Below are 568,861 nucleotides of genomic sequence, written 5' to 3'. Positions count from 1 at the left end.
AGACTCGGTCTGTCTTCTGTCTACGCTGAGCAGTGAGGATAAAAGCTTGGCCATGGCTGAGTTGTTTCTCACAGTGTTGGCTGGAGACTTTGGCTTTCTGTCTGCCAGGGACATATCAACCAGGAAACCTGAGAATACAAACTAAAAAAGGATCACAGTAAGCAGTGCACACAGAGAGCTTGAGTACGCGAATCATTGTCACAGAGCTAGTAGACATCAAGCCTTTAGTCTGTGTCATTGGCACTCCTTGCCTCTCTGGGATTCCCTCGTCCCTAGGTGCACCAGGAGGCTAAGGCACCCACTATGAATTCCAGCAACACATTTGCGGCTGAGAGTCCTCAGTTGGCCGAGAAGAGAACCTCCTGGCTCCTCCTGATACTCCTTTCCTGGCTGCCTTTGAGAAGACTCCACCCATGCTTGGGATTCCATGTGCCTGGAAGACCATTTCCTCCTCCAGCTTTGAAGGCACTTCCTGTGGTTGACCTTGACTTCTTGACAACGGATTGAAATTGCATTTGCAAGATGTGCAAAGACAGCCTATATAGGACCCGTTCAGGTCCCTCGTGGGGTGAACACTGTTAAAAACTGGTTAATTAAAAGTTATGTAAGAATCATCACCTGTGGGACAAGTCAACTTGTGCCTAACTTCCTGTCAGTTAGGTTAAAGAATGCATTGGTAACTTCGCTGAGGCTAACTAGTATTCAATCACCAACTTGCAATCAGAATTCACCACATTGGCACTTGTTCTAGAGAAGTGTAGCAAATGTTGTTTACATAATCTTAGAACCTCCGAGTGGACTTTAAACAGTGAGGTAGTTTTGAATGGCATTTCATTAAGGCATCTATGGGCATTATGAGCTAAAAGCTGTGGTATGTTAGCTTTAAAAGAGTATTTATGTTGGAATAATTTTTTAAATAATGTTTACATAACCGTAAGTCCTGTTTGGTTGGTATTGAACACAGGACCGCACACGAGAGTGTTTTCCGTGAGACCTGACGTAGCTTCCAAGTGCCAGAATTCCTTTGGGATGAAGCGCTGTCATTTTAAACAAATTGTTTGTAAACGCTTAAAAGTTATATTTTTTAAAGATCGGAATATGTCCCCAGAGGACTATGTCTAATTAAAATGATTGCTGGGAGTAAAACAAACAAAGGATAATACAAAAAAAGGCAGAAGAAATGCATGGAAATATTTTTTCCCTTAAAACAAAAAATTCAAAGTATTATTAATAATAATATATGTCTGTATATATGTATGTATGTAAAGGATCAGCTGTCAGAGCCTTAATCAACGCAGTGTGACAAATGCCAACCCACTGATCGTAGCTTTACTGAGCGGGCCCTCCTGGACCAGCCCTGCATGTTCGGTCTCCTTTGCCACACCCTCTCTTGGCCCCCAGATAGAGATTCGGTGTGCGTTCTCATGCCCTGGTACATCACAGACCCCGCCCGGGGTGGGGTGGAACTTGACTTAGCACCCGAAGCACCTTGATTCGTGGTTCAGCCTGCCTGGTAGGGTGGATCCCATCTCTCAGATTTTTGTATTTTCTGGGAGGTTACCATGTCTCGTCTCATCTATCAACGCTGAGGCAGAAGTCAGAATACATAAGGTGGCTGTTATAGAGGTTGCTTTCCAACGACATGAGCGTTCTGTAGTGTCGACCTTTAGAAGCCTAAATACGATCAACGAATTCCAACGAAGAGTGGGAGCAAGTGAGAAACAGAGTTGGCTGTGCCTCAGCATTTGCCTCCTGACACAATGGCACTTATTTTTATCTCCTTAGTATGAATATTTTAAAAAACATGCAACTTGACCAACTTGGAACAATGGGTCTCTTATGAAAACCTTTATTTAGGCCTTCTGTGAGTGACGTCGTCCCAGACAAGACAAGCCCTGATTCAGCCAGGGCCGGCCAGACCACCCCTCTGGAAGCTCACAAGGGGATTGACACACTGTCTTGGAGAGAAGGTCCACTCGGCAGGAAGACCCAGGGCCCGTGCTGAAGGGGGACATTGCTCACAGGGGACATTGCTAACAGCCTGCTTTGTCCTTTAGTTGGGTGCTTGGCCTTGGGGGTGTCTCAGAGATCCGGGATTAGCTTCCTTCTGTTCACAGAATTCCCTTGATGATCTGATGAAATATGTGGGGTTTGGGTCATCAACCTGGTCCAATTCTAGTGTGATCTAGAACCTGAATCCCAGGGCAAGGAAAAGGTCTGGAATTCACTTTAGCCTGTGGAGTTTCTCCAAACAGAGAAAACGAGGCTGTGCATTGATTCACTGTAAGACCGTTTTCCTCTAAAGCAAAGTTTCATCTTATTCATGAAATGCTCAGCCTGTTTAAATCATTTGTGAAACCCTGTTACCTAGCAGATTCACACTGGGATTTGCCGTTGATCTGGTCCATTTGATGAGTCTCAAATAATTCGTGGTATTGTTGTTCAGGTTGCAAACAAATGTTCCCGTGGCTTCCACTCCCTTGTTTTCCAAGTTTCCTTGATAGACAGAACCTCTGAAAAATAATCCCAAACACCTAAAAGGTTTCTTTTTAAAAAAGAAAAACTGTGTAGAGTGCTATCTATAAATATATTGTATTTTTTATTTTGTGTAATTTTACATTTCACGAAATGTTAGTTTCAAAGAGAAAAGTGGAAGGGGAGCTAACATGTCTGTCTAGGAAGAATTGTTTCATTAAAGAATGTGGCTTTATTGATGTGTCCTGGATTTGTATGACTAGTTCAGACAAGCGTGGTCCTCTTGAGGACATTTTCTCCAATGTCACAGGACTTGAACATACGAAAAGGGGGATCATCTCAGCGCCCTTCTATTCTCAGGTGAGTACCCAGTGCCTGGTTAAGAACAGAGCTCCCTGTTGGACCCAGAAAGTCATGAGCAGAGCTTAAGATGGCTTCAAAGTTGCCACCTTTCTTGAACCCAGACAGGCTGGAAATGTGACGCCATACTTGTTGTGGAGCCGGGGGCCGTGATGACCATGCTAGATGTGGAGACAGACGCCTTCCGTTTGTCCCTCAGCACCTCTCTCTACTTTGTGTGCCTGAGGACCACATCTGGCATCTACAGCTGAAAGTCACAGCTCCTTTAAGGTGGCTCTCTCTGGGCTCTGGTAGCTCTCCTCCCTTCAGGCCCAGGAGTGATGGTGACACTCGCAGGTGTAATCTTGGGGTACTGTGTTTTCCCCCAAGGGGTACCTTTATAAATGGTCCTTTGAATAAGCCCGCTTCAAATAGAGCAAATTGAGTATCTCATTTCCTATGATACAGCGCCATTTTTAACCCAAGGACAGAGGTTCCATGCAGTCGAGGACAGTCTTCTCGGGATGACCAGAGGAGGGGACTTTGGGGTATATTTGGAATTTTGTGGATCATATCAGTGAAGGGTCATAAGGAACCATTTTTTTTAAGATGCTAAGGTTGGTCTTAATGCAAAATGGCTTAAATGCCAAACTACTTATACAACTGTCTTGTGCTGCATGTGAAGTGTCAGGGTTTTAGGACACTTCTATCTATTGCAGTCACCAGCACCGAAAGGTGCTCATTGCTCACTTGCACTCTGCCAGCTAGTCTCCAGGTTCATACTCTTCCACTGTAATCCAGGCTTCCCAGAGAAGAGGGTCACTGTCAACATGACTTAGCTCATGCTCCTCTCCCACTTAAACTCCTCACCCCATCTGTCCCCTTACTCTTTCTGTCCTTTGTTGTTGCTGTTGTTAAGACATCTCATTCATTCATTCATTCATTTCCAGTATGGTTAACACACAGTGTTATATTAGTTTGAAGAGTACACTACAGTGATTCAACAGTTCTATACATTACTCAGTGTTCATCGTGATAAAGGTACTCTTAATCCCCTTCACCTGTATTACCCATCCCCCAGTCTCTTCTCTATATTTAAGAGTCTGGTATTTTGTCTGTCTCTTTTTTCTTTGTTTCTTTGGTTTCTCATACTCCACCTATGTGATTCACTGTGTCTTACTTCTTCTGAGGTCACTGCCTCAGAAGTTTATGTTGCTTTAGGCACACAGACCTCCTTCCGGGCTGTGCCCACTTCAGCTCCAGAACTTTGCATATGCTGTTCCCTCTGCCTGCAATCGTCTTCTCCTCTTTCACATGCATCCTAAGTGTCACCTCTCAGGGACATCTAAAGCAACTGTTTAGTCATGCCGATCACTTCGTCTGCTCCTCTCCTAGCGGGTCTCACTTGTTCTGGTTGGGGGTCCGCCTGCTCTTGTGGGAACATACATTCCTCAAGAGTTGGGGCCTTGCCAAGCCCTGAACCATACCCAGAAAACCACCTGACCTACAGAAGCTGTCAAAAAGATTTGTTGAATCATGATGAATGCATTTGTTTAAGTGACCAAATGTATTGGTCATAATTCTATAGTTTCGTTGGCATGGGACTCCAATTCCCTCAGTGATTTAAAGAAGCAAACTCTTAACAAAGAACTCATAAAAAATATAAAGCAGCCATGTCAGTGGCTTCCTCCAGCTCTAGGAGGGTCCCCACTCAAAATGTGAGAGCAGAAGGGAGGCGAGGCCTCTCATTGACCAGGGAGTGTGCTCACTGTGGCAGCCTCCCGTGGTCCCTCGAATACAGAGCAGACTCCAACCCCGTCACACGGGCATCATCTGTGTTGATACCAGTGGGTGTCATCATTGCTGGGACAGCGGTCAACACCGAAGCCTGCAGCGGGGGAGGGTGCAGCCAGCCTCAGCCTGTGTAACCCATTGTTTCTAAAGAGTCCCTGGCTGCAAAGCCACCAAGCTCTCAAGCCAACTGCGGGTTCTTTGCTGAGCTGGAGGTGTAGCTGAGGAACGAGCCTGGAAAGTAAGGAGAGAAAATGAAAACAAAGAGGGTGGATAACCCGGGCCATACACAGTGACCGTGAAGCAGGATGCCATCTCCCGAGGGGTGGGCAGAGGACTTGGCTACTCCCCTGACCATACAAGGCTTGGCCAGAGCTCTCACGAGCCACCCCTTGTGTCACCCTCGCTCGCCCAGCTGGATTCTCCTGCAGATGTGAGTCACAGGCCAATAACACCAGCAAGTAAGGAGCTTGCCGCGGGCAGCATCTGGAGAAGGTTCTTGGGAGGCCGTCAGAAATGGTGAGTACGGGTAGTAGCTTTTCTCACCCCTTCTTCTTTCCTCACTGTAAAACACATCTCCCAGGCATTTAAAGCTCACATCTCTTAATGCAAACGTGACTCTACTCTGGGTACTGTGACTTCAAGGGACTTGGTATTTTATTATTTTCCTCTAAGCAAAATACTAATCATTAAATCAATTCTCCTCTAATATTTGATGATCTCATCTTTCATTTTAATATTAACGTTTTGGTTTTAAAACCCCACACACAACAAGGGTGCAAAGTAGACGTTTCAGCTAAATTCATTTCCCTGTTGAAGCAGCAGTTTGATCCACGCCTTTAACCTCACTTGCGGAGTCACCTTCCTTTGCGCGATCTGCAACGTACTTGTGAGTTGCTTTGGAAACATTCTGATTTTTTTTACTGACTTGTGACACATATTTGGGTATGACTCAATCAAAAGAAGTTTGTTAAGTTAGAAGAGGCTTCTGTGGTTCTGTTATTAAAGAGATTATTAAAAGGAGTTGAATTCTGGCTTTGGAGTTAGGAAGATCCGTGATCTAACCAGACTCAGACCACTTACCAGCAACCTCTCTTGCTCTCGGTCCGCACACTCACGATGTAGGGATTATAGCCTTCCCCTTATGGGGTGCTTATGCATGCGGTGTCTGACACACAACGTCCCCTCAATAACAGTGAGTAATTATCCCATCTCTCCCTTCTTCCCCTCACAAATGGCAAACTTATCATGAGTGACATTTGGCCAGTGAGCTCCTAATGTGCCTTCATCTGAAGATATCGTATGGTGCTTAGGCCAGCAATGAATGTATTGTGGCAAATTCCAGTACTTGGAATGTTGCTGATCTGTGCATGCCATTCCACCCAGTAAGAACTTCCCAAGTGGCTTCCCTGTGCCTTGCTCGGTGCTGGCCAGGTCTTAAAAAAACATGACACCGTGTGACTCCCCACCCCCACACGCCTAGAGTATTTTACAGTTTGGAAGGAGCTGTTACAGATGTTGTTTCCTTTGGGCTTATCCTGTGAGACAGGCAGGGCGAGTTAACATTATCCCTTTTTTAAGGATGGAAAAACTGAGCCTGGGAGAATAGAGTTGCTGGGAGGAAGTGGAGACCAGAGAGTTTGAGTCACTCTTCCAAGGTCACATAGCTCCCAAGTGGCTGAGTCTGGACTGGAATCCAGATCAGGCGACTTGAAGCTTCAGCCCACCCAGCTGCCTCTCTGAAGGATACTGTGTCAGATTCCCCCCACCCAAATTTATGTGATGTTTTCCTTTCCATGGGAGCACTGTACCATGTCTTTACAAAATATGAATGTCTTTCTGAAACTGGCCAAAATCTTCGTCATCCAGATATTGATAAACAGCACATGCTGCTTGTTTGCTGCCCCACCTGTTGCTGCTCCCCCTCTTCTCTGTCCCCCCAAAGGAAGCTTTGTCTTGGGTCTGCTGACATCAGTACCCAGTATCCACTGATGAGATAAGGCTCTGGGCAGCTGTGTTCAATACCATGGCCACCGAGTGTCCTTGCAGCATCTCTGGGCTTGGTTGGTGTTGGCCCGAAGGGCAGTGGTTAGGAACCTTGAGCAAGAAGACCCTGACCTGGGCGCCTGGGTGGCTCAGTTGGTTAAGCATCCGACTTCGGCTCAGGTCAGATCTCATGGTTCGTGGATTCGAGCCCCGCATCAGGCTCTGTGCTGACAGCTCAGAGCCTGGAGCCTGCTTCCGATTCTGTGTCTCCCTCTCTCTCTGCCCCTTCCCCCGCTCATGCTCTGTCCCTCTCTGTCTCAAAAATAAATAAAAAACTACAAAAAAAATTAAAAAAAAAAAAAGAAGACCCTGACCTAAGGTGGCCCAGATATTCATTTTGCTCTAACATTGTCCTTGAAGAGTATCTATCTTGGTCTCAGTAAAGAGCAGCCTGGAAAGAGTGGCATTGGCTGGCCCAAACTGCAGTGACGGAAGATGGGGACAGGGAGGAGGAGCACAGTTTGGTGCCCCATGGAGCTCACAGTCCTTCAATACTGACTCCATATTTGGGGGAGAGGTGAGGCTGGGTGTGGGGTGAGGGGAGGGTACAGAGGGTCACCCTCTCCTCTGTTGTCCTGAGCAGCTGCGCTCCAGCTGGGAACCTGTGCCTCAGACTCAGCACAGACTAAAGCTTTGTCTTTCTCAGGTTCTCTCTCCCGGGAAGGGGAAGGGGGTTAAGGAGCAGGTGTTCTTGTTGGAGCACGATCCTTGTGGGTCTTACGTCCTACCCCCAGCAGAAGGTACCAGATACTTTTAAGCTCACACAATCCCTTAGGGCGCCTGGGTGGCTCAGTTGGTTGAGCATCTGACTCTTGATTTCAGCTCAGGTGATGATCCCAGGGTCATGGGATCAAGTCCCACCTTGGGCTTTGTGCTCAGCATGGAGCCTACTTGAGATTCTCACTCTGTCTCCCTCCCTTTTCCCCTTCTCTCTTTCTCTCTCTCTCTCAAATAAAAAAATAAAAACTCACACAATTCCCTCCCTAAAAGGAGTTCTGGTGAAAAACAACTTTGAGCATTTTGCTGAATGTTTAGTACTATCTTTGCTGCCCTCTGGGTTGGGACCCGTCAGGCAATTACTGGCTGGCCCCTTAATCTGGCCTTGGCTGGGGATCTGAGGAGGGGAGAAGGGGGTGAAGTTGACATGATACTGAGGGAGGAACTCCTGATCCCAGCCTCCTGTGCACCCTTTCCTTCTTTGGGGGCTGAGATCAGGAGCAGAAATTGGGAGATGACCGAGCTTGTGGAATTAGTAGGGTTTCTTGTGAGCCACTGGGTGGGTGACAGTCGGTAGAGGGGTCAGGAGCCTGACTGACCCTTCCTGGAGTGTTAATGTTTCCTTCTCTCCTCCAGAGTTTCTCACTGAACTTCACTCTGCCGGCCAACACGGTAAGTGCAGCAGGCCCCGGGCACCAGGCAGGTCAGCACCCCTGACTTGGCGGGGGGGGGGGAGGGGGCGCAGAGCACATCACACAGAGCCCCTGCCAGGGCATGAGTTGCAGGCTGTCAAAGGCACTTATGAATAGTTGGAGGAGGGAGGGCGGGGTGCCGCTGAGACAAATGCCTTCAATTATAAAAATTGTAAATAAACACTTTGTTTCAGAGAGAGAGAGAGTATGTGTAAGCAGGGGGGTGGGGAGAGGGAGAGGGAGAGAGAGAGAGAGTATCTTAAGCAGGTTCCACACTCAACACAGAGCCTCATGCAGGGCTCGATCCCGTGACTCTGGGATCATGACCTGAGCTCAAATCAAGAGTCAGACACTCAATCAACTGAGCCACCCAGGTGCCCCGAAATAAACATTTTAAAAGGAAAATAGAAAAAATTCAAAACACCTAAATTCCCATCAGCAGAAAACATTGGTGTTGCCCCTTCTAGTCCTGTTTGACTTTATATATATTTTGACTTTTGTTGTCTCTGTACCACTGTGTTCTTACTCTATGTATGATTTTATATAGTTTTATGATAAAAAACTTTCCATCAGGCTTTATAACCATACCTGAGGATAGTCATATGGTATTCCTTCAAGTGAATTATTTCTTTAATTGATTAACCACAATTAAGAATAATTTTGTAATACAAATTGTTATAGCTAAATCCCTGTCTGCACGGGAAGATGATTTCCTTAGTATATGTTCTAGAAGGGCATTGTTGGGGAGACAGGAATGAACAGTTGATGGCTCTTGAATATGGCATGGAGTTGCAAGCCAAATGGAGATCATCAGCTGATGATGGCACAGTCTCAGTCCATAGCTGCTCTTCTGTCTTCTTCCCCCTTGTGTGGAGGTAACACAGCCAGGGCTGTTTTCTAACCAGTACAGCGCTGCTGTGACTGAGCTAGGCACTTTCTTGGCCCAGATTTTTAGTGGTTTGGCTGTGGCAAATTTTTCTGATAAGTGACATGGTGATTCAAAGAGAATAAACTGAATCTACTGGTAGGAGGATGCCTAAGCCAGTGTTCATTTTTTTAAAAAACTTTTTAATGTTTACTTATTTTTGAGAGAGAGACAGAATGTGAGGAGGGGAGGGGCAGAGAGAGGGAGACAAAGAATCTGAAGCAAGCTCCAGGCTCTGAGCTGTCAGCACAGAGCCCAAAATGGGGCTTGAACTCATGAACTGTGACATCATGACTTGAGCCAAAGTTGGACGCTTAACTGCCTGAGCCACCCAGGCACCCCAGCCAGTGTTCATTTTTACTGTAACTTGGGGGCATAGCCCTGGAGAGCAGCAGAAAGGTGCCACCTGTGACTCACGGCCTGCCTTCTGGTGCCTGCTCCTGGCCACCCTGGATTTCTCTGTCCTTCACCTCCCCGGGCACCCACTATGTCCTCCTGGCAGAGCCATGACTTGCTCTGCTTCCTGTTCAGCCTCTGCCTGTTGTCTTCACACAAACTTCCCCATCCCTCTTTTCACCTGTCAAAATCTTATAATCTTATAATATGATCACTGCTGGAACATTCCCCCCAGCTGCTTGAACTCAGCAAATGTATAGAGATCCCAGGTTCTGTCTAATCCTGGCTTGGCTTAGCCTATGAAGGTGACTCGGAGAAACGAGAAGCCATTGCTCGGGGCAGTGGAGGTGAGTTGGGGTAAGTGGGAAGCTTTTATGATGCTGCTCATCACCTTTTGTAGTACTTTCTTTGTTAGTAGCCCATTTCTCTGAGGACTGTCCCCTCCTCCTATGTAGGGCAAACAGTCATCCCGGTTAGTCTGCGGCCTTCTGGTTTTAGCACTGATGACCTACATCCTGGGCAAGTTCTCTGGGTGGTTGGTCATACTGCCCGGCAGTTACCTTCTACTGCATGACCCTCCCCTTCGTGGTGCAGCTGAATGACCCGGAGTGCCAGGGCCCCAGGAGGTAGGGGAGAGGTGAACACCTGACTCATCAGAGCCTGTCTGCAGGGGGGTTGGAACAGGGGCACACATGCGAGTCTGTCTATGCTGAGCTGTACTGAACTGTCAATTTCAAACACTGGGTTGGGGTGCTGCATTTGGTCATGGAAGGCAGTGTAGCACAGTGGTTAAGGGCATAGACCCTGGGGCCAGACCACTTGGCACCCACCACTTAGGGCTGTGTGACCTCACACAAGTTACTTCACTTCTCTGTGTGTCACTCTTATCTGTAAACCGGGAGTCATTATTGTCCTTCTTCACGAGCTGCTGTGAAGAACAAATGAGCAAATATAGGAAAAGTTCTTGAACAGGCACTCAGTAAGTTCTTCTTAATTGTTAGTTGGCACAATTTTAGCAGGGCAGAAAAATCCACCTGGAGAGTGAAAGAAGGAAGCAAACAGGCAGAGAAGAGCACGTGTGCCCAGGAGAGATGAGCAGAGGGAGAGGTGCCTAGAGGGCTGGTTCCAGTCCCCGGAGAAGCCAGACTCCCGCCGGCCTTTGGCTCCACGCGGCATCCCTGCATCTTTAGAGTTAACTCCCCTTTTCTCCCCAAAGCCAGCCCAAGTGAATTTCTAAAATCTAATGACAGAACATCTTACCTGAAACAATATTGGACTCTTTCCGCCACCCTGAGAAATGGAACACTTTAGGTAGATAGCATTAAAGTAGTACCGGGGGACGGCGTGAGTCTGCGTTTAGGTAAAAGTATAACCATTTAAGTATAAATCCCTCCTCTGATGGCAGCTCTTTGAGAAAGAGACCCGGGCTCGGAATCAAACACTCAAGGGCAGATTAGATTTATAGTTACCCTTGGAACCTTGGAAAAGACCTGTAACTTCTCTAAGATCTACTATTTCATTTTCTGGAAGATAGAGACCATAAGTAAAAGCCCAGGCCCCAGGGACGCCAGCGTGCTCGCTGAGGTTGATGATGAAGTAAATAACAGGTCTGATCAGAACTTTGCCAAGTTCAAGAGAAAGACAAAAGTGTATACTTCTGGTACTCGTTGGACCCTCATAACAGTCCTAGAGGTAGGTACTAATATCCTTAGTTTATAGATGAAGAAATGAGGCCCCTTTGCTTGAGTTGAGAAATCACCATTTAACTCTGGGCGAGTGTGAGCCAGGGACATATGCTTTTAACCTCAAAGGGCACAACTTAGTGTAGTTTATGCCAGTTAGTGGCTAATGTGGAGCTCTGTCCCTTGAGATTTATTGATCTGGGCAAGACTCTCACCTGAACAATCTCCTAAATGGGTGAAATCTGGTTCCCCCACTTGGGCAGAGGTATGAACTGGACACATGTACTCATAGATATTCACAACTTCAGATATCTCCCAAAGCCATTTGCTTCGTTGTATATTTGAAAATAAGTAAGGCTTCCATAAAGAAACTTTGTCCACCAGTAGTAGTATCTCTTTCCTTTCTAGCAATGTGAACAAGTGGTCCAAAGCATGCTGGGAAGGGTGTGGGGACTAGGGACAGAAGAAAGCCTTTGTGAGTTGTAAAGTGTCTTATTGCAAATCCACAGGGTCAATAACAAAGCACCTGAATTTCTGAATTCTCTCTCCTTATAGCCAGATTTTATTCCTTCTTACCTAGAAAGCAATCATGTAAGGTTCTTTTTGGCATGTATTGCCACATGTTGTTTTCAATAGAAAGTTTAGCAAAGGGGTGAACTTTGGGCATGATCGCTTAACCTTAGATGGACTTCTTATATGATATGCAGATTTTGTTTCTTCAAGATGCGTGTTCTTTTTTCACACAGACTTCCTCCTCAGTTGTAACAGGTGGGAAAGAAACAGTAAGTATATCCCTAAATTATGGAGCCTTGGTTTGGTCACTTATAAAATGGGAATGACAATGCTCTAGCCATTTCCTACCTTTGCTTTAAAGATTAAAGTTTGATGCGTGAACTGTCACCGAGCACAGAGTGCAGCTCAACAATTATTCTTATGACCAGCTCAACTTAAAAATTAAGGAGAGCATGCAAAAATCACAGATTTAACAAAGCGTTAAACAGAAAACACTGGACACAAAAGAGTACATACATTTCATGTGCATCTAGATGATGTTGGCAAACAAACAAAGCTAATGTATGATGATGGATTTCAGAGTAGTGGTTACACATGCTGTTAGAGGAAGGGAGTACAGGGTGGCTTCAAGGATTCCGGCAATGTTTTGTGTTTTCATCTGCATGCTGATCACCTGTGTGAGTTCATCACGTGAAAAGTGATCCAGCTATATATTTATTATTTATATAGTTTTTGAAATGATTCTCAGCTTTTGCTGTGTTGATGAGATGTGTGTACCTCTGTTCATAGAAATGGCCTGTTCATATCCTTTGCCCATTTTCCTACCTGATTATCACCCTTTCTCCATTGGTTTAAACTATGTAAATTAAGTCCTAAGACATGAGTCATTTGTGGTGGATGTTGCAATCATTTTTTCACTGTATTTTATTACCTTTTGATTTTGTATATGACACTTAAGAGGCCATGTGGGGTTTTGCTTTGTTTTATTTGTAATCAATGGAACTTTTCCTATATTCTTCGAGGACCTGACTCTGCCCTTCTCTCTCTGTGCCAGGACTGTGGGCCTTCTCTTGGATTAGCAGCAGGCATCCCGTCCCTGGTGGCCGCAGCCCTGCTGGTGGCTTTACTATCTATACTGATTCGCCGAAGAAGCAGAAGCAAGGAGTCCACTGAGGTGACTAGAAGCTTCTTTGGGTCTAGATGTATCAGCAGGAATCAGGACTTCAGTGAACTGGATTTGGGCTGAGGGTGTCAGAATCCGAATCTTTTCTGGAGACACAATGGTGGACATTCCTGCCTCCCAATTTCTATCTCAGACTCAAGATAGTATGCTCCAGGCAGAGCCGATTTGTCACACAACCTTTGCTTCAGGAAATCTGTAGCAACAAGGATGGTATTTGGGGTGGCAAAAAGTGGCAGTGGAGAGGGACATGGGTTGCCATGGCAAACGCACGTCTGTACTAGGGGTGTGTTCTCTAAAGTCAAGAAACAAAAGGGCGCAGTCTTCATAAAGAGAGTGGAGATAATCTCAGGAAAGATAGGAGATGAACAGGTGCTGAGGTGTCTATGGTGAGGGCATGTCCACAAGTAGGTGGCTCTGTTGCTCTTTGCCCTTTTTCTACATCTGAGCACACACCAATCACAAGGGAATCTACCAACCCCACCCCTGCAAATGCCGGATTACTCTGGAGACCATGCTCAGAACTCAAAGGGCACCCAGACCAATATCCAAGAGGCTTCCGTGGTTGTAATACAACAATGTTGTGTGGACTCTGGGTTCTAATGCTATCCTCTATTTATGAACAATCCTGCTTTTTCTCATATTGATAAGCGTTAACGTGAGATAGACAAACAAGGCTCTACCCCGGGCTCTGCCATTTAATGAGTTATATGATCCTGAACAAGTGAGTCCACATTTTCATGCCTTGGTTCACTCCACTCCAAAACAGGAGTCATGCAAACTGCCCTCCCTATTTTAAGAGGTAGGCAAGGTTGTCAAGATGGATTGAGATTATGGTTGTAAAGATGTGTTGACAACCTGTAAACTTTAAACATATTGAGATGTATTGTGGTTGTTGTTGGTGTTGTTAATATTTAAGTCATAGTTACTTAACCTTCAATGCACTTTGAAATCATCTAGGAGGCTACAAAAATACCAATCACCAAAACGAATTAAATGAGCACTTCTGGACAATAGAGTTAGAGCATGGAGAATTTTAAATATATACTAAAGAGAATAGTGTAGTGAACTCAATTATCAAAACGTGGCCAGCCTTGTTTGATCTCTACTGCCACCCACTTCTCCCCACTGTCAACCCTGGTTTATTTTTGCAGTAACTTAGAATGATATTTCTCATGTATGGAATTTTTGAGGAGGTAGTTATCACCTGTTTGCTTACTTTGCTTTGTTTTTGAAGCTTTCTGATGATTCTTATGTGCATGCAGGTTTAAGAACCATTGATTTTAATCATGGTCATGGGCAATTGCTGGGATCCTTCATTTATTCTTTCCTTTTAAATGTATTTTTACCAACTTAGGAAAGTGAGAGGCCATGTGAAATTTCAGAAATCTATGACAATCCCAAGATTGCTGAGGTAAGAATTCTTGTTTAAAATCACTGTAGATCACTAATACAGTAAGCAAGCTAAGGGCTTTTAAGCCTTCCATGTACAGGCAAAGTCCAGTGTGAACACGTGTGGAAAAGAGTCGGCCCAGAGAAGCTCAGGCACAAAGGAAGTTCTCACTGTGTTTTTATTGGCTGGACAGGAATTTAGGGTTGATTTAATATTAGAAAGTCAATTTAGGGGCACCTGGGTGGTTCAGTTAGTTAAGTGTCTGATTCTTGATCTCAGCTCAGGTCATGATCTCACAGTTTGTGAGACCGAGCCCTGCGGTGGGCACTGTGCTGACAGCACGGAGCCTACGTGGGATTCTCTCTCCCTCTTTCTTAGCTGCTCCCCCACTCATGCTCATGCTCATGCTCTCTCTCAAAACAAATCAATACACTTTAAAAAAAGAAAATCAGGGGCACCTGGGTGGCTCCGTCAGTTAAGCGTCTGACTTCGGCTCAGGTCATGATCTCATGGCTCATGAATCCAACCTCCGTGTTGGGCTCTGTGCTGACAGCTCGGAGCCTGGAGACTGCTTCGGATTCTGTGTCTCCCTCTCTCTCTGCCCCTCCCCTGCTCATACTCTGTCTCTCTCTCCTTCTCTTGAAAATAAATAAACCTTAGGGGCGCTGGGGTGGCTCAGTTGGTTAAGCGTTCGACTTCAGCTCAGGTCATGATCTCACAGTTGGTTGGTTTGAGCCTCACATCAGGCTCTGTGCTGACAGCTCAGAGCCTGGAGCCTGCTTTGGATTCTGTGTCTCCATCTCTCTCTGCACCTCCCCTGCTCATACTCTGTCTCTTTCTCTCTCCTTCAAAATAAATAAGCATTAAAAAATTTTTAATTTTAAAAAATCAATATTATTTATTTCGCTGACAAATTAAAAGAGAAAAATTGTGTGGTCATCTCAACAGAAGACAGTCCAAGAAAATTAAACAGCCATTTGTGATGTGAACTTTTACCAAACTGAAAATAAAATAGGAACTTCCTTAACCTATAAGAAGACATCGTTATTTTACAAATCTGCAGCACACATCATATCTAAAGGTAAAATGTTAATGAACTCTCTCTAAGATCGGAAACAAAACAAGGATGCTCTATTCAATACTGACTTCTATTCAGTACTGTACTTTAGATCCTAGTCAATGCAGTAGGATAAGAAAAAGAAGTAGAAATTAACTTGATTGGGGGGAATTCCTTCACAATGTATACATATATCAAATAATTACATCATACTCCTTAAGCATCTTATAATTTTGTTTGTCAGTTATACCTCAATAAAGATTAAAAAAGAAATAGGATAAAGAAGAAAAAGAAGTAGAAAATATAAGATTGGAAAAGAAGAAAGAGAATGTCATGATTTCCAGATGATATGATTATCTACATAGAAAAGCCAAATTATCTACAGATAAATTATTAGAATTAAGCAAAGACTCTAACAAGCTACCTGGATATGAAATCAATATACAAAAGTAATTTGCCTTTCTAAAAATCACTAGGAATCAATTAGAAAAAGTCATTTTTAAAAATCCCATTTTGTAGTGGTATTAAAAATATGTAGAATGCTAAGGAATAAATCTAACAAAAACTGTAACCCCTTTATGGAGACTAATGAAACTTCAGTAAAAGATATTAAATGAGACCTGAACAATGGGAGTTACATCAAGCTTCTGGATAGGAAGACTCAAAAGCTGAAGATGTTGAACAACCTCAAATCATTCTATATGATAAATATAGATTCCAATATAAATCCCAACAGATTTTTGTTTCATGGAACTCAGTAAGAGGCTCCTAAAATCTGTATGGAAGAAGGCAGGAAAACATTTTTTTAAATAGCAAGGAACAGACAGAACAGAGAGGAAACAAATACGAAGATGGTGCATTTAAACTCAACCACATCAGTAACTTTATCAAATGTAAATGGTCTAGGGACACCTGGGTGGCTCAGTTGGTTGACTCTTGATTTTGGTCCAGGTCATTGGGCTCTGTACTGAGCATGGAGCCTGCTTGGGATTCTCTCTCTCTCCCTCTACCCATTTCTCCTGCTCGCACTCTGTCTCTCTCTCTAAAAAGAAAAATCTGCAAAATGTTTTTAAAAATGTAAACGGTCTAAATATCCCAATTAAAAGGCAGAGATATAAAAATCAAAATTTATATCAGATTGGATATAAAAACAAGATCCAACTATATACTGCCCACAAAAACTCACTTTAAATATAAAGACGCTGATAAATCAAAGGTAAAAGGAATGAGAAAGAAATACCATGCTAACATTAATCAAAAGAGATTGGCCTGAAAGAACCTGCCAAGGCACTAAACTTGGCTGTATAGGCCTCTCCTCATTTGTTTTCTGTCTCTCAAGGGTCATATCCTTTCTTGCCTGATGTCCAGTGTCTTGAAAACTATTGTTTTAAATGTTTTTCCGGACTTTTGGTTGTTTCAGGTGGGAGGGTAAATCTGGTTGCTGTTACTTTTCTCTATTTTTGAAACACCTGTTTGTTTTCCCAAGAATCCTAGGCGATCACCCGCACGGGAGAAGGATATCACGGGAGTGGAAGAAGCCCACATATATGTGAGGACTGTAGCGGGAAATGAAGAGCCCGTGCATGACACGTACCGTCCCGCTGTTGAAATGGAGAGAAGACGGGGACTGTGGTGGCTTGTGCCCAGATTGAGTCTGGAATGACGCCGTTTAGTCAAGGAGCAGGTATGGAGCTGGAACAGAGCTGAACACCCGTGGCTTTGTGCTCGGAGTGAGGAGAGACGCCAAGCTGCTCCTTAAACCGATCTAAATTTCATGTGTAGACCTGGAAAACTTTCGGGTTGGTTTGTCTCTGTAGGTGACAGAGCCAAAGGTTCACTCCGATACTCAGATCTTCTTGTTTAATATGCAGTGAAGCACCAAATGAGGTCCAGAAGGAGCCCTTTGATCCTATTCTTGACTCCTGCCTTTCTTTTCTTTATGATTTTGGGAAGGGACTTGATTTCTGAGTGTTTTGCCTTATCATTTTTTTTCCCATCTCTTTTCTCAAAAAGAAAAAAAAACAAAAACAAAGTCTTCAGACCTGGCTTCTGTGGGAAGATTGGCCAAGGCCAGCAGGGTGCAAGTTGGGATATAAATAAAACTTAAAGAGGATTGTGAGGGGAAGCAATTTCTTATTTCTGAACATTTTGAGATAGAAATCCTGAGGAGCCATATGGTCCCTGACTACAGGGGGAGCACAGAGCGGAATCATTCACTGCTCCCATTTGCTCAAAGAGTATTTAAGGAAGGCAATTCTGCAGGCGAGTGTGTGTGTGTGTGTGTGTGTGTGTGTGTGTGTGTGTGTGTGTGTTGAGGGTAAATAGGGTGGAATGAAGGCAAAGGTTGTTCCAAGAGATTATTAGAAATGAGGGCTATATCCATTTTGTGGGAATGGAGAGAAAGGCCCCCGTCCTTGGACTATTGTGGGGAAAAACTCACTGGCAAGGAGAGTGGGCAAGAGGACTCTGAGTGGATGAACACAGGACCAAAGGGCGGGGCTAAGTAGCAGTTTGCCTGCGGACCCATCAGCTGGCTCGGGCCAGGCCTTCACCGTTGCTTCTGTGATGGGGCTCCCAGGAGTCCTGGTTCCGCCATGCAGGGCCATTGCTGGGGAACAGGCAGGGTCTCCCGGTGAGAGAGCCTGGGTCCGTGGTATCTCAGGATCCACCCACCAGCTCCACTCTGATAATGTTGTAGAGACATTCCTTTCTCACCCAAAGACCTCTGATTGCCCAGAAACATGCCCTTCTTCTTCCAGCAACTAAGAACAGGTTCTACAAACCCAGTTACTGCCAATGCCAACATGTGCTTTCAAAGCTGCCTTCCTTAAGCAGGGAGTGGGGTTCCCCAAGATGAAAGGACCAAGAGACAGTGTCTCCCTGAGAGGGAAGGGCCACTGAGATCCAGAGAGAGACTCAGAGATAGCTGGGTGCCCAGGGAAGCAGCTCTGGTGAGAGGAGGAGCAGACAATGGCCTGAGCAAAGTGGGTCAAGAGTTAGTACCCCCTCCTCCAGAAGCTTCAGAAGGGACCCAGAACCCCCTCCAGAATCTCTGATCTTCTAGTCAAACCTGTTTCTCTCAAGATAAATCTTGAACTCTTCATTGTTTCATTTTGTCACATTTTTGTTTAGAATATTTTATAGTATTTGAGTGAAAAAGAAGACCCCACCATCTTGTTTCCTCCTATTTTTATTGCAAATGTATAGTATTTCAGCTACACTTTGGGCAAAGTGGGCTTTGACGAGCCCCCTTGGAAACGAGCCATCAACACAACAATGTTTCTGTGGAAAAATGCATTGTGAAGTCTAAGCAACTGTCATACTAATGGCCTGTTAGAGCAAAACCCATTACCAGGGGGTGGTGCCTTATCATGTTTCCAAAACTATTTCTAAAAGCAGTCTGCATTTCAATAGGGCTTAAAAAATCTCATGTTTTCCTAAGGCATCTTTAGTATAATATGGAGCATAATTTACTTAACCTGAAAAGAAAATCTGAAAAAAGTTGACAACTTTTTCTAGGCATTTCTTTCCCATGGTTCAATGTAATCCAATCCCAGATGTGCAAAAATTTCTTCTTCGCTTTCTGCTCTGAGGAATTTTTTCTGAAAGCATAAAAAGAAATATGTGCGTTCAGATACTTTTAAATATCTTCATGCTGACATAGTGAAAGTCTTACTTTGTAAATTATCTTGGCAGAATGGATTATTGCTAAAGCATAATTCCCTGCTTCTGAGTATAAAAAGTCATCTTGATTTCTCATTTTTAAATATTAACTGACTTCTGTAATTTTAATATTTTCCCACCCCAAAATATGGTATTTTATAAATTAAGGTAAAATTGGGGCGCCTGGGTGGCTTAGTCGGTTAAGCGTCCGACTTTCGCTTAGGTCATGATCTCGCGGTTCGTGGGTTCGAGCCCCGCGTCGGGCTCTGTGCTGACTGCCAGCTCAGAACCTGGAGCCTGTTTCAGTCTGTGACTCCCTCTCTCTCTGACCCTCCCCTGCTCATGCTGTCTCTCTCTCTCGATCCTAGAAATAAAATAAATAAATAAATAAATAAATAAAGGTAAAATTATGACAGCCTTACATATTTAGCTAAAGGTATTTAGTATTTTTCCAATGGGTCTGTTGTTCTTAACCACAGTTGTTTATTAGAATCCCTAAAGGAACTTTAAAAAAAAAACACTGACGCCTGAGCTACACTCCAGTTCAATGAAATCAGAATCTCAGGAGAGGTCCTGTGGCCAGTCTGTGTAAAGGCTCTGGGTAAGTCTCACACGCAGCCAGGATTATGTACTCCTGCTCCAGGGAATGAGGAGAGGCAATTATAGGATACTGTTTTAAATGAATTATTTTTAATGTTTAGTTTTTTGAGAGAGAGAGAGAGACAGAGCTCAAGCAGGGGAAGGGGCAGAGAGAGAGGCAGACACAGAATCCGAGCAGGCTGGTCCAGGTTCTGAGCTGTCAGCACAGAGAACAATGTGGGGCTTGAACTCACACACCGCGAGATCGGGACCTGGGCCGAAGTCAGTCGCTTAACCGACTAAGCCACCCAGGTGCCCCAATCATAGGATACTTGCATATGCTGGGTTCTCCTTCTGGCCTTCCTCATCTGCCCGCCCCCACCCCCCTGGCTCCTACCCCATGATCTCTTTTAGATGAAAACACCACTTTGCCCTCATCCCTTCTTGCCTATAGCAGTGTTGGACATTTAAGATGCACGCCGTTATGAAGCATTTAGTCTGTGTTAATTTGCAAGCATTCCTACACTGCGTTACATGAATCTGCCTCCACTCACATGCTTGACAGCTGAGGCTTTCCTGCCAACATCTATGGCCCTTTTGTCTGACAGCAGCACCTTGATTTTTCTTTGAGAAACCACCCTTCCCGACTCTCGGTCTGAGAGGATCAGGAGGGGCTAATTCCATCTCCAAGGAGGGCCATGCGATCAAAGCCTGGCCAATCAGAGCCATGGTGAAGGGATAAGGGATGGCCACCCGACCCAGGCCTGGCCAACGAATATCATCTAGGACTCTTTCCAGAACTATTAGGAAAGAGTCTCTTCTCTGTTAAGTTGGAAGGATGGGAATCATGGGAAAACATGCCCGAGGCTGAAACCAACACCGAGGAGAACCTGCATCAGCACCTGGATACAGACAGACCTGAGGTGAGTATTACCCCCAGATGCTGCAGCATACAAGCCAAGTATACTTTTTTCATCCCACCTTGGACTGGGTTTCTAACACTTGTAACTGAGACAGCTCAAACTAAATTACAGCTCCTGTAGGCTGTCAGCACCTAGAGGGTAAAGATAACTTCTAGTTATTTCGTGTCTTATTCCCCCTCAGAGTTTAGTTTAGCGTCCTTGGCCACTGTAAGAACAGTAGACCCTGGCGTGTAGATTTAACAGATGAATATTTAACTCTTCATAATTCATGCAGTAATTTATCATTTTGCCGAGGCACGAATTTGGATCCTGCCCAGTGCAAGTCTAGCACACCAAGTGAGTTACATAGCTGGGGAGGGAGACTTACTGACTGCTCATCTACATCTCAGGGCAGCTCTGTGGCTCTCCCTCTTGCCAAATGCTCTCATTAATGATCCAGTGGTCACTCAAAACGCTACTGCCCAGTGCATTTAAGGGTACTTGAGTGGTATTTGTGATTTGGGGGAACCCTTGGTTTTCTTTGGAGTTATTCATTGCAAACACCAAAGATATATCCAACACAATTAACGTTCACTGCTGGACTGGTTCTAAGCACCCAACATGCTCATCATCTTTGAGCCCAAAGACCTTGAGGTATATTCTGGGCCAGGGGGGGACCATGCTTCCATCAGAACCTCTCCAGCTGCCTTCAACTGTGATCTGTGGGAATAGGACACTCAGGGCAAACATCAGTTCAGGAAAAGTGCTCAGGGAGCCAGCCACAGGGATGAGGATCAAAGCAGCCCATCCTGGGGAGGTGACTCTACCTTGGTCTTGTCATATAAAGCATGGTTATCCAGGATCATCTTGCGCTCGTGCGTGGCATACCGCCGGATGTCTCTCTCAAACTGCTGGACAAGATATAAGTAAAATAAATTACTATTAAGTTTAGAATGTCTTCGGTATTATGTGTTTAGAGATATCAAAATCCCTATAATGAAATATCTATTTATCTCCAGGGAACATTCTGAAAGCAATTTTCTCTCCAAGGGCAAAGCTCTGTGACGACACACTAGAATGTAAGCTCCTTGAAAACGGGAGCCTGACTGGCTTTGTTCATAACCATGTTCCCTTCTCTGATAGTGGCTGGCACACAGAAGATGGACAGCAAGTGTTTGATGAATGAATAAATAAATGCTGTGAGGACTGTGTCCAGGATAATACCTGGTCCCAAGCAAATGCTGGATAAATAATAGTTGTTTTTTATTTGGAGCATCATCATGGTAAAAGAGAATGAGGAGTGAGGAGACCCAAATTCCAGCCTGGATTTTGTCCCTATTTGGCTCCGTCTCTTTTGGCAAGTCACCCAGCTTCTCTGAATCTTGACTGGTCAGCAGGAGGATGAAGAAAGTACATTAGTAGGGTCCCTTCTGGCTCTAACAGCCTCTTGGATGAGATTCTGTAAAACCGATGATTTGAGCCACCTGTCCCAGAATAGCATGTCCTATCATCAAGGCAGGCTCTGAGGGTGCAGGGAGTGAAAACTGAAGCCTAAGATAGAGGATAGTGAATAAAGCTGCTGTTGAGGTTAAGCACAGATCCAGAAATGTTGATCTTTCCTTGCGATATTCAGAGGAAAGCACGGGATAGTTGCGCCCTCTAGTGGCAAAGAGCCTTTCCTAGTTTAGGAAAGTTGGCTGAGGCTGGGACCCCCTCCCCACCACCGCTGGTGTGTAAGAAAACAGAGCCAAGTGGACTCTGCGGGGAGAGCTCCAGGCAGACGAACAGCTAGAACACAGCCTTAGCGTGGAGCGAATCTTAGTGTGGAGCGAGCCTGGCCTGTTTAGGAAGAGAGCAGTAGGAGAGGAGTTCAGAGGGATGAGGGGGTGAGATCATGCAGAGTCTCATGAGACACTGTAGTTTACTCTGAGTTAAATGAGGGAGTCTCTGCAAGGCTTTGATCAGGGGAGGAACCTGATCTGACTTATGTTACAGGGGGATCACTCAGCTGTACCAGACAAGGCCTGAAACAGGCAATGACATCCTTCTTAATATCTATGGAGAGTGTACCTTATGCCAGGCGCTGGGCTCACTTCTTGCTTTATATTAATTTTCTGATCTGCTCTATCACCACTAATATTTAACAGCTTCTAAAAGAGTCTAAAAGACTCTTTAATTACCTTGAAGGGAACATATTTTTTAACAGACTTTTTTAAATGTTTATTATTTTTTAAAGTTTTAAATATTTTTTTTATTTTTGAGAGAGAGAAACAGAGCATGAATGGGGGAGGGGCAGAAAGAGAGAGAGAGAGAAAGAGAGAGGAGAGAGGCAGAATCCAAAGCAGGCTCCAGGCTCTGGGCTGTCAGCACAGAGGCCAAGGCGTGGCTCGAACCCACAAACTGTGAAATCATGACCTTAGCCGAAGTCAGATGCTTAACCGACTGAGCCACACAGGGACCCCTAATGTTTATTTATTTTTGAAAGAAAGAGAGGGAGAAAGAGACAGAGGATCCAAAATGGGCTCTGCGCTGACAGCTGAGAGCCTGATGTGGGGCTCGAACTCACAAACCATGAGATCATGACCTGAACCAAAGTCAAATGCTTAACTGACTGAGCCACCCAAGTGCCCCTCGAAGAGAACAGTTTTAAGTATGTAGTTGGACTCAAAATTGTGCTGGGATGCTCATTACAATCCTGTGAAGTGGGGCTGCTGTTAGTCCATTTTTCAGAGGAAGAAAGCATGCCCAGAGAGCCTAAGTCATTTACCTGAGGCCATACAACCTATGGTAGAGCTGGTCCCCAGAATCCTGAATCCCAAAGCTCAGGCACTTTACCCAAGACGGTTTAAAATCCTCTGCTTTAGGCGTGCCTGGGTGGCTCAGTCAGTTAAGCATCTGGCTTTGGCTCAGGTCATGATCTCATGGTTTATGGGTTCAAGCCTCGCTTCGGGCTCTGTGCTGATAGCTAGCTCAGAGCCTGGAGCCTGTTTCGGATTCTGTGTCTCCCTCTCTTTCTGCCCCTCTCCTGCTCACACTGTCTCTCTCTCTCTCTCAAAAATAAATAAAACATTAAAAAAAATAAAATCCTCTGCTTTAAAACCTCTTTAGTGGGGTACCACTAGAGCGTCCAACTTCAGCCCAGGTGATGATCTTATTGCTCGTGAGTTTGAGCCCCGCATCGGGCTCTATGCTGACGGCTCAGAGCCTAAAGCCTGCTTCAGATTCTGTCTCCATCTCTCTGCACTTCCCCTGCTTGCTCTCTGTCTGTCTCTCTCAAATATAAAATAAAATAAAATAAAATAAAATAAAATAAAATAAAATAAAATAAAATAAAATAAATAAATAAATAAAACCTCTCTAGTTTCTCACAACGACCCTGCAAAATAGGCAGGGCTAGGACGAGGTCTTATGTTTCAAATGAAGGAAGCTGAACATTGAGCAGGGGCTTTGGCGCTACAGTCTGACTGTATCATTGGTCACAACAGACTTCAGATTGGCCAAGGGCTGCTGCATACAGTTGTGCAAGTTGTGCACTGCAGAACTCTAGAGGGCACCATTCACATTTGTAATCCCCAAGTTGAGGTGAGGTTCATAGATGACTTGAATTGTCTTGAGAACACTTCCCAGGCCCTGAAATCTTTGGGTAAAAAGGTGAAGTTGAATTTCTCACCTGCAGAATTTTAGACTAAACCTAATTCTGGTCATCCACCAACAGGTACCCACTTGGAGACAAAACCCACCGTATTCAGTGGTTGCATAAGCAGGGCATAAAGATAATAACACAAATGGGGCGCCTGGGTGGCTTAGTCGGTTGAGCGTCCGACTTTCGCTTAGGTCATGATCTCGCGGTTCGTGGGTTCGAGCCCCGCGTCGGGCTCTGTGCTGACTGCCAGCTCGGAGCCTGGAGCCTGTTTCTGAGTCTGTGTCTCCCTCTCTCTCTGACCCTCCCCTGCTCACGCTGTCTCTCTCTCTCCTAGAAATAAAAAAAAAATAAAAAAATAAAAATAAAAAGATAATAACACAAGTAGCTACCATATGCTGAGCACGCACCATATTCGAACACATGCAGCCTCTCATTTAACCCAAACGGCGACAATAAGAAGCGGGTACCACGATTATCCACAACAAAGATGGGGCAACGGGGGCTCAAAGAGGTTAAATAATTTCAAGTCACTGGGCAAAACGCTTAGTGTTCTATCAGCGCCTGCGGAACCAATAGCAGCAATGTCCAAGAACTGAGAGAAGAGACTAAAATGGGCTGAAAACATGCCTGTCTTTAAACAAAATGGACAAAAGGCAACCGTTTCTACCAGTGACGCCTAACTGGCCTGACCTTGTATAACTTGGGACTTGTTTTTGGAACCCTCCTCTGTCTCACCAGACTCTGGCCCCCAGAGTCACGTCTGTTGAACAAGCTGCATTCACGATATATTATTTTACCAGGTTTTCCAACTTTTATGCATGAAAAATGTCAGCCAACATTTTTGATGAGGGTGAGAAATTCTAGGGCCAAGACCCTCTGCTGAAATAATTGCACTCTCAGGCAAAGACACCAGGCATTTAGCTCAAGGTTGAGGACAATTACTTTTATGTCATTCATCCATGTGAAACCCTCTAACGACTCACGTCACTCAAGTAACAGCTAGCTGACTGGGGACACTGATGAAAGCAGGCAGTGCTTACATCAGGCGGGGGAAGCTCACGCTAATGAGATTCAAATCTGGGCACCATCGCTGTGAATGTAACAGGATGGGAGTGAGAGCTGCCACTTGGCAAGCACCGATCACATGCACGGAGTGGCGCTGGGGACTTTGCCAGCTTCATCTCACCCATCCCTGCAGCCCAGGGAGGTGACCCAGGTCCTTGACCTCACTTCCCTGGTGGGAAAGATAAGTCTTCGAGGACACAGGGATCACCCAGCCTGGGAGAGGCAGAGCAGGGGCTAATGACAGGTCAGGGAAAGGCCACACCTATGTCCTCAGCCACCTTGATGCTTTCTCTGTTTCAGTGGTCGTCGCTCTCCAGCTATCCAAAATACCTGCCGGGCTTTTTACAATTGCTAGGCTCTAACCCCAGAGTTTCTGATTCAGGAGGTCTTGGGGGAGGGGGGGGGCAGGTAGGGTGGATAATTTACATGTCTAACCTGCTCCCAGGTGATCTGATGCTGCCAGCCTGGGACCACACTGAGAATAATTGTTTAAATTAATCTGTCTCACTTGACCGCGTGCAGGGACAATGCCCAGATTTGGAGTTTTCTGGGCACTCCTCTCTGTCTCCACAGTACCACTGCCATTGTCTCTCTCCTGGGCCCGGCTTGACCCCAGCCTACCTCTTTTGGATCTGTGTAGCACTTACCCGCGAGCCAGTCCAGCCCAGCAGGGCAAAGGCACGGCGCTCGTAGGGGCACATGACCAGGTCCACACGGATGGCCTTCCAGGTCTTCCCTTCCTGCTGGCTGCATCTGCCACTGTCCACTGTCTGATGGTGCAATTTTAAAATCAGAAAGCATTTTTGAAAATGATCTAAAGCATCCACATTCCTGCTGGGCAACTTTAACTTTTCAAACGTCGACTCCACAAGGTCGTAGTATAAAACTAATCCCTGAAAGCAAACAGAAAGACATCAGGAAGAGCCCCCAGTGGACACAGTCTGTAGTTTGATACTGGGCTGTTAATGAATGCTCTTAGCAGAAGCTTTACAGATTTGAGCAGAACGTGGGCATGTTGTGCCCTTGCTATGTGAGCCCACCTGGTACCACGGGGAGAGGGAGCCAGGAAGTGGGTGTATTATCCTATGTAGCAGAGGAGCTTAGCAATTAGAGGTGTCAAGGCCACTTTGTGGCAAAGCTGCCTGACAATCCCTCTCCTTACTCCTGAATCGCTAGTCAGGGCTCAGAAACTTGCCTCACCACTTTGAGAACAAACCCATCATGAACAAAAGCCTGCTGTTTTTATGCAGTTGCTCTGAGTCAGTGTCTGTCTATATTATATGGTTGACCCAGTTTACTTGGCCCAAAGGGTTGTGGCCCGAGTCTCAGCCTCACTTTTGAGCAGGACGACTCACGACTTCTAGGTTGCATTTGGAGATTGTCACTCTGTCCGCCTCGGAGACTGGGATACAGTTAGTGACACAGATCTACCCCCCGTGTTGCTGAGTCAGACCGATAAGAAGGGATGCTGAGTCGTGCTCAGCGACCCTCCGATTTGTCTGCTCCGTGGGAATTCCTCACAGCACAGGGCAGATGTGGGGCAGGGAGAGGCAGAAATGTGTAATCAACCGCCAAATCTTGAGTGCCAGCTAACAAAGCAAATAACCTCACCATAATTCAGTCATAGCTCTGAGGCTACGTGATCTGTTACCATGCATTCCTCAGGTCAGACGTTCTCCAATTTTATCATCAGAAGCATTTGGAAGGTTTGTCACAGCACAGTCTGTGGGGGCGTCTCCCCAGAGTGATTCAGTGGAAGGAAGAAGGGTGAGGATTTGCATTTCTAGTGAGTTCCCAGGAGATGCTGGTGCTCCTGGTCCAGGGAGCACACGTGAGCATCACACTGGCTCAGATAATCTTGTTATTAGGAATGCTTTGCATTTCTTCTGTAGCCCTCCGGGAGACCTTGTTCAATTCAGCCGGATTTTGAGGGGATACTTTTCCTTTTGCTGATCTCTAGCCCTTCAGTGCCTCCCCCAGGGAAAGGTATTAGAAAAAACACATACCATTTGAGGGGGGTGGAGCACTGACGCCGGGATGACTCTCTGGGGGAGACTCCAAATATTACTATAGAATAATCTAATAACCAGCTCAAGAAAACACAATTCTGCTTGTTAATGCAACTTACAAAAATGAGTACAGTGTAGCAGCCTTTCTTGTGAACTTGCATTATGTACATTTGAAAAGTGAGTTATTAAAATATTAACAAGTCTTTCTCTGAAGTTAAATTTGCAATAACACCCACCTTCCCCCCAAATCCTCAAAGTTGTCTTCCTAGGAATCATAGCTGTGTTTATACTATCGCCACAGGGTGGTGACATTGGCTGGTCATAGACAACGGGCCATCCTTTGTAGGGGTTTGCTTGGACTTTTGCAAGGTGTTTGGGAATGCACATTTTGAATAAAAAGCTCCCGTCTGCATATTCAGACACTTTAGTCTGCAGCAGAGCACAGCTGTTAAACACACGCACAACTCCTGACATTGCCTCCTGCTGTCTGGCCTGGGCTGTTTAGGGGACATCTTTATTTTCTACCGTTCCCTTCCTCGTTGCTCCCCATTTTCCCTTGGGTAGGTTCTCTCCTTCTTTAAAAACTCGTTTAGTTTTGGGCACTGGTGGCCCATCAATAGCCAGAGGGTTCCATTTCCCAGCCACATGTTCTTCCTACTGGAAACTAAGGTACTCCTCCTAACCCGGAGGGAGGCCTTTCCCTGTTCCTTCCTCCCCCCTTCCCGGGGAGCTGAGCACATGACTCTCAGGTCTATGACACAGGGTGGGAGAGAAGTGTTTAGCCCTCAGCTTTGCCTCTCGCATAGAAGGAGGCACCATCGCCGCATGTTTAGTCACCCCCAGCCAAGCAGGGAAGGTTGCAAGGCCAGAGGGTGACGCCTCCCCCTTTTTGACAGCCAGGATCCATCCAGCTTCTGTTTCAATTCGTGCCAACCCCTTCTCAGGAGACTCCGCATCCCCTATTCAAAGTCAAGCCTGTTTCTCAGTGGGAATGAATATGTTCTCTACTCTAAAGTAGTAATACTTTGTCTGTCAGCCTTCCACAAACTGAGGATGCAGCCTGGTGGACAGTGAGCGGCCCTGAGCAAGGTCCCAGCCACCAGGGGTGAACCCCACCCCAGTGAGCCCTCCCCGCTTTGGGTTGAGCTGTGATGGCAGGAAGAGTTCAGGCTGAAGGGATGTTTGAAATGGGGACCTCTGCCAACGATCAGTATTTCCAAGCTCCTTTTCCTCCTTTTCTTCCCACTGACCAAGGGGTCTTCTCCAAGGTGCGCATTTCGTTCATCAGATGGGCAGCCCAAACCGACGCCTCCTGGCTGTTCATCATGCTCACGTAATACATGTGTGCTGTGTGAGTGTATTCATGCCTGTGCCCACGTGGGATATCATCCGTATAATCTGGAACATGCGAGTTCTGGTAAGAATGTCAGGGCTGAGGAGTGAGGTAGAAATGGAAGTTCCCCATGAGGACTTCACAGCCAAGGTGGTGGAGGCAGGTCCGGGGCTCTGCAGGGGTGCAGGCAGAGCTGGGACACCCAACTGCCACTCGGTGTCTCTTCCCTGAGGTCCTGTTTGTCTGCAAGCTCAGAGGAGGAGCTGGTGCACCTGCTGGCTCCTGGGTGCCCTCACTTGGCACGGGGCCCAGCTCTCCAGCAGAGCTCAGTAAGTACCTGTGCAGGAGCAATTACACTAACAGCCACTGGTTATTAGGTATTTACTATTACTGGGCATGGCTTCAAGTGCTTTATCTCATTCTCTCAGTTAATCCTCTCCGTTAATGAAGCAAGAGAGCCTTGCTGTCCCTGTTTTATAGATGAGGAAGGATTAAGCGAAGCAGCCCAGGTCATGCAGCCAGTAAGCTGCAGGGTTGTGCTTTTAAAGTCCCAAATAAAACCCACGGGCTTAATGTCGGCCTCCATCGGCGCCTGCCCATCTCTTTGCTTGGAGGCCAGAGGTCTGGTTGCCTCAAACTGAGGAAAGACGAAAAGAAAAGGGGCTCCTTGTTTCCATGTCCCCACATCACCATCTCCATCTTAGTCTGGAACAGTCCAGAGCATGGAGAGTGCAGTCCCTAAACACTAAGGTCAGACAGGAGTCCTAGGTCTTGCTGTCCCCACCCAGGCCTTGGCGAGCAGGCCTATGAACTGTGCTGTGTACCCATGAGAAATGACCACCTTTCCTGCTTGAGCCGAGCAGAGGGGCCTGTGCAGGTGGGGCTGACTCCTCCTCCACCTGCCTTCCTCTGGCTTGGCCGATGAGGTTCATTCTCAGGGTCCCTGGCAGCCCGGGGGCCACTCTCCTGAGAAGGACAGAGGGGGCTTGGTATGGCCTCGCAGGTGAATCTGGATCTGGTTCCAGTGCTGGGTCCTCACTTCTGGTGCTCCTGGCTCCAGGGTCGTGTGTTTCTCGCTCTTATTTTCATTTATCTGAGGCTTTTCTCCCTCTGGCAGAGCAGGGAGGCTGGCCCACACCCTGCAGAGGCTAGGTCACTCCGGAAGGATGAAGCTGGGCCAGAACACACCAGCGCCAGCATCTTCAGCTCGCCAGGCCTACGGGTCCCTGGAGTGTGGCCCTCTGGGCTCTTTGGGAAGTGGAGGTCTCCCTGGAGTGAGGCGCGGGCCAGGGCCCTGTGGGCGGCTCTGGCTGCTGGCGGTCCTTCGCTTCCCCTGCTGGGCAACAGGTCCCCCGGGGCAAGTCTGATCCCCTCACTGCGTGGGGGCTTCTAAGCTCAGCTGGTCCTCTTTGGTTTCCTTCTTCCCATCTCAGCACAAAGTTTAGGTGGTTGTTGACCCGCAGAGAGTTCAAGGCAGCAGCGACATCTCCTGGCCGATTGTATCTCAGTCCGGGTGGTCCCGCCCCACCCCTAAGCCTGCTGCCTCCCATCTCACACCGCCCAGGTCTCTACCGCGCATGCGCCCTATTCGTTTAGGGGCTGCGCCGCTTCCTCTGGTCGGACACAGAGACGTGGGGTCCTCGGCCCGTTTGGACACAGGACAGGTGTGTATAAACAAGATAGATATCCACAACACGGACTCTAGGACCCCAGGCGGGTAAGTCTCACTGTGTGTCACGTGGCATCGTGCAAGCTGTTGCAAATCGCTGAGAATCAAGTATATGGTCACGACACAAAGACGAGGTAAATAGTGTGCAAAATTCAGTGGTATTAATGGAATGCTTGAGTGTCCACACATCTACTTGTGATCCTTCTTCTTACCTTCCTTTGCCATAAGTTCATCACTTTAGGTAAAAGTTGTTCCTCATCTTCGTCTGTTGGTCCAGGGCTGGTAATTAAAAAATCTACATCATGCCCAATCTTCTTACCCCTGACCAAAAAAAAAAAAAAAAAAGTATAAAATGGAAATGAATTCGGTTTTTAGCTCTCAATTTTTCAAAGTCACCTTTGTTTCTATGCCCTATGCTCAAGGTTTGCAACACAAAAAGCTCGTGACATTCTGTTTTAAACAAACAAAATATCCTGGATTGTACAACTCTGCTCCTTGCAAGATAAATTTATGACATAGAAAAACGTCACACATGGTATGTATATGATTATATATGCGTGGGTAAAAAGTAACACAGGAAGCAATTTCTTCTGTACACTCACATGTGCACCCCCACCCCCACACATACATTCAGCGACAAGCATGGGGACCAGCAAACCAAGAACTGTATGCACACGATACAAGCAAAAGCTCTCAGAATCATGGCATTGACTGAAGGCATTTTCTTAGACATTTGATCTTCTTCTCCCACTTGCTCCCTCACTTCAAACGTGGCTTCCTAGAGTGGCCAACAGCTAACAGGTAAGAGGGCCACAGGGAGAGCTGGAGGAAGAGGTGGGAAGGAAGTAATTTCTTTCCAAAAAGGAGGCCTCAACATCCAACAACTGCACATATCTCTGCAAAGAGTTCATTCATTCATTCAGTGACTCAGCCGGTATTTTTTGAGCACCTATTTTGTGCCAGCCACCAGGTTCTCACAGAGCACTAGTTTCTACAAACTGTTTGAGGAAAGCATGCATACAAACAAATTACTTAACAGATAGCACCGGGGAGGGGTGCTCGGCTGAGCATGGTACCTGAACTGAGTCTTAAAAGTTGAGGAAAAGTCAGCCAGGTGACAATTTGAGGAAAGCACGTCCAAACACGGAAGGGTCTGACTCAGCAAGTCACAGAGGCATGAAATAGCTCCACGTGTGCAAAGAGAGACAAGCCATTTGGGGTTGCTGGAGTGGAAACATGACCTGCAGTAGATGAGGCCACAGAGAGAGGCTGGCCCCAGATCACCAAAGGCATTTGTGCCATTTAAAAGCCTGAACTTCTGAATGTGGGGAGGAATTGAAGGTGTTAGAACAGGGGTGGCAAAAGCAGCCCTCATTATCTACCTCCGGAATCCTCCTGTCATGGTGACGAAGGCATCAGGCAGAAATGCCCAGACGGCCTCTTTAACCAGCACACCGACTGCCTCTGCTTCTGCCCTGGTCACACAGCTGACGAGGTCTTCATAATAGAGGAATCCTGAGGGGCCATTGGACAGGTCAATGAAGAGAGTGACACGTGATATGACCAGCCCTCTGTGAGAGGGGATTCCGCCCCCAAATAGAGTGAACATGACCACAGGCATCAACAAACTGTTTCCACAGAGATGAGTAATCACTATTCTCTTGCTTGTGAATTTTTCATGGTAATGATGACTCTTCACTTTCTGACTTGTAAGAGTCTTACAATTTCCTGACTAAGAAAGAGACTATATTTCATATCCGTCTAGAAACCAAGGTGTTCAAATATGGCTTCTTACTAAAGAACCAGCCTTCTTAATCAATAAACTGTGCCCTGTAATTATTTAAAGATAATACCTAGAGATTTAGGATGGAAGCTCAGACCCCTTTGTTATAATGACTTGGTTATTCCCACAGACCCATGGAGGGAGCTTCCTCCAAAAATTATAAATGGAACTACTATGTGTTCCAGCAAGCCTGCTTCTGGGAATATATCTGAAGGAAATGAAAACACCATCAAAGGAATATATACACCGCCATGTTCATAGCAGCATTATTCACAATAGCCAAGGCATGGAAACTACGTAAATGTACATCAGTGGATAAAGAAGTTGTAGTGTGTGTGTGTGTGTGTGCGCGCGCGCGCGTGCGCACGCACACACACGCTTGTAAACAGGTATTATTCAGCCACTAAAATGAGGAAATCCTGCCATTTCCAGCAACACAGATGGACCTTGAGGGCATTATGTTAAGTGAAATAAGTCCACAAAAGACAAATACAGTATGGCCTCACTTATGTGTGAAATCTAAAAACAAAAACTCATAGAAGAGAAATCAGATTTGTGATTATCAGAGGCCAGTGTGGGTGGAAGAAAGTGATCAAAAGAAGGTACCAGCTTCCAGTTACAAGATAAATAAGTACCAGGGATGTAATGCACATCCTGTATGCACAACGAGGTGGCTGTAGTCAACACTGCTGGATGTGCCTTGCTCTTTTGAGTCCCAATTATATTGTATGTCTATTGCATGTTAAAAAATAAATTTTAAAACATGTACAATTTTTGACCCTTTATTGGCATTTCTTCATTAAAAAGACATTTTACTGAGCCTCCCATAAATGGAAGTGTCTAAGCCACCACCTTCAACCTGCGAGTTATCCTGCCAGGCTTTCAGCTGCCTGTCTCAACATAGTCTTCTCTTCCCAGACTGGTGGGTCATGAGCGAGTAGGTCAGCCCTGTGTCTAGATTTTTATACTTTCCCTCCTATTTTCTGGTGTCTTACAGTTTCTAAAGCAGATCCACATTTATGCTAGCAATGACTCTAATTCATTCAAATATTTTTTACTCCTCAATCTTCACGTCCATTTTCTGCCCTTGACTCCTCACCCATGCCTTTCACCCACGGGAGACAGTCAGGACCCAAACGTCTAGAGCCAGTTCAGTAAGAACCAGATCAACAGCACAACCCGATTTGACATCTGGACACGGGAATGACAACAGCCACCATGCAGAGTGTTTTTGCTCCATGCCACGCACGGTGCTATGGACTTTGCCTGCATTATTTGATTTATCCCTCATTAACTACCAATGTTACCCCCTTCTTAGGCTCAAACACTTGAATGAGCTTGCTCGAGATCACGCAGCCACAGTGTTGGAGCCAGGATTTGGATCCAGGTCTGTCTGATTCCAAAATCTTGTGCTTTTAACCATAGTACAAGAGGACAAGCAAGGCACCCAGCTCGCCGAGATTGGAGTTGAAATTCAGCTAACTCAGAGCCCTCCCACAACCTGAACAGCCTGTGGCAACACCAGGAGATCTGTAGGAGAGACGATTTACCTGCTTTTTGCATTGGTGTGAATTTCAGGGTTTTGTCTGACATTATTTTACTCAGAGTTCTGAAACCCATCCTGAACCATTTCTCAGATGTCTTCAATCCCACTCCAAACACAGAAGTAAAGAGCTGAAACAGGGAAAGGCATGCCTTTAGTTTCTGAAATGATCATTATGACAATGAAGTGATACTTTTTAAGGTCATGAGATTAGGAAAACAGTGTAAGCAAACTTCTGACCCAGTTTCTCCTGAATACGACAAGTGGGTGGATCTTGGCACACAGCTTTTTGTCAGGGGGTCCTTTCCTGACCTACGGTATTAGAAGCAGGGGCTGGCATCTGCACAGGCTTCAATGTAATCTCACCGCCAATTGCCTGTGGCATCCATGTATGACAACAGCTTTCCCTACCGGATGGTCCCCTTGGCCAAGGGTTCCTTATGCACACTCATGCTCTGCAGTTTTAAGAGGGATGATCAGGGATGCACATGTAGGTTGTATGAATTCCCCACCAGCACTCAGCTGGTAGATGGCACTGCCCAAACTCAAATCCAGGCTGTCTGTCCTCCAAGCCTGGGCTCTTGCCCACAACCACCTTTTAGGCCTGCACATCACTCCAGAACCAAAGGGATGGGCAGAAATCTCTGCCACCCGCAACTCCAAGGCGGGAACATTCAGAGGTACCAGCCCCTGCTTCAAAGCAGGAAGGAATGGGGCGCCTGGGTGGCTTAGTCGGTTAAGTGTCTGACTTTCGCTTAGGTCACGATCTCGCGGTTCGTGGGTTCGAGCCCCGCGTCGGGCTCTGTGCTGACTGCCAGCTCAGAGCCCGGAGCCTGTTTCAGTCTGTGACTCCCTCTCTCTCTGACCTCCCTTGCTCATGCTGTCTCTCTCTCTCTCCTAGAAATAAATAAAACATTAAAAAATTAAAAAAAAAAAACAAAATAAAGTAGGGAAGGAAGCAGTGGGGAGCTTTGAACACAGGTTTGCTCTTTAAAGCAGGTTTCTTTTGTACCATGGTCCCAGTGTCCCCAAGATATTTGTGCCCATCAGTGACAGATCCTAGAATATAAGGTAATTTGTATCTCACCATAACATGGCAATAAGCTCGCGCACCCATATTTATTTTGGCATCTGCTTCCTAGACCACTATTATGGACTGATTGTGCCCCCCTTCCACTCGGATGTTGAAGCCCTAACCCCCATTGTGATGGTGTTTGGAGATGAGGCTTTTGGAGAGAATTAGGTTTAGATGAGGTCATGACTGTAGGGCCCTTGTGATGGGGTTTGTGCCTTACTAAGAAGAGGCACCATGGAAATTATTCTCTCTCTCTGTGTCATGTGAAGGCCCATTGAAAAGGTATAAGAAAATAAATATTTGTTGTTTAACCCACCCAGTCTGTGGCATTTTGTTACAGCAGCCCAAGCTGGTAAACCACTTAGAGTAAGTAATAGGATTAACTGAAAAACTATCTTCAATAAATACATGTAAAATTGCTTACTTTGAAGGACTGATATCGTTCATCATTTAATACAGCTTTAACTTCAGAACTCTCTCCATCTTCAATAATTTCCTGCATGGACAGTTGAAAACATTATTAGAGGGGATGCCTGGGTGGCTCAGTTGGTTAAGCATCCAACTTCAGCTCAGGTCATGATCTCACTGTCCGTGAGTTCAAGCCCCACATCGGGCTCTGTGCTGATAGGCCAGAGCCTGGAGCCTGCTTTGGATTCTGTGTCTCCCTCTCTCTGCCACTCCCCTGCTTGCACTCATGTCTTTCTCTCTCTCTCTCTCTCTCTGTCTCAAATATAACTTTAAAACCGTTAAAAAAAATTATTAGGGGCACCTGGAGTGGCTCAGCCAGTTAAGTGTCTGACTCTTGATTTCAGCTCAGGTCATGATCTCATGGGACGTAGCCCCACATCAGGCTCTGCACTGGTAGTGTGGAGTCTGCTTGAGATTCTCTCCCTGTCTCCCTGCCCCTTCCATACACACACATAGACACACACACACACACACACACACACATATGTATGTGTGTATGTATATAGGATCTATCCATCTACCTGTCTCTATATCTATCCCACATCTGTATATGAACTGCATTCCCTTCCCCCTCTTGCCTCCTATTAGGAAGTAAGACAAATCACATTTCACCCTTACCTCGATGACACACTTCACTTTGTCCCCCAAGCAGGGAATCCCTTCTGTATCCTTCATACTGATGATCGTGAATGGCAGAGATTTAAGCACAGAAGCTGCTCTCATAAATGCCAAACAGGAGGCTTCATTTTCTCTAAATTCATAGTTTTCAGCCAGCACCTCGAAGGCGTCCTGAAGAATGAAACCGGGTGAGCAAAACTCGGTCTGTTCTGAGCACCTGACCTAGCAGTCACTTGCAAACACCTCTTGCTCTTTTTGAGTGTTGAAACACCTCCTGACAGTTTCCTTGAAGGGTGGGATTGGGTCTCCCATATCTTTGCACCCCTCCCTTGTTATGAGAAGAGCTGAACTGAAAAGACGGTCACAGAGTGCTTCATAAGAAACTTTGAGATTGCCGCCATTAGATTTTCAGGAGTGATTTAACCAACACCTGATCTCATGCCCACTGCATCCTACTAGTCATTGCTCAGCATGACCCTGCCCTCTTCCTCGCAGCCTTCCCCACCAGCTTGTGTCCAGGATTCTGCCTGCTCACTGGGCACCTTCATCTCTCAGCTCGTATGTAAAACACAGTCAGCACTTAACATGGGCTTGTTGAATGAACAAACGGGGGTGGTCACAGTGACACAGACCCAAGGTGGGTTGCTTAAGGTAGGGCACGTTTGCATTTCTAGCAGAGCAGGAAGTAGCTACAGCTGGGTGGCATCACGCTTCTGCACCCAGTACTTCAGTTTCCTGTTCTTCCTTGCACATGTGGGGCTGGGAGTCTAGAAATGAGAAGTTTTGTATTTGATATGCTACCACATGTTTTAACAACCTGACTACTTTCTCCAGGCGCAAGCAGCTGTGGACTTGTTAGGGTCGTTTGCAACACAATTGCCAAACGTCAGGCCTGGGTGGGGCCTTAGAGACCATCTAGCTAGTTTCTAGTTGAATGGGGGATGAAACCTAGGCTCAAAGAGAGGAAATGACTTGCCCAAGCTAGTTAAGGTCAGAGAGGTGGGAATCCAGGTCCGCCATCTCTCAGTTGTCTGGTTACCCAGGAAAGACTGTTTACCCATTATTGCTGTTTCTTTGTAACTTGCTCTTACTATGTTTTGGACTAATTATAGTATTTGGTTTTTCCAAACATTTGCCTTTGACAAGTGTTATGCTTCAAAGTGACAATTCTCATTAAATGGTAGTTTACCATCTCTAAAGAATATAAATATATTTCTGACTGTATTTGTCCATTTCTATGACAGAAATAGATCCATTCTTGGCCAAAATAAGAACCAGAGATCAGGCTCGGGGGGTGAATGAGTGTGGGGAAATTTTTCCCAGATTTTCAGAAAATTTCATAATTGAGTTTGCAGATCGATGGGAAGATGCTGCAAGCCCTTCATTTGCTCTGGGGAGTGTTGTAAAGCCCCTTACCGTGAATATGTGGTTAAAGTTGTTTAAAGTGGTTCTTCTCTGACATGCGTACTGCGAGATCTTTTTTACAAGTGGTGAAGTCATCTGGGGTTCTGGGTTCGGGCTAGCTGAATAGTCTTTTTTCACCTAAACAAATGCAGGAGAATCAGTTTTTAATAGCAATCAATAGTAATAATAATAGATATTATGAAGAAAAAAGTTGTAGATAGTTTGATGACAATTGTCCCTGGAGAGGATAAAATTATAGGAGAGCCAAATTTTATGTTATATGCATCTCTAATATTTGAATTGGCTATAGTTAACATGTATTGTATTTTTTTAAGTTTCTTTATTTATTTTGAGTTGGGGAGGAACAGAGAGAGGGAGAGAGAGAATCCCAAGCAAGCTGTACGCGGTCAGTGCAGAGTCTGCCATGGGGCTCAATCCCACAAACTGTGAGATCATGACCTGAGCTGAAATCAGGAGTTGGAGGCTTAACCAGCTGAGCCACCCAGGTACCCCAACATGTATTATTTTTGCAATGAGAAAAATAAACGTGCAAATGAACCATCAGTTAAGTACCATTTTCCTTTTCCACGAACTTATGTACTCATGATCTGAACCTTCTCCCTGAAGGTTTTAGCATCAATGGTGAAGGACTTGGAATTAAGAGTTTAATTTTCTTTAGTTTTTCTTTATGGATGATCATAGTCAGAAAAAAAAAACAAAAACGGAAGCCTCTACTTTTCTAGCTACCAGAACATCAGGGTGTCCACATTTTGAAACATTTGTGCATAGTGTTGTCCATAAAAATAGCTAAATTTATTAGATGCCTTCCATAGATCGGGCCCAGTGGTAAGTGCTTTACACGTATGCTACTCTAATTCTCAAACCATGTTGTGAGGTAGTTTCTATTGCTACCTTCTATCATAGAGGAGGAATCTGAAGCTCAGAAAAGCTGAGTGACTTGTCCAGGGTCATCAGGGAGTAAGCAGACCACCGGGGTTTAGGCTCAGGTCTGTTGATTCTATAGCCCATGTGCCTAGTCATCAAGCAAAGGGCAAAGATTAACCATAGGACTTACGAGCTGGTGTTTTACTGTCATCTCCACTGGTTTCCCTGCTCCCATGGATTCTATCAGCCAGGAAACGTCGAGGAGTTCTAGCTGTGAGCCAGCTTTGACATTCTGTACCTGCAGCCACTCTAGGACATCTGAGCCAGAGTTGTTTTCTGCTACAATGTGGGTAACGGAATCACTGCAGGAGGCAAGACAAAGTTACCAGCTGAAGGGATTTCTTTTTTTTTATTTTTAATTTTTTTTACTGTTGTATTTATTTTTGAGAGAGAGAGAGAGAGAGAGAGAAAGACAAGGTGAACAGGGGAGGGTCAGAGAGAGAGGGAGACACAGAATCCGAAACAGGCTCCAGGCTCTGAGCTAGCTGTCAGCACAGAGCCCAACACAGGCTCATGAGCCCAAGCATGAGATCATGCCCTGAGCCAAAGTCGGACGCTTAACTGACTAAGCCACCCAGGTGCCCCTGAAGGGGATTTCAAAATGAGAAGGGCTCCTCTTTCTCTGAAGTGTTCAGAACATTCCATCTGATGAAGAAAGATGCATAGTATACCCGACCATAGGCACAGATAATTTAGGCCTCCATGAAAGGGAAATCTGTATGAATTCGCGTAGCGATAGTGGTCTATGTTACATGTCAGACACAAGGAAAATTAAGAAAACATTAACAGAATTGTGGTGTCAATGGAAAACCAAAGTCCAGAGATGACGGAAGATGAAATTGTTCTTAAAGTAGCACCAAGCACTCTACATGAGGCTTCGGTGTGCCATTTCATTTTTATTTGTAGAGAACTTTAGTCCAGTGTCTTTCAAACTGTCTATGACCCAGAGTTAGAAGTACATTTTATATCATGACCTAAAATAAAAATAGAGATACACATAGATATGCTTCTAACATCCCATTAAATTGATCTCACAGCCCATTAGTAGATGGTGATCAGCTTTGGGGAAGTGTTACTTTACATGTTTTTCAAAGCGCAGCCTTGTGATGGAGGATAGGCAGGAAGCTTTCCTCTAATCACTGAGCGCTTACCATGTTTCAGCACCATCCAAGTACCTGGCAGCCATCATCTCATTTAATACTCACAAAGCTCCTCAGGTATGTGTTATGTTATTCACACTTCAAAAATGAGGAAACAGAAGAACAGAGTTTAAGTGACATTCTGAAAGTCACACAGCTAGTAAATGGTATTCATCCTTTCTGATTATCTTTTTTTTGGGTCAAGTAGGTTATTTCTAGTTTTTAATAAGTCTTCCCAGCCAGCGTCATATCATTGGGACCAATGTGTTTTCAGGCTCTTTTCAGTTCAAATAATCTATGAATCTGGGAGACAGCAAGATGCATATTTAGACATCCAAGAGAAAAGTAGAATTCTTTTCTCTTTTCTACTGCCCTTCCTTGACTTCCTCTTGCTCCCTCTCCTTTTTTGGTTGACTCTGGGATTCATTGGGTGATTTTTGGTTGACTGTCATATTCACAGCCCAGGTTTTTTGTGGTGGTAGAGGTAGCAGTGGTGGTAGTGGTAGGAAGTCGGGCAGCAAAGAAGAAAAGGGAAGTTTGTGGATATTAGTATCTTATGTGAAACAGATGGTTAACAGTATGTTATGACAAGACATGGGGCATGGACAAGATCTGCAGGTGGTGTGCAGAGAAGGAAAAGAGCTGGTGTGAGCTGAAAGAGGCTGGGTGGCTTTGTGGAAGGAGGGTTTTGTGTCCAGTCTTGATGGATGGGGAAGAATAGAACTTTGGGCCCTCCTGGAAGAAAAGGTTCAGAGACCAGAAGAAAAGTAGGTGAATGGCCTGGATCAGAGTGAAGAGTTTATGTTGGAAAGTAGTTATAGACATGGCTGTGTTGGTTGGAGCAACCATGTTATACAACCATGTTAAATATATAACCATGCTATAGAAGGTCTTAGAAGCCTGGTTGAGGAGGTTGGATCTTATTTACTGGGGTTGTGGAACCATGAAGGGTTTTGTGAGCAGGACACAGTGATGGCATCACTGTGATATTTAAAAACACCAATCTGGTCCATGCAGTGGTTTGGAGGGGGGAGTGATGGGTGGGAGGGCTGGGAGCTGGATAATTCTAACCCAGTTCAGCTCCTGTAGCACCAGGAAGGAAGGCAAAAGAGACATGAGCAGGGCCTCTGGCTTTAGATCACCTGCAAAAGCTGAAGTGGAGAACAGACAACTATCACTCTCCCATATCTATCACAATAAGGTAAGAGCACTCTGGGTAGACATAGTGGTTTCGGAAGGTGTATCTCTTTGGGGGACAGTGGAAATGAAATTTATTTCAGGCATGCTGCATCTGAAGGATGGCAAGAGGTCCAAGTGAGAATGTCCGGTGGACAGGTGGGATCTGAGTCTGGCGCGGGGAGACAGTTGGGGGCTGGAGGCCAGAGCTGAGACCATCTGGACGGCAGGATGTGCAGCGAGCCAAGCAGAAGTGCATCGTGGTGAAACCACATCTGACAACAGTTGGGAGAAGGCAGCTCTCTGAGTCCCTATTCTAGGTCCACATCATTCCAAAAATTCCTTATAACAAGCTTCTTGAAAGGTTGTTTATGTGAAGACTTTAAGAAGACAACGAAAGGATTAATAAAGCTACAAAGGAAGCGTTATTCCATCTAGACTTCTGCCCTTTGGTGGGAAACTTCATTATTATATTATTATTAATTATAATATGATATTTATCATTATTATTAAGGCCCTGTCTCAACTTCAGGCGGAGAAGGGTGTGCTGAGGAGGAGCCCTGGGGCTCAACTTCCAAATTCAGGCCCCTCACCATCCACTCTCCTATCATCCCCACCGCCACTATTGCTTTACTTGGGGCCGTGTGGTGCTGTCTGAGCTCACACTATTGGGTGAGAGCCACATGCATTTCTCACAGAGCTAATATAAGCATATTTGCAAATGACAGGCCAAACATCCCAAGGAAGAAGACTCTATTTTAAACTACCAACTCCTGCTCATTAAGCAATTAGCAAACAAAACGACAACAACAATAATAAAAGAATACAAACACGGCATCAAACAGGACCTCTTCAGCCACTCACACAGAGCTACTCAGAGTTCCAGACTCCTGGCCACAAGGTAAGCACTCTGTGCTCACAAGATAAGCACAGAAGTTGAAAGTCACCATTTAGAACCTTGAATGGTAATTCCGCACCATCACAGTAGCTTACTGTGGTTTGAAAATTTTTTTGATAAAAACATTGATCTGAATTTTTTGAAAACTGGTCCTTCACTACAAATCACTCAGGAAACACTAAGGTCTGTTCTAGCCCGGTCTACAGCCCCCATCTCTTTGTGTTGCCTGAGTCCGGTCGATGGACTCCTCATGGCCACCTGGCTCTGGACTACAACGTGCTTCCTGTGTCGGGCTTGTCACGCGCCCTTTGCAGACTGTTCACTGTCTCTATGCATCTGTTCACTCTCCAGCCACTGCATCCCATGTGTTCTGCTGACAGTCTCTCTGCGTTGTGCTGTGACAGCTCTTTGTGTATTTGTTGGTAGAGTAATTTCCTATCTGCTCTGAGTATGCCGATGTTGGAAATATTAATAATATGGGAATATTACTGAGTGCCAGACACTATGGTGGGCACATTTCATGCATTCCCTCATTTAATTGTCAGTAATTCTCTGAGATAGGTAATGTCACCCCCATCTAAAATGAGAAGAGACCTTGGAGATGTTAAAAAATTCACCCAGCTGATAATTGGTGGAGTCAGATTAGATCCTTGTTCTATTTTTATCCAAAACCTGTGTGCAGGGCTAAACAGAACTACCCCCTGTGACTTTGTGCTTATCCCATGGCTGTCAAGAGTGCTGCTTCTTTTCACAGAAGGAAGAACACCTGGAAGGGTATCATCATAATAACAAACCCCGATCCCCTCCAAAGGGCAGAAACAGAGATGCAATAGCACTTTCTATAGGCCACTTCCTATCGGTCACGCTGTCCCTGCTGCTGCATAGAATTGTGTTTGGTATTTTATGTCCAACAGCATATGGACCACAATAAAACTGCAAGGCGTGCAAACTGCCCCAGAAAATCTGAAAGAGCAGTTGCCACAACTAGAAGCCACAGGAAGGCCGTCAGGCTCTCTGAGCTCTGAGTTTTTCTTAACCCCCGCAGAGAGGCGGATGTGCTGAGGTCGAGCCTCGCCTCGGTGCTCATCTTCCAGTTCAGTACCCTCGCCACCCGCCCCTACCATCCCTGCTCCACCACCGCCGTCTCTCCAACCAGGGACATCTCTGGACATGGCCCCGCCTCTAGCAGAGACAGCCAGCATGCCTGGGTATGCCGGGGAGGGGAGCGGTGTAAGGATCTACAAACAATGTACTGTACAGGCACACCCACAAGAAAAGGCCAGAGAGAAATATGCCAGACTGTTAGAAAACACACACACACACACACACACACACACACACACACACATTCTTGCTTAATCCACACAAGAGTCTTACGAAGTGGGTGATACATAATTTCAGAAGAGAAAACCAATACTTGTGGAGGTTCTGTGAAACCAGGATTGAAACCCAGCTGTGCATGACTGAAGCAATCTCTTAACGTTCCACTAGACTGTGGTTAGACCCCTGAGTGAGGTGCTGTTTAAGTTTTTTTTTTTTTCTGTATTTTCCCATTTTCTGTCCTGAACCCTCTATCATCACTTTCTACGCAGGGGAAAAAAATACACATGAATGTCATTTTCAAGGGCAAAACCTGGTGCTGGGGCTGAGATGGTACCTGCCTTAGCCCCAGAGTCCTGGGCTTTCTCCTTCTACTAAAAGGTGACAGAAGGGGGCGCCTGGGTGGCTCAGTCGGTTAAGCGACTAACTCTTGGTTTCAGCTCAGGTCATGATCTTGTGGTTCATGAGTTATGGCCACACATCAGGCTCTGCGCTGGCAATGCAGAGGCTGCTTGGGATCCTCTCTCTCCCTTTCTGCCCCTCCCCTGCTTGTGCTCTCACTGTCAGAATAACTGAACTTAAAATAAATACATACATATATACATACATACATACATACATACATAAAATAAAGGTGACAGAAGCCTCAGGCAGTGACCCCCAGCTTCTTCCAAAGGTTCTAAGGTTCTGTTGAGATGGCTGTTCCTGAAAAGTCAGTGAAATCAGTTCTTCAAGTGCACCTAGTTTCATAGCCAGGGCCAGTCACTAATGCCTTGGACTAGGTTTGGGAGAGCATGGACCAATTATAACAATTCTGAATGAGGAATGGTCCCTCAGCTTCCCACAGGGAAAAAGATTCAGGGTCTTCTCCTTCAACTAGTGCTGAACTGAAATGTGCTTGGCTTGGTCCTTGACATCCCTAAAGGTAGGGACAGTGTTATCACCTGCCTGATTATAATCTGGTTGATAAGCATGCCTGGTGCCCAGCACATGGCCAGATTCATAGCAACAGTCAATAGATAAACCATTGGTGGAATGAATAAATGAATGATTAATCAGTAGCTCTAAAGGAACTGAATGCTAGTGTCCACCAGAGACATCCAAGAAGGGGGGTTAAAATTCAGATGCCTGGGCCCTTTGAACAAAGATTCAGATTCAGTAAATCTTACCTAGAGCCCAGGACTATGCACCCTTGGTAACTCTGTCATAGTCAGCTCTGGTTATTCATCAGTGCATAACAAACTATCCCAAACTGGAAGACTTTTAAAAAAGCAACAATTTTATTATAACTCACAATGTGTGGGTCACGAACTCAGAATTCAGGCAGCTGTTGGGTATGGTGCCAGTGGAAGTGTGATGCTCCATACGGCTCGGCACATCTGGCATTTGGTTAGGATGGCGGGGAGGATGGGCTCAGCTGCCGCTACCCACCTGAGCACCCTCATGTGGCCTCTCTCAGCAGGGACTCCAGCTTCTTACATGAGGTCATGTAGCAGATCCAGGGAGCAAGAGAAGCCTCAGGGCTCCTTATGACCCAGCATGCATCAAAAGTCATGTGTTTGTCACCATGTTGAAGAAATCCCAAGCCCTCCCAGATGCAAGCAAAGGGAAAATCAACCCTGTTTCTCTTTGGAACGACTGTAGTTTAAGACCACCCCAGAGCCCAAGAGCTGCATTTTGAGAAACGGTGCTGTAGAGAAAAGTCTCTGTTTGTCTTTAAAATTGTTTTCTTTCCCCAGAGAGGTCATTCCTGATTCTTCTCGCCTGATGTAGGATTTATCTTATACATTACGACTTTAAATAGTGATTTACAGTTAAACTGAGCTGAATACCATTTAAAAACCCTCCCACCAATTTCTCTTAGCAACTGATTTGTTTCAGAATCCCTGAAACAGAAAAATCAAAGCAGTTTTATTTGGTTTTAACTCACACTCATACTATTACTAGTAGATAGGTTACTATTTCCAGCCCTGATATACTGAAGCCTGAAGGGGTTCTGCCTTGTGGGGGTTTTTTGGTCCAACCTTAAATGAGATTATGAACATGAATTAAAAAAAATTTTGTTTAACATTTATTTATTTTTGAGAGACAGAGACAGATCATGAGCAGGGGAGGGACAGAATCTGAAGCAGGCTCCAGGCTCTGAGCTGTCAGCACAGAACCAGACGTGGGGCTCAAAACCAAGGACTGGGAGATCATGACCTGAGCCGAAGTCGGACCTTCAACCGACTGAGGCACCCAGGCGCCCCTGAACATGAATTTAAAATCCACAGATTTTGAAACATGGATTTTGTAACCTGGACCAGAAAGGGACTGGAGCTTACAGTGCATGTCCTTGAATTTATAAAGTTTTTATCATTTTGCTGATTGCAGAAGTAATACTGGTGCATCATTGGAAAAAAAATTTAATTACAAAAATTAATCTTGGTAATCACAAGTTCCTTTGGCTGGTTATATATTCATCAGTTAAATTATTCCTTGAGCAAGTATTTCTTTTTTAAATGTTTTTATTCTTTATCTTTGAGAGAGAGACAGGGCATAAGCAGGGGAGGGGCAGAGGGAGAGGGAGACACAGAATCAGAAATAGGCTCCAGGCTCTGAGCTGTCAGCATAGAGCCCAAAGTGGGGCTCGAACTCACAAGCTGTGAGATCATGACCTGAGCCAAAGACAGACACTTAACCCGCCAAAGCACCCAGGAGCCCCTGAGCAAATATTTCTTGAAGCTACTATGTATAAGAAAAATGTCAAAGGTCTAAGAATGAGGTCTACAAGATGGCCCCCAAGGTGCCCTTGCCCTTGTGGAGACAGAGAGGAGTAATTGGATGAGGTAAGATGTAAAGCCAAGTGGCAGAGCTGGGACCAACCCTACCCCATGGATCCCACCCATGTTGTAGAGAGGAAGTTCTGTCCTCTAGGAGGGCTTCCAGGGGTCTTTGGTCTTGGATGCAGAGAGGTGTAGGGAGGAGGAATTCAAGGTCGGGGTGCATCTTGCTTTCATCAGACAATACTTCCCAAAGATAACTTTGTGGAAAAATTAAGGATGTTTAAGCAGGACAAAAGTGCCATCCAGTGGGATTCTACTGCTCCAAAAGCAGAACTCCGCAAGTGTGAAACTGCTGGATGGTGTCACCCTGGAGAGCGACCCTTCCTAGCCACAGCCCTGTCTTCTTCAACATCAGTGATTTAGGTCAAGACATAGTAAGCTTAAGTAACAAGTTCATAGAGTAGGGTTGAAGACAGAGTTTTAAAATAGCTCAAACTATTAGAACCACGGGGGTGAAATAAAAACATGAAAGCACTGGATTCTCATTCTTCTCTGGCTTGTCCTAGTTAATTTGAGGATTATGAGGTTGCTCTAAAATTTAGGATATTGACCATGGAATAAAACTCAGTATCTGTTTCATGAATGTGCGATGTGTCAGATGACTTGACATCCCCCCTGATTTCTATTTTAAGACCCAACTTCCTACGGTTGTTGAATAGCATGTCTTCTGAAATATAATGTTAATATAATGTATAATATTAGTGAAACTCATTCCAAATATAAGGATACAGTGCACATATCCTGCGGAATGAAATAGCTCCAGATAGTTCAATGGATCGAGGCACACCATTTCTAAGCTATGTGTTCAGGTCCAGGTAAAGTAGGAATCAGATATTTCTCCAAATGTAATCCTCCTGGCAGCCAAAGAATGTGCTAGAAACTATGGAGATTGCTCCTTATTTTCAGAATATATTATATATATTCTCCTTCTTGGAATCTTATATACTAGAAAAGGAAGCGATAGTCTTCATTAATAAGAAGTATCCTTTCTTATAGAAACTAACTTTATTTTTAAAATATATGCTTATTGTAAAGAATTTGGAAAACACAGAAAATAAAAGCAACCATAATCCCTTCCTACTACCCCCTTCCTCACAAAATAATCACTAACAACATTTTGATGGTTTTCCTTCCTGTCTTTGTTCTGTTTGTTTATATCATTTGACCCAGTTCATATTGTGGAGAGAGAATTCCTCTCCTTAGGGTTATACTGTCAATGGATCCAGCTAATTACCAAGAAAGCAATCACACTTTACATCTGTATAACTGTTTTCTTTCACCGAAGCACATTGACATCCATCATCACAGTTGGTGCTTTCTTCAGATAGAACAAACTATTTTCCAGGAAACCAAGGTCAGAGAGGAGAGAGGGGGTCTTGCCTCCCCTACATGGCTGGAAAAGGTCAGAGCCAGAATTGGAGGGCTCCAGATTTCTTATCTAGAGATTTTCCCCTGCAGTAATTTATGTTGTCTCTCCCAATTAAAGTCTATGTATCTCTGTACAGAAATTCCGTTTGAGAGCTAGGACTTCTACTTCCTGTGGTTTATTTTTGTGCCATAGAACACGTTTGTACTTAATGTGTCTTCTAGGCTGTCAGCCTGGGAGATTGGCCACCATCACACGCCTGGCAGTAGTTAGCCCACCATGCACGGTTTCCTCTGTTGTCTGAGCAGCCGGGCTGGGTCCTTCACAGCAAGCATCCGGGGCACAGAACTGCCTCTCTGGTTCTGTTGCCAAAAGAAGAAACTTGCCTCTTGTGTCTCCCCAAGTACCTGCCTGAGCCACCATGTCTGTATTCGTAGCTGCGCCCATGACTAGTCAGCCCTTGCTGGAAGTATGGCCATTTCAACCGAGAGCTTTCTATGTAAGTGGTACCTTGACCATCTGGCTGTTGCCTTCCTGCCTGGCTCTTGCCAGATTTCTTTACCACAAAAAGCAGTTCCATATTTGCTAAGGCTTTTCATTTCTGCTTTTTCAATTTCCTTTTTTTTAAATTTCTGGGTTTTAACCTCTTTACCTATGTCATCTTTTCTTCCCCTAATTCGAACATTTAATGTAAGTCTGTAAGAATAGGTAGACTTAACAATTAGATGAAATCTACAATTTCATGGAAGAGATGTTGAGATTTGGGGCTTAACATCCCAAATGAAATAGGGGGCTAAAAAAAAAAAAAAGAGGCAGAGAAGGGGGAAAGGAGAAGATATAAAGAGAAATCAGATGGGAGGGAGACTCAGGAATTTCCGAAAAGGACATTTCAGTAAAAAAAAAAAAAGAAATAAAATGTTTCTGTGACATTGACTCTTCATATGAATTATAAGTATTTTGGAAATTATCATATTACTGACTTTTGACATGTATTTCTCTAGCAATATGAAGCTAACATTTCTTCAGCAGGAAATGCTTGTTAGTTTTATTTTTAAATATCAAAGACTATTTTTAAAATAAAACATTTATTTTCACTTAGAATTCTTACAGTTTTTCCCTGGGAAAGTTGTGGTCAATCTATTCCTCGGACAAACAAGGCCAACCAACTGTGTTGGTCATTCTTTACTCACTGCAAGCCCCCTGACCATTCTGTTTGGAGCTACTTAGGTGAAGGTTTTAATACCATTTGTTTCTGGATTTTGTTTTGTCTTCTCTTCCATCCAGTGGAAACCAGTTAGAAGAACTGCAAAGCTAATTGCTGGGATGAGTGGGGTTGTGAGCAAACAAGTGTAGGTGACCCAAAGAGTTGCCCTTTTGTCAGGGCTCTCAACTTATCACTCAGCATCATATCTAGCAGCTCTGCACAGGTCTGTCCTTGAACTTTTAACCAGAACCCCTAGCTCTGCGAACCCCACTGGGACTGCTCTTTGGAAAAGCATGATCAAGGCCACATTTGGGTGCCAGTGGAGAGCCAGCTCCAGTCACCCATCCTACCCCATCACAGACACTGGTTACCTCACCACAGCCAGGGTTTTAGCTTAATTGTCAAAGAACAAAACCGTTCTTTCTGCCACAGAGTAGCTGGAAAAAAAAATTTTTTTTAAGTTTACTTATTTATTTTGAGAGAGAGAGAGCACAAGCAGAGGAGGGACAGAGAGAGGGAGAGAGAAGAGAGAATCCTAAGCAGGCTCTGCACTGTCAGTGCGTAGCCCTATGTGGAGCTTGAACCCATGAACTATGAGATCACGACCTGAGCCGAAACCAAGAGTCAGACGTTTAACTGACTGAGCCACCCAGGCACCCTGAATAGCTGAATTTTTTGAATGAACTCAATAGTGTTTTGTTCAATTTGATCAGAAACAAAATTGAGTAGTTTCTGCATTAAATTTTCCAATTAGGCTTCTGTTATGATCCCTGGATACCTCATCTCATAATGGTGAAAAACAAAAACAAAGAACAGAAAAATAAAAAAAATCACCTTATTTTTTGGTGCCAACTAGTTTCAACATAATTGTATCAGTCCCCACTCATCTTATTTCCTTTACTTAGTTGGCTTGAATGTGTTCTTTGATTTCAAACCTATTTTCCCAGTAGAAATATCACTTCTTGTGTATGTGAGGAAGACATAAGTTCTTTGGGTTCCAAAGAAACTGTTCATAAAAGCCCTGCTTATTCACAAAATGAAATCAGTGATGTCCTACCTGAGCTCATTTTCAACTCTGAATCCTTTCTTTCGTGCCAGCTCCATGAGGAAGGCTCTGCGGGTGCTTCCCATTTTCTTCTCCAAAATATAGAGAACCAAATCCTGAAACTTGATGTCATGTGGAGGAAAGGGCATTGAGGCACCCATCTGCCTGGGCCTCTTCTTCCGAGGGCCTGAGTGGGCCATTTGCAAAGGATCCATGGGAAGAGGCTTCTGATGCTTCTGCCTGTGCCATCAATCGGTGTCTCCAGAAGTGAGGGAGAGCCTGCCCTCCTTCATGAAGAGCTCTGATGTCATCTTACTGGCAGACTCTGATGTCAGGGAAGGGTTTCCTGGGCCCTGCCCTGGTGATGGCCTCCTGCTGAAGAGCAATGGAGAATTTTTATCTCTATTCAGCTCATTTGTTCCATGTGGAGATCAAAATGGAAACAGTAAATTATCTTTGCTTTCCTATGTATAATCTTACCAGATCGTCAGAATAACCCTGTGAAGAAGGTAGAGAAGCATCACTATTCTCATGTTAGCATCTATCTATCTATCTATTGTTAATTTATTCACTCAGGCCCCTCTTGCTTTTATTTTTTATCCCTTTTTAACCTTTCAACTTGATTGTGTTCTCTTCCTCTCTCAGGCAATCATTATAATACATTGGATTTCTATAGGTTGTGTGGGTGTTATACGTTGTGTGCAGTTGTTTTGATTTTACATAAATGGCACTGCTAAATTTCTCATTCTGCTGATCACTTTTTCATTCAAAACTGTGTTTTCAGATTTCTCCATGTTGCTCTATGTGCTAATCTGTTCACGATGGACATTTTAGCTATGTTGGTGCATTTCATAAGTGAGGAAACCAAGGTTCAGAAAATTTACTCAACATCACAGAGTAAGGGGCAAAACCAGGTCTTGAACTCAGGTCTTCAGACTCCAAATGTTATATATCTCAGCTTTTTTGATGAATTAAGTTTGCCTGGAGAATAGTCAATTATGTAACTCTAAACTTGATCTTTTGGGATGGAATGGGATGATCTTTAGATGGGAATTACTGCCATAAAAAGATATTTTCATAACTTTATATGCAAAATAAAAATTAGTATCTCTCATCAACATACTTTATAATTCTCATTTCTTGACCATCTACCAAGTGGTTAAGGCAAGCACCTATAAGCCTTAGCTGACCAATCTTCGTAATACCACTGTCTGGTAGGTGCTAGCATCTTCTCTGAGGTAAACAACTTGCTGAAGATCGCAAAGCTAATAAATGGTTATAGGTAGGAAATGATCAAGGTAGGACTTGAACTCAAATCTGTCTGCTTGGCACAGAGGAAGCACTTCAAATAAATGTCATTTGGTAGTAATATGATGTTTTGTTTTTAGAGAAGAGCCAGTTTGATCTGAAATCAGATCTATATGTTTTAGAAAACTGTTAAATCAACAAAATATGATGTTAACCAATGTCTTATTTAATCTGCTTTGAATCACTGGTATTGCAAAGATTGCCAGCAAAAATTTAAAATGTGGTGATGGCTGTCTGGTTATCAGGCTATTGTCTATCAGCCCCAAGTCTACCTTTCTGTGATGGGCTCTATGAGGTTGGGGCTGGGACTGTGTAAATACCATTTCTCAAGGTCAGCTGGCTCCCTGCTCGGCTCTACCAGTAGGGAGCACTACAGGGACCAAGTCCAAGGCTGGACCCTAACTGATACACTGTCCAATTAAATGAGGCATAGGAAATGAGGACCCACCTACACTGTGGGAGGTATACTCCTTCTGAAAGGAGCTCTAACAACAACAAAAAAATCTTTTAAGGCATCCAAATCCCCTGAACCAGCATTTCCATTTTTTAAGAAAGACACATAAATATGAATGAACGAAGATGTTCATCACAACATTGCAGAGAAGACTTAAAAAAATCATAAATGCCCAATTACAGCAGGAGGTGATAAAGTATGACAGGACATTTTGCAGCCACTAAAACCAAGTCTTAAGGAAATACCGTAAAACATGGGCAAACATTCACAATCTAATAATTGTAAAATCAGTGTACAAAACGTAGTTACAGTATGACATCAATTTTGACAGAGAAGACTAGAAAAATATGTGGCAAACCTAATATAATAGTAAATATCGCTGGTTGTAGGGTTTATGCATGATTTCTATTTTTGTCTTTGTGCTTTTCTGTATTTTACAAATTCTCTATAATAAACATGAATCAGGTTTGCTACCACAAACACAGACAACTTACAAAAATTACCTTGAGTTGACACCATGTGGCCTTAGTGAAAGCTATGATTCAAAGGTAGGAGGTTACTCAGAGTAAGCTAAATAGCAGTGGATTGTGTTTTCTGATCCTTACATGCAGGGCTGAGGGATAAACACTTTTATATTTTGTGTAAAATCCTATCTCACTACCAGGCAAGTCTCTGCTAGGGAATGGACGGGGCTGTGTAATTCTGCTTGGTTTAGATAATTTACTGAAGCTGATTCTAGGGAGGGAATCTGTGGCTTCTATATCCTTTTTCCTGCCTCTGAGGGTCCTTTCTGGTGGTGTCATGTACCCTGTGCTAGGGTGACAGCTATGAGAGCTGAGGCCATTGTCATGGCTTGGGGAAGGGAGGTGTGAACCCCTTAGCCTCACCTTAAAACAGGTCTGAGTATACCAAAGTCTCATTGTCATTTCAGGAATTAAATTAAATCATGCTCATGAAAGTGCCTGGAAAATCATGAACCACTGTACAAAGGTCAATTGTTATTGTTATTCTCACTGGCATTGCTGCTAATGGCAGGAATTAATGAAATTTCTTCTTGCTGAACCATCATTTTCTGGAGTTACTTGCACCAGGTGTTGAGCACATGTTGGTCCATTATATGGGTCAATCAGCTCCAAATCTCAGTGGCTTAACACAACAAAAGTTTATTTTCTCCCATGATACTTTTTGGTAGAGGGCTCTCCTTCACTCAAGACTCAGACTGATGGAAACTTCACATTTTTGTACCTGGACCACCTGGACTACGAGGTTGCCTTGGTGACCGTGGCAGAGAAGAGGGCACTGGGGGTCATGGATTAGCAATTAAATGCTCTGTCTCAAAAATGATACACATGACTGCTGGTCATAGCCCTGGTCAGAACTAGTCACATGGCCCCACCTAAGTGCATCAGGGCTTGGAAATGCAGGGGAGCACAGGGGAATTGAGGGGAGCTTTCCTTTCCTGCTATGCCCAGGATCAAGCTGTTGATTAATTTTGGAGACTCCCTGTCAATGGGATGTTACTGCCTCTGCACTAAAGCCACGGAAGAGTTTATGGAGGACCAGAGCCCTGCCCTTCCTACACGAGAAGCTCAAGAGAAGAACTATACTGTACAGTGGTAAGGCCATTCTAGGGCCTTCCTTGAATTCCAAGCTGTTGGTGTGGTCCTGGGGATGAGAAGATCTGATCTCTCTAAAACACCTCCATACCAGTTGTTCCTCCTTTCAACTGGCATATAGGGGGGAAAGTCCTGTATAAAGCGTCAAAGGCTGTCCTAAATTTGGGTCAGGTGCCTCCCTGCTTGCACAGTCTTCTGGGTCTCTTTTCCCATAAGAGCACGTGTCATTCTGTATTGTACTGCTCTAATCCCCTGTGTGTACCTCCCACCAGACTGTAAGTTCAGCGGGGGCAGGAGTCATGTAGGTTGCATTCAGGTCTGAGCCCCCAGCACCTAACACAACACCTTGTTCAGCAGGTACCAGTTACTGTAGAATAAGCTAGAAACCAAATGTAAGTTGATGTGGTTATTAGTATTATTAAGCTTCTGTGTTGTTTGGGTAACTATGATGTAAATCTTCTGCCATGACTGCCCTTCTCTACCCTAGAAGTTCCCAACTAAATGACTCTCCAAAATGAGCAACTACAATATAGTTGTTAGGGAACCAGACTACCTGAGTTCAACACCCAGATATTTATGAGCTGTGTGACTTTGGACAAGTTACCAAACCTCTCTGTCCCTCATTCCCTCATCTGTGCAATGGGGATTATAATGATTTTTATTTTACTGGTGGTTATGAGGACTAAATAAGCACTTCAAAGGGTATTGGCATGCAACAAGTCCTCAGAAGTGTCACTGTGATCACAACAGCTCAGCCTTCTTGTTCCCCTTCCCTCCGCTGTCCTTCCCTGTCCTTTTCCTGGGTCCCCACACACTTGAGAGGTATCCTCTCAGTACTTCCCACTGCCCTTTTGATTTTCCTTGACTCTTCCAAAAGTGGTGTCGGGCCCACTCAAGAACAGACTCAGGATCTCAAAGAGACCAAAGGAATGCCCTGCAATGATTCCCAACATGGGTTCCCAGGAACACTAGTCTCCTGAATGTTCTAGGCAAAACAAAAAGTTCTGTAGTGAATTAGGGGTGCCTGGGTGGCTCGGTCGGTTGAGTGCCCAACTTCGGCTCGGGTCACGATCTCACAGTTCATGAGTTTGAGCCCCGCATTGAGCTGGCTGCTGTCACGTGGTCAGGGCTCTGCTGCTGCCAGATTGTCAGCACAGAGCCTGCTTCCGATCTCTGTTCCCCTCCCTCTGTCCCTCTCCCACTTGCACTCTCCCAAAAATAAGTAAATATTAAGAAAAAGTTCCGTAGTGAATGAAGTTTAGGAAAGCCAGACAAACTGTATACAATTTGTTTAGAACATTAAGGTTTTCGAGAAGACTTGCTGTCAAGAAGCCTCTTAAATTTTGTTTAGCCCAATGTATTCCCAGTTTGCTTGTATTTTTGTTTGTTTGCTCTCCAGAACACCTGTGGCACCTTGTCGAGTACAAGTGTTGATGGCTACATTCGCACTAAGCCTGGGGGCCTGGAGTTAGGCCTGGTAACCACCTGCCACTCAGCAGGTATGTGACCTTGGGTAAGTCACTCAACCCATGAGATTAATTGTGAAATGGCAATTGTGGTGCCAACTTCATCACATTGTAAGGAAGGAACAAGAGAACATAAACATACATCTGGCCCAGAGGGGTGCTTGGCCCTGTTCTACCTTCACCTTCACCTTGCCACTCCCAGGTGCTGGAGGATACACCTGGGGCTCTGGGCTTGAGTAGTTAGTTAGTGCCAGCCGGCCTGAAGGAACACATCTAGTCATTGACTGCCACTGTTACACTCCCATGCAATGGCTGCCCTTCCTAGCTTAATGTTGATTTGTTCTTCCATTATGGGCGATACTTGGTATCCTTATGATCGTTCTTAGACACCTTTCTGAGTGGAGGGAGGAGGAGAGGGTTGCACGTTTTCCCTGGTTTGATAGAGAAGTGAGTCTCTTCCCATCAACAACATTATTTTTATCCGTAGGAGTCCCGTTGCTCTGTTTTTGTGCTTTAGAAGAATTCCGTTTGAGAGAGAACACTTCTGCTTCCGGTAGTTTTATTTTCTTTTCTATATCAAATATCTTGTATCATGTACTCATTTCAAGCTGTAGATCTGGGAACTCTGCCATCCCCAAATGTGCGGGCAGGGTTTTGTTTTGGTTTGGTTTTTTACCGAGCACCGGCTTCCTCTGCTGCCTAAACAGCTGTGTTTGGTTTTGGGGCAGCAAATGTTTTCTGGAGCCTAGAAGTACCTCCTTGGGAAAACCTATAAGAGTTTCCTGTTGACAAAAATCTTGGAAACTTTGTTTCTTGCCACTGAGAAGCAACCTGTAGCTTCATGCTAATAAATATAAGAAAATATAAGAAAACCCTACATTTTAGTTATGAGGGGGTTTTGCCTTTCTCTACAAAGTGAGAAAGGATGGCAAGAACAAGGAAATTGATGGAAACAGCCACTTATCTGTAACTTTATCTGTATTCAAAACTATTTATTAAACTCCAGCTGTGCACAAACTGGTGGCTGAAAACATGCATATCAGGCATGGAGGGGAGAAAGCACAGGTACTTGCCTCAATGGAGAGTTTGAAAAGAGAATTGGGATTTTCTTTTCAAAGAATTGGGAGCTGTTTGAGCAAAGTCAGAATGTGATTAAACGGTGCCTTAGGAAAATGAATCAGGCAGTCATGAATGGGATGAGTGGAAGGGAAGAAATTAGGAGACAATGGTGATAATCTAGGTGGAGGTAATCGAAGACTGAACTGGGGTAGCCAAAGGAAGCCTGAATGAAGTGAGAGCGACAGGAGCTGATGATTGTGCTAGATGGCCACTGGATGGGGCCCCAGTTATGGCCCCTGGACACCTGGTGGGAGAGTCCTCCAGCACTGCCAGTAGCCGATGATCTCCAGATCTTTATCTCCAACCCAATCCTCTCTCGAGTGCCAGGCCCATTCAGGTTCCTCTTATGGGTCTTAATCAAAATGCCTAACACAGAACCTACTTGCTCACACTCCCCAAACCGCTCCTTCATCTCTCTCCCCAGACTCTTAAAATTCTCTCCTTGTCAACCTTGATGGTGTTTGTGAGATAACTAGTAACCTCTCTGTCCCCTCTAGATGACACACCACAAATAAGCCCTGGGGTCAGACAGGCGGCCGGGAGAATGTGAATGTTAGACACTGGAAGGCAAAGTTCCAGAACATTTAGCCTTTGTTTTTTGTCAGCGGGCGCTAGCGGCCTCCACCATGCCACGTGGTCTGTCACTAGATGAGCTTCATTTCTAGTAAATAGGAAAATTTAGCTTGATTCTTTAGCTCCTACCTTCAGGACATCAAGAAGTTTATGATATGAGCACAGTATGCTGGATAGAATATGCTGTGATAGAATAGCCATCACGGCCATCTGTGAGGGTGTCAGGCTTTATGAAGTCCTCAACAGCTATTCTCATGCACTCTTTGGAGCACCTGGAGGGTATTCAACCTGCACCTCTTACGATCCCTGCTGGCAGAATTAGAAGGAGAGAGGGGAGAGGAGGGGCAAGAATGATGCTCACAGAGGAGGGGGCTCACTGCACCAGGGTGAAGGGGGAGGGAGGGAGAGGGAGGAGTGGGCCAGGTCTCTGAGAATGCCCAGCGCGTGAGCTGACACTGGGTTGGCACTGGGAAGAGCTTCTGAGTGGGACAGTAGCAGGATCAAGTCAGCCCGGTGGGGAAGGGTAGAGTGGTCAGAGAGGGGCACCTCGCACATGTGCAGATCCAAAGCCATGACTCCAGCTGGGAGACCATTGTGATCAGCGGGGGGAGAAGCTGACAAAAGTTTAAACTGGAGCCATCCATTCATTCATTCACTCACCAATATTTATCATGTGGCTAGGATGTTCCAAGCACTCTTACACTCAATAAGAAAACAGAGTGTGGGGCACCTGGGTGGCTCAGTCAGTTGAATGTTCGACTTTGACTCAGGTCATGATCTCACAATTTGTGATTTCAAGCCCCATGTTGAACTCGCTACTGTCAATGCAGAACCTGTTTCCAATCCTTCGTTCTCCTCTCTCTCTCTGCCCTTCCCCCACTTCCACGTGCTCTCTCTCAAAAACAAATACACATTTAAGAAAACAGAGTGAATAAAACAGACTATCCCTGCTCTCATGGAATTTACACTCTATTAAAGGGAAACAGACAATACGTACAATTAATAATGAACTAGAGTAGACCAGATGATGGTAAGTGCTATGGAAAGAAAGTGAATGGATGGGGTGGGGGTGACAATTTTACTGGAGATGATCAGAAGTCCTCACTGAGGAGGTGACATTTGGTCAAAGGCCTGAAAGAAGCTACTGGCCGTGGGGATGGAGACTGGCAGTAAGCGGGACAAGGCAAAGAGGCAAATCGTGAAGAAACAATGTTGAAAAGAATCTCACAGTTATTTAGACAGTGAATCGGAGAACAATAGGATCACAACCAAAACTGTAAAACTGCAGAATTAAACCAAATTTGAAATGTGTTTGGCCTTTATGGTTTGAAAAGAGTCAGTTGAATTGTTCAGTTATTTTTTTATGTTTATTTTACCTTTTTGTTTTGTTTTTTGAGAGAGAGAGAGACAGCTAGTGTGGGAGGGACAGAGGATCCAAAGCGGGCTTTGAGCGGGCAGAGAGCCCAATGTGGGGCACGGACTCACGAGCCATGAGATCATGACCTGAGCTGAAGTCAGAGATTCAACCAACTGAGCCGCCCAGGTGCCCCGCAGTTATTCTTTTTATTTTTGGGGGGGCATTTCTATGCTGTTGTAGTGTTTGTAACTCTAGGGGTTTGAGATGGTCTGAGGTTAGAGGGGTAGGAACAGCAGAGGCTGATGACAGCAACATGCTTCTTGTTCCCTGATGCTCCTTGTCCCTTAGGAATGGACTGTTGCCCCCTCCTGCTACCAGCAGTACCGGAGCAGATGTCCCCCCTGCTGTGGCTGCCTGCTGTGCTGCCTACAGCCCCCTAATTTCAGAGGCACACATTTCCTCTGTTGCAGGGAGTGCTGTGACCTGATGGCTCACTGCCAAAGGGAGCCACCTGGCCTGCGGGCGGGACCCTCCCTGGAGACAGCCGCTTGGGGGGGTGGTCATGAAAGCCGGACCATCTTGTTTCAAGGGGTGACAACTCTGAAGCACCCCCAGCTCCAGCACATCTTGTGGGATTGGCTAAGGCCTGTGTTGTGTCTGCAATGGGGAACAACTAGTCTCTTGACGTGTTCATTTCCTTCATCCCCAACATATGTGGACCCCACGGGCATCCCCGATCAGCTTCCTGCATGCATTTCAGGATCAGCTTCCCAGGAACTCGGCCTAAGAACACACCTTAGACACTTAAGTATTTTGACTGTCTTCTAACTACCTACCTACCTACCTAGGTCATAACCTTCTTGATGATCAAAGAGATCATCCTTGACCTCTTTGTATACCCTTGGGGCATAGAACTCATCCTTGAACACAGGTGATTGTCCTTAATTACAGACTTATGAAGCTTTCTGCTTCCATCCAGAGAGGCCAGTGGGAATCTAGAGGATAAGACACAGAAGAGAACAGCTCAGGCCCACAAGTGTTTGTGCCAAACCATTTCTCTAAGGCTGGTTTTGCTGGGGATGCGGCCACAACCCTTTTATTCCCTGCCAGGAAGTGAAAGTCTTTTATCACCACCTGGGAGGAAAAAGGGGTTCAACCGCTCAGCTCTATAGAAACAACCTCACATTGGTGAATGTGGTATGAAACTCAGTTCTGAGGTGGATGCAACAACTCGGAGAAATTTATATGGAATGTGTGCTTCTCAAAGAGAATAATTTAAGGGGAGGGGAGCAGGCCCTCACTTTTGACATAGTAATCTTTTTTCATAAGGGTTTGTGAGCAATTTTTACTTTCTAAAAATAACAAAAGTTCATATTCAGTGTTTTAAAATTACAGAGACAATCATTTAGTTTCTCCTCATGTGCTAAATGGTGTGATTATATTTCACCAAGATATTTTAACTTGTACAAACTTTATGCTGTTATGGTGGTTCATTTCAAAAGTTTTCTGAGGTGGTGGGTCACTTAGTCTCAGAGGAAATAAACCTATGTCTGAGCTCTATCAGAAAAGGCAGAAGAGGCTCCAGCATAAAGAATTACAGCTGGAGTTTGCTTCAGAAAGCTTGGGGGAGAAAACACGAGGAGAGAAGAGGGAGAATTCCAGAAAAACCCAAGAAGAGCCCAACAGCTCTGGAAGGAAGCTTCACTAAATTCTAGAGGTTAGAGTCTCCTGGGACACAGTGGATGCTTTCGTCAGTTGGGCTGCTTATAATAAAAATACCATAGACTGGGCAGCTTAAAAAACAGAAATTAATTTCTCACAGTTCGGAAGCTAGAAAGCCCAAGATCAAGGTGCTGGCCAGTATAGTTCCTGGTAGAAACCCCCTTCTTGTTTTGCAGCTGGCTGCCTTCTCACTATGTCTCCATGTGGCAGAGAGATCCTGTGTCTCTGTTGTCTCTCTTACAGGGGTACAAATCCCATTCGTGAGGGCTCCATCTTCATGTCTAATGGCCTCCCAAATACCTCACCTCCAAATACCACCACATTGGTGTTTAGGGCTTCAGCATGTGAGTTTTGGGGAGACACAATAATGGGTAAAAAACAAAAGCAAAACCAAGAAATACTGTTTACTTGTTACATGGAAACATTGCTATGTAAATATTTGTTCTCTACTGAGAACTTTAGTTCACATCCCTGCCGACATAGCACAACTACCTGAGTTTGAAATCAGGGACCCGCCTCTGTCCCAGGCAAGCAGAGGCTGATGCAACTACTGGTTTAAGATTTCACTGTGGATGGTCACTGTGGACGGCTGCCATCACTAACTCCAGTTTGTCTTCCTTCATATAAAGTTCAAAAGATATGGAACCATAGATTCCTTTCTTACTCCCTTTTGATATTTGGATTTGTTAAATGAAACCACTACTTTTAACTTGTGTAATGTTTTCCCTCAACATGCTGGATAACTCAAACTCTCTCTGGCCAGCACTTACCAGGTGGCATCAAGCAGGTCTTTGGGAGAAGGCACTGTCACCTTTTGAGTAATAGCTCCACTTTGTCACCACCATGCGAGACAGTGCTCCCCAGTGCCGCAAAGGCACATGACCGCATGCTTTTCTCCTATATCCAGGAGCCACCTTGGAAGTAGTACATTTCCTGGAGTTACCTGAGCAAAAAGTGGGTTAACTAATCGGAAAATTTCAGTTGGGCTCAAATGGCTAGACGGGACTAAATAGTTCTTGTCCCACCTTGCAACAAGAAGAAAGAAAATCAGGTCTTCTATAGACAAAGTTACAAAGCTCACATTTTCTCTGTAAACATAAGGTAAGTGATGCTGCACCCTGATACATGAACTTATGCCTATGTACGTACACACATCCACACAGTAGGGCAAGGAAAGGCAAGGCAGTGTAAATAAGAAACTAAAAGTACAGACCAGCAGTGGGCAGCCCCTGGCATGGATGTGAGATTCCTCAGAAAAGGAATACCAGCTTCTTGGGGGCGAATCCTGACACACACGTATGTGAAATGCTGCAAAGTAAAACCCATCAGTGGTGTGGTTAACAAGCCAATTTCCCTGGGAACCACTGTAGTTCAGTGAACTGGCCGGACAGGGGAGCTTCATTTCCAATGATGGTTGCCCCATACGTGGAAGTCCTAGTTGTCACCATTTGGTGTCAGTATTTTCTATCTTAAAAGGTCTCTTAGTAAAAATTTAAGCAAAGTTCCTGTTGAAGCATTTGGTCGTGAATAAATTACTTAATGGAAAAAATGGAATATGGAAATGGAAATGGAATATGGAAATATTCTTCCTGTGGTTTTTCAACCTTGGCAGCACAGGAGAGGAATGGTGGTGCTGGGGGGGTGCAGGGAGATGGCAGGGGGTGTGGGGGGGGTAGGAATCACAGATGCTCAGCCCCACCACCGCCCTCTGAGATGCAGCGTCCTTTTGCCTGGGATGCATACTGGTCCCTGATATTTAAAAAACTCAGGTAGTTGTACTGTGTAGCTGGGGATATGAACCAGAGTTCTCAGTGGAGAACAAATATTTATGTATTTTTTTATTTGTTAATGTTTATTTTGAGAGAGAGAGAGAGCAGGGGAGGGGCAGAGACAGAGGGAGATACAGAGTCTGAAACAGGCTCCAGGCTCTGAGCTGTCAGCACAGAACCCCATGCGGGGCTCTAACTCGTAAGCTATGAGACCATGACCTGAGCCGAAGTCAGATGTTAACTGAATGAGCCACCCAGGAGCCCAGAAAACAAACATTTATGTAGCAATGTTTGCATGTACCAAACAAATAGTGTTTTTGGTTTTGCTTTTGTTTTTTGCCCATTGGTATGGACTGAATATTTGTATTTTCCTGAAATTCACCCCTTCATTTCCTGCTTTGTAATTTTTTTCCCCTCTGTGCACAGAAAGGGCAGCATCTTCTTTATTTGCAAAGGCCAGATAGGATTAGACCATTCATTCATTGGATCAATAGATTTTTTTTAAGGATCAACATTGCGTAACATGGGTCCCTCTTTTTCCAGAGCTTAGGGATTCTCGACGGCAGCATAAAGGGACAGAGGGGGCTGCTGGAGGCAGAAGTTCTGTAAGGAAAGAGGCAGGTTCTGGCTTTGAGCCTGGCTTTGCCACTTAGTAGTTGTATGGCCTTTGGCAAGAAACTTAATGTCTCTGAGCCACAGTCTCCTTATACATAAAAGAGGCATGTTATATAATTTCTTCCAGTTTACCGTGAAAGTTAAGTGTTACTTGTACTCATGGGTATTAACTGAATGTCTGTTTAGCGTGTAGACAGGGGCTTCTCTGGCCTTGGCCCTGGCCTCCTCCAGCTCCAGGGTTGTGCAACAGCATGGGGTTTGGAGCCAAGTTTAGGTTCACTCTCCACCCCCCGGTGACAAGTACTTGGCTGAAACCCTCCAAATGTGTATTTAAATTTGTATAAATGTTGCCCAACTGCAAATTGCTCTCCATTGAGGATATGCTAATTCACGCTTAGATTATACAACAGAGAGGTGGGAATGAACCCGCTTCATCACCCTCTTAACACCCAGTACCTTATCAGATTTTGGGATCTTTGTCGATCTGACATGTGGAAAAAGCTGAAGTTTTCATTTGCATTTCCCTTTATATGAGTGAGTTTGTGCATCTTTTCCATCTCTTTAAGGGCTCTATTTCTGCCAACCATCCATTTACATCTTTTGCCTATTTTCCCACTGGGTCTGTTGTGTTTTTCTTAGTGGTTTCTTGGATTTGGTTACCTATTACAAAATTAGCCCTTTTTCTGCATATAGGTTGTAAGTACTTGCCCCAATTTGATCTCTGACTTTTGATTTGGTAAATGGTGGTGATGGTGATGTTTTTATTTTTTTATTTTTATTTTTATTTAAAAAAACCCAGATCATTATTTTATTTTATTTTATTTTATTTTATTCTATTTACAAATAGTTTATTGTCAAGTTGGTTTCCATACAACACCCAGTGCTCATCCCCACAAGTGCCCCCCTCCATGCCCATCTCCCCCCTCCCCCCCAACATCCATCAGTCCTCAGTTTGTTCTCAGCATTCAAGAGTCTCTCGTGGTTTGCCTCTCTCCCTCTCCCCAACTATTTCCCCCCTTCTTCTCCCCCACGGTCCTCTGTTAAGTTGATGGTGGTGTTTTTAAACATACGTGTGTGTGTGTGTGTTTATGTAGCCAATAGATTGATCATCTCTTTTATGACTTCCATGCTTTGTGTCAGACTTATAAAACCCCTTCCCATTCTGAGACTCTGAAATGAGAACAAAATCTGTGTCCTCCTTTAGTTTTCTTTAATGATTTTGTTTTCATGGTTACATCTTGAATCTGCTTGGAATTTATTTTTGTGTACAAAATGAGGTACTGGATCCAAGTTTCTTTCCCCACAAGTAGCTTCCCAGTTGTCCTAGATTCTTTTATTAAATAATCCATATTTTCTCCACTGATTTCAAACCTACTTAAGTTTTGAAAGAAGGTCAGAGACTTCTAAATTTGGCAGCAGGAGGATATCCAAGCTGCAAAACTTCAGACGAGGCTTGTAGCTCTTTCTGAGTTGTGCCTCTCGTCATTTGGAAAAAGAGGAAATACAGGTGCATTGTTCTGAAAGTGTAGTTCAACAACAAACTGTGTGGGAGAGTGGAAAGAACATGGCTCCCAGGTCAGAAAACCTGACTTGACTTCTTCTGTTGAGTAATTGTGGGCCAGTCACTTAACTGCTCTGTGTCTCAGTTTTCTCCTCTGTAAAATGGACCTAATAATAGCATCTATGTCATACTGTATTGTGAAGTTCAAGTGCATGAATATATGTGAAAGAGCTTTATAAACTATAAAGGTCTGTGGGCACATTTTTGAAGTTTTGCAAGTTGGTACAGCACTACTGGTTAACTTAGGCAACACAATTCTATATTTTTAAATTTCTTAACTTTCTGGAAATCCTTCCAACTTTGGAGATTAGCTTCTTTCTCCTTGCTGGTGAGTATTCTGAATTTTGCTGATTTTTTGCTTATGTGTCTGTGTTCAGACAGCATCTTACTGGAGGAAGGAAGAGAAGACTAGGAAGTTAGATCATCCATTGGGTTTTGAGGGAGAAGGAGGTGAATCAGCAAGTGCGGAGCGGAGAGGGATTTGGTGGAGGGAGGAGAAACCAGAGGGAGAGTGAATGAGCTTATTTACAATCTTATAAATATAATTATTCCTTAGAAAATGTTAAAATTTGCTGTTTTTTAATTTGCAGCAAAAAGTTTTGTGGATGGTACAGAATAAAGGCTGAATGTTAGGCAGTGCAATGCTTGGTCACAGTCCCTTGTCTTCTTAATGACCCCAGCTTCCTCATCTCTGAAGCAGCAACAATCATAAATGCAGTCCCTATGCTCACATAAGACTAAATTGGGGACTGGAGTAGGTAACCGAGGAGAAAGCATAAATCTCATGATGGTGACTGGTGTGCCCCCAGAGAATGCAGTCTGCCTCCTCTGCACGCAATCCTGCTGGAGACAGGTGTACCTGGAGTCCCAGCAATCAACCTTCCCTGTCCCTGTCCCCACTTTGAAGCCAGCAGAAATCTGTCCAGAGAAAGATGCCACTGTTATCCTGCCAAGTTGGCAAGAAAGGACATGGGACTATGACTTCATTGTCACAAGGGGAAGAGAGACTGCCCAGGAGGTCAAGGGGTGGGGACTTACTGGGGGTTTCGGGGGGATTGTCCATGAGACCAGCAGCAGAAGGACCAGGAGAGAATGAAACTACCATTTGGGCTGCAGGTGCGGGGCACTTCGTGGAGAGCAATGTGGCTGTGATTTGATTTGTTAGAACCTGAGAAACCTGTTCTACAGACTTCTCTCAGCTGTAAACCCGGCTTGACCTGCTCTGATGATCACTTCCTGGAGACCAAGGCGGCTCCCAGTCTCCAGCTCTCCCACATACAAACGCTTGTTACAAACGCTTCCAGCCCCAGGAGAAACATGACTTCAAAATTCCTTCCATGTTTAGCACACTTTAAATGTATTTTGTTAAGTTCTAAAACTTTGAAAACAGGCCCCCAACACACCCCCTTCATCAGTTGGCCCAGGTGCTGTAAGGAATTACAATGTTTTCTCTGTGTCAGTCCTTGGAAATGAGTGAATGAAGTATACTGGAAACCACCACAGGAGGGTTGCACTTTTTTGTGAGGTCACATTATTAAATTTTCACCTTAAGTTTTCTGGTTAATTCTACACCGGCCTATAGAGTGTGTCTGTGTATGTGCTCTCATTAATAAAAACCCTCTAGTAGGGCAAGGTCCATGGGCACACACGTGGCTGGTGCAGTCACCAAGGGCTCCACCCTCAGAAGAGCCCTATCCTGTTCAATGTTCCACCACCACTGTCTTGAAATTCTTTTTTCTTTTTTAATGTTTATTTTTTTTTGAGAGAGGCAGAGCATGAGCAGGGGAGGGGCAGAGAGAGAGGGAGACACAGAATCTGAAGCAGGCTCCAGGCTCCGAGCTGTCAGCACAGAGCCCGACGTGGGGCATTGATTCATGAACCTTGAGATCATGATCTGAGCCAAAGTCAGACGCTTAACTGATGCAACCACCTAAGTGCTGCAGTATGTTGAAAATATGAATAAGTTTTGAACAAGGAGCCTCATGTTTTCATTTTGCACTGGATCCCACAAAATATATAGCTAATCCTGCTCACTTGGAGATATTGGACTTTGTTCAAAATAGCAAGGAAGTTTTTGTTGTTTTTTTTTAATGTTTAGTTTGGTAGTTATCAGTATTTTATTGTTTTTTTTAATGTCTGCCTTTCAGATATATAGATATATAGAAGATTACATGTCAATGTTTATAGGGAAAAATACTTCCTCATGCCAATGAGATATGAATCTCAAATAAGCAGAAATAAATAAAGTTTTGAAAGGGAAAAAGAGCTATAGCTTAATTAATTCCTTTGATTCAGGAGCATTAATTCTCACCACGTCATCCCCTCTACTTAGAGGAAGTGAGAGAGAAATAAAGAGGCTGAACAGAAAAGGTCAAAGGTATAGCAAAGACAGCGGAAACAAGGGTGGGAGAGTGAAGTGAATCAAGTATTGAGCCCAAGAGTCTTCTTGCGATGCAAAAAAGCAATTTGCATGGTCACCCCTTCTGATGTGTGCATTATCTGATGATATTGACTTCTCAGGGACACAGACTGTGTGCTGTCTTCACTGTGTGGCTTAGAAATTTTGGCGTGTCTGGATTTGCTTTGCAGCAGATGAGCAACTTCGTCTTGGCGATCTCTGAACCCAAAGTAAAACAGCTGTTCGGTGGCTTTGACACTTATCTATGTGCTTGGAGGTGCCCTTCTGTTTGGCCTGAACCTGTAATCATAAAGTTAAAAAATAAATTGACCTCTTTTCTTATACTCTGCAAATACATACGTTCCTCCCTCAACTCTCAGCATTGCTATATTATTTTTTTGGTCCTAGCCATTTCTTTCACCAAGTTTCCTCTTAAATGGGTATGTGTTCACCCAAGAAATGATTCTGTTGCTTTAAGAGAGAAAAAAATGTCACACTTGGTTGGTCTGAAAATGTAACACCTGGAGCCCATATTTAGAAATGTTAAGACATACACACACACATACACACACACACATACACACTCACCAGCCTTTAGCACTGAAGTGTGCAAAACATCACAGGAAGCTCTCGTTGAGTTCAGTCATTTATTTGTAAGTTGGTTATTTGGAACTTGAAAGCATTTTTTTCCCATAGAAGCAAAGCTATAAATGGGGCTTTGGTCCCCAGGCTCGAAAGACTGTTGCAGAAATGTCTACTGTTGCGATGAAAACAGAAAACGATTTTGTGGCAATACAGAAATTGAGCCGGAGAGAAAAGCTAAACTTGTTTCCTTTGAGTGCTTACACTTGAAGAGGAGTGGCCTTCCTCTAAGGAGGTGTTAGGGCAGCTGGAGGTTTCCGAGGTGGCTGTGGGGCATTCTGATGGCCCAGATCCTGTGTATATTCACTTAAAGCCTGGGTGTTCTTCACTCCCCATGCAAAGGTGTACCACACAGTGATCTGGCATGACTCCTATGTTTGAGTTCTATTTGGGGCTCAGAATAGAAAGGAAAGCAAGAGAGGAGGGGAAATCTTCTTCAGGTCTCTGGAGTTTTGGAAAAAGAAGGCAAATGAAACTGGGTGGTCTTGTGGCGCCATAGCTCACGTTGTTCCCTTGGGAGAGAAAGTCCCTGTGTGCTCCTCTCCCTACAAGCTTCCTATGTGTATGGAAAGCTCCAGCTCACAGGTCCTCTTCTCTAGGGAGTTGCCCCTGTTTTCCTAACTCCCCATTAGTGCAGCTTACCCTTCTCTCTGTCCCTGTGTCTGTCACTCTGTCTCTCTGTGAAACCACACTTCACATCGTTTGTAATTATTTGTCTGTATGTCTCACCCATTGATTAGGAACACTTCAAAGAAAAAATAATTTAAATTTCTTTAAGAAAATCTCAGGAACATACACAACAATGTATGTTTCATTCATATATGTTGGAAGCAAGCTGTGAACAGTAAAAAATGGGACTAGGGAAAGATAGTGGGGACATCATGCCACCAAAGGGGAAGATTGAAGACTGTGGGGAAGAAGTCTCAGGTCAGAACCTACCCATCTCTCCCCACTTACCCGGAGTTTCACTAGTCCAGAACCACTTGCCTCTTGTCCAAGATGAATAGAAGAAGGAGGCCTTGAGGTGGGACACAGATACTAAGAGTAAGCTACTGCTTTACAAGCTATGGTGGCTATATTTTGAGGGTTCTCTGGTAGCCCTTCTCCCTTCTTCCAATGACATCTCCTGACTTTCATGTGGGGATCAGGGGTGGGTCTTTGAGCCAACTCCAAGATAGAGGACAGGGTGGCACTTTCCCCTGGCCTTGGTGTTGGCTCCAAGGATGGAGATGTGACCAAAATATCCAATCAGGATGGATCTCACATTTCTGAGGATGTTGTGCCACCCTGTTGTACTTGAACCTGAGGTTGGGGCAGCCAGAGTGTTGGTGTGTGGGTGACTGTTTAATAATTAGCTTCCAAACAAAAGCTCAACCAGCCTTGGTTTGTAGTGTTTGCCAACTCTTGTGGTGTAAATACTTCCACCATGGCTGATTTCAAGCTCCAACATAGTGTCACTGAACATGGACCTGGGAATGGATGTACAGTAGCAGAAAGAAAGAAAGAAAGAAAGGAAGGAAGGAAGGAAGGAAGGAAGGAAGGAAGGAAGGAAGAAACCATAAATGTGAATAAACTCAAGAGCACAGATATTAGCAAAATGTAGTAAAATAACCAGGAAGAGATGAATTTTGAATATCTATTATCTTGGTTTTATATATAACTTATTTAATTATAGGCTTATATAATTTGTTTTTCAAATAATGGCTGTACTAACAATAGGTTCACAACATTTCTGAAAATTTAATGGTCTTCCAAGAGCTGGTACAAGCTAGATCCCGCAACCCACTGAGCTAGAGTCACCAGCCACCTTGGGAGAAGGAATTAGGCAAGAGGGTCAGAGAGTGTGACTACTAGTCCTAACCACAGTATTTGGGTCCTGAACTCTGTAGCTTGCTTAGACTAGGACAGTGGGTAAATCAACAATTTCCTTTCTGACTTAATCCAGCCTGAGTTGGGTTTCTGTTACTTGTAATTGAAATAGTCCTAAGTGAGACACAAATATTTTTTCATATTTGTGTACTTAACATTTATAATTCAAGTAAGACTGACTTACAGTATGTAGTGGATTGAATGGTAGCCTTCTAAAAGGTAGGTATGTCTATACCCTAACCCTTGGAACCTGTGAACCTTTTCCCAAAAAGGTCTTTGCAGTTGAAATTAAATTAAAGATCTTGACATGAGATCATCTCGGGTTAACTGGATGGGCCCCCAAACCAATGACAAGTGTTTTTATAAGGGACACACAGAGGAGAGACCCAGCAAGAAGAAAGAATGCCACATGAAGGCAGAGATTTGTGTTATGCAACCACAAACCAGAGAATGCCTGGAGCCATGAGGAGCTGGAAGAAGCAAATAAAGACACACCCCTAGAGACTCCAGAGGAAACATGGCCCTGCTCACACCTTGCTTTTGACCTTTGGCCTCCAGAACGAGAGAGAATAAATTTTTGTTGCTTTAAGCCACCAAATGTGTGACCACTTGTTATGGCAGCTCTAGGGAACTAATACAAGGAAACAATATTTTACCTGTTCAACAAACATCTTTTCCATCTTTACCCTAATTCTAAGTTGAACAAAAGATCCATTGGAGAATTTAGGAACATTTTTGAAGTGAACGTGATGATCACCAGAGATAGTCATTCTTTATATGCCAGTCTGTTATCTTGTATGTGTGTAATTATAAAACCCGAATCATGCTCTATGGACAGTTTCAGGTCATATTTTTTATCTTTTGCCAATGTATTATGAAGATTTTCTCCTATCATTGTAACTTTCTTGAAAATACTGCTTTTAGTGACCGCAGAGCATCCTGTTTTACGGAAATAACATAATTTATGATGTGACTACATTATTGTTAGATGATTATATGATTTCTAGTCCTGAACTATTATAAATAAGTCTCCACTTGGGAAAATGTTCTGAAATTTTATTTTATTCTGTTGAGCATGTTAACATTTTACGAATCCTGATGCACATGACCAAATTGTCTTCTGGGAGGCTTCTTTCCATTTGGAGCCCTGTCAGTCACAAGAGTACCCATTTAACAATGCCTTTGACAAACTTGAAGCTAATCACTTCTTCTTTTTTTAATGTTTATTTATTTTTGAGAGACAGAGACAGAGCATGAGCAGGGGACGGGCAGAGAAAGAGAGAGACACAGAATCTGAAGCAGGCTCCAGGCTGTCAGCACAGAACCCCTTGCTGGGCTCTAACCCACGAACTGTGAGATCATAACCAGAGCCAAAGTTGGACGTTCAACCGACTGAGCCACTCAGGCACCCCAAAACTGATCACTTCTTTTTTTTTTTTAATTTTTAATGTTTTATTTATTCCTGAGAGAGAGAGAGAGAGAGAGAGAGAGAGACAGCATGAGTAGTGGAGAGTCAGAGAGAGAGGGAGACACAGAATCTGAAACAGGCTCCAGGCTCTGAGCTGGCTGTCAGCACAGAGCCTGACGCAGGGCTTGAACCCACGAACTGGGAGATAAGTCGGGCGCTTAACCAACTGAGCCACCCAGGCACCCCCCGAAGCTGATCACTTCTTAAAAACTGAACCAATCTGAAAGGTTTAAATAAAAACGGTACTTATACTTACTTTAATTTGTTTCCTTGCTTTAGTGAGATGGCGAGCTTCCTCATCAGCCATTTGCACCCCTTCCTTTATGAGTTAACTTTTTGTGCTCTCTGCTCACTTTTCTATTGGGGGATTAGCCATTTACTTATTGATTGGAAAGATCTCTTTAGATGGTGCTGTTATAGAACATTTATGAAGATTTCTTTACAGAACGTGGCTTTCTATAAATATTTGTTACATTTCACACGAGGGTCCTTTGACTTACAAAAGAGCCAAATGTTGAAAACACGAGACAGGAAGTCACGCTCTGGAAGGGTGATAGTGATCTATTGCACTTTCTCATTATGGCTCTCAGGCTGGCACATGCATGCTTGGATGTTTCCAGGCAGCCAATCCTTAGTATTCCATTTCTTAAAAGGGAATTTGAATTCTTCCATTCAGGTAACCTGAGGTTGGAGTTTTAAGCCATTTCGCTCTGCAGACAAAATTATTAGGTTAAATAAATAGAATAAATAGAAAAGCATGTACATTTTTCCGTAAGCAATCTGATTCCTTGCTCTGATTCAACATCTCTTGACCACAGACATTGTTGACTTTGCAAAACAGAACACCGTACACTGGTTGGAAGTAAGGAAATCTTAGTTCTTTCTGCTATTGCTTTTTTTCTGGTTTGGGGTCTTTCTCTAAAATAGACTTTTGAAAGTCATTTCACCCTCTGGGCCTTGATTTCCTCATTGTAGGGTTGCTAGATAAAATATAGGACATGATGCAATATTTGGGACATGCTTTTACTAAAAGTGTATCTGTTAGTTACCTAAAATGTGTCTGGGCATTCTATAGTTTTACTTGCTAAATCTGGTAACTCACTGTGTAATGCCTATTCCAGACCTGACAAATTATGGTTCAATGTTAGGCTGCGAAATGTTATCCAATTTCAAGGCACTTTGCAGTCTGGGTAATCTGGGTCCTACCCTTCAGTGGGATACTGTTGTCCAGGGGAACCATTCCAGGGATAGCAGTAAAGGAAATGTTGGTGAGACATGGGGAAGCCAGGGATCTATTTAGAGATAGATAAGACTTGAAACTGGGATCAGAGAAATAATATGGAAGAGGCTGTAGAACTGGCAACTGCTGATTTTTTTTGCTCTCTCCATTAATTTGCCTTTTCCAGAATGTTATATGGTTACAATCATACAGGGTGTAGCCTTTTCAGATTGGCTTCTTTCACTTGGTAATCTAAGGTGTATTTAAAGTCCTTCCATGTCTTTTCATAGCTTAGTATCATTTCAAAATTCATAATACATGTTTTATTACTAAAAGTAAAAGCAGTGACTGGAATTTGAAATTTCTTTGCCGTTATTTCCATAGAATATATTTTATTGAGGATGTACAGAGGACTGTGTTCAGAAGTCAAGGTAATCCTCTTCTCTGTGATATATTACCTTTCATTCATTTCCATTTATTTTCATATATAAGGTTTGCCTTTTTTTTTTTTAAATTGCCTTAATTTTGTTTTTAAGAAATGTCAAGCCTAGTTTAAAAGTCAAAAACAGAAAACTGTAATCAATCAGAGCATCTGCTGCCAAGGACTTCTGGCCTCCACGACCTCAACTCCTAGAGACTGTGAGCCTTATCTTGGCTCTCTACACTCCCATTCCTTGGACAGAGCACTCTGCACCCCTTGCCCTTGCCTGTTGTCTAGCTTCTTCATGGTCCTGACTGATGGGAACAACCTGGCCTCCTAATTGCCTCAGACTCCACGTATCTGCTTCCCACCCTGCTCCTGGCTGGTGGTTGGGCTGTGTGACTGATGTAGAGAAAAGAGTTTGAAAACTCCCAAAGGGATGCTCACCTGCCCAGAAGTAGTGAAGAATAAGATGGATCCTAAGGTGAGACTCAGCCACAGTCTTGCCATACTTGGTTCTTGAAGAAAGGGAAAGCCTCTGAAGTCCTTAAGAAAAGTCATCAGCTGGGAACGTGGGCTGGGATGAGAATGAGGGTGGATCTGGCTACCAAGAAGTAGGAGGAGGCTGAGTGGTTACCCAACTGAGGGCCCAGGCTGGCATGAGAGCAGGGTGACAGTGCACATGCTACAAAAGAGAACCTGGTCAGCAGATTGGCTCTGAGAGCTGGAGGCAAGGGAGGAGGTGACAGCACATTGGTCAAGAGTTGTCCATCCTGACAATAGGCTACTGTAATGTTCCTTCTAACCAGAGACTTGGACTGATACAAGGGTAAAGGCTGTTATCATCCAGGCTATTCTCCCAGTAATATAGATGTTGCATTCTAGGCCGATCTGACATACAGAATATTGACTTTACTGAATAGGTAAAATAGGGAGCAGATTGGTCTCACCGAAAGTGAGTGAGCCTTGGGCTGAAAAGAGCCTTTGCCCATTCGCTCAAGTCACAGATGTGTTGTCTTCTTCCTTCCTGTCCCTGCTTCCCGCAAAGGAGAACAGACTGTCAGCATCTGCCACACTTCCTTTTCTCTCTGCCTTTTCTGGCCCCTTTTGCTATTTTCCTCCACTTGCTTTCTGTGTGCCAGCCTTCCTCCCTTAGCTTCCTCCCAAATTTTCTTCCATCTGGGCCCTTAACTAACAATGGCAAGTTAATTAGGCATAAGCCTGACCAACAGCTACTTTGGCCTGCAGTGTCAGAAAGCTGCCAGGGCCACTATTCCTACAAGACACCCACCCAACTTCAGCCCAAGAGAAAGGACCAGCACAAGAGGGGGAAAAAGACTGAATAGTTTGGGTGTTAAGGGGCCTGGCTTAGGGGGCAGGAAGACCAGATGGCCCTAGGTAGTTATGTCACCTTTCTGAGGCTCAGACTTCACATCATAAATGGGGATGATAAATAGTAGCCCCCTCATAGTTGCTGTGAGGCGACCATCATGGGGGTAGGTTATGGCTAGAACCACAGAACCATAGGGCATAGTGCCAACAGCACCCCTTGCCTACTTTGGCAGTGTGTCTAAACCAACCCTGGCAAGGGAAAAGCCATCAGCAGGTGGGGGGCAGAGCAGAGGGGCTTACCTTTAAGTTCCAGTGAAGACTTGGATGACTTCCAAAGCTCTGTAAACCGCCACAACCACCTAGTCTGTCCTTGGGAAGCAATCTAGTAAAGACCACCAGAAGCTTCTCTTCTGGAAACCATAAGGGTATTGCCACTGGTGTAATCTAATTTCTGTGCGCGTGGGCCAGTGTTCAGATACCAAGTCAGAAGGAGCCTGAGCTCTCCTTGGATCCTCTTTCTGTCCTCTGAAGACAAGTTGAGGTCAGAGAGACTAAGTGATTCACCCAAGGTCAAGGATAAATTGGTGCCTCTATGTCAGAGCAGGCCCTGTGAATCACACATCTCATCTCACAGATGGCAAAGCCCTGTGATTCTCAGGTTAGAGTATGGAAATAGACTTGGGTTTGAGTCCCAGCTCTTCCATGAGTGAATGGTGGAACTTTGAGCCAGGTACTTAGCCACTCTATAAATCAGTTTCTTCACAAATGAAATGAATGTTGTAATATAGAAATATGGAAAGCTTTCAGTAGCATGTTGTTGTTTTTGTCACTAGTAGATGCAAGGAAAGACCCCAGAGAAACCAAGGTTGGTTGGGTCTCATCCCCAAGTTCCAATATAATCTGTCTTTTTGTTCTCAAGCCCCAACATTTCACAAAGCTAACTGAAACTTAAGCAGGCTGTCCTGGCTTTGCCTCATAATTCTAGACCATATCTTTTATTTATTTCTGTTAAATATTTAATACCTATAGTAGGTACTTGTATACCTACCACACGACTCCAGAAGTAGGACACCACCATTGCTTTTGAACCCCTGTATGCCCCTTCACTGCAACCCCACTCCCTGGTAACCATTCACCTGAATTTTACATTTATCATTCCCTCCCTCTGTTTGACCTATAGGTATATGTCTTAAATAATATATTAGTTTTACATGTCTTTAACATTACTATACTGGAATCATGATGTGTGATCTTCTTTAACTTGCCTTTCTTGCCCAAATTATTTTGTTATTTATCCATACTTATGCAATTGACTTGACTCATTTTCATTGTTGATTAATACTCATTTGCATTAATAGGCCACAATTAATTTATTAATTCTCCTGTTGATCAGCAATGGCAATTATTTCCAATGTTTTTGAATTTTCTGTTAGAAATGGTGCTTCTGTAACAATTCTTGCACATGACCTTGGTGTACATGGTATATTCATACTATTATACCATTCTATGACTCAAATTACTTTGGTGATGCCAGAGTGTTTCCAGAGTGATTGCACTTACTTGTATTTTTATCAACAATGTATAGAGTTCCAAATTTTCTTTAAGGTAAGTTGGGATTATCCATTTTTCCTCTGCTCATCTAATGATTAATTTTCATGTCCACTGTGCTATGCAAATTGAGACTGTTTATTACGCTGTGCTGTTCTCCATGTGCTGTGGAAACCACATGTGGCCCCATTCTTTTTACAGGTCCTCAGCTAGGATGTTTGCACTGATTCCCATGTTTGCACTGATCTTCTGGGTAAGCCAGTTACAGCTACAGACCAGTCATGGCAGCCTGGAACAATATGGCTGTCACACGACACACCACATGGGGCAAAATGTCCAGTCTGGAAAAGCAGACTCTCATTTTTATTATGTCAGACTAAATACAGTAAAAAAAGAAGAAAGACGAGTGGCTGTAAAAAGAAAAAGCAGAAGTGTAACTCTTGCCCCTGCTTTTTTTCTCTGGGGAAATAAGAAGTTGCTAGTCCAGGTGCTAAACGGAGTTGTTGGTTGAGAGAAAAGTCAAGTGGCAGATGAGGTGCACTTTACAGTAATTTAGAAGAAACAGGCTGACTATCATCATCCCATTCAGTGAAGCTTGATTTTCTTAATCCTTGATGACGTTGTAACAGCCTTCACCATCCTGCACTACTAGTTTCTTTCAGTTAAGAACTATGGAGCGAGGATGGTGGGGGTCTAGAGCTCCTTCAGGATCCACTGCAAGCAAATTGAGCTCTTGTTTGGGGAAAATAAACAACTGGAAGATGCAAGTGCTTGCATTTTTCTTGTGAAAGATTGTCTGCCCCCTTGCCAGCCCTGCCAATTCAGTGGCTTGGCCAAGCAGAAGGGCCCCACCTTTAAAAGCTCTGAGGATTCTGCTCCTAATCATCTGGTCAAACTAGAAATTCAGAGGTCGTACATGAACAATCAGGATTTCTGTTTGTACAAAGAAGTAGAGAAGGGAAGAAATCCATCTGACTTCCGCCTCTGCCAGTGCCACTGCTGCCTCTCCTCTCTTCCTCCCCTCCCCTCCCTCTTCCTCCCTCCCTCCTCCATCTCCGTTCCCTTCTCCTCCTCCCCTCTTTCTTCCTCCCTTTCCTCCTCCTCCTCCTCCCCTCTTCCTCCTCCTCTTTGCCCTTCTCCTCTTCACTCCCCCCACACCACCTCCTTCAGTTCTCTCTTTTTGTCTTTTCCTCCCCTTCCTCCTCTGTCTTTAGCCAGACCTGTGGTCTGTAACAGAAGAGGTAACTTGGAACCTCTACTCTGTCCTTTCTCTGTATTCTTCAGACCCAGGAAGGACTGGTCACGTGGGTAAATGTGGTAAATGCGCACCTTCCTCACCAAGGTGAGCGGGTGTTCTTGCTGGCTACAGAGAAGTGTGTCAGGCATAAAGGGAACTGTCCCTCTCATTTTCTTCTTTCCTGAACTTAAACTGCCTTCTGCTCTCTAAATGACAGTACAGAAATGCTATTTTCATATCATGGTTCTTTAAGTGGAAAAGTTTATCCATGAATTTATGCAAATGAGCAGAAAGTCCCAAAGACCTGAGAAATGGTTATTCTGCTTTTCCTTGAGCCCAGGAAGCTACTGGGAACAGAATGACACCCGCTGAAAACAGGGACTATATGTGTTTGGGACAACTGGAAGTAGTGACCAGCCAGAAGCCCATCCTGACCTGATTACAAATCTGGTTATAAAAGAAAGCAGCTGGAAAGAAATTTGCATGTCCAATAGGTTTCACTATTAAAGTTTACACAACGTGGAGTAATCAGCCAAGCTGGCTGGCTACCCAGATCACATGATTATGTAGAAACATGAAACTTGACTATGTGCTCGAGCAAGTTTTACTTCTCCCTAGTGTAGGGTGTTTGCCAGCAACCTGCACTCTCGGAAATCAGACTCAAGTGACTGGGACCCTTGAGATCAAAGGCTTACCATGCTACTCCCTAGGAGGGCCAGGGACTGCTGACCTTACCGCTGACAGTTATTCGTGGCTCTTATAATTAACAAAAAGAATGGACAAGCTTAATAAAATAACTGTCCCTGCCAGTCAGAAGTTGAGGTAAGATTTTCCCCATCTAATACTTCTCCTTCCTCTTCTTCTTCTTCTTCTTTTTTTAATGATCTACTGCATCTGAGAAATACTGAAATCCTGGAATACTTTGCTAGTTGTAAGGCAGTGGGTGGCAATTGCTCTAGGGGAGCACCCTGAGTTTTTAGAGAAATATGTAGGAACAAGTAGGCTTATTCTAGCTGGCTTTTGCCACTGAAAGATGAAGGTAGAAAGCTCTGGAGAGACGGTAAAAAATAAAAGCCAAAGGCTTAGATTCTACCAAAGGTCAGTTTCAGAGCCTGAATACAACAAACTATTCTAAGGAAGGGTTTGTCTGCTCTGAATCCTCAACCATTTCATTGTGGATTACTATTTAATGTCTAATGTTAAAGATGGTTGTAATCATTTGTATTCATTGTAGTTGTCTCTTATTCATTTTGTGGGTGCCTATCACAAGTGTCTGGGGACATGAGATCTGTTTTTCCAGTGTTCTTTTGTCAGTATAACAATTATCTAATAAAATGCCATTTAGAAATTAAAAACCAAAAGTGGCCCAAGGGGCAAGAATCAAAAACCTCCTCTGAGCTGTGGAAAAGACAATATCCCAACTTTTTATTTTGAAGATCTTTTTACCTCATTGTAACAGCATCCTGGTTTTTGGAGATTGGAACTTTTAAATGTTCAGTGAGTGTTTTATATTCCAACTACCACTTGACCTTCAGTTTTTCATGGGTGATGTGACACGTGGAGCAAGAAAGGTATCACAAATAATAAAGACTAGAGAATTAGAGCTTTTGAGACAAAATTTAGGAGAAATGAGTCTGTAATTTGCAGAGTGACTGCCCTTCACAGTGATAGTTTGGATCTTATACCTGGTAGGTGTTTGGTAAATGGTGGTCTGAAATGAACTGCTGATGTGGGAGCGGTAGGCTCCATCGGCGCGGTCAGCCATTTCAAGGGTGTGTTGTTGGGTGCTGTGGTATGTGACCTGCAGTGACAGGAACAAGAAGGTACCTCAGTCTTTTCCTTGCTCTTGAGTCCCTGCACTCTCATGGCAAAGGGGCAGATGAATCAATGAGAGTAGTAAGAGACTAAATGAGTATAAGAAAAGAATTGGAATAGCTGGAAAGGTTTCATGGAGAAGATGCTTCAAGAGCTAGGTTTGAGAGGCGAGTAAGACAAAAGTAGTGTGAGAATTGGAGGAAAAGCAATGAGCTGGGAGGGAGGAAATAGAGAAACTGTTGCTTGGAGTTGGACTTGAACACAGTCCATTGGTGGGATGATAAGGAGAGTGTTCTGTCCAACAGAGACTATGGAGTAGGGTGTATAGGACCAGAAGGTTCTGATAAATTGGGATGTGTAGAGTGGGGCCAGCTCACAAAGGACAGTGAGGGCTCTAACCACAGCAGGGTAGAGAATGGTTTACAGGGATAGAAATGTCATGCCAGCAAGCATGTAATAGGAGACAGGGATACTCTGTAATAGGGCCAGTTAAGGAGATCAAGCATCTAGTGCCATAAGCCTGGACTTGAGGCACAGCAGTAAGAAGTGAAAGGAAAAGAGTGGTAGGAAAACATGCCAAAGAAACTAACAAGACATGGATATTAGGTCTTCTCTCAAATGAGTAAGAGAGTTTTAAAAAGTCCTTTCCAATCATTTCATAACCTGGAGCTATGCTAAACCTTAGAACCTCTTTTAAGAAATCCAGATGGGAATTTAAATAAGGAAAGGGAATAGAACCTGAATCATCATATGATCTCCACCGACTACTCCCTGGGACAAAGTCCAGCTTAATCACAGAGTGAGTGGTCAATAGGCAATATAAAACCATAGATTATAGGGTAGGAAACCAAAACTATATTGTGGATAATCATACACTACACTCATCCTCTTAGGCAGAAGTAAATTTTTTTTCCACTTGGTTACTCAGTTGTCTTTACAAAATTGGCCTGTTTTGGTAAAATGTGCACTGTTGACGTGGAACTTTTCAAAGACAGGAAATTGTATACATGATGGACTTGAAGCACCGTCTTAAATTTTTTCTGTAATTAGGTGGGATGTCAAGGAATAAGGAAATGAAGTACTTGATCCCTGTGATTTGTGTCCTCTGTCCTGCCTAACACCAATTCAGAAGGTTGCCTAACTGCAATGATTTGGTACCAGATGATAGTATAAGTAAAGAGCTGTGTTTATATTCTTAGGTTTATCAAAATTTACATGAGACTTTGCCTAAATGCTTAACCACAAAAATAAAGAGATGGTGAGTATCCATCAAGGGCACATAGTGATCCTGGAATATAATAACTGTTAGATTAAAACTGGCAGTCATTAATATCCTTGTTATTCTTTCTTCTTAATTCCGTAGTTGTACAGCTGATTTCCTGAACATACAGAATTTTGCATTGATCCTTGGTAAAGTTTATATTCATTTCAGTTCTTCTTTTTGGCCATTTTGGTTACTTTACCTGATGACTGTGACACTTGTGGCATTTAGTCTTGCAAGGACTGTAGATGTGACAAACACCCTTCCTCTGCCTTAACCTAAGTGGCTAAAAATCTGTCAAACACAGCAGCACCCTGTCTTGGGTGTCTGCACCTCACTGCCAGGACTCTCACTTGGAGATCTAATTGCACAGGTTCTGGGACATGACTTCCCTCCTCAGGTCTTAGAATCTTCAATTGGAATTTCCAGTTACTTGATTTTCAAGTTCACTTCTTCAGAAATAAATTCACCAGGGCATCTGCATGGCTCAGTAGGTAGAACATGTGACCCCATCATCTTGGGGTCATGAGTTCAAGTCCACATTTAGGTGTAGAAATTACTTTTTAAAAAAAGAAAGAAATTCACCTTATTTTCACCTTTCTGCCACTACCTCCATCTCTGAGCCTCCCTATTTCTGTCAGTGGCATCATCATCAGCCCCCTCTGTACCTGCATTCACCTACCACACCCTTTTATCTTTCTTTTATGAGGCTTTCATATATTCTATGCGTGGCTTTTCTACAACACCACTCTGGATAAGCCCTCCCCTCCCCTGTGTCCCCCATCTACAAAGGCTGAGTTTGGACAAGCCACTGCCCAAAGCCCCTATGCTGTGTGACCCTTTAGGCATGGAGACCATTCTCTGACCCTACTGTTTAAAGATAGGCAGCTTTCAAAGATTTTATCCCAAGGCCCTCAGGAGATGTTTCCTGATTGAATCATCCATCTTTGAAAGCTGCCCATCCCTAAACAGTGGGGTCAGAAAACACAACTATACAGCATCCAATGAGGTCACCTAGAAGGTTCCTATGACATGTTTAGAAGGACAATGCAATTGGAGCCCAAAAGGGCTGAATTTCAATTGCCAATTACTAGCATATGGGTCCTGAGGAAGTCACTCAACTCTGTAAGCGTCAGTTTTCTCAACTGTCAAATATAACTCGAGATGCCTTCCCCACAGCCTCTTTGCGAAGACAGAGTTAGACAACATGGGCTGAAGTATCAAGAATGGTATTTACTTCATGGTCAATATAACAAGTAAATAAAAAGTAAACACAATAGCCAGTACTTCAACCCACACATCATGAGTGACCATTTGCTGTCTATCTTCCTCCTCATGGTAATGGACCCAACCGCCTTTAACTAGAATGGAAAGCAGAGCAGGAAGCTGCCCAGGGCCTCATGATGGATAGAGCAACTCTTGAATATATATGTGACCAGGAGCATCTCTCTTCTCATTCTTTGTAAGCTTAGGGCAGAGGCCTGTGCTGATGTGGGAAGGCAAAAAGAAGGCACAGCATCTAATGGTAGAGACAAGATAGACTTCCCAGGAAGTATTTCTCTTCACACGGCCCACCTGCATTATGTCTGCTGAGACCCTGCTCAATGGAACTTCTTGTGTCACACCAATGGATGAAATCCTCAGACAAGGCCTCTTTCTCCTTGTGGGCAAGCTACACTGGGGTCACATTACTAGAATTTGCTTAGTGTTTATAGCTTTCAGGATCATCGGCTAAGGAAACTTAAGGCACTATTTCTCACCCACTGTGGGCATGATTGAGCCAGGAAAACCCTAAATCAGAGTCCATATGTCCAAGGCACCCTCTGTCCTGGATCCAGTGATCACCAGTGTACCATAGCTGAACAACTCCCTTCTCTTCGTGCATCTGGTCTCCCTGTGGGCTGTTATACACTTAATTAGGTTTGCGAGAACGGAGCCACAGTTACATTCCAGCCAGGACTCCTACATCACCCGACTGGAGGAGACTGGGCTGGTACCAGACACTTCAGACACACATTGACAGACAGTCTCTTGCTTTCCGCCCACAGATGACTAACCTCATTTGTTCAGTGGAGATTTTACTGTTTGGTTCATTTTCAAAGAGGATCTTACTACTGCCCTCATGCAGTGGCATCAAGGAATTCAGGCTGGTTAAAGAATATGAATAAGAGGGGCGCCTGGGGGGCTCAGTCAGTTGAGTGTGGACTCTTGATTTTGGCTCAGGTCATGGTCTCACAGTTTGTGAGATGGAGCCTCACGTCAGGCTTTGCACTGACAGCAGAGTCTGCTAGGGATTCTCTCTCCCCCTCTCTGTCCCTCGCCCCGCTCATGCTTGCTCCTCTCTCTCTCTCTCTCTTTGTCAAAATAAATAAATAAACTTAAAAAAAAAAGAATATGAATAAGGAAAAAAAATGAATGATAGCTTGTAGCAGGGAAATGGAAAGGTCCCTCTGGATTTTTAGAGTCTCCATAGAAGTCTTCTGCTGCCCTCTGCGAAGGCCTGGTTGCATCATTTAGATAGTGCTTCTCGACCAGGGGCACTTTCGCCCCCAGGGGACATTTGATTGTCACAAATGTAGGGGGTACTGCTGACACCAAGTAGGTAGATGCCAGGGGTGCTGGTAAACACCCTACATTTACAGAGCAGTACTCACAGCAAAGAATTACCTGGCCCCAAATTTCAGTAGTGCTGCTGTTGATTTAGGCCAAGTAAATGAATTCTGTTTGGAACAGGAAGCCCCTCTTTATTTGTATGTTCTTACAGTGATGGTTTGTATTTAAAGTTTAGAATACGTATTTTTGCAGTTGATGGGCCTCTGCTCACTGGGCTGATATTCCTCTATCTGGGATGGTTTGGGTAAGGGGTTGCCAAGGAGAAGGGCTAGAGGTGCTTGGGCCTGTATTTCAGTGAGTTACTTAAAAAACAATTAGAGTCAAATAAAACTAGATTCCACAAACTATATGCACCAATGGGGTATACGTTGTTTTCTCCTGAGTAGAGAAATGAGAGCAGGAAAGATCTCCGAGCAGGAAAGATCTCCAGGCATAAGATCATCTTGGAATAGTCTCTGTTTCTACTTCTATAAGCAGACTGGGTAAACCATGAGTGGAAATCCTTAGAGTTCAGATAAAAAGCAAATTAAGTGGTAACATGGCTATGAGGAAGTCCAAGGGCTTATAGATATGATCCTTTGGCTAAACTCTGGACAGAGGTGATACGCTGTTGTGTCCTAGAGCAGAATTTGTTGCCCTGAGGTCCACGGGTAGAATGTTATGGGATAAAAGACAGCTTGAGGGGTGGAGGGGAGATGATATGTATCTGTCCACCCTTTAATGTCCACCCTTCACAGTCCCATGTGAAGATGCTGCAGCACTGACTGTGAGGCACGGATCTGAATAACATCTCCTCATATAGTTTCTGCAGCACAAGTCACTCTTTCTTTCCTGTGGCCACTGGTGTATATTTTGTGAAACTGATGGATGGGTTTTGAGGATGTAACTTTGTTTTAAAAAAGTTTATTCCAGCTTTATTATGAAGGAATCCTCTACCCAGCCTCCTATGACTCTTTAAGTTGGTGTTAATCTTATCCAGAGGTGAGCAGTTGGTGTGATCGTCTTATACTATTGGGAAGGGTGAGAGCGTACGCATGCGAGGGGTCCTGGCTGGTGTGGGCTGCTATACGTTGTGGTGTCAGATGCTCAAGGCTCATGGGTGACCCCAGATCCTGCTTCCAAGCTAAAGGGCTACAATGCTCTTGCCCACTATGGACATGACCTTGCCAAGGAAACCATCTGAGTCCACTTAACCAGATTCTGTCTCTGTTGGGTAGTGGTCAGGGGCTGCCACTCTCTCCCCGTCAAACACATTGTGTCTCTTGCTTTGTGATTCCCCCTGTAAGCCCCCTTAAATCTCACTAACCTGGGACCTTTCTGCTTCTTTAAGATGTGTCTCTCTATTTCCTCAGGGTTGTTGATGTCTCAGCCTTAGAGACAGCGTTAGTGTTCTCACTGCACACACTTGCTGGACTTCCTGGGCCCCAGAAATAACATAGCCAGTGCTGGCCACAGGCTCCCTGAGCCATGCCAGCTGAGCCCGCTCCCCCTGCTCTGTGTAAGGACACAGCCAGCAGCAGAGAAGCCTCCACCCAGCTCACACAGGTCTCCTGGTGAGGACCTGAGAGGCCATCTCTTTAGCAACTTTATTTCTTTTTTTTCTTTTTTAAAATATTTTTATTTATTTCTAGGAGAGAGAGAGAGCGTGAGCAGGGGAGGGTCAGAGAGAGAGGGAGACACAGACTCTGAAATAGGCTCCAGGCTCTGAGCTGGCAGTCAGCACAGAGCCCGACGCGGGGCCCGAACCCACGAACCGNTGAAATAGGCTCCAGGCTCTGAGCTGGCAGTCAGCACAGAGCCCGACGCGGGGCCCGAACCCACGAACCGCAAGATCATGACCTAAGCGAAAGTCGGACACTTAACCGACTAAGCCACCCAGGCGCCCCTTTAGCAACTTTATTTCTGAGGCAAGAAGCCTCAGGCCCAGAGAGGTGAAATCACTGTCGGAGCTCACATTAGCAGAGGCTGCCCCAAGACCCCGTCTCCCTGTTTGCCTGTGAGGCGAAGGGAGTACTAAGCCACTCCTCTCTTTTTTTTTTTTTTAACCCTGTGTAATATACTGGCCAATAGAGCTTAGTCCAGTTTAGCCTGTATTCTGTATTTGCCCTAGACATTTTTTTTAACTAAAAGAACTGATTTACTAGTGAGAAACCCAGTGAAGCCCTACAGAACATGCTCGTCAGTATTTCAGGCTCTTACAGGTTTCCTGGTCCGCCCTTGAATTCTGTGCTGACCCAGCACGTTTGATATCTACAGATACATATTTTTCCAAGAACATTCCCACAATCATTTGTGTAGTCTGAGAGTGAGCTGTAATTATCAAGAGACGAGATGGTGTCATGCATAGACCGAGCATACAGGACCAACATGGTATAATTTAAGAAGTGCTCAGAAAGGTGTTTTGGCTAGAAAGAATAGGATCTTCGAAATCAGGCAGGCCTGGATTTGAATACTTCTCTGTACTTACTAGTTCATGGTCTCTGAGAAGGTCACGTAATCCCTTTTTGCTTCAGCTTTTTCATCTGGAAAGTAATATCATATATTATTATAATAATATATGACATAATAGGGGTGTCGTAGCGTGAATATGTTAAACAGAGAGGAAGAGATCAGTGGATGCTTCCTTCCCCCAAATCCCTTCTGGCCGGGACTTTCCCAAATTGTGTCATTAAAGAGGCATCCGTGTGGAATAAGGCAATGTCTCAGAGTCCTGGATCGAAATGAAAGCTCATGGAGGGTAACAGGTTAAGGCATTAAAGCACTATCCATCACCAACACCCCTGCGGCTGGAGGGCAGAGAGCTGGGCCCTTCTGTCCCGAACAGAGGTGGCTCAGTCCACAGCTGTTAGCTGAAAGAATGGAACATTGTTCAGGAAAGAACAGGTGCTAAGAAGAAGAGAAAGGTGGGAGGAGGGAGACCACACCTAAGCAAAGGGAGTTGGGGGTGAGGGGGCTATGGCTGAGGGTGCTCCCTAGAAGGTTAGAGACCCCTCCCCATTCAATTTGTTGTTGTTGTTTAAAACTTCACTGGGTTCAAAGTGTAAAGTGCTGAAGGATGAAGAATAATCTCTTAAGCACGCAAAGCCCCTGACCTGAAGGAAAGTCATTTTATTTTAGTGCAAACAGCTATGGTTGGATAAAATACAAACCTGGGAAATATACTTTCAAAAAGAAAACGGCAAATGAAATATCAAATCCTTGGAAAACCAGATCCTCAGCGTTATCTGTGACTATTTTGCCTTTTAAGTGATCTTTACAGCCTGCTCCGGGTCAAAGTCCCCCCTCCCCCCCCCCTTTTTTTTAACAATAGAAGGACTTTTCATTTCATGTCATTCTCCACATTCAAAAATTGTCACATTTGCAAACCAGTCACAGATGATTGGCCTAATAGCCCTGATGCATGCCAAAAACAACCTCTTAACATGATTAAAACAAAAGCTATTTGTGAAAATACCTTCAAATAAAATGGGGGGAAATCTGCTTTAAAACTGCTAATGACCTCTGTGGGTAAGAGGTTTCCTTTTGCGGTGATGTAAAACTTCTGCAGCTAGATAGTGGTGGTGGCCACACCGCAATGTGAAGTTACTGAACACGACTCATTTGGACGCTTTGAAATGGTTGAAATGGGGGCACCTGGGTGGCTCAGTTGGTTAAGCGTCAGGCTTCAACTCAGGTCATGATCTCATAGTTTGTGGGTTCCAGCCCCGCATCGGGCTCTGTGCTGATAGCTAGCTCAGAGCCTGGAGCCTATTTCAGAGTCTGTGTCTCCCTCTCTCTCTGACCCTCCCCTGCTCACACTATCTCTCTCTCAGAAATAAATAAAACATTAAAAATTTTTTTAAAAAGAAATGGTTGAAATGGTGAATTTTATATGATGTATATTTCACCCCAATAAAAAAAAACTGACAATGAAACTATTTTCTGTACTTATCATAAAATATTATATTTTGGTGACCTGTGCTATTTTTTTGACCAATTAGATGTTGCCTCAAAGTGTTTTTTAATGTATTATTAATAAGCATTTCTGGATGGTTTTTAAATTACAAGGCTTCTTTCCACTTTAATCCCTGCACGTGATATTCCCCGACAGTGTTTTTACTTAGATCCCAGTGAAATGAGCTTAACTGAGTCAAATTTTTCAGCCCACTGGAAATATCGTTCCTCAAAATCGCTCTTCACTCTCTGAAAATATCTTTGCTTTTAGCTATTGAAATGGATGCCAGATAAGTGGGTGACGATATTATATTGTGCCATATACACATGGGCAAGATTCCTTTCTTTCCCATCAAGGTTAATCTCTAAAAGGACGTGCATGCTCAGGTCACCTGGGTGGCTCAGTTGGTTAGGCTTCCAACTCTTGGTTTCAGCTCAGGTCATGATCTCACATGGGTTCAAGCCCTGCATCGGGCTCTGTGGTGACAGCGTGGAACCTGCTTGGGATTCTTTCTCTCTGCCTCTCTCTCTCTCTGCCCTGCTCGCTATCTTTCTCAAAATAGAGAAATTAACTTAAAAACAATTTTTTAAATTTAAAAGAACATGCTCAGGTTGCCTGGCTGACTCAGTCAGTTAAGCATCCAACTCTTGATTTCAGCTCAAGTCTTGATCTCGTGGTCGTGAGATCAAGCCCTGTGTCAAGTCCCCTGCGCTGAGCACAGAGCCTGTTTGGGATTCTCATTCTCTTCGCCCCTCCCCAACTCACGTGCTCTCTCTCTCAAAATAAACAAGTAAATGTTAAAATAAATAAAAGAACATGTTAAATTCTTAAAAACACATTCTTTTTCTAGAATTTCACAGGATTATGTTTTCAGAAGTTTCTGAAACGTGATTAGAATTATATGTCACATAATCTTACAGATTTGTTGTTTGGGAATCATCAGTTCTCTGGGGCAATTTCCATGCCAGTAGAGGAGAGGCCGTGAACATAGCAAAATGTCAGCTGTCTGCACCTTCTTAGAAAAAAGCATGTCAAAGCTGAGCGCAGTGACAGGATTAAATAACATGACCTCTGGGGACTCTTCCAAACCAACAGTCTGTGTCATCTGTGGATACAGGAGCCTCCTGTAACTTTTTTGCATTTTACAACCTGCTTATGTATGGTTTTTTGGAAGAGATTTCCCTCCCCCATCCCCACCCCCAGCCAGCCTGTCCTGTCCCTCCATATTGTGTGAGTGGCTGAGCTCGGAGACCAGCAAGGCTGCCCCTGTGCTGGGAGGAAGGAAAGTGTGTCCCCGTAGGTCCTGCAAATCAGTAGAAACTATCACAGCAAGTGGCAAATCATCTAAGAACTCCTTGAACGTAGTTTAGCCTATTCTCTTTGTCACCTCCTCAGCCTCAGGGTGCTGTGTCCCAGGCCTAACTGATGGGGGGGGGGGGCGGGGGGGCAAAGCGGATTTTTAAAATGTGCCAAGATTTTTAAAAAGGATTCAGGGTGTCTGGAGGATCATCCCTACCCCTGCTTGTGCAAGTCAGCCCAGTTTTATAACCCAGGTCAGCACTTCAGACACGCCAAAGACGACCACAAAGTATTTGCAGATCGCGGTAGGAAAAAAGAAAGAAAGAAATGGTAGGGTGTCTGGAGAAACTTGCAAGTTACTTTCTCTGGTTAATGGGTGGTTAAGAACCGCAGAAGCGAGTTCCTCGCAGGTAGGCCGCTTGCGTCCCTCCACACCAGGATGCCTGGGCCACCTTTCTCACTAGGGTGCTGAGAAAGGACGCATGGGCACATGGTGCTGGTCTCCCTCTGTGAGTCCAGCCACCCTGCTCCTCAGCAGGCCCCAGACCCCAGAGGGCGTTCCTGCGGCTCCCCACCTGCCTGCACTACCCTCTCCTCCCCCTCCTATCATCTGTCCCTACCTCTTTGTTCTCTGCTCCTCCTTAAAGACAGAGACAGGCCCCTAGGAGCGAGCGCTTCCCTCTGGCAGCAAGTCAGCTCTTGGGGACCAGCAGCGGGGAGGTGGGGGGGGGGGCACATGCGGCCCCAGTAAAAACTGCTTGCTTGGTTAGAAGGATTGGACACCTTCCCCACGGACAGAGATGAAGGTGCCCAAAGAGGTCCCCTCCTGCCTGCGCAAGGGGTCAGACTGAAACAAGCGAGCACAGGTTACCCACGGGTGGTTTGGAACTGGCTGAATCCCAGCTGTCCTTGCCTGCGTGTAGGACGTGGGGCAAACTACTTCACTCGTCTGAGCAAATGTTTTCTCATCTATTAAAACTGGGATAATCACAACACTATGAATATACAATGTATATGTGAATACACCACTGATCCAGGTGCTTAGAGGTAGATGATAAACCTGTTGCTGTGTGGTTATTTTTAATCACAATAAAAAATGAGGTTAATAGGACCTGCCTCAGAGGGTCGTGGGGGTCAAATGAGGTAATGTGTGCAAAGCACCTGGCACAAAATACAGGCTCCCTAAGCGCCCGCTTTTACTATTGAACCGTCGATCATCAGAGTCTGACCGCTGGCCTGGCCTCCTGGGCTTGGACTGTGACCATGGCTCTGGGCTGTGGCACAAGAAGGCGGAAGGCACAGTCACTGCCACGGAAAAGCTGAGCCTTTGGCAGGAGACCTGAGCCATGTGTGGAAAGGGAAGAACAGGGTGTGATGGAAAGAGCTAGGGGAATCTTTAGCTAATCAATCTTTTTTTTTTTTTTTAAGTTTTTTAAATTTATTTTGGGAGAGAAAGAATGAGCAAGCAGGGGAGGGGGAGAGAGGGGGTTAAGAGAAGGGGAGAGAGAGAATCCCAAGCGGGCTCTGCACTGTCAGTGCACAGCCTGATGCGGGGCCTGAACTCACAAACCTTGAGATTATGACCTGAGCTGAAGTCGGATGCTCAACTGACCGAGCCACCCAGGTGCCCCTTTAGCTGATCAATCTTGGGGCAATGGCAACATTTCTCTAGAACTTCGTTTCCTCCCTTACAGCAAGAGGGGATTGACCCAGGACATTCCTAAAGTCTCTCTCACTGTGACTACCTTAATGACAGGCAAACCTAGGAGTCAGGATTTCCTGGCTGTGTGGTTCAAGACAAGACAAGCATCATGATCTCTCTGGGCCTTGGTATCTGCATCTGTGAAATGGGGCAAGGGTGCTAACTCAGCCTTGGGGGGCTTCCTCCACCATGGAAGGGACTGTCAAAATTTCTGTGCCATCTCCAGCACGGACTCACTTTCTAGAAGGAAGAAGCACCCCCACACACACACCGCCCCTGCTGCTGCTGAATTTGCAAATCTAAATATAGCACTGATGATGCCACAGGAAGGAGGGACATGAGGAAGCTGGGCCAGGACTGGAAGAGGACTAGGCAGAGAAGGGGAGCCCTCCAGCCAATGGGATGGGACAGGCTCTGCCACATGCAAATATCAGAATAATCACTAAAAAATGGCATTCTGTTTCAAGATTACAGTTCGTAACCAGAGACTTCAGCTTTGAGACAGAAATTATCCAAAAGGAGGATATTTTGTGCGAATCAGAGAATCCCCCCAGTCTCTGTGTCTGTCCTCTGGTTTCCCATAAGCCAGAAGGTTTTTGTCATGCAGTTAGCGGGTGGAAGCTCTTTCCTGCATTCCCAGCGGGAAGGATTTGTGCTCAAGTTAGTCAGCTCCGTGTCCGGCATGTGACTTTCTCAGCATGCACCCATCCAGTGTTTGTAGACTAAAGAAGACAAATACCTGTTCATGTAAAAAAATAATAATAACATTAAACTTTAAGGGAAACCCCCTCCCCATCAGCAAGTTAAATAGTATTTCAAGATGATACTTTTGTTCATGAGGAACAAAAAATTGAAATTTTATTGTTTATTTGTTTACTTATTTATTTTGTTTTGTTTTAAGTTTATTTATTTTGAGAGAGAGGGAGAGAGAGAGAATCTTAAGTAGGCTCAACACCGATGCAGGCCTGGAACTCACAAGCCATGAGATCATGTCAGACGCCCAAGTCAGATGCTTAACTGAATGAACAATCCAGATGTCCCCAAATATTGACATTTTAAATGAAGACAGGACCAGTACTGCAAATTTATTTTGCCTCAGACCCCAGTATGGGCCACCATGCAGACATCAGTTCTTCCTCCTGCCCAGCCAAGGCCCTAAAGGGCATCTTGATGTTATCCCTCTGGTATCTGGGGGCTTGGGCTGGGGCCCAAGAGGGTTGCTCTCATACCCATCTCCCAGCCACCAGTGTCCCCACGCTGAAGCCCTCCTCCCTTCTTCCACCTGAGTCAGGGCGCACCTCTGAGGAAAGGTTTTCAGGGGCCTCCTGCTGCCTATAACCCATCTCCTTGACCTGACCGACAAAGCCCTTGGCTCCCTGACCCGACCCGCCAGCCTCATCTTTGACTACACCCTTCCCCCAACACCCCACATCCTGCTGCTGTCAGCTTCTCACCAGACCCCAAACATCCCAGCCGGTTTCACCTCTCAGCCTTGGCACTTGCTGTTCCTGCCACCTGGCTCCTGTCCCTCGCGCATGTGCCTGCTGAATTTCCATTTCCCACCAGGACCAAGCTCCCAGGACACTTCATCTTAAAACCTCGAATCAGCCACTCCCTTCTCTGGGGCCCTCCCAGCTCTCTGATCCTCCCTGTGCCCAGCAAAGAGGAGTGTTCCCTTTTAGATGTCTGTATCATAGGAATTTTTAGAGATTAGCATGTATTAACTTTCATAAAACGAAGAAACAAAACTACTTTGAGTTCAGGAAAGAAAATTTAAGATAGAGCATACAAAAGCCATCACATGAACCAAATAATAGTTCAAAAATTGATATTAGCACTGGAGATTAAATGACCAATTAGGAGTCCTGCCTGAAGTTCTATAAATCCAGGATATACAGAAATAAAATGTAGAGCTGCAGAAGACCTGAGCGCCCCTGTAATCCAATCTTCTCATTTTACAAGAGAAAATGAGGCACTGAGTGATGATGGGAATTGCTCAGGAAACAGCAGAGATAAGAGCAGAATCCACCTCTCTGGACTCCAGTGCTCTTTCCCTAAGTGACTTCCTTCCTGTCCAGAATAATCTGGGAGGGGAAAGAAACCACTTAAGCTGGGCCTTGGGCTGAGGGAATGGAGTGGGAACAATTGTGGGTTTGTAACAGTGGGCATCATCATAATTATGTCTAAAATGTTTGGTTGGATCCATATTGTTCAGGCCTTTGAATGCCAAGCAAATGAGTCTGTACTTTATCGTGCACGAAGCAGGGAGACATTGACGACGATTCTGTGTGGGGTGACATGAATCGGAGCAATTTAAGAAAACGAATTGGGGGGAAGGGAGGGACTGAAGTAGGGAGATCAAGATGGAAGGCCATTATAGTCCATTGTCCATGAGATCATAATGGCTGTGGCTGAAGGAGTGGGCATGAGGAAACAGAGTTAGGAAAGATCGTCTGGAGGTGAACTGACTGAACTGGTGGTAGGAGATGAAGAGTCAAAGGGAAAGAAAGGGTCAAAAAAAAAGCCCAGAAGTTTCAAGCCTGAGCATCCAAGGGTACCAGATTATAAATTCCATTGTCTTCTTGTTCTCTTTCTTTTTTTTTTTTTTTTAATGTTTTATTTATTTCTAGGAGAGAGAGACAGCGTGAGCAGGGGAGGGTCAGAGAGAGAGGGAGTCACAGACTCTGAAACAGGCTCCAGGCTCTGGGCTGGCAGTCAGCACAGAGCCCGACGTGGGGCTCGAACTCATGAACCGCGAGATCATGACCTAAGCGAAAGTCGGACGCTTAACTGACTAAGCCACCCAGGCGCCCCTTCTTGTTCTCTTTCTTATCAGGAGCTTTTAACTTTCTATCATACAATTCTTGTATTGAAATTTAAAACAAAAATAAAATATACTATAAAAATGATGAGTAGCATCTTAAAAAGAAACCCAGACTCAATAACTGAAGATGATTTAAATACCTCAGAAAGGAGGAAGTCAGATGAAGGACAGGCAGACCCGGTGATGGGTGATGATCATTACATTTTTAAAATTCCATTCACCGTGGAAAGGAAGTAAGAAAATAGATGTCTTCTTCACTTCTCTGTATATACCAAGGAAAATGTTAGAGAGGTTGCTGCTCCAGAATGATCTTAGGAACATATATGTTGGAGGAAACAGCCGGATGTGAGGAGAGCACAGATGTTCTAAGGTACCCAGCCAAGTAGATGTCAATAATTCACAGGTCCAAGCCGGCTGTCAGCGGGGTTCCAGGAACTCAGGGCAAGAGTGAATAACTCTCAGCCAAGAGGAAGAGTCAGGATTATTCAGGAGGCAGGAGGAGCTGCTGCAAGCTCTTAAGGAGGGCGTGGCCTGGCGGAAAGCTGGGGTTTAGGAACAGTAGCTGAGGAAGGCCCGGACAAAACCCCTCACACACAGAGGACCAGCCCCACGGATACTGACAAAATAAAACTCCAGACCCGGATTGGACCTTCGTTAAGATGTGGGGGTGAAGAAGAAGGAAGGATTTATCTGCTCTTTTTGCTTGCAAAGAGTCGCTTTCATCCGAGACCCTCTTTAATCCATTCCTAAATCCAAATTAAACAGGGATTTTCTCTGATTAACTTGCTTTGCATTCCACCTTTCCCGGAAAAGACCAAAGTGCAAAAGCCTGCTAAAACCCGCCTTTCATGGTCCTCTGTGAGTGCATTTAGGAGCTGAAAGGAAAGATGTTTTCTGATCCTTCTATTTGTTTCTACTAAAGATAATACCAGATAATACCGTCTTTGAAATCATCTCCTGTATTTGGCAAAATTATTGGAAAGATATTTTGTAAAAGATACAAAGTATTTTGGACTACTTTTTGATGATGGGACCAAACTATCCTCACGTGCTGCCTTCCCAGTGCTCCCTTGGTCCCGGAGGAGCCCTGTGGTCACCAGTCCACCCTTCTGGATTTGTTCTGTCCCTCTACCTACCAGGGCTGCTCTCAGCCTGTAGACAATTTTCTGAAAGGTGGGCAGCATCTAAGGATTCCTCTCCCGTGCTTTCTTAGGCCGTGGGTCTTCCCTACAAGTGGTCCTCAACCTTGGCCACGCATTAGACTCACCTGGGAGCCAATGGTCTGGCGGGGAGCCATGGGTGGGAGGATTATGAAAAGCACCCTGGGGGCACCTAGGTGGTGGCTCAGTCAGTTAAGCCTCCGACTTCAACTCAGGTCATGATCTCACCATCCACGATCCTTAAATTCAAGCCCTGTGTGGGGCCTGGAGCCTGCTTCAGATTCTGTGTCTCCCTTTTTCTCTGTCCCTCCCCCACTCACTCTGGCTCTCAAAAATGAATAAATGTTAAAAAAAAATTTTTAAAGCAGCCAAAGTAACTCTAATGTGTAGCCAAAATCAAGACTACCTCCTCTAAAAAGATGTATAGAGACTGCCCATTGATGTAAGCTCTTAACTTCAATTAAAAAAGAATACTCCCTGAATAAAGCTGGGTTGTTTGGGTTCAGCTCCCAGAGCTGGGAGCCCTCCTCTGGTGCCAGGTTGCCAGGGAACAGAGAGCAGGCAGATGAAAAGTATCTCTGCGTCAAATTTGTATTGATCTGAGCAGAGGTGAAGGCAAAAGCCTGGTCACTGGCACCCACAGCTGACTCTATCTTTTCCCCTATTGAGAGCAGACATCATACTATTGACTAAAGCTCCTATGTTCCTTTCCTGGGAAGAGAGTGTCTGGGCGAGCCTTCACCATCCCATTATGGAGTAAGGCTTTCTGTTCAAGATATTTCAGGCAATGGAGGCAAGTGGGAAAATACTCTGGAAGTTGAGGGTCTTCTCTTGTGTTCTGTGCAGTTAAGCCTGGACTAGAAGCAGATAAACCTGCCTTGTTTCTTTTAATAAAGGTTCTTAGCTTTCTGTGTGCATAAGAGTCACTGGTCCCAAGATGTTTGTTAAAACGCAGATGTCTGAGCCCCACCTGGGATTTTTATTCCACTGAGATGGTTGCAGGCCCAGAAATCTGAATTTTTGTTTTTGATTGAATTCTATGTTTTGGCAAGCACATTATTTTGACTTGTACTAAACTTGGTGTTGATTAAAATGCTCTTTTCTTACACTTGGATTCAGCTGACCCTACAGAAGCATTTGTTGGGACTAAAGGCAGCCTAAGGACCCAAAATAATTCCTCTTTTTGCAAAGGTATTGCTGTAGATTAGAGATCAAAATGCCACTCAGGTCAGAACACAGAATGCCCAGTTTTATGCAGAACTGTGGTTAGTAGATGTAGTTAGTAGTACCAATCAGCCATGCCAGGTTGGGGGTGTTCTCTCTACAACCACCCATCACCCTCCCCCCTCCAGAAAAAACACTAACAAAACAACAACAACAACCACAACCAAACCCAGTTCTGGAGCACCTCCTGACCTGGAGGAAATCAACCCAGGTGGGAACGCCCTCCCACCCTACTTCCTGTCTCTAGCAGAGGGCACTGATTTTGAGTTTTGTTCCTGGTCTAAACTAGTCCCCAGGGTCTTCAGCAAGAAGAGCCATTACGAGGGACTAAAAATTCCTGTGTGGGCAGGCACTTTACATCCACTGTCTATTATCTTCACAGCAACCCTGCAAGGTAGATATCTTCATTTTACAGATGCTAGCATTCAAAAACATTGTTTTAGAGTGATCTGGGTTTTAACCTGAGATGGGCTCTTTCCTGCCCCTCGGGCCTCACCCCCAGAAACAAGGCATCCAGGACTTTTCAACAGCTCTTACTCCTGCTCTGCTCAGGCTTGGTCTGGTCTTTTCTCCACTGCCTCGAGCACAGGGGTCCTGACATTTCACTGCTCTCTGTCACACCCACCCAGATCAGAGTTTCAGCTAATTAAAAGCCCTTTCAGTTTGAAGGAGGAGAAAAGGTGCAGATAAAAACTGGGTCCTACTCACTTGTGAAAATATTTGAGATAGAAGTGGAAAATGCAGACTACAAAATATCAAGTATTATCTTAATTATGTAAAATCTATACATAACATACATGTGTATTAAAACATTAGAAGGCTGTTTAAATTTTTTTAATGTTTAGACACAGAGCTCGAGTTGGGGAAGGGCTGAGAGAGAGGGAGACAGAGAATCTGAAACAGGCTTCAGGCTCTGAGCTGTCAGCACAGAGCCTGATGCGGGGCTCAAACCCACGAACCACGAGATCATGACCAGAGCCGAAGTCAGACGCTTAACCTACTGAGCCACCTAGGAGCCCCTAGATGGCTGTTTAATTAAATGTTAACAGTGGGGATTGGAATTAAGAGTGACATTTCAAGTATTATTTGCAAATTTTGATACAATGAACATCTGCTACATGTGGCCACCATTACAGTAACACACAAAAATAGTTTCACTGCCCTAAAACTCCCATTCCACCTATTCATCCTTCCCTTCCTCCTCCTGAAATCAACAACCACTGATCATTTTACTGTTTCCATAGTTTTGCCTTTTCCAAATTCTAGTTGGAATCATACAGTATGTAGCCTTTTCAGGCTTTCAGTGATTGTTTCACTGAGCATGGATAACATTTTTTTAAATCAGAAATGAAGTTATAAAATTAAAAACTGTATAAACCTATGTGACCTTACCTGTGACTCCAAAGAGAAAAAGTCATAGTGTTTTTTGCCATTCAAATTACAGTACCCCTAACCAACTTTTACCAGATTTCCACCCTGGCATTCTGGGAGTCCCAGAGCTGCTTCCACCTCCCACACTGCTCCACACTGGCTCTTGTTGGTCTCCAGATCCATGAGCCCATCTTCTTGGAGCCATTCCCACTCCCCCACCCCCAGTGTGGAGCAGATGGCACCCTCTAGGCACCATGTGAATTTATCAGGCCCTTTCACTTTTGGCCACAGACCCTTTCCTCATCCCCCCACAATCCTAACAGATTTATTAATACGTAGTAAGACTTTGCTGAAATTTGGGGAATGATAGAAGGAGGCACAACACAGAGAACGATTTCTATTTGCTACTAGACAAGGTTATGTTCAGTGTCCTGGATCCTTCTTCAGGTCTTCCATGTTTGGGTCCCAGCCATGGACTATTTCAAGTGCCAGCTCATCTCTGCACTATGAAATCCTTGGAGAGGTCAGCCTGTCGAGGGACCAACAACCAGAAGGCCCCAGAAGACAGGAAACATCCAGTAGCAAAGCCCAAGGCCTGTGTAGCGTATCCTCATTTTCCTCATTTCCTAGATTAGAGTCTTTGCAGGCTGAGGAGCAGCAAGGACAGCCGGTTTTCCAGGAATGGGGACTCAGTCTTGTCCCAGCGTCACCAAATGGTCCTGGCCATGTGGCTCTCTGCCAAGGAGATCCAGTCCCTTTTTACGTTGCTGCAAATGTGAGGGCATGTGCCTCCTGCCCCCCTCCCCTTCACTGACACTCTGCAGCTTTAGCAAACTATAGCTCAAGAAGAAAGCACATCAGAGGTGCCTGGGGGGCTCAGCCGGTTAAGCATCTGACTTCGGCTCAGGTCACGATCTCACGGGTCTGTGAGTTCCAGCCCCCCGTGGGGCTCTGTGCTGACAGCTAGCTCAGAGCCTGGAGCCGGCTTCAGATTCTGTGCCTCCCTCTCGCTCCCTGCCCCTCCCCTGCTTGTGCTCTGTCTCTCGTGCTCCCAAAAATAAATAAAACATTTAAAAAATTAAAAGAAGAAAGCACATGACTATAAAACAAAAATACACTGGCATAGGGTAGTCTAAATCCATACAAAGTCCAGAGTTCCACAAAAGAGGGACAGTCTAGTAAAACCCACGCCCAAATTAGGTTATTGAACTGACCACTCAGTTTATTTGTCTGAAACTTCACCATTGGATTCTTGAGAACTTTTCTCAAGAATCTATTTGCTTAACTTAGACACAACTAAAAGGTCCATGGTGGGGGAGGGGATGTGTGCAGAGGGTGGTCTCCTGATCAGTAAAGTCAGCACCAAGGAAATTGTTAGAAATGCAAATTATCTGACCCACTACAAACTTCCAAAATCAGAAACTCTGGGTGTGGGGTCCACAGTTTCCAGAGCCCACCTTTCAAATAATGATTTTTTTTTTCCAACTCAGTACACTGTGGGATCTAAATCTTTTGAGATCCAGGCTCAGCCTGGGTCACACTACTTCAGGGTGTTGTTAAATAACTAAGATTGTTGACATTAATTCAAAAACTTGGGAAAAAATTTTAAATCAATGACAAAGGAGAAAATGTATAATTTGATTTGCTTATATGAGTAATGATAATGATAATTATTTATATAATCTACTCACCATTGTAAAATGCTGAAATACCACGCTACTTAAAAAATACATTATTGGGTGCCTGAGTGGCTCAGTCAGTTGAACACCCAACTTCACCTCAGGTCATGAGCCCCGCGATGGTGAGTTCAAGGCCTGAGTTGGGGCCCCCTTCAGATCATCCGGCCTCCTCTCCCTGCCCACCTCCCCCCCACTCTCTCTGTCTCTCTCTCAAAATAAATGCACTTAAAAAAAAGACATTATTGACATCTTTTAAAAATATATTAGATGAGCTTTATTCTTCATTTTATTTTGTTACCTGTACATGGCTGTCTCATCACAATTTTAAAGGTTAGGACATCGTGAGCCTATTATCCTTCCGATCCGTGGAAGGATATCGCTGAAAGGGCTCATCAAAGAGAAGCTTTTTTTCTTTTTTTTCTTTTCCTATTTTCACCTACACGCAACTTATCACAGTGAGACAGCTGGTATTTAAATCTGGGAACAGTGCAGCTGCACATTCCTTTGCATGTGCTTTATGTTGTAGTAGAAGGGGAAGAAGTGCCCCAAAGAGGAACAGATGATCCCAGAGTGCAGGAAAGCTGTGCATCATGCAGTGTGTGGATAGTTGATAAAACAAGATGAGAGCATCGCGACATCTTCCTGGTTTGGCAGACGCTGTGTTTTTCCAGGTAACAGAAACTTGGCTGCTGAAAACTGAGCAGAGCAGTCTGTGAGCATCAAGATTCGTGCGAACGAGAGGCAGAGGGAGAGGAAAACTTTTGAGCACAAAATGTATAGTTTATGAAGCAATTCGACCATGTACTCTAATTATATATTAAATTATAATTATTTTAATAATCTGTAATGAAAATAAATTAGGAAAGGCCAAGAAGTATCAAAACCCAAGTTGAGCAAATGACAGAATTACACGAAACTTTATTGCAACAATTTCCACCTGTTTGTCGACACTGGCAGCAAAGTTTATCTACACCTGCTTATACAAATCAGCCCCTGGCTCCCTCTTAACTCTGTCTGTGTCTCACAGCTGGCAAACTCTGGAGAGCATCCTTCGCTCTGGCTCATTTTGTCCTTGGGCCTGGTCAAGGTTTAATTTAGTCTAAAGGCATTCTGTTCAGTTACATCGCTTACGGCGGGAGTTGCCCTCTGCTCTGCACTGGAAATTATTACATTGCTTCCCAATCAAACCATTCCAACTTCTCTCTCTTAGTCTCCCCTTCTCTCGTGCCCAGACCTCTTAGCTCCCGCTTTCCCTCATTCCTCTGTCTCGGAAATTCTCTGTAGTTCTGCAGGAAAAGGAGACAGGGTGGTGGTGGTTGGCACAGGTGAATCCCGCAGAGTTCTGAGGCAGCTCAAAGGTCGAGCTCTAGGGACCCTCTTTGTGTCTCTGGTGGGAGGTGGTCCCCCTTCACCCTCATCCATTCTCTCCTCTCTGCTGCTGAGCCTGGCGCTTTGCTGAGTTGTCATATGAGTGGAATCTGTGAACACAGCCTCCCTAACCGGGGATATAAAATGTGATCTCATTTCCCTTGTTACCCAAATGACTGCTTGGCTCTGACCCCTCTCCATATCCCTCAGTGGGTCCCCCAGTTCAGAAGACAATTCCCCAAGATGCAGCCTAAAGGATGGCCTGAAAGAAGTTTCTCTTACCCTGCTCCTCCAGGCTCCAGCCTGCGTTCCCTGGGCACTCCGCTCCTCAGGCCATGGAGCACACCCTTCCCCACAGCCCAGCGGAGGCCCGGCTGGAACGAGAAACCACTGGACGCTCAAGGGCAACGGAGAGGAATCATCTTGTTGCAAATGGCTTGTGAGCCTCGGGTCCCAGCCAACACTCCATCTACCCTTGGATCCCTCCTCTCCTCCCCACCATCAAATACCCCCCAGGTTTGTCTGGGCTCTTCAGTATTAGCGCCTACAATCATTAGACCTAGAAGGGGAGGGAGCTCCCTAAGATCCCCAGGATGAGTTCCCATTCCTTGTTTGAGAACTTTTTTTTTCCCAGAATGGTTGAGGGTAGGAGGGTCTATCCCTACCCGGTAAATCTCACCCCTCCCCTTAGTGCCCAAGGGCACCTCAGTAGAACAGCAGCCTAGATGGGTCACTTAGCCTTGAATTAACACTTAGTGGCAGATGCCAACGCCAATCGGCTGGGCAAGGCAGAGCCCCTCCACCAAGCCTCCTCCCTGCTCTAAACTCCTCCGCCCTCACTGAAGAGCTTTGCAACCTGTGTGTCCTGAATCCGTGCAGAGCCTGATTATATTTCTCCAGATTCCACCACCCCCCAAAGTCAACAGGGTTTCGGGGTCCTCTGCCAAGCTTAGTTGTGCACCACAGTTCATATTACCTAATGCAAGGCCGGGCTCCCAGAGCAAGAGAAATGTGCGTGCAGGTTTGCAGGAAATCACAATTTTCTCCAACAATGAGGGCTATGGACAAGATTTACATTTTGTTAACATTGGGCCCAATTAAAAGCTTTCCTCAGAACAAAAGAAAGGCTTGCCTGAAGGGTGAATTGAACTATCCTACTCCTTCAGGCCAGAACCGTGTGACATTTTATATATATAATTTACATTTATACATAAATAGAAATAATAAATATACATTTTATATATTTATACACACTGTTACTTACATATACAACATAATCTATAAATGTGTATTACACATAATATATGAACATATTTACTAGATATATTTACATGTAAATATAAATACATATAACATATTTACATATATATTTTTTTAAGTCAGAGAGTTATTATGAAGAAAAAACCATGGCCCAGGATTCCAACTTTTAGCGTTTTCCTCTACATATGTATATAAAACAGGTAATAAAAATGATTATGTGCGCAAGCTGTGAACATTCAAATAATACAGAAAAACCTTCGTTGTAACATGAAAGTCTTCTTTTTATAAAGCAGTAGCTCTCACCCCTACTCAAGCTGCCAGCCCTCACTTTGCCATTGGTACAAAGGCACCCAGCTATGACGGTACAGGTTGAGATCTGTCCTTCACTATTTGCCAAGCTCTGTGCCAAGCCACCAAGCAATGTCTACCCAGAAAAAAGAGTACCTCTTCCTAATTTGTATGAGGACACTGTATTGACTTTGAAAACATTCTTTGAATAACTCCATGCCTATCTTTCTAAAAAGTTAGGCACCTACCAGCACATATGAATGTACGTGTCCTTTGTAATCAATCACACAAAAAAACGCAATACACATTCTGAACTTCCCTTCCTTTCTTTTTTCTTTTTCTCTTTCACTGTATTTGTTTAACTTAATATGTATTAGGGATTTCAATGCATCAGCAATACAAATGTGTGCTTCTTTTTCTTTTTCTTTATTTTTTAAGGGTCTATGGCATTCATCGTATGGCTTTATCAAAGTTTATATAACTAGTTCCCTTTTAATGACTGATGGGCATTTAGGTTGTTTCCAGGTTTTATTTAGTGGGGAGGCAGGAAGGATTAGGGTTATTACACACAATGCTTATGTGTACACAGTGGTATAGTTTTATGACCATGTTCAGGACAGCAAATCCCTAGCAGTAGAATTTCTGGGTCAAAAGGCATGGAAGTTTTAAAATTTAACAGATACTGATCATCCCAATTTGCATTCCCAAGAATATTCATATTCTGGTCCTCCCCCCAGGGGATTATCACATTAAGTTTTGCCAATTTGATAAGCGGAACGCATCTCCTCATTGTTTAGATGCAAATTCCTTTAAAGATAAGTCATGTTGTCTGTTAGCCACCCATTCTTTTCTGTTAGCTATATGTTCACATCTTTTGCCCATTTCCTATTGAATTTTAATCTTTTTTTACTGAGTCATAGAGTCATAAGCTTTCTTTGTAAATCAAAACATGTAGTCCTTATTATTCTTGTGTTGCAAATATTTCTTCCATGTATGTCATTCATCTTTTGTTCTTGTGTATATTCCTTTTTGTTCTACAGAATTTCCAGTCAGATTCATTAATCATTTTCTTTATGGCTTTTCTGTATGTACAACTTTCTGGTGACAGTTTTTCCAGATTCAACCTAGTAAAGTTAACCAAAAAAATCTTGGGCCTGATTTCAGCCCACCTGTCCTTCAAGGTAGCTCGATCCTGGCAATGTGAATGCTCTAAGGGCAGTAAGTTGATGAACAGTGAGATTTATCAGAGGGCTTTTGCCTACCATGTCTCCTAAGAATGAATACATCTGGAAACCAGAATTTCTCTTCAGATCCCAGACATCTAGGGGACAGGGACATGCATGGCCCAATGACCACATTCCTTCCATTATCAGTCACCCTTTGCCTTTATTTGAGTAGCAGATGGTCAATTAAATATGATACAATTCTCACTAGGGGTTTATTATAGGGTTTTCCCCCTCTTTTTGTATTCCCTTTTGACTTTTTTTTTTAAATCAACCTAGCTTTTAATATTTTATGTTTGATTTTATTTTTTGCAGGCAACTTCAAAAGATGGTCCATGACATCAAGAACAATGAAGGTGGAATAATGAACAAGATCAAAAAGTAAGTGAAACTCCAGAGCACTATAGAAGTGCTCATTTATGTAATCAACACATTATTCCAGCCTGCGCTAAGTGGAAGGAGACAAAGTTCTCTGTTACCGGAGTGAGGAGTTGCAAACTTTTTAGCATGTAACCTTTTCTAACTTGTGGCCAGAGTCCATGGCGGTGCTTTTCCCTCTCACTGCAGTAAAAGTGAGCTATGCCACTTAAGATGGCAAATGTCAACAAAGACCTTTCTAGAAATAGGAACATCAGCTTCTTTAACTACTTAGTTAAGGTCCACAAGAACACACATGGAGAAATCCAAAAGAGAAGTTACAAGAACACATCCGAGCGTCTTTAGGATGCCATTCCTGTTTTCCATGTTTCAATTTTTGCCTTTTCAATGATAGCCTTAAAATGGAATTAAAATTTTTTTAATGTTTATTTTTGAGAGAGAGAGAGAGAGAATATGATCACGGGAGGGGTAGAGAGAGAGAAGGAGACAGAGAATCCCAAGCAGGCTCCATACTGTCAGTGCAAAGTCTGATGTGGGGCTTGAACCCAGGAACCATGAGATCATGACCTGAGCCTAAGTCAGACACTCAACTGATTGAGTCACCCAGGCACACCAAAATAGCATTTTCAGCTGGCATTTGGAGAAGGAAACTAAAATTCCAAATCTTCCTGCACATCAGAAACTCTTAAGCTTTTTTTTTAAAGATAATAAAAACTGTGCATATCTATATTTGCCACACAAAATCTAAGTTAAAAGGAAAGGGAAGATGGTATTCCATTAAGTTTTTGTTTAAGTTCTTTTTTTCAGAAAATGAAAGTAGCAGTGATTCACCAGGAAAGAAAAAAAAATCAAAGAATTCAGAATTGCATAAAGTCAAAATCTCCTACTTCCCCGTAACCCCACATCAGCCCATTCCCGGGAAATGGACATTGTCATGAGTGAGTTTGGTATAGATATCTATATGTATGTGTTTGCACATGCACATACACATGTTGACATAGATGTAGCACTTACCTATATATACATACATTTTCATCACGAATGGTGCCATACTTCATAAACCATTCTACCAACTTGACTTTGCTTAGTGGTTTTACTTAATGCTATATCATGGACATCTTTGTTGGTATGTAAAAATAAACCATATTCCTTTTTGAATAGCTGATTAATAGTCTCCTATAAATCTATTATCATTCATTTAACCAGCTGTGTATTGGTGGATGCTTTTTTTTTAAGTTTTATTTATTTATTTTGTGTGTGAGAGAGAGAGAGAGTGGGCACACACACATGAGCAGAGGAGGGGAAGAGAGAGAGGGACAGAGAGAATCCCAAGCAGATTCTGTGCTGTTAGCACAGAGCCTGACATGGGGCTCAGTCTCACAAGCTGTGAGATCCTGACCTGAGCCAAGATCAAGAGTTGGCCACTTAACTGACTGAGCCACCCAGGCGCCCCTGGTGGACACTTTTTAAAGAGAAGGAGATGTGGGAGTTTAAACAGGCATATTCTTGGAGGCCAATTTGGTAAGATCAATCAAAATCTTGTGGCCATTTCTTTCAGTTTAACTGCCATAAATAACATTTCAATAAATAGTTTTTGTAGACTTTGAGTATAGAAGAAAGCTAAATTCCTGAAATGAAATTTCTAGATCGAAGAATTTTTGCCCCTGACATTTTTGTTGATATTACCAACTTGCTTTCCAAAAATTTTGTACCATTGATAGTGTATAAAAGTCCATTTACCTATACCTTCAGAACAGAGTATGTTCAGGGGCGTCTGGGTGCCTCGGTTGGTTAAACGACCGACTCTTGATTTCAGCTTTCACATGTCGTGATCTTGGGGTTCCTGTGTTCATGCCCCACACTGAGCTCTGTACTGACAGTGAGGAGCCTGCTTGCGACTCTCTGTCTCCCTCTTTCCCTGCCCCTTCGCTGTTTGTGCTCTCTCTCTTTCAAAATAGATAAATAAACATTAAAAAAATATATACATATAAAAAGAACAGAATTTCTTCATTCTTTGTGGTCTTTGCTAAACTCAAAAGAAATCATGTTCTATGGTGTTTTTAGACTATAAAATGTAAAAGAGTCTCAATGCGTATAAGTGATTATCATAAAATTGTTAAAACGATCTGCTTGTGCAGAACTGGTCATCTCCCAGAGGAGGAGACCTTGTCTCCATGTTCTGTCCCTGTGGCAGGGAGAGGCATGCGATTGTTTTCATTTAATATTTCTGACACAAACAGAATCTCATTGAAATGAGAGAACCCTGCGAGCCATTGTTTTAATCACTAGCAATTCTAGATTAATTATCCCACAGCTGCTAGTTTTATAATACACCAGTTTTCTCCATAGTATGAAGCCTCTGTATAAAATGTCTCCTTAGTCCATGGTCGGTCATACTTCCAGTAACCATGGAGCTCACATTTTTTCAGACAGTTTCTATTTTTTTTATGCCCATTGTTCCCCAAATGCACTTGTACTTGACAAACTATGTTTCTTTTCAGCTTGGAAAATCTGGCTGCCATAGTCATCACCCTGGGTGAAGTCAGTGGCCCTTTGGTTCTAAGGGACCTGCAGTTAAGCTCTTACTCGTTGCCAGGCAACAGGTGCTACCTTGAAAGGAGGAAGCACGGTTGAACACACTGGTTTCCTAACACAAGACCGTGACAGAGTTGTCACTGGTTCATGGCCAAATGAGAAAATAAGGACCTTGAAGCGTTGGGGGTTGGCATGCAGCTGCCGGCTGCTAAGTGAGGCTCAAACCACAGCTTTTATTCCTGGTAGGTGTTCAGGGACCAGCAGCCCTTTCCTGAGTCTGTCCTTTATTCGGACATGATAACCTTCATACATTTGGGGATACTAAAATACCCTTCCTTTTCTTTCATGAAACGATGGCAATAATGAGAAATGGCTTCTCTTCAAAATTTTCCTCATTCAAGAATAAACGTGGTATCATTCCTTGTTTGTTTTTGAGGGTTATTATTTTTCCCCCTATAACACTGCGGATAATCTCTGTCTCTGGACCTCATCATACATCTAATGATAATATCTTCCCAGCACACCCTGTCTTGCTATGGGAATTGAATTAAGTAATTGATTTGAGAGCCTTGGGGCAGACAAAAAGCAGAATTTCTATGCAAATATAAATACTGTTATTTTTGAAACATTACAATTCTGGTTTGTCAGGCTTATTTTTTGATTAAACATGAATTTCCGTTTTTTGATTAAACATGTTCGATTAAACATGAATTTCCGTACTGCTTTTTTCCCCCCAAGAAATAAACTATGTTTTGCATGTAATGGTTACCTTATATCCTGCCTCTGTAAAAGGATGTGGTGCTTTAGTAAATAAAGGCTACTGGATATAGGTTCTATTTATATATATTTTAAACTTCGTGAAGCAAATCATTCTTAAATAAAATGGGCAATTATTATTAAGAATAATAATTTATTAGAAAACTTACTCATTTCAAATAATAGAATGGGAGGTATTGTCATAACTTATGAAAAGCTTAAAAATTGGGATACATTTTTAAAACGTAATTTTAAGTTTCTTCTTGTAATGAGCAAGGAAGGATTGTGAATATTCAAACATTCTATATATGCCTAAAGATACTAAAGTAGTTTTGAGAGTGCTTGAAACAGTCCAACTTCTAAATAAGCTAAATATCACATCCCCAACCTGGAGACACTCACTGCTCTTATTTGGCATTTATTTTAATAGTGCAAAAACAATCTCAGTCCAACCTACAACCAAAGTGCTCATTATAAGTAATATTTTTCTTAGTGTTTAAAGAAATGAGATATTTATTTATTTTAAGTTCATTTTTGAGAGCGACAGAGGCAACAAGAGTCGGGGAAGGGCAGAGAGAAACAGAAAGAGAGAATCCCAAGCAGGCTCCACATTGCCAGCACAGAGCTCGATGTGGAGCTCGAACTCACAAAACCGTGAGATCATGACCAGAGCAGAAACCAAGAGTCAGATGCTTAACTGACTGAGCCACCCAGGTACCCTGCATTGAGTTATTTATTAAAATAGAGATTATCTTCTCTTACCATCTTCTCAACCAGTCAACAATCTTCTTTCTTGAAGCTCTGAACTCTGTGCTTGTGAATATTCCATCGCTTGGTTTCACCTTTGCCAAGTCACAGCCCCATTGTATGCTGGGGAGATGAGGGAAGCAGGAGACCTCTGATGAATGGCTTCACTACATTTACAATACATTAGTCTTTCAATGTGTTGGGTCCAAAAGAAGCCATTATTCTATTAGTTATCTGTCTGTTATCTCTATATCTGCTTATATTATGGACCTTGACAACAGGTGTCCTACCCACTGACCATTTGTCTGATGGTTTTTATCTATAGGCTCAAAGTCAAAGCACCTCCAAGTGTTCCTCAAAGGGACTATGCCTCAGGTAAGAGCATTTCTAAGATATTTGGACTCTTGACTAATTTCACGTTCATATTTAATTCTTGAAAAGGGAAGTATATTCTACTCATTTGAAAATAAAAGGTGCCCATCCTAACACCCAAATCTATTAAACATTTGACTGTAGTGGAGATGTAGTACTCCATCCATCCATCCATCCATGCACGTTATCAGAGATTTATTAAGTATTGTCCATGTGCCAGATACATAGAAGGTTTTAGGTAGAGATACAGTGCTAAACAAGAAAGATCTAGTCTCCATACTCACAGAATTCATAGTGAAGAAGAGTAGATATATGATGTAAAATCAATTAGAGTTCAGGGTGATGAGGAAGCATAAATTTTTATAAATGTCCTTACAGCAATATCTAATCTAATCTGAGGTGGAGGGTGTGTAGGACCCAAGTCACCCAAGTCTGATGAATCGTCTGTTGAACCACCTTCCAGATCTCACTGGGTCACAGAGTGATACATACATACAGATACATACATATCCTGTCCTGTCCTTTAAAATCTACCTGATCAAAAGCCAAGGGAGCTGCTTAGTTAACAAATGAGAACAAATTCATTCTTCTCTCCCAAGTTCTAAACAAGAAAAGAAAACAAAGCAGACTACGCCTGCCAAGTAACCCAAGTTTTGGTAGGAAAGTTACAGAATCATGGAATCTCAGGTTTAAAAAGAGCCCCAGAAATCCTACAGCTTACATTCAGTCCAGTGCTTATTCCTGCCCCACCACCATGCACCACAAGTGAGGTCTACCTTCTGTTTGGACGTTTCCTGTGATGACCTCCCATGCCTATCTGGTCCTGTCAAGGGCAGACAGCCCTATCAGGACACAGATACAATCCATTTCCTAGAAGCATCCTAAGTGTGCCCTAACCGCCACACAGCACAAGTCTTTAAACATTAAAGAAAAGAGAAGTAGAGTGATTCTGCGCAACATCAAGGATAGAATTAGGAAATTAGGTCATTTGAAGGGTTTCTTCTCCAGACTCAGTATCTCCAGGTGCTTTGCTGTTGCACACATTCTTTGACTCATTCAACAAACATTACACAAGTGTGCTCACGCTAGTAGATATGGAGTGGGGAACAAAATATAGCTCCTGACCTTAAAATGCGTAATGAGTCATGGGGAGGAGATAATAAATAAGAAAGGCAACAGGCAGATATTTGCCTAAGGTCGCACTCCACAAACCCCTGAGTGATCAGAACTGAACCAGACCTCGTTCCCCCTCCCCTCGGGTCCTGATACCAAGGGCTGTTGTAATCATTCTCCTCCCACCACTGAGGTCATTCAGAGAGATCTGAGCAACTGCAAAGGGGAAAGATCTCGGGACAGAGGAAGGTAGTCAGACAGAGATTCTTGGGTAAATGTCCACCACAGAAGCACAGGTGTGCATAACAACCCTCTGTCCACCAAAGAAGGGAAATGTAACACTGCTTTGCCCTTGCCCTGCTGTTCTTATTGAAGCCAGCATTCACTCGATTTTTCATCTCCCTGGCTACACTCTGACTGGTGGAACCCGCAAGGCTGACATGGGGAGAACTTCGTGCGCCATCAGTCCTGCCTCATGGAACTAAGAATAGAGGAATAAGACTTGGTCTTGAAAGTATTTTAAGCCTGGAAAGCCCTGAAAGACCACCCAATCTTAGCTTCTCACAGTTAGGGAAAACTGGAGCCCAGACAGGCCAACTGGCTACCCGAGGTCCTACAGCCAGGTGATGGCTAAGCTGGGAAAGCCCTCCATTTCTGCACACCCACCCCTGTTAACAGGGCTCTGGGAAGGGTGACGGGATATTCAGACAAAGGGACTTTCTATGATGTTAAGTATTTAGATGCAAATCACCTCTCCTAGCCAGCCCAAATCCATTCCCCACATGGTCACATCCCTTTCTCCCCTTGGGGTATATCCAGTGGGACTGGTCTGTCCACTGGCCACCTCCCCCACAGCTTCTGTAGTTCTGCTTTCTGTTCCTTCCCTGTGTCCGCCTCCACCACCACATCTAGTCCAGCCTCCTTCCCTCTTCCCTTCCTGCGTGCCACTGCGGTCTTCCCACTGGTTCCCTGCATCTCACCACCGGCTCTGCAGGAGGAGAAGCCGGCAGGCCCAGTGGCCCAGAGCATGGCCTCCAGAGCTGAATCAGGGCCACAACTGAGCACGTGTCGGACACACAGCTTGGAGTGGGCGTCTCTCAATGCTCAGGGTCTCTGGTGCTGCTGATGACCTGGAATAGAAAGGCCCAATTCACACCCCTGCCTTCACCTTCTTCACTCAAGCTCTTGCCACAGAGTCCCTCGCCTTCCTTCCAGCCATCCTTTCCCATTCCCAGGACCCCCCAGGCTGGTTCAACCTCCTCTTCACGCCTGAGCTGCTCACATACCAACCTTGTCAGCCTCCCCGCCTCCAGCTTGTCACTGGGAACTACATTGGCTTCTGTGGCCCTCTTGGCCGGTGATGAACCTGGTTTTGTTTTCTCCCCTGAATCTCCAGTGCAGCTCGTTCATTCCAGACACCTCTGTGCCTTATGGATGCCCCTTCCAGCAGTCAGCTAAGCCCTGCTTCTGGGGCTGACACACAGGCCCCCCAGCCTTGAGGGATGGAAGGAGATGCCCCCCTTCATCTTCATTCTCTCACTCAAGTCCCACGTGTCCTTCAAGGCCCAGTTCAATCCCACTGCCACCACACAGCCTCATGCAACCTCTCAGCCCTTGCTGAGCGCACCCTTCTCGGAACTTTCCCAGCACCTTGCCATGATTCCAGTGTACTGGGACATTTGTCAGGAAAGCTTACAGTGCCCTGGGTTGTCAGCAGTGTGATACATGGCTGTTCTTCTAGACTCCGTCTATTACTATGGCTCAGTGAGAAGATCTTGGACTTTTGGGTCCTTTAGTCCTGGGTTAGAATCCTGGTTTTGGCCCCTAAACACTGTGAACCTAGAACAGTTTAAAACTTCCCTGAGCCTCAATTTCTTGCTTGGAGATGAGAGTGCTGGCCCATCCTTCAGGTTATTATGGTCATTAAAGTAGATTGATAGTAACACATAGGGCCCATTGAGCCCTTACTCCTATCAGGCAGCCTTCTGTGCACTTTCCCCGGACTATTGCATTCTCTCAAAGTCCCATAATATAGGCACTTCTAATCATGTTCATTTCAGTGATGAGAAAACCAATACCCAAAGGTTAAGCAACTTGCCTGTTCACACTGCTAGCAAATGGCAGAATCAAAATTTTGATCAGGACAGCCTGACCCTAGAGCCCAAGCTCAAAACCCCAGAGTGCACACTGAGGTAGGGTCATCATGGCATTCTCACATGTCACATAGTGCAGTGCCCATGTGGGGTGGGGCATGTGAATCACAGAGCCTGGGCCAGGCAAGGGGAGGAGTCCCTCTATTGTGTGGCATGGGATTGTGACACCGTAAATGGAACATAAGCCCGAAACCAGCTACACAACACAATAGAAAAGGCTTTCCCTAATAAGGAAGCCCAATCAGCATCTCAGCTTCCTGCCAGGGGCATGCAAACTTACATCTCAAGATAAATCACCCGGCCCATATTACACTTGAGCTTTCCCTCCTGAAAACATCATCCTTTATACTTGAGGCTTTCTGGGGTCCATTTCTTTATGGTAACTATACTATGTGGTTGCCATTAGAGTGAAACAGAATTGGTTTTGTTTTGAGGATTTATTAAGACATTATCAATACCAGAGAAAACAATAAGTAACATGAATACAGCATTTACTGTATGCCAGGCTTCCTGAAGCACTTCATATATATTAATTACTTGATTCTCATAAAAACATGAGGCAGGCACGATTCCTACCCTTGTTGCACTGGTTAGAAATTAAGCTTTTAACAAAGTACTGGTCCACTGCCAAGCAGGTAGTAAAGAGCAGAGCCAGGATTTGGAGCCAGGGAGCCTGGTTCTAAAACCACAACCAACCACATTAGAAAGCTCGTAGAGATTGTGAACAACCACCCAGTACTTTGGACCTTGTTCTTCGGACTCTCATGCTTTTTAGTCTGGGAAATAGCATGGACTGCGGTGGCTTTGAGTAGGATGTTGCAAGCCGCCTTGTAGGACCAGAAGATGGGTGGAGCTGGGGGAGGGCGGGGCACCATCAGGTAACCTCTGGCACATGATGATGCTTCTCTCTCTTTTCTGCCTCAGTGCCCCATGATACCTGCAATGGGCCATTCCTGTTTCTCCTAGGTTTTATCTGAAGCCTCAGTAGAGGGCTAGGCAATTTACATGAGATTTCGGCTGCAGGAGCCAACACAGGTACCCTGGCCTCCAGTCCATCACCCACATTCACCAGCCATGTGGCCTCAGACAGGTTTTTCAGCCTCTGTTAGCCCCCATTTCCTCGACTGCAAAAGTGAGATCCTAATGACACCTATGACAAAGCTCTATTTTGAAGATAATTGAGAAAGTACACTTATCCTAGCACTGGGCACAGAGGAAGTGTTCGATAAATGGAATCTATTATTATTATTGTGATTTTCATTCATTCAACTCATTTATTGGTTTATACTTTTATTACTGCATAGGATTACAAATGCCAAATGTCATCCAGATACAAAGAACGAATTAAATAGGCCTTGCTTTTCAGTACAGAGAGACACGAGCAAATGAATCCTAGCATGGGCAGAACTCGGTACCTGTGTTGTCAAAGTGCTAGCAGCAACTAAGAGGGCCCAGAGGAAGGAGTGGTGGTTTATAAGCTAAGGGACTGGGGGAGATTGTATGGCAGAGGTATGACAGGGATTTCCCGGGAACAGGGACTGGGGGATTAGCATGAGCCAGGAGGAACATGCTTCCAGTATCACTGTGAGTGAACGTGGAAGGCTCTGCAAGAGACGTCTAGGGAGGGACAGGAGATGGAGGCATTTGATGTCTTGACACAGAGCCTTGACTTCACTCCATAGGGAGCCATTGATGATTCTTGAGGAAAGGAGCAGCATGATCCAAACTTTATTTTAAGAAAATAACTAGAAACAGTACAAAGTATGTGTTGGAGAGGAAGATAATGGAGACAGGAAAAGGAGTTAGACAGCTGCTGTGAGTACTTTGAGCAGTGTCTGACCATGAAGGGGACCCTGGCTCCCTGAGAAAAGGTACGGGAAACACAGCTGATCAAGGCAGGGAAGTGTGCTTTATAAAGTTGTCTTATTAAGGTTTCTATTTTAAAGGTTGAAACAAAAACATCGTGGCCCCCTTAAGTGCTGATCTTCAATTATCCCCAAACTTAAGGTATTAGAAACTTACTCCCCCTCCATGCCAGGTAATATTGTGTCAGGCATATTAGGAAGAAGACTTATTCATCTCTTCTTAAGTTTCTTGGAAAGCTCCAGTGGTTGCAATATACTCTAATTTGGTATACATTAGCACAAATCATAATTTAATTAAAAAGTTGTCTTCTGTTCATGTCAAAGTTTGACCCATTATTTGACTCCTAGAATAAATCTCTGCCTTAGTGCCTATCATGTTTTTCCCAGGAGAGGGTGCTCTTGCTGCCATAGTTTAAAATCTGGCCACTCTGCTCTAAATACCTCCTTCAGGGCCCCCATTTTCAATCGGCAATTCCTTTCCTTGTGCCTCTTGGGAGTCCACCTAGAGCTGGAGTCAGTGGCTTGCCATAGCAGAGGCTAGAAATGGCAAGAAAAGGGTCTATAGAGGCTCTGGGGGATTCAGGGACCACCCTCTGGGCCCTCAAGAGGTGGCTGCTGGGTGGGATGAGAGGAGAGCTGGGAGCCTCTATGAGATAGTCACTGGAGCCACTCTGCCATCTGGACTTGTGCCTGGTTGATCTCCTACGTAGCTGAATAAATTGTATTTAACCTCCAATGTCAGCTTAGCCTATGTGATGGGATGAATGCTAAGCTTCTCATACTCTAAATGTGTTTTGGAGAAAAAGGGGTCAAATATTCTCCTTGGCTGTCATAATTCAGATCAGTTTTATTCTTCAGATCCTCAGCCACTTGAGACCTGTGATATCCATTTTTATACTGCCTGCGGAGCCAAGAACAGTGCTTGAACCCTGGGGCTCAAAGACAGTGAAGCAGTGTGACATCGGAGTTCAGAGCATGCACTTGGAAGTCTGCTTATGGGGTTCAAGTCCTGGCTCTATGATTTACTATCTGACTTTGGACAAATGACTTAGTTTCTCTAGGCCTCAGTTTCTTTGTAAGGTTCTGAGAGAGCTAACTGATTGCAAAACTCTGATAATATTGCCCGGCATGTAGTAGAGCACTGGATCAATGCTTTTCAATAAGAAAGTCAAAGTTAGAGCTACAGAGAATCACAGAAGTGAGCCCATAGATCTTAAAGCTGAGGCCCAGAGATGTTAGTTGTCTTGCCCACCCTCCAACTAGTTAGGAACAGAGCCTGCATGAGAGTTTTGGTCTATCTGATTCCCTGTCCAGTGTTCTTCCTACTATACCATCCATATATTGATTCAAAGAAATCCTTAAAAGCAGTATGGTATGGATTGCAGGTGCCTCCTGGGTTATTCTGAAATCCCAAAAATGTTCCTTGACAAAACCAGACATGGTTCAGATGTACCATTTCTCTGCCTCAGTGGAACATCCCTTTATGCTTTGAGAATCGATTTTTTTTTTTTTTTCAAAAAAGAGGAATCGAAAGTGGATGAACACGAGATATGTGTAATAACTGTTCAAGGCCAAGTTAACAGGACCAGGACACCCGAGGGCAAAGAAGGGGGGCGCAGGGTGCTTGGGGACAGGGTGGAGCTGGCCAGCTGAGATTTACACTTGTGCCTTCTGCTTCCCACATGCCTTTGCAGAGAACCTTGCTGACGAAGAGGAGCAGTGGTCAGATGACTTTGTAAGTATTTGCTCCTGGGACGAGAAGACTGTCCTTTCCACCAGGGTCCGTGAGAGGCCTTTTGAAGGGCTTGTTTCTGAATTACATGCTTGTGGTCAGCTGTACATCCCAGCAGGGAGATGGCTGGGCAGGAAAGGCCACCTACAGACAAGGCAGCACGAACCTCATGATGGCTTACGTGATCCGCACCCCATGTGCCAGGCTAAGCGCTTCATCGGCATCATCTCGTGTACCCTCCCCACGGCCCTGTGTGCAGGCATTCTTACCCTGTCTTCAGTGCTGGTATTCAGAGTACTCAGCAGCCCAGCCAAAACAAATGTTAAAATGTTTTTAAATATTTCCTTATCAGTTGACAAATGCCTCTGTCCTGAATTCCTCGGTGTCTCCTCTGCTGCCTGGGCCTTAGCCAGGAGCCCCAAAAAAACCAACGTCAAAGAGCGAATGCCTGGCACATTATGAGGCCTCTGGGACACTCTTTAGGGCCAAATCAGGACCTGAGCCATGCTAGCTGTCAAACATTGTGAATATCAGCCCTGCTCATTTTACAGGTAAAGAAACCAAGACATGGAGAGTTTAAGTAACTTGCAGTTCCAAAATTCAAACCCAAGCCCTCAGATCTCAAAGCCTGGCTTTTAAACTCTAAGCTGCTTGCAGTGACCAAGAGGACAGTAGCAGATGCTGGGGGCCATAGACTGAGCAAGGGGACCTGGCCACGGTGACACGGAAGGTGATGTGTCAGAGTTAACTGTCAACCTCTCCAAGGTGGCTCTGTAGCCCACAGGGCCCCAGTAGTCACTGCTCTCTTGGGTGAAGTCTTGTAGGGACAAGACATCCTAAAAACTTTTTTGTAACAATTATTCCTCATTCGTATCAAATTCATCCAGAATGTTAGCCTGCTCCACTCTACGTGTGTTTTATCTGGACAGGATCCAAGAGGACCTCCACACAACCACACACCCATTTTACAGATAAGGAAGCCAAGGCTAAGAGAAGGAAAAGGACCTGCACACTGAAATTCAGTCACTTAGTGGCCCAGTGGAATGAGAGTCCAGGACCCCAGTCCAGTGCCCAGAACTGAGCTTCAGCCCAGCTACACACCGTGTACACCACCTGGGGTTTATTCAACGTATCATAAGACAGGAGTATGTCCCTTCTCAACTGCAGAGAGAAGAGTTGTAAAAAGAGGGGATGACATGGGCTCTCTGCCGGTCAGCTGGCTGTGGTGTTCCTCCCAGGGTCCCTCTGGTCCCTCAGAAGCGCTGCAGCTGCGCCCCCTGCTGGCCCCACGCGCCCAGCCCCGTCGGAAGCAAAGTTGAGAGCTGGTCCACAACCACAGGGAAGCCAAGACAAGTGAGCTCGCAGGCTGGATAAAAAGAGCACATGGTAGGGACTTAGAAAATACAAATAAAGTCAGTCTGGAGAGAAGGGCATGACTTGGGTCCCAAAGCCAAATGACCAACATTAAGATACCAGCTGTAATAAGGATTGAGTAAACATTCACTCACAATTATTTTGACGTTATTGGATTCTCATTGTACACAGAATGAAATCCAGGCTTGTAGCCTCCAGGCCAGATGAAATCCAGCCCCCGCGGACCTGTCCAGCCTTCCTAGCACACATCCCCACCCCCACCCTGCCCAACAAAGCCTTGTCCATTATGGCTCAGGAGCACAAGTCTGCCCTCAGTCCTACAACAGGTCAAGGTCATGCCTACTCAGCAATTTCAAATTCATGGACCTTGGGCAGGCGAAGGAAGAAGGAAGAGAGGAGAAACCAAAGAGCATCCCCATTCTTCCTCACTTGCTCTGCTCCTTCTTGTCCTTCAAGGTTGGCTTAGATGTCTCCTTCTCAGGAAGGCCTTTCCGGTCCCCAAGGTAGAACCTCTCCTTCCCATTGTTCTCAGTCTCAGGACCCTGAGGTCACAGCCCAGTCCTCATGAGGCTTATAGTCTGATGGGCAGCAAGGAGCAGCTGACGTGGGGGCGCCCTTCCTATATCCTCTCTGCCTCTTCAGCCAGCCTGGTCCTCTCAGTCAGGCTGCTCTGCCCAAGGGGCTGTGAAGAGCTCTGTGTCCTCTCCCAGGATGCACCCTGCCCCCCGCCCCCAGCCTCCAGGTGGCCAAGTCTGGGAAGCCCCATGCCTGCTCTATGAACTGAGACAAAGTGGGCCGCCGGAACTATCTCCCCCTCCCAGGCACAGGCATCTGGGCGCCTACGGATTCTTTCACTTTCAGATGGTTATTAAAGCACCCGGTTCTTAGCACATTCACTGCTGTCTCCCTGCGCTGCTGCAACCCAGAGATAGGCCCTTTCTCTGGCCAGGATGAGGAGGGTCCCAACCACTCCAGGCTGGCTAGATGAGACTTTCAGAGCCAGGCTTTTGCCCGGGGGCTGCCCTTTCGCTCCCACACCACCTCCCAGGCCACCTGTTTGACAACAGCCATGGCTTCTTCAGAACACAGATCACAGCCCCAAATTACCCAACTCCTCACGCCTCAGTTTCTCCATTGTAAAATGGGATTAAAAAAACTCTCATATGAAAAAAAACCCATCTCATATGATAACGGTAAGGGGTACCTGAGGTATACAGTGCATAGAAATGTTAAAAAGATCATTATCATTCCCATTATTCTATTCAGCCTAATTTCATATTCACAGTCAGGAAGGTTTATCAAACCTCCTTGTCTGCTGTTATGGAGATAGGGGTTTGGGAAAATTCCCCTGCAAGACTTCTCTTTCCTCACCCCTCCCTGTCCCTTCCCGACTCTTCCCTTTAGGGTAAGGACAAGTATCCTCCTTGAATTCCTCCTTCCTTCTGTTCTCTCCCAGTTCTCCTCCACCAGCTCAGGAAAAGCTCTCTTTTCAGCCACGTTTCTCTCTCCCTCTCCTGCTATTCACCATCTTCCTCTCCTGTTCTCTCCCCCATCTCCCTAGAGACTGAGGAGGAGAGCAGTCCTCACTCACTCCCTCATCCATTCGTTGCAAACATACTGTGCCCCTGTCTTGCGCTGGCCCCTGCTACAGGCCCTGAGGAGACAGCAAGGAAGGAACCACTGTGTTTGCATCGCACTGTACCTGCGCCCGTGTTGTACGATTGCAGGTGGAAAGAGGCAGGCCGAAAGGCAGTTGCACCATGCATCCACTGGAAGCTCATGTATGAATCGTGCGGTGTGTCGGGTGGCGTGGGCAGATGACCTCTTAAGTCCTGGATCAAATATTTCCTGCACGGGAATATACTTACGTGTGGAGTATACCTAAGTGATCTCTGAACAAGATGCACAAAAACCTAGGAACTGCACCTCTGGAGAGAAGAACTGAGAGCCTGGGAAGGAGACCTGACATCCTTTTGAATCATTACTGTGTCGATGTATTTTCCATACACATTGAATATTCAATATTCGATCTTTTCAATAGAGGCGTAACTAAAATGTATCTTTACAAGAAAAACAAAAAGGAAGAGAATGGACTCTGGGTCAGGTTGAAGCCTAGCCCCTGTAGCTTATCAGCTCTGTTAAAAAGCAAACAAACAAACCTCATCTCCTCAAAGGTATCTGTATGTTCTGTGCAACCCCATCCCCTCTCCATATTAATCTTTTTCCTCAACCATCAGCATTCGTGGTAAACAAAACCTATTGGGTATTCTATTTTATTGCATCCTTTTTCTGTCTTCTAAAGATGTATTTTTTTCTCCGACTGTTCTTCTTTGCAGACACACAGAGTTTCAGCCACCCTTCCTGTTAAATGGTCCACATGCTCCCCCAGGATAGTGGTTCAGGTGATAAATTCTGGAGGCAGAAAGGCCCAGCTTCAACCCCAGCTTTGCCTCTGATGGCTGCCCAACCTCGCTTAGCCAACCCTTCCAAGCCTTGCTCTCTGGTCCCTGCGCTGGGGGAGCAGCTCCCGCCTCCTAACGCCGGAGCTGCCTGACCGAGCACAGACGCGGCACTGAGCATGCCATCTGCACTTGCAGGACAGCGACTATGAACACCCGGACGAGCACTCGGACTCAGAGATGTACGTGCTCCCCGCAGAAGAGACCGGGGACGACAGTTACGAGCCGCCGCCCGCGGAGCAGGAGACGAGAACCGTTCACCCAGCCCTGCCCTTCGCCAGGGGCGAGTACGTAGGTGAGGCAGCCCCCCCAGACCCTGGGCGCCCATCCTGCTGGGCAGGGGGGGAAGGAGGCGAGCACGGCTAGCAGGATGCCTCCCACTTTCGCCACCTCCACGCTGGTCACCTGCTCAGTCACAAGCCACGGAGCCCCAGACGGAAAGCTTGTCCGGGCAAGGGGAAAAGGTATCCTTCCTAAATCTTGAGGGTTGAAAACAGACAAAGGATAAAAGGCCCGCACCCTGATGGTTGCCCCCACCCCACCGTACTCCACCTCAACTCCAGATAGTCCCATGAGGAACCAGCCCTGAGATTAGTCCCTGCTTCTTTTGGGGTTTCCTGTACACAGAGTTCTGGAATTTCTTTTGAGACACCTGTGCAGAACAAAGAGAATCTTCAAGGATCCCAGTATCTGCTAATGCCCCCCCCCTTCCTTCAGGCCCACCCCTACACAAGCAGCTCACACTCTGGATTTTCAGCTGGGAGTAGAGGTGGGGGTGAGGATCTCTAAGCCTGGAATAGCTGTAAGTTAAATGGGCACAGCTCAGCTGTGGTCTCCAGACCTGACTGTGTCCCTCAAGAAGAAGCCTGTTGCAGGTGACTAAGTCCCCGAGGAGGAGAGTGTGTCTGTGATGATCACAGCGATGCTAGCATCTGTGCAGAGAGCCCTTACATGTAAAGGACTCTGGCATTATCACTGCCATTAACGGCCTCCTCACGGGGCACCGATCATTGCCCCTTGCTCCATGCCACAGCTAACCTGTTGAGCACCTACTATGTGCCACAGCTGTGCTGAGCACAGAGCTTTCAACAGCAAGCAAGACAGACTCCAAGAGTGTTTGTAGCTCTCAGTGTAGTGCTTCATAGTCACAGCCTACTTCACCATCTCGAGAATCGTATGGAAGACATATCCATCCTCACTTTACAAAGGAAGAAAGTGAGGTTCGAGGAGCGAATTAACTGGGCCCAGCTTTTGGAAGTGGCAGCGCTGGGACGCACCCTGGGCTTCTCAGCCCCCACAGCCCAGGCTCACCAGGTTTGGGACCTTGTTCAAGTAGCAGAACCTGGGAAGGAAGGGGCTGTGTAGGCTCGTGTTAGAGGCCAGCAAACTGTGGTTAAGGCAGGGGGCGCAGCGGCTCACTCATGGCCACGCTCTTGGAAGCCTGTCTTGTGTATTTTGCTACTTCTGATGGGCTTAAATCTTACATTAAGAAATCCCAATAAACTCTAAGAGCTGCAAATGAAACCAGAAAAGCTGAGAGTTGTAGGCACAGCAAAGCGGATGCCCTGGAGCCCGAGCACAGCTACACGGCCCAGAAGGAGGCTCCAAGGAGGCATCCAGTGTGAAGTGAACTGCACACCTTCAGCACGGGCCAGGAGGAGGCACCGGGGGAGAGCAGGCGGGCTCAGCGGGGAGGGGGAAGCCGCATGAAGCTAAAGGTGCGGCAGATGCCAGTGTGAGCGCCTGGGCTGCTCCCAAGATGGGAACACACCAGGTTCCTCCTGTGCTAAGCTTTTCCTACAATGTATCAGTCTGCAACAGATTCCACTGGGCAGACTCCCTGCTGCCTAACGCCTGGGTCATGTCACATCGGCATATTAGTCCTATTGATTAGACATGCACTCTGCCAGACACTGTCACACTGCTTTCTTCCCAGTCCCTACAGTAGCCCTCCCCACTCTCAAGTGGATACTATGATCCTCACTTTCCAACTGAGGAATGTGGGGGCACCTGAGTGGCTCAGTCTTTTAAGCAGTGAGTGAGAGCAGAGGACCCAACTCAGGGCCATTTGGCCTTGGCCTTGTGTTCCTTCCCTGACACGTGCTGAGGACAGTTCCTGACAAGGGGTAACTCAGGGGCCCTCTGTGATTGAAGAAAAATCATTGAGAGGAAGAATGTTTGGGTTAGTTCAGAATAGTAGTCACAATGCTGAAACACCTTAGAATAACCTGGGAGGGGGCACCAGAGTGGCTTAGCCGGCTAAGCGTCCAACTTCAGCTCAGGTCATGATCTCCTGGTTTGTGAGTTCGAGCCCCACATTGGGCTCTGTGCTGACAGCTCAGAGCCTGGAGCCTGCTTCAGATTCTGTGTACCCCCCCTTCATTCTCTCTTTCTCTCTCTCTCTCTCTCTCTTAAAAATAAGTAAACATAAAAAAAAAAAAAAATCTTAAGAAAAAAAAAAAGAAAAAGAACCTGGGAGACTTTTGAAACCTACTAACGCCAAGACCTTCCTCACAAGTTCCAGCCAGTATGTCTGAGGTGGGGCCTGGGCCTTAGCATTTTCTTAAAGTTCCCCAGGTGGTTTTTCCTTGTAAGGAGGATTGAGAGTCACTACCCTTAAGGGTTCGTAGAGCAAAGTGAACCTTTGAGGAACACACCCTTCTCAGGCCTTCCTGCTGCCCAGGTCATCCATCTACTCTGTTTGGCGGAGTGCTGGGCTGTCGGCTCTCCTGAGTCCGCCTCTGTTATTCTTGGGAAGAGCGTAATGTAAGTGACAGGCAGTTGAAATTTTTTGCCTAACATGTCATTTTACGCTTTTAAGGACTGCTGGATTCATTGTTTGTGACTATGTAGATGCCGGTGGTTTTACACTTAGGTCCAGGGAATGATCCAGAGCCCCTCTCATCTTAGGCTTTTGTTGTTTTTCTTTTCAAGACAATCGATCAAGCCAGAGGCAAACTCCGCCCTTCAGCAAGACACTTCCCAGTAAGCCCGACTGGCCTCCTTCGGCAAAGGCAAGGCTAACCTCCACTCTGCCGGCCCTGACTTCTCTTCAGAAACCTCAAGTCCCACCCAAACCCAAAGACCTTGAGGATGAGGTAACCTAAATCCTGCAGGCTTCCCAGTCCAAGTGGAAAGCCAGATGCAGGGGGAAGGGGGACAGGCCAGGACAGTGTGGCCTCTGACATGCTTTCCTCCTCTGCGCCCTGTTCTCCAGCACCACTAACCGTTAAACCCAAAGCTTTTCCCCTCTAAGAAGGGCATGTAAGGCCTTTTGTCACCATAATTTTACTGCAGCTTTTGAAGAAATGACTTGTTTCTAAATGCCTACAGGTGATAAAACCTATAGTGTATAAATATGTTGTAAAACCACCTTCATTTCCATCTTGATCTAATTTGTAGCCCAGCAGGAGAGGGAAAAGAGAAACTTTTAAATAAAATAGAGGCAGCATTTAGGCCCAAATTCCTGCTTTGACCCTTACTAGCTGTGTGACTTTGGACAAGTCAGATAACCTCCCTAATCCTCGGTTTTTAATCTCTTCAGGTTATTTTAAGGATTTAGTCAGAGAACATATATACAGCACTAACTACAGTGCCTCAACCATAGAAGGATTCCACCTGTCATATGTTCCTTTCTAGCATATGCTAGATTCTTTACAAAATCCAATTTTCTAGTTTCTCCTGAAAACTGAAAACCTGGCAACACTGGGCTAGTCATGGCCTCAAAACCACGGAGCCTCATGGCAGCCCTGGGGCTCAGCTGCGAATCCCTGACCTTATTCCCATTGGTCATAGTCCCCACCACTGGTACAAGGCATGAACGTGCCCATCCTCTGCACACGGCCACACGTCTCCCTGCCTGCTTCTGGATGTGTTTTACTTTATGACTTTACTCTGGGACAGTTTAAGTCAGAAAGTTAGCTGACAGAGAGAGAAAGGATGGTCTGCCAGTCCTCCGTCTGTCTGTCTGTCTGTCTGAGAGGTGATGCTGACCTGGTGGGGTGAGAAGAAGGTGTCAGGAAGAAGCCGAGCAGGGAATGGGATGCAGAGACCAGCTGTGAGGGGCTCACTGCAAATTCTTTCAGCACTTGGCAAATCTATATGAAGATATAAATTCAGACACAGAATACAAATGAATAACGAGTGTTATATAAGGCTCTACATTTCTGTGAATAGCTGAGAGCAGACCCCCGTGGGGAGAGGCAGAGTTTTGCTAATAGTAGCCTTGTGGAGGTGGCTCAGGCAAGTCTGAACCAGTGGGAAAAGGAGAAGTATGGAGGCGGCTGCATTCTGGAATGGGCAGATGGACAGTCAAGATAAGAAAGAGGTTAAAAAAGAAAAAAATAGGCCAACATTAAGATCTGGCTGAACCATTAGATAGGAAAAGAAGAAGTCAAGTACAAACATAAATAACTAAAAGTATTTAGTTCTGCTGTACATGTTATGGGGAAAGTATGGGGTATAGGCTAACCAGAGAGCCGGGGAGGGAGCAAAACATGGGATGAGGAAGCATCTGTGCCCTAATGACAAGAGTGGCCTTCACTTAATGAGCCCTAGGTGTCATTTGGGGTTCTGAGCACTTTGTATATCCCATTAAACCCTCCCAAGAACCCTATGAAATGTGTACTATTATCATCCCCATTTTGCAGATAAGGAAATGGTACAGATGAGATGCAAAGGGGTTAAAGAACTTGTCTGAGGTCACAGAGGCCAGGTTTGGAGGTGAAGAAAGAGATGAGAAATAACAGTTATGAAGAGAGAGTAGAAATAAGACAGAAAGAGAAGGGGAAGACAGGAAGGTCCTCGAATGTAGTGGATGAGAGTATAGGCACTCTATCCTTGAACCGATACTTGCATCCCAGCCTTTCTACTTTTTACCTATGAGGACGTGAGCAAGCTACTTCACTTCTCTGTGCCTCAGTTTCTTCAAGTTCCTTCATCTTGAAATGGAGCTGATAGTAGCACCTATATTATTGGGTTGCTATAAGGATTAAGTGAAATAACACATGCAAAGTACTCAGATGAGTTCCTGGCAGTAAGTGTTCAATAAATGTTTGGTTTTTGTTTCTCCTAGTATCCTCCTTGGCTACCCACCAAGATGGGTTGTAAAAACCACATTTGAGATCTGACTATCTCATTTGCTTCATATCAGTATAAAATCACTTCATCCCCTCATTTCTGGTCAATTGATCTTTGACAAAGTTGCCAAGACCATTCAGTGGGGAAAGAATTGTTGTTTTTTTTTTTAAATTGTGCTAGGAGAGAACTATATCCACATACGAAAACATAAGAGTGGACCCCTGTCACATGACAGACAAAAACTAACCAAAAATAGATCATAGACTTAAAGGTAAGAGCTAAAACTAGAACATTCTTAGTAGAGAACAAAGGTATAAATCTCTACGACCTTGCATTAGGCAGCAGTATCTTAGATACGGCACCAAAAGCACAGGCAACAACAGAAAACACAGCTAAAGTGGGCTTCAGAATGTAAAGCTTTTGTGCTGCAAGCAACACCGCCAAGAAAGTAAGAAGACAACGTAGAAAATGGGAGAAGAATTTTGCAAATTATATATCGGATAAGAGGCTTCTATCTAGAGCAATTAAAGAACACTTACAACCCAATAATAAAAAAGACAAACAACCCAATTAAGAAGAGGCAAAGGTGGTGAGTAGACTTTTGCCTAAACAAGCTATAAAAAGGGACACTAAGCACTCAAAAAGAGGCTCAACATCATTAAGCATCAGGAAAATGCAAATCAAAACCATAACTAGATACCGCTTCACATCTCAGGATAGTTCTGTTCCAAAAGGCGGACAATAGCAAGAGTCGGTGAGGGTGTGGAGAAGTTGGAGCCCTCACACACTGCTGATGGGCATGCAAAGGGTACAGGCACTTTGGAAAACAGTCTGGCGGTTCCTCAGACTTAAACACAGAGCTGCCGTGTGGCCCAGCAATCCCACCACTAGGTATATTCCCAAGGGAAATGTATATCAACACAAAGACATGTGCCACAATGTCCATAGCACCGTTATTCATAAAAACCAGAAAGTGAAAACAACCCAAAGGTCCACCACCTGAAGAGATAGACAAAATGTGTTATATTCACATAACGGACTGTTACTTGGTCATACAAGTGAGTGATGTACTGGCGCATGATATGTGGTTGAAACTGGAAATTAATATGCTGTATGAAAGAAGTCACAAAAGACTATATATTGTGTGACTCCAATTCTAGGCAGTGCCCAGAATAGGCAGCTCTGAGAGACAGAAGGTGGATTCATGGTTGACTAGGTCGGGGAAGGGGTAGATGAGAAGTGACTAATGAGTACAGGGCTCCTTTTCGGGGTGATGAAAATGTTCTAAAATTAGATTACGGAGCTTCTTGCACACTCTGTGAATATACTAAAAACCACCCGATTATACACTTTACAAAGGGGAATTTAATGGTGCATGAATTCTATCTCAGCAAAGGTATTTTAAAAATCCCTCCTCCCCAGACAATGAACCCGGAATGTAGAGCATCCTTGTCACTCACTTCCTCACTTCTTCCAGGTTGATTATGTGGTCCCTCTGGAGGATGAAGACGAAAACTACATTCATCCCACAGAAAGCAGTTCACTCCCAGCTGAAAAAGGTAAGCGTCTGTAGTTTTAGGCACCCTTTGAGCAGTGGATGGGAGCATGTGAGGCTGTCTGGTAACAAGCATCAAGCGGAGGGGGTGAGGACAGAAAGTCCGGGCCCAGGCCTTTCTCCTCTGTGGTCACGGCATCTGCCTTCCGTGGCAGGCTGAGCAGGGGCACCAGGGAGGGACCCATGTCTGTCACACCCTTCTTCCCATCCCCTTCCACACTGTCATACTGCCATCTCCAATTATGAAGGCAGCTATGTGCTTATTTAACTGCCCTCACGTAGAATGGATTTCGCGTAACACTGAATCCGCACAAAGCCACAGGCCACCGCATTGGCCTTACGAACGTAGCACCAGAACTATTTCTGCAGAGGATGGAAGAAATGAAGGGATGAAATAAGCTCTGCATCCCGACTCTTTAAATGTAGCACTTTCTCAGGCGATGAGAAACACTTGGCTTATAAGCCTTTGTGGCATAACAAATGCAATTATACGGAGGATCTTTAGAAGCCAGGGCCACGTACCCTTAGAGCAAGAGCAGAGCAGGGCATGTGGACTCTGGGTCTAGTCGCCATGGAGAACATGATCCTGTAGACATGAGGTCTCCTCAAGTAACATTACTCACTTAATAAACTCGAGTCCAAAGTAGTCATTCTCTATTTTTACTCTGCCGTTCTGTAGCAACCCCCTCCTGCACCCCCCAAATATCACAAGCAGCTTCAAGGCCCTCTTAAATTCCTGAGCTACCCGTCACCATGAAACCATAAATAGATATTAAATTGCCCCCCACAAACCCCACAGAATCCAAGAGAAATGTGCAAGAGGAGGTGGAGGGGGAGCTACTAATTTGGTCCCTAGACCACCAGTTTGGCAAATGAAATTCCAAGCCAGAATTCACTCTAACAAAATCTCTCTCATAAAATAATAGCTTGATTATGCCCTTAATCATTAATACATGTATTCTAAAGATGTTTCTTCTGAGAAAGTTTCCTCTCATGGCTTATGTGTTTAACAATTGTGTTTCCCATTCTTTACAAATTCCCTGGCCTGACCCATCATTCCCACGATGCATTTTTCCATAAGTGTGAATCTCCCTCAACAAATCAATAATTGTTATATGTATGTATGTATTTGTGTGTTTAAGCTCCCATGGTGAATAGATCCACCAAGCCAAACAGCTCCTCGAAGCCAGCCTCTCCTCCTGGGACAGCTTCAGGTAAAGTATATGCATGATTTGATGTTGTTTTGTGTGTGTGAAATGATTGCATTTGTGGGGTTGGTTTTTAAGTCTAGTCCGAATAAGCCAAAAATCTGAGATCAAATATTAAGAAATAATCACTTGTATTTCCAAATTTCTTAATAAATTATGACATCCTCATCCACTGTCTGGTAGTACCTATGTTGAGGGGGCCCTCCCTCCCACCCCCATACCCTGAGGCCTCTGTTAGGCAGTCCGGGTTGTCATCCTACTTCTATGGGCTCGTTGCTGGCTCCTCCTTTCTCCTCCCCTGACTGAGGGTGTCTGTACCATTTGGTCCTCAGCCCCCCACTCTTCTTCTGGAAGAAGAGTGGTTAAAAGCCTGGGTTTTGGACCAGACAGATGTGGGTTGGAATCCTAGTGCTCCCAGTTGCCAGATGTGCCACTTTGGGCCTGTCCTTTGCATCTCCAGTCTTCAGACTTCTTCCTCTGTAAGCAGAGATAATAGCCCCTGCCCTGTGACAGGAGACTTATGGAATTGTGCACAGGAAAGCATTAATACAGTGCCTGGCACATGGCAAATGCTTGGGAAAGAATATTCTCTTTCACTTCTTTGGGGTCCATCCATTCCTCTGGCTTCAATTCTCTTGTCTAAGCCAATAATTCCCTGGTGTGCAACTTTTTAACTATAAAAATCTTTTTAAAAAATATTTATTTATTTTTGAGAGAGAGAGAGAGGGAGGGAGAGAGGGACAGAGAGAGGGAGACAGAGGATCCAAAATGGGCTCTGTGCTGACAGCAGAGAGCCTGATGCAGGGCTCAAACCCACAAACTGTGAGACCACGTCCTGAGCCAAAGTCAGATGCTTAACCGACTAAGCCACCCCGGCCCCTATGGTATGCAACTTTGACCTATTTCTCTTCTGAACAACTTGACATACCCAGGGCCTCAAGTTCTATGAATTCATCACTTAGGGCAGCCCTATTCCTCTGTGCGTGTCAGCCTCTAGGTCACATGTCTGAGGGCCTGTGTTCTTTCCAAAGTCTGCTCTTTCTTTTTCTTGAATTTGCTCTTCCATTTTAGTTGCCACTACCCTAATCTAGGCTTCCTTTCCTTTGTCACTTCATACTTCTGTCTCCTGTCTTCGAGAGTCCACTTAGCCATACCCTTGCATCTTGGCTCTCTCCTCAGTCACTGAGATGAGTTTCTGAATGCCTCCAAATGTTGCCAGTTTTATTCATTTTTTTTCTATTAATCTAGTATAGCTATATTTTAATACTAGAGGCATCAGAAGAAACGAAACCTGAACAAAAAAATGATTTCCTGGTTATGTGATCGTTGGATACAAACGAGAGGAAATACAGGAAGGGTAGGAAGTAAGATAATTTGGGAGAGATAAACCTGAACAGTTAGAATGAGTTTCTGAGTGTGCAAACAGCAGAGTTTTCAGAGATGATTTCTATAAAAGGAATGTTCAGGCTACTTGCCTGTGTCAGACTACAGATAATGCCGAGGTAGGCATCATGAAAGTGCTAAGGCACCTGGTGTTTCTGTCCGCACCAGGGTAGTTGCCTGTAGTCAATGGATGTTGCTTTTGGCTCTTTGATGGCTTAAAAGGTACTTGGTGAGGATTACACAGTGAATCAGTGCAGGGGCAATCTCTCCCTCTGCTCCATGGTCCATACAGAGAAGCACAGTTTCAGGACAGCACAGACTCCAAAGCCAGAGGGCTCGGATCTTGACGCTGACTTGTGCTAGGTGCCAGACTTTAAACAAGTGAAGCAATCTGTATGTTTCTTAGTTTCCTCATCTGAAAACATGGAGGAGAAGATGGCACCTATGCCTAGGGGGGTGCGAAGATTAAGTTGTGTAAACGTAGATGAATCCCCCCCATAAAGTGATAGCTCTTTGTTACTATTATTACCATTATTTGGAATACTTTGTTTAGCGTGCCTTGACTCATGACCAGTCCGGCAGAGTGCCTTGTACACAGGGAACAGTTGTTTCTTTCTTTCTGCATAAAGTTTTACCCTAAATCAGGGTGTCTCGACCTCCACACAGTTGGCATTTGGGGCTAGATCATTCTTTGTTTTCCTAGCTGCCCTGCGCATGTGAGATGTTTAGTGGCATCCTTGGCTGCCTCTGCCCAAAATAGGTGCCCGTAGTCCCCTTTCCCCAATAGTGAAAAGCAAAGGTGTCTGCAGACATCGCCAAATGTCCCAGGGGCAGGAAGGCGGAGGGGACAAAGTATTCCCAATTAAGAACCACTGGTCTAAACAAACTGAAAGACTCACATTTTTTTTAGTGATTTATTTCTAAATGTGATTTACAAGAAAGCCCGGCACCCCCTGGATGATTTGCAGCTTTTGTCAGGAGAGGGTAGACAGGGGGTGCACTTCTGAACTTCCTCTAAGTAAGGAGCATTTAAAAAGAGATCTGTCCTCATGGTCTGTGAGTTTGAGCCCCACATTGAGCTCTGTGCTGACAGTTTGGAGCCCGCTTCGGATTGTGTCCCCCTCTCTGCCCCTCCTACGCTCATGCCTCTGTCTCTTTCTCTCAAAAGTAAATAAACAGGGGCGCCTGGGTGGCTTAGTCGGTTAAGCGTCCGACTTTCGCTTAGGTCATGATCTCGCGGTTCGTGGGTTCGAGCCCCGCGTCGGGCTCTGTGCTGACTGCCAGCTCAGAGCCTGGAGCCTGTTTCAGTCTGTGACTCCCTCTCTCTCTGACCCTCCCCTGCTCATGCTGTCTCTCTCTCTCTCTCCTAGAAATAAATAAAACATAAAAAAAAAAAAATTTAAAAAAAAAAAGTAAATAAACATTAAAATTAAAAAAAAAAAAAAAGAAATCTACCTGCTAATTTCCTAAAACAGGAGAAGAGTTTGGGAATTTACAATCCCCTGCAAATATGCAAGTTGAATTTTGCCTGTAAGCCAAACTGTTCTGAAATTGTTAACTTAAATTTCTTTATTCAGTAAGAGCTCATGCAGCGCCTGAGAGTAAGTGGTGCTCCAGCTGGTGTGCAAGCCCCGCTAGTAATTCCAGGGTTTCCAGAAGAGCTAGAAGACAGTGAAATTCCAAGGGCTTACCATGCCAATATTGGGATTGTTAAGAATAAGGAAACTTACCAACATTGTATGTAGAATCGAAGAGAGGATGATACATAAAATATATGTGCTAGAAGGAAAAACTGAGAGGAAGTCATTTTCCTAGTCAAGAAACTTTGATAAGCACCAGCTGTGCAAACATTAACATCACTTTTTGCTCAATATAATTAAAACAAAGCTGATTTTTTTCTCTTATTATTATGCTTTTGGACACATCTCCCTTTATCGCATTTCCAATTTCTCCTCTGGAGTATTCCAGCCAAGAATTTGGCTTCACCAGAAAGCAAGGATCCTGGTCACAAAGAGGGGACCAGGTTGGCCTACCCCAGCAGGCCCCTAGGTCTGATTCCAGGCCCAGAGCAGCAGAGAAGGTCACCGGCCTATGAAATAGGAGAGTCATTCTCCATCTTCCCATGGGCATCCACAAAAGCACCCCTCTGTTTCACCAATCTTTCCCCAAGTAAGGGAAAAACAGCAAGTAAATCTGACCTGCCAAATCACAGCCCACAATAACACTCGGAGGCATTGGCTAGAGAGAAAAAAATGCCCACCTGGTTTTAAACTCAGATAGCCTTGCTTTTCAAGCCCCACGCTGCTACTTAACCTCTTAGAGCCTCTGTTTTCTCTATGTGATGTAATGTAATGCTTAGAGATGATACATTGAAAGTAGACACTGTGGTGATTGATAACAAGGTGCTAAAACAAAAATGGCAGTAATCGTGTTTACAGAGATCCCCTTTACGAGTTATAATTTACATATTATAAACCTCACTTCTTTTACATGTATACCCCAATATTTTTTTCTATTTTCAGCCACTTTATTTATTTTTTTAAATATAATTTATTGTCAAATTGGCTAACATACAGTGTATACAGTGTGCTCTTGGTCTTAGGGGTAGATTCCCATGATTCATCGCTTCCATACAACACCCAGTGCTCATCCCAACAAGTGCCCTCCTCAGTGCCCATCACCCATTTTCCCCTCTCCCTTGCCCCTTCATCAATCCTCAGTTTGTTCTCTGTATTTAAGAGTCTCTTATGGTTTGCCTCCCCCTCTGTTTGAAACTATTTTTTCCCTTCCCTTCCCCTTAACTTCTGTTAAGTTTCTCAAGTTCCACATATGAGTGAAAACATATGATGTCTGTCTTTCTCTGACTGACTTATTTCACTTAGCATAATACCCTCCAGTTTCATACACATTGCTGCAAATGGCAGGATTCCATTCTTTCTCATTGCCAAGTAGTATTCCATTGTATATATAAACCACATCTTCTTTATCCATTCATCAGTCAGTGGACATTTGGGCTGTTCTCATAATTTGGCTATTGTTGATAGCACTACTATAAACATTGGGGTACATGTGCCCCTATGATCAGCACTCCTTTATCCTTTGGATGAATTCCTAGTAGTACAACTGCTGGGTCATAGGGTAGTCCTATTTTTAATTGTTTGAGGAACCTCCACACTGTTTTCCAGAGTGGCTGAACCGGTTTGCATTCCCAACAACAGTGTACTGCAGTATATTTTATAAATCATTACATTTACAGAGTTTTTTAAACCATCACTACAATCCAGTTGTAGAAAGTTTCCATGCACACACCAACTCCAAAAGATCCTTTATGCCCATTTTTGGTGAATGTTCTTCCCACCCCCAGCTCTAGGCAACCACTGATCTGCTTCCTGTTGCTATAGATTGGCCTTTTCTAGACATCTCATATAGCTGGAGTCATACAGTAGGAAGCCTTCTCCATCTGGCTCTTTTCACTTAACATGTTTTTAACCTCAAATACTTTCAGTCCCTTTCCAGCAATATTAGTTTATATTTGCCATTTCTTTACATTTTCAAGGTTTCCCTCTGGTCTTACCACAATAACTGTGAGGTAGGTACGGTAGTGATTGTGTCCCCAGTTCACAGTGGGGGAGACTGAAACACAGTAACTTCTTTTTTTTTTTTTTTTTTAAATGTTTTTATTTATTTCTAGGAGAGAGAGAGAGAGAGAGAGAGAGACAGCATGAGCAGGGGAGGGTCAGAGAGAGAGAGAGTCACAGACTGAAACAGGCTCCAGGCTCTGAGCTGGCAGTCAGCACAGAGCCCGACGCGGGGCTCGAACCCACGAACTGTGAGATCATGACCCAAGCGAAAGTTGGACGCTTAACCGACTAAGCCACCCAGGCGCCCCTGAAACACAGTAACTTCTAAGAGGTCACCCAGCCCACTGGGTGGCAAAAAAATAACTAGAACCCTGTCCTCCGGGTGTGAGAGTGTGGGTTTCCCACCGGCACTGATGGTAGCACTACAGGGGAAGGCAGCCTGCCCCTCCCTCTCTGATAGCAGAAGTTATTTATGTGCAAGGATGGGGGAAGGAACATGTTGGCAGACTGCTTGAAGATATGAAGGGAAGGGAAGCTTAGTAGAGAAGCCAGGCTGTAAAAATATGACAACCATGTACCCCAGGCCAGATGAACCCTTGGCATTGAAAAAGAGAGAACACCCCCAGGAGGAAATTCTGACTCAGACTTTCTTTCTATTTCCTTATTTTTCAGACAAGTGTGTTTTCCTCTCCTTCCCTGAAATCCTCCATCAAAATCTATGAGTAGCCAAGGGCAAACCAGCCAATGAAACACAGTTGGACTCATACTTCATATTCAGATGACATTTCAGTTTATTGTCACATGAAATGTTAAAAATTCTGAATGTAGTCTCTTTTGCAAATGATTTTAAAAGTCACATCAAGGTCAGGTTAGCATCTAAGTGAGAGTCCTGTAAGGGGGGCGGGGGGGGGGACTTTCCCTTGGCTGTTCCATGGAGTCAATGCCACACACTCTTGGCTGTTCTTCTCATTTGTGGGCATGCGTGGAAAGTAGACTGTGTAAGAACTGTGTGTAGAAGAGGAGTGGATGGGCTCTGAGCGAAAGCCTGAAGGCCTCTCTCTCTCTCGTGGAGTACATGAGAATGAGCTTTGTGATCTCTATTTTTAATATCTTTGAGGCCTTTTTCTTTTTTGTGTTTGACATAGGTTGTCCTGTGAGATGAAGCGGCATGGCGTGTGCACATCCTCGTGTTATAAATTCCGAGTCAGCAGAGGCCTATCTCTGTGCCTTCACCTCTTCCATACACCCTAACACAGTGCTCTTCACATACCAAGTTCTCAGTAATTCTCAGGAATCCATTATTGCCTCAGCGCTCACTTATGTGTGCTTTATCTCGCAAACTAAAATAATATAGACTGAGGGTAGGTCCAGCCTATATCTCCAGAGTATCCCCTGTGGGTCCAATAGTAATTGTGGGCTTAGAAATGTAGTCTTTTCTTAATAAAATACTTAGTTCACTTTAATCCAATAAAGAGCTTTTGTCTCCCTGAGCCATAACGCCCAAGCAGGTGAGCATTGGCCTGAGGGAAGGCAGCCAGGAGACACTGAGGCAACTGGCTTGGTATCCAGCTCTCTCCCTCCAGGCCTGCTCTGTCCTCCAAGACAGCTCTGGCTATCTCAGTTCCTCCCTCATGACCGTCTGCCCTTCATCTTAGGTAGCAAGAGGGCAATGTGGTGTAGCAGACAGGGCCCTCAGGGTCCCTTCTGTGACTTTGGAAGATGAAATTCGGGCAGTAGCTCGTTACTTGTCTCAATCTGTCTGTCTATGCAATGGGCAAAGGCCTGAGAGTTCAGAGATGAATGAACAGCCTCTGAATGTGAGGTTAGGTGTATATAGTATATGTCAGTGTGGTTGCAAATGAACAGTGCATATGGGCAGGTAGGAGGAGTGGCGGGTCTGCATCTCTCTGTCCCTAAGCATTGCTGGTGTGCGTGTCTGTGCAGTGTATGTAGATGCGCTCTTGGCTCCTTCCTGTAGGAACACTGTGGGGCTTTTGTTGCACCCACAGAATCAGAGCGCTCTGTACTTGTCCCATAGAGGAAAAGAGAAGTCATTTAGAAATATTAAGATGGAGTCCCTAATTCTCACTCTGGTTCTGAGCTTATAAACTGCCATTATTTAAATATTTCATCACCTTTGCCTATTGTCTCCCCCAGTAGCTTCTATGTAACCACCTATACATGCTTAACTGAAAGAAACCAAACATTTACCTCTATTTCTGAGCCTGCTGGAAAGGCCAGCTTCACTGTGACCATCAGCCCCAGGTTCAGGACTCGGAGACTAACCTATGTATATGTTTGTGCAGGTCGTAACAGTGGGGCCTGGGACACTAAGTCACCTTCTCCTGCTGCGCCGTGCCCAATGCCCCGGGCCGGGTGAGTACGTGCTGGGGAGAGCCAGCTCTGTGAGATGTGAGCCCACTGCTGTGGGCAGGGCCTCCTGGAATCCACGAAGGGGTCCTGCCTGAGAATCTGGGGGGACGCGGGTGCTTTTCCTGCTGTTTGCATCCTGAAGAGCGCACCAGCCCAGGCTCATATACAGGTGCACCTCACACTCCAGTAGGTGTGTTCCTAAAGGGTGTGGAAATGAAGCCCCACTGCCCTGTTCTCCTCCACTCCCGGGGCGTGCTTCAAGTCAGACTATTTCCTGCTGAAATAGAGAACTAGCAGTCTTTCCTCCCCTAAATTCTTAGTTAAATCTTGAGCTCATTGACTTGTATTCCAAAAGACAGAAGCTCCTGCACCTGAATAATTTTGAGGCCCACTGGCAGTTTTCATCTTTACTTTCTACTCCTCCGCCTCTCTTCCAAGTAGTTCACAATATGTAGACAAACCTATGTACACCCAACAGCACACTGGATTGTTCAATCAAAGGCCACACTGCCGAGGTTCCTTTCAAAGGTGAGATAAGAGAGTCATACTTTCTTACTGAATGTAAAAGAGCTTTGTAGGGGCGCCTGGGTGGCATAGTCGGTTAAGCATCCGACTTTCTCTTAGGTCATGATCTCGTGGTTCGTGGGTTCAAGCCCCGCGTCGGGCTCTGTGCTGACTGCCAGCTCAGAGCCTGGAGCCTGTTTCAGTCTGTGACTCCCTCTCTCTCTGACCCTCCCCTGCTCACGCTGTCTCTCTCTCTCTCTCTCTCTCTCTCCTAGAAATAAGTAAAACATTAAAATTTTTTTTTAAAAAAAGGAGCTTTGTAAACTGTTAGGTGCTGTAACATATTAATATCACAAGCAATGACCCCATAATTTTATATTGATTCAATAGGTTATTTTGAAAGTCCACTTAAATATGTGCAAAGCTAGCCTGCATGATTATAATCTTGATTCTGTCTCTATAAAGCAAAGAAATTCTTGGTTCAAAGGTTTATTGACCAAAATTTCTCCTTGCCTGAGTTTTATCACTTTGGGCAAGTTACTTAATCTCTCTGAACCTCGGCTTCCTAATCTCTAAAATGCAACAATAATATCCATTATATTTTTTTTAATGTTTTATTTATTTCTAGGAGAGAGAGAGAGACAGCGTGAGCAGGGGAGGGTCAGAGAGAGAGGGAGTCACAGACTGAAACAGGCTCCAGGCTCTGAGCTGGCAGTCAGCACAGAGCCCGACGCAGGGCCCGAACCCACGAACCATGAGATCATGACCTAAGCGAAAGTCGGACGCTTAACCAACTAAGCCACCCAGGCGCCCCTAATAACATCCATTTTAAAAGGTCACCGAAAGGTTTAAGTAACATGAAAAGCTTAACTCAGTGACAGGCACTTGGGAATTGTTAGTGTTCTTCCCATCTTCCAGTTCTCAGCCAAAAACAAAGTGAAAGAGAGACAGAGAAGGAGAGAGAGAGATGGAGAGAGAGAAAGAGGAGGTGAGAGAGAGTCTTTAAACACAGAAAAGAAGCATACACCCTTACAATATTCGATTATAATCTCTACCAGAACTGAGCTCGGGCACCACACATCAGTGTTTTTCACACTTGTGTTGGTCTTGGATTTCTCTGTTCGGGATGAAATCCTAGGCAGGTGTCTACCAGAGAATAGTCCCCTGAGGCAGGACAGCAGTGGTGGGGGGTGGAGGGGTGCTGTCTGCAGCTGCACCTGCTGGGCCATCCTCCTATCTCTGCTCATGCCTGCAGGCTATAGCCCAAGGTTACCCTTGGAAGATGGGAGGTCTCTGTGTCCACACTTTGAAAATACTGATTCTAGTCCTCATTTTACGGACAAGGAAACTAAAGCTCCAACCAGCCTCACAGGCAGGAGAGAGAGGCCCGAGGTCACAGAGTAATCAGCAGCAGAACTGGAACAAGAACTCTGTTATCCTGATTCCCTGGCAACTGGCGCTCCGGTTTATCCGCAGTTAACTCTTAACCATCTGTCAGTGGACTCTATCTGAAGCCGGGAGGATCAGGACTAAATCCTCATTCCATCCCCGCTTCTGCCCTTCAAGGACAGTCTTCCAACACACTCATATCATATTTATTATTCTAATTTAAATTTGAGAGTGAAATGATAAGCAGTCAGCTCCACTTTATCTTTGTTATGTTTTAACAAGGCCCAATCTCATTTTATCCTCCAGGAAAAAACCAGCTACACCACTGAAGACAGTAAGTTAATTTTGCATTTAAATGTGTTTCATGTTTCCTGCAATGCTTATTCTTATTCCCTTATTTAAAGTTGACAATGCTTCCAGCTAAGGTGAACGCAGCAATTTTAGCAACTGAAGTTGCCGCCCAGGCGCTCCAAGAGAAAGTTAGCATCCTCGGTCAGCCGCAGAAGATGCTACACGAGGGGAGTTCATCCTCACTCAGCCCCGGGGGCTTCACTGAGTGTGAGCTGCGGATCCAAGGTGGAAGCCAGGCTCCCTGCCTCCCCTGACAGCTGCCTTCTCTGTGGGGAGTCCCTGTATCTACTTCCCATCTGCTGGCCTGGGAGCTAATGGTGTATCGGGCACACACAGGCCTGAAAAAACTCAGATTCTGGCCAGTTTACAGGGAACCTGGGCTGGCCCACTGTCTGAGGAAGCCCCCCCTTGACCTAGTGCCTACTCTGTAGCCTGACATTTACAATCAGCTTAGCATACACTAAGGGGGGGCCCTAAGACCAAAGCCAGATGCCATATTCCCTCGGCGCAAGAGCTGCTGGCCAGCAGCTACTGCGGGTCATGCAAGGCATCCGTGAGCCTTGTTGACAGAGCACAGAAGTCCCTACATTGGGATGACACTGTCCCTTCCATGATACACTTGAGGTCCATTGCTGCTTAATAGATGTTGGGCTGGGAACTGTGTGTTTTTTATTGTTGTTCTTGTGATTGAAAGAATAGCCATGCATCAAAGAAATGTCCTCCCCAAATAATTTATTTTAATAATATTGCTTTGACATTTATGTCCACATTCTACTGTAGTGAATATCCTTGCCTGTTTTTTTTAATAGACTCCACTTGCCCCTCAACAGAACGCTTCAACTGTTTGTGAAGGTAAACTTGTATTATTCTGAAGGTTGAGTATGTCCTCTTAAAGTTATTTTAATTAAGGATCTGTATATAAGTGTATTTCTAAATTGCTTTAACTACTTATAAGGCAATTGTAAATATGAAGCTTGGTTTTCTGAATGAAGTGGCCTTGGCTTTGCAACGAGTAGTATGGACCTGAGTGAGCTTTTGAGCCAGTGTCTTTGGGAGGAGGCCATAGGCTCCAGGCCCCCTGCCTGGTTAGAGGCACTGACTTACCAGGCACAGTGCTGCAGCTTTACACGGCGATGAAGACTTACTTGGAGGCATTCATGTATCTTAGAAATAATAGCTTAGTTAAGGTAATGAAATCTATAAAAATCTGCTTATTTGAACAAGTTCTTTTGCTAAGTGTCCAAAGCAAGTTTTTCTGAATTCAAATATCTGTTTTAGTACATCTTCAAATGCTTTTCTTCATCTTATCCTGTCCTAAAAACCTCACAAGTACTTTTAATCGGAATTTTCCATTTAAAAAACTATTTGTATTTGAAAAATAGTGGAGGAAGTAAATAAAAAGAAAGAAGTAAGAATTATTCATAATCTCTACACTTAGAACACTACATAGAGTTAAAGCCCGAACCCCATCTAATTCCACAACTGAAGCTACCCGATCTTAAGGCTGAGTATTCTCACCATTTCCTGAGTTAAAGTGGGCACATCCATATAACATGCTCTGGCTTCTTTGACAATGGATGGTGGACATTTTCTGAATTGTCCTACAACCTGCCTGTCTGCTTCAACTGCTCCACTGGTTGTGTGTGTGTGTGTGTGTGTGTGTGTGTGTGTGTGTGTGTTACAGCTGTTTCCCACATCTTTTTTCCTCCAGGCTATTTCTAAGATATCACTCCCTTTCTGCTGTCTTGCTTTCATCTGCCTTTCCTTTTTCATCCGCCATGCTTTTGCCTCCTTGTCCTTCCATACCTTACAGTCTTCTGTGCCTTTTGAGCAGGGAGCTGAAATTATAGTGGAGCCCTAGGGTGAGCCTCTGCAGGAAGTAAACTCAACCCTGTGCAAATTCCATTGACTTCAGGAGCCTTTGAAAACCAGCCGAGAAGGGGCTCTTGGCATGCGCCACGTAGCTCTGGTGTCCTCATTCCCAAAGGGCTCCTAGTACAAAAGCTTGGCATGCTGTCTCTTTTGTGACTTATCTCAAGAACAGAGGCAATGATCTTCCAAACCCAGTGCAGGTGAACAGCCTCTTCTTGCCTAGGGAGGAAACCACCAGGACTGCAGAGACAACGCAGGACGGTCAAAGTTTATCAGGCTGTGGGAACCAAGTGTGTTCATTGTTTCTCCTGAAATTACCAAGTTGCAAAGTCATGAACAAAACACCTCACATGGCAGCTCAAAGTAGCTTGTCACAGACTTAAAACATTCTTCAGGGGTTCAAGGCTTCTGAATTTTGCTTCATTACATGAAACCCTTGAAGTCTATTTTATCATTTATCTGAATCTCTGAGTTCATACTACTTTTATTCCTTTGGGTTCCTGTAATAGAAGACCAATAGTTCACCTTTCTTCCATGTAGGACATACACTCATTGACATACTCAGATTCTAACACACCCTAGACCAAAATTGAGGGAGAATGAAGCATTAGAATAATTTATAATCACATTTATTGATGGTTCAGCAGTAAATTTCAACATAAATTCAGCATAAATTTCTTACATTTCAGGTTTGCCCATTTCCCTGTGTACCACTCATATTCTTCTCCCGCTCAGGAAACACAATGAAATGCAAATGAGATTAACATTATTATAGGGATGAACCTTGAATTTGTTCAGTTAATTTTTCAAAAAGTGTAGATTATTTGCAAACTCTGATATATTACCTCTTATCAGTAAAAAATTACTTATACCACCTCTTATGATTAACGAAGATACACTAAGGGTGTGTGAAGGATACAGGTGTGGGTCAAACTTGTTTATCTCTGGCTTCCACCTGTACTCACACATTTAAAGGTCCAGGCTCCATGGCTCAGTCCCCATATATACTCCCACAGAGCGGTAAGCTGTGCCTGCTGGGTAGCATGCCTGGTTGAACAGTGCAAACATGTCACCAGACTGACAGGTGCATAAACAGATGACATCCTGGTGAAAGATGTGTTCATGGGAAGACATCAGACCAAATCTGGTTCTTCTCGGTTGATGTTGCTGAGTTTGGACATGGCACAGACATTTCACTCTAGTCTGATATGAGAACTTTCTTAATGCAGAAAAACCCATACCTGCTGAACGCCACCGAGCTTCTAGTCACAGACAAGAAAATATGCAGTCATCGGTGTTTCCTCCTGCCCAGAAGTAAGAATCCTTTCCTTTAAAAATGTTTCTCTAACACCTGTATTGTTACACTGAATAGTGACCCTGGCTTGTAGTGCTTGGTAAAAATCTGACATTCATTGTATTGCAATTAAATTTTAAAAGGTGTTAAGTAGGAAAAAACTTTAAAAGAATTTCTTAGAATCACAAAGACCTAATAGTTGGGTTTATTGGTTTTCACTAAAATCTAACACTTAAGTCAAGGCCCTTTCTTTTTAAAACTGAAAGGGACAGTTTTATTTACCTTAAAGTTTTAGTGCCTTTTCTGTCCTTAGATATGTTTTATTGGCCATTTGTGTTGACGCCTTTGTGATGCCTCTGCTCAGAGCATCTTCAGGGCAAGCAAATGTCAAACTTGTTCATCTTGTGCTTTGCCCTTTAATTAATCTGAAATTCTTCCTTGCAGACAAATCCATCACAAACCTGTACCTCTGCCAAGTAAGTACAGTGAAACATGAAAAGCAATATCAGGTTGTGGGTAAGGCTGGATCTTCATGTCTGAGCAACGCTTCTAGCTGGAGGATCTCAGTACCCTCTCTGGCTTGTTTCCTTTTCTGTCAAATGGAGCCAACGATATTTATTTCAGGGTCGCCTGGGTGGCTCAGCTGGTTAAGCATCCAGCTACTGATTTTGGCTCAGGTCTTGGTCTCCTAGTTTGTGAGATCAAACCCCGCATACGACTGTGTGCAGACAGCACAGACTCTGCTTGGGATTCTCTGTCTCTTCCTTTCTTTCTGCTCCTCCCCCGCTCACACTTGCACGCACTCACACACATGCACTCTCTCTCTCTCTCAAAACAAACACTTAAAAAAATATTTATTTCATGGAGTAATTGTCAAAAGTAAGTAAATTTGAGATAATTTTTACTTTTCTACTTTTTTAGTATTGATTGAATATTTTACTGATCAGCTTTTATACTTAACTTTTTAATAAAAATAGTACAGCTGTTTTCAAAATAAGATTAAGTACCTGGTATAGTGCTTTGTATATACAAGGTCTTCAATAAATGATAGCTATTGAAATTAAATCTAAAATACATTTTGATGCTCATAAAATATACCCATAAAACCTACCCTAGAAAGATTTGGCAAATCACTGGATAATTTTCCCAAGGCAAACAGTACATCACCCTAAAAATATATGAAGGCAGGCTTGTAGAACAGAACTGCCCAAACTTTGATTTGCCCTCTACTCAATGTAGGAAAAAATGAAGACACAAAACAAAACCCTACCGCACATGGGTAATTTGGAAAATATACCAAAATAAGCAAGAGTTGGTAAATTTAAATACCTAAAATAGTTGTTATAAATGAAAAATTTATGTGCATTATTATTAATCAGTTTTTAGGTTTTAATCAGATTTTTGATTTATCTTAAATAAATGAAATTTAAACATACATATATAAAATTAAATTCTGAACACAAAGTGCAAATGGCTTGGCTATAGAAATTTTATTTTTCACTATGTAAAGCTTTATTACACTTTTTATTATTTTTCAACCGAAGTCATTCTTTCAATTGGCAAATCCTTGTTACCCATCTGTCACATGCCAGGCACTGTTCTAGACACAGGGTATACAGCACTGGATAAAACAAATGAATCCCTGCCCTTCTGGAGCTTCTATTCTACTCGGGAAGATAAACAAAAAACAGAATCAACTAGATAAATCATATGCTATCAGGTAAATGCTAAAGTGCTATAAAGAAAAAGAAAGCAAGTTGGCCGGGGTGGGGTCACAGAGTAACGGAGGTGGTAGAGTCTGCTGTTTTGGATGGGGCAGTCAGGCAAGGCCTCATCTGGAAAATGGGGTCTAATAGCTCCTCCCACAATGGGTCCATGTGAGGACAGATGAACTAAGATGTGGAAAATGAATCCATTTTGAAATGGATTGGCATTTATCCAAGGATCAGAAAATGGCAGTCTTGAATTCTCCCAACTACCCAAGCTGCAGAAACCACTGATCACCTTATACTGTGTGGCCTGGGAGAGCCTGACCTCCCATGCTCTGTTGCTGCGCCCACCCACCCGGAAGTACTATCCTGAACTATTAGAACTCACCCTTCCTTCACGCCCAGCCTTGCTGGGCCTACCAAGCCATCACTGTTCCATCCTGTTACAATGAGGTGGCTATCGCTTTTGAATATCCAGGACAAAACATCTAAGCCTGTTTCTCCTGCATGCTTCCCTTTCTAATAAAGGACAATTCTGGTTGCTGTAGTCAAAACCTTAAGAGTTCCCCATGACTGCTTGCTTGCTTGATTGCTTTTTAAAAAATTTTTTAAATGTGTATTTATTTTTGAAAGAGACAGAGAGTGTGAATGGGGGAGGGGCAGAGAGAGAGAGAGAGATGCAGAATCTGAAGCAGGCTCCAGGCTCTAAGCTGTCTGCACAGAGCCTGATGTGTGGCTCAAACTCATGAACCGTGAGATCATGACCTGAGCCAAAGTTGGAGGCTTAACCCACTGAGTCCCTCACTTGCTTTCATCACACACCTTGCAACTATTCTTTCAAAATATAATTGATCCCCAACCATCCACTGGCAGCATCTGTTCTGAGCCACCATCTCCCACCAAACTGGCCTCTTCTCTCTGCCCTTGCTTTCTTGGATCTATTTCCAGCCCTGCAGCCAGAGTGACCTTGCTGAAAGACAGGTAGATTACCTTACTACTCTTCAAAACCCTTCAAAAGCTTCCCATACCATGTTTGTTAAGGCTCAAGTCATGCTAACAGGTCCACCAGTTCCTACACCGCTGGTCCCTTCATTAGCCAGCCCCCAACCGCCTTCCCTGCTTAATTTTCTCCTTGCACTAATGACTTTGTAATATTGTATATATATTTCTTATGTCTTTATTGCCTGTCTCAATCACTCCATTAAAACTTAAGCTCCACGAGGGAAGAGCATTTTGCTGTTTTATTTGACCGCTATATATATATCTATCCCCAATGCCTTGATCCATGGCAGGCACACTATGATGAATGAATAAATGAATGAATGAATGAAAGCAGTATTTTCTTTATTTCATGTGTGTCCACAGTTAGACCATAAACTCCTTGAAGAAGTTTATGCCTTGAGGCAGCAATTCTCACATGTCTTGGTCTCCAATGATCCAAAGACCTTTGGTTCACATGTTTTTCTATTGATACTTAACGTATTAATTAAAACAGACATTTAAAAGATATTTATTAATCCATTTTTATTAAAACTTTTGTTTTTCCTTTAAAAATATTAAACCCATTACATGTTAACATAAATAAAATACTTTTATGAAAAACTATTATATTTTCCAAACAAAAACAACTGAGTGGAAAGAGTGGCATTGTTTTGCATTTTTAAAATCTCTTTGATGTCCAGACTAACAAGGACAGCTGGATTCTCATATCTGCCTCTACATTCAATCTGTTGCAATGTTTTTCTGACTGAAATGTATGAAGAACTTTGGGTCTCACAGAGATATGGATTTGGAAAAGACCTCAAAACTTTCCTGAAGGAATCCTGGGGACTCCTGAGGTCCTCAGACCATGCTTTAAGAACCACTGCAGTTAAGGATTTTTCTGGTGTGTGAATGATTTTCCAGTGTGTGTGTTCCCTACAGCACCTGGCACAGTGTTAGAGTGTAGGCATAGTAACTGCTCAAGATACAATGAAGACCCATTGATTTTTCAAATCCTTTCCAGGATTTCCAGAAGGGGGAAGCCCAGCTGTTGATGGCCAATTTTCATCTAACCCCCATTTGTCAGAACAGGTATGAATGAACTCCTATCGTTACCATTAAAATGCAGGAAAGGGCATGTCGTCTTGTAAGGAGTTTGGGGTAAAGCTTGAGGACGTGAAGCTTGAAACCATATTTTAAGTCAGCTTGTGAGTTATCACTTGCTGATGGGTACAGACTACATTTTCCCCCCAGGGATTGAGTACTTGCTCCATGTATTCTGATTTGTATTTTAGATGCCCTAAATAACAATCGCATTTCTTCAAAACTAGCAAAGAAGTATGTTGTTTTTATTGTTCTTCCTCTCACATAGGTTTTATTTAAACTGTGTAATTTTCTCAGAATAGATCTGTGGAGGCATATGATATTAAAACACATAAAGCAGCACAGTTTTTTTTTTTTAATGTTTTTTTATTTATTTTTAGGAGAGAGAGAGACAGCGCGAGCAGGGGAGGGTCAGAGAGAGAGGGAGTCACAGACTGAAACAGGCTCCAGGCTCTGAGCTGGCAGTCAGCACAGAGCCCGACGCGGGGCTCGAACCCACGAACCGCGAGATCATGACCCAAGTGAAAGTCAGACGCTTAACCGACTAAGCCACCCAGGCGCCCCATAAGCAGCACAGTTTTTAAAAAGACAGAGAAAGGACTCTGTGTGCCCTTCAGCAAGTCTCCCCAAGCTTTCTCAGATGTAAAATCGGGATGATATTATGTATCCTTCTTGACTTCAAAGTAGTTAAAAGAATCAAATAAAATAATATTTGGTAAACACACTTTGGAAATTAAGAAGCACTCCACAAAGCAACAACAATAAGATCATAATAGAAAGGGAGATTGTAACTTACTTAGGAGGAAGGAATAAATGGCTCAGGAATCTAGCAGGACTGATTGATCGATGATGCTCAAGCACTAAGGCCAAATGAGGAAAAAAAGTTAATTATATAATCCTGTGATTGATCAAAGGAAGCAGAAAACTCATTTTCAAATTACTGGTCCAAACATAGATCTGCCTTGGTAATGCAAAGTGGAACTTTGTTTTCAGTGCACAGAAGGTACTGTTCTTGAAGGGCCATCTCATGTTTACCGATGCCCTCCACTTCACAGGAAGCTGACATTCACTGCAAGCCATGGTATGCTGGTGCCTGCGATCGAAAGTCTGCTGAAGAGGCTTTATACAGATCAAACAAGGTTTGACCATTAAAAAATATTTTTTAATGCTTATTTATTTTTGAGAGAGAGACAGACAGACAGAGCATGAGCAGAGGAAGGTCAGAGAGAGAGGAAGACACAGAAATCTGAAGCAGGCTCATAGAGCCCGACACAGGGCTCCAATTCACGAACCACGAGATCATGACCTAAGTCAGACACTCAACCGACTGAGCCACCCAGGTGCCCCAGGTTTGACCATTTTTAAATCCTCTATCCTGTTCTCAGTCTACTATAGACACAGCTGTCATCCCAGTAATTCTCTGACCAGTAATTGAAGCAACTATGGATGCAGGGATCTTTTTTATTTACTTATTTGAGAGCAACTGCCATCCCCACCTGTCTTTCAAACATCTCCCTCTTTGTTCCTACATCTTGTTTCTATTTGTCCTTCCTTTGCAAGGATCCATAGACCCCACTGCTCTCCAAACAGTGGGAGAGAAGGCTGCAGGGGCAGATCTCTGTAAGGCTTGCTGCTCCATGAGATTTATTCAGGAAGGGAAGTAACAGGTAACTGGTTCAGTGCATGGGTTAAAAGATCACGGTCAAAATGGCAAAAAGTACCTAGAAGTAAATTTTTTGAGAGTTCAAGCCAAATCATGTAGGAAACACTAGGAGCAGTTAGTTTAGAAAATCGAAAATTAAATGCCACTTTGCTCTATCTTGCTCTTTCCTCCTCACCCCCCCTTTTTTTCACTTGCACTTTACTTTGTCAGAATATATAACATTTACATACTGGTTTTTGCTACCTTTGCTTTAGTCCTAGCTCTACAATTAAATATATTGAATGCTTCCCATTAATCCCCTTGCTGGCTGGCTTTCTGGTTATCTCTTTTTGCTTGACAAACCTCACCTTGTAGTAGATTCTCAGGAAGGACTATGTTTACATTAGTCTCTGAATTCTTGTACATTCAAAGCTGTTTTTCATAACCTGATAACCTGAAGGATATCTTGGCTGCTTATAAAACCCTTATCTTGGTTTTAAAAGTGTTGCTCCACTGTATTGCCTTGTTGTTGTTTGTTTAAGTTTCTTTCTTTCTTTCTTTCTTTCTTTCTTTCTTTCTTTCTTTCTTTCGAGAGAAAGTACACACACACACACACACACACACACACACACACACAGGGAAGGAGCAAAGAGAGAGACAGAATCCCAAATAGGTTCTGTACCATCAGCACAAGGCCCAATGTGGAGCTCGAACTCATGAACCATGAGATCATGACCTGAGCTGAGACCAAAAGTCAGACGCTTAACCAACAGAGCCACCCAGGTGCCCCGCCTTGTTTTACAGGGTGCTTTTAAGAAGTCCAATGCTATTATTTTCTTGCCCTTATGTGTAATTTCATATTTTAGTCTGAAGGCTCTACAGATGTTTTGTTTTTAAAGTCTAATAGTTTTCTAGAAGATGTCTCTGAGTTGATTTTCAGGTCAATTGTTTTCAGATAGATGGAACCTCTTTCTATATGTAGATTTAAGTTTTCTCTTATTTCCAATAAATTTATTTTCCAATAAAATTCCACTCTTAAATAGTAGTTCTGTTCTGTTTTGTTTTTCTTCTTCAATGACTCAAATTACATGCGTTTTGGACCTTTTTTGTCTTTCTTCCATTTTAACCACTCTGACCCTATTGTATTTCTTTCTTTTTTTTTTTTTTTTTAATCTCCTTTTTTATTGTTTTCTGTCTTGGTTGCTTCCATTCCTTCCTTTGGTTGTTTATCATATCTTCATTTAAAGGTACTGTCCCTTGAGGATCTTGTAATTTCTTCATTTCCGACCCAGGTCTGCCTTTCTCTTCAGTTTCCTTCCTGAGTTTGATCAACCCTTGTTGTATTTCTTCCTTCTTCTTTTTGTCCATTTTTTTGTTCATATTTTTTGGATTTATGATTTAGAATATTTAGTTTATTTTTTAAGGCTGTAAATTATTTATTCATTTTAAGTAATCTCTACACCCAACATGGGGCTCAAACTCCCTACCCCTATATCAAGAGTCTCATGCTCTACTGCCAGCCATCCCAGACGCCTAGAATATTTTATAAAATATTTAATTAACTTGATATGTTGTGTTTTTTTCTGTTCCAATATAAATTTGGGGGAAGAGAATTCTTATCACATGAAATGTTTCGATTCCCAATTTCTGCTTTCTTCTCATAGTACTTTTGAATGGAATTTGTTTCATATTTATTTTAGTCATAGGTAACTTGTGGATGTGGTTCCTAGTTCAAGAGTGCCCTGTTTATTTAATCTTAAGTGTCTCTTCACACATTTCTAAATCTATAAATATAACATCTTATTTCATGCATAAAAAACCTGGCATTGACCTCACCCTGGATTTTCTATAAGTATATATTTTACTGAAGTATTTTCTTGGAAACAATAAACTATAATCAATGTTGAAAATCACATAGCTCAATAATTATCTTTTGAATATAATATAGGTATCAAGTGATTAATAGCCTATGAAAACATAAGTAATACCATAATTATGTTTTTCTTTTAATAAACAGGATGGATCATTTCTTATTCGGAAAAGCTCTGGCCATGATTCCAAACAGCCATATACTCTAGTTGTATTCTTTAATAAACGAGTATATAATATCCCTGTGCGATTTATTGAAGCAACAAAGCAGTATGCTTTGGGCAGGAAGAAAAATGGTGAAGAGGTCAGTAACTTCTCTTTTAATCCAACTCTATAACTACGTATTGAGCACAATGATATCATAGTGTACTAGGTGCTAGAAATGAGGAGAAAGGATATAATAGTACTTGGTGCAAGGCTTGCCTACATGTCAGAAAAAGAGTACAAGATAAAATACTGTGTTCAGGCAGCATAATCTAGAGAAAATAGAAAGGAGGATAGACTTGCATGATGTAAAAGTTGCACTTAGTCCCTTTATCCTGTTAGTGGACTCAGTCTGATTCAGTATTTTGATTCAGAGAAACAAAGAAATCAAAGTTGAAATGTCAAGTAGAATTAATGTTGTAAAGATGAAGGTCAGTGTCCAGAGCTCCTAAGTCAAGAAGTAAGATCTCAACTCAAGTACCAAAGTAGATGACCAAAGAAGAATCAGAAGAGATGCAGAAACTTGTGTTAAAAACATTATACTGTATGTAGCCAATGGACCAGGATGAGCTTTGGGGCCCGCAGCAAGAGAAAAGCATTATTTGGTCTTGAATACTAACCAAAATTAAGTCCAACTCCTCTTTAATCTGGACCAAATTCAACACTTACCATATCTCTCTTTAGCCAGCTTGTTTTCGTAAGTGAGCCCAGAAATATGGGCTGGAATAATCCATGAATGGTCAGAAAAAAAACCAAACTTGTACTGGCCTTGAGTGATGGGTTCAATTTGAGTAGGTAGAATGAAGGTTAAAGATGAGAAGGAGAAAAGTGGAAAGAACAACCTAAGCAGAGAAAATATCATTTAAAAATTCAAGTTAAGAAATACTTATTTTCAGTACTCCTTCAGAAAGAACTACACCCATTCCAAACCCAGCACATGTTGTAAAGTGTCTGAATTGTTAGAAAATGTCATAATTGCTGAAGTGTTTGTCTTCTCCATTGAATGAGGCCATGGGCTAAACTAAGTCTTGCTCAGCTTTGTATTTCCAGAACCATAGCAGAATAGCTGACTTTAGTGGATATATGATAAATACTTATTAAAGGAATGAATTTATTTGTTGATTGATTACAGGCAGGAGAGTAGCATTTGTAAAAACAAAACAAAACTGATAAGGTCTTCTGTAAATAAATGTGTTCTTTATTTTACCTTTTAAATATTGTGGTAAAAAGATCATATCTTAAAATTTACCATATTAGCCATTTTAAGTGTATAGTTTAGTATTGTAATATACTAAATATATTTACAATGTTGTAAAGCAGATCTCCATAACTGCATCTATGAAATTCTATGTTCATTGAAAACAACTCCCCTTTTCCACTCTCCCCCAGTCCTTGGCAGTCACCATTATACTTCTTATTTCTATGATTTTGACTACTTCAGATACGTAATATAAGCAGGATCACACAATATTTGTCCTTTTGTGACTGGCTTATTCCATGTAGCATTATATCCTCAAGGTTTATCCACGCTTTGTAGTATGTGACAAGATTTCTTTCCTTTTTGAGGCTGCATAGTATTCCATTATATTATACACCACATGCTGTTTATTCATTCATCTCTCGTTGGACATTTGGCTATTGTTGATGGCTATTGTAAATAGTGCTTCTATGAACATGGGTGTTGAAATCTCTATGAGATGCTGCTTTCAGTTCTTCTGAGTATATATCCAGAAGTGGAATTGCTGGAGTATAAGGTAGTTCTATTTTAGAATTTTTGAGGAGCCTCCATATGGTTTTCTGTAATGATTACCTCATTTTACAATCCTACCAACAGTGCATAAAGGCTCCAAATTTTCCACATGCCCCCCAGACATGTGACATTTTCTGGGATTTTTATTTATTTATTTATTTATTTTTTTAATATTTTTATTTATTTCTATGAGAGAGAGAGACAGCGTGAGCAGGGGAGGGTCAGAGAGAGAGGGAGTCACAGACTGAAACAGGCTCCAGGCTCTGAGCTGGCAGTCAGCACAGAGCCCGACGCGGGGCCCGAACCCACGAACTGCGAGATCGTGACCTAAGTGAAAGTCGGACGCTTAACCGACTAAGCTACCCAGGCGCCTCTCTGGGATTTTTAAATAGTAGCTATCTTAGTGGGTGAGAGGTGATATCTCATTGTGGTTTTGATTTGAATTTCTCTGATGATTAGTGATTTTGAGCATCTTTTCATATGCTTGTTGGCCATTTGTCTATCATCTCTAGAGAAATGCCTATTCAAGTTCTTTGCCCATTTTAAATTAGGTTATTTGATCTTTTGGTTTCGTGTTGTAAGAGTTCTTTATATATAATAAGTATTAAGCCATTATCAGATAGGTGATTTGCAAATGTTTTCCCCCATTCCGTAGACTGCCTTTTCACTCTATTGATTATGACCACTGATGAACAGAAGTTTTTAAACTTAATGTAGTCATATTTGTCTATTTTTGGTTTTGTTGCCTGTGTTTTTTGGTGTCATATCCAAGAAATCATTGCCAAATACAATCTCATGAAAAATTTCCCCTGTTTTCTTGTAGGAATTTTATAGTTTGGGGGTTTATTTTGCTTTTAATAAAGTCTCCGATCATTAGAAAATGCAAAAACTCTTGAATCTGAAAACATAAAACATAGATCAAGACCAAACTTGGGTTTTAAAATATAGATTGCATTCTCATTTAAATCCAGTTAAATTTTAACAGAACTGTCTGCTTTTCCTTACCCAGAAAAAAACTTCATTCTCCCTGAAACCTTTATCTGACAAATCTTTCAAAATAGATGCTCTTCAGTAGTAATCACTGGTAGCAGATAGTGGTGATCCTAGTAGGAGGACAGAGTGACATTGAATGGATGGTTTTATTCTTTTTTTTTTTTTTACAAATAGTTTATTGTCAGATTAGTTTCCACGTAACACTCAGTGCTCATCCCCACAAGTGCCCTCCTCCATGCCCATCCCTCCTCCCCCCCACATCCATCAGTCCTCAGTTTTTGTCAGCATTCAAGAGTCTCTCATGGTTTGCCTCTCTCCCTTTCACCCACCATTTCCTCCCTTCTTCTCCCCCTTGTTCCTCCATCAAGTTCCTCCTAATCCTATACGTGCAAACATGTGATATTTGTCCTTCTCTGCCTGACTTATTTCGCTCAGCATAACACCCTCAAGGTCCATCCATGTTGCTACACATGGCCAGATTTCATTGTTTCTCATTGCCATGTAGTATTCCATGGTATAGATAAACCACATCTTCCTGATCCATTCATCTGTTGATGGACACTTAGGCTCTTTCCATGTTTTATTCTAAAGCCTCCCCAGGCCATGGTCCAATACTTCTATAAGAGGGTTAAAGGTAGGTGAGGGAGCTGTCCTGTTTAGAGGTCCTGAAATTCTCATAAATTTTGAGCTCTCAGAGGGACTCTGGACTCTCTTGTTCTGCTAAGGAAACTCTGGTAAGTAGTGATTCCTTTGGCCAAAAAAGTCTTTATCACTATCACTACCTACATATCCACCATATAGATACCAAAAAAAAAAAAAAGAAGAGCATATTATTATAATGGTATTTGGAAGTGCTGACAGAGTCCATTAAAACTCTTAAGTTATCTATAAGGAAAAGGTTGTTTCTCCCATATACTGAACATCTTAATGGAAAATTAAAACTTTTGTTACGTGATGTCAATCATGTGGATATTGTGAAAAGTCTATTTTCCTGTATTTGAGTAGAAAAAGAAACCAATTGATTAACTGTTCAACTATTTTATGCAGTTGTTTTGGCATTATGTAGATACAGTATTGGGTAATTTTATAGCTTTGGTATCTATTTACTTTATTTTATGAACAATGGGATTTTCAGTTATCAAACAGGTTTTTTTCTTTCCATGTATGAATATCTCAAATACAATGAATTATTGTAGACTTTTTTAAAAAAAGCACTTAAGGGAAATTGCAACTAAGTTATGCTCAATTCTACATCCAATATGCTTCAACTTCAACCTGCTCCCTACTTCACACATTTCAACTCAGCTCAACTCTGTATTTCAAACCTTTCAGTGCCCAAACACTCCAACAAAGAAATACTCAAAAATATTCAGGGACTTGAATGACAGACCGAAATGTTTGTTTGTGTAGGTATAGCAACTCTCTCCTATGTTTACTGTGTTCAGAACACACTTTTTTCATTTGGCATCCACTTCAAAGAGATTGTGTGCTATTCCATTTCCTGGTTCTTTAGTCCATCAACTTAACTTCCAACTGCATTCAGTTTAACAACGTGCTGTGCCAAATAAACAGAATGAATGTCTTTTTGAATGTCATTGAATTTCATTGGCAGTTGCAAAAGAGTTGAATGATTGAAGAGAAAGCTAAGAAATAAAAACTGAAGATATTTGAAGGTCCTGTCTCTGTCTCTTACCTCTCCTCCCTGACCTAATATTCAGATAACCAATTATCTAAAAGACAACTAGTATTTCATTTGAAAAAATTGACCAGTATTCTGAATACTTTATTCAATATATATTTAGAAGGTATTCAAATCATTAAAAAAATTTTAATTCAGGATGTTTGTCTTTATATGAAAAATTAAAATACAATAAAATCAGTTGGTAATAATTACTAAATTTATGGCAGTGTGACAAAACAATAACTACTTTTTTTAAATGACTCTAAATGCATTTATTTATGATTGTGAGCTCATAGCACTTTTGTATAATCAATGCATTTCATTTCCTGTTCTGTTAAATTTATTTTATGTTCCTTTAAACTACTGATAATTTTTCAGAGGATTAGTTTAAAATCCATAGACAATAGGAATTAACATTTAGGAAAATAAATATGTGTGGTAAGAGCCTGGCATGGATTACATTAGTAATTACCTCTAAACTAGTTATTAATTAGCTCTAGGAACTAGAACAAAGCTGGAAATACGAGAGTTTATAAAGTTTTCTTTATTCAAAAAGGAGAACAAAAACAAAACAAACATGAATTAATCTGGGAAATAACTCTTCTAACACCAAATTCTAGGGTTAATTTATTACATCAGTCCTTGTATCTAAGATTTATAAAACATAACAGATAATCTATGCTTTGTAAAGAATGTAGAGAAATTCGGTGTGTGACAGCTTTACACTTGTTACTCAATAAAAAACTATTAAAATATTGCATCATAACCCAATGAAGTAATTTCTCTAAGGGGTTACACTAATTTAGGCTGCCAATGTTTTTAGTGTTACCGAATATAAGAAAGGCCAGAGTCTGCCACTTCAAGGGTTACACCCTTTTGGTAAATTAGACTTTTGGGGTAGAATGTCAGCTGAGACCTAGTAACTTTGACTAACCTTGAGAAAGTGGGAGATGGGAGGAGCAGAGCTCAAAGTAAAACATAAATTCCAGTGTTTAATTCATCTATGTTTTCTTACTCTAGTACTTCGGAAGTGTTGCTGAAATTATCAAGAATCATCAACATAGCCCGTTGGTTCTTATCGACAGTCAGAATAATACAAAAGATTCGACAAGACTGAAATATGCAGTTAAAGTTTCATAAATTTCTTGAAAACAAGGTCAACATCATTGCTTCAGACATTTTCCTATTTCTACTTTTGAAAAAAAGCCCCAGAACTTCATTATTTTGGATTATGAATCATCCAGTAATAAGACAGAAGATTGGAGGCAGCTATTGAGGTGGTCATCCATTTCTTTATAAGAAGCTCATGCAGACTTGTTCTATTGTCTGATCCGATGAACTGTGAATATTTGGTGAGGTTGCATTATCATGCTATTAAAATTCTCCAAATAAATGTCTTTATTTAAAAGAAACAGGTGTAAAGTCTTTTTAGTCATATAAGAAAATAATATTCTATTTTCAAAATAAGAAAATAATACTCTCAGATTAAAACAAAGCTGCTGGAAATTTGGGCCATCACAATGGTCACTGGTACACTGCTGTAATGTCTACTGCCAGTGCTTGACAATTATGCCTTGGTTGAACTTTTAATGTGTAGAAAATACAATATAGATAATGTACAATATTTATTTATAAGTACAGGTTAAGGGGATGTAATATTCCTTTTTCTGAGTGTTCCCAGCCACGGGAAATGTATACAGATATGAACTTTCTAGAAGTTCTTGTCCATGATTAGGTTGTTAGCTTTGCTATACCCTCTTTGATTATACCTCTTTGATCTGCATGTCTATTAAGTGGACCCTAAGCTTGATTTGAGGTTCAAAGTAGGATGAGAGCAAAACTAGATTAAAAGCCTAGGGAAACAACCCACAGAACAAGGGCAGAAAAGCAGATATTGATGAACACTAAGGAATAAAATAGATACCATTATGAACAGTCACATCCAAGGCCTTAGATCATCCCAGAAATGTAATATATCTTGTCATATCAAAGCTTTTTATTCTACTGTGTACTTTTTAGACAGCACTTAAATGATAAGGTAGCTAATTAAGATAAATCTAATAATTAAGTGAGGAATACACTTGATCACTGAATAAGATAGCAATCTCTGAAAAGATTTTGAAAGGCTAGATGGCAATATTTCAGAGTAACACACAGACCCACTTGTAAATATAACTGTATTTTTGGGGCGCCTGGGTAGCTTAGTCGGTTAAGCGTCCGACTTTCGCTTAGGTCATGATCTCGCGGTTCTCGAGCCCCGCGTCGGGCTCTGTGCTGACTGCCAGCTCAGAGCCTGGAGCCTGTTTCAGAGTCTGTGACACCCTCTCTCTCTGACCCTCCCCTGCTCACGGCTGTTTCTCTCTCTCTCCTAGAAATAAATAAAAATATTTAAAAATATATATACATAACTGTATTTTTAAAATGTCGTATGCTTTCATATAATAGCATTTTTAGATATTATGATGGGTTGAATTGTGTCCCTCCCTCCAAAAAATATGTTGAAATCCTAACCCTAAATATACCTCAAAATGTGACCTAATGGGGTATTTACAGATGTAGTCAAATTAAAATGAGGCTATTAGGCTCCAATCCACCTGTCCTGATCCAAAGGTGGAATTCACAGACACAGACATGCACGGAAAGAAGACTATGTTAAGAGATGCCCAGGGAGAATGCCATGTGAAGACAGAGGACTGGAGTGATACATCTGCAAGCGTAGGAGTGCTGAAGATTGCCACTACACCCCCAGAAGCTGGAAAGAGGCAAGGAAAGATTCCCCTACAGGTTTCAGAGGGAACATGGCCAAGCTGACACCTTTATTTAAGATTTCTAGCCTCCAGAACTGGGAGATACTGAATTTCTGGTTGTTGTGTTGTTAAGTCACCCAATTGTAGTACTTTCTTATGGTAGTCCTAGGGAACAATCTATATACATTTTGACAATAAAATAAAATATAAATGGTCTTTGGAAAAAGTTTTTTTTTTCCTTTTAGGAAAACAATAGAATCATTTAGAATGTTAGAAGAGATAACTCACAATTTAAAGAAAACTGGATTTATCTTTTGTAAAGCAAAGCATCCATTTGTAGTGTGAAGTATGAGGTTTCTGTTTCAGTTTTCCTCAGTGTTATATGGAATGATTTTCTACTTAAGACAAATCCTCACTAATTCCTTCTGCTACCACAGTGATCCTGGCTCCAAACATCCTCTTCTGATCTATCTCCACTCTCGTCCCCCGGGGAGCCTGTTCCAGCTAGATGAAGGAAAATAGCCATGAGATCATCCTAATCCAGTCAATGGATATTCAGCACTGCTAGAGTAGGTTTCTTGGAGCAGAGGCTGTGAGAATTTCCGGGAGCTAAGCCAGCCTCTACTGAGGATCCACTTCTCCCCAAAGCTGGAGAAACACTCCATCCAAGCAGTCTTTCCCCCGACCCTGTTACAAGAGTACACTGGAGGATGGCCGTATCTACTTCTCTATAACCCTGCTGAGCAGGTGGTATAGGCTACTCTATGAGACCAGAAAAGCTTTCAAGAGATCTCAAAGCCCCATCTGTGACTTGTGGTGCTGGACCAGCAAGTGGTTTTGCATAGGGAGATTTTCAGGCAAGCTGGGTGGTGGAATGAAAGTCACCAGTCAAGGAGAAAAACATTGCGTAGCAGATCAAGGAAACAAACCACCACAGTTCCTGTTTTGTGTTTCAAGGATGTTGCAAACTCCATTGCAGCTGCAGTAGGAGGAGGACTGTTCATTTATTCAAATGGACAACAGAGATGGGAAGAGTAGGTGAGTGGCCATGAGAAGCCTGAAGTGTGCTGTAACCAGTCAGCCAGGGCAGTGGTTCAGACACCCTGCAGCTGTGGCAGACTTGCCTACACGGGAGCCCCAGAGAACAGAAATGTAGGGATGTGAATGACACGTGAGACCACATGAGACATGATCCTAAAGCCAGACTGAACTCCTGTCCTTCAAAATGGACTTAAGACACCATAAAACAGACTCTATTTCTAGGCAGGGTTGCAAGGAAACCACTAAAAAGACCTCCTCCAGCAAGGTTAGTTGTACCAAATGCCCTTCGCATTTAGCAGCTATGTCTAACCACAAAGTGAGGTGATATTGGCTTCAGAGTTAGGTCTGCATGCTCCAGTCCTACCATTTATCAGTATATGTTATCAGGCATGTGTCTTACCATTTCTAAGCTTCAGTTTCTACTTTTGTAAAACAGTATCTTTTTGGTAAGGGTACAAGAATTAAGATATGCTAGTGTATGTTTAATACCTGGCAGTTAGTTGTGTCTAATATAAATTTATACTCCCCTAACCAAAATTTCCTTTGCAGAGATAAAATGTAGACAATCCTTCAAATAAACTGACCTGCAAGTATCTTTGAGCATTTAATAATTTTAATTTTGTCTCAAGAAAATCCCAAATATTTCTTTATGTCCATGGTTATTAATCTTTTAGATATTACAAAATTCTTCAAGAATTTGATGAGAGGTATGGGTCTTTGCCCCCAGGGAAATATGCATTTCTGGGGACACACAAACTTTAATCAAATTTCATGGGCCCCTAAGGCCTGTCCATGGACCACGGGTCCAAACATCCAAGGCAAAGGAGGACCCTTGCCTTACCTCTTAAAATGTGAACCATCAAGATGCATATACTATTCTACTAACAACCTGAATGATGTAGCTCTTCCATGAGCCAAGAAGCAGGATACTAATATGTTTTTTTGTTGTTGTTTTTTGGGTTTTTTTAAAAATATTTTTTATTTATTTCTGAGAGAGAGAGAGAGAGAGAGAGAAACAGCATGAACAGGCGAGGGTCAGAGACAGAGGGAGACACAGAATCGGAAGCAGGCTCCAGGCTCTGAGCTAGCTGTCAGCACAGAGCCCGACGCGGGGCTCGAACCCACAAACCATGTGATCATGACCTGAGCCGAAGTCGGACGCTTAACCAACTGAGCCACCCAGGCGCCCCAGGATACTAATATGTTTTAATGCAGGGACTTGAGAGTGAGTTGCCTCAATCTCTGCTTGTAATCCATGCTCCACCAGTAATAGAGTATGTGAACTTGGGCAAGTAGTGTGTCTTGGTGTCCTCATTGTAAAATGGACATGATAATGCAACCTACTTTATGAGTTTGTTAAATGAGTGCACATTTAATTGTAAAAGTTGAAAGTGCTCATTGTTATTCGTTCACTCAACCAGCCAACAGTTACTGAGTCTGCTTTGTCTGTCAGTATGTATGTCAGGCACATGAAATGAACAAATAATCTTCAAGACCTTAAAGGCAACCAAAGAGCCACTCAAGTATCTTTTAAAATTGGAGTCATCATTTTATAAATATAGCAAACAGAACTTTAATCCAAGATGATAAATGTACTTAAAATAATGACAATTAGAATAGCCGTGAAAAGAAAATAATGCAAGTACAATAAAAGTCCCTAAGTATTTAAAAGCATTTGCCTGTTATCTCAAATGTTGTAATGTCTCCCTCTTTTTTTCCCTAGACAAATGCAGAACTTTAAAATTTTATCTGGTATGGGGCGTCTGGATGGCTCAGTCAGTTGAGCGTCCGACTTCAGCTCAGGTCATGATCTCACAGTTTGTGAATTTGAGCTCCTTGTCAGGTTCTGTGCTGACAGCTCAGAACCTGAAGCCTGCTTCGGATTCTGTGTCTCCCTCTTTCTCTGCCCCTCCCCAACTCACGCTCTGTCTCTCTCTCCCTCTCTCAAAAATAATAAATGTGAAAAAAATTAAATTTTATCTGTTATCTTTTTCGTACTTATAAATGGGCCACTTAGGCCTAGGTCTTAATCTTGCTGGTTCTGTCCTTCACTAGCTGTATAATCTTGAACAGAGTATTCAGTGAACTTATTTTTCTTATTTCCCTTGTAGGGGTTTTTATGAGAATAATATATACAAATATCTAGGACAGAGTAGGTCTCAGCAAATGCTGTCACCACAGCTGAAGACTCAAATACCACACTTGTAAGTCTAAAGGCAAAAGACACAATTTGAAGGTTACTGCGGTAAAGCCATTGTGAGAAGACATGGGCCTAAAGTGTGATAGGGACCAGGGCCCTATAAACAGATATAAGGGAATTGTCTAAGGATTAACACAGGAAAGTTAACTGACTACATAGAGAGAAGAGGGTGAAATATGAGTCCCCACTGACTCCATTGTTTCAAGCCTGGATAACTGGAAGACTGGAACTTCCTCTGACTAAGAGACAAAAGTCTAGAGGGAGAGCTGACCTGTGTGACATTCTTGACCACATAGCTCTAAGATAAGAGTCTCAAAGGCAATTCATTGAATGGAATATCAGAACAAGTCAGAAGACTTACATTCACGTATGTACTCAAACTTTAGGAAAATTTATTGTATTTGTCTGGTAAAAAGTCTTAGAAAGTATTCTGGAGGCTGGGGTATTAGAAGAACATGTTAAATGATAACATGACACTAGTTGTTTTACATTTTTGTTTAGTTTTCATGATGACATTAGGAAGTGGTGTTTTATGAAGACTGTTCTGACAAGGTGCAATTGAAAATTGAAAGGCTGGAGGTGAGCAGAGTGGCCATTGGGCTAACCTAGGCCTTGAAATTGCTGAGGTTCCAGCCTAGTATGAATGGACCAAGAAGGGAAAGGGAGGAAAATCTAGAAAATGATACTCCAGGACTTGAAAGTCGGCACAATGTTTTTGAGATTCATCCATATTGTTATGTGTATCACCAGTTGTTTCTTTCTATGGCTGAGTAGTGTGCCAATATGTGGATATATATCAATTTGCTCTTGTATTCATTCATTGATGGAATTTGATTGTTTCTGGTTTTGAAATGAATGAAGGTGCTATGAACATTTGTGTGGAAGACTTTATGTGAAACGTTTTCGTTCCTCTTAGGTAAATGCCTCGGAATAGTAATCCTGAGTCACATGGAAAGTGCATGTTTAACTTTGTAAGAAACTGCCTAAATGTTTTCCAAAGTGGATGTACCATTTTACAGTGACATCAACAATATATAAAAATTCTGTTGCTCCACACTCTAAACAGCACTTAACATTATAGGTATTTTAAGTTTAATCATTCTAGTAGGTATATAATAGTGTTTCACTATGGCTTTAATTTGAATTTCCTTGATGATTAGTGATATTGAACATCTTTTCATGTGTATATATTTTCTTTTTTTAAATGTCTGTTCAAATCTTTTGCCCATTAAAAAAATTGGGTTGCAAAAAATAAACAAAAGGGGTGCCTGGTAGCTCAGTTAGTTAAGCATCCGACTTTTGATTTCAGCTCAGGTCATGTTCCTAGGATAATGGGATCAAGCCCCATATCAGGCTCCGTGCTTGGCATAAAGCCTGCTTAAGATTTTTCCTCCCTCTTTCTCTGCCACTCCCCTACTCACACACACACTCTCTCCTAAATAAATAAATAGGTTGTTTGTCTTCTTTTTATTAAATTATATGAATACATCATATATTTTGGATGTAAGTCCCTTGACAAATACATGTACTGTAAATAAATTATTTTGCTTCCCTGGAGTAAACCCTACTTAATCATGATATATTTTACATTTTATATATTTTTGGATTTGACTTGCTAATATTCTGTGCTAAGTGCTAAGTATTTTTGCATATACACTAATAAAGGACATTGGTCTGTAGTGTTCTTTTCTTATAATGTTTTTGTCAGGTTTTAGTATTAGGGGAATGATTGCCTTATAAAATTTCGGAAAGAATTTGTATAGCACTGATATTATTGCTTCCTAATATGTTTGATAGATTTCACCAACAAGGCATTTGGGCTGGTGTTCTCTTTGTGTGAAGGTTTTTAATTATTTTTTAAATTGTTTTGTTTTATTTACTGATTTTGAGAGAGAGAACATGAGCAGGGAGGGGCAGAGAAAGGGAGAGAGGGAATCCCCAAGCAGGCTTCACGCTGTCAGCACAGAGCCTACTCCCGGGCCCAAACCCATTAACTGCAAGATGATGACCAGAGCAGAAATCAAGGGCCAGACGCTTAACCAACTGAACCACCCAGCCACCACCCCGAAGGTTTTGAATTATGAATGCAATTTCTTGAATAGATACAGGCTATTGAGATTTTCTATTAATTCTGTGTTTTGTTAATTCATGTCTTCAAAAGACTTTAATTCAAATAGAATGCCAAATTTACATAAAGCTGATACAAATATTCTCATATAATCCTTTTAAAGTCTGTGGGGACTGTAATAATATTCCCTCTTTCAGTCCAGATGTTGGTAATATACATCTTCTTATTTTCTTCAGTCCAACTAAAGGTTTATCATTTTTATATTCTTTCCAAAGAACCAAGTTTTGTTTTCATTAATCTTCTCTATTTGTCTGTTTTCTATTCATTTCCACAGATACCTTTATTATTTCCTTCCTTCTACTTATTGGGTTTACTTATTCCTTCTACTTTTGAGTTTAATTTGCTCTTCTTTACATGCTTTCTTAAGATGGAAGCTTACATAATTGAGTTTAAACCTTTATTATTTTCTAATATAAGTATTTAAAGCTGAAAAGTTCCCTCCAAGCACAGCTTTAGAACATCCCACAAATTTTAATATAGATTTCTCAGTTTCATTCACTTCAAAACATTTTCAAATTTCCATTGTGATTTTTTTTCTTTAAATTATTGGTTGATCAGGAAAATGCTATTTGATTTCTGAATATCTGGTGACTTTTCAAACCTTTTTCTGAGATTGATTTCTGATTTAATTCTGTTGTAGACAGAAAATACAATCTGCATGAATTCAATTCTGAAAATTAGAATTATCTAGTGTCCCATATATACTTGTAAAAAAGGTACAGGATGGAGTGTTCTATAAATGTCATTTAGCTCAAGTTGATTGGTATTGTTGCTCAAGTCTTTTACGTCCTTAGTGATCTGATCTTTTTTCTTTTTGTTTTTGCCCAGCTGTTCTATCAGTTACTAAGGGAGAGAGTTGTAATGTCTAACTATAATTGTGGATTTGAGGATTTCTCTTTGTAATTCTGTAAGTTTTGGTTCATATATTTTGAAGCTTTTGTATTATATGCATAGACCTTTAGAACTGTTGTATCTTCTTAATTAACAGATCTTTTTATCCCTAAGTTTTATTTTTTTGCTCTCAAGTCCACATATTTTTTCCTAATAATTTCTGACTTTTAATGGGAATGCTTATATCATTTATATTTAATGTAATTATTGTTATGATTGGGCTTCAATCTACGATCTCTGTTTCCTATATTATCCCACCTATTTCTCCTCTCCCATTTTTCTTGCCTTCTGGTGGGTTGAACTTCTTTTTAAATCCATTCTATCTTCACTATGACTTATTAGCTATATTTCTTTGTTCTTTTTAATGGTTGTTCTAGTGTTTACAATATACATCTTTTACTTATAATCTATCTTCAAGTACAATAGTGTATCTCCTCTTCCTCTTCCCTGCCTTTGTGCTACTATTATACATTTTACTTCAGCACATTATAAACACAATGTTTTTTGCCTTAAATGTTTAATTCTCCTTAAAAGAACCTAAACAAAGAAGGGAAAGTCTTTTATATGTACTCATTTATTCACCATTTCCAGTGCTCTTAATTTCTTTGTATAGATCAAATATCCATCTGGCATCATTTTTCTTTCACCTAAAGAGTTTGTAACATTTAAGATAGTGCGATTTTGCTGGTGATGACTTAGTTTAGATTTGTCTTCTGTGAAATTGTCTTTGTTTTATCTTCATTTTTGAAGAATAATTTTGCTAAAGAATTCAAGGATGACTTCTTTTTTTCTCTTCAGTACCTTGTATATATCATTCCACTGTCTTCTGGCTTATGTAGCTTCTAATAATAAGTCTGCAGTAATTCTGATCTTTGATTCTTAACATGTAAGGTGTGTTTTTTCTTCTCTGGCCACTCTTAACATTTGCTTTTTGTCACTTGTGATTATGAGAATGTGATTATGATGTGTTCTGGTATAGTTTTCTTTGTTCTTTTCCTGCTTGAGCTTCATGTTGCTTCTTGGATATTGAGGTTTATAGTTTTTATCAAATTTAGAAAAAAATCAATCATTACTCCTTCAAATATTTTGCCTGTCCTTCTTCTCTTTCCCTTCTGGGACTCCAGGGATATGAATGTCACACTTCTTGACATTACCCCAGTGTGGCAATCTGGAGTTGTACTGCTTGGATCTCCCATTAAGAAAAAACTTGGCATTCAGCTGTGAAAAATGCAATTTGCTGACAACCTTCAGCTGTTAATTCCTTTAAAAGCTGCCTTGGGTTTTGAGCCAAGTCTCTGCTCTCCCTAGGCATCTTCAGTCTGGACATTTCTGCCCAATGTAGAACTCCTCTAATAGAAAGTCTTTGACCTAAAACATTCACTGAGTTGGCTGACTTTATCAGCAATGCATGGCAGTCTGAGGCTTTCTATACTCAATCCTGCTTCCACTCACAAACCCTTTTCTTTCACCAGTGTCTGTACTATGGTTTCAAGGCTTTTCTTACCCAGTCTTGCTCTCTCCCCTTTAATTTTTCCCAGGCATCACTGCTCATAAACCTCTTGCACTCCAAACTCAGCATCTTCTCCCCAGAAAACACAACTGACAGAATTAGTACTAGTAGTCCAAGAAAACAGGCAGTAAGATTACTCACCACTAGATTACTCACCACCCAGCTGGCAGTGAGGACCCCATCTTGGGGATTTTGGGGGCATGGACTATGCCTGGTGCAAAGTAGCAGCCCAGTTGCTAATCTCCTGCAGTGAGAGAGAAGAAAAAGCTGAAAACTAAACTCAAGATTTAATAAAGTTGCTGAACTTCAAAGATAATTTAATTCTAAACCAAGACAGATATGTTATGCCAGTGTCAGAGTCCTAGCTCAGAAAACTTGGGCCCCTGACAGATGGGTGAGTATATTTGGTGATGAATGGTAGTGAATTCATTGCTGGTTGTGAATGCCAACAATTATTTAGTTTTCCAGAATCTTCTAAACCTTCAGAGTCTGCAGAGGTGCCCCTCTCATTAAGAACTATGACTTTGTCTGTGTAGGAAGGCATTGCAGAGACCTCTCCCCTGTAAGACAATAGGAATTTCCTTTAGGATATGCTCCGTCTCCTGTCCTGGCTGCTAGATCAATAATTAAAGTTATATTGCAGCATGAACCAGCTATAGATGTGCTAGGCCTGCTGAAGGAAGACTAAACTCAGAAGGAGATTAGAGAATTAGGCACCACATACTGGCAGGAGCTGAGGGAGTACCATAGGACTAGATTTTGAGAATTCTTGAGCAAAGGAGCCAGAATATAAGATAAGATAAGGACTAATTTATTAACTTAAGGGCACTTCTCAGGATACAGAATTTAACACCCTGGCAAGACTCCTAAGAGGTGGGGCAAATTCACTGGGTGGCTCCTGCAAGACTAGGGAAAGTGATGGCCTTCACTGATTGGGGCTGAAATGTCTGAATTGCTATGAAAAATAGTGGAGACAAAAGTTAAGACTCAGGGACATAAGCATGCCAGGGCAGAAGACCCACCAGAAAATTATGTTCCAGGGAACAAGTATGTTCATCAAGGCCATCAGAAATGCACTGGTAAGGGGTGCTTGGGTGGCTCAGTCGGTTAAGCGTCTAACTGTCTCAGGTCATGAGCTTGTGGTTCATGAGTTCCAGCCCTGTGTTGGGCTTTGTGCTGACAGCTCAGGGCCTGGAGCCTGCTTTGGATTCTGTGTCTCCCTCTCTCTCTGCCCATTCCCTGCTTATTCTCTCTCTCTCCTTAAAAAATAAATAAACATGAAAGAAGAAAGGAAGGAAGGAAGGAAGGAAGAAGGAAGGAAGGAAGGAAGGAAGGAAGGAAGGAAGGAAGGGAGGGAGGGAGGGAGGGAGGGACGGAGGGAGGGAGGGAGGGAGGGAGGGAGGAAGGGAGGAAAGAAAAGAAACTGCTGCCCCACAGGCCAGCTTCTGCTAACTCGCTCTAGCCCACCAGTGCTCACTAGCAAATTTCTCTCAGCCACCTAGTAGAATGCACCTTGGCCACACCCTCTAGGGAGTTTCTCTGCCGCTCAATGGGGCAAATTCCTGTGGACCAGCACAATGCTGCCAGCATCTACCAGTGAGTTTCTATAACACTCAGCAGGTTGTTTACAACAGAGGACTCTAGCTGACCAGCACCCTTCAATGAGTTTCACAGCTACTGAATTGACCACTCCTACAGACCCACTAAGGTCTGCACCATCTTTATCATCAGCCAGCTGAATGTACCTGTGGTAGCTACAACCTCTTCAGAAAGGTCTGAATCTCAGTACAGGTTGAGAAGCCCTAGTCTAAGTGCTTAGTTTCTTCCTTGCTTATTCTTTCTCAGTCCTAAAAATAATAGTAATTTCTATATTTGCCATTTCTGTGCCATTAGAAAGCATCAAATTCCCCCTTTCTAATGGTTAACCAACTGTTACTAGTTGATAATTTTAATGGCATTATTGAGATACAATTCACATGCTATAAACCCACCCACTTAAAATTATATGATTCAGTGGGTTTTACTATATTCAGAGTTGTGCAACCATTACCACAATCTGTTTAGCACATTCTCACATCAAAAAGAAATTCCAGGGGCACCTGGGTGGCCCAGTCAGTTTGGCATCCAACTCTTGATTTCAGCTCAGGTCATGATCCCAGGATCCTGGGATCGAACCCCATACCAGGCTCTGTGCTGAGGGTAGAGCCCGCTTGGGACTCTCTCTCTCCCGCCTGCCCCCTCTCGCACTTGCTCTCTAAGAACAAAGTAAAACCAAACAAAAAGCAAAACAAAAGAAACGAAAAAAAAACCCTATACCTATAAGCAGACACTTTCTGTTCTCCTTAAATCCCAGTCATGGCTCACTTCTAATCTATTATGTCTCTATAAACTTGGATACTCTTAACATTTCATAGAATGGAATCATAATATGTGGTCCTTTTAGACTGGCTCCTTTCATGTACCATGTTTTCAAGGTTCATCCATGCTATAGTATGTACCAGTACTCCATTTCTTTTTATCTCTAGATAATATATAATACAGATATACCATATTTTGTTCTTCATTCATCATTTGAGGACATTTGAGTTGTTTTCCACTTTTTGGCTATTATGGATTATACCACTCTAAACACTTATGTAAGTTTTTGAGTGAATGTCTTCATTTCTTTTGGATATTTATCTAGAAATGGAATTGCTCTGTCATACTATAACGATATTTAACCATTTTGGGAATGCCCAACTATTTTCCTAAGCACCATTTTAAGTTGTGACCAACAATGTATGAGAGTTTCAGTTTTGCCAAATAGTCACCAGCACTTGTTATTGTCTTTTTAATTATTCCCATTTTAAAGAGTGTGAAGTACTATCTCATTGTGGCTTTGATTTGCATTTCCCTAATGACTAAAGAGGTTAAGCATATATTCATGTGGTTATTAGTTACTTGTGTACCTTCTTTGAAGAAATAGCTGTTCAAATCCTTTGATCATTTTTAAATGAGTTGTCTTTCTATTGAATTACAATTATTTTAATATATTTTGGGTACATTTCCCATATTAGATATGTGATTTGAAAATATTTTCTTCCATTCTGTGTTTTCTTTTCATTTTCTTGAATTCTTTGAAACTCAAATTTTTCATTTTAATTAATTCCAACTTATCTACTTTTTCTTTGATTGCTGTGTTTTTGGTGTCTTATTTAAAAAACTATAACCCAAGGTCACAGAGATTTATAGCTATGTTTCTAATCATTTTCATAGTTTTATTTCTAACATGTAGGCCTTTGATCCATTTTGAGTTAACTTTAAAGTATGATGTGAGGTAGATTTACAAATGCATTCTTTTGCACATGGATATCCAGTTGTCCCAGGAACATTTGTTAAAAGACTATTCCTTCCACCTTGAAATGTCTTGGCTCTCTTGTCAAAAATCAATTGACTGTAAATATATGAATTTATTTCTGGACTCTCACTTCTATTCCATTGACCTGTATGTTTATTATGTCAGTACTAAACAGTCTTGATTACAGTAGCTTTGTAGAAGTTTTGAAATGGAAAAATAAGTTTTCCAATTTTATTCTTCTCTCACAATTGTTTTAGCTGTTGGTTATTCTGAATGCCCTGCATTTTCACATGAATTTTAGAATCAGTTTGTCAATTTTTGTAAAGACTGGCACCTGGAATTGTGACAGGGATTGCGTTGAATCTGTGGATCAATTTGGGGAATCTTCCCATCTTAACAATACTAAGTCTTCCAATTCACGAACACAGGCTGTTTCTACATTTATTTAGGTCTTCTTTAATTTCTTTCAACAATGACTTACAGTTTCAGTATAAAAGTCTTGCATCTTTTTTTGCCAAATCTATTTTTATTCCTTTAGATGACACTATAAATGGGATCTTTTTTCCCCAATTTGTTTTAGGATTGTTCATTGCTAACAATATGGAAGTAGAATTGATTTTTCTGTAGATCTTGTGTTCTGCACCCTTGCTGATCTCATGTATTGATTATAAAATTTTTAGTGGATTCCTTAGGATTTCTCATATGTAAAATCATGCCATCTAAAATTACAGATATTTTTAATTCTCCCTTTCCAATCTGGATTTTTTTTTCTTTTATTTGCCTAATTGCCCTGATTAGAACAACCAGCATGTTTAATAGAAACTGTGAGAGTGGACATCCTTTCTTGTTCCTGATGTTAAGGGGAAAGTTTTTGGTCTTTCACTTTTAAATATGACGTTAGCGGTGGCCCTGAAGATAAAAGTCCCATTTCTGGCAATATACAGGACAGAACAGATGTCAATCACAAAGAATTATAATCATTTGTTGTGACTAGTCTGGTGGTTTCCTGGAAGACTGGTTTTTGTCTGACTTGAAGCTTGCCTGGAGCTAAAGCTGCTACCTAGGGGCACTGTTGAAACATTAACAGGCCAATGTTTTGGTTACTACTGCCTGAGGTGATAGATAACATTTGAGACAATCAACAGACTGATCAAAAAGCTAGGGAGGACAAGCTGGGAAATGAGAGGTCCATAAGGCTTCCGTAAAGTTACAACATATTCCCAGGAATCTAGAAGACAAACATGCATGGTCAGGGCTGTGTGTGTACTAACAAAAGCCCTGAGAAGCCCCAAAGCTGTCATCTCTGACTAACCTGGAGGCTGTGTCAAAGTAGTAGAGGCTAAAGCCCAAAGTTGAAAACTGTCTGGCTGACTGTTGGAGATGCACCACAAAAACAGAGTCCCTGGAAAACACTCTAGGTGCTTTTCCATTCTGTGTGTTTAAGGAAATCTGTGTCCAATCATTGACCATTAAGCTAACATAACAGATACTTCAGTGGCCACACATGACAAAGAATACAGACTTTACAAAATTAATTCTGAAAAGTTACTGGACAAACAACAACTATAATTAGCAGCAACAAAAACAAACCCTGGGATGGAAGAGGGGGTGGACAATCTGATTTTCAGAGTTGCCACATTATAATATTTTAAATGTGTTTTCAACAAAACATTACAAGGTTATGAAAAGAAAGAAAAAAATATGGCCCATACACAGGGGAAAAAGCAATCAACAGAAATCCTGAGAAAACCCAGGCATTGGATTTTCTAAGCAAAGACTTTAATAAAACCATGTTTAAAGACTAAAAGGAAAGTAAGTCTCAACCAAACAGAGAACCTGAATAGACAGAAGTTGTGAAAAGCACTTTTAATTCTAGAACTTTCAATTGTAGAGTTGAAAAGTAATAACTGAAATGAAGACGTCACTTGAGAGGCTCAGCAACAAATTTGGGCTGACAAAAGAGAGAATCCATAAACTTAAAGATAGATCAATTGACACTGAACAATAGTTCAATAGATCAATCAATAGATCAATTGACAGTCTGAAGAACAGGAAAAAAAATGAAGAAAAACGAAGACCTCCTAAGAAACAGAGCCAACAAGCATAATGCATATACCTAATGTGAGTCTCAGAAGAAGAGAAGACAAAGAAAGCATAGAAAAGAATATTTGAAGAAAACTCCCCAAATCTGTTGAAAAATATTAATCTACAAATCCATGAAACTCCAGGAACTCCACATTTTCAAACATATGTATACCAAGACATAGTGTAATCAAACTATTTTTAAAAAAGCAAACAAGGGAGAATCTTGAAAGCAGCAAGAGAGAAGTGACTCCTCATATACAAGAGCCTCAATAAGATTAACAGCTGACTTCTCTACAGAAACCATGGAAGCCAGAAGCAGTGAGATGATATAGTCAAGGTGCTGAACGGAAAACTGCAAACCAGTTCCATAGGGAGCAAAACTACCCTTCAAAGGGGAAGAAAAAAATGAAGACATTCCCAGATTAACATTGCTAGCAGACCTGTCCTACAAAAAAATACCAAAGGGAGTCCTTCAGGCTGAAAGGACACCAGATAGTAACTCAAACCCATACAAAGACATGCAGAACTGATAATGGTAATTATAAAACACAGTAAATGAATAAAGCAATAACTGATGGGCACCCAACTCATAAAGATATAATTTGTGATAATAATAGCATGAGGGAAGGAATGATGTAGAACAAAGTTTTTATTATTGAAATTGATACTAGCCAAACTAGATGAAATAGATCAGCTCATAACCTCTTCTAATAAAAATTCTATACAGTTTTAAATTGCCTATTTGTTATTTTTTCATTTCTGATTTTGGTGTCATATTTAAGAAGACTGACTAAACAAAGGTCACAGTATTTACTTCCATGAGTTTTCTACTTTTTGCTTACATTTTGGTTTATGATCTTTTTTTTTTTTTTTGAGAGAGAGAGGCAGAGTGCAAGTTGGGGAGGGGCACAGAGAGAGAGAGACAGAATCCAAAGCAGACTCCAAGCTCTGAGCTGTCAGCACAGAGCCCAACATGGGGCTCGAACTCACAAGTGTGAGATCATGACTTGAGCCAAAGGCAGACACTCAACCAACTGAGCCACCCAGGTGCCCCTATGATCTATTTTGGGTATGTAGTGTGAGGAAGACTGTTTTTATTTATCTATTTTTCCCATCTGTGCTTCAGATTTCATAATCTCTCTCCATCTATCTTCAGATTTGTGCATTCTTCTGACAGTGAAAATCTATTGTTGAGTCCCCTCCCCTAGAAAAAAGTCTCACTTTGGCTACTGAACTTCTCAGCTCCATAAATTTTCATTTAGTTCTTTAATTTCCTATCTTTTTATTTCCATTTTCTATTTGATGAGTCACTGTCAGCATTTCTTTTAGTTCTTTAAACCTGGTTTCCTTTAGGTCTTTTAACATGTTTATAATTGCTGCCTAAGACTTACTCTACATCTGGTATCCCTCAAAGGAAGTTTCTATTGCCTGCTTTTGCCCATGTGTCACACTTTCCCGTTTCTTTGAATGTCTCATAATGTTGTGTTGAAAACAGGACTTTTTAGGTAACATGCTGTAGGTTCTCTGCATAGTAGTTCTCTCCACTCCAGGCCTAGTTTTATGTAGTGACTAAGTTGGACTAATTCATGAAGTTTATATCCCTTCACAGCGTTTTATCTTTAAGCCGGACTTCCTAGGGGTTGCTTCTGAGTCAGCATCATTTTATGATCAGCCATTAATTAATAAGAGGTTGTGCATAAGCCCCTTGAGTTAGGGAGATTTAAACTCCTTACCACTGGGTCTGTATGGGGCCTGGGATCTCCTTTGACTATCTAGGTAGTTTATAAGATTGCCCTACATTCTGTCAGGGACTTGTAGCCCACATGTTCTCCCTCTGGTTGCTCCTAAGTGGTTGCAGCCTTGAACATAAACACCAGTAACTCTTAGCCTCCATTTATTGCTAGCTATTGTTCTATTGTTTTCAACATTTTGTTTTTAACATCAGCAGTTTGTACCTGCTCCAATCTATTCGAGATAAAGTTAGGGCTCTGGTAATGGGAAGTGTCTCAAACCTCCCTTGAACAGAACCCCTGTACCTTGGTGCTATGGAGCATGTTGGGTTGGGGGTGGGGTGGAGTATGGGAAACTGGCTCTTTGTTCAATGTCTCCTAGTTCCTCCTTGCAGAGTAGCTGTGTCAGGGGCTACAGAAGGACGTGGGAGACCATCTTCTATCACCTCTCAGTATGGACCTTCTATAGCCCAGAACCTGGGAGGATGGAATCTGCTAATGTTCACCAGCTGCTGAATGTACGCAGAATAGCTCTGCTGCTCCCAGGAAGCTAGGGGAGACAGGAGCTGCCGTTTGGATGCCAACCCCACCAGAGCAGATCTCTTGCAACACAGCTGTATGGGAAACGGGGACTTGCACAGTAAGAGTAGCTGCCTGCTCTGATTCTCCTTACACTGCAGGATTTGAGACTGGTACAATGGGCGCCACTAACTAACTGGCTGCCGTCTCCACTTGATATAAGCCTCTTGTGGGACACCTGTGTGGAAAATGGGACGTACCAAACAGGAATATATTTAAACACATCCCCAGAGATACTGTGTATCTCCCAGTTAGGTTTTGTGGGTTTTCCTTCAGCAACCTCACACAGCTTTTAAATTTATTATTTTGTGGCTCTTACCATAAATGGGTCTTTTAATTTTTTTAAATGTTTTATTTATTTCTGAGAGAGAGAGACAGCGTGAGCAGGGGAGGGTCAGAGAGAGAGGGAGATAAAGAATCTGAAACAGCCTCCAGGATCTGAGCTAGTTGTCAGCACAGTGCCCAATGCGGGGCTCAAACCCACGAACAGTGAGATCATGACCTGAGCCGAAGTCGGACACTTAACCAACTGAGCCACCCAGGCGCCCCTAAATGGGTCTTTTGTTATTTTGCAATTGATTACTATTAAGTGTTCAAAAAAGCTAATTTCCAGTGCACTCCTTCGGATTTTCAAAATATTGAAATGAAGTCATTTGTAAATAGTATTTTGGTCTCTATCCAAGTTTTTCATTTTGCTTGCATGTCTTTTTACATTAGCAATAATCTATGAAATAACTGATAACAGGCACCTTAACTGAAAGAAGCAGTTTCAGTCACAAACTGAACATTATCTTCACTTTTGGTTAAAGGACTCTGAAGTATTTTAAGGAAGATAGTATTTTAAGGAAAATACTAAAAATGACTTTACTAGGAATCAGCATTTTTATGTAAGTACATTCTTGGCATTGACTAAAACAAAATCATGATTTCTGAAACTGATGTACATATTAACATTCTTCCTACACTTTTTACTCAAATGTTTACAACGTCATAATAATGATATGTATTTTTTTAAAGAAGATTCTTAAATTGGGGACACTTATTAACAGAAGCTCAAAAGACGGAACTAAAAGCAAATAATTCAAGGAAAACTTTGTCAAACACCTCTTCCAAGATACTACTTCTCAATTGTACAATTAGGAACATACTTAAATCAACGAACACTAAAATCAACAAAGCTGATCCTATTTCAACTCTGCATTATTGGGAAATTTTTCTGCTAATGCTATTTTTTTTTTTTTAAAGATGAGGAAGCTTTTTTTAAAAAATATTTTTATTTACTTCTAGGAGAGAGAGAGAGAGAGACAGCGTGAGCAGGGGAGGGTCAGAGAGAGAGGGAGTCACAGACTGAAACAGGCTCTAGGCTCTGAGCTGGCAGTCAGCACAGAGCCTGACGCGGGGCTCGAACCCACGAACGGCAAGATTATGACCTAAGGGATTAACCGACTAAGCCACCCAGGCGCCCCTGCTAATGCTATTCTTAACTAGCAACAAATAATGCCCTGAAAACTCCCCCAGTAAGTTTCACCAGATAAGATCCAAAATGGAGTCAAGGCACTTTGTTGAAAATAAGAATGCTAGCAAATTGCTAAAGTAAGGAACAGAGTCAATACCCCGACGGAAATGGGACCAATCCCAAGATAAATAAGCAGATGTCAATGGTGAAAAATAAAAACCAAAACAAAAATGGAAAAAAATCAGTAATTCAGCTGTATGTAATAGTTTTCACCTCACCTCCATTCTCTCCCACCCCAAGAATCTTAATACTTTTCTTAACCGCTATTTCAAATCACTTAAAGAACTAGTATTTCTCACCTAACCTGAACATAAATTCTCACAGCAACTGTTTGATCTCATTAAACCCTCCATAAATTACAGTACCCTTTATGCACAGATGACCCGTCTATTTTACCCACCAATTCTCTTCATTTACATTTTCTTCACTTTTAAACACATCTACATTGGTAACTTTATATGTATATTTTAGTTTTTATATTTTGTAACTTTTATACAGCTGGTGTACATCACAAAAAAACTGCACCAAATTTGTTTTTAACTTTAAAAATCCCACTCTATGGCTAAAATGAGCAAATCAGAAGACTCTAGATGCTAGTGAGGATGTGGAGAAACGGGCACCCTCCTACACTGCTGGTGGGAATGTAAACTGGTGCAGCCCCTCTGGAAAACAGTGTGGAGGTTCCTCAAAAAGTTAACAACAGAACTCCCCTATGACCCAGCAATAGCACTGCTAGGAATTTACCCAAGGGATACAGGAGTGCTGATGCACAGGGGCACATGTAGCCCAATGTTCATAGCAGCACTCTCAACAATAGCCAAAACATGGAAAGAGCCTAAGTGTCCATCATTTGACGAATGGATCAAGAAGATGTGGTTTATCTGTACGATGGAATACTACATGGCAATGAGAAAGAATGAAATCTGGCCATGCGTAGCAACATGGATGGACCTTAAGGGTGTTATGCTGAGTGAAATAAGTCAGGCAGAGAAGGACAAATACCATGTTTGCAAGTATAGTAGGATTAGGAGGAACTTAACAGATGACCAAGGGGGAGAAAAAGGAGGGAAACAGTGGCGGAGGGGGAGAGAGGCAAACCATGAAAGACTCTTGAATACTGAGAACAAACTGAGGACGGATAGGTGTGTGGGGGGAGGGGGGAGATGGGCACAGAGGAGGGCACTTGGGGGGATGAGCACTGGGTGTTATATGGAAACCACCTTGACAATAAACTATTTGTAAAAAAAAATAATAATAATAAAATAAAAATCCCACTCTAAGATTTGAGAGAACTATAGCAAGGGTTAGTAAACAGTTTGGCAGCCAGATTTAGCTCATGGCTCTTTAAGAAGTTATGACAGAGACTAAATGGACTACAAAGCAAGCCTAAGTTATTTGCTAGCTTAACTTACCCTTTACTGATCAACTTTGCTGACCCCGTAACAAAACCACATTTTTCATTTATATATATATATATATATTCACATTTCAATACACTGAGTGCTTAGTAAGATAGAAAGGTAAACTCTTTGAAAGTTAAACTATTTTTTCAATCGAATACCAGAGAGGCTCATTTCCATGGAGATGGACAAGTAGGAAAAAATGAAACAATTTCCTGACCAAGAAGTTGGACTGCAAAAATAAAACCCTTCCAGTTGTAGTCACAACCTCAAAGTACTGGATATTCCTATTTTAGGGAACAATCTTTAGTTCAGTTTCAGCTAGGAGAAAAGAAAGGATGGAGGGTTTTGATTTGGATTTTCCACTCTGGCAATAGAGAGGTTCCAAGAAAGTGTGCCTTCTTCAGAATAACCTAGCAAATCAGAAAAGGAGCTAACTAGAGTATCTGGGACATGAAGCTTTTTAAAATGACTTTTAAAATGTTAAGGCAAAAAGCATGTATCACAATATTAGATAGATTTTTACTGGCATGGCTATTCCAAAGTTTTTATAATTCTGCAAACACTGGCATGATAGTTGCTGCTCTCTTTTCTATTCATGGAAGGCAATGAGTTATAATACATCTACCCATAACAGCAGAGCATTTCAATTTTATTGCTGTTAGGGTACTAAAGAGCATAAGCCTCCTTATGATTTTTGCATTCAGCATATCTATAGTAACTTTATGGTAAATGTCACCCCCTTCTCAAACAAAATTTCAAAATTTCATCTATGATTCTGGGGGAAAAAATCCACACTTTATTTGACATAGTTCCCTAGCATATAAGGAAGCAAACCATTCTGAAATAGAACTATCTCCCATTAGAATAAAATTCCCATTTGACTTCAGTACAGTAAAAAAAGTTACTGTGTAAACACAAACTTAAGATAAATTTAATTGAAGAAAATGCTCATTACAGAAATTAACAATGCTTATCATTCTTTAAACACCATATACATTATTAATATATACTGTATATTTCCAATCAACTCCATTCTGAGGCTCAATTTAAGAAACACAATTATAACAGGTTTATACAAAAAATACTTCACTAGGAAAGTAGACAAACTGCACAAAAAAAGTACATGTATAATGTGCATAGCAAGATAGCTTGAAGCATCTATGTATGGCTTTCTTTAAAATAAAACTTTTGGGGAAATGGGCCCATTTGGGACCTACTGTTACAGTTGACATATGTAAACTGTTTCACATCTTTTAGGCACTTGCTAACAATAGTGTTCAATCCCTGAAAAATGAATTTACCCAAAAAAAAAATTCTACATCTGAAATAAAAACCAAGAAAATAACATGGGTAAAGTCTTACATATTCCTTTTAAATTAAACAACCAGTTTTATTAGTGCATGCACAGAACTAAATGGAAAGAAAATAAACTTTTTATGTCAAAAATTTTCTGTGCAAAATTTACATAACAAACTGAAAGGTACAAAAATATGTACAGGTTTAAATTCTTTCTTATATACAGAAAAGAAGCCCTGAAATTTTCAGTCAATGAAAATGTTGTAACACTTGTAGTAACAATATAACAAAAAATTATACAGTAATTTAACACAAGAACTCCATTAGCCAATGATCCAATAAAACTTGATCCAAACTTACATGGTGAAGTTTCAGTCAATTATTCTGTTGTTGTCATGAAAATATCCACTTTAACACCCTACCTGCTGGGTACATCCCCTAGGAATCTGTCCTGAAATTTTATGCACTGTCACTGAATCCACTATTAATGTTTCTTAATTTCAACTGCCAACAAGCAGTAGATAATCTGCTTTGGGTTGTCAATCATACTGAAAAGGTGCTAATACCAAAAATGGTTTGTCTCAAAGTGTACATGTTCAGACACCTAGCAGTAATTAAATAGCAAAAGTCTGATTTGCTTTGCTAATCTTGTTTCAAAATACGGTTTCTGTAGAATAATTTTTAATTTTCAAGAAAAGCCATTCCCTTGGAAGTGCTTCTATGGTCCACTTTTCAAATGGATGGCAACCAAGTCAAAAATGGGCCATTTGGTTTATGAGGGACAAACAATTTAAATCAAATAAGCATAGTTCTGTGCAAGAGAATCACTGGAGATTATCATTAAATTCAGAAAAATGTTCAAGTTCTTTCACTAGACTTCAAACTAGACCAAGAGAGTTTAATTCTTCTTTTAAGGCTTCCCATCTACTGCAGTGCTTGACACAGCCATTTAGAAAAAGAAAATCACCTTGGGAGGGTATTCCAATCCTTGATGTGGGACACAGCATAAAAGAAAAAAAGATTTACTTGTCACAAACTCTTTTCAAGCATCAAGAGGTGTAACTGTAGTTAGCTACTCAAAGGAACCTAATACCCTTCAAATCAGCTCTATTTAGCAGATGTAAAGTTAAATTCTTTACTCAAGTTCTCTTAGTATATCTTCACAAATGACGAGGAACTCCTTCAGCTCCTTGGTAAAAGAGCTCTCTCCATCTTCAGAGGAGCTACACTTACCAGACTCCTAAGGCTGGTGGAAGAATAGAGGGAATGGAGTTGTCAGCTGTTACCCTCTACTAAGAGTCCCTAAATAACTAAATTGGGAAAACTGCTTTATCAAAATTTTCTTTAGCCCTAACTTCCCAAGAACACATTAAAAAAAAAAAAAAAACTAAATCAAGGTACACCTGTGCTGTGATTAGTTTCTTTCAAAACTTATGTGTGCAGTGACAGCATTTGCAAATATCACACATAAAACTTTTTTAGTCTCCCATGGAAATATAGCCTACTTTCCAATGTCCAATTTTAGGTATATACTAAAGTAGAAAATGTCTGCCTTAAGGTAATTTGTCCCACTGTTTTCTTCTAAGATGATTTTACTTCTCTTTTCCTTGGGAACTACAGTAAATTATTCTAACATATTCCAATCACGAGTAGCTTCCATTAAATGTCTCTGCCCATGACCAGCCCAAGCATCCTGATTGTCAAATACTCTACCACAAAACCAACAGTTAAACTTAGCTTTTGGAACATTTTCAGAGGTAGATTTCACGATCTGATAATTGTTTTTGCTTGTCTTTTTGAGTGTTAATTTTAGCACAAATCTTTCTTTCACAGAACTAACAGGTTTAAATGTTTTATGCCTCTTGGAAAAATCATCATAAATTGATTGTGAAGCGTTACCACAAACTGGTTTCAGTAAAGCATCAATAGTTCTTTTTGACAATGAAACCTTAAGCACACGGCCATTAAATTTAGCAATAGTTTTCATCACACTTACTACTTCTGGGGCATCTGCATCAGGATGATTCAAAACTACAACTGGCTGGTTCCTCCTAGGACATTTCACAAGCTGTTTGGAACTAAATGGGAAAAGCCGCAAAGTTCTGACTGCATCTTTTGAAAGCCTCGGTCTGCTAAATCCAAACGATTCACGGACAGCTTCAGGTTTTGCCTTTTCTTTACACTTTCTATGTAATGTTGCTTTTTTTCTTGGAGGTTCTTGGTAACTATTCCTACACTTTCGTTTACAGTTCCTGTTTCTAGGTACAAAGGCAGTTTCAGAATCTTTACTTCTTACATGAGTTTTTATTTTGGAAGTTTTTTTTCTATTGAAGCTTCTCTCAATTGTACAATTCGTTTTACACCTTAACACCCTGGTGTCTGAACGGTCAGTGAAACACACAGGTTCCTCAGAAGATTCTGGGCATGTCGCAGTAGAAGTTATCACAATTTCATTTGCTGGCATCATATCATCTAGTAAGAAGGGTAAGGCATCTCTAGAAGATTCTGGCTCTCTCTGCTCTCCTCCTGTAGTCTGATTAGATGATACCTTGTCTTTCTGCAATGAGGATGCAGAGTTGTTTACAGACAGATTGTTAGCAGCACTCACATTTAAAACAGGGTTAAAAATTTTCAGCAATATTTTTTGTGGTGTTCCTTCAGGTTTCTTTGGCTGTATGTTTTGATAATACATACTATTTTGGATTAATTTAGGCTTAAGCAGCTCAGTCTTATTTGGCATCACACATTTTAAAAAAACAGCTTGTTTGCCATCAGGCAAGAGGGTATAAAGAGGTGGTTTGGGAAAAATCTCGTTCTGCTGTTTTACTGATTCCAAGATATTCAGCTTGGTGCCCTGGTGCTCAGAAGCTACATTAGGAGTAGGAACAGCTTTCACTGAAGAACTTGCTGACGTCTTAATAACGTAAGGGCCTTTTAATGGCAAAGTATTTTCGGAGCTACTTTTCATGCTCAAACAACTGCCAATGCTGGAACAAAGTGCAGGTGTCAGACAATTACTGTTGGGTTCCACCTTTAAGAAAGGTGTTCTGCAAGGTTCCTTAGCTGTAGTTCCACAAGCTTGAGCGCTCTCAGTTTTGACAGCGGAAACACCTTCAAGTTTCCCATGATTAAACGTTAAAATCATCCCAGGTTTCTTGTTTAAAAGAAAAGAAGCAGGTACACCTTGTGTATTAACCAATGGAAGTGGTCTTCCTGAAACAACATGTAATCCAGGCTTGTTAGCAATGTGCAGTGGTACAAAAACACCTTTTGGAGTCTGAACAAATATAGCTTTTCTTGGTTCTGAATTTAGAAGTGGACTCTGCCTATATAAAGAACCTAAATTTTGTGTAGTGGCTCGCAGTTTATCTTTTACGAGCTGCTGTGTTATTATTGCATCTGACTGAGTCTTAAGTAATGTGCCAATACCTGAAATTCTAGGTGTCTTTTCTGAATCTCTCACATCTTGTGATATTGACAGGTTTTGTTTTTCTTTTCCACTGCACTTTAAATTCAGATCATTTATAGGGACATTAATCCCTATACTACCAGACGGAATTGGGAAGATGCCTTGTACTTTGAAGTCTTTTGAAGATTCAACTATTTTGCCTTCTCCCTCAGGTCTCTGAAATGGTTGGTCACAATGAAGTGGGAGGACTTTATCTGGAGTCTTACTAGAGTCCTGTTTTACTTCAGATTTTGTTTTTAATCCATCCTGGAGTAACTGGTTTACTTCAGGTGGCAAAAATTCTGATGCCTGTTGGCTGTGGAGAGAGAAAACAGATGTGATCCTAGGCATCATAGGTGAGTCAACATTAGAAATGCCATCCCACTTAGATTTTTCAGTCATGTTCTCTAAATTTTGATTTTCATTGGAGTATAAGTTCTGTCCATCAATGTTTTGTCCTTTTTCTAACACACATTGTTCTTCAATTTCAGCTTGCATTTTTAAAGTTCCATCTTTACTATTTAAAAGGCTTATAGATGCTAACATGCTATCTGGATTTGAGCTCTCCTTCCTCACCAGTGATAAAACTGATTCACTTATTGGCTGTTGGACAACTGTCTTGCTCGATGAAGGTTCCTTCTGAGGGTTTTCACACATTGCTGTTCCTGAAAACCTACGACGTTTATTAGGATTATTTACTTTTGAGTAATTATGAAAGGGTAATGATCCTTGGTTGGAAGATTCAACAGGTAACTCAGAGCTGACATAATTAATGCAATAGTTATGCATATCTCCACTGCCATGTGCATTTTGTTTGGTAGTAGAGTTGACTGTATCTGGACTTTTAATGGTAGCACCTGGTATCTCAGGGTGACTCTCAGGAATATAACTTCCCCATAGATCAATATTATCTTTTGTTTCAACTTTTGTGGTCAAATTCACTGATGCTGTAACCAATTCTGATGCTGACAAAGACGACACACCTTTTTCATCATCCACCATTTGAAGCATATTACCTGTTTGAGACACCAAAGCCATTTCTTTTTCTGATGTTACTTTCCCTGAAAGTATAGGAGATGAGCACGAAAACGGAGTAGCTGCTTTCATATAAATGGTGTCATTTAACTCAGTTGTTACTCCTGCTAAAAATCCAGTAGTGTCCAGAGTCTGGGGCTGCAAACTGGCAGTACCATCCTTTGTAGCATCTGACTGTGAGCCTGGTGAATATAAATTTTGTTTATTGGTAGGCAACAATTTTATTACAATATGTTGTTTTCCATCCACCATCTTAAAACCCATAAAATCAGCACTATAGTTAGCAGGAATTGTTATTCTATTATTTTTCACCATTAACACTGTAGGTCCTTGTACAGCAGTCTTTAAGAAACCTAGAGTAGAATTTGATCCCTCTTCAGCTCTATTACATTGCCCAGTGGACAGAAGAGTTGGCTTCTCTGACTCTAACTCAGCAGGTTTATCATTATTCGCACAGTGTGGTCTTTCATCCTTTTCTTCATTTAAATGCTCTTGAACAAGATGGCTCTGGTCTTCAGATTTAGCTTGTGTTCTGTTCAGTTTTTTTAGCATTTGAGGGTTTTTTTCTATACTTCTGTCGCTTCCATTGTTGATCTTCTTGCGTTTCCAGAATGTCTTCCTTGATGCATCTATTCTGTATCTTTTCAGTATCAGCTTAAGTCCTGCTGAAGTCTTTGTCATCCTTTTATCATATTTGTCTTTTTCCAGTTTTTCTTTCGCATATAAGTGTTCTTTGTGCAAAGTTATAACATGTCTCACGAGGTGCTCTCTCTTAGTGGCACCATAGCTACAATATTGACAAGTGAAGGGAAATGTACCAGAATGAACGTGAAGGTGCTTCTGAAGCTCTCCTTTGGTAAAACATATATGATGGCATTTACCACATTTATAATGGATTTCATTATGTCTATGAATGTGCTGAACAAATGTGCCAACATCCTGGGTGGAGAATTTGCACTTTTCACACTGAAAATGACCATTAACACAATGTGTGGATGTAAAATGCTTTGTCAAGTCTAATAAAGTATACACACTCTCATTGTTACAAATGTCACATTTTACTAAAGTGCTTCTGTGTGTCCGTCTGTGTTGTTTAAATATCTGGAAGTCATTTGCTGAAAAACTGCACATTTCACAAGGATATGAAGGTAATTCACCATGGTGCCACATCTGAAAGTGTTTCTGCAAATCATTTGGGCTATATCGAGTGCTATCTCGGCATTTTAAACAGTTGAAATTGAGTATTTTTGCTGACATTTTTAAACCTTCTTCTTCAATTCTCTCAGACTTATGGAGCAGCATACACTCTTCTACACAACTTATACTCCTTATACTGATAGATTTTCTTGCAGTCTGTGGTTGACGCTGAAATAACTTTCTGTATTTGTCAACTTCATGTTTCAAAAAGACTTCATTTGGAATATTTATCTTCGGCAAATCAATTTTCACATTTTTTAGTTCATAATGAAAACTACTTTCTGAAATTTTTGGCCTAAGCATTGATCTGATACTATCAACTATCTCATTTTTCACATCATAATCTTTTCTTAAAATAGTTTGTTTTTCATCAAAAAATAACTGTTTCTGTTCAGATGGCATGATTTAACAAAAACCCCAATTTCTATTTTCTCTAAACACTGAAGCTACTTGTAATTTAAACAGGAAACAATACTGTGGCGAGACATCTTCAAAACACGAGGATTTTTCCCACATTAACTCACCTGAAATCAAACAGAGAATTGAATTTTCATCACATTAGCATCAGTAAATTTCATTAATTTTAAAGTTCATTTTGATATAAAATGGCAATGCTGATCAAACACATAAAAAAAAGAGATAGAAGACTGGAGTACTATCATGACAGCTTACCAAAAAGTAAGATTTGGAAGTAGAGATGGTGCTAATCGGGAAGTCAGCAGCTACGCACTATACCTGCAGCTGCTCTGTGGGGCACCAGGCAAGCTTCAACTTCTATGCACCTCAGTTTTGTAATCTAAAGAAAACCACAACTGGATAAGCACCTTTAAGCTCTAAGATTGTTATATGAAATTGACATTACAATCTTTAAACAGGATTTTAAAAATCTTAATGAGAGCCATGAAAATTTAAGTTCCCATTATACACATGTACTATTAACTTTCTCACTTCCTTAGCTGACCCTATAGCTACCACCCTGGGAGATATTCAACATACTTCCTTCCAGATTTCCTATTTCCTACATGCCTCAGGGATAACTTATGTTTAAAATAAATTTCATTTATCTAACAACAACAACAACAAAAAGACATTACGTGCTCTTTCAAGTTATTACTACTAAATGGTAAAGAATAATAAAAGGAAATTAAAAGGGGTAGCACATTTTGCTGGGGTACGACTAAAGTCTATCTACTACCTTTTTGTTTCCTGACCACCTTGGCTCTTTGTCCCTAGAACCCAGGTAGATGGCAGCAAGGAAAGCCCCTGGCATACGAAAATGCACCCATTACTACCTGCCTCCATTAATTCCAACACTTACTGGTTTGTGTTACTCTAGACAAGTCTCAATCTCTGTCTTCGTTTCTTCATCTATAAAGTGAAAAAAAAAAATGAGTTACTTCACCTTTCACAGGGTTGTTGTAAAGATTAAATAAGAAAATATATGTAACAGTATCCTATAAAGTGCTATACAAATTGTAGCTATCATTACTGTGATTACCATGGAATGACACATTATGAGTCAAACTGCAAAGGTATAAAAAATAGTAAAGTAATAAGACATGATAATATATTGCTGAGATTGGATGGAATCTGAATACTGAAGGTTCAGTAAAATATCAAAATGTATATTAGAAAAATTGTATTTTCTTACTTTTGTGATCTTATATATTATGAATAATAGAGAAGATTAGATAAGCTAAAGAAAATAAAGTATAAATCACACTGAGTTTCACCCATAATGTCTATTAAAGGTCTCAGCTTTAAATTTCAATTCATTTAGGGGCACCTGGCTGGTTTAGTTGCAAGAGCATTCAACTCTTGATCTCGAGGTTGTGAGTTCAACCCTCATGTTGGACAAAGAGATCAAATAAATGAAAACATAAAAAAATGTTTTCAATTAATCTAAGTAACAAGAAACATTACTATTTCAGAAGTCCTTTATTAAGAAAACATAAATAAAAGAAATTACTTTACATATTAAGAGACTCTTTTAATATTTCTCACACTTAATTTTGGTTGGGTCTAAAAAGTACATTCTTTAATAGTCTCCAAATATATAAATACTAAGGTGATAATAAATTCATGAACAGGATACCAATTTACTGAATTTTTTTTAATAGTGAAAAATCATAATTTCATTATTCAGTACCACATGCTGTCTTCTGACTCGTATCATTTCCTTGGAGTTAATCTGCATTGGTTGGTAGGACACTTAGGAATGCACAAACTACGGAATGCTTCATGACTCTGTGTATCATCCTTGTGCACGGACCACACTGATCTTCTCTGTTTTGTTCCAATTTTAGTGTGAGTGCTGCCAAAGCACACACTGGTTTCCTAAATGTGTTTACGTACTGTGTCTAACTCAGTAAATTATTAAAATTTTTGCTAAAAACTTACTATATTATTTAAAGCTCAATGTAAAAACTTTTCCTTCAAAAATAAAAAAAACTAATAAATGGCCAGAAGAAAGTTAATAACACCTGGTGGATATTCTATACCAACTGAGACTTCCTACAGAGTCACAGTCTCAACAGTGACCAGCATTATAATCACCCATGGAGTTTTCACCATACTAGAATCTGAGGGTGAGATTCAAACATGTGCAACTTTCAAGAACACCTTTATGAGCGCCTGGGTGGCCGACTTCAGCTCAGGTTATGATCTCACGGTTCGTGGGTTTGAGCCCTGTAATGGGCTCTGGGCTGACAGCTAGCTCAGAGCCTGGAGCCTGTTTCAGATTCTGTGTCTCCCTCTTTCTCTGACCCTCCCCTTCTCACGCTGTCTTTCTCTCTCTCTCTCAAAAATAAATAAAAACCACTTTAAAAAAATAAGAACACCTATAATAATTCTTCTCCATTTGCCTAAATACCATATTATGGTCACTCTGGATTATCCATACTCAAGCCTTTCTATTATAAATATAATCAATGAGACTATATCGTGGGTTTTATTACAAAAGGCAAATTGTTTCTTGCAGTAATAAGTACGTGCATCCAAAATTATATATGTAATGCTAAAAATTGATAATATTTCTAAATATCATCAATTATATTTCAAAATATCTACACAACTTAAAATTTTTCTTATAACACATACCCCAGACTCTGACCAGTTTAAAAATAAAATTTTAAATAACTCAATCAACCAACACTTACTAAAAATACCAACTACGATTGTGAGGCATTTTGATGGGTGCTGTGGAAAGATTCAAAAACATGGTCCCTACCCTACTACAGCTTACAATCTGAAGGAAGAGGCAAGACACATACATTAATACACTGCTTGTTCAGAGTTGACCATTCAGCAACCTCATCGGTCCAGGACACAAAGAAAAGGAAACAATTAAGTGGTATACATGGCAGCCAAAATAGAGTTCACAAAGTTCATCCATTAAAGTGCATGTCCTTTCCTCACAGGCAAAATGTTAATAAAAGGGACCATCTTATTAAGAAATCCACTTAACGGGGCCCCTGGGTGGCTCATTCAGTTAAGCATCCGACTTCAGCTCGGGTCACAATCTCACGGTTCATGGGTTCAAGCCCCATGTCGGGCTCTGTACTGCCAGCTTGGAGCCTGAGGTCTGCTTCGGATTCTGTATCTCCCTCTCTCTCTGCCCTTCCCCCACTCATGCTCTGTCTCTCTCTCTCTCAAAAATTAAATAAAACATTTTTAAAAAATTAGAAAAAAAAAAAGAAATCCACTTAGCTTTTACTGAAGTTTAGTAACTGTTAAGTAATTAATACTAAATATCAATATTTTTTATATTTAACGTATGGCATATATAAAAGTGTACTAGGGGAGTTTGTATATTTTAGGTAATTTGGGATTTTTCACCTTTGAATTTGAAATGCAGAAAATCTATTTGTCTTCAACTATGTTCAACCTAAGTATGTGGAAGCAATCAAAGATGGCACCTGGTAGCAAATTACAATATGGTTACCACTTATTGGCGAAAATGTATTGTGTGTTGGGAACATCTCAGATAACATAAAAAAAAGAATGAGGAATTTTATTATCATTTTAATCTTCCAACCTACTAGGTTAATGCTCTTTTCATTACAGTTCAAGCTTTACCTTACCAACAAAGATTACTGATTTTAAATTTCCCCTTTAAACTACTGTCCTCTCTCTACATATTAATACCTCATAAGACTTAGCCAACATCCCATCAAGCCTTGAAATAATACTATTTGCATAAAGTGTGCCTGGCCCTTTCAAGTAACCTGGAGAGTTTCCTGTATCAGGGTGGCAACTTATGCCATTTGATTTCCTTCTTCCAATTGCTCACTAGAACACAAACTGAAAAATATAATAAAGAAAGTCCTACAAAATGACAAGAAACTAGAAAAACATTCCATACGCATATTGCAAGGTGTTTGCTAAGATAGAGTCCAGAGAGGAGAGTGAAAACAAATGTTAATTCACTGCCAACCACCACTCTCAAAGAGGAATTTCACTAGGGAACATGCATTTAATGAACATATAATAAGCATCTACTATGTCCTAAGTAGGAAAGTAAAGGAGAGAATTCGGCCTACTCCTTCCCTACATACCTTGGGATTCGAAGAAGTGAGAACTTGAGAGGAAGATCATGTGGTACCCTTTGGGGAGACAGAAAGCTCAGGCTGAGGTATGGGAAGGAAGAGAATGAATCCGGAGTTTTGAGCGGAGTCCAGGGGCCGAGTTGGGAGTTGCTAGCACCAGCTGTTGGGAAAGTTATAAAGAGAAAATTATTTCTGAACAAAGATAAATCTTCCTCTATCCATGCCTAGCTTTCTCTGTTTAACAGTTCTGTCCTTTATTCACATAAGTAAATTATCTCTAAGCTGTCAGGAAAAAAATTCATTAACTTTCCACCTCCTTACAACTAAAAAAACTGAAAAAAAATTGGTTCATTCCTAAAGAATTCATCTCTAGGCACTTGGGTGCTTAAGGTGGGTACGCATCTGACTCTTGATTTCGGCTCAGGTCATGGTCCCAGGGTTGTGGGATCAGGCCCCGCGTCAGGCTCTACACTGAGTGTGGAGCCTGCTTAAGGTTCTCTCTCTCTCAAAAAAATGGGGACTAGGCACAAACATCACTATGCAGCAGCTCAAAATAGAGAAAATAATCTGAACACTGAGAAACCCTTCCTCATTGCCCCATTTAGCAATGAAAAATAGTAACTACATGAAAGCCACTACTTCAGGAAAAAGGAGAAGGCTTAAAGAGGAAGAATCAAGTGGCAATTAGCAATTTTAGTAAGACTTGAAATAATATACCAAAAAAAGAAAACTAAGAACATACTGTCATAAAAGAGAGAACAAAGTAGTATATAGGAGAGAAATAATTTTGAAAACAAGAAAATAATTTTTTGAGTTTTTGGGTTTTTTTTTTAAAGGCCTGAATTTTCAAAATCAAAGGTTCCTCAAATGCCAAAGATTATCAGTGAGAAGAGAATATAAAACTCAATGAGGGAAAAGCACAATTTTAGATGTGCAAAATTATTTAGAGAATATACTACATATATACTCTTTCTGGAACGAAGTTTCAAGTAAATACTTCAACAAAATCAAATTTCAACCAGAAAAAAAGGACTAAAAAAAAGAAATAATGTGTTATAGAAGAAATATCTGTCAACAAAATCTACAAAATAGAAATAAAAGTAAATATTTTGTTAATATAGTTAAGTAAAGCAAAAAAGACTGGAGGAGGAGAACATTTATAACATGACAAATATTTAAGGAGTCCTTAAAGAAAAATTAATAGGAAACTGGAGACATGATGATAGCAACAAATTCCTAGATGCTGGAAAGCAGAAAAATTAGTAAATGATCCTGCAGACCCAAGAAAACTGAATCTGAGATAGACCGTGAGGAAAGCTAAGAACTAACCTATTTTACACTCTGAATCTTTGAAAGGCTTAGGAACTGGCAGTACCAAGTAACTATGAAATGGGTAGAGGGAGGAGAAAACTACAATGAACAGAAATGTGGAGAAAGCTGCTTGAGTCCTCGTTAGATGCCAAGATTCCCTTTCTCACTCCAGGCTAGGTAACTGCTATTCCCCACCACAGCAGCAGTTTACTCTCTACAAAACGTAAACACAATCTCTTAAATAGGGAACATCAGACACAGGTAAGAGAGTGGGTACCATTCCAAAAGCAATGACCATATATGGATGAAATACAAACCCCACCCCATGCAAACCCCAGCCACATTTTCCTCCTTCTACGTTGGCCGCTAGGCTAAAATAAAATTGTGCTATTAAAAAAATGGTCTATGAAACACCTGTCACTAGTCCATGATGACATATGTATGGAAACTGAGAGTAAACATTTAGAAACTACTGTAGCAACTTTACAGAGTTAGGTTCATATCTATTGAATCTAAAATTTGGACTTGTATTTTGTACGTCTTCATTTTTAAAATTTCATTTTCTATTAAAAGAGTCACTATGATATACTAATGATACAATCTTTACAAAGAACAGTTTGCTATGTATATATTAATTCACAATTATTATAAACATAATAATTCAGTTATATTACATATATAGTTATATACACAATAGTATATATATTTAACATACAAGAAAATATAAATCTATACGCAACTGGAAAGAAAGTATAGAACTACTGATTCACTTCTGGAAATGTACCTTTAAAGGTAATAATCATGTTCACTGCAGCATCACTTACAAAATCACAAAATCAAAAATAACAAAATGTCCACCAGTAAATAAATTATGGTATTTTCACGGGGTACCCAGGTGGCTCGGTTGCTTAAGTGTCCAATTCTTGATTTTGGCTCAGGTCACGATCTCATGGTTTGTGGGATCAAGCCCCACATCAGGCTCTGTGCTGACGGCGTGGAGCCTGCTTGGGATTCTCTCTCCCTCTCTCTGTCCCTCCCTGAGTTGTGTGTGTACATATGCTCTCTCAAAATAAATAACTTAAAAAAAGATTATAAATATAATAAATCATAATATTTTCATTCAATGGAATATTATTCAATTCTAAAAACAATATTGTAAACCTACAATTATTAATAGGAAGAGATCAAAGATGCATTCAATAAAAAAAAAGAAAAACAATAGACATATTGGGATTTAATTTGTTCAAAAATTGATACGTATATAGAGAACAGACATGGACCCACACAAACTCATAGTAAAAAAGTCAAGAATACACACATAAGGGGCGCCTGGGTGGCTCAGTCATTTGGACGGCCGACTTCAGCTCAGGTCATGATCTCACGGTTCGTGGGTTCAAGTCCCGTGTCAGGCTTTGTGCTGACAGCTAGCTCAGAGCCTGGAGCCTGTTTCGGATTCTGTGTCTCCCTCTCTCTGACCCTCCCATGCTCGCACTGTCTCTCTCTCTCTCAGAAATAAATAAGAAACATTAGAAAAAAAAAAAAAAAGAATACACACATAAAAATGTTTATAGTGATTACCAGTCATCCTTAAGTCACTGTTTCTTTTTATTTATTTTTTTTATTTCTAGGAGAGAGAGAGACACAGAGAGAGACAGCATGAGCGGGGGAGGGTCAGAGACAGAGGGAGATACAGACTCTGAAATAGGCTCCAGGCTCTGAGCTGGCAGTCAGCACAGAGCCCGACGCGGGGCTCGAACCCACGAACCGCGAGATCATGACCTAAGCAAAAGTCAGACGCTTATCTAAGCCACCCAGGCACCCCCTTAAGTCACTGTTTCTTAAAATGTCGTCCTTGGATCACTGTGGCCTCCACACTGGCATACTTCCTTATGACAGCACAAGCAAACAGCTTACATTTAGATGTAAAGAAAATGGCCTCTTTGCTTCTAGACCACACTGTTATGAAACGTTATCAAAAAGTAGCATGAAGCCACGAAACTTTTGAAATTCTCAAAGCAAGTGATTCTGCAGTAAACCAACTGAGTTTTTTCTGAACAAACCTGATGCCAGCACAAAATTGAGGAATGTGGACAGTAAAGGGTGGAAATCAAAACAAAATAGGTATCATTCAACACCATACTCCTCACATCAGTACACAAGTACCGACTCACACCTCTACAGAAAAGACTGTAGAATAGTCATAAAGTTAGAGGCGAACATAATGCTCAAGAAATAAAAAATTATGCTATTAGAGGTCACTCAGGGTATATAAATTCATGCTATCGAAGTAATTTTTTGCTTATTTAACAGTTAATTTGTGAGCCATGTTACCTAAAAAAGTAAGTAAAAAAGCCGGCACTACCAGATTAACAGTTATTAATGCAGTGTTGTTATACAAATTAAAAGTTTTATGTACTGTATATAGAAAACAAATGGTGATCAACTAATATGCTTCCTGACCTCAGTACACTATTAAAAAAAAAAAGACAGAAAAATAACAAATTCAAACATTTTAAAAAGAAAAAAATAAATAGGAAAAATTATAATGATCTAAATTTGACTTTTTTTCTATACAGGTATCACCTGCTTTCTGAAAGTTCACTTTTCAGAAGTGTGCATTATGCCACTTCACTTACAAGACCTACGTTAGTACGTTTTTGCTAACCAAGACATCCAAAGAGGATTTCTGGTTTTACAAAACAAGGTGAAGAGCAGAAACAGTGTTCAGCCTTAGTTCTGCAGCAATCTGTTACAGAGGCAGCACACACCCCAGCAGTGAGTGGACCACCAAGCAAGCTCCTTCCCCAGGAACTACAATTCAACATGTCAGCACCAAGTGGCCACAGCTTTGAACTGTGTCCTGAGTATCTGTGCTTTTATCTCAATTATTCTGTGCCTCCACCAACAAGATATGCCCTAAGATATCAGAAAAGCCTAAGACTAAGGCTATTCTTTGGGTCTGAGAACACTGAAGCTTTTCCACATAAATGAATGGCACAGGAACACACTTTTTTCAGACAGTGAAGGAAACCTGTATACTATACAATGAAATGAACAGGCAGTATAATGTTGAACTGTTTTTACATTAGTTAGGCAAATTATTCTTTAATAAAGTACTGTCTTTAATCTGTCAAAATTTTATTCAGAATTTTCTTTTCTGCTATCTTTAATAGTTTTGATGCTGGCATTATGGAGAATATGTAAAATCTCCTCTGAGATTACTTCACTAAACATGAAAACTGCCTACTCCTTAAAATTACATGACTGCACCAAAAATACCATGTGGGCCTGGTACCTCTTTAGATCTTAGGTCTTCTAATCTTTGCAAGCTCTTCTACAGTTTCTGGGCTCTTCAGGGTTTCCACTGCTTGTGTCACTTTAGGCAATTTATATTTTCCTTGAAAATAATAAACTTCCTACACATTATCTAAGTATACTCCCATAAACTTCACTTTTAACAATCTATCCTACATAAATAAAAGTACAACATATATATCAGTATCACTTAAATGTTCATTTGTAGGAAAATGATTAATTATGGAATATCCATCCACATGAAAACATTATAAACAAAAAGGTTTATGTACTGAATTGATTTCATTGTGATTTTTTTTTTCATTTTTAAAAAAGGAAGTTGCAGATGAAGGCATATAGTATATTTTTAAATTAGGAGGAAAGATCCCCATTTTCATGTCAGGAGGAAAGATAGTATGAGGGTATGTTTGTATAAGCATAGACAATCTATAGAAAGATACCTCCCAAACTACTGACAACAGGTTAATTTCTTTTAGGGAATGACAGCATGGCATAGGAAAAGGCAGATCTACCCAAACAGCAAGCAGAGAATCATCAGCTTTCATAAGTACTCCTGAGTGAAACCAAGAGAGCAATGTTACTACCACAAGTCTTTACTGCAGCCTGCATCTATTCCTGCCCTTGAATTCTAGGAAATCTTGTATCCTTCAAATAATTCCTCCTTTTCAGCTTACCCTAGTTTTATTACTTGTAACTAAAGACTCTTAAGGCATTAAGTTGATAGATCAATGTTGACTGCATTTAATTCACAGAAAGGTAGGTTTTGTAAAGATCCTTTAAAGAGGAAAGGACTTAAACTTGCAAGAAAGGAGCAAAGGCTATCCAGACCAGAAAAATGGAGTAGCACTGGAAGAAAAGCGTTTTTCTCTCATTTCACTGCAGGATCTAGATCACAGGAAAAATGTATAATAGGGAGGTTAAGTGAGAACAGACTACAGAGGACAGATTTGAACTTGAAATGAAAGGTAACCAAGAGCTATGGCTAGCCCATGAGCAGAGAGAAGTTATAAAAGCACTATTTTAGAAATATTATTAGAATGCTACTAGAAAGCAAGATATACTGGAGACAGTAAAAATAGAAGCTGGAAAATTAGAGGACTAAGAGACAATCCACATAAAGAGTAAGGAACCAGAGAACTAGCAATGTTAGCATAGGTTAAGAATCACACAGAGATATTTATAAAAAGATGATTCCCAAAGTAAGATGCCAAAGATAAAGAACATCTGAATAGAGTAAATCAAAAAGCATCATTCTTAAGAGCTTTGTTTGCTGTCTACGACAGATTAAAAAGCAAAGACATTTTACAGTCTTTGGCTTTATTGAAATGGTATAAAAAGGAAGAATCTGTATGCTCTTCATTACATTCAAGTTGCTTAAACAGCAAACAAAGAACTAAAAAATTCTGATTTTAGCTTTGCCCCATTTGTAACTTAACATATAACTGTAACCAGCTTGTCATATTACACAAATAGAAAAACTAATGTAATTAGTCATTATTTTGTTTAATAATTTCATTCCCTGAGTCATCAAATTTTTTCTACAGAGATAACTGAATTCAAAACAGTCAAATGAATATATAACAAGAGGTAAAACAAAAGCATCATGCATCAGCAGACCTTACTGAAAAAATGTAAAGTTCAGCCTAAAAGGGATCTAGAAGAAAATACAAAAAAAACCCTAAAACTTATTTTCAAAGCAGAACCATAGAGTGCCTCAAAATAATAATCTACTCATGACTTGAAACATACATTTTGGGCTTACTTTTTTTGTAGCTGTTTTAAGTTTTTAAAAGGTTTACCTACAGGGCTAATACCTATCATATTTTAAACAAGTGAAAGAATAAATTTTGTAGAATATATATGGTACACATATACACACATAATAAAAGCCAGCTCCTTCCAAATCATTGTGGCCTAATAAACAACTTAAATAGAGATGAAAAATGAAGAGTTAAATATGCAAATGTAATGAAGTACAGATTTAGAAATGTTCAAAATGCTAATATACAGGTGAGCCATGTACCACTCAGGCAGGCTAGTGACACTGAAACAATTATGAAGGAGTGCAAAATGGAAAAATTAAAATACAGAAGCAGTTCAAGTTAATCTTTATTTTTAAAGCTTATTTATTTTGAGAGACAGAGAGACAGAGAGTGTGAGCAGGGGACGGGTAGACAGTGGGGGGAGAGAGAATCCCAAGCAGGCTCCACACTGTCAGTGCATTCCACAAACCTCAAGTTCATGACCTGAGCTGAAATCAAGAGTGGACACTTAACGGACTGAGCCACCAAGCGCCCCTTAATCTTATTTCTTATTACTGACAAGATGACTGCTTGTTATATATGATGTACAGTGCCAAATATCTAAGATGCTATCCACTCCCTACACATACACTTTTATTTATCTTTGTTCATCCTGCTTCCTCTCATTAGGCTTGTCATCCCCTTCTCACTACCTTCATTCCATACTAGTCAAACTTCCGTTCTCATTCTACCTCCTACAGGCACATGAAACCTTCTGCAATACACACTAATCTCTCCCTTCTCTGAATATCCCTTTAAATGACAGCCATTGCTCACCACTTCATCTACAGTGGTGAGCTTTATAGTTACATCATTTCATTTTTTAAGTTTTACCTCCCTTAAAGAAAAGTTCTATTTTATATTTTTCATTTATCCCTCACAAAAATCAAGGCAATTGGTATACAGGGTCCTAACACACTCACTTATTCTTTTATTTGCAACCCAAATATCTGACTTCCTGGGATTTCAGATTAAATTACTTTGTAGCAAATAGCAAATGCTACAGATCATGTAAACTTTTTTGCTGCAACAGAATTTGATTTAAAACACACACGGGCACACGCACTCTCTCTCTCACATGGTCAGAAATCACATTTTCTATATGTAGGAATTGGGAGGAAAATCAGAAGTAATGTATCTAAAGTGAAATAAAGACCACTGAATTTAATATGGGAAGGAGAAAGATTATTTCATGTCTCGTCTTTTCTTCACTGTCATTTTGTTGTGGCAGTGATTTAGAGTAGGCAGATTTTACTTAAGATTTTGGAACACATGGTGGGAGGGATCAAAAGATTTATGGCTATTTGATTGGGAGAACACATATCAACATGTAATCCATTTCCCCTCGGCTTCCCCAAATAATGTAAACTAAATTTTTCTCTGGTATATAAAGCACCTATCTCGAGGACAGAAACCAATTCCACTTCCCAGGCTTCCCCACCATAGTAACATGGCACTGCAATCCCTCCATCCAGTTACTCATCCAAGAAATGAAGGAATCATTCTGCACCTTTTTTCCCTTACTCCCACACTAATCCATAAGCAAGTCCTGTCAATTCTATCTCCAAAATACATCTTGAATTCTCTCCACCGCCACCACCATCTTCTCAGTCCACTGCCATCTATAACTTGGATTAAAATAACCTAACTGGCATTCATGCTTCTCTCTTGCCCACCACCTTCCCCTGAATCCATTCGCCACACAGGAGCAAACGTGATCTTAATATAAAATAGATCACAATGCTCCCTGCTTTAAAATCTACAGTGGTTTCCCAAAGCACTTAAAATAAAATTTCATCTCAGTCAAGGCTTACAAGAAGAAGTGACATCTGGTCCTGAACCTCTCTCCTAAACTTCACCTCATACCAATTTCCTCAACTTTAAATGTACTCCAGCAAGCTACGACAGTCTCTCAGTTCCTCAAATACTCCTTTTCTATCTCGGGCCTTTGCACCTCCTGTTCCCTACTTGAATTCAATTGGTCTTTTTCATATTCTTCAAATGGCTAGATCTTTCTCATCTTTTAGGTCTCAGCTCAGATGTCATCACCTCAAGAAAGGTCTCTCCAATGTTTAAAGGTTCTCAACCAGAAAAAAAATTATTCTCTATTTAAATCCCTTGTATTTCTTTCTTATAACACTTTTGTTCTACAGCAATATTTTATATATTTGGCAATTTATTTTTTATCTGTCTCTACCACTGAAATAAAAACTGCATAAGCATAAGAAACACATCTGTCATGTTTTTTGCTGTATCACCAGCATCTGGCATAGTGCTCAGCATGAAGCTAGAACCAAATCTGTGCCAGTCTTTGTTCTAAGTATTGAGAATACACCATTAGACAAAACAGACAAAAATCCCTCCCCTCATGGACATAACACTCTACTAGCTCTTTAGATAATAAACAAGATTAAGTAAATTATCTGACATATTCAAAGGTGACAAATACTGTGGAGAAAAACAGATTGGAGAAAAATAGGCAGAACCAGAGTTGCAATTTTATTTTTTTTTAAATTATGTTTATTTTTGAGAAAAAGACAAGAATGTGAGCTGGGGAAAGGCAGAGAGAGAGGGAAACACAGAATACAAAGCAAGCTTCAGGCTCTGAGCACGCTGAGCTGTCAGCACACAGCCTGACATAGGGCTCGAGCTCATGAACCACAAAATCATGACCTGAGCTGAAGTTGGACGCTTAACTAACTGAGCCACCCAGGTGCCCCGAAAGTTACAATTTTAAACATGAAGTCAGGTATCCCTCATTTGAAAAAGTCTTATTTAAGCCAAGATCTTAAGAAGTTGAGGCAGAAAGCATTCCAAGAAAAGAAATAATAAGTACTAACACCTTGAGTATGGATTATGCCTAACATGTTCAGAGAAGAGCAAGATCAGTAGGCCTGGAACAAGAAAACAGCAAAGGGAAAGAAAGCAGTATGAGGTCAAAGTAATGAGAGAACTGAAACAAGGCCTGAGGGAACACTACAAGGACTTTGGTTTTTACTATAAACAAGATGAGAAGCTACTGGAACATTTGGGGTAAAGAAGTAATGTAAGCTGAATTATTTTTTAGTGATCACTTTGGCTACAATGTTAAGAACAAAGTATTTGGGAAGGAAATAAGAGTGAAGGCAAGAAGACCAGTTTGGAGATAATTGTACTCCAAATGCCAGGTGAGAGATGATGGCGGCTTGGAGGAGACAATGCGATATGGTTAGACCGTGGATATGCTGTGAAGATAGAGCCAAAGGATATGCTGGCAGACTCCATTTACACTGTGAGAGAAAAGGACGTGTCAAGGATAACTCTTATAGTTCCAACCTCAACAAATGAAGAAATGAATTGAGAGAAGTCCAAGGCCTGAGCCTCGAGATGCTACAACATTTAGAGGAAAAAGAGGAGAAGGAATCAGCTGGTAAAGATGAAAGGAATGACCAGTGAGGTAAGTTAGGAGAGTGGTGTCCTGAAAGCAAAATGAAGAAAGTGTTCCCAGGATCAGGTATTGATCAATTCTCTCAAGTAAGATGACCACTGGACCTAATGTCAAGACCACTGGTAACATGGATTAGAACAGTTTCAGTATATAGTAGAACTGACTAGCATGGACTTAGGAGAAAATGGGAGGAAGAAAAGTGAAGATATAGATGGAGTACAGACAACTCTTTTTTTTAAATGTTTGTTTATTTTGACAGAAAGAGAGCATGCGCAAGCAGGGGAGGGGCAGAGAGGGAGAGAGAGAATCCCCAGAAGGTTCTGCATCACCAGCAGGGACACGTCAAGGAGAATTTGTGGGTTCAATCCCATGAACTGTGAGATTATGATTTGAGCTGAAATCAAGAGTCAGACACCCAGGCAGCTGAGGCACCCCAGGTGACCCCAGACAACTCTTCTAAAGAGTTTTACTATAAAAGACCAAGAGACAAAAAATTGAAATGGAGTTATTTTTTGCTTGTTTTGTTTGTTTTTTAAAACTGGGAGAAATTACAGTATGATTACATGCTTATTAAAATGATCTAACAAAAAGAAAAAGTGATGATGAAGGAGGAAAAAAAGGAGATGAAGTGAACAAGTGGAAGAGGTAAGCTCAGAAAATAATACATAACTGATCCATAGTTACTAGAGAGGAGGATAATGGGAAGAGGTGATTATAAGAAGCTGTGGCATAAAATGTCTCATTAAATCTATGATAGGTGGTCCACACCAGCAACCTGTGGACCAAATGTGGTCTGCTGCTTTCTGTAAATTATAGTTTCATTAGAACATAGCCATACTTGTTCATTTACGTATTGTCTATGGCTGCTATCGTGTTCCAACAACAGCAGATAGGTATAAAGAAATCATATTACCAACAAAGCCTAAAACATCTACTACCTGGCCATTTATGGCAAAGGTTGCCAACCCTGGTATATAGGATTGTTTCAAATGCTAATTCTCTTGAGTTGAATATCAGCTAACTGGTTATTGAAAAAAGGAGGCTAAGTTAACAAAAGCATTTAATGAAAGAATGACACATTAACCTATATGTCATTCCTAGTATCTGGAGCTCAAAACAATTATTATGTGAGTAATCAAACATTAATTTTATTCTTTATCTCTTTCAGAATGCTTTTACATCTACTGCAACATAAGTTTTGAACTGGCTGTATCTCTAGAGGAAGGGTATGGTTATGCCACTGTTACCAGGGGATCTCCCAAAAAGGGGGTGGTAAGAAGAAAGAAACTAATTGTGTGTGTGTGTGTATATATATATATATATGTATATATATATATATATACACACACACACACATATTATGTGTATATATATTGTATGTATATACATATATATATATGTATATATATATATATGTATAAAACAGAACAGCACTGCAAATTAATGACTGTTTTAAAATCTGCGCTGACACCTCAGAGCCTGGAGCCTGCTTTGGATTCTGTCTCTTCCTCTCTTTCTGCCCCTCCCCTGCTTTCTCTCTTTCAAAAATGAATAAATGTTGGGGCACCCGGGTGGCTTAGTCGGTTAAGCGTCCGACTTTCGCTCAGGTCATGATCTCGCGGTTCGTGGGTTCGAGCCCCGGGTCAGGCTCTGTGCTGACTGCCAGCTCAGAGCCTGTAGCCTATTTCAGTCTGTGACTCCCTCTTTCTCTGACCCTCCCCTGCTCACGCTGTCTCTCTCTCTCTCTCTCCTAGAAATAAATAAAAAACATTAAAAAAAATTTTTTTTAATAAAAAATGAATAAATGTTAAAAAAAAATTTTTTAAATAAAAACTGTCCAAGGTGTAGAATATAACAAGATGCTTTCCATAACAAGTAAATTTACATCACTTGATTACACTTATTTTCCATCTTAGTATCACAAAAGTGGCATCACACTGAAAGAAATATAAACATTTTATTCAAAGCAATCTCTACCTTAGCAGAAAATAAAATTCGTTTGGCTTTCCAAATGCCTCACACATGGATTTACCTAAAATAGTCAACCTTATTATCACTACTTCTCATTTCTCCAAAATACAAACTGTTACAGTCAAACCAATCTCCTATCTTGGATCAGTCCTTAGTCATTTTCAACTCCATCCTTTCCTCAATTTTCTGTGCCTATCAAAATGACTCATAAGTTAAAACCTATTTGCAGTCACACCTCCTTCAAGAAAACTTCTAGCCCTCACTAATTTCCTTTCTATCAGAACTCAGACCACATTATACATTATACAAATCCACATTATACAAATGTATATTCATTTATCTGTTGCTTGTGTTATTTCACACACATTCATCTGGATTCCTTACCTAAACTATAAGCACTTTGAAGGCAAACAATTCCTTTTTTTTTTTCATATTACTAAAATGCTGAGCACAGCACTGATTATTCTCAATACACTCATGTTATCTGTGTAACCTAAGTATATAAAAATGTGCTACATTAAAGGAAGTCCATCATCCTCAGCAAGTAGGTATAACCCTTGACTATCCAGGCAGCTGCCCATACTTGTACATAGTAGACCTCAACAAGTGTTTGTAGGCTGAACGAAGGACTAAATGTATACATGAGCAATGAATAAATAATGGACATCCTTCATAAGGTGGAAGAAAAAGGCAAATTGTAGATGGATGTGATCAACTTGAAGCTACAGCTCTTAAATTCATATGGGCAAAATATTCATCAGAACATTTTCTGCTTCAATCCAATTCAAACTAATTTATATACACAATTTTGGCTCATGGGACTGGGAAGGACACCAGGGTAGCTGAAGAATCAAAAGAACACCAGATACCTCATACCATGGTCTCTGGGACTGAAAGTGGCATGCTACCTCCCATCTCCTATTTATTTATGGCTTTGCTTTCTGCTACTATAGATAAGGTTCTCAGACACGTGGGAAAGAATGTACTAACACTCTACCAGATCAAAAACTTGAGGAAAGAAGGAGCATCGGGGTGCCTGGATGGCACAGTCAGTTAAGCATCTGACTTCAGCTCAGGTCATGATCTCACAGTTTGTGAGTTCGAGCCCTGCGTTGAGCTCTGTGCTGACAGCTCAGAGCCTGGAGCCTGCTTCAGATTCTGTATCTCCCATTCTCTCTGACGTGCTCCCACTCATGCTCTCTCTCCCTCAAAAAGAAAAAATTATATATATTGAAAAAAGAAAAAAGGGAGCATCTTTCTCTTGGAATTCATACACCAATGTCAAAGGATTCTAATTGGCTCTGCTTGATTAATGGACAATCACTGTTGCAATAGGGATGACTAGGCTTGGGTTATAAGACTATACAACTTATAGACAGCATACCAACCACACATAATAGGTGAGAGATGATTCCTCAAATGAGGAGATATTCACTTGACAAAATTAGCACACAGCTGACCCTTGAACAGCACAGCTTGGAACTGCACAGGTCCACTTATACACAGATTTTTTTCGATACAGTACAGTACTACAAATGTATTTTTCTCTTCCTTATGATGTTCTTAATAACACTTTCTGTTCACTAGCTTACTTTATTCTCATTTAAGAACACAGGCTCTAATACATATAACACACCAAGTATGTGTTAACCAACTGTTCATGCTATCAGTAAGGCTTCCAATCAACAGAAGGCTTATAGTAGTTAAGTGTTAGGGGAGTCAAAAGAATACACACAGATTTGGGATGCCTGGGTGGCTCAGTCGGTTGGGCGTCCGACTTCGGCTCAGGTCATAATCTCACGGTTCGTGGGTTTGAGTCCTACATCAGGCTCTGTGCTGACAGCTAGCTCAGAGCCTGGAGCCTGTTTCAGATTCTGTATCTCTCTCTCTGACCCTCCCCTGTTCATGCTCTCTCTCTCAGAAATAAATAAAACATTAAAAAAAAAATTTAAAGAATACACACAGATTTCCAATTGCATGGGGGGGGGGGTAGTTTCCCCACCCCCACTTTGTTCAAGGTCAACAAAAACATATAATTTTTTCCTACCAGCTCTAAACTCTAACAACCCAATTTTAATTAGGAATTGGTGATGATTTTAACACATTTTGTACTTACATGACTTTCCATAAAACCAATATTTGCTTTCAGCTATTACCATTTCTTAAAATAAGATCCATGTGAGTGAGACCTACTTAATTATCCTAAGCTTCAAGTCATGCAACTTAATTCTGACATTCTAATACCTATTTTATAAAGTCATACCAATCATGATTCTAAAATTTAGTCAGGGACACATGGATGTCTCAGTTAGTTAAAGCCTGACTCTTGGTTTAGGCTGAGGTCATAGTCTCATGGTTTGTAAGTTTGAGACCTATAGCAGGCTCCTTACTGACGGTGCAGAGTCAGTAAGGATTGGGATTCTCTCTCTCCCTGTCTGTCTGTCCCTCCCATTTGCACTCTCTCTTTCTCTCTCTCTCGTTTTCTCAAAATAAATAAACTTAAAAAATAAATAAATTTAAAATTTAGTCAGGCTTTGCTCACAATATTTCAAGATGGAATAATCCAAATCACTGTGGTAAGGCATCATACAGCGGCCTCTTGTTTACTTCATAACATTTGAAGTTTTCACTCTTCATTGTGTAACTTTTTCTGAGAATTTTGGATCAAACACAGTAAAGAAAATTCTTTACTGTGCACTCAGCATTTACTTTGTTCAAAAACAACACAGTACCCATACAATCCTAATTCAGTAAGAAGTCAAACAATTGTTATATAGGAAGAAATAAAACATATAAATGAACATAAATAATAACCTGGTATCTAAGCTTTGTTGCTTTGTACTCACTGTAGTTGTGAGATTAACTTCTAATAAAACATTTCTGCCTTTGTGAAAAATGACCTTGAAAAGAAAACCATCTGCTAGTAAAACTCATGGCAAAACATGGTTATGATTACTAAAGTAATCCTTTAAGTTGGTATAGTCTACTTCTACTTTTTTAGTAGTTATATACCTAATCTTTTTTTTTTTTAATGTTTGTTTATTTTTCAGAGAGAAAAAGCGCACGTGTGTGTGAGCGGGGGAAAGGCAGAGAGAGAGGGAAACACAGAACTTGAAGCAGGTTCCAGGCTCTGAGCTGTCAGCACAGAGCCCGATAAGGGGCTCAGACTCAGGAACTGTGAGATCATGACCTGAACTGAAGTCGAGCACTCAACCAACTGAGCTACCTGGGTGCCCCATACATAATCTTATTTCTAACTTAGGTTATATTTATGGGTATACTTATTGCATTTGGTGAGGGTAATTATGATACTGTGGTATCCCAGTACCTAACCCAAAACAAATAGCATGAGAAACTTGTGTTTCAACGGTAGATAAACTATATTTTTGTACAAGGGTACAATATTTCCCATTGAGTTTGCAAAGCTTTCCTTAGAATACTGTGGATTCGATGGCAGATTTTTTTTCCCCTTCTTTTTGTTCACACCAAGATATTCAGATGATTGCCTTCAGGAAACAAGTCATAACTCCACAGTGATTCCCAAGTACCTTTCCTGATTCATAATGTAGATGCCATTAATCATGATACAAATATCTACCAGTTTTTCTTAAAGAGCATTACTTTACACTTACCAGAGCAAAACACAAACACTCTTTCTGGTCATTTATATAGCTTCAAAACGTCATCCTACCATATATATCTCCATCGTTCATTACACAGAAGCCCTTAATGTTGTCTTTACGTTTAGAAGAATACAGCTTAAATTATCTTTAGCTCTCTAATGAAATGTTAAATAATAAACTATGAAACCAAAACTACCTTTTCTGCCAACATTAAAAGGAAACCTGTAAGAATTTTTTATTTAAGCCAAGCAAAACTATAACTTATGAAAATTTATAAGTATTTTTGTCCAATATCAAAATATATTAACTTACTGCTTAATAGACTACATGTTGTAATACTTCAATCTTTACCATACCTCCTTCTTCAAGGAACAAAAGGCACGCAATTTAATGCTTGGACAAAGCCACAATCAGGAACAGTGATCAAAAGAAGAGACGATATCTGGAAATGAAGACCAAGAGTTTAAAACTGACTGCATAAACTGTTAGTAAAATGTTTTTTATGCTCTTGATTCAATCATGCTTCACATTCAACTTATGTGTTTAAATTTAAAAGGAACAAAAAAAAAAACCCTCTCTGCATTTAGGCAAATAACCCAACATTGCTACTTCATGATAACATCATAAATTTATAAAATTCAGAAAACTCAAAGCTTGGGAGCTTAGATGCAATCCAATTCAATTTGTTTATTACTAGATCAGGAAAATGAATCTTGCCCCAAATCACAATCTTAGAACAATCTAGCTCTAATTCTACCCCAGATATCCTACTACCACCCCAGATATCCTACATCTTAATACTCACTTGTGCTAATATCCCATGAAAATTGCTGACCATGTGAAGCCAATACCCCACAGAGAACTGAAACATTCATAGCCTACCCACTTGGGATCAGATGATTAATAACAACTTCAACTTTATTACAATTCTTTTCTTCTGCTTATAGTGCTTTATCACAAAAATTTTATTAGTAGAGTACCTGAAGGAACTGAGCAAAACTCAAGTCTTTTAACATAAATTTAAAAATAGGCTGTATTAAATGATCTAAAGCAAACAATGCTTCAGTAAGAACAATTCCAAACAGAAAACTAAACAATAAAAGTACTTTAAATGACATGTTGAAAGTCATGACATTTTAAAGTCAAATTGTATATTTATGCTAAAATACATCCTCTGGAATGCTTCAAGATATAAAAACTTGGGACCAGAGTATACTACTATGAAAGAACAGGATAGGATCTGAAGTGTGATAATAAAAAAATCTCAACCATTTCAAAGCTCATACTTTATCAATGTACATAGTAGGTAAATATTCATCATTGGTTCTTAATCCTTTTACCCTTCCATAAAACCAGACCTAAAATGTTTTGAATTGGTATTTATACTTACTTTCACTGCAAAAATAAGGAAAATTTTGGATGTGCAAAATAGGTTAGATACCTTTATTTTATTCCTCCTTTCCCTTTTGTTAACAATTTTCTAAACCTGGGGATCATCTTATTTATGAGAATTTTAACAAAAATCAACGGGGTCTACTATGCTTACCATCCTCATGAAATGCTAATGCCCTGAAAAATCTTAATACAATGCAATGCCTTTCTTCATGAATATCAGAAACATACAGTTTTGCTGAGAGATAATGAATCCATTTTCTATGGACCTGCAGTTAAAACTTTGAAAGACGTCAGGGTATTCCACTACATCAGCTTAAATGGTCTCTATCTCTTCAACTTGAGGATACTAATTTTAGAGTACACTCACATCAGATCCCTTGTTACATTAAAAAAAAAAAAAGCAAAAAAACAAAACAAAACAAAAAAAACCCACCACAGTAAACTAGGCCTGTCACACAGAGGCTCTAGTTAATGAAATTCCTACTCTGATGTACAGTTTGGTGTCTCGTTTCACCACTGCTGCAACCACACAAAGTTCAGGAATTCTTACGAATTTCTCAAATATTGACTTACTTTATTTTTATGGTGGCTTTTTTTTTTAGACTTTTGATATCCAAACATACTGAACTAATGTTTTCGCTAAAATAGCTCACATATACTAAACATCCCCAAATGTAAACCTAAAAAGAAACCTGAACCTAAACTTTTGTATTCTGAACCTTAAAGGTACATTTGTTTGGTTGATCTACTTAAGTTACAACATTTCACTTCATACACATTCACCCTACATATATTCCATTACCCATATCCATCTAGAAGAAGCTGTCTACTTGACAATGAGGACACCATGTTAAGAAGACTCAAAATGGACCCTACAAGTGAGAAAGCCAGTTACAAAGAAATCCATCTGCCACTGGGTGTGGTTGGGGTCTGCAAGGAAGGGCGCCTTTGGCCAACTCTGGAGGAGGGAGCGCGCGCCACAGAACGGTGGGTATCTGCAAGAAAAGACCTCCAATGACCACAAACTGGACCCACAATGGGGACGCCGTCGAGTCGGGCTGCCGTGGGCCTGCGAATCTACAGCTCGAGGGGTGCGGCCGCAGGACTGCCCATGCTGTCTCCACCAGCCCGGGAATGCGCCGAGTGGGTGCTTCGAGCGCCGCGCGCCCCGCTCCGTCCCAAACACCGCGCCCGATCCGCCCCTTCCTCCGGGGTTCGGCTCCCCTCGGGCGCGCGGAGGCACACTGTCGCCGCGCTCCCGCTCCCAAGCTGTGGGAGAGTGTGGAGTTCAAAGAGCCCGAACGTAGTGCAAACGCATCTAAGAAACAGGAGGTTAGCTCTAGCAGCCTGCAGGAGCGCCGAGTAAAAGAGCCCACTTCTCTAGAAAAACTTTGCGGCAAGTTAGGCGGAAGCGCTGAATAGCCGGGACTATTTAGCAGGCGCTTCCTATCACAAGAGGCGGATCCCTGAGCCGGTTCAGGGGACCCGAACACCCCCACAAACTCGCACTTTGCCCCCTGGCTGGCCATCTCGAAGTCCCGGCATCCTAACAAGTCTGGGCGGCCCCATTCATAGGGAATACCTGTCCTGGTCCCCATTGCCTGCGAGTCCCCGATGGCGGCCATTACGCTTCCATCCGGGTATTGCCGAAAAGCCGATCGCGGCGCTACCGGGAGCGCACGCTGCGGCGGAGGGATCCGCCAGGCAGTACCTGAGGCGAGCGGAAGAGGACGGAGGCCGGCAGGGTTCGCGCCTTAGCCTGGCGAGACTAGGCCATTGAGCTGGACTCGCCGCTGACCTCTCAAATTAGCGCGCTTCCCCGATGCCTGCCACGCCAGTGACTCACCCTCTCCTTGTGTTCTACAGCAGCTGCAGAGATCCTACTGCCAATGTTGTGGTAGACAAACCTCTACTCTATGCTCTTCAGAGTAGACACTAGAAGCAGGAACTGTGGTCTTGGCAAGCCCTTACTGACTGGGAATGGTCTCAACCCTGAGATTTTAATCATTTCCGGCTTTGCAAATGGCGTCTCCCCCTCGTTGCTTTTGACTCCTAGGTTTTAGCAGCCATTGCAGCCCACATCAATGAAGGGAGACACCCAAGACCCTCAGGAAGATATACTGAACTCCAAACGTGCACATATATAATAAATGATCTGAAAACTGTCATTGCAACAAGGGACCTTTCATTCCCATCAAAAGAATCCTTCCAAAACATCGCACAACTTAGTATTATGATTGGGATTCTCCCAAAGGCCAGAATGGCTCCCCTTGTCTCTTGTAGAGCATTTCTGAAAGCCAACCTATTAATTTCACATTTTACACTAAACTTATATGTATATATATGTATACATATATATAGCAAAAATTGTTAAGAAAGAAAGAGAAAGAAAGAGAAAGAAAAGATCCCGATTGGGGTGGAGGAATACATCAAAATATTAAAAATGAAACTGGAATCGAGTTGTTGTCTTCAGTTTTTTTATGGCTCCATATTTTCTTAGGAAGCATATGTGGTGTTTGTAATTGAAAAGAAATGTTAATGTTTATCATAAACATTTTATATTGTCTTAGAGTATGCTTTTGAAAATGTCAACCTGTAGCCAGTCACAAGATTTTCTGCATCCTTTAATAAAAAGCATACTGAGAAATCCTCCTTGTTCTTCAGGAACTTTCTTATCACTGTGTCTATTGGTCTGCATCATGGCCCCAGGAAAAGGCAAATGAGCAGTAATCCACTTTAGATGTACTTATATATCTTGTATTCATATGTCTGTATAAAATACACCAGGAGAAATCTTCTGTAAATACCAAAAGGGAGGCCATTATCAGATAAAGAACATGTTTACAAAATGGATTTCATTTTGCATTAAACATCATCCCCTTCTCTCTGGTCTTCATTTGCATGCAAGTCACACAGGCACATACATCACAGAGTAAAGAAAGGACTCATAATTTTTTATTTTTAATAGCAAAAGATGATAGCTGGGAATGTGACAGTTGTTTGTTTTGTGTTTTGATATAATTGTTGCTTTTTTGTTTTTCAAATTAAGAAATTGCACGCCTCTCCTCCTCCACTTTTGCATTATAACTTCATTTTTAATTATACATATATATTCACCTAAAAAAACATTGCAAACCTGTATATATGATATGGAAGAATTGGAATATGTGTGGGTTTTTTTTTTTTTAAGCAAGTAAGGTATTATTCAGCCACAAACTTCTCTCTTCCCCTTTTTCTTCCTCCATCCATATCATACAACCTCCACCCACTTTCTTGCCCCTTTTTGGATTTTGAGCACTGGGTTAGCACAGAAAAAAGGAGTAAAACAGAAAAGAAGGAAGATGTTAAAAGTGAGAGAGAAAATGCAATCATAGCTTAAGAAAATATTTTGTACTTGAGAAGGATAGTTATTGGGGATAGGGTACCTAGTTTAATGCTGTAAATTGTTGATTTCTCTGAACACCTGAATCTATTGTTTACTAGCTGAGGGCATTTAATCTCTGAGATTCACAGTATTATGAAATACATAACAGTTGGTAGATTGAAGAGAGAAATCAACTCAATGGCACCCATAGTACACATGGTAGAAGTGATGTTGGAGGTGATAGTCACAAAGTTTCCATCTTGATTACAAACCTCTTTCACATTTTCAATATATAAATAATGGCCATTGTGTCAGGAAGCAGATCACTGCAAGACAGCAAAATTTTCTTTTAAAAATAATGTGTAAGTGAGAATTACATTTCACTTTAAGGATTCACACCACTGAATCATAGGTAACACCATATCGTAATAAAATTACAACAAACTTACATCTATGTATATTTATATAAATATATACAGTATATTTACAAAAAGAGCATGCTTTTAGTCATAGATAGCTTGGTATGTCATAAGTATTATAGAATATTATATAAAGGATAGCTGTTACAATTGTAATTAAAGAATTAAGTGATATTTAAAGAATAAGAGTCTCTGAAAAAGGCTCTCTCCTTTTTGCTGATCTCTCAACTCAAGTCCAGACTCCCTACTTCCAATAATATAATCAAGTATAACCAGAATTGGAAAAGTAAAGATACCAAGAACCTGGTATCTAGCTTAAAATGGTCCCACTCTTTGGTCAAAAATTCCATACGTTGATTATTTTCTTCAAGACATCAAACAAATGTTAGTTGAGCATGAGCTTCAAGTATTATCCTTCCCAAAGTCCTCTGCATGGTTGTTATTTAATATTCATTCAGCAGATATGTTCTTGAACCCCTTACCATGTGTTAGAAACTGTGCTACTAATAAATTAGATGCGATCCCTCAAGGAATAACTCCTTCAATAGGAGACTCTTAATATCTAAAAGATTTAATGATTCAACAGAGCAATTCCAAAAATGGGATTTCGAATATAACAGGTGATGATCTTTTTAGGACAGGTATCCTGCCAGTTTCCTCTCAACTCATACTTCCTAGATGATTAAGACTTTCGATATGCTGCTATTTTTATTAAATTGTTAATAAAGATATAGTCACTCTTTCTTAGTTCTTTCAGTGGATACGATATTCACCAATGAATAACATTAAACTATATAAACTATACTGGCCTTCCCTAAATATTTTAGGGCATTTCTCCTTATCCCCAATCACATCAAATTCTTTCTAAGAATCCCTGTGTCCTGCGGGCAAGAGAACAGGTGGCACAGATAATTCAAATCCTTAATGGAATAAAAAGAGGAAATGTAATGCTTGTTAATTATCTTTCTTTTAAGAACAAATCTGGTATACATATATGTTATATATGCTATTTTGTATACACTTTCATATGTATAGTACATTTCACTATTTGTTGTTTTAAAAGAATAAAAAAGTATAAGGCTTTTTTTGGAGTGTGTATGTGTATGTGTGTGTGTGCATGCTGTTTGGGAGAGATTACTATGTAAATTAGCTTGATTGTTTTGGAAAGTTTTTTAAGGGTAGCTCTAATTTCTGTGAGACCTGTGACACTGGACCATGTTAATATCAATAAATTACACTTGAGAGCTTGTAAGAATAAATCATATGGCTCATTACTCTAAAATTTCCAAGTTTCCACCTGCAAAGTTTTCTTACTTCCCCCTTCAAACAAAAACAAAAATCCAGATTTTCTTGTTTTAAATAAAACATATTCCTTAATACTGCTACATATAGTGCCTCAGTGGTCCTGAATTTGTATTAATGTTGATGTTTATGTTTTGTTAATGTTGTTTGTTGGGTGAGTGGGAGGTCAGGGGATTTATAAATTCTTGCAGTATATCCTAAAATGCCTGATGGAGTAAACGAGAAACAATTATAAAGTGGAAAAGAACCAATAACTCATTTAAATTAGTTTTCCATGCCTTGTTCCTGTTGATATCAGGAACTCCAAGGCAATGAGGAAATCATGGAGAGCCAGGATACAGTAGGACTTAAGAGTATAATGCAGCAATAGGAAGAACATAACTTAAGAGAGAAGTACTAAATGCAAGGAAGAAGGAAAAGCTCTATTTGAAAACTTTATAGATATATATGAAAAGGTATCAGTTGGAAGTGGAAAACACAGAAGACAGCATGTGGATGAATATATAGGTACACAAAAACAGAGCCAGGATTGATATGAGAATAGATTCAGAATGCCTCTGACAGATGGAGGAGATAGATGATACTATCACAATATAAATTACTGAAGTGGCCCAGAGTTCAATAAATATTTCAGAATGTCTTCCTAGTGCCAGAGGATACAAATACCTGCCTCTGTCTTCAGGCATGAGGTTGAATAGATTTTTCCTCCCCCCAAAAAAGCCCTGATTTATACCTGTTTTCCCTAGCTCTTATTTTTTTGGTCAAAAATATCTCAATTTAGTGAAAATTGAATTAGCACTGTAATGATAAAAGAAAAATGATAGAAATCTTACCTGTTAAGAGCAAATCATCTCAGAAATGCCTTGCTGTTGCTCAGAGAAACTAAATAATTTTTTCATAGTAAGAAAGAAAGGCAGTAGCAAGAATTATTGTGGTGAACTGAAGGCTAATCAACAAAAAGGAAAACGTTGCTCATGATGTAATGGGCTGAGTGGGTTGGCAAGAGTGCTCGGCAGTGGCTTTGGGCATGTGGTCTCTCATCTCCAGGGTTCTTTCTTTCCTCTCACATCAATTCACATACCAAGGGACACATACTAATGGGCACACCTTAACTAGGGCTTGGTTTTCAATCTGACCCAAATTCACATCACCTGAGAGAGGAACACAAGCTCCCAAGACTCATAAGAAAAATTAACAGAAAGAAAGGTATCAAACCAAATAACATATATCATCTGAAAAAGAATAATTAAAGCAGATTCAACTTTAAAATAAACATGGTAACTATATTTAGACTTACGAGGGAAGATAGAATATAAAGCAAGAACAAGAAATCATTGAAAAATGTAGAAATACTAAAAGACAGAAGCAAAAAAGTTCTGTCTTCTCTTATCTGGAAGAAAAATCTCTTCCGAAAAACTTCTTATGTTTCATTGGCCAAGACTGAGTCACAAAATCCCCTTTAGAACAAAGGGAATGGCAAAGCCAAATAGGGTTGTTGTGATTGATTTAAGCCAATCATGATTTATACTTTGGGATTAAGTAAATTACCGCCTGGGAAATAACAGTAGAATTCTATAAATTTAATACTTACAATGTTTATATATTTAAAATTGCTTACTGAATTATATTTCTACATTTTCCAGAGTAAAGTATTTTTAAAGTTGGCAAAAAGTGAAGAGAGAAGCTGAAGGAGACCCCCATAACAAGCTATTTTTTATTTCATAGATTTCCTAACAGGGGAGGAAACCTGGACCACAATAGAAAGGGAAGAGGTTTTCCTGACAGTTTTGCATTTACCAAATAAGTCAACTGAGAGTAAGAAATGTGTCCATAGAGCATAGGTCTTCACTTCAACTAATCCTACCTCCAAGATGGACAATGTTTCTCAAACTCAAGAAATTGGGGATATGCAAATTGGCTCTCAGGACAATGGCAAAGATCTGAAAGATTTAAATGAAAAAGATGCCAATATGAAATTACACCACTGTATTTTTCCCCTCTGGTGAAATGAGAGAATTCAAGAAAAATACTCCTAAAGATTACCATTTAGGGTTCTGCCAATAAAACTCAGACTCCACAATAAACCCCATCAGTTAATAACTAATCCAGTAAATGTTTAATTAAGCACGTCACTTTTGTTTATTTTTTAAGTAGGCACCACACCTAGTGTGGAGCCCTACTCAGGGCTTGAATTCAAGACTCTGAGATCAAGATCTGAGCTGAGATTAAGAGTCAAATGCTTAGCTGACTGAGCCACCCAAATTGCCTGAGTCCCTAATTGCCTCACTTTTAAATATAAACTTTAAGGAGGCAAGGATAAGCAGAAATTCAAAAAAAGGCTCTAAAAATATAGATTGTTTTTTTGTAAAAAAACGAAAGCAGGAAAGTAACTCTGAAGGAAGAGCATTGGTGCAGCAAGGAGAAGAAAGCAAAATGAAACTAAAGTAACTATACCATCCCCAGATAAATAAGAAAAAATATTGCATCTATGAAAGAGCACAAATACTATGAAAAAGGGATATCCTGAAGCTACGAAAGAGCTCTTGAAAATTTATAAAATATACTGTAAAATAATAAATAGTTTTGAAAATAAAATTGTAAAAACTCTCTCCAAAATAGAAAATATTTTCAGAATTAAAAAAAAGAAAATATAAAAAATTAAAGTCCGACATTCAAATAATAATAGACATAGAAAATGAAAAAATGAGAAAGAATTATTAAATAAATAATACAAGAATCTTGTCCCAGAACTGAAGGACATGAATTCCCATCCTGAATTGACTCAATGAATGCCCACCACAATGACCACACCAAGATATATCATTGTAAAATTCAGGATGTAAAAAGCCTAACTTCTTTCAGAGAGGAAAAGCAGATCACGTGCAAAAGATTGTGAATAAAAATAGAATCAGATTTCTCAACAAGGACACAAATAGCTAGATCACAATGGAGTAACACCTCCAAATTCTAAATACTTTAAAAAATGTTTTTCCAACACAGGGTTCTATAATCAGTCAAACTATCAATTAAACATGAGTGTGTATTCAAGACATTTTCAGAAAGGAAATTCTCCAAAATTTACCTCTCTTGTGCTCTTTCCCCAAAAAGCTAATGCTTCTCTAAAATACTGCTTCCTCATGAGAAAGAGGAAGGTATGGAAACTAGGAAATAGGAAATTTAAGTCAGGAGAAAGAACAAGAAAGTCCAGACATCCCAGGAACAAAACAAAATCATCCATTGGCTCTATGGGGATTGTGATAGCCCCAATTGACTGCGGTACAGAAAGCCTACAATCTGTACTATAAAATCTTGTTTGCTTCATGAGCTGGGATAGGCTGAGAAAAACACCCTCAAAATAACTAGACAGGGAAGAGAGAGAGAAGAGACGGAAGGGGAATAACAAACAAGATAAACTTTCCACTGAACTAAATTAACTTCCAAATTGCATAAAGTAATCTAATGCTATGACAATAACCTATAACATCAAACTTCAGAATGTAAATTCACTCTGGAGGGAAATAAACTGCCTCACAAAGGTAAAGAAAAGAAATAATGTTATTAAAAAGAACAGGCAAGGGGTACCTGGGTGGCTCAACTTATTAAATGACCAACTTTGGTTCAGGTCATGACCTTGTGGTTTGAGAGTTCTAGCCCCACATGAGGCAGTCTACTGTTAGCGCAGAGCCTGCCTTGGATCCTCTGTCTTCTCTCTCTGCTCCCACCCCCACTCGCTCTCTGTCTCTCTCTCAGAAGTAAATAAAAACATTTTTAAAAAAAGAACAGGCAAAGAATTATGAAGCAGGAAGAAATGAAACTCAAATAGATTGAGGTCTTTAAAAAGAACCAATTAGGGGAGCGCCTGGGCGGCTTAGTCAGTTAAGGGTCTGACTTTCGCTTAGGTCATGATCTCGTGTTTCGTGGGTTCGAGCCCGGCATCAGGCTCTGTGCTGACAGCTCAGAACCTGGAGTCTGCTTTGGATTCTGTGTCTCCCTCCCTCTTTCTGTCCTTCCCCTGCTCACTCTCACTTGCACTCTCTCTCTCAAAATAATAAACATTTTTAAAAATTTAATGAATAAATTAAAGTAACCAATTAAAAATACAATAAGAAAGTCCTGGAATAGCCATTGAAATAATATGTAACAGCCTGGGTAAAGTCTGCAGTGGCTACAATAGAAAAGAGAATGTGAAGAGAATGTGAAGATAGCACTGAGGAATTGTCCCAAAATGCAGCAAAGGGAGATAAGTACATTAAGTTATATGAAAGAGCAGTTAATACACACGGAGAAAGATTGTCTCTAACATATATCTATTAGAAAAGTACCAGAAGTATCCAAATGTGTTAATGGTGGAAAAGCAGCATTTGAACTGATCAAAGTTGACCATTTTTTTGACTTGAAGAAATATAAGAGTTCTTGATTTTAAAATGTACAACAAGCACTAAGTAGGATAAATAAAAAAACATACCTGGGTACATCTTAATGAAATTTAAGAACGTCAAAATTACAGAGAAAATTGTTTAAAATTTTCAGCTACAAAAGAGAGGTTAGATATGAATGAATGACAGACTAAAGATAAAATTTTCAATACTATAGTAGATGCTGTAAGACAATAGCTTAATATTTTGAAATATTAAGAGACATTGGGGCGCCCGGGTGGCTTAGTCGGTTAAGCGTCCGACTTTCACTTGGGTCATGATCTCGCGGTTCGTGGGTTCGAGCCCCGCGTCGGGCTCTGTGCTGACTGCCAGCTCAGAGCCTGGAGCCTGTTTCAGAGTCTGTGACTCCCTCTCTCTCTGACTCTCCCCTGCTCAAGCTGTCTCTCTCTCTCTCTCTCTCTCTCCTAGAAATAAATAAAACAATAAAAAAAAATTTTTTTTAAATATTAAGAGACATTACTATCAAACTAGGACTTCATAACCAGGTAAACTATTATAATGAGGGCAAAATAAAGATATTTGCCATCATATGAAGATTGAGCTAATATACTCCCCATATATCCTCCACAAAAGTACTATTAAAAGAATGAACTTTAACCAGAAGATAAATAAACCTAGTGGGAAGGTATGAGATTTAACAAAAATGATAAGTTCTGAAACTTAAAAAATATGTCTGTAAATTAATGAACTCTTCAAAAACACATTTTCTTATCTTTGACAAAAGTTGAAGCTGGAAATTTATACAATTACAGGGTTTGGAGTTAGGCTTGGTATTCAGTGAATATGGTCATGTTATGTTCAGAAGATAGAAATACTGAGTAATTACAGACATTATCAGAAAACTTTATACATATACTTTAAATGAAGGGCTACTATTAAAAGAACAGACATATATTCAACAGTTTCCAAGCCAAAAGAGGAATCAAAAGGCAGTAATTTTTTTCAATCCAACATAAAAAAAGATACAATGGTAAAAGTTGACAAATAGAAAATGCAAGTACTATGGTAAACAAAAATAAATCCAAATATATCAACAATCATTTCAATAGATTAAGCTTAGATATTAGAAGGTAGATTTTCAGAATGCATCACAAAAATTAATACCGTCTCTATGCTGCTTATGAGAGAAAACTTAAAACCATACAGAATGTTTGAAAGTAAAAAATAGAAAGATAAACTAAAAAAATACTAAAGGAAGATAGGTTTAAAATAGTAATCAGTCTGAAATAGAATTTAAAGACAGAAGCTATATAGAAATTTAAAAGAATCACTACATGTTAATAGTAAAAGGAAAAATCCGCCAAGAAGGCAACACAATCCTGAACTTATACATAACAACAGAAGATTGGAATTTGTGAAGCAAAACTAGCAATTAAAAGAAAAACACTGAGAAATCCACAATCATAGAGGGAGATTTTAATATATCTCTATCAGAAACTGATAGGGCAAACAGAAAAAAAATTAGTAAGGATACAGATTTGAATAGTGAAATCAGCAAGCTTGGTCTAATTTTACATTCCAGCATTTAAAAGCTAAGAAGAGACAAATGGAATGTTTACAAAACTTGAACACAAATTAAGACATAAAGAATGTCTTAACATATTTCCTAGAATCAATACCATACAACCTAATGATTCCAAAACCAGGACAAAATGACACTACAAACAGGATTGCATTTCACTAAACATAATACTGAAATATGGATAGTAGGGTGAGTATTTTCTTTAAAACTTTCAAAATCAATGAAATTTTGAAAACAGGAAAACTAAATATTAAACATATTTCATCTGTTATGAAACAGCATGCAAAACACAATTTTAAAATATAATAATATTAAACCTACCTATGATTTGAATATACATTTTTGAGCAATAACTACTAATAAGATAATGAAAAATACCTAAACTCTACCTCAAGAGGGATAAAATTTGATTTAAAATGAAAAATAGAAAATCAAGTAACATTTAATAATTTTTGGAAAGCGAAATCTTAAAAACCGTGTGTCATTGGTGACATCATTAGGTTATAGGTACATTTTGTGTACATTTTTTCCAGCTGTTTAGATATCTCTGACTTTATATGAGGATGAGGAAATAGTGAGAAGGTAGTTATAAGTCATGTCAAATCCTTTCTTCTGTCCTCCTATATGGCCAAGTAATTCTGTCTCTATTTGATGACTCTGAGGCTATATTTTTCAGTAGTAGTAACCATCTTGTTTCCAAGAGAACACTTGCAGTAAGTTTTAATATTCTTTAATTTATCCCAAGTAAATAAGAGTACCACAGAAAACTATCTATATCCATTTTAATGTTGTCTTGTTCATATTCCAGTTGTTAGGAAAAGTCTTTGACCTGGACTAATAAATAATCTTAAAATAGAAATTTTCCTTTCTCATCAGGAGGAATATGGAGATTACACAAACATTTGTTTAATTCAATATCTTAACGCAGCATCTATGTCTGGAAAGAGGATTTTTGCAGGGCTAGTGTTTTCACCGTAAGCTCCATAGTCACATTTGTAGTAAGAGTTGTATCTTGATCCAATCATATTTCAATGGCTGGCTTTTCTAGAAGAAATACCAACACTTTCAAAAAAGTAATATTGAATCTGCCTTCAGGGAAAATAGATTTCTGAATTGAAATGATTTAACATCTTCTGAATATTTTTGTGTGAATTATATGTGTAAAGAAATATCTCCCAGTCCTGAAAAATGCTCTCAATTTCAAAAACACTTAAGAAATATTGCTGATCTGGTGGAAAAGTAAGAAATTCAACTGGAGACCAGGGAAAACATGATTCCCCAGGGATAGGCAAGTGGCAGAGCCAGCAATTGTCGTCAGGGCATCTGCCATAACATGGCTGCCAAGAACTGGTGTCTTTCTGTAGTTATTGTCTTAGGAAGAGTGAGTCCATTCAAATGTTTTAATGAAATGCTTTTTCTAATATAGAGAAGTAGAAAAATCACAGATGTATAGTGCAATGAATTTTCTCAAAGCAAAAACACCTATATAATCTCCATAGATGTAAAAAAATTGCCCCAGAAACCCCCCTCATACCCTCTTTCAATCTCTATACACTCTTCTCTACCAAGAGCTAATCACTTTCCTGACTTATTTTCACCATAAATTAGCTCAGTTTGTTTTTTAACTTTACATAAAAGATATCACACAGTATGATATGTACTTATTCATTCAACATGTCATCCATTTTCTTGCACAGTAATAGATAGCATTTTTTAAATAATTGTGAAGTATTATAGCATATGAAGATATCACAGTGTATTTATCCTTCTTGCTGATGGTCAGTCACCTTCCAATATGGGATAATCACAAATAACGTAGCTATAAACATTCTTAAACATGCCTTTTGTTGCACAAGTGCACACGTTTATGTTGTATATATACCTAGGAGTGGACCTGCTACATCATATGATTGTGTGTGTGTGTGTGTTTTTTTTTAAGAGCAAGAGAGAGCACAAGCAGTGGAAGGCCAAAGGGAGAGGGAGAGAGAGAATCTTAAGCAGGCTCCACACTCAGGCCAGAGCCCAACTGGGGGTTGATCTCACAACTGTGAGATCATGACTTGAGCTGAAATCCAGAGTCAGACACTTAACCAACTGAGCTACCCAGTTACCCCTGTGTATATTTATTTTTAGCACACTTTGCCAAATCGTCACTAAAGTGATTATACTAATTTGTATTCTGACCAGAAATGTTTGAAAGTACTAGTGGTTTCATATGTTCACTAATACTTGTCATTGTGGTTGGGTTTGTATTCTACTCCTTCATAACGATATTGAGCACCTTTATATATATATAGGCTAGCTGGATTCTCTTTTGTGAGGTGTCTAAGTCTTTGCCCATTTTTCTATTTGGTTGTATGTCTTATTGATTTAAAGGAGTTCCTTAGACACAATATTTTGGATATGAATTCTTTGTAGATTGAATGTGTCATGAATATATTCTCATCCTTCATGGATTGTTTTCAATCTCCCTTTTCCCACAGCTTTATTAAAGTATAACTGCTACACAAAAAACTACACTCAATATATAAAATTTGGTGAGTTTGGACATATGTATACACTCATGTTACTATCTCCACAATCAAAGTAATAAGCATATCCATAACCTTAAAAGGTTTCTTTGTGTTTCTTTTGTGGTTTGTTTTGTTTTGTTGTAAGAACACTTTGTATGATACCCACTCCCAACACATTTTTAATACCATACTGTTAACTATAGACACTATGTTGTACAGCAGTCTCTGGAATTTACACATCTTGAACAACTGCAACTTTATAGTCATTGAACAATTTCCCAAAACTCATGGTAACCACCATTCTATTCTCTGCTTCTATATGTCTGTTTTAGATGTCTCACATAAGAGGAACCATGCAGTATTTGTCTACTGTGACTGATTTATTTCACTTAGCATAATGTCTTTCAGGTTCATTCATGTTGTTACAAACGGTAGGATTTCCTTTAGTGCTATCTTTAATGAACGGAATTTTTAAATTTTAATGTAGTCCAATTTTAGAGTTAAGGTCTTTTTATGTTGCTTAAGGATTATGTGAGGATGTGGAGAAAGAGGAGAACTTATGCACTGTTGTTAAGAGTATAGATTGGTGTAGGCACTATAGAAAGCAGTATGGAGGTTCTCCCCAAGATGAAATACAGAACTACCATATGATCCAGCAGTTCCTCTTCTGAGAATTTATCTGAAAGAAATGAAAACATTAACTCAAAAAGATATCTTCACCCTCATGTTCATTGCAGCATTAATTACAATAACCAAGACATGGAAACAACCAAAGTGGCCATTAATGGATGAATGATTAAAGAAAGTGTGGTATACATATACAATGCAATATTATTCAGCCATAAAAAAGAAGGAAATATTGTTATTTGTGACAACATGGATGGACTTTGAGGACATTATGCTAAGTTAAGTAAGTCAGGCAAAGAAAGACAAATACTGCATGATCTCACTTATATGTGGAACTAAAAAAAAAAAATTCACCAATCTCACAGATACAGACAATGTATTGTGGTTATCAGAGATGGGGGTCAGGGATTGAGTGAAATAGATGAAAGTGGTCAAAGGATACAAACTTCCAGTTAAAAGAGGCAAATAAGTCCTGGGGGTATAATATACAGCACGGCAACTGTAGTTTAAATAATATTGTATTGTATATTTGAAAGTTTACAAGAGTGTAGTTCTTAACAGTTTTCATCAAAAGAAAAAAATTGTAATTATGTGTAGTAATAAATGTTAGTTAGACTTATTGTGGTGATTGTTTTGCAGTATATACACATATCAAGTTATTATGGTGTACACCTAAAACTAACATAATGTTATATATCAATTATATCTCAATTTTTTAAAAAAGAATTGTATCCCTGCTCCAGGAAAGAAGAGTTTTACATATATTACTTTCTAGTAGTGTTATTGCTTACTTTGTACTTCTACAAGTAGTTGCTTCATTTGTTTGCCATCGAGGGTCATGATTCTTTTTTTTTTTTTTTAAGTAGGCTTCACATCTAAAATATGAGGCTTGAACTCACAACCTTGAGATCAAGAGTTGCATGTTCTACCCATCAAGCCAGCCAGGCGCCCCACGTTTCCCACTGAGATATTCAACATTATTTACTGAAAAAACAGACCTTTTAGTGCTGTTCTACAGAACATTTTTTTCCCCCTTAGTCAAGTATCCACATGGATGTGTTCTATTTCCAGGCTATCTTCTGGCCGATTGTTCTATTTCTCTATACTTACATCAATAAAATACTCTCTTATACTGTGTATAAGCCTTGATACATGATGAGAAATTCTTTCTACCTTTCCCTTATTATTCTTTCAAATTCTTGTGTATTCTCATGGTACTTTGTGAGTTTAAATCTACTGTGTATTTGTTTTTATGTGTCCTACCTTTTCTGTGTTCTCTTTTCTCCTTTTGAATTGATTGTTTTATTATTTTTTCTGTCTTTTAACAGCTTGGTATTAATTTATTCTTTATCCTTCTTTAAGTGCTTTATCTATAGCTTATTTTATTCACTCTTGACTTATTAGTGTCTACTGTATATTAGTACTTTATTATTATTCTGGACAATGAATAGAGAACATTTTATCTCAATTCAATCCCATCTCTCCTGACTTATGTGCTATTTTTGTTCATGTATTTTAATTCTCCTTATATTTTAAACACCCAAATACATTGCCATTAGGTTTTTTATCATTGATTCAAATTTCTTGCTTTATAATGTCCTACAACTCCAAGCTTCCATCTGGGAAGCTTCCGTCTGGGATCCTTTTCCTTCTGTCTAAAAGAAATACACTTTATTATGGCTTTTTTTTAAATATATATTTTTTTAATATTTTTATTTATTTCTAGGAGACAGAGAGAGAGAGAGAGCGTGAGCAGGGGAGGGTCAGAGAGAGAGGGAGACACAGACTCTGAAATAGGCTCCAGGCTCTGAGCTGGCAGTCAGCACAGAGCCCGACGCGGGGCTCGAATCCACGAACCACGAGATCATGACCTAAGCGAAAGTCGGACGCTTAACCGACTAAGCCATCCAGGCGCCCTTATTATGGCTTTTAAGTGGATTTGCTGAAGATATAGTTATTTCACTCTATTTTTGTTTGGTATGGAATTCTAGATTGGCGATTACTTTCTTGCACTATGTTGAAGTTATCTTTTTAAAAAAATTTTAATGTTTATTTTTATTTTTGAAAGAGAGAGACAGAGTAGGAGTAAGGAGGGGCAGAGAGAAGGAGACACAGAATCTGAAGCAGACTTCAGGCTCCAAGCTGTCAGCACAGAGCCAGACGCGGGACTCGAACCCACAAACGGTGAGATTGTGACCTGAGCTGAAGTCGGACGCTTAACCGACTGAGCCACCCAAGCGCCCCCAAAATTATCTTTGTTGTCTCTGGCTGCCATTGTTCCTATTGCAAAGTCACAGCTACCTATCCAATATTTTTTTCATTGAAGTTAACGTGTCTTAAAATCTTTGTAAGGAGATAATTTTCCTTTGTCTTGGACTTCAGCTGTTCTTACGTGTTTAGTATGATTTTTCTTTCTTACATTTATCCTGCTTGTGTTTTTTTTTTAAATATAAAAACCCTCAGTTTTAGAAATGTTTCATGTATTAGCTTTATATAAATGTAAGAAATTACCCAATGTTTAGCAGACAAAACCAAAATACATTTATTATTTCATACTGTGTGTGTAGATGAGGTATCCAGGAGCAATTTAGCTAGATGTTTCTGGCATAAAGTCTCATATGAGATAGCAGTCAGGAGGCTTACCAGTATTGCAGTCATTTGAAGGCTTGAGTAAGATTAAGGATCTATTCCCAGGGTGTCTTACTCAAATGGTTGGTAAGTAAAAAAATACTGGTTATTAGCAGACGATATCAATGCAATGTCACGTGGACCTCTTTATAGGGCTAGCTAAGTGCCCTTGCTGCTTGGCAGCTGGTTTCCACTAAAGCAAGTAATTCACAAGGCTACAAGATGGAAGTCATAGTGTGTTTCATGACATAGTCTCATAAGCCATACTCCCTTATTTCTATAATATCCTATTGGTTATATATTCAACTGCATTCATTGTGGTAAGGGACTACACAAGTGTGTTAATACTGAGAGACAAGAATCACTGGAGGCCCTCTTGGTGGCAGGCCACCACCTTCTACCCTCTGTCACTCTCATATGCAAAACACACTCATTCTCAAAAGATTCATCTCATTACACCATGAGCTCAAAGTCCAAAAGTCTATATCTAAACCAGGTCTAAGTGTGCATAAGCCTCCTTGAGTTTAGTTCCTTAATACAATCACCTTGAGTACTGCTCCTTTTCATTTGAAGTCATGTGAACTAAAGAGACAAGCTATCTTCCCCTTCCATGATGAACATAGAATGGTTGGTATAGTAGAGGCTAACTGCTATACATGCTCTTGTTCAGAAAGGAGAAAATGAACAGAACACATGGTCCACAGCAATTCTGAAATCTGACTGGGCAAAGTTTAGAAGTTCTCTGATTAGAATTCATTTCCACTCTTGCACAGACAAGATTCACCATATTTCATGGTTCCTCCATCTGGGTTCTTGGTTCTTCTATTTGAGTTATCTTTTCTTTATTATGAAACACACCACTATTTTTGGTTGCATGATTTCCTCAGTTTGCTTCCTGCTTATAAAACTTTCAGAATCCAAAGCCTCTTTTCCTTGTTACTGTCTAATTCTTTAAGTCCAAGTTAATGGTGTTTCTGCCAATACAAATATCTTTATAACTTCGTGGCTATGCTGTGGATGCTATTGGAATTTACTCCATCAGACAGAAGACACACTACAAATCTCTTTGAGGTCAGCCCTTCTTTACCTTCGGCTTCTGCTGATATTGTTGAGGGAAACACACTTAAGCTTCATATAACACTGGTTGCAGGCAGGGGACCTCAGTTCCTTGCCACAGGGGTCTTTCCATAGAGCTGCTTGAGTATCTTCAAGACAAGGCAGTTTCCCTGAGAAAATGATACGAGAAAGCAAGAGAGAATGCTCATGACTTTTATGGTCTTGCCTCGGAAGTCACACTCCCTCATTTCCACAATCTCATGGTTTTGCAGCTAAGCCCTCTATATTGTGAGAGGAAGCTAAACATGGGAGGAGAATACCAGAAGGTGGAAATCGGTGAAGATTGCCCTGAGGCTGGGGAGCACTTTTCACCTTCGGAAAATCTCAGCTGTGATCTCTACAAGCACTGTTTCTATCCTATTCTCTCTTGCCTCTCTTTCCAGAAATACAACCACAATTACACATATATTAGACAATATGTAAAACTTTTTCCCTTTATTTACTATGTCTCCTATACTCTTCTATACATTTGCACCTTTTTGCCTTTCTGTACCTTATTCTTTTTGGCAAAGATTTTATTTTTAAGTAATCTCCACACCCAATGTGGGGCTCTAACTTATGATCCTAAGATCAAGTGTCACACACTCTATCGACTGAGCCAGCCAGGCACCCCTCTGTACTTCATTCTTGATGCTTTCCTCTGACTTATTTCACAGTTTACTAATGCATTTACTAATTCTTTTTTTCCTTTTAAATGACTCAAGTATTTTATTCTTTATTTTTTTCTTATTGCTTTCCTGATTATGCAGCTTTTCCTCAGTCATTTAGTGTTTACCAAAGGGATTACATTATGCACTTGACTGATTACACTCTGAAATTAGTAATTTTACCTCATCACAAACAATGAAAGAACTTTACACATTTTAAATCATTTTGATGCCATAGTTTTCATTCTCTATTTTAAACCCAAAGAATTATTATTATCATTTTGTAAAGGCAACATTCACTTTTATATAGCCACATATTTATCTTTCTCAGCACTATTATTCCTTTCTGCATTTCTGTTCTTCCATCTGGGCCATTTTTCTTTTCTCTAAAGAACCACCTTAAGTTTTTCTTTTAGTGAAAGTCTGCCCACAATACATTCTCTCACCTTTTTTGGTGAGGGAGCAGAGCTGCTGAAAATGTCCTTATTTTGGTAACTTAGTTACTTTGCTTTACTTTTGTTTTTGTTTTTGTTTTTTTAATTTTTTAATGTTTTATTTATTTCTAGGAGAGAGAGAGAGAGAGAGAGAGAGACAGCGTGAGCAGGGGAGGGTCAGAGAGAGAGGGAGTCACAGACTGAAACAGGCTCCAGGCTCTGAGCTGGCAGTGAGCACAGAGCCCGACGCGGGGCCCGAGCCCACGAACCGCCCGCGAGATCTTGACCTAAGCGAAAGTCGGACGCTTAACCTACTAAGCCACCCAGGCGCCCCGTACTTTGCTTTACTTTTGAAGGATATTTTTGCTGGTTATAGAATTCTAGCATAATCTTTTTAATGTTTTTAATTAATTAATTAATTTTGAGAGAGAGAGAAAGTGAAAGGGGGAGAGGCAGAAAGAGAGGGAGAAAATCCTAAGCAGGCGCTGTGCTAATAACATGGAGCTTGATGCTAGGCTCAAACTCACGAACCCACGAGATCATGACCTGAGCCAAAATCAAGAGTTAGTCACTGAACCGACTGAGCCACCCAGGTGCTTCTAGAATTCAAGCATAATTTATAGATAGTTTCAACAACTTAAAGATATTAGTCTATTACCTGCTGACTTCCATTGATTCCATTGAAAAGTTATTTCCTGCTCTTTTGAAAATAACATCTTATTTTTCTCAGTTTGTTTTTATGATTCTTTTGGTGAGGGGACTGCAGGAGGGCCTTTGACTATGATAATCCCAAGCATTATATTCTTTGTGACTATTCTACCTAGGATTCTTACACCTTCTTATATGTGATTTGATACCTTATACAGGTTTTGAAAAAAATCTCATCCAATATGTTCTGAAATATTGCTACTATTCTATTCTCTCCTTCCCTTCTTTTAAAAAAAAATTTTTTTTTGCGTTTATTTATTTTTGAGAGACAGAGTGAGACAGAGCATGAGCAGGGGAGGGGCAGAGAGAGAAAGAGACACAGAATCCAAAGCAGGCTCCAGGCTCTGAGCAAGAGTTCAGCACAGAGCCTGATGCGGGGCTCAAACCCATGTACCGTGAGATCATGACCTGAGCCAAAATCGGACACCCAACTGACTGAGCCACCCAGGCACCCCTCTCCTTCCCTTCCGAGATCTACACACAGTTAGAACCCTCACCGTGTTCTATATATTCTTATCCTTGTTCTGTATTCTTCATTCTTTTCTCTTTGTACTTTAATCTTGATACTTTCTACTTATACATCTTCTAGGTAACCTGTTTTGATGTGTTTAATCTCTTATTAAAGGCATGCATTTTTTATTTTTAGTTATAATTTGTTACAGTTCCAGATCATCAAGTGATCTTTTCAGTAGGCTTTAAGTATCAGTTGAAAGTCTCCAAATTTTTCACCATTTTCTTGACTATATTAATTATTGTTATTTTAAGTTATCTGTCTGATAACTCCAATATATGAATCATCTGTGGGGATATTTCTGCCATCTGCTTTTAATATGTGTTTTGGTTATGTGGACCTTTTTGTAGCATTCCTAATATTTTTTACCAGATGCCAGACATTGTGTATTAAAAATGTAAAGGTTTTGAATGGCACTATCTCTTTCTTGAGCCAGTTAAGTTGTTTTCTGGCAGACAGATATAGTGCAAGTAGATCATCTTAATCCTGTTGAGGCATGCTTTTAGGCTTTACTAAAGATGAGTTACTTTTTTGCCATTGCTTCTTCGATATGGCTTTTCTGTGATTTCTTCTAAAGGTCCATTGTATTTAGACAGTTTCTCCACCTTTACCACTTTCTAACTCCATCCTGCCTCCTCATCCTCTTATCCACCCTGCAGCTGCTGAATCTCTGTTCAGTTTTTTAGCCTCAAGGATGCTTACAACTTTCACAACTACAACCCAAAATGGATAATAGATCTAAATGTAAATTCCAAAAGTATAAAAACCCTATAAGATGACACAGGAGAAAATCTAGTTTACATTGTGTTTGGCAATGACCTTTTAGATACAACACCAAAAGCATGATCCATACAAGAAAAAATTGATTAAGTTGGACTTCATTAAAATGTAAAACTTCTACTCTGCAAAATATCCTGTTAAAAGAATGAAAAAACAATCCACAGTCTAGGAGAAATTATTTGCAAAATATTTGCCAAAAAATGTTTATAGAAGTTGGATAAAAGACTTTCATTTAAGATGCAAAGAAGTCTTAAAACTCAACAATAAGAAAACAAACAAGGAAAAATTGAGCTAAAATATGAACAAATAAATACCTCGCCCAAGCAGATATGCCAATGACAAATAAGCACATGAAAAGATTTTCAACATCATCTATCATTAGGGAAATGCAAATTAAAACAAAATAAGATACCACTACACACCTATTAGAATGCCTCAAATCCAAAAACTGACAGCACCAAAACTGAGGAGGGTGTGGAGCGACAGGGACTCTCATTTATTGCTGATAGGAAGACAAATAGCACTGCACTGTACAAGACCATTGGCAGTTATTTACAAAGCTAAACACAGTCTCACAACATGATCTGGGAATTGTTCTCCTAAGGTATTTACCCAAATGAATTGAAGAATTATGGTCGCACAAAGTCTACACATGAATGTCTATAAAGCAGCTTTACTTATTTATGATTGCCAAAAACTAGAAACAACCAATATGTCTTTCAAAAGGTGAATACGCTGATGAACAAACTATAGCATATTCATGCAGTCGAATATTATTTAGCAATAAAAAGAAATGAGTTATCAGGCCAGAAAGACCTGGAAGAATCTTAAATGCATATGAAGGCAATCTAGAGAGGGCTAAGGTCTCCAGTAGAATCTTGAGTAGTACTAGTAAAAAAATATCCATACATCCATACTGTGTCTTAACTTTGATGAAAATACTCCTAAATGTAACCATTAATATGTTTTTGGGGAGTTTGCATTGACATCAGTTACAACATTAGTGAGTTACTTTTTTTTCTAAATTTGAGAGAGAGAGAACAGGGAAGAGGGGCAGAGGGAGAGAGAGAGGATCTTAACCAGACTCCAAGTTCAGTGTGGAGCCTGATGCAGGGTTCATTCCTACAACCCTGGGATTGTGACCTGAGCTGAAATGAGGATCAACCAACTGAGTCACCCAGGTGCCCCAAAGAGTTACCTCTTTATTCTAGTTTGCTGAAGGGTTATTATTTTTTTTAAATCATGAATAGATTTTTAATATCATCAAACAATTTCCCTCATTTTTTGACTGGTCATATTTTTAATTTGATATGTTAGTATGGTGAGTTACACTGATAGAATTTTTATTTGTTGAACCACTGTTGAATTTCTGACATAAACTTGGTCTGCATGTATTTTTTTGCTATGTAGTTTGATTCAGTATGTTGATATAGTGTGTTTACATCCATGCTCTAAAGTGAAATTTGCCTATAATTTTTTCATTGACTTCATATGGCTTCACGAGTATTGAGTAGTTTCTCTTTTTTTAAGTAATGTTTTCAACAGATTGTATAAAATAGTGACTAGTTGTTCTTTGAAAGTTTATCAGAGATAGCATCTTTATTGTAGGGAGTAGAAATTTTAATACTGAATATGATTTTTGAATGATTATTTGACCAGGTTTTTAAAACTTTCTTTTTTAATTTTTTTAACATTTATTTAACATTTTTTAACATTTAACAGAAAGAGACAGAGCACAAGTGGGAGGGGGCAGAGCTAGAGGGAGATACAGAATCTGAAGAAGGCTCCAGGCTCCAAGCTGTCAGCACAGAGCCCAGTGTGGGGCTTGAACTCACAAAGTGCAAAATCATGACCTGACCCAAAGCCGGACACTTAACCTACTGAGCCACCCAGATGCCCCTTAATCTTTTTTGATTTACAATTTCCTTGAAGATAATATATTTTGGGTAAGTTTTATAAGTTTATTGAATATAGCCATTCAAATTACTCTCCTAGGGATTAATCCCTTATGTTTGCCTTCTCTCTCTTTCTCTATCTTTTTATACTGATCTATTTGATATTTTTAAAAAAACCTTCTAGTGACGTTATTTGTTTCTCTTATTGTTTTGTTTATTAAATAATTAAATTCCACTTTCATGTTATTGTTTTCTTCTATATTCCCTGGGTTAATTCTAAATTATTTTTAGCTTTGTGAATTAAGTGCTCACTCTATTTATTTTTCATATTTCTTGTGTTCAAATATATAAAGAGTATAAATTTCCCTCTAAGCTCCACTTTAGCTAGTTGCATCCCAGTACTCATTTATAAGTAGTGATTTCAATGGCTTTCACTTGTAAAAACTTCATAATTTCCATTTTGATTTCTTATTTGGACCTTGAGTTGTTTAGAAGTGAAGGTTTTGTTTTCCAAATTAATTTTTTTAAGTTTGTTTATTTATTTGGAGAGAGAGAGCAGGGGAAGGGCAGAGAGGGAGGGAGAAAATCCCAAGCAGGCTCCGCACTGTCAGTGAAGAGCAGGACATTGGACTCGATCTCACAGTGAGATCACAACCTGAGCTGAGATCAAGAGTTGAAGGCTTATCTGACTGAGCCACCCAGGAACCCTTCCAAATTAAGTTTTAAACTATCTTTTTTGTATGGATTTTTATTTTTATTTCATGTTGGTCAGAAAACACTGTCTCTGTATTATCAGTTTTTAAAGTGTTTGTTGAAGATTTTGTTGTGTCTCAATATATAATTTTTTTAATGTTTTATTTATTTCTGAGAGAGAGAAACAGCATGAGCAGGGGAGGGTCAGAGAGAAAGGGAGACACAGAATCTGAAGTAGGCTCCAGGCTCTGAGCTAGCTGTCAGCATAGAGCCTGACTCAGGGCTCGAACCCACAAACCGTGAGATCATGACCTGAGCCGAAGTCAGATGCTTAACCAACTGAGCCACCCAGGTACCCCAATATATAATTTTTGTAAATACTCTGTGCATGCTTGAAAAGAATATATTTTCTATGTTGGATGCAAAGTATTACATATATTTATTTAAATTTACATATAAATTCAGATAGGCATTTTTATAACCTTTTTTCTGGTTGAGCAGTCTCTGAAACACAGTTTCTGTTTAGATCTTTATCTGTGGTTTGAAATTGCCTATTCTTCCTCTTAATTATATTCGTTTTTCTACATTCCTGTTGAATTATGAAGTTGGACAAAGCAAAGGTCATGATTTTGATGATGGATTCTTACTTTTATCATTAGGAAATTGTCTCTTTTGTTGTTAATAATATCACATTAAACTCTACTTTGTCTGATATGATCTTTGCTAGATTAGGTCTCCTGGTATATTTATTTATTTATTCACTTTTAACCTTTCATTATGACATTTTTTAGACATCTCTTATAAACAGAATAAAACTGATTAAAAAAATTAAATCTAGAAGTGCCTGGTGGTTCAGTCAGTTAAGCATCGGCCTCTTGATTTCAGCTCAGGTCATGATCTCACGGTTCATGAGATCAAGCCCCACATCGATCAGCGCAGAGCCTGTTTGGGATTCTCTCAATCCGTCTGTCTCTGCCCCTTCCCCGCATTCTCTCTCTCTCTCCCCTCCTCTCTGTTTCAAAATAAATAAATAAACTCAAAAAAATTAAATCTGCATCTTTTCATTTAATAACTATCCTTTTATCAGATACTTCATTAAATTTATTCCTTTTTCTATCATGTCTAGATTTCATCAATATTTGATGAAAATGACAAAATGCTTTTACATCCCTTGCATCCTTTCCTGTATATACTATATACCATACTGATATGTTTCAGTTGCTATGACTGAAAAAGTTACTCCAGAATGTAATGTTATAAAAACACGAATTTTTATGTTTATGGATTTTCTTGTTCACAAGTTCAGACAGGGCACAGAGGGGATGGCTTGTCTCTACTCTAGAATGTCTGGTATCTCAGTTGGAAGACTCACAGGCTGGGCACTAGCATCATGTGCTGATTAACTTACTCAGAAGTCGGGTGGTGGATGCTGGCTGAGAGGTGCATTCCCTTTCCATAGACACCTCTCCATACAACCTCTCTTTGTAAACTAGTTTGGGCTTCTGTGCTACATGGTGGCTGGTTTTGACAAAGTCAACTTCCCATAAGAGACAGCTAGGATGAAGCTCTATCCTTATGACCTACCCTCAGAAGTCACTTAGTGTTACTTCTGTGCACTCTACTGATCGGAGCTGTCACAAACCTGCCCACCTTCAAAGGGAGGAGAAATATGTTATATCTCATGATGAAGAATGACAAGTTGCTTGTAAGCATGGGGAGCTGAAAGCATTCCTTTCCTATGGACATAGGAATGTGTTTGGAAAACACAATCTTGATAACAGTATTATTTAGAGTATATACGCCACACTAACATTAAGAAGTTCTTTACAAACAATGGGGCACCTGGGTGGCTCAGTAGGTTAAGATCTGACTTCAGATCAGGTCATGATCTCACCGTTTGTGAGTTCCAGCCCTGTGTCAGGCTCTGTGCTGACTGCTCAGAGCCTGCAACCTGTTTCAGAATCTGTCTCCCTCTCTCTCTGCCCTTCTCTGATTCACACTTTGTCTTTCTTTCAAAAATAAATAAGCATTAAAAAAAATCTTAAGTTCATTAGAAACAATACTTAATAACAAATTTTACTAATTATATGTCCACCTTTTTTTCTTATATTTCACTGTGGTTTTATTGCAAAAGTGCTCCTTTGGCAGTTTGCTCAGAGAGGATCTGTGGGTGATGAATTCCCGAGTTGTTGAGATATCATAAAATATATTTTCACCACTGAATTTGGAAGATTCTTTAGCTAACTTAGAATTCTGGGTTTGAAATTTTTTTTCTTACCATTTTGAAGACATTGATTCATTTTTTTTTTTCTTGATTTTAGTATTGCTGATGAGAATCTGACTTCAATGATCCTCATTCCTTTTGCAGGTGAGCTGTGATAACTTTTTGGAGTGCCTCTTCTCCAGGGTTTACTGAGGTGTAATTGACAAGTCAAATTGTATGGAGTTAAGGTGTACACCATGGTGTTTTGATATATGTATCCATTGTGAGTTGTTGACCACAAAGAAGGTAATTGACATCTCTATTATCTCAAATAGTAGTTACTTTTTTTTTTTTCCTTCACTAGCACAATTAAGATCTCCTCTCTTAGGATTGTTTTTTTCATTCTTGATTCTCTAAAATTTCACTATAATTTGTCCAAGCTTCACCATACTATGTTCAATATGTCTTATTTATTCTACTAGGAAGGTTCCTTTCATCTAAGGATTTGTATCTTTTATTTGTTATTTCTTTCCCTCTATTCCCTGTATTCTCTCCTCCTGAAATTCTTCATGGATATTAATGTTTTTCGATTGATCTTTTATATGTCTCACTATTTCATTTAAACATTCCATCATCCTAGTATAGCCTAGAGTTTAAAAGATGGGCTCTGGAAATTAGAACCCTGGATTCAAATCTTGGCTCTCCTACTTACTAGATGTGTTACCTTGGGTGAGTTATAGTCCTTTTGTGCCATATGCTTCTCATCAGTACAATGGGAATAATCCTACCACATTCCTGACAGGCTTATTATGACAATTATATGAATTTTAGATCTGCAAATAGCTTAGAACAATGCTTTCAAGACGGTAAGCCCTATATATATGTAGTAAGCTATTCTTCTTATCTTTCTTATCATTCCTTCCTGTTGCCCAATGGGCCAACTTACTCTCCCAGTCTTCAGCTATGTCTACTCTGTTGTTCAACCCATATACTGAGCTTTTATTCTCAGCAATTATATTTTTCATTTCTAAAAATCTTTAAATACTTTTTGAAAAATCCATTTGTTCTTGCTTTATGTATCAAATACTCTATTATTTAAGAATATTGACTTTATTTATTAGTTATTAGTTCTTTCACTGAGTGTGAGTTTTCCTATTTGGTTTTTCTTTCAGAGTTTACAATCCTTAAGTAGCTCGTGATAATTCTGAACTCATTCTTGCAGTGTGATTTCCTGCTAGTCCTCAGTGCAGCCTTCTTTTTTTTTTTTTTTAAAGATTTTTTTTTAATGTTTTATTTATTTCTAGGAGAGAGAGAGAGAGATAGCGTGAGCAGGGGAGGGTCAGAGAGACAGGGAGTCACCAACTGAGCCACCCAGGTACCCCTCAACTGCTACTGTTTTTTTTTTTTTTTAAATGTTTTATTTATTTCTAGGAGAGAGAGAGAGACCGCGTGAGCAGGGGCGGGTCAGAGAGAGAGGGAGTCACAGGCTGAAACAGGCTCCAGTCTCTGAGCTGGCAGTCAGCACAGAGCCCGATGCGGGGCTCGAACCCACGAACCCCGAGATCATGACCCGAGCGAAAGTCGGACGCTTAACCAACTACGCCACCCGGGCGCCCCAACTGCTACTGTTTTTAAACAAAATTGTGTAATATACTTGTCTCTTAGTTCTTGATAATAATTACTCAAAGTCATATCTTGNCGCGGGGCTCGAACCCACGAAACGTGAGATCATGACCTAAGCGAAAGTCGGACGCTTAACCGACTAAGCCACCCAGGCGCCCCCACAGTGCAGCCTTCTTGGTGGGAGAGATGAAAGAAAGTTGCTCAGGGTTATTGCCTGTGGAAAGGAAGTAGGGTGAGGATGGGCTGCGAGTTTGGGTATCTGAATTTCTTCTGTCTGGTTGCTTCTCCTGGTTACTCCTACCCAGTAACATCAGACATATTCCTTCATCTCAAGACCTGCTCCTGGAGAGTAAACACCTATACTGTAGCACCTGGCTTTTCATTGAATTTTATTACTATATATTATTATATCTGTTCTCCATTCTGTATCCAGAGTCAGACACAGTAGTAAATTCTCAGTGTTTATTGAATGCACAAAGAAAGGAAAAACAGAAGTTTAATTAAATTTTAAAACCTGCCATGGCTTGTTTTGAGACTTTAAGACAAATTACTTGAGCACACATTCATTACATGCCTCTACTAAGTATTTTATATACATTATCTAATTTAATAATATTCACCACAATTCAATTAAGTGAACTATATTCATTAGGGTATAAGTTCAGCTCCTATTACAGGAATCCAAGATACTGTGGCCTATACTTGCTAGAAATTTATTTCTCTCTTATATAACAATGTAGATTTAAGCAACCTAGGATTGGTATGGTAACTTACAGTGTCTGGGAACTAAACTCCTTCTGTCTCACTGCTCAGTCATTTCGAGTTTGCTACCCTTGGTTCATGCCCTAATGTGATTCATCACTATATCTTGATTCTTAGCAGTAAGGATGGAAGAGGGAGAAGGAAAAGGCACAACTTTTCCTTTTCTTTTTCTTTTCAAGTTTTTATTTAAATTCTAGCTAGTTAACACAATGGTAAAATTGGTTTCAGGTTACAATATGGTGATTCATCGCTTACATATAACACCAGTGTTCCTCACAAGTGCCCTCCTTAATACCCATCACCCATTTATCCCATCCTCCCACCTACCTTCCTCCATCAACCCTCAGTTTGTTCTCTGTCATTAAAAGTCTTGGGGAGCCTGGGTGGCTTAGTCAGTTAAGCGTTCGACTTCAGCTCATGTCATGATCTCATGGTTTGTAGGTTCAAGCCCTGCATCAGGTTCTGTGCTGACAGCCAGCTCAGAGTCTGGAGCCTGTTTCAGATTCTGTATCTCCCTCTCTCTCTGACCCTCCCTTGCTTATGCTGTCTCTCAGAAATACATAAAACATTAAAAAAAAAACTTTAAAAAAGTCTCTTATGGTTTGCTTCCCTTTCTCATTTTTCTTTCCCCTAAATTCATCTGTTTCATTTCTTAAATTCCACACATGAGTGAAATCATGTGGTATTTGTCTTTCTCTGACTGACTTATTTTGCTTAGCATAATACATTCTAGCTCCATCCATGTTGTTGCAAATGGCAAGATTTCATTCTTTGTAATGGCTGAGTAATATTGCATTGTATATATTCAACCTCTTCTTCATCTATTCATCAGTTGATGGACATTTGGGCTCATTCCATAGTTTGGCTATTGTTGATAGCACGGCTATAAGCATGTGCCCCTTCGAATCAGCATTTTTGTATCCTTTGGATAAATTCTAGTAGTGCAATTGGTGGGTCATGGGGTTGTTCTGTTTTTAACTTTTTGGGGAACCTCCATACTGTTTTGCAGAGTGGTTGCACCAGTTTGCATTTCAAACAAGAGTGTAAGAGGGTTCCCCTATCTCTGCATCTTGCCAACATCTGTTTTTCTTGTGTTGTTAATTTTAGCCATTCAGACAGGTATGAGGTGGTATCTCATAGTGGTTTTTACTTGCATTTCCCTGATGATGAGTGATGTTGAGTATCTTTTCATGTGTCTGTTAGCCATCTAGATGTCTTCTTTGGAAAAATGTCTGTTCATGTCTTTTGCCCATTTCTTAACTGGATTACTTGTTTTGGGGGGTGTTAAATTTGGTAAGTTCTTTATAGATTTTGGATACTAACCCTTTATCAGCGATGTCATTTACAAATATCTTCCCCCATTCTGTAGGCTGCTTTTTAGTTTTGTTGATTGTTTCCTTCACTGGAAGAAGCTTTTTATCTTGATGAAGTCCCAATAGTTCATTTTTGTTTTGATTTCCCTTGCCTCCAGAGATGTGTCTATTAAGAAATTGCTATAGCCAGGGTCAAAGACATTGCTGCCTGTGTTTTCCTCTAGGATTTTGATGGTTTCCTGTCTCACACTTCAGTCTTTCATCCATTTTGAATTTATTTTTGTGTATGGTGCAAGAAAATGGTCCAGTTTCATTCTTCTGCATGTTGCTGTCCAGTTTTCCCAACACCATTTGTTGAAGAGACTGTCTTTTTTCCATTGGATATTCTTTCTTGCTTTGTCCAAGATTAGTTGACCATATAATTGTGGGTCCATTCTGGGTTTTCTATTCCGTTCCATTGATCTATGTGTCTGTTTTTGTGCCAGTACCATACTGTCTTGACTTGAGATCTGCACACATCTCTTATGCTCATGTCTCATTGGCCAGACTAAATCACAGGATCTAACTGCAATGGAGCCTGAATCTTTATTTTTGGCAGTCTTATGTCCTACTAAATTTTAGAGTTTTGTTACTATACAAGAAAGAAAGAATGAACATTTGAGACCATTACTGTTTATATTTTAATGGAAACTAAGAATACAAAAAATTTTTCAATTAAATTATAACAATGCTTTCTTATCACTTAGAATTTTTATTATGTATTTATTGAAATAGAACTTTTTGGTTCATTTAGACATGAATTGAATTATATACCACTTCTGTCCACATATAAAACTATATGTAAATGGGATATGTAAGCAAAATAAATCATTTAAGATATTTAAAATTTTTCTTTACATTCAGAGTCTGACTATTCTCAAACCACTTAACTCAGAAGCATATATGAGTTTTCTATACAGTGTTATCTTCTGTATCATAAAGAATGCTTGTAACATATAATTTCTTTAAAAAGTGCCTCAGTGGGGTGCCTGGGTGGCTCAATCAGTTGAGCGTCCAACTTTGGTTCAGGTCATGATCTTGCAGTTCGTGAGCCCCGCGTTGGGCTCTGTGCAGACAGCTCAGAGCCTGGAGCCTGCTTTAGATTCTGTCTCCCTCTCTGCTCCTCCCCAACTCGTGCTCTGTCTCTCTCTCTCTCTCTCTCTCAAAAATAAAATAAAATATAAAACAAATTTTTTAAATAAATAAGTAAATAAAAAGTCCCTCATTATTGGGGCACCTGGGTGACTCAGTAAGTTAAGCGTCCAACTCTTGATTTAAGCTCAGATTATGATCTCACGGTTTGTAAGATTTAGTCCTACATAGGGCTCTGCACTGTCAGCACAGAGACTGCTTGGGATTCTCTCTCTCCCTATTGCCCTGCCCCTCCCCTGCTTGTACTCTCTCTGAAAATAAACAAACAAAACAAATTTTTTAAATGTCTATTATTTCCAGTATTTTCTTATAAACAGCTGTCAATGATTCTGCAGATTTTGATCCTGGCTATGACTGAGAAAAGCTAGTAACTTAGTACTGATTCTGGACATCTCTGGATCTAACTAAAAATTGGGGTCTTAAGAATACCAAAGGAGAGAATGAATATTAGGGGACAACTAACAGTCTTAGCAACATGGTTATCATTTGCATACTATACATACAAGGAAAAAAAAATAAAACCCAGAGAATGGACAAATTTGCCCAATAACACACAATTACTAAGTCATGGAGCCAGAATCAAGTACACGTGTGTCCAGCTTTACAAAACTACTCTAAAACACAAATGTGGAATTGACAAGGCTTTGAGGAAACTGGCATACTCATATCCTGCTTGTGGGCGTGTTAATTACTATCATATTTTAGGGAATACAATTTAGTAGAAAAAAATTGATGTGCGTCTGTTTAAATCCAATACTTCTATAAATTTAGTCTATAGAGTGTAAGTGTGCAAAAATACACATATAAGCTCTACATTAGTGAGTCACTTCTTCAGGCTTTAAATTAGACACGTACTGCAAATAAGGGTAGGGGGATGGTGGCAAGTAGGTTTGAACTTCAGAGACAGCAGTGGTAATATTGTCGTTTGTGCAAGCCATAGCATCTACAACCGGTAGTCACACCAGCAACGTCCCCACTGCACTAGTTCTGTGATGGGGTTTTGAGAGTTTGTCTTCTCAGTACCCAAGATAGGTTCTCTGGCCATCTCAGAGATTCTGTGAGTTGTCCAGTATTTTTCAGTGAATTCTTTTTCTTCTTAAACTGTTACATTGGTTTCTACTGATTGTAACTAACAATTGTGACTGATAAACTGACCTCGTTTGTTTTCCTCTAAATTGCCAAACCCTTACTGCCTTAGGACATTTGCTCTTGATGCTGCTTCTGCCTTGATCTCACCAGGCTGGTTCCTTTGTATCATTCAGGATTTAGGTCAAAGGTCATCCTTTAGTAACAGCCGAGATCAGCTGAGAAACAGCTGAGATGTAAAGAAGTGCTACATCCACATTTTTCATTCTTTACCAAATATCCACGTTTTCTTTTCTTCGCAGAACTTCCTGGTAGATGAAATTATTTAGTTCATATTTATTTGTTTATTTGTTTATGTCTTTTCCTCTGCACAAAAAAGGAACAGCAGACATTACCTTGCCTGGCAAAGAGGCACATAGTGTGGGCACAATAATATTTGCTGAATTAATAAATGATGAAAAAATTATATATCTTTGTCTTGTAATACTTATGAAATTGGGAATATCCTTTGAATATTCATCAATTACTTAGTTAAATAAACTGGGGCACACCATGCAATGGAATATTATGCATCTATTAAAAAGATGGGTTATGGGGTGCCTGGGTTGCTCAGTCAGTTGAGTGTCCGACTTTGGTTCAGATCATGATCTCACAGTTTGTGGGTTCGAGTCCCACATTAAGGTTGTGCTGACAGCACAGAGCCTCCTTCGATTCTCTATCTCCCTCTCTTTCTGTTCCTCTCCTACTCATGATCTCTCTCAGGAATGAATAAACATTTAAAAAATTTTTTTAAAAAGATGGGGCATATTTTGTATATCTTAACATAGAAAGAATTCCACAACACTGCCAAATAAAACAGTCACATGTAAATGAAAGTAAATATAAAGTGATATTTCATATGTGTAAGATGCCTAGAAATAATATGGGAAGATATTAAATTGTTAACAAAGAGAAGCCTCCTACTTCTTACCATATATATATGGCAATAATCATGCATGCATTGAGTCTTTTGGTTACAAACAAACAAACTAGTCTGGAAAATATAGATTTATTAGAAAAATATTAAAGTCTGATATCCTTTGTAATGGAAGGAAAAGTTGGACACAGAACTATTGAAAGGGCGGAAAGGATACTGGGCCTCAGAAACTCCCAGAAACAAAGATTTAAATTTTTCAGATCTCTTTCCACCAGTCTCTTACCCCAGCTTCTCTATGCATGTCAGCTTCACTCTGTCTCACTGCTATGCTTGTGCTTCCCAAGTCTCAGACTGGGGATGCTGGCTACACACTAGAGAAATCTTCCCCCTTAGCTTCATCGAAGACTTCTTAGACCCATCTGTAGAGGCTGTGCACTTACCAGTAGTTTGTCCCAGGTGAAGGAGGAAGTAGTAATGGAGACAGTTTGTTAAAAAAAAAAAAAAAAAAAAAGCACATATATGACATTCAGACTGGTGCCCTGAATTCTCTCAACAGAATACATTTATAATAATGTAAATGATGTAAGATTCCAGTGTTGGACATACATAATGAAAACTTTTACATTGTCATTAGGGTAATTGACTCTGTCTTCTAGAACACCCATCCATGTCTTTATGTTCACATAGTCTGTAGGCAACAGCTTATCTTTAAGCATTGTTGAAAAGCCTTCCACAAACACTTTGGGAGCTGTATGTAACTCTGAATACGGACTGGCAACAGCTGTAGTACCACAACATTTCTCATAAACCTTGGTTAAATCTTAATCACATTTATTTAGATCGTCAATATTTTTACACAGTATTTTTGCCCAAGTCAGTCAGTCCCATCAAAATCCATAAGGTAATGTTTTAAAACTGTTGATATATTGGAGTAGACTACCTGCCAGTTTGTGTTATTTCAGTTTTAACAGAATAAAAGACTATTGCCTCTTCAAACCAGCTCAAATGTCCATCAAGTGATGAATGGATAAACAATATGGGGCATAGCCATACAATGGAATATTATTTGGCCATAAAAAGAAATGAAGTATGAATGAAGTACTAATATATGCTACAAATAGAATAACCTTGAAAACATTATGCAAAGTGAAAGAAGCCAGGCACAAAGGACCACATATTGTATGAGTCCACTGATATGAAAAGTCTGGAATAGGTAAATCTATAGAGACACAAAGTAATTACTAGTTGCCTAGGTCTTGGGTGGGGGGAAGAAATGGGAAATTCAAGGACAATGGCTAAGTTGTGTGGGGTTTCTTTTCATGGCAATAAAAATGTTCTAAATTGATTTGAGTGCTAGATGCATGATTCTGTGAAGATACTAAAAACCAATGAATTGTACAGATTAAATGACTGAATTTTATAGCATGTGAATTATATATTAACATGGCTGTTTTTAAAAATGTATCCATACAAAATATATAAAGATTTGGGTGTTATAAAACTCAACACCCAAAAATCAAACAATCCAATTAAAAAATGGGCAGAAGACATGAACTGACATTTCTCCAAAGAAGATATCCAGATAGTATACAACCACATGAAAAGATGCTCATCACTTAACATCAGGGAAATGCAAATCAAAACTGCAGTGAGATATCAGTTCAGACCTGTCAGAATGGCTGATATCAACAACACAAGAACCAACAGGTGTTGGTGAAGATGTGAAGAAAAAGGAACACTCCTGTGCCGTTGGTGGGAATGCAAACTGGTGCAACCACTCTGGAAAACAGTATGGAGGCTTCTCAAAAAGTTAAAAATAGAAGTACCTTATGATCCAGCAATCACAGTACTGCACTTCTGGGTATTTACCCAAAGAATATAAGAACACTAGTTCAAAAGGATAATGTATCCCTATTTTTATAGCAGCATTATTTATAATAGCCAAGATATGGAAGCAGCACAAGCATCCATCAATTGATGAATAGATAAGAAAGATACATACACTGAAATATTACTCAGCCTTTAAAAAAAATGAAATTCGCCATTTGCAATGACATGAATAAAGCTAGAAAGTATAATGCTAAGCAAAATAAGTCAGTCAGAGAAAGATAAATACCATATGATTTTACTCATATGTGGAATTTAAGAAACAAAACAAATGATTATATGGATGATGTGGAGAAAGAGAGAGGCAAACCAAGAAACAGACTCTTGACTAGAGAACAAACTGATGGTTACCAGAAGGGAGGTTGGTGGGGGGATGGGTGAAAGGTGAAAGGGACTAAGAATACACTTATTTTGATGAGCACTGAGTAATATATTGAATTTTTGAATCACTATATTGTACACCTGAAACTAATAAAACACTGTATGTTAACTTCCCTGAAATTAAAATTTAAAAATATAAAGAGTGTTTAAACAAACAAAAAAACATGTATCTATTGACAATAGGTAAAATTGACAGGGCTGTATTTCAATAAAATTTTATTTATAAAAACACATGACTGGCCCGTGGGCCATAGTTTGCTGATCTCTGTTCTAGAGTAATAAAATCTCATAACTGTGGGGTGGGTACTGAGGAAAAATAGTATTGCCATTAGGAATTACTATAGGAAAAAAAGTGTTACCACTCCCAGCCTCTCTTGTAGAAGCTTGTGTACAACTTTTGGGACTTGTCCTTAAATGGAAGAGGCATGCTAGTCTTTTATAGGTCTCCATCCTTCCTGTTCAGTAGAATGACTGGAGCTCTTGCAGCCATCTTAGACCAGGAAATTACTTTGAAAAATTGAAGTCACACACAGTGAGGCAACAAGGTAGGAGGAGCCTAGAATCCTCACCCCATGAATCACCGTACTAACCCCAAGCTAATTTCACCAAATTTCTTGAAAGAAAAAAATTAACTTGTCATATTAAAAACATAATGACTTTTATTTTGGTGCTTTCTATTACTTTGAGCTCACAGTTGAACCTAGTTCCAACTACTAAAGGCTTAAAGAGTTAGAAACTACCTCTGCTTCCTAAAAGGATTCAGATAGATGTTAGGGACATCCAATATCCAACTCTATGGACATCATCATCCAAATCTGTGTGTGTGTGTGTGTGTGTGGTGTGTGTGTGTGTGTGTGTGTGTGTGAGATTAATAGCATTTCATTACTATATTTGATCTTAGCCTAAAGGCTGAATACTGATTATAGCACTTCATCTAATTTAATTGGCCTTTTGATCTAGAGTCTACAACTACTGGAGTTCATATCTATAAGAAAGATACAGGAAGATACATTCCCTGATTAATCAATCCTTTGTAACTTTTAAAAAATATCAAATATCATAAACATAGGCAGTACCATATAGAACTGTTTATTAAATCCCTGTTTTGTCCAAGTCCTGATCAGTGTATACACAGTCTGTTGTGGGTTTCTCTATGGGTCCAGTAAGGAGAAGATTAGCTGGTGACTTCCTCTGCTCTACAGGACAGAAAAACAAAAACAAAAACAAAAACACACACACAAAACAGGCCCCTGGTGGGGTTCAGCTTTACCTTGACATGATTAGAATAATGTCTAAAGAGTTCTAAAAGTGTCACAAATGATCTCTAAATATTATGATTACTTTTGTTCTTGAAAAGACACAGGGTTACAGAGTCAGTATAGCATATCTTCTCCATAAGAGTACCAGGCATGAAGCAGGCCTAATATTTTCATGACTCCCTGCCCCAAAGTATCTCTGTGTTCTAGAGTCACACTGGTATGTATTGAATATTTGTGTTCCCTTAAAATTCATATGTTGATGCCCTAACCCCAAATGTTGCTGTATTTGGAGATGAGGCCTCTGAAGACTTAAAGTTAAATAAGATAACAAGGGTGGGGCCCTGATCCTATAAAATTAGTATCTTTATAAGAAGAAACGCCAGAGATATTCCCATTCCCTCCCCTCTCCTCACACAGGCACTGAGGAAAGGTCATGTGAGGACATAGCAAGAAGGTGGCCATCGGCAAGCTGGGAAGGGAGTTCTCACCAGAAATTCAATTGGCCACACTTTGATCTTGGACTTCCAGCCACTAGAACTGTGAGAAAATAAAGTTTTTTAGTTTAAGCCATGTAGTCTGTGGTATCTTGTTATGGCAGCCTGAGCAGCCTATACACACTCCAAAAGGGTGGTGTGGAAAAGAAGGTCCTGCTTCAGCATCATCTTCCAATTACCCTCTGATAATATCCACTTCAACACTGACATAATCGTAAGCTGGTTTCTCATATTCAGGACCTGCTTGAAATTTCAACTTAACCTCTTGCTCTTATGGGTGATTTGGAGATTCTGTGCTGGGGTGCCTTCTGACTGCAACTCCTATGACATGCAGAATGACCAACCATCCTGAGTTGCCTGGGACTGAGGGATTCTCAAAACTCAGGACTTTTGGTACTAAAGCATGGAGAGTTCCAGGCAAACTTGGACAAGCTGGCCATCCTAGATGGGCAATGCTTTCTATTTCCCCCAGTATTGCTCCTTCTATAGCTCCAGACTTTCTGATAATCCACACCACATAAACCCTCTCAGTTGGGAGTCCCATTTTCCTTCAAGGAAGGGAAGTCAAGGAAGTCCTCTTGGGCAAGAGTCAAAACAGCCCCAGGCCAGCTCTCTCATTCTTGCATGTGGTACACATTTGGTGCACGAGAAACACTCGAACATCATTTGCCCTGACAGACTATAGGTGTGACAGCTGATCCCAACATAGCAACTCTTCTTTATTCCTCTGTCCAAACTTCTCACTGACCTATTTCTCCTACCTCAGGATTTCTCAGATGTGAGTCAGGCACTACTGTACTTCTCAAAACCCAAAGAGGACATAGTAAGTTCTCTAAGTAGTGCCATTGGAGCCCCACTCGGTAGACTTCATGGGTAGTGAGGAAGCATAACAATGGCTCTCTCCAAAACTTCTCCTCATGAAATCACCTCTTTTATAATCTTCTAAGCCTTGAAATGGGTGACAATCTCCAATAATTGAAAAGCCAATTTTTGGACTGTGGCTACCAAATGGAGCAAAACTGACCAAGAGCCCCAGAGGCTACACTCTGAAATCTTCTGCTGCGTTTGCACCAAGGGCCAAGTTTTCCATAGGCTGTTCCAGCTAGTGACTGAACGCAGCAGAGATAATGAGGCAGGTACCCTCCTAGGAGGACTCCTCTGACGGCAACTTCAGCTTGAGCATTCCCAAAAAGCCTTGCCAAATCTTCCTTAGACTGTTCAGCAGTCTGAGACACTTCCACCAACCTCCTCCTACCTCCTTCACTGAGTTTCAGACCCACACCAGTGTGATGGCTCTCTCGGCCTTCCATGGCTCCCTCTCCTTTCTCTCTCACAACTGTTTTCTCTAACAAAATTCTTGCACATAAGATGTTAATCTCATCTTAACAACTGCTTCCCAGAGGGCCCAGACTAACATAAAGATATTTCTATTGAGGGGCACCTGGGTGGCTCAGTCGGTTAAGCATCTGACTTCGGCTCAGGTCATGATCTCACAGTTTGTGGGTTCAAGCCCCGCATGGAGCTCTGCACTGGCAGCTTAGAGCCTAGAGCCTGTTTCAGATTCTGTGTCTCCCTCTCTCTCTCTGCCCTCCCCCACTCACACTCTGTCTCTTTCCCTCTCTCAAAAATAAATAAACATTTAAAAAAATTTTTTTAAAAGGTACTTCCTTTGAAAACATGCACCTTGTCAGAACTTCACTTAGTGTTTCGTAGTTGTTGTATTATAATGCTGCAGGCAACACTCCCAGTCCAGTGTCCAGTTATGCTACTAATCACAGGATGAACAAATGACACGGTAAGAGGGAAATCTATGGGATTTTACATTTCTTGTTGTTCAGAACACTCTCGGTTTTGTCAAAACACATGTCTAATTTGTAGGAGGATAAAGCTGAAATTTTGGTAAGAATTATCATAGTGGGTGCTCAATGCGTGAGTGGGAACATTGTATATGCAAATCCATTTGAGTGGGCAACTGGTCTCATGCCAGGACTTAGGTGAAAAAGTTGTTACCTGCTATTTTGGAACTTCAAGGAAACTTCAACCCCAATATCCCCCAATGTCAGCATTTTCCCTTATTCCCCTATATTTTACATTTTCTTCCTCCCCAAACCCTTCATTCTTCTCTTCTATGTTTTCACTGTATTTCTTGTGCCACTGCTTAAGAGGTCACTAAAAAGCAACAGTGGGAAGTAGAATACAGAAATAGAGAATGAAACCTTTATTTTGCACAGTCTAAACCTGATAAATAGCTTAAAGCTGGACCCCAAAGAAAGCAGAATAAAAATAGCTTTTTATATTTGTTCTCCAGAATTTCAAGTGCCCCAAATCCTTCTCTCCTCTTTCTCTTAGAAGAAAAAGTTCTGATTGTAGTATATTTTTATACAAAGGTGTGTGAAAAACATCAATACCAAAACTGTATTTTGATAATATCCTGACAAAAACCAATGCTTTTCCAAACAGAATTCCTGTAATTTGTGTCAAGGACTGTCATTTGTCAAAATGTGGCAATATGCCTTTGTCTTCATTATTGCAAGCAATTAAAAAAGGTTTGCTATGGTAAATCTGTTTATTCCCTACAATAAGAGGTTTTGTAGCAGATATGGAAAATAAAAAGAGAAGAAAATAAAAGAATTAAATGGCCACTCTTCAAATATTATCATTCTTAATTCTGATATATTTGTTTAGTCCTTTTTTTTTCTATACATAATTTATTTTTACAAAAATATTGCCTCGCCCCCATGATATCCAGCACTGGGCTCTGACCTTCACTGAGGACACAGTGACCCTGGGACCTTTGACACCCAGGGGTCTCTTAATTCCTATTCTAGGGAGGTGTTGGCATGTGTGTGGCTATTTCCCCATCTGGTGGCTCTCTGTAAAAAAAGAAAAACAAAACAGAAAACAGAAAAAGACCTCAGTGGCTACTCACACTTTAGTATTTGAAGGCTGGTTATAGTTAAGGTCGACATAAGATAAAAGTACTGGTTCTGAGTCATATTCTAAAGAAATGGAAACCAGGAGAAACAACTGATTTAGTGGAAAATCCAAGATAATAGTTGTCAGTCCTTTATTAAGGCCAGAGCGATTTGACGATGGTGACAGTCCTCGAGTGGTCTGAACAGTCTTGATTTTACAAGTGCCTGACAGGAGTTAAAATATTTCCCAGCGCCAACAGTCAGTGCCAATCCCCACAGTAAATCTGCAGTCGAGGTCAGCAAGAAGCCTCCATGTGCAGACTCAAGGGGTAGGAGTCCAAGTGAGATCCAGGACACTGGGTTAGCTTAGGTGATCCTAGCACATGGTTCGGTCTGTGTCCACTGCAAAGACCATGATGGCTTGGTACTAATCCCTGGGCAACAATGCCAAGCTGAAGGTGAACGCCCTTGCCAAAGTGGCCTGCCAGGATGCAAGCACCAGAGATTTTGCTAAAAGGAAGCATTACAGAGATTTAAAAGACAGGCTTCGCAGCCAAAATGAGGGGGTCAGACCAGTTCTAATACAAGCTGTATGATCTTTGACAAATCATTTGCCCTCTGCTACCCTTAATCTCTGTGATGGAAACTATAAAATTTCTTCCCTCTCGGCCTGTTGGGAAGAAACGATTCAAATGGGACGGCAATGCTGATGTTGAGCACAACACATGACATTTAATTCGCGTTACAAGAACGCGGTAGTGAATAAAACCCAACCTTTCCCCGCCACCGTCTCTATCGCACTCGCTTCCGGATCCCCTTCACCTCAGCCGAACACGAATCCCTCCGCGCTAACGTCATTTCCGGGAGACTTCGGTCGGAACTCCTCGAAATACCCGGATGCAATAACATGGCTGCCATCAGTGAAGGACCGCAATGGACTTCGAGTCAAGAGCTGCCTGGAAAGCGCTCAGAATTGGGGCTTTAAAAAGGCTTGTCAAAGTAAAAAAGATGAGATTACTGGGCGTCAGGGCACTACAAAAGATCTAAGATATGTGCCTCCGCGCTTCATGTTAACTTGCCGCCAAGTTTTTCTAAATGAGCCGCTCCTCTTGGCAGGGTGGGGCATCGTTTCTTACCCAGGCCTTCCTTGTGTGCCTTGTGTGCCGGGTTTTGGTTTCTGTCACTCAGCGTAGTCTGGAGATGGGCGGGCAATGCGGGAGCTAGCCCGGAAGGAAGGGGTGGGCGGGAGGCGAGGACGGAGAGTGTCGGGGCACGCTGGGAAATTGCGGGCCGCAGAGGTTTGCGGCGCCCCACTAAGTGCAGGAGTCCTCCAGCTGCCGTTGCCCATTGGAGTCTGGCTCCTGGTCGTTTTGCCCGACATGCATCTTGGCCGTGGGACTCTCACATTTGGCCGTCGGGCTGTTCCCTGCAGACCCAACCATTCTGAGCTTTAGACTTTGACCCTCAGTATCCACGATGTGTATAGTGCAGCATGTGATTGGTTTTTAAAAATCCCAAACATAAGCAAACTAATAATCTTAGTTTAAAGTTTCAGAATTAATGGGGGGACCTAACATGTTGAATATTGGTTTATTTTTCTTTTAAGGCTTAAATTTGGATAACATGTTAGGGCTTGTGAAATTTTTTAACAAAAGCATTCTTACACTAATGAGTATGAGAAAATTAATATTTAAAATATTCAGAAAATTGTTGCACTTTGCTACTGCAGTTCTCATGATGAAACAGAAAGACACCAGAATTGTACCTCATGATAAGACTTTAATTGCGAGAGGCTTCTGCAAATACAATTATTCTAAATATAGATATATTCGTTTAAATTAGTTCTCCCCAGTTTTTTGTCTTCAAGTGAAACTGGAACAAATGTGAGTTGATTGGTTAACATTTTCTAGTAATTAAAATGACTTTGTAACTGTTTAACTATATCTGTTGCATTCAGAATCTCAGTTGAAACTATTTTCACTTCTCTGAAATATGTAATGAACTCATGATGTAAAATATACATATAGAATGTTACTGTTTTTATAAAAAAATATAGAAACTAATATGTAAAGCAGGTTGACTATATAACACAGTGTGTTATAATTTAGATTTTCACTTAAACTCCCCAAATTAGAAGAGCTGACCAGAAAGGCTTAAAAAAGAAATGTAGACATTTATCCAATCTCTAAACATGCCATTGTTTGAATAGAGTACAAATGACATTAGAAAGCATCTGGGAGGGGTGCCTGGGTGGCTCAGTCGGTTAAGCTTTTGACTTCGCTCAGGTCATGATCTCACGGTTCCTGGGTTCCAACCCTGTATCGGGTTCTGTGCTGACAGCTCAGAGCCTGGAGCCTGTTTCAGATTCTGTGTCTCCCTCTCTCTCTGCCCCCCCTCCCCTCGTGCTCTGTCTCTCTCTGTCTCAAAAATAAATACCCCCCCCCAAAAAAAAGCACCTGGGATTTACTTTTACAATTATATACTATATTCAAGGCACTGAGATGATAATGAATGAGAAGGTGCTTTACAACATATAAAGGAATATATTGATCATGAACAATTAGTACAGAGGAGTACTCTCACTCTTCTGACCAAATGTCTTCCTATGGTAGGTACATTTTAACCTCCAAAACTTATGGTTCTTATACAAGTATTAATATACATGGTTGTAATAGTATTTTATAGAAAGCAAGAATAAATGAATTGTTTATTCATTTTGAATATTTTTTCCTTGCTTATATATATGTTGTTTCAAGCTGTATTTATAAATGCATTTGTACACATCAGAGTCCTTAGTAACTTGATAATCATAGTTGGTGTCAATTATTTTTTTGTTTGTTTTTTTGCAGGTAGGTCTACTGGGTTCTTAGCACAGTACCATATGGACCTGGACAAAGCGTTGTTGAGGTGGAAATTTTTATTGCAATAATCAGCTCAAATATTTGACCGGTCTATTTATTTTCCAGTATTTTAGTTAAATAACTAGATGTGAACTTCATATAGTGAGCAATATTTGTAGGATATTGGTCACTTTAAATTTCCTATCAAATGTAAAGTTTGATCTCAAATAGTTTTTGGCACTTATCCATATGCCAAACTCTGTGTTAAGTCCTATACATATATTATCTTACTTAGTACAGTATCATGAATTAGGTTTGTTAAACTGTTTTTTAAAGATGGAGAAACTGAGTCAAAGAGGGATAAAGTTCCTTGTCTGTGGTTCCAAAACTAGAACCATATTCTAGAGCCTTTCTTTGCAAATACCTGAAGACTTTGGTAGAAGAATAAGAATAGAACTCAGAACCTGGACTCATACTACCTACCCTGCTTTGTAAATTAGGGCAAGTCATTTAACCTCTCTGAATTTCATTTTCCTCCCCTATAAGAAATGAACACTTTCAACTATTATATTTTATTGAATTTTGCATCATCAAGAATCCTTAAGAATGCCTTCACCATTGTCTTCCATATTTTTTCCAAGCTTCTGACACCTGTTCCTTGAGTTTTGACGCACATGTGCAGGCAGTGACAGCTCTCCCTTGAGCACAGCTTGGTCTGACCATGTTGTGAGATGTGGCTGATTTCACAGCGTCAAAATGTAAGATAAGGTGCATCTTGGAATTGATAATATATACATAGTAGATGATCTCTGAGTTCCTTTCACCCCCATTTCTGTGACATCTGTGAGCATCTAACATTTTATTGCTGGTTTATGTATTTTTTAATGTGAATGATCCAACGTAAAACAAGCTTCTTGGTAGTGGAAAAGTAGGAACCATTCCTGTCTTTTTCATTTCTAAATCTTTGCTTCCCAGAACAATGCCTGGCAGGTAGTAAATGCCCAATAAATACTTGCTGAACAAATTAAGCAAATCTTCATTTCACATTACAAATGCAACTTTTTAAAAAATTGTGTTTGACTTGAATTTGACATAATATAGAGTGGTATCAACAGTGCAAAAATACTTCGCATTTTTTGCGAATTTTGGCGAATACTTGCGAATTTTGGCGAATACTTGGCATTTTTTGGCATTCAGGAGTATACTATTATAAATAACAGTGGTCATTATTTCCAAACATCTTTTCTGTGCATTGCTATTGGTTGTCATCAAATGTGGTACATTTTGTTCCTTGAAGAAGTATCGTAAAAACTGAAATGCTGGCATGTAGACAAGGAATCAAAAAGATTTTTTTTAGTTAGCAAAAGTATAGGGACATTGGTTAATATGTAGAGATTTTTATTTTAACAAAAGTTGGAAAAATGTTGTCTGATATCTTCATTAAATTTTTATGAGTGTTCTGGAGATGATTAAGCATACCATCCTTCTAAATATACAAATAGTATTAAATGTGTCTGAGTTATGAATGCTAAAAGTAAACTATAATTGAAAGACATTTTGAAACTGTGTGAACGGGCAGAAAAGTGTTCCAGTTATGAGATGGCTAAGTGTAAGATAATGTAACTAAAGAGATTATCCCAACTATATTTATAGTATGTCTGATGAGGTCTGTACTTTCAGTTAGAACCATGAAGGAGACACAGTAATCATTATAGAGTTGTAGACTATTCTTGGCAGATAATCAGCTAAGTGTTCTCCTGTGGCCAGAAAAACCAACAGCATGTGAAATATCATCAGAAAGGGATTTGAGAAAATTAACCCAAAATATCTTACCCTGAAGCAACACAGTGTTCTATCTAAAATGAGATATAGGCAGTTATTTTATATTCATGATGGATAGATCTAGAACATTCAAAATCTTTAATTCTATAACTATAATGACTATAGCTACAGTTTTCTTCACCTAATTCTGGAAAGCCTAGATGCCTGCATACCCAACTTTTAAAGACCATATGCATATAGGTAGTCAAATTTATATAACTACTAAAACCTCTGCCATTAAAATGAAACTCTGTATCACATCACAGCATATTATTACTGAATGAACATTAGCCACTAACTTCTCTGAATTTCCAACATCAGTTTGCTTTTCTCAGGGCATCTTTTCATAGAAAATACAGTTTTTATTCATTTATGAGTTAGAGCCTGTGCAGTAATGAGGAGGGAATAGTGTTCACTTAATTCATTGCACAGGCCATATAAATGTATACTTTCCTGAATCCCATAACTCAAAGCCCAAGGGCCCACAGGACATTATGAGTTCAAATAAAGTAATTAATTTTATGAGGTTTTTCTAGAAATTTATGTATATTGATTAAATACTTATTCCTCTACATTTTGAAGAACTGAAGGAGGGCTGATATTTATCATTAACTTTGAAGCAAATATATTCTTTGAGCTCAATACCTAAAGAATTTTTTAAAATACCTAATGCTAGTGACTTGTATCACCTCAAAAGAATGTTTTTCTTGAAAATTTCTATTATTTTCTTTTTGTTTTTAAAAAATTTTTTTGTTACCCTATAAATAAATCATAGTAGGCCTCTTATCCCTTTCCTGGGCTGCCAACTAGGTTGACCTGCCAACTATGACTTCATATGACTTCATCTAGAATAAGTCCTAGGATACATTCATCTTGTTTTGTATATTTTCTCCACATATTTAAGAATTTATGTCAAATATATATGACTTAGAAAATTTGACATTTGGTAAAATCTCAGTGAATCAAAGTAATAAAATCAGAAAGGCATGGGACACTTGAAAGTAACCCAAAAACAAAATTTTAAAACCTTCTCGGGTTGGGGTTCCCCAGGGTGGCTCAGTTGGTTTAGCATCCCACCTTGATTTCTGCTCAGGTCATGATTTCATGGTTCATGGGATCTAGCCCTGCGCTGTTAGTGCAGAGCCTGCTTGGGATTCTGTCCCTCCCTCACTCCTGCCCCTCCCCTGTTTGTGCACACACTCTCCCTCTCCCTCTCTCTCTCAAAATAAATAAGTAAACTAAAAAAAATACATTCTCAAGTTATTTACCTATAGCAAAAGTGGCTCTATAAGCATCACATTTAACCTGTACAACAAGTAAATTCTTTAAAAGTTTTTAGAAAATGAATATAAATGAAATGTTGTTAATTCATTATTGGTTTTAGTTTGCTTTATTGAAGGTAAAGAATTTTACAAATTCACGTAGCAAACTTATTTTTCAGATCCTGATTTTTTTCTCTTTGAGTTCTCATCCATGAGTTCTGCTAATACAGGGTATTCAGAAATGTTATCCTGCAAGTTGTTGAAGAAATATTACACCTCCTTTCTTATCTTTACTAGAAAATCATTTTTAAAAGTAATCTCTACACCATTGCAAAGCTTGAACTCACAGCCCTGAGATCTAGAGTCAGATTCTCCACCAGCTGAGCCAGCCAGGTGTGCCAGAAAATCATTCTTTATACTCAAAAGCTTAAGTCTTGATGACCCATTTTAATAGGCAGAAAATTCTTCTTATGCTCTGCCTCCCAATTTGGTGACTGTGAGAAGTCTCTTATTTAACAAATGACATTTATGAATGCCTGCCCAGGGTTGAGAGACAGACATGAAAAGATCACTGTATCTTGCAACAACCCTGAAAGTATCTATATGAGAGGGACATTTAAACATTTAAGTGTGATGAAGGATGGTCTGTACTGTGAGGAAAGTGTGTACAGGGTAGAGAGACACAGGTGATCCTTCCTGAGGTCTAGAGAGCATGCTAAAAGAGGGGAGAGTGTCTTCATAGAGTTGTGATACCTTGGATAGCCAAGCTCCTTTGAGGAAGCAGTCCAAACACTTTGGTGGCTGTGTTCCTCAACAGAGACAGTGTTAACATAGGATAGGACCGTTTATCACTGGACTAGACTCTCCTAAGTGATGTAAAATATTTAGGATTCTTGGCTCTATAGTCTTTTCCCACCAACTAGCCTCAGTCAGTATCATAAGGAGCAATTGGCTTCCTCACTCCTGGACACTAATCTTTATGCATGCTCAACACAGTCAGACTGTACCACTTTTAGACCCTTTCTATCCATGTGTGTCATTCTTATTCATTTCCTTTCATTCTCTGAAGACTTTGGTACCTGACTTGCAGTTTCTCTCCCTTTCCCATGTCCCACCTTTATGCCAGGTAATATAAAATTCCATGTGGATAACCCAGCCAGTATTCTGGCCTCTTGATTGCTTGACATCCTCAAATTCAGCGTCCTTTACATTTTCTATAAAGCTACCCACTCCGTGGACCTTGTCATCACTTATGTCAACTTCACCCTTAAAAGCTTAAAATAGGGGCACCTAGGTGGCTCCATCGGTTGAGTGTGTGACTCTTGATTTTGGCTCAGGTCATGATCTCACAGTTTCTGGGATCAAGCCCCATGTCGGACTCTGCACTGATAGCAAAAAAAAACCTGCTTGGGATTCTTTCTTCCTCTTTCTCTGCCCCTTCCCTGCTCACATTATCTGTCTCTCTCAAAATACACATTAAAAAAAAATCCTTAAACTCTTCAATATCTCTCTCTCCCTCCCTCTTTCTCTGCCATTTCCCCACTCACACTCTCTCTTTCAAAATAAACATTTAAAAAAAATCCTTAGGGGCGCCTGGGTGGCTCAGTCAGTTAAGCATCCGACTTTGGCTTAGGTCATGATCTCACAGTTTGTGGGTTCAAGCCCCACGTTGGCTCTGTGTTGACAGCTCAGAGCCTGGAACCTGCTTCAGATTCTGTGTCTCCCTCTCTCTCAGCTCTTCCCCCACTCATGCTCTGTCTTTCTCTCCTTCAAAGATAAATAAACATTTTAAAAAATGTTTTTAATCCTTAAGCTCTTCTACTTTCTGCTAATTTCCTCTAACGGAATGACTTCCAATGCATTTGTACTTCAACTTCAATAACTCCAGGCCCTTGACCGTGATACTCTATCAATTTCTTCTGCTTTTCACTTCCCATCATTTCAACCATGGCACTCTTGTAGTCTTGTCTTTCTGTTTTAAGCCTACTCAGCAAAACCCAGCCCTAGGTCAGAGATAATAATAGCTAACATATGCTGTATGCTTCTTGTATTCCAGACACTTCTCCAGGCTTAACAGTATTGTCTCCTGTAATCTGCATAGCAGCTCAGCCAGATGGGTGTTATTATTATTTACATTTTGCTAATGAGGAAACTAAAACACAGTTTCTATCCTCTAAGTAGTGCCTCTAGAATATGAACCCAAGCAGTTTGCTCCTAGAAACCATGCTCTTAATGACCACTTTAGACTTTCTTCCAAACCAGTTGTCTTCTCTGCTTCCATGTTTGGACTGCTGAACTGTTTTAGGGACAGAGTGGGTTTGGCTAGATGGGGAGTGTTGAAAGTACTCGTCCTAGCCCTTGGTTCAGTAACTACCCATGATGGTAAGTTTCAAGCCAAGGCAGGAAGCATTGAGGGAAGTAACAATGATTAGGTGTTTAATGCCACCAGCTACTTCTGGATGTCTGTAGCCAAAGGGAGAGGAAAACTAGAGAGAGAATATGCATCACTTTGGTGATATGATATGTCATATCACCTCTGTTTGATAACCGGGTAACTACTGGACTTGAGAGACTGGACTTGGCTTTATCTGCAGTGGAGTAGACAGGAGAGAGTCCTCCATCTGTTTTGAGAACAATCACTCTCACTAGTTATTCCTCTGGGATTTCTTTCTCTAGATGTCCCTCTTTTTGTCATGGATTTGTTGACCCTGACATTATCATTTAAGTGGTAGGATAAAGCTCTTGAGAGCTGATTGCTCCAGTTAATGGGCCTACCAATGTGGCCTTCTAGTAGTTATTTTAGGGCTTTGGTTTTGACAGTGATTTTTGGTTACCTGTACCAAAACAAAACAAAACAAAACAAAACAAAACAAAACAAAAAAATCTTTCCTGTTGCCATCTTAAGTACTTAAAAGGCAAAGTTTTGTATTCTGTGTATTTAAAATAGTATCAGTGTGGGGCGTTTGGGTGGCTCAGTAGGGTTAAGCATCCAACTTCAGCTCAAGTCATGATCTTGTGCGGTTCGTGGGTTCGAGCCTCGAGTCGGGCTCTGTGCTGACAGCTAGCTCAGAGCCTAGAGCCTGTTTCGGATTCTGTGTCTCCCTCTCTCTGACCCTCCCGTTCATGCTGTCTCACTCTCTCAGAAATAAATTTAAAACACTAAAAAAAAATAGTATCAGTGAGGTGCCTGGGTGGCTCAGTCGGTTAAGTGTCCAACTTCGGCTCAGGTCATGATCTTACGGTTCGTGGGTTCAAGCCCCACATCCGGCTCTGTGCTGACAGCTAGCTCAGAGCCTGGAGCCTGCTTCAGATTCTGTATCTCCTTCTCTTTTTGATCCTCCCCTGCTCACACTGTCTCTCTCTTTCAGAAATAAATAAAAACATTTAAACAATTTAAAATAGGATCAATGACTTCTTACCTTTACTAACAAATCCACCATACTTTCTGTATGTAATACAGAAATGGTATCTTCACAATTCTGAACCTGAATTTAAGTTACTCAGTCTCAAGAGAGAAGGTAGCCTCTAGTGACTAGGGATTCTTTTTAGAAATCCCTTTCTGCTTAAAAGACTTCTTATAGAAAAAGCAGCCATTAGAGAATACTAGTAGCACAACAAATATATGTATATGATTTTGCCTGGCAATTCTTCCCTGTTTTCCATTCTCCACAAGAGCTATCTTAAATTTCTGCTCACTTAAGACCTTCCCCTTGTATCCACTCACCCCTCCACCCCTTCATTCTCAGTAGATTATTTTATCTCTCATTTTCTTGGAGAAAATGGAACCCATAAGATACAATCTTTCTCAAATTAGTAACACCAAACCTTCCAACTTACTTAATTGGTACCCATTCTTTGTTCTTCCCTCCTTTCATAATGGAAAAGATGACCCTCTTCTGATAAAAAGCTCTGGATCCCTTCCCAGTCCTGTTTCTTCAGACCTTTTTTCCTTTACTTATTGGCTCTCTCCCATTGGAATTTAGGTATTTTCAAGTCTTTTCTATCTTAAAAAACTAAAAGCTTCCTATAGCAACTCATCATTCTCTATGGTTTATGAAAGAGTTGTCTCTCTATCCACTTTGTATTCCTGTATATTCACCAACAAACTACAACTATTTTACCCCAACTGAAACTATCAGTTTTAAAAGTCTCCAACTACCACTCTGTTTCTAAATCTACGGAGAACTTTTCAGACCTCATCTGAGTTGACTATTCTTCAACAGATGACAGTTTAACCACTGTCTTTTCATGAAATCTTTTCTTCCTTGGCCTCTCTGACACTCTCTTTTCCTTGTATCAGATAAATTCTTCTGTAGCCATTCCTTCTCATTGTCTTTAAGGGGGTCTCATTCATTTTCTCATTCCTTACTCATATATTTATTAAGCATCTGTTGCATGCCAGGCACTGTACTAGGTGCTAGAGACAGAATCTGGCATAAAATCCAGAGTCTTTCTCCAGAAGAATGTACTCCCAAACATATACTCAAAATTTAGCATATGTTTTCAAGGGTTTCACGATTGCTAAATGCTTATCACTCTAGATTAAGAGACCTTGCTTTGGAACTTCCAATCTACCTTAGTAGAATCTTTTATGAAAACATTAAAAAACAAAACAACCTGCCTCAAGAAACTTACATTTAAAAGGGGTGGGGGCAGGGAGAGGGAGGGCACAAAAAGTGAAAATGAAGGTGGCTTTTCCCAGAAGATAGATTTTGTAACCATTGTATACTTCCTCTAAGATGTTAATATTAAATCAGTTCCTTCAACCTAACATTTGTGGAGAAGGTACTATTTCCCTACCCTCCAACCCCCACTTCTATGTGCCTCGATTGGTGTCACAAGAATAAAATTCAGGAAAGAGACTTAACACAGCGTTTAAAAGGAGAAAATGAAGTGATAGAGCTGGTATCATTATTTTGAAATTAGATTGAATAGGATTCTAACTTCTACTAGGGTTCAAATGATGAGTAGGATGTCAGCTTCAGAAAAGGGGATAAGCAGGAGGCTGAGTAATTCTTCACTTGATGAAGCGGTTTCTAGTGACAAGAGAAGAAAGTGGTCCTGGTGTTGATATCTTGTGGTCATAAGCAATAGGACATTTGCATTATGGGTACTATCTTTTTATGCCATCCACAGTCTACCACCAACCTCCAAAACAGATGGGTGCTAAGAAGATCCAGCTGTGTCTTCTCATTACATGTTTTTAAAGGAAAAATCTTTAGCAAAGGAATCCATATTGAGTTCCTTTGATCACTGAAAACAACCAGGGAAAACAAACAAACAAATGTAAGATTCACGTTTGTTCTGAGACTATTGTGTATGAAAGAAAATGTTTGCCAAAATTATTTTTTCATCCAACAAATATGTTGAGCATCCACTGCTGTGTTCAACCTTGGGCATGTAATGGTGAGTAAAAACAGATAAACCCTGCTCATAAAGCTTACAGTTTAGTGTAACATGACCAGTAACCAGATAACCACAGAGAAATATAAAAATACAAATTTAACAGGTAGTAGGAAGAAGCATGAGGTTATATGAGAGTCTAGGACGAGATTTTGACTGTTAGGGAAGTCTTAAAATGGTGCTCAGCCTGAAGACTGACTAATATGTAGGTGAAGAAGGAAGGAAAGTGTTCCCCAGGTAAAAGGGCTAGAATGTGCAATAATCTGTGATAGGAAAGAACATTCAGGAAAGAGGTATGAGAAGAAAGCTTGGGTGGCTGTACAGGGGAAAGAGGAGATGAGGCTTGAGGTCAGACTTGAGTTTGGAGAGAATCACCTTGTTTGAGCTTGAAGAAAGAACAAGAGTAGGGTGGAGTGGAGGTGAGAAGTTCAGTCACCCAGGTATGAGGTAATGGTGGCTCAGGCCACAGTGGTAGTGATGGAAACACAAGGGAAGAAGTTGATTGTACGTGGTATTTATCTTGAATATGAATACCGGATTAGATTAGATATAAATTTTGCTAGTTAATTTAGCAGAAACTGAATTTTGTTTATTTGTTTTGGCAGTGAAATAAGAATTACTGGTTAAAAAAATATATATATGGTTTTAAAACATTATGGAGGACCACACTGGGACATAGAAGATTAGGCCCTCCTTGAAGCTTATTATATACACAGAATATGAACAACTAAAGCCTCAAGTTTGAGAAAATTGAGTCAAGGACCTTTGAGACTTAGCCTCCAGATTGAAAAGTACCTCTATAATTTTAAGAGTAAAACTAATTTTTATAACCAAGTTTGGGATTGTTTAACTTGTTTGGATGGCCGATGGAGCATTCTTTTGTTAATATTCTAAGTGATTTTTTTTAACCCCCATCCCTTCTGTAACTGTACTCAGCTCTAATTTAATGCATTTAATTTAAATACAAATTTAGACACAATTCACAAAAGATAAATACCTGTAGTAAAATTGCTGGGAAAGGGTGTTTATCTTCTCCAGCACATTTTCTGTGACCGTGAAGGTTTGCTGCACTTGAAGGCAACCAGCAAGCTTTGAATAACAGGGACACTTACTGGGTCTACACATCTGAGCTTGTAAGATGTACAGTTGCTTCATATTAATTGGTTTAGGACATTCATAGATTACAGCACGACATGGGTGGGTATAATTAGCTGAAATTTTATTTTGTTTCAAAAATTATGGTTCAGTAGCATTCGTAACCTTAACAGCACCAGCAACTGTAGGAGTAGGAGCCATGAATATAACATATCTCTTCCAAAATATATGGTAAATATAAACATCTTAACCTTCAGAAAAATGAGTGGGGAGTGTGTGTGTGTGTGTGTGTGTGTGTGTGTATGCACAAGTGCGTAAAAAAATATTTTACCTGAGATTACTCAGAAGTCTAAAAGATGGCATATCAAAGAGAACACAAGAAAATGTATAAATATCTGGCCATATGAAGGAGAGTACAGGAAGTAGTACAGAGGAATCTATATCTGTTATTATGCTTTTGGCTGCAAGTAACAAACCCAAACTCAAAGATTAAAACAGTGGAATTAGCTCTTATAACAGAAACTCCAACTTTAGGGCAGACTTCAGGGTTGGTTGCCTCTGTTCATCAGCACAGTGGTATTGTAGCAGGATTCTCGCTCAGAGAGTCATGACACCAAGGGTTTTCTTTTTTTTTTTCCAAATTTCTGATTTTTTTTTTATTTTTATTATTTTTATTATTTTTTATTTTTTTATTTATTTTTTTTACAAATAGTTTATTGTCAAATTATTTTCCACATAACACTCAGTGTATTTTTATTTATTTATTTATTTATTTATTTATTTATTTATTTATTTATTTTTACAAATAGTTTATTGTCAACACCAAGGGTTTTCTTTCCAGGAAGCAACTTTATTTGTGCCAGCACCGCTCACATGAATTGGGTTCATACCCAAAGAATCGAGTGGCCCACATCACATGGCATAGTTTCTTTTTTTTTTTTTTTTTAATACATTTTCTATTTCCTTGTCTCCCATATCTGGTAACGCACATAAACATGCAGTCTGATTAAGTTGTCTCAGTTTACTAGGTCATGGGGGATGTAGGCACCTGGGGGCATATCTAGGTGACCTTGAAGTCTTCTCTCCTCTTTTTCTCTCTCCTTAGGGAGGGGTCCCTACCACAGTATCATCAACGACACAGGTTCTTTCCAACTCTTTCTGCCATCTTTTGTGTTGTGTTTTAGGAGAAAGTGTCATTATGATGTTAATTTCAAGCTGAACAAGATGGCTGCAGTAGCTCCAGGCATCACATCCAGAGCCACACCTCTGCTTCCTCCATAATTCGCAACATTCTGAAAATAGATCTTACAAGCTTTGCACTCTCTCCTTTGAAATGATCTCTAAAACTGCTTTTGAGGTTCCCACTCTGGCACTGCCCGTTGCTACTGCCAGGGGTCTTCATAGCCTCTTTTGATTGTGGACTAATTCTTTATACTTTGTTGGCTACTTTTGAGAACTTGCCCCAGGACCTGAAACCCTCACTCTAGTTGAATTCTAGATTGAATAGATTAAATTTATAGCTTTATAAAATCCATTCTCTTCTGCAATTGTGTCTCCTGAGAAGACTTACATTAAGCCTTTTTTCCTCTTTGCTTCCACCCACCACACATCACTGATAAGGGTCTCACCCTTTATCGTGGACTTGCACAATTGGTTCAAAGAACCTAGATCAAACAAATTTCTCTATTTGTTCCCATCTTCCCAAGCACCATTCTTTGAAGGCGTTTCCCTTACCTGTCTCATTGTCTTAGGACTAGAGTCATTATATTCTATCGTGATTTCTCTCAGGGATTTATCTTGGTTGTTATTTGAAACTGGTATTTAAATATTTAAAAAAAATTTTTTTTAATTCTAACTCAATTGAGAGGCAAAATGAAGTGGCCTTCCCTCTCTCTACTCTGGAAAGGTTTGCAAATACAGATCACTTTGTTACCTGACTCCCTCCTTGGCTCCCTTAACAACCCTCATCTCCTGGGTATTGCTTCAGGCTTCCTGTGGAAGGAGGCTCAGAGAAGATTTTCTGTTATTCCTCAAGAACTGTCTGCTCCATCTGGCCATCCCCAGATAAAACCATTCTTCCTCCATCTCTCTCTAATTTCACTGGCCAGGGCGCACAGCCTTCCCCAACATCCAAATTTTACCCAAAAGGAGAAATCAGATGCTGATTTTGTTGAACTTTGTTCCTACACCTCAGACTGGCTGGAATGTTACTCTTTCAACTCGGAGCAGCCAGTATGTTTCTTATGAGGAAGGACGACTACTTTAATTGAGCTGAGACTAAAGCAGACTTAATTGCCAACAACTACATCCTGAACTTCCAGCTGATTAGGTCCAGTTACCTTGGTGGATCAAGTTTTCCATAGGGACTTAGGTCAAACTAACTGACTTCATTTTTAGTGCAGGTAATGTGTTTCGTTTGCCAGTTGAAGAATCCAAGTGGGTAACTTGCTGATTGGTATCTTCAGAGAAACTGAATAAGAGTATTCATGATCTTTATTCAGTTTAGAGAAATCCACAGGCCTCATTTCCAGGATCTTTGCAACCCTTGATATAGGATAAAAATTGGGCTTTTCCTGGCTCAAAGATGCCCTATGGGAAGGAGCCTACAAAGAGGACTTTGTTTGGGGCCACTTCCTTGTAGGATCAGAAAAAACTCTGTCTGGAAAGTAATCTTTGTATCATTGTTCTTCTGTTCCATGTGGATTTCTCATGACTGCATGGATTCATGGTGATGCTCAGCATCAATGCTCCTCCTGTTACTGGGTTCTGAAGATGTGGGCCCTTTTTAAAAATCACATTTATAAATATATATGACAAAATGCACAAATACATACACCTGTGTAACCACCACCACAATCCAGATCTAGAACATTAGCATTACCCTAAAAGGTCTCTGCGTGCCCTTTCCCACTAAACCTCCCCAACCCAAGTCTCACCCAAGCAACCATTGAAAGTAACAACCATGAGACAAGGATCTAGTAGAGTGGAATAAACCCATCTTTCCTAGAGTTCCAAACAAACACAAGTGCAGATTTCCCCCACTATCTGAAAATAGAGCACTCTATGAAAGCTTTCATAAGCGAAATGTTGTAAAGCTTTTACCATTTACCATTACCATTACCATTTACCATTAATAAATATGGAAGATTGTTTGAGTGTTCCCAGACCCAAGAAGGACACATCTTGCTAATGGATGCACAGTATAAATTGAGATGAAGCACAGATGATCATAGATACAATTTGAAGCTGTGACAGCTTGATGAAGAGATGCTGAGGGTAGTTCCTGGGGAGGGAGTTTGGTGGGGCCACTTTCGCTACTTGGAGTATGTGCTGCCTCTCTATAACAACTTGCTGCAAAATCAGCATTGAATGCAATTTACTTTTTACTTTTTCCATCAAAGTGAATATCCTCTTTGGATTTCTTTTTGTTAGTGAAAACACGTATTGATGTAGATCTTCCGTAAAAGCAAAGTAGTATAACAGAAACCTTCAAAAAGTGGGGAACCTGTATATAATGTGTTCTCTTTGGAGTCTGGCTTCTTTCATTCGGCATTATGTATTTGAGGTCCATCCATGTTGTTTATGTATTTGTGGTTTGTCTCTGTTTATTGCTGAGTATTATTCCACTGTATGGATGTGCCATAATTGGTCTATCCATTCAACTGCTGGTGGGCATTTGGAATGTTTCCAGTTTGGGGCTAGCTTTTGTTTGGATATATGTTTTCATTTCTTGTGGGGAAATATCTAGGAGTGGAATGGCTGGGTCATACGGTAAGTAGATTCTTAAATTTATAATAAGCTGCCAAACTGTTTTCCCGGAGTGTTTGCACCATTGTGTATTTGCACCAGCAATACCTGAGAGTTTCTGTTACTCTACATTCTCACCAATATGTAGTCATTTTAATTATAGCCATTCTAGTGTGGGTGTGTATGTAGAACTATCTCCTTGTGGTTTTAATTTGCATTTCTTCGATGATTACTGGTACTATGAATCTTTATTAATGTGCTTGTTGGCCATACTTACATCTTTTGTCACGTGAACAAATATTTGTGAACACCTGATTTTACTAGGCAGTGTTCATTTTTGGCCCACTTGAACTTCTAGAATGGTTACCAGAGTTGCACTGTCCCTACCTAGCTGCACATCCTATTGGCTCCGTATCTCCTTTTTTCTCTGGGTCAGAGTCAGTAAACTTTTTATTTTTATTTTATTTATTTGTGTGTGTGTGTATGTGTATGTGTGTGTGTCAAGGGCTGGATAATAAATATTTTAGGCTTTGTAGGTCATGGCAACTTTGTCACAGCTATTCAGCTCTGTCATTGTAAAAGGTTCCACAGGCAACATGTAAGTGAATGAATGAGGCTGTGTTCCAATGAAACTTTACTTATAGACCCTGAAATTGCCAAAAAGTATTCTTTAGATTGTTTCTCAACCATTTAAAAAGGTAAAAATTATTCTTATTTTGCAGATCTAAGCTTGCCAAACTCTGCTCTAGATGGTTCACAAGATGTCACCATGTCCTTAGGATGCAGTAGAATCACACAGGGGAGTTCAAGTCCAGCTCCTCCACCTACTGGGTGTGTGTCCTTGGGCATATTGCTCCCTCTCGCTTTTAGAGGAGACTTTCCAGCGGTGCCTGGGTGGCTCAGTTGATTGAGTCTCTGACTTCCACTGAGATCATGATCTCACAGCTCCTGAGTTCGAGCCATGCTGACAGCTCAGAGCCTGAAGCCTGCTTTGAATTCAATGTCTCCATCTCTCTCTGCCCTTCCCCCGCTCATGCTCTCTGTCTCTCTCCCTCAAAAATATATAAGCATTAAAAAATAGTAATAATAAAAACAAAGGAGGGGCGCCTGGGTGGCTTAGTCGGTTAAGCGTCCGACTTTCGCTTAGGTCATGATCTCGCGGTTCGTGGGTTCGAGCCCCGCGTCGGGCTCTGTGCTGACTGCCAGCTCGGAGCCTGGAGCCTGTTTCAGAGTCTGTGTCTCCCTCTCTCTCTGACCCTCCCCTGCTCATGCTGTCTCTCTCTCTCTCTCCTAGAAATAAAAAATAAAAAAAAAAAACAAAAAAAAAAAAACAAAGGAGACTTTCTGGAAGTCCCAAACAATGCTTACACTTATATTTCATTGGCTGAAACTTAGTCACATGGCCATACCTAACTGAAAAGGAGGCTGGGAGAGTCATTTTTGCTTCATGACCATGTGTGCAGCTAAAATTTTGGGTTCTGTTACTGAGGCCAAATGGGCTTTGAGGCAAGTAACTCAGTCTGTGTCCACAGTCCTATCCAGATATTCTCTGAGCCCTGGAAGAGGCTCTTGAATTAAATTAGACACTAACCTCAGTCACAGCTACCTGCTTGGGAGTTCCTTTGCGGAGCAATGATATTTATTAAGTTACCATGAGAAAAACAAACAAACAAACAAACAAACAAATTTTAAAGTCCAATGATTCTCAGTACAATCAGTGAAAACTCCTGTTAGTGTTGACAAAAATACCATCGCCCAAATCTTTAGAATGTTACCATTTCAGATCTCTTTTGTGATGTTCTATTTTCCATACTTTTCCAAAGTTCTGGATCAGGTTATGAGGTTTCTTCTATTTTTGGTGATGAGAATGCTTTGGTGAACAAAACGTCAGCATAGACTTTTTCTACCCTGCTAATCAGTAAAAATTCAAAATAAATAGGCTTAATTATTTTAAATATTTTGCTTTTTTTTTTTTTTTTTTTCTCTCCTAAATGCTTGTCTCCACAGCACCTGAGCTTTAGAAAAAAAAATTGATAGTGGTAACATTTGAGTGGAGCCTTGGTTGACCATCTCCAAACAATTCCATGATAGACTTAATCTTATTCCAGATCTTTGACTCATTGTCTATTATTTAGATAATATTTATCTACATACATGGGAAACTCTTGCAAGGTCAGAAGAGGGCATCCCAAAAGTTTAGGCACACCACATCAAAAATATTAGGGTGGCAATGGGGGCCTTAGATTATTTGGATTTAGAGTGTTAAGCCTTTCTATTTAGATAAAACTTAACATGATTTTGTACTGTTATGGAACAAATAGAACATGTTTTGTTTACACAATTTATATGCTATGATTTTATCATGTTTCTAACAGTTGGCAAAACTGCTTTGCTTTTGTGGGAACAGTAGGAGCACATGTTTGCCTGTTGGACTCCCGTCCTCCAAAGCTGTTTTATGCTGAAAATGTGTTCTCTCCAAAGTGGAAAGACATCACCATCTTCGCAAAAGCTTTGAGGGTGTTATTGTTATGTTAGCCAGAGACCTCTGGGTTGTAATATAAGTTTGGGGTCACCTAGAGTGTCTATAGTTAGAGAATGAATTGATGTATTGTGAAGTAGATATATTAGAATGTTTGAATAAATAAATGGCCATTCTGGAAAGCCTTTAGGCTCTTTATTTGCTGTTAAATAATACATCTTTGGGCATTGAGAATGGGATCTTATTAAAAAGAAACCTGCATGAATACTTACTAAGTCTTTCATCTAGGACCTCTTTGAAGCATGGTAAAGAAATCAGTCTACCTGATCTGAGAAGCTTTTTATGATCTTTAAAAAGATGAATTAAATGCATTTTTCTCAATTGTAAAAGTAACCCATATTTACTATAGAAAAAGAACACAAAGTTATAAAGGAAAAAATTAAAATCATTGAGTCCCACTACCCAGCAATAACTATGTTAATTAAACCCTTTGACAAACATCCTTTAAGATGATCTAATTAAGTTGTCTTTGAACCAGCTAGACGTACCCAGTGTCCTGCCCTAAAGTGATTTTTAAAATATTTTTATTATTTATTTCTGAGAGACAGAGAGAGAGAGAGAGAGCAAGCAGAGGAGGGGTAGAGAGATAGAGGGAGACATAGAATCCAAAGCAGGCTCCAGACTCTGAGTTGTCAGCACAGAGCCTGATGCAGGGCTCAAACCCACGAGCCAGGAGATCATGATCTGAACTGAAGTCAGACATTCAACGGACTGAGCCACCCAGGCGCCCTTACTCTAAAGCGATTTGTGAATAAGGGAGGGCTTTGAGCCTCTCTATAATCCAAAGTCTGCTTTTATTTAGCACCTCACTGGGAGGAATATCGGTAAAACATGAGTCTTCCTAAATGTACTAATTGCTGATACTTCAGCGCACACCCAAACATTCGTTTCATTATGTATTTCTCAAAACCTTTTGGAGACCATGGTTTCTAGGATGACATATTACTTTGTGATGTCTTGATAATAGGACCAGTAGAGGATATATGTCCTTAAAGACATGATCGATATTTCCCTTGGGTGTGTGAAAGAAGGAAGAAAATGTGAAATTGGAGGATGTAATCCAATCATCTCAGACTATAACAAGCTTCTTCCCTGGTATCAGAAACCGATGAGGCACTGCTGCAGAAAGCAAAGACAAACTATTTGCTGAGCCACTTTCTTGCTTTCTGTGTGTTGGGATGGGGTAGTGTGGTGGTGGATGGCTATGAAGACTTCCAGGGCCGTCACCTTTGTATTCCCGCTAATGCCAAGCACAAATCCCAAGGCCTAGTAGTGTAGTAGTATTTAGTAAAAGTATTAGCAATTAGGAATAATCAAGGTCAAAGAGCACTTAAGGACACATTATTGACACCAGCTCCTTTCATATGCCACTTAATCATGTAAGAGATCCCAATCTTAGTCATGGTTGTCACCCTTCTCAGACATGTTGCTGGCCTAGTAATTAATATCTAAGACAGGGGGGAGGTACAGGAATAATCCGCAGACCAGTGCAAGAACATAGCTGTAATTAGTGGGCACACGCCCCACTGAGCCCTGCACTTTTGTACTGAGGTGGTTTTCTGCGGCAAAAGAATGTCTTCTGCTGTCTTGGGAACCTTTTGGAGAAGACACGCATGTACAGTAAAAGCGCTTGTTTCTGCATTATATGGGGCATAGTTTTTCAAAGTACAACCTCAAGACCATCTGCACTGGAATGTCCTGTAGTGCCTTCTGAACATGCAGGTTCCCATTCCAGATTTACTGAATCAGAATCTTTTGGACTTGAGGTCTAGATGATTCTTAGGCGCTCTGTTGTTTGAAACATGGGATTAAGCAGTGTTCTCAAGTTTTTTTTGTTTTTTTCTGTGACTTAGAAATGTTTAATACAACAATCCTTACTTCTACTAGGGCAGTGCATTCATGTATTCTATTCTATTCTTTCCTATTCAGTTTGCTGACTGTGATCCACTAAGTTGATTTCATGATCCACTAATGCTGAATTTGAAAATTGGATTCAATGACTTCCAATGTTTCAAACATTAAACATTCTACAACTAGGAGGAACTGAACAACACACAGAAAATAAACAATTTCATCCTTTTTTTCCCCTTCCTTTTAGATTGTAGCCAATATGAAGATTGTCAAAATTCCTAGGAGGAGAAGAGCTGACATACCTGGGCTTTAATCTGCTGTGACTTTAAACAATCAAAATCTTTGGGCTTCGGTTTTCATCATCTATGACATGAAGCGAGTATTTCCCTTTACATTTCTTAAAAATTCTCAAACGAGATTAAAACTGAGGAAGCTCTGTGAACTCTAAATGCATACATTGAGGGGCTCCTGGGTGGCTCAGTCAGTTAGGAATTCAACTTCAGCTCAGGTCATGATCTCAGTTTGTGAGTTCAAGCCCCACGTCAGGTTCTGTGGTGACAGAGCTCAGCCTAGAGCTCACTTTGAGTTTTGTATCTCCCTCTCTCTTTGTCCTTCCCCAGCTCATACTCTGTCTCTCTCAAAAACAAACATTAAAAAAATCATAAATGCATACATTAATATAGACATTAATAAAGTGTAATACATTAATGGATTCCAATTACTGTAATTATGTCCTTTCACACTAATTGTACTTGAAAACATTTGGACATTGGGGTACCTTTACTCATAATACCTGTTGCTTTCTGGTCATAAGTACACTCCTTGATCCCCAGCGGATGGGCTTTAGAGGGAAAGGTACTGCAGAAATCATGTGAATGTTTTTGCAAATATTTGGTTCTTCCTCTTATATTCTATCTTAGTTGCTTTCATACAAGAGAAATAACACTCCTTTCTTTCTAGATCTAGGGCAATCTAGATCTTTGGTCTCTGAGATATGTTCTTAAGCCTTGTAAACAACACCCCCTGGTCATTTAGGGAAAGTGGTAAAATACATGTTCATTAGAGAGTTTATTAATCTTTTCAAAGCATTGGAAAATGATTAAAATATATTGTATTCATGTAATTTAATACTAACAACCCTTCTAACATACATTTGAATATACTTTAATTTGGGTGTATTTTAATTTCATGCAAAATATTGTTGATGTAGAGTACAAAGTTACATATTCACTATGCCAATTATATAAATATATATGTATACATATATACATTATATATAAACAGGAAAAGTGCCAAGAGAAATTATACCATTTGGCTTTATATTTTTCATTTTCCAAGTTTTCCATATTGACCAATGAGAAAAAAACAGTGAACATTTATAGACAAAAAAGCCTTACTTACTTACTCTGTAAGTATGGTAGCAGTACCTTTGCTTTGATGTATCTTGGAGATTGCCCATATCAGCTTATATAAATACTTCGCTCTTTTACATGCCACCATAATAGTAAAACAAAGTCCCCTATTGATGAACATTTAAGTTTTTTATAATCTTCTATTCTTTTTTTTTAAAATGTTTTATTTATTTCTAGAGAGAGAGACACCGTAAGAAGGGAAGGGCCAGAGAGAGTGGGAGATACAGAATCTGAAACAGGCTCCAGGCTCTGAGCTGTCACCACAGAGCCTGATGCAGAACTCGAACTCAGGAACCATGAGATCACGACCCAAGCCGAAGGCAAACGCTTAACTAACTGGGCCACTGAGGTACCCCCACCAATTGCTGTTTGCTTATGGTTTAATAATCAAGTTCTGTTAAAGTTCACATTAGAGTTTAATATTATCAAACAAAACTTAGATACAGTAATTATTAGTACACTATTTAGTTGTGCACAAAGGAAACCAGTGATGGGTTAATTTCATCTAATGAAAGCAAAAATGGGAATATTTTTGCAGTTTGGAAACCATGGATTTTCTTCTCTTTGGGTGAACTGCAGATTAGTTGGCAGCTGGCAAAGAGGCCAGTCAAGACATTCTGATCTTGGGCACCTAGATGGGTCACCAAAGAAAGCAATTCCAGTTGTTAAAAACTTTTGGGAAGACAGAGTTTTGCTATTGGCATGGGTGACACTCTGTCGGTGTCTTCTGTTATCTCGTCCACTAGGTCTGGACCATCTCCCTTCTCAGAATCTCTCCATATATGTCAGTTAGATCAACCAAAATGTTATTAAGATCTTCTATAGCTTTACTCATTTTTTATTAAAAATTTTTTTAACATTTATTTTTTTTAAAAAATTTTTTATCTTTGAGAGAGAGAGAGAGAGAGAGAGACACAGCGTGAGCAGGGGAGGGTCAGAGAGAGAGGGAGACACAGAATCCGAAACAGGCTCCAGGCTCTGAGCTGTCAGCACAGAGCCCGACATGGGGCTCGAACCCACAAACTGTGAGATCATGACCTGAGCCCAAGTCAGACGGTTAAACAACTGAGCCACCCAAGCACCCCAACATTTATTTCTGAGACAGAGACAGAGCTCAAGTGCGTGAAAGGCAGAGAGGGAAATACAGAATCCAAAGTGGACTCCAGGCTCCGAGCTCTCAGCACTGAGCCCAATGTGGGGCTTGAACTCATGAACTGTGAGTCCATGATCTGAGTCAAAATTGGACACTTAACCGACTGAGCCATCGAGTCGAGCTGGTCTGCCATGGACCATAAGAGATTGGTTTCCTACTACCTATGTTTTTCTTCTATTTCTCCTTATATCCTCTATTGTTTTAACATAATATTATTGCAAGGTTGTTTGATACACAGATATTCGTAACCTATTCATCTTTACCATGAATTATAACCTTTAGCATTATATAGCGCCCTTTTCTTTCCTGGTTGGCTGAATACATTTGAGCATGAATTCAGCTTGTCTATTAAGATGTTGCTTTTGTTTTGAGGTTTTTTTTTTAGTATCTCTTTACTCATCCTGTGTCTTTAACCCTTCATTTTATTGTAGGTCTGTTCTGTAGCATAGATCTGAGCTTTGCTTTGTGACTAAATTTAAAATTCTTTTCCTCTTAAGAGTTGAGGATAGCCCTTTAGATTTGTTGATTTGATATGTTTGGTCTTAGTTCTGTCATATTATTACACTTTCTGTATTTATACCTTCTAAAAATATTTTACTATACAGACTGCTTACTGTTTTTCTATTTCGATAATTAGGAAGGTTCATATTTTTGTCCCTGTAGTTACCTTTATAATATCCTGATTGCATAATACCCTCAATTTTGTATTGATTCAGCCAGACTTTTAGTATTTGTCATTCCTGGAATGATAAGTGATAAGCTGGATGTCATTAAAATAAAAAACTTATGCTCCGTGAAAGACAATGTCAAGAGAATGAGGACACAAGCCACAGACTGGCAGAAATATTTGCAAAAGACACATCTAAGAAAGGATTATTATCCAAAATATAGAGGGGCACCTGGCTGGCTCAGTCCACAGAGCATGCAACTCTTAATCTCAGGGTTGTGAGTTTGAGCCCCACATTGGGCACAGAGACTACTTTAAAAAAAAAAAAAAGGGAAATACCCAAAATATACAAAGAACTCTTAAATAAACCAGCAAGAAAATAACCTGATTAAAAACTGGGCTTAAAGACCTTAATGGATACCTCACCAGATATACAGATGACAAATAAACATATGAAAAGTTGCTCCACATCATTTGTCATCAGGGAAATGTAAATCAAGACAATGAGATACCACTGTATACCTATGGAATGGCCCAAATCCACCACCAAATGCTGATAAGGATGTGAAACAGTAGGAACTCTCATGCATTGCTGGTAGAAATGCAAATGATTAAGATCAGTTGGCAGTTTCTTACAAAATTAAACATACTCTTAACCATACATCCCAGCAACCTCACTTCTTTGGTATTTACCCCAAAGAGCTGAAAACTTACATCCACAGTAAAACCTGGATACATGTTGATAGCAGTTTTATTCTTAATTGCTGAAACTTGGAAACAGTCAAGATGTCCTTCAGTAGCTGAATGGGTAAATAACTTGTGGTCCACCCAGACAATGGAATATTATTCAGTACTAAAAACAGGTTATCAGGGAAACCGGGTGGGTCAGTTGGTTGAGTGTCTGACTCTTGATATAGGCTCAGGTCATGATCTAGTGGTCACGGGATAGAGCCCTGGGTCAGGCTGTGTGTGGAGTGTGGAGCCTACTTGGGATTCTCTCTCGCTCTCTCTCTTCCCCTCCTCCACTTGTGCTCATCTGTGTTCTCAAAATGAATAAACTTTAAAAAAAAAACAGAAAAAATAAAAAGAGCTACGAAAAGACCTGATGGAAATCTATGCATATCACTAAGTGAAAGAAACTACTCTGAAAAGTGTATGTACTGTTTGGTCCTAACTACATGGCATTCTGAGAAAGGAAAAACTATGAAAACAATAAAAAGATTAGTGGTTGCCGAGGGGGTGGAGGTGGGGAAAAGGGACAACATGAGGAGGGATGAATAAGATTTTTATCAGTGAAAATACTTGGTATGATACCATAGTGATAAATACATGCCATTCTACATTTGCCTAAACCCACAGAATATGTACTAACAATAGTGAGCCCTAATGTAAACTACGGATTATGACTGTGTCCAGGTAGATTCAACAGTTTTAACAAATGTGCCACTCCGGTGGAGGATGCTGATAGTGGGGGGAGACTGTGCGTCCGTGGGGGTAGTGGGTACATGGGAAATTTCTGCAATTTCCTCTTCATTGTGCTCTAATAATTCCAAAATGGCTCTAAAAGTCTTTTTTTTTTTTTTTTTACTGTTTTATTTCTGAGAGAGAGAGAGAGAGAGAGGGCAAGGAAGGGTCAGAGGGAGGCAGACACAGAATCTGAAACAGGCTCCAGGCTCTGAGCTGGCTGTCAGCACAGAGCCCGACGCGAACCCACAAACTGTGAGATCATGACCTGAGCCCAAGTCGGACGCCCAACTAACTGAACCACCCAGATGCCCCTAAAAGTCTTTAAATAAATATTTAAGAAAAGAATGGCAGTGGGGTAGGGATAGGGTACCAGCTTAGCCCTGCTTTCCCATAGAAAGCTGGAACTTGGTCTCGCTCCTTTCTACTGGCTGTATGTTATGTATGTATGTATGTATGTATGTATGTATTTAAATCTAAGGGATTTTAAAATTGATGTTGAGTGATCCCTAAATGAAAATAATATTGAATTGGGTTCCAGAGTATACCATTCTAATTGCTTCAATGTTATAGTCATATCAAGCTAATGTAAGCTGCTTGAGGCTAGGGAGGTTAAGCCTTTCACCATGTGCTTGAGGACAGTTGATGGATATAAACTTGTTACATGGAGTTCAGAATTGCCACCACATAAAGAAAGCTACCTGCCCTGGTTTGGAATGCTTGTTGTTTTCTTAAATTTAGCTTTAAAAAGAACACTGTATATTATACTCATGAGGTCTGTTGCTAAACCCTGGCACTGTGCCAGAGCAAATGACAATACAGAGGACTAAAACTGGACTAAACTGCTTTTTAGGAGTGGAAATTCTTAACCCACACACACAAACCTGTTAAAATTGTACTCTTCAAAAACAATTTCTATCTGACAGGTTTTAAGTTTAATTAAGTGGCAAAAGATACATATACTTAGGTGAACAGACCATTATCACTCACTGTTGACCCTGCTCTCTCTCACGCCCTTGACCATTTTGTGTGCCTGCTTTTCTGAGATCAGACTTCAAATTTTCTGAAGTATGTATTGTTATTCAATAAATTAGAAGCTGTGATTGCTAATACACTGACTGATTTTAAGCTCAAAAGGCCAAAACCCGTGTGCAATGTACTTTTGTGTATACTCAGTATGGAAGACATAATCAATGGGCAAATGTTTCCTACCACTTTGGTTATACTCTATGTCTGGATGGCTTTGAGTAAATATAATTAGGATTCCAAGTGTGAGTAACATGATGACGTGGCTCACTGACACTACGAACACATATCAAATTTATATTTAAAACAAAACACTAAAGCCATTTTACTGAAAACTAGTTTTATTTTAAAATTAAGTGCATAGCACTCATCTAATTCCATTGGTGTAGAATTTAGCACCATACTCACTATTTGCAATTAATGTCACAACACAGATACATTTTGGTTTGCAGTCTGTACTTGAGTAGTGTTTATTTAGTGGACTTTGGTAAAGCCCTTTATACATATCATTAATCTCTTCACAGTACATATTTAATGATGGTCCAGTAATCAAAAAAAAAAAAAAAAAAAGACCTACTTTAAAGACTAACCAATAAATTAAACAAAACAAAACCCACACAACTCCCCCCACCCCCATTCCCCAAGGCTAGCAGTTGTGAGTTGTATTTATATTGAAACCTAATGTTTTAAAAATAGTTCTGATTCTCCAACCACCCCACCCCACCCCGGGTATGCAGCAATATAACCAATTAATTATTTTATTCTACCCCCCCAAATTAATCCAGTGTTCTTTAGCTTTTTTAAATATAAACTGGGAAAGTGATTATAAGCTTTTTTAAAAGGCATATTCTTCTATAACAAGAATGACATTTAAACCAATCAATAAAAGCATTTGACAAGACATTAAGTTACCATAGGCACCGGCTGTTGTTTCAAGTTGGGATCTCTATCCCAGTATCTTACATTCATAGCATTATTGAGGTAGTTAAAATACTGAAAACTGGGCTCCAGGTGCTGGGTTCTGAATGTGAATGTGAAAGATATATTCTCTTTTGAACCCACTTTCCCCCAAATAATTCAAGCTCTCTTGAGGTAAGAACTACCAAAATCCAATTAGCAGCCTTCTAAGAGGAAAAGTGATGATACTTTCAGAAAACAATTTTCATGCTTGAAAACTGCCATGAGTGACTGTTCTTACCTGAGTGGTTTTTAATCTACCAGACTAATAAATCCACATCATGCTGTATGTACTCTAATTATACAAGTTACCATTCTTTGAAGGAAAGGACATAAGAATTCACGCTGGCAGAAGCCACCCACCCACATTTACCCACGGGAGCTATCGGGGTCAGTCCACTACTGCATTGAGTCCCTTCCCTTCCTACCAAAAGCCATTGGCTTGATTACTGAGACTCCTGCTGCATACCCACACCGTCTTTATAATATTGTCTTCAATGCATATTGTGGCAGTCACATACCTGCCATGCAAGTTCCCTTCTATTCAAGTGCTATCTTTAAAAAAAAAAAAAGAACACACAAACAAAAAGACACACCTTACTAATCTTTAAATCAGAAAGCTTCCCTCCACCAAATCTCTCTTCTCTCACAGATAAGAGCACAATGTATACAGTTTCAGTTATTACAATGCTTTCATTCTTTTTACCTTTTTATTCCCTCTGAATTCTTTCCCCCTAAATTGCCTTTGCTGTAATGACTTATTATTGCTGTTTTCACTCGTGACCAACACAGCAAAATGTCCCAGGGCAGTTCTGTGGCCAACGTAATGAAAGTGGCTACTGAAATTTAGTAATCAGTTCTTTTACCTGCTTACACTGACTGGCTGGATGGAAAGGCTGCTTATAAAACTTGTCTTCCATGTAACAAAGTGCTGCTCTAGCACAACCTGAGAACTACCCTGGGCCACATTCCATTTCAAAATAAACCTACAGGACTTCATTCTAGTACTGACAGTTTACAGTTATGTCTTCCCTTGAAAAAACTTCTAGAGTAACATCAATTCTGAGTATAAGTCATTGATTGCACCGAGAAATGCAAAACCTCTATATGTATTATGAATGATAGGAACCACTTCATTCATTCAAGCTACAATTATGTTCTCATGTGAAAACATCCTAGCAAGAGTATTTTAACCTATGTTATAAAGGTAGTTCATTCTATAACATTCCCAAAGTGTGTTGCATTACAGTTAAGTGTTTCCAAGTAGTACAAATTCCCTGAGTTAAATGTGTTTTAATTCTAAAGATCTGACTGAGGTTGATTACTTCGGGGAAAAAAATAAGAAAAACTTATGAGCATGATTTTAAGAGAGTTAATCCACCCTTAATTTTAGTACATAAATCCAGATACTTATATTGTGATAGGATTATATAGAATCATCTAAAAAAATTTTTTTTACTGCACAGATTGGTATAGCATAGCAATTCAGAAGTTTAAACTTAGTAAAAAATTCATTTGTGGATCAAAAATATAACTCAAAACTGCAGAATAAAAAAAAAGGACCTCTTCAAAACTTAATACTGTAACTTTCCTTCATAAAAAGACCATTTGGCAAGTCCACAGATAAACATTAGTCTCTGACCTCTAAGCCAACACTGGCCCAGAGCCTACCACAGGCCAATCTCAAAATGGCGATCTGGAGTCTGTCCAAATTTTCTGTTGTAGTGAGTATTTTTGAAATATTTGGACCGTCAGCCAGGGCTTGAGAATTTTTGTCATATAGGGATGTGTTTCAACAGGATTCGATATACATACTGTTACAGTGTTTGTGGTGTTTATTCGGTCCTCCCAGGTACTCGTGGTGCGCTGAAAGGGGTTTTCAGTCTTCCTGGCAGATGCTGGTATCTGAAGAGTTCTGATGCAATCTGGATCCCTTTCCTTTTGAAGAGAAGTTTACAAAAAGCTTGCCCCAGAACTTCGAGTCACAAACAGTCTGGGTCAGGTATTACCTTCCCATAAAATCACCTTTCAAAGCACGGAGTAATACAAGGGTAATGTTCATTTATCTGATAACTCCGGTTATAAGAAACATTCAGACAGGGCTTAACCTCTACTGGTATTGCCAGGGACATCCCAACACCAGTTTGCACATGCCCAAGGCCCTGAACACTAGTTTGGAAGCCAGCAGGACACGTCTGTAGTGTGTAAGATGAGGTGTGTGTGGTAGATACAATCTGCTGACAGCTTGGTTGTTCCGATACAGGATGCCGATACTGCAGCGAGGGCTGATGCGTCTGATGGAGATACTGAGGCTGCTGAAAGTGAACTGGCCGCGAGGGCTGGGAGGCTGACTGGAACACACTCAGCTGTGCTGGCTGGGATCCTGCCTGTCCTCTCTGTTTGTTTGCCTCTTTCACATCATTATCGTGAGCACTGCATGGAGAGAAAGAAAACTGTTAATAATATTACTTTAACTCGGGGCGCCTGGGTGGGTCAGTCAGTTAAACAGCCGACTTCGGCTCAGGTCATGATTTTGCAGTCGTGGAGCTCGAGCCCTGCGCTGGGCTTTTTGCTGACAGCTCAGAGCCTGGAGCCTGCTTTGGATTCTGTGTCTCCTTCTCTCTCTGCCCCTTACCCTGCTCATGCTTGGTCTCTCAAAAATAAATAAACATTAAAAAAATTACAATGTTACTTCAACTCTTCAACAGTTTACTCCATGGACTGCCCCACTGAGCAGGTAGCAGTAATTGTAACCATAATTTAAACAACAGTGAGATTTTACTCTCATCCTTCTAAAAGCTCCTTCCCTTAGCACAAACCTTGGGAACTGGCTGCTGGTAGCTCTGAGGCCTATTTCCAGCTTGGGAAACTTTTCCACGATAAGCACTTAAACATGGCTGCCACTTTGGTGACATCCTGGTGGTCCCACAATTTAAAGATGTGGAAATGGGGAAAAGGGCAAGATTTGCCTGGACTGATGAGTTGTGGTCTCATGTAAGAGCAACTCCTTTCCTTATCATGTACCCCAAATCACGAGAGCAATGAAGAGCCTCTCACTGAAAAACAGCCAAAGTATAGTTTTCCACCAAGTACTACTCATAAAATGGCTTGCTCATGGCAGCTAGCAACTGTCAGAACCAATATCCTAAAAGCTCTGTGCTTTTAAGAAGTTCTTTTTAGAAGGACACCTGGGTGGCTCAGTTGGTTAAGTGACTTCAGCTCAGGTCATGATCTCTTGTTTTATGGGTTCGAGCCCTGATAGCTCAGAGCCTGGAGCCTGCTTCGGATTCTGTGTCTCCCTCTCTCTCTGCCCCTCCCCTACTTGTACTCACTCTCTTTCTATCAAAAATAAACATTAAGAAAAACTGTTTAAAAAGCTTCTTTTCAGGACCTTGTACATGAAGAAAAGAACTGAGAAATCACAAACACAAGACTAAGGAGGCTTACATCAACAGCCGTTCAATGCACTGCACTAAAAAATCCCAGGAATAAGCAGTAAGACGATGCAGTCTTGTAGGCCATGTTGGAGAAAGACGAAGTATAATCCTTGAAGAAGCCACACACGCAGCAGCTACTAAAGAAGGTGCATAATTTAGAAAGGCATAATCTGTGGAGACATCAAAAATGAACTTAAGCAACAGAATACACAAGTCACAAGATCACAAGTCACTTACTGGCGTCCACAATGACTCACCTTGCAAAGATACTTCCAGGAAGTAATCTGCATACTTGGCCATGTAGAGTTTAGTTTTTTCCAAGCAAATCATTGGCCAGCCATCATGAAGATCTGTTTCGTGTACTGCTTCAGAGAGATAATACTCAATGAAATGGGCAGCTGTTGGAAGGCAGAGGTTCCACTGAAAGGTTTCTAATAATAACAGTTCCATATGTAGCAAATTTTGCTTTGTTAATACTAGATTCATATTAGTCATACAACCCAGGCTGTTGAGCTGTTCCAGCTTAGGCACACTATCTTCTTTTTCTTCAAATTTACCTTATAAGAAAAGGGGGGAAAGACAGAGAGGGTAAATGTTACACAAGTGATCTTTATAGGTCTGGTCACTTAAATGGGATTTGCTGTCTTACTGCAAAGACTTAGATCCAAAGACATTCTTTCTCCTCCCTTGGGCAGAAACAAGTGTGCCAAAACTCTGGTTCTCATATTTTGTAGGCTTTTTCTCCTTGTGTCACCATCCCCTAACCCCTACCCACCTCTAAAAAAAGAATGAAACATGTAAACATTCTGCTCTATGTCATACTATGTAATGAAAACAGTCATATGTGCCAACGAAACAATAACTCTCAAATCACCAGCACAATCTTTCCAGGAAATTTCTTTTGGTGAGTGGTCAATGGAAGAACAGGCTTTTATTTAAAAACTTTTTTTAAGGGTGCCTGGGTGGCTTAGTCGGTTAAGCGTCCGACTTTCGCTTAGGTCATGATCTCGCGGTTCGTGGGTTCGAGCCCCGCGTCGGGCTCTGTGCTAACTGCCAGCTCAGAGCCTGGAGCCTATTTCAGAGTCTATATCTCCCTCTCTCTGACCCTCCCCTGCTCATGCTGTCCCTCTCTCTCTCTCTCCGAGAAATAAAAATTAAAAAATAAATAAATAAAAACTTTTTTTAATATTTATTTTCAAGGGGCGCCTGGGTGGCTCAGTCAGTTAAGCACCTGACTTCAGCTCAGGTCAGGATCTCATTTGTGGGTTTGAGCCCTGCGTCAGGTTCTGTGCTGACAGCTCAGAGCCTGGAGCCTGTTTCAGATTCTGTGTCTCTGTCTTTACCCCTCCCCCACTCGTCCTCGGTCTCTGTCTCAAAAGTAAATAAACTATAAAAAAAATTTTTTTTTAAATACTTATTTTTGAGAGACACAGAGACAGAGAACGAGTTGAGGAGGGGCAGAGAGACAGGGAGACACAGAATCCAAAGCAGGCTCCAGGCTCTGAGTTCTCAGCACAGAGCCTGATGTGGAGCTCGGACCCATGAACGCGAGATCATGACCTGAGCCAAAGTCAGACGCTTAACTCACTAAGCCACCCAGGGACCCCAGCAGGTTTTTATTTCAGAATAGAAGAAGTTTAAAGAATTTCATGCCATGGAGTTATCTGAAATAAAAAATTGCTAGGCTTTAGGGGTGCCTTAGTAGCTTAGTTGGTTAAGCACCCAGCTCTTGGTTTTGGCTCAGGTCATCTTAGGTTTTGAGTTTGAGCCCCGCACTGGGCCCTGTGCTGACAGAGCAAGGCCTGCTTGGAAGTCTTTCTCTGTCCCTCTCCTGGTCTTTCCCCCCCCTCCTCCTGCAAAATAAATAAATAAAAACTTCAAGTGTTTTATCCTGGCTTATTTTCAGCACAATCTCAATTCTAGAGAGAGGTAGTAGGAGAAAAAACTGGGTGAATATCTAATAGTCATTTTCATTCCACAGAAAAGTGTCCTCTCCTGAATTCAAACAAAACCTAGCTATGTCTTTTACCAAAAAAAGGACAGGAGAATACTTTATATATACTTTTGTATCTCCCTGCAAAACAGCAGACATTCTGATGGCTGTATTTTATTATTCCAAGGCATTAACTTCTTTTCAGGAAATATTCATCTAAATGTACAGCTGAGGAATAAAATTCCCTCTCCAGCCCCAGAATAATGTTTCTATAGATTATTAATGTACCATCTTATACTTTAATTTTCCTGTATATAAATCATTCATTTTAGGGGATCTCTAGAACTTACGGCTGGAGAAAATTCAAACTATCCAGTACTAGTCTGGTTTTCCAGATGCAGCATTAGAACCGAAGAACCGTCAGGGCGCCTGGGTGGCTTAGTCGGTTAAGCGTCCGACTTTCGCTTAGGTCATGATCTCGTGGTTCGTGGGTTCGAGCCCCGCGTCGGGCTCTGTGCTGACTGCCAGCTCAGAGCCTGGAACCTGTTTCAGTCTGTGACTCCCTCTCTCTCTGACCCTCCCCTGCTGACGCTGTCTCTCTCTCTCTCTCTCCTAGAAATGAATAAAACATTAAAAAAAACAAACAAAAAAAACTGAAGAATTGTCTTCAAGTCTCTTTGGATTTGGTCACAGAAGAAGGGAAATTATTAACTAAAGTTTCTAGTATTATGTTCTATTTTACATTAAAACAATCATATAATATTACAATTATTTCTAATTGTATTGTATGTAATACAATCTATCATATAGATTTCTCACAATAGCTTTTATACTTGTTCAGAATTATAGTTGTTAGACTATGCTATATATTAACTATACAAAATTTTTTGTTTCACTGTTTTGAAAAAGCACTGCTGGCTACCTTGGGTCTGTGCTTGGGGAATAGAGGAACTGGGGTAAGTGGTCTTCTACACTAGGTGAGTCCAAGCCCAAAGAGAATTTTTCTCCTGCCTCAGAAATTTTCAATATCTTTAGATCTAAATTACTCTTAACTATATACTGCTACGGGGAGGAGCTGATAAAAAAACAAACAAAAAAAACCAATACAATTCAGACTTTTAAAGAATCTAGACAGCCCCTCCCAGTTCAAATCACATACAGATGAATTTCACAGGTGTTTCCGATACGATATACTTTGTAGGGCTGAGGGCACTGAAGTGGTCTTTATGAGCTGGCCATCGAGTATAATCATTGCATAGAGATACAGAAAAGGAACCCCCTGTTCTCAGTGTCAGAGTGGAGAATGTCCCAGGAATTTAGTCCAATCCCTCTGGATGAATCATTAAGGTTTTCAAAGTACCCTGCCATTTGTGTAGCAGCAGCAACACCCGCAGTGTACTTCAAAGGAATATCATAAAAATTAATGTGTTTATTTACATCATGCTTGAAGTTCCTTTGAAGAAATTAATACACTATAATTCACTGTTTAATTCAAGGATCAAGAATGTTTCGTATTATCTCCTTGAAACTTTCAACACTGAAAACAAAATTGTCTAAGACCAGTTTCAAAGCTCAAAAAACCAAGGCAGTGAAGTTGGTTGATTCATTCAAGGTCAAGTAAGTTGAACCAAACCAAAAATGGAAGCCAAAAGGAAGACTCATGTTTGAATTCCCAAATTGGTACTTCTAGATGAAAGTATGGCACTAGGTTATATGGGGAAAACAACTATCAAAATAGACAGAATTCTGTATTATTAAACATCTATGGGGTTTCTGTATTTATAAAGTACTTGGCGATTACAAGTGTGAAAGCCTTTGCACCTTGACTTGCAAAGTGAAAAACCACCTGTGTACTGCATAATAACCATAATTGGGATTTTATTCAGGCTTAAGTTTTTTTGGAACTTTTTCATTATAGATAGAGATATACTCTCATACATAGATATTAAAAGACTTAAAAATGTGTGACAGTGTGAGTACCTGCATTCATAGCCATCATTTTTGTTGTGCTGAAAGCTATGGGCATGGTTATTTTAAATCTACTTATCTGCAATACCACATACAGATCACAAAGATCAGTTTCTTCAATTGAAAGGAAATACCAGAAGCCATGTGATTATATTGATATAGGCCCCAAACAGGAAATAAGGGCACAGGAAATTCACATCTGCTTCCCAGAAAATAAAGAATTAGACGCCACAGAAACAAAACATCAGGCTTTCTTTCCTTTATAGGAAATGCTCAGATCAGCTATGGAAACCAGCACATTTTCAAAGCCAGCAGTGAATGGCAAATACATGCAGAAGGAGCCAGGATCCTATGTCACTGTACGCTCTTTGATATATACTAGTCATCTTTGATATATACTAAGAATTTTCACAAACTTGTTAGACTACCAATCTAAGAGAAAAACAAGGAACAGAAAGAGGCAATTCATAGGGGAAAAAAGTTCTATTCACATTTAAAAAAAAAGGTAAGTATTCTCATTAAAAAGATGTAAATCAAGTCAACTATGAGATAAAATTTTCACTTTTTAGATAATAAAGTAAAAAGTTTTGTCAACCCATTACTGATAAGCAAGGAGAAATAAGCACTTGTCACAGATTTTCATAACTAATAGCCTATGATCTTACTTTTGGCTTCATCCTGATTCTGAGATCATTTCTTAGTTACACTATATCTTGACCAAATTATCAGAAGTCTCATATCCAAGACTGCTCCCGTGCTCTCGACAAGTTCAGTGCTGATCACAGAAGCCAAGGGAAGCCAGGGTATACATGACAAAGAATCAGAATTTAAGAATTTCCCAGGATGAATCACAGACTTTTCTGGAAAGAGCCAGAATCTTTAGAGCTAGGGAGTCAGACTAAAGATTATAGAAGAGTTTATGGAAGAATTAATCGTTATGATGCTAACATTTATGTTTCAATTTCCCATGTGTTTTTAAACATCTACCCTACTTGATCCTCACAACAACTTTATCAGTTAAGTGTCTTTATCTTCATTCTAAAGACAAGTAACTTTAGACTTAAGGGTTGTTGAAATGCATATTGCTAACAACAGATTCCAACCAAGGAAATTCACCACTGAAATCGCTACCCTAACACACTGCACTGCTCTCTCATCAGCGACAGCCTGTTGGACCTTTCCTCCTACCTCCAACAGTGCAGACATGCAGGCAGCTGGATGCGGATATTACCTGGAACTCAAGATATGCCCCCATCTTTGGCCAAACTACTGACAGCCTCCCATCCTATTTAATATGCAGAATCCACTGTCCCTCCATCCTGTCAGCTGCAAGCTGTTCTTCACTTTTACACAACAGGTTGCTTATCCTAAAGCAGGGAGCAGAGGGGGAAGGTGAGCATAACAGAGTTCAATCATCCTGGGAGGAGAGAAGCAGGACTTAAACAAAGTTTATGAAACCTAACCAACTTCAGCTCAGGTCATGGTCTCACGGTTGGGGAGTTCAAGCCCCAAGTCAGTCTCTGTGCTGACAGCTCAGAGCCTGGAGCCTGCTTCAGATTCTGTCTCCCTCTCTCTGCCTCTTCCCCACTTGCAGTCTGTCTCTCTCAAAAATAAAATATTAAAAAAAAAAGAGCTAACAGGTTAAACTCTTGACCACTGCCTACTTGGAGGGGCTGAGACCCTGGGGGATACCTATCTCACACTCTTCATTATCCAGTGGAAAAGAACAATGTAAAAACAATTCTCTTTCAGGAAAGAAAGATTAGGGGATGTCAGCAGAACAAAGGGAGGAGTATCTGACTCTCAGCAATAGCTGATCAACAATTCATATTTAAACTACAGCAAATACAAATCCTAAAGCTAGTTCCTGGAAAATGTGCAAAAATCATCTTCAATAAAATAAATTCATCATAATCTTAAACTAACAGTAACAGATAATTAAAAAAACAAGAACAATTAAAAGCTCCATTTAAATCACCCTAAGACGGTACACAAATAAAGTATCTTTTCCCCAAATTATGGAAATGGCAAAAACTTGGCACCAATGCTAAACATGGCATGGTGGCCAGAAATCTTAGATTATTCAACTAGAGTACCCACTGAACTTCAGCAATAACATGTAGTTTAAGAATATCTAGTTTAGTGACCCCCTAAGTCATTTGGTAAGTTACCAGTAAGTAAACTTTAGTCACAAATGTTAAGCCAGTCTATGAACTGACTTGGCATCACTCCTAATTTCACAGTTCACCAGGAATAATCTCCCACTTGGTCTGTACCACTATTAAGGATCTCAGGCATAAAGTAAGATGGGGCTTGGTAGCAGTAAAAGCAGTGATGGCCACAAGAGGCAGTATCATATTTCATTAATGATCTTAAGTTTTTAAAATAACCTAACCTGGGGCTCCTGGGTGGCTCAGTCAGTTAAGCGTCCGACTTCAGCTCAGGTCATGATCTCAGGGCTTGTGGGTTCGAGCCCCGCGTCGGGCTCTGTGCTGACAGCTAGTTCGGAGCCTGGCGCCTGCTTCGGATCCTTTATCTCCCTCTCTCTCTGACCCTCCCCTACTCATGCTGCCTCTCTCTCTCTCAGAAGTAAATAAAACATTAAAAAAAATTTTTTTTTAATAAAATAAAATAACCTAACCTGTGTACGTGATTTCCAGTGTCTATTATAAACTGATCCAGTTATAAACTAACATTTTGTAGGATAAGAAGCCATTCCATTTGTGGATCCTCATACATCCGATGTGTCAAGTATGGGTTCTTCCAGTCCTATGCCAACTATGAAACCACAAAGGGCTTCACAGCCAGTGATGAAACACATACAAAATTGTACACAAGATTGCTTATGAGAATGAAACTTTAATTAAAGGTTAAATTAAAGGTTAATTATAAACGTACAAGTATTACCTCTCCAGTGTTCTGGGTAGGGGGAGAGGAGTAGGTGATGTGTCAGGATCTTAGAGGACAACCGATTAAAGGAGAAATATAGACTTTCAGAAAATAGTACTCTGGTAAGAATTTGTCTCAAGATGCATGGGAATAGGGTGCGAAGAGAAGACTGGAAAGGTAGCTGGGACCAGATGCAAGGTTCTAAGTGTTACATTAAGGAGTTTCTACCTTAACCAACGAGCAGGTGACATCACCCCTGGGGCTGTGAATATTCAGTGTGGTCCACAAAGAATTTGAAATAACTTACAAAAAAAACCTCCAAGGAGACAAAGTAAGCAGTTGAGGTTGTCAGATCAAAGGAATAATAAGGGTAGAAAAAGAAAATCTGAGAAGAAATTAGTGCCAGAAAGGATTATCACACAGGCCTGAATTTGGTTTTAGGTTTACTTTCAGTCAAAGCACAAAACTGCTATAGAAAGAGCTCTGGTGGTAACATATAGGGGGAATGTTCCTTAGACAGCACCCACACAAGATCCCATGAAGACAGTACTCTGAAGTGGGGATTACATTTCTACTGTAAATGACATCACTAAAAGAAAAACCCAATTATAATTCCTTTACTCACCCTCTTTCTCTTCAGTCAAGATACTAACAATAAAATGAGTTACAGGAAGAAACTAAGAGAAAAAGGCACCAAAAGACCCATCATGCTGCATCAGGTAAAGAACATGATTTATCAGAGTCTACCTTGCAGGCCACCACTGAGCTGTGCCAAGTCTTTCCCATTTGTAGAAGCTGCCTGTGAACCTTCAGTTCATTAGGCCAACTCATTATGTAGTCAGTAAAAGGTATTCTAAAAACACAAGACAAGACTATAGTACCTTTTAGAATTTCTCAACCTCAGTTCCACTGACATTTTGGGCCAGAAATTCTTTACTGGGGGGAGGCAGGGGGCTGCCTTGTGCATTGTAGATATTTAGTAGCATCCCGGCCCTCTACTTATTAGATGCTAGTATCATCCTCCCAGATTGTGATGACAACCAAAACTGTCTCCACCCAATGCCAACTATTTCCTGGGGGCGGTTTTTCCTCGTTGAGAACTTTAAGGCAATGGTTCTCAAATAGAAAGGTATATCAGAATCAGCTTTGGAACTCAAGCCCTATGATAAAGATTCTGAGTCAATAGATCTGGAGTGGCCTAGACATTTGCATCACAATCTTCAGGATGTAGGGCTTAAACACCTAAGTTTTTAAAAGACTTCAGAGCTAGTCTTTTAATGTCTAGTTAAGAATGATTATGCTAACATATAGGAGGATTAGGAGGAACTTAATGGAGGACCAAGGGGGAGAAGAATGGGGGAAATAGTGGGGGAGAGGGAGAGAGGCAAACCATGAAAGACTCTTGAATACTGAGAACAAACTGAGGACTGATGGGTGTGGGGGGGGAGGGGGGAGATGTGCATGGAGGAGGGCACTTGTTGGGATGAGCACTGGGTGTTATATGGAAACCAAGTTGACAACAAACTATTTGTAAAAAAGAAAAAAAAAAAAAAAGAATGATTATGCCAAGAAGCACTTTCGACATAAACTTTCTGATATTAGTCAACTGGAATGAATGGAACTTGGTGATGTTTCACTGAGCTCCATATGAATCTATTTTATTCTAAACAATGGAAACTTCTAGTCATGTAGATGAGGTTCATACTTACTTGCTAGAAGCAGACAGGAAAGTGCAACTAAATGCAGCTGCTGGATAGAGATGTCATACCGATCCATAAATAAGTCCAGCAAATAGACAGCAAGATGTCGGGCAGAAGGGCAGAGGGTGAAGCGATTGCTCACAATGGCTATCAGGTCAGCAAAATACCTTCTGAGACTTAGTTGAGGGGACTGGCCTTTGTAGGAAGGCAACTTCAGCTCCTAAATCAAGAGGAACAACATTTAGTCTAACATGGCCTGTAGAAGTAGTATCCCTACAAAAAAGACAACTTTTGCCCTCAATATATTAGTGTTACAAGTGGCTAACACACTTCTTGAAGGAAACACAAATTTGAAAAAGCTGAGTGGAAGGATAATGAATGGCATTTAACATTTAAAACCAAACTTTTCTCCTTATTTTTAATCATCTGTGATGTGACAAAATTATATATGTTTCTTGTATTATGGAAGGGATATATTCCAGCAAGACTTTTGTATAGCGTGTTTTCCCTACCGAGTGTTTTCAGTAAAACATTTTTTTACAAAAAACCCAACCACACCACAAATACACACTCCCACCAGGAGGCTCAAAGCTTTGGGGTAGAAAGTAACAGGCAGTGAATATGCTCCTAGTAGATCACATACTATATTACGCTTGCAGAGATGTGGAGGGTAGAGACAAGTATTCATCCACTAGTATCCTCTAAGCATGTTTCCATTTCAGCAGTTTTAGAATCTCTCATTTGCCATTACCTTTTCATATACCTAACATTTTTCCCATCTTGTTCAATCTCAGAATTATATGAATCCATTTTTCAAAAGTTAGAAATTTTCTATACTGTTAAAGTATTTCCAGAGCATACATAAAGATAGAAAGGTTCTATATTCATTTCAGCATAATATTAATATGAAACCTAATAGGTATCACAATAGCAGGAAATTACACAGACCTCAAAGAACAGGCAAAAAAAAAAAAAAGATAAATTAGACTTCATCAAAATTTAAAACTTCTGTGCATCAAAGTTCACTCTTTTCAACAGAGTGAACAGGCAATCCACAGAATGGAAGAAAATATTTGCAAATCATGTATCTGGTATTTAATATCCAGATTACATAAAGAACTTTTATATGTGCAATCCAACAACAAGAAAACAAACAACTTGCTTAAAGATTGGCAAAAGGCTTGAATAAACATTTCTCCAAAGATATATAAATGACCAATAAGCACATATAAAGATGCTCAACATTATTAATCATTAGGGAAATGCAAATCAAAACCATTACGAGATACCACTTGAAACCCACTGGCATTGCTATTATTAAAAAACAACAACAACAACAAAAAACACAGAAAACAAAAATAACAAGTGGTTATAATGTGAGAAACTGGAACCTTTGTGTAATGGTAGGAATATAAAATTGTACAGCCACTGAATAACAGTACTACAATTCCTCAAAAAAATTAAATGTAGAATTATTATATGATCCAGCAATTCCACTTTTAGGTATACACCAAAAAGAATTAAAAGTAGGAAAGTAGGTTCTCAGATATTTGTGCCTCTATACTGACAGCATTATTCACAAAAGCCAAAAGGTGTAAACAAACATCAACATATGAATGGATAAACAAAAATGCATTTCAGTTCAAGATGAAAAAGTCCTAAAGATGGAGAGGTAAAAGTAGCACAATGTAAATATACCTAATGTCACTGAACTATCCACTTAAATATGGTTAAAATTTTATATTGTGAAAACTTTACAACAATAAACAAACACAAAAAATGGAACTTACATATCCGTCTAAACTAATAAGAGCTAAAACTTTAGATACAATGTTAGCCAATGTAATTTTTGTAGTATATCCAAAGAATACATCACCATCAATTGTAGTGTATCTCAGGAATGCAAAGATGGCTTGATATCAGGAAATCTTAATATAAATATGATAGTGTAGTCTAATAAACCAAAGATTATTAGGATATAATAATCACAAGATATTACAGAACACAGATAGAAAATCTAACCTCATTTTAAATGGTAAAGTACAAGTGCTTACCAGATGGCTGTCAGATTTAGTTTTCTTTGTCCAGATACTGCAGTTACGCAAGCATGAAAAAATGACCTGTGCTTCTCTCAGCTAACAAGTTTTTATAATGTCTATTCCTGATACTCTAGAATTTTACACTCTTGTTCCCGTCTGCTTCTCAGGATCCCATGGGACCAAAGTACTGAGACCTGAACATGTCATCTCTCTCTCCAGTCTAAGGACTAGTCTGTTCACCATCCCAAATGCCATCCCTTTCTCAGAAAGGGCCACTGTCCCGACAAGATGGAAATAAAGGCACAGAAGGAATACTCACAAATGTAAACACAACTCTGTGGGTATTTTCTGAATGTTTTTCACAAGCTAGCATTGTTCCCATCTGTCATAAAGACTCCTGAAAATACTTCCCAGCCATCCAAAGACATCAGTATACATAGCATAACAACATGAGAAGAAGACACAAGGGTGTAAGAAATTGCTTTATAGGGGTTTTGGGGGGTCGCAGAGGAGAAAGTGGTTATATTTTACAAAAAAAAAACAAAACCAAAAACAGAACGGCTGGATTTGAGGTTGAAGAGAATTTCCATTTGCTGTAATTTTTACCCTTCCCTAGTAGATACAATGCTGGTCCAAGCAATTATTCCTCCATACACCTTGGATCTAAACAGAGAATTCCTTTCACAGTGTCTAAATGGCAACTGTGCCAAGGAAGACCTAAATTGAGATGCTAAGTTATGGGAGATTAGACCCCACAAAGGCACAGGCACATCTGTCTCATTCACTATTACCATTCTAACACCTGGCATAGTACCTTATATACTGCAGGTACTCCAATTTGTTAAATAAATAAATAAGCCTATGACTATCCAACTAAATCACCTGATTAATAATATGGAAATAACTTTTTTATGAGAAAAGTTCATTTTAATTTTTCTTGACTTCAGTGTACTACAAACAGGGGTCTCTCCAGTGCCACAAGGTTCAAGTTTTACCAATTAACATAAATTATTCACAAAGTGTGGCCACTGTGTCAATTGTGACTTACACAGTGCTTAAAGATAAAATAAGAACCCAGGGTAGCATGCCACAGGTGACCCAAGGTAATTTTCAGTGGCATTCCCTCAGGCCCCGTGTGCCAACAGTTCATAAGCAACTCCAGTACAGGCTTGTGTCTTATTCCTTCAGTCACCCTCAGAGCCTAATACACAAAGTATTTAACAAATCTGCTAGGAAAAAAAAAAATCCACTCCCAACCTCAACTGACAAAATTAACTCAAAGTTATCACTTAGGATTAAAATTACACATAATATCCATACCATGGAAATCTGTCACTCAAAAAAATAAAAGTATCATTAACATCAAATAACTAATTTCAGGGGCACCTAGGTGGCTCAGTCAGTTAAGCATCGGACTTCAGCTCAGGTCATGATCTCATGGGTTCGTGGGTTCAAGCCCCACATCAGGCTCTGTGCTGACAGCTCAGAGCCTGGAGCCTGTCTCAGATTCTGTGTCTCCCTCTCCCTGCCCCTCCCCTGCTCACACTCTGTCTCACTCTGTCTCTTAAAAATAAATAAATGTAAAAAACAAAAAAACAATTAATTTCATCACATTCCAGAGGGATAAAGGGCTGACATTTAGAAAAGGAGAACATTTAAAACTAAAAGATCAGGGGCGCCTGGGTGGCTTAGTTAGTTAAGCGTCTAGCTCTTGTTTTGGCTAAGGGCATGATCTCTAGTTTTGTGAGTTTGAGCCCTGCATCGGGCTCCCAGTTGTCAGCCTCACTGCCTGCTTGAGATTCTCTCTGCCTCTCTCTCTGCCCCTCCTCTGCTGGCTCTGTCTCTCTCAAAATGAATAAATAAACTTAAAACAAACTAAAAGACCACATCTTTAAAAAAATCAAAAGTATATGGAAAACCTGAAACTGTTTTCTTAACATTTCAGAGAACTATTCCACAGTTGAGACTTTTTTTGTGGTACAAAAAACCTCTTAGGGGGCTGAGGTGTATTGATGACAGAATTAATAAACAGCATTTAGAAATCTCAAACTCAAACCTTAGAAATGGGTACAGTTGTAACAATTTAAGTCGGCATTAGGTTTTCTAATGTAATTAATCTGGTTAAAAAAAAAGTGAAGATACAAGTTCATGATCATCCAGGAACTCTTAACTCCAACAGTCAGTATCCCTTTTATTTTTTTAAATGCTTACTTCTTTTTGAGAGAGAAAGAAAGAGGGGGGTGGGGAGAGAGAGCATGCACATGCACAAGCAGGGGAGGGGCAGAGAGCTTGAGACACAGAATTTGAAGCAGGCTCCAGGCTCTGAGCTGTCAGCACAGAATCTGAGGTGGAGCTCGAACCCATGAACTGTGAGATCATGACCTGATCCAAAGTCGGATGCTCAACCGACTGAGCCACCCAGGTGCCCCATCAGTATCCCTTTTGTTTTGCTTCTTTCTCATTTTCTATACATAACAAATGGCCCTCTCTATCCAGGGTGAAACTGAGTCAAGTTAGGGACAGTTTTGGATGTGGTCTCTCTTCTGGTTGTCAAAGAGGCAGAGATGACCCATTATGATGAGATGTGATATACAGAGTAAAATTGTTACTTAACAGAATTTTGCATGGCACTAGAAAATTGTACAACACCCCCGTTCCCTTCCCCCCGTCCCCAATATGTATTAAAGTCTACTTTCTGCCTTATGTTACCTGGAAGGAGCAGCTAACTCATACCTTAAGGCATTCTGAAGAGCCCCCAAATCTGGGAGAGCTCAGGGAAAATAAGTTATCGCTTTATTAGGGCTCTAAAGCACATGTACAGTATCAACTCATTTAATCTTCACAATCTCCCCACAAGCCTCATTCTATTATTATGAATCATTTTACAGATGAGGAAATTGGGAAAGAAAAGATTAAGTAACTTGTCCAAACTTTTACAGGTTAGTGGACAGGCTGGGGAATTTATGTACAAATGTGATCTAACAGCGGAACGCAACTGCAACTACAGAACCAGGGCTACCCTGCCCATTAAAAAGCCGGCACACACATCTGTTTAAAAACAGTATCAAATCCATGTTCCACCTTACCTCTCCCAAATACCACGCTCCACCCTCATTTAAGTTACAGGTTCTTCTGATACATCCAAGGGAAGAAACCCAGGAGTTAATTAACCTCAAATAACCAAACTCGCCTTTTCTGGTCTGGAAACTAGTGACTCGACTTCCCAGGGAGCCGCGATTTATACTAACTGGCACAAAACACTGAATGGAAAACCGGGCATCGAAATTACCTTGTATCGAAGCGCTTGATGAATGTCGGCGGCCAGCTGTCCCCGCCACCACTGCCCCTCCAGCTCCATGGGACCCGGCGGCGCGCCTGGCCAGAAGCGGCAACTTCAGTCTGTAAGACACACCCCAGACGCGGTCAAGGCCGGCTCCCTCCACACGACCCTCAGCGCCCCCTCCCCGAGGGGTGTGACCTCAAGCCACCCTGCGTGGCTGCTCCCCTTCACCTGACTCGTCCTAAAGCCAGCACCGATCCAAACCAATTCCCCGATGCCGCGCGTTAAGGCCCGAGCTACCCAGTCAGGAGGAAGCGGGCACGCGCTGAAAACTACCGGCCTGGGTGCCGGGCAAAGGGGACCAACGTGGGCCCGAGTTCCCAGGCGCGGTCCCTGGTGCGTGCAAAGAAAGCTGCTGGCGGAGGCCGGACTGGGGGCTCCCCGCGTCCCGGGTTCGAATTCTCGCGCCGGCCCCGGGCAGCGGAGAGACTGACACCAGTCGAAGATCCCCCGAGGCGAAAACCTCCCTCGGATAAACCAGCAGACGAATGCCCGCCCGGCCCCGGATTCCAGCGGCAGCCGCTCGGGCGCTTGTTCCCCCCGGGGGACCTCCCCGCGGCCCCCGCCGGGCCCAGCGCGCACCCAGGCCGCCTCCACCTCGCCTAGAGCAGCGCACGGGATCGCGCGGCCACAGAAAAGCGAACAAAAGGCCGGGCCGGGTGGGTTCGGTGCCCCGCGCCCAGCACAGGCCGCCGGTCCCCACGGCGGCCTCTCTTACCCGGAACCGCGGCCCTCACAGCCCCAGCCCCGCCGGCGTGCGGGGGACGCCGGCCCCGCTCATGATGCGGACAGTCGGCCGCAAAGCGCCGGCCTCAGCTCGGGCCCAGCGCCGGGGCGCTCGCGCCGCCCATTGTTAAAGGACCGGCAGGCGGCTCGGCGTACAAAGCCAGCGCGGGGGCACATGCGGCCCCGCCGCTGCCAATCTCGTCTCGCGATACAGCCGGGTCACGCCGAGCCGTCCAATCGGCGGGCGTGCCGGGCCCAGGTGCAGCGTCTGGCGGTGGCTCAGAGGCCCCAGCCCGGTCCCGGCCGCGTCAACCCCTGTCGGCCCAGAGCGAGCGACCCGGTGCTCGGAGCTGCCCCGCAGCTCAGCCAACACCGTAAAGCCCGCCCCTCGGGCTGAGGTCGGAGGAGGACGCCGGAGAAATTACAACGTTGATCCTCATGCCGGTAGCTAATCTGGTCATGCCACTCACCTGCTTAGAACCTTCGATGGCTCTCGGTGCCCGCGGAGCAAAGTTCGGAAGCTTCAGCTTGGCGTTTAAAATTCTTTGTAATGCGGATTCAGTCTGCTTTATCTCACATCACAACAGCCCCGTATACATCCTAGGGGCTGCTCAGTGGGATTAACAATCCCTCCATAAATGCTTTAGCCGTTTCCAAACCCTCTAAATCATTTTCTCTGTGAAAGTCCGCTCTCTTTAAGTTCCACCTCAAAACCTACTCCTAGAAACCTAATTGACCTTCCTCCCTCGTTTTCTTTGCTTTAGAGATTCCCGACAGCTTTGAATAAAGTTGAGTTTACCTAGTTTGTTAGATAGAAAGTGGATGTAATTAACCATCTGTGGTCTTAAATCAGGAAACTACAGAAGTGTGGAAACACTCCCAACGCCAAGTAAGGTGATGTGGGACCTGAAATATGATTCGCAGAAATCTAGTTAATTGTATTTTAAGCCTTTTGGTGGACTATCACACAAGTTCATTGGCAACCCAGGATGGTGATGCTCACTTTTCTGAGAATGCAGATCAACCTCTTTTAATATTAAAAAATAAATCATGGTACCTTCTCCCTTTTACTTAGAATTCTCTGAACCGAAATATGTGTGATAAAGAGCTACTAAAAAGTGACGTGGTTTTACTTATCACAATGACATCTTTATAAATTTGAAGAACAGCCGCAGATATGTATATGAGCCATGTGAGACAATGCTTATGCCCAGGAGAAGAGAGCTACCGGAACTAATGGCAAGACAAGAAAAACTCAGAAGCAGAGGTTGGCACAACCCAACCTCCCAGCATTGTCCAGGGAGAGACTGCCCCCCCCCCCATCTCAGTTGCAGGAGAGGGGCACATCAGGCTAAGAGCTACATGCCATTTATAATGCTGTGTAAGTAGTACCTACCTCCTCAAGTTCTAATTCATGTGCACTAAGCAACTTTATGACAATAATTTGGTATCCCAATAACTTAAATGTGCAGGGTCTATTTAAGGACCTTTTCAGAAAAATAGGTCACAGACTGTAATCATCAGTGTAATAAGTAGGTTGTCTCTTCGTGGTTTCTACTTTGAGGATGTTATTCACTGGGAGGTATTTGTTCCCAAACAGTTCTCATATTTTCTGGATATACCTCCTATGATGAAAGGACCTCAATGTTCATTCATTTTATAGATTTGTGTATGTGTGTGTATACATATATAACTTAGATTGGATTAGAACTCCCTAAAGTGTAAATTCAGGTTTATTATGATTTCTTCAGTAATTCCTTTGGGGCGAACTGGACACAATTAGGTATGTACTTAGTTCCTAAATAAAGTCTGATTTTCATATAGTTTATTTTCTAAAGGAGAAAGAAACACAATAAGTAAGCAACAGCAAAATGTCACATGGTGAGAAGTGCTGTGAAGAAAAGGAAATAGAAATAAAGACTAAAAAGTGATAGTGAAGAACATTGTTTTATGATAAGGTGAGTTGTGCAAAGGCCCAAGGGAAGCGAGGGAGTATGCAGATATCTGGTGGGTGAGTGTTGCAGCAGAAGGCATGTTTGGAATGAACATGGAGGTCTTTGTATGCTTGGAGTGAAGACACATGTCTCTCTCTCTCAAAAATAAATAAATAATAAAAAATTTTAAAAAGAAAAGAACAATGTAACAAAAACAGAAAGGAAAAATGGAATAAAATGGTAGACCTAAGTCCAAACATAAATAATGACATTAAAGGTAAATGGTCTAGGGGAGCCTGGGGGGCTCAGTCGGTTAAATGTCTGACTTCGGCCCAGGTCATGATCTCATGGTTCGTGGGTTCGAGCCCGTGTCAGGCTCTGTGCTGACACCTTGCTCAGAACCTGGAGCCTGCTTCAGATTCTGTGTCTCCCTCTCACTGACCCTCCCCTGCTTGCGCTGTCTCTCTCTGACTCTCAAAAATAAATTAAAAAACATTAAAACATTTTTTAAAAAAAGGTAAATGGTCTAAATATGCCAATTAAAAGAGACTGTCAGAAAGTATTTAAAAAATAATCCACTGTATGCTATCTATAAAAAACTTGTATCAAATATAATTATACATAATTTATATAAATATAAAAAGATGAGGGCACTTGGGTGGCTCAGTTGGTTAAGTGTCTGACTTTGGCTCAGGTCATGATGTGCTAACAGCTCAGAGCCTGTGGCCTATTTCAGATTCTGTGTCTTCCTCTTTCTCTCTGGCCCTCCCCTGCTTGTGCTGTCTCAAAAATAAGGTAAACATAAAAAATAATATAAGATGAAATACACACACACACACACACACACACACACACCCAGGTAAACACAAATCCAAAGAAAACTGGGTTAGCTATATAAACACCAGACAAAATAGATTTCAGAGCAGAGAAAATTAGTAAGGCTAAAGAGAGACACTGCACAATGATAAAAGGGTTAAATAACCAAGAAGACATAAATCCTAAAGATATGTACATCTACAACAAAGCTTCAAAATACAAGAAGTAAAACCTGACAGAAACAATAGACAAACTCATAGTTACAGTTGGCAACTTCAATATACCTCTTTCAGGAACTGACAGAATTAGAAGACAGAAAAACAGCAAGGGCATAGAAAAACTAAACGACACTTTGACTAACTGGATCAAAAGACACTATCAATATAAGAATGTTGAATAAACCATAATAAATATATTCACAACCAAGGCCATCACATACTACACAACTCGAGGTCCTTGCACGTAAATTATGAGTTGTGTGGTGCATAAACTATTTACATGTATGTAGTGGTTCTGCCCCACACTTTCGAATACTATGGATCCTTTAATAAGAAAAATGAATTAGTTTACTTGGAAGTATTTCTACTATTTTTGAAGGAGAAAAGCGACATACAGAAAAACATACATAATATGGTCCCGTTTTTATAAAACAGGAACATATACATACACACACATATATGTACAGATGTTTGAGAATGATGGTAAGTGGAAGGATGCATACTTGGTTACTAAGCAGGTGAGTGGGGTGAATAATGTGGATGGAGGCAGGGAGAGGGGAGAACAATGAGACGGGCCTTCGCAAAAAAAAAAAAAAGGCTGTACTTAAAAAATACAATCACATTTATGCACTTGTATAAAATAATGAGTATCTGTAAAAATAATTTTTGAAGTAATCTCAAATATAAAAAAAAATATTTTATTCAGTTACTTAACACCTTTTGATGATTTGCTATTGTAATTCAAATAAAAATCTGAATTCCTTACCATGACTTCTGTGATCTGATCTTTGGTCACCTCTTCAACATGTGCCTCTACTGTCTCCTTCCTAAGTCACTTTCTGGACTCAAGGCTTTTGCAATTGCAGTTTCCTTTGCTTGATATGCTTTTCCTATAGGTTTGCATGACTGGCTTCCTCTCATATGTGGCTTCCACAGATGCCTACCCAATAAGCCATCCTCCCCTTCTTCCTCACCAACAGGAAACTGATTTTATTGGGACAGCAATATCTCATTTAAAATATTTGACCTCCCAGCTTCCACTGTAGCTAGAAGTGATACATTTCTGGTCATTAGGATATAAGTGGAAGTTACTAGGCATGGCCTCCTGGGAAGCATTTAAAAAAATTTTTTTTTAACTTTTATTTATTTTTGAGAGACAGAAACAAACAGAGCATTAATGGGGGAGGAGCGGAGAGAGAGGGAGAGACAGAATCTGAAGCAGGTTCCGAGCTCTGAGCTTTCAGCACAGAGCCCGATGGGGGCTTGAACTGTGAGATCATGACCTGAGCTGAAGTCAGACGCTTAACGGACTGAGCCACCCAGGTGCCCCAGCATTTTAAAAGAGCCACACCAGCTGTATCCTTTACCTTTCCCCTTCTCTTTCTGCGTTTTCTTGCCATGGAAATGGATGTGAGGCTAAAGCAAAGGCTCTCAAGATGTGGTCCTCAGATCAGCAGTCTCAGCATCACCTGGGAACTTGTTATAAATGCAAATTACCGGGCCCCACCCCAGACCCACTGAATCAGAAACTCTGAGGTTAGGTCCCAGTAATCTGTGTCAACTACTATTTCAGGTGGGTCTTAAGCATGCTGAAGTTTGAGAGCCACTGAGCAGTGGACAGAAGCTTCCTTAGAGAAGTTAGATGAAGACTAGTACACTGATAACATCACAGAGTCATTGCACCAGACTTGGACTTCCTCCTTTGGGCTTGGCAGTTATGTGAAAAAGTAATCACTATTTGATTAGGATACTGCAGTTAGGTTTCTATTCCATGCTACCGAATGAAATTCTAGTAGATAGATCATCTTCTAAATTTTGGTGGTAACATTGTCTCTTTAGAGATTTCCTTGACTACTCTGCTTATACTCTCCATTACCACCAAAGTCCTTCTCCATCATGCCATCCTGCTTGTTTTCCTTATAGCACTCAGTATACATTGAAATTATCTCACTTACTTACTGTTTATTTGCTTATAGTCTGTTTCCCCTGTAAGAATGTAAGCTTCACAGGGGCAGAACTTTTGTCTTTCCACTGCTGTACTCTGGCAGATACCGAAGTAACCGGTACATAATGGATGCTCCATTATTATTTGTGGAATGATTTAAAGGACTTTAAAAGTATATGTTACATTTAAAATCATGTATTTTTGGGGCACCTGGGTGGCTCAGTTGGTTAAGCGTCTGACTTCGGCTCAGGTCATGATCTCACGTTTCTTGAGTTCTAGCCCCATGTCAGGCTCTCAGAGCCTGGAGCCTACTTCGGATTCTGTGTCTCCCTCTCTCTCTGCTTCTCCACTCTCAAAAATAAATAAACATTTAAAAAAATTAAAAAATAAAAACCACCCTTCAATCCAGCAATCACACTACTGGGTATTTACCCAAATACAAAAATACATATTCAAAGGGATACATGCACCCTGATGTTTATAGCAGTATTACTCACAATAGCCATGATACAGGAGTAGCTCAAGTTTCCATTGATTGATGAATGGATAAAGAAGATATGGTATATATATGCAATGGAATATTTATTATTCAGCCACAAAAAAAGAATGAAATCTTGCCCTTTGCAACTACGTGGATGGAGCTACAGAGTATAGTGCCAAGCGGGATAAGTCTGTCAGAGAAAAACAAATACCATATGGTTTCACTCATATGTGGACTGTAAGAAACAAAACAAATGAGCAAAGGGGAAAGAGAGAGAGAGAACCAAGAAACTGATTCTTTTTTTTTTAAATTTATTTCTGAGAGAGAGAGAGAGAGAGAGAAAGAGATAGTGTGAGCAGGGAAGGGTCAGAGAGAGAGGGAGACACAGAATCTGAAACAGGCTCCAGGCTCTGAGCTAGCCATCAGCATAGAGCCCGATGGGGGGCTCGAACCCACGAACCGTGAGATCATGACCTGAGCCGAAGCCGGATGTCCAACCGACTAAGCCACCCAGGCACACCCCCAAGAAACAGATTCGTAACTATAGAGAACAAACTGATGGTGAGAAGAAAGGAGCTGGATTCAGGGACCAGTTAAAGAGGTGATAGGGATTAAGGAGTGCACTTGTCATGATGAGCAACGGGTGATGTATGGAAGAATTGAATCATTATATTGTACACCTGAAGCTAATAATAAAGTACTGTATGTTAACTAACCGGAATCAAAATAAAAACTTAAAACTAAAATCACAGATTTTTAAAGTAGACAAATGAAAAAATGATTCATTATAGACAATTTCCAAATTTTAGGGAAAAAATTTTAGTTGAGAAATCCATACACCTGCAAAAAAAACTGCATATGAAACCGAAGGGTTCTCTATGCTTGCCTCTGAACACTTTCTACCTAACTCTTAAGTGGCCTGTCAATTTGGAAACCATAAACGATTAACAAAATAGTTATGTAAATATTGAAGGTGCCACAGAAATGAACTACATGAGTTCAGTATTTTTTTGGCAAACTTGTCTTTCCATAGACATCATTTACTGCTACCCCAAGCAATATGATAGACTTGTTGATAACAACACTTCACAGAGCATTTAAATACAAACATTCAAATAAAAACAAAAATTCTGATCAGTTTTCGTATACATGCTAGAGGAGACACACAATAAGGTTTTAACCTTGGAGAAAAAAGCATTCTCTTCACCCACATCCTGATTATTTTACTTAGGTAGTCACATGTTTGCTCCAAGACTAACATCACTGCAAATAAATGAGGTCTTCTCTGTCACCAGCCCACGCAGGTGCATTGCAGGACAGAATTCAGATTGAGGATTCCCTGGGGATGTATTTGGGGGTCTCTGCTTGTGGGAGTGACCCAAGAAGCTCCAGTGCTCCTGTGTTGGGAAAGGTGAATTTTTTTTCTCCTGTTTTTACCTCATACAAAAAGCTCTCATCAACCTTTGGAAATCTGTATCCTTTGGGTTTTTTTTTTTTTGGTTCTTTTTTTTTTTTTAGAATAAGTTATTATGTAACATTTAAATAAACTGTATAAATACTTTTCTCAGCGGAGCTCAGAACAATCAAATAGAAGAAAGTACAGTGCTTCTGACTTAGATCCCTATCCACTCTCTCTTAAGGCTCGTAGGGTCTAGATGGGCCTCCTTGGAGCCACTATTGGGAAAGGAAAGTAGCAGAAAAGAGCCAGAGGCAGAATGGTGGGCTGCTCCCTATGGAAAAAAAGGAGCCCTGAGATTTGGTAAGACCAGTTTCTCCCTTTCTCACAGAATCAGGAAAGCATATTAGAGTTTCTTGGGAAGCCTTTCCAAATACTAGGAGCTGAAAGATCTTCAGGTCAGTAGCATCACAAGTGAAAAATTTTAGGAGATCCCAGAAGCTGACCTCAGCCCTCAGCCCAATGTGGCAGATTTTTCCTTTACTCTTAAGCAGTGAAATAATCTTTGGAGGGGCAATGACCTTGAGTTTGTACTTGAATACCTTCTATCTGGAATTACATCAGAACCAGCGCCAAAAGTACCAGCCTCATTTGGTAATGACAACATTCTATAACGCAGGGTTTTCACTCTTGACAGGCCGTCAAAATTATCTAGGGAGCTTGTTTAAAATAATGTTCTGGAGCTCAACTCCCAAAGGATTCGATTCAGTAGGTCTTAGGGGGTGTGGGAATTTGCATTTTCAAGGCTCTCCAGGTGATTCAATTGAGGTGGTCTGAGGCCTACAATTTGAGTAATATTGGCTTAAAAGGGAGGGGCCAGAATTGCTTCTTTCCCATAATAAGACCTACTATAGACAGTGACCCAAGGCCACCAGGCTGCCTGAAGTGTTCTCCTTGAAGAGGTTGGGTGGTCATCTAGACTCATTCTCAAAGGTTCAGGGAGTGAGTCTCCATGGTGCCCAACTCCGTAAAAGAACCAAAAATCGGGCTCACATTTGACTGGACTTGAGGATAAGTAGCAAAATCTGAAGTACTGGATTGTTTTGGGCGAGCGCCCCACAGCATATACATATATGTATATTTTTTCCTTTTCCCTTCTTCCTTTTCACTGATGTCGAGCTAAGGAAGCCAAGTAGACCCATACAGATAATACGTTGTTTGGGTATGGGTGAATGTATACAGCTAGAGCAAATTCTGTCTGGGGAAATTCAGAAGAGTGAATTCCAGTTTGATACACAGCGTCGATAATTGATTGTATATCAGTGTATGGCATCTGGATAGGAAATCCTGTGACCTAGACAAAAGACAGAATAACATGTAAACCCATGCTACAGGCATGTAGGCAATCAGGGATTATTATATGCAAAAATATTATAGAAGCCTCAAAAAATGATAGTCATAACATAACAGTTATTTTATAGGTGCTTACAATTGATGTGGGGAAAAAAAAGGCAGAAGGAAATGGTAGATAAAATTAAATTTCCTCATAACCTGCAGCCCATTGACAAATACTTGAGGCTGGCAGAGTAAAAAACACTTCTCCAGGAACTCCCTGTTGTCTTAATGCTAATACGTTGCTAGAGGGAAAACCACCTTAGCTTGACAATAGCTAGGCCTCTAGTATTCTGCGAGTCTTCTTTAGCATATGAAAATCTCACTGGAAACTTCCCCTGGACTCTACCTCCCCCAACTCCATAGTATGTAACCAGTCTCTCCTCCTGGTCCCAGGGCAGGCCTTCCTGTGCTTTATAAAAATTACCCTGTGGTTTAATAAAATCACCTTTTTGCACCAAAGATGTCTTCAAGAATTCTTTCTTGGCCATTGGCTCTGGACCCCATGAACCCCACTATAACCCCCAAAACTTCATCAACTATGTTCCAGGAAAGTACTAAATGCTTCACATACATATTTAATTCTCAAACCACCTTATGATGGTTCTACTATAATTCCCACTTTCCAGAGAGAGAGGAGCAAAGTCAGAGCTGATACCAGATCCTGCACACCTAACACTCCAAATACTTGCACCCTTTCTAGAATAGCAGACTGCCCTTGACAATATTACTTGTTTCTACAAATGAGGTATTTAAGTGAGCATCGTGGAAGAATTTATTTAACACTGGTTCAGTTTACATTTATTGACAACTGTGTGATAGGATTAAAGGATTATGGTACGTGGTCCCATGTAAAATTACCTATTTAATAATACACAAACAATCAGAAACCTCTTTCAAGCCTTAGATTGCTTACTTCAGGGGGCTTTTCTTGATCCTTAAACCTATTCATGTGTTCTTCCCATGTGGTTGCAATAGGCCACTGTCCTTCCCTAACTTACTTAATAAAATAGATTGCAGCTACATGTCTGATCTCTCATTAGCCTGTAGTTTCTGTGAATGCACACGATCAAGAATGTATCTGTCTTGTTTACTGTCATAACCCCACTGCCTAACACAATACCTGGCACTAGAATGCAAATAATAATTAACATCTGCTAAACACTTGCTAAGTGCTGGGTGCTGTGGTAAGTAGTAGCTCACTTAATCCTTACCTTACCTAGCCACAAACCAGAGTAACTATTTTTTTTAAATATTTTTATTTATTTCTAGGAGAGAGAGAGACAGCGTGAGCAGGGGAGGGTCAGAGAGAGAGGGAGATACAGACTCTGAAATAGGCTCCAGGCTCTGAGCTGGCAGTCAGCACAGAGCCCGATGCAGGGCTTGAACCCACGAACCGCAAGATCATGACCTAAGCGAAAGTCGGACGCTTAACTGACTAAGCCACCCAGGTGCCCCAGAGTAACTATTTTTATCCCTGTTTATCTTGCCCTGTGGGGTGGAAAGTATAGAGAAGTTAGATAACTTGGTCAAAGCTAGTGAATGGTTGAACCAGGGTTTGAATCCAAACCACAAGATTAAGCTCAGGTTTATGATTATGTGTTATTAAGTAGATAATTTTACAAAGAAAGTACAAGTTTTAAACCTTGGTTTATATTAAGCCTTAGTTTATATTGCTTTGCTTATCTGTTTACTCCTAATTCTGTTTTTTTTTTTTAATGCAAATAAAAGCAACTTCCTCCCTATTCATGAATAAATGGCACTTGCAGATCCCTCCTCAACAGTTTCCGCACTTAACTCCGGACAGATTCCTTCCTGTCTTCCCTCAGAGGGTTCCCTAGAAGATACCTAGTCTACGAGATGGTAGGGGAAAAGAATCTCACTCTTGGGAGACTGGGGCTTTCAAAATCCACTGGACCAGTTCACAGGAAGAGTCAGTGACAGGATGTCAAGAGCTGGTGTGTTGGGGAAAAGGAGGATCACAGCAATATACCAAATGTCCACCATGTCTAGTTATAAACTTATTGAGTTTGAGGTGCCTTTTAACCATCCAAGATGATGACAGATGTGTTGGTAAATATATAAGAAAGGAGGTCAGGAGAGAAGTCCAGGCTGCATACAGAAATTTGGGAGTATTTTGCATATAAAAGATATCAAAGCTTGCCTGCATTGCTTTCTTTTTTTGTTAAGAATTGGGGAAGAAGGAAGGAAATAAGAGGTGGGAGTTGAGTCCTCTTGTCCAGAACCAAGGACAGGGAATCTAGCCTATTATTACCTTCTAGGGAACATTTTTCAATTTCTTATTTGCAAGTGATTTTCTTTTGTTAATCTCTTTCCAAACTTTGTGGTTATATAACATAAAACATATGACTCTTTCCAAGGAAATGTCATGCAGTGTGGTCATGGTAATAGTTCTTCAGTATGTTTGAAATTTCTTAGTCTATAAATAAATGTACTTTAATGCCATATCATCTGTCATCTAGGAACAAAATAAAAAAGCATTTCAGGGATATCTAAGATTACTATTCCCTAGCAATTAACAACATAGATGAAACAAATGTCATTAATGCACGAAGTCATACACACACCCAATACAATTGTAGTAGTCTTTCAAATTCACTCTCTTCTTCAGATGACACGAAGCTTCCAGTGCCAAGTTCTAGTTTAGGAAGGATGTTTCGCAAAATATAAGTACATTGTCGATTCCAACGTGTTGGCTGTTTAGGTCGCCATTCCATCATTTTACATTTCAGAGTCCTTTCAATCCTAAAGTAAGAATGCAAAGATTATTTTATGACAAATTACAATTAATGTAATAAATGTGATAAGAGTTTTGTCACTTTACTCAAGTATGAGAATATATATATATATATATATATATTTTTTTTTTTTTTAATTTAGGATGAACCAGACCTTTATGGCTAAGGATATCTGCCATCATTCACGTTAACCAAGTTTGGGAGAAGCAGCCTCTTGCTTGGCTTGGGAAAGCAAGAAGCTTCCCAGGAGAGCCAATAGTTAGATCTCAAAGGCACATTTCTTTTCTAGTTAACTATGTGTAGGCAGTTGCCTCCTGGATGTGATGTGACAAAGTCTCCTGTCTGATCACTGGACTGACATGCCCATTCTCCAGGGCCCTCCTCTGTCATAAAACATTGTGTTTCCAAGAAACTGCATCTATGAAAGTTCAGGTATCTGGACTGGGTGATGTCAGCAAGTATGGATTTATTAGATTAGATAACACAACAAGCACAGTTGGAAGGAAATGAGGCATAGGCTGAAAAGTATGATGATCCATTTCCCATACTAGAATGTACACTCCATAAAGGCAGAGATCTGTGCCTGTGTATTCAGCCCCTAGAACAGTAGTGCCTGCTGGTAGATTATTCACAGGGACAGTGTAGGTTGGCTGACGGGGCCAACTTGAGAAGTCTCATCTTTCCACAGAATCAGTGTGTGCTTGAGGGGCGCCTGGATGGCTCAGTCAGTTAAATGTCTGACTTTGGCTCAGGTCTGAGAGTTTGAGCCCCATGTCTGGCTCTGTGCTGACAGCTCAGAGCCTGGAGCCTGCTTCTGATTCTGTGTCTCCCTCTCTCTCTGCCCCTTTCCTACTCATCCTCTGTCTCTTTCTCCTTCAAAAATAAACAAACATTAAAAAAATTTTGTTTAAATAATTTTAAAAACCGAAGCATAAGAACCACTTGTAGGGCTTTATCAACATATTTCACCTTGAGATATTGATTCAACAGGTATGGTCTGGGATCCTGGCATCTATCTTTTAAAATAGTTCTAGAGGGGCGCCTGGGTGGCTCAGTCGGTTAAGTGTCTGACTTCGGCTCAGGTCATGATCTTAGGGTGCATGAGTTCAAGCCCCGCGTTGGGCTCTGTGTTGACAGCTCAGAGCCTGGAGCCTGCTTTGGATTCTGTGTCTCCCTCTCTCTCTGTGCCTCCTCCACTCCCGCTCTGTCTCTGTCTTTCTCAAATATAAATAAACATTAAAAATAAAATAAAATAAAATAGTTCTAGAAATGATTCTGATGAAAACCAGAAGTTGGGAATCATTTCTCTACTGCATTGCTTTCTTTTCTTGTTAAGAATTGGGGAAGAAGGAAGGAAATAAGAGGTGGGAGTTGAGTGCTAGTGAGAGAAGGGAGTGGCAAAATTTTTTTTTGTTATACTTTGTTTTGATTAGTTGGTAGCAGCTTATATGGCAGCCTGCTATGTAAGCATGAGTCATTGGAGACAGTAAGATCTAGAAGCTTCTGACACATTTGGAGTAGGAGTTAGCCCCGCTGCAAAGTTTGTGACTTTGACAAAAGAGTCAAACTGAAAGGGGTAAGAGAACAACTCCTTAGGGCACATGTGTATGCGTATGTGTGTGTGTGTTTGTGTGTTTGGGGAAGGGGGCAGTGTGTGAGTGTGTGTATGTGTGTGTGTGTGTCTGGGGAAGGGGGGAGTGTGTGAGTATGTGTGTGTGTGTGTTTGGGGAAGGGGGGAGTGTGTGAGTGTGTGTGTATGTGTGTGTGTGTGTGTGTGTGTTTGGGGAAGAGGGGAGTGCCAAGGAGGAATAGTATGGATGTGTCTACCACCCAGCTTGGATGCTTTTTCCATATTCCAAGTTGTAGGCCATTTACTTTCATTTCCTTTCAAGTATTAGTTACTGCCTTATTGTTACCATAACTTCAACAGGTGTCTGTGATGGGAATTTTCCAGAAGCAGCCCTACAATAGTTTCCAGAGGCAATCATTTTTTAAACCTAAATGGTCTTTTTAAAGGAGTGTCCTGGAATGGCAGAGGAGATGCTTTTCAATGCACAGACCAAAAAATGATGACTCCATGGAAGACACTACTGTAATCTCCATCTCATGCTTCTATTGCGGAATCTAATAGGTATTTTGAGAGACTGGTTTGGAGAACTGAAAGGAGTAAGAGATTAGGGAGGAAACGTAGTAATCGTAATGTCATACCTGTTCTTTAGATCTTCGATCATGCTTTTATTAGTCTCACAATAAACTATTTCCTCAGGCTGAAATACATAGACAACCGAAAGTTAGAAAAGATTGCTGGGAGACCGCTCTGACATCATAGTCACTCCTGGAGTGCTAACTATAACGAGGGGAACCCAAACCACTTTCACGTGGCAAAAACACTTCACCACAGAAGCACAAAGGTAAAACACAGATCACAGTGTTTCCTTTGATTTCAATACTACTTCACCAGAGAGCGGGATAAGGAGTGGATTTACAAGATATTTTTCCTGGGTGAGAAAGGTCTGCTGCTCACATTCATTTATTCAGACAAACATCTGACATGCTCACTGGTTTTACCAGATAATATTTGGCACCTCACTAGTCTCGTCCACTTACTAACTGTGGTCTTGGTGAAGTTACTTAACTTCTCTGAGTCTCAGATACCACATCTTTAAGAGAGGGTCAATAATATATTTTTTTAATTTCTTAAAATGTTTATATAGTTTTGAGAGAGAGAGAGAGAGAGACAGAGACAGAGACAGAGTGTGAGCTGGGGAGGGGCAGAGAGGGGGCAGACACAGAACTCAAAGCAGACTCCAGGCTCTGAGCTGTCAGCACAGAGCTCGATGCGCAGCTTGAACCCGCGTACCATGAGACCATGACCTGAGCCAAAGTCGGATGCTTAACCAACTGAGCCACCCCAGTGTCCCAAGAGAGGGACAACAATAGTACTTACTTCCCTAGGGTCTTGTGAAGATTTTGAAACAAAGTAATATACGCAAAGTCTGTCACATATTGTTCAATAAAATCAGGTATTGGGGCGCCAGGGTGGCTCAGTCAGTTAAATGTCCAGCTTCGGCTTGGGTCATGATCTCACGGTTTGTGGGTTTGAGCCCCGTGTCGGGCTCTGTGCTGACAGCTAGCTCAGAGCCTGGAGCCTGTCTTGGATTCTGTGTCTCCCTCTCTCTCTGATCTTCCCCTGCTCACACTGTCTCTCTCTCTCTCAGAAATAAATAAAACATAAAAAAAATTTTTTTAAATAAAATAAAATCAGGTATTATTACTACTACTCTTTCAGGTTTTTAATTTTTGAGAGAGAGAGAGACAGAGAGACAGAGAGAATGAGCGAGCATGAGCAGGGGAGAGGGGTAGAGGCAGAGAGAGAGAGAATCCCAAACAGACTCCACACTCCATGCAGAGCTGCACAGAGGACTCAACCCCATGACCCTGGGATCATGACCTGCACCAAAACCAAGAGTGAGACTTTCAACTAACTGAACTACCCAGGTGCCCCACTGCTCTTTTAACATGGTTATCTTCCTTCTTTGATTGAATATTCATTTCTTCCAGCTGGCAGGAGCCAAGTCTTTGTGTGCATGTGTGTGTGTGTCCCTCCCTGCAGGGCTCACATGGACAAGAGGGAGGGGCTGAATTTGGACATTTTTATTTTGGGCATTCCTGAGCTGACAAATAGAGACAGGGACATGGGTGGAAGGAGGCTTGTGCAAAAAGTTCTTAGACCTCTAGGGGCTAGAATATTTCAAGAGTGATGGAGAAGATTCAGTCTGTCATGTGATGATAGAAGCCAGAGGTTCCTGAAGCGTGGTCCCCCGACCAGCAACCTCACACCTGGGGACTTGTTAGAGATACAAATTCTCAGCCCCCACGTGGGACCCACTGGATCAGAAACTCACAGGGCAAGGCCCAGCAGTCTGTGTTTCAGCAAGCCAGCCAGGGTTCTGAGGCTACCGTGGATAGATTAGACAACAGTCCCAGGCACAGGGAGTTCCCCCACGACAGACCCCACCAGGAGAGGGGAAGACACTGGAGAAAAGAAACTATGAACTCCAGCGTCATGTTGCACGGCCACCAGCTATCCCAGACAGCACAGGTAAACTGAGTGCCTTTACTGCTGCCACCAACCACTGGGCAACCCTCCAACACCTCCACTCCCCTCCTCTGCCCCCTCCCTCCATCAGGTAACTCTTGCGGATTAGTTAGGCCACCTTCAGGCCTGAGAAAGAGCCGTGGGTTATGTTAACTCGTAAGTTTATGAGGTGCTAGTCCACTTTTCTTCTTTGGCAAAGTCCCCTTTCTTTCAGGGAATTCATATCTTTTAAAACTTCAAGAGGATGTCCCTGTTAACTTCATCTCTGACTACCCACATGCTCATCTAACACACTCAAATATGCGTCCTCAATTTCGATAAAAAAAACAAGTGTTCACTATAGATAGTAGTTTATTTTGGGATGTGTGTGGCAAGACAGAAGATTGAGGGCCATTAACCCACAGGAAAGAAATCAGTAGAGATACAAGTCAAATCCATTTCTGAGTTTTATATTTATAGATTCAACTCAGCAAAAGGTTTAGTTTCCATGTTCAGGCAGAGTGGCTTTTAAAAACTACAATTTTGATCACGGCAGCCCTTGCCTTAGTGACATTAGCTTCTGACTGCCAAGGAGAGGACAGAGGCCCACGTCCTAACTGGGACTCGGCTCACCCCTGAGCTTGCCTTGCTCGCCCCCTGGCTGCAGCCGAGCTGGCGTTTCAGCTCCTCGACAGATACCTGCCTGCCGCTGCAGGTCGTCATGCCTGCAATGCCTTCTCCTCTGCAGGGACTGTTCTCTCTACCCCAACCTTTTTCCAGGCCAGCTCCTGCTCACCTTCCTCACTCTGCTGGTCACTGCTGTTTTCCCAGGAAGCCCCGGGAGCTGTCCTTCCCCGCAGGCCCTCTGCTGCATGCTCCCAAAGCACACTTATTTCTTCTGTGATCGCATTTACCACTCTGCCCTGCAATGGCTTGCTTCCTTCTCTTTCCTCCTTGAGAACACAAGTCCCAGCAATACCGAGACACGTCTTTTCCTTGCGGTACCGATGCCTGACACGGCACTGGCTCATCGCAACATTTCACTGAAGGCCTAATCAGTGATTAACAGTAAACAAAGAAAACCTCATCTCTAAATATATAACCTCCCTGCAGGAGGCAGCAATACATCAGTCACAGCTTTGGGATGAGAAAAGCTAGGGATGGCCTGTGGATGCTGAAAACGTTGTTTGCTCAAAAGAGATAACTACATTTCCCCTTCTTTAAAATGACTTTACAAACAGGAAATTAAATATATATATATATATATACATATATATATATATACGTATATATATATGTTTGCATCACATGGAGAATGTTTAGAAGGATACACAAGTAACTACTAACAGTGTTTATTTCTTAGAGAGTGGGAAAGATGTTGAAAGGAAGAGACATTCTTTATACAGTTTGGTACTGTATGATCCCCTCCCTGCAACTGCCATGCATTCCTTCTGATTTTGTGAAATGGCTCAAATATACAGACAAGCATAGAAAAAAGTGTAATGAAAATCCACCCAACACACCTACCACTTAGCTACATCTCACCTTTGCGTTCTTGCATATTTGTTTTAGATTTTTTAAAAGTAAAACATCACACACAGACTTGAAGTACTTTGTGTATTGCTCCCTGACCTCATTCCTTTTTTCTCTCTCCAAAGGTAACCTTTAACCTAAATTTGGTATTTATCATTCCTATGAATGCTTTTCCATTAGCAATATGTGTCTATATATACATAAATAGCACATAATTTTCAAACTTCATATAAGTGATTTTGTACTATATGTGTCATTTCATGTATTTTTCACTTTGCTTAACATTATTTCTTTTATATTCATTCCTGTTGATATGCAAGGCTCCATATCAGTGGTTCTGAACATTGGCTGCAGATTGGAATCATCCGGGGGGAGGGGAGCTTAAATAATACAGGTGTGTGAGTTCTACCCTCAGCGACTCTGATGTAATGGGTGTACAGTCAAGTTGAGAACTAGTGTAAACTGGTTTATACTTTTTAAAAAATTTTTTTAATGTTTTATTTATTTCTAGGAGAGAGAGAGAGAGAGAGCGTGAGCAGGGGAGGGTCAGAGAGAGAGGGAGTCACAGACTGAAACAGGCTCCAGGCTCTGAGCTGGCAGTCAGCACAGAGCCCGATGCGGGGCTCGAACCCACGAACTGCAAGATCATGACCTAAGCGAAAGTCGGACGCTTAACCGACTAAGTCACCCAGGCGCCCCTGGTTTATACTTTTTAAATATACTGTTATATGGAAGGTTTCATAGTATGAGTACTTCAAAACTTTTTTTTTTTTTTCTCCTTTTTTTTTTTTTTTTTTTTTTTTTTTTTTTTTGCTACTTGAAGTAACTCTATAAAGAACACTGTTATACTTGTCTGGGTGCCTGTGCATGCTCCTCTAGGACATATGCTCAGAAGGTGAATTGATGGATCAAAGGCTGAGCATCTTCAGCTTTATCCCGTATCATCACACTGCTTTCCAAAGGGTTTATAGCAATTTACCTTCCCATCATTTCTCTGCCTCTTTGCCACGCGTGGTATGATCACACTTAAAACAAATTTATTTTGCCAATCTTATCCATGTAAAGAAGTGTTTTGTTGTTTTAAATTGTATTTTCTTGACAGTGAGTAAGATTGAGCATTCAAGTTTCTGCTTCTATGAATTATTTTCTGCCTATTTTTCTACTATACGTTCCACTATTTTTTTAAACTTCCACTTCCTCTGGGCTCATGGCTCTTAGTTTATGGGTTTTGAAATTGCCTGCACCTTGCCATACCCTGGACCTCAATCCAGAAACAGCCACTGAAGTGGAATCTGGGGGGCTTCACAAAGTGACGCTCAATACATCACAGACCTGCCAGCTGAGCCATCTGGTAATTATGTTGTGATTGACTGCAGATCTGAGCTTCCGCCTCCTGCCTCAGATGCTCCCACACTGAGTCTGCAGCTTTTCTCCTCCCTCTTCTTTCGAGAGTAGTGAAATAGGGGAACCCATCACAAGTCCTGGCTTCAAACAGTGAGACTGGCTGTGGTTCCCTGGATTTCATGAACCATTTTCAGACCTTGTTGTCATCCTTTGTTCAGCCCTACTCACTGCTGCCCTGTTTCTACTCCCTCATATAACTGTCATAGTTTGGAGCCCAGATAAGCCTTTTATTTTTCAATTTTTATATTTTATCATTACCATGGATGTGGAGCAGAAGGGTTAGGTCAAAGTAAACTTACTACACCATCTTGACATTATATTTTCAAGTTTAGAATTAACATTAAATTTTTTTTACTTTAAAATCTACATTCACATTTAAGATGATACCTTCTTTTCAATTCTTCTTTTCTGCAAGTAGAGGAGTATAATCGGAGTAGCCCAAACTCAGGCTGGATGGCAGAGAAAACTAGATTTTATTAACATTGCCAAATAATTCAATATGCAATCAGCTATATAAACATCATGAGAGATGGCACAGGTATCTACAGGTATCTACAGGTAAAGATTAGAACCAATGGTAACTTTCATACAGATATACCTGAAAAAATATAATTTACCTGTATGCTTTGTGCTTTTGTCCCTTGGACATTTTTGGGAAGCAACTGTTTCCAGAAACTTTCTTTTGAATAGTCAAAATATACAGCCATTGGTGTATTATTTTGTTGAATATTAAACCAGACCTATTAAAACATTAACATAAAATCATCAGTATAGGCACATGGGAGCACAAAGCTCCTACCTGGTTATATGGAGCCACATTTTACAGTCCTACTACCCAATGAAGCCAAGGGAGGTTCTGAGGCAAGAGGTAAAGAGATTCCAAGGGTACATGAACATTAGACTGATCACTGCTTCTCAACCTTGGAGAGAACCACCTGAGGTACTCTAGGGATAGAAGAATCTCTGGCCTTATAACCCAGGGATTCTACTTGAACGTCTGTGTTTTCTTCAGAGCCCACATGGCTCTAATGTCGAGCTGGAATAGAAGAGAACTATTTGACTCTTGACGAGATAACTCCAAATAAGACTTTTCCCCCATATACTTACATTTCCATCATCAAACAAACAGTCCACGCTTTGTAAGGGACAAAATGGGTCAAACTGCTTATGACATTGCCCAGTTAATGGATTCCAAAGCAAATATTCATCAGTTTCTTGAGTTAATACATAAGCCACTTGCCCCTGTGTGAGGAAAAAGTTGGTTAAAGTCATTTTTGGTGGGTGGTTGATTCAACTCATTTTTGTATGTGGAAATTATAATGTAAGGATATGATATCTTTGATTTCTAAAAGTCTTTTTGGGGGGCAGTCTTCAAAGTCTTTTTGAAAAGGAAAAAAGCGAAAGCTCCAGAAACCCTTAGGCCCAGGCTAGCATGGAGGCCCAAAGAAGAGAATGTTTGAGCTGCTGCTGCCATGTACAGCTCTGTAGGGTGTGTCCTCACAGCAATAAAACATGTTGTTCTAGGGGTGCCTGGGTGGCTCAGTTGGTTAAGCGTCTGACTTCAGCTCAGGTCATGATCCCTTGGTTGGTGGATTCAAACCCTGCATCAGGCTCTGTGCTGACAGCCCAGAGCCTGGAGCCTGCTTTGGATTCTGTCTCTCCCTCCCTCTCCCTCCCCCATTCATGCTCTGTCTCTCTTTCTGTGTCTCTCAAAAATACATAAAAGTTAAAAAAAACCATATTGTTCTAGAAAAATCAGTGTTTTTTGACAATTTCCTAACAGCTAGCACCAAAGTGTTTTTTAAAACGTTTTCTTAATATGTTTATTCATTTTTTGAGAGACAGAGAGAGAGTGTGTGAGTGGGGGAGGGGGAGAGAAGGAGACAGAATCTGAAGCAGGCTCCAGGGCCTGAGCTGGTAGCACAGAACCCAACGTGGGGCTCGAACCCATGAACTGCAAGATCATAACCTGAACTGAAGGCTGCTTATCCAACTGAGCCACTGAAGGCACAGTGCTCCTGAAGTGTTTTGAGGTAGGGACCCTTTAGTCTAATTCACACAAAGGCACTATATGGACTAACTCTGCTTTGAGTAGAATATGCTTAGGGACTGGAGGAGAACACCACACAGAGTTAGGAAATAGACACTTGCCTAAGGCTCTGAAAAAGCCAAGTGAAGTAAAAAAGCCATTAAGTTAATTTTGAGCATAAGATCTAGCACTGGAGGCTAGAGAGAAAGTATACAGAAAACCATCTGAGGAATAACAGTAGTCATTATGTTGTTATTCTGTTCTGAACATACTTTTTTAAGTGCAAAATTTTTCTTAGCAAAGAATAACAATTTCAGGTAATAATAAAGACTATTGAACACTTAAGGGGAATTTGTGTGCACCAGGCACCATGCTCAGGATTCACACTAAAATTTTCACTTACATTCACTCTAAATTCTTTGAAGTAGAGGTGATAATTATGCTCATCTTTCAGATAGAGTCAGAGGTTGATGGATTTGTCTAGTGTAACTGTACATAGCATTAGTCCTATTTATGGAGAAGATAACTGAGGTTCAGAAAAGTAAGTAAACAAAGCTGAGACCATACAGTTAGTAAATGGCATTGCTGGGTTTTAAACCACTTTGACCCCAAACACATATTCTTAATACTGTGCTTGGTGTCTCCAAAGCTCTTGTTCTTTATCATTGTGCTCGGCTTCTTTTCAGGAAGGGGGAGGCGTTGCCTCAACCACAGAGCTGAGGTGAAACACACAGCTGAATACCACCCACGGTGTTGACTTGCAGGCATAAATGCAAATGTTTGTTGAAATACTGTTGACTGTTTACTGCCATCTAGCGGCACTTAAAACTACACAGGGGGATTGTGAGGGGAAGTTAACCATGGGCTTTTTGCTTGCTAAAAGAAATAATAAACCATGCCAAGGAAACATAAAGAAATAAGTGATCACAACACAAAGCCTAAAACAAGACTAGAAATATTGACCCTTATCAAATATTTGTGGTAGAAACAGAAATAGAAACATTCCAAAAGAAGATCATTTTTCTGGAGGTATGAATGCAAGAGTATATAATTAAGGTGTAAAAATGTCAGTAGGTAAACACAAATTTCAGGTCCACTTCTTGTATACAAGACTAAAAATCGAGAAATGAAGAATAAGGAGAAGTATTTCTTAAGGATCTTTAAATACAGTATTAGAAAATTATAAAGATGATAGTGGTGATGATGGTTAATGACTCCTACAACTATCACTATACCTGTTACTACATCACCACCACCACCACCACCAAGTGGCGAATATTGAATACTCACCATAAATCAAGGTGCTATTCTCAGTGCCACACATTCACTATGTAATTTAATATTTTAGTAATTCCATGAAGTAGCACTATTACTAGTACAGTTTTACAAAGAAAAGAAAGGAAAGCCTTTCTTTACACTGTGGTCATTTTGAGGAACCAACAATACCTCTTAACTAAATCATTAGTTGCCCAAGAAATTCTCCAATTAGCTTGTGAAAAGATGGAAAGTTGGGATTAATGTCTTTTAAACTTGCAGCTGAACAGTTGATTAGTTTTGTTTACATTATGTAAATATTAACACCAGCACTTACTTCCAATATTGAGGTGCCCAGGAGGACCAAAGCTTTCTTTCCAAAGTACAGAAAGAAATTACAGAGTAGTATGGCATGTTCTTCCTTATTCCCAATAGCCAAACTAATGCAGCGCTAAGGCAAAAGAAACCAGAAGAGAAAGATGAGCAATGCAAGCATCCAACAGACTTGGGGCCCCTCTCCTCCCTCCAGCTTCACACACACATATTTTTGCCAGGTTACTAGGATGACTGACTGCAAAGTTGCAAGGTCTGGTACCTTCTGCCTGAGAAAACACTGGCGAGAACACTAACTTGGATTATAGGAGTCACCTCTACTGTGGGGCAATTAACGTGGATACTGTGTAAGTGACCAAATAGCTTATCATCCAGTCTAGAACGTTTCTGTTAAGGAGAAATATAACTGCCCTGGGCAAACAGGGACATGTGGACTGATATTTTAAGAAAACCTCATCTGCTAGGAAATCACATAGAGTTTTTAGAGGAAGGGGTTCTTTGGTCAATGGAGCTATACACTCTGTCTTGTGCCAATATAGGGCTCTCAAGTCACAGAGAGGAACAGATTGGAGTTGAAGCCCAGTCTGAAAGATGATTGAAACGTCTTCAACTGAAAGAGCTGGACAGTTGGGGCTGGGTGTAGTCAAATATAGGGTGCCTCGTAAAGCAGTTGTTGCAAGAGAGAAAAAGCACAGTGGAGGTGGCAGACTGGTGGTCTATGCCCTAGTTGTGGTCAAAAGTGTGTTTTTTGTTTGGCCCTGGGATGTTTTTTAAAATTGGGAGATCTCATATAAAACTCTGCATTTCTGGCTTCCCTTGAAAAACCAAAAGATCTAACAACATATATGGGCCCAAATGTTCATACAGCAAGTCTGTTGTTGTTGAATAGCAACTGCAACATTTAGACAGGACGTGTGTCTTCCAGTTCAGTATAGTCCTCCATAAAGGGATGTAGTGGCCAGGGAGGTGGGGATGGGGGACCTAAGGCAGTGACTATTTACCAATCTGTATGAAAGCATTCCAGTGTTTTAACAAAATATATGGTTACATCTGTATACACTGGAAGAACATGATGGTGAGGGATGGAGGTTAGGGAGGATGGTAACATGGCTCCTCTGAAAGAAAAGTGTGAACAGAAGAGTGAAGGGCAGAATATGAGTGGTCTTCATTGTCAGGCCAAGGAGGTTGTCCTGACTGGATTTCATAAGAGGAGGAGGGAACAGTGAGAACAGGTAATTAACATACTGAGTTCTAGATGCCTTGCATCTGTTATCCTTTTCAAAACCCCTATATAACACAGATGAGGAAGTTGAGGTCCAAGGAAGCTCAATGACCTAACTTAGGTTCCAAAGCTCTTAAGTGGTTGAAGTGGGATTTGAACCAAGGTTTGTTTTTCTCCAAAGACTGTGTGTTAGGGAGGAGAAAATAACACTTGTTCTGTGACAGTCTAATAATTGTATATCATGGGCATCCCATGGCCAAAGGGTTCGTGTCAGTGGGAAGACATTAGCCAAGAGGAATCCCATACTTGTAGTAACCTCTTGGTTATGGGTATTCTTTGGATTGGTGGTTGGGGTGGCAAGGGACTCAGGAGTACTAGTATTTGCCTGAATGGTTATTTTTATGGTTAGTTTTTAGATATTTTAGAGGTTCTTTCAATGTTCTGCAGGATTATAACACCCATGAACACATTTTGATTAGGTGAAAGAGTCTCAGAAGAGTCTGGAGTTAATGACATCTCTTTGAGTTCTACTAGATTTGAATTACTGAATCACTGGAACCACATGCTTGTGTCTCCTTTGTTCTCACTTAGCAAAAGACAGAGTAGCTGACCTATTAAGTTATCCCTGTGCCCCATAAATTCATTTCAGCTCAACTCTAGCCTCTAAAACATTCTAGATAAGTGCCAGGACCATTGGCTCCCGATGGAAAGTGTCCCTCTCTAAGGCTCCCACGATACCAGTAATTTTCAACTAAAAATATTTGTTTAATGCTTGCTAATTTGTATAAAAATATAAAAATAAATAATATTCAAGTCTACCTATTCATTTAAAGAGATTAAGCTTGGGATGTATATGTACAGTGTACAGAGTATGAGTGTAGATTCAATATATAAGCAACTAAATATAAGAGCATTGAAAAAAGTGCTCTACTTAGGGTTGCCAGATTTGTGGAAAAAAATAGGATGACCAATTAAATTTGCACTTGGTATAAACAAATTTTAGTATAAATATGTCTCAAATATTGCATGGCACCTATATTCTATTTGGCGACCAGTTTAAAGAGAATTTTAATCCAAGTGCTGAGGAAAAGCATTGCTATGCATGCTCCTCATTGAAATGTGGGGAGACTGGGGAAAGCTTCTGAGAACTGGTGGTGTTTGCCCTGGACTCAGTGTCTGTCCAGCTCCATAGTGACAGGCCAATTTCTGTCTGGAAGATGTCATAATATTGTACTCCTGGAATTCCCATTGGATGAAAATAGTCGTGAGCTACCACTTATAATGTTGTTGAATAGATTGTTCTCCTTTAAGAATCATTTCTGGGGTGCCTGGGTGGCTCAGTCAGTTAAGCCTCCGACTTCAGCTCAGGTCATGATCTCACGGTTCGTGGGTTTGAGCCCCGCGTTGGGCTCTGTGCTGACAGCTAACTCAGAACCTGGAGCCTGCTTCAGGTTCTGTGTCTCCCTCTCTCTCTGACCCTCCCCTGCTCACACTGTCTCTCTCTCAAAAATAAATAAAACATTAAAAAAAATTTTTTTAAAAGAGAATAATTTCTATGTATTATTACAGAGCTGCATATGATATATTAAATTATCAAATCCTGTCAAATTTCACAAGACAAAGTATTACATATGTGTATAATATTTTTAAAAATATATTTAAGAGAAAAATAAGAAATATTTACTCTACATTTTAATAATAAAATGTAATTCGTTACCTCTGATGTCATCCATATATCAAAACCATCATTTTTATCCAGAATATCAGGCACAATAGGAATCAAAGATACAAAGCGAGCGATGAGGTCCTAGAATAATATTAACTAACATTTATTGAATGCAGACTATGTGGCCATCACTGAGCATAGTGTTTTACATGCGTGACCATCACATTTAGTGTATCCCACAAGCCCATGAAGTACATACTATTATTATTTTTGTTTTACAGAAGAGGAAAAAAGCATAGCATACTAAGATAACTTGCCCAGAGTCACACAGCTAACACAGTGTATGGAATCTCTGGGAACAAGGCCAAGTTAGCCTGACTCCAGAGTATGCCCGTTAACCATTACACTTTACTGTATTAAATTCTAGAAATTTTAAACATTATATATATTACATATATGCTTTAAATTACAACTGTTAAATTTTTTTAAAGAGATATTGAAGAATAGCAAAAGCTTGATTTGCTTTAGGTTTCAAATCTATTAGAATTATTTTTATTAATATAAGCTTGTTTTCTCAAACAACAGAAGTTATACTGTGGACTGTTCCCCCTACAAGGATGGAGACAAGGACTCAGACTAAAATAGGGAAGTAGAAAGGGATACAGATAAGTAATGAGTCAACACAGAAAGCTTACTAACATTTTCATTGATTTATAACAGCCATCATTTATGCACCAATGACCTCCTATATTGGTCATGTTTCTGACTTCATGATTCATAGTCTTTCATAAGCAAAGTTGCTAAGAGTCATATTTAAAAACAAAACAAAACAAAAAAGGATTGGGGCACCTAGGTGGCTCAGTTTGTTAAGGGTCTGACTCTTGATTTCAGCTCAGGTCATGACCCCAGGGTCACAGGATCAAGCTCCACATGGGGGCTCCACACTGAGCATGGAGCCTGCTTAAGATTCTCTCTCTCTTTCTCTATCTCTCTCTCACCCTCTGCCCCCTCCCCTGCTCTCACTCTCTCACTCTCTCTAAAATAAAAAACCAAATAAACAAAAAGACGATATTGTTTTTGAAATAAATCTAGAGCATTATTATCTCTTTGTTTTTTTTTTTTATTTCTAGGAGAGAGAGAGAGAGACAGCGTGAGCAGGGGAGGGTCAGAGAGAGAGGGAGTCACAGACTGAAACAGGCTCCAGGCTCTGAGCTGGCAGTCAGCACAGAGCCCGACGCGGGGCTCGAACCCATGAACTGTGAGATCATGACCCAAGCGAAAGTCGGGAGCTTAACCGGCTAAGCCACCCAGGTGCCCCAATTATCTCTTTGAACTTTGGGTGTCAGAAAACATAAGCAGAAAGAAACACATGATGGAAAGGCAGAGTGTAGCAAAAGGTAACCTAAGTCAGGGCTTTTTATTTCAGCCTAGAGTCCAGCTAAGGGAGCTTTCTAATGGACAAATAATACGAATATTCTGAGGTGAGCCAATTGATTCAATCAAACCTGAATAAGCAAATGGTATAAGTGATTTTTTTGTGGATGCCTTTTAAGAAAAGCTTATTTTTTTCTTCAAAGAGGAGACTTATAGTTCTGATTTCACATTTTCCTTTCTCAAAGTAGAAGGAGGTTTTGAGTCCATAGTGGATAAATCTTCATTTTATATGAACTTCCATTTTTAGTATGTCTCTCTTGTCAGCTGGCAAATAGATATGCATAAAGGAAAAGTCACATAGGGTGGGGTAGGAAGTGTTACGATGGCAGTTTACAGAGAAAAATATAGTTTCTTCATTCCCACATGCAATGAGAAGCAATCCTGTGAGAAGCAATTTGTAGGACACAACTCCTTTAGAAACCTAACTTTAAAAAAAATATTTATTGATTTATTTTTAGAGAGAGAGAGAGAGAGCGTGAGGGTGAGCAGGAAAGGAGCAGAGAGAGAGAGAGAGAGAGAGAGAGAGAATCCCAAGCAGACTCCATGCTGTCAGCACAGAGCCTGGCGCAGGGCTTGATCCCACGAACTGTGAGATTATGACCTGGGCTGAACCCAAGAGTTGGATACTTAACCAACAGAGTCACTCAGGTGCCCCTAGAAACATAACTTAATTTTGCCTGAAGCCAAAGGAGTTTTTCTGTGTCAGTTTTCAAAGTCTGGTAGAAACGTCACAAAGCCAGTGTGGTCACATGAACTGGTGTAGCACCAGTGACTTTCTAGCCCAAGCGGGTAGAAATGAAGGAGGTCAGGAAGAAATATTGTCTCCCATCTGGGGCTCAGGAGGATATACTGTAACATAGATGGCTTCTCTCTCAGGAAACTGTTTTTGAAAACAAAACAATTTTAGTAAGAAAGTTATGCTCAAAACTTGATATAAAACCTGATATAAAAAAGTAAACAAATTAAAATAAATATAAAGTAACAAAATGTTCTAAAATTTACTATGTTGCACAACTTTGTGTATATATTAAAAACCACTGGATTGTCTACCTTAGATGGGTGAATGACATATAATGTGAGTTATATATCAATAAAGCTACTAAAATACATATCTTACAAGTGTTGCATTAGAATCATGAAGAAATATATCCAGGAGTTGCTGAGGTGGATTTAATGCCTTGATATATCTTGTTACTAAGATCTGTTTCCCTTCACCATCAAAGACAGTAGTTGTGATTCTTCGGTTGGGAAATATCGCCTTACAACTTTGTTTAAAAGTCTGCGCTCTCTCGAAAACATCTGTGTGATCTGAAAACTAGAATCAAGTTCAAAATATTTCAACATTATTCCATACTGTTTCCACAGGAAAATATCAAGAACCAAGGTTCATTTTTATCCACTTTGAAATCATTATTACTAGCTTTTAAAACAGTTTATACTTCTTTAATAGTACCTATAAAAACAATTCAGTGCAAAACCTACCTTGTCTAGTTCTGGATTACAGGTGACATATGATATTTGAGGTTCAATGGTAGCAAAAATATTTAAGAAAGTACATTCTTTTAAATTCTGCCCACAATAATCTTCTTTAGGAGACACATAAGTCTTACTCCAAGTATACCCAAGCAAAACTGGTGGAGTATTTACTTGAAATGTTCCACTAATCTGAAAGAACATAACAATATAATAGATTCTGCATGATGAAATAACATCAGCCAAATACAGCACAGCTTGTTCCGGTCTTCTCTTGAGGAGGAAATGGGCTTGCACGGGCATGCGCATGCGGGTTCTACCAATATGTACCTGCACAAGAATGACCAGGTTCTTCATGGTGATCTATTCACAGGCACCTTCAACTCCCTGGGTCCCTGTCTAACATGCACTACGTGGAGAGGGCGGATGTAAGAAAGGGATGAAGCAAGGAGGCAAGTTGCCCTAACAGAGTGATAGAAGTTCCTAGAAGATCTAATTCAGGCTCAGAGAAGATGCTAAAAGACCATGTTACACTGGGTATGTTTAACAATGGGTCTAGGAAGAGAAGAAAAAGTGTAATAGCAGGAAAGACAACCCACAAGTCCACAGAAGGAGGAATCTTGTGTGTATGTGTGTGCATATGTGTGTGTATGTGTATGTGGAGGTAGGAGCTGATTTACAATAATAATAATAATAATAGTAATAGCTAATAGTTACTGAACGCTTACTGTGTTCAAAGCATTGTGCCAAGCACTTGATGTAGATCAGATCATTCAATGAAGTAGATACTCTCTTACCTCTACATTGCAGATAAGGAAACTGAGGCTCACAGAATTTGAGTAATTTGCAAACTCACACAGCTAATGAGGTCTGCCCACTTTTGAAGTTCACATTCTTAGCTACCTCTCTAGCCTGGAATCCGGCCTGAGACGGGACACGCTTGGAGATTTACAGATGTAGGAAGCCCTGTACCCCAACAACCTAAATTTCTATTGCTCTTTCTGTGCAGCTCTTAGGCTTGCAACATGCTCCCTCATGACATCCCTTGTGATAACATATTATGCAGACATTTCTACTCTCTAATATCCATTCTCTCCTCCTTATCACCAACAGTTTTAGGTGGCAATATGACAGGCACATAGTGGTCAAGTCACGTAAATGTAAGAAGTCTGCTGGGTTTTCTAAGGAAGTGCACTGCCCCTTCTTGCTTCACCCTGCTCTCGTTTGCAACATGAATATGAGGCTGGAGGTACACTGAAAATTTACAATTATGAGGATGAAAGGCACATAATATGTAATGTGATGATATTCTTGAGCTGCTACACTGTCATCTAGACTTCTTTTTAGGTGAGATAAATAGACCCCTTATATCACTCATTGTTAGCTTTTCTGTGGCAAATTGCTGAATGCAATTCTAATACACACATAGTTCTTTCTGAGTCAAATATCGTTTTTTGTTCAACAACCATCTTTAAGGGCTTGATTCAAAAGTCATCTCTTTCAGGGCACCTGGGTGGCTCAGTTGGTTAAGCGTCCAACTTTGGCTCAGGTCATGGTCTCATGGTTCATGGGTTCGAGCCCCGTATTGGGCTCTGTGCTGACAGCTAGCTCGGAGCCTGGAGCCTGCCTCAGATTCTGTATCTCCCTCTCTTTCTGACTTTCCCTTGCTCATGCTCTCTCTCTCTCTCTCTCAGAAATAAATAAAACACTTTAAAAATTTAAAAAAAAAAAATCTCTTTGGTAAATACTTTCCTGACCTTTCATTTCCTTCTCATACCCCTTTTGTTCACCCCTGGCCCTTCTGAATACTACCACTCCTCCTCCAAACCAGGAAGTCTAAGGTACTTCCTACTGTATGTTCTCATAGTACCTGTCTTTTGCCCCTATCAAAGCACTATAGCATTAGTTTTCTTCTATAGACAGTGAGCTCCTTGAGGTAGAAAATTCATTTCTGAGTCTAGGCTGGGGTTTTTCCATTTTGCGGGTCATGTAGGCATATTTGTGCACACAACTGAACAGGAGAGCCCTGTGGGGCTATCACAGAATGAGGTGCTAATCATCAGTCTCACTGTTATAAGCAATGCTGACGAGCTGAAACTCCTGGAACCCATGGTCACAAAGCAACACAACACCATTAATCATTTATCATTAATCAAAGAACATTTGTGAATCTGATCCTAAAAACTATCATATGCAAATATAAATGTTGCTTCAAGACCTAAGGCTAGCTGTGTTATTCTTCTTTTTTTTAAGTTTATTTATTTTGATAGAGAGAGTGCTTGCACTCATATGAGCAGGGGAGGGGCAGAAACAGAGAGAGAGAATCCCAAGCAGGCTCCATGCTGTCAGCCTAGAATCTGATGCCGGGCTCTATCTCATGAATCATGAGATCATGAACTGAGCGGAAATCAAGAGTCAGACATTTAACTGACTGAGACATCCAGGCACCCCTAGGTGTGTTATTCTTTATCAGTGAACACTCTAAACATGTAGGAAAGAAATTTGTGGGTGTCTCCTGCTCTAGAGACAGCTAAAATATTTAAATACTCCAACACCCAGTGGCACGCAAAAACAGGATTGCTCTGACCTACCAACCTGGTAATCACAGAATCTAATTTAAAGATAACAGTAAGTTCCTACTAGCCAAAGTAAAAACTTAGAATAATTAGCAAATACTCATTTTCTATTACCTCAGATTGTTGCAGAAGAGCAGAGAAAGGGAAGACAATGGACCCAAGCCAATTCTTTCTTATATGTGAATGACTACTGCAGCTCTTGAAATAGGGATCCTATTAACATAAATAATTTTTCTGTTACTTACTTTATATCACATGATGAATAACTTCACAAACTTGCAAGTAAGTTTAAAAAATCATTTTTTTCAAAAAGAAACCAAAAAAGTAAAAAAGTAAACAGAAAGAATATTTTTCACTTTTTAATTTCTTTAAAAGATATTTGACAATTTAAAGCATAATAATGACACATTGTGGAATTTATGGCCTATGTACAGCTGTTTACATTATTGTAGTAGGTATGCTAAATGCAGGAAACTTTTGAAAATACACTAAAGAATATAGAGAAAAGAATAAAAATTACCTTAACCCCCAAGATATCACCACCATTAACAACATCTTAAGATGTTAAATTGTAGTGAAAATATGTTGAAATGACGAAAGCACATTCAGGGGAGAATAGCATCATAGATGGTGGGTCAGGGAGAAAGGTAGACTTAGAGTAGAGGTTTGATGGTTAATAGAACACGGTCAAAAAGAAGCAGGTTTGCTGACATGGCTAAGTAATTTAAGTGCATGGTGTAGTTAGGAAAAGATGACCCCCAAGGCTACCTTAGCTTAAGCCCTTAAGACCATGCAATTCAGTTTTCTCTGATTTACTTTGCAGCCTTCGGAGCCCAGTTCAGTTTCTCTCTTTCTTACTTTTTTCCCTCCTTTCTTTTCTTTCTTTCTTTCCTTCATCTTTCCTTTCTTTTTCTTCCTTTCTTTCTTTTTTTCTTTTTTCTCTTTCTTTCTTTCTTTAGTTTATTAGCCCCATTTAGTATCTAAGGAAGTTTTCTCTATTGAGAAGTGACTGCACCGATAGACCAATTCTGACTGCTTGGTATGTTATATTTCTTTTTTTTTAATTTTTATTATTTTTAAAATATAATTTATTGTCAAATTGGCTTCCATACAATATCCAGTGCTCATCCCAACAAGTGCCTTCCTCAATGTCCATCACCCACTTCCCTCCCTTTTTTAATTTATTTTTTAAAATATAATTTATTGTATGTTTCTTATGCTGAGAGATTAGATTGTTTATTTTTCCCAAGGTCCTGATCACCTTTATCATGGTAATTTTAGATTTGCAAGATTGGTTTGATTTCCTTTCTTTTCTATCCTCACTTTAGCCTTGGATAGAGCCTGCCTTGCACTTTGAGGAAATTGTCATTAAAGAAGTAAACAACAGGCCATCCTGTTAAACAAGAGACTATCCATCTGTGTGCAAAGGGAAATTAATCATTTTGGTCTGTTTAGAATATTATGATTGATTCTAGGCATGCTTAAGCCCCATCATGGTACAAATTGGGAAAAGGAAATTGCAATCGTTAATTTTACATGTCAATTTGACTGAACTAAGGGATGCCCAAATATATAAAACACTTTCTCTGGGTTTGTCTGTGAGGGTGTTGCTGAAGAGATTTGCACTTGAATCAATAGACTAAGTAAAAATCAGCCCTCATCAATGTGGGTAGAAATCATTCAAACCTCTGAGGGCCTGAATAGAACAAAAAGGTGGAGGAAGGGCAAATTCACTCTCTTTCTTCTTGAATTGGGACATCCATTTCCTCCTGCTCTTGGACATTGGAGCCCTTGATTCTCAAGGGCTTCGGACTCTGGAACTTATGCCAGCAGTCTCTCAGACCTCAGGCATTTGCACTCAAACTGAATGATAGCACTTGCTTTTCTGGCTCTCCAACTTGCAGATGGCATATTGTGGCATATCTCAGCTTCCACAATCCCATGAGCCAATAATAAACCTCCTATAACTATATATCTATATCTATTTATGATATATCTATGATATACCTATCTTTATATCTATATCTATCCTATTGATTCTGTTTCTCTGGATAATATTGACTAATACAAAGAAAACTAAAGGGGGAGAGGGGACAAATATCATGTATGTGGGATTGGAAAGATCAGTGTTATAAAAATGTCAATTCTAATTGAATTGATCTATGTATTCAACCCATTCTAATAAAAATACTAGCAGGTTTTGTCTTGTTTTTGGAAAGCAATAAGCTGATTCTAATATTTATATGGAAATACATAGGGCTAAGAATAGCCAAAGCAATCTTGAGAAAGTAAAACAAAGCTGAAAAACTTAGATTTCTGGATACTGAAATTTATAACAAAGCTTTAGTAATTAAGACAGTGTGGTATTGATGCAAAGATAGAGAATAGATCAATGGAACAGAATAGAGTCCAGAAATAAACCCACATTTGTACAGTCACCAGATTTAGAACAAAGGGTGACTTTGTAATGCAGTGGGGGAAGGGATGATCCTTTCCATAAATGGTGCTGGGTCAACTGAATATACTTATGGGGAAAAAAATAATCCTGAACCTCTATGTCACAGATTCATAAAAATAAATTCTGGTTGGATTTTAGATCTAAATGTGAAAGGTAAAATGATTAAGCTTTTAGAAGCAAACACAGGATAATATCTTCATGATCTAAAGTAGACAATATTTCTTAAAGAGGACCAAAAAAAGCACCACCACTGCATTGCACTATATTAAATCGAGATTTTCGGTTCATCCAAATACCCATTAAAAAAGCAAAAAAGATAAGCCAGTGCGGGAAAAATACTAGTAAAATTTATATCTGATAAAGTACTCACATCCAGATTATACACAGAACTGTTAAAAATCAGTGAAAAAAAGGGGGCAAAATACTTGAACACACCTTTCACAAAAGAAGTTATCAAAATGGCCAACATAGAAAAAAGTGTTCAATTTCATGAGTCATCATGAAAATGTGACTTAAAAACCATAAGGTAATATGGCTGCTTTCATCAATATGTTTGAAATGAAAAAATCAGACAATGCTAGGTAATGACAAGATATGGATGAACCGGAACTCTCATAAACTGGTGGTGGAAGTGTGAATTGATACAACCATCCTGAAAATGGCTTGGCACTAAACAACCACAGCTGGGCACATGCACAGTCCAAGAGACTGCAATTTTACTCTTAACTATATATGCAACAGAAATGCAGACTAATTTTCCCAAGACAGGTACAATTATATTTCTATCAGGGTTAAATGTAAGGGCCAACAACTAGAAAGAAGCAAATTATCCATCAATAGTAGAATGCATAAAAAAGTTAAGGTACATTCTTACAATAATATATCATACAGCTATGAGAATCAATGAACAGCATTACAGAGGACTCCCACAAACAGTGTAGAGAGAAATAATTCACTCACAGATGGATGCATAATATACGTGATTTCAATCACAAGTTTCAAAAATAAGTGATACCTAATCTATACTGTTAGAAGCTAAAATGGTTACTTGTGGGAGGAAGGAACTTGGATAGAGCACAAAAGAGGCTTCTAGGGTGTACTAGCAATATTTGGTTTCATGATCTGAAACACTGACATTTTTTTCCTTTTTTGTCTCCACTATTTATTTTCCCTTAGATAGAAAGCAAAGTTTGTCAGAGTAAGTTTGTCAATATAAATTTAATTAAGAAATCTTAGATTGAGTCTCTTGCCTCTGAATAATCGAAACTTACCTGAAGTGGTTTGTAAACTCTAGAAAAAGTGTGTAATTAAGATTAAACTTCAAAAATAAAAAGCTTAAAAGAGTTGTTTTTCAAAAATCATACCTCCAATTATTAAAAATTACAAAAGCACTTTGACTACAATGCAATAAAACTAGAATTTGAAATCAAAAGTTTACACTAGTCATTTGAAAATACATAAAAGCTAATATTAAATAACTAGTAGGTCAAGAGATAATAACAATACACAGAAAATAAAAAATAAAAATAACCTAATATGAAAGATATGGTTTAAGGTATTTTAGAGATAAATTCACAGTCTTAAAATATTTCCATTACTCGAGACAGAGATGGATTCCAAATTCATCTCAGAAAGAGCCCAGTTCTTTTGTCCCCAGTGCTAAAAATAGGCCACATTTCTGTGAGACTTCCAAGACCTCAGCTTCCTGCTAAGAAGTTAACTAATGAAGGGGAGACCCACAGGAAGTAAGAAATAGTTGATAGCAGGAAGAAAAAATATACAAGAAAAAGAGGGAAATTGAAGCATGGGAAAAAACTGTTTTCTAAAGAATAGTGATTGATGATATACCAAACCTTCTTTCAGCGGGGCAGTTGTCCTTGGGCTCAGCCTAGGCTGGGTCTTTTATGAGAAAAGGAATGCTTTGGCCTAGAGTTATGTTGTAGCCCAGTGCATGAGAGGAAGGCAAGAACATCTGCCAGGCCCTTTCCATTCCTAAATAGCAGGCTCACATAGTCACATATGTCTTGATACTTAAAGTAAATGCATTTCATTCAATAATAATACAAAGCACTTACAGGAATTTAACTATGAATCAAATACTATTCAATTCTGGTCAAACCAGATAATATACTTCTGAGAGTGAAAGTCTGTTAGGCATTCTTTTGAGTTTCCCAAGTTCTACCCATTATCAGTTTATTTTTTATTTTTATTTTTTGAGAAAGAGAGAATGAGCATGTGTGCACGTGTTGCGGGGGGGGTGGGGCAGAAGGAGAGGGAAAGAGAGAATCTTTTTTTTTTTAAATGTTTTATTCATTTCTAGGAGAGAGAGAGAGACAGCGTGAGCAGGGGAGGGTCAGAGAGAGAGGGAGTGACAGACTCTGAAACAGGCTCCAGGCTCTGAGCTGGCAGTCAGCAGAGAGCCCGACGTGGGGCTCGAACCCACGAACCGTGAGATCATGACCTTAAGCGAGTAAGCGAGTCGGACGCTTAACCGACTAAGACACCCAGGCGCCCCGGGAAAGAGAGAATCTTAAGCAGGCTTCATACCCAGCATGGAGGCCTACAGGGGAGGGAGCTTGATCTCACAACTGTGAGATCATGACCCGAGCTGAAATCAAGAGTCAGGCACTTAACTAACTGAGTCACCCAGGCTCCTCCTCCTCTTCTTCTCCTTCTTCTCCTTCTCCTCCTCCTCCTCCTCCTCTTCCTCCTCCTCCTCCTCCTTCTTCTTTCTTCATTATCAGTTAGATAATCAGGTAACTACTCAGTTTAACTCCTTGGAGAACAGCCATCGCCAAATAACTGTTCAGTATTTTACCTTCGGCCTTTATGAAGAATTGATAGAAACTATTTTAATAAGAATGTGTGTTTCATCTTCTGGAAAACTGAATTGGAAGACATTGACATTATGTTTCTTAGTTCTTATAGAAGACTCATCCTTGAACCATCCTTGAAGGTCTAGTTCAGCTTCTCTCCCTCTGAGCCTCAGTCCCCAGATAGAATTAATTGCTTCTTCAATAGCACAGCCATAGAATTTGATGGGCATTTATAATAAAGCATTTAATCAGACTCCCAAGAGAGGAGGTATAATGCATATGCATCTTTATACTTCTGGTGCCAAATTTAGTAGGAAGGAAGTTAACATTTTTTTGAGAGCTTACACTAAGCATTGTTAGGAGCTTTTACATATCCATGAGGAAGACATTTAGTAATTTAAAAAATCTGATTGAATAGAATGGGGTTGTAGTCCTGTGAATAATTTGGTGTCTTTTGCCAAAGTGATATATTTTCTTTGATCAGATAGTGAGAAATATATAACCCATTTTCAGTTTGTTTCAATTATCTTGGCTACCAGAAAGCTCACATATAAATATAATGTTAAATTGCAGAAACCCATTTGTCCTGAATTCTTGGTATATTTACTCCCTCCACCTCCATATATGTGGTTTATGACCTCTGTTATTATTTTTTTTAATTTTTTAATGTTTTATTTATTTCTGAGAGAGAGACAGCATGAGCAGGGGAGGATCAGAGAGAGAGAGAGAGAGAGAGAGAGAGAGAGAATCTGAAGCAGGCTCCAGGCTCTGAGCTAGCTGTCAGCACAGAGCCCGACGCGGGGCTTGAACCCAAGAACCATGAGATCATGACCTGAGCCGAAGTCGGACGCCCAACCGACTGAGCCACCCAGGCACCCCGACCTCTGTTATTTTTTAACTGACTTGTCATATGTCTGATTTATTTCAAGTTACCCCAAGTTCTTCTTAGAAAATGTTGGAAAGAGACATTGTATCTAAAAGCAAATTTACAAAGATGTTACTAGAGTTTATTCAGTCTGACATTAAAATTAGTTCACCATTGATTGCTATAATTATTCTAAATTACCTCATGTTTTTCAATAATCATTTCATCAAAAATGTTGATATATATATTATCTTTTATTTTAGATAAGCTTGAGAAGCTATAATCATGTCCTGGTGATCTGTAAATAAAAAATATAAATTGTTTAACTTATTTTATCAGAGCATTATTCATAAAGAACCATATAATTACCTGCGTTCTTTTCTTTTACAAAGTGTAGGCTAAGAAAATGCTATGTATTTTGCAGATAACTATTATCTTTCATTTAAGCCAGTATGTGCTTTGTAATTTATCCTGTACCTCTCTTAAGGTAATTTCCATTAAAACTGTTTCAATGTCAAGCAGAAAGACTTTTACTATAGCCATCCATTGCAAACAAATTATCCAATGTATGGTGCATTAGGATTGTCCAAATACCTTAAATTCTGCTGCCTTCTGCTAGTTCCCACATATAGTTAAACTGTTCTTTTGCTCTCAGCTAAATATGACTGCTTAACCATACAGCTTATTTTCTTTCCTGCAATTATTTTCTCCAACTAGAAATTGGGATAGTGTAATGCATTTGCAAGCTGTCTGCTGATGGCTTACTTGACTGGATACATTTCTGGAGGTAGTGAAAAGAGAGTGTAGAACAGCACAAGCAATGAACTTTCTTCACTCTTAGCTACAGCTTGTGCATGGAATCTTGACCATGATCATCAAACTTCTAACAGCTCAGAGAAGTTAAATAACTTGCTTGAGGTAATACCACTAGCAAATGACAAAGCTCCTATCTGAGCTCTTTTCATGATACCAACTGCCAGTGATATTATTTATTGAAGCTTGTTGCTAAGAAACCAACTACTATTTCAAAGGATCTCTGACGGTTTGTGTAACTTTCTGAGACCTACAGCCAGTGACAACTGAAAAATGTTAGTTGAGATTAGAGAACAGTTTTAAGTTGAAGCTTCCCTATATTTTTAAGTGATACACTGACTTCCCTACCCTACTCTTCAAGAGTTCCCCTTCATGTTGCAAAGGCTTAAGACAGGAGGAGGCCATCAATACTTACAGCACTATGCGAGTAGAAAATGATAACTGTTAACCTCAAACATTTTTGAGTGTGTCAACTTAGCATGTCCCTTAAATCACTCAAGTCCTGCATTGTACTGCATTTTGTATTCTACTCAAACCTTACTCAAATTTCACCACAATTTCTCCTCCACAGTAGAGCTCTGAAGGCTAATTACTCTATGCTATTTATTTCTTATTACTATCTATCCTATTTGCATGTGGCCTTTATTCATTAAAATGTCCTATGGAGAAGGGAATAGAGCTTTGTATCTCAGGGAACAAAAAGTGGTAGCTGAATGGTCGTGCCTTAGCTGAACCCTCTGATCTACTTGGTTGAACTTTAAATGTGTTCCTGGCTTATCTCCCTGCTATAACTGCAAATACTCAACACCCTCCTTCTCTTTAGTTCACTTGTAAGTTTATTTATCTTACTATTTTATGTTCTCCTAAATCCATTTATTTAATACAGTGACACCATCAAAGAACCATGCAAATAGTCAGGAACCACATGATCTGCAGAACTTGAGGCAGCTGAACAAGATTGGTAGGAGAAGCAGGAAAGGGCACCAGGATGAGAGAAAGGACTTTGATAATGGATGTAGTTAGTAGGTCTGTATATTCCTTTCACTCCAGTGAGAGCTGAAGATACATAGGAAGTGACAACTGAAAATTGCTTATTGAGTTTAGAACAATTTTAAGATGTGTTTCAAATTTGTCTTGATCAGTTTACCTTATTTCCAATAACAAAAGCCTATTTACATAGATTTAGCATCGAACATAAATCTTGAGAAAGACAAACAAACCTGAAGGGATCCAACTTCCTGATTTCAAAATACATTATACACTATACAGTAATCAAAATATTATGGTACTGGTATAGAGACAGACATACAGACCAATGGTACAGAACAGAGAGCCCAGATATAAATTCCTGCATCTATATCAGGTCAACTGATCTTTGATAAGGATATCAAAAGTACACAATGTGGAAAGAATAGTCTCTTCAACAAATGGTGTCAGTAAAACTATCAACATGCACAAATAATCAGATTGGACCCTTGTTTTACACCATACACAACAATCAATTCAATCTGGATTAAAGACTTAAAAGTGTAAGACCTAAAACCATAAAGCTCCTAGAAGAAAACACAAGGGAAAAGCTTCAAGGCACACATTGTGGCAATGATTTCATTTAATCGATATGACACCAAAGCATGGGCAATAAGAACAAACAAAAAAAGCAAGTGGAACTACATAAAAATATGAATCTTCAGCACAGCAAAGGAAATAATAAACAGAGTGAAAAGGCAACCTATGGGATGAGAGAAAATACTGGTAAACTATATGTATTATAAAGTTAATCTCCAAAATATATGAGGGACTCATACAACTCAATAGTAAAATAAATAATAATCTAATTTTAAAATATGCTGAAGGGGCGCCTGGGTGGCTCAGTCAGTTGAGCGTCTACTTCGGCTCAGGTCATGATATCATGGTTCATGGGTTCGAGCCCCTCAATGGGCTCTGTGCTGACAGCTAGCTCAGAGCCTTGGGCCTGCTTCACATTCTGTGTCTCCCTCTCTCTCTCTGACCCTCCTCTGCTCACGCTGTCTCTCACTCTCAGAAATCAAGACAACAACAACGACAAAAAACAAAGAAAAACATTAAAATATGCTGAAACTTGACTAGACATTTTCCAAAGAAGCTCTACAATGACCAACAAGTATATGAAAAAATTCTCAGGGCACCTGGCTGGCTCAGTCAGTAGAGCATGCACTCTTGATCTTGGGGTTGTAAATTCAAGCCCCAACTGGGTGTAGAGATTACTTAAAAAAAAATCTTTAAAAAAATGCTCGGGGCGCCAGGGTGGCTCAGTCGATTGGGTGGCCGACTTTAGTTCAGGTCATGATCTTGCGGTCTGGGGGTTCGAGCTCCGCATCCGGCTCTGTGCTGTCAGCTTGGAGCCTGCTTCGGATTCTGTGATTCCCTTTCTCTCTGCCCCTCCCCCACTCAAGCTGTCTCTCTCTGTCTCAAAAATAAACATTTAGAAAAAAATTTTTAAATGCTCAATAATTGCTAATATTAAAATGCTCACCAATAATCAGGGAAATGCAAATCAAAACAATGAGATACCACCTCACACCTGGCTGAATTTTTTGGCTTTGTTTTTGTTTTTAACAAAAAAAAGAAAGATGACAAGTATTAGTAGAGGTGGAAAGCTGGAATCCTTGCGCACTGTCAGTAGGAATGCAAAATAATGCAGCTGCTATGGAAAACAGGATGGAAGTTCCTCAAAAAAAATTAAAAACAGATTTACCATCTGATCTAGCAATCCCATTTCTGGGCATCTATCCAAAAGAACTGAACCAGGATCGCAAAGAGATGTTAGCACTCTGATGTTTATTGCAGCACTATTCACAATAGTCAAGATATGGAAACATCCTAAATGTCTGTTGACAGATGAATGGATAAATCTAGTGAGGTACACACAGCAATGAAAGAAATACTATTCCCCCTTATAAAATAAGGAAATTCTGCAATATGCAACAACATGGATGAAACTTGAGGACCTTATGCTAAGTAAAAAAACCAATAAACCGATCACGGAAAGACAAGTACTGCATAGTTCCTCTTACATGAGACATCTAAAATAGTCAACTTCAAAAAATCAAAGAGTGGAATGTTGGTTGCCAGGAACTGGGAGAGGGGAAATGGGGAGTCACTAATCAACAGGCATTAAGTTTCAGTTAAGCAAGATGAATAAGTTCTAAAGGTCTGCTGTGCACTATTGTACTTATAGCTAACAGTAATATACTGCACACTTTAAAGGCTGTAGAACTCATGTTAAGTGTTATTTCCACATATAAAAAAATGAGTAGACATTGAGTAAAGCAAATTATCCTCTGTAGTACTGGCTAACGTGACTGTAGGGTAGGAAGTCCAAAATTTGCAGGGTAGACCAGCAGGCTGGAGGCCCAGGGAAGAGTTGCAGTTTGAGTCCCCTAGGGGGAGGAAAGTCTTTTTTCCGTTTAGCCATCAACTGATTGGATGAGGCCTATCCATAGGTTAATGCAACGACATTCTGGAAAAGGGGAAAAACTGTGGAGGCAGTAAAAATGTCAGTGGTTGCTAGAGGTCCCAAGGGAAGGAAGAAGGGATGAACAGATGAAGCAGAGAATATTTTTAGGGAAGTAAAACTATGCTGTATGATAGTATAGTGGTGGGTTCATGTCATACATTTGCCAAAACCCATAAAATGTACAACATGAGAGTGAACTCTCAAGTAATGGTTGATAATGATGTGTGAACATTGGTTCATGGATTGTAACAAACATACCTCACTGATGCTGAGGGAAGCTGTATGTGTACATATTGTGGGAAGGGGGTATATGAGAACTCTCTGCACTTTCTACTCAATTTTACGGTGAGCCTGAAACTGCTCTAAAAAATAAAGTCTATTGATTTTTTTAAATGGGGAAACACTCAATCTCATTAGAAATCAGGGAATGTAAATGAAACCACATGATAATATCAATTTAGATCTATCATATTGGAAAACAATTTTAAAAATACAAAATATTATTGAAGATATGACACAATAGAACTTTTATATATTGCTGTTGGGAGTATGTATTGGCACAGTCACTAGAAAACAGTTTGGTATTATTGGTAACAAAGTGGAAGCTGAATTCAACTATAACCTAGCAATTCTACTCCTGGACATATATCTTAGAGCAGAGGTTCTCAAAGTATCTCCTGACTAAGTAGCAACAGTCACACCTGGGAACTTGTTGGAAATGGAATTATCAAGACCTACCCCAGACCTACTGAATTAGAAACTGTGAAGGTGGGCCTAGCAATGGTTTAAGAACCCATACAGGTGATTCTAATGCACAAAAACGTTTGAGCACTACTGTCTTAAAAAGAAACTCTTGCATGTGTGCTCCAGAAGACAAGTACAAGAATGTTCAGAGCAACATTACTTGCAAAAGAAAAAGCCTAAAACAGGAAAAATGTATATCAACAGGAAAAAGTATAAAAAATTATGGCATTTTAGTCCAGTAGGATACTACATAGAAGTGAAAATAAAAGAAAGAAGAAAAGAAAGGAGGAAGAGGGGAGGAAAGTAGCAAAGAAGGAAAGAAAATATGAGGTAGGGAGGGAGGGAGAAAAGCTATGAGATGAATCTCTCAAAATAACTGAGAGTAAATAAACAAGATTGCAAAAGATGATTCAATTTATATAAACATCCACAAGTAAATAATAAATAGTTTGGGATAAATAATTATGCTATAAAATCATAAAGGCAGGAAATGTTAATACAAATTAGTGGTGGTTACCTCTAGGGGGAAGGAAAGGGGATACAATAGGTACTGGTCTTCAAAGGTAATGGTCATATTTTATTTAAGCTGGATGGCAGATACACGGGTATACATACTATCAGTTTTCCTCAGAACTTACATTTGTATATACATTATATATATTTATACCTATCTAAGAAGTATTTCATAATTTAAAAGCTTAAAAAATAAATCCTATCTCAATCATTATTTTCGATAAATGGCATAAGAAAACAGTTTTGTTATTGCTCTTTTTTAGAAGCTGAGGAAAGTAGATTCTAACCTACATAAAATCTACTTTAATTTCTTCGTTCCAGCATGGATGAGATCCACTTGCAGTACTGGTTCGGTATACAGTGTGTTGAAAGGAAACTTCCACAAAAGGGTGTATAGTACCCTGAAACACATAATAAATACTGACTAGATTTTTGAAATATTTTATAAAGTTAGTAAAAGGGAGAAGGCTAGGAAATTACTTGGTTACTGACTGACAACTGGATGGCTTGCTTTTTCCAGGTTTTCAAACAACCATTAGTGGTTCACTCATTTAATAAATATTTATTGGTCCTATTCAATATCAGGTACTTTTCTAGGATCAAAAGATAAATGGAACTTACCTTTAAGGATTGTACAGCCTATAGTATCCAAAAATCTATAAGGAACTCACCAAACTCCACACCCGAAAAACAAACAATCCAGTGCAGAAATGCGCAGAAGAGATGAACAGACACTTCTCCAAAGAGGACATCCAGATGGCCAACAGACACATGAAACGATGCTCAGCATCCCTCCTCATCAGGGAAATACAAATCAAACCCACACTGAGATACCACCTCATGCCAGTCAGAGTGGTAAAATGAGCAAATCAGAGTACTCTAGATGCTGACGAGGGTGTGGAGAAACAGGCACCCTCCTACACTGTTGGTGGAAATGTAAACTGGTACAGCCCCTCTGGAAAACAGTGTGGAGGTTCCTCAGGAAACTAACAATAGAACTCCCCTATGACCCAGCAATAGCACTGCTAGGAATTTACCCAAGGGATACAGGAGTGCTGATGCATAAGGGCACATGTACCCCAATGTTCATAGCAGCACTCTCAACAATAGCCAAAACATGGAAAGAGCCCAAGTGTCCATCAACTGACGAATGGATCAAGAAGACGTGGTTTATCTATACCATGGAATATTACATGGAAATGAGAAAGAATGAAATCTGGTCATGTGTAGCAACATGGATGGAACTTGAGGGTTTTATGCTGAGCAAAATAAGTCAGGTAGAGAAGGACAGATACCATATGTTTGCACGTATAGGAGGATTGGGAGGAACCTACTGGAGGACTGTGGGGGAGAAGAAGGGGGAAAAATAGTGGGAGAGAGGGAGGAAGGCAAACCATGAGAGACTCTTGAATGCTGAGAACAAACTGAGGACTGATGGAGGTAGGGGAGAGGGAAAGGGGGGTGATGGGTCTGGAGGAGGGCACTTGTGGGGATGAGTACTGGGTGTTATATAGAAACCAACTTGACAATAAACTATTAAAAAAGAAAAAAAGAAAAGAAACGACAATGTCTAAATACAAAAAAAAAAAAAGGATTGTGCAGTCTATCAGGGGAAGTTAAACAGGCAAACAAATAAAATTGCAATAAAATGTGAAAAATAAAAGAAATATATTCAAGGTATAATAGTTACTCAGGAGGGCCAATGATTAATTTTCTGAGATAAGGACAAAGGGAGCTTCCCAGAGAAAACATGCTTGAGCCCTGAAATGTTAAATAGTAAGTTTCATGTGGCCAATAATATTGATTGGTAGGTAAGGGCCAGATCTTCATAGATTTTTGTAGGTATTCTAAAGGAGCTTATACCTTATTCTAAGACTCTGAGAGCAGGGGAGCATAGAATGAATTGGTTAGGATTACATTTTATAAAAAGCACCTTCATTGTGTTATAGAAAGTCAACTAGAAGTTCAAGATGCTAGAGATAGAGAGGCCAGTTTGGAGCCCGTTGCAATTCAGGGCAAACTCAATCAAAATTGCACTTTATAGAAGCGTTATTAAATACTTACCTCATTTAAGATCTCATCTGAAGATACTGATTTGACTGTTTCCTTATGTCTGAGGCGAGATACGGATGATATCAGATAAGTAGGCAGATCCAAGTCTCTTCAGGAAAAACAATTTAGAGGTAAACACTTTAAGTAATTTTAACATTAGTGTTGGTGAAAATCAATAGGGTTTTGCCTATGTTCATGGAGATAAGAATTCAGTTACCCTGGATGTTACAATTTTCTTTGTATCTTCTTATCATAGGTGGTTAGAGCTAAACATTTGATAATCACTATTCTAGAAGACTAGCTCCTAAGTGTGGAACTATGGATTGAGTCTAGTCAGGTCCTTAGCAAAGGATAAAAATAAGGTAAGTGATACTTAGAGATCATATCCTTCCTATTTTAGGTGTTACAATGTTATATCTTTTACAATTTGATGATTACAGAAAATGGTGTGATTTTATGTTGTCCTTAATTCATAAAAGTTAGCCTTTGAAATGTGCATTTGTTTTGAGAATATCAATTCTATTAGATAAATAAGGATGCAGTTTATAAAACATGGGAAAAAGGTTTTATACATTAGGTTTTATAGATAATCTATAGATCAGTACCTAGTAAGCAAAATATTTTTCATGTGTAGAATTCATGGGATGTGGTAAGTATAAGACAAATAGAGCACATAGGTGTTAAAGATAGGAAGGGATACTTAATATTCCTGAGATACCTGGGCTCTAAATATCCATTATATATGACTCATACATGAGACTAAATATGTAAGACACTCAATATTCAGGATACACTAAATATATATGAGCATTTAATATTCATGATGCCTTAATTTGGCCACTAAATGGCAATATCTATTCTGGCCCCACATATCCTTGGTTCAAGAAACATAAAGAAAATCCACAGAATGCCTGCAGAAGAGTTGGGTTAGATCTGATTTTTGTGAAGGTCAACAAAAATGACAAGTCCCAGACAGAGCCTACTCTCAATACTGAGGGGGCCAGTGGTAGAGAACAGTGCAGTTGGCAAGAGCAGCGTCACAAGTTTCCACAACAGGGAATAGGGACAAAGGCATTTATTTGATATGTCACCCCAAAATACACATGCTAAAATTACTTTGCACATCTCAAACTTCTAAGAACTCGTAATGCATGGCAATGACAGTATGACTATCCAAATGAAGACTTCAACTTCCATTCCATTTCTGTATATGGAGCGTTAATAAAGTGCAGAGTTTTACACATAGGACAATATGGAAACTTACATTTAAGACAGAGCTTTTTAACTGTAAAAACTGGTGTGTACTCTTACCTATTAACTGTTGTGTTCCTGGTAGGAATATTGTAAGCCTGCAGTATTCTAACAAGAATCTTAATATCTCCATCACAGATAGTCTGTGGGGCCACCTTCTTCCTTTCTTTCCTCTTAGGCTTTAACTTTCTTTGTCGTTCAACAAGCTTACAAACTGCATGTGTCAACTGGCTAAAGAGTACAACAGTGATCATCTGCATATACACAAGATAGCTTTGTTTTAAAAGACATCAAATTTTAAACTTAATTATTGTAAATAGGGCCATTATTCTGAACCATATGTTCTCTGCTGTGGAGGGGAGACAAAGTTGTCTTAAACCCAAGGAAAGAAGCTTTGTTAGAGCACAGGAGAGACGCTATCCTCACTGTCATGTTATGAGAAAAGGTGACTGCTCCGTGCCCTTTGGGTCGGTGGTCCAAGAAGAGACGAGGAGAGGTAATTCCACAAAACATGATGTTTTTTCAGAATATTATTCATTTTTTAGGAATCACTCTCTTGAAAGTGGTTAGACACTCAACTTTTCTACATGGCTTTGAAAGAGGAGTTAGTTACACAGGCTGCCAACACAAATCCATGGAGTTATATGGCCACACCCATTTCCACCCCAAAAACTGAAAATAAAATACAATAGATTTCTGCATCCAAACCAATTAAAACCTTATTAGTAACACTAGGAATGTCTGCATGGCCCCAGGGAGGATTCCCAGAAACATGGCATCCATGGTCCTGGTCCCACCACTAAGTTTCAGAGAGAGAATGGTAGGAGGATTGAGTTCAGCCAAAGGCTCCCCCAACTGCTGCCTGTGGATCGCAGCACCCATGCATGGCTGAGGATTCTGTTTTGAAATGGGAAGATTATAGGCTTAGTGTGTGGTGCTGCCAGCAGCGGCTTTTCCAGTAGTGATCCCAGGACAGGAAAATCTTAGGACAAAGCTAATTTGGGACAAAAGTGTTTCTTTGCTTTTTCTTTCTTGCCCTAAAATTTGTCAATAAGAAGAGGGTTAAAAACTAAAATACTATTGGGACACCTGGGTGGCTCAGTCAGTTAAGCATCCAACTTTAGCACACAACTCATGGCTGGTGGTTTTGAGCCCAGTGTTGGGCTCTGTGCTGACAGCCCTGAGCCTGTTTCAGATTTTGGCTCTGCTCTCCGCTCCTCTCCCGCTTGCACGCGAGCACACTCTCTCTTTCTCAAAATTAACATTAAAAAAATTAAAATACTGTGCAATTGAAAATACATATCATACAGATATGTCCAAAATGCAGTTTTTAATAACAAAAAATTTTTTTTAAAAATAACAAAATGGGGTGCTTGGGTGGCTCAGTCGGTTAAGCATCAAACTTCAGATCAGGTCATGATTTTGCAGTTCATGGATTCAAGCCCCACATTGGGCTCTGTGCTGACAGCTCAGAGCCTGAAACCTGCTTTGGCTTCTGTTTCCCCCTCTCTCTCTGCCCCTCCCCTGCTCACGCTCTGTCTCTCTGTCTCTCTGTCTCTCAAAAATAAACATTTAAAAAATTAATAAAATAACCCAATATATTTTAAGTCACTATATTTCAATTTAAGCTTTGTAAATGAATCCTTTGCATATAACTTATTATTAAAAGGGAGAATGTAGAGAAATTTGAAGGCATTAACTTAAAGCTTTATATTTCATATTTAAATAATTTTTACTACGTACCTTGCAGATACAATTTCTTCATAATCAGCCACAACATCTGATAAGTTTAATTTGCTAACTTGGACAATTCTTTTCATTATCAACTTTCTCATCTACAAAAAAAAATTCAATTTATTTTTATTTATTTATTTTTTAATATTTTTATTTATTTCTAGGAGAGAGAGAGAGAGAGAGAGACAGCGTGAGCAGGGGAGGGTCAGAGAGAGAGGGAGACACAGATTCTGAAATAGGCTCCAGGCTCTGAGCTGGCAGTCAGCACAGAGCCTGACGCGGGGCTCGAACCCACGAACTGCGAGATCATGACCTAAATGAACGTCGGACGCTTAACCGACTAAGCCACCCAGGCGCCCCAAAAAATTCAATTTAAAGAAATAATAACTTCTATTTAAAGATTAAGTATTTACAATGCTACTGGTGCCACTAGTTTTCACTCTTAATTTTTGCAAGCAATGAATGGAAAGGGAAATTAGGAGGATTTCATAAAAGTAAATGCAAACATACTGATGATACTATTTGTCATTGTTACCTTTTTCAGAAAATTGGCAGAAGTAATCCTTTGTGCAGTAATAGAATTGACATCTGAAATGGAGAGATCCTTCTCTATCTGAGTTTCATATTCCTAAACAGAGAATTAAGTTAGTTTCACCTCTTCAATGTCACAGAGTTCAGCTATGATACATTGCAATAAAATATAAAATATTCACTTCAGCTCATGGATAGGAGACCCTGGCAACACTGGCATTGAGAGAAGAAAACTTTTCTTTCTGATTTTCTCACTGAGCATTAGCTAAGAACAGATTTTGATGCTTTTGTTTGCTTCTAGGATGAGGTCCATTAATCTTTTAAAATAGAGCAATGTTGAGAAAAAATATTATTCAGAAATTATGAAAAAATGTGAAGATGATTGAGAAATGTTCTCTATGCATACATTTACCCGGCAATCATTGAAAACAAAACATATAGGAAGTAGTATAGTATCAATAACTTTAATTTTTAATTTATAACTTTATTTGAAAAAAATTTTTTAAAGTAATCTCTACATCTAGTGTGGGGCTCGAACTCACAACCCCTGAGCCAGCCAACTTTAAAAACTTTTTTTTTAATGTTTTATTTATTTCTAGGAGAGTGAGAGAGACAGTGTGAACAGGGGAGGGTCAGAGAGAGAGGGAGTGACAGACTCTGAAACAGGCTCCAGGCTCTGAGCTGGCAGTCAGCACAGAGCTCGACGCGGGGCTCGAACCCACGAACCGCGAGATCATGACCCGAGCGAAAGTCGGACGCTTAACCGACTAAGCCACCCAGGAGCCCCATAGCCAACTTTAATTTTACATCCAAAAGTTGGCATAAGATTATTTGTCAGGCTGTGTCATCTATATAATTTAGAATAAATCTGCATCTGTTATATCTGAATTTGTGGGATACATCCCTAATGCACATGAGAATTGTTTTATATTAAGGATAACATCAAACACTACACAAAAATAATGAGGTAGATACTTTACAACTTTCAGCTATATTACAATGAACATTCTTTTATCTGAAAGTAATTTATTTGTTCTTCTAATTTTCTGCAAGATATCTTGAATTTAATTCTGTGGGTAACAACTTTTACTTAAAGATATACTAATATTTCATATCACTTCATTCTTTAAAGCATTAATTTATAGAACTTACTTAAATATTATAATATCTAGATATTAATTTTTGTTATATGTGTTACAAATATATTTTCCTAATCTGTAGGGTTTTAATTTTAATATCAAATTTATTAAGCTTTTCCTTTTTAATTTATACTTTGGGTGTTTTGTTTAAGAAATACTTTCTTGCTCCAGGATTAAAATATTCAGTTAAAGTTTTGCTTTTCATATTTTCCTTTTTAATGAAATTTTTTATTTCATTTTATTTATTTTAATTTTTCTTTATTTTTGAGAGAGAGAGAGAGACAGAGTGTGAGCAGGGGAGGGTCAGAGAAAGAAGGAGACACAGAATCCGAAGCAGGCTCCTGATCTGGGGTGTCAGCACAGAGCCCAACATGGGGCTTGAACCCACGAACCATGAGATCATGACTTGAGCTGAAGTCAGAGGCTCAACCAACTGAGCCACCCAGGCGCCCCTGAAGTTTTTAATTTTAATACCAGTATAGTTAACATGATTCATGTGTAATCTTCATTACACATGGTATTTATTCCTTTTCTGAGGTCTGAATTTGATTTTATTTTATGACCAGAACCACTTAACAGATAGACCATTTGTGACCATATCTCTGCCAAACATAAAGTTTCCACACATGCATAATAAGTCTGTTTGGAGGCCCTCTGCTCTATTTCACTGGTTTGGGATTGTATTACTACATTTACAAGTTAATTTGGGGAGGACTGGCATTCCTACAATGCAGGCATCTTACAATCTTCTATCAGTGAACATTTACTCAGATTTTTTTTTCTCATCATTCAAAATGTTTTATAATTTTCTCCATTAAGTTCTTGCACATCTTTTTTGTTAAATATATTCCTATGTATCTTAGAGTTTTTATTGTCATTGAAGGGTTATCTTCCTTCAGTTACATTTTTAGTAGGTTTTTACTGATGTATAGAATGCTATTTTTGTCTTTAGTTTTTCCTCAAATTTTTCAAACCTACAGAAAATTATCAAGAATGTTAAAATCCATATACTCATTTTCTTTTAAAAAAATTTATTTTATGTCTTTATTTTATTTTGAGACACAGAGACAGAGATGTGGGGAGGGGCAGAGAGAGAGGGACACACAGAATCTGAAACAGGTTCCAGGCTCTGAGCGATGCAGGCCTCGAACCCATGGACTGTGAGATCATGACCTGAGCCGAAGTCAGCCGCTGAGCCGACTGAGCCACCCAGGTGCCCCCATATGCCCATTTTCTTCATTAAGTAATTACAGCTGGGCCTGTTCAACATGGGTTTGAACTGTGCAAGTAAACTTAGATGTAGATTTTTTTGCAGTATGTTAGTGAAAATATATTTTTTCTTCCTTACAATTTTCCTAATAACATTTTCTTTCCCCTCTAGCTTACTTTATGGTAAGAATACAATATATAATAATATAACATACAAAATATGTGTTAATCAATGCTTTATGTTATTGGTAAGGCATCTAGTCCACAAAAAGCTATTAGTTCAGTTTGAGGGGAGTCAAAAGTTATACATGGACTTTGAACTGCTCAGGGTTCAATGCTCCTAACCCCCAAGTTGTTAAAGGGTCAATTGTGTACTTTGCCACATCTGCTTAATCTCTTTTATTATTTTGGTGAAAACAAAAATAACAAATTATAGAAACCATGATACCTCATTCCTAAATAAATTCTTCAGTATGCATCTTCAAAAAACTAAGGATTAACAACCATGATGCCATAATCTCAGACCATAAAATTAACAATTTCCCAGTATTATTTAATATTCATCCCATAGTCAAATTTCACCAATTGCCATTTTTACCCCTCAAAATCTGGATCTAATTACGGATCATGTTGCCTTTGGTTGTCCTTTTAGTCTCTTTTAATCTATAATACTCTGCCTTTGTAAAGAGATTAAAACAGTTGTACTTGCCAGACACACTGCAAACTTGATTGTTTTTCTTGTGGTGCCATTTAATTTGTTTCTCTAGTCTTCATATTTCTTGTAAACAAATTCATCTAAAATCCTGATTGGAATCAGGTTACACATATTTGGCAAGGATACTTCATTATAATGTGGTGTATTTTATACTGTATCATGTAAGAGGCAGTAATATCTGGCTGTCCTTTTTTGGTATATCAGTTTTCTATTGCTGCTGTAACAAATTATCACAGATTAAGTGGCTTCCAACAACACAAACTTATCCTCTCACAGTTTTGTAGGTGTGAAGTTCTAGTTCTCTGCCCCAGGTCTCACGAGGCTGTTATCAAGGTGTAGGCTGGCCAGGTTCTTATTAGGAAGCTCCATAAGGATATGTTTCCAAGCTCACTGACACTGTAGGCAGAATCCAGGACCCTGTAGCTATGGGACTGAGGTCTGATTCCCTTGCTGCTGTCAGCTGGGGCCCACTCTTAGCTTCCAGTGACCTGTCTCCAGTCTTTACAGGTAGGGGGGCCTCTATATCTCAGAGCCAGCGAACCACGTGTTGAATCCTTGTCGTGACAAATCTGATTTCTTTTGCTGCTGCAGTTTTTCCTCCAAGCTGGAAAAATTTCTCCACTTTTAAAGGCTCATATAATTAGATTAGGTTCAGTCAGATAATCTAGGACAATCTCCTTGTTTTAAACAATGTAACAGAACACATTCACAGGTTCTGGGGATTAGGAAGTGGATATCTTTAGGGGGCCATTATTCTGTGTACCACAATCAGTAAGATTAAGTTGGATCATTGAGTTGAGATGGTGGCAACTAGATTTCTCCAGTGTAGAGGCACAATGTTCTTTTTGCTATAACAAAATTAGCTATTCATTTTTAAATATGGATGTTATTTTCAACGAATTTATTAGTTGTGGTAGTTTGTTGTAGATTCTCTTGGTTTTCCATGTAGACAAATGTATTTTCTGCAAACAAAGGCAGTTTGTCTTTTCTAATTCTAATTTCTTTCTTTCCTTTCTTACTTCTTTTTGTCTTAATGTATTGCCTCTTATTGGTAAAGATAATAGTGGCCATCCTTATGTTGTTCAGGTTAATGGGAAAATTTATATCTATCTACTGAGTATAATATTTGTCTAGGAGCATATGAGGAAGTGGATTTCTGGTCATGATCCTTATATTAATTCAATTTGAGAATCACACAGATAGTAGGGTACTGAACCATAGTCACAGGACAGATTATAAGGAACAGGTTTTCCAGAACACTGAAAAGCTGGAGACAGAGAATTTGTTCAGGGACACTTGGGTACTGGCTCTATTTTTTTTCTTGAAGGATAATATGGCCTTGACTTGGGGTTCAAGAGCCAGATGAGTCCAATGTTTGTAAACTTTGCCTATTGTGTACAGGGGACTCTTGTTTGTTTGATTGATTATTATTATTTTTATTTTTGTTTCATTCTGTTTTGTTGGCAAAACCATACTCTGTGTGGACATGTCATAAGAAGCTTAATCCCCATTAGGGTTTCAAAGCCCAGGAAAAAAAAAGCATCAAAATTTGTTGCAGGTGTCCTGTCCTATGTTCTGCTCTGATTCTGTATGTTTCTGCATCCCTAAATAATTACATCTGAAACTCAATATAACCATCCAGTGGGTATGTAGGTGGTGCCTTCTTATCTCCCAACCTCTCCCTACAATTTGAGTTTTAAATATAATGAGTCTTATATAGTTTTGCTTGTATAACCTCTAAATTAGGGTACAAAAGCTAAAGGATGGCTGAGTGGCAACAACAAAAACAAACATATAGAATTCTTTACATTATTTTAAAAAAATGTTTATCTGTTTTTGAGAGAAAGGTAGAAAGACAGCACAAATTGGGGAGGGGCAGAAAGGGAAACACAAAATCTGAAGCAGGCTCCAGGCTCTAAGCTGTCAGCAGAGTCAGATGTGGGGCTCGAACTCACAAACTGTGAGATTTTTGACCTGAGCCAAAGTCAGATGCTTAACTGATTGAGCCATGCAGGTGCCCCTACGTTATTTTTTAAAACAACTTTTACTATATTTAATATTAAGTGGCCTACTGCAATTTCCTTTCAGTCTAGAACAAAAAAAAAATCAAAGAGCTTATTCATTTTTTTCTTATTGATTGATAATAACCAAAGTTAAATTAAAAAGCCCATTTTAACCTATTTTTAAAATAAACCTATTAGTTAAAAAAAGAAAAAATTAAGATAGATTTAAAGCAGTAAAAATATTAATGTATCATACACTAAGCCATATTTAAATAGAAACCACATACCTGGAAGAGAAAATCTGGAATCTCTTTATCATAGAGGGGTATTTGTTGCAGAAGGAAAATGTCTAATTGACCTGCATTTCTAAGTTGTAATAGCTGGAAACGTTTACTCTTTTTCATTTCCTCTTCAGAGACAAAGTTAAATTCATCTTGCAACTGTTCAAGACGAAAATACTTTGGAATATCCTGTCCTTTATGTTTCATGTACTATAAAACATAAGAAAGTCTTTACTTAAAACATTAACTTTTTAAATTAAAGAATTATTTCATAATCCTGTTTTTTCCCCTTCAACTGTGAGATGTGAGAGTTGCCTTATATGTAGGAAAAGGAGCAATGAATCTATACAAGAGATAGAATCTGAAAAAAAAAGAAAAAACAAAATTCAGCTTATATGGTCTCCCAACCCTTTTCCTTGTCATGACTTAAGTGAAAAATGAAAATATTTGTATCATACACTGGGTTAAAAGATGAGACTATTTATATCCGGTTGCCATAAATGTTGAGAGAGGATCAAAATTTCTGTACACCTGTAACCAACTGAGCTTGTGAGTTGGGGAACTCTGATCTAGGGAAGTTTACTTGCAATGATCAGTGCATTGTTTTATCCAATAAATGCACATGTGAGCACATGGTACATGTAAGGAAGAGTGCTAGCAGGCAAAGATTTATTCACTGTAGTTCTACTTGGAAAAATAAAACACAGAATAACTATAGTAAAAGGCAGAATGATATCAGAACCATAGAAGTTATAAAAAGAAAAAAAAGGTTAATAGGAAGGAAAAGAGCAAAGGGCCCATATTTAACTGAGGTTATCAGGGAAACCTTTATCAGACTTGCATGGTAGGTGAGATACCCACCATGGGTGCCCTTCTAGGTAGAGGGAATGACCTCCATAAAGGTATGAAGAATGCATGTTTGAGGCACACAGAGCAGTTCAGTTGGATTTAAGAAAGAGTAGAAGTGAACAGATATTGGAATCTGAGGAAACAAATGTGTCTGTAAATCATCTTTATATCCCTAGCATCTATAATACTACTGGTCCTCAGTAGTTACATAAGAGATGTTAGCCTGAAGGTTGGCCTGTAGGATGTACCACAGGCTGCGAAGTAAGGTCAGAGTACCAACCATCAGGCATAAACTAGCAATTATTTCAGTTGCTGAATTTCCAATTGCCTTTACAGTACTGTAACCTGGCTGAAAATTGTATCTGTCCTCAGATTTATCTTTACCTGCTTCCTGGTACCTAGAAAAATATAGCAAATTTGTAATATAAGGGAGTAGAGCTTAGGAAATAGACTATATTTACAGTATTGATGTTTGTTGTAACTTACCAGGATAAATTCCATTAAATCAGAATATTCTGGATTATTTGGATCAATTTTTACTTCATTTGCCCATTCAAAAAGCTTCTGTGCATTAATGAGCCATGGAATTCCAGGAACGCCTCTTGCATCTACATTCCTTAACACACTAACATAGAGAAAAGTATTTTGTGAATTTGCATAGGATATGCAGGTTGTGCGTCTGTTATACAGGGTAAAATCTACCCATTCCGGGTAGTTAAAGATGAAACCTATCCTTCCCCTGCATTTAGGGATAGAACAGAAGATTTAGATGTGATATCTCTCCTGGTTCTTCTCACATTCTAACTTGTATCATAGCTTTTTGATAAATGTTTACCACTTCCCTTAAGAGACAATAAGCTTCTTAACAATAACGGCTATCAATATCCATCTTTGCCATCTCCACCCTGTGTAGTAGCTAAAACATAGTAGATGCTGAAGTGAATAGTGCTTACTGAATGTACTTTGTAAATCCTGGGGATAGTAACGTGTTAAATATTTTCTTTCCGTAGGATGCACAATATTGAAATTTAATCAAGATGTTAGCTTTAGCAAAATTAGTAAAGTACATAATATAAAAAGAATCTTTAGGCCTTATCTTTACAGTTGAAACATAATATAGAGTACTACTGGGAAGTATTCTGCCAGAAGAGTATCTTTGGTCATATGAGGCCTTCTTGAGAAGTTGGAGAGCTCTAAGAGTCTAGACTCATAATTCATCCTTGGTGGTCTCAGCTGCAGGCTAAGTGCAAAAGAAATTCAATCCTAAACAGTACAGATTTCTTTAGAGCCATCAATTATCCGTTATTTAATCTCTCTCTTCATAGATAATTTGCCTCATCATGTGTAATTAGAGGGGTTTGGACTAGAAAATCTCTAAGATCCATTCCATAAATAACTCAAGAAATGTTCCAGTCCATAAACTGGGAGTCCAGAAATAGAGTTCTAACTCAGATTAAATAATGTCTTAATCCAAACATGGACACTATTTTATACTGTCTAGTTTCCATCAGCTTCTATTCATATTTCTATGATGAATCTTTAGAAGCTACTGCTAACAAAGCCAATGCCTTGTTTGAGAGGATGTAAGCAAAATTACAAATAGGTGATATATGAATATTTTTCCTTTCTTTAATTCCTATTTCTGTATTTGTATTTGAACTGTTTTGATATCTTTGTCACAAAAGATCTCTAGAGCCCAACACTGCTGACAATATCATATAAGAAATTTTCCTTCTCATAGGAATGGCTCTAGCCTAGGTCACAAAGCCTGAGGCAAAGCTTACATGTTATAAATTAGGGAGAGAAACTTACCCGATTATAGCCAAAAAAAAAAAAAAAAAAAAAGAGGTTGTAATTGTATTTCAATGCTGTCCCATGATTTCTGCCTCATGGACAGTAATAAAAACATAAGAACATCTCCTACTTTTTCTACAGTGATTCTTCCAGCTACCCCATAGGTGTTCAGCTGTGGGCTATGGCAAAATCCCTGTCACCTGTATTTCCTTCTCCACAACCAAATGCCAAGGAAGCAACACAATTTGGTGGCATTAAGTTTATTCACAGTGTTGGACAACCATACTACCTTGTTTTAGAATTTTTGTCATTCCAAACAGAAACTCTGTTAAACAACAACTCCCCATCCCTCAATCCCCTCAACCTCTGGCTGTCTCTATTAATTAAGTAAAAAAAAAAAAAGGTAAATTATTAGGGAGAAAAGACAGACTGTCTACAAAACACCAACATGGCAGATTTTTAAACAGGAATAATAAATCCCAGAAAATTATGCAATGCTAGCTTCAAAGTGTCAAGGGAAAATAAAATCAAAAATCAACCTAAGAATTTATACCCAAACTATTATCCAAGAATGAAGACAAAGGGGCACCGGGGTGACTCAGTTGGCTAAGTGTCAGGCTCTTGATTTTGGCTCAGGTCATGATCTCACGGTTGTGAGACTGAGCCCTGCATTGGGCTCTACGCTGAATGGGGAGACTGCTTAAGCTTTTCCCTTCCTCTGTCCATCTCCTACTCTCTCTTAAAAAAAAGTATGAGGACAAAATAAAGATATACAAAAACTAAACAAATTTGCTAGCCACAGAAACTGACTGTAAGAGTTATTAAAGGAGCAAAATTTCAGCAAGAAAAGTAAATGTAGAATGAAAGTGTGAAAGATAAACAGGTGCAAACACAAAAGTCAATCATGTCAAAAGCATAAGAAAAACTGTTTTGTAATTTAAAAATGAGTTAAATGAAAACTCTAGACAACATTCACTGAGATTAGAGAGGTGTGCTCAATGTGGTATTAAAACATCCCAAGATTTTCTTTTGGTTCATTGCTTCATCTCCAGCTCATGGATGAATGAATGAATGAATACATGAGTAAATCAGTGAATAAATGAAGACATTCTTTTGGATCTCCTTTGGTTCCACGCTCTGACTCTCATGAACCAGCCTTGCCTTTTGGAGCACCCATCCCAGGTTTCTGGAACCCCTTCTCAGCACCAGCCCTTGAGCTCCCACAACTGTAGAAGAGAGTTCTGGAACCAGTCACAGAGGCCCCAATTGTAAAGTTTTACTTCAAGTTAACTACTTTAGAGAGCAGTCTGGACTTTGAAACCTTCTCTTGCACTTCAATACCTGTTGAAATTTGTCTTCTGTCCTGATCTTTCACAGAATTGCTTTCAATCTTTTGTAAACTTGAATTCCCAAGTAAATGGAACTGCTAACTGCAGCATCACAGAAGCCATCAGAGAAAAATCTTCAAGAAGCTAAATGATGAGGACAGAGCAGTGAATATGGCCAGAAGTTCACGGGTAGCATTCAGGAATAAATGGGTTAAGTTAGAGAAGGGAATGTGTGATTTAAAAGTGGAGGCAATGTACAAAGATGAGTAGACCATAAAAATGAGGACTTGGACAGGAAAAATGGACAAGACAGGTCTTCAGGGTTAAGGGTTTTTTTGTTATTTATTTATTTATTTATTTTTGAGACAGAGAGACAGAGCATGAGTGGGGGAGGGGCAGAGAGAGAAGGAAACAGAATCTGAAACAGCCTCAGGCTCTGAGCTGTCAGCACAGAATCTGATGCTGGGCTCAAACCCACGAACCACGAGATCATGACCTGAGCCGAAGTTGGACACTTAACTGACTGAGCCACCCAGGCGCCCCTGGCTTTTTTTTTAAACAAAGAAGGCTTCTTGGATACCAAAGACTAACAGTTTAGGGAAATGGAAGAGTTAAAGATAATATAAGAGAAAAGGATCTAAAGATGTCAGCAGGATACTAAAGGAGACAAAGTTCCAAATTACCTGTATAAAAGTTAGCTTTAGAGTAAGGAGAACAAACATTTGAGTCCAAGGAAAAAGCAAAACTGGAATGAGGCAAAACTGGAAACAGCTGCAGTGGGGATTATGCTAGGGAAAAACTAAGAAATACAAGGAAACAATGGTTCAGAGTATTAAAAATTTACTCACCAGCTCCATAATGAATTACCTTTATTAATTGTCCATTTTTGTCTAAAATGCCCTTATTCAGGTCTCTAAGAAGATGACTTTGTTTAGTCAGCAAAACAAGGACATCGTTAAAATCACATTTCTGTCTACTTAGTTATTTCTGTCTCCTCTGATTAGAAGAGATATTTTCTCTTTTCTAAAGCCATAGCTATTCACTCGTGTTCTGGCTCAATATTTTCTGGACTGTGAAGGATCGCATTCTCTTTCTAGTAGACTTCATCACTTGTTCTAAGAAGATAAAAATTGCCCCAATTTTCAAGAAACCTATACTTTGACTCTATTGTCTCTCTTATTTTCAGCCTCTTCTTAAAACTTCTTGGTAAGTAATCTACACCCATGACCTCACTTTCCTCAATGTCAATTGCTGAGTGCTACTGACACTTTTTTATTTTTCTCTAAAACTACTGCCAAGGAAAGTATTTTTGAACCCTTACTGTGACTCTGGCCATATGCCACTGGTTTTTATACATAGTGATCTCATTGTTATTTTAAAAATAGTCTCTAATTTCAGTTGATTTTCTGCTTAATACAAGTTATTAATAGCAATGTTTTAAATTTTAAAAATTATTTTATTTTAAAAATAGACTCTTTAGAGTTTTAGGTTCAGAGTAAGACTGATGAGAAAGTGCACAGTTTCCCTATTCCCCCTACCACCTCCCCCAAAACATGCCACTTCCTCTACCATCAACATCCTGTACCAGACTTACAATTTATTACATTCATCACAATAAAAGACTTGCATTTGTTACAATTAATGGTTCACACATCATTACCACTCCAAGTCCGCAGTTTACATTATGGTTTACTCTTGGTGTTATACATTCCACTCCATAGGTTTTGACAAATATATAATGACATGTATCTACAATGACAGTAACATAGACAGTAGTTTCACTGCCTTAAAAGTCCTGTGTGTCCTGCCTATTCATCCCTGTCTCCTCCTAATGCCTGGCATTATTGTCTCCACAGTTCTGACTTTTCCATAATGTCATAGAGTTGAATATAACTATGTTTTTAAAAAATATGTGTTTAGGGGCCCCTGGGTGGCTCAGCTGGTTGAGCGACCAACTCTTGATTTCAGCTCAGGTCTTGATCTCACAGTTTGTGAATCTGAGCCCCACATCAGGCTCTGCACTGACAACACGAAGCCTGCTTGGGATTCTTTCTTTCTCCCTGTCTCTCTGCCTCTCCCTTGCTTGTGCATGCTTTCTCTCTCTCTCTCCCTCTCAAAATAAATAAATAAACTTAAAAACATTTCCATACTATTAACAACAATAATAAAAAATAAAAAATATGTGTTTTGATGGGGAGGGAGGGGAAAGGCCATCTTTTTGTTATCATCATTCATTAATTTTTAAATAATGGAAACGACTGGCCCCTTACATTTATTGTTTTATTTAAATGTAGTAAATATATAAACCAGTATTATCATTTTCACAGAATTTTATTGTACTTAATTCTAGTAATCCTATTTGTGGTATAATCTAGAAATTAATCCCAATTTCTCCAGGAAGTCCCTGTGACACAGGGGCACCTGGGTAACTCAGTCAGTTAAGCATCCAGCTCTTGATTTCTGCTCAGGTCATGATTTCACAGTTCGTGGGATCAAGCCCTGCATCAGGCTCTGTGCTGACAGCATGGAGCCTGCTTGGGATTCTCTCTCTCCCTCTCTCTCTGCCCCTCTCATGCTTGCTCTTTCTGACTCTCTCACTCTCTCTCAAAATAAATAAGTTTAAAAAAAATAAAGAAGTCCTGGGACATGAATAAGATTTCTAGGATTTTTCTTCTAGCAAACTGGTAATGCATAAATGATTCTTTCATAATCCAAAATGTTTGGGAGGTATAAAGGCTCCACAAATAAAATCCTTGAGAGTACTTGGTCCCTGCCTACAAGAGCTATGGAACCATTTCTGTCATCATCCATGTAGCTATAAACTTAAGCATTAAAGAGATACATTTGCTTACATATAAATCCAAATAAAAATAAACAGTCCAAATAAACCAACCTGCTCTTATCATTCCTAGAGTTTTCCCTTTTACAGATATAGATTCTGTGCGATGCTCTGATGAAAACTGGCATTATTTCAGACCAGTTGATTACCTGCAGTAAGCAGATCTTAAGGACTGTGACATGGGTGTCAGAGGAACACCATTTTCATCTAAAGCCCATGATAGACAGTAGCTTAGTTTTCCTGATGTCAAAAGACAAAGTTCTTCAGTTCCATTTCCCTCAAGAAGAAAAGGCACATCTGTTTATAAAAAGCATTAAAAACATGCCATTCAAATAAAGCATAGAGTTTAACACATTGTAGATTTTCCCCCCTGACTTTTACCTGTGGAACCTCAGGCTGTTCTTGGTGACCCCAGGCTCTGATCTTAGAGCTCTCCCTCATTTCCCATCTAAGGTACCTCAAGGTAGACCACTTCAGATGACAAAAGAGAAAGGAAAACCTAGGCATGAACATTTCTACTACCTCCTTACAACTAAAAGTTTTCTTAACCATTCTTTCTGGAAGTGGCTTCTAGCAAGAAAGGACACTGGCAGCAGATCAAGTGCCAAACCAGCTACTACTGTGTCCTTTTTCCCTACATTCCTGAGTCTTCTCCCCCTACCCATTTTCCTTCTCAATCTCCAGAGAGCTTAACAATACTCTCAAAACTTTTGCCGAGTGCCTAGGGATCCCTAAATATTTTGCCCTAAGTCTAGGCATTCTTTACTCACATAAATGACCCAGGGTCATGTGGGATATGGAATTCATGAAGAGAATAAAGGTGGGGGAGGGGACGTTTTAAATAAACTTACTGCTTCCTACTTCTCCATACGCAGGTGTGACCAGCTCATCAGAGCTAAACTCTACATATTCCAAAACAGTTTTGCTTTTCAGCTCTGTGTTGTTAGGTAATGGTAAATACAGTTTTGCCAGTAAGCTTGTCTTTTGACTTACTTCATAAACCTAAATATAAAGGAAATGGTTGATAGCTCACTGGAAGTACAAAATGCAATAAATAAAATAAATAAATAGAACCTTCACTAACACGTTTTTAATTCTTTTTTAAAAATGCTAGAATATAATATAGGTATTTCTGTATAGCATTTCATCCACATGATTATAAGAAAAGGAAATATTTATATGGCCTTAAAAACATAATGTCTTTTACTGGTTTCAAGGAAAATGAACTGAATAAAAGGATTACAAATATAGTTCTGAGCATAAAGGTACATATAATATAATATCCAAATAACTTACTTTTGGATAGCACGTTTAAAGTTATCTAATTTAAACCTGATAAAAATGATCGGAAATAGGCATTACTCTTCCAATTTTATAAATGAAGAAACTGAGTCTCTACATGAAACATTAGGGTTTTTTTTGTTTTTGTTTTTTTAAATAAATGATAGAAACCCAGGTTGAATTGCTCAGCAAAAGGGGAGAACCATTGGCTCCTGGAGTCCAAGGACAAATTTAAAAAGCTATAAGAGGTACTGGAGGGAGAAAGAGTCCCAGAAGAAGAAGTAAGGGAGGTGCTGAGTAGACAGTTACATAGGTGTCCACTGGGTACTAAACCCAGGTCTTCTGATTCTGTGTACTGTTCTATACTACAATCCCATCACTGCTATAACTACAAAACTAATGTATTTTTTTTTTTTAAAGAAAAATCTTATTTTAACTTGTACTGTGTTGTCAGTGTTTGGGGAAACAGTGATATGTGCTCAAAGAAGAAGGAAAACAAGGAGGGAGAAAATGCTTCCTGAAAGATAGGATAGTTTCAATCAAAAGGATGGGTGATTAACCAAAAAAGGAGAGAAAAAGGAGAGTCAAAGAGGCAAATATTTTTTCTGGTCATCTTAACATTGTCCCTGTAAGAGTAAATATAAGTCAGCACACTAGTTCCTTGACAAAGGCATCCCTAATGCAGAAAAGTTTATAGGGGTTGTAAGTTAATGGACTTACAGGATTAAGGTCTATGAGAGAAATTTCTTATTGCAAATCAATAAAATGGCTACTTGAAGAGAGGCGATGCACTGATAACTATATTCAAATGTTAAATTGGCATTTTGATTTTACACCTTGTGATTTGTTTAGGGGATATAGAAGCATTCTCACAGGACTGTCAAATCCAGTTTCTGAGACTGCAGGGCTGGAGGCCAGCCCCTGGGTAGTAACTGTGAAGGCAGAGAGTTCCAAGTCTGTGAAGTCTCTTGGGAGAGGCTTGTCCCCTGATGCCAGCTCTCAAGACCACTGTGTGGCTAGGATGGAGTGTCAAGAATGAAAACAGGCCTTGTAAGTAGAAGAACTAGAATGTTCAGAAGCTCAGAGGTAGGAGATGGCAAGGATATATGGGGAAAAAACCAAGCAGTTCAGTTTGACTAAGGTGAGAAATGAATAAAGAGGAATGGCAAGGAGTAAATTCAAAATGTAGGTTAGCATCTGTTAGGTTATGGCTTATAGATTTGTTCTGCAATTTTTGCAGTAGCTCATGGTGTACTTTAACCCTAGCTAGATTCCCTTCCTTCCCTGCCTCTTAGTTTGTTAAGATCATGTTCTAAGTGATAGGATGATGAAGGATTTAAAATACCCGTTTTTCTACTAGGGGCAGGGGCAAGTTTTAAACTTCAAGTGGTTAGATTATTGTATCACAATTTATTTTAGGTACAAAAGTATAGTCAGTATATATCTTAGTCAGCATATTTTTAAAACTGGAATTTCAACAGAGGTGCATTTTAAGATGACAGAAACTTGATAGTATAGATAAAATGAATGTGGCCTCTGATCAGGGATAGAAAAATTTTTTTAATTTTTTTTATTTTTAAATTTTAATTTTTTTCTTTCATAGTTTATTGTCAAGTTGGTTTCCATATAACACCCAGTGCCCTCCCAACAAGTGCCCTCCTCTATGCCCATCACCCCTCTTCCCTTCTCTGCCACCCCCATTAGCCCTCAGCTTGTTCTCAGTATTCGAGTCTCTCATGGTTTTCCTCCCTCCCCCTCCCCAACTACTTCCCTCTTCTCCTCCCCCATGGTCCTCCATTAAGTTCCTTCTAGTCCACCTATACGTGAAAATATATGGTATCTGTCTTTCGCTGGCTGACTTATTTCACTCAGCATAACACCCTCAAGTTCCATCCACGTTGCTACAAATGGCCAGATTTCATTCTTTCTCATTTCCATGTAGTATTCCATCGTATAGATAAACCACATCTTCTTGATCTATTCGTCCGTTGATGGACACTTAGGTTCTTTCCATGATTTGGCTATTGTTGAAAGTGCTGCTATGAACATTGGGGTACATGTGTTCCTATGTATCAGCACTTCTGTATCCCTCAGGTAAATTCCTAGCAGTGCTATTGCTGGGTCATAGGGGAGTTCTATTGTTAAATTTTTGAGGAACCTTCACAATGTTTTCTAGAGGGGCTGTACCAGTTTACATTCCTACCAACAGTATAGGAGGGTGTCCATTTCTCCACATCCTTGCCAGCATCTAGAGTCTCCTGATTTGTTCGTTTTAGCCACTCTGATTGGCGTGAGGTGGTATCTCAGTGTGGTTTTGATCTGCATTTCCCTGATGATGAGGGACGCTAAGCATCGTTTCATGTGTCTGTTGGCCATCTGAATATCCTCTTTGGAGAAGTGTCTGTTCATGTCTTCTGCTCATTTCTTCACTGGAGTGTTTTTCAGGTGTGGAGTTTGGTGAGCTCCTTATAGATTTTGGATACTAACCCTTTATCTGATATGTCATTTGCAACCATCTTTTCCCATTCTGCCAGTTGCCTATTAGTTTATTGTTTCCCTTGCTGTGCAGAAGCTTTTAATCTTGATGAGGTCCCAATAGTTCATTTTTGCTCTTGATTCCCTTGCATTTGGGAATGTGTCAAGTAAGAAATTGCTGCGGTTGAGGTCAAGGAGGTTGTTTCCTGTTTTGTCCTTTAGGGTAGTTTTGATGGTTACCTGTCTCACATTCATTTTTGCTCTCCTTCTAGTTCCTTTAGGTGCACTGTTAGATTTTGTGCTTCCAGTTTTTCTAATTTCTTGAAGTAGGCCTGGAGTCCAATGTACTTTCCTCTTAGGACTGCCTTTGCCACATCCCATAGAACTTGAATTGTTGTATTTTCATTTTCATTTGTTTCCATATAATTTTTAATTCCTTCTCTAATTGCCTGATTGGCCCATTCATTCTTTAGTAGGGTGTTCTTTAATCTCCATGTTTTTGGAAGTTTTCCAGACTTCTTTCTGTGGTTCATTTCAAGTTTCATAGCATTGTGATCTGAAAGTGTGCATGGTATTATCTAAATTCTTTTATATTTATTCGGAGGGCTGCTTTATGTTCCAGTATGTGACCTATCTTGGAAATGTGCCATACACACTTGAGAAGAAAGTGAATTCCATGGCCTCAGGATGTAGAGTTCTAAATATATCTGTCAAATCCATCTGGTCCAATGTGTTATTGAAGTCCGTTATTTCTTTAGTGATTTTCTGTCTAGTTGATCTATCCATTGCTGTAAGTGGAGTATTAAAGTCCCCCTGCTATTAGTACATTATTATCCATAAGATTGTTTCTGTTTGTGATTCATTGATTTTTTTTATTTTTTATTTATTTTTTATGTTTTTTTTTATTTATTTCTAGGAGAGAGAGAGACAGCGTGAGCAGGGGAGGGTCAGAGAGAGAGGGAGTCACAGACTGAAAGAGGCTCCAGGCTCTGAGCTGGCAGTCAGCACAGAGCCCGACGCGGGGCTCAAACCCACGAACCACGAGATCATGACCTAAGCGAAAGTCAGACGCTTAACCGACTAAGCCACTCAGGCGCCCCTCTGATTCATTGTTTTATGTATTTGGGTGCTTCCATATTCGGTGCATAGACATTTATAATTGTTAGCTCTTCCTGATGGATAGACATTGTAATTATTATATAATGCCTTTCTTCATCCCTTGTTACTACCTTTAGTTTAAAGTCCAGTTTGTCTGATATAAGCATGGCTACTCCAGCTTTCTTTTGACTTCCAGTAGCACGATATATATTTCTCCATCCCCTTACTTTCAATCTGAAGGTGTCCTCAGGTCTAAAATGAGTCTCTTGTAGACAGCAAATAGATGGATTTTATTTTTTTATCCATTCTGCTACCCTGTCTTTTGATTGGAGTAATTAGTCCATTTACATTAGGTGTTATTATTGAAAAATATGGGTTTAGAGTCATTGTGTTCTTTGTAGGATTCATGCTTGTGGTGTGTCTGGTACCTTGTGTTCCTTGCAACATTTCCCTCATAGAGTCCCCCTTAGGATTTCTTGTAGGGATGGTTTAGTGGTGATGAATTCTTTCAATTTTTGTTTATTTGGGAAGACTTTTATCTCTCCTTCTATTCTGAATGACAGGCTTGCTGGATAGGGGATTCTTGGCTGCATATTTTTTTCTGTTCATCACATTGAAGATTTCCTGCCATTCCTTTCTGGCCTGTCAAGTTTCAGTAGATAGGTCTGTAACTACTCTGATAGGTTTCCCTTTGTATGTTAGGGCTCTTTTCTCCCTAGCTGCTTTCAGAATTCTCTTTGTCCTTATATTTTGCCAGTTTCACTATGATATGTTGTGCAGAAGATTGATTCAAGTTATGTTTGAGGGGAGTTCTCTGTGCCTCTTGGATTTCATGTCTGTTTCCTTCCCCAGACTGGGGAAGTTCTCAGCTATAATTTGTTCAAGGACTCCTTCAGCACCTTTCCCTCTCTCTTCCTCTTCTGGAATTCCTATGATACAGATATTGTTTCATTTGATTGTATCACTCAGTTCTTGAACTCTCCTTTCGTGCTCCTGGATCAGTTTCTCTCTCTTTTTCTCGGCTTCCTCTTTTCCTATAATTGTGTCTTCTAATTCACCCATTCTCCTATCTGCCTCTTCATTCTGTGCATTGGATGCCTCCATTTTATTATGCACCTCATTTATAGCATTTTTTAATTCATCACAACCATTTTTAAGCTCCATAGTCTTTGTAGCAATAGCTTCTCTAATGTCTTCCATGTCTTGTTCAAGCCCAGCGATTAGTTTTATGACTATTGTTCTAAATTCTTGTTAAGCTATGTTGCTTATATCTGTTTTGATCAGTTCTTTAGCTGTCATTTCTTCCTGGAATTTCTTTAGAGGAGAGTTCTTCCGTTTTGTCATTCTGGCTAGCTTTCTCTATCTCTTGTTAGTTTTGAAAGCTTGTTATGCACTCTGCACCTGAAAGTACTGCTATATTAAAGAAGGCTCATTGACTGTCCAGGGCCTATCCATTCATGAAGGTTCTTTGAATGGTATCTCTTGGTCTCTCTTGTTGAGACTTTGGTTAAATTATTTCCCTACTTGTAGTGGTATTTGGGACTCTCCACCATGTGTACTTTGGCTTGTTTCTTGAGGTATCCCTTGAAACTGAAACTCTGGGTCCCCTCAAAGACTCAGAAGAGTTGATCAGCAGCGTTAATGATGACAGCCTCACTTTCAGGCAAAATCACTGCCTGAAACTTTTCAAGGGATCCCTATTGCCTGGTGACTCAGTGAGGACCACAGGCTTCACTCCAATGGGCAATCTCAAAGCATTTGCCCTCTTTTGAGCTATCTCATACATACACCCAGACTTTTTTGGAGAAGGAGGTCCATCTTGAAGTTCTTAACTCCACTTCTGCCAGTCTCCTGCCACTGCCACCTCTGGCTTGACTGAGAAAAAAATATTTTGGGTACTGTAAACATACCTCTGATTTAGATGTCTAATTATAATTCTCTCCCCACTCCTCAAACCTCACCCCATGCTCACATACACAAATCTTCATTCCCTCCTAACTTTCTTTTCAAGTCTAGTTGTAAGTTTAACCCCTATATTAGCCAAGACTTCTTATCTAGATTCCTTTACTGTCTTTAATTTTTCTCCATTGTCCTATTTTATTCTTGTTTTAATGAAGGGTTTCTAATAGTGGGGTCTTTGGACAGTGATTAGGAGTCTGCTGTATGTATGTTCTTTCATCAGTTTCTTAAAGGGATCCAAAACATAAATAAACAAACAAATAAATAAATAACATACATATATACATACATACAAATTCAGCAAGAGACTGAAATCACCAAGTCAGGGCTGGGACTATTTGGAGAAATCAAACAGCACATACAATAGCTATGCTACTCATTTTAGTTTAAATAATCCTTTTCCACCTCAGTAGCAAATGAATAGTAATGCTGCACATCCAGGGTTGGTAGGAATTTCAGCAAGAGAGAATGGAAATATTTAGAACAACCACAAATCAAATAATTTGTACTTGTAGCATAAAAGACTATTGCTGGATTACAAATATACTATTTATAAATGACTTGCCTACCCATATAGATTGGTGATCTCTAAACAGAAATTACTTGTCACATATAACAGTGGGTAACCAGAAAATTAAAAGTATGTATGGCTTAAAATAAGATACAGAAGTAAATGACAATGACATACCTCCAAGCAAATTGTTTCTGGCCAATATATTAACTGAATATTGAAAATTTGCTGAAACATGACTTTAAAATCAAACTGTAAGGGAGATACAGAAGTGCAGGAAACCTGTTTATCGTTGTATAATATTTTAATAAAATATTTAAGCTTCTGAATTTTGGTTCTCCTTTTTTGTTCATGCCTAAAAATTAAATACATATTTAAAGGGTTCTTGAAAAGTAAGATGGGTATAAAATATTGTTCTTTTCAAAATGTATCTAAGCATGTTAAAGTATGACATTTTTAGAGACCATTTAATGCTATCTTTGAGACCAATAATGCTTGCATATGTGTGGATAATAGCCTCTCCTACTCAAATAGTTTTTTAAAAAAGGTATTTACTTAAAAATAGAGAAAGAACTAAAATCAAGGTATTATAAATCACTCAATTATTTATTTTACTAAATTGTAATTTAAAGAGATTATGGCACTTCCCCTTTGGAAGATGTCTTCTAAGAGGAGAAAACTGAGGGACTTAGGAATGGGGGGAGGAGCTTGAATTAAAAAGTCAAAACTATTTTCTAACTTCTAGAAGAAAGACATACACACCTTCAAAAGAAATATGCCATGTTTTCAATAACCTCAATGAGGTGGCTCTACATCAACAGACTTGCTGTGTCCTCTTAAAGGTCTTTATAAACTCCTTTAGGCTTTAGGCTGTATGCTCTTTTTTTCTCTAGGATGTTCTCTAACCCCAAAGATCAGAGAGGCAAGCCATACTCCCTGGGGCTTCTATGAAACAATTGCTGGGAATCAAACTGATCCCTTAAGTGATATGAAACTCCTAAAGAGAGAATTCCAGTCACTCATTCATTTGTTCATTCAACCAACACTGATTGAATTATCTTCTCGGCTGCAAGTCAACTGACCTAATGATGTTTAGGACTTCTCTTTTTCACAAGGGAGACGGCTGGTTGCAAAACAAGCTCTAGGTTGAAACATAACACTCCCTTCTGTTCTCTACCTTAATTGTCCTAGGGGCCCGGCATCCCCTGACCTCCATATCTGCCCATGTTCTCTGTAACCTTTTCAGAGGGTCAGGAGACAAAAGATCACTTATTTTTCTTATCTCCCTGTTGGCCTCTTCTAACCATCTTCCCAATTACTTTTAGAGCAATATGTTAGGTAAATTTGCCCTTTACATTGGCCTCTGAAAGTAGTTTTAACAATGAACTTATGAATTGATTATGAAAATAATTAATTCAGGATTATATTTATCTTTGGGAAATCTTGCCTTTTTTTGTCACCTATAAACTCTTTGTAATTCTTCTTTAATCCTTGTATTCCTTTAATCTCTATCCTTGACAGCAGTATATTCTTTTCTAGAGAATCAATCTTTATTCAACTGGACATTTTAAGGGAAAAATGACAGCAATGCCCCATAATAGCATTGGCTTTGAAAAGACAGAACACATCCCATTTCATTTTGGCTTGATTTCCACTAAGTTTTAGCTGAGGCTTTCCAGCACACATATCTTCCTCCTTCTCTTTCCACTCTTCACTTCTAACTTCCATTTTATGGCTCTTGTTCTCCTATCCTCATTTAGATGGTCCTTTTGTATGCATGTCTTACATAATAGTTATCTCAGGCACTGTTTGGAAGTAGATATAGAGCAAATAAAGCATTGCTTCACTGCTGCATTGCTAGTCAGAAAGAGGGTAGCAGTAATTGTGCCTCTGTGTCTGCTACTCTTTATGTTCATTTTAAATGTAACCATACATCCATTCATTTCATAAATATAAATATTTATTGGGCATTTACTACCCTCCAATGCTGTATTAAATGATACACATCCACACAATACTCAAAGATGAGTTGGCACAAAGTGTCTCATGGGGCAGAGAAGATGAAAAGATGGACCTAGTTAAATGTTCTAAGATGCCATATCCTTTAAAGGAGATGAGGTCCCTAGGCTCAGAGATGGGAGAAATGGGAATCTGTATTAGATCTGTTTTTGCATGAATGTCCTAGGAATAGGGAGAAAACACAGCTCAAGAAAAAAGCCACAACTGGAAAGGAAAGAAGTTTGTGTAAAGCCAAAAATTTCCCTCCAGATACAGAATACTTATGAAAGCAAGAGGTTCCCTTAATAAGCAAGGGCGACCACATAATTTTATTTTTTACATTGGCTATCTATATACCTGAACAAAAATTAATACCATAGCAAAACAAAAACCAGTCACCAAACTGGTTTATGTTCTCAGTGATGAATTAGAAGGGTAACTTACCCTTCCATAAGCATAAATTCCCCCATCTCTTCAATGGGGATAATACCACAGAGATATGGTTGCAATTAAGTGTGCAAATGTATTTAAAACCTTAGTAACATGTCTGGCATCTGGTACTCACTCAAGAAATCTAACACTATTATTAAAACAATACAATAGACAATATATAATGAAGAAATGATCCTTTAAAATGCTTACAATGAACACTTGGATAAGTTTGTTAATTCTGTAGTGAAAGAAAGGTGTGGCTTCAAGGTAATTGGTCTTATTCTTTCAATATCTGTTTCTTCAAGTTCTGAAGCTAAATATGAGAGGCTCTAGAAACCAAAATATAAATATATAATTTACAATGTAAGTTCACTGCTTAAAACAAGTATTCTTGAAATTAAATTTTTATTTCTTATATTTGTCATTTTGTTGTTACAAATACCAAGATTTTCTATTCTACCAAACAATTAAATATTGTAACCACTGAAGAGGAGCTGAATTTTATTTTGCAATATAAATACCTCCTGTTTTTCCCCATTCTTAAATGCCTTTCCTTCAGTTTTCTTCTGAGTATCAGACATTTCTAACAGTTCTTCTTGGTTTTGCTCATCACATTTCTTCATTTTTATCCTAATTAATAATAAATATATTTATTTGAAGCAGAAATAATGGGACTGTGTGTTATGGGATGTGTTAGAGGTGTTCTTAACACACATACACACACACACAACCAATCTCTTACAACAAATAGTTTTACATCCCACAAACATTAGTAGTAAGAGTAAAAGTAAGTGGTGAGCAGGCAGTATTGGTCTAGAGCTGCTGTTCTGAACAAGTTTATGGCACCTGTGCTCTCCTTTTCTGCGCAAGGGTTCATAATGCATGTGTCTATCAGACTGGTTTAAAGGAGTGGAGGCAAGTTAGCAAGTTTAAGTTAATTCAGGACTCTATGAAAAAGTTTCATGCTGTGTTAGGTTTAGAAACTATCAGAGGCTGGGGCGCCTGAGTGGCTCAGTTGGGTAAGCATCCGACTTTGGCTCAGGTCACAATCTTGTGGTTTATGAGTTTGAGCCCCACGTCAGGTTCTGTGCTGACAGCTCAGATCCTGCTTTAGATTCTATGTCTCCCTCTCTCTCTGCCCCTCCCCCTCTTGCACTCTGTTTTTCTCTCTCAAAAATAAACATTAAAAAATTTTTTAAAAAAGAAAAGAAACTGTCAGAAGCACTTTCATTAAAAACCACTGCAGCAGGAAAAAACCCCAACAAAGTAAACAACTTCCTTATTAGGCTGAAGTTACACTAATATCTTACAGTTTTGAATAAAGACAATGGGTTGTAGGGAAGGAACCAGTTATTTCATTGTGTTCACACACAGCTTAAGTACAGTTTTTAATTGTAACCATCTCCTTTAATAACCATGTTTTTATGACTTACGCGTTTCACCTAGGAGTAGGATTGATGGGTCTATGGCTGTACTAATTGCGTTCCCGTCAGCAATTAATGAATGAGAGTTCCTGTTGCTCAGTATCCTCATCAGTATTTGTTACTGTCTTTTTAATTTTGTTTTGTTTTGGATTTTAGCTATCCTAAATGGTATATAGTATAGCCCACTGTGGTTTTAATTTACATTTCTCTATTGACATAACATGATGCTGAGCATCTTTTCATGTGTCCATTTACCATCCATATGCTTTTTTAGTGAAGTGTCTGTTCAAATCTTTTGCCTATTTTAAAACCTGAGTTGCTTATTAAGTTATAAGAATTGTTCAAATATTCAAAATATAAGTCCTTTGTTAATGACATCAAGTAGATGTCTAGCTTATGGATTTTTTCCCAGTTACTGTAAATGCCCAGTTATTCATGGGCAGTTCCTCAGGAGACCTCTAAGAACAAACAGAGCAGCCACTCACCTTTGGAACTGTAACTTTACTGGGGTGCTTGTAAACCCTTGCTGTTGTCGGAGGGATTTTATTTGTTTCCAAGTCTGTAATATACTGTGTAATAGGGAGAAATCTTTTCCTCTTTCTAAATCATAGAGCTGTTTTGTATTCCTACAACAACAATAGTAGATCAAAAATATGCTGGTCATTAATAGAAATCATGAAAAATGGCCTGGAAGAATGTATTGCACAAATTTTTCTGGATACTCCCACCATATGATTTTTTTTCCCTCATTTTACCCATGTCTTAATAAAGCTACTGAAATTCCACTTAGAGATTAATTCCTTTATGCCTGGAAGATTTTTCAGTATTCAAAAGTGTCCTGCTAAAACAGACTTTTCCAGATGTTCTGGTCATTCTGCAGTGTATTCATTATACTATTTTTCCAGATTAACAATTGAAACCATTGCTTGAAATTTAGAGGTACTTTGCTGGATAGGGTAGTGATCATATTTGGATATTGGTAATCTGTTTTTAAAGATTCTTCTTCAGAGGTGCCTGGGTGGCTCAGTTGGTTAAGCGTCCAACTTTGGCTCAGGACATGATCTCCTGGCTTATGAGTTGGAGCCCCAAGTTGTGCTGACAGCTCAGACTCCGGAGCCTGTGTCAGAGCTTGGAGTCTGCTTCATGTTCTGTGTCTCCCTCTCTCTCTGCCCCTCCCCAACTCATGCTCTCTCTCGTGCGCGCGCTCTCTCTCTCTCCCCTTCAAAAATAAATAAACATTAAAAAAAATAAAGACACTTCTTCTGTTTTATGACTTTGCAAATACACTATTAGTATGACAAATTACACTGACTTTCTAATGTTAAGTCACTCTTGCATTCCTGGAATGATCTCAACAACTTCACTGTATTAATTGATAGAATTCTGTTCGGCATGTTTGTAACTATGTTTATGAGTGAAATTGGGTTGCAATGGTTTTTATATTAAGTTTTAATTTCAAGGATAAAATAACCTCATAAACTGAGGTTAAGAATGTGGCCTCTTTTTCTATTCTTTGAAAGAGTATGTGAAAATAGAAGTTATCTTTAAATCAGAGGTTCTCAACCTTTACTGTATCAGAATCACCAGAAGGCTTGTTGAACAGCTTGCCAAGCCCCACCCCCAGAGTTTCCGATTCAGTAAGATTGTGGTGGACTTGGTAATTTGCATTTTTAACAGGTTTCCAGGAGAGGCTGATGTTGTTGGTCTGGGTAACCACATTTTGAGAGTCACTGTTTTAAATGGTCTATAGAATCCTAATTTTGTCAACTGAGCTTGGAGTTTTCTTTGCAGAAAGAGCTCAAATTACTGTTTTGATTTCTTTAACAATGATTGAACTACTTGGGGTTTTCTTCTTCTTTCACTTCTTGGATATATTCTGGCTTTCTTTTCGTAGAGATTTGTCCTTTCCATTTAAATGTTTACATTCTTTGGCATGACGTTTTTCAAAGTATACAGCAGCTGTAGTCATGTCCCTCTTTCTGTCCTGATATTGTATACTGCATATTTGTGCTGTTTCTTTTCTTGATCAGTTTTGCCAGAGTTTATAAATTTTTACCAAACATCTGACTTTTTAATTCTATCATAGCTTTCTTATTAATTTTTGTTCTTTATTTCATTTCTTTTCTTCTTTTTTCCTAACTTAAAGATGCTTGGCTCATTAATTTTCAACCTTTCCTTTTCTCTAATGTATGTATTTAAATAAACAGATTTTCCTCCAAGTACTATAAAATTTTGATCATATTTATTTTTGATAAGTTCGAAATCTTTCTAATTATCAATATGGTATCTTCTCTGAAAAATAGATTTAGAACATGTGCTTCTTAATCTCCAAACTTATAGAGATTTGCTAGCTATATTTTTGTACTGGGTTTCTTTCTGCATTGAATGATTTAAATCTGCTGGATACATTAAGACTTTGAGATTTACTGATATAAGATCAACTTTAGTGAATGTTCCCATGTGTTCTTGAAGAAGTCGCATTTTGCATTTTGACTTAAACAGATTAAGTCAAGCAAGTTTATTAATCATGTTGTTCAAATCTTTTATATCCATACTGAAATTATTTAGTCTACTTGTCCCATCAATTACTGACTGAAGTGTATTAATATTGCCCAATATGTTTGTGAATTTGCTATTTCTTCTTGTACTTCTATCAATTTTGCTTTCTTTTTTTTATTTTAAAAACTTGTTTATTTATTTTTGAAAGAGAGAGAGAGAGCACGAGCAGGGAAGGGGCAGAGAGAGAGGGAAACACAGAATCCAAAGCAGGCTCCAGGCTCTGAGTTGTCAGCACAGAGCTTGACGCAGGGCTTGAATCCACAAACCATGAGATCATGACCTGAGTTGAAGTTGGATGCTTAACCAATTGAGCCACCCAGGTGCTCCTCAATCAATTTTGCTGTATATGTTTTGAAGCCATATTATTATATGCATATATGTATGTGTGTATGCATACACATGAATACATGTTAATTAAACTGCATTATTTTGTGTGGTCCCCTTTATATCTAGTAAAACTTTTTGCCTTAAAGATCTATTCTACCTTATATTATGTAATATTTACCTAATATTAATATAGCCATGCCAGCTTTATTTTGTTAGTGTTTGTATGGTATTTTTCCCATTATTTCTATTCTCTAACTTTTTATATCTTCATGATCTAGATAAGTCTCTTATAAATAAAATATAATTAGATTTTAGTTTTGGAGTTTTTTCCTCCTTTTAAAAAATTTATTGAAATATAGCTGACATGCAATGTTTGAACTAAAGCAATTAGTTTCAAGTGTCCAACGTAATGACTCAACAATTCTACAAGTTATACTATACTCACCACGAGTGTGGCTAACATGTCACTATATACCCTAGTACAATACCATGTACTGTAGTTTCCATGCTGTACCTTTCATCCCTGTGACTTATTCATTCCATAACTGGGTGTACCTCTCATTTTTCTCCTCACCCATCTTGTCCATCTCTTACCCTCTTCCTCTCTCGCAACCACCAGTTTGTTGTCTGTATTTATGGGTCTGTTTCTGCTTTTTGTTCATTTATTTGTTTTGTTTTCAGATTCACATATAAATGAAATCATGGTATTTGTCTTTCTCTGTCTCACTTCACTTAGCATAATAACCTTTAGGTCCACGTTGAAAAAATGGCAAGATTTCATTTTTTTAATGGCTCAGTGATATTCCATTATATATATGTACACCACATCTTTATTCATTCCCTCTATTGATGGACACTTAGATTGCTCCCATATGGATTTTGTTTTCTAAATTTTAATCCAGTCTATCAACCAAGATAAAAATGGAACACGTAGCCCATTTAGATATATTTAGGTTTAACCTATTTTTTTTTTAATTGTAGTTTTTTAAAAACTTTTTTATGTTTATTTATTATTGAGACAGAGAGAAACAGAGCATGGTGGCAGAGGGGCAGAGAAAGAGGGAGACACAGAATCTGAAGTAAGCTCCAGGCTCTGAGCTAGCTGTCAACACAGAGCCCCACGCGGGGCTCCTACCCATGAACTGTGAAATCAGGACCTGAGCCAAAGTTGGACGCTTAACCAAATGAGCCACTCAGGTTCCCCAACTCTATTTTCTTTTATGTTTCCTACTTGCCTCATCTGTTTTTTGTCCTATTTCTCTCTTTTCTTGTCGTCTTTTAGATTGTTTGAATACTTCTTTATTGTCTCATTTTCCTCTTCTACTGACTTGAAAGCTATATCTTTTTTTTTTCTTTTTTTAGATGTTTTAAGTTAAAATCTGAGCCCTTGATTTATCAAAGTGTAATAGTAAACTTTACCCTTACTCTCATTCTCATCAATGCAAATATCTTTAATTATACTTACCCTCCTCCATTCTTTACCCCCTTCTACAAGTGATACATTTGAACTCTATATTTTTATACCCATTAGACACCATTACATCATTTGTTCACTGAGAATTGCCTGCACTGAGAACTACCTCCTTTTTTGTTCCTCAGTCCTTTCTGATTCATTTTTTACTGTAAGCTCATGTCCCTTAGAATTTCAAATCTTGGAAAATCTCTCAGTGAGGGTTAAATTTATGCTATTCCAAAAAGAATATTTATTGGCTTTGCCAATAGTCTGCTGTCACTATTAATCTGCGACTATTTTCAGTTGAATTCTAAATCTGATATTTTAGATCACATAAGTACTATAAATTCAGATTATAAACCTGTATGAATGCTGGCTTGTGGTTATAAATTTTCAAAGGAGCATTTTCCCCCTTCTGCCTAGTGATAAAGTCCAAGACAAGTTTCTTTGTTATCCCCTTTATATTCCCCCTTCATGAAGTTTAACATTCATTATAGAGTGATGTCTTATTATACTTTCCAATTAAGTTGATCTTGGCTTTCTTTATCTTTTACTTTGGTACTCCCTGAAGGTATCTGAATGATAGCTCAAGTTTACTAATATTTAACAAATATCCTCAGAGTAAAAGTTGGCTTTAACCCTCTCTAAATCTTATGATTTTTCCTTTCACTTTGTTTTTGGCTTTTGCAGATTACTTACTGTTTTGCCATTATGGGAGTATATTTATAAAGATAACATTCATATTTTATCAGACATTTTTAGTTGTTTTCATTAAAAGGGCCATTCATGAAATCTAGTCTACTAGAAATAGAAGCCCATTGTCATTTATTCATTCATCAAATATTCATCGGAGGCTTATTACATGCCAGGCACTGTGTTAGTTAAGGGGGATACAAAGATCAACAGATATGCTTTCTGGATTCAAGAAGCTTACAGACATGTAAATTAACCAATGGAACAAAACATTATAGGTGTTATAACAGAAGTCCACATAGCTAGGGTGTGGGCATAAATAAGAGCTAAATGGGAATAGCAGGGGAAAACTTCAGAGTATATGACACTCAATTCAAATCAATAAACACATAATAAATATCTATTAGGTGGTAGGAAATAATTTGGGGGCTGGTAAGTAATATCCCAGAAGGGAAAAATACAGAACAGTAATTACAAATATGATGAATATTATGAGAAGGGGCATATATAAACGCTATGTGAATATACAAAATAAAGAGAGAAAATTTAATCTAATCTAACGGGCAAGAGCCTCCCTGAGAAACATGAAACTGAATAAAATGCATATGTTGACTAAGTGTCAGGCAGAAAACAATGAAAGAACCTTCTAGAAAGAAAAGACATTAAAACAAAGATACTTAGATATTAGACAGCATAGTCCATTTAGGGCACTGAACTATAAAGTTCCAAAGCAGAAAGTGCCTAACATGAGGCTTGAGAAGTAAGCAGGAGTCAGGTTACATAGGGCCTTAAAGATCATGCTAAAGCTATTAAATTTTATTGTGAAGGTAACAGGAAACCACTAATGTGGTTTATTTATTTAGAAAAATCACTTTGGTTTCAAAATGGAGCATGGCTTAAGGAAAAGTATTCTAGGAGACTGAGTGGTCAGGCTGAGATAAGCACCAGAAATAAGGCAGAATCAGTGGGAATGGTTAATGGTTGGATGTGAGCGATGAGAGGAGAGGCAAGAAGGGGGTTCACAAATGGTTTATAGCTTTCTGTCCTGGGTACCAGCTCATTGTGGGTACCAGGCACTTAATAGTCATTAAATGTTAAATATATCTTTTCTAATATAAACTCTGTTTTTCAAATGTCCACAAACTACTCTAAAATTTTTCCTGAAAGTAAATCTATCACATTACTTTTTTCTGCTTTGATAAAGCATTGACCTCTTCAATGACCCTCCTACAAACATACCATGTGCACACGCACATAGTTGTGGGCCATTATCTACCACCATCAGATCCCATCTAAAGTCTATTTTTCTCTTTCCTTCATTAAAGCTTACTTGCTCTGTGTTCATTATGCCAATGTCTGTTCTTTGCCATTAATTTTAGTTAATCTTATAAATAACACAAGTTTATGGTTTTGTAAATACTGATGGCTTCTATTTATTCATTTATTCAAGTGATATTTATCGTGAACTCATTATGTGCCAGGACTTGTGCAAGGTATATGTCAACCTTCTCAAGTAACATCATTTGCATTTAACTAAATTATTCTAGGAGACCAATTATGTAAATTGACTGTTGTTTCTAGTGTTTGTAGGACCATGTCAGGTCAATGGACAAGGAGTCAGGGAAATTCTTTATAAAATCACTCTCTTATATTGACATTTATTATATCTTTGTGCATAAGTGAACTTTCTATACAATAAGTACCTCCCAGTGAGCTTTCTTGCTTTTGGAATGTCCTTGACACATAATTATTTTTCCCATTACTTCGTATTTCCTAACTTCTCTTCTCAATCACTCTATAAGCTAATGGTTCCCAACTTGTAGACTGTATTTTTTTCACAGGGATCCTTAAATCTATATGCTCTTTGAGTACTGACTTTAGCTGAATTAGTTGATATATCTTATACATGTGTATACATGAATTAATTCTCAAATATATACAAACCTTTGAGACTATTATGATCCAAAAAGTATTGGTGAACTCATGGTGGTTTTTAATTAGCATGTTTTTTAAAAAATCAGTGGATATTAAAATTACAACTACTTTCATGTGGCACTTCTATGAAATATCTTTATACAAAACTGTACTTTTTTTTTTTCAAAACTGTGTCTTAAGGAAAGGTTGGAACCATTTCTGTAGTTGCCTAAAGAGTAGGTACCTTGTCTTTTTCTTATTTTATATCTTCCATAGCAAGTGCAATATTCTGTCTAAAGAAGTTACTTAATAAATACTTGTTAAATACATGAATGGTCAAAAACCTACCTTATCTGCCAATAATAATCTTGTAAAGATTTTTTGGTTAGCTGACTCATTTCCAAATTTTCATTTGCTAATTTGGTAGCATCTGTCAGTGCTATCAGCTACAACCAAGAAAACAACTTTTTAGTACATTTCATCCACTGTTACCAATACTCAAATTTCTCTGAAGGTCTAGGCGTGTGCAGCAGAAGCACAACTATATAACCTTTTGTGTGTTACTGTCTTATCTTCAAAAATATATTTCATATAAGCGCCTTGGGGCAGAACTGAGAAGAACCTCAATATCTAAGAAAAAAACATCATACCTATGGGCACCTGGATGGCTCAGTTGCTTGAGCATCTGACTTGATTTCAGCTCAGGTCATGATCTCACAGTTCATGGGATTGAGCCCTGCATCGGGCTCTGCGCTGATAGCACAGGGCCTACTTGCGATTCTCTCTCTCCCTCTCTCAAAATAAATTTTAAAAAGAAAGAAACATTATATCTAGAATCTGTTCATTAATGTAAAAAAATGCCAATCAATTAAGATGGCAGATTGAGCACAGGAATATACCTTATCTTCCACAGTTACATTGGGGTTCTTCCGTGGTTACAGAAAAGATATCTGTTTATCTGTCTTTATCCATATCTACTGTCAATATCACATTCATATCTATATATGTATATTTATGACTGAATTGATATCTATATCTCTCTATAAAAAATAAATGTATAACATAGGAACACAAGAAAAAATAAAATGAAGAGAAAAAGATATACTGAGGAAAGTGGAAGGCAGAAATATCCACAGAGAATATTTAGAGAAATAAAACTGGAAGAAACTGTACCCTTAAACATGTGTAGGAGAAATCTGTCACAGTTAGGGACAGTTTGTAGGAATGCCAAGATAAGTCAATTAATATAAACGTTTACTGGAAGAAATCAGAGAAAATTTCAACAAATAGGAAGGCATATGATAGTCTTGATAAGGAAATATAATTTTTATAAAGATAAAATTTCTTTTAAAACTAATATAATAATATAATGCAATCACAGTAATAGAATTTTAAAAATAGAAATAGACAGACTAACTCTAACACAAAGAAGATTAGAAGATCAAATCTTTAAGAGCATACAAAAACATCCTAGATAAAATGAGAAGTCATCTGTCCTACTATGTTATAATTGAGTAATTAAATATAGTAATTAAGACAGGGCAGGACTAGGGGCACCCTGGTGACTCAGTTTGTTGAGCGTCTGACTCTTGATTTTGGGTTAGGTCATGATCCCAGCGTTGTGAAATGGAGCCCTGGCTCCATGCTGGGTGTGGAGCCTGCTTGGGATGTTCTTTCTCTCCCTCTGCCCCTCTCACCCACTCATGCACACACTCTTTCTAAAATTAAAACACAAGAAACAAAAAACAAAAAAAACCAGGGCAGGACTAGACCATTATGTCATTGTAATTGATAGTCCTTAAATTTATGTAAATATGTTAAGCTAGTTTACAATAAAGGCAGAACTTAAAAAAATTTTTTTAATGGTTATTTTTTTTTTTTGAGAGAGAGATAGATACAGAGCATAAGCAGGAGAGGGGCAGAGAGAGAGGAAGACACAGAATCCAAAGCAGGCTCCAGGCTCCGAGCTGTCAGCATAGAACTCGATGCAGGGCTTGAACCCACGAACTGCAAGATTATGACCTGAGCTGAAGTCAGATGCTTAACCAATTGAGCCACCCAGATGCCTCTAAAGACAGAACTTTAAATTAGCAGGAAATTATGGGTGTTTGGATATTATGCTAATCTTTTGAGGGAGAGAAACTGAATTGGAGCCCAATCCCACAAGATACAGATATAAAATCTAGATAGAATGAAAAAGTCTAGAAATTATACCTGCACAGGCGTATATCATTAGAAGGATATATAAAAATATAACTTTATAATTTTGGTCTGTCAGACACTATTGGTTGTCCTTAAAAGGTTATTTTTTTGTGGTTGGCAGAACCCCAATTTTATTCAATAGCTTAATTATCTTCCATGTGTTTCAGAGGTAAACCCTGATTAGCCATTTGTAGCAATTTCATTCTTTTTGCGAGTGCTGGTTTAGGCATGATTGTGTGAGATGATTCTAGCCAATGAGACATGAGGGGAAATCTCCCCAGATGTAGAGAAAAGGCTGGAGAGGGCTCTGAAAGTGAGACACCATGTTGTATATTGTGTGTCTGGTCAGCATGCTTTGACCTAGAGCAGCCAGTTAGTTTACCAAGCCAATTTGCTGAAGATAAACATTAGAAAGAGAGGAAAAAGCTAGGATTATTGATACTGTTGAGCCACCAAATCAGCCAACCCTAAAGTTGCCCTAACTTGGGACTTTTGATATAGGAGGTAATACCTTTTCTTTATTGTTCAAAGCAATTGAGTGAGGGTTTTCTGTGGACTGCAATGAAAGGCATGCTGACTGGTAACTCTTGGGGTAGAGGTCTTAGGAAGCAATGAAACCTAAAATACACAGGGTTAGACTGAAAGATTTGACCTCATAAAAATTTTAATTTTTGCCAAGAGATATAAAAACTCAAGTTAAAAAGCAAGTAAATGAAGGGTGCCTGGATGGCTCACTTGGTTAAGCATCTGACTCTTGATCTCAGCTTGGGTCTTGATCTCAGGATCATGAGCTCAAGCCCAGCATTAGGTGTGAAGCCTACTTAAAAAAATAAAAATAAAAAAGCAAGTAAATGAGAGGTACAAATTCATAAAAATAATCAGTGGGCACTCCTTTGATTTCTTTCTTTTTTTTTTTTTTTTCCTTTTCTTTCAGACTTTTATGTGCCCTTTACAATATCATTAGATGACTGGGTTAATCATCCTCAGACCAGGATTTTTCATGTTTTAATTAAGATTCAAGGTCTCTAATATTTTTATCAAAATACTTTATTAGAAGACTTGAAACAACCCTATGGCTCCTATAAATAGTAATCTTTCCAAATACTCTTCTTGAGTCATAGGATCAAGAATACCACTGACTAGTAAACCATTCATAAGTGCTAAATATCCTGCAGGATATGTTTGAGGGTACCTCCCTGACCAATCAACTCCTAGAGTTTCTTTTTGGAAAACTGAAAGCAGCTTTTAACCAATTTAATAATTGGTTAAATATTTCAAGTGCTAAGGGAAAGTGTTCTATGATAGCTTCCTCTGTACTACTTGTTTTCTCTTTCAATATTAAATGTTCAACTCTATAAATAGAATAAAAGCCGTTCTCACCTTCTCATACAGCAGCTGAGGTAAATTCTGTTGCTGCCTGTCCTGAAAATACTCATACAGTTGAAGTAGCCTAGCACATAATACTTGTTCTTGATTGAAGAGAGGATGATGGCTGAATTGCAAGCCCACAATGTTGAGATCTAATTGATACATTTCCCTTTGACCTTCCATTTTGTTCCTGATAGAGCTTTCCAGGTCAGATTTCACTGCCTTTTAAAGAAAAATATGTACACAATGTTAATTTGATTCTTTGTAATTTTTTTGAAATTATAAGTGATTTTTCCTTATGAAAGTAACACTTTAACTGTAAGAAAATTAAGGGATACAGAAAAGCAATAAATAATCTGATCCTTCTCCCTTGAAATTGATTATGGCCCTTGATTTCATAAAATGTATTTATATTACATCATACTAATCATCTTTCTACAAATTATGGTCACATACCTTATTGTTGTGTGATGGTAGAAGTTAGACTTTCAAGTTATAAGCCCCACAATGATTTCCTATAGGAACACTATGACAAACGGTATTTAGGTCTGTTGGGTCAATAGTTTGAGTACTTGATGATCTCTAAGAGCCATCCATGGGCCAGAGTTAAGTCTTCCATGGGCACTTATTAAAACATTGTTCTTATGTGAATATATTGGTAAGGCCCTGGAAAATCCCCTGGAGGAGCCTGGACCCTGTTAAGTAAATGTTACCTAATAAGGAGACTATCTTTCATTATACATGAGACTGTCTCCACTTGTGTACCAAACTGCTCCTAAATTAGCTGAAGTCTGTAAACCTTAAACTGTATACCAAATGATTCAATTATGTTTTAGGATACTATTTTGAATTTAGTACATGTGTTAGAATATACACGTGACTGGTTTTTAGTGATGTAATTCGAGAAGGTTAATGGGTTACGTAGCACATATAGCCTAGTTCATGAATGCCTAGCCACTCCCAATAAGATCCAGGACTGCATCCGCCTAAAAAGGAGAGCAGAAACCCTCTCTCTGGATCAGTCTGGTGTAGTAGGACATGCTCCCCACTCTGTGCCATAGTTATTACCACTGCTTGTACACTGAAAAATTGCTGTCGTACCTCTGACCTGGTGTGGCAGACCCAGTGCTTCTCAAGGACTGTAGGTCACCAGTATAATGCCTACATTTCTCCCTCCCTACTCCCTCCTGAGCCAGGAATATTCCCTTTTCCTCACTGGCTTGGGGGGAGGCAAGAGAAGAGCCATAAATTTTGTCCTGTTTTATCCTTATCTTGTAAGTCTCTCTTCTCTATGAGAAGAAAACCTGCTCTTGATTCCACTTATGAGATTTAGTTAATTGGTAGTAAAATGGTCATTTACCAGGCAAAAACACCAATGAAATAAACAGTTTTGATATTAAGCAGCCAAATTAGAAATAAAATTTTGAAAATTAGAGTTCCTAAGCTAGAGATGTCTGTTCTTATTGAGCAGATTCATCACTGGTCAGCTAAGTGAGGGGATTAAATGAACTTTCGAAACTAGGTAAACGTGTTTGTTAGACCAAAAGCACAAAGATCTAGGTAACAATAAATCAAAGGCCAGATAAATGCACAAAAACATCCAAGCTGGTGACAAGCATAAAATATGCAAACACGTAAGAGGAATGTTAGATGAGGGAGTAAAGAGCATAGTCAAATAGTTAGGCAAAACTAGTCAGCAAACAACAGGCAAATAAGGCCTGGGGTAGAGGAACCTGGCAGAGGCAACAGCAAAGAGAGGACTTTGGTACTTGGGCAGCTACTCCCCGTGCTTCGGTCGCCCTAGTGTTTCTTTTATTCTGGTGAGAAACCCCTGCAAGGTGAGCTGGGCAGAGTAACAATATGGAGAAGATAAAAGGGGAAAGCAGGCAGAAGCATTTGCCTGACACAAATTCCAGAATGTTCTCTGTTAAGGTTCTACAGTATGAATTTTAATACTCGGTTTAGATGCTTGGTCAAGTGACATTTCCATTTATTTCCAAATCTAAGAGTCCACGAGATACTGAAAGTGTGCTTGGATGAAGCGAGAACACAGACACTTGAGGAAAAAGGTGCTTGTGTAGCACAGTGGTTTCCAACTTGGGATACTGGTGGCTACAAAGGTTGATCTGGATGGTGGTTAATATTTTCCCAAAAATTGCATATTTTGCATTTATTTGTTTTCATCCAATTGTTCGTTCATTCATTCAGCAAACTATGAGTTGTTTCAAGGATCTCTCTCTCTCCTTAAGAACAATCATCTCAGATAATTATGTTAAAATATCTGTGCTTTATCTTCAGCAATATTTATATAAAACATATTGTCACCATAAGGTGTAAACGCTATGCCACCTAACAGCAAAGAAAAAGATGGGCTAAAAATCAGGGATTTCCCCTCTTCCCTCTTTTATTCTTTCATTTTTATTTTTAATGGAGATGGATTTATATAGTAACCAAACTGGAAAAAACAGAAAGATATTGCAGTGTTGGTTGTACATGTGTTGGGGCTGGGAAGCTCATTTTTAAAATGTCAGTAAATGTGTAATTTTATAAATTAGGATAGAGCAGAGGCATTGCCAGTCTCTCATGGTGTGACAGACCCTATCCAAAAAATAGTATTTTCTAAGATTATGCCAGTCAAGGTTGCATTACAAATAATACAAGCACTTACTGAGTGTCTATTATATGCTAGGCATTTGGATATGTGTTAGCAATTGATTAAAGAAAACACTACTCTGCAGTCAAGTAGGAAAGAGATTAGGTAAACAGAGGATACAGAACAGATTGAGCCTTAACAAAACTGCAACCCAGTCTGAATTCAATAAAGTCTCGAATTGGATTAAGATTATTATCCCCACTCAATATGCCTATCAAAGCAAAGGACAGAAACTTCCTTAAATTTTTTAATGTTTTATTTATTTCTGAGAGAGAGAGAGAGAGAGAGACAGCATGAACAGGGGAGGGTCAGAGAGAGAGGGAGACACAGAATCTGAAACAGGCTCCAGGCTCTGAGCTTAGCTGTGAGCACAGAGCCTGACGCGGGGCTCAAACCCGTGAACCGTGAGATCATAACCTGAGCTGAAGTCAGATGCTTAACTGACTGAGCCACCCAGGCACCCCAGGACAGAGCCTTTCTGAAAGAAAGTATCATTTAGAGCTTTTATAACATTTCATACATGTTTCAGTACAATAAAAGTCTTTTAAAAGTAGAGTAAAAGTTTAAAAAATAGAGTTAAAGGGAAAATATATGAAAAAATGGAAGTATCTAGAAGAAAATTGAAATATATACATAAGAATCAAATGTCAAAAAAACTTTTTCAAGCTAAAATTATACTGAAAATATCTGAAATTAAGAATTCACTAGACAGGTGATTCTGGAACACAGCGGCAATATAGTTTTAGATATTCCCAAATCTCTACCTTTAAAACAGGCAGAGAAACTAGATTCAAAGCCAAAAACCATGGACAAGATCCATAACAAAACTAAATCTCAAGAATCCCCTAACCCAAAATATAAGTGGATGGAGACAAACCGCCAACAGTAAAAAGACCTGCATGGGACTGGTGACTGTGTGGAAGAAAATAGAGAGGAGCAACGAAGCATCTGGAGGTCCTGACACCAGGAGAACCCCAAAGGGCCAACAGATACTCCCCAGAAAGTGCAGCATCCCAACTCAAAAACAGCAGGTAAAACCGGAAGAGGTTTTATCTATTCCAACTGTGGGTGAGTGCACAGGGTTTTGGTAAGGACTAAAGGGGATTAGAGGAACCTACTTCCTAAGAATTTTTAGGACAAGTCTTCACACTAAAGAAAAACTGCTAGGAATGGAATACAAATTGAGAAGGCCAGAGACCACAGAGGTTATGGAAAGAGAAGGTACCGAAAAATATCTGGGAAGAGAAACACAGCCAAGAAATTTCAAAAATCCAGCCACTATATATATATATATTTTAATTTATTTATTTCTAGGAGAGAGAGAGAGACAGCGTGAGCAGGGGAGGGTCAGAGAGAGAGGGAGTCACAGACTCTGAAATAGGCTCCAGGCTCTGAGCTGGCAGTCAGCACAGAGCCCGACGCGGGGCTTGAACCCACAAACCGCGAGATCATGACCTAAGCGAAAGTCGGACGCTTAACCGACTAAGCCACCCAGGCGCCCCTCAAATTTCTTATAAATAAAATAGTTAAGGCAAGTCAATGGGCAATTGAATTTTTGTACACAGTTCTGATTTAAATTTTTCAGGCCATTGTTTTAAAATGTTTATTTATTTTTGAGAAAGAAAGCATGCGTGCATGCATGCGGGGGAGAATCAGTGAGATAGGGAGAAAGAAGATCCCAAGCAGGCTTTGTGCTGTCAGCACAGAGCCTGATGCAGGGCTTGAACTCACTAACCATGAGACGATGACCTGAACCAAAGTTGGAGGCTAACTAACTGAGCCACCCAGGTGTCCCAAACCTATTTTTAAATATAACTATTTCTGTCTAAATATTTCTCCTCATTAGGTTAATGGACTGCTAATTTTCACTATGTCTTAGAATACATATAAAATTTGTTTGATTATAATATTTATTTATTTTTGAAATTTAGAATATAGAGAAAGAAATAAAGAAGAAAGTAAAAATAATCCTGTCCTCTAAGAGATAGTTATTAACTTTGATACATTTTCCCTTAAAACTATCTACATATGTATGTGTATACTTATTCATTCATTGATTCATTCATTATCTATTATAAAATTAGGATCATCTATAACTTTCCACTCTTTTTTTCACTTGGCATTTTATTTTGAGCATTTCCCCATTTAATTGAATAGTCCTCAAAAACATAATTTTAATGACTATTCTACATTTCACCATAGTTTTGCCATTTATTACTAGATTTACTAATATCTATAAAGGGTAAGTTAACACCACAAAGATGTAAGTTATAATTGATATTACAAGAATTCTTCTAACCATAATTATAAATAAACTGTTGCTTGTTACCTTTCTGTATATGGTCTTTAGTGCTGGATTTAAAGATCCCTTGCTTGTGTTTAGCCTGAAATTCCATAATTGTCTGATGGGCGAAGGTAATGACATTATTTCTCCACTTTCTTCAAACCAACACTTCCCCTATCAAAAGTATTCAAGAAATAGAGTAATAAGATATTTCACCAAAAACAAAAGTCACATACTCTAAGTTAGTGGTGTAACTTGTTAGCTGGCATACTTGCCTCTTCTACGGTAAGCAGGCGATTTTCCATTTTGTTGCAGGTCTTTCTATAGATTTCTGGTTTTCTCTGAATATAGAATCCTTCATCTTCTAAAATGCGTGGCATCATACCTTTTGGCAGTTTATGCTGGTTGGCCACTTAATAACAAAACCTAGATATTACTCTGAAGTCCGAAATACTAAACTGGTATTAACTAAACAAGAAGCAAAAGGTAACTATCATACATCCTACCACTAAAGTCTAACAGGAAGTCAAAATATACACATATGATGAATGAGTTCTTTTAACCAGTTTCCTTAAAGTCAGAGAAGACATGAAGAACAAATACAGAAAACTTGTAGTTTTAGATCAGTACTTTTTTTTTTTTTTAATCTATCCAGCATACAAAAAGCTACTATTCGGGGCACCTGGGTGGCTCAGTTAGTTAAGCATCCGACTTTGGCTCAGGTCATGATCTCACAGCTCGTGAGATAGAGCCCCGCATCGATCTCTGTGTTGACAGCTTAGACCCTGGAGTCTGCTTTGGATTCTGTGTCTCCCTCTCTCTCTGCCCCTTCACTGCTCACACTCTGTCTCTGTCTCTGTCTCTCTCTCTCTCTCAAAAATAAATAATAAGAAAATTTTAAAAAAAGCTATTATTCTACAATATGACTCACTCATGACTTAAATATTTCATTGAAAGAATTTTACCTGGAGAGCTACTTGGCACAAAAATGTTTGCCTGTTGTTTTCTGATTTGTTCTTGATCAACTTCACATTCAGCAGCTCTTATTTCAAGTAAATCTGGAAAAATGACTTCCTCCATAAAGTCTTCATATTGGCCTTCAGCAAAATTTTGTAAATTATCACCAAGTGAAAAGTGTTTGGGATAGCTGTCATTTACTGATCTCTGTTGAATACCAAGAAGAAAAATAAGTAAATATGCTGTCTCCAAGATTAATACATAGATAAGTGAGATGTATTGGGATCTTGCTATGGAATTGTCTTTCTGATCCATGTCACCTAGTTCAAGTTTGAGCTGAAAGTGTTACAATAAAATTTCATTGAACATAAAGGAACTCATTTAAGGCTTAATAATACACAGTATGATTTTTCTATACCCCTTCTTTGCAATTCACAATGAAAGATTACTGAAACAGAACTATAATTCAACCCCTCCTCTCCCATGGAGAATATCCTGGGATATTGGATTATGATATTTCAGCCACTGAGAATTCAGTTGTAGGGCAAGGTCTGGAGACATCAGGCCATGCAGTCTTAAATTGCATTTTTTTCCCACCATTCAGAAAGCAGTGTTACATAAAGTGATATGGAGCAGTCATGCTGGTTTCTGGATGGTATTTAAAAGAAAAAAAAAAGAAAAAAGAAAAGATTCATCATAAAAGTCTATGGCAGAGTGATTACAGTGAAATTCTGAAAAACGATAGTTTCTATAAAAATTAAAAACAATCTGATATAGGTATCAAAAATAGATATATTACTAAATATAAAAATGCATACTTTTATATCAGGATCAGAAATTTTATTACTCTCTTCACACACACACAAATCAGCAAACTACTCTGGATGACTTTACTTGTCTAATTTGAAATCTACATATATTGAAAGGGCGAAGGAAACTGAAGTGTGTGAGCCACACAAATAAAATACCTTAGTTTTCCAAAACATACATTTGAGGGTAAATATTTCAATAAAAAGAGTTAATCACAGAATTCCTTTGAATAGAGACCCTTACATGGCCTTGACCAGCTTCTGACAAAATTAAGTAATTAACATAGTTAGTCAACACCTGGGTTCATATCAAGTATCACACCATCATAATACCCTCCCTTCTATCCCCATCATGAAATCAAGAAAGTATTTTATATCCAAGAAACCTCTGTAACATCTATTCCAGAATTCAAACCAGGTATGGCACTGACATCCAGGAGTAAGACTTGGGGGATCCCTATACAGGGGATCTCTAAAGATTCCAATCACAGACAGAATGGGGCTCTTTCTTCCATCTGGAGATCTCATTATCAGGCCTCCCTCACAACACCCCCCATGTGGGCCAGGGCTTTCAACCTGCCTTCAGAGCCAAGGTCTGTCCTGATGGCTGAGTAAGTCAGCCTTCATCTTGGATCCCAGCATTTTACCTAGGACCAAACAGGTCTCTTCTATAAACCTGACCCTACTCAATTGGCCTATATTTTTGTCCAAGATAAACTTATTTCAACCAATATAAGTTTATTGGTCTTTACTATGCAGCTCACAACAGAGCATGTCTGTGCTGTTAGGTGTTGTGTGAGACAGGGAGTGTGAGGTCTGAAGCATCCACCTAACTTTCCATGCGTAAGTCTACATGGATACATTTGAGAATGGTGTGATAGAAAAGGGATGTCATCCCCCATGTCACAGGAACATGTCTTGCTGATTGTGGTGTGATAGGTTGAACTGTCTGAAAATAAACTTGGACCTCACTCCTCTGTGCTGCCCAGACAACATATTTGGGACCAGGACTCCCCTTTCTCCCAGCAGGAAGAAACTCAACTCCCCACAAAATGGTGGCTCTTCCTCTCTGGGAAAGTCATCAGGGCAACGACTTCTCCAGAGAGCTCCTCTAAGCAATTCTGACCTAGGGGCACCTGGGTGGCTCAGTTGGCTAAGCATCTGACTTGAGCTCAAGTCATGATCTCGTGGTTCATGGGTTTGAGCCCCGCATAAGGCTCTGTGCTGACATCTCAGTGCCTGGAGCCTGTTTTGGATTCTGTCTCCCTCTCTCCCTGCCCCTCCCCCACTCACACTCTGTCTCTCACTCTCAAACAAACAAACATTGAAAAAAAATTTTAAACAATCCTCGGCCCAAACTCACTAAAGTCCAAGTAGCTGGTCTGTGTTGCTGACCTAATTTCTCTTCTGCCCATCCTCCGAGAAGGAGAGCAGCCATAACCACAGCACCTGGCCCTGGTATACTCTGCTGGCTGGACCATCTCTTGTTTTCCCAGAAAAGCTCATTCTTTAACCCATATTGTGAGACTTGGGGAGGTCAGATGACTTGACAGAGTATGCACGTGTTTGAGAAGCAGTTATTCAGCATTCATGGGAACATTCATTGCGTGCCTAATGTGTTTCAGGAAGAAAATACACAAATAGATAAGGGATATACATGGGGTGGTGATAAGTGTGATGAGAAAAAGAAATGCAAGATAAGGGGCTAGAGAATACCAGGCTAGGTGGGTGGGGGAACTATTGTAGATAGGGTTGTAAGATACAATAGTATCTTAAGTTATATGTCATTCGAACAGAAACCCAAAGGTAGTGAGAAAGAGAGTATGAGAATAAGGGAAGAGCTTCCTACACAAATAAAAGGTAAAAGTCCTTGAGGCAGAAGCATGCTGTGACGAATAAGGAGGAAGCCAATATGGCTGGAGTTGGGTGGAAAAAGGGCAAAGTAGTGAGAAATGAGGTCAGAGAGGTACCAAGGGGGCCAGGTCATATAGGCCTTGGAGGACTTGAACTTTTGTTTTGAGTGAGATAGGAAACCACTAGAAGGTGTAAGCAAAAGAATGGTCTTGCTTAGATCTTAACAGGATTACTCTGACCACTGTACGATACAGGAAACAGACAGTTGAGGCAATAGTGAAAACAGAGGGTGACACTGGCAATGATCCAGATGAGAGTTTATGGTGGCTGAGACTAGGGCTGTACCAGCCCTTAGGAGGTGGTGAAAAGTGGGTCAGATTCTGGAACACTTTGAAGGTAGAACCAATGGGATTTGTGATGGATTGGATGTGAGGTATGTTGTCATTTGTTAGTTTCTCTTCTTCCTGAGACACATTAGGCACTCGATGAATGTTCCCATGAATGCTGAATAAACACGTCTCAAACACGTGCATGCTCTGACAAGTCATCTGACCTCCCCAAGTCCCATAATATGGGTTAAAGAATGAGCTTTTATGGGAAAACAAGAGAATACCAGTATCCATTAAAGAGGATCCAAGGATGACACCAAGGTTCGGCTGAGCAACTGGAAAAATGGAATGGCCATTTACAAATATAATTCTATTCATATAAAAGTCCATATCTGTACAAGTACGGGCATAAGCATAAAGGTGTGAAAAATGATAGTGGTTTATCTTAATGTACATACTTTCTTTAAACTTTTAAGAGATAAAGCTCTTTTTATTGTAGAAAAAACAAACAATAACAAAGAAGGACAGAAAGGACCAGGGCAGGATGTAGAGAAAGGGGGATAGAAGGGAAAGAGAAGTAAATCAGAATGCAAATGTGTGTCCAAGAGGGACTCCTGAAGCCTGAGGGATTAGGGAACAGCTGAAGGGTGTCAGGAGACACTGGGTCCAATAGTGTTGGGACAGAGGACCAAGGAAACCATGCAGAGACTGAAGGCAGAGAGGAGTTGGAGAAAGTGTAGAGGAACAGAAGCAGGCAGGGAGAGCAGGGGGGTGGGAGGGGATGGGGGATGGACACTCAGGAGACTATGGGAAAGACTCATGAGACTAACCAGTACCAGAGGAGAGGAACACCAGGGAGTAACAGGAGGCTAAGGAGTGTCGGAAGAACTGCTAGAAATCAGAAGGGTCTGGTATCCAGCTGGGAGGGATGGAGAATGAGTTATCTACGGAGAGTAATGGAGATCACGGAGAACAGTGCGGGACACTCAGAGAGAAGGACAAGAACAACAAAAGACAAAGGAAACACTGGTTTTGGAGCTACAGCTGGTGGTTCCAGCTCTATTGAAGTTTAACTCTCCGTGCCTGAACTTCTTCACCTGTAAAGTAGAGATTATACTAACACCTGCCTCACACGATTAGGATGAGGATTGAATGACATAATCCATATTAAAAATTTAGTATAGCATTGGACATCCAATAAGCACTCAATAAATGTTTAGAATTATTATTTTGAACAGATTCTTAATTCAAAGAGAAGAAGGTGGCTCAATAATACAAATTTCATCTCCCATCTAAGTATTTCATTCTGTGCCTTTAATAAAGAGTTCATTGTCCTGAGGCAGGAGAGGAAGGGGAACAAATCCAACCTGCTCTGAACACTGGCCCAAAGCTGAGCCTTCTTCACCACTTGCCATGAAAAACGAAAGGCCTTCATCTGAGGAGACTTCAGTCTGTGGATTAAACAATGGTAAACCGGTATTCAGGGTGGAAATACTTTTTCTGCCTATAAGTGGAAGAAATACTTTTCTGTAATGTGGCAAACACTAACTGTTATCTTATTCATGAGCAAAGAGAAGCAAGAGTGTGTTTGGTTCATTACGTTTTTTGGTTTTTGTTTTGAAGGTTCTGATAACTGCAGTAAAAAACAGAATGACCTAGAGCCCAATTCTTCTGCTTCCCAAACTACCTCTTCACTACTAAGAGTAGTAATACTACTGACAGTATGAATACTAAGAGTATTACCTTACAGTTTGATCAAAATAGAGGTACAGGGCAAATTCTTCTTTTTTCTCCGTTTTTGGGTGCTCTTATGTGCTCACATACAAGCATCACCCCAACCCATCTATGATCCTTGTGGTTATTGGTAGCTGAAAGTATTAAAAGTGGCATAATTCTTGGGGCGCCTGGGTGGCTTAGTAGGTTAATAAGCATCTGACTCTTGGCTTCGGGTCAGGTCATGATCACACATTTTGTGATTTCAAGCCCCACATCAGGTTCCACACTAACAGAGCAGAGTCTCCTTGAGATTTTCTCTCTCCCTCTCTCTCTCTACCCCTCCCCCACTTGGTCTCTCTGTCTCTCAAAAATAAATAAACTTAAAAAAAATAAAAGTGGCATATTCTTAGTTATAAGTCTGCTGATAAATAAGCTCTTCTTTTTCAATCCTGTCAAGTCTAAATCTTTTAAGTGTAAATCACTTACCATTTCTAACTCACACACATATTAAAATGAACTGTTGTTAGGAGATTTGGGAGAAGAATTAATTCCATAATAAAAAATGAAACTCCAGGGCAGCTGGGTGGCTCAGTCAGTTAAGCGTCTGACTTCACTTCGGCTCAGGTCATGATCTCACAGTGGTTCATGAGTTCGAGCCTTACATTGGGATTTCTGCTGTCAGCACAGTCTGCTTTGGATCCTCTGTCCCCCTCTCTTTTCCCCTCCCCTACTGGTGCCCATGTGTTCTCTCTCTCTCAAAACTAAATAAACATTAAAAAAAAAAAAGTAAAACTCATAGTTACTAGAAGTTAAATAATTTAAAAACATGTAAAATACAAAGTTTATCTTATATCTTGTTTGTATCTACAATGTAGCCATCACATTAACCTTAAAAGTTATTCATCCTGGGCGCCTGGGTAGCTCAGTCAGTTAAGCGTCAGACAATTGATTTCAGCTCCGGTCATGATCTCACAGTTCATGAGACCGAGCCCTGCATTTGGGCTCTGTGCTGACAGTATAAAGCCTGCTTGGGATTCTCTCTCTCTCTCAAAATAAATAAACTTTAAAATAAAAAATTCACACTGCAACAATGCTGCATATCTAAACTGTCAGTATATACTTTACTTCCCTTCATCTCTGCTCATTGCAAAACCACTTGCTAAAATCCTCAACTTCCTGAGCAGATATTTCTATCTAGTAGTCGGTGTGGAGAATCTTAGAAGCCAATTTCTCTTCCTTTTCACCTCTTTTCTTGACACTTAATGGACTGACCTTGACAAGCTTCCAAGTTTTTATTATTCACACTTAAATTAAATCCAGCATAGGCATATTGTATTTGTTGAATGAATAACATATACACACATCTTTTTTTTTCAGTATGCTTTTATTTTTAAATGTAATTAAAATAATTATTTTTTAAAACTTAAAAAAATTTTTTAAATGTTTATTTATTTTTGAGAGAGAATGCAAGTGGGAAAGGGGCAAATAAAGAGGGGGATACATAATCTGAAGCAGACTCCAGGCTCTGAACTGTGAGCACAGAGCATGATGCTGGCTCAAACTCACAAACTGCAAGACCATGACCTGAGCTGAAGTTGGACATTTAACCCGCTGAGCCACCCAGGTGCCCCAAAACAATTTTTACTGAGCACGTAAGATGGGGGTTTTGGGGTAGACATTGATGAATGAAAAATTCCTTGCAATTTAAAATTTGTATAGTCTTATTGTTTGTGGCAGAAATGACTAACAGTCATTATTGTCTTTTCTACTGTATCTAGTACCAGAATCTACTTTTAGCTGGATACCTAAACATTCTCCCCACATCCCTTTGTTGGAAATAATGTGTGCAACTTGTAGGTCTTGTCCTAGAAAAGATTGATCTGCGACCCTTTGGATCCTTCCTCCTCCCTCCCTCTGGCCAGCAAACAATGGTGCTGGAGCTTTGGAGCTGTGCCACCGGACTCCCAGATGGAAACCATTTTGCTGAAAATGGTGAACCTTCCTAGTAGTTTAGACTACTTATCTGTTACAACTAGAGAGAAACAAAACTTTTACCTTAAGACATTTTCCTTTGAACCTTTTTGTTAAAGGTGCTTAGCAGCCTTTACTCTAAATAATATAGTTTCCAAAACATGAGTTGTTTTGTCATTTCAAGTTTCAGATATGTGATTACACACTGAATTGTAAAACAAAATGTGTAAGTCAGGGATCACCTAAAATATTTTATTTTAATTTTTAAGGATAAAAACTAATGTCAAGTAGGAATAGAGAGTGCCCGCAAATTGGCATGAGGGATCTTTCTGGAGTGACAAAAATGCATTATAGTGTTGACTGCATAATTCTGTACGTTAACTAAAAATCATTAAATCATACATCTAAAATGAGTGAAGTTTTGCTACATAAAGTATATCTCAACAAAGCTGTTTTAAAAAGTGTAAACAGGGAGGAGTTAAGGTGGGGGACCTTGGGCTTCCCTTGTTCCCCAAACACAGCTGCGCGGAGCGTGGAACACCTGGAAATCGATCTGCGGACTGGCAGAAAGATCTCCACAGTTGGAGGGAGACAGTGTGGTAGGTGCGAGGTGCACGGAAGTGAATTGGCAGAGAGAAAAACAGTGGCGCCACAGAGAGGAGGGAACCCTTTCCCTCCTCTTGTCCTTTTCCTTTTGTCTCTTTCCAAGGAGAGACAAAAGGGAAAGAAAGAGAGATTGAGAAAGTGTGGCATCAATTTCTCACAAAAGGAAAACCTCTCTGAACCATGGACTGAAGAGCAAGACGTGCTGAGTTCCGCAGGGCTGTTTTTTTAATTTTTGGGTTTTTTTAATTACAAACAATGATTGGAGCTCAAACTCTGAGGGTTTGGAAGTGTGCAACTTTCTCTGGAGGGCTGTGGCATGTGCTCCTGGGGAGGAGGGAGCTGTCCCCAGAGTGCAGAGTGTGGTATAAAGATATCTGGGGTACACTGTGAGAGAATATTCCCCTTCCTGGAGTACTTTTGGAAGAGGGTTTATTGTCTCCACAAGGACAAAAGACCCTGAAGGTGCCAGCCAATCATCAATAGGGCACAGAGGTGCATCCAGAGGGAATATAAACTTTGCTGCTTTTAGCAGTGCTACTCCCTAGATTCCATGTACTGGGCAGGCAGGGGACTGTTTTTCAGGGACAGGGGGCTTCAGAGCACCGTGTGGAGACGCTCAACTCTGAAAGAAGGGAATGGATCCACGGAGTGTCAGGTCCTTTAAGACTTTGGGTTTTGGGCATCTGAAACACAGCATCCTTTCTTTTTTATTTTTTTTATTTTTATTTTTAGGAGAGAGAGAGACAGCGTGAGCAGGGGAGGGTCAGAGAGAGAGGGAGTCACAGACTCTGAAACAGGCTCCAGGCTCTGAGCTGGCAGTCAGCACAGAGCCCGACGCGGGGCTCGAACCCATGAACCGCGAGATCATGACCTAAGCGAAAGTCGGACGCTTAACCGACTAAGCCACCCAGGCGCCCCACACAGCATCCTTTCTTAATAAAAACCCTCAAGAAAGTTGGGATAGAAGGTATCCTAAGACATGTAGGAATAAACCTAACCAAAGAGGTAAAATATTCATATGCTGAAAACTATACAAACTTATGAAAGAAACTGAAGGAGAAATGGAGAAACATTCCATGGATTAGAAGAACAAATACTGTTAAAATCTCGATACTACCCAAAGCAATCTACATGTTCAATGCAATTCCTATCAAAATAACAACAGCATTCTCTTCTTTAAATGTATATTTATTTTTGAGAGAAAGCAGGGGAGGAGCAAAGAGAGGGAAAGAGATGAGCTGAAGCAGGTGCTGCACTATCAGCTAAGAGCCTGACTCAGGGCTCAAACTCATGAATCATGAGATCATGACCTGAGCCAAAGTCAGACATGTAACTGACTGAGCCACTCAGGTACCCCAACACAAGCATTCTTCACAGAGCTAGAACCAACAATTCTAAAGTTTGTGTGGAACCAGAAAAGACTCCAAATAGCCAAATTAATGTTGAAAAAGAAAATCAAAGCTGGAGGTATCACAATTCTACACTTCAAGCTGTATTACAAAGCTGTAATCATTAAGACAGTATGGTACTAGCACAAAAACAGACACATACATCAATGGAACAGAATAGGGAACCAAGAAATAGACCCACAAATGTATGGCCAACTAAGCTTTGACAAAGTAGGAAAGAATATCCAATGGAAAAAAAGACACTCTCTTCAGCAAATGGTGCTGGGAAAACCGGATAGCGACATGCAGAATGAGCCTGGACCACTTTCTTACACCACACACAAAAATAAACTCAAAATGGATGAAATACCTAGCTGTGAGACAGGAAGCCATCAAAATCCTAGAGGAGAAAACAGGCGACAACCTTTTTGACCTCAGCCACAGCAAATTCTTACTAGACAGGTATCCGGAGGCAAAGGAAACAAAGCAAAAATGAACTATTGGGACTCGTCAACATAAAAGTTTGCTGGTAAAGGAAACAATCAGCAAAACTAAAAGGCAACTGATAGAATTGGAAAGGTATTTGCAAATGACATATTGGTTAAAGGGTTATATTAGAAATCTATAAGGAATTCATCAAACTCAACACCTAAAAAACAAATAATCCAGTGAAGAAATGGGCAAAAGACATGAATAGATACTTTTCCAAAGAAGACATCCAGATGGCTAACGGCTAACAGACACATGAAAAGATGCTCAACATCACTCATTATCAGGAAAATACAACTCAAAATCACAATACGGTACCACCTCACAGGTATCAGAATGGCTAAAAGTAACAACTCAGGATGCGGAGAAAGGGGAACCCTCTTATACTGTTGGTGGGAATGCAAACTGGCACAGACACTTTGAAAAACAGTATGGAGGTTCCTCAAAAAATTAAAAATATAACTACCCTACAACCCAGCAATTGCACTACTAGGAATTTATCCAAAGGATACAAAAATGATGATTTGAAGGGGCACATGCAACCCAATATTTATAGCAGGGCTATCAACAATAGCCAAATTATGGAAAGAGCCCAAATGTCCATCAACTGCTGAATGGATAAAGAAGATGTGGTATATGTACACAATGGAGTATTACTCAGAGATCAAAAAGAATGAAATCTTGCCATTTGCAACAATGTGGATAGAGGTAGAATGTATTATGCTAAGTGAAATAAGTCAGTCAGAGAAAGACAATATCATGATTTTACTCATATGTGGAATTTAAGAAACAAAACAGATGATCATAGGGGAAGGAAAGGAAAATAAGATTGAAAACAGAGAGGGAGGCAAACCATAAGAGACTCTTAAATAGAGAACAAACTGAAGGGATAAATGGATGATGGGCATTGAGGAGGGCACTTGTTGGGATGGCACTTGGTATTATATGGAAGTGATGAATCATTGGGTTCTACTCCTGAAAAAACACTACACTGTATGTTAACTAATTGGAAATTAAAATTTTTTAAAAAGTGTAAAAAGGGCCATCTGGGTGGCTCCGTTGGTTGAGTGTCTGACTCTTGATTTCAGCTCAGGTCATGATCCCAGGGTTGTGGGACTGAACCAGCATCTGGCTCCACTCTGTGCAGGGAGCCTGCTTAAGATATTCTTTCTCTTAAGAATGAAATCTGGCCATTTGTAGCAACGTGGATGGAACTTGAGGGTGTTATGCTGAGCGAAATAAGTCAGGCAGAAAAGGACAGGTACCATATGATTGCACATATAGATGGATTAGGAGGAACTTAACGGAGGACCATGGGGGAAGGAGAAGTGGAAAAATAGTGGGGGAGAAGGAAGGAGGCAAACCATGAGAGACTCTTTAATGCTGAGAACAAGGTTGACGGGGGTGGGGGAGAGGGGAAGGGGGGTGATGGGCATGGAGGAAGGCACTTGCTGGAATGAGCACTGGGTGTTATATGGAAACCAACTTGACAATAAACTATTTTTTTAAAAAAAGACATTCTCTCTCTCTCTCTCTCCCCCTCTCTCTCTCTCCCTCTGCCCCTCTTTCCTGCTTGTACTCTCTTTCTCAAATTAAAAAAAATGTGTAAAAAAATTATTTACCTTAGGCCATTGATATATCTTATCATCAATGAGTAGGTGAGTTGAAGATGTTTCACCTTGATTAATCTGAAACACAACATAAGTGGTATGGAAAATTTAATCTTCACAAATATGGACATGATTGTGCTCATAAGTCTTTTTGTCCAATTGGATAAAAATCAAAAATTTTAGTGTTTTTCTTATTTTTTTCATTTTTTTTCTTTTAACAAGTATATACATATTTTCCCTTGAGATGTCATATATCATGACCAACTCAACTTTTCTTGGCTTTAGGTTTGAAGAAAAAAAGCATGGAGAAGAACTTGAAGATTTTGTGATTTAAGGAGCTATATATTAAGGCTGAATTTTCACTCTTTTTTGACAAAGAAAAGTCTGTTATGATAAATATTGCAGTAAACAGTAAATCTGAAAACAGGAAAGGAAAAAGAAGCATTACCTTAGCATTTTTTAGTTTTGCTCTTACTTTGCCTCTCAACGTTTCCATTACGTTTTGATTTTCTTCTGTATCTAAATCTACCAAGAGGTCAACATAATAACATAGAGTTCATAACACTTTCTTATAATATAATTAAACAGCAATGTGGCAAAAGTACTTATTAAATAGCTAAGCTGCATGTATTTCTAAAGATTATGACAATTATGAAGACTGGGTCATTGCCCCATGTGAGCTTAGAACCTAAGAGGGAAGTCGTCTCTTCCCTCTTTTTCAATCTGGACTAAAAACAGGATGGAATTTTGTTCTTTTTGTGACTTTCCCCCTACCCTCTGTATCCTCAGCTATTTGCTAGAGTTTTTCTTTGTAGTCAGGCAAGAAAAAGAAAAAAAAGCAAGCTCAGATAAACATGAGAATAGTCATATTTTATATAAACTGTCCCGCAGAATAACAAAGCCAAGTTATTTCAATCTTATTAAACTGGAGAAAAAGAAATCTGAAAGGAAGAGAGACGAGTTTCTAGTACCCACTTTAACTACTGTCAGTTCTGTAAAATCAACATAATACTGCCAACCCCCACTTCTGCAAGCTCTTAAGGATATGAAACATAGGGTATAAGGAAGATTCCAGTATTGTATGCACTCCAAGCCATGCATAATTTTCTGCTTATCCGCCAGACAATCCACCAAATGGACTGAGAGGGAGAGAGGTTGTGCACTCCTACGTACAGTAGAAAATGGAGGGCCTATTGGTTATTCAACCTAGCATTTTTCTTTTTCTTCTCCTTTGAGTACTAAAAGGTGGCATAGAGGCTGGTGGAAATACAGGCTAAGTATAAAGCTAAATCATTACATGTCATGAGAATCTTCATTCTTGACTGCATTATTCCTTGGTAAGTTTAAAAGTTACTGGTTGGTGGGGTGCCTGGGTGTCTCAGTGGGTTGGGCAGCTGACTTCAGCTCAGGTCATGATCTCATCGTTGGTAGGTTTGAGCCCCACGTCGGGCTCTGTGCTGACAGCTAGCTCAGAGTCTGAAACCTGTTTCAGATTCTGTGTCTCCCTCTCTCTCTCTCTCTGACCCTCCCCTGCTCATGCTGTCTCTATCTCTCTCAGAAATAAGTTAAAAAAACATTTAAAAATTTTTAATTAAAAAAAAGAAACTTGTGTTCCCAGCTGAAACCCAAGAATGAGAGTAGTCATCTACATCTTTAAAAAAGAGAAGCCAACAGTATCAGAGTGGTGGTATACTTATTGAGAACCTTTTTGGAGATTCTTGTCTATATTTTCTTTGCACTGTTATCTTCTGACATCTGCAAAAAAGTTGGGGTGGGAGGTTACCTTGCATATTTTTATTTTGGCATTGTACATCTTTTCATATGGTCATCAGCCCTTTGAAAGTCATCACCTTTTAAATGCTAATTCTTATTCTTTGCCTAGTTTCCCTAAATTTCATCTTTTTATCAATTGATATGAGCTCTTTAAATATAGTGGATTTTAAATTAAGAAACTGTTCTCTGTAATATCAAAAAGGACCTTTTAATGATAAAATCCAATGGGCTAATTCTTAGTGTTCAAGTATTGTCAACTTCACATATCTTTTAGGAGGGTCAAATAAGATCAGACATATGAAAATACTTTGAAACTCAACACTATCAGTGTTAGCTAATCCTTAATTACTATATAGCATATAATGATGCTGGGCATCTTTATTTTCTGGAAACTTTCTATATCACTGTTCTCTACTCTTCTACCTCTCCAGCCCCTTATTCCCTGTATTCTTCAATGGTCATACTTCTCTTCATAGCTTAAATGTGGGCACATTCCAAGGCCTTGGAGAGTGTATGCATTCCCAGGTCTTCCCAAATCTGTGTCCAATCTTGACTCCTATCCTGAATACCACATTTCTAGCTGCCTACTGGTATTTCTGATTGAATATCTTATCATTATTAAAAACACAATATGTTCAAATGAGTTTTATTTCTTTTACAGTTTTTTAGGCCTTAATATTCTGCAATTACACCATACTAGCAATGTTAAGTCCTTTTTTAGAACAAGATCAATTATGAGTGTTTTTCATTTCAAGTTTAAGAAATACAATAGCAAAAGACTCCTTAAATTACAACTAAAAGATGTTATCACAGTAAGAGCTTAGTCTACAGAGTTTCTGAAAGAACTTAAAAATCTACCAGTGCTTCCTAGACCACACTTAAGAACTATTGAGGGGTGCCTGGGTGGCTCAGTCGATTAAGCATCTGACTTCAGCTCAGGTCATGATCTTGCAGTTCATGAGTTCAAGCCCTGCATAGGGCTCTGTGCTAACAGCTCAGAGCCTGGAGCCTGCTTGGGATTCTGTGTCTCCCTCTCTCTCTCTGCTTGCAATCTGTCTCTATCTCTCTGAAAAATAAACATTAAAAATTAAAAAAAAAAGAATTATTGAATAAGGCCAACATAAACTAAGATGTTCTGTTTTTATTAAACCTTTAGTATCCTCCTCAACACAATTAAAAATACCTACTTCTACTCTTGACCAAGGAACAGCAATCCCTCAAGGTGGGATGGAATATCAACCCTGGCAAGTGACTGATAGAGGTCTCCCTTTAATTCCTAATAATCTCACCAGAATTCCCAGGGTTCTGCACACTTCTTCGTAACTTCCCGTCCCCACTAGAAGGCAGTGATAAAATAGGAATTTTAATTGAAGTTGCTCCAAAAGACATGTAGCTATTGGTCCTACATATGTTTAATCCACTAACTAAAAAAAGAAAAACATTTTTTTTTTGACCAAAGCAGAAATGGATTGCTGGCTGAGAGAATAGGTAATTGAATTAATATTTATATAAAAGAATAAACAAATAAATACCTCATCTCTAATACTATTACATAACTAACTGACCAAAGAGTACAATTCATTCTTAAGTTTATTATTTTTTTTAACATATGAACTATGATGTCTCTCAATTGGATAGGGGCCCCCAAATATAGGGTGACCATCAGGAAGAAGCCAGTGATGCAGAAGGTGAAAGAATTCACCTGACGCAGAACAAAGGATATAGAAGTTTACTGACTACCTCACAAGGGAGCTGCACATGAGATAGCAGAGGAGAGGCTATCTGCCAAGAGGCAGTGGGAGGGGGCTGTTTTTAAAGAGAGAAGGTGAAGAGGTATGGCGATGTATGGAATTCTCCCTTTTTTGGTAACTGTGCCTGGTCGTAAGCAGCCCTTTGGTTAGTTAAGGCCTCTGGATATTTTGAGGCAGGTTGCCTGATGGGCCTGTCTGTATTCCATTGCTCAAGGCTATTTGCCTGAAAGCAGTCTCCACACATGAATTCTATGACTTGAATATAGAACCAAATATATCACATTGTTCAAGATTATCCTACATTTATAATTGGGCTATTAGTATAATAAAGATCCTTATAAACTCTTAATACCTTACTTTTTTTCATATCTTCTTTCCTCTTTGAGATCTTTTCATGCTGGTTCTTTTATTTCTACTTTCTAAATAAATAAGAAAACAGTCTTAAGGATGATATATTACTGAAAGTATGATGTGATACTTAAAAGTATGCTACTTAAATTTTTTAATGTAACTAGAAAATAAACAAAGAAAAATGCTATCACCTTTCATATTTAGAAATTCTGGTTAATGTAATAAGACATGTAAAAGGAGAGGTATGACTATTACAAAAGAGAAGACAAAGTTATCATTGTTTGTAGAGGATAGGTTTATATATGTAGAAAACCCAACACATCAAAAAGTTTAGACACAATTAGAAAGTGAAGTGACATTGACAATAAACTATTTGTTAAAAAAAAAAAAAGTTAAGTGACAGAATATAAGAGCATGTACATAAAAGGTAATAGCTTCCCTATATATTAATATAACAGAAAAAAATCACTTTTATAATAGCAATATAAAAGCATTTTCAGAATACCTAGGAATAACTTCAATTAAAATATGTGGGAACCCGCCCCAAACTATAAAACTTTAGTGAGAAAAAATATCTGATTAAACATGAAGATATTCACTAGAGGCAGGGAGATAGGTTAAGAGGCCATTAAAATAGTCAAGGTGAGAGATATCAGAGATCGGAATCAAAAATAGAAGTGAGTGGGATGCCCGAGTGGCTCAGTCTGTTAAGAGATGGACTCTTGATTTTGACTCAGGTCTTGATCTCACCATCTTGGGATAGAGCCCCACGTTGGGCCCCTTGCTGAGCATGGAGCCTGCTTGGGATTCTCTCTCTCTCAAGAAAAAAAATGGAAGTGGGAATGGAGGGTAGAGAAAGATTCATTTAAATAGTAGAAGTCACAAGATCTCATGAGCAATTAGACATATAGGACAAAGTGAGGGAAGAATCAAGGACTCTAGGTGTTTGGTTTGAGTCATTGAGAAGTAGTATCGTTTCAAGTATTATCAAAGTAGTAATGTAGCTGGAGTAGGGAATCAGTAAGTTCAGTTTTTGGATGTTACTAATGGATGCTTATAGGACATTCAGGTGAGAAATCCAGAAGATGACTAAAAATACTGTATAGAAGAGAACAGAACAAAAGAGAATCAAGTCTAAATTAGCAAAATTCTTTGTTTAATCAGTAAATAGACATCTAGAAATTGATTTAAGACTCTTTAAAACATCTTCAAATTTCTTCCTAACAACAAGCCCAAATTAGGCACAACAGGAATACGATGCCAGGAAAAGATAATTTTAATTTACTTTGCATTCTGCAAGAAAATCTAAAATGAACTTAAAATCAATACCTGGCTTACCAATGCCTACACCTGTAAATTTTATCTACTAACCTTGGAGAAACATTAGCAATAACACATCCTACAGATGTTAAATTATAATAAATCAAATAAAAAATTTATAAATTTTTAACCAGATATTGATTTGCAGACATGGAGATGTTTCTAACCTGGTTAATTTATCATTCCATAAATAAGATAAATAAGTGATTATAGACAAAATCTTACATAAAATTGAAGATCTGGAAAAAATTACATTTGCGTTTTGAAAATTTACCTAAGGAAAAATTGTGACTCATACCTTCTCACAGTAATTCACCTGTCTTTATTGAAAAATCAGCTCCAGCAGTTAAACCCAATCTTCTCTTCAAGGTTATTGCTAACTTACAATTCTTGCAGTTAAAGCTCTTTCTAAAAAGTAAGGAAATTTAGGATTAGCTTTTTTTTTTTTTGTATAAGATGACCTGGAGGTCCATAGTCAAAACCTGAGAATTAAAATCAAATAGTTCATTCAGCCTTTTCTGATCCATAGCAAACAAGGCAATTTAGGTGAATAAATGTTTGCCTCTTGCTTAGTACTTAGAAAATTCTGCATTCTGCCAATTTATCCAGTTTTGCCTTTATCACCAAGGTGATTCCTGAAACGAAATTTTATATTGTGTGTAAATTTAACACTCAATCACCTTGATTACTTCTGTCACATGCGATTTGATTTCAGGAGTGTTAGCAGAATAAAATTACAGAAAAATCTCTAGCATATGGAATAGTTACAAAATTCTGATAGCCAGTAATATTTCTTTAGTTAATTATGAACTAACTGGAAGTTTGTTTTTCCTTGTTTTCCCCCAGCTCTTGGAAATCTTCCCCAACGTATTAATCCATCTTCCTTCTTTAGTGGAACTGAATTTAGTCTCAAATCCAATTTTATCTCTTAGTTCATCTATTGTTAGAGTCTGATCAGTCCTTTCTAAACTCCTTTATAGCTGTGTTTCTCAAATAATGCTCTCCCAGACTTCTTTTGATTTGCATTGTGATGCTATACAAAAAACTTAAAGTCTCACTCAAAGTTATGATATAATTAAGGCAACGGATAGCATTTTGCGAACATCAAAATTTATTAAATATATGGCAAATATACTGGTACTAAGATGTGGAAAAGGTGGAATTTAACAAAAAATTCTACAGTTGGTTAAATATAATAGCATTATTTCACAACGTGTTACAAAAAGCATCATGACTCCCAGGTGTTTCATTACCTAACAAATTTGAAAACAAATACTTTTAGTAACTATAATCTTATTTTCTAAAATAAAAAACTAGGAACAAGTGGCCTAACAAAGCATTACCTGTGAATTTATACAGAAGTCTTGGAAAGGCATCAAAATGGAATCATCCACTGCACACAGGACTAAGCCCCCAAATCATCATAACCTGCTCTTATATGAGTCAAGAAAGATTTGGGTTCACTTCCCTTGAGACTTCAGCACATAAAAATTGAATAATGCCAAAACAGGTTACAAAAACTGTGGTATATTTTGAAAGTTTATAGCGCGCGCGCACACACACGTGATTTTGCTACTCTCAAGTTAATTACAGGATTTATAAAAATGTACTAATTCATAGAGCAATAGGAGGTCCAGAAACTGGGCTCAGGTAAGTCCTGTGAGATTGTCTTTTATTTAAACCTGACAATATATCTCAGTGCCTGTACTTAGAGTCTCAGCTGGAAACAAACTCAAAATGAGGCCGTTTCTGAAAGTGAGGCTAAAAGACCACCTGGTCTGCTTCCCCAGCTAAACCCTGCTTACCACTCTCCAACATAAACCTTCCACTAAAGCCTGACCATTCTTCTCTCCACTCCCTGCCACATCTATCCTTTGATTTTTGCGATTTCCTTCTAATCTAGAGCTTTTCACGTCTCAAAGCCTGATTCAAACTCCACATCTTCCCGGAAACTTTTTTCTGGCTCTGATCCTTCTGTGACCGTGAAAGAGCACTTACAATTGCAGTTTTTCTTCATTACACCCTACTTTGCAAGTTCATCTTTCTGCCTACCATAAAGTGAGGACGAAAGCTGGAGTACGAACCCATCCGTCCTCCACCAATTCTAGCAAGATGTTCAGCACACAGTAGACAATAAATAACATGGTCTTGGATTCGCTGCAAAACAAGCACTACTCCCGAATGTAAAACGGGAGTGTTTCTCAACCCTCTCAATACCCAAAGGGCATGACTGACTGGTCGGCCAGGCTCTGGGGACTACAAGTCCTAACGGCCTGTGCGGGTCTCTGGTTACGGGGGTGGTGGTGGGGGGGGCTGGTTTTGCCTATAGAACAGGGCTCCAACCAGACAAGATACTGGGGTGTCTCACAGCGAAGGTCCAGGGGGCTATAACAGGCAGTATGACATTCACCTGGATGGACCGTGCACGCTTGCTATGTACGAGCAGCTAAGGCAGGACGCACCATTTACTGCAGACTCCGAGGAGGCCGCCAACCGCCCGTCAAGGACTCCAACCACCGCACTAGCCGCCCGCTTCGCGCTCGCTCCTCGGGGATTGACGTCAAGGCGGCCCAGGAGCATGCGTGATGCGGCCCGTGAGGGGTCCCCGGCGAGCGCAGAGCATGCGCCTTCGGGAATCTTCAGTGCGCTCTGCTGTTGACGCGCAGCCCGGGCTTGGGACTCGAATTGAGGCGTCGGAATCTATCACTCCCGCTCTGGCTTGTAGCAGAGTCGCCGGCTTTGATCACCTGCGGGCTGAGTGCGTGCCCCAGTGGCCGCATCTGCCCGAGGGTCTGTTCTGGAAGAAACCTGAGAGCGAGTTGTCCTGGCGCGTGGGAGCCCCAAACCTCTCTTGTCATGGTGAAGAACAGTATCCCCAACGGGTGAGTATCCGCCGGGAGCTTCCTGGGCGGCGGCACGGGCCCGGAGCGACAACCGGAGTCGCGAGAGGAGCGGGCGTCCCGGGGGACAGGCTCGCCGTCCAAAGTCGAGGGGCGCCCCGTGGCCTCCGGCAGGTTTGCGCGGCGGATGACGTGGATGGGGGCGCTTATAGCGTGTATTTACTGAGATGTATTATAACTACACCTCAGTGTTATGAAGTGTATAGGCCTGACTAATGAACAGGCTAAAAGGAGTCAGCGTAGGATCTGAGATCTAATACCGGACAGTTTGTAGTTTAGAAGGATTAAAAAAATCAGCCTTAAATATTTTCAGGTTTAAAGGGAAATGGTATTGGTCTCTCAGATATATCAGATTAGTAGCCCCAGTCTCACATGCCACAATGCCTCAGTTGTTTGTTTGTTTGTTTGTTTGTTTTAAGTTGCTGTCATTTAAAGATTAGGAACTTTCACATGAAAATCGAGATTTCTGGAAAAATCAGATCTAGAAAACCAGATCTGTACACGGCAGTCGTCCGTGATTCGCGGGTCTTCTCTCTGAAGAGTAAACCTCTCCAGTTCTGTAGTCCCAGTTTCCCATCCCCCTTTAGCCCCAGCAGCACGGAGACTTAGTTTCAGTTAATTTTTTATTATTTTATCCTTTCTTTATTTGGGACATGTCTTACTTAGGTATGTCAGCCTGCCTGGCATTTGAATTTGTAACTCCAGCTGAAAAGGGTAAATGGAAGGAAGAAACTTAAGTTTGTTATATTACTTGTTTCCAGAATAAAATGTCCTATTGAGTGCAGTGAGGCAGTGCTGTGGAGGACTATTTTGTCAAAAAGTGTGGTTACCTTCCATATTGTGAACCTCAAAAGGTGCTCCAATTAAATATGCTTAGAGTCCCTTCACTTGGGGACTGCAGTTTTAGCATCTGAACAGGCTGGGTGGTCAGAGTATTTAGTGTCCTACCTCTCACCTGGGATTATGGTGAAATGTGATGGTGAAATATGAAAATGCTTTGTAAATTGTAAAGCCACTTGGAATGATTGGTAATGACATATTTTCAGGCCTAATGGTTTCAGTTGTGAAGACATAATCTACATGAAATTTAGTTTTGGTGGAACTTGTCATCAAGAAACATTGAAAAAAATTAGTCCTTGGCCAACAAATAAACATTTCATATAGGCTTAGAAAAGGGAAAGATGGCTCTGGGGTATATTGATTGGAGGTTTCTCATAGGTTGAGTTAGGGCTTGTAGTGAGACTTGCATTTAGATCAGTGATTCTCAACCTGGGGTGATTTTGTCCCTCAAGAGATATTTGGTTATTTGGAGTTACATTTGGTCGTCACAACATAGGGCACGGGGGTGCTCCTGGCATTTAGTGGATAAGGCCAGAGATACATCTATAATGCACAAGACAGCTCCCTGCAACAAATAATTATTCAGTCCCAAATGTCATTAGTGCCCAGATGAGAAACCGTGATTTAGATAGCCAGAGAGCCTAAGGAAAGGCACAAACACAGAAAGAGGAATGCACTTTTGTATTCATGGGATCCTAAGGAGACCTGAGACAATTTCCAGGTGGAATGTGTGGTGAAAGGTAAGATTCAATATACAGGGTATAAGGCTGCATGATATAGGGCCTTGAAAGAGTCTAAAAACAGATTTGAAGTTTATTCTCTAATGATATTATTTACAGAAAGATTTTATGACCGTGACATATGGGAAAGGATAAATGGGAAAGAATCTGAAAGACAAAGGAGACACATTATGGGAGACCATTGGCAATTACCCAGTGGTGATTTTAAGTGTTAAGTTGAGAGCACAGTGGTAGGAACAAAAAGGAAGAGATGGATATAGCTGTTTCAACACCTAAGGTTAACAGTGAGATTTGAGAGTTTAAGGAAAGGAAGGGGACCTACTGACTCTTCTCTTGATCTCACACCACTTTCCAGTGCTCTAATCACTGAATTTCACGATCCATCCCTTCCTAATATGTCAGCTCTATCATTGCAGCTACTCTTCCTGTTCTATGATTAACCTTCTCTTTCTCCACCTATTCTTTTATCCAATGAATAGAAAACTTACAGAACATTTTAACCTAAGAGGTGGTACAGACTAAAAATGTACAGGTTTCAAGAGGGATTCAAAACTCGGCAGGTAAAGTTTTGATGTTAAGACTGGTTTTCTGCCTCTTTGAAAACATCCCTTCCTACCAGTGACCCAATATTTAGATGGAAAATTGATCTCTTTATATATTAAATTACTAGTGATTCTGGTAAAATATTTGAGGAAAAATAATTTAATGGTTTCTTGTCCTCTTTTAAAAGTATGGCTGCTGCCTGGGTGGCTTAGTCGGTTGAGCGTTCGACTTTCGCTTAGGTCATGATCTCGCGGTTCGTGGGTTCGAGCCCCGCGTCGGGCTCTGTGCTGACTGCCAGCTCAGAGCCTGGAGCCTGTTTCAGTTTTTGTTTCTCTCTCTCTCTTTTTCTTTCCTTTTCTCACTTTTTCTCTCTCTCTCTCTCTCCTAGAAATAAATAAATAAATAAATAAATAAACATTAAAAAACATTTTTTTAAAAGTATGGCTGCTCTTACCATATAGAAGGCTTAAGAAAATTTTTTCATTTTTATGTTAAACTTTAGAAGGTTGGAAACCACTGTAGAGGGAGTACTTTGGAGTCTATCCCATCTTATCTCTCCAACTAGTGATGTGTATAACTTTGGGTAAATAATTCTATAATAATTAGTTTTAGTTTCCTTTTCTGGAGAATGGGGACAAATCTGTGCTTATTTAATGATAGGAATGTAATGAGATCTAGAGAAGAAGGTAAAAGTTTATTCAAAAATATATGTTCTTAAATATATATATAATTTATATAAAGTATATAACTTATATAACTATATAAATTATATACTTTATATAAATTATATACTTTATATATAATTTATATAATCATATATTATATAATTTATATCACATTATATGTATTTAAATATAATATTATGTATATATTTTTTAGACTGTGGGCCATATTTTGCCAACTATTGGCCTAGACTGTGAATAAATGACAATATCATGGAAGACCAAAAAAAGACTACTTTGGATGGAGACTAAACAGACAACTAAATATGACCTTTTGGGGATCAAAACAAACTCCATTATAATTATATTGGGAAATCTAGATATGGACTCTAAGAATATTCTGTTAATGTTTAATTTCCAAAGTGTGGTTATTATGTGTGGTTATAGAGGGAATTATATATATATATATATATATATCCTACACTGTGTCTAAGAATTCTGTAAACAAGTTTTTTTGGATTTCTGTAGTGTACACTAAAGATTTCTACCTTCTTTAGGAGCTTAATAAAATTTTATCTGTCTGTAAAGGGTTAATATCCAGAATCTATAAGGAACTCACCAAACTACACGCCCGAAAAACAAACAACCCAGTGAAGAAATGGGCAGAAGACATGAACAGACACTTCTCCAAAGAGGACATCCAGATGGCCAACAGACACATGAAACGATGCTCAGCATCCCTCCTCATCAGGGAAATACAAATCAAAACCACACTGAGATACCACCTCACGCCAGTCAGAGTGGCTAAAATGAGCAAATCGGAGAACTCTAGATGCTGGCGAGGATGTGGAGAAACGGGCACCCTCCTACACTGTTGGTGGGAATGTAAACTGGTACAGCCCCTCTGGAAAACAGTGTGGAGGTTCCTCAGGAAACTAACAATAGAACTCCCTTATGACCCAGCAATAGCACTGCTAGGAATTTACCCAAGGGATACAGAAATGCTGAGGCATAGGAGCACATGTACCCCAATGTTCATAGCAGCACTCTCCACAATAGCTAAAACATGGAAAGAGCCTAAGTGTCCATCAACAGATGAATGGATCAGGAAGATGTGGTTTATCTATACCATGGAATACTACATGGCAATGAGAAACAATGAAATCTGGCCATGTGTAGCAACATGGATGGACCTTGAGGGTGTTATGCTGAGCGAAATAAGTCAGGCAGAGAAGGACAAATATCATATGTTTGCACGTATAGGAGGATTAGGAGGAACTTGACGGAGGACCAAGGGGGAGAAGAAGGGCGGAAATGGTGGGGGAAAGGGAGAGAGGCAAACCATGAGAGACTCTTGAATGCTGACAAAAACTGAGGACTGATGGATGTGGGGGGGAGGGGGGGATGGGCATGGAGGAGGGCACTTTGGGGATGAGCACTGAGTGTTATGTAGAAACTAATTTGACAATAAACTATTTGTAAAAAAAAAAATAAAACAAATAAAAAAAAACAAAACAAAACAAAACAAAATTTTATCTGTCTGAAAACCAGAAACCCAAAAGTATTGCATTCCAGAAGCAAATGTTGGGAATTTAAATGAAGCACTGGTTTACTTAGATACCATCATTTCATTGTAGAAATATTAGTTGTGGAAATAAATGAATTGAAAAAGTACATGTTATGGTAATGTTGGCAGCATTAGCAGATGATCTAAAATTGCTTTGATATGGTTTCCTTGTATTGTTAATGCTAAAATAACAGGTTCCAACCGGATGTCATCCAAACCAAAGATGAACATGTTTATAGAATTATCATGGTCATAATTGAATATCATTCATAATGGTGGAGTTAGGTGTGCTGTTGAGGAAAGGATAAATGTCGTAAGTATTCACAAGCATCTTTTCCACAATGAAGAATTCCATCAAGGAAATGATCTTCTAGAAATGTCACAAGCAAAAATCTTTAGGAGTTAATGAGTTACTTAAAGGTAAAAATGAGGCCTTTTATTTAGAGATGAGGCCTTTTATTTACTTTTGATAGAAATTATTTTCTAATTTAAAAAAAATTTTTTTTTGTTTAATGTTTTATTTATTTTTGACAGAGAGACAGCATGAGCAGGGGAGGGTCAGACAGAATCAGGGTCAGCAGAGAGGGAGACACAGAATCTGAAACAGGCTCCAGGCTCTGAGCTAGCTGTCAGCACAGAGCCCAACATGGGGCTCAAACCCACGAACTGTGAGATCATGACCTGAGCTGAAGTCAGATGCTTAACCAACTGAGCCACCAGGTGCCTCTATTTTCTAATTTTTAAAGAGAAAAAAGCCTAACCCAACATCATTGCTTTGTTATTGGATTTGGGTGGCATTTGGATTGTATTTAAAAACTTGAGAAACTGTATTTTTCATTTCTAGATAAATTATCAAAATCAAATTTCTGTTTCTGCAAAGCAGAGGACTACTGGAACATAGTGATCACTCCTTTTTTGAAGGATAGTTTTGCTGGATATAGACTTCTTGGTTGGCTATAATTTTTCTTTCAGCATTTGAAATTTCACCCCATGATCTCTGACCTTAATTATTCCTAATGAGAAGTCAGCTGTTAATTGTAACTAATCAGTACATTTTTTTAAATTAATTAATTTATTTTTTATTGGTTTTTTTTTTTACAAATAGTTTATTGTCAAATTAGTTTCCACATAACACTCAGTGCTCATCCCCAAAGTGCCCTCCTCCATGCCCATCCCTCCTCCCCCCCACATCCATCAGTCCTCAGTTTTTGTCAGCATTCAAGAGTCTCTCATGGTTTGCCTCTCTCCCTTTCCCCCACCGTTTCCCCCCTTCTTCTCCCCCTTGTTCCTCTGTCAAGTTCCTCCTAATCCTCTTATACGTGCAAACATATGATATTTGTCCTTCTCTGCCTGACTTATTTCGCTCAGCATAACACCCTCAAGGTCCATCCATGTTGCTACACATGGCCAGATTTCATTGTTTCTCATTGCCATGTAGTATTCCATGGTATAGATAAACCACATCTTCTTGATCCATTCGTCCATTGATGGACACTTAGGCTCTTTCCATGTTTTAGCTTAACTAATTAGAACATTAAGTAGTGATTTTATGAAACCAAACTTGTTCAACATGAATTTAGTGTTTATGGAGTATCTCTGGGCACTGTACTTAAGAAAGACAGACCTGGTCACTCTCACATAGTTCATGATCAAGAGAGAAACCACGATTTGACCAAAAAAAAAAAAAAAAGAAATCACATAATCATGCATGTAGTTACAAACTCTGTTAAGTGCCAGGAAGGAAGGTGAAAGGTATGTCTAAAGGGAATACGTGAATGGATGACAGACAGTTTCCTGAGAACTGATACAGGAGCTACAAGCTGAGGATGACTGCAGGGGTGACATGGGAAAGGGGCGGAAGGAATAGCATGGAACATTGGGAGGACTGAGGAAAGGAAACCACATAAAGCCAGACTGGGGAAGGAGAAATGGTACAGCAATGTGTTAAAATTAGAATTTATAAAAAATAACTTAGGAAATAATTACATGACAATTATTTTTAATACTAATTTCTTTACTTTGTTATTCATAAAAAGTCATCATAAAGATGTTGAAAGTTAATGAACTTTACTTCTTAATTCAAGATTAAGCAGAAATGAAAACAAGACCTCTCCAAAATAATCATGTTGAGGAAAATGATTTTGTTTCCTACTTACTAAAACACTGTAGGCTTTTCATATTTTACTTTGATTATTCCCACATTTAATACCTATTACTACTTTATTTAAATCAGTGATGGTGATGTAAAATTCATAAACTATTTTCCTTCTCTTACCTATTAACCAAGAAAAATAAAGACAAAATATTGTTTTGGGCATTGGAAGTTTATGTCAGGAATAAATGCTACCTTATTAACTGTAGAAGTGCTGTACAGACGTAAAACCTTCCATTATTTTTGTGGGGTGTTTTTGAGGAAAGAAGCAGTAAATTAAAATTTCATGCATGATAGCACTCAGAAAACAACCAACCAACAAATTAGTGCCTATTTATTAAAGAATAATTTATTTATCATCTTGAATCATTAAAATATTTTATTATAATTGTTATTTTCATTGCAGGTGGAGGACTGTGGTGCTAATTGGATATCCTCTACCTGGAACACTATTTATTGCATTTAAAGTACCTTTAAAGGGAGTATGTATATTATTTTCTTATTTTATAAGGAGAAGAATTGGGACTAATGTGATCCATGTTTACTTAATGTTATTCTTTTCTTCATCAAAATATATGAATTGTAAGTTTCCAGCAAATGTTTGACATTATGGAAGTAACAGTAAACGTTTTCACACACGTAATTATTAATTGCTCATTCTAGTGGAAGGGAGTATTTTGAGTTAATTTTTAAATAACTGCTTTATTGGTGTGTAATTCACCTCTTTAATATAAACATGGCTTTTAGTATATTCAGGAGGTTGTGCAGCTGCTACCACAATTTTGGAACATTTTCATTGCCCCTCCCTCCCCCCAAAACCCAAGCACAGTAACAGTCACTTCTCTTTCTCCTTGCTTCCATCCCCACTTCCCAGGCAACAACGAATCCCCTTTCTGTCTCCATAGATGTGACTGTTCTGGACATTTCATGTGGATGGAAAGATGTATCTGCCCTTGGTGATTGGCTTCTTTAGCATAATGTTTTCAAGATTGACCTACGTTATAGTGTATATCACACTTCATTTCTTGTCCTTGCCAAGTTAATTCCTTAATGGTTCAGTTTATTTTATTGAAAACAATTTAACAAGATTAAATACTTTTTTGAGAGAAAATATCGTTAATCTTAATGTTATGTGTGGTTTTATGTTTTGACCTATTTAAAAATAATCCAAAATAATCCATAAATAAAGATGGATAACTTTTTAGCATCTCCCTCCAATAATCAGTATTCCTTTACTTATTTGCCATATCCTTTGTGTAGCATTTCCTAAAAAAAGAAAAATCAGAAGATGTTTGAATCCCATGCCATGTTTTATATGACCTCAGATGCATGGCAGCTTTACTTTCTCCTACTTGCATTGGGAACGTATGAGCACAGAGTTCAGAGTCTTTTATGCTGGCCTCCTAATTTAACTCAGCTTTTTCTTTCATTGGTCTTTAAGTTACTTTTTTTTTAAACATATTGAGATATAATACACATACCATAAAATTCACCCTTTTAAAGTCCATATATAAGCGGTTTTTAATACATTCATAGAGTTGTATAATCATTGCCACCAATTCTAAATCATTTTCTTCCCCTCAAAAGGAAACCCTGTGCCCATTTCCCCTCCTGCTGGCCCCTGGCAACTGCTAGTTTAGTTTCTGTAGATTTGCCTCTTCTAGACATTTTATATCATGGGGTCATAGAGTCTGTGGCCTTTGTGACTAGCTGTTTTCACTTAGCATGTTTTCAAGATTCATTCATGCTGCAGCATATGGGCAGTCCATTTCTTTTTTTTTCAAATTGAATTTATTTTTAAAATTTATTTGTATTTAGCTTTGTGGTACATTATGTTAACTGCATTTTTTCTTATTAGCCATATAATACAAAAGTCAAATCTGTTATACCATCAGCACGCACCACTGAGAGCAATGACAGAGACAGCAGTTTCTTGCTGGGAAGTTTACAAGCACTGACCAAAACTATAGACTTAACTCCACACAATCCATATTTAACATTTGACAACATTTTAAAAATTCTGTACTTTTCTCTGTTTAATATAAACAGGGAAACTTAGAATCTTCATATCTGGGACAAAAATGAACATTTCTGGGTTAAAACCTTCACTGCTATTTTAGCCTGTGATGTTGGACAAGTAATTTAATGTTTCAAAGCCTTAGCTCCAGTGAGAACTCTACTACAAAATTATTTTTCAGTCATGGTTAATACTTTATTTCAAACAGAATTTGATGCAGAAAACAATAAAACAAGAAAACATGCCAGTAAACCAAAGCAGTATAGTCCCTTCTTGAAATGTTCTGAGTCCTCGGTGACAAGGAGTCACATCCACCCACCTGTTAACCAGTATATTATATGTGCGGACTCCCACTGCTCCAGTTCGACATAAGAGTCTGCTGAACTGCTGTTTTATTTGTAGGTCAGTGTACAGTGGACCCTCTATGAAACTTTTTTGCATTATCACGTTTACTCCTCACAACAATCCTATAATGTAAGTACTGCTTTGCTGATGGTGAGACTGAGGTTTAGAGAGGAAAGTAACTTGTCCAAATCACATAGCTAATAGTGATTAGTTGCACAGAACTGGGGTGCAAGCCAGGTTGGTCTGATGCTTGCTAAGCCTCTGATCTTACTCACAAAAGGCTTTGCTATTGTGCCAGTAGTATGTGTTCCATAACTTCCCCTGTGTGAATGGATGTGTGTTCTCACTGTACACTGCCTGTATTTTATACTTTAATTGTATAAGAGGTCTTCATTTGGATTCCCCCAAAAGCAGACCCAGAGGCAAGGATTTGAGTTCAAGTGGTCTATTAGGGAGGTAATCCCAGTAAGCACCAGTGTGGGAAGGGGGATGTGAAGCCTGGAAGCGAAGGAAAGCAATAAAGGATGTGTATTATCTCAGGTTATCACTCTGGGCAAGCTCAGTCCTTCAGGGGACTCAGCCTGTAACGCCTCTGAGCTATCCAACACGGGAGGGGGGGGGCGTGAGGAATTGGGATATTTATCCTCAGACTGCCATCTATCTTCAAGGGCTTTTCTTGAGCTTAAAAATGGTTTCCAGACTACACCCTCCAGAGAATTGTTTCAATAGCTTAGGGTAAGGTCTAGAAAGGTGTTTTGTTTTTTTTTTTAGCTTCTTCAAATGATTATGGCGGGCAGCTAGGTTTGGGAGTTACTGATAGAATCAATCCTACCTCATTTTAAAGACATGTTAGCCAGGACCCAGAGGGCTTTAATGACTTTTCTGAGGTCACCTAACGAAGGTAATAGTGGAACTAGGACTTATACCCCTTCTTATGACTCTCGAGAGTTCTTCCCACAAGACCACAGCTGCCTCTCTGATTTGAACTTTAGGGGGACAAACAGGAAGGAGGGCTGTCACAAGACATCAAACATATTTAAACTTTTTTTGTTGTTGCTTTGCTATGAAGATGATAATATTCTCATGTATAAAGTTAAAGATGTCAACTAGAACTAATTTGATTTTTGTTGATTAAGAATTGAGTTAGAACCAAATCCATTCAACCCATTTAGTTGAATGAAGCACTTTCTAAATTTCTGAAGATGAACACAGTCTGAAGTAGTAAGTCCCTTTGGAAAGTCCTCCCACAGATTCTAAACTAAACGTTAGCTGATGTAGGAAGTTTTAACTAGGGCTTCCTTGTTGTACTTGCAAAAGCAGTGCGTATAGGCCTTGTGACTCTTTGCAGGAGATGTGAAACTCACTCTAACACTGTGCCATCCAGCATGGCAGCCACTGGCCTATGTGGCTGTTGAGCCCTGGAAGTATGCCTAATCCAGACTGAGAGGTGCTATAAGTGTAAGATGGACACCAGATATTTCAATTTTTGAAAAAGTAAAAATCTCAAGAGCTTTTAATTATGTCATGTTGAAATAACATTTTAGATTTATTGATTTAAATAAATACGTTGTTGAAATTAAATTTGCTGTCTCTTTTTCACTTTTTGAATGTGGCTATTAGAAAATTTTAAGTTCCTTGGGTGGCTTCTATTTCTATCAGACAGCACTGCTCTAAGAGTTCCAGACTCTCTTATAGAATTACAGTAGGGGTGTTTTATGCATCTGTGGAGGTCTGATGCAGCCTGGTCAATTAGGTTTCAGTGCAGGTTCTTCATCCCTCAGTCTAAAGGCCCCAGGAAGCCCTGGACGTCTTAGGAAGCTGAACTGTGCTCCAAGAAAATGACCAGGAATTCACAGTTTCTTTGAATTCTTCTAAGAGACGACAATGGCAGATTATTTTTCTAAAGCTCTTTATAAATTCATAACTTGCAGCATTTACATGTAATCCTTTGTTTTGATGCTTCATACTAAGTGTTTTTACTCTTTTAAATAATAGTGCATAAACGTTTTTATACCTGTTCCCGTACCCCAGCCATCTCTGATAATTGCCTTAGGATAATTTCCTAGATGTGACTATGATTAGGCTCTTCTCACAGCTCTAATTTGCCAGTGTTCTTAAAGCTATTATGGTTTTCACAGATTCTTTTTGCCTAATTATGTTCTTTCTCTTCCTTTTTTTTTTAATGTGAAGTATTCATATTTTACCTGTATTTTGTAAACTTACTGTTCATTTTCATTCTAGGCAGTTAATCAGAGACTTATCCCAACCTAGAAGTTTACACCAAAAGACTTGATTAGTGCAATAAAAACACTAAATGTGGAGCTTGGATTAATTATTGATCTAACATACACCACAAGATATTATGAAGTTAAGGTAAAGTTACAAATGTATTTTTTTTTTTACCGTATATATGTCTTAAAGTATTAAAAAATACTGCATTTAGAAAGTGAATTGATGGGGGGAAGGGGGGAGAGAGGCATGGAGGAGGGCGCTTGTGGGGATGAGCACTGGGTGTTATATGGAAACCAACTTGACAATAAACTATTTGTAAGAAAAAAAAAAAAGAAAGTGAATTGATGGTGCCTGGGTGGCTCAGTCAGATGAGCATCTGATTCCTGATTTGGGCTCAGGTCGTGATGCCAGGGTCGTGGGATTGAGCCCTCTGTCAGTTCTTAAGACTCTCTCTGTCTCTCCCTCTACCCATCTCCCCCTGCTTGTTCTCTCCTTCTCTCTCTCTAAAATTAAAAAAAAAATTTTAATTTAAAAAGTTAAATTTATTTATTTTCAGAGACAGAGACAGCATGAGTTGGGGAGGGGCAGAAGGAGGGAGAGACAGAGAATCCCAAGCAGGCCCTGCACTGCCAATGCAGAGGTTGAGTTGGGGCTGTGACCCATGAAACCACGAGACCATGACCTGAGCTGAAACCAAGAGTCAGATGCTTTAATCAACTGAGCAACCCAGGTGCCCCCCCACAAATTTTTTTTAAAAAGTGAGTTGAGATATTCTCTTGGTTATTTTAATATAAATTTTATAATTTCCCATGTGTAATCTCTTAGAAATCTTAATTCTTCACATAATCATATAATACCATTTTTCTAAATGAGAGCTAGCGAGCGAGCAGGGGAGGGGCAGAGAGAGACTCTCAAGCAGGCTCCAAGCTGACATTGTGGGGCTCAATCTCATGAGCCATGAGATCATGAGCTGAGCCAAAATTAGGAGTCAGTCACTTAACCAACTGAGAGGACCCAGGCTCTGCTAAAACCTTGTTGTAGAGGAAAATAACTCTTGAACCTCGTTATTCAGTTGGATTGGTGCCATCAAAGATGTCGTCTGTCATTCCTTCCCTGATTAGGTGGGATTTTGTCTTGGATATCTTGCTGCCATGTCATATTTCAACATACATGTAACCAAACATACCATTATTTCTTTACTTCCACACCACTCCTTCCCAAAAATACAAAATGGCAAACTCTTTAACTTTCCTGTTTCTCCTGAAAGCACCACTGTTAAGCCTATCAGTCAAGTTCAAATCCCTTGAGTCCTGTCTTCCTGATATCCTACATCAGGTCAAGGGCTAAAACGTATAGATTTTTTTCTTCTAAAATGTGTCTCATATTCTCCAGGTCTTTTACCTGAGCATTCAGCAGCTAGTTGCTTTTATTCTTCTTTGACTAATTGTGCCTAAATGCAATGTTCATGCCCATTCCTGGTCCTTTCTAAAAGAATTTTTAAAAATCTTCAGTTCTCTCTGCCCTCTCCGTTGTTTTTAATGTGTTTCATCTAAACTCTCCGTGTTTTTCAAGGCCAAATTTAATCCGGTCCCCTTCTCACAATACTCTTCTCTGTTTCCTACAACAAACCATCTCTTCACTCTCTCATGAACTTTCTTGATTCTGTAATAGCAAGACTAAAAATGACTAAAGGTCCATTAATTGGGGTCTGGATATTAAAATTCTAAAACACTATCGGTAATATCATGCAGGCATGGAAAAGAGGATTTTGGTCTATGAGTGTCAATATAGGGCAGAAGAGCTGGGAGAAGCCCCTCTGAGGCACACCAGGCCTTCAGTGAGTGCAAGACAGTTGCTCCCCAAAGACAGATAGCAAGGCAGACAGAAATTCTGAGGCATGGAAATCTGACCAAAACAGAAACCCTTGGGGAATGCTGTGTAAGAGAAAGAGTAAGCTTTGTAAATTGCACTTGAGCTGGCCCACTGGGATGGTTTGCCAAATGGCATTCAGGCCAAAGATGACAACTTACCTGAGAGACAGCAGAAGGAACTCCATGGGATGCTGAAGTAGTGGCATTACCAGGAAGCTTGTTGGAAATGGAGAACCTCAGCCTCACCACAGACCTACTGAATCATTTTTTATTAAAATTAATATCTATTTTGGGGTATCTGGGTGGCTTAAGTCTGTTAAGTGGCCAACTCTTGATTTCAGCTCAGGTCGTGATCTCATGCTTCGTGAGTTGGAGCTCCCATGTTGGGCTCTGCAGTAACAATGCAGAGTCTGCTTGGGATTCTTTCTCTGCCCCTTCCCTGCTTGTGCTCTCTCTCTCTCTCTCTCAAAATAAGAAAAACTTTTAAAATATTAGTAGTAAAAAAAAATTAGTAGTAATTCTTAGGTGAGTTACATACACATTTTGATAAGCATGACACTTAAGGTGCTTTCTAATCCTTAAAATTTTACTTAAGTAATGTGTGTGACCAGGTGCTGAGTGGTGAACTATACAGAAACTAAATACATGATCCAAGAAGGAAAAGATGAATGTAGGAATCTAAGGAGGCACCACTGAAGAATCAGGAGTTGAGCTGGTCCTTAAAAGCTGGAGGAAGATGTAGGTCAGGTCAAGCATTAAAAAATAAGGATACCGAACCAGAAATAATCGTATGGACCAGATGTCCTGGCAATGGAGACAGATTCATTAGGATTGTTACCTTAGTTCCTGCTAAAATACCCCTTAGGCCAAGTTTTCAGAAAGAAAGAAGTCACTTAATCTTCCTCTGAGGAACTTAACTCAGACACTTAACTCAGAGCTTGACTAGAATGAATAGAATGGTCTGAGTGTTCTAATACAGGCCCAGGTAAAGAGCTGCCCTAGCACAAAGAAGAAGTTTATTCTGACTTGGAGACGTGAAGAAGACTTCACTGAAGGCATTTGAGCTGAGCTTTGAAGGTAGAGTGGGGCAAAGGTGTTCCAAATTGAGCAAACAACCTGAACAGTGTTGGGTGAAGAAGCAGTCTACACTATCTTGAGTGTAGGTAATGTCAGAGAGACAGAGTGGGATGTAAGCCTGGAGAGAGCTTATAGGCATGGATCAGAAAGCTTGAATGTCTGTTGAAGAGTTGGACCTTATTTTGTAGGCAATGGAAAGCCACCAGAAATTTTAGTTAGGAAGCAATGTGATAAACCCTCCTTTTAAAAAATATATATGTATTTATTTTGATGAGGGGAAGGGACAGAAGGAGAGGTAGAGAGAGAAACCCATGTAGGCTCCATGTTGTCAGCACTGAGCCTGATGTACCATGAGATCATGACCTGAACTGATACCAAGAGTCAGACGCTTCATCAACTGAGTAACCCAGGCACTCAAAACCTGCTTTTTATAAAACCTATTGTGGCTTTAATAGGTTGGAGGTATGACCACCATTCCTGGTATCAGGTCTTTCCTGAGGTGATAATAAAATTGGAAAGGAGAATCAGATTGAAAAATGTTGTGAAGGCCAAGTGGGCGGGTGCTGTTGATGAAGTTGATTCTTGTCCTCTTTACTTGAGGCAGTTGGTGGTGGTAAATTATGATACAATTCAGGCAGGGCAGGTTTAGGAGGAGAACCTAAACCTAGTTCGATTTAGGTCACACCATTCCCTACCTAGCTCTCAAGGATTGCCTCCCCCTTCTCCTTAGAACTTCATTATAAGGGATGATGTTGTTTCTTAGGTGACTATGTCTCATTTGTCATCGACTGATCCATATTCTCTGGTGAGCTTTGTTTTCAACACACAGTAGTGATATTAAAACGTCAAGTGCCAATGAGGGTGATGCCATCACTGTATCCTTGACTTAAATTTAAAATAGAGAAATGCAAGGAGCACCTGCATAACTCAGTTGGTTGAATGTCCGACTTCGGCTTAGGTCATGATCTCACGGGTTGTGGGCTCAAGCCCCACATTGGGCTTCATGCTGATGGTGCAAAGCCTGCTTGGTATTCTCTCTCTCTCCCTCTCTCTGCCCGTTCCACGCTCTCTCTTGTTCTCTCAAAATAAATAAATAAACTTTAAAAAAGTAAGAGAAATGCAAAAGGTATAGTCTTAAATGCACATGTACAGTCTTAAATGACAGTTTTCTAAAGAGAAGGTTCATGGAGGTACTCCTTTCCCCATTACTAAAAAGTCCATCATACCTGTGATAAAACCAATTGTATTCAGTTGTATTAGATTCATGTACAATAAAAACTTGGGTAGTTAACTACACATTGTTCTAAACACATAAAATGAAGAAAATAGACACATGTTCTCTTAGGAGATCTACCATTTTGGAATATAAGGCTAATTTGCAAGCTGCTAGAGCATCCTGATTTAGGCTGTGGAAAGAAGTAGCAGATTGATGACACCTTGAAAGTAATGACATTTTTAAAAAAGAATATTCCTTGTCAAGATAAGTAGACTGTAATTTATAGGAAACACACTTTATGTTTTAGTTAAGGAGACACTGTGGTGGGTTCAATGATTGTGCCCACTGCTTCACTCCTCTGTGTATTGGAATCCATCATCCATGTCCTTTGCCATATGACCTAGCCATTCCTCCCAGTGTTTCTCCGACTTGCTCATTTTGGGCTTGGTCACATGACTTATTTGTGGTCAAGAGAATGTGGATGGAAGGGAGAGGGGCCTGTCCTGGCCAAGGCTATGAGAAGCCTCCCATGTTTCCTCTTACTCTCTTGTGTCCCTGCCATTCATTTTTCATAACAGAATACAAGATACATGGAACAGGCCTGACCCAGACCTAACTGCTGGAGGAGAGCTGCCCCGCTGATATGCAGACCCACGGACATGAGAATCAGCATTTACTGTGGTAAGCCAGGGAAACTTTAAGGTTGTTTTAAAACAACATTTTATTTAAAAGATAAAACTCACATAAACTGAAATGAATCATGGTTAGTGAACACAACTAACTGTAAGCAACTGTCCTGTTCTAACAAGATAGCAACTATTAGAATCTGAATCAGAGAGGGACCAGGCCAATCTGGGTGAAATTCAGTTCATCTTTCAAGCTGACAATAAATAAGAATATATTTTAATAGTAATTTTAATATAATAATATGATAATTTTTGTGAGCTATTAAGAAGCTAACCTTTAATATTCAAATTTACAATCTGATTATAGGATATAATCATCAAAATTATCTTTCTATAAAAAGATATTATAGGATATATATAGGATATATATCTCTCTTTATATAGGAAGATATCCTATAATAATTGAATCCAGATTAAATTTTCTGAAGGTCTTTCATCATGCATCTTGGCCTGAACAATAGGCTCTGCCTTCCCAAAAAAGGCAGCAAGACCTGAGGAATAAAGTGAAATTCTGAGCTGAGATCTTAAAGAAGAATAAGGTTTAAGAATAATGTTTTCATTTCATATATAATAAATAATAGCAAGATGTTATAGTATCTATAGCTGTTTTTAAATCCCCCCTCAATACAAAGACAAAAGATTATTGCCTGTGTTTTTTTTAGCTTTTTAAAAAAATTTTTTTAATGTTTTTTATTTATTTTTGAGAGTCAGAGAGAGAGCGCGAGCAGGGGAGGGTCAGAGAGAGGGAGAGACAGAATCTGAAGACAGGTTCCAGGCTCTGAGCTAGCTGCCAGCACAGAGTCCGACGTGGGGCTCGAGCTCATGAACCATGAGATCATGACCTGAGCTGAAGTTGGACGTTTAACGGACTGAGCCACTCAGGCACCCCTTTTTAGCTTTGAACATATTTTTAGAAGTGTGCTGTCCAGTGGAGTAGTGACTAGTCGTACATGGCTGTTCATCACTTGAAACTTAGCTAGTCCTGATTCAGATGTGCTATAACTGCTGAGTACATACAACAGGCTTCAATATGAAAAAACAAATGTTAATAATTTATATATATTTTTTTACAAATAGTTTATTGTCAAGTTGGTTTCCATATAACACCCAGTACTCATCCCCACAAGTGCCCTCCTCCATGCCCATCCCCCCCTTTCCCCCACATCCATCAGTCCTCAGTTTGTTCTCAGTATTCAAGAGTCTCTCATGGTTTGCCTCTCTCCCTCTCCCCCCCTATTTCCCCCTTGGTCCTCCGTTAACTACATTTCAACTACATGTTGAAATGATAATACCTTGGATACAGTCACTTTCTTAAACTCTTCTTAGTTCCCTACTCTGCACAATCTCTTCCTTGCAGAGATTTTGACCAATACAACATCAAAATGAGGTATAGTTTTAAAAACTTTTATTTATATTGCATTTTATATTTATTATTAATTTAAGAATCAGATAAGGTGAAAATTTCCTCTCTTTCGCTCTCTTTCTCTCTCGCACAGACACACACACTTCATTCTTTTGTCTACAGAAGTAATCATTTCTGATGTGGTCCATAGAAAAAAGTTTCCCACCTTTTAAAGGAATGGAGAAACTAAGTTTAGGTGGATGGCCAGGAAGGAATGGTAATCGTTTATAATTCGTGGCCAATTCAGTATTAAAATCAGTTGACAGTGACCCATTTTATTTAGGCTTATTCATACAGAGTGACCCAAAGCAGATTCCTGAATCTGTCACAAAACCATCTTTCCCTCCAACAGAAATGAGACTAGGTTGTGCCTGCTGATCATCTCCATGATTTGAGACTTAAAACAAGTGGAATTTGGCTCCCAGATACCTTAATGCATTTGTTTTGGACCCAGGCCATAAGACAGAAATGGAAAAGAAAAGATTTCCATGTTTATTGAAGGAAACTTGTGGATTATAATTCCAACTTGCTGAGGGACAGTGTTTCTAGAAAAGAGAAAGCAATAAACTTGAGACAGAAGATATGAATTTGAATATCCACTCTACCATCTACTAGTTTGTATGACCCTCATTTATAAAATGGAAATGGTACTTACACCCTCATGGGGTTTTTTTAAGAATCAGAATAGAGAATGTGCATGACAGGGCTTTGTGTTGTAGACATAAGGAAGAAAGGAGCTGCTGTTGGCTCTATTTATATGACTTTTTATTTTCATCAGTATCATCAACTACTATTTATTTGATGCAGAACTGCTATGCAGTGGGCAAGCATTATAATTAAGAAGCCAGGAATATGGGGAATCCTTGATTAGCATCATACGCCACGTATATCACCATGTAAAGTATGTGAACAGAGTATTGGTGTTGCCATGACAGCCTTTGTGGACTTAAACCAGTATTAAATCACAAGTCCATCAGGGAACAGGTCATCTGTCTACTTCCCTTTCTACCATGCCTGTGATACCTGTATTCATAGAGTTCAGTGTGTGCTTAGAAGTTATAAGGAGACTATCTAGTATATTTGGGAGAGAAAATAAGGGTTAAGTGAATTGCAGGCTTTAGGTCAGCCACTTGGGCAAGTGACTTATCGTCTCTGAGCCTCATCTCTGTGAAATGGGAGTGGTAGTGGCTCTCCTCAGATTATTATAGGGATTGAATGAGAAAATGGACTTAATGTATGGGAGCACAGAATATGGGACACAACAAACGCTCCATAAATACTAGCTGTGACAACACCACTACCACTAATAGAACGAGTTTCAGCATGCCCAAACTTGGCTTCTCATTACTAATCAAAGTACAACAAGTTCAATTTTGAGTAGCAGAAAAGAGAAAGTTCCTCTCCTCAGCTTCATTAAGCTTGTATTCACCTGGATGTTGTTAAAAAAAAAAAATGACTTGGTTATTCAAGAGATATAAGGGCATTTGGCTTCCAGTTTGTGGGAAAGCTTTTCCTCCCCCACCCCCACCCTGCATCCACTCAACAGTTGTCCCCAGATCTAGAGATGGGAGTTTGGGACAACTTCAGAGTAACACATCACCACTCCACGCTCCTCAACAGGTAACTCTTATAGCAGCCATTAAAGGAAGAAGGTACATGGCCTTTCCATGTTTCTGTGACAAGGTCCATAGCTGCTGCTTCTCCCACAAAATAGTCTATGGAATAAGGAAAGAGAACCCATTCTTGTGTGATAGGAGTGGCAACAACACTTGCAGATCTGGTTCCTGGCACACTTTGATGAGTAAATGCTATGGCAGTGAAAAGGCATGTTAAACCCTGTGACAGTAAAACATGGCATGGCTTTAAAACTCAATGGATATCTTATGGTGCAATTGATTAGCATATTTGGCTATTAAATAGAAGGTTGATGGTTTGAACCTACCTAGGGATGGTCTTGTCTCCAGCTAATTTCTGGGTGGGGAAAATATTCTGGAATTAGTGGCAATGGTTGCATAACACTTGTATATGCTAAATGCAATTGAATCATACATATTAAAATGGTGAACTCTATTATATGTATTTATACTACAATAAAAATAAAAGCCCAATAGAGACATCGAAGGATGCATTTTCCAGACTCTTCACTGTAATTGAATTTTCTTCCTGACATGTATACCTACTATGGAGCATGTCCTGATATCTGAGTGCCTATATGTCACATCAGCTTTTTAAAAAAATCTCAGATCTAGGGGTCCCATTCTCTAGCATTTTGGCATCACCAAGGAATATATAACTCATCCACATCCCCGTTTTGGATTGGCTCAAGTATTAACTACATAAGCACATAAATTCCCTTGTGAGACTCTTTGGCCCTAGCACATATTTGTCTGGTCTAGGAAATTCTCCTCTGTGAACAGCAGGCTGGGAATGAGATGTGTGTTTGCCCTTTCCAGAGGCAGTGTATGGTGTTCTTAATAAATGGTCAACAGGAGTTGTACTTCATGAGTACAGCTGAACCGGTTCCTGAGATTCTTCTTTTAGCCAGCACAGCCTCCCAGCGCAGGAATCAGGACCCTCAGTTCTTCCAGACAATGTCAGGATTGTTTGTTTTTTTGTTTTGTTTTTTGTTTTTTTTGTAAAGCAAAGATCATGAAAGGCAGCAGGTCTTGAAGACCTACACAAGCACAGAGTATAAAAGAGAAAAGGGGAGATGGGAAGGACTCACAAAAGAGACGAAGTCTGCCGGGTAGTCCTTGAGGCAGGTGGTGGTGAATACCTCCCATGGAAAGGCTGCTGCAAAAGCCAGGGAAGCTTCATGCTGGTCAAGACTGGCCTTGATGAGCAAGGAAGGATGACCTTGTACACCACTGTGGAGGAAACTTCTCCCTGGACAAGTTTTTTTCTCACTCCAGCCAGCAGATTGCAGCTGCTCCTGCTATACCATGTCTTTCCAGAAATATGAAGGCTTGTGAAAGATAAACAAGCCTATGATGGCCACTGCAACCAGGATCAGGGAGAAGAGAACCATGAGGAAGACATATGTGGAGTGGGAGAGAGGTGTGGACAATGGCTGCTCAGCAGGGATCATGTTGGTCAGGTTCAGCATGTAGCCCAGAGTCCATCCGACACTGCTACTGTGGATCTGCAAACAGGGGGGAAAGGCTGTTGTTTCTGGCCCCAGGGTTCAATGAGCTTTCACACAATCCCATCCAAAACACTGAGCAACAGCAGGTAGAGAGCACCACATCCAGTTCTCTAAATGGATCATGTTTACATTCTAAGCTGGGAATATGGTTGTGGGGAAAGTGGAGCCAGAGCAAGTGATTAAAGGGAGTTGGGGAGCCTCAATGCTATATTCCTGAAATTCAGAAGGGAATTTGGTGAATAACTGCTCAATTCTCCTGCTTCTGCCAAGAAGAACTTACAAAGTTCTCCGGTCAAAGGATAAGAGAAAGAAGACTATTTCTGGTCTTTTACTTCTATATCAGGCCCAGGAACTTCATCCATATGTAACCAGGACATCTTTATGATTCAAGAGGAAAGACTAGGGAATAATCCCAGCAAGTCCATGTTACTTTGTGGGGAGTTGGAAGACTGTACACATGCATGAGAAAGGATTCTTATTAAAGATAAAACATGCCCTGGGCCTGCCATCTTGGAATATTTTCCAGTCACCTCAAAATATACTGGGATATAGATAGTCTATGAATAAATAATTTTGAAAATGTTTTTATTACATGAGTTGTGCATGGTCATGGTGGAAAAATGAGGATGTACAGAAAATCCTAAAAAAGAAAATTAAAACTACTTCTATTTGACCACTCAGAATTTGGTGCTATTACTTTTTTGTGCTGTGGCTTCCCAGACTTCTCTGTGCATATTTTTTTTAAACAACATGGAATTAAGTTGTATATAGAATTATTCACTTAACAGTACCATGTAAACATCATCTCGTGTCTCAAGGAATCATCACTGGCATGAACTGCCTTATATGTATATTTTTACCCACTTTATCCAATTATTTATAAATCCTAGAAATGGAGTAATTAGATAAAGTGATGTGCATATTTCAAGGCTTTTAGCACATATTGCCAAAAGTCTCCCCAAAGGTTGTGCCAATTTACATTCCACCCAGTTTCCATCTGGAAATGTTCCTCTCCCCTAAACCTTTACCAGTACTGAGAATTAATAATTTGTAAAAGGCACACTTCTTGGGGTGGGGGGGGCAGGAACCTTAGCTGACTTCCCTTCATGGAGGCGGAGTGGGGGCAAGATCAAGGAAGAATCAAAAGTTAGAGGAGTTACCACTTAGGGTTTAGAAATCCTAGCTCATTCACCAAAGTTCAGAGAATAGAAATAATTCATAAATTTGGCATAAACACATCCTTCAGACAGACAAAATAAACTGTGACAAAATGAAAGAAAAAACTAGGATATTAAAACAAGGAAAAGATTTGCATTTGAGTTAACAAGGTCAACATTGACAAGAGAATAGTGAAAACAGTATTCTTAAGGTTGCTATAGTCTTCTGCTTCAGTGTTTTGCTGTGCTTGAAATCACCGTATTTAATAAAGGGAGTATTGTTTTTTGCCATTAGTGGGTATGGGTTGAAAAGGTAGAGGAGCACTGCTCTTGATTTTTGCAAACAGGAGTTGCCTGTCAACGTAAATGTTTCTCTATGCCTGGATACCTGTAGGTGGCACTATGGTAAAGCACAGCAGTGAGGCTGCTTCTGTAAGGCTCAGGCTAACTTGACTTCTAAACAAAGACCCCCCATTCAGGGTTACTCATCGCCTTCTTTACACTAAGCTTTCAATTTAGTCAACCATGATGAGCCCTGATGAGAAGCCATGATAATCATTTGGGATGATTCAGGATAATCATTCGGGATGATGGCCTTGCAAACAGAATCAATGAGGCTACTGAAATTCTGTTATATTACTTTAATATCTCATTGTTTTGTAAGGAATTAGTCTCTGTGATTTGAGCAGAGAGGCTGAGAATGCAGGTAGCTGTCCTCAGATAGGATATCCTCAACAGGGCTTGATATAAAATGTCAACTTGGGTTAGAGGTGAAATGGTAGAACAGGATATCAGGCCAAACTTAATAGGCTCACTCTACCTCTTGCAAGCCCAGAGCTGCCTCAGTCACTCAATCTCCCCACAAACCAACAAGTACCCAAATTACCTTGCCCATGAAATGAATATTCTTCCAGGAATCAGCTGTGAAATGATAGCCATTCAGAAGGAGAGAGAGGATGTAGGCTCCAGAAAAGCAATATTCACTCAAGTACTTCTCCTTCACGTCACCAAAATATGTCTTCAGCTGGAAGTGAAGTGAAGGAAATATCACATGTGTACAACAGGCACCTCTTCACGGCCCTCTTTTCACCAGTAAAGCTGAGCAAGAGAAGAGAAAGGCCCAGCTCACCCAGGCCTGAGCGCTAGCCTCTCCAGAGAGCCTTAGGAGGAGACTGCACTCCTTCAGGGGATGCAGGGGCTTACAGGTTAGGGTCTGTTGGAGACACTTTTCCTCCACTGAATTCTATGAGATAGTAATAAGTGCTCCAGGAAAAAAGTGGTTTCCATGATCAAGTAGGCTCAGAAATAAGTAGGTTCTTTTTTCAGCATATCTTTTCATCCTTTCTGAAACTTGAGTTTCAACAGCATATTAAAAACTAAAAAATCTTCTATGAAAAAAAATCCATCAGTCTTTGTTTAATCAGACTTTTTTAAAGTTTATTTATCTTGAGAGAGAGAGAGAGGAAGAAGGGTGGGGGTGGGATGGGGGAGAGAATCCCAGGCAGGCTCCATACTGTGGATGTAGAGCTCAAATTCATGAACCATGAGATCATGACCTGAGCTAAAGTTGGATGCTTAACCAACTAAACAAACGAGGTGCCCCTAATCAGACTTTTCTATATGCTCTTGACCAGAGTCTGAATTGAGAGTCTCTGAAGGAACTAGTGCATGTGAGGCATCTTAAGGAAAGAGTGTCATAAAAAGCTTTACCATCCAGTTTTGTACATGGATTAGCAGCATTATCCCCCAGGAGCTAGTTAGTCCTTACCCCAGAACTACCAATGCAGAACATGCTTTTTTAAAATTTTCTAAAAAATTTTTATGATTTTTGAGAGAGACAGACCCTAGGTGGGGGAGGGGCAGAGAGAGAGAGGGAGACAGAATCCAAAGCAGGCTCCAGGCTCAGAGCTGTCAACACAGAGCCCAACGTGGGGCTCGAACCCACGAATTGTGAGATCTTGACCTGAGCTGAAGTTGGATGCTTAACTGACTGAGCCACCCAGACGCCCCCAGAATATGCTTTTTAATACTATTCACAAGTGATCATATGCACAGCAAAGTTTGAGAAACACAGCTCTAGAACACAGTTTAGAAAGCATTTTGCTCAGGATTGCTAAAAGTGCAACATCTTACCTTTCTTCAGCTGTTACCTGACCTGTTTTTCTGCATGTGAGTCATGCAAAGGGGTCTTCTTGAGTCCTCCATGTGTTTGCTTACTCTACTCCAAAATAAAGGGCTGCCTGCTGACCCTCACCCTTACCTGTCTTCCTGTTGTAAATATATGCCCAGATGCCCACAATTTGCTCTGCTCCTCTTGGGCCCTCAGTTAGAGAACAGGCCAGAATATCTCTAGGTCAGCCCAGAGTTCTGTCTCCTGCCCTATTCCTCAGCCCTTGAAACAGTTCACTCCCTTCTGGACATCCGGAGCAGAGAGAGAACGAACATTTGTTAAGTATATATCAGGTATTAGGAATCATTCCAGATGTTTTCTGTGGAGGACTTCCTGGTTGCCTGCCCACTCCCCCCTTTTGTCCAGATTTCTCTCTCTTCCCAAGGAACACCCCATCTCTAACCAACCCCCCCCCCCCATAACTGCAAGCTGGGGTCTGTTTCTCACTTGGTTTCTGCCAGCCTCCAGCCTCTGGAAGGCTAAATCCATACCTAGCCTGCCTTGGCCTGCTCTGATGGAATTCTCTGAATGACCCAACTTGGTATTTGCTTTTTTATCACAGTCCCAGAAATTACTCTTTGATCAACTCCTCAGTATGTGACATTCTCCTGAGACCTTGGTGTAACGTCAGTGACTATTCAGGTCCCTGCCCCCCTCTGGCAGTAACTGCACTATGTTTTTCCTTTGTGGAAAGATTTCTTCTCCCATTTGATGTATCCTCGGCAGATCCATCCAACAAAAAACCACTATGGAATTCCAAGAATCTACTTGGGCCAGACTTGAAACTGCTGCAACTCATAGGGCTTTAAAAGCTGGCCTATCCCTTGGGGAAATACCATTTTGGTCTAATTTCCCTGAACTCTACAATATTCCTATTCCCTCCTCTTTCTGGAAAGATGTACCTTGGCCATGCAGTCTAATCTGCTGAGAATTAATTATGATAGCCAAAAAATGTGGAAGCCTAAGACATCTACTTGGTTCATCAGTCTAGAACTGATCATGTTAATGCTTGTGGACTCAACACCATTTGGTTTTGAAATGGGAGGATGGTTTGCCTTTCTCTCCCTTCTCCTCTCTCTGCCTCTCACTCCTCTCCTTTCTATTCCCAGGGCAGTGAAACAGCACCAGCCTCTCTCCTCCTTGCCCATTTCCCCTTACCATCCCCCACATGAAGGGACATGGCAAGTCTTCAAGAATGGGATGCACTTCCCTAGAAAGGCTAAAAGTCCATGAGGTTGAATTGAATGTCAGGACCCAGAGCATGGAGAAATCCTAGTTAGTAGTATACCCGGAATCTTACAGCATTGTTCTTGTAGGCTGACCAAGATCTTAAATGAGCAAATTTTCAGAGGAGAAGAATGATTATGTTCTGTTTGTCAAAATTAGAGGGTTACCAGCCCTCTAATTAACCTACCAGAAGACAAGCATGAAGTGCCCCTTTCACCTTCCCAGCTTCTCCTCCTCAGCAGTCCAATTGGGGGCACCCCCAAGGATTTGGAGGACATCAATTGGTGTCGTTTGTGTTTTGGTTCCCCTGCCAAAGCAGGGACAAACAGCACGATATATGTACAGAGCATCTAGCTCACTCTCAGCACATAACATAGGCTTAACATCTGTCAGTTATCTCTTGGCCAAAGGTGTCTAGAAGGGATATTCTCAAACTCAAGTCACATAGGAGCAGGAGGAAAAGAGTTGCCCTTAAAAAGCATACTTGAAACCTACGCATTCCATATGGACAGACAATGCAGTTGGGAAAAATGAACCCCTTGGACATAAAACCCACCTCAACATCAAGGCTCTGGGTGAGAGTCTGGTTCTCACTTTGCAACTATCCCTGCCCCCTGCCAAATGATTCAGAACTTCTCCTAGGTGCAAGCCTTTCTGAGTTTATTTCCAGGGTGGGCCTCTAAGCAACTCCTCATGTGGCTGACCTGAGCAGACCTACAGGTCTGCATACAGGCAATGCCACCTAATGTAACCTGATGAAATAAACAGAAGGAGAGAACATCTTATAGAGCTTCCACTCTGAACAAGAAGTAATTTTTTTTTTTTCTGAAAAGCAGCTTAATCTACCTCCTTCAGTCATATGTTGGGACTGTCTCAAGTTGCCTCAACTCCAAAATGCTCATTCTTTCTCCATAGATCTCTACCAGCTGAAAAAAGCCTTCCCTGAGTGTTATGTAAGCTGTAAAGTGCTAGGGTATTTTGAGGGGCTCTTTCAGAAAGCTCTGAATACCCTTCCTTCCTGTTCTAACTCAGACAGAATATGAGGGAGAAGTCCGACCCTCCAGGCTCTTGCACAACCTTCCTTCCTTTTTGTCAGTGCCAAGAAGAAGAGCATCCATTTTTATTTATTTTTTTATTTATATTTTTAGATTTGGGTTTTTTAAAATATAATTTATTGTCAAATTGGTTTCTATACAACACCCAGTGAAGAGCATCCATTTTTAATTAATTACAACCTCATCAAAATGAAAGCACCATTCACATTTGCAACCCTGTCAACTTAAAACAGCTACTGTTTTGAACTACCCCTAAATGATCTATCTTTTTTTATTAGAGTAGACTCCATACCCCTTTCCTTCCTGGAAACTTTCACCGGGTAGTACTAGATCTTGAATGATTCAGTGCCTCAGACAAGAAACCATTTCTGCTTCAAATTTTTGAATAAGGAGGAGATACCTTGGACCTGGGCAGTGGAGAAAGGATCTTAACATAATGGCATTTATAGCAGATTCTGTGAATTGCCTGTCTTCCATGCTCATACGACTCGGATTTGGGGGTTGGGAAAGGGAATGTGCAACAACGTGCCCAGTCTAGGAGTAGTTCACTCTGAACCTAAGGCTCTAAGCCAGTCCGAATATCCTGCGCCCTGCCTTCCCAGCCAGTCCTGGCCAACGAGTAAGAGAAAGACTACTAAAGAAGCTTCTGGGATAAGGTATACTTTCTTATAAAATGGAACAGATGTATCTGGCTCTACCTTTCTTCTGACCTTGAACATAACTGTAATCTCTGAAGCTACATCTTATGTCTGAGAAAATAGGCATAACAACAGAATTGAAGGGGCACCTGGGTGGCTTATTGGTTGTGTCCTACTCTTGATCTTGGGTCAGGTCATGATCTCACAGTTCATGGGTTTGAGCCCCATGTCAGGCTCTGCGCTTGAAGTGTGGAGACTGCTTGGGGTTCTCTCTCTCCCCTTCTCTCTACCCCTATCCTGCTCATGCTCTCTCTCTCAAAATAAATAAATAAATAAGCTTAAAAAAACAGAATTGAAGAAGTAATGGCTTAGATACAGTCAACTGCTGACCCCATACCAGCAGCTGCCAACTGCCAGACTTGGCATCTGGTGAGAAAAGTAAGACCATGTTTGTTTAAGCCATTGTGTGCCCAGTTATTAAGAAATGGTGATGTACTCTCTCCTAACTAAGTGCACCCTCTGGGCTTCTCTAACATGTTTGCTGGATCTTGAACAGGTTAGCAGGACTTAAAGAACAGACTCACATCCTCTGTGACATCAAGGGCACAGGGCAATACTGAAAGCTACTCTTTAGTCACTTACCTCTTTCCAAGGTTGAGAGCAGAACTTTTCCATAGTGTCAATCACCTTTTCCTGAGTGGGGATTTCCTCTGATGTAAAGTTTAAAAACTCCATCACATAGTAATAAGCTGAAAATGCCTGCAAGAGAAAATGCAGTTTTGTACTGTGGGGGGATGCTGACTCACTCTCCAGAAGGCTGAGCCCTTAGTGAAGGTGCCTGGAAATCTCTGTTGAGTAAACTAACTAACCAAGTGATATTCCTGTCCCCAAAGCTGTTTCTGTCCTGAAAGAAGTATCACTTTGCTGCTGACATGCATTTCTGAGCTACCAGGTAACTAATTTTCTCTATAATTTTAATGAAAGAGTCAGGGAGAAAGAAGACGAAGGGGTAGAAGAAAAGAGAGAGGAACAGGTTTAAAAAAATCCCATCTTAATAAACTATGTATTGGGCACTTAGTTAGATGGTTTCAGCTCAGGTCATGATCTCACCACTCAAGAGTTCTAGCCCCACATCGGTTTCTGCGCTGACAGTACAGAGCCTGCTTGGGATTCTCTCTCCCTCTCTTCCCAACCTTCCCCCATTTACATGCACGCTCTTTCTCTCTCCTCTCTCTCACTCTCTCTCTCTTTCTCAAAATAAACAAATAAATAAATAAATTGTGCATTATATATGAGTGTTTAATAAATAAAAACTAGGATCTTCTATACAAAGATATTAAGAGTTATTTCTAAATGGCGATTATAAGATGTTTTTTCCTTTCAATTTCTGCTTTGTTGGCCTATTTCTATAATGTATAGGTACTGCTTTCTTTTTTATTTTTCTTTATTTTTTTCTGCTTTGCTTAAATAGTCCATCTTTGTTTAACAAATACTTATTGAGGTCTATCATGAACTAAGTACAACCAAAATGTTTTTAAAATCATTATCATATATGAGAACTATAAAGAAAAAGTACAAATGAGTAAAAAGGAAATTATTCAATTAAAATGACCCCAAATTCTACCACTTAGAGATAACTTGTGTTAAAAATAATATATATTATTATGTTATATTATATAATTAACATATACATACAACTGTTTTTAGGCATTTTCCCCCATTTAATATAGCATGGATTTAAAGAGGAGAAAATAATTGAACAGAATTTGTTACATGAGATAATTCAAATACCAACTCTAGTGCTTTTTCTCTCTTCTGCCCTAATTGGTGCCAGTTTTTAGGGGAAATCATTCAGGACATCATAGGAGTATATCATTTGTTTATTCAATAAGTACCCTGAGCTCTATATGCTGGGCAGAGTCAGAGTCTACTTAATAACCAGAGGAGAGCAAAAAGCTTTTTCTTTTTTAAGTTTATTTATTTATTTTGGGAGACAGAGAGAGCAAGCAAGCAGGGGAAGGGCAGACAGAGAAGGAGAGAGGGAATCCCAAGCAGGCTCTGCACTGTCAGCACAGAGCCTGATGTGGGGCTTGAATTCACAAACTGAGATCATGACCTGAGCCAAAACCAAGAGTCAGACACCTAACCAACTGACGCCACCCAGGTGCCCTGAGCAGAAAGCTTTTTATTGTATGCCAACTGCAGAACAGATGTTGGTATGGTCCTATATCTACCATCTTAATCCAAACACCATCACCTCTTGGGTAGACACCACAATGGCCTCACATTTTGTCTCCATGTTTCCTTTCTCTAGTCCTATTCCAATCCACCCTATACATGGTAGTCACAGGATTTTTTTTTTTTTTAACTTTACACCTTCACAGAATAAGTGCTTGGAAGAGTTTTCTATATACTGAGTTCCAGGTCTTTACTTTCTATTACTTTTTCTAGCCTTTCAGTTGAACTTTGGTATTCCCACTCTACTAACCTAGCAATTCCAGTGGCCACTTAAAAACAAATTTGATCAGATTACTCCTCTATTAAAGCCTTCAATGACACCTAATTATACTTAGAATAAAGTCCAAACTCTACTCTGTCTCCCAAAGCCAAGTATGTTCTAACCCTTCCCACCTGTCCACCTTGCATGCACTACACCCCAGGCCTTCAGTCACCGCCAGACTTTTCCTCCCCTGGGGCTGCACACTTGCCGTTCCCTCTCCTGGAATTCCCTTCACTTCCATGTCTCCTCCTCAGACAGCTTTTCTAATCCACCGGGACTAATATTATTCCCTTTCATAGGATTTTCGTTCTTTCTTTCTGTGGTTGCCACAGTCTAATTTACTTTTGTTTGTGCCTCTGGTCTTTTGTCTGCCCGCCCTCTAGAATGCCAGCTCCGCGATGGCAGGGACCACATCTGCCTTGTTCTCAGCTGAATCTGCTGCCCTAGCATGGCACTTGGCACAGGGGAAGAGCTCTGTGAATGTGTAAGTGGCAGAAAACTGCTCTCTCTCTCTCTCTGTCTCTCTCTAATTCCTAGAGCACTGCCTAGAATGGAAGAGACACTTGGTGGATCTCTGTTGATTCAGAAACTGGATAAATCCAGAAACCGGATAGCTATGATATGCATAGCTAATGTCTGGAAAGGTTCCCCACTATTAACTAAAACTATTCAGAGTATTCTTCTCTAGTGAATTGATCGTGAGGCAGGAGGAAGAGGAGGCTTTTTTAGGTTTTTCTTTAAAAATTTTTGTTTTTGTTGTATAAGAACATTTAACATGAGATCTACCCCGTTAACAAATGTTTATATGTACAATATAGGATTGTTAACTCTAAGAACAATGTTGTACAACAGAGCTCTAGAGCTTAATCATCTTGCATAATTGAAACCTTATATCTATTAATTAGCAGTCCCCATTCCTCCTCTCCTTAGCCCCTGGCAATGACCATTCTATTTACTGAACACATGGGATGTCTTTCCATTTGTGTCTTTAATTTCTTTCATCAGTATTTTGTAGTTTTAAGTGTACAAGTCTTTTTTCTCCTCCTTAGTTAAGTTTATTACTAAGTATTTTATTCCTTTTGATGTTATTGTAAATGGGATTGTTTTCCTAATTTCCTTTCTAGATAGTTCTTTGTTAATGTATAGAAATGCAACTGATTTTTAATGTTGATTTTGTATCCTTCAACTTTACTACATTCATTTATTCTAACAAGTTTTTAATTTTTATTTTATTTATTTATTTTTTAAGGATTCATTTTTTAAACTTTATTATTTTGAGAGAGAGAGAGAGAGAGAGAGAAGGGGCAGAGAGAGAGGGAGAATCCAAGTAGGCTGTGTGCTTCCAGTGCAGAGCCTGATGCAGGGCTTAAACCCATGAACTGTGAGTTCATGATTTGCACCGAAACCAAGAGTTTGATGCTTCACAGACTGAGCCACCCAGGTGCCCCTCTTATTTTTCTTTTAAAGTGAAGTATAGTTGACATTCAATTTTACATTAGTTTCAGGTATACACCATAGTGATTCGACATGTCTATATTTTATGCTATGCTAGCCATAAGTGCAGCTATCATCTATCACCCTACAACACTATTATGATACCATTGACTATATTCTCTATGCTGTACTTTTTATCCCTGTGACTTACTCATTCCAGAACTAGAAGCCTGTATTTCCCACTCCCCTTCACCCATTTTACCCATTCCTTCACTTCACCCCTCTGGCAACCACCAGTTTGTTCTCTGTATTTACAGGCCTAACAGGTTTCTTTTGCTGTGTAGACTTTAGGGTTTTCTTTATGTAAGATCTTGTCATCTGCAAACAGAGACTATTTTACTTCTTTCTGATATGGATGTTTTTATTTCTTCTTGCCTGATTGCTCTGGTGGGTTCTTCCAATACTATGTTGAGTAGAAGTGGTGAGAGTGGGCATCCTTGCCTGGTTCCTGATCTCAAAGGAAAAGCTTACAGTTCTCACCATTGAGTATGATTCTACACCGTGTATTTTTCATATATGTCTTTTATTGTGTTGACATAACTTCTATTTCTATTTTGTTGAAAGTTTTTATCATATATGAGTGTTAAATTTTCTCAAATGCTTTTTCTGCATCTATTAAGATGATCATGTGGTTTTCATCCTTCATTCTGTTGATATGGCATGCCACTCTAGTTGATTTTTGTATGTGGAACCATCATTGCATCCCAGGGATAAATCCCATTTAGTCATAGTACACGATCCTTTCATGTACTGCTGAATTCAGTTTACTAGTGTTTTGTTGAGGATTTTGATTGTTCAAAAGTGTGTTATTTAATTTCCACATACTTGTGAATTTTCTAGTGTCCTTATGCTATTGATTTCTTGTTTTATTCCACTGTGGTTGGAAAAGATACCTGGTGAGGCACCTGGGTGGTTCAGTTGGTTAAGTGTCCAACTTCAGCTCAGGTCATGATCTCAGGTCATGTGGGTTCAAGCCCCGCATTGGGCTCTTTGCTGACAGCTCAGAGCCTGGAGCCTGCTTTGGATTCTGTGTCTCCCTCTCTCTCTCCCCTCCCCTGCTTGTGCGCTCTTTCTGTCTCTCCAAAATAAACAAATGGTATTAAGAAAAGAAAGAGAGAGAGAAAAGAAAGAAAGAAAGAAAGAAAGAAAGAAAGAAAGAAAGGCTTCTTAAATTCATTGAGACCTATTTTGTGACTTAAGATGTGATCTATCTTAGAGAATGTTCCACGTGCACTTGAGAAAAATATATATTCTGCTGCCCTTGGATGGAATGTCTTGTATTTGGCTGTTAGGTCTATTGGTCTATGGAGTTGTTCAAGTTGCTATTGCTCTATCTGTTACTGAAAGCAAGGCACTGGGTTGCCTGGGTGGCCCAGTCAGTTGAGCATCCAACTCTTGATTTTGGCTCAGGTCACGATCCCATGGTCGTGGGACCAAGCCCCATATAGGGTTCCATGCTGAATATGGAGCCTGCTTGAGATTCTCTCTCTCCTTCTGCCCCTCTACCCCACCTATGCACTCTCCTACAATTATAGTATTGCAATTCCTCCTCCCATCAGTTCTATCAATGTTTGCTTTAAAGATTCAGGTGCTCTATTTAGGGTATATACAGACTTATAATTAATGTATCTTCCTGGTGAATTGGCCCTTTATCATTATATAATACCCTTCTTGGACTCTTGTGATCATTTTTGACTTAAAATATATTTTGTCTGATTAAGCATGGCCACCCTTGCTTTCGTTTGGTTGGCACTTGCATGGAGCATCTTTTTCCATCACTTCACTTTTGGCCTATGTGAGTTTCCTAAATCTAAAGTGAGTTTCTTGTGGAACATATAGTTGGATCTTTAAACTTTTTGTGTACTTTGATTTTTTTATAATGAGCATGTCTTAAATTTTGAAAGACTTCCCAAAATTACCCCTAGAGCTCATTCTGTCAGCAAAAGGCTTAATGAGTTAAGCACCTAATAATTGTCTTGCTTTTGCTAAGGTGTGACATTTGCTTTTTAAATAAATAAAAATTGTTAAAAACATTAACAAACAAAATTTCTGTAGGCAGATAATGCAAAATATTGAGTCTTCAGTGGGATACATAATTTGTCAGCAGGAACTCCTGGTCTCTGCCACCGCCTACCCTCACAGTTTTGCATGCCATAGACTCTTGTCCCCTGAACTACAGAAGCCTCCCTTTAGCATCGCAGAATCCTGCTCTTACTTATTTTTCAATATATAAAAGTTTCCCTTTTCATTTCTTTCCCTTCAAAATACATATGTCTTAAAAATTCTTATTCAGAGCTAACACATATTTGTTGTATAGGATTTAATTATTACAAGTTAAAAATAAAAGTTTCCCCTTCATCTAACCATTCCCTAGAGAAAAACACTTTTAACAATTTTGCTGCTCAATCCCTGCAGCAAATATATATGTAAAATATTAAAATATATGTATATATTTTACCTAAATGTTATCATACTAGACACATTGTTTTATAATCCTAATTCATTCCAATTGATAATAATACATCATGGGCAAATTTCCCTGTAGATTTTACCTTATCCATTTAAATGACTGTAAAAGGTTACTATGTATAGGTATATCATAATTTACTTAATCTCCCATTCATGAATATTTAGGCTTTCTAATATTTCACTATTATAAATAATGCTCTGTGTACTTGCTTCTTTGAACCTTTGTCTTGAGAGAATTTCCTTGGAGCAAAATGTTTGGTCAGAAGGTAAACATATTTTGTGAGTAGAAATATGCACTAAAAGAGTGTTTATAAAGCAGTACGTAATATCCCTAAGCTGGAAACAACTTAAATGTCCATTAACTATAGAATGGATAGACAAATGTTAGTGTATTTTTTAAAAAATATTTATTTATTTTTTGAGAGAGACAGTGAGCAGGGGAGGGGCAGAGAGATGAAGAGACAGAGGATCTAAAGCAGGCTCTGAACTGACAACAGGGAGCCCAATTCAGGGCTTGAGCTCAAGAACCATGAGATCATGACCTGAGCTGAAGTCAGATGCTTAACTGACTGAGCCACCCAAGCACCCCAGTTTTAATGTATTCATGCAAAGGAATACTACATTGCAATGAAAGAATGAACTACTGTTACATGCAATAACATAGATAAATCTCAGACAATACTGAGTGAAAGAAGTCAGACGAAAAAGAATACACACTATGATTCCAAGAATTGGCAACACTAATCTATGCTGATAGAAGTCAGACTAGTGGGCATATTTAGAGGGAATGTAGCAACTGGGAGTGGATAATGGAACCTTTTAGGATGCTGGGAATGTTCTATATCTTCACCTAGATGATGGACTCACAGGTATAAGTCCTTAAAATTTAAAAACTATCAGATTGTGGCCTTAGAATGTACACACTTTACTGCAAGTAAGTAAGACCTAAATTTTTTAAAATATCTATACATATCTCATGAGATCTTATTTCAAAAAGACCGTATCACTTTATAACTGTAGGAGGTAATTTTTCCCGAAAGCTTAAAATACACTCTATTTTCTATGAGTCCCACTAATGGTTCTTTATTGAGTCCCTCAAACAATCTTATTCATTTCCTCCAAAGCCTGGAATTATTTCTTTCCAAACCCCTGAACCATATCTTCATTTTTAATCTTCTTTAAATTACCACCATTTTCCTGTACTATAGACATCTGTGTTTATAGATCATAAAGTTCAAACAAAGTCATCTAATGATAAAAACAATGATCTTTAAGGCTGAGGCTAAAATTTCTAGAATACCAGAGGCAAGTCTCCTGCCTCCCCATGTGGAAACACATTGAAGTACTTGTAGGTCTCTGAGCATGCTACATTCTTTTCCACCTCCATTCTGTGCATGCTGGTCATCTCCCTAGAACATTCTAAATACTGAAGTGCTTTTACTGATATCTACAATATTCCAGGCATTCTGGCAGGCCTAGAAATGAAAAGATGAAAAGTACACTATCCCTGCCTTCCAGGGCCTCAGGACATAGTGGGGGAGACCAACATGTCAGCCTATAAAGAACATGTCCATTCCAGCCAGCCAAATTTTGTGCAACTTTTAATCTACGCAGAAATGCAATACATGCATTCCTCTTCAATTTAATTTAGCTGCTTTCAGTGAAGCGTCTGTCTTCTCTCAGTTTCTTCTTGTTTTTGTGATATCAAATACCAGCCGTCCTCCCTTCTCCCCCAACTTTGTAGCATCTCACAGGGAGCTTTCTATGTACTTTGACATGGCTTCTGAGACTATGCTCATTAAAATCACTCCTAATTGGCAAATTCTATAGTCATTTTTTTTTCATTCCACCTCTTCCTTGACTTTTGGCTGCGTATCATTCATTCATTCATCCATTCATTCATTCAACAACTATTTACTGAAAAACAACTATGTTCCAAGCAATGATGGAAATAGATGAAAAATCCCTGCCCTCTAGTAGAAGACAGCGCAACTCAAACAAGTAACAGATGGTATAATGGACAATAAATAAGTGCTATAAAAATAAAGCCTTTTGTTACATACTCCACATATACATAGCCTTTATTCAGATTAGAGAAGCCCATAGAGTAGGTGTTGTTCATTTTCTATTTCTTCCCATCCAGATGCAATTTATTTCAGGGGTCATATTTTTCATAAGAACTCTTGCCTAGTAATATAACTGACACTCCCATCTTTATCACGTTTCCAGGGAAACAATTCCAGAAAATTAATCCAAGTCCAAATTTGTCCATAAAGGAATGAAGAAGGCTTGTCAAATTATTTCCCAAAGATCCAATGAAAAACATATTGATAGTACTTTGGACTAAAGATTAAACGAAGCATTTGTAGTCACAAAATATTACAGTTTAGTCTCAAGATTCTGCCCCAAACTGACCACTTGACATGTTCCCCTACCCTCCTGTTCTCACCTGGCTAAACATGTGAACCTGCTTGTCTAGTGTGGCAAACCTGCTTCTATCACTAGCTTTGGGTTTGCTCTGCCCTGGCAGGAAGCATTTTAGAGGCAGACTCATCTGTGTCTGCACATGTGTCTGCATTTGCTTCCCATCTATCTAAACAGACTCATCTCTAACATTTGTGTGGCATTCAATCCAAGCCACTCCCCTGCTTGGGCTCATGGTTCTACTCTAATCTCTGGTTTCTATGTACCTTTTGTTCTAGATTAAGAGCTCTTAACATGGGGCTCAAAGGTTCATCTCAGGGAATTTCAGCATCCATTTTTCTGCTTAGAGGATCCTTAGCTTTCAACACATTCTCCAAAGAGCCGTGTGATCCTCTGAAGAGTTAAGAATGATGGGCCTATTGAAGACATTAAGCTAAGTGAAATAAACCAGTCACATAAAGACAAATATACGATTCCATTTATACGAGGTACCTGGAATAGTCAAATTCATAGTAACTGAAAGTGGAATGATGATTGTCAGGAGCTGAGGGGAAAGAAGAGTAGGGAATTAGTGTTTTGTTTAATGAGTGGAGTTTCCGTTTGGGAAGACAAAAAGTTTTAGAGGTAGAGGATGGTGATGAATGTACAATGTAAATGTACTTAATTCCACAGAACTGTACTCTTGAAAGTAGTTAAAATGCTAATTTTTATTATGTATATATTAACACACACACACACAAGAATGGCTGGTCTGGACAACCTTGATATTTTGCTTCCAGCTGTTGACTTGACTATGCAGGTTATGATTCAGAGTCCTCTCTTAAAATAGAATTAAGTAAGCAATAGGCAACCATGAAATAATGCCATTATATAAGGAATAGAAAATAAATACAAATATGCCCTCTATTGCAAATCCTGAATCAAATTTGCAGTAATATTTTAAACTCTCTCAGCCCTAACCTCCTCAGCCACATCAACATGCACAGGAACTGGAAAGATAAAGAGTTAGCTTTCTTAATGTTTTATCCCTGCAGGACGCCTTCAGCAAACTGCTCATAGTTTAGGTGTCCCGGCTGGACCTGATCCACAGGCTGGTTTTGATATTCCTTAAGGAAGAAAAGCCTTGTTAACTAACATGCACCTGACTGTGACTGTCAGAATCTGTTTATGAATGATTATGATAAACACCTGTCTTAGCTCTTCATCTTGCCTCTAGATGTTTGACCGGCTTCCCTTTCTGGGTCCTTCCCCTTCGTCTCCTGCATCCTGATGAAGTCATCCCGTTTACATATTCTTTTAAATTTTCAGATAATAATGTTATTTTTATATTCCATATAGAAATAGACTATAGAAATTACTATTTCTCTGTAGCCACAGCAGAGATCAAGTCTTAGAATCACGGGCAAATCCTGCTTGCTATCTGAGCTGGGGAATATGCTTACTCATCTTTCTTTCCTGGACTATTGTGCTCCAGAATAAGGTCATCTTCTGCTCAGGGACCAGTACATTTATATGCAAATTCATGTTTATTTTTTCATTTTATCTATCTCTCAATCTTTCTAAAAGTCTTCCATGTATCAAGGCCTACCTGATAGTTTTCCTGTCTGTATATGCTCTTCAGAAACCCACTCAATTGAGTTTAATATCTAAGCTGGCCTCTTACATCCCTTGGAAAGGTCTCTCCTAGGGTAGAATACTGTTTATACCAACATGCATTGGAATTGAACTCACAAAAACTAAGTGCTGATGAGATGGGATGGAATGATGCTGTTTAGGATGAATATTTTTTCCTTTATTTATTTATATTATGTAATTAAAAAGGAATCTTAACCCTACTCAGCATGCTTCTATTTTGGGAGCACTGGGGTGGCTCAGTCAGCTGAGCGTCCAACTTCAGCTCAGGTCATGATCTCATGGTTCATGAGTTCGAGCGCCCAGTCAGGCTCTGTGCTGGCAGGTTGGAGCCTGAAGCCTGCTTCTGATTCTGTATCTCCCGCTCTCTCTCTCCCCTTCCCCCACTTGCATGCTGCCTCTCTCTGTCTCTCAAAAACACTAAACAATTTTTAAAAAAGAATGCTTCTATTCTTAATCTATGCTTCTTAATAAGAATGCTTCTTATTTTTAATTATATTGAATGACTAAAATCACCTTCTTCTTTTAATACCTCACAAGGATACACTGCTCAGAATCAGGTGGTTCAAGGGATACATCACCAAGTTTCTTCCTATGGCTGTGGTAGATGACTCTTTAAAAGTCTTGAAGAAAAAAAATCATTCTGTTTCTGTTCTTGGGGTATGACTTTAGAGACCCCATACATCAAGATGTTCTGTTGCCAGAATGGACCTAAAGGCAATTGTTAAGGGAAATGCTGACTTAGTTCTAGGAATTCCTGACCTTGCAATTAGGTACTAAGGGGATGGCCTATACTACTGAGGTCATAATCTGTGATCAGCCTCTTAATCTCCATATTAGGAATTAGCCTTACTTTATAAACCTTTACTTGATTGGTGACTATAACCTGTGGGCCCATATTGAGCAGCAACTGAGAATAGTAACACTCTAGGCCATCTTTAGAGAACAGATAGTCTCAAAAGGTCAGCTCCCCATCTTCCAGTTACCAGCTTAGATCATTGATATTTATGGAAGATGACTTGAAAGATATATGTCTCCCCATTTTCCAGCCACTCTGAATTCTTTCCTTCTATCAAGCTGAGTATCTATCAAAGACCTATACTGCCTCTGTCCATTATAGAATTGCTATAACTGAGTTGGCTTTTTTTTAGTGTTTTATTTATTTCTGAGAGAGAGAGAGACAGCATGAGCAGGGGAAGGTCAGAGAGAGAGGGAAACACAGAATCTGAAACAAACTCCAGGCTCTAAGCTAGCTGTCAGCACAAAGCCTGACACGGGACTTGAACCCAAGAACCGTGAGATCATGACCTGAGCCAAAGTCGGACGCTTAACCGACTGAGCCACCCAGGTGCCCCTCAGTTGGTTTTTCAATATTATGCCTCTAGGTTATAGTTGCTGTGAGAAATTGCAATTTTAGAAAATATGGTCAAAGACATGGTCTAATACACTTCTCCAAAGACGACATCCAGATGGCCAACAGACACTTGAAACAATGCTCAGCATCCCTCCTCATCAGGGAAATACAAATCAAAACCACACTGAGATACCACCTCACGCCAGTCAGTGTGGCTAAAATGAGCAAATCGGAGAACTCTAGATGCTGGCGAGGATGTGGAGAAACGGGCACCCTCCTACACTGTTGGTGGGAATGTAAACTGGTACAGCCCCTCTGGAAAACAGTGTGGAGTTTCCTCAGGAAACTAACATTAGTACTCCCCTATGTCCCAGCAATAGCACTGCTAGGAATTTACCCAAGGGATACAGAAATGCTGATGCATAGGAGCACATGTACCTCAATGTTCATAGCAGCACTCTCTACAATAGCTAAAACATGGAAAGAGCCCAAGTGTCCATCAACGGATGAATGGATCAAGAAGATGTGGTTTATCTATACGATGGAATACTACATGGCAATGAGAAAGAATGAAATCTGGCCATGTGTAGCAACATGGATGACCTTGAGGGTGTAATGCTGAGCAAAATAAGTCAGGCAGAGAAGGACAAATATCATGTTTGCACGTATAGGAGGATTAGAAGGGACTTAACGGAGGACCATGGGGGAGAAGAAGGGGGGAAATGGTGGGGGAAAGGGAGAGAGGCAAACCATGAATTCTCTTGAATGCTGAGAAAAAAACTGAGGACTGATGGATGTGGGGGGGGGGTGGGCACAGAGGGGGGCACTTGTGGGGATGAGCACTGGGTGTTATATGGAAACCAACTTGACAATAAACTATTTGTAAAAAGAAAAAAAAAGACATGGTCTAATAAAATCTCCTTAATAAAATATCCTTGGGAATCAATTTTGGAATAGCTCTGCTTTGCCCTTGGACCTGGTATGCTGGGTATAATGAAAACTATGTATCTTACTATGTCTTATTTTTCCCCTTGGCTACTCCGAAGCTCAGAGCCAAATACACACACACACACACACACACACACACACACACACACACCCATGCACATATACACACAAGTATATGCTTACATATGGAAACAAGTTTTTAATGTCCTTTAATTCTTGTTCCCTCTTGAATTCTTTTTACATTCTTTCTTGTTTATATAAATGATACAATGTGATCTTTTAAAAAATTTCCTAAGTTACCTCATAAATAATTCTCTACAGATGTTCCCTCTTCCTTTTTGGTGTTTCTAATTTGCCTACAAATTGGTTTCTGTCTAGCAACCAATGTGGTTAAACTGAGAAAAACATCAACAGTTTTTTAATACCCTATTTACAGAGTAAGAATTAAATCACCAGTGCTGAATGCAGTCGTGGCAAACATTCCCTCCCTGCAAATTCTCTGTGGCTTGAAAATACCCAGGCTAATTGATCCTGGAAATAATTGGAAGGCAATTGGATTTTTGTGCTGTAAATAGTTATGCTTCCAAATGAAGAACTTAGCAGTGGGAACTTCTGCAGGTATAACAGGCTAGAGTGAGGACCATTAGGAGAAAGGGCTAACCTTACTAAGGGCCAGGCTAGTGCTAAGGTATGTTAGCTTTCTGCTACTGGTGGTGATATGCTGGAGGTGACTCTTACCCACTCATAAGAGCTAATTGTTAAAATTTCAAGAGTTTTGCGAGCCAGTTGATATTATGTTGATTAAAATAGGCCATGGGAGGAGTACTTCTACCATGTAAACTGGAAGATGCCACAAATCAGCCCCTCCATCCCCAGATTGCTGGTTGTTAGACATTTACCAGTCCACCACCACTTGTCTGGCTTATCACACACAACTAGCAAGGAAACAGGTATTTCTTTCCCCATTTTATAAATGAGGAAACAGACCAAAAAAAAAATCTTTAGGCTTTAGGGAGAAATTACAGAGAGAAAAAAGTTCCGTAACAGAAACTGCCAAAGCAGGAATAGGTAGAGGTACAGTGCTGACCCTAAGGGCTATATTCAGAGAAAAAGTATCTTATTCAGAGGGAAGCAATGAGCTAATCTAAGGAGAGCACCAAGTAGAGGTTCAGAAGGCTGTGAGGAGAACAATTTCAGTGAGGGACTAAGAGACCAAAGAAAAAGGCATCCAAGGGGAACTCTACCCCTTCAGCTCCACGTCTCCCTATGTAGGTTTCAGAAATCGCAAGAAATTCCACCACCACCACCCCCGAAGTAGAAAGGGTTTGCTCAAGCTTGAAGACAAGAATTGGGCTATGTTTCCCTGGAGGTGAAGCTTTTAGAAAAGTTAAAAAAATCAGTATACAATAGTGCATTTCTTTTCCTCCAGATCTACCTCCTATCAGTGACTGAAATGGAAAGGGCCCTTGGCTGTCCCCAGCACCCCTAGCTGCCTTCCTCCTTTTTGTGCCCCCTCTTTTATCTTCCAGCAGTTAGATCCAAGGCAAGGAAGAGCATTGGCTCAAGAAAGTCCAATACAGCTGCCAGTGCCAGCTCAGCTATAGGGCATCCAGGTGAGGTTTAATTTACAATGAATTTAGGTTTGGAGCTAACTAATCACCAAGTATTACTCTTCCAGGCATTGTTCTGGTATATTATTTCCCTCAGGAACCTTGAGGGGAAGAGGAATTGTGGTCTGGGCCATGGTTAAGGTAAGCCTAGATCCATGGTACCACCCATTATTGTTTTCCCAGAGATCATAGGAGTGAAGAGCTTATATGGGTCACAAGTGGCAAAGCCAGAATTTAAACCAGGTACTATTACTATAGGGCCGCTGCTCTATCCAGGGAGCTGTTTCTGTGACATTGGGCTGAGCCAAGAGACCTTGGGTGAAGGTCTCCTGCTCGGGTCCCATAGGAGAGTTTAACCTCTCTCCTCATATGCTGATCTGTTTTCTGAAAAAGGGAGAAAGAGTATGAAGGCAGTTAAAGTCCTTTTTTCTATGAATGATACATTAAAGTAATTAATGAGATCATATCTATATAGTACTTAGTTAATAATTGGCTCTTGATTGATGGTAGCTAATTTTGCAACCTATTACTAAACTATAATTACAGTGATTCTTAGTCCGGGACCAAAATGTGAAATCTGAATTATAACTAGTTCAACCAGCACCCCTTCTACCTCTGCTCAAATATTTTGTCTTATTCTAGAATAATTAAAAGAGAATTTGGAGCTGGGATTCAACTAGTTCCCCAGCTGTTCAAAATGTAATGTAAATGATGATCTAAAATATTTCCTTAGGATTTCCTGAGTTTCTACCTGAGTTTATAGAGGAAAACCTTTAGCCAAGACATCTAACTGCTACCTCTCCTTCTTCTGACATTTATGAAGCCACCTTTGGCAGATCCTAATGGATATGCATACCCAACCACCAACTCCTTCTTCTGGCTTACAGATTCCTGATTTTACCCATGTAGAGGAATGCAATATGTATAAGAAAGACTACTTCCAAGGGTGAACAATGATTAGTCTAAACCAAACATGGTAATCCATTCCCCTTGATCACAGATGGGTTTAGAAGTGTGTATTTCACCAAATTCTGGCCAATAGAATCTGAAAAGACATTTGTTGGCACTTCTGCAAAATTGGACAGAAATGTATGCAAGAGAAACTTCCTCCTTTCCTGATTTAGTTTTGATATGAAGCAGTAGCTGCCATCTTAGCACCACAAAAAAAGGCCAAGAAGATAATAGGAAAGCTGATCCCAAGTCCTAATATTGTTAAACCAAAGAACTAACCCTGAATTATCTACCTTAAGGCTTATTATGAGAGAAAAATAAATCCAATTATTTAAACACCATGTAGACACATACTCTATAACTTGCAACCCAAATCATCCTAATCTATATACCTTATTATTTTACAAACTTACCCCAAAATCCCCATGAAGTGGTGGCAAGAAAATCCCATTGAAGGAACAGTGGGAGTATGGGCAGTAACTGGTGTTGAAGAGTTCAAGGATGCTTCGATGGCATTGTTGATAGTTTCCAGTGCCCTGGATTTGAAACTGATCGAATGGAAGAGTCATCTCAAATCTCTTGGTGCAGGGGCTACTGTAAAGTTCACTTACATTCATTACTGTTTCGTATCCAGGGTGAAAGCATGGGTCCTTGAGGATTCCGTTTGTACCCTGAATGGAAAAATCACACGAAGACATCATGTGCAAATGCTTTGGATGCAAAAGCATCACTCTGCCTTCATTAGTGTGTAGGAATTTTATAAGATCTTAGCATTGGCATCAATATGCCCCGGCCATGCCTTTTTCAGATTTGTATAATAGGCACCAGAAGTGGTATCGGATATAAATGAACTTTCACTATTCATAGAAAGCTAATAGAGTTCAAGTTGGAAGAAATGCCATTATTTTGGAATGTCCCCTAGTGCTTAATACAAGTGAAAGATTCACAAAGAAAACTCTCAAGGCTCTCAAGGAGTCTGCCCATACCCCATCCCCACTTTCAAGCAAAAAATTAGAAGCTCCAAGAGCTGAAAATGCCCTAGAGCACTTAAGCCAGGAGTATCAAAATGGTTTTTAACCCACAACTCAGTATGTTAAAGAGAAGAAAGGGAGTTGTATGAAAAAAGGCTTAGTGGAGTCTTGGGCTCAGTACGTATCTCTCAGTAGTCCCTATTCCAATGGGAGTCACCCTATTGACAGTCACTTGGGAGCCCCTATTCCAATGGGAGTCACTTTTGGGAACCAGAGTGAGAGCTTTGGAGGAGAGCAGAGAACTGATTGTCCTTTCAGTGGAGACTAGGAACAGCTGGATGTGACATCCTTGCTGTATGTGTCAGGGTGTGCCTGGTAGTCACATGATTTTGAGTATGTTTAACTTTTCTTGTCTTTATAAGACAAAAAAATGTCTGGAGAAAAGACTTAGAGTGTTGATGGATAAACTATGTTTTCCCTGAGTGTTTTCCTCCTTCTCTCCAGGCTGTTGCTAACTTTTTTGCAGTTTGTTGGAAATAGAGACTAAAAAGTGCTAAAGAGCTTATAAATTGCACACTCTCCCAACAATACTCTAGAATTCAGTTTTCACTGTCAAGTCCACAGAGGTGAGAAATTATTTGCCAAGAAAGGATTTGAATTGTGTCCTTGGAGACAGCGTAGTAAACAAACACAGGAGGTGATGTCTGGATGGGACGATTCACAGGGGTCGACCAGATGTAGTTAGATATCCTGTTTGAAAAGGTTTGGAAAGTATAGCAACCAAGTTCAGACCAATTACTAAAGTAGAAGGAGACAACAGGATGTGGGGGCTGGTGGCCCAGATGTGAGGAGGGTGGGTCTGGATTCAGTTATACTTGCCTGAATGTCCTTGGCCAGTTTCTGCCTGAGCGCTTGATCCTTCCCATAGCATAAGAAGCTGTGCGTGTACACGCTGTAGTCCTTGCCATAGAGGCGAAAATACAGAGCGTTGCTTGGAGACTCAATCCCCTTGTCTTCCGGCACAAAAGTGATTTGTGTAGAAGCTCCCCCAAGGTCTAAAGCTCCATAGGTTTCCTGAGAATTGCCCCCATTTGGCTTCAGGCTGAGCCAACTCAATTTCTGAAAGAGAATACAGTCACCAGTGGTAGCAGTCTCTGGACACCTCTGTTTCACACAGAGACTCAGGGACTTCCTAAAGTAAAGAAAATGGGACATAAGGTGACACAAAGGTCACTGACGATTCCTGAGTCTGGATCAGGTCAACAACAAGTTAAGGGACTTCTCGGGGCTCCTGGGTGGCTTAGTCGGTTAAGAGTCCGACTTTCGCTTAGGTCATGATCTCGCGGTTCGTGGGTTCGAGCCCTGCGTCGGGCTCTGTGCTGACTGCCAGCTCAGAGCCTGGAGCCTATTTCAGAGTCTGTGACTCCCTCTCTCTCTGACCCTCCCCTGCTCACGCTGTCTCTGTCTCTCCTAGAAATAAATAAAAATATATATATATAAAAAAAACAAGTTAAGGGACTTCTAAGATGTAGCTCAGACTGCAGCAACATAGAAGTGGCATAGCCAGTGTTTATGAACAAGGAATGAGAGCTGAAAAGACTCAAGTTCAAGTCTCTACTCATTGTTCATTAGCCATGTGACCTGGGGCAGAATAATTACCTTTTCTAGGCCTTAATTTGACACTCTAAAATGAGAGAATTCCTCATATCGTTCTGAGGATGAAATCATACAGTACATGGAAAGTGCTTAGCACAGCACAAGACACACAACACTAGGCAAATATTTGATATTTTTATTTTTAATGATAGCTTTTTTATTTCCTCTCTGTCTTCCTAAGGTGAAGGTATGATTTACTTATTCTCCAAGAGGAAATGTTCTTATGCAAAAATTCATCAGAATACTGTTGGTGACCCTTGAAATTGTGGAGATAAATTACTTTGTCCATTCATCCATCATTCATTCTGGCTACTGATCCAAATCCTGCCTGTGATAGCAATGGCACTGACCTCCTGGGAGCCACCTCCTGTGGGTGCTGTGAAATAATCACCTGAGTGAATTTGCCCAGCAGATAGTTGATAGTAATCCAGCCATAGGCACCTTCCTCTTGGCCAGTGATGATTCTAGCACCATGGAAGTCAAAGTGGTAGTTGCTGAGGCTCTTCGTCACCATACCCAGGACCTTGTCTGCCAACTGTTCATTTTCCATCCTGCACAAAGAAGAGCTGAATGTATCAGTTTTGTTGAACAAATACAAGTACTCATTTCAGTCAGAGCTTCCAGCAACATTCCTAGGAAGTGAACCATAACTCACTGGAAAAAACAGAGATAGAGAGCCACACACAGAGCTGTCTGAGGAGCTCTCCTTGTGGATGAGGCAGAACTAGTCTTTTGGCCCCCCTCTCGAAATCCAGATCCTTCCAGTCCCTATATGGACTGCTTTTCCTAAAATACCATTTTTGTTGTTGCTCCCTGACCCCAAGATATTACCAAAGTAATTTTAATTTGGGGGGGGGGGCGGTGATGGCTGGATATTGGTTAAACACCACACCTATAGATGATGAATGCTACATTAGCCATTGCTGGTGGCTTCCAGCTAGTTCCAGAGTCAGGCTCTGCTTGAGGTTTTTAATTAGGGCTGTAGTAGACACCAGGTGGCAAATGTCCTGGAACAGATACCAAACCTCCATTGGGGTCAGGCTGGGAAAAAATCTTATTCACATTGTATCTCAGTTCTTGGGTCTGTCTGAGGCAATGAGACCTAAAGAAGGAATCTTCCAGGGTTGTCAAAATGAAGATGGGATACATCTGCTTCTGAGATCTAAGCTACACAACATTGAGAGCCTCTAGGCCAGAGAATGCTGTCTTCCAACCAGCACTGAAACCTCTCCTCACTCATCTGAAGCTTCATACCCTCCCCCTGGATGCCTCATCCCCAGTTATCCTCCCTCCCAATCCACCTCTCTTCCAATGTCACCATCTGTGTACCATCCTGTCACGGCTACCCATTATCTCCTAGATGAACACCAAACTCCCAGCGTGGTCTGCAAGGCGCTTCATGAGCTGCCTCTTCAGAATTCCACTCAGAATCCTGGTCCTCTTACTTACCAGGTGTGTGAATTTGGGTGAGTTACTCTGCACGTGTATGCCACAGCTTCCTTATCTGGCTAATAATAGCCAATAATACCTCTTCAAAGAGTTATGATGATTAAATTAAAGCGCAGTGCTAACAACATAGTAAGGGCTCAACAAATACAAGTTGCTTCATCACTATTATTGTTATTATTATTATTTTACTATATGTAGTCTATGTTCTATCAATGCAGAACTATTTATGGTCCTTTGAACATGCCCTGGTTTCTTGCTCATCCCTACATTTGCACATCTATTAGAACACAAACTTCAGGAAGGCAGGGACTGTGTCCTCTTCACTGCTATATCCCCAGCACTTGGAACATTATCTGCTACATAACAGATGTCAGAGGAACATAGGTAATAGAATTCATGATGTCTTCTCTGCCTTTAATGTGCCCTTCCCCCACCCTCCAACTTGTCCTTCATGATTCAGCTTCTGTGTTCCGTCTTCCCGTTCTGGGCAGGGCCAGATGTGCTCCCATAGCAGCTCTGAACACCCCTCTGTTGAAGAACTTGGTGCTGCAAAGCATTAGCTTGGGAAGCGCAATGTTTACACCTGATGACCAGGGCAATAGGCATAATTAAGCAACAATCTTCCTTTGGGAGAATTTATTCACTCCCTTCTTATTGCAGTGGTTCCTATCTCAGGGATACTGGACTTTCTGATGCAGATGAACAATTAAAGCAAGAAAAGCTTCCCTTTTTTTCCTTTTCTGTGGCAGTTACAATTTTGACTTCAGTCCTGAGAAAAACACCAGCTTTTGAAAACAAGATGTCTGCTTTTCCCCCCCCAAACCCCATGCTTTGAAAAGCATTTATAAATCCCAGTCTTAAACCTTGCATACCAGTATGGCTGTTAAGATCTACATTTGTTTCCTAGTTCATAAAATTTTGGGTTCTACATAATACACACACACATATATATATATATACCCTGATGCCAGATTTTTCATAAATACTCCATCTACTGTAAATATTGGTTCTTCTGAGTTGTTTTAGAAAATTAGTGCAACGTATTAAAATCAAGTGTCAGGAAATTTCATGGCCTCACCTGTAACAACTTTTGTTTTGGAATTGGATTATTATTAGGAATTGGACTGTAACTAAATTGTATCTAATGCTGGACTATATTTAATTATACTCAGTGCTTCTTAAGGCTTCATAAAGTAATTTTTCCAATTAAAAAAAAAACTGTATCAAAACTGATCTCCTTGAGAGCTGAGTCCCCTACTTTCATGTCCCAGGACAGAGTAGGCAGTCAATAGATGCTGAATGAGTGAATGAATGAATGAATGAATGAACGAACAAAAATAATGCACACAGGTACTAACTGGTGACCAATTAAGACATGCTAGTTGTGACTATTTGTGTCTTGGGACCTTTGTGGTCTCCTCAGGTCTTCCTCCTCCCAGATATTGGATAGCTACAGTGGTAGCCTCAAATTCCAGAGGACAGAAGTTCTGTGTGCTCCTGCCCCCTTGAATTCTCTGTGGGGAGACAGGGAAGAGGACTTTTTTTAAATCTTACTTTAAATTCCCACCATTACACATACTAGGAATTTGGGAGTTTTACTCACTTCCTGAGGTTTTCTTTCTGAAGTGAGGCCATTTAGGATATCTAAATTTGGGGTGCTAGGGAAGTGTGGCACTATCCCATAACTTCAGAGGCTTTCACAATGCCAAGCCTAACCCCCAGCCACTTTCTGTCTCCACATGCTGCTATACCTGAGCAACCTCATGCCTGCCGTAGCTCCCAGGTAAACAGGCGTCCCTTGGTGCTGGGACTGTGGAATCACTTGACTGGCTCTTTCCATGCATTCAGTCAGATAAGCATCTATTTCATTTACTCTTTGAGCATATCTTGAGATTCCGGGACCTAAGGAAAGATGTAGAAGCGGATGACAATCATTTTTAAAAGTATGGGACACACTTTGACAATATTAGAGCAAAATACTGGTGTCTTTTGAGAAAATCAAAGAAGACAATTTCTTGATGTGATATATGAAGTTATATGTGATGTGATATATTAAGATATATTAAGTTGGTGTACTTAGAGGGCGACTCTCTGAAACGGCCTTGATAGGATCTATTTTCAGGCCTCTGGCTGGGTCTGTCCACTGTTCAATAATTTTGCCGCTGGATGGCGCAATTTTCACATTCAATTGCATAACCTTCCTCATAGGTTCTCAAATTTTGATGGGGATCTCTCATAGATCTAGCTACCCTAGAGAGCTGCTTTTTGATGTTTCTTCTATAAAGTTGTAACTAACAACACTAATTCCTAGAAGACCTAAAAGGAGAAATAAGACATGTAGAACAAAAATTAAAATAAGCATTAGTTACACTCGCTTTTACTGAAAAGACAGGAACTGCTACTAACTAGCTATTTGTCATGGCCAGTCCCCTAAAGTTTCTGAAGTGGAGTTTCTTCCTTTGTTAGAATTAACAGGTTTAGAACTCATGTCTCCTCAGAGATTTTTTCCACTCAAATCCTGTCTCTCTAGTGAAACTGTTTCTCCAGTTTTAGAGCAAAACTAACTGTTGCTAAGGAGAGGATTAGAGTCAAGTTTCCTTAAGCTTTTTGAAGTTACGCTTAATAATTTCAGCTCACTTTAAAATAAACATCTACAGTGTCAGCGCTTTTTAGTGAAGATGTGAATTAAAGATAATGGTCAGATATGTTATCCATATCTTACACAGGTTTTTTATTTTTTTATTATTTTTTAAAATATTTTTTATTTATTTCTAGGAGAGAGAGAGAGAGAGCATGAACAGGGGAGGGTCAGAGAGAGAGGGAGATACAGACTCTGAAATAGGCCCCAGGCTCTGAGCTGGCAGTCAGCACAGAGCCCGACGCGGGGCTCGAACCCACGAACCGCGAGATCATGACCTAAGCGAAAGTCGGGCACTTAACCGACTAAGCCACCCAGGTGCCCCTTTACACAGGTTTTTTAAAAAGCCTGTTTATTTAACAGTAATGAAATGATCAGCTCTAAGTTATCAGCTAACCGTTTTGATTCAAAAATTCTAGCCATCAAGAACTGGTGGATTTCCACTCACCTTTAATCTAAATATTTGATTAGAGAATTTTCCCTTTTGAGAAAGGAAAAGCCCTGCACTTGTTAAGACAGACATTCATGGGATGAGTCTCAGAAGAAAGATAGCTACTAAATTAAAAAAAAAAAAAAACTAACAACACTTTAAAAAAACAGAAGGCAGTGAATTAACTAGAAGCCAGTAAAATGAGGGATTTGAGCTTTAAGAAATGCTTAAAGTTTTGTCTCAAAATGGACGAGGCTAACATCAGAGGACATCAGGCTACTGGGTAAAATGACTTGCTCTCTTGGAAACATCTCCTCTCTACTGCTTTCTTGGAAAACTTTGAAAATTGGGGGACCTCAACAGGCCATCGAAGTAAAAGTCAGTCCTCTGGGAGCTAGATTACCTGTCTGACTAAAAATATACAGTGGGTCCCTGATCAAAAGGCCAAGAGAGATAAAGGTCAGAGAGAGGATGGTGCAGTGTGATAACATTCAGTGCATGCTGGGGTATTGCGTGGATGAAGTGTAAGGAATGGCATGGACAACTCTAACCTGTTCTGTGACCTTAGAAGAAAACTAACTAGGAACAAAAGTCAGTATATAATGCAGTGATTCAGAGTAACAGCGAGCCTGGAGTGCAGTTAAGAAACCTAGATTCTTGGGATGCCTGGGTGGCTCAGTTGGTTAAGTGTCCGACTTTGGCTCAGGCCATGATCTCATGGTTTGTGGGTTTGAGCCCTGGATCAGGATCTGTGCTGAGTGCCAGCTCAGAGCCTGGAGCCTACTTCAGATTCTGTATCTCCCTCTCTCTCTAACCCTCCCCTGCTTACTCTCTCTTACTCTCTCTCTCAGAAATAAATAAAATATTTTTAAAAGAAAGAAAGAAAGAAACCTAGATTCTTGTACTGGTTCTGTTGCTACCCATAAGTCACTAGTCTTCCAGGTTTTTGGTTCCTTCTTTGGGAACAAGATTTAAATGATCCACAAGGTCCTTTTCCTAGGCCTAGGAGTCTATGATTTTGGCCTTCAGTGAAAGGCCAAAAGGCTTTTGAAAATTTCTTCCAAGCTGTAGCTTAGGGGACAAAGATTAAGAGCAACAATTCTTTGGACCAACAGCATCAATTCACCTGGGAACCTGTTAGCAACGCAAATTGTGGGGCCTGTCCCAGACCTACTGCATCCAAAACTCTGGGGGTGGAGCCCAGCAACAGTGTTTTAACAAACCCTCCAGGTGGCACTGCTGCAGATTCAAATTTGAGAACCACTGGAGAAGTCGTGGGTTCAAAGTTGAGCAGCTCTCCATTTGAACCTCAATTCCATTAATTACTAGCTCAAAGCAAACTTAATAAGTGGCATAAACTCTCTCAAGCTCAATTCCCTCATTTTTATGTTATTATATTTTTTTATTTATTTTGAGAAAGAGAGAGCATGAGTGAGGGAGGGGCAGAGAGGGAGACAGAGAATCCCAAGCAGATTCTCTTGCAAGGCTTGAACTCATGAACTGTGAGATCATGACCTTAGCCGAAATGGAGAGTTGGGCACTTAACTGATTGAGCCACCCAGGCACCCAATCCTCATTTTTAAACCATGGGACCAATATTCCATATATCAGAGGGAGACTGTGAAAATGAAATAATGCATCTACAGCACTTGGTGCATGGCACATAGAAGTGTCTGGTTGATGGGAGCTACCATATTACTCAAGGGTTTTTAAGTTTGTTTCTTCCTCAAGGGCTCCATCATTAAGGACTGATTTCAATATTATTTTTATAATGACAATAAAATAGCAACAACAGCACCTCCACTATATTCTTTTACCCAACTTCCTTTTTCTCATGTGTTCCACATGCCACACATGTTCTCATGTATGTTTCTTTTCATGTTCTCCTGCCCCACTGTCTCCCCTTCCCCTTTTCCTTCATCTTACCTTTCAGCTTGCATTCTTCTATCTGGTGTACCACCCCTGTGTCATTCTCCTTTTCCGCTGGCCACTTATAGATGTACAAACTTGTGTGAGAAGAGCCTGCATCCAGCACAATCCCATACTGAGGGTAAAACAAATCAAGAATTTATCAGCATTACATTATTCTTCTCCATACTTGGCTTGCAACAGAAAGGAGACAAAGACAGGAGATTTCAAAAGCATGAAGAGAAGTATTTTATTTTATTTTATTTTATTTATAGTTTATTTATAGTTTATTGTCAAGTTGGTTTCCATATAACATCCAGTGCTCATCCCAACAAGTGTCCTCCAAGGAGAAGTATTTTAATTCAAGATGGACATGGGGGTGGAGAGGGTATGCCTGGTGTCACCCTGATCACAAGACCTACCAGGACACCAATCCGTATAGAATAGTGGCTCTTAATGTTGGTTGCACATTAAAAATTAAAAACGCCTTACCCAGGATGGGGCCTGAGACTCAATATGAATTAGAATCTTCTCAAGTGATTCTAATGGCCAGCCAGGAATCAGAACCCGTATGCTGAAGCAGCTGAGACAATGTGGATGGAATGGAAAGCCACGAATCTGGCAGTGCCCAAACTTATGTGTACACTGGGGTCATGTCAGAATCATCTAGAGAGCCTCAGAGGCTACTGATGCCTGTGTTCAAACCCCAGTTGTATGATTTAATTGGTCTGGTATGTGGCCTGGGCTTTGGAAGAGACACATGGAAAGTACTAAGTGTGCTTGCTTTTTTAATTATGAATATAACTATACATTGTATTCAACAAATTTTTTAAAATATGTATTTTCATGTTTTGGGCTTTTGCGACTAAGGGGGTATGAAAGGAAGAATAAAGGAAGACAAACAGTGGGAAGACAGAGGGAAGAAGTCAGTATGAGAAGGAACTAAATGGTCAGAGGAGAAAGGGGGAAAGAACAAAGTCCTCACATTACATTTCATGAGTACATTAAATGTACCAGGGAAATGTTGTATGAAGCTTTTCATAAGTTTTCTCACTTGCCTCTCAAAACAGTGCTGTAGTGTAGGTACTCTTTTTATCCATGCTATATCGGTAAGAAACTAAAGTACAAAGAAGTTAAGTAATTGACTCAAGATACAGAGCTAATAGGTGACAGAGCCTGGATTTGGATCAGAGTCACACCCAAGACCTCATGCTCTGTATACAGAGAAACATAAGAAAAAAGGCAGAACAACCATTCTCAAACTGATACCCCTTTAAATAAGACTTTTAGTGAGGGATGATTATAGCCAAGTGCACAGATTTTAGGTGTGAATCCCAATGAAATTTTGCATATGTGCACATCCATATACAACACCACCAATACTGAGATTAAGAACATTTTCTACTCCCGAGAAGGCTTCCTTCTCATGGGAACCATTGTCTTGATTTCTGTCACCACACATGAGTTTTACTTATTTTTGAGCTGCAATAAAGGGACTCACGCTGTGTGCCTCCTTTATGTGTAGCTTCTTTTGTGCTATACTGTCTCCTAGATGCTCCCATACTGTGTGCAGCAATAGCTCATCCTTTTTTGTTGCTGTAGAATATTTCATTTTTTATTGCATGCACTATATTTTTATCCATTCTGTTGTTGATGGACATTTGAGTTGTTTCCAGTTTGGGACTATTGGGCATATAACTGCCAGGAACATTCTTGCACATGTCATTTTGTGGATATAAGCTCTCATTTCTTGTGGATATCTACCTAGGAGTAGACTGCCGAATGCCCTTTTTGATCATTTCATCTTCATCTTTAGTTACATCCCTAAGTTCAGTCAGGAAAAATGCCATGATTGAATATCAACATCTGCCCTGATTTGTGAGGACAGCATGATGGTACATGTACTTTTATTTATCAGCCCTATTCTAGAGAGAAACATGAAGGAGAGCAAACGGGGAAGCAGAAGGAAGAGAAAAAGAGGAAGCACTTGTACAGTGTGAGCCAGTCACTCTCATCACACTTTCCTACTGTGGCCCTCAAAGTGTGGTCTGCCTCTTGATAATGCTCAACTCAGCAGTTGTTTTATATATATCCTCCCACGCTGTCTTATTACTTGGTAAGAACCTAAAACCCTTCTAGGGAGAAAAGGAGACCAGAATGAGGATTCAAGAGACCTCCCTCGACCACTGGGAAGGGCTACAAGTGGAGTCTGCTGAGGTGGCAAGCTTTATTCCTTTTTTCCAGATCAGGGAGTATCGGTGTGCAGCAGTGGGAGGATCCTTGACCCTCCATAATGTGCACAGTGTTCTCAGCTTAGTTACACACAGAAGGACTCCCTGTGGCACTGAGCACTGTGCCCTTGAAAAGAAGGCCTGGATACTTGGCCAGAAGGCAAGCTGGACAGGCTCTTCCGCAAGCAGGCTTGCAGGGAAAGGAGACCAAAAATCGACTTAGGTAGTGACTGCTGCAGGCAGATAGAGGAACACCTGGTGTCTGGGGCCTCTGGAACCGTGGAAAGCCTCCCGGAGTGGAGAAAGAGGCTCAGGGGTTGCACAGCAGAAAATTCTGTTGTTCTCTGGCAGGGCCCGTGAATTCTTCCTGCCAGAAATGTTTCGACCACAACGGCAGATGATAAAATCTATTGAGGCAGCAGCAGCAAGCAGTCTCTCCCTGGAATCAGGATGATCTATTCTGTCTTTGTTGATACGAGAGTCACTCTTCCAGTAAAGCAAAAGAGTCAGTCTTACTTTTATCAGCCTGCTTCTCGAAGGGCTTACACCGAGAGGTGGCTGAGAAACTATACTTTTCACTACATTTCACTTGTCAAATGTTTGAGAAGATGGCAGTGTATACTGTAACGCAGGCATTGAGGACATTTCACCTTGTGAATACAGCAGACTGGAATGCCAGTCTGTTGAATTGTGCCAAAAATTTTTTGTCTTCAGAAGTGGTTTGCAGAGTAAAGAATTGGCATCACTTGCTGCTTGAGGGACAGATAAAGCTTGATAGTATGAACATTTTATTGGAGCATTTTGGAAATTTGCCATGCATTGTTACAAAACTGTCAGCATTTTTACTCATTTTCATAGCTGGCCCATCTTAGAGCTAGAAGTGTATTCCATCTAATCTTTCTATTTGATAGATGAGAAACTATGTCTGGTACAGGTTGACGATTCGCCTACCAAGTACAGACAGTGAAGGCCTTAGGAGACCCATGCAGGGCCCAAGTGGCTACCTTTTGCTTCTTTTTCACAGCAGCATTTACAGTGCATATGCCAGGGAGCATAAATCCTACAAGGATCCAGGCAAATAAAACTTCCCATGAATTTAGGGAAAGCTGAATGCGTTCCTTCTGTCCCTCCCTCCGTCCCACCCCCCCTTCTCCTCGGCTCACAAACCCACTAAGTAGTGAAGGCTTCAGAGAAGACTGGTGTTGGAGAAACTCGCCTAACTTTGTTTGAGCCAGCATTCCCTAGACTCCATGACAACAGAATTCTGTTTAAAATAAAACTCTCTGGGGGCGCCTGAGTGGCTCAGTCAGTTAAGCATCCGACTTAAGCACAGGTCATGATCTCATGGTTTGTGGGTTTAAGCCCCACGTCAGGCTCTGTGCTGACAGCTAGCTCAGATCCTGTTTCAGATTCTGTGTCTCCCTCTCTCTCTGACCCTCCCCTTCTCATGCTCTCTCTCTCAGAAATAAATAAAACATTAAAAAATTAATTAATTAATTAATTAAAAAAATAAAACTCTCTGGCACAAAAACAGACACACAGACCAATGGAATAGAATAGAGAACTCAGAATTGGACCCACAAATGTATGGCCAACTAATCTTTGACAAAGCAGAAAAGAGTATCCAATGGAAAAAAGACAGCCTCTTTAACAGATGGTGCTGGGAGAACTGGACAGCAACATGCAGAAGAATGAAACTAGATCATTTTCTCACACCATGCACAAAAATAAACTCAAAATGGATAAAGGACCTGAATGTGAGACAGGAAACCATCAAAACCCTAGAGGAGAAAGCAGGAAACAACCTCCTTGACCTCTACCGCAACAATTTCTTACTTAACACATCCCCAAAGGCAAGGGATTCAAGAGCAAAAATGAACTATTGGGACCTCATCAAGATAAAAAGCTTCTGCATGGCAAAGGAAACAATCCATAAAACTAATAGGCAACCAACGGAATGGGAAAAGATAGTTACAAATGACATACCAGATAAAGGGCTAATATCCAAAATCTATAAGTAACTCACCAAACTCCACACCTGAAAAACAAATAATCCAGTGAAGAAATGGACAGAAGACATGAACAGACACTTCTCCAAAGAGGACATCCAGATGGGCAACAGACACATGAAACAATGCTCAGGGTCCCTCATCATCAGGGAAATGCAGATCAAAACCACACTGAGATACCACCTCACGCCAGTCAGAGTGGCTAAAACAAACAAATCAGGAGACTCTAGATGCTGGTGAGGACATGGAGAAATGGGCACCCTCCTACACTGTTGGTGGGAATGTAAACTGTTGCAGCCCCTTTGGAAAACAGTGTGGAGGTTCCTCAAAAAATTAACAATAGAACTCCCCTAAGACCCAGCAATAGCACCGCTAGGAATTTACCCAAGAGATACAGGAGTGCTGATGCATAGGGGCACCTGTACCCCACTGTTCATTGGGGTGCTCTCAATATTACTTTCTATTTTAAAAGTACTAAATATTTATTAAATAGCATCTAGGAAATGAAGGGGAAAGGAGTAAAAAGATACTTAAGATCCTACCCACTAGACATCACCATCATTTTTATTTATCTCCTTTTGGTCTTTCCTAAATGCATAAATTTTTAGATAGCTGAAATCTTACTGTTGCATACAATTTTATCTTAAGCTAGTTTTTAATCATACACATGGTTTTAAAATCATAACCAATCTGCTTAAGCTATGTTGAGTGAATAGAAGGCAGTGTTCTAAGAAAAAAAAGGAACAGTAAAAATGACCTTGCTTGGTTCATGGAGAGGCCAATGTAGGGCCTTTGGTGAAGACCTGGAGATGCAGGTGGCAACAGACCCTGAGCCCACAGAGACTGGAGGTCACGTGGATGTGGGCCAAAACTCTCCTTAAGATGGAAGTAATTCTACCTGCACAAATTTCACAGGTCCAGGAGTCTGAGTAAATGTCCCTAGGTGTGGAAATAAACAGAAAACTGGAGCATCAGATGATCTACTTGTTTTCCTGTTCTGCAGAAATGGGATGTTCAACCTCAGTCTTCTCATTCAGAAGCACCTGCCATCGCACTGACCTGCCCTCAGTTCCCTGGAGGCCAGGTAGCTTCTGTTCCACAGCCTTTTCCCAGAATGCCCTTCACCTGAGATCCCAGACTTCTCTGACCTTCTCAGATTTGACTCTACCCTCCTAATCCATGGCTCGGAGTACCTGTACTTTTGCTCTAAAGACAGCACTTACCATGATGTATAACTGCATGTTTGTGTGGCTATTTGATTAATGTTTGTCTTCCCCATAAAGATGTAAGGTACATTGTTCAGGCACGTCTATCTTGCTTACCATGGTATATGCAGCATCTGCCACAGTATACACTACCACAGGTTAGGCACAAATAAGGAATTCAACAGACAACTGTTGAATGAGAGGGGTTAGAGTTATATGGCTCCTGAACTCCTTCCAGTCTCAAAAGAAGTTAATATTCACAATCTAATATAAAGTAGTCCCTGCTAGGAATTTACCTAAGGGATACAGGAGTGCTGATGCCTAGGGGCACCTGTACCCCAATGTTCATAGCAGCACTCTCAACAATAGCCAAAACATGGAAAGAGCCTAAGTGTCCATCAATGGACGAATGGATCAAGAAGATGTGGTTTATCTATACAATGGAATACTACATGGCAATGAGAAAGAATGAAATCTGGCCATTTGTAGCAACATGGATGGAACTAGAGGGTGTTATGCTGACCAAAATAAGTCAGGCATAGAAGGACAGATACCATATGTTAGCACATATAGGTAGATTAGGAGGAAGTTAAAGGAGGACCACGGAGGAGAAGAAGGGGAAAAATAGTTGGGGAGAGGGAGGGAGGCAAACCATGAGAGACTCTTGAATGCTGAGAACAAACTGAGAGCTGATGGGGTGGGGGAGAGGGGAAGGGGGGTGATGGGCATGGAAGAGGATGCTTGTTGGGATGAGCACTGGGTGTTATCTGGAATCCAACTTGACAATAAACTATTTAAGGGAAAAAAAATAAAGTAGTGCCACTGGGGTTGAGTTCCACCACCACCACTACCACCATGCCAAAACAAACAAAAACAAAAAAAAACAAAAAAAAACACGTAATCCAGGTAACATGGGCAACTGTATGATAGTTAACTTCTCTTGGTCATTTCAAACATATTGTTTCTTTAGAATCTTTCTTAAAATCTGTGTAGCTTTAACTGTACTTTTAGCAACCTCATCACTCTGTCTCAGTGAGTCCTTTTGAATAAAAAAAGTAATCCTCTTGAATTTGACTCTAGTACTCTATAAACAAATCAGGTCTCCATTAGCTACAGCAATGTCAGCAGGACCTGTAAACAATTGGAGACCATTTTCTGCCTTTCTTTTTTCTTTAATTGGAATTACTAGACTTTCAATACAAACCACAGTTTTATTGCTGTTTCTTTGTTAATGTGGTAAAATACACCACACATAAATTTACCATTTTAAGTGTACCGTTCAGTGGCATGAACACTTTTATGCAAACATCACCACCATGCATCACCAGGTATTGTTTTTTAAACAAGACAACATTAAAATCCAGTGGAAAACAAATAATACAGATGTTTTCTGGGAGTATTTGAGATTGAAAATTGGAGCAAGTCCCTCCAAATTCTCCATAAAAAGATACAATCACAAATGCTTAACTAAAAACAGCACTGTAATTCCTTGTGAAAAAGCAGATGTATGGGGGACAGGCCACTACCCTTTACCAGCAGCTAGAAATCCTGGGAGCACTAGCTCAGTGACCTTAACAGTTTAGCAGCAAAGGGCCTTCCCTAGATAACTCATCTTCCTCAAAGCAGTATGGACAGCTGGTCTCCACTGACGGTTTCTGATGTGCTAGATACTCTGATAAGTGAGTATCACCCATTATGCCCATCCCCTTAATGCCCTTAATGCCCATCACCCGTTTAGCCCACACCCCCACCTAACACCCCTCCAGCAACCCTCAGTTTGTTCTCTGTATTTAAGAAGAGTATCTTATGGTTTGCTTCCTTCTCTGTTTTTATCTTATTTTTCTCTTCATACGATTTTCTTTTTCTGAGAGAGAGAGAGAGAGAGAGCACAAATGAGTGAAGGGCAGAGAGAGAGAAGAGAGAGAGAGCAGCAGGGCTTGTGCTCACCCAAGTGGGGACCTGAACTCACAACTCTGAGATCAAGACCTGAGCTAAGATCAGGAGTTAAATGTTTAAACAACTGAGCTTCCCAGGTGCCCCTAACTCAGCTAATCCCAACAGATTGTTTTTGCTTTTGTTTCCCTTGCTTCAGAAGACATATTTAGAAAAATTATGCTACTGCTAATGTCAAAGAAATTACTACGTTCTCTTCTAGTACTTTTATGGTTTCATGCCTCACTTTTAGGTCCTTAATCAATTTTGAGTTTATTTTTTGTATGGTGTAAGAAAGAAGTCCAGTTTCATTCTTTTGCATGTATCTCTCCAGTATTCTCAACACCATTTGTTGAAGAAACTTTTTCCCATTGCACATTTTTGCCACCTTTGTCAAAGATTAATTTACCATATAATTATGGGTTTGTTTCTGGGCTCTTGATTCTGTTCTATTGATCTATGTGTCTATTTTTGTGACAGTACCATACTGTTTTGATGAGTACAGCTTTGTAGTATATCTCAAAACCTGGAATTGTGATACCTCTGGCTTTATTCTTCTTTTTCAAGATTGCTTTGGCTATTCAGGGTCTTTGTGGCTCCATACACATTTTTGGATTGTTTGTTCTATTTCTGTGAAAATACTTTTAGTATTTTGATAGGATTGCATTAAATCTGTGGATTGCTTTGAGTAGGATGGACATTTCAACAATATTGGTTCTCTCAATCCATGAGCATGGATCTTTCATTTGTTTGTGTCATCTTCAATTTACTTCATCAGTGTTTCATAGTTCTCAGAGTACAAGTGTTTCACTTCCTTGTTTAAGCTTATTCCTAGGCATTTTATTCTTTTTGGTGCAATTGTAAAAGGATTATTTTCTTACATTCTCTTTCTGTTACTTTTTATTAGTGTATAGATATGCAGTGGATTTTTGTATATTGATTTTGTATCCTGTGACCTTACTGAATTCATTTATCAGTTCCAGTAGTTTTTTGGTGGAGTCTTTAGGGTTTTCTATATATAGTATCATGCCATCTGCAAACAAAGAAAGTTTTCTTTCTTCCTTACCAGTTCGGATACCATTTATTTCTTTTTCTTGTCTGATTGCTGTGGCTGGGACTTCTAATGCCATGTTGAATAAAATGGCGAGTGGCTATCCTTGTCTTATTCCTGAACTTAAGGGAAAAGCTTTTCACTTTTGAGCTGTTAACTGTGGGTTTTTTTTTAAGATATTATTTTTAAGTAATCTCTACACTCAACATGGGGCTTGAACTCAACAACCCCAAGATCAAGGGTCACACGTTCTACTACCTGAGCCAGCCAGGCACCCCAGCTATGGGTTTTTTATATGCAGTCTTTATATTTATATGCTGTTTAGAGGTATGTTCCCTCTAAACATACATTTGTTGAGAGTTTTTGTCATGAATGGATATTGTACGATGTTGCATTCTTTTTCTGCATCTATTGAGATGATAATATGATTTTTATCCTCTCTCTTGCAGATGTGGTATATCATGTTGATTTATTTGTGAATATTGAACCACTTTGCAGCCCAGGAATAAATCCTACTTGATTGTGATTAATGACTTAATGTATCATTGGATTTGGTTTGCTAGTATTTTGTTGAGGATTTTAGCATCTATGTTCATTAGAGATAGTAGCCTGTACTTGTCTTTTTTTGTAGTGTCTTTATCTGGTTTTGGTATCAGGGTAATTCTGGTGTCATAGAATGAATTTGGAAGCTTTCCTTCCTCTTCTGTTTTTTGGAATAGTTTGAGAAAGAAATAGGTATTAGCTCTTTAAATGTTTGGTAGAGGGGCACCTGGCTGGCTCAGTTGGTAGAGCAAGTGACTCTTGATTTCAGGATTGTAAATTTGATCCCCACATTGGGTGTAGAGATTATTTAATAAAATCTTTAAAATACATACACGCACACATACATACATAGATGTTTCATAGAATTCACCTATGAAGCCGTCTGGTCATGGATTTTTGTTTGTTGGGAGTTTTTATTTCTGATTCAGTTTCATTGTTGGTAATAGGTCTACTCAAATTTTCTATTTCTTCATGATTCAAATTTGGGAGGCTATGTCACTAGGAATTTGTCCATTTCTTCTAAGTTGCCCATTTTTTTGGCATATAATTTTTCACAATATTCTTTTATAATCATTTACATTTCTGTAGTATTGGTATTGCTCCTCTTTCATTTCTGATTTTGTTTCTTTGAGTCAACTCTCTCTCTCTCTCTGATGAGCCTGGCTAAAGGTTTATCAAATTGGTTGATCTTTTCCAAGAACCAGCTCTGGTTTCATTGGTCTGTTCTATTGTCTTTTTTACTTTACACTGTGTGTATTTCTGCTCTAATCTTTAATATTTCCTTCCTTCTACTGGTTTGATGTTTTGTTTGTTATTCTTCTAGCTACTTTAGGAGTAATATTAGGTTGTTTAAGACTTTTCTTGATTTTTGAGTTAGGCCTGCATTGCTATGAACTTCCCTCTTAGAACAGCTTTGCTGCATCCCAAAAATTTTGAACAGTTATGTTTTCATTTGCATTCCATGTGTTTATTTCCTCTTTGATTTCTTGGTTGATCCAATCATTGTTTAGTAGCATATTCTTCATATATTTGTGCTCTTTCCAGATTTTTGCTTGTGGTTGATTTCTAGTTTCACAATGTTGTAGTCAGAAAAGATCCATGGTAAGACTTCAATATTTTCTAATTTGTTGAGACTTGTTTTGTAGCCTAATATGTGATCTATTCTTGAGAATGTTCTGTGTGCACTTGAAAAGCATGTGTATTCTGTGGGCACCTGGGTAGCTAAGTTGACTGAGTGTCTGACTTTGGCTAAGATCATGATCTCGCAGTTCATGGGTTCATGCTTCCTACTTTTCTTACTCCTGCCTGTCGTCTTTCCTTTGCACTCAAAGAGATCCTCCTGGATCTGGATTTCTGTTTCCTTCCCCAGATTTAGGAAATTTTCAGCTATTTCTTCAAATAATTTTTCTGTCCCATCCCCTTTCTCTGTCTTCTCATTCTAGGAGCCCTAAAATGCAAATGTTTTTATGCTTGATGGTGTTGCTGAGTTCCCTGAGTCTGTTTATATTTTTTTCTTCCATTCAGCTTGATAGCTTCCCATTACTCTGCCCTCCAGGTCACTGATCCATTCTTCTGCTTCCTCTAGTCTACTATTTATTCCATCTAGTGTATTTTTTATTTTGAGTATTTCATCTCTGAATGGTTCTTTTTTTGTTTTCTATTTCTTTGTTAAGGGTGTCACTCTTTTCTTAAGTCCAGTGACTTTGTTAAGGGTGTCACTCTTTTCTTAAGTCCAGTGATTATCTTTATGACCATTAATTTAAATTCTCTGTCAGGCATATTACTTATCTGTCTTTGTTATCTCTTGCTGTGATTGTGTACTGTTCTTTTATTTGGAACATATTCCTCTTCTCATTTTGTTGAATTCTCTGCATCTTTTTCTTCTGTCTGTTAAGAAAGACAGCTACATCCCCTGTACTTGAAAGTAATGGCTTTATGAAGAAGAGGTCCTGTAGTGACCTGCTGTGCAGTGTTCCCTGGTCACCAGAACCTGGCAGTTTAGGGGTATCTCCTATGTGTGATGTGTATGCCCTACTGTTGTGGCTGATACACTTTTATCTTCAGTCCAAATGTCTGCGATGGCTCTCTTTGCCTATTGTGGGCAGGATTTGGTCCCTGTGTTGTTAGTGGACCAGTCTGGGGCCACCTTTGGCTTGAATTGAGTCAGACCAGGAGTTTGCCAGAGATGCAGTAGCACCAAACTGCAGGGCATTTTTCTTGTGTTGTGTTCTGAGAGACTTTCATTGGTTAATGGGGCCTGCAGTCAGACCAGATATCTGCCCCAGCCCACTGCTAGGGCTGTAATCAGACTGGTGTGTGTGATTATCTTCTCCTCTCCCTGTGACAGGAGTCAGTTTGGAGTGGTGCTGGGCCATCAGGGTTGCTTACACACTGCTAGGCTTTTTGCACCACTTTGGATGGGTGGAGTCTTGTCCTCTCCTCTTTCCATGCCTATATTGTTCTTCCCTCCCACAGACAGTTCCACAGGTCCATTTAGCTTCAAAACACATCTCTGCCCTTCCTACCTCTGCGATGTGGCTCCTTCTTTACATTTAACTGTGGAGAGTCTGTTTTGACAGTCTTCAGATCACTTTCTGGGTTACTTACACTGATGTAGGTGTTATCTTGTTCCATGGGACGAGATGAGCTTAGGGTCCTCCAACTCCATCTTCCCCAAAAGTTTGATGTTATATGTTTTTCAAACAAATATATCAGGTACAAATATCAAAGTAAGTGCTATCCTTTAAATCATCATTTTTGAAAGGAAATAAATTTATTCCAACAAACTACTCAAAGCACTTAAGTAGCTCATGATACTTGAGATGATCCTGGTATTAGTTTGTAAACCACCTAAGAAAAGAGTCTCATTTATTGCTCCTTATTTTAGATTTTATACTATTTCATCATACACCTTATTCACTAAACTTAGTTTTGAATGATTTAAGAGATACTGTCAAAGAGTATGTTTCAAAGCAGCAACATCTATTAAACTTTCTGCAGCAATGGAAATGTTCTATGTCTGCACTGTCCAATTTAGTAGCCACCAGCCACATTCGGCTGTTGAATACTTGTAATGTGGCTGGAACAATTAAAGGACAAAATATTTTATTTTATTTTAATTAACTTAAGTTGAAATAGCTGCATATGTCTAATGACTATCAAATTGGGCAGCATACAGAGCTTAAAGCCATCACCAAAGACAAGTTCCTGAAATACTTTTGCCTTCAATATATGCCAGCAATCTTATTAAAATTAATGTATGATCTTAATAAATGGCTAATCTGCATATATAAATTGATTTTTGTGTTAAATAAAACAGTGATACTGCTATAAAGATTCATTTCATATGCCAGTGTCTACTCTTCAAATACTCTCATACCTCTTATTTAAAGACCTTGTTCCATTTTGTGGGTCCAACACAACACAGAATCACAAGAGAGTCAATAGTGACCACTGCAATTGAAGAAGTATTCTTTGGGAACACAGAGCTCAGGTCTGTCATGGATTTTGCCTCCTAGGCAGTTCCCCTCTCCAATGATGCAATAATGAACAAAGTAAAAAGGTCAAATCAAGAAGGCATGTACTTTTGGAGCTGGTAAACAAATAGCAGAACCAAGATGTCACGAGACTTCAACTGTGAGTGAAGTTTTGCCAAGACAGCCGACATCACTCAACATTAAAAGGCAAGAGACCATTGACAATGAGATAATATCAGCCTTCTGTGCTGACAAAGGGGCTGCTGTGCACAGCTCCACTGAGTTGAGTTGGTGTCGCAAAGGAATGCCAATGTAACATCCAGGCCTCTGCTACACGGCAACTGATTTGGGTGGGTGGCAAAGGTTTTAGAAGCCTGGCATATGCATCCATCTTTCCAGTCTCACAGTTCAGTAACTTGAAATACAAGAAAATATACTTTTGCTCATGAATCTCCTTGGTCAAGTTAACTTCTGGACATGTCATCTCCTACATGCACATATACGCCAATACATACAACATTAGCATACTGATTATTCTGGGCCCTTTTAGCTTTATTTACTTGTATATTTATTTAATTTCAATGAAAGTTTAAAAAGGTGTATTCACAACATAAATTTACATTTACCATATGCTTATTAATTGACAGATTAAATAATAATGACCATATTATAAGATACTTGTGAGATATTCATGTTTTTGAAATTTTACTTTGATGAATTTGAAAGGAAGCAGAAATAAATCACAGCAGAGTTAATGACCTTAATTATTTTTAAAAATTTATTTATTTAAATTCAAGTTAGTTAACATAGAGTATAGTACTGGTTTCAGGAGTAGAACCCACTGATTCATCACTTATATATAACGCCAGTGCTCATCCCAGCAAGTGCCCTTCTTAATGCCCATCACCCATTTAGCCCATCCCCCACCCACCTCCCCTCTAGCAACCCCGTTTGTTCTCTGTGTTTAAGAGTCTCTTATGGGGGCGCCTGGGTGGCTTAGTCGGTTAAGCGTCCGACTTTCGCTTAGGTCATGATCTCGCGGTTCGTGGGTTCGAGCCCCGCGTCGGGCTCTGTGCTGACTGCCAGCTCAGAGCCTGGAGCCTGTTTCAGTCTGTGACTCCCTCTCTCTCTGACCCTCCCCTGCTCATGCTGTCTCTCTCTCTCCTAGAAATAAAAAAAAAAAAAAAAAAAAAAACATTAAGAGTCTCTTATGGTTTGCCTCCTTCTCTGTTTTTGTCTTATTTTTCCTTCCCTTTCCCTGTGTTCATCCGTTTCGTTTCTTAAACTCCACACACTAGTGAAATTATACATTTGTCTTTCTTTGACTGACTCATTTCACTTAGATAATACACTCTAGTTCCATCCATGTTGTTGCAAATGGCGAAATTTCATTCTTATTTTCAATGATATTAACTTGCACTTCAAATGTGGAAATTTCCCAAGAAATCTGTCCACCCATGAATTCATTTCAAATTCCTATATTTGATATATTTTCTCTGCATTTTAAAAACTGATTTTGTTTCTTTCTTTTTTTTTCTTAAATTGTTTATTGTCAAGTTAGTTTCCATATAACATCCAGTGCTCATCCCAACAAGTGCCCTCCCCCATGCCCATCAGGGAGGGAGGCAAACCATGAGAGACTCTTGAGTGCTGAGAACCAACTGAGGGCCGATGGGGTTGAGGGAGAGGGGAAGGGGAGGTGATGGGCATGATTTTGTTTCTTTCTTTAGTATTTCAGAGATGGGGAACAAATCTCCACAATCTTTGACCTTCAAAGTGCTTTATTTTTTTATCTCTAATAAATTTTATTATTTTGGTGACACTAGTAATTGAGTAAGAAGAACAAAGAGTACAGTGTTATGACACACCCACAGTGAAACAATAAGTAAGAAGTAGAGATAGTACTAAACCACAGAATATTAGCACAAAATATTATCACAGAACACCAGTACGTATCTGGATGTAGTAAATAAAGTATTTGTTTCTTTTAAAGTATTGACAATAATTATTGCTGAACAGGCATAAACACAATTATCTTCCTACCACTAATTGACTCAAGGCATTCTCTTCTCCAGAATGAACATTGTTTCCATTTTACCCACCTAATCCAATGAATATTGACTTGCTCCTGAAGTGCCAGAACTTCTAATCTTCCTGAATGCTCTGATTTACCATAACCTCCTTCCCGCCAGAAACCAACCAGACCTCCTCAAGATTTGAGTTACCTTAACATTTTCTGGCAATGGTTTGTTCTGGGTCAACGCCACAGCAATCAAAGCAATCACAGCAATGATAGAGGAGAAGCCAAGGATGATCAGTATATTTCTGGAACAAAAATTCTTCAGTCCAGAGTCTAAAGCCAAAAACAGAAAAGAAAATATCAATAATAAGTCAACAAACATTGAATTTCCTCCACTTTCTATATGGTCTTGTGCTAGCTATCTGGAGACCTCAAAGACAGATCAAAGTTCATCTTTATCCATAAAACACTTGCAAAGTAATAGGGAAATAATTCAAGAACAAAAGGATTTGTCTTCTCTCCACTGCTCCTTAATCTCAAACCCATTTAAGTACAAAAGTGAAATTGCTTAGGTGCTAGCAACAGACAGACAGTAATTAATGGAGCATCATAAGTATGAGGAAAATAAAAACTGATTCACAGTCATGAGGTGATAGCAGAGTTGAAACACAGGAAACCATTTCTCAGGTAAATCATGTGACTGATACCTAGGCAGAATTTTCTCTCTCTTCCTTAAGAAACCATGTATGACTGGAGAGATGATCAGACATTGAAAATGTAAGATATTTGTCATTTTAATATTCAAACATAACTTGAAGATTTCTATTACTTTGTGTTAAAATAATTTTTAGTATGCCTTAGGCTCTTCAGAACACCTTATTTTCATGACCAGATTTAGCGAATGGACTTGCTATTCTTGGTGTAACAACAAATAGTTTCACACAACAGTTTCAATACTTTTGTGCCATAGCATTATTGACAGAAAAAAATAAACAAGTAAAAAAAGAAAAAAAGGATTTGTTTGTCCTGTGATGAGAGCCAAGACTGAATTAGTGGCTGTGGTAAGGAGAATGGACAGAATTAGGTCAGTGATCAGATAAGGAATGAAGAGAAAGAAGAATCCCAAATTGGCAGTTTAATAGGTCATATAGGTCTATCACAGTACAAGTAACAAATAACAAAAAAGTTAGAATCATCCTCATTTCTCAAATCTACTACAAAATGTTTAAGATGTTAAAAAGTATTCAGAACATATCATCAAACATGAAACTCCTACTACCCCAAGATGTCTTCTGGCTTGACACCCCCTTGCATTTCTAGCACACTTATATGTTGTAATTGGTAATAGCATAGAGGCTGTAGAGTTTTGAACCTGTCATCATTCACATAATCCCATCTATTCTGTTCTTAGCCTCAACCTGTCATGGGACATAAAAAGGCTCCAGAAAATGATATAAAAGGCAAAAATTACTTTGATCATTTTAAACAGAGCATATAGCAGAAGTGAACAAGAAATGGAATGCTGCCCCATTCCCTCCATTCTAACAACTCACTCTCTTCCTCTCTCAAACTATCCCTAAACTTTTTTCTTAGGCTTTGAAGAAGGATAGGATAAAGCAATAAAGAAGCACGTGGAATGAGATGGGCTCTGCAGAAGAGACTGCAGTTCTCTAAAGACAAGGCATGGGATTAAAACAGCTGAAAGAGGAGCCCATTGAGTCTCCCCCTCTGGGCCTCCCTCTTGATCAGCAGCAGACAGGGCATGCTGACACCGGAGCTCCTTCTTAATCTCTTGAGCAGAAGCTTGGATTTAATCCAAAGAACTATAACTGTATGGGTCTCCAGTCTGCTCATCAACCTCTAGTATCTTGACCAATCTTTACCCATCAGACCAAACAGTACAAAACTTAGGAGAAAAAGTTTTAACAAAACCATTAGCTACTGCTTCCAAACACAGGAACAATAGATGAAATACACAGCACTTCTCCCCCTTCTCCCTTCTCAAAAGAAGTTCAATTTTGTTCAGATGCTTGCCATTCCCCCAAGTGGTCCACATAACTCATGGGAAAAGGATATAGCCCTCCAGCTGAGAGGCAAGCCTGATTGTTTTGCATAATCTCATTCCCTTACCAGTGACTAGTTCAACAATGGATATGTACCCAAAAATAGCCCATGAGATCGTGGAGGAAGGCTGCTGGGGCAAGTTCAGGAAAAGAAAGGCAGCATTCTCATCTTCCTCAGACATTGCCCTGCCCGGATAGGATAGCATCCAATGATGGCAGAACACAGAGATGGAGAGAACTTAAGTTTTTGATGGCATTTTGAACTGGTAAAACAACAAACCCTGATGCAATCCTCCCATGAGACTTATGCTTTGGCTCAGTTAGAATCAAGATTTTAATATTTTGAAGCCAAAACATCCTAATTGTTAACTAGTGTGGCAGAAGTCTCCTGTTTGATGCCAGGGCTCTGGAATCTGGGAAAGAGCACCCCATAGGTACCACCTGTCTCAGTTCCCAAAGTTATGATATCGACAATTACAACTCCTAACAAGTAGCACTTTGGAAGAACAGTTACAAATCTAATGCCCAAGGGTAGCACACTGCAGCAATGTTTCTACTTTAATTGCATTTTGAATGCTCTACTCCCTCAAACTGTTCCAAAAAAAATCTACCTATTAAGTTATTTTGTTCTCATAAATATGACAATTTTGCTATCTCACTTTTCTTCCACAACCATTGGGCACTAATCTTAGTAGTGAAAAAGACCAACAAAGCCTCCACTCTTTGGAATTCACAATCTAGCTGCGGAGATAAATAAACCAGAACAGAAGTCATAAATAAAATACTTCAGGTCATGATACATGCTAAGAAGAAATTAAAACTAAGGAACATTTACAGCTTAGTGGAAATTGAGTAATGGAATATGGAGCAAAGTTGCAGTGGAAGAATTAAACGGAATCAGAAAAGCCTCTCCAAGAATGTGACATTTGAGCTGAGACCTGGATGTTGAGAAAACACCAGCTATAAGGAGTAACAACATTCCAGAAAAAGGGAACAGCAGCTGCAAAAGCCCTGAGGTAAGAAACAGCTTGATGTGACTCCGTTTCTTCCATTTCCTAGTGAGATTATTCACTAACATCATTATTCTTGAAAGTGAGAAATGTACTTTCTCACATTTGCCCAGCTTTTCAATGACATTCATATTATTAGAATATACTGAAGACTTTCATCATATTCTTATTAAAGATATGACAAGAAAAAACTTAGAGATAAAGCCTAGGAATTTTTCATACACAATTTTTAGAAGCTTTATTACCAAAAAATAATGGCTAAGTTTGTTTTTCATGTAACTGGCTAGATTACCAGGGAGGAGTAATTAAAATACTACCATGTTTTCTATGGATTATGGCAGGCAGTTTTCCAAAGCCCTGATCACATGCAGGAAGCCAGACTCTTCTTAGGAGGTGGTCCAAATGTACCACTAAACACGGGGGTCCAGGTGGGACTTAGCTGTGATGTGCACATAAAAAGGGAATGACTTAGGTTACCTCTTCTCTGGCCCCCAGAGCTCTTTAAGATGTCATGACTGCTATTGTCAAATCCTGTTATGAAAAATTCACAGTGACTGTCTCTCCCAGCCTCCTTAAAGAGTCCTTTGTTTGCCTTGTGGATAACAGAAATTTGGTTTCTATCACACAATGTGAAATGCCATTTCAAAAAACAATTTCAAGAAGCATTTTTTAATCAAAATATCTAATGGCAAAGTGTTGTTTGTTTTCCTTTGAATTGTCTCACTATACTGGAAAATTCAAGATTACCACTTCCTTCCCATTTTTTCCCTTTCATATGATGAGCAAGAAAATGTTTCTATTTAAGATGAGAGAATCAGGTAGATTCTCTTGTGTCTTCTTTTTGTGATTCTTTTGTGCCTTCACTTGAGGCACAAAACTGATGGAAACCCAAGCTTTGAGAAAACCAATTGATTTCAATCCAATTAGCTATGTCTGGAGAGAAAAAACCCAACAAAACAAAAAATGATTTTTTGATTCTTATACAGCAGCCATCCTGACATCTATAGTAAGAATCCTATTAAAGTGAAGATCAATAGTATTTAATTTTTTCCTTAGAACAAATTCTGCTGAACAGAGAAATCCTGGCATCTCTACTTCATGATATCAAAGATGCAATATGTTAAAATTTTACTACATGAGCAAAAGATTTGGAGTGTTGGCAGATGCGGTGGGTTTAGGCAAAAACAACTAAAGTTTTACTCTACTGATCCTGTGTGACTCATTAGATTCAGACTGTTTCCAATTTGATGGGTCACATCCAGACTAAGCTTGGCACATTACATGGAGAAGAGCAAACACAGACAAGTGCTGGTGAGTAAACACCAGTAGAGTGCTGTGGTCCTTCATGTGGGTATTGACAAAGCCCAGTGACAGGACAGTCACTGAAGTTCAAGGGACTGATCCTAATCTGGCCCCACCATTCCCCCAAATCCCAGTGTCAAAGTCCCCGCACCATTTCTCCTATCTTCTTTCCTTTCCATCAAGTAGTTGTTCTTAGTGACACACATTTAGATTGTTCTCACACTCCAGGGTTTTAAATCCTTTCTCAATTTCTCAGTTCATTCCAGGTGCCTTAGACCCACCCTCTTCTGTGGCAGTATCCACTCTGGTCCAGTCACTTCCACCTCTGCTACAACAGATCTTTCTCATACCTCCCACCCTTTCCAGTGCCCTTCATTATCAGAATCCATCCATTGTGTGGCTGCAGAAATCTCCCATAACTGACATTCCCATGGTTCTTCCTGATCAAGAGTCTAAGGAAGCTTCCTGTGGGCTGCCAGATGAAAGCCATTCTGATCTACCTGATGTCTCAACCCTCTGGAAATGTAAGCCCTTTCTTAAAAAAAATTTTTTTTTAATTTATTTTTGAGAGACAGAGAGAGACAGTGTGATCAGAGGAAGGGCAGAGAGAGGCAGAGAAAGAGAGAGGGAGACAGAATCTGAAGCAGGCTCCAGGCTCTGACCTGTCAGCACAGAGCCCTATGTGGAGCTTGAATCCACAAACCATGAAATCATGACCTGAACTGAAGTTGGATGCTTAACCAACTGAGCCACCCAGGTGCCCCTGTAAGCCCTTTCTATCTACCAATCCAAGAAGCGGATGTTTTTCTCCAAGATTATACTGCCTGACATTATGATCACTAGAATGTAAGTACCTTGAGTATAGGGACTTTTCTTCTGGCTTGTTCATTGCCATATTCCCAGCTGAATGAATAAATGAATCTTGGATTCTGGTTTTTCCTGAGAAATCTGAAATTTCTATCATTTAGAATTCTATTCCCCTCTTTCTCCACATCTTTTTCCTTATCTCTTTTAAAATCAAGCTCAATAGGAGGCTATGTTCCCATCCACATGCTTCAAAGCTCAACTGTTCCAGTAGTTCTCTCTTCATGTGCTGCTTCTGGATACTTAATGGATTGACCCATTTCAGTTTGGGAGGTCTATTGGTATTGTGGGGGAGGGGCTATGCTTCATTTGTTCTTTCACTTAGTCATTCAATAACTACTTATTAGTCACTTATCGTCATTTGTATTATCTATACTCAACACCATAAGGGTAAATAAGAAATCATCAAGGGCCTTTAAAGTACCACACCTGCCTCTTGTGATGAAGTGCTGAGGCTACCCACGTGAGGTACCCCCACTTTCATAGTGAAGTGCTGAGGCTACCCCCATTGTCATAAGACAATCACACAACAAGTAGAGACAGAGCCTGGCTCTGTTGAAGCAGAGACTGTACCAAGACCAGGTGAGATGGATCCAGGAGGAATAAATACCTTCTCTATACCTTCCGGCCATGATGGATCAGGAACAGAGGTCTTCTCTATACCTTCCGGCCATGGTGGATCAGGAACAGAGAATCTTTGCTTAAAGAACATCATCATGAAGGGTCGCAGAGCCAATAGTCACCATCATCCATGAGCACAATGCTAAACTCCACAGACTTCTAAAGGGTAGCTCAAGCTGCAGCAGAGGCCGGACAAGCTCATCATTGCTCAGCCACTCTAAGCCTCCATTTCCTCATGTGCAAAATGAGGTCTTAATAGTACTTACTTCATAGGGTTGCTAGGTAAGATTCAATGAGCTAACAATACATAGCAGCCTATGCTTCAAGAGCCATCACAGCACTCCAGATTCTGCTCTTAGAACTTTAAATATAGCCACCCATTTAACCCTCACAACAATCCTGTGAGATAGATGTACTATTATCATCTACATCAGTTTCCTAGGGCTATCAACAACAAACTACCACAAACTTGGTGACGTCAAGCAATAGAAATTTATTCTCACACAATTCTGGAAGGCTGAAGTCCATAATCAAGGTATCAACAGGGCCAAAGCTCTGGAGGAGATTTCTTTCTTGTGAATTCCAGCTTCTGGTGGATCCTGGCATTCTTTGGCTTGTGGCTGCATCTCTCTAATCACTGTCTGCAGATGTGCTATATTTCCCTCTCTTTTATCAGGACACCAGTCATTGGATTTAGGACCCACCCTAAATCCAGAATGATCTTAAGATCCTTAATTACATTAGCAAAGACCCTTTTTCTAAATAAGCTCACAGTTTACAAGTAGGTACTATTATCATCATCATTGTCATTTTACAAGTGAAGAAAGTGAGTCACAGAGAGGGTAAGTAAGCTGTCCAAAGTTACACTGATGTAGATGTTGGGACCAGGAAGTAAGCACAGGTATTCTGGACCCAGAGGCCTGGCTTTTAACCACTGCCCTACCCTATACCACATTACTGAGGCTTAGTACAGTGCCTGGCACATAGTCCTGGTGCTGTATGTGGGAGCCAATCCCATCATTCAGAAGTGAAAAGTGACTGACTGAGGATTTGCCTATAAGAGTGGTTGTTGTCACAGTTCACAGCAGACAATGTTGTGCCTTTAAAATAGAGTCTTTTGTCCCTAGAAGTCAGAAGCTTGGAGCTAAGTAGGAGAGGCTGAAATTGTAATTCCCCAAGAAGTTAAGGGATTTGGTCAAAGTCATACATTTTTCTGGTTTGTTTTTTGAGAGCAAGAAGGAGCAGAGAGAGAGGGAGACACAATCTGAAGCAGGCTCCAGATGCAGAGAGCCCAATGTGGTTCAAACCCACGAACTGTGAGATCATGACCTAAAGCTGAAGTCAGATGCTTAGCTAACTGAGCCACCCTGGTGCTCCGTAAAGTCATACATCTTGCAAATGACACAAAGGGTTTCAATCCAAGTCTCTGACATCCACCTCACTGCCTCAGCCATTGCTCTGTATTAGGGACACGTAGAAATGAATTACTCAGCTTTGTTCCTTGACTCAATGCAAAAGAACTCACCCTAAGTTCTGTTCAAATGGAAAGATCTTATTCCATCTCATACCCCCCATATTTTCCCAATTCATAAATCCAGAGTCAGATTTGAGGACAAAGATGTTTAATTTGGTAGGGTTTATTTTTTCCTGTGTTTTAAGTCAAGGAAGTTAGTACAATGTCAACAAATACACAAATGCTAAAAATAAACTGAAAGGCCTTGATGATGACTAGTTAGTTAAAGGGCAAAAGGCAAAGGAGAGGAAGGAAAACATGATTGGCCCAGGCTTGGGAGACATGGGCAAGAAGACAGAGCCAGAGAATAACAGGGGAAGGGAGAGGTGGGGATGACAATGGAAAGAGAGGGAGAGATGATTAATTGAGTAAATTACCCATGCCCTGTCCTACTGATCTCTTGAACCACAGACTTCAGAGGAAGTTATTTGCTTCTATTTATGATCATTTATTCCTAATCTTTGAAATGTTAATTAGCTGACTAATCTCAGTCCACAACTCTTTAGAAAAGGAGCTCATTTATCTTAACAAAGCTGCCCGGCTTGTCCTTAGTGAGCCCCATCTGAGGCTCAGCTTTGGGCAGAAGAAACCCAGCTAGGGACACTCAGGCAGTGTAAATGTGAGTAGAGGTGCAGAATAAGCTCTTCCTGCAAATCAGATTCTGCCACCGCCATGTTCCCCTCCCCATAGCTCTTGCTGTAAACTGTGCTCTCTTCAGATTAGCAGTGAGTAACTGACTTTGCATTTGGTGTGCCTGACTCGAAAAATGTTAATGACTGCAAAAATCAAATGCCAACAGGGGCTCTATGTGAAAAATAAGGAAGCAAAGGAGTCTCCTTCCTCTCTCCTCCTACTTCCTCCCACCATACCATCTACCTCCTTACCCACACCCCTTCTGGCCTCTCCTGAATTATTTTGCCCATAGACTGCATGGAGCACAATAAGTCTTTGTGGTCATCATGGAATCCCATATTCAAGTATAGGGCTGGCAAGGAAGAGGGTTGTTTCCAGCAAAGTGACATCACTGAGACTGCAGACAGGAATTCCCTGTGTCCCAGCCAACAAGTGTAACAATCTCGTGTATTGATGGTCTCTGCATTAAGCACATTGCTTTCACTAAATGAATCCTCTCCATATCTGAATGGAAGAATTGCACCCTGGGGACTCTACCCTTTCTCAAAGCATCTGCATTTGTCTACAAGGTTTGGTTAGTTGCAGCCAGTGAGAAAGACTATTAAGATCTGTCCTGGCCATATATCACGAGAGTGGGGGTCAGAGCCAAGGTGGAGTAAACTCAGGCTACCTAGATAGTCCTCTGTGTTCTATACCTTACAGTCATAAATTCTCTCATTTCTATCTCCACCTCTTTGCACCCATGAGATAGAAAAGTCAGAAGCAACATAAAAATATTTCTGCAGCAAAATATGCCATACACAAAATAAAAAATTACAAACTAAGAAAAAGGTTTGCAACAGCTATGAACCAGTTTCCTTAATATAGAGAGTCATTAAAAATCATTAAGAATATGATCAACCTATCTAACAGAAAAACAAGCAAGAAACATGAATCGGCACTTAAAAGAAATATATTCTTAACATATTAAATGTATTCTAAGTGTCCTTAATTAAAGAAATGTAAATGAAAAAATGAAATAGCTTTTATCACTTATCAGAATAGAAAAGGGTTTTTTTTATTTGATAACATTACTACATACTTATTAGAATGGCCAAAAAAAAAAAAAATACTGACAATACCAAATGTTGGCAAAGGATGTGGAACAACTAGAACTCTCATATTTTGCTGCTGGGGATGCAAAATGGCACAGCCACTTTGGAAAGAGTTTGGCAGTCCTTTATGAGGTTAAACATATAACAGCATGACCAGGCAATCCCACTCTTAGGTATTTATCCAAGGAGAGTTAAGACATAGGTCTACACAAAAACCTGTACCTAGGTATTTGTAACATCTTTCAAAACTCAAAATAACCCAAATGCCCATCAACTAGTGAATGTACCCAAATTATGACAAAATCATACAGCTTAATTCTACTCAGCAACAAAAAAGGAATAAACTGCTTATGAATGCAACAACATGAATGAATCTCAAAGCATTATGCTAGGTGAAAGAAGACAGATTCAAAAAGGCCATATACTGTATGATTTAATTTATTCAATATTCTGGAAAAGCAACTCTTAAGGACAGAAATCAGATCAGTGGTTAGAGTTTCAGGGACAGAGGACTGACTACGAAATGCAAAAAGTCATGAGGAAACTTGCTGATGACAGAAATACTCCATATCTTGATTGTGATGGTATTAGATGACTATATACATTTGTTTAAAATTCATAGAACTGTATGCCTAACAAGGGTGAATTTTAAGTAAGGAAATTCAATAAAGAAATTCTATTTATCAACAAGGAAGTAGGGAAACACATTTCTTACATGTTGGTGAGAGTAAAAATTCATACAACATCTTTGATGGGTGACAGTTTTGTAATACGTATGAAAGAGTAAAGTGTGTATATCCTTCAACCTCAGAATTCTACTTTTAAAACTTTAACCTGATGATAATACTTATGAATATATGAAAAAATGACTGTGTAAGGATGTTTGGTGCAGCATCATTTGTAATAGCAAGACTAAAAATGACTAAAGGTCCATTAATTGGGGTCTGGATATTAAAATTCTAAAACACTGCAGATAATATTATGCAGGCATGAAAAAAAAGATTTTGATATATGAATGTTGACACAAACTATCTTCAAAATATTTTTTATATGCAAAGCAAAATGTGGAACAATATGTACACTATGTTCCCATTGGATAAAGGCATAGACATCTCTAGAAGAATATGGATTTGCTAGGACTCAGGATTCAGCATATAGTCATACTCATGGCTAAGATTTACAGGCTAAGACTTACAGTGAAAAGATAAGCAAAGAGAAAAAAAAAAGCATGGGACTACATCTGGGGAAAACAGGTACAAGCTTTCAAGAGTCTCCTCCCAGTGGAGACCACAGGACATACTTAATTCCCCCAGCATTGAGTTAGAACAATATATGTGAAATATTGCCTACCAGGGAAGCTCACCAGAGACTCAGTGCCCAGAGCTTTCACTGGGAGCTGACACATAAGCACCTTCCATTCAGCACACACCAGTATTCCAGACTCCCAGAAGGAAAGCAGGTGCTCAGCACAAACTATGCTACCTGTGCAGTCCAAGCACAGCGAGCCATCCCCACCAGTTCTCAGAATGGTGAGAACTCTTCTGAAACCCAAGTCGCCAGACACCAAGGATAGCAGTCCCAGGTCTGCATGTTGATTCTCTTCTGCACTGAGCAATTCTTAAAATGTTTTACCATGTGATATTCCTTACTCACTCCCTCCCTCCTTTTCCTCCCTTACCTCTCCTCCTTCCTCTCACCCTCCCCTCCCTCCTTCCTTCCTTCCTTCCTTGATTCCCTGAGTAATTTAAAATTCTTAATAGAAATTCCTAAAAACCCAGAGGCTTTGAGTTGGAGAAGAAATATTTACAGAGGTTTCCAGATTGGAGAAAAATGGCAAAGATGCTAGGAACCCAGAAGGGAAGGAAAGAGTACATAGGAAGTGGTGCACTGGTAGTTTGATGCTGACTTTGCTGATATCCTGTGCACTGCCACCCTGCTACCCACTGACCAACCTTGATGAGGCCAAGTAGCCATCTCTGGATCCCCACTCATTCATTCTTCTCAGGTCACTTAATCTCTTTTGTATTCTTTGGGACAGAATCGTCAGGTTTCACTTGGCCAGACGTTGGGTGGATTCAGAGCTTTATTTTGAGAGGAACTTGGCATCCCCTCTTAGGCTCCTCTGCTGTTATATAAATACAAGAGGGAACACCTCTTGGAATAAGATATAGTCAAGTTTCTAAATACCCATGATAACTCTGTCATGGATCATCAGTATCTAAGCAGCTGGCTCTTTCTTTAACCAGCAACACAGAATATCTGCACTTTAGATACTTATATGAGAACTCAGTCTTAGGTTGATAAGTATCTAGTTTCTGTCAAGGGTGTAACAGATACAACTGGTATTTGGGAAGGACAATCTAAGAGTCCCCCATATTTTTTTTAGCTTATTTTCTGTATTCACTTGGTGGGGTGGAAGGCAGGAGGCATTAAAGAAAGGTCTCTGGATCTTGGAGAAATGGGTATCCTCCTGGAATAAAACTAGTAAGACCAACACATAACAGATGACAGCAGATCCTACCAAAAGTGCCCACACTTCTTTTTAAATTTTAAATGTATGTTCAGTCCTGTGACTTGAGTATTTCCTCAAATCCAGAATGCAACTAAGAAAGCGGTGTCCTACTCAATTTTGTACCCTGAATGAAGAATGTGAGAATATGGTGAGGTGGGGTCATCTACACGGAGTGAAGTGGCAACTGAAAGAATTAGACAGTGTGGTATATTTCTAGCATGGTCTGGGGGAAAGGTGCCTTGGCCATGGAATTAAGTATGCCACTTCCCTGAAAGTTCTTTCTCCATAGTGATGAAGGATGACCCCTCTAAGATAATGATACTAACTTCCCCAACTATGATTTCATGTCCACCACCCTGTCTTGCCACAATTTTTCTTTTCTTTTCTTTTCTTTTCTTTTTTTTTACAAATAGTTTATTGTCAAGTTGGTTTCCATATAACACACAGTGCTCATCCCCACAAGTGCCCCCCTCCATGCCCATCTCCCCCCTGCCCCCACACACCCATCAGTCCTCAGTTTGTTCTCAGCATTCAAGAGTCTTTCATGGTTTGCCTCTCTCCCCCTCCACCACTATTTCCCTCCTTCTTCTCCCTCACGGTCCTCTGGTAAGTTCCTCCTAATCCTCCAATACATGCAAACATATCGTATTTGTCCCTCTCTGCCTGACTTATTTCACTCAGCATAACACCCTCGAGGTCCATCCATGTTGCTACAAATGGCCAGATTTCATTCTTTCTCATTGCCATGTAGTATTCCATCATATAGATAAACCACATCTTCTTGATCCATTCGTCCGTTGATGGACACTTAGGCTCTTTCCATGTTTTGGCTATTGTGGAGAGTGCTGCTATGAACATTGGGGTCCATGTGCTCCTATGCATCAGCACTCTGGTATCCCTTGGGTAAATTCCTAGCAGTGCTATTGCTGGGTCATAGGGGAGTTATATTGTTAATTTTTTGAGGAACCTCCACATGTTTTCCGGAGGGGCTGCACCAGTTTACATTCCCACCAACAGTGTAGGAGGGTGCCCGTTTCTCCACGTCCTCACCAGCATCTATAGTCTCCTGATTTGTTCGTTTTAGCCACTCTGACTGGCGTGAGGTAGTATCTCAGTGTGGTTTTGATCTGCATTTCCCTGACCATGAGGGACGCTGAGCATCCTTTCATGTGTCTGTTGGCCATCTGGTTGTCCTCTTTGGAAAAGTGTCTGTTCATGTCTTCTGCCCATTTCTTCACTGGATTATTTGTTTTTCGGGTGTGGAGTTTGGTGAGTTCCTTATAGATTTTGGATACTAGCCCTTTATCTGATATGTCATTTGTAACGATCTTTTCCCATTCCGTTGGTTGCCTATTAGTTTTATGGATTGTTTCCTTTGTCGTGCAGAAGCTTTTAATCTTGATGAGGTCCCAATAGTTTATTTTTGCTCTTGATTCCCTTGCCTTTGTGGATGTGTCAAGTAAGAAATTGTTGTGGTTTAGGTCAAGGAGGTTGTTTCCTGCTTTCTCCTCTAGGGTTTTGATGGTTTCCTGTCTCACGTTCAGGTCCTTTATCCATTTTGAGTTTATTTTTGTGTATGGTGTAAGAAAATGGTCTAGTTTCATTCTTCTGCATGTTGTTGTCCAGTTCTCCCAACACTATCTGTTAAAGAGGCTGTCTTTTTTCCATTGGATACTCTTTCCTGCTTTGTCAAAGATTAGTTGGCTGTATACCTTTGGGTCTAGCTCTGAGTTCTCAATTCTATTCCATTGATCTATCTGTCTGTTTTTGTTGCCACAATTTTTCTAACAGGGTAAAAAATGAGCTGATCATTGTTAAACAATAAGTGAGTCTTATGCCTTATACATTCATCATTTGCATCTTGGGCTTCATGGGATTCTCATTTTTTTTATTCTATAAAGTGAAATATTATCTTTCCCTTTAAGATACAGACTGTCTATAGAATATGGATGCAATGCAGAGACCACCAAAGCCTTATGTACGGCACATTCCATGGACTTCTTGCTCATACCCAGTCTGCTATCTTACTTGCTCAGACTCACAGAGGTAGGAGGAGTACAGCCAGACAAGGAAACAGACTTGGGAAGCCAAAGCAGACAAGAATGATTCCATATGCTTTCTCTTCTCTATTGTTCTGAATGGAAGGGAAATTGTCTCCACCTCAGCAAAAGCTCAGAATACCACACAAAAGGAAGCATACATTATGGTCCTTGGTAATGATGGCTAAAATTGTTCAAATTCTTTATATAAATTCCTGCAAACCCAAGGACTCTGGGGAACACATGAGTTGAAGAGGAAAACTTTACCCCACCTTTTGGGAAAGTCCTTGTTGCCTAGAACTGACCTCTGGGAATGACACATTGATAGACTCATCTTTAGGGATGGGATAGTTAAGTTAGATAACAAAGACACTATTGGGCTCACCCTCCACCTATTCTCTCAGGACTGGGTGGGGAAAGGCCACTTCCTCTCTTCATAGAGCCTTTTATGGTATTGGTATGTTCATTCCACTTCTCTTGCCTCCAGCTCTCTCCCTCCAGCATCTCCAGTGACCTGACCCATCATGCCACAGCAGTTCTTAAGATTTGACTTTCTCTAAGAAAGCAGGAAACAACCTCCTTGACCTTAACCGCAACAATTTCTTACTTGACACATCCCCAAAGGCAAGGGAATCAAGGGCAAAAATGAACTATTGGGACCTCATCAAGATTAAAAGCTTCTGCATGACAAAGGAAACAATCCATAAAACTAATAGGCAACCAACGGAATGGGAAAAGATCGTTACAAATGACATATCAGATAAAGGGCTAGTATCCAAAATCTATAAGGAACTCACCAAACTCCACACCCGAAAAACAAATAATCCAGTGAAGAAATGGGCAGAAGACATGAACAGACACTTCTCCAAAGAGGACAACCAGATGGCCAACAGACACATGAAAGGATGCTCAGCGTCCCTCATGATCAGGGAAATGCAGATCAAAACCACACTGAGATACTACCTCACGCCAGTCAGAGTGGCTAAAACGAACAAATCAGGAGACTATAGATGCTGGTGAGGACGTGGAGAAACGGGCACCCTCCTACACTGTTGGTGGGAATGTAAACTGGTGCAGCCCCTCTGGAAAACATGTGGAGGTTCCTCAAAAAATTAACAATATAACTCCCCTATGACCCAGCAATAGCACTGCTAGGAATTTACCCAAGAGATACCAGAGTGCTGATGCATAGGGGCACATGTACCCCAATGTTCATAGCCAAATCATGGAAAGAGCCTAAATGTTCATCAACTGATGAATGGATCAAGATGTGGTTTATCTATATGATGGAATACTACATGGTAATGAGAAAGAATGAAATCTGGCCATTTGTAGCAACAAGGATGGAAGCTGAGGGTATTATGCTGAGCAAAATAAGGCAGAGAAGGAGAGATACCATATGTTTGCACGTATAGGTGGATTAGGAGGAACTTAACAGAGGACCATGGGGGAGGAGAAGGGGAAGAATAGTTGGGGAGAAGGAGGGAAGCAAACCATGAGAGACTCTTGAATACTGAGAAAAACAGGGCTGATGGAGGTGGGAGAGAGGGGAAAGGGGATGATGGGCATGGAGAAGGGCACTTGTTGGGGTGTTATATGGAAACCAACTTGACAATAAACTATGAAAGAAAAAAAATTTTTTTAAAAGATTTGACTTCCTCTAACTTGTTTTTTTTTTCTCTTTAGACTCTGTGCATTTCTAAATTCCACCTCCTTAAAACCTACTCCCTCCTTGATCCACCACACATGGCTTCTGTCTCACCATCCCACTAAAGCCACTCACAGAAAACATCCAATGGATGCTTTTCAGTGCTCACATTTCCTGTAGAATTTGACACTGTTAATTCTTACTACATAAAGTCTCTCCTTTCTTGGCTTCCATGACACCAGGTTCTCTTGTAATAGTCCTATTTCTCTGACCCCTGATTTACTGGCTCTTCTTTCTCACCATACCTTTTGAGTAGGGATGTTCCATAGTGCTCCAACTGGGAACCCTGATTCATCTCATTTTATATACATACACTCAACTGAAGGTGATGACTCCCTAATCTCTATAGTGATGACTCCCTCATCTATTCCAGAACTTGCTCTTGAGCTCCAGATCTATAATTCTGTAACCTACTGGACATATTTGCTTTGATGTTCTACAGCCAAAATCACCATGTTTAAAACTTAACTGTCCTTCTCACTTTAATTTTTCTGCATAATCTGTTCAGTGAAGGTCACCACCATACCACCAGTCTCCCTAAACTCCTCCTCCTCCCTCCAGTCAAGCTCCAGGTTTTATTGAGTCTACCCAATAAATATCTCTCAAATCCTTTCATTTGTTTCTTCTTGCCTGGACTCCTACAACAGCTTCTATACAGGCCCTCCCACATCCAGGCTCTTCCCCTCCAGTCCGTCCTCTACTTTAGAGCTAGCATGATCATCCTAAAAATGCAAACCTGATTCTACAACCCCACCAGTGTAAACTTCTGGTTCTCTGAGCAGTATGTCTCAAAATAAAAGTAAAACTCTTTAACAACAACTTTGAGGTCATGTCCTCAGGTATACTTCAAGGTATTAGTTTCTACATTGGCCCTTCTTTTTCATATTTTCATGCCTTACACAATATTTCTGCTTCTTTCCTTGGCCTAAAATACTCTTCTTTCCTCATTTCTTTATCTCGCTCTATATTCTAAGGAAATTGAGGCTGAGAATAAGAAGTTTATATGTCACTGCTTCCAAAAAGTCTTCCTGAGAGCCTCTTGTCCTTCCTCTGCATCTGTCTCATGGCACCCGCGCACAATGCTACAATAGCCTTTCACTTGTGTCAGTCTCCTCTATGAGAATAAGCGCTGTGAGAACACAGAATATCTTTTAGATCTTCAGGAACCAGCAAAGGGTGTGGCTTATGTCAGTACTCCATATATCAGTTCAGTTGAATAAATGAATGGATAATATTGATTTGAATTTTTAGTATACAATATTTTCCATCAAGAAAAGGGGTGGGGGATTCGAATATTTCAAATATGTTTTTACTTCTCAACTCCATGGTTCTATTTTTAGTGAGCTGCCAGGAAACCTCAACTTCAGTCTGCATGTACTGTAGGAAGCAAGAAGACAAATGTTCAGGTAGTAAATCCCAAGTCTGGATCCCAGGGCTTAGTCATAAACTCCATGGAATATTTTCTCACTGAATGACAAAAAATAATAGCCCCAAATCATAGATTTATAATAGAAGGAACTTCACATTTAGCTGGTTCTTTGTTAGCAAGCACAGTTAACTCTACATTGTCTCTGGCAATGAGTCATTCTGACTAAAGAGAGATAGTATGATTAAGTAGTAATGCATCTCCTTCTTTATGACTATGTAACAATCTCATAGGATAAACTCTCAACTCTGTCTCTTACTAGCTGTGTGCCTTGGGCAAGTTACTTAACTTTCTAAATCTTCATTTTCCAAACTAAAATTTTTTTACATCCACCACTTACTTTGGGAAGTTGATGTGAAGATGTAGTGAGCTCTGTATGAAAAGAGTGATTACAGTGATCCCACCGACCCCATGGCCTCAGTTACTACTGTCCATGTGTGGGAAATAGTTTAACTTATGTTTAGTCCAGATATATGTATACTTGACTTTTCAGCTGCCTCTTTGCCCTTTCAGCTTGGATGACTCACAGGCACCTCAAACCTATTCTACTCAAACAGAACACATGTTTCTCCCCTTCCCCCCAAACCTGTTCCTCCTCCAGCTTCTCATAGTTCAACATCTGTAGCTCAGTGAACATCTCTACTACTCATCCAGTTGTGATACCAAGAACAGGATCATCCTCCATTTCTTCTTCACCCTCACCCTTCACACCCAAACAACTCACTCATTCAGGAAATGTTTCTGAGACCTTGTGTCTAGTCCTGGGTCCTGCCTCCCAAAGATTCTGATGCCTACCCATCCCCCTCCATGACACTGCCACCTCCCTGGTCCAGCCATGACCACCTCCCACAGCAGGCTCCTAACTAGTCTCCCTGCATCCACTCTTGCCTCTCAACAAGTTACTTTCTATACTGAAGCCAGAGTGATCTTTTCAAATTGCCTATATGATCACATCACCCACTAGTTACTTAAAACACTTCAGGGCTTCCTATTACTTTATAATAAAACCCAGAAACCTTCATGTAAGCCATAGGTCCTGCGTGCTCTGCCCTTCCCAGGTTCCCAGCCTCTCTTATCACCACCCTCCCCTCACTCTGCTTCCCTTTGGCCTCACTTCACCACTGTCTCCCTGCTACAGGGTCCTGGCACAATTTTTTTTACCCTGCCTGGAACATTCTCCTCCCACCCCCTTTGTTTAGATATTTTCTACTCAGCCTTCAGATCCCAAATGAAAGTTATTCCTTTAAGGATGCCTCAGAGAACCTTTTATGAATTCCACACTACCTGGCACTCTGCACGACACTCTCAACTTTTTTTTTTTATCACTTAAAGCTATCATAATTAATTATCTACATACTTACGTCTTCCACCACATGGGCCTCAGTTCTGGCTGCATATTAAATTCACTGGAGAAAATATCAACTCCTGCATTCCACCCCGGACTAATTAAATCAGAATTACTGCAGGTGGGGCCTAGACACTGCAATCTTTTAATGGCTCCCTGGTACATCTAACATGTAGCCAAGGTTGGGAACCACTGGTTCAAAGAGCAAAGACCATGTCTCCTTATCCACAACTTCATCCCTAGTGCCAAGTGCACAGCAGTGTGTGCACACAGTAGGCACTCCATAAATGGTAATGGTAATTATGATTGTTGTTGTGGCTGATATGGTTATGATTAAGATCATAACTTTTTCACATTTTTGGTATCTGTGATTCTTTACCACATAACTCCAAGAAAATAAAACTGTAGCAGCTAAATTGTCTGCTTAAAATTCAGCATATTTCTATTTTCCTGTCAACAAAGACCTTCAGTTAAGGACTGACCAGAACCTACTAGACATAGTGTTCTCACCATAAATCACATCTCCACGGTGAAACAAAATACAGCATATTTAATTTTTTTTTAATGTTTTATTTATTTCTAGGAGAGAGAGAGAGAGACAGCGTGAGCAGGGGAGGGTCAGAGAAAGAGGGAGTCACAGACTGAAACAGGCTCCAGGCTCTGAGCTGGCAGTCAGCACAGAGCCCGACGCGGGGCTCGAACCCACGAACTGCGAGATCATGACCTAAGCGAAAGTCGGACGCTTAACCGACTAAGCCACCCAGGCGCCCCAAAATACAGCATATTTAAAAATCCAATTCGTATCATACAATTCCTTTTTCTGTAGGTATGTATTAGTAATTATAGTCATTTGAATAATGACTTTCTAATTTTGTAATGACATGAATTAATTGGATTGTCCACTGCTTTATCACTCTGATTCTATTTTACTCTTCCCTGTTAGTAGTTTTTCTCTCCTGTCACATGATCTATGTTACTAAGCAAATACCAACCCCACTCCTCACCCTAGCTCAGTGGTTAGAACTGAAGTTCCTTTGGCTTGCAGTTTGCCTATGTCGAAGGGCAGGCACTGGGCAAGTCCTTTAGAGAACATTCTAAAGACACAGTTTCTGTAATCCGAGTTTCAAACATAAACCCACTCAGAATCACCTAGGTGTCTTGTTAAAACAAAACCGCTGGACTCTGTGCTCAGAGTTTCTGATTTACTATGTCTGGGGTGAAGCCAGAGAATTTGCATTTCTAGTAAGTTGCCAGGTAACGCTTCTGTGGCTAGTCCAGGAACCATACTCGATAACTACTGCTTTAATTCATAATGCACTCTATCCCCTACCTAGTTCATGGTAGATATTAAAATTAAAAAAAAAAAAAAAGAGCAGAGCAGTTGTGAGGCCTTCTAGGGGTGCAGTCAGTGAAGACCATCCAATTTATTCTTTATATTTAAAGCATGACCCTGGGCATTTCTCCTCTGATTTCAGAGGTATTTCCTCTGTGCTGTTTTTGTAAATGACTCAACGTATCCCACCCATATTTCTCTTTTGATGAGAAGGAGATGTGAAAGTGGCGTGTCTCTAGTCCATTCCTAATAGGGAATCCCTCAGCCACCTCTAGCCTACTTTTTAAAGGCAGCCCTTATTCACCATCCCTGAAGCCAGCCAGATTTGGGAAGTCACCTTCTAGAGTGGGAGGGGACTGATATAACAGAGGGAACTACTGAGAAGCTTTGCAAAGAAATAAGGTTCAAAATCACTCTTAAGAGGTTTCAGCAGGGGGTTGGGAGAGAGGTAGGGTAAGGTAAGGCAGGCAGCCAAAAGGAAATGAGCCCAACACCAGCACCCTGGCAAGATGCCCGGCAAGCAAGCAAGACCCTGTGACGGGAACCAGCAGCTAGGGGGAGCATGAATTGTAACCTTTGCTAATGCTCACTAGGCCAATATGACCCACTCAGATGTATACACAACAGAGCTTCACTCTGTAGGGGAAGGGCTAGGATAACAAAAGGTCTCTTGTGCTTTCCTCATTTAGAGGACAGTGGGGCAATTTTAGGATGATCAACCATCCCAGTTTTCCTGGGACTGTCATGGATTCCGCTTCTTCTTCAGACCCCCACGTTCTTTAGTCATGCTCTCTTCCCCTCTACCATTCCCACTCAGCCTCATTCCTACCTTCTTACCAAAGACAGAGGCACCACCTCTTCTAAGATGCACTCTCTCCTGGTAACCTCTGGCACTTTCAGTCTCACTTAAACAATTCTCTTTCCTTCCCTGAGCTCAGTTTTGCGTCTGACTTCACTGTCATCTTTAGACTTTCCACCATTTTGACTTTTTAATACTCCATGAATGTGGTACATATTTTTCAGATCAAAAAAATCTCAACGTGGAAAGAATCCTTGGGATTCACGCACTCCAAGGTTCTCAGCCCCAGTGCACAGGAAAATCTCCTGGAATTTCTTCCAGTCCCATCCAGAGAAACTGCATCAGAATCTCTGGGATTAGGACTCAGGCACTGGTCATTTTTAAAACCCCTCAGGTGATTCTAATGTGCAGCCAAGGTTTTAAACTTCTTCTAAGCAGCAAATCTACTTCTATGGAATTCTTGAAAGCTGGATATTTAACCTCTGCATTATCTTTCTCCACTGACACAAGTATATGTCCATGCCTTTGGCAGACATGGGTAATCCGCTAGGAAGCTCTCATCTCGGATGCAAGTTTTGTTTCGTTCTAACTCCCACCCACTGATTTCAGCTTTAAGCTATGACACAATGCAGTATGTTTACTTCTTCTACTAACAACTTTTAATCCTCAAAGGTAGCCAGTTTCCCATTCTTGAGGACAAATAGTCCCAGTTCCATTAACCACCCTTTACATATCATGACTGCCAGATCTCATGTCACCCTAATTACCCACCACTAGATGCCCTCCAGTTTGTTAATGTCTCTCTCAAAACACAGTGCTCTGGGGGCACCTGGGTGGCTCAGGTGGTTAAGTGTCTGACTTTGGCCCAGATCATGATCTCATGGTTCATGGATTCGTGCCCCACATTGGGCTCTGTGCTGACAGCTCAGAGCCTGGAGCCTGCTTTGGATTCTGTGTCTCCCTTTCTCTCTGCCCCTCCCCAACTCGTATGCTCTCTCTCTCGCTCTCTCTCGCTCTCTCTCGCCCTCTTCCTCCCTCAAAAATAAATAAACATTTAAAAAATTAAGGCAAAACACTGTTCTGAACTGAGGATAATACTGCAGAGAGAGTGAAGTTATTACATCCTTGATTTGGAAACTTAACTTTAATTGCTGCCACCTAATATGACTAGTTGTTTTAGATACTCATATTGAAAACTGTGGTCCAGTAAAACCTACAGATCTTTTTCACACAAACTATCTTCAAGTCAGGATTCTCTCTTGGGGTGTGTATGTCATTTAAATGTCAGCTTTTGGCTCCAGCCCATCTTTCTGGTTTAATGATAGTTAATTCTTTAATGTAATATATTGCACTCTCACTAAAACCTGTGTATTATTGGCAAATTTACTAAACGTGCTTCCTATGATTTCATCCAAATCATTGATAAAATGTGCCAAATAATACTGGGACAAGGACAGAACCTTGTGGTATGTTCCCCTATAACCTTTCCTCAAGGTGGATTTCAAACCATTTCTCAACATGATTTAGCCATGATTCACACTAATACCAATCCTCTGAGTTCATTCTTATCCAATCCATGTTTCTCCAACTCATCTTTTAAGCATATCTTGAAAGACTTTGTTATACGTCTTTCTCATACTGTTGTATATTATACATTTTTCTCATACTGAAGTACTTACAAGTAAAATGATATAATACTTGGGATTTACTTTAAAGTATTCCAATACAAGGGGCGCCTGGGTGGCTTAGTCGGTTAAGCATCCGACTTTCGCTTAGGTCATGATCTCGCGGTTCGTGGGTTCGAGCCCCGCATCGGGCTCTGTGCTGACTGCCAGCTCAGAGCCTGGAGCCTGTTTCAATCTGTGACTCCCTCTCTCTCTGACTCTCCCCTGCTCACGCTGTCTCTCTCTCTCTCTCTCCTAGAAATAAATAAAAAACATTAAAAAAAATTAAAAAAAAATAAAGTATTCCAATACCAACAATAAAAAGACCTGGTGGAGGGGAGAGTAACAGGGAAAACAAAAATCTCAGAATACTGAGAGCTATTGAAGATGGGTAATGGATATATAGAGGTATATTATTCTTTTTGGTTTTGTTTAAAATGTTCTATAAAAAATTTTATGAACCACTTGCTAAAATAAAACACATTACTTCTATTAATTTGAGACACTTCCAAATTTACTAACTCTAGAATCCTCCTACACATCTTCCAAATTGGGGTAATTTGATATAACTTGATTTAATAAATTCATGCCAGTTTCAAGTGATTGGGGCTTTCTTTTCTAGTTGCTAACAAATCTTCCATATTTAAGACTTTGCCAAGAATCAACCTCATATGGAGTTTTCTGAATCCATCCTCCTCCATATTTTATGATTTAGGTTACTAACTCTGAGAACCTAAAGACCATCATGTCTGTAAAGTTCTTTAAATTCATCTAGAAAACTCCATGGACTCTCTTAATAACTTCTCATCTGTTTCAATCACTTCTTAATGAGGCATGCTTTACTTTTTATTGATTGAACTGCATTTTCTAGACTCAAGCAAAATACAAGTGCAGAGGTTCTAATTCTTTTGCATAATCCATTACCATTGTGAATCCCTCTTCTTGTTCATGTTTTGCACTGAACCGTAATCAAAATAACTTTTTTGTTATCTTTAGCGTTTTTTCCTGCACGTCTCATATCCAAGTGATACTTAGCTCAAGGGATGCTACTTTTAAAAGAACTCTCCTAGCTTCTAAACATTCTTCTTGATTACTTCCCATCTTTTTTCTCTATTATACAATTCCTGGGGGGGGGGTGTGTGGGGGAGGAAACTTTATTTTATAAAAGCCATGGTGATCATAGAAATGTTGAGAAAATAGAAAAATATATAAAATAAAATTAAACTCATCCCTAATGTCTCAGCTCATTATCAAGGTCCCTCTGGTCAGATAAGTATTTTAAATGCTTTTCACTTCCCTTACCCATTAAAATTATTCCTAATCACATAATCTGATTGCTCATTTAGTTGGTTATATCACTTTTAGACTCTTTTCCTTTTGAGCCATGTTCTTTAGCAAATCTGACCATGAGATCTCACCTATCATCTTTCTGATTTTTTTTTTAATCCTTCTCCTTAAAAATTAGGTCAAATGTCTGGTGGCCTTGTTTTCCTCCTTCATGATTCTTTTTTTTTCTTTTTAAAAATTTTTATAGTTTATTTATTTTTGAGACAGAGACAGAACATGAGCAGGGGAGGGGCAGAGTGAGAGGGAGACACAGAATCTGAAACAAGCTCCAGGCTCTGACATGCCAGCACAGAGCCCGATGCGGTTTCGAACCCAGAAACCGCAAGATCATGACCTGAGCTGAAGTCAGACGCTTAACTGACTGAGCCACCCAAGTGCCCCAAGATTCTTCATGCCTAAATGAACTACTCATTTCTCCTATTTCTTAGCCATATTTTTCTTTTGAATCATAATTAGATCAAGGAAGATAGAAGAAGGGCACTAAAATCTTCCTCTAACTTGCAAAAAGTGTCTATGAGGAATATTAAGAATTTTTCATATATTACTGGAAAATTAGATATCTAATCAATATCTAGATAAAGTTACAGTGTTTCAAAATTTAATAACTGAAAAGGATTGGATGGGGGGTAATGAAGGAAAGTGATGCCAATATCTACCATGACCTTCACTGTACGAGGCATATCACATAATTTTTTTTTCCTCATTTAATACCCTTAAAGGAACTATAAATTAAATACTGTTTCAGTTCCTGTTTTACAGATAAGGAAAATGCAAATGAGACAGATTAAGCAACTTCCCCAAGACCAAGCTGGCATAGTAATACTATGTTTGAAATACTAACAATTAGAATATCTAGTTTGCAAAACCCTCCTTTAGTTGAAAAACTCCATTCACAGTTTACTTTGCTTCTGTGTTTGCTTTGCAATAGAAACACTTCATCCAAAGCCTCCACCTGACTAGGGTGGTTTTATCTTCTACAACAATGTCCTTTTCACTCTTCCTTCTTTGTATTCTCATCCAAAGCCTTGCATCAAGCTGCCAATCTAATGCTTTTGTATCTTCATACAAACAATATCTTAACATTCCCTCCCTGTTCTAAAACATTTGTGACTTTGAATAAGAAATAGAACTCACTGCCTCCAATCAGTTAGGATACCCAGACTTCTAAGCCCTGTGACATGAGGCGCTTCATGTTTATGTAGAGTAGAAGTACATCTATCTCAATAGATTAAACTTTGATTTGAAAAAAAAAAATGAAGATGATCAAAATAAAACTTGAAATTCTAGACTTACCAATTTCCCTAAAAGTTGTATCAATGAATCATAGATTTATTCTCCTTTTTTCTCTCTCAGCTCTTTTCCTGGAATTAATGTAGCTTATTATGCTTCAGATTGGAAGAGGCAAAAATCCATAGCCTCAAACCTTTCCATGAATTATTCTAATGTTGGTATCATATTACCTAAATGAAAAAGCAACAGCAGAACAACACCTAGGGGTTACAGGATCTGGGATCTTGAATAAGTCACATTCTCAGTCTTTGTTTCTTCAACTGTAAAAGGAGAACTAATAGTAATACTACCTGCTTGATGGAGTTGCTAAAAAAGTTAAATTAAACTGAATAATGTTTAGGAAACTCCCATATGAACTGTAAATTCAGAGATTATGATTGTTATGATAATGACAATTATAGCTTGCAAGGCCATAACTTCATTTTTAATCAGTGCATAAAATCAAATATGCAAATGCACAATACCCAAGTAACCAGAGGCTTTTTACATCTGTAAAATGGTATTGAAAAATGTTATAATTTCCCAAATTTCTAGGATTCTTCTTTTCCTCAGGATAGAAAATTCTAGGGTGGATGAGAAGACTCTTGTCACTTCACCATTTGCTGATACTTTTTCTCACTAGAATTGGTGGCTTGGAAACCAGGTTTTGCTGCTGACAGTGTGCACTGGAAGCCAGAATCTAGGACTGAGCCTGGCTTGTGGGCATCAGTGCTGGGTCAGCCTATTCCTTGGAAAGCAACGTCAGCTTAGGTTGCTTCGTCAGCCTTAGGGTTCAGCAACGTCAGGCTTAGGTTTCACCTTCTTGGGCAAAGAAAGGGGATGCCGTAGGGAAATGCACACCTCCTTCCTCCCCTGTTGATTCTGCCCCTCCTCCAGACTTGTCTTGCAGACTCCTTTCAGGGCAATATGGAAGTCCTTGGGCTCAAAGTACCCTCTCCACTCCACTGCTTCTTGCTCTTATTTCCAATTCAGGGGAGTAAAGAAATACTCTGGTGGCCTTAAAATGGAAAGGAGTTGTGTGGTTCTTGACACCTTAAAATGAAACGTTGAGACAGACTGTGTTCCCAAAACCTGGCTGTAGAAAAGCTGAACAGAAAGAACATGGGTTTGGAAGCAGTATAAGTGGAGGGCAAGGGGCAAACTATCCTTTGGAATGGGTTGGAGCAAAAGACCTTTGGCAGCACCCAGGTACTGGGCAGCAGGGTGGGAGCACATAAGGCTCAGGATATAAAAGAGAGGTTCAGAAATGAAGCCCTCAGATACCACATCCACTTCACCAGCTCCCAGTTTTACCAAGTACCCACCCTGTCCCCTTCCTGGCTCCTTGAATGGAAAGAGCAGCACTGGAAGACTCTAGACCAGAAAAACTCCTGTCATCTTCACAGTTACCATTTATTATGTGCTTGCTGGGTACCAGACACTGTGCTAAACACTACGTGCACTATCCATGAAATCCTCACAACACTGTAGATAACATGCCCAATTTGCACTTGAGGAAACTGGGGGTCAGATGTTTAGCAATGTGCTCATGGTCACACGGTAAGTGCAGAGCTGGAATGTAAGCACAAGCCTGTGTGATTCTGGGAACACTATGCTCTTGGTTATTAGGAGGAACTGACATTCATTTAACTCTTCCCTTTTCTATATTCTCTTACCCTTCCTCCGCAAACTTACCACCTAAGCACTTCCTTCAGCCACGTATGGCTAGTTAACATAGCCATCTTCTAAGAAGGTCACCACAGGTGGTTTCTGCCGCTTAAGTATCTAGGTTGGGTTTTGTGGCTGCTTTTCATGTCTTGTGGCCTTATGATCTTGGCCACAATAAATAGACTATTTCAGCAACTGCTGCTTGAGCCAAAGCCACGGTTGGGCTTGCATTACCTCATTTAGTCCTCTGAACAAACCAATACAATTTAATCATATTGTACTGGTGGGAACACTGACACAGAGAAGTTAAGTTACCTGCCTGAGGTGATGATGTAGCTATTAAGAGGCAGAACTAGGATTGGAAGTTTAGTTCATCCAAATGCTTGAACATCCTGCTCTACCTCCTTTTCTTAGATCAATGGAGTTGGCCCGGAACAAGAGACTGTCTTGAATACAATTTGTGACAATAGAGGGGAGGTGTCCAGTCACTGCAGCAGGAGATACAGACAGATACAGAATCACAGAAGAACTGAGGTTTGGCCATGGAGGAGAAATCAGAGACGATGACTTCCACAGTGGCTGTCCAGTTATGTGGGCTGGCACTATGCCCTCATCAAAGCAGCTCCTGACAGCTGATATGCAGCAATAGAGTCGGTTACCTGTGTTTTCTGACTTCTCCAAATGGGCCTGTCAACCTCTATCACCTTAGATAACATAACCGAGTCCTTGTCACCTATGCCTCACACATATCCCTCCCTTAGGCTTAACTCCCAATAACACACCTCATCACTATCTTGGCCTGTGGGAATGGAGTGGCGAGAGCCTTGGAGCCTTGTAGACCCTGATGCTTGAATCCTACCCCCACTCTGACCTCCAGCTTTACTTCTTTCCCCAAGTAACTCATTCCCTCCATTTTCTGCCAGCTCCAGGAGGAGTATTAGACCTAGGGGTGCTTTCCAACAGGCCCTGAGTGTTTGGGGTGTACATCAAATGTTTTCTAGGGGAACAGCAAGTCAAATGCAGTATGCAACTCAGAAGGCCATACAAGTACAGAACTTCCATATCCTGGGTCCAGCAAGGCCTTGGAGTGACTGGGGAACAAAACCAGAATCTTCTTCCAGGCCTTCAAACCCCACAGTCAGCCCCTCTGTTTGCATGAGACATCAGAGTTCACAGCAGTCCCCTTGTCTCTGAGGTTGGCCAGAGCAACGAGCTGCTGGTGAGTATCAGTGCGAGAAATGCTGGCAACAAGCAGCATAGGAAATTTTTAATGTTCCCATAAAGCCTGTATGTATTCCGAGGAACTTATTCCTGAGCAGCGGGGGCTACATCTGTAAATGTCACAAATAACGGGCTGTTCCAAGAAAGATCCAGGAATACAAAAAGCTGGATTTCCTGGCTTTAGTGTCTCCCCTTTGAAACCTTCTCCTATGAGGACAATTTGGCAAATTGCTACCTTGACTCTTACACACACACACACACACACACACGCACACAGAATAAGAAAATCACTTGGTTATATTAAGCATCCCATCACAGTACTCTCTCAGGAAGGCAGGATATAGTAATCAGAAACAGACAAAAAGGAAAAAATTGACAAGGCATCTGTTGTTGTTGTTTTTATTTTTTTACATAGATCTACTTATTTCTAACTCTTTCAGGTCTTCTTCCTGTTCCGTTACTTGGTGACCAGTTGGCCCAGCTCCAAATCTGTTCCTCCTTTCCATAATCGTAATATCTAGAAGTTGAGTTCCCAAGGCAACCACAAATATTTGTTATTCTTTCTGCCATGTGATTTCCCCTAAAAATAAACTCAGATATTTTTCCTACCATCAAAATGCCATGAAGAATATTAATGGATATTGCTTTTTATGTATACCTGTGAAATAAAGAAGGTGTAATGCTACTTAGGCAACATTTCTAGAAATACTGTGGAAGTCCTAAAGTAGAAGATAGTATAAAATCTGGGGTGTAAGATTATTCTATCTTTAAAATGGAACAAGCAAAGGAAGGCATGGGGGAAAGGATTAGAGCAAGCTGGTACACATATGCTCATGCACCCAAACAAGTAGAATTTTTTTCCTTTTTAGAAAGAAATAGCAGAATGCCTCTTTGGTCTGAGGTCTCATACAGATTTCCTTCGAAATGCCCCCTTGATGTGCCAGCCAAGGACTCCCAAAGACCTCTATTTGAAGCTAACAGAACTTGAAACTAAACAACAAACAAATTTGCTTTCTGTTCACATATGACTCTGGGGTGGACGACCTTTCATAAATCATGGATAAAGTCTCCATTTAAAGCTCCAACACAGTAATGACTCCACTACACAAACCACTGTGGCTTAGGGGGCTTCCAATTTAAAAGAGGGCTTGCAAATGTTAAGGTCATAATAGCAACAGTGATAGAAAACTTTACATTTCAATGGTCTCAACAATAGTTTGCAAGTGCATTTATGTCCCCTCTCTTTTTGATCCTCAGAGAAACGCCCTAGGACACAGAGGGGACACGGACACACACACACACACACACACACACACACCCTGTTTTATAGGTATGCAAAAGCTGAGGCTGAAGAGCAAGGACACTTGCCCCACCTGTATGCTGCTGGTTGTACAACTCAACCAAGCTTTCTACTTCCAGTCCCATGTCTTTTTATCCCAAATATTCTCTATGCCTCCATTTCACCATCCCCACTAACATCCAAGAATACTGAAACCAGTAGAATTTGTGATACAGAGGGCCAGAAGGTAAAAACAAGCAGGCTTAAGAGTTCTTAGAGAATCCCTATAAATAGATAAAATAATGGAAAGGCCGGGGGGGGGGGGGGGGGAGAAAAAAACAGAGCTGAGATGAACTAACGCAGGATGCAGTCACTAACGCAACAGGGAAAATTCTCTCTCCCCCTTCACATCCTCTCTGCTCATGACTGTCCTAAGACCTTGGACTTCCCCCAAATGGCCCTATAATAACCCTTTCCTCCAATACTGGGTAGTCTCTTAAAATATTTTAGCTTAACCTTCTTGATTGAGCAGAAGCAGGGTTCCAATTTTTCTTAGGACTACCATATTAGTGCCAGTCACATTCATGTCACTATTTCCTTTGACACATATTCATTACACAGCATGGTCTCTGACATTCTGGACATACCAGTTTATCAACATCTCACTTCCAATGTGATGCAGAAAGGGAATGTACCACCCACAGTGATTTCCAGTTCTTTACTCAATGAATGAATAAAAAGTAAAGAAATATGTATTGAATCATGAGGAAACTTTTTGGGTGGTGGAAATACTCTCTAGCTTGATGGGTCAAAAAGTGTTGCTGTACAGATAAATAAGATACTGAAAGTCAAGCACTTAGAATAGGTCCTGGCATAATGTAAGTCCTTTTATGGACCACTCACTGCAAATCAATGCCTTCATTGCACTCACTCTGCAGTAATATCTTCAGTTCAGAGCAATGTATTTTTTTAAGTTTATTTATTTATTTTGAGAGAGACAGAAACAGTGTGAGCCAGGGAGGGGCAGAGAGAGAGAGAGGGAGAAGAATCCCAAGCAGGCTCCACACTGTCAGGGCAGAGTCCAACGCGGGGCTCAAACTCATGAACCATGAGATGATGACCTGAGCTAAAATCAAGAGTCAGACACTTAACCACCTGAGCCACCCAGCCACCTCCAGAGCAGTGTATTTTGAGACAGATGTTAACAAACTGGAGGGCAGAAGTTTCAAAGGAGAGAAAGAAGCTCCTACTCACAAAACTTCCATCAGCAACTGGCCCTTGTCTGTTTGTACCTGTCCAGCTTTGCCCTACTCCCAGTGAAGACACAATAGGTTTATCTCCTGAGGATCAACCCCACCTAATTCCTACAGTATATTAGAAACTTCTTCACCATAATGGGAGAGCATCTGAAAACCCATGTTGCTTCCATACCTTGGGTCAAGTATCCTGCAAAGAATTTAATTCTCTCCTTTAGGAGAATCTGGGCAAACCTCCTTAGCTTAATTTATCACAGAGTACATTAGAGTCTGGCCACCCAGGTCCTGGTCCTTGCTTCATTTCTACCCTAGGATTAGAGTCAGACCACAGATGTTGACCAAAGTGGTAGAGGGCCACTTTTCTACTGGTTTCAGTCCACTCCTTTCATGTAGGATCTGAATTCAACTTCCAGTGACTTCAGACAGACTTTCTGCCCAATGACTTGGCAACAGACCATGGATGTACTTCCCAGATGCCCCTGCAGCTAGACCCCCACCCTGGATCAAAGCCCTTGAATACAGCCATGGTCTGGACCAAACATGAATTTATTTGTCTCCCTTGGACACAATGATCTGAAATACCTATAGCAACTTCCTTTTACTCTCACCATCTACAAAGAGCTTCAGGTACATGTCATATCTATGGATATTTCACTTAGAACAGTGACAATAAGAAATGAAAAACATTACAAAGAGCAAACATGTGAGCTCATAAAGCAAAGCAGTCTACTGAAGACTTATATAGGGACAAATTTATTGAAGATGTATAGGGGCAAATAGGCCTAAAAACTTTAATAGACCTAAAAACTTTAATAGTCACTGCTATATTATAATTTCATTCATTCATTCTGTACTCATTTATATATTCACACTTACACTGATTTGAATAACATCTGATTGTCTAGAATGTGTTTGGTACTGGATATATAAAGTGTGAATAACACCTAGTCCCTGCTTTTAAAGAACCATAAAATTTAATGTTCAGAATGCCAATGTCATCACCTTGGTCTGTCAAATAAATGTTTTTATGCTTGGTATGCTCTGTTAAAAGAAACAGAAAGATGTAATACACCTCAGTAGGCTATATAAGATAATTCCATTCAATAATATTAGCCATAATTAGCACAAAATGTAATGTGTGAGCTTCAGTTCTCTAGGTAACAGCACCATCAGCCTGGAGTCTGGTGTTTCTAGGACTGTATCACACCTTTGGCCTTCCTAGTTATATGGCATTGGCCTCACTTCCTCAGATTTAAGTGGGAATAAGTATTTCTCATGTCATAAGAGTGTTGTAAAGGTCAAATGAGGTAATGTGTCCAAAGTGCTTAACATGGATCCTAGAAAACTCCTGTTTACATTGTGTCTTCCTTTTAAAGTATTAACAAGATCTTTCCATTTTTTTAATTTTTTTTTTTTTTTTTTTTTTTTTATTTCTAGGAGAGAGAGAGAGAGACAGAGTGAGCAGGGGAGGGTCAGAGAGAGAGGGAGTCACAGACTGAAACAGGCTCCAGGCTCTGAGCTGGCAGTCAGCACAGAGCCCGACGCGGGGCTCGAACCCACGAACCGCGAGATCATGACCTAAGCGAAAGTCGGACGCTTAACCGACTAAGCCACCCAGGCGCCCCAGATCTTTCCATTTTTTAATATCACCTTGGCACCTCCATTTGGGTTAACATCTAGGGTGAAGATTAATTGGCCTTGTAAAGGAAATCCTAAGAAGTAAAAGCAGTAACCAAGAAGGATAACATATTCATAACCCTAATCAAAAGGAAGTAAGTAGAAGTAAGCAGCACAAAGTCCTAGAAATTAAAATTTACAAGAAAGTTATCAAAACTATTCTTTTCCTAGAAGGAAAAGATGATAGAGCATATGATACTCTGTAGGTTAAAACTAAACCAACTGCAGGACACATTAATAAAGTGACAGGACCCTAGTCAAGGCTCAGACCTTCAAAGCACATCTCGACTCTGTATTAAGTTTTAGATGACACACTTAAAGTGAGACCTTAACAGCCTGGAGCTGATCTGAAGCTTCCCCACAAACAAAAATGTTACCCAACTGGAACTTGACAAAACAGTGAAATACAGTAGGAAAGCCAAGGCCTCTTCAGCTGGGGAATGGCAGACATGGCCGGAGTCATGAAAATATCCTTTCAAATATCTGATGGACTATCCTAAGGAAAGGGATTTAGATGTGGTCCACCTCTATGGCTCAAAGGGAAGAACTAGTGCGAATGGCAGAAGGAAGATGCAGGAAAGGAGAAAATATTCAGTTAAACTTTAAAAAGAGCAAATCTTTCTAACTGAGCTTTCTCATACAGTAAGTCAACTCTCTCTGGCATTTAGGAAAGGTAAAGTATAGAAGGGCAAGCAGAGACTTTAGGACTCAACAGAGAATTCAACTTGAGCAAGACGCTGGACTGTGGATTTGGCTGGTCCACGATAACTTTTTCCAACATCTCTGGTAAGAAAAATAAAACAGTGATATACTTTCTAAGACATAGTGACCATAAAATGAGGATAATAAAAATACTGACCTGACAAAATTGTATAAAGATAATAATAATATGTGGGAAAAGACTTCAACAGGAAAGACTAAAATGAAAACAAATAAACAAACCCAGAAGAAACAGAGGGGAAATTTTCAATTACCATCCTCACAGAAAAAACTGCATGTGTGGGACTAAAAGAGTGTACAGTTTTATTTACAATCAGAAAATAGAAGCAAGTTTTTAGAATTTTAAACTATAATAACTGAAAAATGAAGTTAACAAATTTCTTTGAAATTTGAAAGATAAAGTTGAGAAAATATCCTAGAAGGTAGAGCTGACTGCCAAAGAGGATGGGGAGAAAACATAAGAAATTAAAATTATTGATACAAGAGAGACAGCACCTGACTAATACACCTTCCAGAAAGAAAGATCAGAGAAAATTGTGGGAAGAAAATTATCAAAGAAACCATAGGAGACAATTTCCCAGAACTAAAGGATCTGAGTTGCCAGATGGGAGGGGCTGAATACCCAACACAATAGATGAAAATAAACACATCTCAAAGTACATCACTATACATGTTTAGTACCTAAGGAATAAAGAAAAATAACCTAAATGCTTCCTAGAAAATGGAGGGTGGGGTGGGAGGAACAAGTGGCATAAAAATAATTGGGAATAAGAATAGCATCAGACCTCAAAAGTCCAAAAGACACAAAGGCCTCAACATTTTTAATCCAATACACCTTTTCTCAGGAAGTACCAAAGGATGTGCTCCACCCAAATGAGGTGGTGAACCTAGGAAAAGGAAAAGATGTAGTACAAATGGAGAATCAAAATCAACAGTAGAAAGGTCAGGGGAAGGCCAGGAAGATAACCATGCAGCAGTCTAGGGGAGCAACCAGCTTAGATGGGGATAGGACAACAGGTTTAGAAAGGAGATTTTAAAAAAGAACAGACAAGGAAAGAAGGACAAAAAGGAAAAATTACTGACTATGTAGGAAAGTATATCAAAGGGTTTGCAAAAAAAAAAAAGGATTACTAATAGATGTTGAGAACTAAGCAGATAAATAAGTGAGAGGCCTTATTAATACCAGTAAAAATAAAAAAGAACATCTAAGGCACAAACCATACTTACTCATGCTAAAGGAAACATTGTATATTGATTTAACCAAAACTTGTGATATCACGATAGTGTGGAGAGGGCAACCCTGCAGGAATGTAAGAAAGTAAACCAGTCATAGGGCACCTGGGTGGCTCACTTCGGCTCAGGTCATGATCTCATAGTTTGTGGGTTTGAGCCCCATGTCGGGCTCTGTGCTGACAGCTCAGAGTCTGGAACCTGCTTCAGATTCTGTGTGTGTTTCTCTCTCTGCTCCTCCCGCAGTCGTGTTTTCTCTCTCTCTCTCTCAATAATAAACATTTAAAAAAATAAATAAATAAAGCAAACCACTCAGCTACTAAAGTAAGCAACAGAAAGCACAAATATCAGAAGAGATTCTGAATCTCTTTTCTTATATCCTTTCTCTTCCCATCCCTTTATTAACATTGGTACTTCTTAGGTCTCATTCTTCATCCTCTTCTGTTTTCATTCTCTACACTTTTGAGGGAGATTTATTCATGCCCATCCTTTCCAACTCAAACTCTCATTATCTCTGGATTTTGGCCAGACCTCTCCAAGCTCTAGACCCAAAATTCCAGCAATCCACAGAATATCTCTGCTTAATGTCTTATAAACATCTTATGTTTAGCATGTGCCAGGATGAACTTGTTATCTCTCTCCTCCCCTGCCAAATCTACTCTCCTTCCCTGCTTCCTAGCCTTATTTTATAAACATTTATTGACTCAATCATTCAAGTCTAAACTTGAGAATAAGTCTTGACATCTTTTTCTCCTTCTCTCCCAACAAGCTACTTAACTCTCTACTTCAGAAAATTGTCTAAATCCAGCCCCTCTCATCCATTCCTCTGCCCCCACACCCTGGACCATCAATGCCTTAGTGCAGGTCCCCGTCACCTCTCAAACTCTCACCTACTGGGCTACTGCAGAAACCTAATATGAGTCTCCCTCCATTGCTCACCAATCTTGGTTCATTCCCTAGACTGCTGCCAGAGTGATCTCACAAAGCCAAGTCTTATGACCACCAAACATGATGGTAGCATAAGTGAAAATACTTAGCCACACTCTCCCATGTTTGTGTGAAAATCTACAACTATGCCTTAAAAGGAAATCGTATTTTTTCCCAAATGAAAAGCCAATGTATTAGAATTAAGACATGACAGTAATGGCCAGCATCATCTCTTCTAAGGCATGGCAGCATGACCAGGTACAAGTAAGCAGAGGCCTTACTTGGCCCTCCCAATACTCATTAACTTAGAACAAATGCACATTATGGGAGAAGAGCAGCAGAGTGTGATGGGAGAGGCAAGAGTAACTCTTTGAGAAGCCCTGGGGTTGGTTGATTTGTCTTGCTTTGTTTTGTTTGTTTGAGTTTGTTTTTGCCTCTGTGAATTGGCAGCCATGTGTCTACCATGAGTATAAAGGGATCTTAAAATTGATCTCCAAAAACAGGCATTACTCAGGCAAGGCACAAGAAGCTCACTCTCCAGTTCAACATAAATTTGCTCTTAGTGGGGAAGGAACAAGAGAAGAAAATGGGTCCTAAGAAAGGTCCTTCCTGGATGTCTTCATGTCTCTGGACAATAACATTGAGAGAATGTCTGACAACTGCAGACTATCCTCTCAAACATGACTATATAGTGACAGGACATTTCCCTCCTTTCTTGGATATGAGTTAGCCTTTTTTGGCTAGAGGATTGAAATGTCTTCCCACATGTTGAGGGGATCTAGCACTTGGTGACTGCATTCTTTCAGGATCCAAAGGGAATTTGAGGGAGCCAAGGGGTGACTATGCATTCCAATCATCTCTAACACTGGGTTAGGATGAATCTCCCCTACTCTTACTTAAATTCTTTTTAGAACAAGGTGAAAAATACACACATCCATTTGCACACACAAACAAAAGGATATATTTTTTTTAATGGTAAGGCCTTAGACTAAATAAATTTTGCAGTAAAGTAGAAAGAATGACAGAGGAAAAGCTTGCCTCTAAAATAGACATGATGCAGGAAAGAGAGAGAAATCTTTCCTTGTTTATTTTTTAGATACAAGAGGATGTTGCCATGAGAAGAGAACAGACTAAGATAAAAGATTTCATGGTAACCAAAAACATTGCAGCTGAATGAAAGTTTATATTGGAAGACAATTAAGGAAAATTGCATCAGTGATCATAGGAAAACACTCTCAGAATACAAAGAAAAACAAATGAAGGAAAGGAAAGAAAAAGAAAGGAAAGAGAAAGAGAGAGAGAAAGGTAGATCAAAGAAAAAAGGTAGATAGTGTTCAGAGATTAGAGATTCAAATAATAGATCTTGGGGGGAAAAAAACGAACAAAGCAGGAACACTGATCAGAGTTACGCCAAGAGAAATCTTTCTTGCTTGCTTAAAGAAGTCTTGAATTTGGAAATCAAGGGGGTTTACCATATTCTAGGCAAATCTGTGAAAGGAAGTCTGTACTCAAGTTGTTTTACTTAAGAAATATAAATGTCAGGTGATGGGCATGGAGGAGGGCACTTGTTGGGATGAGCACTGGGTATTATGTGGAAACCAACCTGACAATAAACTATTAAAAAAAATAAGTAAGCAAAAGTGCAAGTCCATATAGTAAAAACCATGGTATGAGAAAATATTAAACACCAGGGAGAATAAAACAAGAATGACAAGTAAAAGAAATGTGAACTAATATATTTAAATTCCTCCATGAAAACAGAGACTCAACTTGGATTTAAAAAGCCAATGGTGGGGCGCCTGGGTGGCTTAACTCAGTTAAGTGTCTGACTTCAGCTCAGGTCATGATCTCACTGTTAATGGGTTGGAGCCCCATGTCGGGCTCTGTGCTGACAGCTAGCTCAGAGCCTGGAGCCTGTTTCAGATTCTGTGTCTCCCTCTCTCTCTGACCCTCCCCGGCTCATGCTGTTTCTCTCTCAAAAATAAATAAAACATTAAAAAAAATTTTTTAAGCCAATGGTTCATAAAGGATACATGGAAAATAAAATGAAAATTCCAGATAGCTTCTTTTCAGAAACTGACAAGCTGATCCTAAAATTCATATGAAAATTCAAGGGATCCCAATAGTAAAAATCAATCTTGAAAAAGAAAACAAAACTGAAAAACTCTGATTTCAAAACTTACTACAAAGTTATAGTAATCAAGGCAGTGTGGAATTGACACAGAGACATACAGATCAGCTGAGAGTCCTCACATTTACAGTCAATTGATTTTCAACAGGATGCCAAGAAAATTCACTGGGGAAAAGAAGAGTCTTTCCAATAAATAGCACTGGGACAACTGGATATTCACATGAAGTTGGTCCCCCACCTCATACCACATTCAAAAATTATTCAAAATGATCAAAGACCTAAATGTGAGAGCTAAAACTACAAAATCGTTCAAAGAAAACCTAAGTGCAAATGTTCATGACTTTGGATTAGGCAAATGTTTCCTCTCCAGAGAAGATATACAAATACCCATTAAACACACAAACAGATGTTCAAAATCATTAGCCATCAAGGAAATGCAAATCAAAGCCATGAGACACCACTTCACACTCAACAGGATGCCTATAATCAAAGATCAATTAAAAAATAAAAAGGCTAGACAAGGATGGAGAGAGACTGCAACAATTATACACTGCTGGTGGGAATGTAAAATGATGCAGCTACTTTGGATAAGAATCTGGCAGCTCCTCAAATGGTTAAGCATAGACATATGACCCACTTCTAGGTATATATCCAAAAGAAATTAAGAACATAGATCCACATGAAAACTAGTACAGGAATGCTCAGAGCAGCATTATTCATAATGCTAAAAGGTAGAAACACCCCAAATATCTATCAAGTGATGAATGGATATAAAGTATGGTTTATCCATATAGTGGAATATGTGACATGAAATGTTCAGAATAGGCAAAACTTTAGCAGAAAGGAGACTGGTGTTTGCCTAAGGCTGTGGGAGGAACAGGGGGTATGTAGGGAGAAAATGGAAATGAGTAATGGGTACAGGGTTTCTTTCTGGGGTGATAAAATGTTCTAAAACTGATGGTAGTGATGACTACACAATTCTGTGAACATACTAAAAAACACCGAAAAGTAGATTTTAAGTGGGTAAATTATGTGGATGTGAATTATATCTCAAAATAATAAGATCAACAACTATGGGTTCAAATCTCAACCTCAACACTGACCAATGGAGAGACTTTTACTAAGTCACTTCTTCAGTTTCTCATTTGTAAGATAGGTACAGTAAACAGTACTGATCTCAAACGCATGTTTGAGAATGAACGGAGTTAACAGCTGTAAGGGGACTAGAACAGCAGGTGGTCCAATACACACTAAACCTGTAGGTTAACTAGCTAAAGCCACCACCACTTCCATTTATTAAAAACTTAACTGTATTAGTTTCTTATGGCTGCCATAACAAATTACCACCAACTCGGTGGCTTAAAGCAAAATACACATTTACACATTTACTCTCTTACAGTTCTACAGGTCCAAAATCTGAAATCATCTTCACTAGGTTGAAATCAGGGTACTGGCAGAGCTGCTCTTCTTTTCCATCTTCCACACTCCATTCCATACATTCCTTGGCTAGTGGCCCTCTCCCCCATATTCAAAGCCAGCAGCATAGCATCTTGCTTCAATGGTTAAATTGCCTTCTGTGTCAAATCCCCCACTCCCTCCTTATACATTTGTGATTGCATTTAGGGTCCACCTGGCTAATCCAGGATAATCTCCCCAGATCTTTAATTTAATCACATCTGTGAAGACTCTTTCCCAATAGGACATACATAAATTCTAAAGATTAGGAGCTGTAATCTTTGCAGCCTACCTGAGTTACTATAAAAAAGAAGAAAAAGAAAGTAAATCTGTGGGAAAAAGCACTATTTCTGTGAAAAAATCAATTTCTCAACTCATCAAAAAAAAAAGCAATAAAAAGAAAACATAGGGGCTCCTGGGTGACTCAATCAATAAAGTATCTGACTCAATTTCAGTTCAGGTCATGTTCTCATGGTTTGTGGGATCGACCCATGTCAGGCTTCACAATGACAGCGGGATTCTCTCTCTCTCTCTCTACCCCTCCCATGTACTCTCTGTGTCTCTACAAATAAATTAATTTTTAAAAATTTTGAAAGCAGACACTAAGCAAAAGATGGTATCAACAACATTTTTACATAGCTTAAATTGGAAAATATGAGTACTGCACTATTAATTTCTGTTAACTAGCCCTGTTCACTGGAAACAAGGGTTGTTCGGGTCCTCCTTACCTTGTCTCTTCAGCACAAAGCCTAAAAACTTATTTAACTGATGACGCATCACTTCAGATGTCTTTCTGTGCATGTGTCTGAGTCTTTATCCACTTAAACAATACTGCTTCAATTTTATGGTTCAGCGATTCTGACCTCACCTCTTAAATCCTGCCAAACAGTCCTTCGTTCTGGCTCTGGGCTCCTGGAACCTTCCATGGTTATATGAAACGGAGAGGCGTGGTAACTCTCACTCACAGCCATTGCATACTTCCTAAAGTTAGGTAGCCACACCAGGCTCAGCTGCTTCAGCTGCCACCTGAGAACATCCCCTGACCTCCTTGTCTCTCTCCCAACACTGAATTACTCCTTCTCTGCATCTACTTTACCTTCCTTCCATATTCCCAACTCTCCATCATGCCCCTACTTTTCTAACAAGCCACGATAAAAATGACTCATATCGCATTCTCCTCCCCAAAAAACTGAAAATAATGGATATTGACTATCCTTTCACATAGGGGAAAATTATGGTTGGGGAGAGGTTAGCATATGTTTGAAATGACTGGATAAATTTGTAAATACCCCATTGTATAACTTAAAAACAGAATATATCTCCTTTATAAGCATTACAAAAAAAATCACTACATGCTTAAGTACAAAGAAACCTCAGAAATTATAAAGCCATATTCTTCTAACCATTGTGAAATAAAATGAAATTTTAATTAAAATAGTTTAAGCAAAAACAACAATCACTTGAAACTTAAAAAATATATATATTATTCCGGGTTAAAAAGACCATAAAAATGCAGTATCAAACTACTTTGAAAACCACAGCACCACTGATAAAAGTGTATTGGATCTATTTATAGCTATAAGTCTTTGTATTAAAAAAAAAACACTAAGGGAAGATTTAGAAAAACTGTTGTGAATATGGCAGAAAAAGTTGAATATCTTTATTTGACGAAAAGCTCACATATATTAATTTAAAAACATAAAATCCAAATAAGTAATAAATAGGCAAAGGATATAAACAGCATACAAAAGAAAAAGCACATTATGTAAAAAACACTGCATTTAGCTATAATTAAAAAAATACTCATTCAGGGTGCTTGGGTGGCTCAGTAGGTTGAGTGTCCTACTCTTGATCTTGGCTCAGGTCATGATCTCACAGTTTCATGAGTTCAAGCCCCACGTTGGACTCCACGTTGCCAGTGCAGAGCCTGCTTGGGACTCTCTCTGTCTGCCCCTCCCCTGCTCATGCTCTCTCCGTATCTCTCAAAATAATTAACAAAATTTAAAAAACACAAATTAAACAACATAAAAGTAGATAAGATTATTTTTTTAGAAAAACACTAAAGCTGTCAGGGATGCAGCAAAACAGGAACTGCTTGTGGGAGCATGAAGTGTCCACCGTAAGGCAAAGCAACCTGACAACAGTAATCAACAACTTTTAAAACTATTTACAAAATTTAATCCAGTATTTCTACCTCTAGGACTCTATCCTAGCATGCAACCCTACATATGGAAAAACTTCATGCACAAAGATGTTTAATGGAAATGGTAACAACCTAACTGTTCAATAACAGGAATTATTAAACCATAAAACTTATGCTAACAGAGCGGGGCTAAGGTAGAAATGTTTGTGCTTTGCTGCTGTACTAAAAGCCAGGTACTAAAAGCCAGGCTGTAAAACTGTATGTACAGCCTAATGATCATAATGCCATCTCATAATTTTCAAGATCCTAGCCAAGTAAACGCTAAAAGAGAGAAACAATACAGGCATAGTAAAAAGAACTGCAAGGAAATACACCAAGATATTGTCAGGAATGATTATTTTCCTTTTCTCCCCTAATCTATATTTTCATGTTTTCTTTAACAGGCATGTGCCATGTTACTTACACTCTCACAGTCATAAAGAATTGTCCCCATTCTTTCTATGAATAAAAAGGAAATACCATGTGATTGCACGTATAGGAGGATTAGGAGGAACTTAACGGAGGACCAAGGGTGAGAAGAAGGGGGGAAATGGTGGGGGAGAGGGAGACAGGCAAACCATGAAAGACTCTTGAATGCTGAGAACAAACTGAGGACTGATGGGTGTGGGGGGGGAGGGGGGAAATGGGCACTTTTGGGGATGAGCACTAGGTGTTATATGGAAACCAAGTTGACAATAAACTATTTGTAAAAACAACAAGAACAACAACAACAAAAACAACAAAAGGAAACAGTTCTTTATGAAGGACATGGACTGCCATTGTTCCTGGGTCTCTAAAGTCATGTTGATATTCTAGCACAAAAACAGCAGGATGGAAGAATGTTACACAAACTCTCCTCTGCTTTCTTTTCTCCAACAGCTTCTTTTTTCCTCATAATTCCCTCAATTTTCCAAACTAAAGAAATTCCCCTGGTCCTTTCTGTACCCACCAAGAAAAGAAAAGGCAACCTACTGAATGGAAGGAGAGGTTTGCAAATGACCAAAATATCCAAAATATATACAGAATTTATACAACTCAACCCCCAAAGAAACCCAAAAAACCGTAAGTAATCCAATTAAAAAATGGACAGAAGACATGAATGGACATTTTTTTCAAGAAAGACATACAGATTGCCAACAAATACATGAATAGATGCTCAACATCACTCAACGTCAGGGAAATGCAAATTACAACCACAATGAGGTATCACCTCACATCTGTCAGATTAGCTAAAATCAAAAACATATGAAATTAAAATGTTGGTGAAAATGTGAGAAAAAGGAATCCCCATGCACTGTTGGTGGGAATGCCAGATGGTACCGCCACTGTGGAAAACAGTACAGAGCCTCTTCAAAAAAATAAAAATAGAACTACTATATGATCTGGTAATTCCACTACTGGGTATTTATCCAAGGAAAATGAAAACACTAATTTTAAAAGTATATACACCAGGAACACCTGAGTGGCTCACTCAGTTGAGTTGACTCTTGATTTTGGCTCAGGTCATGATCTCATAGTTTGTGAGCTTGAGCCCAGCGTTGGGCTCTGTGCTGACAGCGCAGAGCCTACTAGGGATTCTCCCTCTCCTCTCTGACCCTCCCTCTCCCTCTCCCTTCCTCTCTCAAAAATAAATAAAAAAAATATGCAGCTTTATGTTTACTGCAGCATTATTTACAATAGCCAAGATGTGGAAGCAACCCAAGTGTCCATCAATAGATGAATGAATAAAGAAGAGATGGTAGGGACACATGGCTGGCTCAGTGGGTGGAGCACACAACTCTTGATCTCAGGGTTGTGAGTGCAAGACCCATGTAGGGCATGGAGCTTACTTAAAAAAAGAAAAGAAAAGAAAGAAGAGAAGAGAAGAGAAGAGAAGAGAAGAGAAGAGAAGAGAAAAGAAAAGAAAAGAAAAGAAAAGAAAAGAAAAGAAAAGAAAGAATGAAGAGGCATTGTATATGTTTAATGGAATATTAATCAGCCATAAAAAGAATAAAGACTGAGATCTTGCCATTTGCAACAATATAGATGGATTTAGAGGGTATAATGCTAAATGAAATAAGTCAGTCAGAAAAAGACAAATACCATATGATTTCCTTCACATGGAATTTAAGAAACAAAACAAACAAAAAGAGAAAAACAAAGACAGACTCTTAAATTCAGAAACAAACTGGTAGTTGCCATAAGGGAGGATGAAATAGGTAAAGGGGATTAAGAGCACTAAGTAATATATAGACTTGTTGAATCATTATATTGTATACCTGAAACTAATATAACACTGCATATTAATTATACTTGAATAAAATAAATTCCCCCTCTTCCTATACTATCTCTGGGTCCTTGGCCATGTGACTTCCCTCCTCAGCTATAAGATGCAGAAACCGATATCATAGGTTTGTTGTGAGGATTATATGATATAATAATATATAAATTATCTTGCCTGGCATATAATAATAACGTTAGCTATTATTATTAATGCTTCACAGAGTCTGGTTTCAGTTAGAGTTGGTTGTATATATGTCTGTCTTCCTCACTAGACTGTGAGCAAACTGTTTATATCTCACACATCTGGCATGGGGACTTACAAATGGTAGACACACAATAATATTTGTCAAACTGCTTTGAAGGTATGCCAGGAAGAGGAAAGGGAGGGTGCTAGAAACAAATTTAACATACTTTATAATTTTATCCAGAGCCAACCTCTGGAGTGTATTCTTCAACTACCAGAGTACACTGTTTCAGACTATAAAGTTGCTATTAAAAGGGGCTGAGGAGGCACTATTTCTGGAACTAGATGCTCTGTTAAGAAATAGTGAGGTTGTGCTATGAGGCATCTGAAATCAGTTTGGCCCCTAGCTGAAAGGGGAGTGGAGGCTAAAGTTCTGCCAGAGCTGGACCAGCCAAACTGGGTACCCTGGCATGGGGCCACATCAGCTCTAAAGATCAGCCTCCTAGAAGGGATGCATCTTGTTTCTCAGCATATTCACTTAAAGGGATATCTTAATAGAGTGAATAAAAGAGCGGTACATACCAGCGGGAACTGTACTGTAAACTTGTAGGTCCCCTTTTATTTCTTACTTGTTTACTTACTTACTTACTTACTTATTTTGGCAGCACTAGGGTTTATTAAACTGTGCCTTCGTACAGGTACTGGGGCTTGCCTATGGCATTCTTGAGGTATCAAAGCTAGGATGTTCTGCCAATTCTTCTTGAGCAATGACACCAGGAAATGGACAGCTAAGTGGATGTTGTTCACAAGTTCATCATCTGCTATCTTCATGTGGCCAACGCCACTGCCAGACACAGCACCTTCTTCATCTGGAATTTGATTGTGGACTTTACATCATCTACTTTGACCACCATATCCTCATTGTAGGCCAGCAAGGAAGGGAATTTCCCAGGCTTAGTCAGGCCTGAAGCCAGGATTCGTGGGATCTGCTTGATCAGAGATTCTGAAGCCAAAAAGGCAACAGCTTTTTGTTGTTGTTGTTTACAGCTCCACTGTCTCCAAAAACTCCTGGAGCTTGAGCTGGCTGCTTCCTGTGCAGGGCTTCCTGCACCACCTCATCCAGGGTGACCCAGGAGACTTTGTTGCTCGTGGTGCCATGCACCACAACAATCAGAAAAGAGTCATAGATCACCTTTTAAACTAGCCTTCTGATTCTTGGATAAACATCAACTAAAAAAATAATACTTAGTTTACTAAACACTTGCTGAGTTCCTACTATGTGCTAAACATTGTACTAGACACTGCCAATCCAAAGATGAATAAAGAATTTATCATCAGGGTAAAGGTGAAGAAATGCAGAGGGCAGGAATGTGGATGAGTATGAGCAGCACCAGCTTAGGTATGAGCAGTGAAGTGTTGTAGAAACAGCCAAGTCAGGGACTAACCTAAGGCTCAAAAGAAGGAGTAGGCTTAAAGCTGCGATTAACAACTAAGATTAAGCTTGAAAGAATGATTGCAACAGCTCACATTTGCTGAGCACATATACACGTCAGACCCTGTTCTGAGAATTTTGCATAATTTCCTCATTTAGTCTTCATAATAACTCTATGAGGTAGATATATTATTCTCTTCATTTTATAGATGAAGAAACCAAGGCACACAGTTAGTAAATGGTGGAGCTGAGATTCAAATCTAAGCCATGTGGCTTCAGACTGAAGGGGAAGGAGAAGGCCAGATAGGCCTTCAAGGCAGAAGCATGTACCATGCAACGGTTTGAGGGGGAAGAAAGGAGAAAGGTCACTTGGGGAACTGAAAGTGGCTGGGGGTGGGGACCTAAGTTCAGAGATGACAGGGCTTACTCTGCAGGTTAGAATGGAAAGCAGAGGGAGGGTGTTTCTGGTCTAGACTTGGAAAAATTAGTTGTATGATTACTGTCACCTAACCCCTCCCGGTCCCACTCACTTCCTTTTGTAAAAGGATAAAAAAAAAAAAAAAAAAACCAATACCTGGGCTCTACCATAGAGAATGGCCATGAGCACCAAATGAGAAAATGTATGTGAATTGATAGCAAAGCACAGATTCCTTCTCAGACTTGAGATTTCATCAGTATCATTTCTCCCAGTAGCTCAAAGCTCTGCAGACCCAAAATCAATCACATCTGGCAGTAGCCAGAGCCTTCAGGAGGAGTAACAGTGTGGGAGTATAGAAAAAAAGCCTACAGACCCTGTGTCCAACCACCTGTATCCAAATTTACCATTCACTAACAGTGTGATCCCAAAGCAAGCAACTCTCTCATTATAGTAACACCATCATCTGGGAAATGGGAATGATAATGATAGCACTCACCTCTTAAGTTGATGTGAGGAGTAAATAATACAGGTAATGTGCTTAGAGTAGCTCCCGGTGCAGAGTAAGGACTTAGTAAACGTTAACAGCTTTCATTACTATCATTATTAAGAATCTGTTGGCTACTCATCCCATTGCTCTGCATTCTATGTGAGAAAACTGTGTGGGGCTATCAGAAACTAGAGATGAAGAAGATTTGCAACCCTACACAACCACACTGCTGTGGAGACTCTTCCTGACTCCCATGGGCTGGCAAGCAGCTGGCTCTGCATCGCGGCAGAAAATGCCCAAAAGAGGTAAAAGGCAGAGAGTGCACACCATCTGTGCAAACTAGGCTGCCCTTACAGTTTTTAGACAAAATCTAAATATAGTCACTAAGATATGCCTTGCTTTTTTAAGATAAAACTGTTCATCCCTCCACCCCTTCACTCCTCCCCCCCCACCCCCCCCCACACTATCCATATACACACAAGAAGCAGTCCGACCGTCTTTTGCAAGACATACTGTGAGGTCCTGTTGTGACAGCCTCTTGCCACATTAACTTCTCTAACTCCTGGCAGAGAACCCTTTGCTAATTTCACAACAGGAAAGCATGCAGGAAATTTGAGAACAAAACAAATCTCCTACACACAGAGCCCAGCATCTTCAAGCAACTCGCTGAGGTACAGACCCGAAGCAAGATGACTCTGGACTATAAATGAGGCAGCTGCTTCTTAAAACTGCAGAGGGAGGGAAGTCATTTGCCGCTAAAATGCTAGAGCTGAATGCAAATTGATCATGAATATTCATGAGCCCCTTCAGCTTACTCAAGAGCCACCCTTGACTAAAACCCCCGGCTTTGTTTCCTAAAAAGTTTCCCAAAGTTCTTTTTCTGCCTCCTCTCGCAAAGAGAGGGTGGGAAAGTTCATTCGGGGATTTATGGCTCTTGCTCTTTCAAGTACTTGCTTTTGGTCTGGGCTTTTGGGTTTTTTTGGGTTTTTTTTTTGGTTTGTTCTTAAGGATTCATATCAAATCAATTTGCTCTTACCCTTTCTATCTTCCATAATTGGCAGCTTTTGTTTTCTTCCTCTTTGCTCTTTATTTTTTTCAGCCTCTGCTTGCTGTAGTCGGTCTCAGTGAGAGAGGTACTCAAGGAACCGAGATATAACAGACCCTCGGGCTCATGGGAGGGGCTAAATTAGCCAGCCCCGTTTCGGAAGGAACCTCAAACCCTATGTCTTTTTCATTGACGCGAAACAACAGATTGGCTGAGTCCGGCTGCTCATTTCCCTAAAGCACACGAAGACTTGCCCGGATTGTCATTTTTTTGTATTCTTACAGCTATGTATGTTCAAGTATCTCGCTCTCCCTCTCTTTTTGTTACAGAAATCCATTTTTTTTCTCTTGAGAAATGTTATCTTGGCTGCAAGCAAAAAAGCTACTTATTGCAGTTTTGACAATGGATAACCAGCAGCTTGTTACCTGATACTCACTAGAAAAACTAGAACTCAAGAACAGTTCTTCCTGCCCCATAAAGCTGATCACCTCTGGTCCTCTGAAGAGCAATCCCTTTTCCAGGCTCATTAGACCAGAAGAGCAACAGGTCCTGTCCACAGAAGGACGCTGTGGCAGAAGTCGCTGTGGCAAAAGAAGCCACATCATTGGTGGGAAGGCAGAGGAGGCTGCACGCTGGGAACTGCTACCCACCTGTACTGATGCAAGTCGTCCACCTTTTCCAAGCTTTAACCTCCTACCTTGGAAGTCTTCTGAGCATGAACTGCCACACCCAGGCTTTGCCAAGATGATCAGACGCAGATAAGAGGCTGACCAAAACATTTTCATATTCTGTATTTGATGTTATTTTGAAATCAGGACAAGACCCAATTCTCCCAAAGGAAGGTAAGTACTCAAGGCCCACGGCTCCTTGGGCAAATTCTCCCTCCAAAGGCTGTCACAAACCCTAGCATTTTAGGTTTGAAAACAGATCACAGACATCTAGTCTAACCAAGGTTAGAGAGGAGGAAAAATCATACCATCTGCTCATGTTCACACACAGAGAGAAAGCAGGGAGGGGGTCTCTCTTTTTTGCTACCATGCTTCCCAGCAAGTAATAAAGTTGCTCTACCATGTAGGCTCTCAATAAATGTTTGATAGATGGTTGTATTAACGAATAAGTAACAAAGCAGGGATGCAGAAAGAATTTTCTGATTCATACTTCATGCATTTTCTACATTGCCTCTCTAGCATGAGAATTTGTGTCTACAGGCAATTATACCATAAGACATTTTTCTTCATATAAACCACTAAATTAGTGACCTTTGTAGATTTTTCTTTTTTCTATAAAGATTTTATTTAAATTCAAGTTACTTAACATATAGTGGAGTATTGGTTTCAGAAGTAGAATTTAGTGATTTATTACTTACATATAACACCCAGTGCTCACCACAAGTGCCCTCCTTAACACCCATCCCCCATCCCACCTGCCCTCAGTTTGTTCTCTATAGTTAAGAGTCTTATGGTATGCCTTCCTCTCTGTTTTTTTCTTTTTTTTTTCTTTTTCCTTCCCTTCCCCCATATTCATCTGTTTTGCTTAAATTCCGCATATGAGTGAAATCATGGCATTTATCTTTCTCTGGCTGACTTATTTCGCTTAGCAAAATACACTCTAGTACCATCCACATAGTGGCAAATGGCAAGATTTTACTCCTTTTGATGGCTGGGTAATATTCTGTTGTGTATATGTACCACATCTTCTTTATCCATTCATCAGTTGATGGACATTTGGGGTCTCCATAATTTGGCTATTGTTGATAGTGCTGCTATAAACATTGGGGTACATGTGCCCCTTCAAATCAATATTTTATATCCTTTAGATAAATACCTTGTAGTCCAATTGTTGGGTCATAAGGTAGTTCTATTTTTAACTTTTTGAGGAAACTCCATACTGTTTTCCAGAGTGGCTATACCAGTTTGCATTCACACAAACAGTGTAAGAGGGTTCCCCTTTCTCCACATCCTCACCAACATCTATTGTTTCCTGAGTTGTCTGTTTTAGCCATTCTGACAGGTGTGAGGAGGTACCTCAATGTGGTTTTGATTTGTATTTCCCTGACAATGTGTGATTGAGCATCTTTTCATGTGTCAGCCACTTATATGTCTGCTTTGGAGAAATGTCTTTTCATGTCTTCTGTCCATTTCTTAACTGGATTAATTATTTTTGGGCTGTTAAGTTTGGTAAGATTTTGGATACTATCCCCTTATCTAATATGTCATTTGCAAATATCTTCTCCCATTCTGTAGGTTTTTAGTTTTGTTGATTGTTTCCTTCACTGTGCAGAAGATTTTATCTTGATGAAGTCCCAATAGTTCATTTTTGCTTTTGTTTTCCTTGGCTCCAGAGATGTGTTTAGTAAAAAGTTGCTACAGCCAAAGTCAAAGAAGTTGCTGCCTGTGTTCTCTAGGTTTTTGATGGTTTCCTGTCGCACATTTAAGACTTTCCTCCATTTTGAATTTATTTTTGTGTATGGTTAAGTGGTCCAGTTTCATTCCTCTACATGTCACTGTCTAGTTTTCCCAACAGCATTTGTTAAACAGACTGTCTTTTTTTCCATTGAGTATTCCTTCCTGCTTTGTCAAAGATTAAATGACCATATTGTTCTGGGTACATATAGCCCCAGGGTTCTCAATCCTGTTTCATTGATCTATGTGTCTGTTTTTGTGCCAGTACCACACTGTCTTGATGATTACAGCTTTGTAATATAGCTTGAAGTCCAGAATTCTAATGCCTCCTGGTTTTGTTTTGTTCTTTTCCAACATTACTTTGGCTATTTGGAGTCTTTTCTGGCTCCATACAAATTTTAGAATTGTCTTTTCTGGTTTTGTGAAAAATGCTGGTGTTATTTTGATAGGGATTGCATTGAATGTGTAGATTGCTTTGGGTACTATAAACATTTTAGCAATATTTGTTCTTCTAATCCATGAGCATAGAATGTTTTTCCATTTCTTTGTGTCTTCTTCAGTTTCTTTCATAAGTGTTCTATAGTTTTCAGAGTACAGATCTTTTACCTCTATGGTTAAGTTCATTCCTAGGTATCTTATGGCTTTTGGGGCAATTTTAAATGTGATCAATGCCTTGATTTCTTTTTCTGCTGCTTCATTATTGGAGTATAGAAATGCCACAGGTTTCTGAACATTGATTTTGTATCTTGTGACTTTGCTGAATTCATGTATCAGTTCTGGCAATTTTTTGGTGGCATCTTTCAGGTTTTCAACATAGAATATCATGTCATCTGTGAAGAGTAAAAGTTTGACGTTTTCCTTGCTGATTTGGATGCCTCTTATTTCTTTTCATTGTCTAATTGCTGAGGCTAGGACTTCTAGTACTATGTTGAACAACAGTGATAAGAGTAGACATTCTTGCTGTGTTCCTGACCTTAGGGGGAAACCTGTTTTTCCCTATTGAGGATGATGTTAGCTATGGGTCTTCTGTATATGGCCTTTATGATGTTGAGGTCTGTTCCTTCTATCTCTACTTTGCTGTGTTTATCAAATGCTTTTTCTGCATCTATTGAGAGGATCATATGGTTCTTATCCTTTCCTTTATTAATGTGATATATCATGGTGATTGATTTGTGAATATTGAACCACCCCTGCAGCCCAGGAATAAATCCCACTTGATTGTGGTGAATAATTCTTTTTTTTTTTTTTTTTTAATTTTTTTAAATTTTTTTTTATTTATCTCTAGGAGAGAGAGAGAGAGACAGCATGAGCAGGTGAGGGTCAGAGAGAGAGGGAGTCACAGACCGAAACAAGCTCCAGGCTCTGAGCTGGCAGTCAGCACAGAGCCCGACGCGGGACTCGAACCCACGAACCGCGAGATCATGACCCAAGCGAAAGTCGGACGCCCAACCGACTAAGCCACCCAGGCGCCCCGAATAATTCTTTTAATGTACTGTTCGATTTGATTTGCTAGTATCTTGAGAACTTTTGCATCTATGTTCATCAGGGATACTGGCCTGTATATCTCCTTTTTATTGAGGTCTTTGTCTGGTTTTGGGATCAAGGTAATGCTGGCCTTAAAGGATGAATTTGGAAGTTTTCCTTTTGTTTCTATTTTTTTTTGGTAATGGTTTCAAAAGAATAGGAATTAACTCTTCTTTATTTTATTTATTGATTTATTTATTTATTTATTTTTGGTGGGTTTTTTTTTTTGTTTTTTGGTTTTTTTGTTTTGTTTTGTTTTACAAATAGTTTATTGTCAAATTAGTTTCCACATAACACTCAGTGCTCATCCCCACAAGTGTCCTCCTCCATGCCCATCCCCCCCTTCCCCCCACATCCATCAGTCCTCAGTTTTTGTTAGCATTCAAGAGTCTCTCATGGTTTGCCTCTCTCCCTTTCCCCCACCATTTCCGCCCTTCTTCTCCCCCTTGTTCCTCCATCGTGTCCCTCCTAACCCTCCTATATGTGCAAACATATGATATTTGTCCTTCTCTGCCTGACTTATTTCGCTCAGCATAACACCCTCAAGGTCCATCCATGTTGCTACACATGGCCAGATTTCATTCTTTCTCATTGCCATGTAGTATTCCATGGTATAGATAAACCACATCTTCTTGATCCATTCATCTGTTGATGGACACTTAGGCTCTTTCCATGTTTTAGCTATTGTGGAGAGTGCTGCTATGAACATTGGGGTACATGTGCTCCTATGCCTCAGCATTTCTGTATCCCTTGGGTAAATTCCTAGCAGTGCTATTGCTGGGTCATAGGGGAGTTCTATTGTTAGTTTCCTGAGGAACCTCCACACTGTTTTCCAGAGGGGCTGTACCAGTTTACATTCCCACCAACAGTGCAGGAGGGTGCCCGTTTCTCCACATCCTCGCCAGCATCTAGAGTTCTCTGATTTGCTCATTTTAGCCATTCTGACTGGCGTGAGGTGGTATCTCAGTTGAATTAACTCTTCTTTAAATGTTTGGTAGAATTCCCCTGGGAAGCCATCCAGCCCCCCGGACTTCTTTGTTGGGATATTTTTGATTACTGATTCAATTTCTTTGCTGTTTATGGGTCTGTTCAAATTTTCTATTTCTTCCTGTTTCAGTTTTGTTTCAGGTAGTTTCTATGTTTCTAGGCATTTATCCATTTCTTCCAGATTGCCAAATTTGTTGGCATATAATTGCTCATAATATGAGCATTACAACTGTTTGCATTTCTGTGGTGTTGGTTGTGATCTCTCCTCTTTCACTCATGATTCTTTTTATTTGGGTCCTTTCTCTCTCTCTCTCTCTCTCTCTTTTAATAAGTCTGGCCAAGGGGTTATCAATTTTGCTGATCTTTCAAAGAACCACTTTCTAGTTTCTTTGATCTGTTCTACTGTTTTGTTTTGTTTTTGTTTTTGTTTGTTTTTTTTGTTTCTATATCATTTATTTTTTCTCTAATCTTTATTATTTCCCTTCTTCTGTTAGTTTTGGGCTTTATTTGCTGCTGTTATTCCATCTCCTTTAGGTGTAAGGTTAGGATTTATATTTGAGACTTTTCTTGCTTCTTGAGAAGGATCTGTATTGCTACATACTTCCCTCTTATGACCACCTTTGCTGTCCCAGAGGTTTTGGACTGTCGTATTTTCATTTTTGTATCCATGTATTTTTTAATTTCTTCTTTAATCTCCTGGTTAACCCCTTCATTCTTTAATAGATATTCTTTAACCTCCATGTATTTGTGGTCTTTCCAAAATTTTTCTTGTGGTTGACTTCAAGTTTCATAACATTGTCTGAAAATATGCATGGCATGATCTCAATCCTTTTGTACCTGTTGAGGCCTGATTTGTGCCCCAGTATGTAATCTATTCTAGGGAATGTTCATGTGCACTCAAAAAGATATGTGTATTCTGCTGTGTTGCGGTGAAACACCCTGAATATATCTGTTAAATCCATCTGGTCTAGTGTGGCATTCAAAGCCACATTGTTTCCTTGTTGATCTTCTGCTTAGATGATCTGTCTACTGTTGTAATGGAATGTTAAAGTTCCCTACTATTATGGTACCATTATCAATGAGTTTCTTTGTTATTAATTGATTTATATATTTTGCTGTTCCAAATTGGGGGCATAAATATTTATAATTGTTAGGTCTTGTTGGATAGACCTCTTTATTATGCTATATTGGCCTTCTTCATCTCTTGTTACAGTCTGGTTTAAACTCTAGTTTTTCTGATATAAGTATGGCTACTCCAGCTTTCTTTTGATGTCCATTAGCATGATAAATTGTTCTCCATACCCTTACTTTCAATCTGGAGGTGTCTTTGGGTCTAAAATGAGTCTCTTAAGAGACTCTTAAATACTGAGAACAAACTGAGGGTTGATGGGGAATGGGAGAGGGGGGAAAATGGGTGATGGGCATGGAGGAGGACACTTGTTGGGATGAGTACTGGGTGTTATATGGAAACAAACTTGACAATAAACTATATTTAAAAAATAAAAACAATAAAATTGTGGGGCTCTTGGGTGGCTCAGTTTGTTGGGCATCTGACTTCAGCTCAGGTCATGATCTCGCAGTCTGTGAGTTCAAGCCCCATGTAGGGCTCTGTGCTGACATCTCAGAGCCTGAGGTATGCTTCAGATCCTGTTTCCCTCTCTCTCTCTCTCTCTCTCTCTCTCTGCCCCTCCCCTGCTCACACTGTCTCTCTCAAAAATAAAATAAAAACATAAAAAATATTTTTTTAAATAACTCAATGAGTCTCTTGTAAGCATCATGTTAATGAGCCTTGTTTTTTGTTTTCATCCATTATGATACCCTATGTCTTTTCTTTGGGGTATTTAGTCCATTTACACTCAGGGTATTATTGAAAGATATGAATTTAGTGCCATTGTATTTCCTATAAAGTTGCTGTTCCTGTAGATTGTCTCTGTTGCTTTTGCTCTCTCCTGATTAAATGATACCCTTTAATAATTCTTGCAGAGCTGGTTTAATGTTCACAGATTCCTTTAGTTTTTGCTTATCTTGGAAACTCTTTATATCTCCTTCTATTCTGAATGACAGCCTTGCTGGATAAAGTATTCTTGGCTGCATATTTTTCCCATTTAGCACATTGAATATATCATGCCAATCCCTTCTGACCTGCCACGTTTCTGTGAACAGGTCTGCTGGTGCTCCTATGTATCCACCCTTATAGGGTAAGGATCTTTTGTCCCTAGCTGCTTTCGAAATTCTTTTTATCTTTGTATTTTGCAAGTTTCACTATGATATGTCTTGGTGTTGACCTGTTTGTGTTGATCTTAAGGGGAGTTCTTTGTGCCTCTTAGACTTGAGCGCCTGTTTCCTTCCCCAGATTAGAGAGGTTCTCAGCTATACTTTGTTCAAATAAACCTCCTGCCCCTTTTTCCCACTCTCTTTCTTCTGGGACTCCTATGATATGGATATTATCATGCTTTATAGAATTACAGCGTCCCCTAAGTCTATATTCATGATCTAATAGTTTTTTTCCTAATTCTTTTCAGCTGCATTATTTTCTATAATTTTATCTTTCATATCATCTATTCGTTCCTCTGCTTCTTTCATCCTTGTGATTATATCCAGTCAGGTTTGCATCTCAGTCATAGTATTTTTTATTTCTGCCCGACTAGTTTTTAGGTCTTTAATCTCTGCAGCAAGTGTTTCTCTGGTGTCTTCTAGCTTTTTTTTTTTAGAGCCCAGCTAGTATTCTTATGAGTATTGTTCTAAATTCTTATTCAGATATATTGCTTGTATCTGTTTTGAACAAATCTCTGGCTTTGATTTCTTCTTATCTTTCTTTTGGGGAGAATTCCTCTGTCTTATTATTTTGTCCAGGCTTCTGTATTTTGGGTGTTATGAAAGCTTGTTATGTTTCTTGCTCCTGAAAGTAACACGATATTAAGAAGAGTCCCAGAGCCTGGCACTTCAGAAAGTGTTTTTGGTGTATGTTGTGTACACTCTGCTGTTGTGATTTGGCTGCTCTTTCCCCCAGGTCAGTCCTCTGCAGAGTTCCTCCTTGCTTGCAGTGGGGAGTGTTTGGACCTTTAACTAGATGTGCTTTGATTTGTTAAAATAAGACTTCCAGGTTCTCTCGCGCAAATTATGCAGATTATTCTCTTAACCTGCAGATCAATTTCCTAGGTGTTCAAAATGATTTGATGTTGATCTAGCTGGAGGGACAAGGCAAGCCCAGGGTCCCCCTACTACTCCACCATCTGAACTCTTCCCTCCAGACTGTTTTTGACTCTATATAGAACATAAATTCTCCATGATACCTAAATAAAGGCAAGGACTGACTTTCCAGTTCAGGCATCTCTGTTACTTTGCACACTGCCTGGCACATAGTATATGCTCCATAAATGTTTGATGTTTTAATAAATCTGAGTTTGTACAACAAAACTCTTCTTTTATCTTACTAGTGGTTCCTGGTTACAGGATTCTGCATTTATATTATGCTAAATGAAAAATCCAATGGATGCCTTTCAGAGCCAGTTTAGACTCCATCTCTACTAAGGAATATTGGTTTGATATTTGTCTTATTGTGATAAAATTATTTTTAAGAAAGATAATGATATATTTGTAAACATCAACAATTTTTATAATGGGTTTATGATTGTTTGGTATCACAGTTTTGAAGAAAGATTTGAAAAACAGCATGTCCCCCAAACATCCTGGAACAACAGAATGGAAAACAGACAATCAAAGCTAGAAGGAGAAGGGAATGATCAAGACAAAGATCAGAGTGGTTGAGGGGTTAGGTGGGAAAAACAAACAGCAAGCACCGAACATGTCAAGGAGAGCTCCACATTGGGCACTTGGCAATCGTCCTCTTTCTATTTCAAGCAAAAATAAAATCAAAGCAACTCTGATCATGTTCTACCTGGACATCACATTGTTGAGTAAAGGTCACTTTGACAAATGACTCATTTCTTTGTTAATGTCATCACACAGAGAGAAACTATCAAGTGTAAAGTACTCAACTTCTGGTTCAGCCAGAAGAGATAAAAATCTCATTATATTAAATAGCTCTTCATAAAAATGTGGAGTTCATCCAAATTGAATATACAGTAATAGAAACATGATTTTAGCCCCCAACTCATATTATGTGAGCCTTTTGACTAAATGTCAAATGCTTCTTATGGTAACATGTTCTGTGCTACCGTTAAAACATACTGTCTAGTGGTCCAACCTCTTTGGCATATGAAAACACTATATAGTTAAGTGTTATTCATCCAGGAATAATTACAAAACAGATGGGGTTTGTGTGTGTCTTTCTAAAGACCTGAGAATTTACCTTAAAAAATAAATCCTACTTCTGAATTTAAAAATTATTATAATTACTCATGTTAGTGTTACTTATAATGAGAAGTAGAAAATAAAAACTGCACTCAGAGACAGACGGAGTTGTTAGAAAGACGTGGAGATATTTCTCTTTCTTTTAATGATAAAGTGATCTTTGATAAATTCTTAAAATGACTGAAGTTTCATTTTTTTCTATACCTTCAGTCTCTCTCACTGAACTGCCCAGATGATCTTTCTGAAGTATAAGCCTGATAATGACATTCTCAGGCTTAAAAAGTTCTAGTCTCCTTATCATCCATAAAGCAAAATTCAAATTCTTATCATGAAATATATAAGGTCCCCCCTCTCCCTATATAGACTCATTTCCTGCCATAGATCCCTGTACCCCAAAAACAAATCATAATTCCAAACCCATAGTCCTTTCAGGACTCTGCATTTACATAAGTTGTACTGATACAAGACACCCACCTTTCCCAGTCTTTAACCTCCTACTTCCTCGGATGCTCCCTCTGCTCAGAATGCTCTTTCCTCTCTTGTTCACCTGGTCCTCCTACATATACTTAAGGACTCACCTTAAGTATCTAGTCCTCTGTGGAGCTTTCCCTGACCCCTCTACTGTCCCTCCCCCAAACATAGCACTGAGCCACAGAAGAGATGCCACTCATATTATCATGATGTTTTAGGATTTCAGTTATAGCTCAGGCCATAAAACTTGGAGTTACATTGAGCCCTCTTTCCTCATATTCCAAATCAGATGCTTCAGCAAATTCTGTGGGTTCCATTTTCAAAACATACCAGCACCTCTTTCTCATCATCTCCACTGTTACCACACTGGCCTTAGCCATATCACTTCTCACCTGATTTATTGTGATAGCCTTCTCAATGGTCTGCCAGATTCTGCTTTTAAGCCTGTTCGGTCCATTCTCAACCCAGCACTGATAGTTATTCAATTAAAACAAAAGATTATTCCTCGTTCCTCTGCACAAAACCCTCCAATGGCTCCCACCTATGCCAAGCAAACCTAAAGTCCTTCAGACAGCCTACAAGGCCCTACCTGGTCTGCTCCCTATCACCTCTCTTTCTTTCCCACTACTTTCCTCTTATTCTGTTCCAGCCTCATATTCTTTGCACCTGCTGTTCCTTCTTCCTGGAATGCTCTTTTCCCAAATATCCACACAATTCATTCCCTCATTCCCTGTAGGTCTTTACTAAATTATTACCTTCTCCCTCAGCACAAGATTGTGATGTCTAAATACTATTTTCCACTACAATGAACCAAAGTTCTTTGGGAAAATGGCTGATTTCAAGCCTGATGCGGTAAGTATATGAGAATGGAGTATTTTGTCATATCAGAAAGCAAAGGTACTATCTAAAACTACTAAGGTTGTGCCTAAGGGACTCGGGAACTAACTTCAAGAGGCTCCTACTAGCCAAAGTAGTAAAACTGAACAGCAATAATAAATAATAACTTCAATGGATAGAAACACATCGGATATGTTGGTACCTATGTGTTGATAATGATAATCTAAAGAAATCATTGTTCATCTTTGGAATCAATTCATTATTGAGAAAACAAATAAAAAAAGGAAATACCAACACTCAATATACCTTTGCTGCACAAACTGTACCACACAACAACCAAATAGCTGATGAAGGAAAGTTTCTCTTTAAAGTATTCCAGATAATGAAAGAATCAAATTGATAGCATTAATCATCATTGTACAAACCTCTAAGTGATGAAGCTACATAATAATCATCAATGACTGCTGTCATCACAAAAGGAGGTACAAACATTCATTGAAGGCCTCTTGATGGAAGCACACACACCTTCTGAAGTAGTCTTGCCAAAAAATCGAAGCCTCTCAATTTAACTACCAGTTTACAGGAAATATAGAGTATAGAAAACCATGTTAGAAGACACTTCAGGAATACAATCAGTATAATTTAATCTGGAGGAAATACTACAAAACAATTCAATTTCTTTAACAGATGAATTGCAGGAGAAAAAACAGGAGAGGATTAGGTACTTATAGAATAAAAAAGATTTAAAAGCTATACTAGCCCAAATGTACTATCTGGACCTCAAAATTCTGATTTAAACCAATTTTCAAGAAACCCCAAGACAACTGAAGAAATTTGAACACTATTTGGATATTATTTTCTAATATTAAAGAACTATTCATTTTTAAAATTTGTTTTGGTATTGTATCTATAATTTTTCAGAAATCCTTGTCCTTTGCAGATACATACTGAAATATGTTCAGAAGAAATCTTAAATTCACCTCAAGAAGAAGAGGAACAGGTAAGGCACAGCTGAAACAAGAGGAGGGATGAGGTAACCACTGCAGAAGTTAGGTGAGGGGTACATACAGATTTGATTTATTTTCTCCACTTTGAGTGTTTGAAATTTTCTGATAAAAAAGAATCTCAGGAGCACCTGGGTGGCTCAGTTAGTTAAGCATCTGACTCTCTATCTTAGCTCAGGTCTTGAACTCAAGGTTGTGAGTTCAAGCCCTACGTGGAACTCCACACTGAATGTGGAGACTACTTAAAAAAAAAAAAATCTTGGGAGAAAAGTGGGAGATTACCTGATGATATGCAATAATTATGCAAGGAAATTGCTCCAGGGTCTTAAAGAACAACAGCTGAATATTCACTGAGTTAGTAACCCATATGCAAAACTGGCTTGGGGCTGAAAGAGAGCAAGTGTTATAATCTGGCAAGATGATCATCACAAAATAGGCTGAGCATTTCATCTGCAGAGCAAATAGATGAAAGAGATCATCTACAAGACAAATAAAAGTAACTGAACAATAAACTGGTCAAAGCTAAAAAGCAGTTACACCAGTGTAAACTGGAAAAATATATTCACTGTGCAGTTTGTAGCACAATAATTGGGCACTCTCTCTAATGTTCAGTAACCACAGTGTGGTTTGACAGCTTGAGGGACTCTCTATACACCCAACAATGACCAAGCAATCAGGAATCACAGAAATTGGAGTTGTGATGGAAGCGTCCGCATCACTGGTAGGTAGTGATATGGAAGGTAGCTGCCAGAATGGGGTGGAGGACGGGCATCCTGAACTCCACACTGTTTCTACTTCTTCATTAAAACAGAAATCTAGGGGGCGCCTGGGTGGCTCAGTCGGTTAAGCGGCTGACTTCAGCTCAGGTCATGATCTCACTGTTCATGGGTTCTAACCCTGCGCCAGGCTCCGTGCTGACAGCTCAGAGCCTGGATCCTGTCTTTGGATTCTGTGACTCCCTCTCTCTGACCCTCCCTTGCTCATGCTGTCTCTCTCTCTCTCAAAAATAAACAAAAACATTAAAATTTAAAAAAAAAAAACAACAGAAGTCTAGAGCACCTGGGTGGCTCAGTCAGTTGAACATCTGACTTCTGCTTAGGTCCTGATCTCACAATGTGTGAGTTCAAGCTTCACATCAGGCCCACCTCTGTCAGCAGCGCACAGAACCCACTTCAGATCCTCTGCCCCCCTCTCACTCTGCCCCTCCCCCACTTGCGTGCATGCTCACTCTTTCTCACTCTCTCAAAAATAAATAAGGCATTTAAAAAATAAATAAAACATAAGTCTATTGATAAAATTCATGGAAGGAGGTACTCTGGTTTCATGTGTCTTAAATGTCATGGTAACTATTACAAAAATGACATGTTTTGCCAACTCCAAGAATGCCTGCATCTATCCATTTAGTTTTTATTATATTGGAATATACTAACATGTTCTTCATAGAGGTGCCTGGGTAGCTCAGTGGGTTGACTCAACGTTGGCTCAGGTCATGATCTTGCCATTCATAAGTTTGAGCCCCATGTCAGGCTTTGTACTGACAGCTTGGAGCCTGGAGCCTGCTTGGGATTCTGGTGTGTCCCTCTCTCTCTACCCTCCCCTGCTCATGCCTGCCTCTCTCTCAAAAATAAATAAACATTAAAATTTTTTTTAATTAAAAAATAAAATATTCTTGGGGCACCTGGGTGGCTTAGTCGGTTAAGCGTCCGACTTTCGCTTAGGTCATGATCTCGCAGTTCGTGGGTTCGAGCCCCGCGTCAGGCTCTGTGCTGACTGCCAGCTCAGAGCCTGGAGCCTGTTTCAGTCTGTGACTCCCTCTCTCTCTGACCCTCCCCTGCTCACGCTGTCTCTCTCTCTCTCTCTCATAGAAATAAATAAAACATTAAAAAAAAATTTAAAAAAAATAAAATAAAATAAAATAAAATATTCTTCATAATATTTGACACAGTGTTCAAAGTGTAATGCCCTTTTGATATTTTTTAAACAGTCCTTGCTCATAGTTGCTTTCAAGGCTAAAAGGAGACTATAACAGAATGGGTTTTTATAATTGATAGGGATGCCACAGGCACAGTAAATTAGAGTACTTTGAAAATCATGTAGTACAATGTTATATTGTATATGGCAATTAACAGATAACAAGGTAACAGGAACTCATACATTTTTTTTTTTCTCACCAGCAATAGACCCAGGCACCATCTTTTTTCACTCCATAGAAACCAAGACATTAAGTCAATACTATTTGGTACTGGTGTATGAATATTCAACAAACAAAATTTGTCAGCCCATTTTGAAAATCATATCAAATTTTCTTGATACTATTTGATATTGTGCTTTGAAAATCTATCAGCACTATACATATGTGTCTCATGAAAAGAAAAACACAGATTAACTTTACTGGCTTGAATTTCTACTTCTCTTCCATCAATAATAACCTCTGCTCTGACTTTGCCTGCTTGCTTACACTTATTTAGAGATGATAAGAACCCCTGTAAGAAGTAGGAAATAAGGAATAGAGGTGGCTCTAAAAGTGCTCTGAGAGTATTTAGAATGCACATTGGTTCAGAAAATGCCCCTTCCCTTCGTTTAGGAGAAAAGTGAGAGAGAGGCTGTGTCTCCAAGCAGAGCCATGATTCTCAACCTTGGCCTGCACATTGGGGCACTTAAAAATGCTAATGCTCATCCTTACCCTCAGAGATTGGGATTTAATTTGGTCTGGGATAAGATTCAGGCAAGGTGTTTTGTTTCTTTTCTTTTTTAAAAGCCCAGAGACTTTTTTTTTTTTTTTAAGTAGACTCCACACTCAACTTGGGGCTTGAACTCAAGATGCTGAGATCAAGAGTTGTATGTTCTACTGATTAAGCCAGCCAGGCATGCCAAAGGCCTAGATGATTTTAATGTGCTGCCAAAGCTTCAGAGTTAAGAAGATCTAGGTTCAAATTCTTACTATGTGATGAAGGTGCCTGGCTGGCTTCGTCCATGGAGGATGGGACTCTCGATCTCTGGGTTGGGAGTTCCAGCCCCGTGGCGGGTATGGCGATTACTTTAAAACAAATAAATAAAGTGATCTCAAATTCTTACTATGTGATCTTAGACAAGTTAATGAGCCTCTCTGAACCTCTATTCCTTTATATATAAAATAAAGATTTGGTTTTATTTTATTTACTTTATTAAAGGTATTTATTTATTTATTTATTTATTTATTTATTTTGAGAGAGAGTGTGGGTGCAAGCTGGGGAAAGGGACAGATGGAGAGAGAGAGAGAGAGAGAGAGAGAATCCAGCAGTCCCAATGCGGAGCTCGATCCCAAGACCCTGGGATCTAACTAAAATAAAGAGACCATGACCTGAGCTAAAATAAAGAGTCGGACACTCAAGATTTTGATTTTAATCTATATCATAGATTCTAAATCTGTACATTTAATCTATATCACTGTACAGAGAAAAAGAGAAAAAAATATGTGAGAAATCCCAACAGAGATTCTAGGACATGGCTGGCACTCAACAAGTATGAATTCCTTACCTATTCACTTATATGCTAAATCTACGTTTAGATTAAACAAAACATTATTTTCTCTTCTGTGTCTCTGCTTTTTCCCCTCCAACATCATCCTTTTTGTTTTTCAGAAGTAAACCCAGGGCACCTGAGGAGAATAGCACAAAGGACCTCCCTCCACCCCCCTTTCCCAAATTTAAAGCAATTCTATATATTCAACAGCAACTGTGGAAATGCAGCCATGTTGAGAGAGGGGAATGGGTGGTGAAGTATGACCTGAGGAGAAAGGAGTGCTGACTTTGGAAAGAAGTAAAATTTGCAATACTAAAACAAAAAGGAACTGTATAAAAGTACATTACTCTACTTGATAAAGCTTCCCATGGGGCTACAGGTTTGTAATTCAGAGCCCATTGAATTATGTAGACTTAAGTAAATGGATGGTGGTAGGAGTCAGTGCCTTACTATTAGGGTGGAAGTTTACAAAGGCAAGGGGAAGCATCTAGAATGACCCACATGGTAATGCACTATAGTTGGAGACATTCATTTACATTAACATACTTTAATATTCCTTACTATAGCAATATTTACAGTTGTGTATATATACAAGGTTTCGAGTACACAAATACTTCCTCCCTCTGTCAGCTGAGAGGGCCTCGAACCAATGATACTCAAGTAGCATGAAGCACAGCCAGCCCCTATATCTTTGTATTCTAACACCATTCTCCAATAAAAGGAACCAGACTCCTGAAGAAACGGCTGATTCTAGGACTGAGATAGGAAATACACAAGGCGAACCCGGAGTATCTCGTGATGCCAGAAAGTAAGGGAGTGATCAAAAAACCCGTTTCATGGTGACAGCATAGATCAAACTGACACAGGAGCCAATAGCCAAAACTGGAAGAATTTGAGCACAAAATAAAATAGTATTCAATTATAACTGAAAGTATAAAGTAAATATCTATGAGTTTACACTGATATAAATTATTGAATAAATAAATGAGGGAGAATAGACAGGTCTTCTGACAAGAAGAATTCCAAATGATTTATGTAAGAGACAGAGGGCTCTGCCCTCTAGGAGACAGAGCCTAACACTCAGAGACTAACTATGTGTGAGCTACACATAGTTACTACCTTCCAAAGAGTGGAATATGGGAAGGGAAGAAGAAAGGTTGATTTCACAGTGGAGAAATCCAACAAACACTACCTGAGCCAGGTGACCAAGGTAACATCAACAGGAATAGGTCATGCTGATAGGGCATACTCTTGGTGTGCTATGATGAAACTGACATTTTATATCTGTGGTCTTCTTCCCAAAACTGCATAACCTCAGTATAATATGAGAAAGGTGTCAGACAAATCCCAGTTGAAGAACATTCTATAAAATACCTGCCCAGTACTTCTCAAACTTGTCAGGGTCATCAAAAACAAAGAAAGAAAGAAAAAATGTCCCATTCAAGAGGAGCCTAAGAAGATATGAGGATTAAATGAAATATGGGATCCTAGAACAGAAAAGGAACATTATATAAAACCTAAAGAAATCTGAAAAGTATGAATTTTAGTAATAATAATGTATCAGTCAGTATTGGTTCATGGATTGTAACAAATGTACCATATTAATTTAAGATGTTAATAATGATAGGGGGAAGTGGATATGAAGTAGATGGGAACTTTCTATACTATCTTTACAACTTCCCTATACATCAAAAAACTACTCTAAAATAAAAAGTTAATTTTTAAAAATGTTAAGATAGGTGTTTAAACACACCTGTTATAAAAAAACCCCTTGCTGAAGCACATCTTATTGAAGTCACTGCTAAATGGACAAGATTTTGCAAATGCATTTGTTCCACATGATTTCTTGTTCAAACAGAATTCATTGTATCTACATCCAGCAAAGCAAGTTAACTCAGGCTGTGTGCCAAGACATGAGAATAATTTCATTATGTAGACTCAATGTGATAATTGTAGTATTCAAATCTTTCACATCCATGACACAGAATATTCTTATTGGTATAAAAGTAAAAAACCCTCTAAGTTGATTCTCCACTGGCTCAAAAAGTTTCCAAGTTACAGAAATGCTGAGGCATAGGAGCACATGTACCCCAATGTTCATAGCAGCACTCTCCACAATAGCTAAAACATGGAAAGAGCCTAAGTGTCCATCAACAGATGAATGGATCAAGAAGATGTGGTTTATCTATACCATGGAATACTACATGGCAATGAGAAACAATGAAATCTGGCCATGTGTAGCAACATGGATGGACCTTGAGGGTGTTATGCTGAGCGAAATAAGTCAGGCAGAGAAGGACAAATATCATGTGTGCACGTATAGGAGGACTAGGAGGAACTTAACAGAGGACCAATCGGGAGAAGAAGGGGGGAAATGGTGGGGGAAAGGGAGAGAGGCAAACCATGAGAGACTCTTGAATGCTGACAAAAACTGAGGACTGATTGATGTGGGGGGTAGGGGGGGATGGGCATGGAGGAGGGCACTTGTGGGGATGAGCACTGGGTGTTATGTGGAAACTAATTTGACAATAAACTATTTGTAAAAAAAAAAAAAAAAAAAAAGTTTCCAAGTAAGTGTCTTTAGGGAGAAGTCAGAAACTCTGGGACCAGGGCAGGAAGGAGTAAGTGACAGCTGATTCCAGAATTTAAAAAAAATAATAATAATAATAGAAGGGAAAATGCTTACACTTCTCCAGAGCACCACCCTTATATGGGGACACTGCCAGAGAAATGAAAGTAACTCTGAGATTGAGAAAAGTTGGAGTTAAAAAAATTTTACCAATCTTCACCAACCCTAAGAGTCCAGGGTTGTACTTGCTAAGCAAAAACGATTCCAAAGGTCATAAGTCTCTGTCTTTGAATTTCTGGACATTCCTGGTCCTAGGAGGCAGGGACTATTTTTAAAGAACACATAGCCTCTAGAATTTTATGCTCAAAACCTTAGCAGCATGGCTCACACACCCAGTTTTTGAAGACAATAATAGCCCACAATACCAGGCCAGTCTATAGCAGGAAGCTTGCATGTTGCCTCCGCCTTTGCAGAGATCAGCCAGGGGTGACAAGCCCTGGAGACAAAGCCAAAGTCAGGCAAAATCCTGCTCTCCTTTATATTAGGCCCCTCATCCACTGAGGGCTGGCAGAGCCTGGATAAATAGGAGAGCAAGAAAAGATAATAGTGGTTTTCAGACTTTTGACAGCACTACTTAGCCTAGGTGATTCTACCAGCTCATCCTTCAAGGTCTAGTTCAAGCTTTAAATTTTTAGTCTTCCAGCTAAGCCTGCCTCCTCCAAACTCTGAAGGCATAATTCTCTTCTCACAAGTGCCAAGTAAGTTGGCACTTGCTCAATGCCTTGCATTGCTGGCTTCTTTTCATGTGTAATATACCTTACATATATATAACCTAGAGTCTACTTCAAATTCTTAAGTCTGACTCCAAATTCTTTTTCTCTCCTCCTCACCCATATCCTTTCATATCCCATAGCACCTAGTCCAGTGTTTTGCATATGTGCTGATTTTGAGTGGCTATTCTGGTCTCCCTCAAATTGCCATTAAAAAATTAAATATAAATCAGATCCTTTTCATATCTTACCCTTCTGGGTAGCCACTCAAAATACCCAAGAGGTCATTATGATTATGTCCAGCCTACTTATGATGAGATTTGGTTTGAGGTGAGAGGAAATAGGTCTTCTGGCTGTCACCAACAGCATTATGCATTTTCCTGCCCAAACCAGCCTTTCACAACTCAGGTCGTGCAGGACTCTTCCCAGACAACTGACTGCTGCATCCGGTTTTGGTGTAGAAGATGATGTTATCTTAGCTTCCAGACAGTGACCCCTGGTCTGATCGAGTCAGATGAACCCAACCCTGAATGCTCAGTCCCAGCACCCACCCCTGCCTGTATACTGGGTTTGTTTCCTCTCCTCTACCTCATTCATATCTGACATTTCCCCCATCTTGAGAAATAATAGTATGTATTCTTACCTGACCCCTTACCATTTAGAAACCTAGGCACAGGAATTGCCAGAAAAAATTCTAGTCAGTTGATTGTCATGCTCACAGAGAGACAGTCCAGGGCCTAATGCAAAGCAGCAGCTTGCCTTTTCCTGTGAGGCTGCTGATCACTCAGTTAATGCATAATTTACTCCAGTGAGCATCATTCGTGCATTCATTCACTCAACAAATACTTATTGAACACCTATGCTGTGTCAGAAGCTATCCTGGCATCAGCGATCTCCTACTCTCTGTAGGTCTCCTTCACTTTCACTCCCTTCCCTTTCCCCCTAAGCTGGAGGTCCCAGGCCTTAGTTAATGAATTACATCCAGTGTTCCTCTTACAAAATAGTAGTGGTAGTAGGATTCCAACTTCCAGATACCTCAGCATCTTTCCTGCCAATATAACCATCTTTCATATTTATAGATCTCCTATTGTTCTGTCATAGGGTATTTGTCACTTTTTACCACTACACTAAAAATCTCCCTCTATATAGCAGCCTGAAGGGGGCCAGAAAAGAGGTGGGCTAGATGATCAGAAAATGCCCCCTTGGAAATATTATCACAACTTTTTAAATGAGATAAACATGAAAGGACAGGGGAAGGGATTGAGAGGACAAGATAGCAAAGAGAGTTTCAAAGAATTCAGCAAAAAGATGGCTATTGTGCAGACATTGCAAGTTGAGGCAAAAGTCAATTTCATGTCTATTCAATCCAAATAAATATAAAGTAAAATAAAAATTCCTTAGAATGAATTTTAGGATTGTGTAAATAATCTAAACATTGGAAAAATTTTTTATTTTTATTTTCTAATAACTGTCACTTTTCCAGAGAAGTTGTTCCTGATTTTCCAATCTAAATCCCTCAGTTATATTCTTGCAGACCACCCTCAAATTTTTCTTCATAGCACTTATTCAATTTGCAAAGATTTACTTATGAGATTGTTGCTGAATGTCTCCCCTTCTACCCCCAACTACACAAGTTGCAAGAGGGCAGAAACCATTTCTGTTTTGTTCTCTACTGAATATGTAGGCCCTACACAGAACATGCACATGCCAGAAGATCAGTAAATATTTGTTGAAGGCAAGAATCAAAATTCTGTTGCCTAGTTCTCTCCCTTAGAGCGTTCTGCAGACTTAGAGTTTCACCACTTTATCTCAATAGCGTGGAGTGGCTTAGTTCGAGCTCAGTACACTCAAGCAGAGGACATATGTACAAAGTTGTATATTTTAACACTGTCTTTAGTGTCTAAAACAAAACAAAGTCAGGAAATTACCTGGAATGATTGACTCAATTATATTCATGAAGGAAGCAGGAGAGCTAGAATCTATACTTTGCATTTATCAGTGATTAGCCAAGTCTAGAGGGTGAGGTATAAATTCTTATGTGCTTTTGGGCACCTACGAGCACAAGCAAAGTGTGTTTCAGGAACCAGGTGCAAGCTGTAGGGAGGGCAATTACACCAGGAGCCAGTGCACACGGCAACAGTAAAGAGATCTGAGGGCCTATGGATGCAACCCTGACAAATCCTCTATAGGGAGTCTTGGGATTAGCATAATACCATTGCAAACACCTATATAGGCACATCATGCATGAGCATGAAACAAGAAATAGAAAGATCCTCCTTGTAGGGGAAGAAAGGGTAGAAATGGATGGAGGGGTGGTAAAGGATTTTACTAACTTTTCTTTATACATTTTTATATCATTTGCACTAAATATTAAACATTTTCATAAAAACTTTAGGGGAACAAGTTAGCTAGTATCTTTTAACAGATGTGCCATTCCCAAATAAAACTCCTCAGTACATGAATTGGTCACACAAATCTCTCCCCAACTCTCAAAGTTTTCTTATCTAGTCCAAAATATGTGACAATCCCCATTTTTAAATTCATTGTTTGACATATAACAGGCAACCTTCCATATTAAAACAAAAGAGTTTAGGTTTGCTGAATTATAATCTTTAGAAGCCAAATGGGAGACTAGAATTAAATTCAAATTCATCTGAAATTGCTAGTAAAACTGGACAGCCACATGTAAAAGAGTGAAACTCAACCACTACTTATACCATACACGAAAATTAACTCAAAATGGATGAAAGACTTGAGAATGTAAGACTTGAAACCATAAAACTCCCAAAAGAAAATGTAGGCAATAAGCTCCTTGACATTGGCCTTGGTGATGATTTTTTGAATGTGCCACCAAAAACAAAGGCAACAAAAACAAAAATAAACAAGTGGAGCAACATAAAACTAAAAAGCTTCTGTACAGCAAAGGAAACCATCAACAAAATGAAAAGGCAAACTACCAAATGAGAGAAAATATTTGCAAATCATGTATCTGATAAGGGGCTAATATCCAAAATATAGAAAGAACTCATACAACTCAATAGCAAAACAAACAATGTAATTTTAAATTGGCAATAGATCTCAAGAGACATTTTTCCAAAGAAGATATAGAAATGGACAACAAAACATCTTTTAAGCACCAGGCAAATGCAAATCAAAATCACAGTGACACATCACCTCATGCCTGTTAGAATGGCTACCATCCAACACATAAGAAATGGCCAGAATTGGAACAGGTGTGGAGAAAAGGGAACCCGTGTTCATGCTGCTGGTATGAATGTAAACTGGTGCAGCCACTATGGAAAACAGTTTGGAGATTATTCAAGAAATTAAAAACAGAACTACCAGGGCGCCTGGGTGGCGCAGTTAGTTAAGTGTCTAACTTTTGATTTTCGCTTGGGTCATGATCTCTCAGTTTGGGGGTTTGGGCCCCATGTTGGGGGCTGTCAGCACAGAGCCTGCTTGAAATTCTCTCTCTCCCTCTCTCTCTCTGCCCTTCCCCTGCTTTCTCTCTCAAAATAAATAAATAAACATTAAAAAAAATAGAACTACCATATGATCCAGCAATTCTACTTCTAGGTATCTATCTGAAGAAAATGAAAAGGATACCCTCAAAAGGATATCTGCACCCCCATGTTCACTGCAGCATCATTTACAATAGCCTTGGTATGGAAACAGTTTAAGTATCCATCAGTGGGAAATGGATAAAGATGTCTGTGAGTATATATACACACAATGGAACATTATTCAGCCATAAAAGAGAACAAAATCTTGCAATTTGTGACAAACAAAATGGATGAACCTTGAGGGCATTATTTTAAGTGAAATAAGGTAGACAGAAAAACACAAATACTGTATGATCTCTCTGGTATATGGAATCTAAAACAAAACCAAAAACAAACTCATAGGTACAGAAAACAGACTGATGGGTGCCAGAGGTGGGGATGGGAAGTAGGAGATGAGTGAAAAGAAAAAAAGGGGAAAAAAATCCAAATACCTATGGTAAAAAATAAAAATTATTTAATTAAACAAAATAACATATACAAATAAAATTCACCTGCATAAAGTACTGCTACATATAACTCACGTGAGCTGGCAATCAGATGGAAAGATACTTCTACACACACAATGCTCAACATGCTCGTGCACAATGACAAACACAGCATAACTTACAGTTCTGCCTGGAAACAGACAGATTTCTTTTGACGTTGATTGCAAGACACGTTCTGAATTTCAAAACATTAAAAATCTGTTTTCATCAAGTGTTTTAGAATCAGGATGCACAGACTATATATAGAAAATGTCTCTAAGCCTACCCACGCGACTGTTCGCCATAATTTCTTGAGGAAAAACAGAAATCACATAGAGGTCTCTGCTCTGAAAGCCTCTGGAAAGACAAAGAGAAAGCTGCCGATTAAGAAAGGTGTCTGTGGGAGGAGGAGATGGGGGAGCAAAGAGATCTGCACTCCGTGTGCCACAATGCCTGGCAAACTAAACAGTTTTGTTCTGCCTCTATAATCCAGAGGATGCATAACATGGACTTTACAGAATATGCTCAAATGATACATATGATTAGGGGAAAGTAGAAGGAATTACCAGAAAATGTTTCATTAATACTTGACTAATACGAAAATTTTTACCACATGTACAATTAGTGGTTACCATGCTTTGTGTTATGAAATGGGAGCAAGCGAGAACAGAATCAGTGAGGAAAATAATTATATCCCCCTCCTCTATTTAACTGCCCTAGCCTGGGGGGGAGGGGTGGAGAACAGTGAAAAAGAGACTGCAGTGGGGCGCCTGAGAGACTCACTTGGTTAAGCGTCGAACTCTTGGTTTTGGCTCAGGGCATATTCTCACCGTTGGTGGGTCCGAGCCTCATGTAGGGCTCTGCACTGACCGTGCGGCACCTGCTTGGGATTCTCTCTCTCCCTCTCTCTCTCTCTCTCTGCTTCCTGCTTATGCTTGCTCTCTCTCTCTCTCTCTCTCTCAAAATAAATAAACTTTTTTTTAATGTTTTATTTATTTCTAGGAGAGAGAGAGAGAGACAGCGTGAGCAGGGGAGGGTCAGAGAGAGAGGGAGTCACAGACTGAAACAGGCTCCAGGCTCTGAGGTGGCAGTCAGCACAGAGCCCGACGCGGGGCTCGAACCCACGAACCGCGAGATCATGACCCGAGCGAAAGTCGGACGCTTAACCAACTACGCCACCCGGGCGCCCCTCAAAATAAATAAACTTAGAGAGAGAGAGAGAGAGAGAGAAACAGACAGACTACAATGCTCCCAAACAGCTAAAACTATGCCATGATTTATTGTAACTATGCTATAATGCTTGGCCTCCTGTGGAGTCCTTGTCATATTCTACATTTTGTCGTATGTATGCATGGAACACATTCAATCTTAAGCCATGACATTTAGGTATCCAAACATTTTTCTTATCTTTATTTTCCTTATACCAATAGAAGTCCAATATTAGCACCCTCTGATCTGGCAAGAAAGCCCATCGCAATCATTACTAAGGTTCCCTTTCCTTCCTGGTTTACACCAGAATTTGAGAGAAGTGCATGCACCAGAAAATGGGGGAAGGTGGGGCATTTGAATGGCTCAGTTGGTTAAGCATCTGACTCTTGATTTTTGCTCAGGTCATGATCTCAGTGTTCATGGAATCAAGCCCTGGCATTCTCTCTCTCTCTGCCTCTGCCCCCACTCCATTCTCTCTCTCTCTCTCTCTCTCCCCCCTCAATAAATAAATAAACTTTAAAAAAAAGAAAAGAAAAGAAAATGGGGGACAGACCTCTGATCTCTCAGCTACCTTAATCACTTCTGATATTCTCACTGCCCAACCTTGAAATGTGACAGGCTTTCTGTTCCAATGTTAAGAATGAGTCAGGTAGGGGTGAAAAGGGGCTGTGCCTCAGCTAGAAGCCCTGGTACTTACAGTGGAGCCTCCCTAAGGTGCCCTTCCTAAGAAAGCAGCCCTTTCTAAGGTCTTACCAACCAGGACACAACCATGGAATAAGCAGGGGTCCCTACTACCCATGGCCCACCAACCTGCATTCCCTTCCCAGTGCTCCAGAATTTCTGTTCTTTCCTAGCCCTCAAGGGTACCCCTTTATTTCTCCCCCATTACCCTATGCTTCAGGACACCTTGTGTAATTTCAACAAGCCAGGGTAGGACTGGGAACCCACAATAATTAACATCTTAACAAAGTATTCTGCCATTTATACTGGTGAAGGTTTCTTCCTACCCTGAATCTCCCTTCAGTCTTCATCCCACCCTCTACCTCTACTAGATTTAGAATTCTGGAGGGAAGGGACTGTTGTTGCTGTTTTTTTTAACATTTATTTAACTTTGAGAGACAGAGAGACAGAGCATGAGTGGGGGAGGAGGAGGGAGGGGCAGGACACAGAATCCAAAGCAGGCTCCAGGCTCTGAGCTGTCAGCACAGAGCCTGACGCAGGGCTCGAACCCAAGGACCCAAGGTCATAATGTGAGCTGAAGTCGGACACCCAACAGACTGAGCCACCCAGGCACCCTGGGAAGAGACTTTTTATTACTCATTTCATTCCTCTAAAATACCTAACATGGAGATTTTCACCCCTTGTGCTCAAGAAGTCAAATCCCTCCAAATTTTTATTGATGTGTAAAAAAATTTATTTTGCTACAATTGAGAATATATTGTAATGCCTGACATGTGAAACTAAGGACATGAGGCTGCTGGGTGTGGGAGAAGCTTTGCTGTAACTAAGAGTATTAGGTTAGCACATTATCAGATCGGCACTGCAGAGACCTTGAAAGAACTCTGCCTCCAAGAAGAGCCAGAGCAGAGCCAGATCTTCTAAAACAGCAATCGTCCTGAAGAGCAACCTATAAATAACCCTGATGCTTTTACTGACATTATGGTGATAGCCATTGCATTGTAATCACTGCTGGCCTGATTAGTGTTGCTTTCAATCTTTAATTATCTCACAGTATGTCTCAAATTTTTTTTGAATTTGAAGTGCGCCTCTGTGGCAGACTGATAAGATGTTTGCCCTTCTTAGTATAATTTTTTTTCTAACTAAAAGAATATCTATTGTTTAGCAACCCAGCATAAAGATTACAGTGCCCAGCCTGATTTACAGCTGTGTGTACATTGGGTGGTGAATCACCTTGGGGCTAGCAACAATGGGTATCCATGAATAAATCTGGCCTGAAGGTCGAGAGGAAGGAAAAGGTTCTTAGAACCCACAGAATAACCTGTGACTGTAGGAGACAGCCGCCTGACAAGAACTGTGTCTTCTCTATTGGGTTAAAATCACCCTGAAGCCGACCTTGAAGCTAAGATTCCACCACAAGTAGTTTCTTTAGGAGGCAATCCCAGGATGCACTGGAAAGAGATGGGTAGGTGAGACAGGACTGGGAGAGAGGCCAGTACTAGGTGCATTGATTAGTAGATCACCACTGAGTGAAACTGGGGCTCAGTCTTGATAGGAATCCCTGGGAGACAGTAAAGACCACAGCCCAGAGTTGTCCTAACTAGGGTAGAGGAGGCTGCAATGTTTATCCACCAATTCCCATACATCATTGGTTAGGAGTTGCCTCCCTGGGGAAATCAACTGTCCAGCACCACTGAACTGCCCTGTGCATGGGCTGGGCATGCTCCATGGTCAGGAAAAGGCCTCAGGCAGAAAGTGGCAGGTGTTTACACAGGAAATAGCCACTGCCATGTGTAAAGAATGGTGAGGACTGAGGGCACATGGGTGGGGGCCCCACAGGGTCTGCTACACTTTCGGTTAAAGAAGATAGCTACTGTCAATCTGGCCCAACAGGGAAAGAAACTGAGGAATAAATACCCAGCCTTGCTCACCCCACTCTCCCATCTCCTGCTGAACCTAACCAGAATCCCAGTGACAGCATGCAGTTACTCTCAGGACACAGAGCAGGGTGGAGGGGAATGAACAGCAGATCTGTAGAGTCAAGAGTGTCCGGCATATCTGCCTTCCACTGTTCCCAAATTCCTAAATTTAAAAGCACTGTTTGACTATAAAATATTACACTATTTGACTATAAAAGCACTATCTGACTATAAAAATAATGTGATACATTTGTATATTTATTAAAACCAAAGAAAAGACCTTGTGACTGGAAAGGACCTTGGAAAACTTGTCTGTGGGTTCAGGCAGCAGAAATGAATTCAAGCATTACCTAAATGAGAAGACATTTAAATTCTAGTTCTGGCTCTAATAATAAGGAATGATGCCCCTTTGAACAAGCCACTTAGTTCAGGCTGTTTCCTTGTTAAGCCATCGATCTAACCAAGCTATTGTAAAAATTCAAAGAATGTGAAATGCTCTGTAATTACAAATGTGAGGTGTTAGTACATCCTCACTGCTCCAGATAGATGAGAAGCAATGCCACTTCTAAACATACTCAGGAAGGAGAGGCCACTATTGTGTTTCACTGTGGGTTTTTTTTTTCAATTAGGAACACATTCACACAAATATCGCTGTAGTTTTTTTTAACGATACAAGGCATAAATAAATAACATGTGTTTACATACAATTATTTTCTTACCACTAATCCCTCACAAAAAAAACTACATTCAATTAATTACGTATCAGTTTCTAACAGTCGTTTCTTTCCCTTTTATTTTTGACAGTGTGCTTTACTCTTTTAGCCACTTCCCCTTTTATCTTTATGTGATTCAACATTTCTGATGATCCAGTAATTATGCCCAAGATCACAATTGTTTGTCCTTTCTCTTTTCACTTCCCTTGTAATGTAGAAAATAGACCTAATGACAGAATACCATTAGGTTACAGTAAGGAAAGCTAAGCAGCACATCTTCTTTTTTTTTTTTTAAATATGATTTATTGTCAAGTTGGCTAACATACAGTGAATATAGTGGTGCTCTTGGTTTTGGGGGTAGATACCCGTAATTCATCGTTTACATACAACACCCAGTGCTCATCCCAACAACTGCCCTCCTCAATGCCCATCACCCGTTTTCCCCTCTCCTCCGTGCCCTGTTTGTTCTGTGTATTTAGATTCTCTTATGGTTTGCCTCCTTCTCTGTAACTGTTTTTCCCCTCCCCATGGCTTTCTGTTAAGTTTTAGACAAACATCTTCTATGTGAAATCATCGAATCCAAGAAATTAATGAATTAATAAAATCATAATTACTGTTCCTAAATGGGATTTCAGAGTTTCTGCCTTGTTACAAATCAGAAATTAGGAAATCACCAACCCAGAAAAAAATTTGAAACAATATTTCCTTTAGGGCTATAGGTCAGGCAAAGAAAGATCCCAAACAGTGTAGCAGTGTAGTCCCTCATTTGGCTGGCTTAAAATTTTTAAAAGAAGGAACTTTAAGGGAGAGGAGGTGTTTTTTTTGTTGTTGTTGTTTGTTTTGTTTTAATGTACCACCACTGGGAAAACAAGCATTTGTCAGCTGTTACCCACAGGAAGAAGGCAGAGGAAGATGGAGACAAATGTTTCATTAAGAAAACAAAACGAAGATATTTCTTAAGAGTTAACATAGAGGTGTCATTCTTACTGTTGACTCTATTGTTTTAAGTCTTTGTGTGGGTGGGAGCCAAAAGATTTAAAAGCAGAGGGAAGGAAAAGGCTTTGCCCTTTTCCTTAAAGCAAATCAACTCTTTTTAATTAGCTTTCTGGCTGTTATCTCTTGGCTTCACACCAGGAACATTATAATACCCAATTATCACACAATCTTGAGAAAATAGATATTGCCCTCCTGAATTTTGGTAAGAAGCCTAACAGCTCAGGACTGACTATTTAAGAAAAGAAAGTTTTTGCATAGATCAACCTCCCAGTAAGGCTAAAGGAACTAATTTTCAGAACTCTCTATGATATGACAAGCCGTTTTTTACGTAGCTAATTTTCTTGTCCATACTTGTGTTTCTCTGAAATATTAATTGGTAGGAACTCCTATTTAAAATGCTAGAATATCCAGGGACGCCTGGGTGGCTTAGTCGGTTAAGCGTCCGACTTTCGCTTAGGTCATGATCTCGCGGTTCGTGGGTTCGAGCCCCGCGTCGGGCTCTGTGCTGACTGCCAGCTCAGAGCCTGGAGCCTGTTTCAGTCTGTGACTCCCTCTCTCTCTGACCCTCCCCTGCTCACGCTGTCTCTTTCTCTCTCCTAGAAATAAATAAAACATTTAAAAAATTAAAAAAATTAAAAAAAATAAAATAAAATGCTAGAATATCCAGTATGTGTTGAGAACGAGAGAGAGAGAGACAGAGAGAGAGACGGAAATATTAGAAAAGAATTGAGAATTCAAATAAAATTACATATATTCAGTGGTGCATAGGGGCACATGTGCCCCAATGTTCATAGCAGCACTTTCAATAGCCAAATGATGGAAAGAGCCTATATGTCCATCAAATGATGAATAGATCAAGAAGATGTGGTTTATCTATACAATGGAATACTACATGGCAATAAGAAAGAATGAAATCTGGCCATTTGTAGTAATGTGGATGGAACTTGAGGGTATCATGCTAAGTGAAATAAGTCAGGCAGAGAAAGACAGATACCATATGTTTTCACTCATATGTGGAACAGGAGAAACTTAACAGAGGACCATAGGGGAGGGGAAGGGGAAAAAAATAGTTAAGGAGAGGGAGGGAGTCAAACCATAAGAGACTCTTAAGTACTGAGAACAAACTGAGGGTTGATGGAGAGTGGGGGAGAAGGGAAAATGGGTGATGGGCATGGAGGAGGGCACTTGTTGAGATGAGCACTGGGTGTTATATGGAAACCAACTTGACAATAAACTATAAATTTTTTAAAAAGGAAAAAATAAACATTTTCAGTGGTTAGATAGCCTTAGTAAGCTACTATTTTTATATTCCTAAACTTCCTAAGGCTTGCTCCAGTTTGTAATACCTAAACAAAAACTTACATTAGCATTTTTTAAAAAGGGGGGGGGAGGATGGAATGAATACTCGAATAATTTAATTTACACAGAATTTTTATGTGAATTTTCTGATATTTATACAACTGTGTCATTCCACATATGGAAATTTTAAACTCATTTGGGTTTTGGCATGAGAGTGCTAGGAGTAATCAAATAAATAGATAATATTATTTTGGTGTTAACTTTAAGGTGCTGTTGTCAATACAAAATGAACAAGAACAAACTTTTTAGAATCTCTGAAAGAAAAAAAAGAGAGCTTTATTCATGTAAGGACAGCTTGTCCAAGAAACACACTCGTCACAGGAAAGAAAGTACTCCAGAGAATGAACAGTTTTTGCAGGGTTATGTCTTTTTACATCTTGTAAAACATCAAAAGATAATAGATTAACAAATACACAGGAATAACAAGTTTTAACATCAAGGAATGCAGAGGGTAAGATTGTTGATCAATATCTTAAGGACAAGATAGTTTTCCTTTAGGCTACTCATTTACAAAGCAGGTGTACAATGTATGTTTGCTAGGTCATAAGTCAAGCTTTTGGTTTAAACAAAGTTTATGTACACTCAGACTCACTTATAAAGAAATCTACAATCATTTCCCTTATATATCAAGACTTTAGAGAGTTTTTTCCTATGAGAGCTCCAGTCAAAATAAAAATATGTCTACTACTTGCCTGCTAATATCTTAGATTTCCTTAACTGTAGGTGGACAAGTTATTTTATTCCACAATTAGTTGTAAATAGCCATGAGAAAAGCAACAACAGACTCTAGGTTTAAAATAGAAGGAAATGCCTGTACTTAAATGAATTATAAATGTTGATATGATTATATTGATCTGACCAATAAATGGTAAGAGAGGAGGTGGAAATATTACACTGTCCCCACAACACATTTTGAGTCCTTCTTAACCAGTAAGAGAATCTTTCCACAAAGAAATGGGTATTAATGAAAATAAATCTTTATGATCATAAAGTACAAAATGCATACAGGTTATCCAGAAGAAATTCCTAGACAACTTGCAAATAGGAGGCAGAGATCTTGAATCATCTTTAGCCTGAATTCTTACTATAACTCTCAGATATGGAGAAGAAATTTCTAGAAAGTAAATTTAAATGGAGGCCTCACCTTTTGGAGGTGGTCTAGGCTTGTTGATTATGAGTTTCTCTTGGTGAAATGTATCCTTTTCCCCCCTCAAATAAATAAGAAAATTCAATGTACCAAAACTATGACTCAAATCTCAAAGTCAGGAAACTTTTGGAGTACCAAGTGTGATCACATCACCAGATGTTGGAGCTCCACGTTTTGTCCAAACAAATCCTACCATTTGACTGGATTCCTTGAACTAAGCACTCTAGGGGACAAATTGGCCATCCCATTAACTTTTGAACCTTAACATGGCCATAATTTACTGTGGAAATACTATTGAAGGAATGTCATGTTCTTGGAAGCTTCCCGGATTATGAACTCTGAACTAGAGCTAGCAGTGAGTGACCAGCAGACAAAATTTAAAAGTTCATGGTCCCAGACCAGTGGCACCACCTTCAAACCCAGGCAAAGGGCCGTGCCCTAGTCCTACATCCTACAGGGACCCAAAACCAGAAACCCCAAGTGATGAACATGGTGAAAATCACATGGGCACTTCTGCATCCAGAACCCCATGCTCAGTAATGGCACTGGGCAACTCACAAGGTTCCACATCTTCTGCTGTGCTTTACACAAGTCAGGCTCCAGAAAAACACTCTGCCATATCTCTCGTCTAGTGTCCATGGAAGAAAGATAACTGTATCCAAATGAAGAATTAAAGACTGAAGCACTGTTGATATCAGAAATGGGCATTGTTGGGGCACCTGGATGGCTCAGAAAGTTAAGCATCTGACTTCGGCTCAGGTAATGATCTCATGGTTCACGAATTCAAGTCCTGTGTCAGGCTCTTTGCTGACAGCATGAAGCCTGCTTCAGATGCTGTGTCTCCCTCTCTCTCTGCCCCTCCCCGCCTCCTGCTCTGTCTATCAAAAAGAAATAAACATTAAAAAAAAAATAGGTCACATGCAGACATTCCTGTTAATAGTCGCAACTGAGCCAAGTTTTCAAATATTCCCATCCCAAGTACCAGACATGTGAGTGAAGAAACCTACAGATGATTCTGCACCCCCATCGTGAAAGCCTCCCCCAACCATCTGAGTCATGCCAGCTCAGACTCCAGACATCGTGAAGCAGAGAAAAGCCATTTCTGCTGTACCCTGTCCAAATTCCTGACCCAGAGAATCATAATAATAATAAAATAGTTGTCATTTCATACCACACATTTGGGATGATTTGTTATATACCGCTAGATAACTTGAATGCTTTGAGTAGAGTTACATTTTGTTTTTTTAACTTATATCACTGAGAATGATTATTAATTAAATCTGTGATAGAAAATATAAAAGTGGCGAGAAGGAAAAACAGCTTCAAAAACAAAAGAAGAAAGAGGGCCTTCTAGTTACAGCAGCATGAGGGAGCCGGCAATTCCCTTCTGTAATAAAACATGTGTATACCTCTCCTTTAAAGAAGATAGATATATTTTGCCATATTCCTGTCAGTAAGTACAACCAAAAACCCTGGACATTATATATATATGAAGGAGAAAACTCTAAAAGGTGGAGAGAAGGCAGACTGGCTAGGGACCTTGGGTCCCTAGAAATGACAAAGTGGTGAACTCCCTGAGTTTTCTTTTTGTTTTATATATCCCAAATTTGGAGGAAGTTGGCTCCCAGCCACCACTGCGCCAGCAGTATCAAGCAGTGCTGCTTCCTCACTCCCTCCAGGTTAACTGAAGCCAAGTGAGAAACCAGATTTCTATTGTCAATAATGGGGCCGAGCCCCTCTTCCAAAGCCAGATCAGTGTCAGAGTGAACTACCTAAAACAGAAGGTTTAAATAAGACAGTCTTATAACATAAACACCCAAAATATCCAGGTTTGGGGGCGCCTGGGTGGCTCCATCAGTTAAACATCTGACTCTTGATTTCGGCTCAGGTCATGATCTCTCATCTCGATTCATGAGATGGAGCCTCGTGTTGGGCTCTGTGTTGACAGTGCAGAGCCTGCTTGGGATTCTTTTGTGCCTCCCCCCCCGCCCCCCCCCCGCCGTCTCTGCTGCATGTGCGCATGCTCTCTCTCCAGATAAATAAATAAACATTAAGCCCAGGTTTTGACCAAAAATTATTCATCATGCCAATAACAAAAAAGGTCACAAACTGAATGATAAAAGACAATCAGTAAATGCTAGAACAGAGATTTTAGTTTAATTCTAGCTTAAATGCTTGTTTAATTTCTAATTTATTTTCAAATAGAAATTCTAGTTTAAATATTCACTAATACATTTTAAATAGTCATGTGAATTGGTTTTTGAGAGTTTCAATTAATATGTAAGTATAGATAAGCACTAAAATATATTATGATTTAAGTAACTGGTATCCTTTTTTTGTTGGTTTGGTTTGGTTTGGTTTGGTTTGGTTTGGTTTGGTTTGGTTAAGCAGCCAACTTCAGCTCAGGTCATTATCTCACAGTTTTTGAGTTCAAGTCCCATGTCAGGCTCTGTGCTGACAGCTCAGAGCCTGGAACCTGCTTCAGATTCTGGGTCCCTCTCTCTCTCTGCTCCTCCCCTGCTTGTGCTCTCTCTCTCAATAAGAAAATGCAAATAACCTATATTAATCAGGACAGAAAATTCAATAATCTTAAACAAGAAAGGGACTTTATTGGCTCCTGAAACTAAAGTTCAGAAGCAGGGCAGACTTTAGGCCTAGTGGGATCTAGGGCCTCCAAAAAAATGACAACAGAACTTAGTTCTTGTTCGTTTCTGCTAGCTTCTGAGTTTCTCTTCAGATTCTCTCCACATGGTACAAATTCAGGCTTCCATAGCCTCAGTTCGTGGGATCTCTGCAGAGCCTTCTTCCAGTAGTCCCAGCAGAAGTTCTGTTGAGAGCTCTTTTTAGCCTACCTTGAGTTACATGCCCGTTCTTTAATCATTGTGGCTAAGGAGCCGTAGGACTCAGGAAGGCCTGACCTGGTCATGTATTCATCATCTAAGCCACAGGGAATGGGTTCCCCCCAATAAATAAGAATTGTTACCAGCGGATGGAGAAAGAGATGCTCAACAAAAAACAACATATATCCACACAGAACCCAATGGAAAAGCTTTTACAGGTAAAGGATATGAAGAAATAATTCATGATAAAACTATAGATGGCCAATAAAGATGACAATAACTTTAACCTCACCATTAATCAGGGAAATGCAAAATAATTCTTTTTTTTCTTTTTTGCCCATCATATAAAAGTTATCAAGTGTAGGTAAGGCTATACGGGGAAATGAGCACTTTCCATACATTTGGTGGAAGCAGTAAGTTATGCAGACCTTTGGGAAGGCTAAGGTGGGCCTATCGGAAAGCACATCCTTTGATCCAACAATCTACTTTATACAACTGCATCCAAAGGAATTCACACACATGCACACAAATATAGGAAAGAAATGTTTACTTTGGCAATGTAATAGCAGGAGAAAAAATAAAATAATAATTAAATAATGGGGTTTTTGTAGTATTGAATCCTATTCAACCATTAAAGAAATTTAAAAACCTCAGGATCTGTTTTTTCAGACAAAAAAAAAAGGAAATTGTGGGACAGTACATACATACAATCTTAGTTATGTAAAAATAGAGGTTATATTATATGTATATTCATATGGAAACATATAGAAGGGGGCTAGATGGATGTACACAAAACCACAGGCAGTGGAACATGATTGGATGCAATGGAAAAAAGTGTCACTCTTTGCTCTTATACTTGTGTATCATTTAAGTTTTGTACAATGAGGGGCACCTGGGTGGCTCAGTCGGTTAAGCGTCTGACTTCGGCTTAGGTCATGATCTCACAGTTTGTGGGTTTGAACCCCTCGTCAGGCTCTGTACTGACAGCTAGCTCAGAGCCTGGAGCCTGTTTCAGACTCTGTGTCTCCCTCTCTCTCAGACCCTCCCCTGCTCATGCTGTCTCTCTCTCAGAAATAAATAAAACATTAAAAATTAAAAAAAAAAGTTGTGTACAATGAGATGATAGGTATTTATACTTTCATAATTAAAAATAAAGAAAAAGAGGCAAAGGCAAATCCCAACAAGAAATGCAAATGCCCAGTTAGCATATGAAAAGATGTTCCTCCTTATCAATAATCAAAGAAAGAAAGAGAAATTTTGTCTGAGTGACAAAATTATTTAAGGATTCCAGTGTTGGTGGGAGTGTAGGCAAACAGGCACTTGATTGACGGGGCTTACTAAATTAGCACCATCTTTTTGGTGGTATTTCTCAAAATGTTAAGCCGTGAGATCATGACCTTTTTCTTTTAATATAAAGAAAAAGATAGCATATAATTCTTTTTCTTTAATGTAAAGAAAAAGATAGCATCACAAATAAGTTTCATTTAGGAACGTATAATCAGTGTCTAATTAGTACTGCACTTGCAACTAAAACAAATACTAAAAAAGGTTTTTTTTTAAAGATTTCAAAGTTAAAACATATTTCTTCCTTCTATGTTTGCATTGTTTATTAATCTCTTAGTAAGCAAGGAAATTACTTCCTCCAGAGCTACCAAACTTTTATTTTCTGTTAGACATGTAGATACTATTTATTTGATTTACTTGGATCAGGGCTGCGAACCACTGTTTAAATCACAGTTATTTTAATCATGGTTATTATAAAAATTAGTAATGGTTAAGAAAAATGGATCCTGAGGAGAGGAGGTGGGAGGGGAGGAGACGAACTATGAAAGGACAATGGGAGGGATGTTTGTGATGACAGAACTGCTCTGTGGTGTTGACAGAACTGCTCTGTGGTGTTCGATACATGAAACCACATGCATAATAAAACTACACAGATATAAATACAGGCACACACATATCTGCTTAAAAGTAAAGCTGGGAAAAAGTAAAGATGAGTGGATTATACCAATGCTAATATTCTGATTGTGTGTACTGTAGTCTTGCAAGGCATTACCTTTAGAGAGTACACAGGATCTCTCTGTATTTATGTCCTATAACTTCATGTGAATCTACACTTTCTCCCAAATTAAAAAATTTTAAAGTACTAAGTTGATGAAAATGAATAACACATATTCATAACTAATTTTTTAAAAGGAACAAATTTAGAAGCTTGCCTTTTTGCTTTCTTAATGATGTCTTTTTATTAAGAGATCTCAATTTTAATAAGATACAATTTAATCAGTCTTTTTCTTTGTGATCAGTTATCTTTCTGTCCAGTTTAGTTTTGAAATTAATGTTTGGGTATGTATAGCTAGTCAAGATATACTGTTGTCTGTATGACTACCCAATTGACCCAGGACAACATATTGACATGATCACCCTTTCCTCACTGCACTAGAGTATCATTTTTGTCACAGGTCAAGTGACCACATATGTGTAGGTCCGTTTCTGGACTCCATTCTTTTCCATTGGTCTATTTGTCTATCTTATAGCCAAAGCCACACCATTTTGTTCTAAACATTATTTTACCTTAATAATAAAAGATAATACATAGGAATAGGCCTTCCAACTTTGTTCTTCTTCAAAATTCTCTTGGCTATTCTTGGCCGTTTGCAATTACACATAACATTTGAAATCAGCCAGTCAATTTTTGCCAAAAAAAAAAAAATGCTGGGATTTTTACTGGGACTGAAATGAATCTATACATCAATTTGGGAAGAACTGACATGTTTGCATTAGTAAGTTTTCCTAGCCATTAATTTGGTGTAGCTCTCTACTTATTTAGGCTTTATTTAATTCCTCTCAGAAATAGTATACAGTTTGATACGCAGAGTTCTTGTACTATTTTAGATTTATTCCTAAGTATTTAATTATATGTTATTATAAATTTTATCATCTAAAAGTTTTAGATTATATTATAATATAGGATTACAATTTTTTATATATTGACCTGTGTTTCTCTTTCTCATTGCTCTTAATTTATTCCTGCATTTCTGTGCTTCCATCTGGGATCATTTTTCCTTCAGCCTGAATAATTTCCTTCAGCAATGTTTTGTGCGGGTTTGTTGGTGGGGATCTTGTTTCTCAATGTTTGTTTTCTAAACACATTTTTATCTTATCTTCATTTCTGAAGGATATTTTGCTGGGTATAGAATACTAGGTTAGCTCCTTCTAAGACATTATTCAGCTTTTTATGGCTTTCCTCATTTCTGTAAAAAGTCAAGTGTGTCTTATTATTCTCTTTTGAAATTAATGTGTCTTTTAATCCATTATTTGTAGGTTTTCTCTTTGGATTCTGCCTCAAGGATTTGTGGAGGAGGAATGTTGCATGTGCAGCTTGACAAGGTGAGCTCGTATTAGTCTTCAAGATGTGAGGCCTCCTTCTTCCTCCCAGGTATCAAAAGCCATCACAGCTTTTCAGCAAAAGTACCTACATGGACTGCCCCTGCCCCCTTCAGGAACAAGTCCTTTTGCCACCTACCGCATGTACAAGTGGGAGTAAGGTTGAGAGGCGGCCCTACCTGTCTCTACCAATAGCGGTGCCTCAATCAATAACTCACACACTGTTCAAGGACCCTACTGATGCCAATAGTCTTTTTCTATGTACATAGAACATCCCCAAGAGCCACCTGCATTTCTGCATTAAGCCTCTGTATGCAACTTTTGTCTGTCTACCTTCAGTCCAATCCCATCTGCTTCCTATTTTTCCAAGGATTCTCATAGTGTCTGGTCCATTGAGAGCACTCCTTCATGTTTTTCAATGTGAAGGTATGTGCATGATACACATGTGTTTGTGAACCCATGTAACTTTTTTGTAATTTTTAGACTTGGGAAAGAGGGGAGGAGTTGGGAGAGTCTAGAACTTGCTCTCAGTTGGCCATCTTGATTCAATCTCGGCTAAAATTTTAAGCACATATTGAACTCTTTTAATACCAAACACAGACAGCTGCTAGAATCATATGATCTAATGTGGAAATCTCTGCTTCTGAAGTGATGTCATATTAAGCTATTTTAATTTAAGGTGTGGTCTCCATGTTAAAACTGGCATCTGCATGACATATGTGAATAAATTTCATTTTCCCTCATTAAAATTACCTTCTAGATATTAATACTAGATCTCAAAAGAATTAAGAGTTCTGTATTACAGATTTCTATAAACATATAACAGTAAAAACAAAAATATTTTTGCTCAACTACAACAAAAAATATTTTTAAAAGCTAGCTATTTTTAAAAATCTGTTAAGTGCTAAAATTAAAAATAAGAAAAAGCAACTCAGATCCTCAGATTAAAAAAACAAAAACAAAAAAGAAAGATCCTGAGATGTTATTTCCCTGTTCTCAGCCCTAAAATTACTTCAATCAACAGACCCTTTTGCCAACACTAATAAATTCATGAATAATTAATCGTTGATTTACCACTGATTGTTACAGTGTAAATTCCAAATTTGTAAATCTATGATAATCTCCAACTGGTTGTACAATAGAAATTTTATATAAACACTTGCAATTCTGAAATAATATAAACTCTAAATATTTTTAAGAGCTAAATCTAAAGAGTTCAACAAAACATTCTCTTAAAAAATATTTAGGGGCACCTGGATGGCTCAGTCAGTTAAGTGTCCAACTTCAGCTCAGGTCATGATCTCACAGTTCATGTGTTCAAGTTCCACATCAGGCTCTGTTCTGACAGCTCAGAGCCTGGAGCCTGCTTTGGATTCTGTGTCTCCCTCTCTCTCTGTCCCTTTCCCACTCATGCTCTGTCTCTCTCTCTCAAAAATAAATAAACATTTTTTAAAAAGAAAAGAAAAAATATTTAATGCACATCTAACATTTCCTAGGTATCATTCTAGGCCTGGAATATATCAGTGAACAAAACAGACAAAACTACCTGGTTTGTGGAGTTTATGTTCTAGTAAATACATATAATTTGAATGATCTGAATTTGGCCCTTTCCTACAGAAATTACTAATAAGGCAGATAAATGCTTTATGCCCAAACACAGATATACATATCTCTTCTAGCAGTCCATCACACAATCACATGAAAATATATTTGACTTACAGCTATAAAATAAGTAAGTCATGGAGATGAAAAGTATAGCATAGGGAATATCAGTAATATCATAATCCTGTTTGGTGACAGATGGTGATTACACTTAACCATGGTGAGCACAGGATAACATAAAATTGTTGAATCAATATGTGGTACACCTGAAACTAATGTAACTTCAATAAAAACTAACTATATAACTAAATAAGAATACGTTTGAAACATTTATACCACAGAGATACACTCCAAAACATTAGAATGTCAATACCCTGTCAGAGAATGTGAGAAAGATCAAGGGTCCTAAAATTTATCTGCCTACGTTATTCACTTGGAAAAGGAGGTACTGGCTAGAATTTAGGTAAGTACACCAGATTTTAAATAACTCCTGCCAGATCTCAATTTCTACCTCCAAAATAAGCAACTGAAATAATAGATGTCAGACCTGTGCAGATTGAGGAAAACACTGGGTCTCAGCCAGAGCAGATTTTGATCATCCAGAGTTGTACTGTCCAAAATGGCAGCTGCTAGTCACATGTAGTTATTTAACTTTGAATTAATGAAAAATTTAAAATTCAGCTCCTAAGTCACAGTTAGCCACATTTCCAGGGTACAGCAGCCACGTATAGCCTGGATATATATAGACACATATAGCACTGAAGAAGTGCAGATAGAGAACATGCCCAACACTGGAGAACGTTCTATTAGATGGTGTTAGAATCAGAATAAACCACCGCTGCTCCTGGGAAAAACCAAAACTTTCCCAAGAGGGCTACAAAAAGTGGCGATTATAAAAGCAAAAACTAAGTTTTCTTCTCTCTCCCTTGGCTATTTTCATTCTTGCGTCTTGGAGAAAATGTCTCTCCTTTCCTTACTCTTTATCTCCCTCGCTTCTCACATTTTTTCCTACCCCATTTCTCACCCCCTTCTCCAGTTTCTCTAATAACAACTACGTAGTCCACAGGTAATAATTACAGCATTTATTGAGTTTTAACTTTTTAAATATTTCTCCATGTTAAAATTTAAGAAGCCGAATCTTTCTGTTTCCAAAAAATACAATATTTAGAGGTGACCTTTTTTAAAGGTATATATGACTTTCAGTGTGTTTTCCTCCCCGAGATCATTATTTTTCCTTAGAAAGAGTTTTTCACCTCCAGGATCCGGGGTGGAAGAGATGTACAACTCTCATTTCAGCCTCTAGGGTTTCCCCGCTGTCGAGGAAGGGCCCAGTCCCGTGGGCTGCGACGCCGGCATCACACTCCGAGCCACCTCTTTCCACTGACCTTCTACTGTCACCTAGCGGAGAGAAGGGGCAAGGGCTCCTCCGAGAGTTTGGCGGTTACCAAGCGACGGAGGCGGTGCGCTGCCAGGCCTAAGGAGGAGGACGCACACTAAAAGATGTTGAAAAGAGCTGTAACAACGCCGCTTTCTATTGGCTGAAGAGCTCTCGGCCACAGCCTTGAGCCAATGAGCAGGTACATGAGGATGACGTCAGACGCGACGAGACTCCTCCCACCACCTTCTAGCGGCTCGTCTCCCGACCGCTGAAACCTACTGTAAACTCGCGGGGGTCTTGACTTCCCCATGTGCACCTCGCAGCTAGTGATACTGCAGGTGTTCTTCCTGATGGTTCCCGAGAGCGTCTGGCTTCAGCCTTCCTCCCCGGCAGGGGCTACGCCCACCCCTTCGGACGTGGGGCCAGGGTCGCCTGGAGGGACCCTTCAGTCCTCCTCGGAGGGGTCTGAAACTCCCTGGCCTGTGCCTGGGATCTCTACGGTGGGTCCTGCGGTCGTGACCCCCTCTGCACCTGAGAATGGGACCGTAGACCTCTTCCCAGGTGAGGAGAGGAGATGTGGGGATGGAAAACCACTGACTTAGATCTAAACTTCTGTGAAAAAAGTGTATTGCCACTAAGTGAAGAGTGGGGCTGTGGAAGATGGGAATTCGCGCTTAAAAGTTTGGGACTCCTCATCCCATTCCCTCTGCTTTACCTTCATAGTCTTACCGGTCTGTGTCTGTGACTTGACTCCTGGCACCTGTGACATAAACTGCTGCTGCGACAGGGACTGCTATCTTCTCCATCCGAGGACAGTTTTCTCCTTCTGCCTTCCGGGCAGCGTGAGGTGAGCTGCCGTGTGCCGTTTGAATCCTAAAGGAGATTGAGACCCTGTAGGGTCTTACTGTAATGTCATATTTGGAAGTAGGAGGAATTATTCTTCCTGCTTTCCATCCCCACATCCACTTCTATACGTGGAATTACTTTGGTTTTTCCCAGGAGTGAAGTTCCTCCTCGGACTGTCTAGAGCAGGGCTGTCCGATAGAATAGGATCTTTGGGTTGTCCCATGGATGCCCAAGAAGGCCTCTCTTAGGCATTGACATGGGGCACGTTCTTTGCACCAAACCCTCCGCTTCTAAATGTATCTTTTCTTCATCCTATTTCCTCTCAGGTCTTCGAGTTGGATGTGTGTGGACAACTCTCTTATCTTCAGGAGTAATTCCCCATATCCTTCAAGAGTTTTCACGGATGCAGGTGGCATAAGACAGTTTTGTGTCCATGTGAACAACTGTGAGTAGATGTGTTGGCCATTCTTGTTGCCTAACATTTGTTGAAAGTTGCCTTTGTGTCTGGAATTTTTTTTTAACTTTTTTTTTCTGTTGAATTTCCATCATCTGCCCTCTTCTACCTCTCTGCCTGCTCCCTCTCTTTTTCTTATTAGTGAACGTTTGCAATTTCTTATGCCCTATTGGCTGCGGATCAGAAAATGCAAAATACAAAGCTTTAATTTCAGTCATCCCTATTAGACATAAGGAGATGGCTACAGGAACTTGGATAGATTTACATATTGCTTTAATATAAGTTAGAGAATCGTTACAGAATAGACCACTTTGGAGTGTCTGAAATTTTAAATGTAGAAATTCTGAAGTGGAAGGAAGGAAACATAAATCCATATACCTGAGAGATGGAAACATTATTAGGATTGGTCAGTTGAAGTTTAGAAGACACAGAAAGGACAAACGGAATGTTGTCTCCAGTTTTGCCATGTTCTGACAGAAACAGTACCATTTTGCTGTGCTAGAAATTCCGCTGGTATGGGGCAAATGTGAACATTATTGAGCCTCCTGTTTTCATTGCCATCTGCTAATCACTCACATTCCTGGCGTTAAGGACATGGAACTGACTGGCATTCATTGGCCATATTCTTACCTTAGATGTTAAGAGTAAAGCAATAATACCATTAACAGATTATACATAAAATAGAAGGCGGTAAAAATCAGAATTGTTGTCTTTGAAAGTGGAGTGTTTTTGATTGGGAGCCTTCAGGGAAAATGTTCTAGAACTTAATCTGAGTAGTAGAAATAAAAGTATATAATTATGTAAAAAATCATTTGAGTTTACACTTAAGGTGAGTGCATTTGCGTACTTTACTGTGTATATATTATGCCCCAATAAGAATATGTTTTAAAGTAGTTACCTGGCATGCCATATATTTTATTTTTTTTTTTTTTTTATTTTTTTTTTTTTTACAAATAGTTTATTGTCAAATTAGTTTCTACATAACACTCAGTGCTCATCCCCAAAGTGCCCTCCTCCATGCCCATCCCCCCCTCCCCCCCACATCCATCAGTCCTCAGTTTTTGTCAGCATTCAAGAGTCTCTCATGGTTTGCCTCTCTCCCTTTCCCCCACCATTTCCGCCCTTCTTCTCCCCCTTGTTCCTCCGTCAAGTTCCTCCTAATCCTCCTATACGTGCAAACATATGGTATTTGTCCTTCTCTGCCTGACTTATTTCGCTCAGCATAACACCCTCAAGGTCCATCCATGTTGCTACACATGGCCAGATGTCATTGTTTCTCATTGCCATGTAGTATTCCATGGTATAGATAAACCACATCTTCTTGATCCATTCATCTGTTGATGGACACTTAGGCTCTTTCCATGTTTTAGCTATTGTGGAGAGTGGCATGCCATATATTTTAAAATAAACGTTTTTCTTTTATCTAAACCCCTTTTCCTTTAAAAAAAAATTCTAGCAAAATTAAACTATTTCCAGAAGCTCCAAAAGGTCAATGCAACCAACTTCCAGGCCTTGGCTACAGAGTTTGGAGGCGAATCATTCACTTCAACATTCCAAACCCAGTCGCCACCACCTTTTTACAAGGTGAGCCTGGGGATAGGGATGGGACTGCTTGGTATGGTTTTCCCTCATAGCTGACAGTTGACCGGGTATCTTTGAGGTACCCTGCTGCAACTAGGTAAACCACTGTCAACTCTTTTAGAAGGTAGTATTGTCCATATTAACAAGCCATTGAGTTAATTTTTGTTTCTACTTTTTCTTTTCTGGTGGAGTTCAGTCCAATCTCACTGTGGATAAATTTATACTGTACTTTATTCAGGCTGGAGACCCCATTTTGACATATTTCCCCAAGTGGTCTATAATCAGCTTGCTAAGGCAGCCCGCCGGAGTTGGTGCTGGGGGGCTCTGTGCCGAGAGCAATCCTGCAGGTGAGTTCAAAACAAAAGTGCCAACCTTTTGTTCAATTTAAAATAGGCCTTTCTTAGAGGCACCTGGGTGGCTCAGTCAGTTGGTTAAGCATCCGGCTTCGGCTCAGGTCATGATCTCATGGTTCATGGGTTCAGGCCCTGCGTCAGGCTTTGTGCTGACAGATTAGAGCCTGGAGCCTGCTTCAGACTCTGTCTCCCTCTCTCTCTGCCCCTGTCCCACTTATGCTCTGTTTCTCTCTCTCAGAAATAAACATTAAAAAAATTTTTTTAATAAAATAAAATAGGATTTCTTAGCAATTGGTTTTAAAAAGTTCAAAAAAGTTGTTTTAAATAAAGATAAAATTGGCTTTCTCTTTTATCACTCCCTTAATTCTTTGTGTTCTTAGGTTTCCTGGAGAGTAAAAGTACAACCTGTGCTCGTTTCTTCAAGAACCTGACAAATAGCTGCACCTTGGACCCAACCCTCAATGCTGCCTCTTACTATAACTTCACAGTCTTAAAGGTGATGTCCCTTCCCTCCAAGTCAACATGCTTCCCACTATTGGGCTGTGGAAGAAGCACTGAACTGAAAGTCAGAATGCCTGAGAGCTACAAAAAAGGCAGAGGGCCCAGAAACCCTATCATCTTAAGAAAGATGGAAGAATTGAGGACGTACACCCAAGATAAGAGATTCTACCCTCCTGGCTAATGGAATTGGCTTGCGAGGGGGGAAGGGATGACCTTGCACTATTTCACCAAAACCTCTTGCTTTTGCTGTTCGGTAGAGCTTTGCTCAGAGCAGGTGTGTCACAGTCCAACCTCCTCTCAGCTTTACTCATAGCATTTTAGTATAAAGAAGAGTCAGGTGGAAGAGAAGGATCATTTTAATATATTCATTTTTCCTTCCCACATGTGAAACCATAAGCAACTGGAGATTTTCTCTGAGGTCTATGCACACTCAGGTTCTTGCTGTTCTCTTATTCTAGGTTCCAAGAGGTATGACTGATCTGCAGAATATGAAGGTACGACATTGTTTATCATGGAAAAAGAAGGACACTATTTGGTCCATTTGTATCTGAGGAGATTTCAGTCTAGATTGTAATTGTGAAAGCAAATCTATGTGTCATATATCAAACTGTTAGGTGTGAACCTAAAACATTTTCCCATGTATGTCATTTATTATTAATAAGCATCACATGAAATAAAAATTCATAAGGTGTTAGATAAGCTTGGGAAACATTGGGTTAAGTAAAGTTAAACATTATATTTAGAGTGATCGTCTTGGAGTCTTTAATGTGCTAAAGGGCCCTGGTACTCTTTAAGAGGAGAGTATTGGGTATAGTATTTCTAAAATTTATTTGACCGTGGGACCTTTATTTTATATCTAGTAAAATTAATGACCTAAGAAATATGTTTTGAGAAATGAGGCTGACTTAAAATTATTTTTTATCTTAAGTTGTGGGCTGGCAATGGGAAAGAGAGAGGATGATGGTAATCAAAAATGAAAAAATATTCATTTCAGGGTAATGTGTAGCTAGAAGAGAAAATACTGCTTTCATTTTCAGTTGATTTACTTCTTTCCTTTGCTAGTTCCAGGTTCCCGTAACCCTTGTCTCACAGGCTGGTTCTCCTCTCTTGTCTGGAAACACTTGTCAGAATGTGGTTTCCCAGGTAAGGACGCTGATCTCAGATTCTAGACTGTTCCTTGGTCATTGATCAACATTACCAGAGGTGCCTCATCTTCCATTAAGTACTAGACCAACCCCACAGGAATTTTTGTGCATAGAACTTAACATGTCAGAAACTGAGCCCATCACCTCCCTCCTACCATGTTTCAGTTTCCATTGCTGCCTTTCTCCTATATTGCACACCCAAAAGACTAAGATTACTTCTACTTTTCTATCTTTTCCCATTTGCGGTTTATTATATTTTGTACCGCATTTTCTTCTCCTGACAAAAACTAGTATCATCTGAAAATCTGAAATAGAGGAGTCAACTTCTTTTCCTCTATTCTCCCTTTTTAATCAAGGTGAAGAAGGAAGAATTATCTTAAGCATCACTTTAAAGCCTGCTCAGAAATCTAAGATTACCTTCAATTGTTTACAACTTCCATATCCAGCTACTATCTTCATTCATCCTCAGACATTGGCAGAGTCAAGTAAACCAGGTGTCCATTCCATGCTCCCCTCTCTACTTATCTTCTCTGCATACAATCAAAACTCCTTTTTCTTCCCTTTCGATCCTTACCATAAACTTACTTCTCTTCTGAACTCTTTCAAAGAACTTTCAAACCCTTTCAAAGATCCAGTATCTTTTTGCATGTGTGGGTATAAGATGATGTCTACTTTATCTTTTCATGGTATTTGTGTTTGGTATTTTTAAGATTACTTGTTTAGTTTCCCTCATTCAGTTATTTCTTTTAGGTACACCAAATGATAATTTCATATATTACATTGTATTGGTTTTAGGTCCACAGCATGATAATTTATATATATATATTTAGATATAAGCATGATAATTTCATACACACACATATAGTGAAATGATTACCACAGTAAGTTTAATGGATATTCATTACCACAGTTAAACATTTTTTTCCTGCAGTGAGAACTTGTAAGATCTACTCTCTTAGCAACATTCAAATATAATAATACACTATTGTTAACTATATTCACTATACTGTACACTCATTCAGTTACAATAAAACTCTTAAAAGATAGAAAATCTTCTGTATAATTGGCCCATTAAATAATTTTTAGGGGTACCTGGGTGGCTCAGTTGGTTAAGCAATCAATTCTTGGCTCAGATCATGATCTCACAGTCATGAGATTGAACCCTGCATCAGGCTCCACACTAGGTATGGAGCCTGCTTGAGATTTCCTCTCCCTCTGCCCCTCCCCTTCTCACACATGCACTGTCTAAATAGATGACTAAATGAATAAATAGATAAATTTCATTAATTGATTTTATTTTTGAATTTCAGGTCATCTATGAGATAGAGACCAATGGGACTTTTGGAATCCAGAAAGTCTCTGTCACTTTTGGACAAACCAACCTGACTGTGGAGCCAGACACTTCCTTACAGCAGCACTTCGTCATTCACTTCAGGGTTAGCGCCCTTCTTCTAGAGAGGATTGAGAGGGCAAGAAATACTGGGTTAGAAATAGTTCCTGTGCTTCTCTGATGCATGCAAAATAGATTACAAATATGAAGGCCTAGTTCAGTCTGTCAACTGAGGCCTCAACATTTGCTATTCCATAATTTCATTACAAGTGATAGAGATTCGACAACATTTATTCAGTAAATTTTTTCCCATTCTCTATCTGGCCTCCAGTGAAGCAGGACTTTAGTCTCAAATCCAAACTCTTTTTAAATCATCACTTTGAATCATAAATTCAGCCAGCCTCCCACAGAAATTCTTTAACTAGCTTTGCTCATATATCTGGGCATTCAGCAAGTTTTTGTTTGTTTTTTACTTTTACTCTTTTATATTTCTGCACTATTTATGTGCTTATAATGATATTTTGCCTGTGTGTATTTATGAACATGTCAAATTATAATCTGATGACATTCACCTTTTATTCATTTCTCATTTAGTCTAATTTTCCAATCTGGATCACCATCTTTTGGCTTTCTTCTACTCTTACTTCTTTCTTTTGAACCCAGCGGGGTCTGGTTGCTTGTCATCTCTTCCCTCGTGATCAACCAAGTCTCATGTCTCTCACAGTTTATCTCTGGAACATTGATATTAATTAAAAGATATTTCTAAATTATGTTCAAATTCCTCAATTGATCGTAGTTTTTAAGAAACAGGTTGGTAGATCCTTGGTTGTAATCCTTGGTAGAAGTAGCATCTAGTGAATTTCAATATGCAGATCACTCAGGGCCTATTTTAGTGAATGAAAAGTAAAAGCTGTTGGGAGTACAAATTTCTGCAAAATGCTCCACTGCATAAGGGAGCCAGATTGTTCAGTGCTACTAACTTACTGCATTGCCGTAAAAAAAGGTGTGGAGCCACACAGGAAAGCAGGCTTTCTTTTCTTCACTCTTTTTGCAGGCTTTTCAACAGAGCACAGCTGTACCTCTTACTGGTCCTAGAAGTGGGAATCCTGGCTATATTGTTGGGAAGCCACTTTTGGCCCTAACTGGTGATAAAAGTCACCCTGTATCCTTTTTGGAACTTGAGTAGCCTGTTGCAGCCTAATGAGAAAAGCTGCAGCTGTTGATCTTTTGAGTTTTCCAATTCTGAGGTCCCCTGATTTTTTTAGGTATTCAGGACTTCCTTTACCAAACCATTAATCCATTATGTTCTCTAAGTTGTTGCTACCAAAGGCTGAAGGTGTTTGTTTTAATGAAATACTTATATACTGGTGTGTGGTTAGCCATTTGGAAGAAAACAGTAATTGTTTCTGTGTTTTTTAATTACTAGGAAAGAACAAATTTGTAACTTGAACAGTGTTATGATATTAGTAAAAAATAATAATAAGAGCATAAGTTTTCCAGTCTGCTTTCTTTTCCTTCTGTTATACTCTCCTTGACCATCACTTTCCACCTCAGATGACCCTTCTGCAGAGCCAGGGTGATGGAATTTGCTCTGTTAAGAAACATGAAGTACAATTTGGAGTTAATGCAATATCTGGATGCAGGCTCAGGTAATTCTTTGCTTCCACATCATTTCCCACAATTTTGTCTCTGTCTGTAGGGAATATGTTGATAAAGACAACTTTTATATTTTGAACGACAATGCTAGTTAGGAGTAGTTTTATAATCTAAATAATATTAATATTGCTAAGACTTTTCTGACAGTCTCTTATACCTACCAATAAGGATTATTTCCTCCAATTTATTTTATAATATTAAAAAAAAAATTTAACATTTATTTATTTTTGAGAGACAGTGCAAGCCGGGAGGGACAGAGAACGAGGCAGACAGGGAATCCAAAACAGGCTCCAGGCTCTGAGCTGTCAGTACAGAGCCTGATGGAGGGCTTGAACCCATGAACCATGAGATCATGACCTGAGCTGAAGTCAGACACTTAACTGACTGAGCCACCCAGGCGCCCCTATAATATTATTTTTAATGTTTGGATTAATATGTTAGTGTTGAACTCCAGCCTCCATGGTGTTTCATTTCAGGCCAAAAAACGTGGACTGCAGCCACTTACAGCAGGAAATTTATCAAACTCTTCATGGAAACACTAACCCAGAACATGTCGCCATCTTTGGTAACGCTGACCCAGCCCAGAAGAGAGAGTGGACGAGGATTCTCAGCAGGAACTGCAGTGTTTCAGTAAGGAGAGAAATATACATTCTCACAGAAACTCACTTTCCTCTTTTGTTTGTAAATTATGGATATTAAAATTAAAACCAGCCCTGTTTCCATAGATGATGTGATTCTCATAGAAGGAAGATAATGTGGTTGTCATAAAAGGAAGACTACAAGAAATCATGCCCATTTGAAGTTATTATTTCAGGTTAGGTTTTTCCAACTTACTTTCCTCACTTGAAAAAAAATTTGAAGATAGAAAATCTAGAGATTGTTCTATGGTTCAAAATCAACCTTACTTATAGTAAGTGAAAATATCTTATTTGAAATATTCTCTTATATTCTTGAATGTTTGATCAACACAGATTCTTCAAGGTTGCAATTGTATTTTCTTTCTGTTATAAAAGTTTACATATTTATATTTAATAAAAAATACATTATTAATAGGTTAAAAATTCAAACCATATATATAATGGTATTCAATGAAGAGTGAAAACCCCTACACCGCCTTCCCTAAAAGGAAACTCACTTACCTGTTTCTGTTTTGACTTTTCTTGGTGGCCCACTAGATCAGTGCCAGCAAGTGTGTTTCTGGACTCCAGCTCAGGTGAAATAAGTAAATCTGCTATGATATTCTGTATTCTTCGTCTTTTGCCTAACCCCCTGTCTCCACACTTTAGTCTCAGCTATACCTTTAATTTTCTTTTAAAATTTTAAATTGTTGGGGCCCCTGATGGCTCAGTCAGTAAAGTGTCCGACTTCAGCTCAGGGCATGATCTCACGGTCTGTGAGTTTGAGCCCCACATCAAGCTCTCTGCTGACAGCTGATTCTGGAGCCTGCTTCAGATTTTGCGTCTCTCTGTCTCTGTCTCTGTCTCTGTCTCTCTCCTCCCCACCCCTTACCCGCTCATGCTGTCTCTCTCTCTCTCTCTCTCTAAAAAAAAAAAAGAAAAATAATAAATATTAAAATATATGTATTAAAATTTTATTTTTCTGTATAAGTAATACATCCACTTGGCTCAAAAGCCAAAAGATACAGAATAAAAATCTATGTCGCAAACAGCTCTTCCCTTCCACAGAAGCAACTGAAATTACCTGTTTCTTTCCTTCCAGAGATACTGCATGTTCACACAAGTATATACTCTTGTGCTTTTTTTATCCATATGATATAACATCACAGACACTGTTTTACACAGTGTCTATGCTTTTTCACTTGATCTTAGAGTGTGTTCCATATTAGTACATAATGTGCTTCCTCATTCTTCACACATATGACTGCATGATATTGTATTACATGGATGAACCATAATCATCCAGATTTTTTGGTAGACATTCAGGTTGTTTTCAGTCTTTGCTCTTAGATACAATGCAGCATTTTGTTGCCTGGCTCAGGCATCATTTCATACATAAGAGAATAAAGCTATATGTTAACTTCTAGAGTAGAATTGCTAGATCAAAGGTATATGCATTTACATTTTTAATAAATGTTATCAATTTATTCCCCATACAGGTTGCACGAATTTACAGTCCCATCATTCATCTGTGACACTGCTTTTTTTTCCCAACCCTCTTTAATACTGTGTCATGAAAATTTTTAATCTTTTTTCATAAGAGAAAATTAGTATCTCAGTGTAGTTTTATTTTTCTCTCACTGTAAGTAACGTTGAGTATTTTGAAATGTGGTTGAACAATTTGTGTTTTATTCACTATATCTATTTATATTGCTTGCCCATTTTTATTGAGCTACTGTGTTATGACTTACAGGAAATCTTTGCAAATTTGAGAAGTGAACTCTTTTGGTATGATTTGCAGATATTTTTTCCCAGTTTGTCATTTTTCTTTTGACTTTGTTTCTGGTATTTTTTTATACTGTGAAAGATACCAATTAATTTTCTTTATGTAACCTTTGAGTTTTGGTTCAGACTTTGAAAAGCCTTTCTCTTTAGAGATTATTTTGAAAGTTCCCTTTTCTCTTCTGCAACACTATTATGACTTTATTCCTTATATACTTCTTTCCTTTTAAGAAAACTTGGGGTGATAAGTAAACATGTGTACTTGATCCAGGCTTTGGGCAACTGAGAAGTCAAGCTAAGTTCTCATTAATCTCCCACATAGCCCTACAGAGGAAGTGTGGTTTGGGGTGATTGTGGCTGAGAACAGGAAGAAGATGGTTAGAGACAAGGTTGAGATTATACTGGAACTACTCTTTATTATTTTTATTTCCTAACATTAAAAAAAAGGGGGGGGTGCGCCTGGGTGGCTCAGCCAGTTAAGCATCCAACTTTGGCTCAGGTCATGATCTCATGGTTCATGGGTTTGAGCCCCGCATCGGGCTCTGTGCTGACTGCCAGCTCAGAGCCTGGAGCCTGTTTCAGATTCTGCGTCTCCGTCTCTCTCTGACCCTCCCCCGCTCATGCTGTCTCTGTCTCTCAGAAATAAATAAAACATTAAAAAAATTTTTTTTAATTAAAAAAAATAAAAATAAATTAAAAAATAAAAATATAAAAATATTGAGACAAACACATGAAAGGCTCAACATTGTTAGCCATTAAGAAAATACATAATCGGGGCGCCTGGGTGGCTTAGTCAGTTAAGAGTCCAACTTTCGCTCAGGTCATGATCTCGCGGTTCGTGGGTTCGAGCCCCGCGTCAGGCTCTGTGCTGACTGCCAGCTCAGAGCCTGGAGCCAGTTTCAGTCTGTGACTCCCTCTCTCTCTGACCCTCCCCTGCTCATGCTGTCTCTCTCTCTCTCCTAGAAATAAATAAAACATTAAAAAAAAATTAAAAAGAAAAGAAAATGCATAATCACAATGAGATACCACTTCACACCCATTAGGATGGCTATTCTTAAAAGACAGACACTAATGAGTGTTGGCAAGGATGTGTAGAAACTGGAACCCTGAGACATCATTGATGGGACTGCAAATGATACAGTCACTTTGGGAAATAGTGCTAATTCCTGAATAAAATAAGCTTAAATATGGTCTGTCTCCCCCCTAATTGACATACTATTATTGCCAGTGTCTGAGCCTTACTAGAAAAAGGTATGAAGCTAGGAAAGCACAAGGCATATATGATGATAGTGCCTGGTGTCTGCTAAGTTATAATAACCTGATTGATGTCCTCACTTCCTTCAGTCCTTCTTACCTCTTGGAATTAATCTTCCTGGAGTCAGACTTCTTGGTTGGATTTCATAATCTAAATCGGAAATGTCTTCCTTACCCTTTCATTGCTTCTGTGTACAAATCCTTTGCTTTAGTCAAGTGGTCTGCTCAAGGCCAGTGCCTCCATCATGCCTGGCACAAAGAAGACAACTGTAACTATTATTCAAATTGATCAGTGAATATCCCTCCATGGCATCATGTGCTGTTCTAGTTCCACACACCCTTTTATATGCCATCTTTCTACCTGAATTTTCCTCTCAACACCATTTCTACCAGTCACACATTACTCATCCCAGTCCTGTAAAGCCATGCTCAACCAGAAATGGCTGTTTCTTCTGGCATTCCACAGCACTGACTATGCACCACTACTGAGCACTTCTTATAGTCCTTGTACGTGGGTTCACATCTTATTAATCTCTGTATTAGTCATTTCCATTTTAGAATATTAATTTTTTTAAGATCAAGGACAATAGTATGGTCTATTGTGAACTTTTATGTTCTTTCTCTAAGTCCTATTACCTTCTCTGTTATGTATATTGTTTAAGAAACAATGGCTACATAATGCATGGTAACTGACTATAGGCAACCATCAGCAATTCAAGCAGATGTTTCTTTACCCTTCTACAGGCTATGCATTGTACTCCCTGCTGTGTCATACCAGTTTCCTTGGAGATCCAGGTATTGTGGGCATATATAGGCCTCCAGTCCAACCCACAAGCTCATGTGTCAGGAGCCCGATTCCTATACCAGTGCCAGTCCATAAAGGTAAGTTATGGCTCATAAAGTACTGCTGAGCCTTGAAATGCGTGGATAATCTTACCATCTGTATGAGAAACAGATGACTTTTTAACATTGAGAGCCAGTTTATGCTACCAGCCAGCATTTGGTTAGGGAAAGCTGATATAACTTTCAAGTCAATCCTCCCTGCCTGATTATTGAAATTAGCATGTTGTCATGATAAATACAGTCTATCTCTTTTTCCCCATTTTCTTTTCTTTTTTAATTTCCTGAACCCAGACTATATTATAGGCTAATTTCTTTTTCATTATCATACCAGTGTGGGGCGTCTGGGTGGCTCATTTGGTTAAGCATCCAGCTCTTGGTTTCAGCTCGGGTCATGATCTCATGGTTTCGTGAGTTCAAGCCCCGTGTTGGGTTCTGTGCTGGCAGTAAGGACCCTGCTTAGGATTCTGTCTCCTCTCTCTTTGACACCGTCCCCCCACTCATGCTGTCTCTGTCTCTCTCAAAGTAAATAAATCAACTTTTAAAAAAATTATCACGTTGATTTATTATACCAGTTGATTTAACCACAGAAAACATTTTCCATAAGTCTGCATTCAGTATGACAGTCACACACTTATCAGAGTCTGTAAGCCTATTGATTGGTTAAAGATACTTCTGTGGCTAGTTTGCAGTCATCAATTCTTAGTTGATTGCATTCCATTAAAATAAATAATTTTAGTGTAGTAAACATATACCTATTATTTATGATGTGTGTTAAGACAGCTTTAACATCTGCCTTGGTTTTAGTATGTAATCCTTAGCTTTAGAATTACAAAAACAGAAATGATTAAGTCCTGGTTAACTGATTCACATATAAATTGGCATGCCAGTTTAACTTTTAATGAACTTTAACTTTTAACGAAAATTAAAACTAACTGAAATTATTACCTCTATGTCATTGCATTTATATCCCAGAAAAGAAAGAAGCTGGAGACTGCATGTCGGTCAGAAGTAAAATATCTTTAGCTCCTTCTTACAACAGGGTTGAGTATCTTAGCTCCCTATGCCTGTAAATGGGGTTAAAACTCAAGTTACCAGAAACTGTTAGTGAAAGTACTCCATTTTTTCTCTGTATTACTGAATAGCATAACACTATTTCTGTAAGCTTCATTTAATCTGTTACAGATCCTGCACTGAATATATTGTTTTGTTTTTCTAAACTGTCTTTATATGCAAGTTGGGGAAGATAACCATAAGACTATTCCTTTTTCTCTGAATCTCTGGTTTTCTTAGGCCTGGAAGCCACCCAGGGCCTCTCACTTATGTAGATGTTTTAATCATTATCATTTTTCTAGTATTAAGTAGAAGTTGGCTTTTTGGATTAGTTTGCCCCCTCTACAAAATCACACTTTGCAGTCAGTCACATCTAACTGGCCTAATTGGTTGACAATTGAAAATTTCAGCTGTGCTTCATTCATGTATAACTGAAGACAGTATCTATTCTAATCATGGAACAAAAATTAACTCTGCTGAACTTACTGAGAGGTGGTACAGGATATACTATATCATATGCATTTACTTAGGAGGATTTAAAGGATTTACAAAGGTAATTGTGACTATATAAAAATTTTCACCTTTAGGGCTGACTTGAGAAACTTGCTCCCTTCCACAGAAGCAACTGAAATTACTAGTTTCTATATATTTTACAATACAACCTACCTTATGGCACACACATACATAAAAGTGAAATGAAAGTTTTATAAAACATTTTTATGCAACACACAATGTGATATTGTCTATTCTATTGTAGTTTATTCTGGTTTTTTTTTTTAATGCTGGACACTAATGAGTCACAGTTTGCAATTTGAAAATCACTTTTAGAAAATACATCTCTGACTACATTTTAAAGCTAATTATGTTGTTTTATTTACTAATTCCTTCTATTCATTATAACTGAAAGTTGGCAGTGTTTTGTATCTCAAATAGCATATGCTAGAATAACTGCCAATCTAGGTCCCAATCTGTTGTAGTGGGTTTTAATCTTAGGGACCCACACTAAGAATCTGTTGAAAGCTATTCACTTACTAGAAAAGTGCATAGACATGCAATATTTTTTATATAGTTTTAAAGGGTTTATTGATTTCTTGAAGCCAAGCTAAGACCTAGACTAGGAAAGAACACTAAACAAAATGAAATCTACTTGATTTTAGAAACAATTGCTATAAAGGAAAGGGCTAGGAAGTGGCTGGATTGGTATTTCTCTTACCTATTGAGATCTTAGAAAATATCACCACCTTTGGATCACTGTTACAGTCTGTAAAGTTTCTGTCACCAAAGTCTTTATTTTTCAAGGATCAGTCAACCACCATTTGCCTCTATCTCTTAATGAATGATAAGACTATAAAAGTACTTGACCTCCTAGTATAGTTCTTAACAGTCTTTATAGACAAACCTTACTTCATTGACAGGGTGTTTTCTTTCTACCTTTTTTTTTTTTTAAAGAACTTTTGAAAGTTATGCTTATTTTTCCATATGTTCAAATGTATAACCACTTGAGATGTCTCCCTGATTCATAATGTTGAACCACATTTATTCTCTAACATATTCATTCTCCTTGACTCATTTGAAAATCTTGATAATTTCATTGCCATCTTTAAAATACTGAGGGAGTTTAAAATTTTTCATTGGCTTCTCCCTCAAATATATGTTTGGCCCTTAAAAATATGGAGAACTAACATGTACATTATCTAGCATAATATTGTACACAATTATTTTTTAGAAATTATTATTCTCCTTAATTTCACTTTATTTAAATAATTAGTTCTCCTAAAGTCATAGTGTTAATATCAGATACCAGCTAACTTATTAAAGATCATGTACTTATATGAGGAAAAATTACCTTTACATGGGCCTTTATAATATGCTTTGTAGTTAAATAAGTTCTAATCATCATAATAGAAATCACCATATCTTATTGTGTTAGATTAAAAGAGACTCATGAATAAAATAATCACATACAACTTATTTTTTTGCATTGGATTCTGATTTGGACAAACAACTGTAAATCTAATTTTGGAATAGTTGGGAAACTTGAGTATAGACTACCTTTTAGAAAGAAATATTAACAGGAAAAGATAGAGGTTCTTTTTTTTTTTTTTAAGTAGATTTCTAAGCAGCCTGAACAATATGATTTCACATGGTTAAAAACATATATATGGATGTCTGTATGTATAGGACTGATATTCTTCAAAATGGAAATAGAGTATTTTTGTTTCTCCTTTTTACTAACTAATAGTCTTAACCTTTTATAATATAATTTACTGCTTTTGTAGTAATTAAACTTTCTTAAAGTCACTAGGAAAACACCTAGAAATAACTAGATGTTATTTTAAAGATGAATTTATTCAGTTTCATTTACAGTAACATGAAAAATATAAAATACTTATGAACCAATTTAGCCAAAGAGCAAAAGACCTATTCACTGTAAAACATTATAGGGAGAAATTTCAGGAGACCTAATAAATGAAGCCATATACCATGTGCATGGAGAAGATGACTCAACATTAAGATATCTGTTCCCAAATAGATCTAACAGAATGAATGGAAATCCCAAAAAATCCTGGCAGGCATTTTTGTGGAAATGGACAACTTCATTTTAAAATTTATATTAAAATGCAAAGGACTTAGAATAACCAAAACAATTTTGAAAAAGAAGAACAAAGTTGGAGGACTTAACTCTTGATTTCAGGATATACTCTAAATCTCAGTAGTATGGTACTGACAAACAGAGGCTCCTGGGTGGCTCAGTTAGTTGAATGTCCAACTTGGGCTCAGGTCATGATCTCGCAGTTGGTGAGTTTGAGCCCCATATCAGGCTCTGAGCTGTCAGCTCAGAGCCTTTGGCTACTAAGGATTCTGTGTCTCCCCCTCTCTCTGCCGCTCCCCTGCTCATACTCTGTCTCTGTCTATGTCTCTCTCTCCTTCAAAAATAAATAAACATTTAAAAAAAAATTTATAGACGAATAGACCAGTTAGACAAAATAGAGTCCAGAAATATATCCACAAATCAAATCAATTCAGTGAGAAAAGGACTTGTTAAAAAATAGTTGGTACTGCAACAACTGGATAAAACTGGAACTACTGAATAAACATAGGGGAAAAAATGAATTGACTCCATATACAAAAAGTACTTATCCTCGCATCACAAACCTATATATGAAACCCAGAGTCATAAAACTTTTAAAGGAAACGTAGGAGGATATTTTTGCAAATTTAAAGTAGGCAAGTATTTCTTCTTGAATAAGAAACAAAAATTAGGGGCGCCTGGGTGGCTTAGTCGGTTAAGTGTCCGACTTTCGCTTAGGTCATGATCTCGCGGTTCGTGGGTTCGAGCCCCGCATCGGGCTCTGTGCTGACTGCCAGCTCGGAGCCTGGAGCCTGTTTCAGTCTGTGACTTCCTTTCTCTCTGACCCTCCTCTGCTCACGCTGTCTCTCTCTCTCTCTCCTAGAAATAAATAAAACATTAAAAAAAAAAAAAAGAAACAAAAATCAAACCATAAAACTAAAAATTTGATAAATAAGTCTTTTTCAAACTTTAAAATAACTGCTAATCAAAAGACACCTCTATGAAAATGAAAATGCACGCTATAGTTTGGTAGAAAATACTTTTCAATGCATTATCTGACAAAAGATTAATACCCAAAAGCTAAAAAGAATGCCTACAAATAAATAATGCAAGGACTAAAATAAATTAAATTAACTAAAAATGGAAAAATTAAACAGATACTACACAAAAGGAAATAAACAAATGGCCAATAAACTTGGAAAGGTGCTCAAAGTCATTAGGGATATACAAATTATAACCATGAAATACCACTCACAAGGAAATTAAAAATATTTACTAAAATAACTAAAATCAAAAAGACTGATAACATGAAATCTCAGTTTTCATACGTTGCTAATGGGGATGAAAATGGTACAACCATTTAGTCTTTTATATATTCATCTTCCCTGTGACCCAGCAATTTTACTCCTTGGTATTTACCCAAGGAAATTGAAACATATGTCCAAAACAAGACCTATAAAGATTGTTCATAGCAGCCTTCATAATAGCACAAAACTGTAAACAATCCAAATATCCATCATCAGGAGAATGGGCAAATTGTGGTATATTCACACAATGGAATTCCTACAATAAAACAATGAATTACCTGTATACAAAACAGTATACAGATGTATCTCAAAAACACTTGTCTTGAATGAAAGTATCTAAACACACACAAAAATAATATTTTAAGATTTCATTTGTACAAAGTATAAGAACAGGCAAAAATAATCTTTAGTGATAAAAGTCAGAAAGTGGTTGCTTCTGGGAGACAGACTGGAAAGAGGCACAAGGGACCCCTCTGTAACGATGGATATATTGCAGATCTTGTTTTGGATGTGGGCTATATAGCATATGCAGTTGTGAAAACTCATTGAACTGAAGACAAGATGTGTACATTTTATTGTATACAAATTATACCACAAAACATTAAAAAGATGCAGGAAAAATGAAAATAAAAACCACTGATTAAGGGGAAATATTTGCAATACATGTTTCTGACAAGGTTCTTGTATGTAGAATAAAGAGTTCTCAGAGCTCAGATATAAGTTGCACACTTGAGCAAAGATGAATTTGTTCTAGTTCATAGTTCTAGTTGATGAAACGTGTAGCTACAAAAACATAAATCTAAGCAATGGTATCCTTAGCTCTTCTTCTAATGATAGTTTCTTTCCATTTGTAATGATTTGACATAGGGAATTAACATAATGATTTAAAATTTGTGATTATAAAGATATAATAATGTATCAATATATCAGGTGTACTTCTTATTACCAAAGCCAAACAAAACATAATCCAAACTTTTTCGTGTTGTTACAAAATAAATCTTATTTGGGGACAAAGGATTTTGTTCACTGTAAGCTGGAATGAAACAAATAAAGCCCCTAAACCTTAAAGTGTTAAAACAGAATATTTGATGGTAATTTCTGAAATAAACATTATAAAATGTGATAGTTTAAGGCAGAAATAAATCAACCATACCTAACAGAACTGGATCCACAGTAAAAGAAATGTGCTGACTTGGCTCTGTGTGTTTTGTTTGTTTTGATAAGAGAAATGAGGTGACTAGACTTTGAGGATTGTTTTTTCCCCAGTGTTCTTGCTACACATTTAATAAACAGTGAATTCTCTAATTTTGCTTGTACATAACTTTTAATATGCAAATAGAGGGCACCTGGGTGGCTCAGTCAGTTAAGCAACTAACTTTGGCTCAGGTCATGATACCATGGCTCATGAGTTTGAGCTCCACATCAGGCTCTCTACTACTGTCAGCACAGAGCCTGCTCTGGATCCTTGCTCTCCCTCTGTCTCTCTGCGCATCCCCCATGTGTACTCTCCCCCTCAAAAATAAACATTAAAAAAACATTTAAAAAGACTATATTTCTCTAAAAATAAAATACTTTATTAAATCAGTACTCAGTGTCTCATAATTATGATTATATATTCTGAGCCAGCTCATTAAATTTTTGTAAAATTTTTTATTCATTCTGAAATTATTACCTCATATTTCATTGCCTTAGTTTTCTTTGAGCTAAAGGCTAAAACGTCTCACGCTCTCCAACATCTCTGTAAAATTTCTCTCAATGCCGTTTTCTAAACAGTTGAACTTGTCATGTGATGTTACCAGTTCTATTTTTTCCTATGTGTTTTCCTCATGGCCACCTCTATTGCCTGAAGTAGTGTAAACTAGTTACTGCCCAGCAGTTGTTCTGGAATTTTCCTTTCCTGTCATCCTAGAATTCCTCTTGCTTCTTATGCTAAGATTCACTGTTTACTAGACACTACTTTTTCCTTCTTGGTTTACTCTCGATTTGTGGAGCTCAAAATCTCATAACCTCACACATGTACAGTTTTCCTTTAGTTCACATGTCTAAGGATAGCTTTATTCAACCATCATCATCATTATCATATCAATTATGGTTGGTCATCTGACCAGGCATTGTAGATTTTCACTCACAATTTGATGACATTCTTCCGTTGTCTTCTAGTTTCCAGTACTGTTAAGAAGCCATTTTAAGATCTTTTTGCTCCTAGTAGTCTGAAGCTTCTATATTATGCTTTGGATAGGTTTTTTTTTTCTTCATTGATTTTTCATTATACCAAACGATTTTGGGGTTTTTTTTTCTTTACTCTGAAAAGTCTAAAAATTTTGAATTATTACTATTTTTTAAATAATCACACCCCAACTATTTACTCTCTCTTTTTTTTTTTTTTAAATGTTTTATTTATTTCTAGGAGAGAGAGAGAGAGACAGCGTGAGCAGGGGAGGATCAGAGAGAGAGGGAGTCACAGACTGAAACAGGCTCCAGGCTCTGAGCTGGCAGCCAGCACAGAGCCCGACGCGGGGCTCGAACCCACGAACTGCGAGATCATGACCCAAGCGAAAGTCGGACGCTTAACCGACTAAGCCACCCAGGCGCCCCATCTACTCTCTCTTTTTATAACTCCTGTTAATCTGTTACAGGGTCACTAGATTGGTTCTCTAATTTTTTTTTCTTTCATATTATCTCTTTACTTTTTTACTCTTTCTAGAAGAGTTCCTCAATAACCTTTTTACTGATTTTTTTGGCTCTCACATTTTTAATGTCTAGGAGCTCTTATTTTCTGTTTCATAATATCCTTTTCTTACATACATTTAAAAATCTGGGGCACCTGGCTGTCTTAGTCGGAAGAGCTTGTGACTCTTGATCCTCAGGATCATGAATTCAAGCCCCACGTTGGGCTATAGACACTACTTACATAAAACTTTTTAAAAAATAAAATTAAAAATAAAGATCATAACAAGTTTTCATCTTCATCTTGTCTGTTTCTGCTGAGTTTGTTTATTCTACTCATTTGGTACAATTTTTCTCTTTAATGTTTGTTTATTTTGAGAGAGAGAAAACGTGCGAGCAGGGGAGGGATAGAGAGAGAGGAGGACACAAAATCTGAACCAGGCACCAGGCTCTGAGCCATCAGCACAGACCCCGACACAGGGCTTGAACTCATGAACCACGAGATCATGACCAGAGCCAAAGTCGGACACTCAACCAACTGAACCACCCAGGCACCCCACGTACAGTTTTTCTCTTTAATGTGAGAAGCTTCCCCCGCACATCTGGCAATCTCTAGCTGTCTGTCCAACATAAGACTAAGCTGTTAAGCTCATTGAAAGCTCTGTGGTCATCATGAGTGAGATTTGCTGACTGGTGGCCTTCATGGTAGAGGGGTTAGGTGCAGTTGATTTTGGGGTTATGGAACTGCCAAATGCTGTTATCGTTTTGTCTTGTTGCTAGAATGGTCCTTTTCTAAAAAAAAAAAAAAAAAAAAAAAGCCTTTTGATTCCTAGCTGAGAGGTATGGATGTAAGACCCTCTCTCAACATCTTGGAGCTAGATGAGGGAAGGGATTTCATTATACAGAAAAATTAACCTATTTTTAGTTCCATACATCACTCTGCCCTTCTTTATGCCCAATGTCCCTAAATCCAGAATTTCTCTTGTTTAATTGTCCAATCTCTTGTCAAGCTGGGGAAGGAGTAGTTGCATGATCACACTGAGGGGGGTATCATTCTGTAGCCACTTTCTATCCCTACCTCATCCATGCCTCCATGTTATATGCTATCTTCCCCATTTTCCTTGTCTGGTTAGTTTCAGCCAGTCTCCCATGCCTGGCTGGAATCGGGATTCCCTTTCTGTTCCAGAATGTATATGGCTCATTCAGTGCCTCAGAAGTTACATTATTTCTTTGTCAAGTCCCTCATGAACTTCACTGTTTAAAAAAAGATTCTAGGGGCGCCTGGGTGGCTTAGTCGGTTAAGCGTCCGACTTTCACTTAGGTCATGATCTTGCAGTTCGTGGGTTCGGGCCCCGCGTCGGGCTCTGTGCTGACTGCCAGCTCAGAGCCTGGAGCCTGTTTCAGTCTGTGACTCCCTCTCTGACCCTCCCCTGCTCACGCTGTCTCTCTCTCTCTTAGAAATAAATAAAACATAAAAAAAAAAAATTTAAAGAAAAAGATTCTAAAGAGTTAATATGACCTGCAAGATTACCACAGCCCTGGCCCCAGACCCATTTTTTAAGTACCTAGAAAGGTTAATTCTAAGCCAAGTTGTGTTCCCAGAGCTAGTACTTAACTGTTGCCAAAGACCACAGCAGATAATATCTGAGTATTATAGCATCAGAGTAAACCAAGGTAAGTGGAGAAAATACTCCTTTCTGGTTCAACAAAGTAGATATTTATTATCAGATTATAATCAGAAGTTTGATGGGTAAGTATAGAGTTAGAACAAAAGGAACTCTTTTTAGATAAACAATGTTCCAGTCAACAGGCTATGACCATATCTACCAAAAGCTATATATATTAGATCAGATACTTGAGTCAACTTGACAAGGTCCCTTCTGGGAGCATGTGTCTCATTTGACTTGAATTGATGAGTGGTTTAGAGGATCCTTTCTGACCCTGAGATAGTGTGACTCTGATGGGCTTTTTATACATTATGTATTTCTTTGTTTTAACATGAAGTTTCACATTTCTTTTTGCAACTGAAGATAGAATAGAATTGCCACTACTCCTTCTACATGTGTTCTGCTTCAGAGCCTGGAGCTTTCTGGGACTTGATAAGGTGAAGCTGCTAAACACGTAACAGCAGTGGTTTTGCCATCTGGCCTCTCTGATATCAGCCAGCTCCCCAGTTGGGGGAAACTATAGAGTCAGTCTTTCAGACTTTAGGTAGGTGTACCTGTTCACAGGTCTGGTGTCATGGACTGCTGCTAAGAAATTCATTTCCTTGGGGCGCCTGGGTGGCTCAGTCAGTTAAGCATCCGGTTTCGGCTCAGGTCATGATCTCACGGTTCATGGGTTCGAGCCCCGCGTCAGGATCTGTGCTGACAGAGCCTGGAACCTGTTTCGGATTCTGTGTGTCTCTCTCTCACCGACCCTCCCCTGCTTGCACTGTCTCTCTCTGTCTCAGATATAAATAAAAAAACATTAAAAAAATTAAAAAAAAAAAGAAATTCATTTCCTTGTGTATTATAGAACAGTAACTATGTAGCACCAATATGAGAAGAAGGTATATCTTGCTTAGGGCAATTTGGTTTTGGTCTTTTTTTTTTTTTTTTTCCAGGGAAAAGTAGTAAGAACAGTCAAGTTAGAGACCTAGATGAATGGGTACCAAGCACTCACCTGTCCTGGACTTTCTTCCTGCAGGATTCCCAACAGGTAACAGAAGTACCTTTGACAACTGTTGTGACCTTTGTGGACATTACCCAGAAGCCAGAGCCTCCAAGAGGCCAACCCAGAATAGACTGGAAACTACCATTTGACTTCTTTTTTCCCTTGAAAATAGCATTCAGCAAAGGAGTAGACTCTCAAAAAGGTTCAGCCTCTCTCATCCTTGTCCTGTGTCTCTTAGTACTTGGAGTTCTCAAGCTAGAAGCCAAGTGAATCAAGAAGAATCCGATTTAAATTTTCCCTATGGAAAGTTCTGAGCCTACTCTCTTGGCAGAATAGGCCGTAACTTACCCACTCGTGACCAGAGGAGAGCATTTAGGATAACAGAGGACCTAACTGAAGGAATGTTTGTATATGAAAGAAGGGATTTTTGAAAAGCAATAAAAATATCTTTGTCTTGGCTCTCTGCTTAGGACTGTGCAGACCACCAAGTTACACATTAGGTTCTCTATTTCTCAAGCTGGGAAGAATGCAAAGAGCCCTTCCTCTAGGCCTTCAGGTTGTGTTATACATGACTGAAGTTTTGCAAGATCTTCATCCACCTGCTCTCAGGCACACATAGGCCCAACATAAAAAGGAACATGTTCCTGCTGTCCCCTGGATGAACTTGGGAATAGATGCCCTCTGGACTTGAGAGGAGCTGACTGTTCAGAACAGAAAACTGCTGTCTATAGATTTCATCTGGCCCCTCCCTACTCCTTTGGGCTACACACTTTGCCCAAGCATGAGTAGGGAGAGAGATTCTTTCTAGTCAGTTTTCAAAATGAATGTGGACTCCTAGCACCCCCCCCCCTTTTTTTTACTAGCAAATGACCTTACCACTCATTTCTGCATTTTTCCTTTCTTCCATTGTGGTGAGGGGAAATAAAACTGATTGAGAGCTTTGTTGTACTAATTCCAGCAGCACACAGAAGCTGACATGTGATCACCTCGTGATTATTTATCTATGTGGGTGAGTTTTAAAAACGGGTAAAAAGCCTTTCATAGATAGCAGAATAGCATTCAAATCAAAGAACGTGGGTTCTTTTCCTGGGGTTGGAGCTAAACATAGCAGAATGGGTGGGAGGGTAGAGGTGATGCCAGGAGCCAGAGGGTGGGGAGCCTAACATGACTGTAGTAGAAACATTGAATGGGCAAAATAGGCACTGTGATGAGATAAGAAAGATGGGAACTCATTACGGGGACTTGAAAGCCAGGCAGAGAGAGCTGAGGGATAGTTTATATTTTTTCCACAACATATTAATGATCTGAATCTAAAACTGCCTTTTAACAAAGCATATACATAGATATAATAAATCCCACTTCATGAGCAGAAAATGCTAATTGTAAACACCATCTCTGATGGATTAATCATTTTGCCCCATTCCAGAGTAACCTGAAACTAACCTACCTCCCTGGAGGAAAGTGGCAAGGTTCCTGTAGCAGTTACTACCAACGTAGGAGGGAGTACATCTGTACAAGGGAGATTCTGCACAGCTGCAAGCTGGAAAGCAGATGACATCGTTCCTACTAGACTCCCATACACAGATGTTGCTTAATTCAGCAACCCTGCCTCCAAAGAAACCTGTACCAAAATAGCACAAAGCTACTATAAAGTATTTAGCATCTCCAGCTTGGGCTTCTTAAAGGGAAATAAACTTAAGTGACAGTTCATCCTAAATTATGGGGTAGGCGACATCTAATCTACTTCCAACAGCCTGTGAGTCCTCAGAATCTGGTCCCTATACTCCTTTATTCACTTGTTTATTCTCATGCCCCTGTGCTATGAAACCACTATAGCCCTACCAAAAAAAAAAAAAAAAAAAAAATTACATCAAATATAATCACCAGAAAAGTGACCCTTTTATTTTTTATTACATTATTTTTTAATTTTCTTAACTTACATCCAAGTTAGCACATAGTGATATAGTGCAACAATGATTTCAGGAATAGATTCCTTAATGCCCCTTACCCATTTAGCCCATCCCCCCTCCCACAACCCCTCCAGCAACCCTCTGTTTGTTCTCCATATTTAAGTCTCTTGTGTTTTGTCCCCCTCCCTGTTTTTATATTATTTTTGCTTCCTTTCCCTTATGTTCATCTGTTTTGTATATTAAAGTCCTCATATAAGTGAAGTCATATATTTGTCTTTCTGTGACTGAAAAGTCACCCTTTTAAAGTATACAATTAAGTAAGTGGTTTTTAGTATATTCAGAGTTCTGTAACCATCACCACTAATTCCAGAGCATTTCATCACCCTAAAGAGAAAGCCCATACTCATTAGCAGTCCCTTCCCATTTCCCCTCTCCTCCTGGTTCCTAGCAGTCACTAATCTATTTTCTATCTCTAAATTTGCCTGCTCTGGACATCTCATATAAATGGAATCACACAATGTGTGACCTTTTGTGTCTGGCTTCTTTCATGTAGCGTGTTTTCAAGGTTCCTGTTGTAGCATGGATGAATAACCCATTGTATGAATATACCGCACTTTATTTATTCATCAGTTGATAGACATTTGGGCTTTTCCTACTTTTTGGAGGTTATGAATATACTGCTTTAAACATTCATGTCCAAGTTTGTGTGTGGAATTATTGTTTTATTTATCTTGAGTATATACCTAGGGGTGGAATTTCTGGGTAATATGGTAATTCTGTGTTTAACTTATTGAGAAACTGTCAAAGTACTTTCCAAAGTGGAAGTTTCACCAGCGATGTATGGGTATTCCAATTTCTCCGTATCTTTGCCAACACTTGTTATTGCCTTTCTTATTTTAGCCATCCTAGGGGGTGTGCAGTGGTACCTCATGTAACCTAGCATGCCTTTGTATACTGTAGTACATAGAGATCTTACACCAGAAATCAGCATATCTGCTCTTCCAAGGTAGGAATACCTCAAGTGTTTTCTTACTGTATACCCCTCTACTAATTTAATTAGCTTGTAAACCTAGTTTCCGATTACAAGACTACTTCAATATACCTTAGATAAGATTTTATGGTTATCTTATCTCTAGTCACTCTCTTTGTAACAGACCTTCAAGATATTTCTTTTTTTTTTTTAATTTTTTAATGTTTTTATTTATTTCTAGGGGAGAGAGAGAGACAGCGTGAGCAGGGGAGGGTCAGAGAGAGAGGGAGTCACAGACTGAAACAGGCTCCAGGCTCTGAGCTGGCAGTCAGCACAGAGCCCGACGCGGGGCTCGAACCCACGAACCGCGAGATCATGACCTAAGCAAAAGTCGGACGCTCAACCGACTAAGCCACCCAGGCGCCCCTAGACCTTCAAGATATTTCTAAAACCATCTATAAAACAACGCAGTCTCCTTAGTTCCCTCCCTTTATACAGGTTAAGTTGTTAGTTATTTGACTAACTGCACAAGAGGTCTGTATTGTGACCATATATTCAGTTTAAGGAACAATTTTAATTGTAAAGGGGTATGTATGATTTACATAGAATGAAATTGAAATCCCAGACAACTATTACAGCTGTGGAAAGACAGGTACTCTTAAATACTTTCCATGGGAATTTAAAACAAGTAGGAACTTGGAGAGAAGGGCAGGTAGCTATTTGATAATATGTATCGAAAGCCTTAAAAATGTTCATAAGCTCTGACCCAACAGTTCCACTTATTGGACATTATTGAGGAAGGAAAAATGTCCAGCAATGGAGAATTAAATATAATATATCCATAGACTGCAATCTTGTACAACACTGAAACTGAGTAGACTTGCCTTAATTACAACATGATCTATTTTTAAGTGAACAATATAGACTAGAGTATATATTCTGTGACCTCATCTTTTAAAAAATACAAACTATACATGTGTTCTTAGGCAAACAGAAAATCTGGAAAGCTAACATGTCAAAATGGGGATTTTTTAAAAATAATAAGCATTTCTAATTTTTTTTCTTTTTTTTTTTTTAATGTTTTTTTTATTTATTTTTAGGAGAGAGAGAGAGAGAGAGAGAGAGACGGCGTGAGCAGGGGAGGGTCAGAGAGAGAGGGAGTCACAGGCGGAAACAGGCTCCAGGCTCTGAGCTGGCAGCCAGCACAGAGCCCGATGCGGGGCTCGAACCCACGAACCGCGAGATCACGACCTACGCGAAAGTCGGACGCTCAACCGACTAAGCCACCCAGGCGCCCCTCTAATTTTTTTTTCTTGAAGACTCTTGTGTCTTCCCTTAATTCAATTTTTATTATGAATTTTGCTGCCACACCAGTAGTGCATTAGCTTAAAGAAAATAATTATACATTTTAGTATCATTTTATGCTACAAAGCTTTATTTACATAGTTCTTCAGAATATATTTCAATTGTCCATCCACTATTCTAAGTGTGAAATGATATCAAATAGAGTAGATATACAGGAAAGCATAAAAGAGAAAACAATTCTACAACTTAATATATACAGTATCATTAGTGGTTATTATTTTTACAGTTTTCTTTTGAGAATAATCCACTGAATTTTTCTGCCATTGACATTTCAGGGTCAAGTTGTCCTTAAGAGCAGTTTCCAGAGAATCAAGAATATAACAGTCCAATATATTTTTACAGGTGATATTTGACAGTTTGTGAGTAGGTGCAAATCATTTTTTTCTCCCACTTTTTTTCAAAAGTCTTGGATGATGAAGTGGATTCATGACCTTCACCACTATTATATCGGTCATATAAAGTTTTAGCAGCTTTCAAAATGGAGTTGGGAGAATTCAGACCAACGAGTTGGCCCAGAACATATTTCATTTCTTCAGTGGTGCCCTTAGCCATCTGATTACCTGGATAAGTTTGAATTTGAACATATGGATGCGGCAGAAGCTCAGGAATGGATATCCTCTGTTTAGGGTCCCTTATTAAACAACACTTTAACACATCTTGAAGATCTTTCTCTGGGATATCAGGAAATTCGATTTCATGATTAGGGTCAATTAATGTGTGTAATTTAGAAATCTGATTAATTATATGCTGAAACGGTGTCTTCCCATAAGTCATATAGTACAAAATGCATCCTAAGGACCAAACATCACTTTTGGGGCTTATCTTTGACTTAGATTTCCCATTCTCTCTTGAGGAAGACGTATCTTTGATTGCTTCTAGCATTTCTAATTTTTATAGTCAGAGAAAATAAAACTGTGTTTTAAGGAAAATACATGCTCTCCCAAAGGAAACTCCCTGTTTATTGTATGTAAGAATGTTCCGTATTTATGAGTAACCTCCCTTTTCTATTGATGTATTTGGGTGTTTGTTTGTTTTTTGTCACATTCTGGGCCTGTCTTTGAAACCAGGGGATCTGAAATGCCAGTCATATCTAATCTTCTAGGGTACTTTATAAAAATACTGATTCCTGGGCTCTACCCTTAGAGATTCTGATTCACTGGCAGGAAAAGGAGTTTCTAAGAATCTGTATGTTTCAAAGTCTTCCCTGGTACTTCTGATGTGCAGCCTGGTTCGTAAAACTACAAACTGATGTTGTGTAGTGTGGCTGAAACAGATTTCACTTAAGCGTCTGTCCTATGATTGCCAACTCTTGTGAAATGTCTACCAGTCTAGTCTACTGCCTTTTCTCTGAGAATTCCTATCACTTAGAGTTCTGTTGAAGGTGGGCCCAGCCTCCAGGCTCACATTGCCTACGTGACCTGGTCTCTCCCTGCCACAGCTGACCAGTCCAAATGTGGAGTCCTGGACCTAGTTAGGCGAGTAATATTTTCTCCCTTAGGACTTTGGAACTGGAATCAAGACGGGAAGTCAGTCAGGAGTAGGCACTAACTAAAGATATTTGAGGGCTGAGGAAGCCATTTTCTACCACCTGTTCGACAATGAAAAGCCTACCTTAAAAGGGGGGAAAAAAGAAACAGATGTGCAGAGAGAAGTATAAATCAGAGATCCAGAGTAGTTTTTGTTTCCAGATTCTACTGCCTTGGACCCACCTCTCATGAGATCTGGTTTTACCTTTTGCTCTTGGAGACTGCAAGTTATTCCTTCTAGTAAATTGCTTTATTTGAATATTTTTGTTATCAAAAATTAAAGAACCTGAGACTAAGATAACTTAAACCTCGTACTCAGTAGCATTGTAAAGAAACAGTCTTCAATCCTACATTTGTATAGCCCAATTCTAAATAGTCCACTTCCTAGGTGATTTTCTAGTTATGCCCAATTCTTTTTTTTTTTTTTAAAGACTTTATTTTTTTTTATATATTTTTATTTATTTCTAGGAGAGAGAGAGAGACAGTGTGAGCAGGGGAGGGTCAGAGAGAGAGGGAGACACAGGCTCTGAAATAAGCTCCAGGCTCTGAGCTGGCAGTCAGCACAGAGCCCGACGCGGGGCTTGAACCCACGAACCGCGAGATCATGACCTAAGCGAAAGTCGGACGCTTAACCGACTAAGCCACCCAGGCGCCCCTAGTTATGCCCAATTCTATTTCCATTTGTTGAGACGAAAGTTAAATCCTTCCAATAAAAAAAAATCCTTTTGGGGTGCCTGGGTAGCTCAGGCAGTTAAGCATATGACTCTTGATTTCGGCTCAGGTCATGATCTTGTGGTTCGTGATATCAAGCCCAGGGTCAGGCTCAGTGCTGACAGCACCTCTCTCTCTGCCCTTCCCCCGCTTACACGTGCTCTCTCTCTTTCTCTCTCTCAAAATAAATAAATAAACATTTTAAAAGTCGTTAAAAATCATATGCAGGAAAGATACCATGGCTATGGTATTTATTTCTGCAGAGGAGCAAAGCAGCTTATATTTCTGGTATTTGATTTTTCTCAATCCACAGTCACATATACCACTCCTTTGTCCACATTGGTGGAGTAGAATATTAATAGTAAAATAGTAATAAAACTCAAATCACAGTAATAAATAAAATAAAAAATATACAATATTAAAGGATTTCTATATTTGTTTCTTTTAACATTCCTATGGAATAGACAAGGACTGTGTTATTAGTCCATTTCTTATTTAAGAAAACTAAACCCAAAGAAATT

The 568,861-nt window shown here is 39.9% G+C and overlaps 8 protein-coding genes and 2 non-coding genes across 26 annotated transcripts; 4 read left to right on the top strand and 6 right to left on the bottom strand.

Moving 5' to 3' along the window:
* The first annotated feature begins 4,672 nt into the window (after window positions 1-4,672).
* On the top strand, window positions 4,673-17,325 carry OPALIN (oligodendrocytic myelin paranodal and inner loop protein). Its single transcript, XM_039230173.1, has 7 exons — window positions 4,673-4,846; window positions 5,021-5,124; window positions 8,005-8,040; window positions 11,810-11,845; window positions 12,631-12,750; window positions 14,114-14,170; window positions 16,693-17,325. The coding sequence occupies exons 2-7, from the start codon at window positions 5,122-5,124 to the stop codon at window positions 16,867-16,869; spliced, it is 429 nt and encodes a 142-aa protein (XP_039086104.1). The 5' UTR covers window positions 4,673-4,846; window positions 5,021-5,121; the 3' UTR covers window positions 16,870-17,325.
* A 1,154-nt stretch (window positions 17,326-18,479) lies between these two features.
* On the bottom strand, window positions 18,480-49,093 carry DNTT (DNA nucleotidylexotransferase). 2 transcript variants are annotated; one of them, XM_039230167.1, is made up of 11 exons: window positions 48,891-49,093; window positions 38,024-38,207; window positions 36,973-37,098; window positions 35,557-35,727; window positions 34,895-34,966; window positions 33,403-33,526; window positions 31,452-31,584; window positions 30,282-30,390; window positions 25,706-25,951; window positions 21,178-21,261; window positions 18,480-18,808 (listed from the first exon to the last, which is right to left on the bottom strand). In XM_039230167.1, the coding sequence occupies exons 1-11, from the start codon at window positions 49,091-49,093 to the stop codon at window positions 18,722-18,724; spliced, it is 1,539 nt and encodes a 512-aa protein (XP_039086098.1). In that variant the 3' UTR covers window positions 18,480-18,721. The 2 variants fall into 2 exon arrangements, with proteins under 2 accessions (XP_039086098.1, XP_039086099.1); XM_039230168.1 differs by having other exon boundaries at window positions 21,178-21,258.
* BLNK (B cell linker) lies at window positions 47,072-149,011 on the top strand. Of its 3 annotated transcripts, XM_039230171.1 has the most exons (19): window positions 47,072-47,128; window positions 53,656-53,769; window positions 99,909-99,974; window positions 104,335-104,384; window positions 111,207-111,247; window positions 114,955-115,020; window positions 115,216-115,372; window positions 118,012-118,175; window positions 121,634-121,715; window positions 122,854-122,925; window positions 130,190-130,259; window positions 132,456-132,483; window positions 133,310-133,352; window positions 135,602-135,686; window positions 136,111-136,142; window positions 139,381-139,448; window positions 140,516-140,599; window positions 143,120-143,275; window positions 148,620-149,011. In XM_039230171.1, the coding sequence occupies exons 3-19, from the start codon at window positions 99,922-99,924 to the stop codon at window positions 148,737-148,739; spliced, it is 1,371 nt and encodes a 456-aa protein (XP_039086102.1). In that variant the 5' UTR covers window positions 47,072-47,128; window positions 53,656-53,769; window positions 99,909-99,921; the 3' UTR covers window positions 148,740-149,011. The 3 variants fall into 3 exon arrangements, with proteins under 3 accessions (XP_039086102.1, XP_039086100.1, XP_039086103.1); XM_039230169.1 differs by lacking the exons at window positions 47,072-47,128; window positions 53,656-53,769 and adding an exon at window positions 75,202-75,394; XM_039230172.1 differs by lacking the exons at window positions 47,072-47,128; window positions 53,656-53,769; window positions 114,955-115,020 and adding an exon at window positions 75,202-75,394.
* On the bottom strand, window positions 140,283-198,787 carry ZNF518A (zinc finger protein 518A). Of its 6 annotated transcripts, XR_005528076.1 has the most exons (7): window positions 198,716-198,787; window positions 196,095-196,180; window positions 180,299-180,449; window positions 177,061-177,110; window positions 176,415-176,538; window positions 158,258-158,360; window positions 140,283-140,320 (listed from the first exon to the last, which is right to left on the bottom strand). XR_005528076.1 is itself a non-coding variant. In XM_039230163.1 (6 exons), exon 6 carries the CDS (start codon window positions 176,142-176,144, stop codon window positions 171,687-171,689), a length of 4,458 nt encoding a protein of 1,485 aa, XP_039086094.1. In that variant the 5' UTR covers window positions 176,145-176,266; window positions 176,415-176,538; window positions 177,061-177,110; window positions 180,299-180,449; window positions 196,095-196,180; window positions 198,716-198,787; the 3' UTR covers window positions 169,676-171,686. The 6 variants fall into 6 exon arrangements, 4 of the variants coding, with proteins under 4 accessions (XP_039086094.1, XP_039086095.1, XP_039086096.1 ...); XR_005528075.1 differs by lacking the exons at window positions 140,283-140,320; window positions 158,258-158,360 and adding an exon at window positions 169,676-171,049; XM_039230163.1 differs by lacking the exons at window positions 140,283-140,320; window positions 158,258-158,360 and adding an exon at window positions 169,676-176,266.
* LOC120230637 lies at window positions 177,966-178,068 on the bottom strand. The gene has a single exon (XR_005528092.1). It is a non-coding gene; the product is annotated as a U6 spliceosomal RNA (small nuclear RNA).
* A 37,786-nt stretch (window positions 198,788-236,573) lies between the features above and the next one.
* LOC120230638 lies at window positions 236,574-236,679 on the top strand. The gene has a single exon (XR_005528093.1). It is a non-coding gene; the product is annotated as a small nucleolar RNA SNORD88 (small nucleolar RNA).
* Window positions 236,680-264,491: 27,812 nt separating this feature from the next.
* On the bottom strand, window positions 264,492-282,164 carry CCNJ (cyclin J). 3 transcript variants are annotated; one of them, XM_039230288.1, is made up of 6 exons: window positions 282,020-282,164; window positions 281,251-281,360; window positions 275,932-276,142; window positions 267,690-267,989; window positions 267,443-267,602; window positions 264,492-266,428 (listed from the first exon to the last, which is right to left on the bottom strand). In XM_039230288.1, exons 2-6 carry the CDS (start codon window positions 281,317-281,319, stop codon window positions 266,017-266,019), a joined length of 1,152 nt encoding a protein of 383 aa, XP_039086219.1. In that variant the 5' UTR covers window positions 281,320-281,360; window positions 282,020-282,164; the 3' UTR covers window positions 264,492-266,016. The 3 variants fall into 3 exon arrangements, with proteins under 3 accessions (XP_039086219.1, XP_039086221.1, XP_039086222.1); XM_039230290.1 differs by having other exon boundaries at window positions 267,443-267,569; XM_039230291.1 differs by having other exon boundaries at window positions 267,443-267,566.
* A 6,811-nt stretch (window positions 282,165-288,975) lies between these two features.
* CC2D2B (coiled-coil and C2 domain containing 2B) lies at window positions 288,976-387,043 on the bottom strand. Its single transcript, XM_039230186.1, has 34 exons — window positions 387,008-387,043; window positions 381,465-381,498; window positions 380,209-380,285; window positions 379,772-379,838; window positions 373,348-373,442; window positions 368,997-369,195; window positions 368,307-368,443; window positions 368,077-368,205; window positions 363,107-363,316; window positions 359,873-359,970; window positions 353,064-353,204; window positions 351,676-351,784; window positions 351,365-351,483; window positions 348,902-349,079; window positions 342,252-342,402; window positions 341,550-341,697; window positions 335,926-336,064; window positions 334,597-334,800; window positions 329,248-329,340; window positions 328,722-328,813; window positions 327,039-327,209; window positions 325,740-325,836; window positions 323,967-324,076; window positions 318,311-318,407; window positions 312,085-312,183; window positions 309,404-309,586; window positions 309,039-309,236; window positions 306,539-306,628; window positions 303,604-303,717; window positions 301,091-301,225; window positions 300,601-300,723; window positions 295,177-295,235; window positions 292,798-292,975; window positions 288,976-290,171 (listed from the first exon to the last, which is right to left on the bottom strand). The coding sequence occupies exons 1-34, from the start codon at window positions 387,041-387,043 to the stop codon at window positions 289,983-289,985; spliced, it is 4,299 nt and encodes a 1,432-aa protein (XP_039086117.1). The 3' UTR covers window positions 288,976-289,982.
* Window positions 387,044-405,674: 18,631 nt separating this feature from the next.
* Window positions 405,675-499,735, bottom strand: ENTPD1 (ectonucleoside triphosphate diphosphohydrolase 1). 7 transcript variants are annotated; one of them, XR_005528084.1, is made up of 12 exons: window positions 459,359-459,584; window positions 453,704-453,831; window positions 439,050-439,167; window positions 435,807-435,957; window positions 432,998-433,157; window positions 431,830-432,069; window positions 430,393-430,650; window positions 415,240-415,356; window positions 410,394-410,531; window positions 407,931-408,347; window positions 407,148-407,176; window positions 405,675-405,750 (listed from the first exon to the last, which is right to left on the bottom strand). XR_005528084.1 is itself a non-coding variant. In XM_039230210.1 (10 exons), exons 1-10 carry the CDS (start codon window positions 499,619-499,621, stop codon window positions 408,141-408,143), a joined length of 1,533 nt encoding a protein of 510 aa, XP_039086141.1. In that variant the 5' UTR covers window positions 499,622-499,735; the 3' UTR covers window positions 407,845-408,140. The 7 variants fall into 7 exon arrangements, 5 of the variants coding, with proteins under 5 accessions (XP_039086141.1, XP_039086143.1, XP_039086139.1 ...); XR_005528083.1 differs by lacking the exon at window positions 407,148-407,176; XM_039230210.1 differs by lacking the exons at window positions 405,675-405,750; window positions 407,148-407,176; window positions 459,359-459,584 and adding an exon at window positions 499,606-499,735 and having other exon boundaries at window positions 407,845-408,347.
* Window positions 499,736-539,483: 39,748 nt separating this feature from the next.
* On the top strand, window positions 539,484-563,723 carry TCTN3 (tectonic family member 3). The gene is made up of 14 exons (XM_039230273.1): window positions 539,484-539,806; window positions 539,969-540,092; window positions 540,418-540,536; window positions 542,002-542,129; window positions 542,365-542,473; window positions 542,860-542,975; window positions 543,439-543,474; window positions 544,043-544,123; window positions 545,436-545,561; window positions 546,510-546,617; window positions 547,010-547,104; window positions 547,588-547,741; window positions 551,509-551,646; window positions 561,892-563,723. The coding sequence occupies exons 1-14, from the start codon at window positions 539,554-539,556 to the stop codon at window positions 562,126-562,128; spliced, it is 1,824 nt and encodes a 607-aa protein (XP_039086204.1). The 5' UTR covers window positions 539,484-539,553; the 3' UTR covers window positions 562,129-563,723.
* The last annotated feature ends 5,138 nt before the right edge of the window (window positions 563,724-568,861 follow it).

This window comes from Hyaena hyaena, unplaced genomic scaffold (assembly GCF_003009895.1).
Source record: "Hyaena hyaena isolate Hyena2069 unplaced genomic scaffold, ASM300989v1 scaffold_44, whole genome shotgun sequence".
Classification (NCBI taxonomy): Eukaryota; Metazoa; Chordata; class Mammalia; order Carnivora; family Hyaenidae; genus Hyaena; species Hyaena hyaena.
The sequence above is the reverse complement of the archived record's forward strand: the minus strand, read 5'-3'. Positions and strand labels throughout refer to the sequence as shown.

Bases quoted from the DNA above. Each gene is read 5' to 3' on its own strand.
- OPALIN (XM_039230173.1), top strand. The intron at 8,041-11,809 runs GTAAGTGCAGCA...TTTTTCACACAG, and splicing joins TCACTCTGCCGGCCAACACG to ACTTCCTCCTCAGTTGTAAC. The intron at 14,171-16,692 runs GTAAGAATTCTT...TGTTTTCCCAAG, and splicing joins ACAATCCCAAGATTGCTGAG to AATCCTAGGCGATCACCCGC.
- DNTT (XM_039230167.1), bottom strand. From the start codon at position 49,093: ATGGATCCTTTGCAAATGGCCCACTCAGGCCCTCGGAAGAAGAGGCCC. The intron at 37,099-38,023 runs GTTAATCTTTGC...GCATTTGTTTAG, and splicing joins ACCAGCTCGTAAGTCCTATG to GTGAAAAAAGACTATTCAGC. The intron at 34,967-35,556 runs GTAAGGGTGAAA...CTGTCCATGCAG, and splicing joins AAGTGAAGTGTGTCATCGAG to GAAATTATTGAAGATGGAGA.
- BLNK (XM_039230169.1), top strand. From the start codon at position 75,348: ATGGACAAGCTTAATAAAATAACTGTCCCTGCCAGTCAGAAGTTGAG. The intron at 132,484-133,309 runs GTAAGTTAATTT...TTTTTTTAATAG, and splicing joins CAGCTACACCACTGAAGACA to ACTCCACTTGCCCCTCAACA. The intron at 139,449-140,515 runs GTATGAATGAAC...TCCACTTCACAG, and splicing joins ACCCCCATTTGTCAGAACAG to GAAGCTGACATTCACTGCAA.
- ZNF518A (XM_039230163.1), bottom strand. From the start codon at position 176,144: ATGCCATCTGAACAGAAACAGTTATTTTTTGATGAAAAACAAACTATT.
- CCNJ (XM_039230288.1), bottom strand. From the start codon at position 281,319: ATGGAGCTGGAGGGGCAGTGGTGGCGGGGACAGCTGGCCGCCGACATT. The intron at 276,143-281,250 runs GTAATTTCGATG...CTCTTGATTTAG, and splicing joins ATCAAGCGCTTCGATACAAG to GAGCTGAAGTTGCCTTCCTA. The intron at 267,990-275,931 runs GTAAGTATGAAC...TTTTCTTATAAG, and splicing joins TTCCTGTCTGCTTCTAGCAA to GTAAATTTGAAGAAAAAGAA.
- CC2D2B (XM_039230186.1), bottom strand. From the start codon at position 387,043: ATGGGTTCGTACTCCAGCTTTCGTCCTCACTTTATG. The intron at 359,971-363,106 runs GTGAGAACGGCT...TCTTGGTTGTAG, and splicing joins CTCAGCTGCTGTATGAGAAG to CTGATAGCACTGACAGATGC. The intron at 301,226-303,603 runs GTAAGTGCTGGT...TTCCTCACACAG, and splicing joins TGGGCACCTCAATATTGGAA to GGGCAAGTGGCTTATGTATT.
- ENTPD1 (XM_039230208.1), bottom strand. From the start codon at position 459,455: ATGATGATGTTCTTTAAGCAAAGATTCTCTGTTCCTGATCCACCATGG. The intron at 435,958-439,049 runs GTAAGATGAAGG...ATCTTTCCTTAG, and splicing joins AGAAGAATGCAAGCTGAAAG to GTCCCGGAATCTCAAGATAT. The intron at 415,357-430,392 runs GTAAGTTTGTAA...TTTCTCTTGCAG, and splicing joins CACTTCATGGGGATTTTGGG to GCATTTTCAGCTTATTACTA.
- TCTN3 (XM_039230273.1), top strand. From the start codon at position 539,554: ATGTGCACCTCGCAGCTAGTGATACTGCAGGTGTTCTTCCTGATGGTT. The intron at 542,976-543,438 runs GTGATGTCCCTT...CTCTTATTCTAG, and splicing joins ATAACTTCACAGTCTTAAAG to GTTCCAAGAGGTATGACTGA. The intron at 547,105-547,587 runs GTAATTCTTTGC...GTTTCATTTCAG, and splicing joins ATATCTGGATGCAGGCTCAG to GCCAAAAAACGTGGACTGCA.